The sequence below is a fragment of the Lissotriton vulgaris genome, chromosome 2_1 (genome assembly GCF_964263255.1).
Source record: "Lissotriton vulgaris chromosome 2_1, aLisVul1.2, whole genome shotgun sequence".
In the NCBI taxonomy this organism is placed as follows: Eukaryota; Metazoa; Chordata; class Amphibia; order Caudata; family Salamandridae; genus Lissotriton; species Lissotriton vulgaris.
The window spans coordinates 1,448,375,822-1,448,914,580 of record NC_141687.1 but is presented as its reverse complement, the minus strand read 5'-3'; the positions used below and the strand labels follow the sequence as shown (position 1 = coordinate 1,448,914,580).

The following is a 538,759-nucleotide window of genomic DNA, read 5'->3' as shown; positions in this document are numbered from 1 at the left end:
AACTACAAAGACAATACACTCCTTTTCATGTGTTAATTAGGCTAAACATGTAGACCGCATAGAGCACGGACCTAAATTCCCTGTCTATAGCTTGATGCTGACTCTTGCCCAATTTAACACCACTTTATTAGTGAGCGTTGGCGCGTTTAGGTGGCACATTCGTAATAGAACCACCTTCACAACATTAACTTCTGTTTAATATCAGACCTATAGATAAAAAACAATAAGCAAGTAAGTCAACACAAAAACAACCACCTCCAAAGCACATACAGAAACTCTAAAATGCAAGAAAAGGTTTCCTTAACACTATATTCATTGTACTCAAGTCTAAAAACCCATTATTACACTTTTACGTTCAAATTGATCTTTAATGCTTACACATGTATGCAACTATTTATAAGTGCGTCCACCCTCAAGGCCAATGTATAGACCACAATTCACTCGAAATACCCATATATTCACATTCTGCCTTGGTTTTCCCAAGTATCTTATAGAACACACTCACCGGTGCCACTGCACTCAGATTTGAAATTTCAAACTATTTGGGTTAATGGTTGAGATTTAATGATGATCCTTGTGGCGTCTACAAATGGTAAAGGACATACATTACTCATGGTGGTCTACTCTATGTTCGACCACATCAGGATTATAGACAAATACACATACCTGTAAAATCTTTATTTTATGACTGATATGCTGGTTTGTAAGCTTCAGTTATCTTCCAACGTATTGTCCCTGCAAAATATATTTGACAGTTGGAACTCCACTGGCAGGTGTTGGTATTTTCCGTATCATTAAAACAGTCAGGTACCTTATTCGTGGCTGCATATAATGATAGAAATTACTGTTACCCACTGCTTTAGGCAGACACTATACAGCTTTCTTTTCCTGCAGTATCTTTAGTCTTTATCTTATATTTAGGGACTTTATTAGGGCATTTGTTTGTTCTTCAGAACATCCCCATCTTTTCTCTGTAGGCGGGTGTCCAAAGCTTACTTGCAACTAATAACAAGAATGGCTCCATATTGCCCTGTATTTATTTTCCTTTTTTAAAGGAGAAACTCGATGGACATGAATTCGGGACTTATACACTGGCATTCCTAGATTATTTTTAGCGTTCCCTGTTGCGCTATCTTCTCTGGAGCCCGGTAGGTTAGGCTGATGTGCCTGAGAAGCATTATAGGTCTGTTTTTTCTGGGCTTGATTACTTGCTTGACTGGTTACTTGAACTGAGATTGATAAGGATCCTCCACATTTTCTCCATTTGTGATCTTCATTTTATGATTATTTAGTTGAAGACTTCTCTTTAACAGTGCAGAAAACTGGAAAATATTTTGGATCATTTGAGTTGAAGGGAAAATGAGGTGTTTAAATAAGCTTGGACATGGTAGTTCGGAGGACTGGGTGAGATGGGTTTTCAGAGTATTGAAGGTAGGTGAGAGATGGGCTGTGTGGGTATGGGAAGATGGCTTTTTGTGTTAAATTGGTTTCGTAATGTAGTCAGTTGTAAAGTTCACAACAAAAGAACAAGTAGTTAAATCTCAACCAAATCAAATTATTTGAAATACTCTGCCTTGCTTTGTAGACAAATGTGAACTGTACGAGAATGTTTTGGATTGTGTTTCTTTACCTTTAAAGTTGGGTTAGTAATCCACTGCATCCTCCAAAGATTTAGCAAGTAGAGCTGACTAAAGATGGAGCAAGTCTTGTTTGCAAAGGCTTAGCACTTCTGTACTTCATTTGAAAGTCAGATGCAAGTATTTGTTTTCATAGATTGAACATAGCAAGTATGCAAGCATCCAGTGCTAGATAGCCCAGAGATGTTGCCTTGGGTCATTTGTTTGAGGAATGTGCTTTGCTATTAGCATAAAGCAGACTTGTATAAGGGATAGGGGTGGATGGAGACAGTAGTCGTCGTCCTGCTCAGTCTCATTTAGTTGATATTTGCAAAGTGCTTTTCTACCCCTTGCAAGGCCCAAATTGATTTCGGGATGTTCAGGTATTTTTAATGCATAGTTCATTTTAGTGTTTTTTTTTATATAACCATTTTTGATTAGATATATGTGACCCATAGGTGCTCTGTATTTCTTGTGGTGAACTTTTAAGAAATGCAACTTGAAGCTGAGGGATTTTTCCGTAATCACATTTCCATTATCACGTTTGCATATGCCTAGCATGAATATTTTTATCAATTTAATTATGAGATTTAGGTAAACCTATTAAGAAATCAAGGCTAGGTTCATAAACTGTCTCAAACCTGTAACCCAAGGATAACCCCAGACACCAGTGGAGATGCTGTGGGGGTTCAACTCTAAGTCGAGGTGGCGTAGCCCTAGGAAAACAGATACCAAGGCAGTGGGCTTAGGGATTCTCCCAGAAGCAGAGATCAGGCATCATAGTAGTGGGTTTGAGGAGCAAATCTATTGAAACACAAGGAGGGGCAACTCCAGTGGATTACAAGGATTCACCCAGGAGCAGAGATTTCGAATCCGCAAGAGAGCAACAGACTGGATTTATATGGTCTTCTTCAAGGCATGTGGCATAGCACCTAGAGGTGGATAAAACTAAGGGAACTGACAAGAGTCTATACAAAGTGTTTTGATGGAAGAATTGATTAAATGAGGATGGTGAGAGAAAATGTAATGGATGATGGCTAAAGGTCTGCCACCGTATCCTTGTTTGCACTGCGTAGATTCTGAAGGCTTCTGCAGGTATTTTGCTGTCCACAGCACATTAACTTGAAAAATTGCTGAGTTGACCACCGGTCAGAAACACACAGGGTAATTAATAACTTATGTTTCCGATCGCTATCTACAGCCCATGAACTATTTCTGAGCTTTTTTTTTTTTTTTTTTTAGTTAATATATGCGGTGGACCTCTGGGAGTGGTGGGGATAAACTCAGAACCCTCAATCGGTAAATTAAAAATCCTGTGCGCGCACACAGTTATTAAAACAGACAATGCACATGTAAATAGAAAGCAAAATATTGCAAGATCCAAAGTAGATATCTTGTTTTCCTTTTAATTGGTTGTTACACAAAGCAGCCAGCCGACAAGTCTCATCAGAGAAGCAGTGGTCTCTGATTCTTCAGGGCTGTGTGGAGAGTTCCAATCTCAGTGTAGTTTCTCAACCGGTGATAATTCCAGCCCGGTCGGGTACAAGTCCGTCAAACGAAAAGTAATTGGGCACTAGAATACCGGTAGCTGTCAAGTAAGGCCACAGGTGGCAAGAACGTGATGTCTGTGATAATTCCAAACGGACCACCCCGTTGCTCTTTTGACTCAAGTATCCGGAAAACCAAGGAGGTCTTACAAAAGCGATGTTGCTAAGAAAAATCACGCTAGTACAATCACCACATGCGACACAATCTTCCCATCTTATATTGGTCCTAATAAGAAAATCTCGCAGTTTGCACAGCGCCAATCAAGGAAAGACACAAGTATTGTGTCTGCCTACTTCAGTGGTGCGCAGTGCTCGCGTCCTGGCAGCTCCACATCAATCCTTGAGTCCATCAGTGCACAGAATTGGATCACGATATAGTTCCAGAAGTCTGTTCCTAGTGGTTTTTGGAACTGTTGGGGCAAGCCACAAGACTGTCTATAACATGTAATAGAGATGAGAAAGCAAAAGTCAATAGTTTTGTGGGAGGAAGTAAAATTTAGGAAGATGAGTCCGGGGAGGAGGCAATGAAGGAATGGTAATATGTCAAGGTTTCTGGCGAAGGTGTTACAGCTGACACAAGATGAAGTGCGGAGGTAGAGAAACCAAGGGGGTAGGATCAAGAAGAGCTGAGGACAGACCTTTGCCGCAAGGTAGTGGTTGTATTGAGCCTAACTTGTCTGCAGGAATACTTAATACAATACAGGCTATCAATATATACCCATTGGGCTGAAGGATTTAGTAACCTGTGGCTGGCTGCACACACACAATGCCCGTGCTTCTTATGGACTGCACACACACAATGCCCGTGCTTCTTATGGATCACAGCTAGGTGTGAAGGAACAGCGTCACCAGCAGTGTCTCACACAGAGCATCCATCCAAGAGTGGGGAAGCAAGCAGGGTAGATGCCCCTGAAAGATATAAGGGGTTGAATTGGGCCTGCACATAGAGGCCAAACATGTCAATCAATAAATGCTAAAGACAACAGACCAGAACCAAAAAAAAAAAAATCCTTCAACGCCAGTAGGTCTGGAGTTCACTACCAGACTTTTTTATTTTGTCAAAGCTTGTCATTGTTTGGCATAACGGTATTAGTTGGGGAGCCGCTTGTCCCTCGTCAAGTTCATTTTACCCCATTGCAGAATCTCAGCAGGTGTCTTGTAAACAAGTCTTCCCAGTGTCCCTGTTCTCTGCCCATCAGTACCAGTCCCAGCAGACTCCCTCCCCCTATAGAACTGGCCTTCTGCTAGGTTGCTTGTGTGTGTGCCCGCATTAGAGGCAATTACACCTTCAGTGCTGGAAGTGGTGTTCTGATTTCACGATCCATCTCCGCTCCTATCATTCTGTAGTCACCTGGCTCATCACCAGTGCACAATTAATAGCAAGTCTTGCTGGCACATCCGATCTTATGTTAGGTTCACCAGCTTCAGAGGATAGCTTCCTGTAAGCCTGATTAGAAGAGTAAAGAGTCTGTTGCCACATGGAAATCCGCAGATTAATATTAAAACCAATTGCAACTTCTAGAAACAAAATTCTACTTTACCAATTGCAAGAACCTCCCTTTAACAACTTATTTGTCTTCTGTAGACATGCCTTACAGTTTACAACTTCAGCCTCTACACATTTTAGCAATGCAGGCAGGTCCTTGGATAGATATTTCATTAGTGTCAGTGTTGTTGCACTGTTTAGTTGGTTTGGTGTAGTCCAGGCGCAAAATACATATTCAGGGCTCCTTCTTCCCCCATCCTACTTGAAAGGGAATTAAGATCCATTGGCTGACTTTTTTTTTTAAATCCTGCAAGAGACGTGGTGTTAAGTCTGGTTTCATTATAATTGTTGCTTTCTGGTCAGTGCCCCACCCAAAAGCCTAATTGATAAAGGTGCAAGAAATTATTGAATGGCTTGTAATTAATCTCGCATCAGATTGTCAAATTATATATACATCTGGTAGTTTTTGAAAATTGACGTGTTGTCCGAAAAGTTAATCTAACTACGAATTTACAACCGTTTTCTTGAATAGCTAGATTTTAAACATTTTAATAAATGATGCACTTTTAATGCACCTTGAAGTGGTGTACAATTATAAGCGCAGGAACATTTGAAAAGCGGTGACGAATTATGTGCATAATTATGATTGCTGTGTTTAAAATGTGCTTAGATTTAGGGCGGAGGTGTGCACATGACTTAGCACATCTTTAGTTTATCATAGACAAAGTTGTGCAAAATAAAAGCCTAGTTTATCAGGCAGTGAGTAATATAGAAGGTAAGTATGTCCATATATATTTGAACTAAAACATGGTCAAAACTGATTCTGTGCTTTGGCTTGCAAATGTTTGTGAAAAAGCTCCTTTACTTTCTATTTGGAACATAGTTCTTGCTGCTTAACATATAGTTCTAATCACATGTGCTAGAATAGTGTTGGCCAGTGTTGAATTATGTTAATCTTTTTGTGGTAAATAGGATATCTTGTTCCTTTACTTACTGTGATATGGGAAAGTTGGCATAACGTTAAATGAAAGGTTGACCTTTTTGGTCGAGAGACTACAAATGTATAATTTTCATTGAAAGGTTGTTTTTGAAAGATTGTTGCGATTGTCCATTTTCTTGCCAGTGTCTTGATTAGACAACTGATCGTAGGCTGAATTGCATATTGTAGGTTCATGCATTGCAAGTCCCATCTCCCAAAATGTCACACACTTAATCAAAATATTAACAGTGCAAAAGCTAGTACCTCCAAGTCCTCACCGGAAAATGGTTTTAAAAGCAGTACCTAAAAGGTGTGAGGTGATGGTGTTCAATAAACCATTTTATTTATGACTGTACAGCACTGGAACAAGATATTGAGCAAATAATTTATGGCTTTGAAATGCGTTATTTCAGCCTATAGCACATTTCTACTAGACATTTACTGAAGAATTGGCTGTCAAAGTCAAAAGAATTGAATGATTGACGCTTTTAGGGTGTTTCACCCATTTTCACAGATTGGTGCATCAAAATTGTATTCAGTAAGGCTGGCACCAGTATTGAGCTACAACTAGAGGGAGGACCGCATGAAATAATAGAATTTTAATGTATTTAGGTTGGTTAACCTAACAAAAATGAAAGCTGCAAAACATTTTACATGTCCAAATTAAATGTAGACTGGAACAGTGGGGCAGCAACGTTAAAATAAACCTGATGAAGTTGACACTTTTTTCTTTTAATGCAAACTAGTATTGTATTTGCCTCCTTTATGGAAAATTGAACCAAGCTTATCCACTTCTTAACCTGTAGTTACTAACTACAGTGACTCCTCCCAATGCTCATTTTATATTGACTATTCATATTTGTACCTACATGGATTGGACTTAAATGTAATAGCATTTGCACTAGTCTAGCTTTCCCTGCTGTCTGATATTCATTTTTATTACCTATGTAAAAATTACTGTTTGGCCCAGTTTTTGTCCTGTGCACATTTTACAGCCAAACTGTAGAAAAGCATCCTGATCTTGCTCTGCAGGACACGTTGTTATATTTATAATCTTTGTTTAATAAAATCTCATGAATTTTGGAAAAAATTGAGATTCTAGTTAAACCACTGTATTTCCCTTCACCCGAGTCTTTTGCATAGCATTCAGTTTTGAACAACTCCACTTGTGACTTTTTAACAAATGAACACACATTTCCAGTTGGGCAACATCACTAGTTGTCTCTTATTTCCAGGCCCAGATGAATTCTGTGATTCTGCAGCTGCTGCGATTTTCGCATAATTATGGATTTGCCACATAATCTATCATCTGCTGCATAATTTACAGATTTTAACAAAACAGTTGTTTCTAACTAAAACGGATCAAAGGTTATAAAACATAGCGACTCTGGTTCCTGCGCACCAGAAGGCTTTGTGCGAAGTTGGCTGGTCCTCTTTCATTTGCATATTTTTGTATTAGGGTGTTAAATTGGTACTTATTAAGGAACTCTTTTCTCCCTCTGTTACCATGTGTAAAAATGACAAAATAATGAAGTAATATGATCACAAAATATGCAGCATAATCAGCATTTCCGTGGCCCTGCTTATTTCTTATACAATAGCTACTGTTCATAGTTTATTTGCATGAAGAACGGGGGATGCTAGGGGAGGAGTATGCCTGGTGCTTTAGAAGCAGTGTTTTATGTCCACTTTTTATAGGTTTTTTCAGAGGTTAACGTTTTGTTCAGTATGATGTGTAAAAAAAGCATGCCGCTTTAATTTTGAGTGGTGCTAATCAAGCTTGTCCCATGTTCAAATAATTTTGCCAGTAAATTGTTTTTATATCCTTCATGTAGGCCTAGTTTGAGGACTCTGCATCAGTTCTAATGAAATTGTCTCACTAATATTACTTGAATTTACTAAATAAATAATGTTTTGGTTCAAAACAAGGATGTCTTCATGTTGATGAAGATGTCTTTTGATTGGAGTTTGGAATATTATCTTTACTAATACTGGTGCAGTATAACCGATATTTATTCTGTTGAAGAGGCAAGGTTTGCAAGCAGATTGCTTTTGGTACCTGTCTTTCAAAGGTATGTATGCATTTATGTATCTCTGTACATGCATATTTTCATTACCATTCTCTTAGATAATTACCAGAATCCAGCATTTAAGGGTGTTCATGTACTAATAGATTTGTGTAATACATTATTATGTTGCAAAATATAGAGCTATTTACCTCCTTAATGTTGCCTTTATCCTACATTTTGAATAAAAAGTCTGCACGGCATTAAATGTAGATTTTTAGCATTTTATGAATGTTTAGTGTTATCAGGCCCTAGGTACACTGATCATGAAATCATAAGGAGTAGTCAACTATGTTAAAATAATTATGCATCTTTGAATGCCCTAAAGCCTTGTTTAAAGTACTGGCACATACTATTTTGTAATGTCTTTAGAAAATTACAGATTGAATTCCCTATTCAATTTTAAATTAATGTGTGGATTTAAAATGAGCTCCACTAGACTAAGGCAAAACAGTTTTGCACCACAGAGGCAGCAGATGCTCTGATTGTGGCGAGCTTTCTTAAGCTCTAACCGAAGAAAGCTTAGGAAGATCTTTTCCTTAAGATTGATAGCTTTTAGACCCGCTTTTATGGATGAGGTTTGTAGGCAAGATGTTCCCAAATATAATGTAATATCACCACCACCCTAGTAAAAAAAAGTTGAATTCTTTGACTTAATCTCATCCAATGGTAATTTCTTGGCCATATTCTAGGAGATAGATATATATATATATATATATATATATATATATATATATATATATATATATATTTTTTTTTTTTTTTCACCAACACAATAGCATGTTATTGAAAATGACCGAATTCTGTCTCTATAATAACATCTTTTTGTTCTCAGGTACATTGTATCGTCAGATCAGGGGGACCGCCATGGGCACGTGCTTCGCCCCCAGCTACGCGAACCTCTTCGTGGGTTGGTGGGAGAAGCACGTGGCCTGGGGGGGACCAACGAATCTTGTCTGGAACATATTATGGTCTGGACAAGGTATATAGATGACCTGTTTGTCGTGTGGCGGGGTGACAGACTCTCGGCTGAGAGGTTTGTGACAACACTAAACGACAACGGTCTCAACCTGAGATTCACTAGTGAAATTAGTGAGAAGTCTGTCCACTATCTAGATCTGGAGGTATTTGCGGCAGGAGGCAGTATACAAACTAAACTCTACCGCAAACCGACGGCAGGAAATGCCGTTTTACACGCTGCCAGTCACCACCCCAAATCAATGGTGAAAAATATCCCATACGGTGAACTGTTACGTATTAAAAGGAATTGCTCTGAACACAGCGATTTCCTACAAGCGCAAGAAGCAGCGGTATCTAGATTCAAAGAAAGAGGCTATTCAAAAACATCCTTAGAAGTAGCCTCCAAAAAAGTGGAAAAGAAAAACAGAAAGGATCTCCTAGTGAGTAAAAACAGAACTGTAGAGACAAACGGCAACAAGAATGATAACGACCTATAATATGAGGTCAAAGGAGTTGGTCCAAATTTTTAACAACAACTGGCATATTCTAACCACAGACAACATCCTTAAAAATAGAATATCGCCCAGACCATTGATCACATACAGCCGTTGCCAATCAATAGGTGACCATCTCACCAGGAGCCATTACAGTGACCCCCCTAAACTGCCCAGATCTAAACCTATATGTGGTTTTTTCCCTTGCATGCATTGCAAGGCATGCAAATACAGCCAGAAGAAGACCAGATATGAGGGTAGACCTAACGACCCCAGACCGACAAGGAATATCACCAAATTCCTGAATTGTAATTCGGAATTTGTAATATACTGTTTGGTCTGTCCGTGCTCCAAGAGGTATGTTGGTAGTACCATCAACCCAGCGAAGAAGCGCATCTTGGAGCACATGCGTGCCATCACCAACAGGGATAAAAACTACCCGGTGGCACGTCATTTCGAAACCCACCACAACAGCAACAGAGATCTACTGTCCTTCTACCTGATAGATCAACTGGGAAGGCAGGAAAGGGGTGGGGATAAGGTAAGAACCCTGAGGGCCATGGAGTCTAGATATATCATCGATCTCCAAACGATGAAGCCGACAGGTTTGAATAATGATAAAGAACTCTGGGTACATCTGGATTAAGAAAACCATAGGGAAAGGGGCATATCTGTGTTAAAAAAGGATCTGTTACATTTGAATTTACAAGTAAGGTGACACCATCTGCCTTACTCTCCCCTACATACAACGTTTATAACATCTTGATAATGTAAATTAAATTATGGGAGTTTCATGCCCATACGGGGCTGAATGAATGAAAACAAAAACAAAACATGCCCATACAGGGCACTAATCAGTAATGACTTACGCAATCTAAGTTTATAACAGAAAGCGATAGAGGAACCAATAATACACAGTATGATGATGGAACATTGCTAAAACATAAATAACACCTTATATAATGGTTGAATATGTGGTACCTTGTGTAGATTTTCTGCAGAGGTTGAATAACAATATCATTTACGGATGGTTCAATGTTCCAATACATTCAAGGTTACATTTATATTGTGTATGATGTGTGTATATATATGAACTTATTTGGTCACATGTTTACACCCTCGCATTTTGAGTAAGTCATCAAATATTGAAATGAATCACATAGGGTTTCCTTCCCTAACTGTTGTTTTTAAATGCACGAGCACTTTATTGATTGCCAATTTTTCTCCTATTGTTCATGGCGAACTAAAAAACGCATTTGCACTGTACAATATGTCTGCCACCATTTTTTACTGATTGTTGGCTCAGTCCTCTTTCTATAGCCATTGAGAGGGGGAGTTAAAATGGCGATCTTTTGTATTGCACATTGACACTGAGGAAGCCGTTTCACGGTGAAACGCGTTTGTCTTTAATGGGGTGACGGGGGTCTGTCAATAAATCACCTTAACTACTGCTTCGAGTGCCGTCTGCTCTTTCCTGAACACGAGTGAGCGTGCAGCAATATATATATATATGTGTATATATATATATATATATATATATACGCGCAACGCTAGAGATGGAATAGCAATTTATGCAAATCTGCATAATCTAGCAGGAGCAGGTCCCTTTCACAACTGACTTCCAACTAAATGCAAATAAAAACCAAGTTGATGGCTCTTCGGGACTGCTTTCTCAGTTATGGGTATGGCTTGCTTTGAAAGTCCGAAATACACGTCTGCAATAGGTGTGTATTCGCCTGGATTTTAAATTGCATATAAATCTGAAAGTAGTGCTTCTAGGACGTGATCCATGCTTCACCCTGAGTAAGTTCTTGACCCTTACCACTTTTGTTATATATCGAAAAGACTGCTATCGGATGGCTAATGACTGCTAGTTCTCTATGTAGCGCACATGGACTATATGGATCAATTCTACCACCATTGGTAATGTTAAATTATTTTTTCATATTTGGAGTAGGACTTGATACCAATGTAAACCAGTACCCTTGACTTTTCCACAGATGGCTAGTAAAGCAAATTTCTATATTTGTGATTTATTAAATATCTAGAAGGTATGCTGTGCATCAACAAACTGAAAAGCACACCAGCTACAATATTTGGCACATGAGTTTTTGGTTATTTGATTGACGAAGCAGGTTTATATTTAAGCTTTTACAGCTTACTTGGCGAGTGACAAGTTTCTCCATTCATGAGAACCTTTTCCTTTCCTATATAGAGGATACCATTTTTAAGCAGTTTTTGTTGGTTGCTCTATGGCTAGTCAGTCACCATGCAGATCTTACATGGGCAATCAAGGACGGAGTCCTGTAACAAGATCATGCTGTCTATTTGGCATGCCTTTTCAGGGTGCTTTTCTAGAGATGTGAAATCCAAGTATGTTTAATCCTCTTGGTCCTTAGCTACAGTTAATGTACCAGCACCTTCTACAAATAATCAAATGATATCGCAAATTATGGTTAAAAGTATTGATTTCTGAAACCATAGATAAGTAATTCTCAACAACATCCAACATGTTTCAGGATGAGACTAGTGTTAAGCTTGATAAAATTCTAATTAAGCTGGATACCTGTCACATCGCACCTGGGTTGTTTGAATGAGAGAAAGTAGGGTCTGAATGGTGAAAACTACAGAGCCCAGAATGCTTGGGGGCGGATGTCCTTTCACACTTTCTATCAGTCTACACTTATACTCCTCCTCTAGCAGCAGTCCGGTGCTTGTCACCTGATCCTAGGAGTAAGCTGTGTTGGCTTGCAGCTTTGGCAGCGCCTTGTGTAATACGACGGAGTTTCTTCGTTTTTTCCTGTTTCCCGTTTTGATGTACCATTGCTGGACTTCCTGGCGTGAGACGAAGCCGGTAAGCTGGGGGAGCGTTAACGCTTAGCCAAGATCGCGCACTGAACGCGCTGGGATCACGGCAGGCGCCGCTTTCCACTGAACTGAGTTGGACGCTTACTGGCTAGTAAGAAACGGCTTCACGGTAGGCGCCTTTGTTTTTGTTCACAGCGCGTGTTCATTCGCGCTGTGTTTGAAGAAGAGCGGTTGCTCTATTTTGCCTGTAAAAGAAAAGTCGAACAGTTTTAAATTCATCCTGGACTTGGGGAATTTATATTTTTTTTTGCTTTTTTGAACTTGTTACAACTTCTGAATTCAGATATGGTTTTGGTATGAACTTTTGGAAACATTCTTGTTCTAAAGGAGTGAGACTACGAAATCCAAGAATTGTTGAGATTAGAATCCTTTTGTGAATTAACAGAAGATTCTGCAACGTAAAGGAAAGATTAGCTTGCAGAAGACTAAAGAAGAAATTGTTCTAGTTGCAAAAGGATCTACTGGGACTACACTCATAGTCTATTGAGTGCCTTGCTACCTATAGAACCTTTTCTTTCTTTTATGCTTTATTCTTTTCCTGTGTTGAATGGTTACTAGGAGATTCTGGCGGCTATTTAAACTGTAAGTTATATTCCATACACATATTGTATAGTTCTATTTAGAGGTATGGAATGTATGAATGATACCTTGTCTCTCCATCTGCAGGGTCTATCACCAGAGATCAGAGAATAATACTTCGCACAGATATCCGAAGTTATCTGCTACTTTATTTTGAACAGCTGCACTTTATTGTTTCTTTTATCCAATTTTTCCCCTTCCCTGGCGGTGTTACGCCTAGAGGTGTTGATCTATCACACCCGAGGTGTGCCATTGCAGGGGATAGGGAGACCTAACGTCGGACATCGCTCCTGCTGTACCTTGCTACAGGTTAGTGCATCTGTATGGTTTCTGACAGAGTGACAAGCCTAAGGTTACGTGCAGCCTGAGCGATGGATACTAACACTGTTTTGACTTCAGTGTTGGAATCTCTGACTGCCTTGAGGATAGAGGTGGATGCCTTTAGGGGAGAAAATATAGACCTAAGGAATGAGATAGGTACACTTCGTAGAGAGGTAGCTGGTATTCCCCGAGCTAGTCCAACGAGCACTCGAGGTACTCCTTATATAAAGAATTGGACTCTTCCTCCTCCTCAAACACATGACACCACGCAGGTACAACCAGGGGGGTCTGGGCCATCTACCATTCAGGTCATCCAACCATTGCAGCTTCCCTTGGCTCCTCCTGAACGATATTTTGGAGACCCGAAGAAATTTGGCACCTTCTTGGGACAATGCAAACTGCACTTTATGTGTAAACCTGCTGTCTTCCCAGATGATCAAGCTAAGACTGCATTCGTCATGTCATATCTGGGGGGTAATGCGGCTAGCTGGTCCTTTCCATTGATGGAAAGGAATGATCCAGTGCTGCGTAATTTTGATAACTTTTGTGACGAAATGCGTAAGCTCTTTGATAGGAAGGCACATCAACTGACCTTAGATAGAGAGCTAATAACATTGAAACAGGGTGCACAGGACCTACTCACATATATCACCTCATTTAATAGGTTGGTTGTAGAAACTGAGTGGCCAGTTGAGAAAAGAACTTCATTATTCTACCAGGGCCTGAGAGGTGAACTGAAAGATGTGTTAGCTCAGGTAGTGAACATGCCGTCGACTTGTGATGAGTTGATAGACTTGACCGTGCAATTAGATCATCGCCTTCAGGAGAGGAAGGGAGATAAACAGAGGTCCGATTCCAGGATGTTGTTTATGCGAACAAAACCTAGTGCTGAGGAACGTCCTCCGTCTTCAGAAGCAGTGGAACCCATGCAAGTGGGAGGAATTAGAGGGCCCCTCAATTCTGATGAGAGACAGAGAAGACGGACATTAAAGTTATGCATGTATTGTGGAAAGCCGGGTCATTTCATCAAGGAGTGTAAGTCTAGACCCAGAACCTCATATAAAGAGTCTTCTGGAGGAAAAAAGGCTTCTGCAATAGAAAATCAGTATGAGACGTCGGAAAACTAATGAGCGCAAATAAGCAGGAGACCCCTTGTTTGCAGCTGGAGATTTCCGAGGTCTTCCCTACATTGGCTAATACGGTACAGACTTCTGTTGCTCACATGAACGTATGTGTGGTATTGGAGATGCAGAGTCATGGAATCATTCAAGTACATGCTCTTTTGGATTCTGGTGCCACAGGAAATTTTATGGATCAAAGATATGCATATGAAATGGGTATTCAATGTATTAAGAAATTAAAACCTGAACCTGTGAAGGCAGTGGACGGAACTGCTTTGACCTCCGGCCCTGTATGTTACCATACCCAGAAGTTGTCTATGCAGGTTGGGTCCACACATTTTGAAACGATACAGTTCGATTTGATTGATGCCCCCCACTTTAAGCTTATCTTGGGAATGCCTTGGCTTACCTTACATGATCCTCTGGTGAAGTGGGCAGCTCGGACTATAGTTCTCAATTCTGCCTACTGTATGGAACATTGCACTCGAGAGTTGAGTAAGGATTCATCGAAGGAAGAAACACCTGCATCCCTATTAGCTTCTAGTTGTAGTACTCCTTCTGTATGTTTCCTTGGACCCATTCCAGAAGAATATGAGAAGTATAAGGGTGTTTTTGATGAACAGGAAGCCAACAAATTACCTCCCCATAGGGAATACGATTGTGTCATAGATTTGGAACCAGGAGCATCAATACCTTGCAGTAGGATTTATGCTTTAACGGAGGCTGAAAATACCTACTTACAATCGTATCTGAAGAAGATGTTGGAGTCTGGATTCATTCGTCCTTCTACCTCCCCTGCGTCGTCGCCGCTTTTCTTTATCCCTAAACGGGAAGGTGGTCTGCGCACATGCATTGACTTTAGAGCCATCAATAAGGTCACGAAAAAGAACAGGTACCCGTTACCTTTAATTCCGGTACTACTCGATCAATTGAAAGGATCTACCATCTTTACGAAACTGGATCTTAGAGGGGCCTACCATTTGGTGCGTATGCGGCGGGGGGATGAATGGAAGACAGCCTTCCGCACAAAGTACGGGTTGTATGAGTACCAGGTAATGCCTTTTGGTCTTTGCAACGCCCCCGCCGCATTCCAGTACTTTATGGACGATGTGCTGAGAGGCTTATTGGATGTATGCTGTATGGTATACATTGATGACATTTTAATATACTCTGCTTCTCGGGAACAACATGTGCCTCATGTAACGGCAGTACTGGAGAGACTGAGCAGGCATGCCTTGTACGCTAAGCTGGAAAAGTGTCTTTTTCACACAGAGGAAGTAGAGTTTTTGGGGTATGTGATTGGGCCAGGAGGAATCTGCATGGATAGAAAGAAAACCGATGCCATTGTTCTTTGGAAATCCCCTACTAGTGTGAAGAGTCTCCAGAGTTTTCTTGGTTTTTCTAATTTTTATCGCCGATTCATCAAGGATTTCTCAAAGATCATCCAACCCATGACATTTCTTCTGCGAAAAGGAGTGCAATTTCATTGGACAGAAGAGGCTGAACACGCCTTTCAGACTTTGAAAAGTTGTTTTACTAGTGCACCCATATTGAGACATCCTGATCCGGCTCAGCCTTTTGTTGTGGAAACGGATGCGTCCTATTATGCCATTGGAGGTATTTTATCACAGAGAAATCCAGACACTGGCCAGCTGCATCCGGTCGCTTATTTCTCAAAAAAGCTAACACCGTGTGAGGTGAATTATAGCATTACCGACAAGGAGTTGCTGGCAATCAAGAGGGTCTGTGAGGAATGGAGGCATCATTTGATGGGGGCTAGGCATACGGTGGAAATCTTTACAGATCATCGAAATTTGCTGTTCCTAAAGAGCGCTAGGGCATTGACGCCTAGACAACTTCGATGGTCGCTCTTTTTCGCAGATTTCGATTTTGTGATCAAATTCAGACCTGGCCCACAAAACGGCAAAGCAGATGCCCTGTCAAGACCTTCCTCAGGTGTGGAGGATACCCAAATGTCATCAGAAGAACCTCCTGTCATTCTACAGAATGCCTCTTTTGAGTCTGTGATTCCAGTGGTAACAACAGCAGATGATTTCTTGGAAGATGTAAAATTACACTACCAACAACTGGATGTGCAGGAATGGTTGGATGAGGCTCCTCTACATAGAACAAGGTCACAGGGTTTGCTATTCCATGATAAAAAACTATACATACCTCATGTGCCAGTACAACAAAAGGTGTTAACATGGACTTATGATTCCCCTCTAGCCGGGCATTTGGGGTTACAAAAGACGTTTCAGGCCTTGTCTAGATATTTTTGGTGGGACACAATGCGCAAAGATACTGAGGAGTACATCAAACATTGTGCTATATGTGCTCAATCTAAGTCTAGGCATCAGCCTTCTAGTGGGTTGTTGAGACCTATACCTGTTCCGCCTGCACCTTGGCATACAGTCTCTATGGACTTTATAGTGGAGATGCCGCTTAGTCGAGGTAATGATACCATCTTGGTTATAATAGATCATTTAACTAAGATGGGTCATTTTGTATCATTGCCCAAATTGCCCACTTCAGGAGAATTAGCTGTCACCTTTCTTCATCAAGTAGTGAGACTGCATGGAATACCTTCTGTTTTGATCACAGATAGGGGAACTCAGTTCACCTCGAGGTTTTGGAAGGCGTTATGCTTAGCCATGAAGGTAGATGCTAGATTATCTACTAGCTATCACCCCCAGACAGATGGTAAAACAGAAAGGTTAAACCAAACCTTAGAGCAATATCTCAGGTGTTTCACGTTACAACATAATGAGGAATGGAGTATCCTTCTCTGGACAGCAGAATTTGCTTATAACAATGCTGTCCATTCCTCATTGGGTTGTTCTCCTTTCTACTGTCTTAACGGTTTTCATCCAAACATGTTGCCTTTTGAGCAACCAGTTACTTCCTTGCATCCTACCATCCAAGAACATCACACTCATCTTCGGGCAGTCTTGCAGGAAGCTAAACTACATCTAGAAACATCTAGAGCCAGGGATAAGAGTCAGGCTGATAAAAAGAGAACGCCCGAACCAGTGTATAAGGTGGGAGAGAAGGTATGGCTCGACACTAAACATCTGAAATTCAAGGGAAACACTAGGTTAAAACCTAAGTTTGTGGGTCCATATCCTATTAGCCGTGTCATTAATCCTGTGGCTATGGAATTAGTACTTCCCTCTTCTTGGCACATTCATCCTGTGTTCCATGTGTCCCTGTTAAAACCATGTCACCTTCACACCAGGTTACCCGTGCGGCCATCTCCGATTCTTGTGGAGGGTGAAGAAGAATATGTGGTTAGGGCCATTTTAGATTCGAAATATGTGAGAGGCCGAGTGATGTATCTGGTTGACTGGCAAGGGTATGGCCCTGAAGATAGGTCCTGGGAGCCCCGAGCCAACGTGCATTGCCCAGCCCTGTTACGGCGTTTCCACGCTCGCTTCCCTTTGAAGCCTGGTGGACCGCCGAGACGTCGGTCCTAGTGAGGGGGTTCTGTCACATCGCACCTGGGTTGTTTGAATGAGAGAAAGTAGGGTCTGAATGGTGAAAACTACAGAGCCCAGAATGCTTGGGGGCGGATGTCCTTTCACACTTTCTATCAGTCTACACTTATACTCCTCCTCTAGCAGCAGTCCGGTGCTTGTCACCTGATCCTAGGAGTAAGCTGTGTTGGCTTGCAGCTTTGGCAGCGCCTTGTGTAATACGACGGAGTTTCTTCGTTTTTTCCTGTTTCCCGTTTTGATGTACCATTGCTGGACTTCCTGGCGTGAGACGAAGCCGGTAAGCTGGGGGAGCGTTAACGCTTAGCCAAGATCGCGCACTGAACGCGCTGGGATCACGGCAGGCGCCGCTTTCCACTGAACTGAGTTGGACGCTTACTGGCTAGTAAGAAACGGCTTCACGGTAGGCGCCTTTGTTTTTGTTCACAGCGCGTGTTCATTCGCGCTGTGTTTGAAGAAGAGCGGTTGCTCTATTTTGCCTGTAAAAGAAAAGTCGAACAGTTTTAAATTCATCCTGGACTTGGGGAATTTATATTTTTTTTTGCTTTTTTGAACTTGTTACAACTTCTGAATTCAGATATGGTTTTGGTATGAACTTTTGGAAACATTCTTGTTCTAAAGGAGTGAGACTACGAAATCCAAGAATTGTTGAGATTAGAATCCTTTTGTGAATTAACAGAAGATTCTGCAACGTAAAGGAAAGATTAGCTTGCAGAAGACTAAAGAAGAAATTGTTCTAGTTGCAAAAGGATCTACTGGGACTACACTCATAGTCTATTGAGTGCCTTGCTACCTATAGAACCTTTTCTTTCTTTTATGCTTTATTCTTTTCCTGTGTTGAATGGTTACTAGGAGATTCTGGCGGCTATTTAAACTGTAAGTTATATTCCATACACATATTGTATAGTTCTATTTAGAGGTATGGAATGTATGAATGATACCTTGTCTCTCCATCTGCAGGGTCTATCACCAGAGATCAGAGAATAATACTTCGCACAGATATCCGAAGTTATCTGCTACTTTATTTTGAACAGCTGCACTTTATTGTTTCTTTTATCCAATTTTTCCCCTTCCCTGGCGGTGTTACGCCTAGAGGTGTTGATCTATCACACCCGAGGTGTGCCATTGCAGGGGATAGGGAGACCTAACGTCGGACATCGCTCCTGCTGTACCTTGCTACAGGTTAGTGCATCTGTATGGTTTCTGACAATACCTCCCGAAGGCACAACCCAATCAAATCCTAATTAGTTCAGTTATATATAAATGTTTACTTTTTTGGTCAAATAAGGACATTTATCAAGATCTTTTTAAGATCCATGGGCTTTAGGGCCCTTGTTTCTCAAAATGATGTGCATGGATCTTTTCTGTGTTATTAAAACCTATATGGATCCCTTAACCCTTTCGATGCTGATGACGAGCTCAGCTCGTCATGATGCACGGTTGAGCTGTGCTGATGACGAGCTGAGCTCGTCATGAACAATGGGAAAATGAGTGCCTGCAGCACAGGAGGGGAAAACACCTAGCAGCCAAGGTGTTAAAGAAGGGATTTCTTTTGTCCTTGGCTTTGGGGAAATAGAACATTTCTTTAAACTGTGCCAGCCAGTTTTAGCTTTGCTGTACAGATTTTGACCGTGTGTCTCTACTCCAATTTCGTAGTCATGCTTTGGTGATAAATAGTTGATTGTATGTTGACTTTATGGCACGCTTGATCTTAAGAGATATTAGTCCAATTGAACGATTGGGGTCAGAGCCTGAATGCAGAAATTGGCATTTTTTTCTGTAATAGGAACTTTTTTTTAGGAACCAGCAAATGATAGACCTATGTTATTTTTGCACAGATGATGCTGATTTTGTGATTTAAGTGCACGTCACCACACTTCACAATCAACTACCCTATTTTCCGGCGTATAATACAACTTTTTAACCCATGAAAATCTTCTCGAAAGTCGGGGGTCGTCTTATACGCCAGGTGTCGTCTCATGCAACTTAACGTTGTGAGGAGCTGCGCCCATAGATGATTGGCAGGGGTCAGTTGCTACTGAAGGCGGCCCCTGCAGAAGGTACTACAGTGCTCTGGACTGCTGCACCATAAGCGGTGAGAGAAGTGAGGCAGACTTGGTGTGCTGATTGACGCCCATGGTGCTTCTGAGACTGGTGGAAACTAGCAATAACTGCTGTGAATCGCAGAAGCAAAGTTATGCATGGCCCATAGTCCTGGGCAAACGGTTGGCGGGGGCTGGCGGCCCCTCCTGGTTGACTTTGGCTGCGAAGTGGAGCACGGCAGAGCAGGCACTGGAGTCTTGACTCCCTGGTTGGGGGCCGAGCAGATCGGCTGCTGCCAGGCCCGCGCGGGCGCACTCTGATAACAGGCGCTGCTGCACTGATCAATGCCGCTCTGATTAAAGGCTCTGACACCTTTGGGTAAAGTCTGCGCTATATAAAAACGCAAACTGTAAAATAAATACCGTATTTGGTGTGCGTTGGAAGAGGGGTAGTCTTATACGGCGAGTATATCCCAAACCCTATATTTTAACAAGAAAAGGAGGGGGGGGGTCGTCTTATACTCCCAGTCTTCTTATACGCCGTAAAATACGGTATATTGATTAAACGCATTGATTAATTTCACATTTTATTAGCAGCTTGGTTTTTAAGGCAGTTTACCTGATCAGTATACTTGTAACTTAGCTTTTGCTGAGATGTTGTATTACAGCTTATGTTTTTAGAGCACACCCTGGTGAATGTTTCAGTACATTCTTGGTGCAGGATTGAGATTGAATGGTAGGACTTTGAATTTTGTTTCTGCACTGGAAATCTCCGGATTTCCTGCTTGACTGAGACACTAGAAATACTTGTACATATATGACCATCTCCTCACTCAAGTGTTTGATGCAGTCACCTTTTGATTGTTGCACACTCGATCGGAGTGTACTCTTTTATTCAAACTTTTTTCCTACCAGGTGTTATCACAATTTCTTGTGAGGTTGTAGTAATCCTTTTGTCACTTTTGCCACTAAAAGCAACTTCGTATAGCACCTGGACATATTGCACTCATTTGCTTGAAGCGTGTGCGTGGTATGGGGAGTCTGTGGACATGAGCTGGAAAGCAAGAGCCCCCTTTTTAAAAAATGTTTTTTAATCAGTCAGTGAAATTTTAATTCGACCCTATTATTTGGTTGATGTGTACATGATTGTCCTTACTAGTTTCATATTTCTTGGAGATTTGTGACTGTCTGGTCTTCTCTCGCCCTTGAATGCTTTATCAGATATTGAGGTTTGGTTCAGTTGATGGTGAAAATAATCCCAAGGTCTCCTTAACAGACTTGATGGTGGCATCAGCTTTACAAAGCAGTTTGGAATATTTTTTCTCTCTAGTCTCATGGCTTTGAGTGTGTACTTTCACTTTAATTGTGTGCCTCATCTGTGTAAGGACAGTTCTGTATTACCGGTAAATGGCAGGTTCTTTTTATTTTTCTTGTCCACTTTTAACCCCATGTGCCTCAAAGAATTTTAAAGTGTTGCTGTTTTCCAGTGCAATATCCATTGGTTAATATATTATTTGATTTAAGACTTTCATTCCCAGCTAAACGTTTTTCCCTGTGTCTTCTGAGAATCTTTATTCTGACACCAATTGGACTGAACTACAGCACCCTTATTAAGGAAGCTACTTCATTGTACCCGATGTAACGGACTTTTCATCCCCCAGTCATTTATTTCTTTGTCCCTTCTAAGACCTTATCTTATGGTTCTTTGGCAGCCTCGTTAGTGGGTAGTTTCCAGTAAGCACTGCAATTTACTTTTGAGATCAGGGACACCACTCCTATTGCAGTCCAGTTGGATGCCCGGAATGCCATCATTTTGATGAAACCTGAAAATAAAGAAAGACCGCCCAATGAAGTCAGTTTGACAAATCTAAGTTTTCAGCAGCAAGTCATATCAACAAAATGACTTTTTCAAGAAAATCCATTGATTTTCATTGAAAAGTTATATAAGGTGGAAGAAAAGGAGAACATGGCAACCGAAAAATGGTGGGAGAGTTCATAAGAGAAAGTAACCAAGTGCGAGGTTACACACTCTGTAAAGGGGGAAGGGAGTTTGGCTTGGTGACCAGAAGGCAGGGTAAGTGGAAGTAATGACGAAGGGAGTGATCAAAGGGCAGAGTATAGATAGTAGGTAAGCCCTTTAAAAGAAGTGAACAAAGAAAGCAGGGTTAAGCAGTTGAGCCCCTTGTAAAAAGCATGGAAACACTAACAAAATATTTTTCTTCAAGAATGACATTCTCTGTGAGGCTGGTGAAAGCCAATCTTGGTGGAAAAGTGTCGTAAAAGGGCCGACGTGTTTATTTTTCTAACTACAACCTAGGAACCAACTTCATTTCAGCTCTTAGTTTGCCCTCTTTAGCAACGACAAGCAAGAGTGGCTCTAGGGAGGTTGTATAGGTTAGATATGGATTTTAAGCATGACAGACTGAGACAAGACATGTGTGCTAGATCGAAAGACGAAAAGAATGTTTTTTCTGACAAGTAAAAAAAAAATTGTGATACGGGAAGAATATTAGATGGTACGAACACCTGCTGGTGCCAAGACACAAATGCAAACATTTTAGCTGCAATTACATGGTATGTGCTGTTTTTTCAATAACAGGCTCTGTGGCCACAGATTTTTCTTTTTTATATATTGGGAAGCATGCAACCTCTAGTTATTTTCTTCGTCTAGGGAGTAGACTTGTGTGTCGTCCTCTGATCTTGTGTGCAATTAACACATATCCATGCCCAAACTATGCTCTGTTTCCCTCTTAGCACTACTAATGTTACACCTCGTAAGGTTCCCCATTTAATCCATGTGTTGTATAACATCAGTTGTTGCGTTAACTAGTTAAGCAAAGGATCATAATTTCTTAAAGACCGGCAGTGCATGGGTTTTTTAATATTTAACGTCTGTATCCAATTTTATTCATGTATCTGCCTGTCTCATTCCCCAATGCATTTCAGACCTCAAGTGGTCCATTAAGGGGTGTCCTCTTGAACAAAAGCAGTGTTTCCGTTCAAATGCTACATCTTATGCATTAAGTTACACAATCAAGCTTGACTTTTTTGTATTCATGAACCCAATGCCAATTAAATGCATTTCAGTTGAGGAAATTATGACCGATCAATTTAACTTAACTATATGTTGTAAATTCATACTTCCGGCTAAAATCAAACTTTACATCGCTATAATATTTGATTCATTTTTTAATTGTTTTGTACCATACATGCTACTAGTTCAAAACAAGTGACTCAACAGTTCAAGAGAAATTTCTTTACCTTAACGCTGTGTAAAAAAAAAAATGCAAATTGCATCCAGGTCATGATCTGCAATTGATGTAGGGGGTTCGGATCAAATTATTCACCTCTTGGGTTCTCAATAACGAATCAAAAAAGTCCAGGTAATAAAACTTGCAATACTCTACAGTATTATCACAAGTCCAAACAAAATAGTTTGTGTGTGATTTAAGTAAATCTACACTGTTGAACTATTTGCGTGGGAAGCGGCTTATTGTCTTCTGTGGATCCTCCTTGTTTTCTCTCCTACACAGTAAAAGTCCTTTATCTTGATGGCTTTTGTGTGCCTCTGGATGTTACTTTCTGCCAAGGGGAATCTAAAACTGGACAGTAAGGTGCTACATAATACTAATGAGGGCATCTTGAAATATGGCATATGTTAATTTCGTATCATGAAAACGTTGTTAAATTTATGCAAATTAAAAAATGTTATCTGGATGAAAGTAAAGAATTTAAATGGAATACTCTACATGAATAACGTGTGTAGTTATGGTTTAATATGAAGGATCTTTCTTCCCTCTAATGGAAACTATCATACGACTTGATCTTGTCATATTTCTGATTGACGCCATTTTGGACCATCTTATAAGTTAGTCCCGGGTTTTGTAATTTTGATTACATGTACTGATGCAAGTGAAAACTGAAATAATTGAATGAAAGCAAACCATTTTTAAAGACAAAAAATGCTCATGAATGACGTGTTGTTGGGTGGTGTTTAATATGAACGACGTCAGTTCCTCTTAATGGAAACTAACATAGGCCTCAATATTACTAGGTATTTCTAATTTAGGATGCATGCCCAATGTGACACGAGTGGATGGAAACTGAATTTAAACAAGGAGGACCTAAAACCATTCTGACCACAGCTAGATTAATCACACTGGTCACTTAAAGGTAATGAATATGCCTCATGTTATGTGTATATCCATGAATACGGATTTATTGAGCTTCCTTACCAGCACCACTGAGGTAATGGGTGCTGTGTAGCCACAAATAAACATATTCCATACAGCCATTAAGTTTTAAGTACCACTGAATCCAATTCCTTTTATCCAAAATAATTCTCTTTTTGAATTTCTTTGTTGTTTTGGTTCCTTCTCTTTATTCAATGATTCTAATACAATGAACCTCCGATCGCTGATGCCTTGTCCTCAACTGAAGTGTGTTGCCACCAATGATTTTTCATTCCTGTTCTTGTACTGCTTTTATGGTCAATATTGTTTTGATCTTCTGTTCTGCCCAGGTAAACTAGACCACATGTGCATTTCAACATGTATACCAGATTCTTGGACTCACAGTGGCTGTCAAGATCTTTTTTGGTACCCTTTTGTTAACGTGTAATTTTATATTTATGTTGTTGCAGTTCCCGCCATTGTAAGTTTTGCACCTCTTTGTGTTTGGTTTTCAAAGTGCGTTATAGTATTACTCAGTATTTCTTTGAGATTTGTGGACCATTTCTATGCAACCAATTGGTGGTGGTCTAAATATCCCTTTGAAATATGGCTCGGTCTGTAACATTCTCCCATGCTTAAGTATTTTCTTCATCTTCTTACTACTGGTAGAATATTTGGACACCAGTACTTACCTGTTATCGTTGACGTTTGTTATATTTCTTTATCCGTTCAAGCCTATTTTTCTAATTTGCTCTGTTTGCCGTTCTTTGAATTAAATCTCCCGAATAAGCTCTCGCTGAATGTTTTGCTCATAATTATTTTTCATACATTTTTGGACTGGAGGTAATTCTTTTGATGTGCAATAATAGAGTAAGGAAGATATTTTTTCAAAGCCATTTGATGGAAACCTTTGAAGTGTAAAAGATTTTTCTGTTGGTGGGTTTAGTATAGATGTTAGTATTCAAGTGCCCATTGGATAATGTTATTTCCCCTTCTAATAAATAAATTTGGGTGGTACCAATTGTGTGTGAATCCAACACGGTTATCAATGTTTAACTCTATTGCACTCTCCAATTGGTTAGGATTTCTATTGGAAGTAGGGACTAGGGCTTCCTATGTTATTGGTTGTTGGGAGTAGGGTGGGACTAGGGCTAGGGTTAGACCTTTAATTGGAAGTAGCTATTTAGGGCTTCTGGTGTGATTGGTTGTTGGACTAGTTGTTGGACTAAGAGTAGGGTTAGGCTTTCTATTGGAAGTAGGGACTAGGGCTACCTGTACCATTGGCTGTTGGACTTGGGTTGGGACTACTGGTAGGGCTAGGGCCTTTATTGGACGTAGAGATCGGGGTTTTTGAACTGATTGGGTGCTTGGACTAGGGCTAAGATTGGCTGTAAGGTGCTTGTCTCCTATTGGTTCTAGACTTTAGGGCTAGTGTTGTGATTGGATAGTGTTAGGGCTAGGGTTCCTATTGGCCGAAGGGGTCACCTGATTACTTAGGCTATAAAAGGCCAGAGTTAGGGCGTCTCAGCCCAGGCGGAGAGGACAAGGGTAGTTGCCTGTTTAAGCCTGTTAAGGGCGGAGAGGACAAGGGTAGTTGCCTGTTTGAGCCTGTTCGAGACTGGTCGGGAATAGGGCCAGAAATGCTGCCCTTTTTTTCATTTAGCAATTCCCAGCCCACACCATCCACATCCACAAACAGAGCAACACACTCGCACCAAATGTACACCACGCACAACACTGTGCACAGATTATTGTACCAGTATGCAATACAAACCCAACCAAACCGCATTTACACACCCTACTATCCCAACTACCAACCATATCCACCATCACCCACAAACAGTACACAACTATATCCTATACCACTAACCAATACACTCATCTCTAACACAACGCCAATCAACACCATACATAACTACATCCCATTCAGACACACTCTTCCTGCTGTAATTACACCTAACAGGCCACCTTTTATCACTAACAAACATAAAATGATCCTTTCATCAGTTGTCCAACAAACACCCTCTTCGACCCTTCTACCATACTAACACTAACACACAACACACACTGCACACCACCACACTTTGTAACTCTTGCAACAAACCAGTCTAAGATAAACACTCACCTCTACTTCATTCCCTCCTACACACAACATACACTCTACTCATAAACACATCCCCACCCCCTCTACGTCACAACTTACTCTCACAAACAATACCACACAACCAAATCCAGTGCATGAAACATATACATCACACCCCTTTTTTACTACACCTCAAAAGCAAAACATATCACACACACCAGCACAACAAGATCTTCAGAGCACAACACCTCATAATACTTGCCATCACAAAATACATAACATTGACAAATCCCACCATATAAGAAAAAAAACATGGGTGGCACATACTTCTCTGTTCAAGCAGCCAAACTATGGAACTATTTACCCCCCAACATAAGATCCACCGACAACCACCTTATCTTCAGAAAACTACTCAAGATTTAGCTCTTCCCCACATGAGCACCATACTGAAACAGAAATTTACAGCATATCCCTCTGTATATAAGCATTTGTTTTCACTATAGATATCTTCCTATCTTTGTGTATTACTTAATAAACCATGTAAAATAATTAAGAGAAAAGATTTAACAAATTTAATTATATTAATCAATAAATAAAAAACATCTTTGCTCTACATGTACAAACTTCCATTGTGCATCTATGTACCTTCCATGTACTTGGATCTGTGTGTCTGTTACTTTTCTATTGAAAAAGCATATCCAATGCACTACCCTATTTCTCATCATGTGCCTCTATCAATATATTTAATCTAAATAGACTTACTTCCTTTATGTATCTATATACTTTCAATGTGCTTGTGGATCTATATATTTATCACGTTCTTCTATTTTAGCATTTCCAATTAACTAGCCTATTTCTCAGCCTATACTTCGCTCAATATATCCTCTAGCCCAACCTTCTGACTCATCTCAAACTTCTTTCTACTACTCCTTCCAATGCACTACCCTATCTCTCATCCTATACATCTATCAATATATCCTCTACATCCACACTCTCATTTATCCCAAACCCCATACCACTACTATGAACGCCAAAATTACCCTTTCTAGACTCTCTCCTGCTCTTCCCCTCCTCGCATCATCTGACACATTTTTATTTTTACTACACCGATCCCCCTAAAACAAACCTTTCTAATCTCTCCCCTCTGACTCCTCCCCTCAAACTCATTTTTACTCATCCAAAAGCCTCTTCCTACTGCTAAGACCTACAAAAAAAAACCTTCACTCGTTATCCCTCCACTATCCTTTTCAATCAAAATTAACAGACTAACATGTTAACTTCTCAAATTCCTTATTAAACTATACTAATATACTGCCCAAATAACTGAATAACATATCTACTACTCAAATTACTTCAAATTTATACTATACTAATTTTCAACACATCCTTAATGGGTTTCGGAGTGGCGTGCTACTCGCCAGAAAAGCGCTTCAACACCCATAAGGGGTAACAAGTGCTATGAGTGCAAATCTTTCTTCCCCTTTTATCCCTCCGCTATCCTTCTCACTCCAAGTAACAGACTAATATCCACCACTGAAATTACCTCATATTTCACCATATTAATTCACCACTAATCCTTTAAAGGCTTCCTGAATAGCGTGCGTCAAAAGCGATAAATACAAACCTTTGTCCTCCTCTCTCCTTCTGCTATCATTTCAAATCCAAATAACTGACTAACCTGTCCACCACTTAAAATGTACTTTCATGTTTCACTATACTAATTCAACACTAATCCTCTATGGGTCCCTAAGTAGGGTGCTACCCGCTGAAAAAACGCTTCGACGCCTCGTCAGGGGTAGTGAGCGCTATATAAATGCAAATACAATACAATATTAGGAAGGCATCATCACAAACTCCTATAAGACTCCAAATGTTCCATCTACTTTGTATTGGTCAACATATTATCCTCTTCAAATTTCATGTATAAATTGGCATAGCTCGGTTGATGCACAATTGCCCATAGATATTTATATTAGCTGTAAATAATACTTGTTCCATTCAAATTAGTTATGGTACAGAGTAAAATGCATCCATTTTAAGATGAAAACTGAGATTCTCCTTCATGGTGGTTGTCATTAATGTGTTTTCTATTGCCAGTAACGTTGATTTGGGGAAATGGGCGTGTGCAGATATTCAGCATCAATTTGGCATTGTAATGTTCCAGTACGATCTTGCCTCATGCTTGTTTTTTTACAAAGAAAAAAAAAAATTGTATTTCTGGGGTAAGACTGACTGGATTGTGCATGCAACTGCAAGTACTGGTCCAGGTATGTCCTAATAGGTTAATGAATTGATCTAAATGAGGGATTGAGTTTTTTGTGGATTTTCGATAACGTCAGTCTTGGGGAACTCTGGGTTATCCTGGACAAGATACATTTTTAAAAACAATTTCAGAAATGGCTTTTTTATTAATTTTTATATAACCTCATTTCAGAATGGTCCCTTGAATTTTTGGGAATTTAGTGGGGTCCATTACCATGTACATCTCGTTATCTGCAGCATGCAATATGACATTTGGATGTAGAATTCCTGGACTATCATTACCAGGGCACCTCCCCCTCCCCCACAATCAACCATTTTAAACGTGATTGTGGGTTAAGCAGACCAGTGGTTACAGGCAAAAATAATACAATGCAGCTTCTTTGATGTTTAACACTGGTCCCTGGCCAAATGCGAAATTCAGCTATGTTGTGGCCCATGGAATTGTGAACACTTGCTGCAACCTAGGGATTCACCACTCCTCTAATAACTGCAGGTTTGGTCCAGGGATCAATTGCTACGTTAAACTGTGCTCTGTGCAGAGCTGTATGGCCCAAAGAGGTGGTTCAGAATGTTCTGGAATCTGGCTAGTCTGCTCCAGTGAACCAGATCAAACCCCACCCTAATGGTGTATCTGTTTGAAATTTTCAGGCTCCTGCTGAACTCAGCATGACCAATATGGGTACCCTAACTACACAGGGTTGTGTAAACTAACCAGTGATGATGCTTAAAAGCAACTAAGAAGCTGTATTTCCCAGGTCTTCTGGGGGTCATTTAAGTCTTGTTGCTGTACAGTTAATCTTTCCTACGGGTCTCTGGTAACTGCTCTTGTTTTTAGCCCGAGGGAGAGGAACCAAGAGGCCACAATTCAAATTATTACACTAAGGGGCCTGAAATAACATTCCTGAATGATACTTGTACCTGCAGATTCCTCACTTCTTAATTGTCCATCCAGGTGTCAAACTGGTCTTTAAACCTTTCCTATTCTTTTCACTAGACAGTAGGGGAGCTACATTTGTTTTGGTGCAGGTAGTTGTCGTATGGCATCACAGGGACTGCAAAGCATCCCCACAGTTAAAATCAGTTTCCTTTTTCCTACCCCTTTAACTGGTCTGGAGCTTTTCAGAGATTTTCTCAGTTTAACGAAGTTCAGCAGCTAACATGTCCTTAAAGCTCCGGTTTCAAACCCTAAGGACTTTAACGCCCAATGCAGATCCAGCTCTGCAGCTAAACCCCATAATTGAAGTGTTCAGGCAAAGCAAAGTGCCCATATGGAGTGCCTTTGGGTCTCGTGGGGTCTCTACAGTGTGCTGTGCTGATTTTCATCTGTGGGTTTCTCCACTGCACCATTCGCACCCTTCATTCTGTTATTGCTTGTACCGCTGGCCCCATTGGTGCCCAAGAATAAGCAGCCTCTCTTCAGAAGGAGTTGTGGAGTTGGTGCCAGAGCAGATAATTGGGAAATACAGCTACTCCTGGTACCACAGGAACTACTTGCAATTTACTCACTATCAGCTTGCGGTCCTACCCTTTGGCCTTACATTGAATGACACCATGGGGCTTCATGAAAAGTACGACCATCTCCGAAGGTATGGGACTCCAGTTTTCCCTACTTGGATCACTGGCTCTGGTCTGATCTCATCTTCAGCTGGCCGAATCTCTGCTTTTCCAACATTGTGTCCAAATCTCACCTAAAGCCCTTCCGGCAGCGCCTCTTTATAGGGCAGTAGTGGACACCACCTTGTCACTCAATTGTTCTCCTGTATAGAGAAAATGGGACATCCACACTTTTGCCGTTTTTTCTGGAGGATGCTCTTAATTAGTCTTGTGTCCTACACCAGCTCAGTCTACTGGCTTTAAAACATCTTCTTGGACATGTGGGCCTTCCAGTGGTGCCTTTGTAGTCACTGGTTTCAACATGGAGATCTGTCTGACTGTTTCCAAGGATGCTGGATCGGAGCTTGTCTGGTGGAGTGTGGACAAGAACCTAACCTATAGAATACCCTTCCAGCTCTCAAAGTGCCCATCGTCGTCACAGTAATAACTGATGCTTTCACTCTAGAGAGCAGAGCTCATCTGGAGGAACTAGAGGTGGGGGACTGTCACCAGCAGAACAGAAATTATGAATCAGTCTGCTTGAATTGGTGATGGTTCGACTAACACTCAATGCATTAATTCCCTTTGCGGTCAGTCCATGTTTTGACACTATATGAGTGATTTGATATTAAAAAAACAATTTGATATAAAAAAATAATTGGTAGTAGAAATGTCAACATCTGTTGTAAGGCACGGACACTCGGGTCTTGACTGGACCAACAAAGAATGTAGAAGGTAGTGAATCATCGTGCCACCTCTATGAACACCAGGGCCGAGGACCTGAGTCTGCTTCAACTTGCCGATCGAGAGTGGCGTCTCCACCTGTAGGTTGTGGTGATTATCTTCAGTGGGGTATGGCCATGTGGATCTCTCTGCCACTCGTTCAGATTCTCATTGCCAGAAAGTGTGTGCCCTTCTGTATCTGAAGGAAGAAGGATTAGAGGACGTCTTTGGATTGGAGTTTTCCTCTTCACTACCCCTCACCACCCACATGCTTCGTCCAATACCAGAACCACATCATCTGTGTGACTCCAGATATGCTAAGAAAGGTGGTACGCAGCCCACCTTAGTTTCCCCCCCCACAAACCACCTTTCAGGGAGGAACAATCATTCCCAATTGGAAGGGCAGGCCCTCATCTGAATCTCCAGAGCCTACACCTTCATGCATTGGACGTTTGACTGTTTTTCAGCTGTCTGAAAGCATGGTGGATGTCATGTCTGCCAGTCGCTCATCCACTAAAACTACTGCCCAAGGTGGCATAGATTTGTTGCTTAGTATGTGGAACTTTCTGATTATCAGATCTTGAAGCCTGTGCTTTCATTGGGCCAAAAAGGATGCACGGTGAAGAGATCTTGGGGCTGTCTATCTTCCTCTGCCTCGCAGACAAGCTGTACATTTTAAATCCCTTACTGTGCTGAGGTTTTTATAAAGGTCTAACCAACATCTTCTCTCCCACTCTGTTATGCCTTAGTAGGGCTTGTATCTGGTGCTTAACTTTTTAATAGGTTCTCTACTTGAGCCGCTATATAGTTGTTCTTGGTCTTCTGACACTTAGTTATTTTTCTTGTTGATATTTTCTACCAAATGAATATGAACAGCATGCACACTCCCTCCCCTTACGACTTTCTTTCCCAACCAGTTTTTTTCTCTGGACCAGAGCTACTTTCTTTTCCAACCAGTTTGTGCTCTGGACCAGAGCTGCTTTCCCTCAGAAAGTGGTGACCCACTTCCATCTAGGTGAGCCGGTCACATTCCCCGCCTCTCCCTCTACTGAGCAGGAGAGACTGCTTAGACTAGATCCTAAGAGGGCGGTAACTTTTTATACTGACCACACAAGCTAATTCTGGGTGGACAACAAGCTCTTTGTGGGATATGTTGTCTAAAAAAAAGGGGGTGAAAGCGATGCAGAAAGAACATTGTCGAGATGGATTATCCTTTGCATTGTTTGCTAAGCTGTGGCCCAGAAGAAGCCCCCTGTAGGGCATTAGGGCTCATTCCACAAGATCAGATTCCTGTAAATCTTCCTTTGCTAGGGGTGTCCCTATAGGTGACATCCACGGAACAGCCGCTTGGTCCTCTCTTCATGCCTTCACCAAGCACTGCTGCTGGATTTGGAGGAGAGGAGGGATGCTCATTTTGCCGTGGCTGTTGCCGGACTTGCAAGTATAACTATCCATCAGGCCTTCCATTGCCTAGCTTGGGAATTCGTTCAAGAGCGAGTAGTCTCCAGGTGGTAACTTTTTAGTCCTTATGACTCCATATGATAAGGCCTGTTCAAGAACATAGCTGGCACCCCCTACCACTAAGGGGGAACTATGGGAAAGGGTTTCGGACTAGTCGCATGCCAGGTCTTATGGTGACGAAGGGTGACAAATGTATCTAACCTCTGCTGCTGCTTTTAAAAAGGGAGCGAGAGACTATGGCATGAAGTCTAAGGTCTGGCCAGAGATCTGACTCAGATATAAATATGTTCTATCCGAGTCACAGAGCTTAATAACTGGCCACCTTTGATTGTAGGTATTCATCAGAAGGTGATTTGGGTTTCACTGTGTGGCAGGAGAAACCTACACTTAGGAAAGAGGAGAAAGTAACCTCTCACCCTTCCTACAACAAGCCTAACTGGTTTCCAGAGGAGGATCATGGGACTGTTTTCAACAGTTAAGACATTAGTATGGTGACCACAATCTTGAGCCATAAACAATTTTTCAAATGGATATTTTCCATTCATTCAGGTTGAATTAATTTTACACACTAGCCTTTCGCACAGGAGTCCCACTCATTGGGGGAATGGACATATACGAACAAGACAGGATAAGCTTTCTTTCCACAGAAGTGCTAAAAAGGACTGTCGTTTCCATATGCCACAAACCTCATGTTCCTCTGCCTGCGCTACCATGGTCCGCACAAAATAGATTAAAAACGCCTCCGTAGTGTCGGGCTAATTGAATTGTAAGATAAAACATGGGCAGACCAGAAAAGGCAAACAAAACCAGGCACACAGCTTTACTTAGTACGGATTCTCCTAGAAACTCACCTCGCATGCTATGTGGAGGTGCAGCACAAGGCTTGCAACACGTTTGTAGAGCAGTTCTGCTGAAGTTGTAAGTGGTTTTAGATGGGAGCTGTATTTTCACATTCGTGTTTCAGCAGAAGGACTTGGCTACACAGTTCAGATATTAGCTTTCATAGAGGTACTTCTCAACAAATCTCCAAGGTAGCTTGAAGGTCCAAATGAACAAAATTGCTTAACCGCAAGTGGCTCAGGTGGCATTACGTTCTTTTGGGTGTTAAATGCTTGAATTTATGAATTGCAAGACGTGACTATTTGTACCTCTTTGGGCATCTGTTCAAGGATACAAAGTGGTGTCTTACAGTACTGAGGTGGTGCATACAGCAGCTAACTGAGTTCAGATCCACCCCCGGTAGGTTCTGAGGATGCTTACGAAAAAGTCTCCACTTTTCAGTCCTATTGCTTGTCCTTTTAAAGACCCCTAGAACCTTTCCTACCAGGGTAGACTATCTTGTTCAGTGTTCTTGCTCTAAGATGGGTTCAAATACATATCTGGATCTTTGTTGCTTAATGTAATGCAGATGGGTGAAGGCTCAAGTTGTTTTGCTCTGCTTTAGGACTGAATACTGGAGAAAATCTGTGAACGTTATTGTATGGATTCTTGTAAATCTGTAGTACATTTTTTAAGATCTTTGTATTAGCATTTGATTTTAAAAATTGGTTAATTTTGTGATTCCATACTGTTTAAATCTGTGGATAAGCCTTCAGACTGGAGTTTCAAACTTTTGCATCGAGTTGATTGGCTTTATTCATAATCCATGGACTTGCACACTTACTTTGCAGGCTCATCCTTTTTTGACGGTCCCAAGCATCATAATATGACAAATTACAATTTCATGTCTGACTACTTGGATGCCTGTAAGGAGGAGTACCATCATTCAGGCCAATAGAAACCAACCTGGTCTCCTGCAGCTTGCGTAAAATGCTTAGTTATGTATCCAACCTGGCTGTGTGTGTCTTTAATATGACTCACTACAGAATCTGTCTCCAGTAGTAACGTATAGAATTTGAGTTGCTATGATGATCAATAACAAATGGACGGTGAATCATAATTTCCAGTTTTTTTTCAAACAGTCTAACCATTTCTAGCTATTTAGAGTCCTCACCTTCTGAGGTACCTCGAGTTTGTACTTCGCTTGTGGCCTGTAAATCCTTTTAACTGATAGCTACCTGTGAGAAGACATTGGGCCTGATTAGAGTTTGGAGGATTGTTCGTCAAAAGCCATCTGTATACCCATCTGCTGCCTTGCAGGTAGTCTGTCAGGTTCAGAGTATGTTGAGTTTGATGGCCAAAAATCTGTAAACCAGCTGTTTTTTTTTTTTACTCCAAGGGCTGTATACCATAAACATGACAGAGTAACGTAATGCCACTACTCCATCTGATTTAGAGTATAATTTGCGTTGACCATATCTTAGTTGTTCACCCTCCAATCGTATTGGAGGAAAGTGCATTAAAAGCTACATACTGCCCAAAGCAACCGCAACATTTACTGCATTACAATGTCCTGCTACTCCAAGACCAGGGACTCTATCTTGCCTTGGTGGGTGAATAATAACACAATGCACAACTGAATGAGACGGGAAGTACAACTTTTAAACCACTTTATGTAATCTCATTCTTCCTCTGGCCTCATGGCTCACACTACATATCCTTATTGAATTAAACTGTCACCCAATACATTTTTACAAAACCCCATGCCTCAATTCAGTAATAGAAGGCACGTTTCTAGTAAACCGCAGTCGGACAAACAATGTTAAAACTCTAGAGCAAGCTGTTATACGTTACTTTAAAAAAAAATTTTTTTACAGTGGACGGTCGCTAATTCTCTCCAAATTGGAGTGCTTTAAATAAATCACAGGTATTTTGATCCTACTCTTTAACTCACTTTCCACACACCCTATTCACATGATTCAATCATGAACAATGGAGTACATATTTCCATTACCCAATCACTGATAAAGTACACTTTCAAGTCTGGCATATTTCAAAGGCATTTGACGTATATGCCAGGCATTGCACTCCTATACTTAACCTAGGTGTAGGTATACATGTTTGGCATGGACTATGTATGAACCCCAATATCTGAAGATATTCCTAAACTTTAACACCTAAATAATAGTTACATTTAGTCACACACTGTAGGCCCTCACAACAACACTTAGCTCCTTGAATATACTTGTGAAAGGGAATACCTAATATCTCCCACAGTGTAGAAATCAGAAGACCTGGAAATGGAAGTTAATGGTTTAACATAAGCAACATATTGGAATTTGCGTTCCCATGTCCAACATAACATTTAACGGAACTCAATCGGGTTACAAGTAAAAACCAGACACACAAGGTATAGAAATGTTTAAGGGGCATGTTTACGGGTATGGTGTGTTTTTGGAGCAGGTGGTTTGGGTCTAGAAATTGAGACTGGCTTTAAATGTGACCAGGTGGTGGAAGTGGGGCTGTGCTTTAAATGCGGGCAGGTAGAGACACTAGCAGAGACTGGACCTTTGTGAAGTAGGCCGAACAATGTAATCTATTGATTCAACCTGTGACCGTTGATGAACGACATCATGCAACAATGCATTCTGCCCGACAGAGGTTCTTTAGAACCTTCAGTCCCACCTCCACTCCGGATACTGATGCTGGCTGAATGGATCCAGTGGAAATGATGCCTGGGGCAAAGTAGGAGCCAGTCAGATTACTGACTGGGGGCAGTCGTTGTGCTGTGGGACAAGAGTGGGGGTGGCCCGAGTCAAACCTCGGATTCATTTATGGTTGTCTCCTGGCCAGTCCTATCACCTCATTGCAGCGGGTCCCTTGGTGTCAACAGTAGCTCCCAAATCCAGTGGCTGTCCTGTTGGCCCCCCCGATATGCAGCCAGTGCCTCCATCTCTTGCGAGGAAGAAAGCTTTAAGTAGATGTATGCACACATCAGTTACACTCTGCAGAGGTTAATAGAGACATCAAAGAGATCCCAAATGTAGACCTTCTAGCATACTAATTTCAAAGAGCACTCAATGTGACATCATAAAAGGTCCGATTTTGATTTTGACACCTGTTGCTCTATCACAAATGTCATGTATAATCGGTCTTATTACAGGCGTTATATTGCACAAGTAAAACAAAAATGTTCTGTATGTACAAATGGTAGGCAATCCCACAGTCCCATCTATAGTTAGATTGAGGGGCATCTGTCCCACGTGTGGCATACATTTTGGCCAACAGGTTACTAGTTATTCTTTAATGCACTGAAAAATGCTGTAAGTGTATTCTGCTATGTTTGTGAAGATCTAATCTGACACCTCTGTTGATATTTTTACTTCGATTTTTTTGACAGTATTGTTCTTTGCATGGTGCATACTCTAAGCCCATGCCAGCATCCACATTTGTACATATCTGTGATCATGCTTGCTTGACTAGATCTGAGCTTATACTAAACGTGTGTGGGAAAGCCTAGGCCACCTTTTGGAACAATAGTGTGTTCATACCCTAGCCAGAACCTGGATGTCTAATGCATATTACAGCCTGACTCAGTGGCCAGTGGATGTATCCATGTCACAGAATATTAATAGCACAGTAGTGGCAACTCAATGTTTAACGTCGATATGAGCAGGTCAAATGTATTATGAGCACCACAGAAGTGAGCCTCAAAGTACTATATGAAAGGGCTGTTTGAAACTGTTTTTGAGTGCATGTAAATACATGATTGCCAGTGGTCCTGATTTATAGTTTGACCGTTGTTACTGCATCACAAATGTGACATTCAATAGCACTTGTGATAAGATGAATGTGTGACTCTGTACATGTCCGACAAACTCAAAATGAGGCCTAAAGTTTATTATAATTAATTCATATTGCAAGTGTTGTAGGATATTGATTTAGAGTTTTACGGACACGAAGGTGACCGATACCACATCGGCCTTATTACAAGGGCCATTGGTTATAATATATCTTGATGTTCTGTTGCAACCTGAAAACTTTAACTAAGGGTTAAGAGCAACATATATATTTAACTTTCACATGAAAAAAAACCTACTCCTTTGTTGCTATTTCTAGGCCTTCAGCTACCCTTCTAAGTCCAGATAGCCCACTGACAAAACGTGGCACATCATTGGGGGGGGGTTGTTGTATGGGAAGCCTTCCAAGGATTGTCGGCATTTAGACTGGTCCACTGCCAAAGATCCTACCAATGTTTCTCTGCAGCAGTGCTTGAAGACCATTTGTTGTCGCACTTGCGTAGCAATACTCACCAGATCATCTTATTTTGTTGGATGACCTACACAGAGGGGAAGGTAAGAAATACATTATAAGTCCTGTTTTTGTAAAACATAATTTTGTGTATATATATATATCAATATAACATACATTGGAGCCGATTGTGAGTTTATTCGAAGTGCTACCGTATCACAGATATGACTAATATACCATCCACCTTATTACAAGTGCAGGATATAAAATGTAACTCGTAATAAGGTGTGTGGGAATAACTTAAACATTACAAATCATGACTCCGGCATTTTAATATGTTGCGATAAGTACATGTTTGTTTTTTCTTTGGCCATCACTTAATGTTGTGCTTTACTGTTCAAAGACTGTACTCTGGACCATATATTTTTTTGGGGAAAAGTTACTCCATGATAATGCGATTGATGGGCTGTCCATCTTATTGTAAGTGCATTACATAGTACTTAACATATAATTATGTATATGACCCGTGTGTCACATTGTGATGGAGTAGGCATTCTGGCAAACAACAAATCTGGGCCCTTTGTGTTTCATGTAGAAAGTACTCCTTTCCAAATGCGAGCGAATAATAACGCTGTTCTTAAAAACAAAAATATTAATGTCTCCCTTAGTCAAGTGCACTGTAAAATGTTTTGGGACTGTCCCCTTTGGCTTGGAAATATAACTTCCACAACCAGGGCCTACCTTTGCTCAGAGCGGTCTTAAATCATTAAAAACATATTTAAGGTAAAACATGGCCAACTTTGTGATTCCATGGAAGTTAGCAGACATGTTGTCACTCCAGTTGTTGCTCTCGTAGATCACACTGCTTGTTGCCAACGGGAGGGCCTGCATTCCCTCACCAATGTCTGTCTGATTTGATTTTGATCACAAGATGCCTGACACGTTGACTGCTGTGGCTCACTATTTTCGATGTGTCTGTTTTGCAGTCATAGTTTGTGGAGTACATTAGGTTCCACATCCTGATGTATGATTATTCCAAAAATATAAGCCAGCCCCACATACATGTTTAAGTAAGATGTTTTTGAGTTAAATATGAATTACTATGTGTGCTTTTTTTTAGTCAAACACTTTTGCTCTTGAAAACGGTGCTGTTTTTAATATTCCTCCGTAAAACTTGTTAAATATAGTAAAGCAATTTAAATTTTAGTGACACATGGTACATAAAAACTGGTTTAGCAGTAGCTAATGTGTAAAGCACAAATTCCCTGATCATTGGGTTTTGATCATATTTTTATTTGGTCGATAGGACTTTTAATATATAAGTGTCAGTGCACTCACAATATGCTTAATAAGTAAATATAAATTAGTGTCGGTGCACTCACAATGTGCTTAATAAGTAAATATAAATGAGTGTCTTACATGCATGTAGCTTACCTGACTGTTATAGCTGGCTGTACTTGGTCAGGCATCCTTCTTCAAAGATGCTACACTCCTCAAGAGAGAAGTTGAGGCCCTGTCACCTGCTTCTGCATAATTCAAGTTTGGGTGAGTTTTGAGAAATGTCGTTCCAATGCATGTTTAAATAATGTATTATAGAATCAAATGTATAAAAATTATTTCATTCTCGACGTTCATTTGTGTTTTGACGTAGCCTAATTATATATTTGTAATATCTGTCAAAAATATGTGATCAAACGTCATTCCTTTATATTTCCTACGGGTATATCCTCTTGGAATTTATGCTACTAATCCTCAAATTACATTTCAGATTATTTTTTTAATTATATTCGAAGTGGTTTAGATTTTGAGTGTACACTAGTATATTTACAATAGCTTACATATAAGGAGCATGCAGAGTGATTTTTCACTTTTTTTTATTTTTACAGTTGTTAATGTCTGCTTATCACATTTGCCTATTTCAATGTGTTAATAATGTATTTCTGTGTTGTCTTAAATCTTCTGATGTCATCTGCTGAGGCACTAGCAAGTCATACGTGGATGCATTGCACAGATTCCTGTTTTAGAGGGATCTGCTGTGCAAGTTGCTTTGACAATTGATGGAACGTTTCTGAAAATTTTGGTGCACTTCCTCTCTGGAGTGATGCCACAGTAAATGAGTTTTATTGAAGTTACCCAACATATGTTATGTTTGTTTCAAAGTCTGGAATTTCAATTTGATTGTATCATCTGTAGCAAATTCGGTGTAGTTTGATTGCATTGGAGCATAATGTGGGTAAATACTACAATATTTGAAAGACCAGTTGGCACCAGAATGTAACGCTGAGTTCTGATCTCTTCTTTTAACCGCCGATTCCTCACACTGAATATCACCAGGACCAGACAAGATCTGGAGATTTTTCTCAGCAATGCCCTGCCCACCAGTAGGGGGAGTAATATGGCTCCACGTCTGTTCCATCCCATCCCAGAACGGGGGTCCGGAGGTAAGCGTTGATATCTATTCCTTACTTTCCACACCTTCAGATGTGGATCCCAAGCTTGCTCTCTCATTTCTGTAGCTTGATAAGTTTCCTAAACAAAATTCCTCCAGTTTGCAAGGGACATGTTGACAATCAAAGGCCGCCCGAGACAGCGAGGCCAAACCTCGTTAAGGAGTTTCGCAGAAATGCTCATAACGCCCCAGTCTTGGTCAAGGTCGCAGATGCCATCTCCCTCTCAAGGCTGCTCTCATGGAAGATTAACTTGCATTGACATTGAATGTGACGACAAAGTCGAGAAAAAAATAAGCCATTGAAACAGCTTCCATTCTTCCAGGATGCCCTAGTCAAGAGGAGTTCCACAGATGCCTCGGTACCCTCCAGTCTTAGCCCCGATCTCTTGCTATTGGACCGATTTCCCAGTTAGTCCCAATTCCACCTGAATTCTCAGGGCATTGATGGTGCAACAGATGCATATTTTTTAGTGTTATGTTGCGTATTTTACCCCCACCCCATGTATCCCCACAGGTGTGCCTTCAGGTCCTACGGGTCCAAGGATGGCTCCAGTTGTTCACTGGACAGATCCCCCCCCTCAATGCAGACTCTGCCTTTTGACCCTATTCCACAGTCCTTGTTGACTCCTGGACAGGCGCCTGCTTCAACTCCTCAGCCGGTGCCAAGACCTACACCACCTCCTCATTCATTGACCCTCTCCCATCTTGACTTCAACCCTCAATCACTCTCAAAGCACCCTTCCATAAGTGCAACATTTTTCAGATGCCGAACCACATGATTGACAATGGAGATGAATCAACTCTACGATTAACTTATTCTTGGACTTTTAAGAGGCCAGTGGCCTGGTCACATCCCTTCACACTATCCTCCACGCTCCTCCTAGGCCATCTACAGAGGAATTTGCATTCTCTGCCATGGTGATCAGATGGGTGGCAGAGGTCTAAATCTAGCTACCTTCACTCGAGGTCAAGATGAATGCACTCATAGGTCCTGCAGCTAAAGCAGACCTCCTGATTGCTACGAGGCCTCGACCAACCCTTGAAACCCCATGTTTCCTCCTCACCACACCAGAAAGTCTTGTGCACAAGCCTCCATTAGCAGGTTGAACCCTAATTCCTTCCCAACTACACCTCCAGACACAGTATAAACGAACGAAGGCCTACAGGAAAATTCGGTTTCTTCGGTCAGCCTGTCCCTCACATATGTGAGCTAAAGTTGCCACATGGGTAACTACTTGCACGCGTTTTTGACAATTTACCCATGGTCCCTGATAACCTACTAGTTAAGCTGTAGCAGATGGTAGATGATGTCCAGGACACTGCAAAGTATGTTATTTGGTCCGGCACAAACACACACACACACTGTTTAGAAAGGGCGGTTAGTTCCCGTGTGGTGGTATAATCATATATGGATTAGATCCAGGGGCTTCTTCAGAGATGCCCAATCATTTATGGACATGCAATTTGAGGTCACTTCTCTTCAGAGACAAGACAGACTGCCCATGAGCCCTTTAAAGAGTATGGCTCCATCATGCTCCCTCTGCCTTTTCATCACCTGTTTCTTATTGCCCTTATCAAGGCTTCGGAAGGAGCATCCACCAAAAGCAATGCCAAAATCTGCCTCAAGTCTTTTGCAGCAGAGATTGGCAATCTGGCTGGTAGCATTTAAACCTTCAAGGACAATGCACTACCCATTCCCTCCATACCCCCAACTGCCAAGCATTGGCACATTGTCACCCTGATGGATGCAGGATAAGTTAATTCCTCGCCGTGGCAAGGCGTCACATGAGACGGGGGCTTCAAATCCTCCTGGATTGTTACACCCTACCCTTCCTGTCAGTACTCCCAATATGCCATCTACACCACAACTGCTTCTGGAGGACTAGAAGGAAGTTCAAACTCTCTTGGACAAGGGAGCCATATAAAACTGCCGGCGTCAGAAATCCGGGAGGGTTGCTGCTCCTTCTTTGAGGTGCCAAAAAAGGATGGAGTACTTTGTGCTATATTAGATCTCCTCAATCTGAACTTCTCTCTCAAAAAGAACAAGTTCAAGATTCATACTCTGGCTATATTTCTATCTGCCCTGCATCCAGGTCGCTGGATTGTAGCATTGGATTTGCATGATGCCTACATTCACATTTCCTTCCTGAGGTCCCACATGCATTACCTATGATTTAAAGTTAGCACAAGCACTTTCAGTGGCCTCATCAGTGCCCCTCTGGAGTTCACGAAAGTGATGGTGGATGTTGTTGTACAACTTCATAGGCTTAAAATACCAGTCTTTTTATACTGTATCTTGACGACTGGTTGCTGAATGCAGACTTTTCTCGGTCAGCTGTGAACGACCTCCAGACAACTGCAAGCTTTTTCAAATCCTTAGGCTTCTCCGTTTGTGGCCAAAATCCGATTACTTTTTAGAGCCTTTCTAAATGCAATGCTATTCACGATTCATTCCAAATTTGATTTTAAGTCTTAAACTCCAGTCCTAAAACTAATCCTTGGTGTTAGAAGATTCAGGACAAAACAGTTTTTTAGAAATAATTTGAAGAAGTCACACTCTAAAGATGATCTGTAACAGATCCTTTTATCAAAGTGGGGTACTGATGTTATCTCAACACATTTAGATTGGCTACATAAACTCTGGGAAATAATGAGAATGGATAAACTTGCAGCAGTCGCTACTCGTACTCTTCCTTTCTTTGATATCTTTGAGGAATTTTGGAACCTTACCTGTCCACTATACCTACGGAATCTCCGCCTGACTTCCTAGACACTCCTGCCCCTCAATGACCCAGCCCATAGTTAAACATACCTCACTGGTTCTTTTGTGCACTTTCTCAGCCATTACACACATTCTCCTCATGTTCTCCTCATGTGTTCTTACTTGCTGTAAGACTTGTTTTTCTTGATAGGCTCATGGATATTATATTTGCATTGATCCCCCACCAGCGGATGGATGTAGGTGAGCTTATGTACTTTATCTGTCTTTTAAAAAAATGAATAAAAATATCCTATACCTAAAAATGAACTCTAACCAAAGACGTACGTTACAGTCAAGATTTGAGAATTGAACTCTATGCTGAATACTCCTCGTTGTGTGTAATACCATGGATCTGATCAATCTCATCCACAGGTAATCACAATAAGTCTTATCTTAGTTTGCATTCAAGTTTGATCAAAGTGTTAGACTAGATAGGACATTGAAGTGATTTCTGACACTTTTTGTTCCAGGTCTTTCTCCAGCAGTCCCCTCCCTATTATTCCTTCCCCTCATCTGGTCACTTAAACTCTGGTTGTGGGAGAGGATGTGGCCTAACCTCTAGACAGTCGACCTCAAAGCTGGGGAATCAGTTTAGTCTCGGTAGGGCTGCTCAACCCCCTGTGGTTCTGAGCAAATCACTAAATCTCCCAGTGCCTAACAAAATGGTTGTCAGTCTGTAATGCAACTGGTGCTCATTTAAAGTGCTCTGATACCTTTGGGTTGAGTTTGTGCTATATAATGTGGTACTTTTGAGGGTAGTGTTTCTGAGGAATCTTGGTCCTTTGCAGTGTTCTCATAGCTATCACGTCAGTTTGTCACACTACAATCACTTTGGCCAGCAGCTTTATCACCATTTGTCAGACCAATTAATGCTAAGAACTAAGGAGGCTTTTCTGTCCAAAGCTATGTTGCTATTTCACGTTGGACAATCTATCATCCTGCTGGCTTTCTTTACGCTACGTCATCCATCCAAGGAGAAAGAGAGACTCCATCACTTGGACCCAAGCGAGCCTTAAGTTACTATATTGATCTCTCCAGGAGCCATCAGGTAGGCAATTAACTCTGTGGGGTTCTCTGGGACTAAGAAGGGAAAGCAGTGCAAAAATGGAGCATCTCTAGAAAAGATTATGCTTTTCAGAAAGATCTGCTGTGGATTAGCCAAGAAACAGACTCCAAAAGGCCTGGGAGCTCATTCTGCCAAAGGTGCTACTACTACTCTGGTGTGCAGAGTGCCTGTCTTTGAAATGTGCCAAGCTGCCATGTGGGTGTCTGTTCACAAAGCACTATTGTCTGGATAGCCATGTCCGTCAGGAGGAGCATTCTACACATTCGGTCCTGCGGGATTTCTTGGTCCAAGCCAATCCAGACCCACCACCTGGATAGGTACTGTTAGAAGTATCCATCTGAAGAACAAATCACTTACCTTCGATAACATTCTTACTGGTGGAACTCTAGCTAACCGCATATTCATCACCGGCCTTCCCTTTTCTCCATTCTGTAAATTAGGCTTCTTTTCTCCTGCTTAAAAAGATTCCACTTGGCGGTCTGCCGACTGTCAATTTGGATTATTTTGGACTCTGTATCCGATGGTGCTGACAGATATCAGAAAGTAAATGCGGAGGCTATGTGTCCTCGATGTCACTTCTAGGGTGGGATGGAACCGACAAGTAGCTGCATGATGCCACCTAGCAGTGTGCAAGAGAATTGCTAAGAATCTCTGGATCCAATCTGGTGCTTGGGGGTATTCACGTGGTGAAGAATCTGGTTAGAGTATCCACCAGCGTTACTGAAGGTAAGTGACTTGTTCTTTATATGTTAACCGTAGGTGGCATCATCACATACTTTTCATTGTAAAAGTTGAATTTTGTCATGCCTCATACAATAATTTAAACTAGTCTAATCTTCACTGCATGGTTTGTATATAGAGAAGTATTTGTGCACATGATTGACTTGTTCTTTTCCCTTTCTTGACTTTCAGATTCAGAACACTTTTAAATTAAAATGCATACTTGACAAACTACTATAGATTATGTCCGAAGTTATTGCAAAGAAAAGGGGCCTCCTGATACTAACGTGAAGTACACCTAGACAACCGGTGTACATTATTTTTTTATATATATTTTTGAGTTTTTATCCCACAGCAGACAGACAAGTAAGAAATACACAAATAAATACACCAAGTTCCATAAATTACGAAACGGAGGCAGCAAAAAAAAAAAGATTTATATAACCTATAAAATCCTTACTGCCCCATCCAATTCACAATTGGTAGCCATAATTTATACCCATACATTTTCCGTCTAATACCCTTGAGTTTATACAAAGAAGATTCAAGGTGGTAAATTGACAATAATTTAGCTTGCCATTTTACGAAATTTGGTGGTTCCGGGTCAATCCATTGCGAAGTAATACAGAATCTATATACAGACATACATATAAAAACAAAGGCTTCTTCTGCTGGTAACCATTTATGCAGCATATTTTCTTCCACGCCAAATATAACCAATTGCGTAGTTAGTTTTACTCAAATGCCCAAGATTTCCTTGATATAAAGCTCAATTTCTCCTTTAAATTTCGAAAGCTTTGGACATAAGAAAAAAACGTGGGCAGTATCAGCGGCATTTAGATTACATCGACTACAATGAGTCCCCCGCCCAGACTTCCATTTTGCTAGTTTAGCTGGTGTGTAGTAAAGATCAAACACAGACGTATAATGTTGGGTTTGAAGAGATCCATTTAATAATACTCTGGTAGCTATCTCCAGACTTCTTTCCAGCTTGATTCCCTCTACACCTAACTTCTCTTGCCATTTCTTTTCTATTACCCAGAGATCAACTTCCTCCGTTGCCATATGGAGTTGATACAGAGGGCCCATTTTAAGCCTACCTTTAATTGCTTCAATAATCTCTATTTTTTTCTTAAAAAAAAACATATTTCCTGACAGCTTCTCTTCACAGAAGCTCTGAAGCTGAAGATATTTAAAAAAATCAACACGCTGCATCTTATACTTCCTCGATAGAAAATCAAAGGAGGCAAAGCTCTTCCCTTGAAACAAATCTCCCAAGTGCCGCACTCCCAGCTCTTTCCATCTTCGCATCACCTGATCTTTAAAAATTTTAGGGAAGAGAGAGCACTTCTGAAGAGGTGTATACAGTGTTAACTTACTGGTAATTCCAAATTTTTCTTAATTATCCTCCAAACCAGATAGGCTGTATGGAATATTTTAAATTTCGTCTTTTTATAATAACTTGGTTCCACAATTCTATTTAGACATTGTTTAGCCTCTTCACCCAAGAGCATCTCATAAATGGATGGGGCAGAAAATTCTTCAGTAGGATCATCTGATAAAACCAACACCCCCATATGTTGGAATATTGCTATCCAATGATAAAATTGATAATTGGGGATGCCCCAGCCTCCACTCTCTCTTGGTAAGGTGCATTTTTTAACAGATCTCCTTGCTCGATGATATCCCCATAGAAATTTTGAGCGCATTCTGTCTATTCGGGCAAAATAATGGGAAGATATTAAAAAAGGAATAGCTCGGAATATATATAAAAATTTGGGGAAAATAAGCATTTTCAATATATTGGTGCGTCCAACAAGCGAGAATTTTAAGTTATTTAGTCTCTCTAATGTTTTATTTGAGGACACTATTATTGGGTCCAAGTTAGCAGAAATGATGTTTTCGACATTAGCCATAAGATTTACACCCAGGTATGTGGCCTCTTGATCACAATTGATATTATCTGGTCGGCCGGCTTCAGAGTGTATAATTTGGGTCTTTGCTACATTTAACTTATAACCAGAAATCCGGCCAAACACCTCTGCAGCCTCTATAATAATAGGAAAGGAACTGGCGATATTTGAGACAACCGCGATATCGTCTGCGTATGCACAGACTTTGAACTCGGAATTTTGAATCTGAACGGGTTTAATAGCATGATTTCTCTCTGTCAAAATAAAAGGATCTATATAAAGCAAAAAGGAGGGGGGAGCAGGGACAACCCTGCCTCGTCCCTCTTTCTATCAATACCTTCCCTGATAGTTTCCCAGCGATCAGTATAAATGCAGCTGGTTCTTTATATAATGCCTTAATTGCTTTAATTAAAGGCTCTGTTAACCCCTTCTTCACCAGGACCTGCCACAACTAGCTCCACGAGACCCTGTTGAACGCTTTTTCAGCGTCCAACAGGGCCACGCCAACCGGGGAATTCTTTCCCTGTGCCCAGTCCAGCATTGAGATAATTCGGGTTATATGATCCGTGGTTTCCCTATGTTTTATAAAGCCGTGTTGTCTCAATGAAACCTGGCCCGGCATCATATCATTCAGCCTATTGGCTATCATCTTTGAGTAAATTTTATTATCCGAATTCAATAAGGATAGTGGTCTATATGACCCCATTTCTGTATCTTTTTCCCCTTCTTTTTAAAGACTACTATTGTAGCATTAGACCAGGACTGGGGGGCGTTCCCTGTAAAGGCTTCTTGATCGATTTCAACCATCTGCTCTCATACTGTCTCTAAAAAACCGATAAAATTCTAGGGGAATGTTATCTGGGCCCATTGCTTTCCCCTGGGCAAGTCCTAATATAGCGCGCTCTGTTTCCTCCCATTCTGGTGGCTCTTGTAGGCTGTTCTTTTGCATTTCAGTCAATGTAGCTGGGATTACTTCATTTAAATATTCCTCAGAAGAAACCTCTCCAATATCCTCAGTATATAGATCCTGGTAGTATCCTTGAAAGGCGGTCAACACGCCTTCCGTAGACTCTTGAAGCACACCCTGCAGATCTCTTACTTTAGGTATGTCAGTATAGGCAGCTTTTTCCCTAACCCTTTTAGCCAATATTCTACCCGTTTTTCACCGCATTCATATACTTCTTCTTTATGTAAAACAAATTCGAGGCAAGATGGCGGCCGTGGAGCGGGCTGTGTGAGCAGCTCTGTCCACTCTCCCGGTTTCGTCTGACCAAGCACCGCTATCAGACTTGGAGCGGACTATAATTTTTCTGCTGAAAGGACATGGAGAATGGAACCGATTTGTCTCGGCTTAGCGGAAAAGCCTTGAACCAAAGGGAAAGAAAAACAGCAATTGCATTTTCTTTATGACCGGACTGCCTGTATGGAGTGACGAGGACGCACAGTGGATCTAGCCGCACCTGAGCGAGGGCGCGAACCCGAGCGAGCCGTGTGTGAGCAGCGCTCGGTAGTAGCGTTTGGTAACGTTTGTGAGGCTCGGCTGAACAAGCACCGCTCGGAGGGAACTATAACATTTTGCTGAAAGGATATGGTGAATGGAAGTGCACTGTTCCGGTATAGCGGAAAAGTTGTGAACCAAAGGGAAAGAAAAAACTAATTGTACTTTGTCATTACCGCTCCTGAGTGAGGGCGTGACCCCGAGTGAGCAGTGTGTGAGCAGCGCTTGGCAGCAGCGTCTGGTAATCTTCGTGAGACCCGGCTGTTATAAGTGGCGTTCTAATGTTTGGACCGCTGTTCCTACTGCACAAAAAAGCAAGTTTTCGGTGGTTGCCCATATCTCACTTTTGCCACCGATTCCTGGTGATTCATGGTCGAGGTGGTGATGCTGAACCCAGCTACAAAGATAATTCCTGCAGGATGGATGAGCTGCTAGTCCTATAAGGCATGCTGATGGATGCGTATATAATTTCTGGATGTAGCAGGCAGCTCTTTCCTCGCTTCCGGGCTACAGGCAACCGGTGTCGAGGTGACGATATAACGATCCTTATATCGACACCTTGACGGTAGCAGGGTTCAGCATCATTTTTACCAAAAAGAAATCGACAAGAGAGGAATTCATTACTCCTACACAAGCGGATATATAAAGGCCCTTTGAAGCCATGTATGTTCACACGTACATGAGAATTCAAGAGTTGGCTTCACCCCTACCAACGTCCAATAGTCTGTGACTCTGGACCTCCACTACCTGCAGATAGGCATATAAACTTTCAGCAGATTGCAACCTTGGAAAACTTTATCTTTCATCTTACTCTATGGATCTTGTTTAAGTGTTCTGAGCATAGCATTTGGTGGTGGAACTCCTGATGAAGGCAGTAGTCTCTCGAAACGCGCGTTATTTGGAAACCACCCAAAAGATCATGTGTTCATCAAATTGTTTTGCTACATCAATTGCAAATTAATCTGCTCTTATTAAGAAGATCATATATATCAATATGACCATTTGAATGTAGTATGCTTGTGTAATGTATGAATGCGGTCAGAATGTTTTAGTCTCTGTAGGACCTTTTTCTATATGTCTGTTTTATATTTATCAAAATAATTTGGAAGTTTAATAAACTAATTTTGTACTTTTCTAATCATTAGTGTCACTATTGTTTTTTACTCTATTCTGAGAATTATTTTTTGAAGTACATTCTGAGAAGACAACGAAAAATGTGTTTTGATGACGTATTTTTTTGTGGAGACTAAATGATAAATTGACAGTGAAGTATGGATGGTGTTATAATGATTTTAATTCATTTCATGAGCAACTGCTTATTGCGCTCATTATTCCTTATTCTTGGCTTATACATGTTAACAAACTCTTAGATTTCAGATTCTCTGAAGAGAAGTTAATTTGTGTGGTGGATAAGGAATTAACGATGGCTTAAAGTCCTTTTCTTGATAACAGTCCTTGAGCGTAGTGGAAATGTATGGTTCAAGAACAGCCCATGCACTCTTGTTAGGATATTACTTTTTGTGTCTCTTGATGGTAGGTTCTTTGATGTTGTCCTTAAACTGGCCAGATAAACGACCTCTCCTAAGAACCTCTGAAGTGACCCTTAAAGAAGGGGCAGATGGATAGTGACAGGTGGTTGCTGTTTTCCGCCTTCCGTGGATTTTTCTGGGTTGAACAAGCAGCAGGTGTTTGACTAATGGATGCTGCAGATAGTGTTCTGAATCCATCCTGCACACCTTTGAATGTTAGGTGTGGACACTCTGGTGATTCTCCAGGATATAGTTCCGTGCCCTCATGAGATCGTTCTGAGCCTGTAGAAGTACAGTAATCTAGCCAACTTGATCCTCCTGTCGCATAGGTGCACCCATCATATCTGTACTTCTGGTGACCTCTCCCTAGGAATACCTCCCACCAGCAGGTCCTGCCCTGGCCTTACATAAACCACCCTGTCACTGTTTGGGTGACTACAGACTTAGTCCTAGTTGTTCAGTAGAGGTTATGGCTGTGTTTGTCACAGGAGCCATGAGAGGGCTGGTCACAGTTGGGAATGTGTGGTGGCACAGGGCCTTTGGGTCACTTATTTCCTTTATGGGAAACAGGCATTCAAATGCAGCTGCTACCCCACAACCATTACAAAGTGGCGTTACAATGCATAACCATTACCACACAGGATTTTACAATGCATATGCCTTTACCATGCATGCCTTTACAAAGAGTTTAGTTGTAAAGGTCCTCTGCGCTGCCGGCGGCTCAAGGCCCCGGCGCTGACTGGTTCGGTTCCAGGCTTGGAGGATGTGGTGCTGTTGGGGTGCGGCCCCTCTGGGTCCCTCCTTCAGACCACGGCGCCTCTGCCTCGCTGCAAACTCCCGCGGGAGTCCCTGTGGTGTTGCGGGAGGTCGCCGGGGTTCGGGTCACATCCCGAGCCCTGCATGGGTTGCATCCCCGAGCCCCGCTCGGCCCTCTGGGCAGGCGTAAGCCTCGTCCACGGCTGAGCTGAAGCCGCCACAGCGCCACAGGGGTCAGTGACCTCTCCTCGTCCCGCTCTGGGTTGAGGAAGTGTGGGGACCCCTCCGGGCCCCTCACGTCCCTCCCCGCAGGCGGCTGCCTCGTCGGAGGGTGAGTCCGAGGTTGAATCGTCCCTGGCGCCGCCGCATGGGTCGCCTGGCCACCTCTGCCACATTCTGGGCCGAGGCTGGCGGAGGACTTGGGGTCACTCCCCCGGTCCCTCTCGTTCCTCCACGCAGGCGGCTGGCTAGGCAGGGGTCGAGTCAGCGTCGTTCCAGCGCTGCCCCTTGGCCACTTCGGCTCCACTCCGGTCCCTGGCGCGGTGTGACTTGGAGGAGTCCTATCCGGTGTCTCCTTCGGCGCCGGATGGTGTTGGCGTCCTGCCTCAGCAAGCGGACTCTACGGCTCCACACAGGGGTCGTGCTGCGGATTAGTCTTCGGACGCTCCCTCTTCTCCGGAGGTTGGCTGCATATTGGTGTCGTCCTGCCCGGAGACTGGCCGCCGCGTGGTTTCTTTTTCACCGGCATTGTCTTAAGAGTGGCTCCCTGCCATTTCTGAGGTCGAGGTGTTCGTCGGAGGAGCGACAGGTCCACCATTCTTCGGTTCCTTCTGACTTCCAGTTCTGGCCTTTGCCTGTCCCGCTTGGCTTCGGGGACGGCCGCCTTAGTTTACAGCCGTCGCCCATGGAGGAGCTACTTTCTCCACCGCGGGGCCCTACAGAGGCGGGTGCGGCCTTCGCTCACGCGGTGTCCACGGCTGTGGGCACTCGGCGCATGGGTGACCCGATTGCTCATTTCCCGGTGGACCATCCATCTCCACCAGGGGTCAGGTGGGAAGGAGATCTTGCTTCCCTTTGAGGGTTCACTCCTTTCTTCCCTGACGGGGGCTTGGAGGCGTCCCGCCTCAGGGGATCCGGTGCCTCAATACCTTCTGCACCAGCACATTCCGGTGCTGTGTGACCCGGCGTGTCTTTCCCTCCACCCCTCTGCCGCCAGTCCACTTTTGTGGACTGCTTTTCCCTCTCTGCTACCACAGTTGACTCCGCCGTCCCGCTGGCTGGACTCTTGGGGGCGCAACATGTTCGCCTCGACCAGCGCTGACCTGCAGGCCCTTAATAACTTGTGTGTATTGGCTAGGACCTCCCCTTGTTTGTTGGACTCTGCTGAGTCTCTGGGATCCACAGCTCCCAAGAGACTGTTCAGGTGGACTTACGGCATCATGTGTTGACTGGCCGGGAGCTAGCAGCGTTTATTCTCTGCTCTGCTCTGGACATCTGAGGCCAAGGCTTCCTCAGTCGCCCTCCGTCGCCATGCTTGGCTTCGGGACGGCATGTTCGCTGAAAATATTCGGGAGCGGCTCATTCATCTTCCGTTTGATGGCAGCCTGTTGTTCCATGCCCTGGCTGACTCTGCCATCCAAAGGTTCTGGCATGGCTCTGTCGTCGTCCTCCTCCTCCTCCTCCTCCTCCTCCTCCTCCTCCTCCTCTGCCTTCTCCTCCTCCTTCCCCTACTCAGTGACTGCCGAGTTAAGCTGGTTCTGGACCTTCTTGGACCGGTTGCCCTTGCTGTAGATTGTGTTTTTTCGCCATTGAGTCCTCCTTGCTGGGGCTTTGGCATTGTTGGCTGTGGGACAGCCCCTTGTTGACTGGTCCCTGAGATTAGGCCTTCTGTTTTTCTTTGGGCTGCTTGTCAAGCCTTCCGCGGGGGCGTTTTTCCCCGTGACTTTTGTTATTTCCTCTGCTGCGAAAGTTCTTCCAAAGAGGATTCCCATGTCTTGGGACTTAACGTACCCCATGTGGGGTAGTGGTAGATGTTATATAGCTAAGCTCTGCTGGGTAGTTCTGGTAGCCTTCGGGTGCCTTTTCTCCATGGCGTTTCTGCATGTTGCTTTTGCTTCTTGAGGTCGTGTGCGCGCCCCTTGTAGTGGTGTGTCCAGCAATTTCCTCTCCTTCCTGCTCTTGTTATGAGAGCTGGGATGCTTCTGTGTTCTTATTGCTTCTGGCGGCTTATGGCTATCTGTGGCGTTCTAGCTGGCCTGTTGCCTTCCCTCTGGGCGGGCTCGCCGCCTTTCCCTTTTTTCCTTGGGCCGTCTAGGCTTCTTCTTCTTGTTTCTCTGCCGGTCCTGGCATTGGATGGAAGCTCTGTTGCCTTGGGAGGTGGACTGGGGTGCTTGGGCCTCTCCGGCCTTGCCCCTGGTTCCTCTGAGTGTATGGGCCTCTTCAGTCTCCCATCTTCCTCTTACATCCCTCTTGGGATGGCTGGTATTCGGCTTGTGGGGGCCCTCTTGCCTGGAAGGGACTAGGTTACATCCCTGGTCTGCAGGTCTGGTCCCCTGTGGAACCCTCTTTCCTGTCCAGCCTAGTGGGGTCCTTTCGCAGACCCTCCTTCCCCATGGGTATTGCTAGGGTATCTATTCTACTTGAAGGAATCTGCGCTAGTAGTCTCTATCAGATGTACAAGTTACTTACCTTCGGTAACTATGTATCTGGTAGAGACGATTCTAGCCGCAGATTCCTTCACTGCCTGCCCTTCCTCCGCATTCTGCAAGGATCCCTGGGCTGCTCTTCGGTACTCGCCTCCCAGTGGGGGGCTATGTCTCAATTGAGTGCCTGCTTTTCTTTTGATGGTGATCCGTCTTGTTGCTGTTCATTCCTCCTCTTTGGTTATTTGGAAGATGAGGTTACGGTGCTCCTGTGCCCCGCTGCTCTGGCTGCTCCAAGTTGCGGAGGTTTGCCTTCCATCTCTGCCCTCCCCTGCCTTCCTCTTGCTGCTAGGGGTTCTGGCCCCTCTGCTAACCTCTAAGTTGGGGTCTTCTGGTCTTGCCTCACCCTTGTTCCTTTGGGGGGGTGGTAACCCTCTATGCTGGGGTGGCTTGGAGGTTGGTGGTTCCTGTCTGTCTTAGGACTGGCTCCCCTTCCTTTTTTCTGGATGAGGGTTGTAGGCCTGCTACATGTGTCATAACTTTTACGTGGGTTCCTTGTCTCCGGGGAAAGGTGGGAGGGAGTCTGTCTACGTACTGGCATGGTGGCTGCTCAGGGCTCTGCTCTGTTCTTCCTTCTGCCCCTGCCCTGAGACACTGCAGTGTTGCACTGTTCCTTATGGTGTCTTCCTCTTTTTTTTATACTCTTTCGCACACTGTTCCATGCCCCCACAGTTTTTTTCTGGTGGCTCCGCGTTGTGTTGCGGAAAAGTTCTCCGAAGAAAACTGACGTAGGCGCGCCGGGGTGGGGCTTATGTGTCCTCGCTGACGTGCACGACGCCTGGGCGTAGTCTCGTGATGCCGCCCCGCCTCCGGCACGCAGGGAGGCTGTGTCAAAAAGTTTCGAGATCCAGTCTCGTACAGTAAGTGTCTGTGTGTGTGGGTATATGTGTATATATATATATATATATATATATATATATATATATAATCTGCAGTTGGTGGTGTTGTCTATTTTTATCAGATGTGTGTTGACAGACCCGTTCTCTGTCAAAGACTTCCCGCAATTGCTTTCCTCTGTTGTGAGGCTCCCTTTGTACAATTCTCATGGGAGAAAACTCTAAGGAAAAAGGATGTACTCCATACCAACATAGATGGGGTGATATTAGTGGACTGACAACGAAGAACTGAAGTTCAGCCGCTATCCTGACTGATGGTGTCCAGCAAGCCAAACCCTAAGTATGAAGGAAAGATAACTGACGGACAGATCATATCCACCATGACGAATGAACGATGGTTTGTCCACAAAGTCCAGATCCGGCCCATTAGTTTCTTGGAAAGTTGCTTTATTGCTTGCTGTTTCTTCTGCTCCACAGGTGAGTGAATTATAACTTCCTTCAAAGGTTTTTATCAAATTTCATTTATTCTGGACATTTTGATCCTTTCTTCCAAAATGAGTTATCTTAATTTATATCTGATAGAAATTCATAGCTGCAGATTCCTTACCTTTGAATTTGCCAGGCGTCTGTCTGACTAGATTGAAACCCCCCCTGGGTGCCATCGGGTGGTTGTTTGGTTCCACCCGTGCCAGTTAACACTGATCTGGAGAAGCTATACACCTCTTTCTTTTTGACAGACTTTTTTCGGCATTTTGTGGAATATGTTTCTTGTGTGTCTAGAAAGTCCTATAGGCATGTAGGGTTTAAGTACTGTGGTGCTTGTCACTGCCTCATTGTCGGTTACTGACCTGTACCTTGTGTGCTTATGGTGTCTCAAGCGCAACCAAGATTTGAAGTAGATTCGGACTGCTGGTCATGGTGCCGAAAGCTTTGACGGAGCAGTCCCTAAAGCTGCTTGTGGCGTTGCTGTCGTCACCATCTAGCACAACTCCTAGGAGGTACAGGAGTCCAAAGTTCTCTTTTTGGCACTTTCTCTGGGAAGATGCACCAAAAGAGGTCTAAACAGATTTCGACTTCACCGCGTCTGTCGAAAGCTGGCGAGACAAGTGGTGAACATTGAAGTTCCAGGCATGGTTCTGTGTAGCCGTTGCCAGGTCCAACTCCGCACCTCCCCCTTTTTTCTGGGAGCCAGAGCGACACCCTCCATTCAAAGGAGTTTTCCAAGGCCATGCACTGAGTATTTGAGTAGGCCGACCCTTCTGGAGCACCTTTGGGTCACATGGGGTTTGAGGAGGTCCTATCGGGTTCCGTGCGACTGCTCCAGTGGGGTCTCATGGATCTGATCTCGGATCTAAATTGACACCAGTCATGCTAATGTGACCTTCTGTTTCGTTCTCCAAGTGAGTGGTTCAGCAAGTGTTCTCCGTTTTCCATGGTCATAGACTCTTTGACCGCTTGGGCTACGGCAGTGTCCATGTCCCTGCTTTTGCAGTATGGGTGTTCCCACACTTTCTTTGTCTTCATACTGTGTACCCTCCAACTGCCTATTTTCCTTCAAAATCACTGCTTAGGGTCCGGAACCTTTTCATTGTCCTCAGTTCAGCCACGACAATGATTTGTTATTCTCCTAATCTATCTTGCAGGGGTTTGTTGTTCCGCTTTCGCAGGGAGCATGGGTTACTGCTCTGGACGTTGTCCTACTCAATTTACACATTTCTGCAAGTATGTTCCACATACTCTGGACTTTTGTTGGGTCACGTTTTCAATGTTTTTATTCCCACTATGGGTCTGCTCTGTGTGCTTACCCAGCAGATTTGTGCGGGCTCATTCATTCCGACAGTGTCCGTGGTCCCTGCCCTGGTCTACTTGTTCCACCAGCTATGAGTACCCTGCTGGCTGGTGCCCCTCTTGTACCATTACCTTCTCACTATTAGGTGCCTTAGGGTACTATGCGACCCTACAGGAAGTCTTTGCTTCCTTCGTATGGCTCCAGGTCCACTTGGCATACTTAGGTCCTTTCCGGTCTTCGTTCGTAGTTAACACGCAACTACTTATCTTTGCCCCTTCACCTATTATGGCAACATCGCATAGGCCGGGTGTGTAGTCTTTCTGGCTGTTAGCATTTTGTGAGCATAGACTGGCATTCTGCCACTGCTGTCACTCGTGGCTTGCTGGTGCTGGTTTCAACAAGGCTCCTTTTCGTTCTTGTGCATATTGGACCGGGGTACAATGTCTCTGTTATACCAGCCGCCATCTCTTTACACTTGGCTACGGTCGGCATACTGTGCCCAGCGATCTTTTCAGTCCTTCGATTCAGCTACACTTCTTGCTAAGTCATGGCCTTCCTTTTACTACATCATATCTCCTATGTGGTTTCTTCTCAATGCTACCGCTTGCGGGGTAAGGGTTTCCCTATTACCTCTGCTGTTCCACTTGCCTTGCAAGTACAGGTGCCATAGTGATTTTTGACACTATTGTCTTGGTCGGCTGGTAATTACTTGATTCTGTCGCCAGTTCGGATCCTGTGGATCTTTCACATTCTGGGTTGGTTCATCTTCTTTTGACATGTGAACTTTCACTGCGTTACGAGCATCTAGCTTGTGTTTCTTTCTCTGAACCCCGTATACATTAAGGGGTCTTCAATACTGTTCTTTACGGCTTCTACTGCCTTTGCCTCCCATTGCTTTTTGCTCTCCTTATGGCTTCATGGTCTGGAGGTTGACTGCGCTACCTTTCATAGCCTCATTATACTTAGTCTTTAAGGTTAACGGTGCTCTTTAGTCACCTTACAGACGACTAAGTTAATTCACAAACTTCAAAGGGGTTCAGTTGCAGACCCTCCTCCTCTATGGGTATGACTTTGGTTTTCTGCGGCTAGACGTCTCTATCAGATGAACGAGTTACTTACCTTCGGTAACGATGTATCTGGTAGAGACATTGTCTAGCCATAGATTTCTTAAAGCCGCTCAACCTCCCTGTACTGCGAGGACCTTTTCTGGTTGAGGCTTTCTATACTCCTCCTTTAGGGTAGCTTGTCACTTCCTGGGTGCTTTGCTCTCACTCCAATACAGGCTGATTCGTTCAGGTGCTCTACTGCTTCCTGCCATTCTCTAGAATTAGGTGGTATGTTAATACATCATATGTTCCTTCCAGCCCAGACCTGGATTGTACAGTTTGAAATCTGTTCAAGTTTTTTCCGCTTTCCCCTTCTACATGGCCTTGTGGTCGTTGCCGCCTAAGCGCACTTTTCCTTCAGGGCTATTGCCTATGCCCAGTTATGGATCTTTAATGGAGATTGCAACATCTCTTTCCAGTGACATCTTGTGGTGCATTCTCCGTAATCTAGTGTTCCAGACTTGTTCTCCTTCATAGTTTTACTTTCAAGATGTGGGCTTTCTTCCCCTGCCAGGCTGTTTTTCCCACATCCTTGTCTTCCTTTAACGTTGATTGAGCCGATGCTCTTGCGGGGTGGCTCTTTAGAGCACTGCTCTCTCACCTGTAAATTTCTTCTATTTTTCCTTCATTTTTGCACACTGTTCCGATATTCTCAGCTTTTGGTGATTGCTCCGCGTTCTGGCGCGGAAAAGTTTCTCTGACAAACTAGCGTGCTGGGGGCATATTTGGATCCACTGGTGTCATGTTTGTGGATGACGTCAGGGCAGAGCCAGGCCGCCCCCACGCACAAGCCCCCCCCCCCCCCCCCCCCCCGGCGCCGAGGTGCTGCTGCGGAAAGTTTTCCGAATCCAGTCTGACGCCAAGGGGATAGGGGATATTCTAAATTAAGGACTATGCAGCTAGACTGTCTCTACCAGATACATAGTTACTGAAGGTAAGTAACTCATTCATCTATCCCAATGGCGCGCCGGGGGTACTGCTCATGCAAAAGTTTCCGGATTCAGTCTGACGGATGGGAAATTCCAAGGTAAGGAATGTGCAGCGAATTATTCTCTCTACCAGATAATGCGTTGCCGAAGGAAAGTAACTTGTTCTTTGCAATCTGTTGTATCTTGTGCAATTTAAAAAAATGATTGGTCCTCCTGACATTCAGAAGGCAATCCTAGTGATTGATGTTACAGAGTGTCCCAAAACTCAGACATTAAAAAAAAGCAAAAAAGGAACATTCTGGAATGCCAGTAGTTGCCTATCGTTAGTGATGGAACGCTGAGTATAAAGAGAATCGTTTTTTCCCCTCTACACTGGTATGCCCCTTCAGATCTACTGATTCCTTGACCTGTTAGTTTGCTGGAAAGTAGGCCTAGTATTTCAGGACGGTTTGTCCCGTTTTTGAGGCGCAACTGATTTTCATATCAATGGTCCCTTTATGTAATGAGCTGGGAAACGTTGAAATGTAATTTCCCACACATTTAGTAGTTCACATTCATACAAGCATTTCTATTCATCGCATCTGTTCCGTTAGCCACAGGCCTGAATCATCTGCTCCATTACAAATTGGTATTATCGCTAAACCTAATTTTTTTTCCCCCCCTCTGAAAATGATTTTCATGATTGTGTAATGAAATTTAACATATGTTTAAAGGATCTAAAGGCGAAACTTTTGTTCCTTTTTGGAGCTGCTTCTCCACCTCAGCAAACTTTCAGGAAAACTCTGCTGGCACGTTGCAACTACTACTGTTTTTGACTAGATATTGTCTTGCACACTTCTGGGTGAAAAGCTAGCTTTTTGATTTCTTAACTTGAAGGTAAATGTCACTAATCGGTTAGGCCCTAGTCTGCTTCTAAACCCAGAGAAACCTGTTTTGAGTTCTGTGTGATTCACTCCGAGTGTTGCTTTTATTCTGTCCGTATTTCTCGTACATGTAGGCTGATCTCATGTTCTCATTAGAGATTTCAATGCCGCAGATATAAAATGTAGATTTGCATGTATTTGTACAATGTAGCAGACCTACCATCTTATACGGTACTGCAAGGTGACCAATCACTGAGAACCTGGGAAGTGGGAGGAGGCTCCTGATGAGTTAATTAAGGTAAGAGAGGGTGTGGAGGATGGCAGATGGTGGCTGTGTAGGCAGGGTAGGGCATCCAAAGCCCTGCTCGCAATGTCCCTACTGCATTTGTAAGTCCACACCCCCTTTACTCGATATTCACATTGAAAATTCTTACGATTGTTAGGTCTTATGAAGGGGTAACAGTCCCTGATCTAACGGTTATTTCTGATGTCCATGTCATTTTGTATTATACTATTGTTTTTTAGCCTTTTTACATTTTGATCATCATCCAAGTATCCTAATGCTATCTGTACATCAGATGTACATTTGCAAAGCTATCTACTTATGTGTTTTTGAAAAGGTGTAATAAAACTTAAAATACTGAGGTGTTTTATGGAGGGAAGCACTTTACGAGGGAGCAGATCCCTGTGCCAGAACCTTTGCGACAGTTCTCCCGTCCAGCTTGCCGGCAGTCTGCTACCCTCTGCTGCCTTTCGAACTACAGCCCTACTTTGTACCTCCTCTGCTTGTTTATCGCGCTTTTGCCTTTCTTGCTCCTTTTTCTGGCCTCTGGTTTGCCTTCTCATGCCCTCTATTTGCCTTTTTCTGCCCTCTGTTTTGCCCTTTTCAGATAGTTTCTTTCCTCTTTCCACTGTTTCTTCAAGACCTCGCTTTTCGATGGAGACCTTGCAACACCCATACCCAGATAACCCCAAATGCTGGATGATTGAAAGCGTTCCTTCTCAGAGCTCGTCAGCAGTCGAGATTTTTTTTTTTATACTTTTTTTTGGGGATCCATTTGTATCCTCAAGCAAATGTTACACACTGACAATCCAATTGTCTCTTCAGCCCTTAGTTATAGCCTGATTTTAATGCAGGAAGGATCAAGAAGGTACCAAGTCCATTTTGTCGTCAAAGAAAGTGCATAAACTAGTGTTTCCCAAACTGTTGGTTGCAAGACAGAGTAGTAAACAAAGATGCCTTTAAATTCTATGTTTAACTTGTCACACTTGCCAGTGATTTAAAGAGAGGCCATATGTCAGACTGCTTTAATCTTTTAACATGAGGATTAATGTTTATTTTTCTCTAACTTCGAAATCAAAGGAATTTTTTTAAAGTAAATTTTGTTGGACGTTGGTTATTTGCAATACACAGCAAACACCTGTAAATAAACTGTATGCATCCAGCAGCGATGAAAGCAGAAATGAATCACTATCATTAAAACTGTGTGTCTGTGCAAAGTTAGTGGCCATCTCAATGGAAAATGAATGACAATGCGCTAGCACATGATGCTTTTGTTATATTAAAAATTGCGCTGCCTCGTGTGCATTAAAGGTAGGTGGGTCGCAAAAGTTTGTTCTAAAAAGTGGTTTGTGGTTCTGAAAAGGTTGGAAACCACTGGCAAAAATCGTTCTCTAGCACATTGCCTAAGAGTATAAGAACTTGCTGATTTTTAAGGGCATGTAAAAAATTAGTAGATGGGCTTGGTGGGCAGGTCAGATCGCCTGTATGATTTCTCCAAGTTGGAAAAATGCATTTTCTATTGTATTTACAATTTAATTATCTTATTGCCTGTGATAATGAATTTCCATGTTGTCTTAATTACTCTATACTGGGCTGTACACGTTTAGTATTGAGACCTTGGTTCACCTGTCCCACTTTGGCACTTGTGTCAAGGAGCCATATAAACATACCTTAATGACATCCTAGTTTGTAAGCTTCTGTAGGCGCATCTAAATTGACTAGGATAGTTCTGAAATATGGGACCATTTGTAATGTCACATTTGTTATGACTTTTATTGGATCTAGGTCAACTTTAGTGAGTTTTAAAGTGTTTCTTAAAAAAAAATGTTTTGCTTCATATGAATTTTATATTGGGTAGTTTTAGATGTTGTGGTCTCATATATTCGTTGAGACATCACAACCTATTTTGTGTAAATAACGTTTTCATTGCTCAAGTGGTTCATGATTTGCAGCTCAGTAGTTTGACATTTGTCAAACTTCCAGGGATCATTGGCAAATGGGATACTAAATTACCTCTGAAAAGTATCCATGATTTAATTTTCATATCCCCCGTGGCTGATTAATTCGCTTTGTGCAACCTAGATGTTAAAGGGGCTTTGGTAGTTTCTGTGTAGGACAAAATCGGATTAAATTAAGAATATGTAGGAAGCTGTCTTTTTATGTAGTGTAGCCAATGGGCTACTTACACTTTGGATCAATATACATTATATATGACCACTTCGTGTGGGAGAGTGGGAATAACCCTCTCCCAGAGTCCCTAATGCCACCAAAATAGAGATGGTGGACTCTTCTTTCATGGAGCATATCAGGCAATCCCACCTTAGGGGTGTGACTAGTCTAGTGTTGCAACACGCCTCTTTGCATAGCTAGTTTCCAGCCTGTCCTGGTGCCAAATGGACCTGGAGGTGGCAGCTGCCGTAGGAATGCAGGGACGTGACGCAAGGCTGTGAATTTCAAAAGCAGGAGGTAAGAGGAGGCAACTGCAGCCAAAACAGACCTCGGTCTTTGAATGCACATGTGGTAAGATAAGAACAAGATTTACAACCCTGTTTACAACAGAGCTCTATAAACCACGAGCACTGGTCTAGAGTGCTCTAGCTTAAAGAAAGAAATAGTGCTCACAAGCTCTAAGTAACACATGTAACCTGGGCAGTCCTTGAAAATTGGTGGAGCTTTTAAAGCCCATATCCTAAATACAGCATGTCTTGCAGAGACCGTGCAAGTGCTGCTTAGGCGAGACCTTAAGATTTGGTTCCTGAGGCCCTAGTGAGTTCTGCAGAATTAAAAATGTCTTCTTGCTCTCTGTCCCTCGTCTGCTCAACTGGCTGTTCTAATAGGGTGCCTTAAGCTTGTCTTCTGGACACTTCTCTGGGGTGAACCGTGAGCTCTCGCCTCAGCACAATCCTGAACAATATGTTGATCTATCTGTTCCATGAGCTGCTGCTCCAAGTATCAATTGGGCTGCATTTTCTTTGACAACCTGTGGCATTGCTTGGCACAATGGTCAGTCTTTGTGGCACAGCACCAAGTACATTGGTTTCAGTAAATTCTGCTTCCACTGCTTGTGACCAGAGAGCCCATTCCAGGCTAGGATTCAATCGTAGTCTAAACAAAGAAAGCTGCAGCCCTTCAATCTTCAGCCTCCGTGTCACATGGCTGAGGTTATAGATCCGAGTGCATGAGTTTCACTGTGATCTTCCAGAATATTTAGCTTGCATCAAATATGGATTTCAGTACAAGATTTAGGAGGGAAATCTGTTAACTCTATAATTAAAAATGTCTGGGATGCCCTTGATTGCAGGTTTCCAGTGAATGCAACATCCATTTTGGGCCTGACCACCTACAGTCTGATCCAAGTACAGTAATCTTTATAGATGTTCACCATAGAACAATGTCACCTGGAGAAAGTGCGAGTTTTTGGTGTCCGACGGCATACTTTTCTACAGAAAAAAAACATTTAAAAAAATGGCAGTACCAGAACATGCATGGCCTGGCTATATCCTGTTGTGTCAAGTTGAGGGGAGATCATGATAGTTAAGGCAACCCCCTAAAAAACAGATAACTTGACGGTCAGGGAGAAGGGGGAAAGCACGACAAACTACAAGTAAGTAATATCCCTCTAGACATATATTTCTTTACGATAGGCTTATTATATGCTCATACATGGGCCGCAAGAAACACTTTGCTGCACACAAACTAAATTCTTTTTTCATTTTTTAATCATTCATTTAGTAAAACTTTACATACAAAGCCATATACTATTAAATATTGACCAACTTTACAAAAAATATAACAATCTTTTTTAGAAACCACATTTTTGAAAAAGTAGTGCAAAGTATATACATCAGTTGAGACCAACATTCGGATATTAACAACTAATTAGAGAATCCAAACTCACAGTCCCCCATACTCAATCACACCTCTTCTCACTCCAAATCACTTACACTCAATACATACATACTACACACCCCAAAACCAGACTACATAAACAGATGAAACCATTGGGGTGAAAACTCAACCCTCAAATGCTTGTGCTGAGAGCTGGGGCGTTTCACACAAACTGGTCAACGCACGTTTCGATGGCTTATTTTACTTTTCTTGCCATCTTCTTCAGGACCTGTTACTTTGGAAATTCGTAACGGGCAGGATGAAAGGGGAGAGCAAATATTCTGTAATAATGCAAACCGTTTTTACTGCTTGCAAAGAGCCCCGCAGGAGATCTTACATTTTCTCCTTAGTCAATACATATATTGCGCAAATGTGCCATTCTAAGGCGTTTTCTTGATAAATAGGCCCACACTAGTGATGAGCATAAAAAACAGGTGAAGAAACAAGAACACAGGTGAAACCAATACTCGCCCTATTTAAAATTAGATAAGAGTTCATATGCATTATGTCTTGCTAAAATTACATTTTCAAATATGACAGTCAGTTATTTTGCCAGAGGGGCATGTGCAGGAACATAGTGTCTGAGAAAAGCTAGATTTACCCAGAAGAAACCAGTCCAGACCGACTTATCAAAAAGAGAGCGCAAGTTTCTAAGTGTGGGTGACCAAACCATAACTAGTTACCTTGCACTTTTTAGATAACCACTAATACTTCTACAACACTTGTTGATGTGTTACCACCATCAATTTTCAGATGTTTGTCCACTCTGAACATAAATGTATTTAGATAAAAAAACATATGTCAATTGAGATCCCTCATAAATGCCTGTGGACTAACCATATAACATACAGATCCTATGTTATAACAGATTTACCTATTATATGTCTTTTTTACTCTGACTTTACAGGCGTCCCTTTTCCAAATTGAGCTTCTCTGAAGTGTAGTTCTTAAGGTGTCGTACTGAATAGCATATGGTTGGTGTTATTGCTCTGTATCTGGATGAAAGAAGTAATAAACATGACATCAATATCACTGTCCTCACTCGTAATTATTTGGCTTAAAGGTACCAATATTATGCATTACAGAAACGGTACACACATACCAAACAATATTAGTATTGGTAGAATTTGTTTTCCTTTTTCTTGCAAAACATATAGATGGCGACTGCTGTTAGGGTGTTCGGTTAGCTCCTCTTAGACTGGCTTAGCTAGAAATAGGAAATTGCCATAGGTCCCATAGCACTGTTGGGATGCACATTAACAATGCTAGGCATGCAGTGGTATTTCATATGTTATCCCTCGGGGCAGTGTGCCACCAGCTGCCAAACTCGTATCGAGATATCTCGCCCAAAGGTTCACGAGTGTTCCGAGCAACCATATTTCATAAGGGAACACCATATATTTCCCGTAGTCTCCCGTCCAGATTATCCACACCTCAACAGTCACATATAGCCGAAGGGGCAGTAGGTGTTTACTTCAAAAGATCTAAAAAGATCATAGCTAAAAAAAAAATGCGTAACATGCCAAGTTTGCCGATTTCCTATTTTTATTTAAGATCACGAAGTAAAAAAGACATATAATAGGTAAATATGTTATAACATGGGATCTGTATGTTATATTGTTAGTCCACACACATTTATGAGGGATCTCAATTGACAGATATGTTTTTTTCTCTAAATTCATTTATGTTCAGAGTAGACAAACATCTGAAAATTGATGGTGGCAACACATCAATACGTGTTGAAGTATTAGTGGTTATCTAAAAAGTGCAAGATAACTAGTTGTAGTTTGGTCACCCATACCTAGAAGCAGGCTCTCTCTCTCTTTGATAAATCTGTCCGGACTTGTTTTTTGTTTGTAAATCTATCTTTTCTCAGACACTATGTTCCCGCACATGCCCCTCTGGCAAAATAACAACTATGACTGTCATATTTTAAATGTAATTTTAGCAAGATATAATGCATATGAACTCTTATCTAATTTTAAATAGGGTGAGTATTGATTTCACCTCTGTTCTTGTTTCTTCACCTGTTTGCTAATCACTGGTGTGGGCCTATTTATCAAGAGAACGCCTTAGAATGGCACATTAGCGCAATATATGTATTGACTAAGGAGAAAATTTAGGCTATCTCCTGTGGGGCTCTTTGCAAGCAGTAAAATAACGCTTTGTATGATTTTTACAGAATATTGGCTCTCCTCCTTCATCCTGCCCTTTACGAATTTCCAAAGTAACCGGTCCTGCAGAAGATGGCAAGACGAGTTAAAAAAAAAAAAAGCCATCGAAACGTGCGTTGACCAGTTTGCGTGAAACGCCCCAGCTCTCAGCACTAGCATTTGAGGTTTGAGTTTTCACCCCAATGTTTTCATCTGTGTATGTAGTCTGGTTTTGGGGTGTGTAGTATGTATGTATTGAGTGTAAGTGATGTGGAGTGAGAAGAGGTGTGATTGAGTATGGGGTACTGAGAGTTTGGATTCTCTAATTCAGGGTTCTCCAAACCGGTCCTGGAGGGCCGGATCCATGCCACATTTTTGGGATATCCCCATTGAGATACATGTAGTAATTTTAAAAATCTGCATGGATCCGGCCCTCCAGGACCGGTTTGGAGACCCCTGCTCTAATTAGTTAATATCCAAATGTTGGTCTCAACTGATGTACATACTTTGCACTACTTTTGCGCAAATTTTGTTTCTAAAAAAGATTTTTATATTTTTGTACAGTTGGTCAATATTTAATAGTATATGGCTTTGTATGTAATGTTATAAGTGAATGATTCAAAAATGATAAAAAATGAAATAAAATGTGAAAAAATCAATCAGTTTTGTGTGCAGCAAAGTGTTTCTTGCGCCCCATGTATGAGCTTCTAATGAGCCTATTGTAAAGAAATATAGGTCTAGAGGGATATTACTTATTTGTAGTTTAAGTTGAGTGGAGATTACAGCACTTCGTATCGGGTCACTTCTCGTATGCAAACCAGATGAGTCCTGGCCTGGTTGATCAGCCCAGCAAAACCATAGAATATGGCACTGAGAGACCAGGCTTCAGCCTTGAAATCCTTAGGGCATCATGTCAATCTTTGTACTCATGTCTGTACCGCTAAAGACAACTTTACAGCAAGCCTTTCTGATCCCACTAACCATTTGTGGAAGGATGGGGTTAAACTAGGAGAGGAGGCGAGTTGGAAGCGGACTATTGATGTCTATGTAGCATGGGTTGTGATTGCTTACTGCCTGGAGCTTCAGTTATCCACTTCCTGTGATGTGCTCACTGATTGTACCATTACTGAAGTGTACAGAACGTAGTCCAGAAAGAGCATAGACTGCCTGAGCCCCACCAGCAGTTACCAGAAAGTCTGCACTCTGTAGGTGTTTCCTTGCTTATGCTAAACTTATGGTAAGGCATGGGGACAGAGGTGAGAGGCCAACTCGGGCTCTTTTTTGTCCCATTGAATTGAGTGGGGACAAGTAAAATACTGTGCAGTAAAAACATTTGTAACTCCATATTTGATAGGAGAGGGGATGTGGAGTAATGGCTAGGGTGGTTGACCTCTAAGGTGGGGAACCGGGTTCTAGTCTCTGCACGAACGCTCACCATCCTCTGGTTCTGGGCAAATCACTTCATCTCCTCTTGTCTATCGTGATGTGGTGCTGAGGGCACTAGGACCCTGAACACAATCTGAGGGAGGGGCCAGCTACCGGACACAACTTCCAGTCAGGGAAGGGGACGGGACACTTGGTGGCATACCCAAGACCAGAGGAGACGTGCCTGTGAGCACGAGGTGGGAGCAAGCAATAAAGAAAGAGAAAAGCATTGCCTGTGTCCTGGCGTTCCTGGGGTCAGGGGCACTGCAGAGACACGATCACTGATGACACGAAGGTGGGATTACAAATCACCACCAGACGTGCGTACCCGTATCCGCCTTGACTTGTCAACTGAGCCAGGAGCCCAACCTGGTCCGCCTGCCATAGGAGAAGAACCGCAACATCAGGAGCCTACCCCTGCCACAGGGAAGCACTGAGCCAGGAGCCCACCATGGGCCGCCTGCCATAGGAGAAGAACTGTAACATTGGGAGCCTACCCCAGCCACAGGGAAGAACCGAGCCAGGAGCCCACCCTGCTCCGAATGCCAAGAAGGAACAAAACTGGGTGAAGAACGAGGCAACTGTGAGAGCCTACCCAAGCTGCAGCGAGGACCGAAAGCGGTAGAAGGCACCAGCGATGGGTCACAAGTGCAGGAAATGCAACAAGGAAAACCACTTTGCAAGCACCTACATGCGTGGACAATTCAAAAGTGAGCAAGGAAAACACGCAAGACAACGGACAGCGACGAGTAGATACGCACAGCACATGGACACGCAAAATCATAGTCAGTCAGATGGAGCAAATCTGCAAGAGGCAGCAGAAAGACGGTATCTAATGTCTGACGTATCAACAGAAGGTCGCACACCAGAACACATCCAACTAGTGGACAAACAATAGATAAAGAAGATTGTGACAGTGAACATTGAGGTAGGAAATCATAGCACCAGCATTGTACTAGACAGTGGAGCTACATGCAACATCATGTGCATGTCAGAATGTGAAAAGATAAGACCGAAACCGCCGCTATCAGCATCCACTGTTGATGTGGCCACATGGGTCTCAAGGAAACTCGGTGAATATGGGGAAATTCATACAAAGAAAGGTTGATAAAAGAGGAAGTTCATGTGCTACAGGGAGATATCCCAGCACTGTCTCCTAAGTAATGTCACTGCGCAGGTGATTGGTCTCCTAGCAATGACATATCACATGTCAGAACGACAGAATGTTCTGAGAGAACTCCCAGCCATACAAGAACGACTGGGTAAACTGAAAGACAAACAAATAACACTGCACATCAACGAAGCAGTCAAGCCAGTGGCTCAGCATCACAGAAGAGTGCCCATACACCTGCAGCCACAAGTGGAAGAGGAGATAAAAAGCCTACTGGCACAAGACATCATAGAGCCTGCAGATGGACCAACGCCATGTGAATCTCCAATACTGGCAGTACCGAAGAAGACCTCAAAAATGTGCATCTGGGTTGATCTAAGAATCCCCCAACATGACAATTGAAAGTGAGACACCCAGGAACTCGCCTAAATGACATAATCGGCTGTCTCACTGGAGCATGCATATTTTCATAGTTCGACCTATGCAAAGGGTACCATCAACTGGAACTTAATCCACAATAACGATACTTCACGACATTGTCCATTCACATGGGTCTCTCGCTACAAGCGACTCCGCTTTGGAATATCAGCAGCAGCAGAAATACTTCAAGAAACAGTAAGACAGGTGATCCGGCCTGTAAAGAACAGCTTAAACTACATAGATGATATCTTGGTATTTGGATGCTCAGATGTGGAGCACGACAAGGCCCTTCGAGAGGTCTGCGGTCAACTGGAACAAAAAGGCCTGACCTTAAATGAGGTCAAGTGTGTGCTATTGAAGGGAGAACTGGTGTGTTCTTTGGACACATTTTTGAAAAAATGAAGGTGGCCAGATCTCAGCAAAGTGGAAACACAGAAAAAAACATGGCCTGGATGTAGCAGAAGTGAGGTCATTTCTTGGGCTAACGAGCTACTGTGCTCAATACATAAAGGACTTTGCCACAGTGAGCACCCCACTTCGGGACCTAACAAACAAGGCCAGAAATTTCTGTGGATTGATGAATGCGACAGGGAGTTTGAGGCCATCAGACATGCAGTCACAGCAGTGGAACATCTCTCATACTTAAACCCATTGCTATGCACCGAGCTCACCGTTGATGCCAGCCTGATTCGATCAGGAACAATTCTAGTGCACACAAGTCTGGAAGAGACTCGCCCAGGCAAATTGTTGTGTATGCAAGCAAGAGCTTATCGGACATTGAAAGGGCATACTTGCAACCTGAGAAGGAAAGCTTGGCAGTGGTTTGGGTGTGTGAACATTACCACAAGTTCATATATGGAAAACCTTTCACCATTTTAACTGACCACTAAGCACTAGTAACAATGTATGGAAACCCCAACGCAAAAATACCACGTACATTGAGAGGTGGGGATTAAGACTGATGGACCAGGACTTCAAGATAGTGCATAAACCTTGAAAGGAACGCAACCCAGCTGCCTATATGTCACAACATCCTCTGCCACGGGTACCAGAGATCACCTCCTTGGAGGAAGAGTACCTAAACTTTGTGTTAAGACAAAACACCCACGCTCTGATAACACTTGAGGAGCTGGAGCGAAAGACAAGTGATGCAACTCAGCAAGCACTAAAATCAACAAGACAGCAAAGGTGGAGACCTATGAACAGCAACCCCATGGGAGAAGGAGTAAGAAGGGAGGAAATGTTGGCATTAACACATACAAGAAGAGCTATCCGAAACAGAAGAGGGTTCTACTGAGAGGACCAAGAATAATATAAAAAATGCTACGGCAGCAAACTGTGTATTTGGCGCATGAGTCCCACCGAGGCATAGTAGCGACAAAGAAGATGCTACGGGGAAGAGTATGGTTCCTGGGGCTGGATCGACTGATGGAAGACACAATAATGAACTGTCACCTATGCCAAATACGGGAAGGCTAGCAAAGCCAGAGCAGCTGCAGACGTCCGACCTTCCCGGGGCAGTGTGGACAACACTGGCCCCGGATTACTATAGGATACTGGCAACTACCTGTTAGTAGTAATTGATGAATACTCCAGGTTCCCCTTAGTACAAGTGTCCTCAACATCAGCCACAGCAACCTTGCTGATATTAGACGACATATTTGCAGCATGGGGCTCCCCCAAACAATGAAAACAGACAATGGGCCACCCTTCACTGGAGAGGAGTTTCACAGTTTCATGGCGTAGCTGGGCGTACACCACAGGAAGGTGACGCCTCTGTGGACACAAGCAAACGGCATGGTGGAAAGATTCATGGGAAACATAGAGAGCAGTCCATCTTGCCAAACTGGCACAGATTTCCATCGGCCAGGTGCACAGTCAATACTAAGAGACAACTGAATCACCCCGCACAGTTCCAAATGAAGATGCTCAGCAGAACTAGTGTTGGGACGAACAAGCAGGACGACATTGCCCCAGCTGGAGACAAAAGCACCACCAGAGCACAACATTGCTGCAAGAGATCAAGATGCGAAGAAAAAAATGAAATACCCTGACGCAAGGCGACATGCCACGTCAGCTAAGCTGAAGCTAGGGAACTTAGTACTAATGCGTCAAAGGCAAGCAATGAAATCAGACTGCACTTTCTCATGTGAACTGCTAACTATAAATGTCATGGGGCCCATGATAACAGCTGCATCACACTCACATTTCAAGGGACTAAGGACGAGGACAGGCAGCTCCCAAGAGCAACACAAGAGATGTCAAAGAGGAAGTCATGGACGGCATGGAAGGGACATCACACCACGGTGAGAGACAAGACCTAGTGGATGGGATACAGAAGGAAGAAACAGAAGTGTTGTATCCAAAAAGTGAGTCTAAGGCCAAAGAGACTTATCGAGGAAATATAGTGGTGGGGGCAGCAAACAGTAACCACTAGCAGCGAAGCAAACCAGAACAATGATTGCCATGTTTTCTGTCCTATGTCCTGCCAGTGTGTTTCTCTCTATCCTTTAGTTTGCCACCAAATGGGGTAGATATCGTGATGCGGTGCTTAGGGCACTAGTACCCTGCACACTATCTGAAGGAGGGGACAGCCACCGTTCACAATTTCCGGTCAGGGAAGGGGACGGGACACTTGGTGGCACACCAGAGGAGATGTGCCTTTGAACACGAGGCGGGAGCAAGCAATAAAGAAAGAGAAAACCCTTACCTGTGTCCTGGTGTTCCTTGAATCTATCACTAACCTGTCTCTTTCAGATCCCCTTACCTTAGAGCATCCCCAGGCGTCAGACTTGATCCGCAAAGTTTTGCACAACAGTACCCCTGTGCGTCAGTAGGTAGCGTTCTGCGTCCGTCGCTGGTGTCATATGTGCCGAGATGACACCACAGAGACTACTTAGGCGACACCCATGCGCGCTGGCGTCAGTTCTTTCTTTTTCCGCGCCAGTAAACACGGATACGGTTAGAGCACATACCCTAGTCATTTTTTGACTATCTTTTTGAGACTTTTGTCTCGTGTTTGTTTTCTCTGGTGCCAGTAGGGATGCCTTGTTTTAAGTCTTGCGGGACCCGCCGTTGCAATATGTCGGTGGCGGACCCTCATGACGTCTGTCTCTACTGCTCGGAGCGCGATCATGACTCCCAGTCCTGTCTAGACTGTAGGGATATGGCCCCGAGGGAACAGCGTCTGAAGTTGTTTGAAGTTGGGCACTCGTCCCTGCGCTGTTCGTGGTCCATGGGTCGTTACCGTGACCGCTCGCGGAGCCACCACCACTCCTCTTCCCCTTCAGATTCGGGTAAGAAACTGCACAAAAAGAAGTCGAAGAAGCGTGTTTGCTCTCAGACGTCCCCCCATCAGTCCCCTGATGCGGACAACGGGGACAGGGGCTCCGCCCCTGTGGCTCCTTTGGAGGCTGGGAGTCCTGCGGCCTACCCGCCTTACCCGGGTCCGTTGGTGACTCCTGCACATATGCAAGATTTCCTTGTTGCCTTGTACCACCTGTTAGGCCTAAGGCTCCCACCGGTGCTCCTTCGGGTCCCGTGTCTGCATCCCGTTGGTCCGTCGACTCCTTAGGCGAATCCATCGCCGCCAGTGGCTCCGGCCCGCAGGATCCTGCGCCCCTGGCTCTGGCCTCTGCGCCCAAAGGTCCCATTTGCCACCCTCTGCGCCGGCGCCACTATGGGTACCGCTGGTTCTGCATCTGCCCCGGTTCCCGGAGGGGTTTGTCCCCGCCTGGGATCCGAACTGGGAACCGGCACCGGCTCTACCTGGGCCGGCGCAATTTATTTCTTCACCGGTCCCTGCCCTGCTCACAAGACCTCTGACTATGGCACCGGATGACTGGGAAGGGTTTGAGGACCAGCTTGCTCGTCAGTGTGATTCTGAGCGGGACTGGGTGGATGACTTGGAGGAGGCCAGTGGCCTCGACGTCTCCTCTGATCCGGGGCTTGCCTCTCGCCCGCCCACTATGGAGGAAGGTGCCTCGTATAAGGTGGTGCTCTGTTGGCTGCTGAGGTCCTTAACCTCGATCTTCCCACGGTGACCCTGAAGACAAATCGCCTCACTGAGGTGCTCCAGCCGGCATCCACTTCTTTGGAGCCGCTGCTGCCCTTTAACGATGCCCTCACCGAAGTCTTGTTGGACACTTGGTCACGACCTGCCATGGGGGCCCCTGTGGATTAGAACGTCGCCAGGGGTCATCGCCTGGCACAGGGTGACCCTGCCTTTCTGACCACGCATCCTACGCCCGAAAGTCTGGTCATTCAAGCTTCTTTGCCTGAGGGCCCTTCCCACGGCTCCGCCGGATAAGTAATCTTAAGAAACTGGATCAGTTTGGCAAGTGGTCATTCTCTACGGACAGCTTAGGGCTGCGGTCAGTGAACACTGCATGCCTTCTGGGCCGCTATTCCCACGCCTTGTGTGATTCTGAGGCTTAGGTGTTGCCTCGGTGCCAGGAGGAGGTCCAGACTGTGCTGTCTCAGGCTGTGGTTGAGGGTAAGGATGCAGCTAGGTTTACTATTCATTGTGGTCTGGACACCGCAGACTCCCTCAGGAGGTCAATTTACACGACCGTGGTGCTTCATCGCCAAGCCTAGTTTAGGTCCCCCGGTTACTCCCTGGACATCCAGAACTCGCTCATGGACATGCCTTTTGACGGCACTCACCTGTTTGGTGATCAGGCTGACTCTGCCCTGGAGCGTTTTAAGGGCTCTCGAGCTACGACCACGTCCTTGGGCCTTTCCACCACTCTCCCGACCACGTCTACCTTTCATTCCTTTCGTGGCCATGGCAGAGGCGCCCCTGCCTGTTGGTTCAGCCAAAAGCCTGCGCAGAACCAAACTCAGTGCACCCGTGGTGCCTCTGAGGGCCGGCATGAAGGTCAGTCCACCTCTGCGACGTCCACCTTGAAACCTTCCTAGTCTGAGCTTCAGGTCGCACACCACGCCGGTAGGTGGCAGGATTCAACATCACCTTCCCCACTGGCGTTCTGTCACTTCCGACAAGTGGGTGCTGCAACTCATCCAGAGGGGCTTCACCCTCCTCTTCCAGTCTACCCCCCAGCCATGCTATCTCAGTTCCACTACATGTCGAGAGATCCCTTTGCGCTTCTCTAACAGGAAGTTATGGCCCTCTTGGCCAAGGGGGCCATCAAGTGCGTTGTGGGGCCTGAAGTACGCCGTGGTTGCTGTTCCCACTACTTTCTGGTCCCCAAGAAGGACAAAGGGGGCTTGCGCCCCGTCTTGGACTTCAGGGACGTCAATTGCGTCCTCTGGAAGGAGAAGTTCAAGATGTTGACTCTGGCTCAGGTCTTGGCTGCCCTCGATCTTGGAGACTGGATGGTAGCGTTGGACTTGCAGGACGCATATTTTCACATCCCCGTCCTGCCGGCCCACCGGTGTTACCTGCTGTTCACGGTAGGCCAGGAGCATTTTCAGTTTGCCCTGCTCCCCTTCAGCCTTACCAGCGCCCCTCGGGTGTTCACGAAAGTGATGGCGGTGGTCACAGCTCACCTGCGCAGGTCAGGGGTGTCAGTCTTTCCCCTGGTTGTTGAAGGCAGACTCGCCCCAGGCAGACGTCACCCACCTACAGACTACGGCTAACCTCCTGCACTTGCTGGGGTTTTCCATCAATGTGCCGAAGTCGCACCTGAGTCCCTCTCAGAAGTTCCCCTTCATCACAGCGTTTATCCTTTTGAGCAGTTAGTTTGGGATATTTAGGCTATGATTCCGATCTTTCAGCCTCTATCCCGGGTTTCAGTCAGGATGACCCTCCGGCTCCTGGGCCTGATGGCCTCCTGCATCCTGCTAGTGCAACATACCAGATGGCATATGCGGGCTCTGCAGTGGGACCTGAAGTTCCAGTGGGCACAGCATCAGGGCAACCTGTCCGATCACGTCCAGATCTCAGAGGGCACTGCACGACACTTGCAGTGGTGGCTCATAAATCGCGATTGGGTCAATGGCAGATCCCGCCTTCTTTCCCAACCGGCGCACAGAGTGGTGACGGATACATGCCTCCTGGGATGGGGCGGCCACATGGGAGAGGCGGAGATCAGAGGCCTCTGGTCTCCGGGGGAGTCCTGGTTCCATATCATCCTATCTGAAAGAAACACGTTAGTATTAGATTCCTTACCTTAGAATATCCCCAGGCGTCAGACTGGATCCGGAACTTTTTGCGTAGCAATACCCCTGCGCGTCATTAGGCGTCGGCTCTTGCTCCGCGTCCGTCGTCGGCGTCGTCTGCGCCGGAATGACGTCGTCGGAGTACTTAGACGCCGCCCATGCGCTCTGACGTCAGTTCTTCTTTTTTCCGCGCCAGCTAGTGCAGATCCGGAGAAGCTCTACCCCGTAGTCACTTTTTGACTAAAACTTTTTTGATCATTTTTGATCTTCTTCAAATCGTTCTAGACTTTTCAGGTGCCGGTAGGGATGCCCGGGTTTAAACCCTGCTCGAAGTGTAGTCGACTGATATCTAATACTGACCCCCATCGCCAGTGTCTGCAGTGCCTAGGCCTCGACCACGACGACCGTTCCTGTTCCGACTGTCGAACACTGACGTCGAAGGCTAGGCGGGAGCGGTCCCGCAAGCGGCTCGCGCTCCGGCAGTCGGCCCGCGCCATTCGAGGTCCCGGTCCCAGGGGAGGTCGAGGGATCGGTCGCGGGGACGGAGCCCTCGCAGCTCTGGAAGTCTGCATCGGTCTTCTGGTTCCTCCTCGGGTACGAGGCATGAGAGGTCGAGCTGCGTCATTGCTCCTCCGACCGCCCCCGATGCGGCCGGGGTTTTGGGTGACACCACCCACGCGGCTCCGCAGAAGTCGCTCGTGCCGCATCCTGCCCCACACCTTCGGGTCCCTGAGCAGGGTGCGGAGGAGATCGAGCGGTACCTCATGGCCATGAGGTCGCTCTATTCTCCACAGGACCCCACGGCGCCTTCGGGCCCAGTGGGTCCGGCTCCGGGGCCTAGCGGGTCGCGTGCTTAGATGCCGCAGACGGCTTCAGGCTTGGCGACTTCGGTCCCGACGCCGCAGGCCCCGGCCGGATCCGGCTCCGGATCGACGCCGGTCCACCTTACAACCTCACCGGTGCCACCCCCAAGGGTGTCACCTCCGGCGTAGACGCCGACCCCAGTCCTTCTGTCGATCCCGATCAGCCGTCGACACGGGCCCGTTGGGCGCCGTACGAGACAGCTTTGGGTACATTCTACATTAATGAACGGGCCCCGATTGTTGATCCTGGCTACCAGGCATTGGATGACGAAGAGGACTGGGAGGGGTCTGAGGACCCTCTGACACGGGAGTGTCAAGACCAAGCGGATTGGACAGAGGAGCTTGGGGAGGCCAGCGGCCTGGTTCTGTAGTAGGGGATCTCTGTGTATAGTCATAATCTAGTGAATAGTCCCGCCCATGTGCGTGGACCCCGGAGCAATCAAAAATCTCTAAAGTGTCGAAAAAATGCAGAACTGCACAGACACTTAAGAGAGAATTTAAAGACATATAATGCAGCCCATAAAAGGCTACACTGTCCAGTACTTCAGCTAGAAATTCCACCAAAAATCCACAAAACCAGCAAAGCCTGTCCAGATTTCCTTTGTCTTCAGTACAAACCCCTCTGGAAGATAGAGAGGAAGACATGGACAGACAAGCCCCATAGGCTGCCATTATGTGGCTCATAATAGGATACTGTGCCTTTAAGAGAACTTTCCAGAACTTCACAGTATCCCAGAATGCCTTGCAGGTCTCTTACTTTCAGTTCTTTTTTCCGGCTCCTGCAAGCAGGACCCTGGAGCATTGAGCTCTCCCTTTTCAAGGGTTTTGTTGGTGTTTTTTGCACTAAACTCAATTTTGTGTACTTTTTCAGTACTTTAAAGCTTTCTTCTTGGTTTCTTGCACCCCTTGGTCGTCCATAATGCCTGCATTATTCGACAAATGCCCGGAGTGCTCCAGGAAGAAGGCCAAGACAGACCCCCATGAGGTCTGTATCCTCTGCCTTCCCTCTTCCCACATCCCTGAGGAGTGTGAGATCTGCCAAGGTTTCACTGGCAGGACCCTGAAGGACAGACTGAAGATCAGGCTTCAGGGACTAGAAGAAAGAAGACCGAAGACGCAAGGTGGGTCTGGAGGGGCTTCATCTGCCCATGCTGAGGCCCCTGGGGGGCTCCCCGGGGGCAGGAAGCCCAGCACACGTCCCCATTCTCCGTCTGGGTCGGTGGCACCCACCAAGACGTCGAGGGGGGAAGTCCAAGGCCGGCTCCCCATCTCCCCAGGGCTCTGGGTCGAGAAAACGTCGCCCGTCGACGTCGAGGGACCTGCATAGGCCGCCGTCGAACACAGAGACATTGTCATCGTCGCTGTCTTCGGCGTCGAGCTCTCGGCGTCGACAGGATCGGCGTCGTCGCTCGCCGCCGAGGCGATACCGTCGATCGCCGTCAAGACACAAGGCTTCATCGTCATCGAGGGGATCCTCGTCGTCGAGCCCGCCGTCGACGCAAAAGCACTCGCCGGCGAGACGGAGGCGGTCGCCGTCGAGGCGCAAGAGATCGCCGTCAAGACGCAGAGGGTCGTCGTCAAGATGGTCCGGGTCGACGTCGAGACACGGCAGCCGTTCGACGCCGAAGAGGAGGAGACGGGCGACGCCGAAGGGTTGCTCGACGTCGAGGGGCCAACAGTCGACGCCTGAACACCGGTCGGCGGCGTCGAAGGATCGTACTACGCGGCCTAGGGCTGTGGGGGGCTCCCCTCAGCCCGGGAAGGATGGTGGGTCACCAGGATCGGTGTACTCGGAGGTGTATACTCCAAAGAAGTCTGTTCCACCTCCTCCTCTGTTACCTAGAGGGCCGCGTCCGAGGACTCCTACCCCTCCTCCTTTGCCTCCTCTGCCTGAAAAGCCTCCACCGGTTCCGCCGAGGTCGGTCTCGTTGCCCGATCTCCCGACCCCGCCTAAGAAGACTCCTAAATCTAAGGAGCCACGTAAGCCCAAGTCTGCTACCCCGGAGAGAGATCGAAGTCTCGCTCCAGACGAAGGGAACGATCGAGGAGCAGGCACAGGTCCTCCACCCATTCCAGACGGCACCATAGGAGACATAGATCCAGGACCGATACGTCTTCTAGGACCCGCTCCTATTCCCCTACTTTGTCCGATTCCCCGGAGACTAGGGTGTCTCCTATCGATGACATCAGTACATTCCAGGAGGTTCTCCTGAGGGGGGCTGCGAAGTTGGGTATCAAGGTGACGGCTCCTACACCTACGACGTCCGTGATATTCGAGACTTTGCACAAGAAGCACCTGTCTCGTCCTCTGCTGCCCTTGGTTCCGGGACTGGTTGAACCGGCACAAGAACTATTTCTTACACCTGCGGTGGTGAAGGCCGCCCGTCTAGACTTTTGAAAAAGTACAGGGCTCCGGACTCAGACCCTGCCTTCCTGAGGATGGACCTAGTCCCCGACTCAGTGATAGTTACGGCGGCCAGAAAACAGCATTCTACCTCCCCGTCCTCCACCGGGCCTCCAGACAAGGAGAGCCACTGGATAGATTGGGCGGGAAGGAAGGCATGTGGGACTTCTTCCACCACAATGAAGGCTTCCAGCGACTCGGCATTGCTGGGACGATATGACCGTGCGCTTTGGGATTCCATGGAGCAGTTCGCGGACCTTGTGCCGCGTGACAGGAGGGAGGACTTCATGGAAATTGTCAAGGAGGGGATGCTGGTCTCGAACCAGGCCATCAGTGCTGCGGCGGATATCTCCTTGTTAGCTGCACATGGCTACTGCCACGGTATCAACCAGCGCCGTCATGCATGGCTCAGGCTTACGTCTCTCAAGCCTGAGGCGCAACAGCGAGTGGCCAACCTGCCGTTTTCCGGGGACACGCTCTTCGGTAAGCACGCAGATGACGAGTTGGCCCGGATGAAGGCCGAGGCAGAAACCCTGACGGCGGTGGGCTTGGAGAAGCCCAAGGACAAGAAACCCTACCGCCAGTTCCAACGGCGGTTCGGCTCGCAAGGGAAAGGAAGAGGACAGTCTTCGGGACAACAGCAGCAGCAACAACAGCAGCAGTTCCGAAGACCTTTCCAAAAACGTCAGAGGGGTAGAGGTGGACAGCAGCCCTCTACCGCGAACAAAGGCCCGGCCGGGTCTCGACCCTGAACGGTTACTTCCCTGTCATCCGTTACCCACTCCTGTGGGGGGGAAGCGTTCAATTTTTTCTGGCAGAGTGGAGAAAAATTACTCAGGACAAGTGGGTGCTGAATATTGTTTGCAATGGATACAGTCTTCGGTTCATCAGCCCTCCTCCAGCGATCCCTCCGGTCAGCTCGCAGTATCAACTACGCGAGCTCCAGGCGGAGGCCGATATTCTGTTAAGGAAAAGGGCGATAGAAGACGTACCTCTGTCTCAAAGAGGACATACCTCTGTCTCAAAGAGGAAGAGGTCTGTACTCCCAGTTCTTTCTGGTTCGCAAAAAGGACAAGAACGAGTTCAGGCCCATTCTGGACTTGCGGCAGGCAAACAAGTGGATTCGCAGAGAAAAGTTTCGCATGCTGTCGTTGCATCAGATTTATCCTCAGTTGCAACAGGGGGACTGGCTTTGTGCCATAGACCTACAAGATGCGTACTTCCACGTGCCCATCGCACACAAGCACAGGAAGTTTCTGCGGTTTCAAGTCGGCACCAATCATTACCAATACACGGTGCTGCCTTTCGGACTGAAATCTGCACCCAGGACATTCTCGAAGTGCATGGCTGTGGTAGCGGCACACCTAAGGAAAGGCAAGGTGTTTGTCTACCCGTACCTGGACGATTGGTTGATCAAGGCCTCCTCCTTCTCAGAAGCCCAAGTGGACTTCCGGAAGACGTGCGTTCTCTTGAACAAGTTGGGGTTGCACATCAACATGTCCAAGTTGGTCCCGATCCCGGTCCAATGTATTCAATACTTGGGGGCCACCATCAATATGCTGTCAGCAAGCGTGTCTCCTTCGGAGGAGCGACGGAGATCGATCCTTCGGAAGGCTCAGGCTCGTATGACCGCTCCATCTACAACAGTGAGGACGGTGTCTTCTCTACTGGGGTCGATGGCCTCTTGTATCTTCCTCACTCCTCATGCACGACTACACATGAGACCTCTGCAGGAGTGCTTGGAGGACCAATGGGACCAGAGGAGAGGATCTTGGGACGACAAGATACGACTGTCTCTGCATGCTCTTCAGTCTCTGACGTGGTGGTGTTCAGCGGAGAATCTCCTCAGAGGAGTTCCCTTCCACAAGGACATTCCTACTCAGACGATCGTGACGGATGCTTCTCTCCAGGGCTGGGGAGCGCATTCGGGGGACTTACAGATCCAAGGCACGTGGTCTCAGACGGAGTCCACGTATCACATCAATTTCCTGGAACTCAGAGCTGTTCACTTGGCGCTGAAGGCCTTTCATCCGTCCTTCCGGACCAACTCTCTGCTTGTACAGACGGACAATACGACCACGATGTATTACCTCAACAAGCAGGGGGGGTCGAGATCGCGCACCCTGTCTCGGGAGGCGCAGGCGATCTGGCACTGGCTTCTGGCAAGAGGATTGACGAAAACGGCTACACATCTGCCGGGTGTGCAGAATGTTCAGGCAGACGCACTGAGCAGACTGATTCTGGAAAACCACGAGTGGGTCATAAACGACGACGTACTAAGAGAAGTCTTCGCAAGGTGGGGGACTCCAGACGTAGATCTGTTCGCCACCGCCGAAAACAGCAAATGCCGAGACTTCGCCTCCAGGTACTACCAGCAAGGGACGCTGGGGAATGCACTCTGGATCAACTGGTCGAACAGCTTTGTTTACGCTTTTCCGCCCATCCCTCTGATTCCGGCGGTGCTCATCAAGCTGTCCCGGTCCAGGGCACGAATGATCCTGATTGCCCCGGAATGGCCCAGACAGTGGTGGTTCACGGACCTTCTACACCGGTCCCTCCTTCCACACATACGGTTGCCGTGCAGGCCGGACCTTCTCACGAAGTTCGGGGGGCAGATGGTGCACCCCAACCTCTCATCCTTGAGTTTGGCGGCATGGCTCCTGAGGTAGTGCAATATGGCCATTTGAATCTACCAGAAGATTGCATGGACATACTGAAGGAGTCTAAGAGGCCCTCCACTCGGACGTCCTACGCTTACAAGTGGAAGAGGTTTTGTATCTGGTGTGTGTCCAGGAACTTTGATCCTACGACGTGCAAGGAAGATGTCATCCTTCCCTACCTGCTAAATTTGGCGCGATCTGGCCTTAATGTTCGCTCTATTAGGGTTCATCTCGCTGCATTGACTGCCTACAGGAAAAGCCCTTCACAGACTTCCTTCTTTCAGATCCCTGTGATCAAAGACTTTTTGGAAGGCTTGAAGAAAGTGTTCCCTCCTGTCAGGCTTCCTTCGCCTTCATGGGAATTGAATGTGGTGCTGTCCAGTTTGATGAAGGAGCCTTTTGAACCCATTCATAAGACTTCGTTGCAGCACCTGTCCTGGAAGGCGGCGTTCCTCGTGGCCATTATATCGGCCCGCAGGGTGAGTGAAATTCAGGCGTTGTGTTGTAATGAACCTTATACTGTATTTCATGCTGCTAAGGTTGTTATGCGTACTCACCCTAAATTTCTTCCCAAGGTTATTTCTGACTTTCATGTCAACCAAACTATAACTTTGCCTACGTTTTTTCAGAATCCTTCATCTCTAGCGGAAAGGTCCTTACATTCCCTGGATGTTCGGAGGGTGTTAAAATTTTATCTGGATAAGACTAAAGATATTCGTAGGTCAGACCAATTGTTTATCAATTACGGATCAGTCAGGACGGGTCTTGCGACCTCTAAGCAGTCCATTTCTAGGTGGATTGTGTCCTGCATACAACTATGTTACCAGAAAGCTAATAAGACCTTAGGGGGTAAGCCTAAGGCTCATTCCACCAGGGGCAAAGCTGCCATGACAGCCTTGCTCCGTAATGTGCCGATTGCAGAAATTTGCAAGGCCGCCACTTGGAAGTCAGTTCATACCTTTGCTAAGCATTACTGTCTGGACGCTGATGCCAGAGCAGATGCTCAGGTTGGACATGCTTTGCTGCGGAATTTGTTCGCACGATAGTGGTGTTGGTTTCTTTTCTCCACCGCCGCTTTGGTGTGGGGATGGGCTTGCCATTCTATTCACTAGATTATGACTATACACAGAGATCCCCTACTACAGAAGGAGTAGTTTCTTTTCTGTAACTCCAGTTCTGTAGTAGGGGTATCTCTGTTATAGTCATAAGCGCCCGCCCTCCTCCCCGGTGGAGAGATGTTCATGTAAAGAATGCTACAGGTCGGGCGTGTTACGCCTTCAAAAAGAACTGAAAGTAAGAGAGACCTGCAAGGCATTCTGGGATACTGTGAACTTCTGGAAAGTTCTCTTAAAGGCACAGTATCCTATTCCGAGCCACATAATGGCAGCCTATGGGGCTTGTCTGTCCATGTCTTCCTCTCTATCTTCCAGAGGGGTTTGTACTGAAGACAATGGAAATCTGGAAAGGCTTTGCTGTTTTTGTGGATTTTTGGTGGAATTTCTAGCTGAAGTACTGGACAGTGTAGCCTTTTATAGGCTGCATTATATGTCTTTAAATTCTCTCTTGTGTCTGTGCAGTTCTGCATTTTTTTCGACACTTTAGAGATTATTTTTGATTGCTCCGGGGTCCACGCACATAGGCGGGACTATTCACTAGATTGACTATAACAGAGATACCCCTACTACAGAACTGGAGTTACAGAAAAGAAACTACTCCATCTCTCTCCAGACACTGGTTTTGTCTCCCCTCCAACCGTGGCTACGGAGGAGGGGGCAGCCTATAGCGTAGTACTGATGCGGTCGGCTAAGGCCTTAAACCTTACGCTCCCCTCAGCGGCCGTGAGGACTAATCTTCTCACGAGGTACTCAAACCGCAGTCAAGCTCGGTCGAGCCTCTGCTGGCGCTCAATGAGGCCTTATGTGACGTTCTGCTGGGCACCTGGTCCAAGCCCGCCTCAGGACAGCCTGTAGACAGGAATGTGGCCAGACGCTATCGCTCGGCTCCGGGTGACCCAAGCTTCCTATTGACCCATCCAACCCCCGAGAGCCTTGTTATCCAGGCCTCTAACTTCCAGACCGCGATCCCGTCGGCCCCTCCCGACAGGGAATCCAAGAGGTTTGAGCAATTTGGCAATAAGGTGTTCTCGTCCCTTAGTCTGGGACTGCAGTCAGTCAACACCGCATGCCTCTTGGGCCGCTACACACACACCCTGTGGGACACGGTTGCGGACGTGCTGCCACAATGCCCTGAGGAGGTCAGGGCTAAACTCACCCAAGCCCTAGTGGAAGGTCGAGATGCGGCACGGTAATCTATCCGGTGCGGACTGGATACCACCGATACGCTAGGCAGAGCGATGGCCATGACAATGGCGGTCAGACGCCACGCCTGGCTACGGTGAGTCAATTTTTCGGCCGACATGCTTCTGGACATGCCGTTTGATGGCAGTTGCCTGTTTTGGCGACCAGGCAGACCACGCTCTTGTGCGCTTTAAGGACTCCAGGGCTACGGCCAAGTCCTTGGGCCTCTTGGCCCGCGCCAACAAATGGGTGCCTTTCGCTCCTTTCGTGGCCAAGGAAGGGGCGCCCCCACACGGCCCGTCAGCCACACGCCGCAGCAGAATGTTCAGCGCGGTGGCGGCTGTGGGAACCGCCGGGGAGGCGGTCGGGGTCCAAGGTGAGGCCAGTCCGCACCCGCTCCCGCAGCATCAGTCTCAAAACCTTCCTAGTTTTCAGGCCCATGTGACGCCAGTGGGGGGCAGGGTCCGCCATCACCTCTTCTACTGGCGCACAGTCACACTGGACAGGTGGGTGCTGCAAATCGTCCGAAGGGACTACTCCCTCTCCTTCGAGGCGACCCCTCCAGCCATGCCCCCGCAGTACCACCGCATGTCGGGGGACCACTTGCAACTTCTGCAGGAGGAAGTTACGGCCCTCTTGGCCAAGGGGGCCATTGAGCGCGTTCCTGGGCCAGAAGTAGGGTGTGATTGCTACTCCCACTACTTTCTGGTACCCAAGAAGGGCAAAGGGGGCCTACGCACTATCTTGGACCTACGGAGTGTCAACGGCTTCCTCCGGAAGGAGAAGTTCAAAATGTTGACTTTAGCTCAAGTCTTGGCTGCCCTAGACCCGCAAGACTGGATGGTGGCGTTGGATTTGCAGGACGCCTACTTTCACATCCCTGTCCTGCCGGCCCACCGACGTTACCTGCGGTTCATGGTAGGCCTCGAGCACTTTCAATTTCCCGTGCTCCCCTTTAGCCTTACCAGCGCCCCACGGGTGTTCACAAAAGTGATGGGGGTGGTCGCAGCTCATCTGTGCAGGTTAGGGGTTTGTCTTCCCCTACCTCGACGACTGGTTGTTGAAGGCGGGCTCGCCCCAAACAGTCGTCAGTCACCTCCAGATTACAGCGGATATCCTGCACCTGCTGGGGTTTTCCATCAACTTGCCGAAATCACACCTGTGCCCCTCCCAAAAGCTCCTCTTCATCGGAGCTGTTCTGGACTCGGCGCAGTTTCGGGTTTACCCTCCCGAGCAGCGAGTCCGGGATATTCAGGCTTTGATTCCAATCTTTCAGCCGTTATCCTGGGTTTCGGTCAGGTTGACGCTGCGACTCCTGGGGCTGATGGCTTCCTGCATCCTTCTGGTGCATCACGCCTGGTGGCGGATGCGGGCTCTGCAGTGGGACCTGAAGTTTCAGTGGGCCCAGCATCAGGGAAACCTGTCCGACCATGTCCTGATCTCGGAGGGTGCTGCGAGACAGTTGCAGTGGTGACTCACGGACCGCGATTGGGTCAACGGCAGATCCCTCTCCCTTCCCCAACCGGAGCACGTGGTTGTGACGGACGCGTCGCTCCAGGGCTGGGGCGGCCACTTGGGAGAGGCGGAGATCAGAGGCCTCTCGTCTCCGGCGGAGTCCTAGCTCCATATCTACCTTCTGGAGCTGCGGGCGATTCGTCTAGCACTGAAGGCATTCCTCCCCTCTGTTCGGGGGAGTGTAGTGCTGGTGTTCACGGACAACGGGTTCACTGAACGCCAGGGCGGACGAACTCAGCCGACGGTGCTCGATGGATCACGAATGGCGTCTGAACTCTGACGTGGCGCAAGGCATCTTTCTGCAGTGGAGCGAGCCTTGGTTAGATCTATTCGCCACTGAAGAAAACGATCAATGTCGTCAGTTCTGCGTGTTGGAATTTCCAAGGCGGCACTCGCTCGGCGATGCATTTCGTCACGAGTTGAGTTGCGGTCTGCTATACGCCTTTCCGCCTATACCACTTCTGCCCAGAGTGCTGAAGAAGATCAGGCGCGACCGGGCCCAAGTCATCCTTGTGACTCCGGACTGGGCTTGAAGGTTCTGGTATCCCGACAGCTACTCAATATGTCAGTCGGTCCCCCGATTCGTCTCCCTCTTCAGGAGGACCTTCTGTCGCAGCAGCAGGGGACGGTCCTCCACCCGATCCTGTCCAGTCTCCACCTCCATGCTTGGAGATTGAGCGGCGGCAGTTGAGGCCATTTGACTTGCCTCCTGGATTTTGTAATGTTATTCTGGCAGCCAGGCGTCCCTCCACTAAGTCGGTATGCGCCTGCCGGTGGAACAGATTTGTGGCATGGTGCACAGCAAAGGCTGTGGATCCCCTTTCTGAAGTTCTTCTCTTACTTCTTTCTCTTGCCCAGCAGGGCTCTGCTCTGGGCACTATCAAGGGCTACCTTTCTGCCCTTTTGGCCTTCCTAAGGCTGCCTGATCAATCTTCTTTGTTCAAGTCCCCTATAGTAACTAGTTTTCTGAAGGGCATCACGCACATGTTTCCACCTGTCCCTTTTGTGATGCCTCAGTGGGACTTGAACCTGGTTCTTACTTTCCTGATGTGCGCTCCCTTTTGAGCCACTTCACTCTTGTCCTCTCCGTCTTGTCACCTTGAAGACAGCTTTCCTGGTTGCCATCACCTCTGCCAGGAGGGTGAGTGAGCTCCAGGCTCTATCTTGCAAACCTCCCTTCCTGTCTGTGCATCCGAACAAAGTGGTGTTGCGTACAAAACCATCTTTCCTGCCCAAGGTAGTCTCTGCTTTCCACATCGGGCAGTCCATCACCTTACCCTCCTTCTACCCCCCTCCGCATCCCTCAAAGGATGAAGAGCGGCTCCATCGTCTGGACCCAAAACGTGCACTTTCATTCTATGTGGATCGCACACGCCAGTTCCGGGTGGACGACCAACTCTTTGTTGGTTATGTGGGTGCGAAGAAGGGACGGGCGGTGCATGAACGGACCATCTCTCGGTGGGTCGTTTTATGCATCAAGGCATGCTATTCCTTGGCTAGAAAGGAGCCTCCAGTTGGGCTGACGGCCCATTTCACTCGGGCCACTGTAGCTACTACTGCCCTGGGTCAGGGAGTCCCCCTGCAGGACATTTGCCAGGCGGCTACGTGGGCCTCGCTGCACATCTTTGCGAGGCACTACTGTCTGGACAGTCAAGTCTGGAGGGATGGCTTCTTTCGCTGTTCCGTCCTCCAGGACTTCCTGGTGTGAGTATTGATTCGCAGACCCACCACGGGGCTTGGTATTGCTGGGGTATCTATTCTAAGGTAAGGAATCTAATACTAACTTGTTTCTGTCCGATGAACAAGTTAATTACCTTCTGTAACGATATATCTGTAAGAAACAGTAGTTAGTATTAGATTCCTTACCGCCCCACCCATCCTCCCCGTTCTGCGAACTGATACCTAGGGTTAAGGTTATTCCCCTTTCAGGGCCCTAGTTTCTTTGCACCAGTGTTGGTTCTAGCCTGGCTCTGCGTATCTGGCACGGAAAAGCTGTGGCTAAGAACTGACGTCAGCACGCATGGGCGGCGTCTAAGTACTCCGTCATTGAATTGAATTGAAACTGCACTTGTATAGCGCTAACTACCCGGAGGCCTCATAGTGCTTATGACTGAAAACGTACTTAGCGCGGGCTCAGGGCAGATCAGCAGGATTTAGCATACAAGTGAGTTTTCAGGGCTTTCCTGAAGGAAAGATGATTAGTAGTTCCTCGAAGGGATAAAGGGAGGGTGTTCCAGAGCTTAGCCGCAGTGTGTGAAAAAGAGCGGCCTCCCCAGCGGGCTTTCCTGACTCTGATGGAGGTAGCCAGCTGGAGGGTACAGGATCGGAGGGAGCGGGACGGGACATAGGGAGTGGCCAAGGGCTGTAAAATTGCAGGGCCGATGCGATGGAAGGCTTTGTGTAAAATACACATGGCTTTGAATTGTACTCTAGCCGCTATGGGGAGCCAGTGGAGCTCCCTTAGGGCATTCCTTGCTGACTGCCAGCGAGGAAGATTGTAGAGTAGACGGGCCGCACTGTTTTGGGTGACTTGGAGCTTCTGGGTGGCAAAGGAGGGGGCTCCCATTTAGAGGACGTTCCCATAGTCCAGGCGAGATAGTATAAGAGCCTGGACCAGGATCCTCCTTGCCTGGAATGGAAGCAGAGGGAGCACCTTCCGCAACATCCTTATCAACCCAAAACAGGTAGCGGCGGTCTTTGTGGCTTGGACTGAGAAGTTCAAGGCTGTATCGAACCAAATCCCCAAGCTTTTTATTTGGGACTTGGGAACGGGGAGCGGGCCCAGACATGGTGGCCAGATGGATGCAAAGATAGAGGGAGAAGGATTACCAAATAAGATGACATCTGTCTTCTCCCCGTTAAGTTTTAAACAGGAAGATTGCATCCATCTGGCAACAGCCTCCAGACAGGGGCCTAAGGTGTTGGACGATCCCTCCGAGTGGTCTAAGGAGACCACCAGTTGGGTATCGTCCGCGTAGGTGACAATACGCACACCGAAGGGATGGACTATCCTGTCTAGGGGTTCCATGTAGGCATTAAACAGGGTGGGGCTCAGGGAGGAGCCCTGAGGAACCCCACACCTGAGTGGATGTTTAGGGGACACCGCCTCACCCTCAAAGACCTGGAAGAAGCGGTCAGCCAGGAAGGATGTCAGCCATTCCAGGGCTGGGCCCGACACGCCCATGTCCGCCAGTCGTTGTAACAGCGTGACATGGTTGACCGTGTCGAACGCGGCGCTGAGGTCTAATAGGATGATGGCGACTTTTCCGCCCCGGTCTAACACTGCTCTTGCTTCCTCCGTTACCGCTAGGAGAGCGGTTTCAGTCCCATGTAAAGGACGAAACACTGTCTGAGAGGCACGCAGAAGGCTATTTGATTCCAAATAGTTCATCAAGATGTTATTTATGTACCTCTCAAGCAGTTTGCTCAACCAAGGGAGCAAGGAAATAGGACGGTTATTCGCCAAGTTGGTCTGGTCAAGATTGGGCTTCTTCAACAAGGCCCTCACCATCGCACACTTCCATGAAGGAGGTACGGATTTAGAGGAGATGGAAGTGTTGAGAACGTCCAATATGACCATGCGGATCACGTCCATAGCCTTAATGAGGGTCTGAGGGGGTGCTGGATCGTTGGGAGAGCCGGAAGTAATTTTGGAGATAAGTCTGTCTAGGACCGGAATGTCTAAGAGTGGGATTATGTCAAGCCTACAAGGGACAGAGGCATCAGGGGTTGTGGAGACAGAGGGTTCCAAATCATTATTAGCATCCCTAAATGAGGAGTATATAGTCTGAATTTTTTCAGAGAAGAAAACAGCCAAATCATTGCAACGGTTTTGGGCACCATCAGCAGAAGGGCATTCCGCAGGGGGTGAGATGAGTGATTTAACAATTTTAAAGATTTCCCTTGGGGCGTTGGTGGCTGCATTAATTTTGCTACCGTAAAAAGAAGCTTGTGCCGCCTTTATCTCCTGTTTATAAAGCCTAATGGCAGCTCTATATTCATCCGGAGCAGACAACGGACGCGGAGCCAGAGACGGCGCCTAACGACACGCAGGGGTATTGCTATGCAAAAATTTCCGGATCCAGTCTGACGCCTGGGGATATTCTAAGGTAATGAATCTAATACTAACTACTGTTTCTTACAGATATATCGTTAACAAAGGTAAGTAACTTGTTCTTTGGAGCTTCCTGCGATCCGGCGGGCACTGAAGGCATTCCTTCCCTCTGTACGGGGAAGTGTAGTGCAGGTGTTCACGGACAACACCACCGCCATGTGATACTGCAACAAAGAAGGCGGGGTGGGGTTGGGGACCCTATGTCAGGAGGCTCTGCCCCTCGGAGATAGCTGGAACATCAAGGTATTACCTTGGTGGTTCAACACCTGGCAGGTTCTCTGAATGCCAGGGCAGACGAACTCAGCTGCCGGTGCATTATGGATCACGAATGGCGTCTGAACTTGGACGTGGCGCAAGGTCTCTTTCTGCAGTGGGGAGAGCCTCGGTTAGATCTATTTGCTAGAGAAGTTAAAGCGCAATGTCATCAGTTCTGCGAGTTGGAATTTCCAAGGCGGCACTTGCTCGGCTGCGCTTTTCGTCACAAGTGGAGTTGCGGTCTTTTGTACGCCTTTCAGCCTATACCACTTCTGCCCAGAGAGCTGAAGAAGATTTGAAGCGACCGGGCCCGAGTCATTCTTGTGGCTCCGGATTTGGCACGAAGATACTGGTATCCTGAGATACTCAGCATGGCGATCGATCCGACTGCCTCTTCGGGATAGATCTTCTATCACAGCAGCAGGGGACGGTCCTCCACCCCAACCTGTCCATCCTCCACCTCCATGCGTGGAGATTGAGCGGCAGCAGTTGACAGCTTTCAATCTTCCTCCCGATGTCAGTGATATCATTGTGACAGCCAGGTGTCCCTCCACAAAACCGGTATACGCCTGCAGGTGGAACCAGTTTGTGGCATGGTGCACAGCAAAAGCTGTGGATCCTCTCTGCCCCTCTTTCTGAGGTTTTTTTGTTCCTTCTTTCTTTGGCCCAGCAGGGCTCGGCTCTGGGCACTATCAAAGGTTATCTTTCAGCCATTTCCACCTTTCTATGGCTTCCTGATCAGCTTTCCCTTTTTAAGTCCCCAGTTGTTAACCGTTTTCTGAAAGGCATTATGCACGTTCCCTCCCATGCCTCAATGGGACTTGAACCTTGTCTTGACGTTTCTGACCTTTGCATCTTCTCATTCTCAAGACTCCTTTCCTTGGAGCTATCACCTCTGTTAGAAGAGTGAGTGAGCTCCAGACTCTTTCTTCTAAAGCTCTCTTCCTTTCTGTTCATCCAGACAAGGTGGTTCTGAGGACCTGTCCTTCTTTCTTGCCAAAGGTTGTCACGCCCTTCCACATCGGGCAGACCATCATTTTGCCCACCTTTCCGCCTCCTTCCAAAGAGGAAGAGAGGCTCCATCATCTGGACCCCAATCGTGCGCTCTCATTCTGGGTGGATGACCAGCTCTTTGTTGGCTAGGTGGGTGCCAAAAAAGGTTGGGCTGTGAAAAAAATGGACCATCTCTCGGTGGGTTGTTCTCTGCATCAAGGCCTGTTACTTGTTGGATAAGAAGGAGCCTCCTGTGGGGCTTCATGCCCATTCCACCAGGGCAACAGCAGCCACTACTGCCTTGGGAAGTGGCGTTCCCTCACAGGACACTTGTCAGGCAGCTACGGGGCCTCGCTGCACACGTTTACCAAGCATTACTGCCTTGACAGTCAAGTCCGGAGAGGCGGCTTCTTTGGCCATTCTGTTCTCTCTGACTTTCTGGTGTAATCTTATTTGCAGACCCACCACCGGGGTTTGGTATTGCTGGAGTATCTATTCTAAGGTAAGGAATCTATCACTAACGTGTCTCTTTAACATGCACAAGTTACTACTTGTGTAACGATATATCTGTAAGAGACATTAGTTAGTGATAGATTCCTTACCGCTCAACCCATCCTCCCCGTGTTGCGAACTGATTACTAGGGTTAAGGACATCCCTTTCATGTTCCATAGTTTTCAATGCACCAGTTTTCAGTATCTTGCATGGCTCAGCGTTCCTGGCGTGGAAAGTTGTGTACAGAACTGACACCAGCACGCATGGGTGGCACCTAAGTAGTCTCTGTGATGTCATCTCGGCGCATACGATGCCAGCAACAGATGTGGAGCTGCAGGACGCCACCTACTGACGCGCAGGGGTACTGCTAAGCAAAACTTTCCGGATCCAGTCTGACGCCTAGGGATATTCTAAGGTTAAGGAATCTCACTAACTAATGTCTCTTACAGGTATATCGTTATACAAGTAGTAACTTGTGCGTCAGGGAGACTGCAGAAACACAGACCGTGCCTAACAAAATTAATGTGTCGTCTGTTACATAATTGGTGCTCGTGTAAAGTGCTCGGATACCCTTGGGTTGAGTTTGTGCTATACAAAACTCTGCAAAAAAAAATTGGCTCCCACTATCCTCAAATTTCCAGCTATATCTGCCTGATGTGCTTGCTCATTGAGGAAAGAGAATGTTTAACCAAAGGTTTCATGAGGGATAGACCTTCCCTCTGATCTCTTACCATATGCCCCCACTCTTAGACATGCCAAGTTCATATTGCAAATTTTGTGCCAATCTTCATTTAAAGCGTACAGTAAAGTTTTGTGAACTATACTTGCAGTTACTTGATTATGTAACCAGTTGTGAGCATTAGTTTGTGAGAGGTAATTGGGTTTGCAAACATATACACTGCAGCAGCTTATTTGGTAGCAGAGACGCCCTTGATGCAAGACAGTAAGCGGAGTGTGGAGCCAAGCGCTACCACATCCTCTTTGAGGGAAGAAAGCAAAGTCCCTGTCTCCTCTGCTGCCCTTTCCCAGCTTATATGTCCCCAGCCAGCTTCTAGAGAGCCCTTTTCCACTAATTTCAAGACTTGGGCAGCTGAAAGATCAATTTTGCGGACTCTGGTGTATGCAGACATCTGCTCCGTCCTTCGAACTGCCAATCTGTCCCTGCATGTGTGAAGGAGACTGTGACTGTGTTGGCTCAGGCTTGTGAGCACACTCTGTGCACCAATTTATTTTTATGAACAACTTTGGTTCTCCTCTGACCAATTCATGGTAATCCAGCACTTGGTTGACTAGCCAGCTTTCTAGGCCCTGTTGTGTCGGGTGATCTATACTCAAGGGGCATCTAACCCTAGCTAGGCCTAACACGTGGCCCTAGAATAAACTCAGCCGGACACTGGGAAATAAGGTTGCTTGGTCGGTCGGCGCGTGTCTCTGAACGCCCTCTCACGTGCTCGACCTCTTTTTATTATAGGGCGGTCACATGACCAACTTGTCCGTCCCTCCGGACCTCGGGGGCGGACCCTCGGGGACACAACATTCCTCCTAAAACAAGAAAAACAACAAAACCAAAAACATACTGCAACATTGCAAACATGGTCTGATCGAGCCCACTGTCTCATTAGCATTGAGACTAATACCTTCAGCGTCTTTCACAAATGCTAGCGCATTTAGTTCAAACATGGCGGGCATACGTATAAATTAGAACAGTCTTACGTAAAGTAGTCTCTCAGCCAGCTGGAGGGGGTGGGGTTAGCACGTAGCTGGCGCTGGGACCCTCGCTGAGTCATCGGCTCTGTTCCAGTCTCCACCTCTTGGCTTGGCGCCTCATTGTCGGCCCCCTCCGGATCTGGGGCCTCATCCAGGGCCTCCGAATCTCCTCCCACATCCTCACCAGGACCCGGCTGCTCGGCACGTGGCCGGACCTCGTGCTGGGATGTTGGTTCACCAGGCGATGACATAGTTGCAGTTTCGGTTTCTCTGTCGCCTTGCTGGCGCCTTGGCTCACTGCTCGCCGGGTGGTAGAGTTTGAAATGAGATACGTTGCGAGTTACCTTGTCTCGTCCTCGAGTAGCTGTGATGCGGGTGCCCTTCACACCACTGACTCGCCATGGTCGTCTTTCATAGCTGAGTTTGAATTTTCCCCCAGTGGCCCGATTTTTTATGAGCACTAGGTCACCTCTTTTGAGATGGGGAGCCACAGCTCTCCGTTTCTTGCTGATCTGATCATAAGCGGCCCGCCTCCTCATTTCTACAGTCTGTTCCTTTATCAGTTCAGGTGCCCACTGGGGATGATGAGGAATGGAGTCCGTTATTACCCGCCCTAGGAGAAGGTGTGCAGGAGCTACCCCCGTTGTAGAGTGAGGGGTCTGGCGGTAGCTACGGAGAAAGGTGAAAATGGCCATCTCCACGGACTGTCCCTTATCATGTGCAATGCGGATTACTTTGTTTAATGTCCTCATGAACCGCTCGGCCTCTCCGTTGGCCTGAGGCCACCTTGGGGTGATACGCCTGTGGCGAGTTCCTAGGGATGAGAGATAGGCTGCAAAGTCTTGGCCTTGAAATGGCGGTCCATTGTCCGTTCTGAGTTCTTTCATGGCTCCGTGCGTGGCAATGATTTTCTCCATCTTGGGAATCACACAGTCGGCACTGGTGCTGGTGATGATTTCGACTTCCGGGTACTTGGAGTGATCATCGATCATCACTAGCGTGTGCCGTCCATCCGGAAGGCTGCCAAAGTCCATGCTGACCCTTTCCCAGGGGCCTCGGGGCCTGGGTTCCACGATTATGTGTGCTTCGCGGGGGCTGTCACCTGTGGTTTGGCAGGCCGTGCATGTGCGCACCGCAGTTTCCACCATGTCGTCCATTAGCGGGAACCACACCTTGGTCCGCAGCCGGGCCTTTGTTTTAACCATTCCCTGGTGCCCTACATGCGCCAGCTGAACTACTCGGCTCGTCAAAGCCGTCGGGATCACCAGACGATGCCCTCGCAGGAGGCACCCCGCCTCGTCTTCGTTCAGTTCAGCCCTCACGTGGTACAGACCGTCCATGATTTTCTGGGCCTCGGGGGTGAGTACCTTCCAGCTCTCCTTAGCTTTCTGCCAGGTGGCTGTCCGGAGCAGATCTTTGGCCCGCTGTATGCAGGCGTCCTGAGCCGTGGCGCCCACCACTTCTTCCAGGGATATGGGGCGCGGGCATGATCTGGCCACGACCCATCGCACATAAGCCTCCGTCTCTTCAGCTTCCTCCATCTCCTCTGGGGTGGCCGCCCGGGGGTGTCGTGACAGATAATCCGCCGGATTCTTTGCCCCTGGCTGGTACTCAATGGTACAGTTGTACTCCTGTAATTGCAAAATCCACTTTTCGATTCTGGGGGGTGGTTTGGATGAGGTGCCTGAGAACAGCGACAGCAGTGGCTTGTGATCCGTTACTACTGTGAAGGGTTTGCCATATACATACAGGTGGAAGTGCCGGCATCCCCAATGAATCGCGATGGCTTCCTTTTCAATTTGGGAGTACCTTTGTTCGGTGTCCGTGAGGGACCGGCTGGCAAAAGCGACGGGGGCCCAGTCTATTTCGTCTCGGGCTCTCTGCATCAGGACAGCCCCCAATCCCGCCGGTCCAGCATCTACTGCAATGAGAGTGAAATGTCTGGGGTCAAAGAACGCCAGCGTGGTGTTGCTGGACAGCGCACTCTTGATGGCTTGGAACGCTCTCTCCTGCTCCGGTCCCCAGTTCCATGGCGTGGAGTCTTTAGTTAGCTCACGTAAAGGGAGGGTCAGGTTGGCTAGGTCTCTTATGAAGCGACCACAGTAGTTCACCATCCCGAGGAAGCTTCGGACTTCCGTGACCGTCGTGGGCGGAGGTGCATCTTTGATGTCTTTGACCTTGTCCGGGTCAGGATTAACGCCATCGGCCGAGAATACGTAGCCGAAGAACCCCAGCTTGGTCTGAAGGAACTCGCATTTGTCTCGGTGCAGAGTAAGTCCAGCGCTGCGGAGTCTGCGGAACACCTGTGCCAAGCGTTGGTTGTGCTCGGGAATCGTCCTTGCGTGCACCATGATATCGTCACTGACATTGATCACCCCCGGTATACCAGTGATGAGCTCTTGGATGACGTTCTGGAACACTTCGGCAGCACTGGAGATCCCGAAGCTCAGTCGGGTATACCTGCGCAGTCCGATGTGAGTGGAGAACGTCGTGATGTTCCGGGACTCTTTATCCAGCACGAGTTGATGGTACCCCGCCCTGAGGTCCAACTTGGAAAACCACCGGGCCCCAGCCATCTCTCCGATTAGGTCATCGATCGTAGGGGTGATGTGTCTTTCCCTTTTGATGGCCGCATTGGGGAGGCGCATGTCCACGCATATCCGGACCGCTCCCGGCTGCTTGGGTTTCCGAGTGACCACGATGGGCGATACCCAGGGAGTGGGTCCGGACACCTTTTCAATGATGCCCGCTGTTTCCAACTTCTGTAGCTCTTCTTCAACCAGTGGCCTCAGATGAAACGCGACCCGCCGGTGTCGCAGGGCCACCGGTTGGACAGTGGGGTCCACATGCAGGTGTATTTCCCGGCCCTTGAATCGGCCAATCCCTTCGAACAGGTCCGAAAAGTCTGCGATCAGTTGCTGCACTGATTCCTCGTGCACCCCAAATGCAAAGGAGACCACTCCCAGGTCTTCTGCCGTCCGGCAACTCAGGAGCATACCTTGGCCTTCCTCCGACACGAAGATGTTGGCACGCGTGATCTTATCTCCGTGCCGGACTGCTGCTTTGAACTTTCCTCGAATACGGAGGGGCACGTCCTGGCCGTAGGCGAAAACGGTGATCGGAGTGGGGCGGAGGCCGGGTGGAGTAGCCATGTCTCCATAGAGGGACGCACTCATCAGATTTATTGAGGCGCCCGTGTCCACCGTCGCCATGATGTCCTGATCAGCCACTTGTATTGCGCACTGTGGTAGTGTCATTGTGCGTCGGGTGGCTGTGCCGATCATGTGCACCTTGTGTGGGGACCTTTCCTCCTCGTCGTCGTCCATGTCGCTGTTGCTGGGGCCTCCTTCCGCGCCTTCAGGCTCCGCCACCGCGTGTACTGTCTGGCGGGGCTTGCTGAACCTTTTGGACCGACACACCTTTTCAAAATGGTTCATTTTCCCGCACCCGGAGCATATCTTGCCCCGTGCTGGACATTCTGGCGCCGGGTGTCTCGGGCCTCCGCAGTAACCACATGATTGCGCCGAGGCTCCGCCCTGCGGAGTTGTTGTTCTCTTCACCCATTTGGGCTGTGGGCGGACCTGCAGTTTGTTCACCGGTTCCACTTTCATATTGGCCTGCAGAGCTGCTTCCATGTGGGCTGCCCTGGCCTTGGACAGCTCCTTCGTGCGGCCCAGCGTGAGAATGTCTGGGAGGGGTTTTCCCGACTCCTCTAGTATTCTCTCGCGCAGTTTAGCAGAAGCGCACCCCTGAATGATCTGGCCTCTAATTTCCTCCGTGACATCCTGAAATCCACACGTTAGTGCCAGTTTCTTCAACCGAGAGTGATAGGCGTCCAGTGATTCCTCTGGTAGTTGCCGCGCTTGTCTGAAGATGAACCGTTCATAGTCTTGGTTGGCCATGGGTTCAAAGTGCGCATTGAGTGCATTTATGAGCGTGTGGTGGGTTTTAGGAGTGGCTTCCGTAAGGGTGCGGGCGATGGAATGAATGTCCTTGCCACCCAGATGGAGGATCATGGCACGCTTCTGTTCCTTATGGACCTTGGTGGCCTCAAAGAATATAAATAGCCTGTCCACCCACTCTTTCCATTTCGGTGCTAGAGTGGACGGCGCACCTTCCACCACAAACGGCTCAATGGGCGGAATGTTAGCCATCGCTTTGGACGCCCGGGAGGATGTCCGTGGGCGGCTGGGATGTATTCCAGCGGCAGCCGGATTGCCGGACACCCCTCGCGCAACCAATCACGCTCCTGCGCGCTGCAGATAGATGCAGGCCAGCGCTGCTCACCTGAAGAGAGCCAGGGATCAGAGTATTTCCTCCAGGCAGGCAGAGCGGGGGGTGTGTGGGGGCACGGCACGAGCACCGCGGACACGTGGAAGTGCCCGCAGCCGCCTCACCTCACCAGGGACACACACACGCACCCCGAGCGGGGAATCGATCACCACCCTCGTCGCCAATTGTTGTGTCGGGTGATCTATACTCAAGGGGCATCTAACCCTAGCTAGGCCTAACACGTGGCCCTAGAATAAACTCAGCCGGACACTGGGAAATAAGGTTGCTTGGTCGGTCGGCGCGTGTCTCTGAACGCCCTCTCACGTGCTCGACCTCTTTTTATTATAGGGCGGTCACATGACCAACTTGTCCGTCCCTCCGGACCTCGGGGGCGGACCCTCGGGGACACAACAGGCCCAGAGTCTTGTGTTTCTACTCTGCTTAACGTTTGTCCTTTGTGTGCCACTCCCAAGGTTTATGTACTCCACCTTCATACGTGGACTCAAACACACTATTGCACTTCATGTACTGTTCCTGTTTTTAATTTTTTTTATTTAGAATCTGTTTATTGGCATTTTCAGCATTAAACACAAGGTACATCAACAAAGGAAACTTGTACAAGCAAGCCTGTCAGATGTACTCCAGCGAGAAACACTCCCCAACTCTCTCCAATCTCCTTCCTCAAACAAAGCTCAGACAGCTTGCTCCGTACCTTGCACACATATACCAGGCATGGGCATCTATCCACACCACCCTCTATATCCACGGATGCTCAAAACATATATAGCGTAGCCAGTCCTCCCAGAGGTATAATCATCCACTGCAGTCAAATCCTGGAGTTCCCCCCTCCACCCATGCCTAGTTGCCTTAAATCATTGTTTGAACAATTAGGTGTATGCTCATCTGTAGGAGATGCAAAACATGGTTTAGTGGAATGTCTTAATGCTTTAGGGCCAGATGCACTTATGTTTTTTCAGGGAGCAAATGTGTTTTAGACCTGTTTGGGACTGCAAAAAGCGGGTGGCCTATGTACTAATCCTATTTTGTGAGTCGCAAATCAATTTGCAACCTGATAAATAGGAGTAGCGACTTGCTATTAGGAAGGGGTATTCCAAGGGTATCCCTTCCTAATAGTGACTGCTGAAGCTATGTATGACTGTTTTGCAACCTCCATTGCGGTCGTAAAACAGTCTCAGTTTACCACCATTCACAGAAGGGTGGTAAAACCACTCTCAAACGGGAAGTGGTCCAAGGACCCCTTCCCCTTGTTGAGTGGCTCCCAAAATATGTTTAAAGGCCAGGCAGGGATCCCAGGGACCACTGCCTGCCCTTAAAAAAAATGAAACCAATTGTTTATTTTTAAAATGCATCTTTTTTTCCTTTAAGGAAAACTGGCTGTATTTAAAAGCTGTCCCAGACATGGTGGTCTGTGGACCTGAGCAGGCCACCATCCCTGGAGCTGCTGGCCATTCTGATGGGGTCACAAAATGTGGAAGCTTCATTGATATGCATGAGGCATGCAATTTGCGACTCGCACATTCGTGGGTTGTACATATGGCCTCTAGTTAATTTTCAGTGTAACTTGAGCTCTGCCAACAAGCATTTTGTAAACTCCTGATACTCAAACCTGAGTTAACCATGTCCAACTATCTCAATGAAGAGTGCATGGCCAATAGTGCGATCACTGGTTCTTCATATTTTTTTTTACAGTATTTTGAATATTGTTTGGTTTTGTGTAGTGTTTTTTCTAGTTTCCAGCTGATTTGAACAGCTTGAACACTTGTTTCACCTAACATCTAGTTTTTCTGTATAGCTTTCGACCCTCTTATAAAATTATTTTCTTTTTGTCAGTAGTGCACAATACGGTGCATGACAAGTTATTGCACAGGGAGAAAAATAGCAATGAGGAATATAGGAAGGCCAGGTAGAATCGCACAATCCAAAATGCAGTTCAAACTGCCTTTACGGTAAAATCTAGTACAAGGACAGCTTGATAGTGTTCAACTACACATTATAGCATCAAACATACAGTAGAGTTTTAGGAATGAAAAAGTCCTCTGAAAACAAAATAAGAGACATCAATGGGAGGTGCACTCACCCACTGGAGCCATGCATAGGGAGGAGAGAAACAAAGGGAAGGAATGAACAGGATCTGAGCCCCAGGAGTATTGGGTAAGACAACTGCTACTTCGAGTGGAAGACTATCTGGAGTGTGAAGACAGGAGTTGGTCGATGTGAGGCCCAGTCCAATAAAATAATTATGGGCTAACTTGACTACAGTAATCTACAGTGGCCACTAGGAAGCTCTCTGGTATCATGTATGTGCCACCCAACACATACTGACAACACAGCTATTCCCCCCTGCAGGGTATCACAAGTGTCTCCCCTCTCCACGCACACCCCACAACTGCGGAGTCAATGTAATAGCATTTAAACAATCAAGGGAGGGTCCTCCAGTGTCACTGGAGGTGATGTAAATTCTGTAACCTGGGAAAGGGCACAACGTCCGACATCTGAGTCCCCAACAATCGCCCCAGGTCAACTACTGCATTCTCAACAGTGTGGACTAGGTGTAGTCTATGCTCCGTAGCCACACCCCATTCACTCAAGTCAACCCTCCATTTCTCTAAACGGGTGGCATCCATTGTATTGCAGCATGGCGTTTAGCCAACACAAATCCCAGGAGGGTGGTCCTATATATATTTAAGACCCAACTTTCGGGTTCAGTAGAATCCCCAATAAGCAGTGCTAAACTGATGCCTCTATTCGGACTCGCCTGACCTCTTGTATCACCCGTACCACGTCAGACCAATAATCCTGCAATTGCACTCAATCCCATGTCAAGTGGAGGAACGCCGCTGGTTCGACCCCCGCTGCAGGGTCACATCTGTGTATGCTGCATTAAAACTTGATAATCGCTGAGGTGTGAGATACGTGCAATGCAGATAGTGAAATTGCTTGGGCTTAAAGTGGGTGCCCGCCACCTCCCAGACCTGCACAAACACCCGTCCCCACTCCCCATCCGAGAGGGGTAGTGGGAGGTCCAGTAACCATCTATCATGGATCTTAGTCACATCTACCCTACACTATCCTTCAGGCCTTTATATATATATATACAGGAAATTAACCCCCTAGAAGAGACCGAATCAAGTATCAACGTTAAGGCCTTTGGCTCGTCCGGAAAAGATAACCATATCTCAGGAGCCAAACAGAAACCTTTGCATACTGCAAAAATTGACCAGGCGACAAACGATGGTGTTCCCTTGCATCTACAGAACAAAGGAAGGTTCCATTAAGGTACAAATTTCTGGCCGTCAAGCATACCAGAGCATATCTCAGATGGGTCCAGAGACGGACCCTCCTTGTATACCAGCGGCAAGTTATCAAGGAGTAAGGAATTAATACAGGCCTGCTTGGTGGCTTTCAGCCCAGTAGAGAGTCTGAGCATCAGAATAAGTGGGGGTGGGCGTTCTTGCGTGGTTGCAGAAGCAGGAAGTCTCATGGACTTGTCGCCCCCCATGCAACAACTGACCATATTCATGTGTAGTCAAGACACCATCAACACAGTTTAAACGGTCCATGACTGCAAGGAAAGCAAACGTCATGTGGAGTATAGTATGTAACCTTGAAGGGTGTTTATCCAGGGCACCATCAAGAGCACAATACAAAATTGCCACCCCACAACAGAGGTACTCCTACATATGGAAGGGTGTCCCTTTCCAGATCCAAATAAAACCCACTGTCATCTACATTTGAGGAGTAAATATTTAGCAGGCAAACCTCCATGCTATCCAGCATGCCATGCACTAGGATATATCCCCCCTCAATGCCTGCAGTAAAACCTCGAACCGGAAATGAAGCAGTGAATCCACCCAAATTGCCTCCCGTGAGGTATAGAGTAGGTAGCAGAGAACATCTGACCCCTCCTCTTCCCATGGATTTTTTGAGCCTCTGATTCCAACAAATGTGTTTCCTGCAACATGCATACCATGTCTACGAACATAGGTTGGAACCCTGTAGCACTTCACAAAGGAGTTAAGCCCACATACATTCCATGTTAGATTTAAAATGACCCATCCTGTCGTTTCACATCTTCCCCTAGTTCCCCCCCCCACACCCCATTTATGCTGCCACCTAAAGGTAAAACAAAGTTGAACAAAACCCCCCCACCCGCCGGGTAAGCACAATATAAACAACTCGTGTCTTTACCTTCATTCTCAACCCCCGCTGACACCACAAAACAAACCAACCAACATGCACGGTCAAGTATCTCCACTCAACCAAAGGGAGAAACAGGCAATAGAGCAAAATGGATAGAAAAACTAGAGAAAGCCCTACAACAAACTCACACCACCACTTGCCAAGCAAAGATCACTCTGCAATCAGCTTGCACTGTGGGAAGGCCTCACCAGCGCCAGCCACGCTGCAGCTGTACCCGGCAATAATCCACACTCCACATACTCCTAACACCCCCCCCCCACACTGCAACATCATCCCACAAACGCACACTGCACTATTAAAAACAGTCTCACAATTACAACACAGCCCACAACTACTGCAAAAAGGAAAGAAGAAGAAGAAAAGGAAGGGAGAAAATGGAATGGAATGTAGGGGGTGGCCATGCCCATGTAATAGAGACCCACCACATGCATACACTACAAAACCCAGTGACCACACATGCCAGCAGTCACTGAATCATCTCAGCAGGGGCAAAGCACACTGGCCCTCCCATACCAGCAAACAATTGCAGATCACTCTTGAAATCCTGTGTAGTTTCGGAATTCAGCATTCTGAGGAGTCTCCTCCACAACATCAGCAACACTAGTGTTAATGTTAGAGGTAGTTACTTCCTCTACAAGCACCCTCACTGCCTCCCTTTCCGGTCCCAAGCAGCCTCGGGGTAGTGAAAACAAAAATGTGTGCTCACCATGGTTCACTTTTAACTTGGCCCGGTAGAGGAGCTTGTACTGAAATCCCATCTACCTCAATTTTTGTTTCACACCCCCAAAAGATAACCTCAACTGTTGTACTGGATGGGTGTTGTCGGGTAATTCCCAGGCAACATGGTTATCAAAGGTGGGGGTTCACTGTCTCGCCCGGCAGCTTTGAGGATACAGTCTTGCTCCCTATAGTTAAGGATTTTTGCAATTAGAGTTAGATGCTGCACCCCCACTGGGGGCAGAGGGACAAGTGTGCTCAACAACAAACCGGGGAGACCGGTCTGGAACAGCAGGGAAAGTGGTCCTAATCCACTTCTCAAGAAAACGTTTAGCTGACCTAATCTCGCCCCGCCCCCAAGAAGTCCTATAAACGGGAGATTGCACTGCACCGGCCCTCCGCATAGTCTGCCCTGCGTTCCAGGGCCGCTTTTTGGGTCTCGTCTGGCGAGACTTTTAGTAAGTAGGCTTCAGAAAATGTTACACTGTGGCCTAGAGGTTGCGGTTTCGCGTGCGGCGCATGCTTACGAGCAGAGGCGCCATCTGGCTTTCCTCTCTCATCATGGGTCATCACCTTTCAAGATACAAGAGCTTTCTTTCACATTCCTGAAGTCAATTGCTTCCTTGTCATTTGCGTTTCTAAGCAATCCTGGGTGGAGCCAACTGTTAAATGAGTCAGGTTATTCGTGTTTACAAGAATCTCCTGAGACGCAGGGAAACTTTCAAACGACTCCGTGGTTTGAAAGTTTTGCCGCGTTTCTCAGGAGATGCTTGTAATCAGCTTTCAAGAAAGGAGAGCTTTCTTTCACATTTCTAAAGTCGATAGCTTGCTTATCATTTGCCTATATATCCCTACCCCTCTTCTCCCCCTCTACCTCTACTCTACCTCTCTTCTACCCCACTACCTCTACTCTACCTCTCTTCTACCCCTCTACTACCCCTCTTATACCCTTTTACCCCTCTACTACCCCTCTACACCTCTACTACCCCTCTATTACCCCTCTACCTCTCTTCTACCCCTCTACCTCTACTCTACCTCTCTTCTACCCCTCTACCTCTCTTCTACCCCTTTACTCTACCTCTCTTCCACCCCTCTACCTCTTTTCTACCCCACTACTACCCATCTACACTTCTACCCTACTACCCCTCAACATCTTTACCCCACTACTACCGCTATACTACCCCTCTACTACCTCTCTACCCTTCTACTGCCCCATCTCTACCCCTCTACCCATCTTCTACCCCACCCCTCCTCTATCCTACTACCTTAGCACTTCTCTACTAATCTTCTACCCCTCTCCTAGCCCTCTACCCCTTCTACTCTTTTACCCCTCTGCTACCCCTCTACCCTTCTTCTACCCCTGTATCCCTCTTCTACCCCTCTATCCCTCTTCTACTCCTCTACTATCCTTCTACCCCTCTAACTTCTAACACCTCTACTCTTCTACCCCTCTACTATTCTACCCCTCTACACTTCTACCCCTCTTCTGCCCCCTTCTACCCCTCTATTCCTCTTCTACCTCTATACCCATTTACTCTTCTACCCCTCTACTACCCTTCTACATCTCTTCTACTCTTCATCCCCTCTACCCAACTTCTACCCCTCTACTACCCCTCTCCCCCTCTTCTACCCCACTACTACCCTTCTACCCCTCTTCTACCCTTCTACTACCCCTCTACTCTTCAACTACCCCTCTACCCTTCAACTACCCCTCTACCCTTCAACTACCCCTCTACCCTTCAACTACCCCTCTACCCTTCAACTACCCCTCTAACCTTCAACTACCCCTCTAACCTTCAACTACCCCTCTAACCTTCAACTATCCCTCTACCCTTTTACTATCCCTCTACCCTTTTACTATCCCTCTACCCTTTTACTATCCCTCTACCCTTTTACTATCCCTCTACCCTTTTACTATCCCTCTACCCTTTTACTAGCCCTCTACCCTTTTACTAGCCCTCTACCCTTTTACTAGCCCTCTACCCTTCTACTACCCCTCTACTACCCCTCTACCCTAGTACTCCTCTACTACTCTTCTACCCCTCTACTACCCTTCTACACCACTACTCTACCTGTCTTCTACCCCTCTACCTCTTTTCTACCCCACTACCACCCCTCTACCCCTCTTCTACCCCTCTACTACTCCTCTACTACTCTTCAACCCCTCTCCTACCCCTCTATTACCCCTCAACACCTTTAGCCCACAACTACCCCTCTACTACCCCTCCCCGCTCCTAATCTATCCTACTACCCCTCTACCACCCTCTACCTCTCTACTACCCCTCTTCTACCCCTCTACTCCTCTTCTAGCCCTCTTCTACTCTTTTACCCCGCTTCTACCCCTCTACACCTCTTCTACCCCTTAATTGCCCCTCTACCTCTCTACTACCCTTCTACTACCCCTCTACCCTTCTACTACCCCTCTTCTACCCCTCTATCACCCTCTTTTACCCCTCTATCCCTCTTCTACCCCTGTAACCTTCTACCCCTTTACTCTTCTACTCTTCTACTCTTCTAACCCTCTACCCCTCTTCTATCCCTCTACTATCCTTCTACATCTCTTCTACTCTTCTACCCCACTTCTACCCCTCTACTACCCTTCTACTCCTCTCCCCCTCTTCTTCCCCTCTACTACCCTTCTACCACTCTTCTACCCTTCTACTACCCCTCTACCTCTCTTCCACTACTCTACCTCTTTTCTACCTCATAATCCACCCCTCTTCTACCACTCTACCCTACTACCCATCTACTACTACTCTGCTACTCTTCTACCCCTCTTCTACCCCTCTTACCCACCCCTCTTCTACCCCTCCCCTCTCCTACCCCTCCCCTCTCCTAATCCTCTATCCTACTACCCCTCTACAACCCCTCTACCTCTCTACTACCCCTCTACCTCTCTACTACCCCTCTTCTACTCTTTAACCCCTCTTCTACCCTTTTGCTCAGAAACCATTCTACTACCCCTCTTCCGCCCTTCTACCCCTCTTCTAACCCATTCGACCCTCTTCTACCCCTCTACCTCTAATCTACCTCTCTTCTACCTCACTACCTCCACTCTATCTCTCTTCTACACCTCTACCCCTCTTCTTATACCCTTCTACCCCTCTAATACCCCTCTACCCTACTACCCCTCATCTACCCCTCTACCTCTCTTCTACCCCTCTATCTCTACTCTACACCTCTACCTCTTTTCTACCCCTCTACCCTACTACTCTTCTACTTCTCTTCTACCCCTCAACACATTTACCCCACTACCCCTCTATTACACCTCTACACCTCTACCCCATCCCTCTACTACCCCTCTATCCTACTACCCCTCTCCTAGCCCTCTACCCCTCTTCTACTCGTTTACCCCTCTTCTATCCCTCAACTGCCCCTCTACCCCTCTATAACCCCTCTACCCTTCTACTACCCCTCTTCTACCCTTTTGCCCCTCTATCCCTCTTCTACCCCTCTATCCCTCTTCTACCCCTATATCGCTCTTCTACCCTTGTACCCCTCTATCCCTCTACTACCCTTCTACCCCTCTTCTACCCTTCTTCTACCCTTCTTCTACCCCTCTTCCATCCCTCTTCCATCCCTCTACCCCTCTTCCACCCCTCTACTACCCCTCTTCCATCCCTCTACCCCTCTTCCATCCCTCTACCCCTCTATTCCTTTTCTACCCCTCTACTACCTCTCCACCCCTCAACCCTTCTACCCCTCTACTACCCTTCTACCCCTCTTCTACCCTTCTAATACCCTCTACCCTTCTACTACCCCTCTTCTAAGATTCTTCCACCCCTCTACCATCCCTTTTCTACCCCTCTACCTCTGTTATACCCCTCTACTCTACCTCTACTCTACCTCTCTTCTACCTCTACTCTACCTCTCTTCTACCTCTACTCTACCCCTCTTCCCCTCTTCTACCCCTCTTCTTTCATTTGTCTATCCCTCTTCTAACCTTCTTCTATCCTCTACCCCTCTAACCGTCTTCTACCTCTCTACTACCCCCCACTCACTCTTCTACCCCTCTTCTACCTTTCTACTACCCTTCCACCCCTCTACCCCCTTCCACCCCTCTATCACCCTTCTACCCCATTCTACCCCTTTAGCCCTCTACCCCTCTTATTCCCATGTCCCTCTTCTACCCCTCTACCCAGGTAACCTTCTTCTACCCCTGCCCCTCTACTCTTTTACCCCCTTCTACCCTTCTACCCCCTACTCCTCTAAACCTTTCTTCCCCCCTCTACCTTTCTTCCCCCCTCTGCCTCTCTTCCCCCCTACCTCTCTTCCCCCCCTCTACCTCTCTTCTACCCCTCTCCTTCCCCACTATCCCTCTACTACCCCTCTATCCCTCTTCTACCTCTCTACCCCTCTTCTGCCTCTCTACCCCTCTTCTACCCCTCTTCTACACCATAACCCTCTTCCACCCCTCTACCCCTCTTATTCCCCTGTCCCTCTTCTGCCCCTCTTCTACCCGTCTATCCCCTTCTTCCCCTCTCATACCGTCTATCTCTTTTCTACCCCTGTTCTACCCCTCTACCCCATCTTCTACCCACTGTAACTAGCACTGTCTTATGGCAGCATCACTCAGCGCCACCACATCATCACTCAGCGCCACCACATCATCACTCAGCATCGCCTTTGCAATAGTACACCACCACATCATCATCACTCAGCAAGACCTAAGCATTATTCAGCATCATCTCAGCATCGTCTCAGTACCCACCACCACCACCACCACTACCACCACCACCACCACCACCACTCTACCATCTGTTGATTCTTCCATAGCGTCTGGCTGCTGCTAGGGTTATAATACAGGTACTAGCTCTCAACCTCCAATTGTTTATGCCCCCTCAAAAAAAAACTTTAACAAACAACCATTGGAATAGGCAAACACAAGTTGCCAGCATTGCAAGAACAAAAGACAAATGAGGACATTTTTTATTGTACATAAATTTCTTAATGTGGTCGTTTTGTTGGACATAATGCCTTCTGCACCCCTGGGCTGCAAACTGATCCATTTTGGTCTGCTGTGCCCCATGTTCAAGTCTAGCTTTACCCATGTTAGCTTTGGGCGAACGGGAGATTGCAGACAATGGGTGAGGAGGGACACACCACCACCCTAGGCGCTGCAGGCTACAGCTGGATCAGTACCAGACACATCGATGAAAGTCTATCAGGGGCAAGCAGAGGAAAGAAATAAGAGTCTTCCGACTGGGGTCCGGGCAGTGTCTGGATGTAGGGATAGAAGGTCAGCCAGTACTTGTTAAAACCCTAACATCTCACACCAATTCCATTGACTAGTGCACCAGAAGTCAAACAGCTAGGCGACAACCCACTCCTGCCGTAAAGGCATCTGCAATTAAGAAATAAGAAAAACGACACAGGGTCGTGGCTCTGACCCAGCAAGGCTAAGCCTAATCGATCAAAAGAACTACACAACTGCCAGTACTGGACGTTACTTACAAATATTTATGCCGACCTTTATGAGAAAAAACATACCGGTCTGTTTTTTACTTACGTCACTAGTTTATTATTTCATTTTATCACTAGTGAAGCATTATTTTTTCATAAACAAATCAACAGCTCTTTTGTGCATGTACAAACATAAAAACTTAGCATTACATCAAGATATCAATAGACAATACAATTTACAACACATCCAACTCACACACTGGCCAATTCATTCACCCTTCCCTCATACACCAATACATACACTTTGGTCCTATTGTCAGTAGTGAATTCTCTGTCCATATAAATGGTTTTCGATCTCATAATTTAATTTGGTCAGAAAAAGCATTTTGAAGCGGAAGCCTGCTATTTAGAAACAATTTTCGCTATATTCCAATTGACAAAAGGCACCAAACCAGGTTGACGCGTTTCGAACCCCCAATTACGGGGTTCTCCTCAGGAGCAACAGTCTATAAAAAACAAACAAACACTGGTTTCAATATAACATCCAAAAGCAGACTTAGTCACTAACATTGGCACCACCTGTCGGTACCCAGTTCCCCTACCTTATTAATGTGAAATGTAGTCTTAATAAAGGTGATGTTGGGTTAACGAGACACTCTAGACAAAAAGACATAACAGGCATCTTACCACCTAACACAGGCATGAATATATGTACATCCAATCTACAGAGTCAATGTGTGCATCAAAATGGGGCACTTACCTATTTAATTAAATGAGAACATTTCTGGGGAGGAGAGGGAAAGAGAATTGTGAGTAAACTCAAATAGTTCATCAAGAACATTAATGAAAAGCAGGGGGCAGGGGCTGAATTCATACCGCTTCAGGATGCTTACCGCGTATAAGTGCTTAAGAGATCCAAGCACGGTGGTGAGTTATTCAAAACAGCGCGTGTTTCTTTAGTCGCACCTTGCAACAAGAACGGGCCAGCGATTAAAAGAAGGAAGCACCGGTAGACAGCGTGTGCTTCTAAGTCAAAAGACGGAGGGCCATGTTACCTTTGTTCCCGTTTGCTCGCGTCTCTCACAGTGTTGGGGGAGTGTGCTTCAACCGTGGACGAGCCTCTCTTTGGATTATTAGTCCAAGTGGCGGTCACATGATCGGATCACGAATCTAGAGAAGGAATGCTTAAAGCAACAGTGCTTTTTTTGACGAAGAAATAAAGCTTTATTGAGTCCTCATTTAACAATAAAGGTTAAACTCGGGGCAGTGAATGGGCTTGAAGCTAACGCGTCTCAATAGGAAAATATCCCGCTGATGTACAACTAAATTTCCAATGTGCAGAAAAATCATATGAAAGCTAAGACCAATGGCGTTAAAATTTTTAATGGCTGCAACAAATCCCTATTGTTGTACTGATCCACTTGCCAGCTTACTTTCATATCGGCTATCTCCATCCCTACACTATAAAGACTGTGTCTACTGAATGAACCAGTTTACAAGAGCAACTACCTTGAGCGCATTGAAAACCCAATGGTAGCTGCGTCTATTTCAATATTGGTTCATGTATTCACTTTGAAGATCTCAGAAATCTCATTCAGCCCTGTTGTTGCTATATTATATTTCATTATCAGTAGCGCTTCGAGCTGATCGAGTTTGCCTTCAATGTCACCTCCACGTGGATCCTTATCGATCTTAGAAATGATGGTCCAACGTAAATCATCCTCTTTGTGTTTATTTAATACCCAATGTTGTACCAGAGGCACATTTGGTGTCTCTTTCCTTATTCTGGATGTATGTAGCATGATCCGCTGTCGTGCCTCCTGGGTGGTCTTTCCTATGTATAATTTAGGACACGGGCACGTGATCCCATATACCACATTTTTGGTCAGACCGTTTGTAAAAACCTCATGCTTCCAATGGATTCCATTGAACGTAAAGACTGACCCTTCATTTGTCTGTGCACAACAGGAACAGTTGCCACACTTGTGATGGCCTACTACTGGAGGAATTCCCATCATGCCTCTTAGAGTTGTTTTTGGAGCATGGGGCACTGCTGCCCTAACAATATGTTGTGCCCCACTTGTTTTCTTTTTTAAAAGCGAAAAGCGGCGGTTCGTTGAAATCACTGTGTAGGTCCTTCACCAGATGCCAGTTTTGCGTCACCATCTTTCGTAGCTGGTTAGCATTAGGGCCAAACGTTGTGACACACACAATTCTTTTTTGTTCTGGTCGGACTTTCTTTTGAAGTAAAGTTTCTCGCGGTACCCACCAGACACGTTTTGATGTGTGTTTTAATAGTTTCTTTGGGTCGCCTCTGGCTGACAATAGCTGGACCAATTCATTTGCATGAAAGAAATATTCCTCCTTATTTGAACAATTTCTTCTAATTTGAAGAAATTGCCCAAGAGGCAAGTTTTGTTTAAGACTTCTGGGGTTATGGCTTGTATAATGGAGAGTCTGTTGTTTTCCGGAACAGCAACAACAGGGCTGAATGAGATTTCTGAGATCTTCAAAGTGAATACATGAACCAATATTGAAATAGATGCAGCTACCATTGGGTTTTCAATGCGCTCAATGTAGTTGCTCTTGTAAACTGGTTCATTCAGTAGACACAGTCTTTATAGTGTGGGGATGAAGATAGCCGATTTAAAAGTAAGCTGGCAAGTGGATCCGTACAACGATAGGGATTTGTTGCAGCCATTAAAAAACGTTTACGCCATTGGTCTTAGCTTTCATATGATTTTTCTGCACATTGGAAAATTTTGTTGTACATCAGCGGGATATTTTCCTATTGAGATGCGTTAGCTTCAAGCCCATTCACTGCCCCGAGTTTAACCTTTATTGTTAAATGAGGACTCAATAAAGATTTATTTCTTCGTCAAAAAAAGCACTGTTGCTTTAAGCATTCCTTCTCCAGATTTGTGATCCGATCATGTGACCGCCACTTGGACTAATAATCCAAAGAGAGGCTGGTCCACGGTTGATGCACACTTCCCCCAACACTGTGAGAGACGCGAGCAAACGGGAACGAAGGTAACATGGCCCTCCGTCTTTTGACTTAGAAGCACACGCTGTCTACCGGTGCTTCCTTCTTTTAATCGCTGGCCCGTTCTTGTTGCAAGGTGCGACTAAAGAAACACGCGCTGTTATGAATAACTCACCACCGTGCTTGGATCTCTTAAGCACTTATACGCGGTAAGCATCCTGAAGCGGTATGCATTCAGCCCCTGCCCCCTGCTTTTCATTAATGTTCCTGGTGAACTATTTGAGTTTACTCACGATTCTCTTTCCCTCTCCTCCCCAGAAATGTTCTCATTTAATTAAATAGGTAAGTGCCCCATTTTGATGCACACATTGACTCTGTAGATTGGATGTACATATATTCATGCCTGTGTTAGGTGGTAAGATGCCTGTTATGTCTTTTTGTCTAGAGTGTCTCGTCAACCCAACATCACCTTTATTAAGACTACATTTCACATTAATAAGGTATGGGAACTGGGTACGGACAGGTGGTGCCAATGTTAGTGACTAAGTCTGCTTTTGGATGTTATATTGAAACCAGTGTTTGTTTGTTTTTTATAGACTGTTGGTCCTGAGGAGAACCCCGCAATTGGGGGTTCGAAACGCGTCGACCTGGTTTGGTGCCTTTTGTCAATTGGAATCTAGCGAAAATTGTTTTTAAATCGCAGGCTTCCGCTTCAAAATGCTTTTTCTGACCAAATTAAATCTTCAGATCTAAAACCATTTATATGGACAGAGAATTCACTACTGACAATAGGACCAAAGTGTATGTATTGGTGTATGAGGGAAGGATGAATGAATTGGCCAGTGTGCGAGTTGGATGTGTTGTAAATTGTAAATTTGTAAATTGTATTGTCTATTGATATCTTTATGTAATGCAAAATTATTATGTTTTTACATGCACAAAAGAGCTGTTGATTTGTTTATGAAAAAATAATGCTTCACTAGTGAAAAAATGAAATAATAAACTAGTGACGTAAGTAAAAAAACGGACCGGTATGTTTTTTCTCATAAAGGTCGGCATAAATATTTGTAAGTAACGTCCAGTACTAGCAGTTGTGTTGTTCTTTTGGTAAAGGAAACTGCAGTGCAGGCCCCAAAACAACAAGCCAACGAGAAATTAGAAACCAGTACCAGAGGGAAGAACCTCGCGCAGCATCATGGGGTCAGCTGTCCATCCAGTAAAGGTATCCATCCGGGCGCCCTCCATTGTGACCCAATGGGACATAGGTTAATACTCCTGAGAAGAAGACCACCGTTTTGCTGGACCCACATGGCAGGATGCAGCTGAAAACTGCCAGGGCAAGCTGGGAGATTCTGGGCACCCCTGGTAATGGGGTGTCCACGCAGAAAGCCCTAGTAACTTCCAGTCTCCCCAAAGCAAGACCATCAATGCAAGTCGCACCTTAACTGTCAATTTTGAGACTGGTGTCACAGAAGACCAGTCCCAGGGCCCAGCAGCCCCTTCCCAGGCAAAGTCTACTGGGCCAGGGAGTGTCCTTTCAGCAACGGTACCATTGCCAGGTAACCCTCCTGCGCCGGTGCACCTACTGGAAGAAAGGCAGAGATGGCACTGCCGGTCCCAGGTCAATGGGGGAGACACCCACCAGTGCACCCATGTAGACGGAGTTTCCTACAAGGCAGTCTGGCATGAACTGCAGAAGGGACAACGGCCCTAGTGACATGCCAACACCGAGGGAGCGAACTCTGCCCTCAACCCCACCATGCTGCAGCAGCGACCCACCAGAGGCCAGCATACGATGCAGGAGCAGTGCTTCACGATGCAGCCGCCTGCATTATCTTGCCCCCAGCGAGAGCTCTGGCAGGGTCTTAGATCCTGGGGGGAGTCAATTCATGCCGCAACAGTCCACCAAATACAGCAGGAGGCCCAGTGAAGCATGAGGTCTCCGAGCCTAAATCATATCCTCATATCTAGCCTCAGTCCAGGACATGTGAGGCTGGATAAGTCTCTGGGAACATGCCCCCCAGCGTCAGTAGCAGTGGCACTCTACTAAGTCGAAACCACCAGAGGCTCTGGAATCGATTGCACAGGCTTGCTGTGGCGGTGTCTGCATCGCTCGAGCCGCCTGAGTCAACCGAGCTCTGCACCCGCTTCCCGCCAACCGGCTTTGCAGCATCTCTGGATGGCCAGGAGCAGGCGGCGAAACGGGAAAAGGCCGCAGAGGCCCCACGACCACCAGAGCTGCTGTGGAGCGGGCAATGTATGGACACGATAATCCCAGGAGGAGGCCGAGGGCAGGTCATCCAGCAGGACAGGCCTGGCCTGCGCGGCTTCCTACTGAGACGGAAACAGCCGACAGTGGGTCGCGCTCAGCTTGTCTCGGCGGGGGCCCAGCCCCCACACATCCCTGTGGCTGGTCATTGCGGCTGTGGTGCCCTGGTGCTCAGATCCCCGTCCTGCTGCAGGGGTCACCCTGGCCCCTCCCACCAGCGGCAAAGAGAAGACCGGGGACATCACCAGGAGGCAAGGGGAGGGAGGGGGGCCTTTACAGACCCAGCCACCTCAACAACATTATCACTACCCCAGGCCTCCACCCCATCATACCTGTCCCACATGCCGCCACAAGGTGGTTGAGAACATTTTCTTTACCCCCTACCCCCCTGCGACCCCCAGCAGACAAGAGAGCTTTGGACATGCGAGAACTGAACTGGGGTGGGCCCCAGCAACTTCCCAGGCTTGCCCTGTCCTGCCTAGGGGCCGGGGAGTGAACAAAGGGGGAGTGGAACTAGCAACTTTGTGACACTCTCTAGGCAAGTCCAGTGAAAGCAATCAAACGGCCACCACCTCCATGGAACCAGCTGGACCCATAAAAGTCCAACCGATCCACGCCAAATGACACCAAATACCCCCAAAAAACTCAGGGAGCAGACCAGCTTGGAGAAGAGCGACTGCTACTGACAAAGAACGCAGATGCCCTGCACACATCTGGAACTTGGCCTATAAGTTACCTTTTAAATGGGGGGTGAGGGGGAGAGGCCCCTATTGAAAAAAAACAAGGTAGCAAGAGGGACACAGGGTGGAAAATGACAAAGAAGGGGCCAGGGTCCAAAACATCCCCTAGCAAATACAATAGCGTGAGAACGCCAGCTCTGGAGATTCAAGCCCGACACGAGTCCACCCCCATCGCACATTCAAATTTCAACATCATGACAATCTGCAAGTACTTCACCCCAACACTGGCCGTGCTGAGGGCACAGTTGAAAGGGGAGCCACACAATAATGCTACACCCTATGAACCACCCTCAGCAAACCAACAAAACCAAACGAAGTAACAAGCGTACGACATTCAGAGCCAGGTACCCTTTGTGCAAATTTGTGAGAAGCCGGCCAAAGGGAGTACCTTCTGCCTCTTGAACAGTGGTGCTGATCGTTCTTTGACCCAGGAACCCCCGCAGGGGGAGACAGGGCAAGGAAAACCTGAAGTCCTAAAAATATCATCAGCACTGGACTCCCCGAAAGGGGAACACATTGCAACCCCCTGGATGAGAGAAAACGGCCTTCACCATGACCTGTCTTCCTCACAAAGTTTGTCAGCAAGGAAGCCCTACACTTTCAATCAAAGCTCATGCTTCTTGGGTCAACAGTCCCTCTGGAAAACCGATCTGCCACCACCTAATGGGCGTGACATAGCTCATAACCCAATCCGGGTGTTCTCAGCAAAATTCTCTTTTATCCTCAATAAATTCAACATTGTCAACAGCTATCAATGCCCTCACATGGCAAACGCAAAAATTTGAAATCCAAATGGACACTATGCAGGCAATAGCAACAGCTATAACTAACATAGCAGCCAAAATTGATAATTTAGAGGGGAACCTGGAAATGGAGACAGCCAGAACCGTACCTTCACTAAAAGGACAGTTATACATATGGACACTGAGCGTTAAGGGTTCAATACCTATCCAATCCACAAGCACTGCAAATGGATGGTTATAAGACCTGGCAACCAATGGGGTTGAGTTTCGTTCTATAAATGAAAGAACTGATAATATCAGACCCTCAGTTGAGACCAGCATTGAGAAAGGCGAATTCATGCTTAAACGCGTCTACTTGGCACAATAAAAGGTCTTTTTGAAATCTGATGTGTGCTGAATGTCCCTGTTGGAGCGTTGTTGTTAATTGCGTGCAGCCACTTGCATGCCAAAGGAGGCACCTGATCTGAAAAGTGTTTGGCGGTCTTTATAGTGGCATTTGGTGAAATGTTGAAATGGAGACTGCCGGAACCTTCACTTCACTAAAAGGACAGTCCTACCTATGGACGATGAGTTCCCATTACAAAATGGTATGCGTGAGTTACTAAATTAGCGTTTAAGGGTGTGATACCTTGGATGTGATCATTGCGGCTGATCGACGGTGTCAGCGAATATGACATCATTTCAGTGCTCTCTCGGAAGCAAAGGATATTGGACGGGCTTCCGAGAGAGCACTGAAGAGGTCAGCTCACAGGCAAGTAGCGAACCACATATCCCACAATAACTTGCACTGATTTGAAAACGTAGCGCCCAGTAGGGGGCAACAATAACGGATGTTACAAAAACTTGATGGCCGTGTGGAGAAGCTGTTTGCTGCCCTGACCTGCGAAGCTTGTGCCTCATCTCTGACAAAGGTCACAGAAGTGACCGAAATTCATTGGATTAAAACTATTGAGAACGTGCTGATTGCAAATAAAAACTTTGTACAACCGGATGGAGTGGCGACTCATTCCTCTCTGGTGTGGAGGAGGTTGTTGTAATTTAATGAGGCTTGGTCCGACTCAAAGAGACACGCACCGCCCAACAAAGAGCGTCAGTGCACCCGAACTATAATATATATTTATATATATATATATATATGTGTGTGTGTATGTATATGTATATATATATATATATATATTTTTTTTTTTTATTTTTTTATTTATTTATTTATTTTTATTTTCTTTTTTCTTTCAAGAACCGGAAGTCACTGTCGCCACTCCAACTCGTCCTGGGTGCTCGCTCCTGCGGTGGTGAGCCGCAAATCATTCAACAAGAGCATACGTTGTCATGCTCCAAACGGAAAGCACTCATGGGTGTAGTTTCAGTAAAATACTTTATTGTGCAGACCCTCTGCTCTGGCAGACGCATTTCGCCTTGCAGCTTTTTGGATGTCGACATCAAAAAAGCCGTAAGGCGAAACACGTCTGTCAGAGCAGAGTGGATTTTGTGTTTCTTTGTTTCTTCTGTGGCTGTTGGAAAGAGACTGCAAAGAATTGTTGCACAGCGGGTGATCTCAATTTCATGCATATTACACATCTTTTATTCAGACTACATGTGAACAGTGACATGACGGAATTATATTTATGCAATATTTTCTACCACATTTGGGACTAATTGCATGTAAAAAGTAATACTGCTGCCTGTATGATTCTCCATTTGTTTTAATGGATTTGTATAAACATTTCATGCCCATTCCGTGCTGACATCCTATGATAAATAAACAAAAAAAAGCTTATATATGGATTTCAAATGGGATGTTATTTACAGTCTGACATGTTTATTTTACATTACACTGCATGTTTCTTTGTTTGTAACCACATATTCGAGGCACTGATAGGCATATGGTTTTTCGGAGTATGGCATCTTTCTTGTTCCACATTATAATCTTTCATACAATCTATACAATTGTTGATTACATACCTACAGACAGTCAAGCATACATTGCCCAGATAATGCAACTTTTTACATTTTTCAAATTTTATGAATGGGAACATATTATTTTGAATTAGACCTGCATGCACACCCTCCCCCTAGTAAGCTCCTTAAAAAGCTTTCTTGAAGTTTTATCCTTAACAAACATGAGATCGATCCAATTACCCATATATCCTCAAACTCAATTCTGAGAGAAATACATAACTGAAACACACCATCCATCAGACTATCTGGAAGTGCAGTAGAACTCGTTTTAATGATAGAATTCTTCTCAGTGGTTGATTTTGGTAGTTGTTGTCCATGCCTTTCAAGTCGAAAACTCTTTCTGTATTCACTGTTTATTTGATGATATGATGCATAACCGATTTGCTTCACCTGTATTTATTAAATAAATTACATTGCATCTAATTGTCATACACCGCTTAGTTTAAGAGATTATTACCATACAGCCCTGCTGCATAGTTAGTGTCTTACCATCATGAGAGCTTTGTACTTTCAGTATGATGAAACAACTAAGCGACACTAAGTGCAGTACAACAAACATACAAACACCCATTTTATGGTACCCGGAAATTTGTTCATCAAACTGCATTAGATCACTAATATCTTCACAAAATACGAAAATGTCGATGTGTTTTCAGAATTGTGCGTGTATAAACAATATAATGAAGAGAAGGAAGTACAATGTAAAGATGCATATTTTTAGTGCCTGAGTAATTTCAAGACACGTGGTCTATGTAAAGAAGATATTCCATCAATCCATCCATTGTGAGTTTGCTGATGAGATCTTCGGTCACTTATAGGTTCAGTAAAAACGAGTTTCACATACAGTCTTGATGCTAAATTCCATATACTTTTGACACTGTTATTCACAGGGTAATATGTTTTAGTTCAAAGAATGTGATTGCCTGGTCCTTACAACCTCTATTCTGATGTGCAAAAATTGATATATGAATCTTATGGTAATTTAGGCCGATCAATTTTTGTCCATGAACTTAATTTTTGTTTAGGCTTAATAAATGGATGCCGCAGGAGCTGCAAAGCCGAAGGGCGCTCACTTTGATTTCTAGAACAAACAAAAGGAAGATAACATTAACTCAAAATATAAACAAGACATCATTTTGAGAAAGTTTATAAACGTTATACTTTTTGTTTTCTGCATTCATTTTGTTTAATGCAGTCCATTTTTCACAAATTCAACTCTGCACTGGGAACACTTATTTTTAGTGTTAATGTGTCACCTACATGCAGCATTGAGAGCACTTAGGCAAAAGAAAGTGAGGACAAAACAATGTAAAAGTCAAACATTGACAGACAGCTTATTTAGGGCCTTATTTATTAGGTTGGGGAATTAAAGGGAGACCTAAAGTATCACAAAAGAATATTGCTTGTAAGTGTAACCTATAGATCGTCACCCGGAGAGGTAATTATGTCACTTTCAGAGGTGGCCTGCTTTACACAGCAGCACATGAAAGGCCGGGCCAGGCAAGGTCACAATCAGCGCCATAAGCCACACCAGCAGAGTTGCACAAGTCCATTTTTGGTGTCCATTCCTCTCCCTTCAGTGCATGTCACCGGTCACTTCTCTTGACTTTTCAAACATTTAACAAAGAGCGATTGTCCCAGGATGCTTGTTTCCTGTTCAGGGAAGACCTGGATTGGCAGTTCGGGTTGGACTGTTCCCATGAGGCAGAGGGTCAAGACTGATTTGCATATAGCTGGGTCTGAACTGAGGTGGTAAAGTGAGCTAAAGAATGATGGTGGATTCAAGCCAGATCTGTGACTGGGGGTGAGTGTCTGGAAAGTTTCAGCGCTCCGTCCATCATCTCCTTGTGCTTGCTTCATACCAGAATCTTCCCAGTTTGTCGGGCTCCACTGCGAGCTTCCAAATCCACAGAGTGCCTGCGTAAATGTGCTGACCAGGGGCTAGCACCACTACCGCCTGTCCTGTGGTTCAAAGGAGGCTTCCATGTCCCACCACCCAGCATATTCAGCCGATCATGGTCCTCCTCTGGAGTGACAAAAAAAGAAAACCTTGCCCTCATATTGCACTTGCAATTTTGTAGTAAACATAATGCTGTAATGAAGACTGTCCTCCTACAGGCCCTTTATAGTGGGAAAAAAGTCTCTACGGAGTTCCTGCACCTTACAGGTGTAGTCAGGGAAAATCATTATGTTCCTGCCTACAAACTGGGTTGCCCCATGGACACAGACAGTTTGCAAAAGTGCATCTAGGTCTCTAAAGTTAAACAGCCAAGCAATAATGGCGCCCCGCAGAATCCCTTGTCTAGGCACGGGCACCAATGCATGGTGGTCACGCTCAGTAGTAAAGTACTTTAGGAGTCTCTGTGTTTTCAAAGAGGTCGTGATCCATTCTTCCAAGAACAACTCCACTGACTGACCCTCGGCTCTTTCAGGGAAGCCCACAAAATGGAGAATTTTCCTTCTAAATCGCCCCTCTGCATCCTCAATCCTGTCCTTCATTCATGCTGAGAGTGAGATGAGCAGCCCTCACCTTCTAGAGCTTTGTTACCTGCCCTTCAGTCACAGAGACTCGTTCCGAGATGTTACAGAAGTCTGCACAGAGCAGGCCCAACTCCACAGCCACGTATCGATGTTTACTAGCATGGCTTCTCGAGAGCCCTTCATTTCTGCCAATATGTGAGCCATTGTAGGGGCCACTTGCACCACAGAGGGGCCCTGTTTGGCATGTTCCCCCACAGAACTCTCGGGTGGCATAATCTATTTTATTAGCCTGCACAGATTTGGCTGGCTTGTCCCTTGCCATTTTGGTCCTACAAAAGTGGTGTATCCAGATAGTAACTCCCGGGCCCAAGCACTCGTCACACGTTGAGGTCCACTCCAAATGCCCAATCACACAGACTAGTCACCAGTGATCTCAAGGGGCCTACAGGGGCAAGATCAGCATATCAGGTCCTGAGACTCAAGTACGGAGAATGTAGGGCCCTTTCCTATCACAGGTGATCACAACCGTGGGTGCCTTTCCCACCATTAACGATGAGGGGATGCTATACTCCCACCAACAAAGTAGAAGGCCAAAGAGTCTCAATCTAATTGCCCCAGCCAAGGCCTACCCCTGATGGTAGGCACCTCTGGGACCACCAATCACCATGCAGACTTGATGAAATCAACGTTCATTAAGGAAGAAGATAAGCTGTCTGCCCTAGTGTAGACTTCATCTCCCATAATAGCACCCACTCACAACAGGAGTGCCAGAAGCCAGCAGTGCACGGGCTGAATCTCCAAGGCTGCCGCAGCGGGATCAAACAAAGCGGTGAGCTCGACGTTACAGGATTGGATGGGTGCACCATGTTGTCAAACCTGGATTCAAGGAAAACAAGTCAGCAAACTGCCCAAGCAAGTTGTAACCGTCTTTCTGTTGCTGACTACTTAAAGTGGTAGAGAGTACTAATCCCTCCTCTGAACCATCTTTGACATTTGTTGACATCAGGTCTGCGAGAGGTTCACTTTCTTTCTCTTCTCCACCATCTTTCCCCATGAGCACTGTAATGTCCACTCTGTCATGATGTAACTTGTGCCTATTACATGGATCACCCTGTGGCGGTGTCTTGGAGTAATTAGGTCTACCAAGTATGTGGCTTTTCTGTTCTTTTCCAAGATAGGGTAAGCCCCAGTCCATTTATCTTTGAGTGCCCTGGGTGCTACAGGCTCTAACACCCAAACTAATTGCGAAGCCTTGTATTCCACTAGTGAAACCTTTTGGTCCTACCAGTGCTTGACAAGCTCCTAGCAGGTCTCCAAGGTTTTGTTTGCCTTCTTCCTATACTATGCCATTCTGGAGCAAAGACCTAGTACACATTCTAGGATTTCCTGTTTGGGCTCCTTGGGTGGTCTCTCCAAGCCTTCTCTGACAAAAGTTAAAGGACCCCTGACAGGGTGTCCAAAGAGCAATTAAATAGATTGAATCCCACTCCCTTCTGTGGAAACTCTCTGGCATGGGAGAAGAATATCCCATCATTTTCTCCTGAGTTTATCAGGTAAACCTATGATCATACCTTTCATGGTCTTGTTAAATATTTCTACAAGCCCATTACCTTGTGGATTGTGAAGAGAACTTAAAAGTTACCCACACTCATCCCACATTGTTTTCAGATAAGCAGCCATGATGTTTGTGCCTCTATTTGAAAGGACCACCTTAGGAAACCCCACAATGGTAAAAATACCAAGGAGGGCTCTAGCTACTGCAGGGGCAGTGACTGTTCCTGGGTTGTTTGGATTCTGGATATCTAGTGGTATGATCCACTACCACTAGGATAAACCTATGCCAAGAGGTGGTAGGTGAGCATAGAGGGCCAACTACATCAATATCCACCCTCTCAAAAGGAGTCCCCACCACTAGAAGTAGTATGCGGGGAGCCTTTGACTTTCCAATTGTCTTGCCACTGGCCTGACAGGTGACACAAGAGCAACACAACTCCTCTAACTTTTATGACACCTGTGGCCAATAAAAGTGCTTGTCTAACCTATTCCAGGTTTTAGTTTGCCCAGATGTCCAGCTTAGGGAATGTCATGGGCTAGGTTAAGTAGAAACTCTCTATACTACTGGGGGACCACCACTCGCCTGCTTGCCCCTGGTTTGGGGTCCCTTGCATCACTGTACAGGAGTCCTTCCTCCCAGTATACATTATGGATACCATTAACATCTCCTTCCTTCTGTCTGACAGTCAACTGTCTCAGACCTTCAAGAGTTGGACAGGACAGCTGACCTTTGTTCAATACCTCTATGGAGAGGCCCCTGCTCCTTGAAGTTCTGCCAGGTCAGGCAAAAGTCCTCAGGGCAATTCCCTCCTTTGCAGATACCAGCCCTCCCCCTGAGGGTTGGGCTTCTTCTGGCTCTGTGGATATTTGGAAGAGGTCTCCCCAGACATCCTTCCTCTTCTCTTGTTGCTAGGGACATGGTCCACTGTTTCAGAATTCATCATCCCTTGACTCTCCCTTAAGGCCTTTGGTGCTCTGGTGGAGACACATATCCACTCACTGATACCTAGCATTGCTGCATGGGTCCTTCTCTCCACCTCTGCCCAAGCAAAAGTTTCAAGGTCATTGCCCAATCGACACTCCACTGGGATGGCAGGGGACGCAGCTATTTTTTTAGGGCCTGTAACCCTTACCCAATCAAAGTCTACCACAGCTATTGGATGTGTGTACATTGTCGTCAGAGTTCACTATCTCATGCAATTCATCATGTAGAATCAGGCTTGGGGAAACCAACTTGGCCATAACCATGGTTATGCTGGCAGCTGTATCCCTCAAAGCTTGACCTTTCACCCCATTGATTCTGGCCACCACCTATATGTTTCCATACTGGTAGACCAGTGGGCCAAAGATTCAATTTGCTCACCTCCCAGGGAAACTAATGTGACTTCAGTGTACTCTCTGGAATCTGCCAATCCAACTTCCACCCCAATCCCAACACTGGCAATTCCTTTGGAACTATCACCAGTGAGTGACTTCTTTGTGCATACAGCATCACCCTACTTGTGCCGTGGCTGTCTACAGTCATAGCACATCCCTCCCTTTTTTGGGTCAACATTATTTGCCTGATACCTCATCCCTTTTGGAATTGGGATATGGCTCTGGGCTCCCCACCTTGGGCATCTTTAGGGGCCTCTTTAGGTTTATCAGTCTTTTTAAACTTTCCACTATCTTTCCATCGAAAGGGGGCCTATCCCATATCTTTGGTTTCATCTCCTTTGGACATCTTGGGTACTCTAGTGCACACCCACTCATCAGCTGTCTTCCCCAGCTCTTTAGGGTTAGACATCTTAGAGTCTACCAGGTGCTGGTGTAGCTTCTCTGAGGTACAAAGTGTAAGAATATGCTCTTTAACCACTAAATTGTATAAGTCCTCGTAGGTATCTACTTTGTTACCCTTAATACAGTCCTCCAGTGACTTTATAGCGGCGTCAACACAGGCTACCCATGTCTGTGTTGGTCCCTTATGAATGCTCCTAAATTTCTCTCTGTACTCTTCAGGTATAAGACCAAATGCCTCAATGAGTGCACCCTTCGTGTGAGTGTAAGATTCTGCCTCCACATCCTCCTGTAAGTAGCTAATTTCTCCCTACTGTAGGTACCAGTTCCCATATTAAGGAACCCCCGTTTTGTGGACTCACATACCTTCTCTTCCTGGATCTCCAAAAGTCTGAGTTGGGGTGATAGATTTTGTTGGTTCCTCCCAGATGTGGAATCTCTCTCACTGGATCTGACTGTGGGGACTCCACTTCCATTGTTATTCCCAGCCTGGATTTAAAATTCTGGTACATACACTTCTGTAGTAGGGGATCTCTGTGTATAGTCATAATCTAGTGAATAGTCCCGCCCATGTGCGTGGACCCCGGAGCAATCAAAAATAATCTCTAAAGTGTCGAAAAAATGCAGAACTGCACAGACACTTAAGAGATAATTTAAAGACATATAATGCAGCCCATAAAAGGCTACACTGTCCAGTACTTCAGCTAGAAATTCCACCAAAAATCCACAAAAACAGCAAAGCCTGTCCAGATTTTCATTGTCTTCAGTACAAGCCCCTCTGGAATATAGAGAGGAAGACATGGACAGACAAGCCCCATAGGCTGCCATTATGTGTCTCAGAATAGGGTACTGTGCCTTTAGGAGAACTTTCCAGAACTTCACAGTATCCCAGAATGCCTTGCAGGTCTCTCCTACTTTCAGTTCTTTTTTCCGGCTCCTGCAAGCAGGACCCTGGAGCATTGAGCTCTCCCTTTTCAAGGGTTTTGTTGGTGTTTTTTGCACTAAACTCGATTTTGTGTACTTTTAAAGTACTTTAAAGCTTTCTTCTTAGTTTCTTGCACCCCTTGGTTGTCCATAATGCCTGCATTATTCGACAAATGCCCGGAGTGCTCCAGGAAGAAGGCCAAGCCAGACCCCCATGAGGTCTGTATCCTCTGCCTTCCCTCTTCCCACATCCCTGAGGAGTGTGAGATCTGCCAAGGATTCACTGGCAGGACCCTGAAGGACAGACTGAAGATCAGGCTTCAGGGACTAGAAGAAAGAAGACAGAAGGCGCAAGGTGGGTCTGGAGGGGCTTCATCTGCCCATGCTGAGGCCTCTGGGGGGCTCCCCGGGGGCAGGAAGCCCAGCACACGTCTCCATTCTCCGTCGGGGTCGGTGGCACCCACCACGACGTCGAGGGGGAAGTCCAAGGCCGGCTCCCCGTCTCCCCAGGGCTCTGGGTCGAGGAAACGTCGCCTGTCGACGTCGAGGGACCTGCATAGGCCACCGTCGAACACAGAGACATTGTCATCGTCGGAAGCGTTCGCCGTCGAGGCGAAGGAGGTCGCCGTCGAGGTCGGCGTCGAGACACTCCAAGGCGACGTCGAGGCGGTCGCCGTCGAGGCGCAAGTGATTGCCGTCAAGACACAGAGGATCGTCTTCGAGATGGTCGACGTCGAGACATGGCAAGCGTTCGACGCCGAAGGGACGCTTGACGTCAAGGGGCCTACGGTCGACGCCTGAACACCGGTCAGCGGCTTCGAGGGATCGTACTGCGCGGCCTAGGGCTGTGGGGGGCTCCCCTCAGCCCGGGAAGGATGGTGGGTCACCGGGATCGGTGTACTCGGAGGTGTATACTCCAAAGAAGCCTGTTTCACCTCCTCCTCCGTTACCTAGAGGCCCGCGTCCGAGGACTCCTACCCCTCCTCTGTTGCCTCCTCTGCCTGACAAGCCTCCACCGGTTCCGCCGAGGTCGGTCTCGTTGCCCAGGCTCCCGAACCCTCCCAAGAAGACTCCTAAATCTAAGGAACCACATAAGCCCAAGTCGGCCACCCCGGAGAAGCCGGTTGACCGTCCGAGGCCCAGGAGATCGAAGTCTCGCTCCAGACGGAGAGACCAATCGAGGAGCAGGCACAGGTCCTCCACCCGTTCCAGACGGCGCCATAGGAGGCATAGATCCAGGTCCGATACGTCTTCTAGGACCAGCTCCTATTCCCCTACTTTGTCCGATTCCCCGGAGAATAGGGTGTCTCCTATCGATGACATCGGTACATTCCAGGAGGTTCTCCTGAGGGGGGCTGCGAAGTTGGGTATCACGGCTCCTACACCTACGACGTCCGTGATATTCGAGACTTTGCACAAGAAGCACCTGTCTCGCCCTCTGTTGCCCTTGGTTCCGGGACTGGTTGAACCGGCACAAGAACTGTTTCTTACACCTGCGGTGGTGAAGGCTGCCCCGTCCAGACTTTTGAAAAAATACAGGGCACCGGACTCGGACCCTGCCTTCCTGAGGATGGACCCAGTCCCCGACTCGGTGATAGTGACGGCGGCCAGAAAACAACATTCTACCTCCCCGTCCTCCACCGTGCCTCCGGACAAGGAGAGCCGCTGGATTGATTTGCGGGAAGGAAGGCATGTGGGACTTCTTCCACAACAATGAAGGCTTCCAGCGACTCGGCATTACTGGGACAATATGACCGTGCGCTTTGGGATTCCATGGAGCAGTTCGCAGACCTTTTGCCGCGTGACAGGAGGGAGGACTTCATGGAAATCGTCAAGGAGGGGATGCTGGTCTCGAACCAGGCCATCAGTGCTGCGGCGGATATCTCCTTGTTAGCTGCACATGGCTACTGCCACGGTATCAACCAGCGCCGCCATGCTTGGCTCAGGATTACGTCTCTCAAGCCTGAGGCGCAACAGCGAGTGGCCAACCTGCCGTTTTCCGGGGACGCGCTCTTCGGTAAACACGCAGATGACGAGATGGCCCGGATGAAGGCCGAGGCAGAAACCCTGACGGCGGTGGGCTTGGAGAAGCCAAAAGACAAGAAACCCTACCGCCAGTTCCAACGGCGGTTCGGCTCACAGGGGAAAGGAAGAGGACAGTCTTCGGGACAACAGCAGCAGCAACAACAGCGGCAGTTCCGGAGACCTTTCCAAAAACGTCAGAGGGGTAGAGGTGGACAGCAGTCCTCTACCGTGAACAAGGGCCCGGCCGGGTCTCGACCCTGAGCGGTTACTTCCCCGTCATCCGTTACCCGCTCCGGTGGGGGGAAGGGTTCAATTTTTTCTGGCAGAGTGGAGAAAAATTACTCAGGACAAGTAGGTGCTGAATATTGTTTGCAATGGATACAGTCTTTGATTCATCAGCCCTCCTCCAGCGATCCCTCTGGTCAGCTCGCAGTATCAACTGCGCGAGCTCCAGGCGGAGGCCGATATCCTGTTAAGGAAAAGGGCGATAGAAGACGTGCCTCTGTCTCAAAGAGGAAGAGGTCTGTACTCCCGGTTCTTTCTGGTTCGCAAGAAGGACAAGAACGAGTTCAGGCCCATTCTGGACTTGCGACAGGAAAACAAGTGGATTCGCAGAGAAAAGTTTTGCATGCTGTCGTTGCATCAGATTTATCCTCAGTTGCAACAGGGGGACTGGCTTTGTGCCATAGACCTACAAGATGCGTACTTCCACGTGCCCATCGCACACAAGCACAGAAAGTTTCTGCGATTTCAAGTCGGCACCAACCATTACCAACACACGGTGCTGCCTTTCGGACTGAAATCTGCACCCAGGACATTCTCGAAGTGCATGGCAGTGGTAGCGGCACACCTAAGGAAAGACAGGGTGTTTGTCTACCCGTACCTGGACGATTGGTTGATCAAGGCCTCCTCCTTCTCAGAAGCTCAAGCAGACTTCCGGAAGACGTGCGTTCTCTTGAACAAGCTGGGGTTGCACATCAACATGTCCAAGTCTGTCCCGATCCCGGTCCAATGCATTCAATACTTGGGAGCCACCATCAATACGCTGTCAGCAAGCGTGTCTCCTTCGGAGGAGCGACGGAGATCGATCCTTCGGAAGGCTCAGGCTCTTATGACCGCTCCATCTACAACAGTGAGGACGGTGTCTTCTCTACTGGGGTCGATAGCCTCTTGTATCTTCCTCACTCCTCATGCACGACTACACATGAGGCCTTTGCAGGAGTGCTTGGAGGATCAATGGGACCAGAGGAGAGGATCTTGGAACGACAAGATACGACTGTCTCTGCATGCTCTTCAGTCTCTGAAGTGGTGGTGTTCAGCGGAAAATCTCCTCAGAGGGGTTCCCTTCCACAAGGACATTCCTACTCAGAAGATCGTGACGGATGCTTCTCTCCAGGACTGGGGAGCGCATTCGGGAGACTTACAGATCCAAGGCACGTGGTCTCAGACAGAGTCCACGTATCACATCAATTTCCTGGAACTCAGAGCTGTTCACTTGGCGCTGAAGGCCTTTCATCCGTCCTTTCGACCAACTCTCTGCTTGTACAGACGGGCAATACGACCACAATGTATTACCTCAACAAGCAGGGGGGTCGAGATCGCGCACCCTGTCTCGGGAGGCGCAGACGATCTGGCACTGGCTTCTGGCAAGAGGATTGACGATAACGGCTACCCATCTGCCAGGTGTGCAGAATGTTCAGGCGGACGCACTGAGCAGACTGATTCAGGAAAACCACGAGTGGGTCGTAAATGACGACGTACTAGGAGAAGTCTTTGCAAGGTGGGGGACTCCAGACTTAGATCTGTTCGCCACCGCCGAAAACAGCAAATGCCGAGACTTCGCCTCCAGGTACTACCAGCAAGGGACTCTGGGGAATGCACTCTGGATCAACTGGTCGAACAGCTTTGTTTACGCTTTTCCGCCCATCCCTCTGATTCCGGCGGTGCTCATCAAGCTGTCCAGGTCCAGGGCATGAATGATCCTGATTGCCCCGGAATGGCCCAGACAGTGGTGGTTCACGGATCTCCTACACCGGTCCCTCCTTCCACACATACGGTTGCCGTGCAGGCCGGACCTTCTCACGAAGTTCGGGGGGCAGATGGTGCACCCCAACCTCTCATCCTTGAGTTTGGCGGCATGGCTCCTGAGGTAGTGCAATATGGCCATTTGAATCTACCAGAAGATTGCATGGACATACTGAAGGAGTCTAAGAGGCCCTCCACTCGGACGTCCTACGCTTACAAGTGGAAGAGGTTTTGTATCTGGTGTGTGTCCAGGAACTGTGATCCTACGACGTGCAAGGAAGATGTCATCCTTCCCTACCTGCTACATTTGGCGCGATCTGGCCTTAATGTTCACTCTATTAGGGTTCATCTCGCTGCATTGACTGCCTACAGGAAAAGCCCTTCACAGACTTCCTTCTTTCAGATCCCTGTGATCAAAGATTTTTTGGAAGGCTTGAAGAAAGTGTTCCCTCCTGTCAGGCTCCCTTCGCCTTCATGGGAATTGAATGTGGTGCTATCCAGTTTGATGAAGGAGCCTTTTGAACCCATTCATAAGGCTTCGTTGCAGCACCTGTCCTGGAAGGCGGCGTTCCTCGTGGCCATTACATCGGCCCGCAGGGTGAGTGAAATTCAGGCGTTGTGTTGTAATGAACCTTATACTGTATTTCATGCTACTAAGGTTGTTATGCGTACTCACCCTAAATTTCTTCCCAAGGTTATTTCTGACTTTCACGTCAACCAAACCATAACTTTGCCTACGTTTTTTCAGAATCCTTCGTCTCCAGCGGAAAGGTCCTTACATTCCCTGGATGTGCGGAGGGTGTTGAAATTTTATCTGGATAAGACTAAAGATATTCGTAGGTCAGACCAATTGTTTATCAATTACGGATCAGTCAGGACGGGTCTTGCGACCTCTAAGCAGTCCATTTCTAGGTGGATTGTGTCCTGCATACAACTGTGTTACCAGATAGCTAATAAGACCTTAGGGGGTAAGCCTAAGGCTCATTCCATCAGGGGCAAAGCTGCCACGACAGCATTGCTCCGTAATGTGCCGATTGCAGAAATTTGCAAGGCCGCCACTTGGAAGTCAGTTCATACCTTTGCTAAGCATTACTGTCTGGACGCTGATGCCAGAGCAGATGCTCAGGTTGGACAGGCTTCGCTGCGGAATTTGTTCGCACAATAGTGGTGTTGGTTTCTTTTCTCCACCGCCGCTTTGGTGTGGGGATGGGCTTGCCATTCTATTCACTAGATTATAGCTATACACAGAGATCCCCTACTACAGAAGGAGTAGTTTCTTTTCTGTTACTCCAGTTCTGTAGTAGGGGTATCTCTGTTATAGTCATAAGCGCCCGCCCTCCTCCCCGGTGGAGAGAGATGTTCATGTGAGAAATGCTACAGGTCTGGCGTGTTACGCCTTCAAAAAGAACTGAAAGTAAGAGAGACCTGCAAGGCATTCTGGGATACTGTGAAGTTCTGGAAAGTTCTCTTAAAGGCACAGTACCTATTCTGAGACACATAATGGCAGCCTATAGGGCTTGTCTGTCCATGTCTTCCTCTCTATATTCCAGAGGGGTTTGTACTGAAGACAATGAAAATCTGGACAGGCTTTGTTGCTTTTGTGGATTTTTGGTGGAATTTCTAGCTGAAGTACTGGACAGTGTAGCCTTTTATGGGCTGCATTATATGTCTTTAAATTCTCTCTTAAGTGTCTGCAGTTCTGCATTTTTTCGACACTTTAGAGATTATTTTTGATTGCTCCGGGGTCCACGCACATGGGCGGGACTATTCACTAGATTATGACTATAACAGAGATACCCCTACTACAGAACTGGAGTTACAGAAAAGAAACTACTCCTTCATATTCACTGTCAGTGGGGATGATTTCCTCTTCAAGCTGGACTTTGGCCATCCTGGATTCTTCCCAAGCTTTGAGAGTCAGTGCAAGCTCTTGTTTGGATGCCGTGTTTCCAGGATAATTCTTTATCTCCCTGCACATGCTTGTCATACTTGTGATCTTGAGAAAGGGCAGCGTAGCCAGGTTAATTCATCTGCTCTCCATCTTTGAATTTTTTTTGTAGAATAAAACATATTAACTATTAATGATTTTCTTTTAGAGAACAGTTGCCTTTGGAATTTTGACAGTCCTTTATCAACATATTAATTGTATGATACAGCTAAAAACAAGTTCTGGATCCCACCGTCAGAATAGTTTACTCAACCTTAGCTAATCCTGGGTAGCTGTGGCTGCGAGAAGTAAGGCTCGGCAAAGGAACTTAGTGTAAAACATTTAACAGCACCACACAACAGAATAATAAAATCACACATCAATAAAAAGACACACCATTTTGTAAAATTGGGCGTTTTTTTATTATTAAATTGTAGAGATCTTGATCATTAAAATCCACTGGAAGGTTCTAGAGATACAGATTTTATAACATTCTCTCACTTTTAAATCCAACCACAAACAAGCAGTGGCAAACGTAAAGTTTGAAAACTTTGGAAGAGTTAGTGCCTGTTCCGGCCAGCAGGGACATGGTCTAGGGGACCAGAATGGATACCTTAGACAGTTACCTTGCCACCAGGGCATTTTTAAAGCAAGAGCTCAACTTTATAGAACCGCCATAGAAGTCAATAGAGTGGCCCTGATGCTGAGGGATGAAGGCAAAGACGCTCAAAAGGATGCTGAGGTTGTGGTGCGGTTGGTGGGTGTGTCGTGGTTGTGGGTCCTCGGACAACAGGTGATGTGGGGCGATTTTGACCACAAAGGTTGGGGTCCCTCAAAGTCTTCTATGTTGCAATAGGTGGACAGCTAATGCTGCACTACTGTTCACGTAGCAACAGTGTTGGATGTAAAACCTTTGTTGGGGGCTTGTGTCCTTTGAGTATGATTAAACGTGAATAGTAGTGGCAAAACGTCTGCTGGGGCTACCACTCCGGTGGTTTGGGCTCTCTCAGCTCTTGTGTTCCTGGAGCTGATTCCAGGGGATCAGTCTCTTGATCTTTGGAGTCAGTGGTATTTGTGAATCTGGGAAATCAACTTTCTGGAGGTCAGGAGCCGCAGGTACAGTCCCAATCTCACTAGCCCAAAAGTGCACCAGGTGTAGTTCTCTCGACGGGACGACCCTTCTGTGGCCGTGAGTAGCAGAGTAGCCCCCCCCCCCGGGATGTGGCTAACAGTGGGCTACACGCCCACGGGAAAACCGGTTGGGAACTGGTTTCCCTCTCCTGGCCATGTCTCCTTATTATCTGCAGGAACAAAAGGATTCTTGCTCAGGGATGTTGTTACCAGCGGCCCTTCAACGGTGGCTTCATCTTTAGAGCCTGTTTTGTGGGCTAACACCCTGAGTGGCCATCCTGGGAGAGTAGGTAACACCTCACTCTGCCCAACAGCCTTTGTTACCGGGCCTGGGAGTCATTAAAAACATCTCACCAGCTGATCAGAAATCCGTCTATGTGTCATAGCCTTGTGAGGCCACTGTACTAGCTGGAGTGTGGGGTACTGACTTTCTAAAAGTGACTTAACTTAATAGTGTCCTTAAATCTGACCTACCCAGCAGGTGAGATTTGATGTCCCAATTAATTTAATCCCTTACTTCACCTTGTTAGGTGATCCCATTCAGGAGTTAGATGGGTTGGAGTGCCAACCGTTTAACCCTGTGTTAGACAGTGGGACTCCTAACCTTCCCCAGCACAACGATAATTTGGAAGTGTTGCTGCTAAAACATATGTTGTTACTTAATAATATAAAGCGCACTCCCATAGGACTCTATAAGCCTTCTTTAGCGGAGACTTACAAATATTACTTAAAGGAAATTGTCCCTTTGCCATCAGGTGTAATGGCAAAGTCGAGTTAGCAGTGTGACATACTGCCCTGCCAGTCTACAGTGGCAGGCTGAGTTCCATTTTATCTCTGACACATGCAGGATGGCACAAACAATGCTGCAGTCCTGTGTGAACACTCTGCCTTACATGCTCTGGGTACCATATACTAGAAGCTTATGATAAATCAGTACTTGCCAATTGGGTGTATCTGATTAACATAACTTTTGTATACAGTTAACCCCTTCCACGCTGATGACGAGCTGGGCTCGTCATGGCGTAGCCTCCTCGCACGCTGATGACGAGCCCAGCTCGTCATGTAAAGTGTGTTTTCGCAAATCTCAGCGTGCGAGCGGAATAACGCTAGCGCGCATGGTGTTAAACACTGCCAATAAGGTCTGGTTGGCAGACCTCAGTGCACTCTCAGAGTAGAAAAACTGCAGCGTCAGTCCAAAAACTGTGGGGGTGAACATGAACATTTGTGCATTTCCTTACAATACCCATATAATCCAGAACACATTAAATCTTATAATGTCAGATTATTTTTGCTGTTTGTTTAGCAGTCCACGAAGGACCATGAATAAGCTTGCTCAACTCCTAATACTGATTAGGCCAGTTGGTTTTTCGACATTACTGACTTTTTTTTAACCCAGTCGCAATGTGATGTGCACTGAGATATACTAAAGGACAAACAATACTCTATTACCACTGGGTATTGATTTAGCTCTTCTTATAAAATCAAGCAAAACCTCTTACTCCACTATCTGGAAAGATGGTTTACTATAAAGAGATACATTCATGGTTGGCTTCACTGTTGGCTTTGTGGTTCAGGGGGTTCTTGGTCACTGGGAACATTCCATCAATGTGGAAATTGGCAATCATGTTTTCAGGGTTAAAAAAACATGGATGGGAGTGTGATTGAGAAGTGTTCTAGTGGTTTGTGATGTGCTGATCTACCCCAAAGCCCACAGACCTGTCCTACAAATCAGTGAATACAATGTGGGCATGAGACCTGAGGTCTGCTTGTAGTAGATTGGGAATGCAGGGGTACTTGAGGAGACTGGAGAAACTCGATTATCACAGCACAGAAAGAAGTGAGGCTCTACTGGTTACTGGTGCACTTAACTACAAAGCAGTTGCGATCAACAACACTAATATCTCTTTCACAAAGGGAAAACCTGATGCCAGACTGGGCAAGGTGTCCGAGCAGAAAAGAGCTATAGGGTCAAGTTCTATATCACTGGAGATCTGAATGAACCAGTGGACATAGACAATAAAGCAACCCTCATTGATATGAAGCCCGTTTACATGTCATTGCCCCTAAAATTGACCACCTCATGCCACATGGAAACCTGTTAGAGGACCCATTGGACAAGCATATTGTCTGTATCATGGAGCGGAACAAGTAGAATCTCAGATCAAAAAGATGGCAATCCAGAACTAAAGAGTACCTTTATGCAAATTGTGAGAGACTTGGCAAGGATTTGTACAAAGAATAAGGACCTAGAATCCAAATCATGCAGGAACAATATTAGCATATATGAGCTCCCAGAATACACTGACCTTGGCAAATCTAAGCCCTTTGTTGCAACATTACTGGCCAACCTGCTGGACAGAGCCACCTTCTCTGATCTACTAGTTGTTGAAAGAACATTTAGATCACTGGATCTTGCCCACCCCCTTTCAAGGCGACAGTTGCTCATTTGCACAATCAGCAGTTGAAAAAAGTGGTGATAGGAAACTATCTCAAGGGTTCAATGCTGTTTTCGGCACAGCTTCAAATACAGTATAGATACTGTACACATAGGTTTTAATACACCCAAAGAGGCCATGAAATTGACAAAGAATGTCATTAAGAACGCACAAGAGAAACTGACCGATGTCCTCAGAACAACTAGATTTGATCACTGACCTGACTTGAATATTAAATAAGACACTATTTCAGCTTAATATGCTGGAAATAGTATCTGTTTCTACGTCTGAGGTGTTGCGTGATTGTTGAAGTGATCTGAACATTATTTGAGTAATGGCTCAATTGGTTACAATTAATTGTTGATTTATAGGCTCCCTAATACAATCTTCTCCACTGAGTGTATTAATTAATGTCAGTTGTGACTTGCTCTTGCAGGACTAAGTGCACAATTAACCCGGGGGAAAGGGTTATTTGTCCCCCCCTAAGAGTGAAAGCATAGATTCTTTGAGATGTTGACCAAGTAGTGGGTTACTTTCACTGAAAGTTGGGGTGATCAGTGTAGGTGGAGGGCGAGGGTGAATACAGGTTGTGGTATGCAGGTAGAAGATGCACTATGAATTGTTTTGGGCCAGAAGCATAAAGAGTCTGACCTGTGAAGTGGCAGGGCAATGGGCGACTTAGAGGCTTCAGACGAGCAGTAGAGGTAGGGAAATGCAAGAACTTAAAGTAGTGACATTTAATATTAGAGGCACACACAACCCAAAGAAGAGACAACTGAAAAGACATGGTATTAAGTTGACAATGTAACAAGCAACCAATTGGGAAAGGGGGACTTCGAGCTCTTTCACTTCTTGTTGGAAGCAGAACAGATATTTTGTCTCCTTCAGCACATACTTTAGCATTGTGTCTGTATTGGTGAGGTCTGTATGAATTAATTGATCGCAAATGCAGACTGACCCCCAGCTTAGGCTTCAGTGATGTAATGGGAACACTTCAGGATAGAGGAAGCAAGATGGTGGTTAGCTAGGCTACAGCTCGCAGCACAAGTCACCCTGATCCAGTGAGACCCCCCTGAAATGCCCCCCGGCAGTGTAACTAGGATGCTTTCAGCGACCCTTAAGTTTTTGTTGGAGTTGCTGCAGGAGAGGATCACTAACTGTACCCCTGCATGTGTGACAGCGGCCAAAAAGCAGGAATTAGCACTGACCTGCCAACCGATCTATGGTACGCTGAGTGGCTCCGGTTGCTGCCGATCGGAAGTGCAGCACTGGGAGCGCTGGGACAGAATAAAACCAAAGAGACCACCAGCAACTCATGGAAAGACGGCCGACAAACTCAATCAGTGGAAGCCAGATACTAGGGGCGCAGCCTCGTCAGCTACATGCCCTGTATCGGAGCTGTGCAGCAGGAGCAGGAGCGTCTTTACAGCCCAGGTGCCGAGGGTAGACTGCGACCCGGAAGGAGGCTCCGGACAGGAAAGGGAAGGGAGAGCCAATGCCCCAACAACGCCTGTCCCGTCCGACGATTGTGGAGCTATTTGGTGGCTCCAAGAAATCTGGAGGACACACAGGACAAGCAGAATCAGGCACTGGAGCAGAAACGCCAGAGCAAGGTGGAACGGAGGAGGTGGAAAGGAGGAACTCTGCAATCTCACCGACCCTGCAGGTAAATGAGAATGCGGGGGGAGATGCACCATTTGTACCAGCAACCGAACTTGCATTACTTGGCTCAGCTGAGACCGGCCCTCCATTGATGTGGGGTGATGGTGTAGGGGAAATCGAGGCAAGAGATATGAATGTATCTGCTGTATGCGGGGGCAGTGATTGGAAGGGACAGGGAAGATCAGGCTGGGGGCGTGAACACCAATTTTACTGACAATGCCGACTGTGTAAGCACGATGGAAAGCAATGTAAACAGAGAAGGTGAAGCTCAACTAGCCCATATAAAACACCCCTCTGAAGACTTTCTACAAAATAGATCTAAGAAAGCACTGGCTACTAAGATGGGGGAAACAAGCCAGCAGGGGTATATGCATAACAAACAAAAGATGCATACACAATTTAAAAAAGTAACAGTTCACCAAAATGTTATATCACATTTCATTTTTAATATACAATTCTAGAAAATCAGTAGCACAATTTTATCATTTCAAAAAGAGTCACTGAATTCAAACAGTTCCAATAGAGAAATGCCAAAGTTCATAGGTAACTCTTATACGTCAAAGTTATCTATCTCCTAATCAAATTTGAAGGAGGTCTCAGTGAAGAAGAAGGAAGAAGTGTTTAGGGTAGGGTGGGAGTGATGATGTAAGTGTGGGACTGGGTAAAGGTGGTGTGACAATAACACAATAACAAACTGATTTAACAGAAGACATTTACAGTCTAATACGATCCATAGTTCTGTAGTAGGGGATCTCTGTCTAGTAGGGGATAGTCATAATCTAGTGAATAGTCCCGCCCATGTGCGCGGACCCCGGAGCAATCAAAAATAATCTCTTAAGCTGTCAAAACATGCAGACCTGTATAGACACTTAAGAGAGAATTTAAAGACAGATAATGCAGCCTATATCCACAGGCTACACTGTCCAATACTTCAACTAGAAATTCCACCAAAAACCACAACAGCACAGCCTGTCCAGGGTTTTCCACAGAGAAAAACCTTGCTTTTAACAGCAAAACCCTCTGGAATGATAGAGAGGAAGGAGTGGACAGACAAGCCCCATAGGCTGCCATTATGTGGCTCAAAACAGGATACTGTGCCTTTAAGAGAACTTTCCAGAAGCCTCACAGTATCCCAGAATGCAGTGCAGGTCCCTTTCACCTTCAGTTCTTTTTTCCGGCTCCTGCTAGCAGGACCCTGGAGCATTAGCTCTTCTTTTCTGAGCTTTTTTTCTATACTATTTTTGTGATATTTTTGGATTTTTGTAGCTTCACTCGACGTCTTTGGCCTTTATCTGCATTCTGCTGTGTTTTTTTGGCAGAATTTCTGCAGTCTTCTTGTCTTTAGACTATTTCTAGTCTGACATGTGCTTTGTCTGCAGCTGAACTGAAGGCCAAAGCTGAAGCTCACAGGGTTTGTACTCTGTGCTTGCCTGTGTCTTTTGACACCTGTCTTCTCTGTACCTTCTTTCTAGGGGGCTTCGGCTTCCAGGTTTCAAACAGAGGAGTTTGAAGGCATCTTCAGCCTCTCGGTGAGGTGAGGGTAGGTCCTCTACCGAGTCCCATGCTGTAATCTCTGGGGTTATCCCCAGTAAGGGCACGTCTGAGCTATGACGCGGTTCCAGTCTGCGTCGGGGCCGTCGTGGAGTGCCTGGACGTCATGGAGTGCCTCGACGTCGACGTCATGGAGTGCCTCAACGTCGACTTCATGGAGTGCCTCGACGTCGGCGTCATGGAGTGCCTCGCCGTCGACGTCATGGAGTGCCTCGCCGTCGACGTCATGGAGTGCCTCGACGTCGACGTCATGGAGTGCCTCGACGTCGACGTCATGGAGCGCCTCGACGTCATGGAGCACCTCGACGTCATGGAGTGCCTCGACGTCATGGAGTGCCTCGACGTCATGGAGTGCCTCGACGTCATGAAGTGCCTCGACGTCATGAAGTGCCTCGACGTCGACGTCATGAAGTGCCTCGACGTCGACGTCATGGAGTGCCTCGACGTCGACGTCATGAAGTTCCTCGACGTCGACGTCATGGAGTGCCTCGACGTCGACGTCATGGAGTGCCTCGACGTCATGGAGTGTCTCGACGTCATGGAGTGTCTCGACGTCATGGAGTGTCTCGACGTCATGGAGTGTCTCGACGTCGACGTCATGGAGTGTCTCTATGTCATGGAGTACCTCGACGTCATGGGGTTCCTCGACGTCATGGGGTGCCTCAACGTCATGGAGCGGTGATGCTCGACGTCATGGTGCGGTGGTGCTCGACGTCATGGAACGATGATGCTCGACGTCATGGAGCGGTGATGCTCGACGTCATGGAGCGGTGATGCTCGACGTCAGGGAGCGGTGATGCTCGGCGTCATGGAGCAGGGATGCTCGACGTCATGGGGCAGGGATGCTCGACGTCATGGGGCAGTGATGCTCGACGTCATGGGGCAGTGATGCTCGACGTCATGGGACAGTGAGACTAGACGTCATGGAGCGGTGAGGCTCGACGTCATGGAGCAGTGACGCTCCTTTTGGGGCATTGGTCGCTTGGGCTCTGCTCTCTTCCCTTGGGTCCGGACGTCACCGTTAGGGATGGCTCAGCGTCTCCGTGTTTGACACCGTAGTGACATTTTGACGTCAGAGTGTTGGTTGTCGTAGAGACGGTCACTGTCTTAGTGATGGTGACGTCGTAGGGAGGTCGGCGTCATGGGTTACAGCCGCAGAGTACTGCCGGCTCTTGACGCCTGGGTCTTGTTCCAGGCCTCGCTCCTTGGTGAGCCTCCCTTCGTAGGAGGGGACTTTGTGTTCCCGGCACCTTCCACTCACGACGCAGAGCAGTTGATCAGCGTCGAGGAACCCTTCTGATGGGGAGTTTGTGGTTACTCACCACGTGTAAGCGAGGGACGTTTGTCCTTTTGCTTAGTTTTGAGTACTTGCATACATGCACGTCTGCTAGGTCGCCTCCTGCTCAACCACTACTGGTGCTCCTGACTTGGTCGCAGGGGTGGCGGCATGTAGACCTCGCGCTGTGGCCCGCTGTTGTTGGACCGTTGTTGTGAGATCCCTCTGTGGGGGGGTTTTCTTCACCGATTTGTGGTTCCTCTGCCGTGAGACAGGAGGGAAGCCTTACAAGAGGTGGTCTAATGGGCCTGATAGTTTCGGATCTAGGCATTGGTGTCGGAGCGGAGTTTTTCTCTCCTGCCGACCCCCAGGTATTGTGGGTTTGTCCTACGTTGCCATACTTTTATTCGCCTGACGTCTCTGCAGCCTGCGGCTCAGCAGTGTGCTTCTACTTTCCCGTTCTTTGGGCACCCTTGGGCTGCCATGAGAGTAGTGAGGGGCTCGCATGAAGTCTGAATCGGAGACTTTTGGACGGCTGTAGGTTTGGGGCATGGAGAAAGGCCTGAGGCCTTCTGCCCTTTCTAGCAGTGTGTTTCCTCCCAGGATTTGCCGGTGGTCCCGGGCCACCATTTAATGCTTTACAAGTATATTGTGCGCATACGCGGGAGAGCTTGTTGCTCCTCGGTGAACAAAGGCCGGCTGGGTCTAAGTCAGTCTTCGGTTCATCGGCCCTCCTCCAGCACTTCCTCCGGTCGGCTCGCGGTTTCAGCTGCGCGAGCTCTAAGCAGAGGCCGTTATCCTGTTTAGGACAAGGGCGTACCTCTGTCTCAAAGGGGGATAGGTCTGTACTCCCGGTTCTTTCTGGTTCGCAAGAACGAGTTCAGGCCCATTCTGGATTTGCCACAAGCAAACAAGTGGATTCCCAGTAGAGGAATTTCTCATGCTGTCGTTGCATCAGGTTTATACTCAGCTGCAACAGGGAGATTGGCTTGGTGCCATAGATCTACAGGATCCATACTCCCATGTGCTCATTGCACACAGGAAGTTCCTGCGATTCCAAGTCGGCGCCCATCATTATCAGTACACAGTACTGCCAGTCGGGCTGGAGTCTGCGCCCAGACCATTCTCGATGTGCATGGCAGTGGTAGCTGCACGCCTGAGGAACAACGAGGTGGCTTCTCTAACCGTGCCTGGACGATTGGTTGATCAAGGCCTCCTCCTTCTCGGAAGCTCAGGCACACTTCCAGAGGACGTGCGTTCTCTTGAACGAGCTGGGGTTGCACATCAACATGTCCAAGTCGGTCCCCATTCCGGTCCAGTGCATACAGTACTTGGGAGCCTCCGTCAATACGCTGTCAGCAAGCGTGTCTCCTTCGGAGGAGAGTCGATTATCTCCCCTTAGGAAGGCTCAGGCTCTTGTGACCGCCCCATCTACGACAGTGGAGACGGTGTCTTCTCTACTGGGGTCGATGGCCTCTTGTATATTCCTCACGCCACACGCACGGCTGCTCATGAGACCTTTGCAGGAGTGCTTGGAGGATCAGTGGGATTAGAGGAAAGGATCTTTGGGCGACAAGATACGACTGTCTCTGCGTGCTCTTCAGTCTCTGAAGTGGTAGTGTTCAGCGGAGAATCTCCTAAGAGGGGTTCCCTTTCACAAGGACATTTCCACACAGACTGTCGTGACGGATGCGTCTCCCCACGGCTGGGGGGCGCTTTCCGGAGACTTGCAGATACAAGGAACGTGGTCCCCAATGGAGTCCACGTATCACATCATTTTCTGGGAACTCAGAGCTGTTCACTTGGCACTGAAGGCGTTTCTTCCGTTCTTCCAGACCAACTCTCTGCTTGTACAGACGGACAATATGACCACAATGTATTACCTCAACAAGCAGGGGGGTTCGAGATCGCGCACTCTGTCGCAGGAGGCGCGGGCGGTCTGCGCTGGTTTTTATCTAGAGGACTGACTCTAACGGCTACCCATCTGCCAGGTGTGCAGAATGTTCAGGCAGACATGCTGAGCAGACTGATTCAGGAAATCCACGAATGGGTCATAAACGACGAAGTACTAGGAGAAGTCTTCTGCAAATGCCGAGACTTTGCCTCCAGGTACTGCCTGTGGGGAAGCTGGGGGATGCGTTCTGGATTAACTGGTCGAACAGCTTTCTGTACGCTTTTCCACTCTTTCCCTTGAGTCCGGCGGTGTTCATCAAGCTGTCCCAGTCCAGGGCGCGGATGATCCTGATTGCCCCCGAATGGCCCAGACAGTGGTGGTTCACGGACCTGCTTCACTGGTCTCTCCGTCCTCTCACACGGAGGCCTTGCAGGCCGGACCTTCTCACAAAGTTCAGGGGGCAGATGTTGCACCCCAACCTCTCGTCTTTGAGTTTGGCTGCATGGCTCCTGAGATAGTGTAATATGGCCATTTGAATCTACCAGAAGTTTGTATGGACATACTTATGGAGGCTAAGCATCCTTCCACTAGGACTTCTTCTGCTTACAAGTGGAAGAGGTTTTTGCATCTGGTGCAAGTCCAAGGACCATGACCTGACGACGTGTAAGGAAGATGTCATCCTTCCGTATCTTCTACGCCTGGCGCAGTCGGGCCTTAATGTCCAATCCATTACGGTTCATATTGCTGCGCTGACTGCCTACAGGAAATGCCCTTCAGACTTCCTTCTTCCAGATCCCTGTGATCAAAGATTTTTTGGAAGGCTGGAAGAAAGCATTCCCTCCTGTCTGGCTTCCTTCGCCTTCATGGGAATTGAATGTGGTGCTGTCCAGATTGATGTAGGAGCCTTTTGAACCTATTCATAGGGCTTCGTTGCAGCATCTGTCCTGGAAGGCGGCGTTCCTCGTGGCCATCACATCGGCCCGCAGGGGGAGTGATATTCAGGTGTTATGTTGCCAAGAACCTTATACTGTATTTCATGCTGCTAAGGTTGTTATGCATACTCACCCTAAATTTCTTCCAAAGGTTATTTCTGGTTTTCATGTCAACCAGACAATAACTTTGCCTATGTTTGTTCAGAATCCTGCATCTCCAGCGGAAAGGTCCCTACATTCCCTGGATGTTAGGAGGGTGTTGGAATTTTATCTGGCTAAAACCAGAGATATTCGTGGTTCAGATCAATTGTTTGTCAATTATGGATCAGTCTGGACCGGTCTTGCTACCACAAAACAGTCCATCTCTAGGTGGATTGTGTCCTGTATACAATTGTGTTACCAAAAGACTAATACGACCTTAGGAGGTAAACCTAAGGCTCATTCCACCAGGGGCAAAGCTGCCACATCTGCTTTGCTACTTAATGTTCCGATTGCAGAAATCTGCAAGGCCGCCACTTGGAAGTCGGTCCAGACCTTGGCTAAGCATTACTGTCTGGACACTGATACCAGGGCAGATGCTCAGGTTGGGCAGGCTTCGCTGCGAAATTTGTTTGCACAATAGTGGTGTTATTTCTCGTTTCTCCACCGCCGCCGCTTTGGTGTGGGGATGGGCTTGCCATTCTATTCACTAGATTATGACTATACACAGAGATCCCCTACTACAGAAGGAGTAGTTTCTGTCCTGTAACTCCAGTTCTGTAGTAGGGGTATCTCTGTTATAGTCATAAGCGCCCGCCCTCCTCCCCGGTGGAGAGAGATATTCATGTAAGGAATGCTGCAGGTCTGGCGTGTTACGCCTTCAAAAAGAACTGAAGTGAAAGGGACCTGCACTGCATTCTGGGATACTGTGAGGCTTCTGGAAAGTTCTCTTAAAGGCACAGTATCCTGTTTTGAGCCACATAATGGCAGCCTATGGGGCTTGTCTGTCCACTCCTTCCTCTCTATCATTCCAGAGGGTTTTGCTGTTAAAAGCAAGGTTTTTCTCTGTGGAAAACCCTGGACAGGCTGTGCTGTTGTGGTTTTTGGTGGAATTTCTAGTTGAAGTATTGGACAGTGTAGCCTGTGGATATAGGCTGCATTATCTGTCTTTAAATTCTCTCTTAAGTGTCTATGCAGGTCTGCATAATTTGACAGTTTAAGAGATTATTTTTGATTGCTCCGGGGTCCGCGCACATGGGCGGGACTATTCACTAGATTATGACTATAACAGAGATACCCCTACTACAGAACTGGAGTTACAGGACAGAAACTACTCCTTCCCTATGTCTCTTCACATATAGGTTGGATTTCTCAATATATTTGGATCCTATACTGTGAGGTAGTAGTGTGGTTAGTCTACGTTTCGACTCCGCTGGATAAAAAGGGCTATTTTCGCCTCATTCTGAAGTCTTCATCAGGACAAAATGACATTGGAGCACTTCATGAGCGGCCTCAACATGACCGTCTGGGTTGGACTTAAATAAGTTCCTCCATTGCTTGATTAATTAAAGTATAATCTTGGTAAAACCGGGTATCAATCGTCTGGTTATTCCACACGTCATTCGAGGTATTGATTTAATTTGGTGTATAAGGCGTTATCAATCCGCCTGTCCGGGTCGCTGGAGTAGTCAGGCCCTGATGGTGGGTCTGTGCACTGCCATCATCGCCGCTTGAAGCACCATTTATTACTTTTACTCGCTATGAGATTACAGCGGGTCAATAGCGGATTTCCTGTCCATGACAAGTTTGTGTGAAGGCAAAAGCCTACCAGACACTAGTGGAATAGACTCTGTTGTAACCAAGCGCAAAGCAGGTAGGGCAGTAGGTCTCTCTGGCCAAGCTAGGGAAAGAAAAGGACAAGATCTTAATTTGGATTACACACCATCTAATCAGTTTATGGGGTATACCGGAGACAAAGCACCAGACTCTGAAAATACACCTATTACAACCTTGGATGGTATCCTGCAATCCGTGATGGCTCACCGGGAAGAGACTAGACATGATAATAGGCGTTCCCAGGCAGCTATCCATAAGGTGCAGGGGTCAGTACGGAAAGTTGTTAAAGTGTGCAGTAAGATCTCGGACCGACTAACCAAGCTAGAGAGAAGAACTAGGAATCTTGAGACTGATATTGCAACAACCCAGCTCCAGACCGAATCGCATGAGGACAGACTAATAGATATGCAATGGAAGTTGAAAGACCATGAAAATCGGCAGTGCAGGAATAATCTACGATTCCTGGATATTTTAGAGGACAAAGGAGGTGCGGATATCTGCCTCCACATGGTCGTCTTACTAGCGAAGGCATTTCTTGAGGTAGAAGGATGGAACTGGGCTCAGGAAATTCAACGGGCCCACCGAGTCCCCATGATGCTGAAACACCCTGCTAGGGCAGATGCTAGACCTATAGCAGTGCTAGTCTACCTTGGGAACTATCTTCCCCGGCAGAGCATTTTCGAGAAAGCCAGACCAGACAGCAAATGTAAGCTAGATGGCATAGAGTTTTTTACCCGTCCGGACTCCTGCCACGTAACCATTGAAAGACGCAGGAGGCTACGCCAGATGTTTAACCCATGCCAGTCAAAGGGTGCACAGGCGTATCTTATGAATCCAGACAAATTAAAGGTTGTAGTAGGTGACAGATCCCGCTACTTCATATCCAAGATTAAAGTCAAAGAATTTTTGGATGAACTAAATGGAAAGATTTAGGGAATGTAGGACTTAAGACATGTTCGCATCGTCGGGAGGATGGGAGAGGCGATCCAGGAATAGAATAGGACTAGGAAAAGAGATCTGTGGAGGAAATGTTTAAATGTAGTGTATACAGTTCTTTTATACAAAAACAGGCTACGGGCTGGTAGTCTGCTCTTCACAAACCTAAATGATAAGGGGAGTTGCTATATCCATTACACATCACGCTGGAACTGTTAAGCGTACAATGGCGGATACGTGGGGAAGATGGGCAATTGCTACATTAAGTATAGGGCTGACGATTGGGACTATTTATGGCACAAACCAAGACAATCACAAAATCTGGAAGGATCTTGAGGTGGATCTTGCCTCTTGGCCATTAATACTATGTGGGGATTTTAACATCCACCTCGGGATCTCTCGAGATGGTGGGCTGCATTATAATGGGAGGAAACCACCGGTCTATCGGGCACTAAATACCTTTAAGGATAGTCACGGGCTGTCGGATGTCTGGGAATATAAGAATGCGACAGACCCCGGATATAGCTATTTCTCACACCCCCATCAAAAATATGTTCGCCTAGATGATTTTTTGATCCCTACTATGATACTTGATGAAGTGGAGATAACTAAACTGCCCCAACTCTTTTCGGATCACAACCCACTCCTGTTGGAAATAACCCGTCAGGGAATAGAGGGGAAGCAACCCTGCTGGTCTTTCGATAGAAAACTACTAGCAGATGAAGAATTCATTTGCTACATCAAAAAGTAGTAAGAGATTTTTTAATATGAATCGTTATAGCGCCCCACATATTATAGTGTGGGACGCTTTCAAAGCTGGTCTGAGGGGAGGAGTGATAAGCTATGTTGGCCAGCAGCACAAGGCTCAAAGAAATGTGGTCAACTCCATAATTACACAGCTGGCACAACAGGAGCTATAACATACCAAACTGACCTGTCAGGGTGTGGGCAGGAGATATCAAGCAAGGTTATGGTCAAAATAGCTATCACTAAATCAGTAATAAATAGCTATTTTCAGGTACAAGTGGCCCAGACATATCAGATACAACAAAAGGGAGATGTATGAATATGGGGAAGTGTCTGGCAGATTGTTGGCCCTTCGGACTAAGCAGAAGATATCTAGAACAATATAACTAAAATCAAGAATAGCGAAGGGCAGTATGGAACCAATTCTGAGAAGATCATGGGGGTTTTCAAACAGTTTTATCAAAAACTTTATCCAGCAGGCTCCACTGACTCTGCCCAAATGGTTATTGGAAATAGATATCCCACGGTAAGTAAAATCGATAAAGCCACACGCCTACAAATGGAAGCGGATTTTACGCTCGAAGAGATAGTAACTGCCGTAAGCTTCTTATCCTCTGGGAAGGCATCTGCGCCGGATAAATTCCAATTGAGTTGTATAAGATACTTCAACACGATTTGGCCCCATTATTGCATGATCTCTTTCTAGATGTACAGTACCTAGGAATCCCACCTACTTCATGGCAGGAAACAGATGTAATAATATTCGCCAAGAAGGGGAAACCACCTGAGTTGCCCGGCTCGTATCGCCCTATCTCTCTGATAAATTCCGATGCCCAAATCTATTCCAAAGCTTTAGCTAACCGGCTGCAGAGGGTCATAGCCAAATTAGTCTCGCCATGGCAACATGGCTTTATACCTGGCAGGGGAACTACAGACCATATAATATGGGTGATCTCGCTATTGGATATAGCGGAGACAACTGGAGACAAAATGGCTGTGATCCTCTTAGACGCAGAGAAAGATTTCGAACGTGTGGCATGGCAATACCTTTGGGAATCTCTATCAGAGAGGGGATTTGGCCTATAACTAATTACAGCTATTTGAGCAAAGTATGATGGACCTTATGCAAGGTTGCAGGTGATGGGGAACACATCGGGGGCAATTGAGGTGGCCAGGGGGACAAGGCAGGGATGTCTGTGCTCCCCAATTCTCTTCGCCATATACTTAGATCCTTTTATTAACCAGATGACTCTGAAACCCGTGATCAAACCAATAACAACTAATGACTATGAGACCAAGGTGTTGGCCTATGCAGACAACATCACCATTACTACATCTGAGCCAGAGACGGCAATCAAAGAAATTGAGGTTATGGCGGAGGAATTTGGGAGCAGGTTGGGATACCTGTTGAACAAGAGGAAGACACAGATAATCTGTACACGACATTGTACAATACAAGACCGGCGCCAGACTGAATCAGCAATGTACCTGGGGGTCAGGATAGGATCCGATATGGATGCGCTACGGCAAATTAACCTTGACCCAGTGCTGGATAATATAGGTACAGAGTTAAGGCGTCTGGACAAACTGCATTTAACAATAGTAGGAAGGGTCAATATATTGAAAATGAAAGTTTTTCCCAGAGTATTATATTTATTTCACTCCATCCCTTTAGAATTGACTGCTACCGCAATACAGAAAATGAACTCAATGTTCCCAAATTTTATATGGCACTACCAAAAAACTAGACGTGCCTCGAAAACGTTAACACGTCCGCGGGATAGGGGAGGGTGGGCTACCCCCAATTTGTTGTTTTATTAATGGCCAGCTGCCCTACAGCAGATGGGTGCCCTGATGACAACAGATAGCTCTAGGAGGGAGGATGATTTACCTTCTATTTACCATCTAGCTGTTGGTGAGGAAGCTACGGGGCTCTTTTTCAGACAGCTGGAGTCCAGCTATTATAAAAAAAACGATGTAAATGCCGAAAAGCAGCCCAGAAGATCTGTAGTAAAGCCAATAGAACATTGAAAATCCCAAAATATAATGGATATTTGCCTCTATGGGGCTACTCATTCCTTCCAGTAGAGATATATGACGGTATGGCTAGAGGGTGGGAATGAGCTGGTATAGAAAGAATTGCTATCTTACATAACAACAATTCAGAGATCATATCCTTCCCGTAACTAGTTCAAAAACTGGGGATAGCCGATAGGACGCAATTCAAGTACATTCAAATTAGGGGCTGCTTAAAAAATCTGACTAATGGGTCTTTTATTCTTGGGGCAATACCGCTATCCGATATCGTATATCGAGGAGATGGGAGGATTGGGGATTACTATAACATACTTATGGATACCCTCCCTGATGACCTGGTGAAAACGGGGACGAAATGATTGGAAAAATGCGAGATGGGGAGATCGACCTAGACATGTCATTGGAACTGGGAAAGAAAATCTTTTTATCAGCAAATCTGAAGGCTCAACACTACAAGACCATGTTTAATTTGCACTATACCCCATTAAACTTTTTGAATGAGGGACACGGGAAAACGATAAATGCCCAAGGTGCCAAAATAGTCCTGCGAATAGTATACATATGTTCTATGCTTGCAGTAAACTGATGCCCCTAAAAAATGTCACAGAAAAATTCTGGCTACAAACAACCAACAGGGTGATTACTCTCAGCCCACTGCTGATGTTACTTGGGAATGACAGCCGGGCTGGGCTACCTATATCACAAAGAGATCTTATTTATTACAATAGCTGTAGGTAGGCTATTGATAGCCACGGCATGAAAAGATTCTGAACCAACCATGTACACAGCATGGCTCCATTACCTACTAAGCATTCATACTCAGAAAATTGAATTGTATAAGAACAAGGGCTGGCGAGCCAGGGAGAAAGGTTGTAAGATCTGGGCACCCATGATCATGAGGCTTAATAAAAGACAGGAGGTGCGGTCGACTTAATTATAAGTTGCTATGATATAATGAGGAAGAATTGTAACTAGTTTGCTTTTCGTGTTGTGTTTTTTTTTCTCTCTCTTTTTTCCTCTTTTCCTTCTCATCATTGCATCTCTCATGAAATTGGATAGGATGACTAGAAGGCTTTATGTAAAGCTGCAACCTGCTGTCAATGAATTTATTGATGACAATAATGGAATTGTGATGTATTTATATTTTTGTACCTTAAGGCTAAATGAAAAAAGGGAACACTTCAGGAGACCTCATCCCTTTTATAAACACTGTTGGACCTGGCCTTCTCCGCTGGGTCATCACCAAACTTTTGCCTTCCCTCATTCTGTTTTCTGAATTCGTTTATTGGCATTAGGACTCTGTGCACGTTATCACCACTAATCAGTGCTAAAGTGCTTGTACTCACTACTTAAGTAATGGCAAAATTGGCCTACACCTGGTTGGCACATTTATTTTGCATGTAAGTCCCTAGTAGAGTGTTACTACATGTACCCGGGCCTGTAAATTAAATGCTACTATTGAGACTGCAGCACATATTGTGCCACCCACTTGAGTACCCTTCAAAACATGTCCCAGGCCTGCCATTACAGCCTGTGCACAGTTTTAAACTGCCAATTCAACTTGGCAAGATAAACGCTTTGCTAGGCCTAAACCTTCCTTTTTAATACTGTTGGAATGTGGGTTATTGGTAGGGGCAAATGTAGGTCTGCCCCTGGCAATAAGGACACTAACACAGTATAGGGCTCAGAATAGGTCTTAGGAAATTATTCCTATGCTCAACCCTTGATAACCTGGCTGTGAGTAGGCAGGCTTAACTTAAAAGACAGGTATGTAAAGCATTTAAAAACACCAATTCAGTAAATAATTAAGACACAAAATAAAAATCCAACACCAATTTATAAAAAGCTGAAATATTTTTATATTTTAATTGACACCAAAACGAAAACAATCCACGGTAGCGAACCAGAGATATGATTTGTTTGTTGTTGTTTTATATAATTCTTTTTATTAACGATTTGAGTCGACTTCACAGCAGATATATGAATTTTTAAAGATTCATAATTTTCTAATGCTTAGAAACCAACAGTGTCCTTTTTGTAATTGTGTTGTCTCTGACAGGGACACGTTCACCTTTAGCAGTTGTTCTGGAGGATCTCTCACAAGTCTTGTGCAGCCTCCTCCAGCAGGCTGGGTCCTGTTAGAACTCCTGCCTGGAGTTCTTCTTGTGGGTCCCAAAGTATGCAACACACAATCCAAGGTTCTGGAATCTCCAAAAGGGGCCTTGAAAGTGTGAGACTTCAATTCCAGCCATCTTGGACAAAAACCTTACAAATCCACTGGTAGTACTCCAGGCTGGGAATTCTTTCTGGTGATGGTCCAGGTGAGCTCTGTTAGTCGTAGCTTGCAGGGAGTCCACCCTTTAGTCCTTTTGAAGCAGGATTGATCCACAGGACTGTAGTTTCAGATGGTGCAAAAAGGTGCAATCGCCATAGTGCAGGCCTGGTGAATGCACATTCAATTCTTCAGCGTGGGCCCTTCTGTTTCTCTTCGGTTTCAAAAGCAGGTCTCAGAGGCACCGCCCCTCTCAGATACTTATTCAGTGTTCTCTGGGGCAAGCATGAGGGCACTCCTGTCCAATGAGCTGCAGGGTTCCACCCAAAGGTTTGACCACTTCCTCCAGAGTGTGTCAAAATGCTAACCCAGAAACTACTATTCTTCCATAATTCAATATGTCAGAATTTTCAGCAGGGAGAGACGAGCTGGCTAAACACACCCCTAGGATGGCGAATCTCCATAGTCTCTCCCCTTGCATCTGCTCATTCCTTCCTTAATCCTAGCATCTGGCTGGAGGTGAGTGAACAGGGGTCCTCCCCTTCGCTTGAAGTCCATGGTTTACACCTCCTCCCCCTACTCTGACATTCCTATGCCCAGCAACCTCTCCTCCCTGAGAGGCTTTTTAACCCCAGGGGTCAATCATCACCTCTTCAAAGCAGCCAGGCTCACCCACTTATCTCTGACCAATCAGGGCAGAGCAGTACCTGGTTGAATTTTGGCTTACATACAAAAAAGTCTTATAACGTCTTGTGTGTAAATTTTATAAAAAATTCAACAATACCATATTGTTGGATTTATCATTACCATTCTACTGAGTCCTTTAATCCTGGTGTTATGGCTTTTCTTTCTCCAGTTACTAACTAAAAACCTTTTCCAATGTTAACCTATGGCATGGGATTTGCAATGGGAAAAGTGACTTGGGCCATGTTTCCACCACCAGGACTTATGGACTTATAAAAACATATTTTATAAGTATGCTACATATATCTATAGGACCCCCACCCCAGTAACACCTAGGTTAGACTTTAGGGGTTCTGAATATGTAAAGATATTGCAGATCCTCCCTCCACCGTGCTCCTACCACCAAAGTCGATTTTGGGCAGCACTTTATCACTAAGTGCCCCCAAACACAAAAGTTGAGTTTGGGCCCAATTTACTTTTTAAAAGCAGTCCTTGAGACCAGATTCACTTTTTAAACTGACCTCTGGCTTCAGCAGTGCACACATGCAAGTGCAGAAAGAGCTGCTAGCCTCTAAACTGCCATGCCCTATTATATTCTAGGGACTGATAGGTAGTTTCAATCCACCTGCCCTATTATGTTCTAGGGCCCTATGGGGTAGGTCATGCCTATCACAGGGGTACCCCAACCCTTGGTGTACACTAGTGTATATAGGTGTTTTCACTGTATTCTAGTTGTTTTCAGCATAGCACCAGCCATGAGCCTGGTTAGGCAGAGCCCAGGGTCAGTCAGAGTCAGTTACCACCAGTACCAGTCAGCAAAAAGTTGGGTGGTGCCCATGGCACAGGATGACTTTGCAACAAATACTTTCAAGATACCCCTAAGTTAGGCCCAAGACAGCCATTAGGGCAGGGTGCAGTGTATTTGAAAAGTTGGAATGCACTTTTATGTTTTTGCATGTCTTGGTAGTGAAAAACTCTTAAATTCGTTTTTCACTACTACAAGCCTTACTTCTCCCTTAGCATGACATTGGGTTACGTTATTACATTTTTAATAAGTGATACATTTTGTTTGGGAACAGGTAAACATGTAATTTTTGGTCTATAAAGAATTGCAATTGAAACCCTCTTTAATGGTAAAAAGTCACTTTTAGAAAGCCATTTGGTACCTGCAGCCTGTGTCCTAGGTCACATGAGTGTGATTAGAATGACAGTGTATTCCTCCCCGACAGTAAGGCACAGGGGGCTTTGTGTTGGCAGGATGGGAGGGTTGCAGCTGTTCCCTTCCCCACTTACGTTTGAAAGGAGCTGCCTCAGCACAATCACAAATAACTGAACACCAGTCTTTTGTTACCCTAGATCTCTTGGAGCCTGGGCAGGGAGAAAGGAAATTCCAGAAACATCTGTGGAGGAAACTCCAGACATTTCTTCCCCTTCAAAGCTGGCAGCAGGTCTAAAAATAGGACCCTCTTTGGCCTGTGACTGACCCCTAAAAGGACTGCCTTGGACTCCAGAGGATTGCCCGGCTTCTTGAGGCCTGCTTTGTACCTCAGAAAACATTTGTGCTGCTACCAGAGGAATGCCCTGCTGCTTTAGCTTGCAACTGTACTCGCTTGAGTCCCGCTAGCCTCTGCTGGGGTGAGTTTCTGATCCTAAAGAGGTGCCTTTCCATGCCCTGGGCCCTTGGCTGGCATCAGCTGAGCTCCTCCTGTAAAGAAAGGGAGAAATCTTGATGTGCTTGGCTCTTCTGGACCACGAACAGACGCATTTGTGCTAAGATCCTGCTGCCCTTGATGACCGCCATCGCGAAGTTCCAGTGAAACCCGACTGTTTGTGCTACAGCCACAGCCAGCGATGCATGATCTGCACTTTGCACTAAAGTGAAACAAGCTACAGTGACCATCAACGTGGATCTTCAACAATGACTGACTGTGACACCTGACCAGGATCTTCGCAATACAGCGATGACTGTCATCAACACCAGGACTGCTCTTTACTCTATAGTGACAACGAATTCTTCGCATCACACTTTGAGAAAGTAACTTTTTCAGCGGGACTAACCTAGTCCCTGTACCCAGCTTGCACTCCATCACGGTCGGCCTGAACTTGCAACTTTACCCTGATCTAGCACAGCCAGATAACCCCAAGTGGTACATTGTGCAATTAGGTGCTCTACTTACCTAAAACTTGGAAACTGCATCTCCGGTTCTGCTGGGTCTTTGTAGTTTTGATGTCAAATATTTATTACATTTTTCTCTAATTTACGTAAATTGGCGTGGTATTTGTCTTCTGTTCTGTTCTCACTGTATTACTGTATGTGCTGCATAAAAACACATTACCTCTAAGTTTAGCCTGGCTGCTTTCGTGCCAATCTACCAAAGGGTAAAGCACAGGTTAATTTAGTGACTTTTTGTGATTGACCCTACGGGGATTGTGGTGTTGCTTGAAGAGGGTTAACATCCCCCTCAACCAAAAACTTAATTTCTAACAAACATGTATGCCCTAACACAGACTCCCTGAAGCTCTTAAAGTCATAGCACTCTGCAGCTAGCACATGGCATGGAATGACCTGTGTGATAGTGATTTCAAATAAACTACACAACCTTCACTGGATAGCAATAATCCCCGTGGAGTTAATCATTTGGTTCTGCAAGGACATTGAGCAACATATTAGATATGGATGGGGTGAGGGCCGCATGGAGGGTGAAGAGAGGAGAAGATAGAGTATATTCTGACTATTCCACAGTCCACAAAACACAGGCGTGCATAGATTTCTGGCTCACCTTAGTTGACACTTTCTGTGGATTTTTGACATTGATTGTTTACCACCATCCATGTCAGACTACTCTCCAGTGATACTTAAGTTGGAAATCGTTGAACCACTGCGACAACAGCTTCTGTGGCACTTCTGCACAGGTGCCCTTAGAGATGCTGTTTTTTAGAAATTAGATGCTGTCGACTAGGAATGAGTTCTTTGAAACAAATGTAGCATCCGTACTGTCTGTTGAGCAGTCTGCAGGAGTCGTATAAGGCATGCATTAGTGGGCTTTACAATGGGTAAGCATACTTGTGTACTCCAGTCACTTTGAACACAGCTGGAATACCTTGAGAAACCCTGGCTAAACCAGAGGTAAGGTCTGAAACAGGCTGCAGCCCAAAGTAGAACAAATATATAAATGAGACCCTTATTTAATACTGGGAAAATGGCAAAAGATAAAGTAAATACCTGAGGAAGGACTCCCTAGCGTGCAAATATGGAGAGGCAGATTTCTCTCATTGCTGCTGTTGAAGACCCATTACCAAAATGTTGTTTTACATCTTGAGAATGGTCTCGAGCTAGATAGATGGGTGGAAATTATGCCATATTACAAGAGTTCAAGGCTTAATATGAGTATTTATACAATCCCAAGACAACTGTATGCCCCTCCTGCTTGGAAGACTACTTGGACGAGATAGCCCCAGCGTAGTTTTTTATTTTTTTTAACTTTATTTAAAACTTTTTGTTTCTTACAGTCAGAGAAGCAGAACGTGTACATTTGAATATTTTACAATCTCAGTAGTAAACATATCATAGGTAACATGTCATATACAGACGGTACAGTTTGAGTGTTAGGTCCCCTATATTCCCATCTTATTACTCAGAAGGTGCTTCCCCACTTTACACTGATATTGATTTGGCAAAATGTCCATTCCATTTAAACCGCTTGATTACTGTCCAATGTATCCGGCATGTCGCCATCCCCGCTATCCCCCCGTTGTAGCGGGTACTACTGTTTCCTCTTCTTCATCCGTTCTCTGTATCATATATTCCCTGTATGGACCCCAGATGTCTTTAGGCCTGCATCTTTCTGCAAGAAGTGTGTAATAGTTTTCTGAGTGTGTAGAACAGTACGCTAGATCTGTGAGCCAATCCATGACCTTTGATATTGGGCCCCGCAGCCATCTCATACCCATCCTCCTTTTGGCTAAAAGGAGGCTAATTTACGGTCTGATTTCGGAATGTCTTTGTCGTACCCAAGTAATGCGACCAGTGGTGTCTCTGGGCATGCCTCAGCATCTGCGTTATTATGGCATACACATCTTTCCAGTATTCTCGTATCCCTGGGCATTCCCATGCCAGATGTATGAATCCTGCATCCGTCTCTCACACTTTTGACACCTGTCATCATCAAGTAATCTGTATTTATGTAATCTGGCTGGTGTGTAGTATACCCTGTGAAGATATTTATAATGTATCAGTTTATGTCTCCCGTTTAGTGAAATTGATCCTGTATTAGCATTGCATCTAGACCACTGCTCTTCCGTAATAGCCATACCCAGGTCATCTTGCCATTCTGCCTGTTTTAGACGGGTCTGATGCGTTAGGTGCCTGGCTGAGCGCATATAGCACTGCAACTCTGCGTTGTGGGGAGGTAGCCTGCAGTATGTATGTTAGTTTCTTCATTTCTGGGGGTTCTTCCAACCCTTCCCCTAAAACGTCACGCATAGCTTGTCTAATCCTATATTAATTGTATGCGGCCAGGGCCGAAATTTGGGGACTGCTTGCTGACACTTTCTCCCATGTTTTCAACACTTCTGCTTGGAAGAAATCCCTCAGCAGTTTAATTTTTAACTTGCGTAGTGTTCGCATTACTGTTTTTCGTCCCACATGGGTCATCAGTTGCACAACTCTACTGGCCATTTGGGGGTGTACATGAGCTCCATCGCTGCGTCTTAGCCATGTTTTGCAGTTGAGTTCTTGTAAAGGCTATTGGATCTATTGTGTGTGGAGTACCGCTAACACCTTCAATTAACATTCTCGGCAGTGGATTAGGATTAATAGCATTTCTTTTTTGATGTGCAAGTGGGGCTATGGAACCAGTAGTGAGCATACAACACTTGAGCCGCCCTATAATACCTCTCTAAATCTGGAGAATTTAGTCAGCTGTCTGCATATGTTTGTGTTAGAGTGTCCCATTTGACCCTCGGGTTCTTCCCTGCCCATGCTAACCGAATCATTAGTGTTCTGAGCATTTGAAAAAAGGATTTTGGGGATGTTAACAAGCAGGAAAGAAAACTAGGTAGCACTATTATTTTCATTATGGCTATGCGACCTCATAGGGACAGCGGAAACCTTATCCACTTGTCAATAGATTCTTTTAATTTCTGTATTGCACGTAATATTATTTCTGGGTCTGTGTGCACCTGGATTCCCAGGTAACGCATTGCCTTGGTGGTCCATTCTATGGGGTAGTCTGTACTAATGCACGTGGTCGCTGTGGTAAGCGGGAACACCGTAGATTTGTGCCAGTTAATCTTCATGCCAGAGTGTTGTGCGAATAACGTCACCTCCTCTACTATCGGGTTTAGATTTTTCTCCAGGTTATGTATATACAACAAAGTATCATCTGCGTATGCCGCTATGACTATGTTGTACAGTGGGGAACGAAAACCTCTGTGTGCATGGTATTCCCGCATAACAAACGCCAGTGGTTCTGCCACTAGTGCATACAGTAGTGGAGAACGTGGGCACCCCTGTCTGTTTCCTCTCGTGATAATGGGAGGGGAAAGTACTCCATGTATCCTAATGCGTGCTACAGGGTTGTTGTATAATACCTGAATAAGCTTGAGGAAAATGTCTCCCACGCCCACCTTACTAAGGGCTGCATAAAGGAAGTGCCATTCTATGGAGTCAAAAGCCTTCTCTATGTCTATAAAGAGGGCTGCCTCCTTGATCTTGATGTCTTTGCAGGCCAATGTACCAAAAAACATTCTTAAATTGCATGGTAGCGAGCGTCCTGGGCCTTACCTGCCCTAGAAGGCCATCTCGGGGCCTTTTGACCTATCCAGATCTGGGTCTTGTATGAAGTTAAATTCTTCTCCCCATAATTGGGGCATAGCCGAGTATGGTGCGATTTTGTCATGCAATGACTGATAGAATTGTGGGTCCTCTTGATTTGGACCATACACTCCAACCAGTAATATCTCAAACTTCTCTTTATAAAATTTAGCTATAACAAACCTGCCTCCTTTATCAGCCTCAATCTCACGTATTCTCAGCCCTGAGTTCCTGCTCACCCACACCAACACTCCCCTGGCATGGGACGTGTAACCTGAGGCTATGCATGTACCCCTCATTCTCCTAGGTGTTAACACGCTAGAGCCCTGTGGGACATGGGTCTCCTGAACTATGGCCACATCTACGTGATGTCGCTCTAAATAGGAAACTATTTTGCGAATTTTCCTATAGTCAATAAGACCTCTGACGTTCCATGTCAGGAACTTAAAATGTCTGCTGGTGGTGGTGACTTGATCAGCCGCCATGACCTATTTCCCTGTCCTCATTTATGCTGGGCGCATCTTCCATCCTTTTATAACGGAGGCCTTACCTAATGCCGCACTAGGACGCTTCATTCCAGAGCCTGGATATTAGGTACAACGGGCTCGCTTTCAGCCCACGATTTAGTTATGGCATGGCCTGCATTTAGGCTTCCTTACGAAGCCCAAATGTTCCGATTGTGGCCCGGATTGATAGCAAATTCCTGCAGTTATGTTCCGGCGGTTGCCGAAGCTTTTTACTCCGCGGCCATCTAGGTTCACGGCAAGCTCCGCCCAGCCCTAGCTTAGTTAAAGGGTGTTACTCTATCCTACCTGTAAGAGCCCATTGCTGTGCATGAAGTCATAAATGCTATTGATGGGATGCCGGGTTAAACTTACTAATGAAAAATCTGGAACTGCTGGAGCAGTCGGGATTCATATCTAAAAGGGTGACCTCTAATAATCTACAGATACTGTTTGCCCTTCATGCATCAGGTTCGACCTTATATTAATGACCTCTCAGTGTTTATTGACTCTGAAAAGGCTTTTAACTCACTGGAATGGCCCTTTTTATTTGTGGTGCTGCACAGAATAGGGATAATCCCCAATATCATAATGCTCCTTGAATTGCTTTGCCAATGGTTTGATGTCACGTCAGTGGGTATGCCTCCCATCCATTCCCAAACTACAGAAGTATGCGCCAGGGCACCCCTCTCAAGCTTCTTCTTTTTGACCAAGCTTTAGAACTGTTGGAAAATTGGCAGAGAGTCATTGAAGAATCCAGAGGCCAATATGGAAGGCTACAGAAATAAAGTGATAATGGGGACTATCGGGCATAAAAAGTAACTAGGGTCACCCAGAGATGTTCACCCTCACAGATGCAACCAGCAGACTGACTATTGATAACCCACTCTGCTGAAGAAATCAGTTAAATTTCTGGGCAAATGTATACATAAATATAAACAACTGGTTGTTTGGGATAACTATAGCCTGGTGGTGGAAAAACTAATTGGACAGACTGAGCAATGGATAATGCTCCTGCTATAATTGCTGGCAGAGTTGTCCTGATAAAAGTGATGCTTCTGGCCATTTTTTTACATTTGTTAGAAAATATCCCAGTCACCCGTAGCAAACATTTTGTTGCCAAATTAAGATCCTTACTGTAAAGTCTGGTGTGGGGGAAGCGGAGGGATGCTAATTGGGAGGCTCTCACTGTAACATATGAAAGAAAGGGTTGGACCTAGAAAGATATTACCATGCAGCGCAGTCCCCTTAAGTGGTATGTTGGCTTGACCAGCAGAGCTGTATGCCTGATCTCCAGATTGAAGAGACCAATATATGCAGAAGAGTTGAAAACAATTATTACAGTTAAACTACCCAAGCATATCCAGATTATACAAATGGTCCACTGCACAAACGAGTTGCTATGGACCATGGTCAAAGCAGCCAGGCTAGCACATCTACTCCCTGTCTCTTCGATGTATGAATAATCCTGCCTTTTCTTGACATTAGACAAGGGGGTAATAAACAGTCTGGAGCAGGCAGGCCTGAAACAAATAGGCCAGCAGTTTATTAGTGTAGGTTTCTGTCCCTGGAATAATTACGGGAGAATAGAAATAAAAATGCATTGGGCACATTCACTTTCCTTAGAGTTGGACATGTCGAGTCACTTATATGGCCCTGGTTCTCAGATGAACCCCAGAGTTCCCTCCACTTATCCATTTGATTTGGGCCCCTGACATGAGGAGATGGGTCTCAAGACTTTATGGATTATACACTGATTATTAAACTATGGTTGATTATAAGGCTCTTAAATATTTGGTGCTGGACTTGAGAGAGGGGATAGAGACTGAGGTTTGGAAGCACTACACTATTCAAACAACATTTGTGTCCATAAATTATAGGTATAAGTTGCTCCAATTAAATTCCTGAACAGACTGTACTTCTCTCCTAGCTTTCTGCAGAGAAATGACCCTACTAAGCCCTCACACTGTTTAGTGCATGAGGGACCCGGCTGGTTTCTTTCACTTGACATGGGATTCCCCACTAGTTATGGCAATATCACAGACAGGGGAGTTAATGGACATGTACTTCTCTGACATTACTGTTGGGATAAGCCAAGCTATTTCCAAAGACGATGAACTGATTGGTGGCAGCATTAATAGTACTTGCGAAGCGTAGTGAGCTGCATTCATGGATGAAGGGACCAACCCAAGAGTGAAAGACTGGATAAAGTATGCTAAAGTATGCTACATTTAGAGGCAAAACGGTGGAGGTCTTAACAAGACTACAGGTACCGCAAATGCAGGCAAGAGACAATTGGAGACCATTCAGGCATCATTTAGCTAGTTGTTCTAGCAAAATCTTATTGGCTTCTCTCCTTGCTTGAGTGGACATGAGCAATATACTCCCAGCAACTCAAATAGGTTTCAGAAAGTTGTATCATATCCTTCATTATTCTATGGCCCTGGTTTTGCTGGTTAATCAAGCCTTCTGACTTCATGTATTTGAAGAAAACTTGCAACGGTGTCAACAGATCCCTGTTATGGAAAACAATTGAATATGGGTGCCCATTGAGCCCTTGTCTTTTTTTTACTTTCTGCATTATATTACATCACTTAGGCCATTTCATTTTTATCTATTATACATCAGAAACAGGCACAGATCTATTGTCTATCAGGAGTCCACCAAAGTTGCATCTATGTGCCTTAATAAAAAAAAATGCAGTGATTTGAACATGCACGCCTTTAAATCCTTCTCCTTTTGGTGGTCAGCATTTCAAAGCTCTGTTATTTCGATCACATCTTATTATTTGATAAAATGACATTGTAAGTGCTGCATGTTTTTGATGTCCTGCATACTTGCTCTGAGTTAGTTGACTAGTTACTTAATAAATCCAGCAAAACACAATGAGTTTTAGTAAACTGGGTCTATAGAACCAACCTTGGGCCTCTTTAACCTAGGCTAGGCCTTTCATATCCAAATTACTTCATACAAGATAAATTCCCCCCTCATCTACTCCCTCAGCTAACCAAGTGCCTGAGTCTGATCTAACTCACATAGATAATCAACTCAATGAAGTAACACAGGGTATTAACAATATCCTAACAATCCTCAAATCCTACCCTGAACTAACCATGAGCCCAGGCCTCTCTTCTTTCTACTCCCCAAGTCAACCTCCACGAAAGACCAAGATCCAGCCCCACATCTGGCTCACAACCCTTCTCGATAGCCTAGTGCACAGGCCAAGTAGATCGACCAACTGTCTTTAGTTGAAGCATTGGCCTTAGCCAAAACCTATGACTTGAGCCCAACCCAAACCAACTACCCCCCTCCAAGATACAGGTGATTACAGGAATCAAGAGGGACATCAACCCTTCAAAAACTGCCAGACCACCAACCAACCATATCGTAATCCTTCTGGCTCATCCCCGCCTGGAAAGCTACCAGCAACAATAACATCAACTGCATGTTCATAAACTGCAGATCAACAACTAAACATGCTATGGATTTATCACTGAATCATGACTAAATGACATATCCTATCCTATCCTTGACCCGCTAGTCCCTCCTAGCTTCTCCATCATCAACAAAGACAGGGAAAATCGCATTGACGTGGCATAGCTATTATCCACAAGACCAACATCCATCAGGTAGAAACAGACACACCTATCCCACTTTTGAACATCTCAGCATTAACTTAAGGATGAAGAACAACAAATCAACAAAATGCCACCTCCTATATCACCCACCAGGCAACGTACCCTCCTTTGGAGAACACCTCTCAGAACAGATAATGCACTCCTCTCTCTCTAATGACAATAACCTATACCTAGGCAACATAAACCTACACTGGAATGAAGAGGAATACACTCCCATACAATCCCTAAAAGTTCTCATTCTCATCAAAAACCTTACCCAGCACTGCAAAGGACAAACACATACCAGAGGCGCAACCCTGGAGGCCATCATAGTGCAAAACAAAGCAAAATCTATTGGACACATCCTCACTGTTGTTTGCTTGGATTACCACATTATTATGTTTCACATCACCACTCTGAAATAACCCCTCCTGCACTCATAAAACCTTTCAATAGTCCCACAACTAATGTCAGATTCCCCAGGAGGATCTAGAAGATAAGAAGATGTCCCAACTCCTCCCCACCCTCAACAGGCAACCTCTCAACAGACAAGCTTACTTCCCACTACAATTCAACAATGTCATCCATCCTAAACCAACTAGCTCCCCGTAAACGTAAAAAAGGGACAGAGGATCCTGGTTCAATATAGACCTCATCGCAGAAAGAAGACAACTGACAGCGGCAGAAAGACTCTGGAGAACCAAACCCTCCCCATCCCACCATCAGCAGCTCAGAAGCAAACACAGAAAATATAAAAACCCACATTCTTCAGCAAAGCTCTAGACAAAGCAAGAAAGCGCCCCAAAGAACTGTTTAATATCATTAAACAACAAGCCTCGAAACCAACAAAGCCAACTTCCCATGTCTCCAAAGAACACTCTAGCAACATCGCAAAATTCTTCAATGAGAGAATCTCAAAGATCGAACTGTCCTTAGAACACAACACTCTAAGACCCTCTCCTTAGAACATAGGAAACAAACGCACCTCTGACCTCGCCGAACTCACAAAAGGCAGCCATCCACTCGAAGCGCTCGGGATATAAACTAAACCCAGGATCCCACTTAACCCACAAGAGGTGAATGACTTATTTACGGAGGATGACATTTCTACGTTGATCGCAAATTCTAAGCCCTCATCTTACCTTGCAGATCCTCTTCCGGCCTCCCTGGCGAAATACCTCAACTATGCCCTAACACCCCCCTGAGCCAAAATAATAAATGGCTCCTTGAGTAATGGGCGGATGCCTGCCTGCCTCAAACTAGGACAAGTCACTCCCATGATAAAGAAACCCGGTGCAGATCCAGAGGAAATCACCAACTTTGGATCCATCTCTAAACTACCCTTCCTCGCTAAAATACTTGAAAAATGCATCCTCTCCCAACTCACTCAGCACATTGACTCCCACAATCTTGCCGACTCACTACAATCAGGCTTTAGAAAAAGGATGTAGCACTGAATCAGCCCTATTAAACATAGGGGACGGCATACACAAGTCGCTGGACAATGATAGATGCTGCCTACTCATCATCCTAGACCTATCAGCAGCCTTCAGCACGATAGATCACAAGCTGCTTCTTTAATCTCTCTATAAGCAGATTGGAGTCTACGGCCTGGTTCTGAAATGGTTCAGCTCTTATCTCCATAACTAATCCCAACAAAAAAAATGAACAACTCGACTTATGATACATTCGCCATATTCAGGGGTGTCCCTCAAAGCTCAGTCCTCTCACCTACACTCTTCAATATATACATGGAACTCCTCACCACCATTCTCAAACAAGCAGACATCCTCTACCACCTCTATGTGGGTGACACCCAGATCTACCTACAAATTTTCTCACTAGAAGACATACGGCATCTTAAATCCACACTCAGAAAAGTTCAAAACTGACTCTCACACCTGAAACTCAACCAAGACAGAATTCCTACTCTTAACTAACAATGGACTGAAGCCCAGGTCCAAGAATGGATACATTCCATTAGTGCTATGAACTGCAAACTAACGCTCCCTGAATCTGTCAACTCTTTGGGGATTTCCCTGGACCCAAACCTAAGCATGATTTAACACATAAAGATTACAGCTAAGAGTACATTCTACAACCTGAAACTCCTACACAAGTACAATCTCTACCTCCCCCCGAACATCTAAAACCACTATGCAATAGTACTGTCTAGATTGGACTACAGGAATGCCACCCTTGGCTCAGCTGAATCGCACCTAGCACACCCTGAGAGCCACACTAAACCCAGAAGCAAGATCGTCACTGGAGCAAAAAGATACAACCACATCTCCCCCTCTCTGAAAAGTCTAAAATGGCTTCCAATTGAAGCCCATTGTTACTTCAAAAAGGCCTGCCTCACCCACAAAGTCCTCCAAACCAGGAAACTAACTTATTTAGCATCCAAACTCTCAAAGGCAGACCAGGCAAGAAATCTTAGATGCACCAACACTCTGCTTCTCATCCCTCCCAAAAAACACAAACAAAAAGCCCTCAGACTCTCCTTTTTGGGAAATGCACCCGGGATCTGGAACTCCTTCCCAGTGCATATCAGGGCCAACCTTTCCTATTTGAGCTTCAAAAGAAAATTAAGGGATTTTCTCCTCAACCAAAACTTCCACCCCACGGATTCCAACATCTAGCCCATTATTGGACTCCTTTCTGCCTTTGTCCTGTTTTCCACTCCGCAAACCATTATAATCATGACCTCCACCGATTCTTTATTGTATAACCAATGCTAAACAACTCAACCTTGACTATTGTCTATTGTTCTTTGCCTGTGTTTTTGCCTGTAAAGCGCTCTTATCCCCTCGGGTCTAGCCAGCGTTATATAAAACTCTCTAAATAAAATAATTCTTGGTTCCTCAACCAGAAGTGTTGAAAACTACATCTATATACCGCCATTCTATGGATTTCAAAAGGAGATAGCCTATTATAGCATTCAATGTATAATTGAAAACAAAACACTGAATACTGCATTGTTTTCATATTGCGATTGTCGCTTCAATACAGATGTTACTCTTTTACCTCTAAATGATAGACTATCAAAAGTCATACCAATAATAAACTCTGCTTACCCATCTGGCTTCAAGTGATAAAGTTTACTATTAATGGTATGGCGGGCCAATATTAAGACGTACTTAAGGAAATCAACGCAATTGAAAACCATCAAAATGGAGTTTGGCATGACTTCACCTAGGGCTTTTTTCTTCAAGGCAACTTTGAGCTAATATTTTTCTCTCTTTCATCATGTGGTGTGCCAAGCACCATAACTAGTTGAATTGATTCTGCTCTGGCTGGATTAGAAAGTGGCTGTTAACAAGTTTGTTCCATTTTGCTTGCATTTGGTTAGAAGTACTGAGGTTGTCCCACGTGTCCGACACTCCAACAACCGCATGGTATAGTTTTAAAACAAGGCTATCTAACTCTATGAAACAACTAGCCCCCTATGCTGATCTTGGGATTTTGCAGTCCAAGTCATCATACTCATTTCTTTGTGCAATATGTAACAGACAATCTCTGAGTCTGTTTTACAATGTACTTGGCCTTAGTAAAATGTTGATGCTATTGCGCATGAATTTTCATTTCAAAACATGCTGTATGAATTGTGTGTCACTATCACTGATTTTTTACTCATGTTGTTCTTCATTGCAAGGTGTATTTCCTTTGCACAGGGATCACTTGAACAACCTCATAAACTCTTATAATTCATGTGATATTTTAGTGGACCGGGCAATTTTGAACTCCATTAAATTAGTGGTACATTTTCTTTACCAACATTTATTTAGAAAGTTTGAAGCTTTTTGCAAGACACCCTAACATACATTCATTGGCTTTAATTACATTTTGAAATGGATGTGTAATCATATTATGGAGAGAAGAGAAGGGTAGCAGGAATACTTTAGTAGATGAAATCACTATTGTTTCTTAAACCCAAGGAGAAGAAAGTGTAGGTTCAGGGTGTTGGGACTATCAAACAGGAGACTTTCACACTTGTAGAGATGAGTAACACCACACCTGGCCCATGTTGAAACGTCTCTTGTGCACATCTGTTTGGAAAAAAGTGATGAGCACAATGCCCTACCCTGATTTACCTGGATGCTCAGGCCACAGGATCGTTAATTAAATTTTAATGGTAGGAGAGGAAAGGTCTGTTCTCTGGTTCTAGTCAAAAGAGGGTATCTCTTTGGAGAAGATGATAAAGTGCACATAATGTTGGTGTAAGACATACCAAATAGCAAATGTGATAAGAAGTAAGTCAGGAAAAGAGCAAAGTGAGGGTAAAATAAAGCATATTTCACTAGCAGTCACTGAAGGAAAAGTAATGATTGTTCCATTTGTGCGGACTTATAACTGAAATTTGCATTGCAAAAATCCCTAGCATTGTTGGTCTACTTAGTTTATAGGGCAATCATGTGACAATATCAGTGAAAATTATCAGGAATGAAAAGTTAAACAGTCCCACTCTCTGTTTAGGAATCCCAGTTATGATGATGAATTCTATTTTTTTTTATTAAATGTCATTTAATGTATTACATTTTAACATTTTTTTATGAGCTAAGTGCTTGAAATATACATGATTTTCATAGACTAATATTAAAATAGTATCCCCCATTCTTGCTTCATATGACACAAAATGTCACCATAATTATCAAAACTTCTTGGAACCTACCTGATTAGGCATAAATCAACAAATTCCCTTGCTTTTTCGGAATAATGATCTGACAATGAAGGCATTTTTCCTCTTTGGGCTCCAATGTAGAACATTGCTGGCAGCCTATCCATGTGTGCCAAAGGTGGTTTTCCCGTTGCCATTTCAAATACAGTACAACCAGTGCTCCAAATGTCTGACTTTGTTCCATATCCAGATGCATTTATCACCTCTGGTGCCATCCAATAAGGGGTTCCATGCATAGATTTTTGCATTTCGAAATGTGTGCCATTTAAACTCAAACAGGCCAAACGCTTGGCACATCCAAAGTCAATCAACTTGATTACTCCAGTTTGCATTAGCATAATATTATTTCCTTTGATATCTCTATGGATGACTTTGTTTTCATGTAGATAGGATACACCTTGAAGTATCTGCTTTGTATATCTAGAGAATACAATTTCTGGTAATGGACCGAAACGTTTGAGAATACTGGAAATTGAGCCACCAGGGATAAATTCCATAAAAATGCTGACAATATTATCTTGTAAGCATGTTCCTAAGAATCCTACTATATTGACATGATTCAGTGTTCTTAGTAAATCAACTTCTTCTTGAAGTTTCTGATATTCCTTTTCTGTTGTGTCTGTATCAGATGTATTCAAAGGTACTTGTTTTGCTGCAATTAGTTGGCCATGACTAGTAAGACCGCAGTATACCTGCAAAACAAGAATATTTCTCAAGTCAAAACAATGCAAATTCTGTAGCATTTTAATACTTTTTTGCATAAAATGACAACACAGTAATCCATACTATTACTGATTTTTCAATCGATGCATGATAGAATAGGTCTTCTACTTTCAACCTACCGTGCCATAAGCTCCCTTTCCGAGAACATCACCTTTAGTCCACATGATAGAATCATCATTAACTGATGAGTAGTTTGAAAATGTGGAATCATCGTTTAAGCTGTGCGATTCCTGGAAAGTGATGGTTTCACGAAAAAAAAATTAGATCATCAAAAACCATGCTCTGATTAAAATTGCTCATTCTCAATAGATTACATTTACAGTCAGACACAAGAGTTTAAACATCTCAATAACTGACCTCACTGTCTAGCTAGGTCAAGTATAGATAGTCAGTGATATGAGCATTATTTGTGACAAAACATGTCACAGCAAGTCTCTACATCGTTTAGAATTGTAAAAGTTCTTTAGAATGTTAATCTAAGTGATACATTGGGATTATATTTACAGGGTCCATTAATATGTTATTCATTTATCACATCACTTCCTAGATGGCCTTGCTTTTTTATCTGTTCTCAGTTCACCATGTCAAAAAGTAATAGAAAACATCACAAATGTTATGTAAGAAGCTGCTAGCAATATCTTCATACTGGCGCAACGGCTCATACCTATGTGCTGCTAAAACAATAGAGGGTAAGGCATAATATCCTAGCCAAAATGAGGAATGCACTAATTCCAATTACTCAAATAATTGCAATATATATTACAACAGATTGGGTCTCAATCTAAATCATGATATTCATTGTACAGACCTTGACAGGATAGAGGATGAAGCGCATCAATTCTAGTTCCAACTGTCTGAGCTCTCAAACTCCTCAATATTGCTTAATACTCACTTTTGTTATAATTTAATCTACTCCTTACCCACTGCAAACCATTTAGCTATACCTTCATCCACTGTTTGGCGTAAAGGTTCAGTGCATAGTGGAGGCTTCAACCAAAATTTTACACAATACGCCCAATGACACGCTTAAATATTCTTTGTGGAAGTATTTAGTGTTTGAGAACAATCAAAAAGGTTGTCAGATTTTCACTAGTTAAAATCTTTAAAGAAATAGACATGCTGAGCAACAGATCATTTTATAAGGGACAGCTGTAATATCCTATACATTAAGAGAACCTGGTTTTAAATTGATGAATCAGTAAAATACAATAGGAAAAAAAACATTTTCTGTTCCATAAAGCAGGGTGTGCACCAAAATACCTGTTTGGTCCTGAATGAATAAAGACGAAATTTGTTTTTTTAAAACCTTATTTTGAAAAAGTTTGCAACCAGCACTTAATTAGCGAATACAGTTTTGATTATATATGCATTTCTATATCAAAATTATATTTGTAATTTCTACTGTGCATAGTAAAAAAAAGTGCCACTTAAGAGTGCACTTATAGTCTTAATTAATGAACAATCCTTAGATTTTCTACAAAATACTAGCAATGCTGTCTAAATTATACTAGAAAATACAGTAATCAGGTTATAAATCAACCAAATCAAGCATACAGAGAACCCGTTGGGAGTGTGTCCTTGTACTGAGGACACAGATCGGAGTTTTGCAAAGTAAACTCAACTGCAGTATAGACAAACAAAAGGTTTTGTTACTTTAAGGTCATAAGGATACCCAATGCGCTAGGGGTATTTTCTGCTGGCTACATAGTGTTGTTCAGAGCAGGAAATGTGTTGATCTGGCTTGGGAATCCCACCACTAGGGCATTTTATCACCACAAGTCACAAAGGTGAAGGGGTTGGTCTTAGGAATCCCACCACCCCCCAGGGAAAATGCCCTTGGAGCCCTCATCCATGAGGTTGAGGGAGGGTACCACTGTGCACCCCCTTCCACCCAATGTAGTAATTTCTGCAAAGTGCTCTACACATCCTCCAAAATGCCTTTAACATTAGTTTAGTATTCTAATCTATGTGATCACCTTGTGTAATGTGTGTCAATAAATGTTAAAACAATTTTGCTTTGTTAAATAGATAGGTAAGCAATATTACATTCTTAGCATGGTCATATGAGGATTCTTTCTGAACATTAATTTTCCTTTTACAAAAGACAATGGGACACTCATATATGTCACAGATTTTAAGGATAGCCAAGAATCATAGGAACAATTGATTTTAATTAAATTACCTCAATTTCTTCAATGCCAATTATGTCTTTGTTGTGACCAGTCAAGTTGCTTGCTTCTTGTTCATAGGCACAACTTTGCTTTTCTGGGATGGTATTTTCTGTATTTGCTCTGAATGACGTAAAGTCCTTTGCATCAATCGATAACATTTTTGCTGCTAAACATGAAAGCAATTCATCAGTCAATTCTTCACTACTTGCACAGTTAATGATTTCACTGTAAGGCTTAGAAAAAGAATTTGCAGAATGTATTATCTGTTCATTTGGTGTTCTATGAGTTGGTGATCGTGCAGACTCATATTTTTCAGCCATGTTTGAAAATGTTTCCTCGTGGTCATCCACGAAAGTTTCAGGGATCTTGTTATTTTTTACATAAGATGTCCGGCTTTCAGAACCACCAGCATCGGGGCTGTCAACATCAAAGATTGTTTTGCACTTGTCAGAGTTGGAAGTCTCTTGGTCACTTTCCGATATGCTTGTTTTTTTGTTCTCCAGGTTCATGTGTTGGGATTTGCTGAAGTCAACGTTGTCATCATCTAGGTGTAGACTGAGTAGTCCAGATCGGTTTGTTTGATTTTGTTCAAATATTTCTCTGCTCCGTGATATCTTTTCTAAAGTAAATTCTTGAATTGTGGGTAAATCTAAATGTGAATTCGATTGAACTTCTTTGATGAGCTGCGAAGGTTTTGTGGTGTGCTGAATTTCATCATCAAGAAAACAAATATTGCTTCGTGAAGGTGTAATTTGCCAGTTTGTGCCAGAAATGATTACATTATCCTCATGTTCATTGTCACTCTCTGTTAAGAGAAAGCCTTTTGGCTTTGGAACTTCATTCTTAATATTTTCTTTTGTTTGTGAAGTGTTGCTTTTGGTGCTTGATCTTGCTCGTTTCTTTGTGCTCTTTAGTCTTCTGTTTACATTTGTGTCTGCAGACCTCAAACCATTGCTGGTAATGCTGTTCCTAGGTGGAGCAGAAATGCCATCCCGAATAAACCGTTCCTCTTTATTTGACAGATCACGGGCATTGGGGTACATGGGTGTCCCAAACATTTCGCAAATCTCTGGACCACTTCCCGGAGACACTATCTTCACAAACATGTCACTATATTTCAAGTTACCAAAATGGGAGGTTGGTTGTGAACCTAACACAGAAAGGTGTACAGATCTGGTTGAGCTACTCCCTCTTTTGCTTTCAGGGGTACGCCCATTTTCTACAGATTTTTGAGCATTTTTTCTCAAATTGTTAGGAAGTGTTTGTGGTGTTTTCGTTTTTGATTTGATCACTGTTTCTGCAAACCCCGGGGAGAGAAAATCTAAACCTCGCATGTTGATCTGCTTATTAACTGCTTGAAGTTTTCTATTCTGCTTTGTTAAACTCATTTTTGAATTGATACGTTCTTGTTGCTTCTTAGCACTTGTTTGTGTCTTAATTAATGGTGATTTGGCATTACGTTTTTTTAACTTGCGTTTCTCTGAGTCCTTGTCAGATAATTTTTTTAAGCTCTGCTCACTGTTTGAAGGTATACTACCATTGATACTTTTTCTTTTTATATGTTCTCGTTTTGACGATTTTATAGTGCATTCGTTAAGAGGATCATACTCAGATACTGTTATGTGCACTACAGGACAAGGTTCGGTCTCTTTAATTTCTTCTACATCTTTATTTGCCTTAGATTCTGGCATGAAACATACTCTTCTTTCTAAAGGTTTTTCATCAGAAGGGGAAGCTGTTCTACCAGGATACCTTGTGTCCTCTACTGCTGCTTCTAAAACAACTGTATTTGTTTCAAATATTTCCTGTTTGTGTGTCAACTCTCGTTTTTCAGTTGTAGTGTCAACACTGCCTGTGGTTATGTCATACTCATCAGCATTACTGAGCGGATTCTCATGAAAATCTTCACCTTGGCCTGTAGCAATATTGTCTGACACTTGTAAATCGATTTTAGTTATTTCAATCTCTACACTACTTCCTTGATGTTGATTTGACTTGATGTTCACTGGTTCACTTAAAATGTGGTCAGTTTCTGCTATATTTTCAGTGCTCATTAAAAGGTGGTCTTCGTCATCAACGCCTTCAGTGTCCGAGTCAAAAACAAACTCATCTTCACTGTCGATCAACGAATCTCTGTGTTTTGTGTTCTTTCTTAAACCTTTAAGTGATTTTAAGCAATATTCTGTGCTTGATGATATTAAATTTGTTGATGTCGAAAAATCCTCAGAAGAACTTGGAGCAGTTTTAGAAGATAGTTTCCTACTGTTCATTACCTCCTTTCTGTCAGCAGTTGTTGATAATCGAGGCAGCAGTGAATAAGTATTCTTTGATTGTTTAGGAAAATGTGGTGGACTGAGAATACTTGGAATACCAACATCAAATTTTTTAGTCACCTTCGCATCCTCCCAAAGAGGATATCGACTACTTCTTGGCGAGGGCAAATTTGCTGACAGAAAATGCTATAATGTAAAAATGTTAAAGTTACATTTAATAGGTAAAGATGAAACACAGACCAAATAAAGCGTAAACTTGCACCACAAAGCCCAAGAAACAGGACCTGTCTAAAGATGCCCTACACATGTTTTTAAAAGAAATTGTTGTTTGTATAGTTAATTTCAATTGGATATATATAATCAACATATTTTATTAACATATATATAATTAATATATAGTATATACACACACACAAAGGTTTTAATCACTGCACTCTATTTAGTCCCCAGCCTGTTTCTTGTAATTGCTTTGGTAGACTCTTGTGTGAGAAACGAAAGATGAAGATACATTTCCTGTCTTCTTTGCTTCACATTACCAACATTTTTGTGAGATAGACAGGAATACATTGGGTCACATTATTAGGTCACAGTAAGAATGAGCTCAGTAATAACGTACTGCCCCATCGTGTCTCAAATCTGTTTCGCTTCCTTCTTCTTCCCTTTATGCACCACATTTTACTGCCCTCTATTTTTACTACACCATTTTTATAAAGTGTTGCAAATATATTTTAGAGAAGGTCATTTATCAAATTATTTCAGTGCTCTGTGTGAATTTTACTACACCAGCGTTTTACGAATTGTAGATCGCAATCTAATTTTTGGTGGGTCAGGAAAGTCCAAGCTATAAATAAAGATGCCTTTAAATTCAGTATTCAGTATTCACATTTGCTGGTGCTTCCTAAACTACGGTAAAATGTCAGGCTAGCTCTTCTGATAAACTGCTGCTTATGTTTTTTAACATGTGGATTGCGGTTTACTTTTCTTTCTCTGACTGCTAATTGAGAGCGGTTTTTAAGTGAATTATGTGATAATGTTGCTGGAGTACAGGGCGTAAGAAAGGAAAGGCTGTAAGATGTTGGTTTTTTACAGCACACAACAAAATGTAAATACCTGTAAATTAACTGTATCCATTCAACAGTTAGGGAAGCAAAACAGAAGCACATTTTTTGTAATTATGAAGTGTGCTGGGAACAGAGATTTTAATAGGATCAAGACAACTCAAGACACTTTACTTGGTGATGCACAAATGACAAGTATTCAAAGAAATCCGATTTCCACACAATATCATTTTATTACAAGTGGACTGAGGTAGCAACTATTAGGCACATGCATCAAAGGAAAAACCGGTCACAAGCAGGCAGATTCTCAGAATCTGTCCCTTTGCGACCGATATTTTTGCATTTGGGATGCATCATCCCAAATGCAAAAATCGCAATTTAAGGATTCTCTAAATTGCCATTCCTTAAATTGCTATTGTATTTAAGGAATCCCAAATTGAGATTCCTTAAATGCAATGCATGAAAGTTAAAAAATGTGCGATTTCGCTATTAGGAGTACCAAATTACCATGAAGTTGAACTTCATGGTAATTTGCAAAAACTTTGAAAAATGCACTTTTGTACATTTTTTAAAGTTTCATGTTGCGCACACACATATGTGCACAGATCAATTTCAGGGGTGCAACAGGGTGTCATTTTGACACCCTTGTACCCTTAAAAGTACATGAGCAATTTGCGAGTACCTACTGGTACTCGCAAATTGCTCATGCAATCTCCAATTCATTCCTATGGGCCTGGAGGCCAATAGGAATGAATAGGCCAGCATTCCTTAATTGCGACAAGCAATTTGCCAGTAGCAATTAAGGAATGTGTAGGAATCGCTATTTTTATAGCAATTTCTACCTGCATAGGCTTTTGTGATTCCTAAATAGCGATTCCTTAAAAATCGCTATTTAGGAATCGCAATTCCTTCTGTTGATGCATGTGGCAGTTACACACTTATCACCGTAGTGGATATACGTATTGAACAAAATTAAAGAAGGTGCACGAGTCTGGAAGGTCAATTCCCTTAACCTTCCCTGCAGGACAAAGTCCATGAAGACATTTACAATATGGGAGACCCAGCACTCGCATTGTCACAAAATTATAACAAACACATAAAAGTAAATTGTGCAGTAAATTTTAAAAAATCATTCTAAGCAAAACCACATAATGCAAGGAAACATCCGATTGATTAAAACATTATTTTCTTTATTCATGATCTTCTTTTAAAACTTTTCACTGTAGCCATAGCCATAGTGTTTCATCTCCCTTGGGACTTCATCAGTGTTGATTCTTCAATCTTTATGTATATATGTAGTACAGCGTTGATATTCTCGCTTGAAACACAAAAAGTATGGCGCAGAGTGATTCTTTCACTTGAGCATCATCAACTTCAGAACATATCCTTTCTTCATCCTGTGTATAAACTGACCTTTTATACCCCGTGAGTAAGTGTTTTCGTGCAAGAAACGCGGCATGTGAGAAACTCCTACTTACAGGGCCGTAAAAGATAGAAACACACGAGTCTTTGTAAATACCCCACTTCTTCCTGCCCAACTGGTGGCAATTCACTGAGCAGTTGCCACAATTGTGCATCTACCCCACAACCCACTCAGCCACTCCTGACAGCCTGTTAACAGAAGAAACATGATTCACTGTAGGAAGCTGTAATCCTGGAATACTCCAAGATTTCAGATGGTATTATCTGTCTCGGTTTGAGTGTATAACAATGTGTCAAGCCCAGGAAAATTTGAAGAGTGATGTATTTCCCCACAACATATAAAGTCTACAGAAGTAATGGATTGAGATCGATTCTAGAAAGAACTTTCAATGATTCAGGCCTGCAAACATTACACCTGAGATGAACAGGCAAGTAGAGGAATATACACAGGGAAACGTGTATCAAATACTCCACTCTTCATACGGGTGTAATTTTTGTTTAAAATAAGCTTGAAAAAATCTTTTCAGAGATTGGGATGGAGCCAGGCCTCGCCCCTCATATGTGCAGACAAAACACCTATATATATATATATATACATATATATATATATATATATATATATATATATATATATATATATATATATATATATATATATATATATATATATATATATATATATATATATATATATATATATATATATATATATATATATAAAAAAACAACATACCTGATACACCTCACCTTCTAATGAATTGCTTGACATGTCCAAAATTGGGTGCACTAGAACTGGTTTTTGCTTAACACCTCCAAGAACGATTCTTGCTACTGGGTACTAGCGACTCAGGCTAACATACATTTGACTGCCCTCCCTCTTTGGCCTTTCCACAGTTGTTATTGACTTCTTAGCTGCATGACACAGTCAAACGTGCCTCATGCCACCTCATGCCACCTAGGTGCCGTCTATGGAACTCCGATGCTACTAATCTTACCTCAGAAGACCACTCTTGTCCTGGCAATATAATTTCCAGGATCAATTCCGTTGATGCACAATCTACAAAGAGTGGAAAATCAAGCCACTTACTCATTCTTGGATTGCAGCACCCAAGCCATATCTGATTTACTCTGATATGTTTCGGAAGGCTTTCAACAATGGGTGGATTCAAAACTGTATGCTTTACCTTTCCTACCTGATGCTCATTTGACCAGACACCCAAAGTTAGCAACCAAAAACAGACTCTTCACTCATCATGCAAGATACAACTGTTTTTGTGGTAGAACCTGCCACGTATAAGTCGCGTTCCTCTTGAACTCACCCTCAATACCTGTTTCAATCTCTAATCAGACTTTGAGTGTCAGGAAAGTTAAATCAAAGCTGACTGCTCCAGAAATAGTGCTGTGCCACAATACTATGAACTGCCTTATGATACATGTCCTACTGCAACATCCTCTAATCTGCCTCCTCTTCCCTGTCAAGTGTTGTGAAGCGGCCTCTTAACAGCGGTATTTAAATACAAATAGTTATTAAGAAATTAATGTCTCAAAAGAACCCAAAATGATCAACCAGGCTTACAAAAGGAGGGAAGACAGTCCATACACGTGAACATCCTGCAGAGACGTGTCCCTGATTAGGTTATTTTACTTTTCACCAGTGAATCAGTTGAGAAATGCACACTGGATACTTTCAAACATGGAAGTGGAAGCTCCCAAAACTTCTCTCTTACCTTAGTTACTGGTGAAGTAGTGTTTGGCTCGCCACACCATTCAGGGAACTGAGACTGGTTTCTGGCACAAGATAGTCTTGGACCTTAGTAATATTTATATGAAAAGCATTTTTTCTTTTGATTGGCAGAACCACACCCTAACCAGACTCAGCCCCTTTAATGTGATAGTATGGCAATTGCTATATGGTAATGGTCTATTTGCCATACTTTTTGTGTACACATCTGGAATGTACCAGACTTCAAGATTACTTTGCAGGTAACATCAAAATTACAATCTATCAGAACTTTTCTAGATGTAATAGAGTTTGAATATGCAGAGCAGAGCCCAGTAATGTATTTTCACTAGTCCTAATTATAGGTTAAATTTGCCTTGTCATGAAGTTACATAGGCCCTGGGCACAAACACTGCCATTTTACATGCTCATGTTTAAAATTAACATCTTTTCATACAATTACTTTTAACACACATCTGCTTGAATGGTCTTATGAGATAATATACTCAGAAATTGTTTGCTTATGGTTACATTTCTTCATAGGCATATTACCTGGCCTTAGAACATTCTATACAAGGACTTAGTACACTGTGCAAAATGTTATTGTTTGTTGTCCTTCGGTGACAGCTCTGGGTGGATAGAATAAACAATGACAACAGGGCTGGGACTCGGGCACGGAATGAATGGGTCCAGTTTATATTATAAACTGCACTATGCCTCTGTTTAGGTAGAGGAACATCTAGAAGGATTGTCGAAGGTAGCATTATGCCTGAATTCTAACCCCGCTGAATATCAAGGCCATCCTGTCCTACACCAAGGCTGGCTGCCAGATGGTACATACCCGCAAGTAAATGAGTAGTTAGACCACTCTAAGGTATTCTGACAGACCAGCACACCCAGGCTTTATAGGATAGGCAGCGCTAGGTAGGAGGAAAATTATATGTATTTATATAATTCAATGCAAATGCACAATGGTTGAATTGTTCATTCTGTTCACCACTCTTGTAATGCTGGTAGGAAAATGCTACTTACCAGTATGCATCTGATCTTGGCACGTAGAGCTGCAGAGTTGTACACTTATGCATAGATCGCCATCTGGTGTTGGGCTCGGATGTTTGCATGTTGTTTTTGTCTTCGAAGAAGTCTTGTAGTCACGAGGCTGGGACTCTCCTTCGGTGGGCAGTGTGTATGGGCTTCGGCTCCATTGTTAGATTGTTTTGCCAGTATGGTTAGATGGAGTAGTGAGGAATAGAAAGGTTTCCATGAGTGATGTATCTAATTAAGATAATACTGGATCAGATAGAGGTATCTGGGGAGGAGGGTGGGCATGTACAACTCTGCAGCTCTACATGCCAAGAACAGATGAATACTGGTAAGTAGCATTTTCCGTTCAAGGCATATGAGCTGCAGATTGTACATTTATGCATAGACTATATAGCAGTATCCTCCTTACCGGTGGCTACCTGTATCTGTTGCAGTAGTTTGAAAAAGTGTTTTTAATACAGCCTGGGCCACACTAGCTTGTTGTTTTGCTTGCACATCTACACAATAGTGTTTTGTGAAGGTTTGTGGCGTGGCCCAAGTTGCTGCTTTGCATATGTTATCTAGGGGAATGTTCCCTAAGAATGCCATAGATGCCCCTAGTTTGCGTGTAGAATGAGCTCTGGGGGGAATGGTTAATGTGAGTTTGGCTTTAAGGTAGCATATTTGTATGTATTTTACAATCCACCTTGCAATTCCTGTTTTAGATATAGGATTGCCTTTATGAGATGGGGAGAAAGCTACGACAAGTTGTTTGGTTTTTCTAAAGGGTTTTGTTCTTTCGATGTAATAGAGCAATGCGATTTTAACATCAAGAGTGTATAGCGCTCTCTCTGCCACTGAGTCTGGTTCAGGAAAGAATACTGGTAGTTTAACAGACTGGTTTAGATGGAAGGCAGACACTACTTTGGGTAAAAAATGTTGGATTTGTTCTAAGAACTACTTTGTTATGATGGATTTGTAAAAATGATTATTGTATGGTTAATGCCTGGAGTTTGCTCACTCTTCTGAGAGATGTGATGGCGACTAAAAATGCTACTTTCCAAGTAAGGTACTGTAGTTCACATTTGTGTAAAGGTTCAAATGGAGGACCCATTAGTCAATCAATCAATCAATCAATCAAAAAAGCTTTATTCGGTTACATACAAATAACCATAAAAGCACACAATAAAAACATATTAAAAATATACAGGGCAGATATCAATATGAACACTAATTAAGGCCATTCTTAATACACAGCAAAATGTCTTGGCCATAATTGTCACATCACAATCGATTTCCTATATCTAAAAACATTTAAAAAAAGGCAGAAACAGAGACTACAACAAATATTGTGTCTAATTGTTGGAGAGTCACTAAAGCTGGGCGACACAACCTCATACAAAGTGTTTTTAAGACTGGAACAATCTACCTTTTCCTCTGTACAGAGTAGAATTTACAGAAAAATAAAACGTGTATGGTGGACTGATCAGAAATATCGTCACACCGGCATTTACATATCTGTTTTGACCAGTCATCAATAGTTGGGAAAAATAGGATCTGTACAGAGCCCAATGCGGAAACGCATCAATAAAAAATTATCAAATCATTAGTTACAAGGCTGGATTTTAAAAGTTGTTAATGGAAGGTCTTGTGCTTGTACCGTAACCTTACTCAATTCAGCATTCATTCTTTGTTTACTCAGATAGCGCAAACAATCGTTCTTAAGATCTTTCCTGGAGTGCCTTGCCATGGTGGGCGGATCATCATAAATTTCTTGATGGCCTATATTATATAAAAACCTTTTAACATAGGACAGCCATCTAATGTTTGCCACTCCATCTAGGCCCATACAGTCTAATAAGATCCCACAATTAAAACGTGTTTCCTCTGTTGTCCATATCCTATGCCACAACAGAACCGACTGAGTCTTTAAAATATCTTCCAAATATGGCAAACCTAGTTCTGTATGGCATATGAAGGAGGAGGTGCCATTAGGGTTCATTAATAAAAATCTAAAAAACGTGTTTTCAGCTACCTGAAGGGAGCTTACATCCGGGTGTCCCCAAACTCCCACTCCATATGAAGCTACGGTAACACTTTTTGCCTTATAAATATTCCATAGCTCCACCATGGGACGTCTACCTAATTTCCTACTAAAGTTTACGAGTGCAGATAGAGTTTTAATGTACAATAGTCTCCTAGTTTTTACAGCCTGCACCCATGACCCCGTACGGTCAAATAAAATCCCTAAATAGGATGTTTTCGATCCGTTTCCCCTCGATAAAAATGTATCTGGTCTTAATACATCCAGCTCCGCAATTCATAATGAATGTTTTAATTGAATTGATAGTAAGTCCCCGTTCTGTCAAAAAATTTGTAAAGCTGGATACAACTCTTTGGAGTCCTAGTGGTGTGCGAGCCATTAGGACCGCATCGTCAGCATGTAACAATGCGGGAATAGGACGTTTACCAGCCACAGGGAGGTTGTTACATTCCTTAACTAAAATCGTTTCAAGGTCGTTTATATATAAGGTGAAGAAGAACGGGGCGAGGACGCAGCCTTGCGGCACACCATGTCTTACATTAAGATGACCCGTGCATTCCCCACCCACCGCAAGTCGGGCCCTAGCATTTGCCCCTAAATATAACTCTCTTAGAAAGGAAATTAAAAATGCTTCAACAACCTGCTCCTCTAAAGTCAACCATAGTTTATTGTGCCTCACACAGTCAAATTCCTATGATAGATCGCCAAATGCCAAATGCAGGAATCCCCTTTTTGCTTTAACATATTTATTCGATATAATTTCTAAATTCAAGCCTTGCTCAACAGTGCCTAGCTTCTTACGGAAGCCAAACTGTAAATCACTCAACACTGACCTTTCCTCCTCCCAATCCTGGAAACTATTCAATATGACCCGGGCCATAATTTTCACAGTTGAGTCCAACAGAGATACCAGACAATAACAGGCCGGATTAGGCCTATCTCCTTTTTTAAATATTGGTACAAGGATGGACTCGTACCATGTTGAAACAAGACCGGCAGAGATACAGACATTAAACACTTGTGTCAGCAATGGGCCCCACAAGATGGTGTTAGCTTTAAAGATGTAAACAGGGACACCATCGGGCCCAGCTGCCTTCCCGCCCGTACTTGAGGCAATGGCTGAATTTAATTTGTTTAGCTCAAAGTGGAGCAAGTTTCCTAAAACCATAAGGGAGTTACCTGGCTCTGCCACAGTAATTATATTATCATATGGCCCTGAGCACGGCTCATCGTACAGCCTAGAGAAATGCTCTATCCACTGGTGCTCTGGAATTGCCACCTCAATAGTCGCTACTTCTTTATCCCTAAAAAAGGTGCATTAACTTCCCTCCAAAAGGCACGCTTCACTAAGAGTTATCCATGCATCTGCTCTTAGCATGTCTCTTCTCCCTTTTAATGCACATTTATATTCTCTCCGTGCCGCTCTAATTTCGTTCCTATCCATTGCTTCCCTGTGCAGGGAATTCTTAAGCTTTCTATAGGCCTTGGTACAATTTGGGTCAAACCACCCTTTTTTCCTTTGAATCTTTTTCCTATTATTTGCATTGGCTGTGAGAGCCCTCTTTATATAATCTGTGATGTGAGTAAAACCATTGACAATTTCTTTCGGTGAAGTGGACACGTCCAGGCCGGCCATAATGTTAACATAACAATTTGTTACCACATCGGCCGTAAAATCTTGGGGTTCCACTTTGTCCCAGCTTAAAGAGTAACCATTTTGCCTGGATAATAATATATTCTCCATTATGAGGTTACGTCTATCGATCTTGCTCTTTTCCTGATCAAAAAGCAGGATACCCACACTCTGAGCAAAATGATCGCTCAATACGACCCATTAGTCTGGTAAGGACTATATTGAGATTCCACACTGGGGAGGGTGGAGCTCTTGGTGGAATTTTCCTTTGAAGCCCTTCCATAAAAGCTTTAATTGGGGGAACTCTAAACAAAGACAAATGTTGTTTGATTTACAAGTAGGCCGCTATGGCGGCTAGATGTAATCTTATCGATGTATACGCTAGGTTACATTGTTGTAGATGCAAAAAGTAACAGATGATGTTTTGAATGGAAGCGTCCAATGGGTCAATTTTATTGTGAGAGCAATAAATAACGAACCTTTTCCATTTTGCTGCATAGCATGCCCTTGTTGTAGGTGTAGGTTTTGATGTGGTACTACTGCTAGCTGCAACAGAGTTGTGAACCATGGTTGCCTTGCCCATGTTGGAGCAACTAGGATCATTGTAAGGGAATGCTGTTGGAGCTTCCTCACTAGCAATGGAATGAGTGGGCGAGGCTGAAAAGCGTAAGCAAATTTGCCTGACCAGTTCATCCATAGAGCATTGCCTTTGGACAATGGGTGTGGATACCTGGATGTGAAGTTTGGGCATTTTGTGTTTAGGTGTGTGGCGAACAGATCTATGTCTGGCTGTCCCCACATGTGAAAGAATGGAAGAAGAACTTGAGGATAAAGTTCCCATTGGTGGATCTGTTGTGTTTGACGACTGAGCAGATCCGCTATTTGATTGTGTACTCCTGGTAGATGTTCTGCTAGGAGGTATATGTTTCGTGGAATGGCCTACCTCCAGTTGCTTTGTGCTATACGGGATAACTGGAGAGAGTGTGTCCCCCCCTGTTTTTGTATGTACTACATTGCTGTCATGTTGTCTGTACGGATTAGGACAGCTTTGTTTAGGAGTTGCGGTTGAAACAACTCCAATGCTAGAGAGATTGCCAATAATTTCAGGTAGTTGATGTGGAATTGCTTTTGTTGAGGGGTCCATAAACCTTTAGTGGTAAGGTTTAGGACATGTGCTCCCCATCCAGTGAGTGATGCATCTGTTGTTAGCACTAGTTGTGGAACTGGCTCGAGGATCGACCGTCCTTTGGCAAGGTTTTTTGTGGTCCACCACTGCAGGGAGCGATGGGTGCAGTCATCCACCCACACCAGATCTGTTAGTTGACCTTGAGCCTGATTCCACTGACATGCTAGACATTCTTGTTATGTGCACATTTGCAGTCTTGTATGAGGGACAAAAAAATGTAAGATGCCATCATTCCTATTAGCTGCATGAACACTCTTGCTGGTAGAGAGTGTTGTGGTTGAAATCTTTGAACCAGTATTTGTATGGCATTTATCCTGATGGGATTGGGATATGCTAGTGCTGTGGAAGTATTCACGGTTGCCCCTAGATATTGTTGCACTGTAGACGGTTGGAAATGGGATTTGGCTAGATTTATTGTGAATCCCAGACTGTGAAGCAACTGTATTGCTTGAAGTGTGTGTTGAACACAGCTGCTGTGGGAGTTTGCTTTTATGAGCTAATCTTCTAGGTAGGGGAAGACATGAATTTGTTGTCTTCTGAGATGGGCTGCAACTACCACAAGGCATTTGGTGAAAATCCTTGGTGCTGTGGTGACTCTGAATGGGAGCACCTTGAACTGGTAGTGTTGACCATCTACCACAAATCTGAGACACTTCCTGTGAGCGGGATGTATTGCAATGTGGAAATAGGCATCTTTTAGATCTATAGTGGAGAGAAAGTCGCCTTGCTGCGGTAGTGGAAGCACTTGTAAAGTGACCATGTGGAATTGGTCTGATTGAATGTAAAAGTCTGTCAGGATCCCCACAAGGCTTACCTCTGCTTGTGAAGAGATTCCGCAGAGACGACAAGAGCTACCGCCCCTGCACCCACCTGACCCCGTACGGAAGGATGTACCCGGCAGGGATGAGGTGAAACCAGGGAAGGGAGCACGGAATGTGGATGGAAAGGAGGCAACAGTTCGGGTAGGACCGTGAAGTACCCTAGGAGAAGACAGAGAGACCCGTTAGAAAAGGAGCCCAGACCCCACCTTCTTCCTATGTACACCTCTATACACAACTACGTGAAGGCCCACAGTACAGGTACTCACCAAGGCTTGTGAATCCCGTGTAACATATAACAGTCAGGTTGCTCCTTTAAGGAACGAAGGAAAGCGCTCCTGCGCTTGACAAGAAAAGCAAAAATTATGGTGATAGAGTACTGCTGTAGGCTCTTAATAACGTGCACATGTGCAGCAATGTCATTCACCTCAAGCACGCTCCTGTGTGCTTTACCTGTGCCCCAAAACAAGCGCTACTGCACGAGTGAATACAGTCCTGGAGTTCAAAAACAAAGCGCTCCGGCGCATATGAAATAAATGTCAAAACTAAAGCGCTCCAGCGCGTGCTGCCATTCACAAAAGAAACAAAGCGCATCAGCGCAGAAAGCGTAGCCCAAGAAACAAGTGCTTCAGCATGATAGCGGTAAAGCTGGAAATGCTTTAGCGCGTATGTACGTATCTCCTAGACGGCAACAAGCAGGAATACCTAATAGCGCATCCGCGTGGAAATCAGGAACGGGTGGTTTCCATGGAGCGGGAACCAGAAGCAGGCGAAGGAGATAAGCGTTCGCCTTATCTCAGCATGATCCTAGCATCCGTGTGGAATCCGAAGCAGTGACCCGGCGGGACTACGCAGGCTATATGCATGTCCCCCGGAAGTGCTCCGCTGCAGAGGTCGGTCGTTGAACAACTAGACCGGGCTGAGGCACAACCCGGAAGTGAGGATTCCAGCAGCCGATCGTGTGTAGAGGTGACAACGGAGCGGCAATGCGCCGCGTACAAGACAAGTCTAGCGGTCTGAGGTCAAGTACTGGTCTTAGAGAGCCCTTCTTTTTTGGGATTAGGAAACAAAGGGAGTAGACTCCTGTCCCTTGATGAAGTAGAGGAACTGGCTCTATTGCGTCTTTTTGTAATATTGTTAAGACTTCCTGTTTGAGGAGCGTTATGTGTAGTAATGACATTGGACGTTGTCTTGGAGGAATGTGGCGGGGGGGTGTAGAAGTGAGTTCCAGGCAATAACCATACTGGATAATTTGTCTTCCCACTTGTCTGTTGTGATGAAATTCCAGACAGGTAGGAACTGTGAGATGCGTCCCCCGACAGGAGTGGGATGACCGGGGGCATCGTAGGGAAGTCATTGCTTATTGTTACAGGAGTTGCAGGTGTTATTATCTCAGCCTCTACCCTTATTGTTGTCACTTCTGTAACCTCCTCTACTGTATCCCCTAGATAAGGAGCCCTGGTTGGGACTTTTATAGGACCATGTAGGGTGTTCTGGTGTATTGGTTTTGGAACCTGCTCGATAAAAGGAGCGACGAAACGAGCCTCTGGCAGATGATGACTGTAAGGCTCCCATAGAATTTTCTGTTTCTGTGTCTTTTTTTATTTTCTCTAGAGATGCATCAACAGCAGGTCCAAAAAGGTGCTCTTGATCAAATGGTTGATTTAGGATCGTATTTTGCACCTCTTGCTTAAACCCAGGCACACCGAGCCAGGCATGTCTATGTAGCAGAACAGTAGTATTTATAGCACGTGACACGGTGTCCGCTGCGTCCAGTGCACATTTGATTGAGGTATTAGTAATAAGTTTGGCTTCGTGTATAAGGTTTATCAGCTTTGTCCTTATATTCTGGGGGCAGATATTGAATGAGCTTTTCTAGCTCATCATAGTGAGCCCTATCATATCTTGCTAGAAGGGCTTGTGTGTTTGCTATTTTCCATGAATTAGCATCCTGAGATGCCATACGTTTACCTGATGCGCTAATAACTTAGATTCTTTGTCAGGCGGTGGTGTCTCACCTGACTCTTGGGAGTTGGCCACTACTAGTGAATCTAAGGGAAGTTGGCCCTTAATGTAGATAGGGTCACTGGGAGCTGCCTTGTATTTTTTTTATCAACTCTGGGGTTAAGAACCCTAGCTCTGACTGGGTCTTTAAAGACCTCAGGAGCATGTCTAAGAAGGCCTTGTAGCATGGGTAAGACGTGAGTAGATTTTTGTGGTTCGGCAAAAGTCTCCAATAATAAATCTTCCTCTACAGGGTCTGAATGAAGTTTGACTTTGTGATATATATATAGCTGCTCTGTTGATTAGTTGTGCAAACCCCACATTGTCATCAGGTGGGGATGGTTTTGAGGGGTAGAAATCTGGATCATTTGTTATAATCATGCCATGGGTCTGGTTCCTGTGGTGAATTATCAGGACCTGATGGCATTATATTTTCATCTAATTGTTCATGCCCCTGTGAATCATCACTATCCTGTAATTCTGGAGAGTGTGGTGGTGAAATAATTAAATTAGGGTTAACAGGTGGTGGAGGTGAAGGTGGTGGTGAAGTGTTAGTAGCTATATAGATTTTCTTTGGAGGAACTGGAATTTGTGGTAAATGTTCTGGTTTCCTTTTTGTAGTTGGCTTGGTGACTTTATGACCAGTCTTTGGGTGAATAAAGATAGTAGTCTCCTTTGGATCCAGGAAGAAAATCTCTTCGGACTCAACAGACTTGTCTTTGGGAACTGCTTTTGGATGTTTTGGGACATTGTCCGGTAAAGCAGCTTTCCCCGGTTCCGAAACTTTTGGTGCTTTGTGTTTTGATAGTACCAAAGTCTTTTCCGTGTGTTTCGGTGCCGAAGATTTATCTGTTTGCTTCGGGACCGAGGTTTTATCCGGCTGTTTCGGTGCCAGTGTTTTATCCAGCTGTTTTGGCGTCGATGCTTTATCCAGTTGCTTCGGCCCGATGATTTATTGGTGTGCTTTGGTGCCGAGGAGTCTTTTATAGATTTCGGTGCCGAGTGCTTTGCCGGTGCCGATGGAAGAGGGTGTGGCAACTCGGACGACTGGACCTTCGGTGCAGAGGGTGTTTTTTCGGTACTGGATGGTTGGTTTGAGCCGAATGGCTTTTGTTTCTCCTTCGGTGCCGGGCCCAGGGGCTGGCGTTCGAAGTTTTAGTACGGTGTGAACTTGAGCCCAAAGGCGAAGGTGTTACCCGTGCCATTGGTGTGGACTTGGTCGAGCCGGGGTTTCCGTACTCACGTCCCTTTGAGCCGGGGTGACGTCATCTTCGGCGTCAGAGACGTCTGCTTCGGAGTCCGGAATTTCTTGTCTCCGGAAGGTTGTAGGGACCTGGATGGAAGGGGTCCGGAATGGAACCTGTGCCTCGCTGCATGTCGCGGCATCAAGCTCGACGATCCCGGATGGTCTTCTTTGATTTAAATGAGAGGCAAGCTTCACAATTGTCATCTCGATGTTCAGGAAAGAGGCACAGATTGCAGACAAGATGGAGGTCTGAGTGTGGAAATTTAACACCACACTGTGGACATTTTTTAAATGGAGTCTGTTCCATCGACGTCCCTAGGCAGGTAGGCCCTAAGGACCGCGTCGAGGTTCGCAGGCGTCGAAGAGTAATGTAAAGTTGTGGAAGGTGTTCATTGAAGGCACGTGATCGAGACCATACCGTCGATAGCTGTGATTGCGCGTCGAAGGGGGTTCAAGAACGATTCCGATCCAGAGCGCAGCAAGTCACATCCAGATGGCGCACTGTGAGCTAACCAGGAATTAAGTCAGCATATTCTGATGGTATGAGTGGATACAGTCCCACATAGTTTTGAAGCTTATATTGCATAAACGCACAGGCTTACTCAGTAAATAGGAACTGTATGACAACCTATGACAATCCGATGAAAGCTGCAGAATTTCTCCCATTAGTAATGGGTTGGGGTGGGTGAAATTCAGGTAATTTCATGAAATTTCAGGAAAATGCTGCCTAAACATGTGAAATCCAAATACGTCTTTTAGCGTTGTATTTTAGTATAAAATACAACCTTAAGGCAATTTCAGGAGCAAGAATGCATTTGGTGCTACAATATATATCCCAAACCTTGTCTCTTACCCTAGTTACCCATGGAGTCGCATATGGCTAGTTGTACCACTCAGGGAACTGAGAATGGTCTCTGGGACAAGATAGTCTTGGACTACATTAATAATTTATAAGAAATGTGTTGGTTCTTTACTAAAGTAAGAGACACATTTTGGGAGGTTTCCTTTCCATGTTTTAAGGTACCCAGTATGCCTTCCACAACTGAATATCTACCAACTAGTGAAATGTAAAGCAAATTAATCCATTATAGGTATTAGGAGGATGCCTTACCAACCCATTATTTAAAGTTTCCATTTATTACATTTTAGTTGACCGAAGTCCTGCCAATCTCTCTACCACAATTTGGCCTTTGTAGGTAAGTGCCTCTTTTGGACATGGTTAGCCCCACCTTTTGCCTAGAAAATTATGTAATTTCGACTTGAAGTGCACAGGGACCCTGCCAACCAGATCCCCTGGGCCAGAGCTCCTTCCCTAAAACTGTATTGTTTGTTTCCACAATTGCCACCACTTTAGCTCACATATAAGTCCCTAGAAAAAGGTACCCCTGGTACCAAGGGCCTTGTGTGTAAAGAGGGTCCCTAAGGGCTACAGCACAAATTGTGTCACCCTAAGGGACCCCTCACCAAGCACATGCACACTGCCACTGCAGCCTGTGTGTCTAAGTGCAGACAAAACTGAAGAGTCGACATGGCACACATCCATGTGTCCTATCTTAAGTGTGTAACACACTTAACCTCGATGCACTGTTGCTATATGTGGTTCAAGAAACGAACAACACCTTTTTTTAAACAGACTTTTCAGTATTTTTTCAAAAATAAACATCAATTTTTCAACTGTTTATACTCATCAAATTTACTTCACAGAATTACAAACAAAATTCTCATGTTCACATTCCAACGTCAACATAAAATTATTTCCAAGACATTATTATGTAACACATATTCAAAGACGATGAATCTTCTCTTGTGCCCAAGGCTGTAGTCTCTTTAAAAAAAAGGTGTTGTTCGTTTCTTGAACCACATATAGCAACAGTGCATCGAGGTTAAGTGTGTTACACACTTAAGATAGGACTTTTATATTGGCACGGTTAGGACAAACGTGCTACCTCAGCTGCACGCTTATGTTAATAAACATAAAACCTGATTAGTTGTATTAAAAATTTGTAAAAGCTAAGAAGTGCTCCTCTTACCCATTTAAAACACATCCATGTGTGCCATGCCCACAGACACAGCATGAGATATAGGCAAGGCACCCCTCTAGCAGGCCTTAGCCCTAAGGCAGGGTGCACTATATCTCCTGTGAGGGCATATCTGCATGAGCAGATATGCCCCTGCTTAACCCTTGTTGACTTCTGGATATTGTAAGTGACCAGGGAAGCCACAGTAATGACATGGACTGGACACTCGTCATTACGAGTTCCCCAGTTCCATGATGACTTAACTAAAGTATGGGATGTTTGGTACCAAACATTTCATCATAATAAACATGCACTGATTCCAGTGTCATGTTTATCAGAAAATTGCACACAGAAGCCCCCCCAGAGGGGTCCCCTGAAACCTACCAACCCTTAGTGTGGTCACCGACTGGCCTAAGCTAGTCTGCTATCACCAAACGGTGTTCTGACCTCATAGGGTAGGTGCCTGCGCTCTGAGGTCGAACCTAATGCCTTTCCTGGGTGGAGGTGTTCACACCTCCCCTGGTCAGGAAGAGCCATCTGTGGCGGGGAGCTTCAAAGGCCTTGCCGCCTTTGTAATGTGATCCAAGCCTGTCCTGTTAGAGGAAGCAGGTCCCCTTCCTGTCCTCAATCCTTTTTTGATGAGAAGACAAGCGGGAAACCTCCGGAAGAATAGGAGATGTGCCCCCCTTGGCCAACTCCACCCCTCAAGTGCTAGAGGTAAGGTGAAGTACACTTTTCAGTGCCCACCATCTTGAAAATGGTGTGACCTATCCAACCAGGGTTAGGACTATGTCACCCTCCCACAGGAGGTGGGCATAATATAGGGAGTAGACACCCTAGGTAAGTGGCCCTTTGCCTACTACCTATCACTCCCTTGTAACGTCCCTAAATCTAGTATTTAGGTGGCATCCCCAGACCCTGAAGTACAGTTCCTGACGAACTAAGAAGAACCTGACACCACAGAGTGTCACCAGCAGAGAACACTGCAGAGAACTATTGACTTGGCCCCAGACCTACCAGCCTGTCTGCAGCCCTCAATGATCCTGTACCAAAAGATGACTTGTCCTGGAGCTCAGCAACCTCCAAAACCTTGGGAGGAATGCCTGCCTTCAACAAAGATCAAGATCTCGCAAGAACAGTGAACCTGTTCAAAAGCAACCATCTTCAAGCAAACCCTGCTCTCACTTCCACCTCTCTGAATCCAAGTGGTCCACCGGTCCTAGTCAGTTTCCCAAAGCCCAAGCCCATCGAAGGTTGATCTCTCCCGGACTCCTCAATATCACCTTCAGCCTCCGCTCGGAGACCCATTCAACCGCGACCTACTCCGGTAAGCCGTTTCCGACACCAAAGACACCCTGCACCCATTCGCCCTGGGCTTGGTGTAGAATACCACAGGTGTCTCTATGTCCCCGAGCATCGCTACATACCTCTCAAGCTGTTGATTTCCTTCGACCTGTCTAAGCCTGCAGCACTTTTCCAATTTGGCCTTTCAGCATTGCTTTTCGCTGGGCACCCAATGCTGTGTGGGCACCTGGCCGCCCCGTGCTGCTGCTGGTTTAGTATTGGTGCTGCTTTAGAGCCTGCCCAGTGCTTGCTTCAACCCCCAGAGACTAGTTCCCCAAGCCGCTGTAACTTACCTGTAAACAGTCTCTGTTCGATTTCTCCACTCTTCATTGAGTTGTATTGGGCACCTGACATCGTATTTGCACCCTGAACCGGGCCGCCCCTAGGCCACTGCTGGTGTACTGTCGGTGCTAAACTGAACCTTGCCCAATACTGACCTTAACTCCTGAAGACATTGCAAAGTCTGAAAATTGCACTGTGTTCACTTTTGATATTGAAAAGTATTTCTATTACAAAACGTATTTACCTAAAACGAAGTTCTGTGGTTCTACAAAAGAAATATAATCAAGTATTATTTTTATAAATTGGTCTTGGATTCATTCATTAAGTGTGTGCCTCATTTATTGCCACTGTGTGTGCCCAACACTGCCCTCTGATAAGCCTAACTGCTCGCCCACACTACCACAAAAGAGAGCATTAGTATTATCTACTTTAGCCTCTGTAAAGCCTCTGGGGATCCACTGGAGTCTCTGCACACTATGCCTCATTTTTGTATAGTATGTAGAGAAACATTTTCCTACAGTTTTCCTTCCCTCTTCTTTTCTGAGCACCCTGCTTCTCAGTGCTTAATTTGGAGAAATAAAATAAGTGCCTTCAGAAGCCCGCTCTTGGCACTATCAAATAGCAGGGTGCTATATATGTCAAGGCTGCATACTCTCAATTCCACCTCATGATTCTTTAATCAGCCGCCAGATGCTCACTGCCCTTGCTATCTCAATCTTGCAGGTGCTCTTTCATCCCTGCTCTCTCTCTTTGTCACTCACTGTGTTTCTCTTGTTCTCTCTCTTTACCCCCTTTTCTGTTTCTCTCTCTCTTGCTCTGAATCCAAGTCCGTAGAGGAAAAATAAGTGCTGGTTCTAACAAGTGAGTTCTGGGTGGCCCCACCTGCAAACATCGGCTCATATTAATCCATGCTGCTCCTGCATAGCGAACATGGAACAGATGTGCAGCATCACGTAGATCTGTCCATGCCTTACCAATCCATGCAGTTTTGCTGGTGAATGGCGACCCCAGCCATTCTGTTGCTTCACCTGAGTCTGTAGAGCCCTGAGGAGGTCAGTAGAAGTGAGGAAAGGCAGGCATTGCATTGCATCAGAGTGCTCTGATGTTACATCATTGCATCCAGGGGCGGCCTTAGGCATGTGCAAGCTGTGCACCTGCACAGGGCCGCCAAACGCCGGGGCCGCCACGCCAATATATATCCTTAATATAATAATACTCTGAGGATGGATACATATTTGAGTGGTGGCCGCTGGCAGGGATTTGGCGGCCTCCGGCTCTGTTACACTTCTAAACACCCTGATCCTCCCTCAATACATCAATTCGCCTGCACTCCGAATTATAACAGTTTATATTAACCCAGCAAACTACTTTGTTGGTTTAGGCTTGAAGCTTTTTCACCTTTCCTAGGTATTTTCTTGCCTCCGATAGACACAAATCTCTTGCTGTGCAAGCAACGTACCCTTGTACATCTTACCTGTGTATATCTTACTTCTGTAATATTACCTCGCACGTCTTACCTCTGGTCTACACTAAGGGCCTTAATAAGAGTTTGGTGGTCCTCCTGTCGGCCCGCCACCACTGTGCCAGCAGGAGGATAGCTAACCCCGGCGTGCGCCTGCCAGATTACGAGTGCGATCCAGGGCATGCAGGCGGTGCTGTGTTGGTCTCATCATGCCAGCTGTGTAAGGCTCATAGGAGAGCCTACACAACAGACCGCCACTGTGACAGCGCCAGCAGCATGTTCCTGCATGATGCTGCAGTAATTCAAGGGGGGGGGAGGGGCACAACATGTGCTCCTCTGCATGCACAGCAAGGCCCAGATCCTATTAGGGCCCCCTTAGTTGCCTCTCCGCCACTCTTGTCATGGAGGGCTCAGAGCCATTAAATGGGCAGTGGAAAATCAACACATAATAGGCTCAGCAGTGCCGGCATCAGCACCACCAGCATATTGAGACAGTTGGGTGACCGCCCTCGCAGCAGGATCCTTGATCCCGGTAGAGCCGGTGGTCTTGTGGTGGTCTGACCGCCACAATCAGAATACTGCGGGGGGACCCACAGTGGTGGTGTTGGTCAGACCACCACCACGAGTACGGAGGTCCTGATGACTACTGTACTCGTTATAAGACCGTAAACCATCAAACACCTGCTCGTGCAGCAGGAAATTTAATCGCACCTCCTCTATCTCCTGTTACCCCTCTGTCATCGTCACCGAGACACTGCCTAGCAGTTTGGGGCGCTACATAAGGAGTGTTACTCGCCCTCCCACTCCCCCGCCAATTAGAAACATATTATCTTACATTACTTCAGTTGACATCACACATTTTAATTGCATTGAACCAATCTAGAAACTTCCTTTTTGATGCATGCAGATCTTTGTTAGCCTTTTTCGTTGCTAATGCTTTTTATCTTAAAGGGGTCCATGAAGGCCATTTGCTGATTTTGGAATTTGGAACTCGCGATTCTGATACTCGCTTTGTCTCTCTGCCTCTTAAACTGCAAATATGTGTGATACAAATGTGTTTTTATCGTAAATAGTCAAAAAAAGAAAGAGGGGAAGAAACATTTCTGTATATGCAGCACCCAATGTTCGAGATTTTTCTGCTGCGCCAACAAAGGTTAGGTCTAGGTCTGTACTATATCAAATGTTCTGTGTCGTCACGTTTTTTGAATAATGTTTAGAAATTCTTACCTCTGTTTTCTTAATAGCCTTTAGATCTGATTTCCTTAACCCTTTGAATACAGAATAAATAGAATGCAGTTATATTAATCTGGAAACAGGAAACAAGCAGTACATACATACATACAATCAGATGTCGAGGTAAACAGTATTCCTACTTGATACAAGCATTTACTCTAAATCTTGCATTTAGGGGTATATCATCAACAACCGGCGATAATTATCGCTAAGCGCACTTAGCGCTAGGATATTTATCGCTGCCTACTGCTGGTTTCTATCGCGGAGATAGCGTGCTATCAGTAATGCTTATCTCCAAAGCAAAAGAAATCCAAGCGTTAGCTACAAAACTGTGCGATTATCGCTGGAAATCCAGCTATAATCGCACAGGGAACATATCGCTATGTTGGCTTAGCGGCAATATTTTTATCGCCGAGCTGCGGCGATTTTTATCGCTTAGGAACCTTGCTATCATCAAGGTTTATCTCCTAAGCGATAAAAATCGGCTGAAATGCATGAATATCGCTGAAAAGTCAGCGATATTCATGCATTACCGAGCTAACGCTCTTAACCATGTTATCCACCTACCATTGGATAACATAGCTAAGAACTGCTCAGGGGCAGGTGTTAGCTTATGGAGATAATTGCGCTTAGCGCGAATATCTCCAAAAGTTGGTAATAGGAGATAGCGATGTTAGCGGCTGTTTCCAGTTGCTAACATCTTGGCACGCCCACTTTGCATGTCATTAGTGATAAATATCACTGACATGCAAAGCGGGGCCCAAGATGGTCGCTATCTCCTACTAGCTGTCGCTAACTGGTGTTAGCGACAGCTAGGTAATAGGGAGATAATTTTATCTCCGCTTTCTTGGCTTTTAAAGCCAAAAAAGCGGAGATAAACCCCCTTGATAATATGCCCCAGCGATACCTTTATGATAGGGCATGCCAGACTTAGCCATAATATCCACCTTACATTGGATAATATGGCTAAGTCAACCTGAAAGCAGGCGCAAGGAAAGTAGCGATAACCAAGGTTAGCGCTATTTTTATATATGCTCTTTAGCTTGCAGCTTGTAAATAGGAGAAATGTTGGTTAGCAACATTTCTCACTGTATTTTGGGACGGAACGCCTACTTTGCATCTCATTAGAGATGCAGAGCTGGGCGTTCAGGGAAAGGGCGCTAAGGCAAGGATTCACGCGATAGCGTGACCTTGCTAATAGTGCGATACAATTATCGCTGCTTTCCGGACGAAAATGGCAGCTAAAGCAGCGATAATTGTCTTGATGATACGCCCCGTTCTAGTTTAAACGCATACGTTTATATCGCTGTTGTTTTAGCTAATTCTACATGCGTGTATTCTATGCTTTGCATACAGCCCACATACGAGGGGTGATAAAAAAATGGATTTGCAAAAAAATTACCTTTTTCCTTAATTGAAATAGATTTCCCCCAAAAAAGGATGGGAATTCAGGTGGTGCTCGGGGTTATCCAAAGGCCATCGTCCCAGTCAGATACGGCTCAGTGACTAGTTGGCTGGGAATACACCTGCACCCCAGCCTGGAAAGTAAGAAAGGGGGGCTCTGACTTCACTATGGGAGATACTGCCATTTATAATTATAGAGGGCAACCTGTCAGCAAAAGGTTTGTTTTCTGTCAAGGGGTGATCCATTCCACAGTGACATCATAGGCAGCGTCATATATCAATACTGACAGCAGCTCAGTCACAGACAGTCTCACTCAACAGGTCGTCAGCTGTCGACTCTCACTAGAGCAGAGTGTGCGCCACTTGAGGCGGAGAGAGGTCCGGGGCCTGTTGAGGGAGGGTGGCAGGACCCCTTGGTATTTTATTTGGTTACAACCGAGCCGGGAAGGGTGGCAGGAAGCCAGGTGATGATGGCGTAAGAGAGGGTGACAGACTCTCATGTGTATATATCATCTTTAATTGAATGTACAGGATGGTGATAGGAAGGCTCGCAGTGGACAGGCCATATTACACATGGCTAATCTTATGCACGCCTGTGCATCTGATCCACACAATCAAATTTACAAATGGAGCAGTATGAGGCCATACGTCACATAACGTTGTAGGTGGGTAGCTGGCAGTAACATGGAGTTTTCCACCACTGTGCTCCCGTTGGCTGATGGACAGCTCGAGTTGGCTCTTGTCATGTCACTTTGGAAAACAACCTTTTTGGTGGCAGGTAACCCTCACTGATATCTCACCTCTCTATAGTAAAATCTTCCTAGTTGAGTTGCAGATGAATATAAGATTCATGATGTGGTGTGCATGAATTTCAAGAATGTATTAGAGAAAAAGAGGACACTCAATTATGAATGGTATACGAAACCAGGTTAATTGGTCTGTAAACATTTGAGAGAAACGCGGTGTCTTCTAGATTTTAGTGCTCAGAATGATATTTTGATAAATTCGCCAAAGGCAGCAGGACTTGAATTTTGTCAACAGAATTTAGAAATATCTATTGAAGACGTATCAGTTAAATGACCCAGGCTGGAAAGGTGATTGTGCTAACAGCGTTTAGCTGTCAGGTTGCATCATTTTTATTGCAAAGGTATTAGTAGCTGATAAAAACGGGAGATATTATGGAGAATAACACTCTGTGGAATGCCGGGTGTGACCTAACCAATCAAAATGTACAGAGGGCAGGCATTAATTCCTTCTTGCCTACATTCTAAGCTCAGTATCAGTGTGGAGCAGGGATATGAAGCAGGCAGGAACAGTTGGCGACTGCATTTGGGGTGGGATGGTAAGAGACAGGCGATAACCGCCTCGCCGTCAACATGATATCGAGATCATCAGCAATAAATTCTCCTTTGCCATCATTGAAGACATCTGCTTTGGCTGGAATCCATAATGGTAAGGTAGCCAATTAACAACTTTTCTATCCTCCTTGGAAGGCATTGTAAGTGCCCACTGGTAATGAATTCACTAATTCAGTAAACTGGTCATGAGTCATCGGGGCACTTAAGAACAAGACGATTCTTCAAAAAGAGGCAGTGTATTGGAAAATGAGCCCAAAGCACACTCGTACGTTTTGCAGAACCTGCTAGATTATTATATTTCCTAGTGCACCCCAATATATTGACAGGCATTACAAGTGACCCTCACTTCAACAAAACAGCTACTTCAGCATGACCACTGAAAAGACTTCCAGTGAGCCTTATGTGGCTCTAGAAACCGTACTTTAGAATTAGAGGTAGAACAGCGAATCTGACCAGTTGAAGTCACGGAAGGCGGAGTGTATGTTCATATCAAAATAAAAGTTTTGTTTATTTGATGGTTATCATTATGGTGCTATATATATATCCCATCTTCTAAGGGAAGCACTTCTTGATGGTAAAATTGAAAACATTGCATAATGGATTTTCAAAAGCAAGTAACTTCGTTAAATGCTCATGGATATTGGAAATCACAAAAGTATTTACTTTGCTCAATCTGTTTATGTATGTCCTTGACAGAATCCAATGCCATAAAAGCTTTTGAGATGTTGGGCTCGGAGCGTGACCCTTGTGGCAGGGATCCAAATCCTAAGCCCTGCATGGGCTTCCCGTCTTCATCTTTCTCCGTGTGGATGGGTGGCAGTGAAGTGTGCCGTGTTTTTTTTACCTCAGGTGCGGAAGGCTCCCTGGACCACAGCCCAGGCAAGGAAGTCATTAACCTAAATAAAACAAAAATGCTAGTTCAAAAATAAGACTCTAAACAGTTGTGATGAAATAAACATAATAGCACCAGCAATCAACCATATGACATTATAAATCTTTAATATTCCTTTTTTATGTCCAATTTCCCCATCAAGTTATGAAGCATTTTGAAATGAGCTATTCTACTGATTTAAGCATTGCTCTAGAAGTGTTACCACATGGGTTCATGTTAATCTTGCAAATATGTCTCACTCTTGGACTCTCCTATTACACACAACTATGTAATCAAGAACTTTATTTCAATTGGATTTCAATTTAAATTAAACAAAGACTACATCTCTCAACACACATTAAATGAAAGTCTGGGACTGGAATCCTGGTCTTCCAGTGAGATAAGGAGACAAATGATGGATTTCTGCAATAAGCAAACAAAGGGAGGATTGATATTCTCAGCAGGGTAGATGTACATCATGACAGAAATCGACAAGCACAAAAGATATTCCTACAAACATTACACCCTATCAATCAAAGGACATAAAATCAAAGCTGGTTCGTAAGATGTTATTTAATAAAACCAGGACTGTATGGAAATTGAAATAAAATAAGTGTAGGAACTATGGAATCCCAAAAGCTATTTCACATGTAGCGGCAGAAGTACTATTTACTGCTCACAACATACTGGGCGCAATTCATGGCCAGTAATTTTCCGATGTGACCGATGCACAAATAGGTTGAGTCAGAAAGCTTTGATTCTGAGTGAGTCACTATGCAACCTACTTCGTGAATATGGTTGTATGACAAGATATCATCTACAAAAATATTGTGACACTTAAATATAGTGTCAAAAATATAGTCAAGAAAATTATCAATTTGACATACTTTGTACGTAAACTATCAGAAAATTAAAATATAATATTTTGGATCAGAATATCCATAAAAAAGTAAGTATATCGAAATATGCATATATATTTCATATTGCATGTTATATAATGTACTTAAATATTAAAGTACAAAATAATGTAGAAAAAATACATATTTCTAATTATTCTAAATTAAATATATATGCATGCTTTGTAAAATATGAAAATATTTATACAACTTAAAAAAATTACATTAAAATCATTACAATGAAAAATCATCTGCCCAGTATTCCGTTGTGCACGTCATCGCATGCTGTAATTGTGCATCGTTTTGAAGATCTACATGGGATACTTCATTCCCCCACCACGCACCAATAGTGTGAGGACCAAAAAAGGGACCGGAAGTTTGATTATTTTTGGTGGATTTCTAGTGATTAATATGTATTAAATATAAATTCTTTATAAAATATGAAAATATTTAAACAACTTTAAAAAAATGATCTTAGAATCATTAACAATTGGATCATGTCCGGTAACAAACATATAAAAGAAACATATATCAAATGTAATTAGAAAATAAAATTCATTAAAAAAGTATTAAATTAAATTACATTTTCCAAATTAGTCATTTTTATAAATAATTTGAAAATATTTTTTTTAAATAATTACGAAAAATACAAAGTAAACAATAGTAGAGAAAGTTTTGGACTTTGAAGAAATCGTATTCGCTATACTAATCCCAATGTAAGGAAAATGATTGGACTTTGGAGGGGTTAAATGTACTACTCCCATTCCAATCTAAACAACAGTAGAGAAACTGTTGGACTTTGGAGGGCTTAGATCCATTTTTTCAATTGGTAAATGTTTTGTTGAAAAACGTTAAATGCGTAACAAAATAGAAATATTTAAAATGAAGAAATATTAATTGTTCATTATGGATAAATTATATTAAATTAACTGGAAAAATACAAATATCATTCTTTGAAATGCATTGAAAAAATGTATAAGAAATTAAAAATATTTAAAATAAACACTTCCCTCACTATTCCCCAAAAATGTAATAGAAATCATTAATTTAAGATGTTATAAAGTAAACATTATTAACAATAAATTTGGAATTACCTAAAATGAATCAAATGTTAAACAAATAATCAGTATAAAACAGTTTCAATAGATAATGAGTAAAGGAAATGATCACATTTTTTAAAATAACAAATTTGTAAAATAATCAATAAATTAATTTACATCATCATTAATAAATAAATTAGCATTACAAACTCATATAAACTATTTTATATTAAAAATAACTTTCCACCAAAATACCCTATAATCCTAATAACCACCACTAAATAAAATACCAATTCAATTCACAAAATGTAAATGACACCATCAAATAATTGACATAATTTGTAATTATCTTTTAATACAATTAATTAAAAATAAAACTATCATTTATATTTTCACTAACTTCCCACCCTAATCTCATAAAAACCAAACAACCTTTTGCTAAATTAAAAAGTTCCATTACATTTTAATACATTTTAAATTCCACATTAAAATGTGTAAACTATACTAAAAAATAGATAGTGTTGTAATACTAATACATAATAATAATATCACAGCTAATTAATTAATTAATTAAAGAGATTTAATACAACTATATTAAAGAAAATGATATTATATAAGATATTTAAAAAAATTATATTAAATACCTAAACCTGATAATCTTACCTTCTATGTTCTTTCCCACAATATTCTTGAATAAACAATATTTTTGAAATTATATTCTTGTATCACAATTTTTTCTCTAATTGGAGGGACGATGGCCTGCTTGGATCTGCAGACCGCTATGTTTTGATTGCCCTAAAGTACAGTAATTGTTTTCGGTTTTTTTAATGCAGCCCATTTCTCTCAAAGTAAAAGGTGCTGCATTTAAAAAAAAAGTTTCTTTAAATGTTTGTTTGAGAATTGGCAGTGGTCCTAGAACCTCTGCCTATTCCCCAAGATTTTTTTTTAACATTCACAAAGAAGAAAGGTGTCCTTTGCCACACCTTCTCATTTTTAGTACTGGGCTAACACCCCACTGTGGGAGTCGATAACTTTTCAATGGTTAACAACCACTATTTTGCCTTAAACTTTTGATATATAAAAGAACTGAATGATAGGATGAGAGTATGGTGAGGACTGTAAACAGAAGGGTCAGGTATTTTAGTGTAGTATATAGATAAGGTTTGTTTCTGAACCCAAAGAGATACGATTTCAGTCCCATGAATTCAGGGATTTGGGTCTAGAGTCTGAGAGCTGAGCAGAAGGCTTGTTTTCCAGTCTTGCTCACCTTTTCTTTTGGGATCTCCAGGAGAAGGTGGGTTTTGTTTCGATCTGCGTTTCTCCTCTAGTGAGCTGTACTTTGTTTTTAGGCTAGAGTACACAATGAAGAGCCAGGTATGTTATGTAGGCTAATTTGAATTTGAATTTTTTGACTGATACCTATTCCCTGGTATGTTTGATCCAGTGAGCCTGCAGCTTCACGTTGTATCTCTAGTGCTTATGTGTCAAAATTGTACAGACACGTTAGGCTGCCTCCCATCTCGTTGTTTGTTAAGTAATATTTTTCACACTTTTTTTGTATGTAGAAGGTTTTTGAATTGGGTAGATTTTTCACTTTTTTCTTTTAAGAAATTGAATATTATTAGATTTACTAATTAGGCAATATGTTATTTCATAGGTATTTCATTGCTAACCATGGAAACGTACTTCCAGATTCTATATCTATATGGAAATTCGGTTGCTGGAATTCTTGTTATGGTCTTAATCTTACCATTGCTCTTTTCACCCTGGTATCCCAATTTCATTTTTTTTTAAAAAAGAACAAATCATTTAATGTATATATCCATTGCCACTCTGTCCCTATGCTGGGAGCTATTCAAAGCTTAATTTGGGTTCAGATTTCATGGTTTTTTTATCCAAATTGTATAATATTTGTGTAGTCACAAGTTTTCACAAACTGTCTATTTTTATTTGTATTCCTACAGACAAAGCCTCCTCTAATTTATACGTATCACAATAGGTGGTGATGCATTGCACACATTATAATCCTTACTTGTGAATCTACACTTTTGGCAGGAACGGCAGGTACTTGTGTAGCCCTAGGTACTCAATCCTAGTCCATTAAAAGAATCTGGACAAGCATCTAAATTAGTTCGGGGCTTACCTGACTTAGCTTTGCAGACAATTTCTATAATACAGCCCCTGGTATTCTACTCCAGACCCCATACTAATGAGGGGTAAACGTTGAATGAAGAGCCAGGCCATGTGCTGGAGATGACGGTATGGCAGGTATCTACAGAGTTGCTCTTCATGAAGGGCCCTACATCTGGGCTAGGACTCATGAACATAACATCCCACTGCAAACAAAACAAAATAACTAAGGAGAGTACACACAAAATGCCTCAAAGGGCAATCCTCTATGTCCAGTGTACATGTGACTTCACACATGTATGACTTCATTGAGCATAGTTCCTTATTCTGGTGGATTGCAATGAGTCTGGTCTCAACCATTATCGAAAGCCATGCTCTACTAATTGAAAGCCAGGCTCCTCAAGGTCAAGAGCTGTGGCCTACATTAAGGAGACGAGTTCCTTGTTGCTTGGTGCAATCCTGTTGATATAGGAAGAGCCAGGAGATTACTGAGATGGAGAGACTGGAATGTTCCCAAACTCATGGGATTGTTTTCTCATCTTTATCGTTTCCCCTGGCACTGACCAGGATTATAAAAGACAACATGTTTTGCTTCACTTGGGAGTCACCTTAAATTACTATGTTGACATTTATCACCACTAACCTGAAGGCCGAGTCTGACAGGCTATGCATAACTTTCTGTGAGGATGACAGTTCTTTGCAATCCATCTTGCGACTGTCCGAGAGAAGCCTCACTCCGGCAACTCCTTTTGTTGTCAGCCCAATTTTCTCATTGATGGGGTGGACTCCAGGAAGAATGAGCGAAGAGAGTGCCTTCTCCAACGCACACTATTAGGGAACTGACTGCTGAGGCCTACATTTATTTATGAAGGATGGATCAATGTTCTCTCTCTCATCTCAGACGCGGCAAGCCTTCTCTTTTTATGGTCTGGAAAAATATTTCTGCTTCACTGTTGGCTTGAGGCTTGCCTGTCGATTGGGAGCAGCACCTCTTCTAGTCTGCAAGGCCTGGCATCGACAACCTACATGGTTGTTGGGATAAAAGACATCACCACAGTGCTCTCAAGCAGAGATTGTCATTGCCTGGAAGCTTCTTCACTAATATTTCCAGTTCTACTCAGTAACGCTCTGTAGCACAACCATTAGAGGTTCAGTCAGAGTCGCTTGGGTTGGGATGAATCATTTGTTGTATGGCGTTTACTTAAGTGTAGAAGTGGATGTTGATTCCTGCAACTACTTTTGTGAAATTGTCAAAATCCTTGCCTATGGTGTTAAGATCTCTTAAGCACTTCATCGCCGGAGTTTTGCAGCAGAATGGTCTGCTTAGTTTTTTTTTTTGTTTTTAATGTCTTTTCATTCTCATTAGAGGCAGTCAGGAAATACCTCAAACACAGGAGAAAGGTGTGTTAGAAAGAGTGAGAGCACACTAGAGGACAGCTCTTGCAATGACCTCACTAAAGTTTCACCTGTATCGTCTGCCACAGATTGGAATCCCCAATAGGCTCTTTTCAGCATCCGCTCGCCCAGTGCTTTAGATAGATTCTTTGGATAGCCAGTGTCTTTCCTAGAATGTGGAGTCCTAGGGCTTTAGGATTGGGACTAATACCTGTAAAACTCGAAGGGAATGCGTAGTTCCTCAGATAGGAGCCTAAATGGGAAAGCAGCCTTGTGCATGGATGTTTCATGAAAAAAGCATTACTGCTCATGCCAAAAATGCATTCATTACAAAACCGAGAATGAAAAATAAGTAAGTGAAGTAATATGAACTAACGCATTAACACCTGTTAGCGTTACAACACAAACATGGCCCACTTTAAGTCCATCATGTGTTCTGTATAGGTTAATTTACAGCGCCTGGGACCTATGCAAGACAAACTAACAATCACCACACTGCTATTACATTTTTAAACAAACATGCTAAGGAAAGGGCATGCCCTTATTTTTAAAACAACATGAAAACATACTAAAATGTGAATTATCCATTATTGTAAAAAAAAAAGTCAATGTTTGCAGTGTACTCGTGATTAGCAAAATGTATGGTAAACGTGACCAACTTGCCAAAATGTGCATGTTAACATAGGATATGTATTAACATTAGGTTATAAATATTGGTGTTTACAAAAGAAAAATGTATAAAATTGCTCACCCATCTTGAAAGGAGCGGCTCATTTCGGAGTGAGATTTCCTTCCACTATCTTTACCGTTATCATGATCTGTAAAGACATGGTGTAAGTATTAGAAAATAAATCTTGAACCGGCCAGATGCTGAAGTTGCTTCAGGCCCTACAAGGGACAATCGCTCAAGCCAACTTTGGTGATATTATGTGTGCAGCACCGGCACTACCATGTCTTGAGGACAAGGGACTCCATCACAAAGGCGATGGAGACCTAGTCAATCGAACCCTCGTCCTGCCTGCCTCATTTAGAGTAAAGCTGACCGCCAACGTTGCATTGACAAAGCCACTGCTTGCTGGGTTGAGGGCTAGTTTCCTGTGAAGGCCGAATGGAGTAGAGGCTGTCGGAGGAAGCGCCTTACACTGCCTGCCCAAACTGAGGTGTATGTTGTAATGTTCTTGTTTCTGTCCATCACTGCTGGTGTGAGGGAAAGAAAAACAAATAATGACCCCACGCCCAGAGAGAAAACTCACTGGTTGTAGGGATCCTTACTTTTTTTTATTTTTCAATAACAAACTCCCAGTTTAGCAGTTTGTTTTTGAAAAATAAAAGTTTGGCGACTATCCACCGAACTTTTTGTACCTTGAGAGGAACCACCATGATGCTGGTTCCAGTCAAGATATAGAGATCACTACTGGGTAGAGATCTGTACATTTGGTGGATGGTAATCTGTTAGGATGGAGTACGCGATGCCTTCCGCCACCAGGACAGATGGAGTAATGTACGCCAAATTTCAAATTTGGCACTAAGTTAGATGCAAGATTCCAGCCACCCTTTGCTGCCACCTCCACCTATATACATTTCCTACACAAAGTGTTAAATGGTAGAAATGTAGGGCACTGTTGGGAGCTGGGTGACATCAGAAGGAGACACTCCATTTACACATTTTGCTTCCCAACAGAACTTGGCTCGCACGTATAGATCACACTATACCCAGGTAGAGCAACAGCCCTCTCTTTATTTCAAGAGACCATGAACATCCTGTGGAATAGGCTCTGTCCCTCTTCCAATAGGGTGCTGCACAATCTCCTGCTATTCAAGAGTTGATCTTCTTGTCGTAGGGCTAATTTCACTTGACCTTTTCCCTTTGACATTCCCACCCAGCTGTCTTAATGACCCTTCTCTGCTACTCTCAACCAACCCTAAGAGGCAGGTTTCAACTGAGCCCTTACATTTTGCTCTGGGCACCCCTAAGCACCGCAGTTTGACAGCTTTTCCGATTCCCAGTTGAGGAAAGGTCGGGCTCCAGCATCAGAGCTAAGGGGGTCAAGAGTAAGAGCTGACAACTGTGTCAGGTCCCACAAATGGCTTGTGGAGAGGGCTGGCATAGAGTTCCAAAGTCCAAGACAGGCTTACAGACTCAGTTGCTTGGTTGCCAGGTGGCCGTGGACGCTACTATAGCTTTTCCCCTTTTCAGCTCACTGTGTGTAGCAAGCAGCTACAGACTAAATATGGCCTTCTCCATGAATGTATTGCTAATATTTCTGCACAAGAAATAAGCCATGTCTATAGATTTTTACTTGTAGTGACATTGAGCAGTCTCCAAATATTGTGTTACAAAAAGCTTGCACTGACAGAGAAATTCAGATCAAACCCATTTGCACCTTTTTGCTGCATTTGTAATGTGGAATAAAGCAAATAGTAACTGTCTCACGGCAAATATTGTGCAAACTGATAACAATGTATTTGATTTGTGTTCACCTAAGAAGAAATGAAGAAAGCATATCTTCTCCACTTTTTAAATGCGAGAGAAGAGGCTATGATTGAGTTAAAATCAGTTTGTTTCATTTTTTGTTACATTAGTATGAAAGAACAGCACATTATCGGTTTATCATTATTTAGGTCTGACGTTAGGTAAGGCCTTTTGATCTTACTACAATTACATATAGATATACATCTCCATTTGTTTGTTGTTGTATCATTCACATCCACCCACTGCAGCATATAGCCTGACCAATGGGTCAGCCCACCTCACCTATTCGCTAGCTTCTCTGTGAGTGACGTCATTCTACTCTTTCACAAGGAGAACATGTGCACACACGATAGCTCCCTTCAGTGCCAGTGACTACTATGCAATGTTTGTTTTTTAAGACACAAAAATATTAGTGCTTTTACAATTGTTTTTTTTTACATTGACAGCACCCCCGCCCCCCCCCACCCCCCCACCCCCCAACCCCCAACAATGAGGTTTTTCGAAACCAATGACAAATTAAAACAGAATTGATAAAGTCAACACCACCCTATTGGCTTTGTCAAAGGAAAACTTGGATAGCACGTTGTTTCCGGCCTTGGAGGACCCCTTTATCAAGTAAGTCTGCTTGTACGCGCGATGCATCATACCACAAATTTATTCGATTTGTTTTCAATTGTAACCTGCAGAGATTATATTGACATGAATGTCCCATGTTTAGTAACAAAAAATAGTCGGGGTTGGTCCTTGTGTGTTTTATAAACTAAGTCAGCATGTTTCTCAGACAGTACACAAACAATGCACAGAGAACTGAACTTTTCCCTGGTAAGACTAACAACACTAGAGTGCTGGCTTTTCACTGCCCTAGTGTTACTAGCATTATCCCAAACTGCCATTTCTCTGTGTGTGGGCAATTCATCAGATAAGCCTATTTTAGAGGTATCTAACACCGAACAATCTCTAAAGCCTTGAGCCTCAGATGTATTTTTTTTCAGGGGATGAGGTGTCCTGATTGGATGTTATAGGAAGCATGTGGGCTGGTCTGCATTGTACTGTGATCTTAATTTTTGCGGGAGGAGGATTCTGCCTTTAATATCACATATGCATGGTTTGGTGGTCTTTGACTGGGAGAAAACTGTCAGGAATGATTACCCGAAGTTCTGCACCCACATCTTCTAAACACTGAGACGGGAGAACACTTACTGCCAAACTTCCTGTAATAGGTCCTGGGTGCGTTGAACCAGGCAAGCACAGTCATATTGCAGTAAAGTCACCAGATCCCTCCATAGCTGTTACCCAGAAGTCTCTTACACCTGGCCTGGGGTCGGTGGAGATGGGATCTGAAAGTCAACGTAAGGCCTGTAGCTCTTTCATCCGGTAAGGTCCCACCCAAACTCGGGATCTTTGATTCCCGGGCTAATAACTAGTATGTGCCGAAGAAAAGGCTAGATATTGTTTGCCAAGGTTCTATCAGGGTTGTCAGCAGCGCAAGAGTGAATAGAGTGCCACTAACCTCTGTCTGATCTCCAGCGGGAACAATGGCGTGTAGAGAAGCCTCCCTCTTCGCCTGAGCGCTACCCCTCCCAGTGCACTGACACACAATTAGGATATATAACACCCAAGGGAAAAGGGAAGGGGACAAAGTAATAAATCCTGCTAGGCCTTCTTACTTCCTAGGTCTGGTCTAGGTAGGCAATCAGAGACACTATAGATGGAAACAGAGCAGAAGACAATTATACACAGGATAAGCATAAATAGCCATAAACCCATGAGGCAACAGGAGAAGTTAAGAAATGAGCAATTACCAGCAGGTAAGCAAAAGCGTTGGGGGATATAGTATACAACTCCTAGAACACAGGACCCCCTTGCGCCAACAGGACAGTAACACTGTCTCAAAACTGTTACAGCACAGAAATGACGAAGAGTTACAAATTTAGTCTGGTAAGTGAGCATTCAGAGAGGCAAAAGAAATAAGTCTTTGTATAGCACTAGCACCTTGATCCTTCTCCTAGTTACTTCACTGGAGAAAACGTGTCCAGTGCAACAAAGTAATGAATATCCAATACCAAGTATCTAATGCCTATAGAATCCCTAGGAAGCGCTTCCTGGTTATAAGCACTACACTTAAAACACACAGTACCTGAATTCTCCTAGCCCAGAGAATTGTTACGAGGAGAAGTCAGGAGGAGCTGAACGCGGAACCAGCCAGGTTACACGAGAGCGCTGTGCTGAATGCGCCGTTCCCGCCGATGCACAGAAATCCTTCTGCGGCCGGGAAACGGAGCTCGGCAAACAAATATCCAAGAAAGGCGGGGTGGGTTCTTTGAAGTCCTCTCAGCTATGCGGCCAGATGAAGTCGATAGCATCCGATCCTAGCGGGAAGGCAAGCGTCCACTACAGCTCAAAGAACGGGTCAGATTGTCAAGCACCGGCCCCTTGCCCCGGTATTGAATATATAGAAGGCGGGCCATACCAGATGACTTCCTGTATTCTTTGATAGGTCCCTTGGCCTTCTGGGACTTGTAGTGTAGCAAGGATCTACCCCGAACCTGCCCCTCCTTGGCTAGGATCGCGACAGTACCTCCTCTCAAGGACTGCCGACTCGGCGGTCGTCCAGGCCGTCCTGGATGGTCTACGTGAAAGCGTTCCACTAGATCAGGGCAATGGAGGTTCTGCACTGGCTCCCATGTTCTGTCTTCCACCCCATAACCTTTCCATTCAACCAAATACTGAACCCGTCCCCTCACTAAACGGGAATCAAGAATCTCCTGCACCTCATACTCTTCCTGGCCATCCACCTCCACAGGGAGAGGACGTGTTAGTAATCTCGTATACCGACAGGACAAGGCTGAAGCAGTGAGACGTGGAAAACAGGGTGTATGCGCCATGTAGGGGGTAAAGACAGCCTCATCGCTACTGAGTTAAAGACCTCCTCTATACTGTAGGGACCAATGTATTTGGGTTTTAGTTTATCAACCCCTTTGAGATGCAGGTTCTTTGTAGCCAGCCAAACCTTGTCCCCCACGTTGTACTCCGGTTCTTTTTTTCTTTTTCTGTCTGCAAAACATTTATGTGCTTCTTGTGCCTGGGTAAGATGTTTTTTGGCATCCAGTAACACCACCCTCAGATGTGCATGATGTTCCTGGATGCTAGGGAGGTTAGATTAAATGGGTCATTCAAAGGGAAGTATATTGGGGTGGTATCCATACTGGCAAAAGAATGGTGAGCACCCTAGTGTTGAGTGTTCTGCATTATTATAGGCGAATTCTGCCAACCAGAGTAACGTGACCCTGTCGGTGTCGTTTTGCAGCGTAAAGCAACGGAGATATTGTTCAAGAGTCTAATTTAGACGTTCTGTTTTTCCATCGGTTTGCGGGTGATAGCTACTAGACAACCGAGCGTCTATCTGCATTGTTTTGCATAGATCCTTCCAAAACCGTGAGGTGAACTGTGTTCCACGATCAGTGATAATGACACATGGGATCCCATGTGCTCTAACCACATACTGAAGGAATATGAGGGCTAATTCAGAAGAAGTAGGCAATCCTTTCAGTGATCCAAAATGTCCCATTTTGGTTACGTGATCAATAAGAACTAGTATTACAGTCTTCTCTTGACTAGGTGGCATTTCCACGATAAAATCCATGGACACGGTATGCCAGGGTCCAGGAGGAACTGGTAAAGGGTGTAACAGCCCTGCGGGTTTGGAATGGTCGGCTTTGCTTTGTTTGCAGACAGAGCAGTATCCTATGTATTCTTTGACGTTCTTTCGTAGAGTGGACCACCAAAATGAACGTTCAATACTGGCGATTGTCTTATGAACACCCAAGTGCCCTCCTACTGGAGTATCATGAGCCCATGATAGTACATGTTGCTGTAATTCAAATGTAGGAATATACAAAGCTTGAAAATGGTACAGGAGGTCTTCTTTTTCCCCCCTTTTTTCAGGGTCTTTCTGAATCCAAGCCTGGGAGTCGATATTGGCCACAGAGATCTTGAGGTCTTCTAGGAAGTCTTGGGAAGTGGATAATGCCAAGGAAGAAAGAGGGAATGATTTCTCTGTGAGGATCAACTGAGGATCCTCGTCAATGGGCCTGTTGAGGTCATCTGAGTCTTCCAGACGAGAGAGAGCATCTGCTTTCCCATTCTGTGGTCCAGGACGATATTTAATGACAAAATCATAATCGGAGAAAAAGAGTGTCCACCTCAGTTGTCTAGGTGTTAGGGCCTTAGCTGTCTTGAGGAATAAAAGATTACTGTGGTCTGTGTAGATTTCTACAGTATATCGTACCCCCAAAAGGTAATGCCGCCACTCCTCGCAGGCTCTTTTTATCGCCAACAGTTCTTTGTCAGTTATTGCATAGTTCACTTCGCTGGGCGTTAGTTTCTTGGAATAATATGCAACAGGGTGTAGCTGGCCTGTTTGGGGGTGCCTTTGGGACAACACGCCTCCTATGGCATGTTGTAATGCGTCTGTCTCCATGACAAAAGGAAAAAGCGGATCCGGGTGACGCAGAATAGGTGCTTGTATAAATCTCATTTTCAGTTCTTGAAACGCTTGATCTGCCTCTTCATTCCAGTCATAGGGAATGTTTTTTCGAAGTAGCCGTGATATGGGATGTATGATTTTCGAGAAATCGCTTATAAAACGCCTATAGTAATTTGCAAAGCCTAGGAAACTTTGTACTGACTTCACGTTCTGCGGCGTTTTCCATTGTGTAATTGCTTCCACCTTTCTGGTGTCCATCTGGAATCCCTGAGCGTTTATCACGTAACCCAAGAATGCCACTTCTTGTATATGGAACAAGCATTTTTCTAGCTTGGCATATAAGGAATGTTGAAGCAACCTTTCCAGCACTTCCTGGACGTGCGTGACGTGTTCCTGGAGGCTCGTAGAGTAGATGAGGATATCATCTATGTAGACCATGAAACATGTTTCAAGAAATCCCCGCAGTACCTCGTCCATAAAATATTGAAAGGCTACTGGGGCGTTACAAAGCTCAAACGGCATCACCCTGTATTCAAACAGACCGAACTTGGTCCGGAAGGCAGTCTTCCACTCATCGCCTTTCTTCACTCTGACTAAATGGTAAGCGCCCCTCAAATCCAGCTTGGTGTAATATCGAGCGCCTTTGAGTTGGTCCAGTAGGACAGGTATCAACAGAAGAGGGTAACGTTTTTTTACTGTTAGTCGATTTATCGCTCTGTAGTCAATACACATCCTCAATTCAGTAAGTCTTTCTTTGGTATAAAAAAAAGAGGAGATGAGGCAGGTGAGGTGGAATGCGTGATAAAACCAGATTCCAAGTTCTCATCAAGATAAGTACTCAAGTATTGTGTTTCTGGTTCGGTAAGGGCGTATACCCTACTACAGGGTATATCAGCTCCCGGTATGAGTTCGATTTGTCAGTCGGACACTCTATGGGGTGGTAACTGAGTGGCTTTTTTCTTGTCAAAGAGAGAGCTATAGTCTCTGTAGACTTCGAGCAGCGTAGTGGAATCTCCAGAGCCTACTGACGCACAGGCATCCGCCAAGATACTGGCTTGTTTTTCATTGATTCCTTGATATTGAACCATCCGTTCAGAACAATGTTCTTTACAAAAAGCAGAACAGAGAGAGATGGTGCGTGCTGCCCAGCTTACTACAGGGTCGTGCAGGGTTAACCACGGCATGCCGAGAATAAGACGAAACTGAGGAGCGTCGATTAAGTCGAATCGGATATATTCCTTATGTTCCGTTGCTAACATCATTAGAATGGGTATAGTGTGGCACGTTACGGGACCAGAGGTCAACATGGAACCATCAACTGATTTCACCGTTTCGGAGCTTCTTTTCTTCTCGAAAGGTATTCCATTGTTCTTGGCGTATTCTTGGTCCATAAAGTTTCTGGTTGCCCCTGAATCTAGTAATGCCTCTACTTCGAGGACTGGCGCCCCGTCCAGTTGCAGAGAGACGCCCACGTTCATATGGGCTACTGCGGGTTGCATGGTGTTTGCTATCAAGGAAGAGATCGGTGCACTTTGTCCGTCCGAATCAGTGATCTCGGTCTGACCCGGACTTTTCAGTTTCCCGAAAACTCGTGGGTACCCACTAGAGTTTGGTTTCTTTGGGTAGTTTTTCGCTCCGGGAGCTGGGTCCTGGCTCGGCATTCTCGAATGAAATGCCCTCTTTTTCCACAATACAAACAGAGTTTCAATCTTCTTCTTTTTTCTCTTTCTTCCGATGTGAGGAGGCCGCGGATACCTCCTATCTGCATTGGTTCAGGCCCTTCGGAGGGCTTGGGTTGTTCAACGGCTGGTAGCCGAGGTCGGAAATAAGGAGGCGCGTTTTGCCTCTATTCCGATCTCCACGTCTCTCTTGCAAACGGTGATCCAACTGCACCGTAAGGTCACCCAATTCTTCACACGTTGAAGGCAATTGTACGACCTGTGACAATACGTCTTTCATTTCACTCCTTAGACCTTGGTAGAAGAAGGTGGTTCTTTTTTCTGGTGGCCAGTCCGTTTCTACGACTAATCGGTTGAAAGTAGTGATGTAGGACAGCAGGTCCTGCGGACCTTGGTGTAAGGTAAGATGCTCCCGACCCAGTGTCATCATATGAGATTTGCGATCAAAGAGCTTTCTCATCTCTAGGCAAAAGTCGGAAAAGTGATGCAGCATAGGGTTGTTTTTTTCCATCAGTGGAATAGTCCAGCTAGCGGCGTTCCAACCCATGTATGACATCATAAATGCCGTTTTAGCGGCTTCATCCTGGAACACTGCAGGCTTACACAAGAAGTGTAGATGGCACTGATCGAGGAAAGTTTCAAACTTTTTGGGGTTGCCGTAAAATCGTTCAGGAGGTGCCAAGGGTATGCCAGTGTTTTGAATCACATGGACCGTAAGTGTTGATGTGGCTGTTGTGGGGGGACCAGGAGAAGCAGCAAAGAACCTACCCCCCTGTATAGTGGTGTTGGTTGCAGAGGGTATTGGCTGACCTGGAGGAAGGAGCGTAGGTTCTCTGATGTAGGTTTTGGACTCTGGACTCTTTCAGGACAGGCCTGCTACCTCCCTACGTATCGAGCCCATTTCTTTCCTCAATTCTTGATTCTCCAATCTAGAAGTTTGTACTTCCTGCTGCAGAGCATTCAAGCTTTCCAGCAAGGAAGCCAACACAACATTAGTGTCCATCGTTCGGGCTGGGCTCCAGTCTTGGGCTTGACAATCTATCAGGGTTGTCGGCAGCGCAAGAGTGAATAGAGTGCCACTAACCTCTGTCTGATCTCCAGCAGGAACGATGCCGTGCAGAGAAGCCTCCCTCTTCGCCTGAGCGCTACCCCTCCCAGTGCACTGACACACACTTAGGAAATATAACACCCAAGGGAAAAGGGAAGGGGACAAAGTAATAAATCCTGCTAGGCCTTTCTACTTCCTAGGTCTGGTCTAGGTAGGCAATCAGAGACACTATAGATGGAAACAGAGCAGAAGACAATTATACACAGGATAAGCATAAATAGCCATAAACCCATAAGGCAACAGGAAAAGTTAAGAAATGAGCAATTACCAGCAGGTAAGCAAAAGCGTTGGGGGATATAGTATACAACTCCTAGAACACAGGACCCCCTTGCGCCAACAGGACAGTAACACTGTCTTAAAACTGTTACAGCACAGAAATTACGAAGAGTCACAAATATAGTCTGGTAAGTGAGCTTTCAGACAGGCAGAAGAAATAAGACTTTGTATAGCACTAGCACCTTGATCCTTCTCCTAGTCACTTCACTGGTGAAAACGTGTCCTGTGCAACAAAGTAATGAATATCCAATACCAAGTATCTAATGCCTATAGAATCCCTAGGAAGCGCTTCCTGGTTATAAGCACTACACTTAAAACACACAGTACCTGAATTCTCCTAGCCCGGAGAATTGTTACAAGGAGAAGACAGGAGGAGCTGAACGCGGAACCAGCAAGGTTACACGAGAGCGCTGTGCTGTATGCGCGGTTCCCGCCGATGCACAGAAATCCTTCTGCGGCCGGGAAACGGAGCTCGGGAAACAAGTATCCAAGAAAGGCGGGCGGGGGTTCTTTTGAAATCCTCTCAACTACGCGGCCAGATGAAGTCGATAGCATCCGATCCTAGCGGGAAGTCAAGCGTCCGCTACGGCTCAAAGAACGGGTCAGATTGTCAAGCGCCGGCCCCTTGCCCCGGTATTGAATATATAGAAGGCGGGCCAAACCAGATGACTTCCTGTATTCTTTGATAGGTCCCTTGGCCTTCTGGGACTTGTAGTGTAGGAAGGATCTACCCCGAACTTGCCCCTCCTTAGCTAGGATCGCGACAGTTCTACATACCCTGTCTCTTACACCAGTATTGTTAGCAAAATCACTGACAACCTACAACATGATACCCACTAACTGTTTACGAAGAGTCATCAGGCCTGAATTCCTTCAACTCCTAAGGCTAGAAAAGATGGGTTTGGACCAGGATGGCCCCACGTCTGCCAGTATATGACACAGCATTGTGATAGACCATACAGACACTTGAGACCCAGCGCGTGCTCCCTCCCGGAGAGGCCTCATTTCCGTTGAGGGTAATCCCGGAAAGAGATCAGTTTCTCCTTCATCTCCCAGGTGGTGACAGCAAGGTCATTGCCACACAGGGCCTGCACGCCTGCAGGCTCAGAGCTGTTCTTCAACAAGAGGAGCTAATCTCTCGAAGCTTCTAAAGCATTCATATGTTCGTAGCAGCCACTCCTGTACAGAGGCAGGCAGTGTTTAACCCCTTTGCTGCTCATGACAAGCTCAGCTCGTCATGAGGCACGGTTGAGCTGTGCTTATGACGAGCTGAGCTCGTCATGAATAAAGGTAACTCTGTGAGTCCAGCACCGGGGGGGGGAGGAACCTCTAGCAGCCAAGGTGTTAAATTGTAAAAGTGCTGGTGCCAAAGTTCTCTTCAGAGGCCCGCACCCCGTGCTATTAAATGTTAGCGCACTGAATACCAGGCTGCATATTCTTAAATCCACCTCATGCCTCTTTAATCCACTAACAGACACTCTGGGCCCCTTTATCTCACATTTTTTAAAATCACATTTTGTTGAAGTGTTCAATAAAACAAAACGCAGATATCTGGAAATCAGAAAACAACAACTAATTAGGAACATCGGTTTCATGTTGAATACATCACTGTTTAGCTTCCTGGTAGACCGCTTTCCTGGCAGGGCTTCACCTCCACCAATCATCCAGATGTAGAGCATTCCACATTCCACTACCGGTGTCCCCTCGATTCCATCCCCTTTGAAGGGTTGTCATCATTGCGTGCCATTCTACATCGGCATATGTGGTTGCCCTCCTTGGAGCCCATATTTTTTCAAATATCCTGGGACAGCACCTGGACTGAAAGACCAGTCTTTCTTCTCTCATACACCAACCCACCTTTATCTCACTCTTGCAGGTTCCTGCTTTCTCCCTTTGTGGCACTGTTTTCTGTCTTTCCCCTCCTCTGTCATTCCTTTCTGCTTAGTGTGGTTTCTCTCTCTTGCTCTTGGTAAATGTCTGAAACAGAAAAATAAGTGCTGGTCTCCTCAAATAAGTGCGATGGCTTCCACCGGCTCAAATTAGGCACTGGAGAAACATCAACCCCGTCCTTAGCACAGATATAACTAGCTAGTTACCTTTCTGATTCTTCTAATAGCTACAGATACAAAGCAGGGGAGAGGGCCTAAAGTTTCAAGTTTTATTAATTTAGCACAATTACTTAAAACCATTGCTATACAAAATCTACTTTAGCACAAGTATAAAATTTAGCTTTTAGCACATTTCTCAAGTAAAAACAAGGCTACAAAACAGTTTTCAAGGGTTAGAGAGCAATATGCTTATTGAAGAGCAGCATTATAGTTCCCTATGTGAGCGTTTTGCTATGCTTGGCCAGATAAAATAGTTAAAACAGAGAGTACTGGGCCAAAGGACGAAAAAAGGGAGGGCCTATACATGTATTCAGTATATTAAACTATAGATATGCACCTCACTGCAAACACCATTTCCAAATTGTTGGGAATTACATTACTGCTCTCCCCCCCTACAAAAGAGGATGAGTGTTGTACAGAGGGCTGTAATACCGTGGGATGAAGTGGGCAATAAATTAATTTTATCTCAACTTTTTGGGTAAGAGGGAGGGGTAAAGCACCAACCTCTGCCCAATATGAGGTGTGTTACATATTTCAAATTAATTTTTGGCTCAATTTATCATTTATTGTGCCACATTCTAAAAAGCTGGCAGATATGGAGTAAAGTCACTCATTGCTTGAGACTCTGTTGAAGGCTTCATGAAGTAACTGGTTTCTACAAGCCACATCTACCTATATGATACACTTACTCACAATGTCAGTTCCTCAAAGTTTCCCTGCTGTCTAGTGAAACCCTGGCTAGCCAAGTGAAAGTGGGAGGGAAGCAGGAAATAGGAGCTGATACTAAGTGCCCGATTACTAAGTCGGTCGGTTTTGCCTCCACCAACACAGCAATTATAATGCGCCTGCACATGCTGTGATCGCATACTCCCATTTCTCAATGGGAGCTTGTGCTGCAGTCGTAAATTGGCCTAACGCAAGCTCCCATCGAGAAATGGAAGATTCTGCACCTGCCACATGGTGCAGGAATTAACACCGGAGTCCCCAAACTTCCTTTCTGACAGACTTTCCATGTCCGGAATCCCGGCATGGAAAGCCTGTCGGAAACCGAGCATCGTAATCCCAACGGCGAAAACACCGTCCATTGGGACTACGTGCCAGTCTACGACTGGCTGCAGAGCTCCATGAGCTTGTCGGAATGCAGCCGGAATGGCCGGCCGGTTTCAACTGCCTGCATTGCCATGCGGCGGTCGGAAATTAAACCATGATGAGGCTCGGAAAGCCTCCGGCTGCAGGTCAGAAGCTTTCCGAACCTCATCATAATCAGGCCCTTAGTGTTTGCTTTGGAGGTGTGCCTTATTAAGTTTATTGGTTGGCCTAGTGCAGGTGGCGTAACAAGGAATAACTTAGCCCTCACATTAAGTAACTTTATTCTGCCACAAGGCCTAGCCCCCCGGGCCATCTATTCCCACACCCCATTGTGTCATGACCATTACCACCATAGTCATACGTAATGGGGTGTTCCCTGAAAAACTCCACTACAATCTGTGACACCCACGGTGTTGGAGCATCTACCTTTTTCCATGATATCGGCTAGTTCCAACTTTCTTAACTCATACTCCACCTTGGGGCACAGATGGAATGGTACCCACAATGTCTCTGCGCCACAGGCTGGATAGATTCATCAATGTAGAGGCATATGAGATGTTCCTTGAAACACCCAATGTCAACAAGCAGCTGTAAGAACTCAGTTACCAAATCGTCCATGCTCCCTAGATGTATACTGAAAGCAAATTATACTAGCTGGAGACGTTCTGCTGTCAAGCAGCTCAGCAGCATTCTAGAGCCGATATTAGTAACATACACTTTAACCCTTGTGGAGTCGGACCAGAGTTTTAAGTGGGCCAGGTCTCACTGGTGCTAAGCACTGGCAGTTTTTAAAGGGGGTCTCGAAACAGGTCTGTATAGGGCTCTGTTATGTGTCCTGGCACAGGCGGTCCGTTTTTTTCCGGGTTGCAGTGACAGCAGGCACATTGATGTGCGCATGCTCACCCTGCACTTCTCGCTAGTGGAGAAGTTAGGGCCTGACATCATGCCAGATGAGCGTTATAGGGGAAGGGAAATCCTTTAACTCCTTCCAGGCTGATGACGAGCTGGGCTCGTCATGGCGTAGCCTCCTCGCACGCTGATGACGAGCCCAGCTCGTCACGTAAAGTGCGATTCAAAAAATCTCAGCGTGCGAGCGGAATTCCGCTAGCGCGCATGAGGTTAAAGAGAGTAATTTTCTCTCTGGATTTCCCTTCTATTTGAAACTCAGGGGCAGCAACATTGCCTTGGTGTCACCAGTGCTTAAAGTGGAAGCTTTTTAGGGCTAGCGCCCTGCGTTGCAGTGCTCGTGCAGGCGAGAGCTCTTTTGTTCGGGGTTTGAAAACGGACCCTATAATCACACACACTCGTGCGTTTGCTTTTCCTTTTGGGTTCCGCTATTGGGCTTTGTGTGCGTTTTTTTTTTTTAAACAGACCAGGCAATATGGCTCCGCTCATGGCCTATTGGTGTCTGTTATGCGCACCAGAGCCCATATGTTTTTAATTATCGTGCCCAGACACGGGAGCGATAATTGAAAACATAAGGCTCGCAGTGACGCACGCGCCGCACCACTCGTGGGCGTGTTTTTGTTTTTTACAATAGCGATTTCAGTGCCGCTTGTTTGTGGAGAAACTGTGGTGACGATATCCAATGTTTCGCCGCTTGTTAACTCAAAGTTTTCCTCACTATTTTCTCATCAATTAGTTGAAAAATGCGACATTTTTAGTTTAGTCGTGCACAGGATATGAATATGAGGAAGAAATTAAATGTGAAGCTGCATTTTTTTCCTCACAAGTATTGCACGCTTTACATAAAATGGGGTAGTACAAATGAGGGTTTTGATCAGAGAAACACACTGCGGGTCGATGGCGAAACAGCTTCAGCAATGGTCACAGTTCCTTTGGCACAGCCCCATGTCATCTGGAAATGCACATAGGGATCACTCAGGTTTTTTAAACGCGATACGTGAAAGTATTCGGTTGTCTCACAGTATTAAAGTCGGCTGCTGTCTTTGAGATATTTTGAATCCTAACCCGAGGAAGTGTGAGCAGAAGTAGCCATGTGCAAGATCCGCTCCTGTTACCAGAAGACGTTTGTTGCTCACCTTTAGGGGCTACAGAAAGTTTAAGCATCTTTATTTCACACTCAGACCTCCACAACTTTAGCTTTGTCCTCAGCAGTCCGACTTCTCTGACCAACAAATCACCACCGTTGAAGAGTGTACTTTGTATGCCCAGCAGAGAGAAGTGGCGTCGAGACGAGCGATGATAGGAGAGCGGCTGCGTGGCCGTGTGCCTGCGAGGCTGTGTGGGTGAGTGACTGAAGCGGCTGAAACAGCTACCACGGTTATCGGTGTCGCCAGGTCCGCGTGGTCAGCAGGTTCGCAGATCTGCGGGTTTGCAAAAGCCAGAAGCCATGTCACAGAGTCAACGAAGGCTGAGGGACTGCACGCAGAGGTTCGAAGCCACCTATGATTCATTCCTCACACTTGCAAACTAGGAGAGAATGGCGGAAATGGACAGGTGAGGTTAGAGACGCAGCACCTACCGGCTTAGCGGAAGTAGCCGGCATTAAGCCTATGTGGCTTGTATGCCGGTGAGGGCCTCCACCGTTCAGTTCCCGCTCTGCTTCCCTTCACCAGCACCGGCCATACCCCCACTCACATCAGTGCACAAGGGGCAGAGCGAAGCCAAAAAGGAGCTGGAATAAGGCGGCCTGTGAGCTGAAGTTAACCAGGTTTCCTGCTCACCCCATCAGTCTGACCAGCCTGATTTTCTCGATCTGACCTCAGTCGTCCAGTATATCGAAAGACCCTGAAAGAAAACAGAAGGACAGCAGGTCAGCCCCTTCTTTATTTCAGCCAGCCAAGGGACATCGGTAAGAGCCGGGGTATTGTAGGGCACAAGTGTGGCTGCCATAGCTGGTGGCCCGCAGCCCGGCGAGGGCTGGTTTAGTACTTCAATTGTGTTGGCTGGCTTCCATCTGCAGCCACATCTGCCTCTGTCCACAGAAGACTTTTAGAAGCTCCTCAACAAAGGAGTTTTATTTCCTCAATGATCAAACCGGTGTCCCAACCAGTCTTACCTAAAAGGAATACAAACATTCTCCTACTCTGTTCAGAGAAAGAGGACACGGAAACACTTTTATAATGGTAAGTGATTTTAAGCTATGCCAGAGCAGGAACCCGGGAGCAGTTCAGTGGGTTTATGTGAAAAGGATTGTGTGGAATCTGGGTATATAAATAGTCGGCAGTTCATCTGACCTCCTTAGAATGCGCTGTATTTTATTTAATGCGGATTTGTGCTCCAGTATGCCCCAAAACCCTTGTAATATTAACAGCATTTGAAGCGCACTGAAGACCGGGGAATATAGTCATACTTGATTTTTTTATTGTATATGTTTCTTATTTCGGCAGGCCATGATTATTCTACTAGGAGCATGACTGATATTTTCAAAAAACATGTTTATTTATTTCAAACGATACCTCATTGCTATAAAATAGCGGTGAGAGTGGGGGAAGTGTTGCATGGTAACTGATTGGTCAATTACCTAAACACGCTAGGAGACACCGATTCAGAGTGGTTTGGTGGCGTCTTCAATATGCTGATGGTGCGAGGAGGGATTTTCCTGAAGTCGCCTTTCTTCCTATTTCCAAAAAGAAGTCTGTCTGTCTGGGTTTTATGTTGATGTAAGCGCGGCTTTAGGGTGTTACCCATTAACCCCATTGTCTCACCATTTTAGGGCCATATGTATCAACAAACCCTTTTGCGATTCCTAAATAGCGATTTTTAAGGAATTGCTATTTAGGAATCGCAAAATGGTATGTATGAACAATTTCGCTAATTTTTAGCGATTCCTTAATCTTCCTTATTTGCGAATTCGCATTTTGCGAATTCGCAATTAAGGAATAATTTCCAATGCATTCCGATGGGCCAGGAGGCCCATAGGAATGATTGCGAAATAATTCTCCAATTGCAAATTCGCAATTTGCTAATCACAATTTGAGGATTATTGCAAGGGTGCAGAGATGTCTCAAAGAAACCCTACTGCACCCCTTAAATGTACATGTGTGTGCATATGGCGCACATACATGCCCTATGGGCATGTGTGTGCATCACATGCCACCTTCAAAAATGACAAATTGTGCATTATTTGAAGAATTCGCAAGTTACCATCAACTACAAGTTGGTGGTAATTTGCGAATTCTTAACCATAATCCGCAACCCAAAAATGCTACATACATAGCATTTAAGGAATCACAAAATTGCGATTCCTTAAATGCTATGCAAAATAAGGAATCGCAAAACTTTGCAATTCCTTATTTTGCGAATATTTCATACATCCCAAGACATGCAAAATGGCCGTTTGCGATTCCAAAGGCCGAAATTCTGCGAATTTCGGCCTTTACAATTCACAAAAGGCTTGATACATATGGCCCTTAGTTCTTTACTTAGCGCCGACTCTACCCGAAGGTATTGCAGCGCTTTACATGATCACCAGTTATATTATACAGGGACACATGATTCATTTTATTTTTCTCACGGGGAGATTTAGTGATTTGCCCAGAATATCAGGATGCTGAGGCAATGCTAAGACTCCAACTGGTTCCTAGGTCCAAAGTCAGGTGCACTGCCGTTGTCTGGTTGTCTAAAATGGTATCCATTAGTTACGTAACATGACATCTCAGACTTCAACCGGGGTTTACTCAATGTGGCTGTGGTGTTATTTTTGCCTTCCTTCAATTATAGTCGTCTTGGTCCAATTGTGGCTTGATTCAAAATATACAGCAGCAGCACCTGTCTTGTATGCTATCCTCCTTTGTGCGAAATTGTCAACAAGGACATATGTGACAGTAAATCTGTTCTAAATTACTTAATTGGTCACAGTGTGGATTTGGGAGGCAACTAACCACAGGACGGTCTACCCACCAGGGTTTTTGGGGAAGTGGTGAAGTCCAGAGCCCAACATATATATAGGGATGCCATTTTGGGTGCCAGCTGGTACATAGGCAGGAACGGTTTGTCAGCTTTTTGGCGTTTTCTTGTGCAGGGAGCTTTTTGTGAGTGCAGTAATTTATTAGGTCTTTTAACGCATCACGTTAGTGCAGCGTGTGTTTTACATTGTCCTACCTGATAGCAGATGTGCTAAGAGACAATAAGGTGGGCCAAACCATGCAGTTGTTGGCCGAGACAAGCGGCTCAATGTGCTGCGGAACGGGGCCCAGCTCAGCAGGGGGCAGCAATGTCACAAAGCCGCTGGTGGTGTAGCTGCTGCAGTAATGGCCTGCATGTCCGAGTGCAGTCTACAGGCTGGGAAATCAGAGCAGGGGAGTCGGAGGGGCCACTCTCATACCAGGTGAGCAGCCCGAGGATGGGGGCAGGCGCGTCCGGCCCTGGTGTACACTGAGCGCATCAGGAAGTTCAGCCATGCCCAAGCTCCGGGGCGGCAAGGTGCAGAGGGTGAGGAATAGCAGTTGCAAGGCCTTCCAGAGGGGGACGGAGGCCTCACAGGGTCATATTTCTGTGGCGTAGCACTAGGCCTCCTGGAGTAAGAGGGAGGCCTTGCTGATACAAAATGGGGCAGGGCTGGCACCGACATGCACGCAACCTCGCTTAGAGGGCGAGGGGGGATGAGGGCCTTGGAGGAGATTGTACCAAGCCAAAAACGTTCAGGGCAGGTAGCAGGGCAGGGAGGGTGGGTTCTTTTTTAATTTCAAAGGAATTTTATTATTATGAAAAAGCAAAAAGATATACACAATACATGAAAAAGTGATACAATTGATAAAATATAAAAAGCAATTATAAATTGGAATTCAAAAATGAGTAGTAGCCAGAACAACAATAAACAAAAGTAGCCTGGCAAAAACTGATAAATGGATGAAGTGAAATAAAGTAAGTGGCTAGGCAAAGTCTACAATCAAAAGTATCACTATCAGCTGGTATAATCAGGGGAGGAGAGGAAAGAAAAAAGAAAGAAAAAAGAAAGAGAGAAAAAAGAGAAAAGATGGGAAAAGGAAAGAGGACAGAGAGCGAGAAGAAAAAAGAAGGAGAGAAGAATTTCCGCCAAACTACCTCAACAAATAAAACGTCATTCATACAGACAAATTGAAGGGAAATTGTTCAATCAACCCTTTTGCTGACAAATTCATATATTTATCCAGGGAATTCCAAACTCCACTAGAAATAGTAGGAGAAAGGTGAAACCCATGCCCACCAAGTGTGATAAGAAACAGCGGAAAAGGATTTCCAGTCCATAAGAATTACATTCACTGCAATTGTCAATAGTAGATCCAACAGCTGTAAATCCATGGTATCTAAGGGAAGTGGGACTGGGGCCGCAAGTGGACCCAGAAGAATTAATGGAAAGGAAAGTCGGAACTTAATATCAAAAATGAGCATTAGGTGTTTGTGAATGAGGTCCCAAAAGGGTTGGAGGAGGGAGCATTCAAAAAACATATGCGGAAAATCACCTGGTGACAAGCCACAGCTCCAACATAGGTTATCCTCTTTGAGATTGAGCGAATGTAAATGAACAGGAGTCCAATGAAGGAGGTTGATAGAAAAAAATTTAGATTGCATTAACGATGGGGCGATCTTATTGCGAAGAGAAAACTTACCAATCATCTGCCAGGTGTCGGATGAAATATGGTCAGTAAGACCATGATCAAAATGATGCAACCACTTATGTTGAGCAACCGTGTGAGTAGGTAATGAAATGGTTGATAAAAATCTGTAGATTTTAGAGGCAACATGACCAGATTTATTCCATATTTGAAAGAGAGAAATCGTAGGGGAAGTAGGATGAAGATGCACCTTAGCAAGAGCTACTTTGATTTTAAGAAAAGTATAAAAATCCAAATTAGTTAAAGAATGTTGTTGAGCTAAGGATGAGAAAGGAAGTGGCTCATTATTAGAACCATAAAGGTGTCTAACAAGCGATATCCCCTTAGTAGCCCAATAAGACACCAGAGAAGGATCAATATTGATTTTAATTTTAGAATTCCGCCAAATAGACGACCACTTGGATTTGTGCAGTGGTATCGCCACTTTCTTGTCTACCCTCCGAACCGCAGCAAGAGTATCAAGAATAATCGAGCGGGAGAACAGGTTAGACAAGGTAGATGCAGTGCAAAAGGAGGCAGTCGGTAGTGGAGAAGCCAATTCCTGCTCTATTAACAGCCTCTAGGGAATATGAATAGGGGGAACAGAGAACCAAAGAGCACCTTGAGACGCCAAAAAGGCAGTTTGGTATTTTTCCCAATCAGGAAGATTGCATCCTCCCATATCATAAGGCTTCCGCAAGAATTTATAGGCAATCCTAGCCCGTTTGTCATTCCATAGAAACTTAGAGGTCAGAACATCAACCTCGTGAAAGAAGGAGTCCGATAACTTTACTGGGAGCATAGATCATACAAAATTAATAATAGGTGTAATCATCATTTTGAGGGTTTGAAGGCGACCCCACCAGGAAATGTGTTTAGGCGACCAAGTATCCAAGAGACGTCGCACTTTAAGAATAGTCTGAGATTCATTATAGGCAATGGTAGCATATAAGGTAGAGCAAAAATAGATACCCAGATATTTTAACTGCTTAGACTGCCATTTGAAACCAGCAGAACCCATATGCGTAGAAAAACAGTAGGCATTCAAGGGGAACATCTCAGTCTTATCTCTATTTAGGGTATATCCTGAGACTTTCGAAAAAAGGGAAATCGTATCTGAAATAGCCGGGATAGCCAAAATAATATCATCTGAGAAAATAAGAACATCATCCGCGTAGGCCGCAGTTTTAATATGATGAGGTCCAAAAGCAAAACCTTTAATATTTGGGTTTATTTCAATCAATCTGAGGAGAGGGTCAATGGATAGTAGAAACAAAAGTGGAGATAACGGACATCCCTGTCTGGTACCCTGGCGAAGATTAAAAAAGGACGAAGTAGCCCCATTGACCCTTATATTAGCCTTAGGTTTAGAATATAGGGACATTACCATATTAATGAAGGAGTCACCAAGATTATGCGCACACAAGACAGCTCGCAGAAAAGGCCAAGAGACCTTGTCAAAGGCCTTTTCAGCATCAAGGGCCAGGGCCGCGGCAGGGAGAAGAGAACATTTAGCTGCACCAAGAATATGGCAAAATGTACGTATATTATCGCGTGCAAGACGGCCTTTTACGAAGCCCGTTTGAGAGGGGTGAACCAATTTAGGAATGAAGGACTCTAATCTCTTGGCCAAGATTTTAGCAAAAATTTTAGCCTCCATGTTAAGAAGGGAAATAGGACGGAAGTTTTTGGGCTTTGAGTGATCTTTTCCCTCTTTTGGAATCACAACAATGGTAGCCTCAGCCGCCGTGCCAGAGACAGAGCCATTGTTAATAAAAGCGTCAAAGACAGATTGAAGCTTGGGAACAATCACTGGAAGAAAGGTTTTATAAAACAAAATAGGGTAACCATCAGGCCCTGGAGCTTTCCCGGAACGAGTAGCTTTAATTGGGGCAATAATTTCTTCAGGAGTAATTGGACCATTTAAAGAAGTTCTATCCTCAACGGATATCGACTTCACCGGGACAGTTTTCAAGAAGTCCTGACACTGCTCAAAAGAAGCTTGATTAGAAGGGGTATATAGTTTATCGTAGAACTCACGAAAGACTTCAAGAATTTCCCCAGTCTGAAATTTTTTAGAACCAAGATGATCGTTAATAGAAGAGATTTGAGAAGACTTAAAGGAGGAATCCTGAAATTTCAATGTGGCCGCGAGAATCTTCCCAGCTCGATTTTTTAATAATAGTCTTTTGGATTTTTGAGCTTGAACCCCAATATGGGCTCTTTTGGTAACTATAGTATTATACTTGTACTTTAATTGCTTGATAATCTGTAGACAAGACTTATCCTTAGAGTGTCGGAAGGAAGACTCTAGAGTTTTTATTTCAGTTGCTAAATCTGAAAGTTCTTTATTAATAGTAGCATTCCTTCTCGACAAACATTTAATAACCTGTCCACGGAAGGTACATTTAAAAGAATCCCAAAGGACAACTGGGGAAGAGACCGATCCTTCATTCTCAAGGAAAAAGGTTTCGATATCCGTAGAAAATTGATCCACTTGGGCCTCATCATACAAAATTTCTGTATTAAGTCTCCAGGAACGAGCTCTTGATTTAGGAGCAAAGGACAACAAAGTGAAAGTAACCGCGGCGTGATCAGAGATCAAGATAGGATGAATAAGCGGAGAGGAGGAAGCCGAGACTAGAGAGGAGTGAACCAATAAATAATCAATACGAGAAAAGGTAGAATGAGGTGAGGAAAAGAAGGAAAAATCACTACCAGTGGGGTTGTGAAGAAGCCATATATCTTGAAGATGAATTAAGGAACACATGTTAAGCAATTGTTTATGAGATTTTGGAGGGCGAAATTGAAAAGCTGAATTCCTATCAAGCATGGGGTCCATTGGTAAGTTAAAATCTCCACCAACAATAAGATTTCCAGAATGAGGTGTGTCACTCGATTTTTTGGTAACCGTTTCCCAAAAGGACGGATCATCCTTGTTAGGGGCGTAAATATTCATGACATAAAGATCCGTATTGCCATCAGACAACTTAGTTAATAGCCACCGACCCTCAGTATCATGATCAGAAGAGATTATGGATAAACCGGAATTTTTTGAAATTAAAGTAATGACTCCATTTCTTTTACCACAAGCATCGGAACAAACAACATCTGAAACCCATTCCTTCTTCAGGAATAGTGCCTCTCTAGTAGATACCTTAGTTTCCTGAAAAAAGGACTAGATCTGAAGAGAGAGATTTGCAATAATCTAAGATTTTTGATCGTTTGACTGGATGATTTAAACCCTTAACATTAAGGGACAACACATTCAAACCGGCCATTAACATACATAGAAAAGGATAACATGGGCCCTAAATGGAAAATAAAAGAAAACAAACAGCAGGAATAGAAGCGTCCAGACAACAAACAAAACTGTCGAAAAGGAGGAATCCATGGGGGAAATCCGAAAGAAGAAGAGAGAGAAAATAGAAGAAAGAAGAAGAAGGAGAGGGACCAACAGGGGAGGTCTGAAAAAGACCAACTTCATACTAGGGGGAACGTGGGAAGGCAAGCAAAGAGACCATCAGGAGGATAAAATTCAATCAATAATAACATCAATAACCCTAATACAGTGTATAAACTGGGTAAGCTTAATGAGGAGAAAGCAACATCTGAAATATGAACTACAGCCATTAGAATATATGCAAAAAGAATTCATAATGTGGGTCTATAAAGTTAGAAAGCATGTAACAAATTAATACATGGGTAGTATAGCGAATATACCATAGACAAGTTGCATAAGAAGAAGAGAGAAAGACACCTAGCAGAAAAAATAAATAGTGAAATTGTATATGTCAAGTCAGAAATAAAAGAAAGCGCCAAAAACAAAGAGAAGTAAACGAAGATTTAGATAGAACAAAATCAGGATTTAGATAGAAGAAAATCAAGGATAAAAATAGAAAAAACTGTTATATCAGGCAGATGAATAGGCAAGAATTAAGAACAGCCAATTAATCAAAATCAGTGAACAGATATAACTTGTAATACGTAATTTGTTTTTTTTTTAAATATAAGAACATATCAACTGTATATTAATGAAAAATAGGAGATCAGGAGACTAGAACATGGAGAATAAGTATAAAAAGGTTAGAACTAGGATAAGGAGGCAATTATAATACTAGGTAACTAAGCAAGTGATGGGACTAATCATAAGCTAGATATATAAACAACTTATATAATAATAGGGATTGAGCATTAGCTATATAGGCGTACATAATAAGCATCTATGAAACAGTTTATCTAACCGATGTATAATATCATGCATTTGTGAGTAACAATGTAAACATTGAAGAAGAAACCACATGACAAAAATGTCAGACGAAATGAACATATAAAACAGCAACAACAGTAAAAGAGATAATAATTATAGGCAAAGGAAAGAGAAGATCAAAAGAGGGACATAAGACCAAGACTCACACATAAAAGAAAGGGAAATAAAAAGAAGCTAGAAAAAGAGATACTAGAAGAACCAAAAACTAACACTAGCAAAGAACAGGCAGAGGAAAGGAATAAGACAAATAAGTACAACAAAAACAAATAGGAATATGGACAACATAAAGAAAAGGAATAGCACCAAAAAAGGTTAGAAGAGAAATAAATAAGATATACCGAAAAGAGTGGTAAAGTACAACAGAGAAATAGAAAGCGCATAGAGAGGGGAGAGAAGAAGACTGACCGTATACCATTAATTGACAAACCACACACAAGATAATAAAAGAATACCAAGAACAGTGAAGAGTAAAAGTACTATACAGAACAAAAAGAAATAAACTTAATGAACCTGAAAGAAAGACAAGTCATTACAGATATTAAACCACCCAAGTGGTAAAGCTACAAACAGACAACCGTAATATAACCACAACAGAGGAGCATCAAACCATCAAGCAGATCATAAGAGACCTATAGTTGAATAGATCTGAAACCAAGAGAGAAAGCAGAGAAGATATAAGTATACACTTCAACTGCCAGAAGCACCAGGCTCAAGAGAAGTTGCCATTTGAAGCTCCATCTGCAGTTCCATCTGATTGTCCAAAAAGGAGGTTAGGTCAGCGGGTTCGTCGAAAATTCTGGAGCGACCTTTGAAGTTAATACGAAATTTTGATGGACCAGAGAAGGAAAAAGGGATGTTCATGTCAGAAAGACGTTTCCGAAGATTAAGGAAACCTTTTCTCCTTATCACTGTATCCCTGGCGAAGTCCTGAGAGATTGAGATTCGATGACCTTCCCAGATAACAGCTTTAACTTTTCTCATGTGGGCAAGAATCTGCTCCGTATGTTGGTGACGCAGCGGTTTAAAAATTATCGCTTTTGGCTGTGTGGCAGATTTAGAACGAAAGGTTGGAACACGATGAGCCCTTTCTAATTCAAAGTCTTCTGGAAGGAGATTTGTAGAGTAGAAGGAATCCATTGGTATAAAAAGTCAGTCATAGAAGAGGATGATTTCTCTGCATCTTCCGGCAGACCAAAAATGCGCAGATTGGATCTGCGATTACGATCCTCCTGCTCCGTGAGATCCCTTCGCAATGCCGCCATTGAGCGCTCCATGCGGGAGAGAGACCTAGATTGTTTCTGCATATTATCCTCTGCCCCACTAATACGTGATTCTGTGGCCGAAACACGGATAGAAAGAGCCTTAAAGTCATTCCTGATAGCAGACACCTCCACTTGCAGTAAATCTGTATTAGTCTTTGTGGACTGCGCAATATCATGAACCTCATTAAGTCTGGTCAAGATTGCATCAAGAGTGGTATTGGTATCCGATTGAGAAGACTCAGGCATAGGGGGCTGTGATTTGAGTCTTTTAAGAGAGGTACCAGGATCTTTAGCATCTTTAGTAGTTGATGACCGTCCCATATTTGAAGCCATGGAACACCAGCCACAGAAAAAATGAAAGGCAACTTGAGGTATAATAGAGGCAGGCAAGGAAGGTCAATGGTAGAATATTCCTACAAAAAGTAAGGAATATAGCGCATTGAAAGCACGCAGGCAGAATAAACCAAAAAGGCGGACTTATAATGCATTCAGTCTCAGGAGAAAATCGCAGAGAATTCCAGAAATTAGCAGGCGAAAGCAGAGAAACATAGAAGAAACGAAATGCAGCTGCAGTTTGAAACTAATACACCAGGGTAATCCAATGCGTCATTAAGCATAAATCGCCACAAAATATCAGCCAAGCAGCGCAGAGAAAAAAGAGAAAATAATGAATAGTCACAAAGTAACCAAATATGGGTAATAGCACCTGTGAACTCGTTGACCCGGCAAGAATGTGTCCATGTCGTAATTTCTGAGAGAAATTTGCGAGCTCCGTCACCAGCAGCTAAAATGGCGGTCGCAGACAGAGATAACGAGCGTCACCGCCGTCTGTCAGAAGTCACACACGGAGTGCTGGAGAACGACGGAAATGTAAACAAACCGCTCTCGGCATGTTCAGCAGGTCAGGAGAGGTTATTCACCGCATAAGGGCAGCTGGAAATGGAAGAAGGAACCTCCAACGGACCTCGTCGCCCAGGAGCTCAAGCGCGACCCGCCATCACACAGCGGCGCGCAAGCCACGCCCCCCCAGGGAGGGTGGGTTCTAAGAAAGAATAGGAGAGGTGCGCTGGAGCGGGTTATCAACACAGTCCACACCTGAAGTGGATTTTAGGGAGGTATACCAGCAGTGGCTTACTGAAGGTGTAGGGTCAGAAATGGGGAAGCAGCAAGCATATAACCAGGTCTGATTGGAAGGAAAGCTACAGGATATTCACTGAGGTAAGGACTCATGATTAGACAGGGGCCCCAGCTGGGGCAAGGGCATTCTGCGCAAGGAACTTATGGTGGCGTTGGCGGGAGCCCTGGGGAGTCTAGTGGGAATCACTTGGTGACGTGGGAGATGGCAGGGGGCAAGTCCCACTGGGTAGCTGTATTGGATACCTTATTATGGAGTGACAGGGAAGACGAGGAGCAGGGGGAGTGGGCACAGTAGAAGGGAGGCCCATATTGGGGAGTGCTTCTAGCGTTTTGACTGTGAAGCTATTGGGCAAAGTATACATGAGGGCAGGGCACACAGGAGTAGAGAAGGGGTTACAGAGAAGTGTCTCAGCAGAAGGCGAGGCGAAGTTGGTAGGCTGTGATATGTCTTAGGCCTTAGTGCTCCACCAGGTAGTTGGGTGAGGGATAAGGTAAGGGAGTCTGCAGTAGAGGGGGTTCCAGTTACCAGCACACCAGTTAATGTTTCGTTTTTCCAGGTTGGCGCACGGACTGGGGGGGGGGCAGACTTGGGAGAGCTAAGTGTGGCTCCATGGCCCAGAGGGGAAGAGACAGCAAGGCCCTGTGCAGCTAGCTGGAATTTGGAGCTGGACTCAAGATCATGGCCACAAAAGGGCCCAGCACAACCCCAGTGGTGCAACTTGTGGAAGGATTCAGAGCATACTGCGTCGGGCTGGATTACGGGTCTATGCGTCCCGCATCTGTAGAAAGGTAGGGAGGGCAAGTTACAGCACCCCTAGGAAGGATTTCTGATGATCATACTGCACTTGCACGTGACTCCTTTAAGGATCAGTTTGAGAACAGGGTGCACAGACAGTCTGTGGTACAGTTTAAGCAGACACTGCTAGATTATGACAAAGAAAGTTTAGAGGAAGGGGAATTGCAGGAGGATACTAAAAGACGGGCAGAAGTTTTGCAAAGGTGGGAAGAAGGCGCAGCGGGGTGTCTTCTAACCCATCTGCACCCAGTATGTTTCAGGAATTAAGGACCCAGCCACATATGACAGGGCAGGACAGGACTTGGCAGCAGCCGACGTTGGCAAAGCAACGGCCCCAAGCGGGCATTGACCTTGGCTCCAGGTAAAAAGCTGAAACATGAGTTTCACACCACTAGCTCTTGGAAAAAAAGATCAAGGAAAGGGAGCATCCGTCCAGCGGTGAGGCCTGCATGAAGATGGTGTCGATGGGGCTTCGAGGCTAGGGAGCCTCTGGAGAGTGGCGAGGCCAACTTACAGATGGTGACTGTGGGGGTTGAGGCTGGTGAGGCTCACGATAGCGGGGAGGCCAGCTTAAGGAAAAGGCATTACATGTGGGACACTGGGGTTGGTACAGAGGACCACCTGGAGCGTGCGGATAAGGACAGAACCCTGCAAAGAGAGAGTGAACAGGAAATAAAAGACAAAGGGCTGCCAGGAGTGGAAAAGAAGGTAACGGACGCGACAAAAGGTGTAGGTCAGGAGGTGGTACAGTCGGGCGACATGATAAAGGACTCAGTGGCAAGCTAGAGAGCAAGGATGTGAAATTCACAAAGACAGTGTTGCGCCAACGAATGGCAAAAACCATGGAAAAAGGAGAAGCGCAGCATTACTTATAGGATTTTTTCCCCTGGTGGTGGCAGTCATGCTCTGGAGGAAACAGCTAGCTCACAAGAGAGTTGACAATATGCCGGTTGTGCAGGTAGTCAACAGACAGTCCGCCAGGGAGCAGCTGCTGCTGCAGGTCTTTGGATTGAACTGTTTGAGACTTGATATAATTTTTAGAGCCCAATACGTTCCCGATGTGGACAATGACATTGCTGATGCTTTGTCTTGTTCCCAGTGGGAGAGGTTTCATGGGTTGGTCACGGAGTCGGACCAGGAGAAGCCATGTATGCCGCGGGAACTGTAGATATTAGGAGAGAGAGGATGCTACAATTTGGTACTTCTTATAATATCAAAGCCCTAAGTGCGCCGAGTATGCACAGGCGTGGGTCTCAGGATCACTGTGCCACTCGATTCAAGCTATCCTGGCAGATGAGGGACGAAACCCCGAAACCGGACCTAGGATGCTTGTTTCCAGTCCAGGGAGGACCTGGCTTGGCAGTTTGGGCTAGACTGTTCCCATGAGGCACAGGGTCAAGACAGATTTGCATATGGAGAGGTCTAAACTGGGGTGGCATGGTGCGAATAAGAAGGATGGATTTAACCCAGATTTCTTGACTGAGGGCAAATGTTTTGATTTGTTCTGCATTCCGTCCATCAAATGTGTGTCTTGTGCTCATGTAGAAAGCTGGCATTTTCTTTCTTTAACCATTTGGTGCCTGATACCTGTCTTTGATACATGTCTGGGAAGGGTGACAGCTGGACTTTGTCTATTCCCCCTAGACAGCCACACACTATTGGAGCTTAGGTGTGATTTGATGGGCAATCCTGGGAGGATGGGAGGGAGGAGCTGGACCCAGCCTCATTTTACCTGAATAGGCTGTGTCCTGTCCCCACACAATGGGCTGCATACCCCCTTGTAGGTAGTCTGGATCCAGGGCAGGAATGGAGGACCTCTGTGCACTTCAAAGACTTTTCTTTGAAGTCTCCCCCACTTCAAAAGTACAACTGGGTATAAGTAATGTCATTAGTAGTGCTGACAGGGACAATGTGTGATGGAAGCTGCAGTGGCCGCCTGACTCAGAAGTAAATGATGCACTCGTTGTTCAATACATCCAAATGGAAAGCAGTCAAACGCTGGTAAACAGCAAAGTGCTGAATGCTGTAAAACCCTGAAACATCGTCTCCCTCTTCTTGCACGATTGGAAAGGGAAGTCTTCCCATGCCAAATCCCTTCCAGCGCTGCCGTTGTTTTCGCCGGTTGGCCTCTCCCAAATTGGTTTAGCGGCAGAGTGTGGGTCATGCTCCCATTATTAAATCCAAAGCACAAGTCCCCGGGAAGGGGGCCACCAACCCTGCAGGGCGGCCTCTCAACCACGGAGACGCCTGTTACTTCACTCTCCATGAAAACAAAACGAGAGGCCCATTGCAAGACACAAGAGACTTTAATTCAGGCTTGAGCACAGTGCTTCCTCTAATGTCCCAACTAGTTTCGGCAAAGCCTTGATCACGGGCAGGAAGTGTCAAAAAAAGTGCCTCTGTGCTTCAGTTTTTTAAATGCAGTTGCAAGTCACATGACTGCATCATTCATACAGTTCGTTGTAAGTTCAGAAAACAATGTTCTTTATGCTCACAAAAAGTTGTACATTTTGCTGAGAAGTAAATGAAGCACTCGTTGTTCAATACATCCATATATATATATATATATATATATATATATATATATATATATATATATATATATATATATATATATATATATATATATATATATATTTATATATTACCTACTGGCGGTCGCCAGTAGGTATATATAGTTAGGATTTTTTCTCTATGGGATTTTTGAAAATTCTATGTCTAATAACTTTGGCGTTTGTGGACGGAATTGGCTGAAATTTTCAGGAAAATTGAACATTTTGTTTCTGAGCAGCCCCTGACAATTTGGGGGGGTTTCATCAAGGAGGGGGCGAGAAAAAAGGGGGGTCCCAAAACGCGTTTTTCCCATGTTAATTTCCATAGGGCGGTTGGCCTCACTTTTAGCTCGAACGGCTGAATGGATTTGCACGAAACTTGGCAAAATTGTAGGGACTGTTAGCCCGATGTGCCTTTGCTAGGTCTCAATATATGTGCTCCAGTGGATTTTGAGTAATTTAGGTTCAAAAAAAGATATATATCTGGGCGGAGCCTAACCACACATCTGATCTGATTGGCTGTCAGCACTTCATCCAAGAAGTGTTGGCAGCCATCTTGGGACCAATATACATGATAGCACCTCATTAAAAAGCATTGTAGTTAATAGAGGGTTTTAGGACTTTAGTTACATTATAAATCATTTGTTGATGGTACCATACTCGTTTTAGGAATTGTAGTGGGTTCTAAGGTGATTTTACCATGTGAAAAAACCTTCTGCTGTGATATCATGAATATTGTTTGAAAGAAAACTAATATCTCATGATTTTCCCACAGTGGTTTGGAAGGGGATCTATAAGCTAAACTGAAAGCATATTTTCTGTAAATTCACATTATCTTTCTCAAGTCATGTGAAAATGAAGTCTGACATTCTCAGTAAAACATGTACATCCAACAAGGACAGAGACTGTCAGTTGATTCCTTTGTGTTCTACTGCAGCCTCCTAGAGTGTTCTAAAGAACAACTAGAGCGCTAACAGTCCTACTTATTACAAAGGTATGGCACACCTGAAGCCATCTTGATTGGAATAAAGTGGTAACTCTTAAAATATTTAATTTAAAAAGAAACAACATGAGGGGGTATATTTTGCCATAGAAAGTATGATTAGTGCTGCAGAATGAAAAATGAGGGCACATTTTGAGTGACTTCTCAAATCCTTTTCTATTTCATTAAAACATTCTGACATGCAGTCTCCCAAAATGCCATTTAGAAAAGGGGGTGGTGATGAACAGAGTGTCTGAGTTAAACAGACCACTCTTACCCAGTCCAAAGATCAGGGCTTGATCCATCACCGTTATTTATCTCACTGCCCCATCCCAGCTCAGAACCTGGCTATATGCAAATCAGTCTGTCCCTGGCCCAGTGCATCATGGGAACAGGGCAGACTAAACTACCAAGCCAATTCTTCACCAGAAAGGAGACAAGCTAGGGCACATTTTGAGTGACTTCTCAAATCCTTTTCTATTTCATTAAAACATTCTGACATGCAGTCTCCCAAAATGGCCACCAGAGACAAAAGAGCCCAAATGTAGCCCAAATATCACCCAGATGTAGCCCAAGTATAGCCCAATGACAGAATGTCCCAGAGTGTTCTAAAGAACAACTAGAGCGCTAACAGTCCTACTTATTACAAAGGTATGGCACACCTGAAGCCATCTTGATTGGAATAAAGTGGTAACTCTTAAAACATTTAATTTAAAAAGAAACAACATGAGGGGCTATATTTTGCCATAGAAAGTATGATTAGTGCTGCAGAATGAAAAATTAGGGCACATTTTGAGTGACTTCTCAAATCCTTTTCTATTTCATTAAAACATTCTGACATGCAGTCTCCCAAAATGGCCACCAGAGACAAAAGAGCCCAAATGTAGCCCAAATATCACCCAGATGTAGCCCAAGTATAGCCCAATGACAGAATGTCCCAGAGTGTTCTAAAGAACAACTAGAGCGCTAACAGTCCTACTTATTACAAAGGTATAGCACACCTGGAGCCATCGTGATGGGAATAAAGTGGTAACTCTTAAAACATTTAATTTAAAAAGGAACAAAATGAGGGGGTATATTATGCAATAGAAGGTATTATTAGTGCTGCAGAAAGAAAAATTAGGGCACATTTTGAGTGACTTTTCAAATCCTCTTCTATTTCATTAAAAAATTCTGACATGCAGTCTCCCAAAATGGCCACCAGAGACAAAAGAGCCCAAATGTAGCCCAAATATCACCCAGATGTAGCCCAAGTATAGCCCAATGACAGAATGTCCCAGAGTGTTCTAAAGAACAACTAGAGCGCTAACAGTCCTACTTATTACAAAGGTATGGCACACCTGAAGCCATCTTGATTGGAATAAAGTGGTAACTCTTAAAACATTTAATTTAAAAAGGAACAAAATGAGGGGGTATATTTTGCCATATGAATTATGATTAGTGCTGCAGAAAGAAAAATTAGGGCACATTTTGAGTGACTTTTCAAACCCTCTTCAATTTCATTAAAAAAATTCTGACATACAGTCTCCCAAGATGGCCACCAGAGACAAAAGAGCCTAAATGTAGCCCAAATATCACCCAGATGTACCCCAAGTATAGCCCAATGACAGAATGTCCCAGAGTGTTCTAAAGAACAACTAGAGCGCTAACAGTCTTACTTATGACAAAAGTATGGCACACCAGAAGCCATCTTGATTGGAATGAAGTGGTAAGTCTGAAAACACTCAATTTAAAAAGGAACAACATGAGGGGGTTAATTTTGCCATAGAAAGTATGATTAGTGCTTCAGAAAGAAAAATTAGGGATCATTTTGAGTGACTTCTCAAATCCTCTTCTATTTCATTAAAAAAAATCTGACATGCAGACTGAAACATGCACTTTGAATACCAGCAGCAGATGTCCCTGGTGAGCAGTAGCTTTACTACAGTGATCTAATGTGCAACTAGAGTGCTAACATTCAGAATTTATGGCAAATGTGTGACACATCTGAATGCCTTCTTGATAGAACCAAAGTAAACAAGCATTGAAAATGCAATAGATCTCGCCCTCGTTTAAGTTAAAGCCATTCTGTTTGTAATGAGGTGGCTTTTTAGCTTTGCTTTTATTAGTGTTTTTTCAACTTTCATGTAAATAACATGCATCTGTATGCATATAAGTATATGTATGCATGCATTTATGTTTGTATTTATATAGATATACAGATGATATATGTTTATATATGTACGTATATATATATATATTCACTGAAAAAACCATAGGCTATAGACCATATATAGTTAGGAATTAGCATTTACAAAACCTTGAAAATTCACTGAAAAAACCATAGGTTATAGACCATATATAGTTAGGAATTAGCATTTACAAAACCTTGAAAATTCACTGAAAAAACCATAGGTTATAGACCATATATAGTTAGGAATTCGCATTTACAAAACCTTATTTTACTCACACAAAACCATTGAAATTCCATATATAGTTAGTTGCACTAACTATATATCGCGCACCCGCAATCCACTGCTGATGATGTCACATATTACATCATTCATGACATGGTCAGTGACATCACTGATGACATCTCAAATTACATCACTGATGACATCTCAAATGATATCACTGATGACATCACTGATGACATCTCATTTGACATTACTGATCACATCACTGATGATATCATTCATGTGATAATACGATGAACCTCTTCAGACTCTAATATAACCTTAGATACAATCAGTGTAAACAGACACTCACAGACTGTCACTCATCCATGGAGTTACTCACACACCTAGTCAGTCATGCAAAGAATCAATCACACCTCCATTTCCTCAACTACACAGTTATACAAACTTTACTTATTCAAACATACACTAACACATATTTACTCTCTTATACAATCCCTGATACAAGTTCACAATGATCCATACAGCCACTCACACATTCACTGGCTCTTATGCACAGTTATTTATATATGTCAACTCTCACATGTACTGTGTTTTACATATGTACTTACTTTGACATGTAGCACTGAGATATCCATTCACTCACCAATACACTCATGCACACAGTCAACCGCCCATACAGCTGTTTCCACATGCACTTTTGAAACCATACATCTAGTGAATCAACTGCTCACACATCTATGCACAGAGTCATACACCTCCCAGCCACCCACACACACACTCAGTCTCCCATACAAATACTTGGGCAACCAATCAATAACCCATATAGTTACTCATATAGCTACTTATCAACACATGCAACAGTTTACAGAACAACAGACATAATGATGCACAAATTAAGACAGTTTAGTCACTAACCCATGCACTCAGTGAGACACATTTAATCACTCACTCATACAGTCAGTCATGCACCTACTAAATCCTTCATCCAGACACTTATACATCCACTCATTCTTCAATATGTAAGACATATTTTAACTTTACAGAAACATACAGTCACTGGATGTTGTCATCAGTGATGTCATCAGTGATGTAATTTGAGATGTCATCAGTGATGTCATCAGTGATGTCACTGACCATGTCATGAATGATGTAATATGTGACATCATCAGCAGTGGATTGCGGGTGCGCGATATATAGTTAGTGCAACTAACTATATATGGAATTTCAATGGTTTTGTGTGAGTAAAATAAGGTTTTGTAAATGCGAATTCCTAACTATATATGGTCTATAACCTATGGTTTTTTCAGTGAATATATATATATATCACACATACAAAGCAGGTGCTGACTCTGTGGGACGTTTTGTCAAAGTATTTATTCCAAAAAGATCACCTAGACGTGTTTCGGCAGACGAACCACCTTGCTCACTACATCAGGTGTCTCTGCACCATACTGCTTTTATCTACATGTGTTAGAGCACAAAGAAAAATGGTTGTCACAGCAACCGTCAATCGTTAAAAGGGATAGACAAATTGGTCTGTCAATCATGAAACTGCACAATGCATAGCACATGAGAAAACCAACATTTATGTAAATTATAAGTTGTTGAAGCTTTACGCGCTAAATTCACAACAAACTATAAACATGCTTAACTGAAATACAAAATGCAACTGGTATAAGGAAAACGACAGACGTGTATTGTTACAAGTGTACAGTTAGCATGGTGGGGTCCTGTTAGGTGCTAGAGGCAACGTTGGAGACATAGAAGAGTTACCGCTGCTGAAATTCCTAAGACCTATTAGAGTACGTATGTGGGATACTCCTAATAGAGATGCCTCGGTTATATTCAATTAAAACACACTAGTGGCGGTCCAGAAAAACGGGTGCGTACACAGGAAGCGCTAGTAATATATGCAAATTGCTATATGATCAGAGCACTACCGCACCCAGTCTGTTGAAGTATACTGACCAGGGCATGTGGTCTAAGGAGGCACCGGATATACGATACAGCCCAAGTGTACAAAGTGGAACAGTGTCTCCTCTCCTATGCAAACAATATCTACAAAAATCTACGGTAACTTTGTGCTGTGTGCCAGTGTGTAAATTAAAAAAAATTAAAATAAAAATAAGAAGGAAAATTGTGACAGTTGTGCCCTCTATAAATAAACATAAAATCCAATTTAAACAGTAGAGAACCTAACTCTACGGACTGGGTTAAGGTGCAGGGACAGCAGTTGGAGTATTAGAGGTGTATTGAGGCGTCTTAAAGGTGTACATTAAGTGCTTCCTCCGCGTTCATCCTGTTCGGAATTTTACAGTCAAGTAGAATTATATACCTAGATTCCAGCTGTATGTATGTATGTATGTATATATATCCAACAATTCCCATCTCCTGGCGACGTCGTCCCACAGGCAAAGTAGAGATACGGACCACAAAGTTCATGCTAAAGTGTTTATTCGTGCAAGGTCGGCATGACGCGTTTCGCGCTACAACGAGCGCTTGATCACATAACATAGTGAGGTCAATTCATTGGTTAAATACAACTCAAATGTTTGCGTAGCTGATTGGATAGCATACAATTATAATAGGCATAGAAGAAATACAGTGATAAAAAAACTACAAATACGTATTTCTAAAAGCTGTTTCACAAAATTATCTAAAATTGCTAAAGCCAACACACAATATATATTTAAAACCATTGATGAATATATGTGCAAAAAGTGCTTAAGGTGCAGTAAAATCTGACTATAATGACGATTACATTAAATGTCTTATATCAAATAGCTATACCAACTTCATTAGGTATTGACACAGCAGTCTTTCAGATGACAATAAATGGTCCACAATAGTTGTATAATACAGAAGACTTAGTGAGATGTCCGGAGGGGATATGGGGCGACATAGAGAATTGTGTGTGATATAACAACAATGGAGCCCCAACAATGGAACCCCATATTGTGGTGTAACAATTTATCCAACATACTTTTTTTGTATAGCAATGAGAGAAAAAAATCTCTCTATGACAACCACTGTATTAATTTCAGTGTCAACAGACAAAATTAACAGGGGTTTCAGCCAAAGGATGAGACACAAGGATTTGTTTGATGTTTCAGTTTAAATACCTGAAATTAGTCGAGGGGAAGTATCATATTAAGTTATGCTGATATAATATCATGGGACGGGCCTTTATGGTTCGGATTACCTTATCCTTAGGCCCAACGTATCTCATAGGCAAACACTTGGTAACCCAGGAAAAGGGGGCGCTCTGCAAATTAGGGTAATTAGGATTCCCAGTATACGTCTCGGTGCTCAAAGGAAGGGTGTGGTCACCAACACCCCACACAACCCAGAAAAGGTCTACTAAACAAATTGGTTCTCCTGAGCACTCGCAATTTATACAAGCACAATTCGTAACAATGTCTTCAATATATTCAAAGCAGTCCCAGGTGGGCAATCCAAATAACGTATCAAAAGGGGTCCTTCAGATCATGAGACTTTTATTGTCCTTCAATTATAGCTTCTCCTCATTCCATGTACAGGTATCATAGATTATATTCAGCCAACACGTGTTTCGTCTCGTATACTATTTACACGACGACTTCCTCAGGGCATAGTCACAGTGTTCCCGAAAGTTCATAAATTGAGATAATCTTCCTACTTCGTACTCCAAATAATAATTTGTAAGACCCCTGTTCTTATTAAAGAAATATCCACAAATACAGGAGTCTCCCTGTCTTTTTCAATATATTCGGTTTACCAGCGATCTTGGTAAAACTCCTTGTTCGTCTATCCACGAACATGTTCCGATCGGCTTTCAGCCGATCGGAACATGTTCGTGGATAGACGAACATGACGAACATGTTCGTGGATAGACGAACAAGGAGTTTTACCAAGATCGCTGGTAAACCGAATATATTGAAAAAGACAGGGAGACTCCTGTATTTGTGGATATTTCTTTAATAAGAACAGGGGTCTTACAAATTATTATTTGGAGTACGAAGTAGGAAGATTATCTCAATTTATGAACTTTCGGGAACACTGTGACTATGCCCTGAGGAAGTCGTCGTGTAAATATTATACGAGACGAAACACGTGTTGGCTGAATATAATCTATGATACCTGTACATGGAATGAGGAGAAGCTATAATTGAAGGACAATAAAAGTCTCATGATCTGAAGGACCCCTTTTGATACGTTATTTGGATTGCCCACCTGGGACTGCTTTGAATATATTGAAGACATTGTTACGAATTGTGCTTGTATAAATTGCGAGTGCTCAGGAGAACCAATTTGTATCTCATAGGCAACTAGATACCTACATGGCTACATCCTAAGATTTGTTGTACAAAATGCCAATTTCAAGTAAACAACTTAAAATTCATGAATAAATATCTAATATATCAGCTTAAAAAGTGCTTGTAGTATAAGAATTCTTAAATACTAGAATTCATATATTATGATACAGTTAATATAATAAATAAGTACAATAAATACCATGTAATTATAAATAACGCCCCAATACATTTCATAGTAAAAAACCTTTAAAAAGCCTGTATATCTGTTTAGGCAAGTGATCTCGTAAACTATTATTCTCATAGGCATGTGAAAAGGTCCTCCGTAACATTCAGACCTGACGGTTGTTTGGTGTTCAGCTCTAGAATGTATTTGGTCTCTAGACGACGGAGCTTTTCCTCTCTGTTGCCTCCCCGTCTGCTTGCTGGGATACAATCTATGACAAAATATCTTAAGTCTTGGCTTCTAGACTATATATATATATATCAAAGGAATCCCGACCGCTTCTCGCTGCGGTCCTGAGCGGGCGCAGACCTCCTCTCCACAATCAATTCGATTTTAAATCATGAACGCCATTACACCGGTGAAAGTGTCAGCAGTGCAAAAATGTATTTCAAAAGTGTCAGAGCAAGTGCCCTCCCTGACGCGTTTCGCTCCGCGGACGGAGCTAGGTCACATGACGCGTCAGGAGTAGGCAGAGCATTTTATGGAAGATAAACGCCCATGCGCCTAAAGAAACAGGACGCACTGGTGGACAGTGATATAAAACAAGCATAGAATCAAAAGTTACGAACAAATCCAATGGCGAGATGAAACCAGACGGTATGTTACTGTTACATCGCATTTTTTACATCGTAATGCTGTTACAACGCAGCTTTTACAACGCTGGTTCCATTACATCGGATGCTATTACAACGCAGGATATTACATAGCAGATGCTATTACAACGCATACCATTACATCGTAAGTATTGGTAAGTATATAATTTTTTTTATTTTATTTAATATTATATAATTAATTTAATTATTATTAATTATAAATAAATATATTTATTTATGTTTTTTAATATTATAAATTAAATATATTAATTTAAGTAATTTTTATAATAAGTATGAGTATAGGAGTATATGTTTTGGGGTACTGAGGTATATGTTTTGGGGTGTTTGGTTATTTTTAGGTTTTAGGGCAGGGTTTGGGTTTTGGGGTACAGGGGTATTTTTAGGTTTTAGGGCTGGGTTTGGGTTTTGGGGTACAGGGGTATTTTTAGGTTTTAGGGCTGGGTTTGGGTTTTGGGGTACAGGGGTATTTTTAGGTTTTAGGGCTGGGTTTGGGTTTTGGGGTACAGGGGTATTTTTAGGTTTTAGGGCAGGGTTTGGGTTTTGGGGTACAGGGGTGTTTTTAGGTTTCAGGGCAGGGTTTGGGTTTTGGGGTATAGGGGTGTTTATAGGTTTTAGGGCAGGGTTTGGGTTTTGGGGTACAGGGTTGTTTTTAGGTTTCAGGGCAGGGTTTGGGTTTTGGGGTACAGGGGTATTTTTAGGTTTCAGGGCAGGGTTTGGGTTTTGGGGTACAGGGGTGTTTTTAGGTTTCAGGGCAGGGTTTGAGTTTTGGGGTACAGGGGTGTTTTTAGGTTTTAGGGCAGGGTTTGGGTTTTGGGGGACAGGGGTGTTTTTAGGTTTCAGGGCAGGGTTTGGGTTTTGGGGTACAGGGGTATTTTTAGGTTTCAGGGCAGGGTTTGGGTTTTGGGGTACAGGAGTGTTTTTAGGTTTCAGGGCAGGGTTTGAGTTTTGGGGTACAGGGGTGTTTTTAGGTTTTAGGGCAGGGTTTGGGTTTTGGAGGACAGGGGTGTTTTTAGGTTTCAGGGCAGGGTTTGGGTTTTGGGGTACAGGGGTGTTTTTAGGTTTCAGGGCAGGGTTTGGATTTTGGGGTACAGGGGTGTTTTTAGGTTTCAGGGCAGGGTTTGGGTTTTGGGGTACAGGGGTGTTTTTAGGTTTCAGGGCAGGGTTTGGGTTTTGGGGTACAGGGGTGTTTTTAGGTTTCAGGGCAGGGTTTGGGTTTTGGGGTACAGGGGTGTTTTTAGGTTTTAGGGCTGGGTTTGGGTTTTGGGGTACAGGGGTATTTTAGGGATCAGGGGTAGGTTTGTGTTTAGGGCTAATTAAATTATATTTACCATTTATAAATTAATTAAAATATATTTATGAAATTAAATTAATTATATTATATTAATTACATTTTTTAATTAAATTAATTAAATTAAATAGATTATTTTAATTAATTTAATTTAATTACAATTTAAAAAATATTTAAATTAAATTATTTTCATTATATTAATTAAATAAAATTAATTACAATTTTTATTAAAATTAAATTAAATAAATAGATTTTAATTTATTAAATTAAATTAATTACTATTTTAAAATGTATTTTAATTAAATTAATTAAATTAAATTAATTAAATTAACTTAATTACATTTTTTTTAAAAAGGTATACTTATCTATACTTACGATGTAATGCCATGCGTTGTAATAGCATCTGCTATGTAATGCCATGCCTTGAGACCCTCTGGGTATGTAGCGCGCTATATAAATCTATTGACTTGACTTGACTTGACATCTGATGTAATGGATCCTGCGTTGTAAAAATTCCGATGTAACGGAATGCGTTGTAAAAAACCGCGTTGTAGTGACACCAATCCAACCAGACAGACAATTAAAGCATAGTGCTCACGAATATATGAGTGAAACAAACATGTACAATTATAATGATATAGTTAAATCTATTCATATTGAAAAAATGTTTGCTGAAGCATTGAAACAAAATTAGCAATAAAGTGTTGAAATGCTCAATCTCTACTGCCTATACTATTGCACATATTAATGATGTGAACAAATCAATTGCAAGTGCAAGATACGATTATAATTCAATGCAACACTCCCCTTCAATTTTAAGTCTTACTTGTTCATCTATGACATATCTGTTTCTCAATGCTTGGTTATATAAAGTGCAAGCGCCAAAAAACGTGCAAGAAAAATCATATTTTCAAAAAATGATATGTTAAAATTCAGACGGTTGAAAACCTTCTAGAACCTGTAGCATGGCTTTCGCTATATAGTACAAAGTGTCATCATAATTGCGAATTTACTCTTCAATTCATTTTCAAACAGACAATGTTAACCTCAAGAGACAGATAATTCAAAAAATCAACACATTTATAAAAAATGATGTAATTCGTCAAAAGCATTCAAACCATTAGGAGATATCGTATCAAGCAACAGAATAAAATATGCTTCCCTTTGCCTCAAAAGTTTTTCACGGTCACCACCACGACCAGGATTCGCAACTGAGCACAATAAAGTGTATTTTAGATCTTTAAGTTTTTTATCATGCACTGCCTTGAAGTGGCGAACCACTGGATAATTCGTGTCAGAGTTCACTATTGCCCGTATATGCTGCAAGATACGTTGGTTTGCTTGCAGCTTTGTGCTACCAATATATGAAAGTGAGCATGTGCAGGTGAGTTGGTAAACCACAAAATCGCTGCGACAAGTGAGATGTTCTTTTATTGGTATAGGTTTCTCACTAAAAGCTGAAGTATATTGGGTACCATTAACAGCAAAAGTGCATGCCCGGCAGGATGTGCACCTAAAAAAACCTGGTTTGGTGAGCCAGGAAGTTTTAGGTGGGAGCTCAGGTTGTGTTTTATCCAAAAGATCTTTCATGGATGGAGCCCTCCTGAAAGTAATGGCCGGTAACTTGGGTAAAATAGGGCCTAGGATAACATCCGTTAACACAATCGGCCACTCTGACTTGATGATTTTTCTTAATTTGCGCACCTGGGAACAGAAAGTGGTGATGAAACAAACAGACCCATCAGTAGCTGAATCTAAGGTGGTGTTAGATCTCGGGGTCAAAAGTTCCTCCCTCGGGCGTGCTAAGGCTTTTGAGAGGGCACGGTCTAAAATATCTTGTTTATAGCCGCGCCTCAAAAATCTTTGCATAGAGTCAGCCAAACATTGGTTAGTTGTATCATAACTGCTGCATATTCTTTTGATGTGAATAAATTCGCCTAACGGTATGCTGTTGATTCTATGTGGAGGGTGGGCACTGCGGGCGTGAAGGATGGAATTACCCGCAGTGCTTTTTCTGTGTAATTTGGTATGAATCTCACCCTGGTCAATATACACTTGGACATCTAAAAACTCAGTAGAGCTTGATGTTATGTTTGCAGTAAATTTGAGGTTCCAGTTGTTAATGTTGATATCCTTGACAAAGAGTGCTGCCTGCTCATGTGTTCCATTCCAGATGATAAAAATATCATCTATAAACCTCCAATAGTGGGCAAGATGTGGAAGCCAATGCCCATGAGTACCACGGAGAACGCGCTCCTCCCACCAGCCAACATGAAGACATGAATAGCTGGGGGAGAAGCACGAACCCATGGCCACACCACGCTCTTGGTGATAGATGTGTCTATCAAATTGGAAATAGTTGTTGTATAGACAAATACGTATCATATCCAACAACATGGAATTGTGTTCCCTCAGGGTTACTTCTCTGTGTCAAGGAAATACTGGACAGCTTCTAAACCTTGCAGATGATTAATGCTGGTGTAAAGTGCCTCAATATCCATAACCAGGAAACAAAAATCAGAACACCAAGTGACTTGACTAATTTTAACTAAAAAATCAGTGGTGTCTTTGAGGTAAGAGGGAAGTGAAGTCATGCGGGGTTGCAGGAAAAAATCCACGTATTTAGAAATATTTGCATTTATACTACCTTGTGCAGAAATAATAGGACGACGTGGGACTGGGAAGGTACATTTGTGAATTTTGGGTAAAAGATAGAAAAGAGGGGTGATGGGATGTGCTACACTTAAGAATTAGGTTTCTTCTTTAGTAAGAAGACCCTGTCTATACCACTGACTGGTGTTTTTTCTGGTGTTATCATAAGTTTTTAACATGACAAACTTAGTAGTTTTAGTGTAACAGAGGGGATCTCCTAACTGGCGTGCTGCCTCTTGCAGGTAGTCAGTTTTAGCCCACAACACAGTATTTCCCCCCTTATCCGCATTCTTAACTATCACATTGGTATTGTCTTGAATTTTCTTGATAAGCATTGTATATTGTACATTATTAAAGTCCATTTGTTTTTTCCTTCCTAAAACAGTTCTATTCAAAGTCTTAAATTCAGTGATGACTCTGTCACTGAATACATCCAGGGCGTCTTTAGGCATTAAAGGTAAGAACGTGGATTTCCCCCGAAAAGGGCTAGGTGATGATTTGTTCACTGTAATGACCTGACTGACAGTGGGGGTTTGTTGAGAACTGTCCGCGTAGGCTAATGAAATCAAAGTCTGAAGCCCTTTTAGATTTTTAACCTGTAATGGCTGTTGTTCAGATGTTTCTACAGGCATTTCAGTATTTTTATTCGATGTTTCAGGATGGATCAAAAAATATTTCATCAGTTTAATTTTCCTAATGAATTTAAAAACATCGATACGTGATTGAATATACGAGAAGTCGTTCAGAGGAGAGTAAGAAAGGCCTAGAGAAAGAAGTTGCTCCTCCGCCTTTGAAAGTACCAAGTCAGTCAGGTTGATTACTGTATTGTCTTGAGTAGCGGTTACTTGTTCCAATTCCTGCGAGTGTTGCCTCGCCCTCCACCTCGTTTTGGTAATGCGCCTCCTGCAGCGACGTTTTTGACTGCCGCTTTGCCTGCTGGTTGAGGATTGTTCCGTGAGCGCAGAGAGTACCTCCGGTCCTCGCTGACAAAATTTAATTCGTCCACCACTGTAAAGTTGGTTAAATCAGTGGGACCTGCAGCAGTGGTTGTTAAGCTCTCTCCTGACCCACTAAAAGATGCTACTGATAAATTGTCTTCATTGGTGGGGGCAGAATTTGTGTTTGCCGTTTGATCAGCTGTTGCACATGGTTTTTGCTGGACCGACATGGCTTTGCGTTTATATGAATCGTATTTACGCGCAAAGGTGAAGATGCGACCGGTCGCATAGTCCTGCTTGTCACATGCAAATTTTGGAATTTTTCGCTCTTGGATAGTTTGTTCCAACTTAGTCAGTCTCTGGTCAATTTCTTTCCGCGTGTTGTTGATCAATTCGGTCTCACCTGTGGCTTCCAATAATCCATTCACCTGATCTATTTCAGTCAGTAAAGCTTCTCTGTCTGAATGGGCGTATTTGATTAGAATCAGTAGCATATTTTTGGAAGATTGTAGATTGTTTTCTGCCCGTTCTTGTAGCATCTTTGGGTCAGGGTTTTTGTAGGTCGGAACAATTAACACTCTCAAGCCCCTTGGAACGCGGTTAGCTTCAAGATATTTTTCAAGGGCCTTCTTCTCCCACCACTTAGATAACTCACTACGGAGTAATTTCTCTAATGTCTTTAACAAATCCCTCACATTGCTGTTAGTCGGAGTAATACGACTTTCATGTGTATTTGTTGTCGTGTTAGCTGGTAGGTTCTCGTAAAGGGCTTCCGCCACTGTTTCCCTACTCCTGAGCGCGTCGCTGGAGATCATGTTTCAACACAAGTAAACGGCTGTAATTTCGCCGACAGACTGCTGAATGGCTTAGTTGAATAGAATAAATGTCTTTTTGGAGATTTCCCAAACCCGCTTTGTATTCCGTAGATGATAGTCAAAATTGCACACCAGGTGCCTTACCGGATTCCGCCTCAAGGATCCAAGAAGGTCAGCCGACCTCTCCGATTCCGAAGCACCTCACCGGGTCAGGACACCGAAGGCAATGTGGTTGAACAAGTTCTCGGACTGCGGGGGGCACAGCAAACAATATATATATTCCAACTCGATTTCAGCGAATTAGCCCTAGCCTCTCACAGCAGCGGGCTGGGATGGGCTCACAACACCTGATAATCCACCAGTCCTCGTTTCACAGAATATGCCAAAAACGAAGTCCAGGCCACAATCCTTAGTTACAGCGTGCATTTATTTTGCAGCAAACTCCCGGGTGCCTCATCCGCGTTCATCCCGTGCGGAATTTTACAGTCAAGTAGAATTATATACCTAGATTCCTGTCTTCTGAGTGACATGTATGTATGTATGTACATATATATATATATATATATATATATATATATATATATATATATATATATATATATATATATATATATATTTATATATGGGAGGAGGGGACGTGGTTTAGTGCCAATTATAGCCTGAGGCACTTTTTAGTTCACTGCTTCCTCCCTCCACAACCAAAAACAAAGCCTTGGAGGCTGCTGCTGATGTCCTGGGGAGTTTTTACACCCCATAATAACATTAGTTGCTCAGAGCATTCAAACAATTAGCTTGAAACCAGCTATCTGCGTGTTCCCACCCAGTGATATTGGCTCCTCACTGGGTGACCGTGTGGTGGAGGCATATATTGTGTGACACATGGTGAGACTGGGTGAGTTGGAAGGTCTGCTGAAGGTCAGAAACAATTTCCCAATAACAGCAGGAGGGTAGTGGTTCCTAGACCATTCTGGGCAGCCCCCAAGCCAGAACTTTCAAAAAAAGAATCCATGGTACCTAGCGGGCTTTCTGCCACCCGGGAGGGAGGCAGATAAGGGGATACTGCCCCATCTGCCTCCGGGGGGCAGAAATGCTGTGGCAATATTTTGGGGGTGGGGGCATTGGAATGTCCATTCTGGCCAGTCCCAACCCCTACGTATAACAAATTAAAATAATCACTGGTGTCTTGTAGGCTTTCTGCCCCCTTCGAGGGGCAGATCAGGGGCTATTGCCCCCAGCTGTCTCCTGGGGGGGGCAAAAACTCTGTGGCATTTTTCTGGGGGGTGGGGGCATTGACGTGCCCATTCTGGGCAACGCCCCACCAATAATCCATGGTGCCTAGTGGGCGTTCTACCTCCGGGGAGAGGGGGGGGGCAGATAAGGGGCCATTGCCACCGTCTGTCTCCCAGGGAGGCAGAAAGGTTATGGCAATTTTTTTGAAGTGGGGGCTTTGGCATGCCCATTCTGGGCAGCCCCCACCCAGGGAAGGCAGAAAGACTCAATGCGCCCATTTGGAATGGGGGAGCAAAGTCCCATGCCCTCTGGGCCTCTTCCCCTTCCTGGAATCAAGTGTGTGGAATACTGCTTGGGAATCACCCTCCTGCGGCGATCGCCAAATGGGGATTCACTAGGGTGGGGTACCATTGAAAAGGGGAGATTCTCCCCTTTCCAGTGATGCATCTCCAGTGTGTTTTGGTGCTTGGGGGCTGAGATAGCCCCACGAGCACTAAAACAGTGAAACTGAAACTAAGTTTCAGTTTCATGTTCAATGTAATGACGTTAGCATACCATTCACGCAATCATCATTACATTGAAAATAAAAAAAATGCCTCAGGGAATTGGGGAAGCTCTTCCCCACCTCCTGAGGCAAAAAAAGGAAAACCTTCTGCTGTTTATAGCAGAGGGATTTTGTACTAGTATGCACATGAAGGATTGGTTCCATCATGAGCACTGAAGGGGTTAACACTGCTATGTAAAAAATGCCCCTTTCACGCAGAGCTTAGCGTGAAATCGGGGGGCAATGGGAGTTGCACTGGGTGCTCCGCCGCAACACCCTTTGCTTTTTGATGCTGCCCTCTATTTACAAGGGTGGCTTAAATATGGGGCAGCACAAAAAATAAGAAAAAGGAAAACCAGGTCTTAACCTCGCACAACGAGGAGAACTGATTCATTTTTCCTTGTTTTTGCTGTTTTTATGTGTGCTGAATGCAGCACACATAGAAAGAGCAAATCACTAGTAGTGATTGTTCATGTGCAGGAAGGCGTCCCTTCCTGCACATAAACAATCATTAGAAAATGACGAGTTACAACTTCTATATGTGCTGCATTCTGCAGCACACATAGACGTTACAAATCACCAATATTGATTGTTTATGTGCAGGAAGGGACGGAAATAGAAGTTACAAATCGCCATTATTGATTGTGTATGTGCAGGAAGGGATACCTTCCGTCACATGAACAATCATTCCCGGCAATGCAGGCACCCTTGCACTATGGTGCAAAGGTGCCTGCGTTGGAATTAGGCAGCTAAATTAAGCGCTAGGGGAAACACAGGGGCACGCCGCATTCTTGTAAATATGGGGCAACCCTGCATTTTTAAACTGTTGGAGTGCGGCGATAGCAATTTTGACTTAACACCATGCTCTGACAGTTTCCTTGTAAATATCTTGAGTATGTGGTAAACACAGTGCCTGACAGAAGGCTACAACCATAATATGGTATCTAAAGGCATGCATGTCCGCCCTCTATTAAGTACTTATGATGTCATTGGTGATGTTATTGGTAACGTTGAGTAAGGTCTTGTGTGAAGTTAAGTCAGATGATGGTGGAGGAGTTATGGATGCATAGCTAAACAGAAAGGCACATTTCAGTGATTTTTAAGGTTCTGGATAAGATCCGTAGGGGCCGATTTATCAATATTTCATGCAGCGCAGCAAGCCACCTTGCTGCACTGCGCTGCATAAAAGGGAAAGTGCAAGAATGTGCAGAATTTAACATTATGAGATACATTCCTGTCCTTTCCTTGAGTTGGCACACAAGGTGCTGCCTAGTACCTATGCAGGCACTCTTGTGTCTTGGTGCAAAGGTGCCTCCATTTCAGAATAATTGTTTTAGTGCAGAAAGGGACACCTTAGTGCACAAAAACAATCCTCTGAGGCATTTCCCACTTTCTATATGCACTACAGAATGCAGTACGCATAGAAAGAGGAAAGAATGAGGAGAAATAACTATATTTCACCTCATTGCACCTCACCTGGGGGGGGCGTAACATTCAGACCCATTCCCAGGTCTACCTGTAATGGTAAATCTGGGAATGCACCAAGATCCATGGGTAGATGCGAGGGAACACCCACGCTCCACCCTTGGAACGCCTTGATGGGGCAGAGTACATGATTTGTGACACATTGCGTTACTTTAGATTTATTAACCCCTTCCACGCTGATGAGAGCTCAGCTCGTCATGAGGTACACCTCTCGTACGCTGATGACGAGCTGAGCTCGTCATGAACCGCGGTATTTACAAAACTTCAGTGCACAGCGGGAAAAGCCGCCGCGCGCATGAGGTTAAGCCAATCAGGGCCAAACAAGGCATGATAAATCTGACTTAGTAGTTCTGTCGTCCTTGTGACGCAATGTGTGGCGTAAGGGCGACGCAAATCGTTGATAAATGTGCCCCACAATATCCCTTTAACAGAAGTTCTCTTGTGGAATATATATTCCAATTGGATCATTTTGCGCTACCTCAGATTTGTTTTCCACTCAGCCATAGCTACAGGCCTTGCACTGTTTGAAAGGCTACCTTAAAGCTAAGCACCGTCTGCTAAGAGATTGCTGTCCGTGCCCTCCATCTTTTCTGTAATCTGCTGTATTCTTTAGGTCTCAGATTGATGCTCCATGCCAGAGATCCTCCTTTTATAGTAAAACCTACAGCCCATCTGTAATCATTCTAGACCTTGGCACATCCCCACTCTCCCTCCAAGTGTTAAGTGTTGCCACAAAAGACCTAAGTTTACAGCCCACAGAAGACACCCACCCATCCTTCCATTCCAGCCTGAGTATAGTAGTTTGCTTCTTTCATACACTATTTCTGCGACAAACAAATCCCATTCAGTCTGATCAATGGTATCACATGGTGCTTCAGCTTAAACGATTTTAGCCTCTCCCTCACCACTGACAACAAAGCAATTAGGGGGTACTATCCAACCAATCGCGTTTCAAACTGGTGAGCACCCTTATCTACACCCTGCACCTTTAACCCCTTCGATACTGATGACGAGCTCGGGGGGCGTGTGCGGATGACGAGCTGAGCTCGTCATCTAACGCGGCTTTTGAAAAAAAGCCGCACAGCGCGAAAATAACCGCCGCAGCGATGCGGTTAAAAATCCAAAACAAAGCAGCCAGGCTACAAAAGGCAAACACAAAAACAAAAAGTACACCCATCTGGAAAAGGCTCTACTGGCTTTCCGTTGTAACTTGGACTGCGCTGCTATATAAATGCAAACCTTTTTCCCACTGCTACTCCGTCGCTATCCTTCTCAATCCAAATAACTGACTAACATATCCACCCCTCAAATTACTTTCATATTTGCACTATACTAATTCACAACTAATCCTTATGGGTTTCGGAGTAGCGTTCTACTCGCCGAAAACGCGCTTCAACGCCTGTTCAGGGCTAGTAAGCGTTATTTAAATGCAATTACAATACACTACAATACATTACTGACAACAGTGAGAAACAACGGAGAAAAAATTGTACAGAAACCCTGTACCAAACCACCACCACCAAAATTCACTTACAACACTTGTAAACGGCTGGAGCATGTTAAGAAACGCTATCAAATGAGCACGTTATTTTTATTACAACCGCTGTTGTTAATAAACAAATTCAGATGAGCAGCCACATTTCCTAAAGCGCTGGAACCCCCTGATCTATTCGATTTCTAATACAGACGCATAGAGTGAGCGTTGAGATGGGCACACATCCACACCACCTTCAGACACTGCAAATCCTTACCTATTCAAGCACAACAACCAGCCTGCACACCTGCCAACCGACGCTTATCAAATATCACCACGAGGACTCGGAGCTTCGACGCTGGTGCCGGAAACTAGGGTTCGAGCCTCAAGGCCGCGTCCACATCCTGTGATTCTGGGCAAATCACTTAATTCCCCGTGCCTGAATGTGCAATGTAAATACGGTGCTCATGTAAAGAGCTCCAATACCTTCGGGTCGAGTTCGCGCTATATAAAATATGCAACAACAAAAAAAAAACATGAACACAGCTGTAAATATGTTACTGACCAACAGGAGCCCATTATATTAGAGTTGTTACAAAGTACAAGCATAGTGTTCTCTTGAACGCTATACTTAAATTAATGTAAAATGCAGAAAAAATGGCTTTTGCTAGTGTGACAAAAAGACTTAAACCATAGTAACTTTAACGCGCATAATTTAAACATTCTTTTACAGAAGAATGTGTGCAAGCACACCTTTGCTTCCATTGCCTTCTTCCTCCAGAGAAGCAGGTTTCTCCAAATCAGCACCCAAAGTGAAGTCTCTAAGTAACACGCACTATCCGAAAATATCAGCCATGGTGTTGTAAGTCCATCACTAGTACACCCCCTACCGCCCACTACGAAAAGCAGAATCATAATAGACGTTTCGGCCTCAAGCAAATTCTTTTTTTTTTTAAGTACCTCTTTTCTTTGTGGAGAGCTGCAACGATGGTCTCCCAATTTACGCCTTCTTTAAGTCCCTTTGCTAGAATGAAGATGCCAGTTAAAGTGGCTTTCTATGGCATGCTGCTTTCTCGTCCCCTGCCTTTGTTTTGCCCCCTGTACACACCGGTTGGCTGGCAGGCTACAAAAGGCTCATCTGTGTTTACACATGAACCTCTGAGTAGAGAATGGGGGGTTAATTACACCCCGGCCAAAGAAGCAGCTGGCTGCTAACAGAGACGGTGCTCCTCATGTTTCTCCCTCCAGTGACGGCTGTTCTTTGACGGAGAAATACAAAAGCTTCTTTTCACAATTTTTATGTATGAAAATGCGCATTAATAATTCAAAGGTACCCCATGTTTATATTCCCTTTAAGATATCCATGAAGTTTTATAATTCTGTCACCGCTGACCAGGAAGTGCAAAGGTCAAAAGAAAGAGGCCGCAGGTAGCCTTAAATTGCGAGACACTGTTAACTTTGACACACTCAGCCATTCATGTTGTACGTCAGCCACCTCTTACCTTTTTTAGTGTATTCCATCTTCTCTATAGGTTAGAAAGCTGTTCGGCCAAGGCATGCACATCTACCTCTCCAACAGCGGCATTATTACCAAGCCCCTGGGGAAAGCAAAAATAGCTGTGAACAGCAAATCTTCGACCTGTGTGTGTTTACATCCAGGAAAAAATATGTTGATAAAAGCAAGGTCAGTTAATAAAATACAAATGCAATCCTCACTATTTTCTCTATTTCTCTGTGTGGGGCCTCCCCTAACTTATAACTGTGAGCTATGCTGTATACATCAGAGAAGAGGAAATGTTTACACTGACTTCAAGTTGTCATTTTTTCGGGTTTGGGAATTTCACCTACTGATATTTCAGTAGATTCAAACTTGGTGCAGCCAAGGCAAAACTGCCAAGTTAGCAAAGGACCTGTTGGAAGACTTGGAACATATGGGCTTGAGGGTCCTAAATGGAAGATTTCCTGAAGATTCTCCATCCATGGCCACGTTCAACTCAGGTAATATAACCCAGCCAATAGATTACACGTTGGCCTCTCTTCCTCTTTTTCACAACATCCTGGGCTTTAACCTAGGGGACAAGGGAGACAGTGACCATCGCCCTCAGGAAGTCACTTTTTGTGCCCTCCCGGACCTAATACTTTTAAATCCAACAGGTCTGCATGCTAGCCACACCATAGACCTTAAACGGATCAAAACCTCAGTCGCTAACACGCCGGTGATATTACAAGCTGCTAAATATCAACTAAACAACTTAAACTACCCCTCAAGCAATCCGGTAGCAGGTTGGGAACAATTTACGGCTGATTTTTCAAATCAATACTCATCTATCGTACGGCACAGTTCATCTGCTGGCTCTGGTGCCCTAAGGAAGATATCAAGCTCCCAGAAATCAGCCCTAAAAACCCACAAAAAAGAGATCAACAGACTGTTAAGAATGCTGAGAAAAAGCCCGGGGGACAGGGTCCTTCTTGCAAAACTTCAGAAGGATCGGTCGGACCTAAAAAAACTGAAATGGTCAGTCAAAAGATCCAATGACGACGACCTCTGGGCAAAACTACATTACGACTTAAAGGGTAATAACAGCACCCAGTTTTGGTCTACAATAAACAAAATCATAAATCCAAAAAACTGCGGAATAACGGCCAACATTACCAAATCTTCTTGGGAATCCTTCTTAGATTCGCACTTCAACCAGCAGGTCGCCACTACAAGTAAGCCCCAGGAAGCCCCAGAGGGCCAACCGCTACAAACTATAACAACTTGGCTAGAATCAAAATCTGGAATCTCCGCGGTTCTGCTCAAACTTATTGCGAAGGGAAGGAAGGATGGTGCAGCAGGACCAAACGGGATTCCTCCGGCCCTGTTCAAACTTGAGCCAGAATACTGGGCAGAAACGCTGACCCCTCTTTTCACGTCTGTGAGCCGATCCGGGATTCTTCCTGCCTCATGGAGGGGCTCAATTATTTCACCAATCTACAAGGCGGGTGATAGAACGCTGCCAAAAAATTATCGGCTGATAGCACTCCTGGACATCGAGGCTAAATACTTTGCGGGGCTCCTACTGACCCACCTGTGCGAATGGGCAACACACCATAATATAATTCCGCCGAGCCAAACTGGTTTCAGCAAAGAAACGGGAACAACAACAAACTTGCTGGCAATTTCGCAACTTATCGACAAAGCAAGGGTGACTAAACAGGCTCTCCACCTTTGCTTTGTCGACTTCAAGGCGGCGTTTGATAACGTCAACCGGGGCTACCTCTGGAGAAAATTGGCCTCCTGGGGGATCCCCGATCCCCTATTGAACCTTCTGATCGAACTGCACACCAACACGTGGGTCCAGGTAAAGCTCGGCAACGGCACACACCTTTCCTGGCGTATTCCGACCACCAACGGCCTAAAGCAAGGGTGCGTCTTAGCACTGACTCTTTTCAACCTATTTACAGCCGACTTACCACCTGCCCTAGAAACCTGTAACGCGCATGCTCCACGCTTGGGCCGCAAAGCGCTGCCCAGCCTATCCTACGCAGACGATGTGGTCCTGGTCAGCCACACTAAAGTAGGTCTCCAAAATCTCATTAATGCACTGCATGGATATGCCGAAACGAACCTGTTAGAAATAAATATTGACAAGACCAAGGTTCTCTCTTTAAATGGGAACAAAAAACTGCATACTTGGTTCATTGGAACAAAGGTTGTCGCAAATTGTTCAGAGTACAAATACCTTGGAATATTGTTCGATAAAGGAGGTCGCTTCTCGAACCAACTAGAGGCAATCAAGAGGAAAGGAATGCTGATAGCTACTACGCTTAAACATCTAAAGTCCAATCTGAATGTTCCCACTCTTCTCCCACTGCTTCGTGTGGCACAAGTTAGGCTAGAGTCATCAATTACATACGGCAGTGAGGCTCTAAAAGGCATAGATGAGAAACTGCTGGACACAACCATTGCAAAGGCCTACCGACTTCTCTTTAATCTGCCAACCTACACCTCACAAGCCCAGATCCGGTTTGAGTTTGGACTGACCTCCCAAAAGCTTGCAAGAAGAGGTTCATACATAAAGTGCTGGCAGAAAATAAAGAACTCGCCAGAAAATTCACTGAACCATCTGCTATGGCTAGACCTAAGCAGCTCTCTTCGACTGCCGGCGAAAACTTTTCTAGAGGAATCCCTGACTGTCACAGGTCTAAAAGAACTATGGGAAACGCCGCTACCGCATGTGCAATTCAATCGTGCCGTAAACAAGAGCATAAAAAGTCAATCGCACTTGGAAGATAAAGTAACCTTTTCACAAAGGCGACACGCATGGATGACTTTGTCCACATACAAATCGCCTGGGTTACAAGCATACTTTGGACTGGGGTACGGCAGGAAATCAAAAGAAGCCTTCTTAAAACATAGGCTAGGAATTCTACCCTGTATTCCGCATCTGCAACCATGGCTGAGAAGGGACTGGGGGACAAAATGCAGGCTGTGCGGGGCAGAGTGTGAAGACTTTGAACATCTACTATGCACCTGCCCAAGGCTGAAAGAGGAAAGAGTAGACCTGTTAAAAACTGCCTTCAATGAACTAAAAATCCGCACACGCAGACAAGCGGTTCTTGCTTGCTTCGACCCAGGCCTTCCCCCCATTAAATGGGAAGTTGGTCAAATTCCTGAAATGTCTGGAACTGAAACTAAAAAATCTGGAAGATGGCACCAGACCGGATTAGTAGAATATTGGCCAAGACACCACACTTGGACCTCACACCTGCACCAAACTGTTTTTATCAAAGTTCTCTTGTTTTAAAAATTATATATTTTTCTTACAATCTTTCATCCGAAGGTATGAGCTATCAATGTATTTTTGTAATGGTTTTAATTAACATAAAACAATAAAAAATTACTTACTTACTTACAGTAGATTCTGGAACTTGTCGTTTTCATTTTCCCCTTATTAACACAAGGCAACAAGTACCAGAATGCAAAGATAAACAAGCATTTGCAATGCAATGGGTCTCGCATTTGTTAAAGTTAGAGCTGATGGCGCTGAAAATGGCAATGTTTTATTTATTTATTGTTTTCAGTGGAGTAGTTATATTTGCATAGCGTTATTGCCATTGGTATAAAAAAGCTAACTTAAAAAACATTGCCATTTTTAATGTGAACAGCTCCAACTTTGTCAAATGTGAGACCTATTCTTGAGCTGCCTCCATAATTTCTTTCATTTATTTAATTTGAGTAAAAGCAACCTTCTTTTAAATAAGCAGATAAAACATGTCCCTGCTTGCTGGCACGCATGCTACAGACTTTGTAAAGGCTAAGAGTTATAGGGGAGCAGTGTGTAAAAAAATAAGGGGAATAACTTTTTCTTATAAGGCCTTATTTTGATTAATTAGTGCATAGGTTACTGGTGGTCTTCCTTTTGTTTTTAAAAGGAGTGAGAGGTGACAGGATGGAGGGAGGGGATGGATTACAGAAAGTGCAAAGAAGATGGCGGAGCAGGAAAAAAATACATGAGGAGACACCACTTCAGCTGGGGTTGCCACAAAGTGCAAAATGTATTACTAAGGCACTAGATGAAAAAAGAAACGTGACCAACAACTTCCCTTTTACTCGACTAATCCCTTCCTGTGTGCACAGTAAGTGGCTTGATACCCGTCTGCTAACCACTTCAGCGCAGCATAAGGGGTAGTAGGCACTATATACATACCCATACCATGTCATACTATGGAACCTTTTGCAATAGAACATCAGTGACCTGCATGTCTGAAAGCAAAACCAATTACGCGGTTGCACGGCATTCCCTAACTGAGGCGCTTCTTGGAATGTTTCTATCTATCTGGGTTGAAGGTGAAGAACTGGATTTTGGGTGGGCTAATTGGTGTCAGTCAGTCGTGGGGCCGTCGGTCAGGCGTTGCACGCGGCTGGTTGTACTAGGAAGTGCTGCTCTTTGCAGTTTCCAGTAAATGGGGTCTCCTTAAATTGTTTCTGCCTGTTATGTTTATATGCCTTAAAATGCAAAACTAACAGCCCCACGTTAAAACAAATGTATATTCTTGAGGGGAAAACGTCAAAAAAAAAATCCTAAATCAAAGGCCCACACCACACACAGGAAGAACGTACTCGCTAAAGTAAAAAAAAGAGAAGCAAAACAGGCAAGCAGCAAGACTTAAAGACTTAATAATTCGCTCCATTTTGAAACAGCTCGTGAAAGCCGCAGTAAATGGTGGACATCTGCACCGCCTTTCATCTCGCGCTTATCTGAAGCAGATGCATGAGTCAGCACACAGTGCACTGTACATACTCCTTTCTTTTGTTTACTGTAGGGAGCCAAGCCTTTCTTGGAGGGAGAGAGGGGGAGATGTAGCGGTGGTGGAAGTTGGGGGGCAGGAAGGTAGAGAAGAAAAGCGGCTAACAACTAACTTTTGTTTTCCAGGAGATTTTCAAGGGGGCCCCTGCCTCCTGCTGCCTTTACAATCTCATCTGGGACTATGGGCCGATTCAAATGCAAATGCCTGGTGCCAGGGGGAGGGAGTCTGGGGGCACAGATAGTGTAGGTCAGCTGAAATGTCAAACGCTCACTCAGCTTTCGGAGCATCACTGCCAGGAATATCAAGGCCTAATCCAAGCCGGTAAAAAACAGCGGATTGTTTTTCTACAACAAAGGGAAATTAGGCGGCACAGTTAAAAAAAGCCTCTATAAAAGCATGGTGTCACACAGCTCCAGCAGCACCTACCTGGACCCTTCCTTGCTGAAATGAAACCAGTGGTGCACTCGCACCACAGAGGAGCAGGGGCGGGAATCGAAACCAGTGGTGTGCGCGCACCAAAGGGGAGCGGGGGCGAGCATCCTGTTGTCTGTGCCGCTATGTGCGCGTAACAGACACCAACGGGAATGGGCAGAGCAAAGGCGGACATGCGCTCGCCTTTGCCCAATTGCGTGCTGGCTTTTGTAAGAAAAGAACGCACAAGCCAATAGCAGCTGACGATAACAAAACCACACGACGAGCGTGTGGTCAGCTTTCTGAAGCCCTTACATGAGATCTCTTGCTGCGTGAGCACTGCTGCGCACTGTAACGCTAGGCGTGAGACCTAAAAACAGACTATTCACAACTCTTACGGGATTCCTTCCGATTTCTACATTCGCATAAGATAAAGTACCTCAAAGTTTAGTAATGTCTGCCGGTTTTATGGGCACTTGGGTATTACTCATGCATGCACACATGACTATATTAGGCTGACTCAGGAAAATCTACATTTCTAAAATAAGACAAATGCCTTAATTCAAGCCTACACATGTCTGATGCAGTACAGGCGGTAAGCTCTTATGGCAGAGAAAAAGCATATCAGAATAAGAAATTGGAGTGACAGTGCATGTAATTTACAATAACTGTTTCTGAGCAGTCTTGCTTCACTATTTACTGCCCTTGGGAAGGGAGCACATGTGTGGGTCAATTTGTGGCTAGCTGGTACAGGTCCAAGCACACATACTATTCCATGTGAGTAACATGTGCTACTTGGACAGAACACTTCTTACATACACCAGTTCCAACGCATCCATCCTGGCCAAAGGTCCAGAAAAACCTATATTGTCCATCTTCCTCTCTTGAAAAAATAACTGAGAGCTTGGCGGATGCCATCGTCAGGATATTGTGTCTTAACGATTGGCCCTGTCGCAGAATCACATGACACCGTACTATAAACAGCCAAGGCCGGTACAAATACACTCACAATGGAAAAGAAACATCCAGATTGTACCTCATTTTCTAGGGCCCCAGCTGCTCACACACTCGCACTGTGAGGCGACACTCTTTCCCTATTATCCTCTATGTGAAAGGAAAACTCAAAAGGCTCCCACATGTGTTCTTGATTGGTACCTCAGTAAATGGTAAGGCAAGGAAGATGACGTCAATACGGGTTGGGCTGTGCCTAAAATTTCTCTCTAGAAATTGTGTCACTTTCGGTCAGAAGCTGTCATTTGTGCCAACCTCTGTGGGCTAATGATTGGAGAAAGTCCCTACTGCCTTTAGCAGTGAAATAGGGTCACAATTGATGCCCCAAACTTGCCCACATGGTTGATAGCCCTGAGTGGTGATTTGCAGCATGGCGTCCACTAATGGCCCACAGCGTGGCGTCCACTTATGGCCCACAGCGTGGCGTCAGCATAGCGCCCATTTGTGGCCCACAGAATGGCATCCACTTATGGCCCACAGCGTGGCGTCAGCATGGCGTCAACTTATGGCCCACAGAATGGTGTCCACTTACGGCCCACAGAATGGTGTCCACCTATGGCCCACAGCATGGCGTCCATTTATGCCCCACTGGTATTGTGGTGGGTCCAGATCTAGCAGCTCATCTCTTCACTCTGTTTCAGGCAAAGGCAAATCTGAATTGAACCGCCTGCCAGTGTCTTCAGAAGGCCTACCCTTCAATCTGATGGTTCTTTGGCCTCAAACCTGGTGGAGGCCCAGAGGAAGCCAGGACAGCGCGAGGTTTGATGCTAGCTCCTCCAGCCAAGTTGTGGTTGCCAGGGGCACAGCGGTCCTACAGGAATGTCTCCACTCCAGAGACCAGCTGAGATATAATGCACCCGTATCAAGCTTACAATCACAAACATGGCTTCATCATACCTGTGCGATCACTTACTTTTCTAAAATAGGATGCTGTTATCATGCCGAATATCCTTTGGTTGAAACAAGAAGAAATGCCATATTATGTGACAATTGAAATAATCTCTTCCTTGTTTCATCAATCGTATGTGCATTAGTGAAGAGATATTTGTACTTATTTAGTATCGCAAAAAAACCTGTTGGCTATTTGATTTTTCAACTAATTTCTCAAACGTTATGTGTAGGACTGGCAAACCAATGAAAAGAGAATAAATTGAGGTAAAAAAAAAGTCCTGATAAATCTGACTTGATGTTTGTTTCATTTTCAGAGTAAAAATTCAACCAGACCTCGAAACGAACTATCTTTTTTGTCTGTCCAAGATAGCGTTAGAGGATCTAAGCGCTATATCTAGTTCTAGAGATCATATCGTTTTTCACAACAGAGCCTCTATCTCCCCATTCTTTTCCTGTTTAGCTTTTGGTAGCTGTCAGACAGACTGTGACAATCACCACAATTTATCGGTGCGTAACTGTGGGTGGTGTCTGCTCAAGCCATTTTTAGTGCTTTTATTTAAATAGAAATGGAAAAAAATGAGTCGACTTTGCCAATATTCAATGTTAATATTCAATGTTGTGATCTCCAGGTTACGCACAGATCTCTTCCGAAATATTATCTATATAGTTAGGCACTCGTGCTTATGGGCAGCATATCTCTGTATCCTCCATTGTAAATGTATCAATTCCAATTACACATTTAACTTTCGGTTCATAGAGCATGAGTATGATCGACATCCTTGTCTGAATAGTTATGTTTCAACATATTTTTAGTTTTAGTGCCCTCTTTTTAGTGGCAATACTGATGTCAAAAAGTTAGCAAAGTGATTATATATGTGTCCTTTATCTTTAGACTCCAGTGTGCTGTGCCAACCATCTGTGTTGGCAGACCGTGCATGGGACATCATTAACTAAGCCACTGGTGCTAAACTCTGCCTGCCCTTCTTTTGTGAACAGTAAACAGGCTGTTTCCACAAAAGAGTGTAAAAAGAGATGTCCCATGATAGTGAAATAAACACAAGGATGATATATGACCTCAGCCAGAAGTACAAAAGAACATCTGATGCAGAGTAATATGCAAATCTGACCATGGAATGCTCCACTGCTCCCTTTCCTGATACCTCATTTAAATCTATAAAAAGCTTCCTTTAGAACCCAGAATGGGAAGAATTGTATTTTGTTCTTAGGTTGTAGCATGAAATATCGAGTAGGGAACATCGTGATACAATTTGATCATAGCCAACGTTTAGAGGATAAAATCTCAAAAGGTAAGTGGATATAGGAAAGTATAGATTGACTATTCTTAACTCCATATCTACGTACTTTGAAAGAAAAAAAGCACACGCACACACACACACACACACACGCACATACATATATAGTCACTGAAAAAAACAAAGGTTACAGGGACGTTATAGTTAGAGTCAAATTTCACTCGTACATAACCATAGAACTTCAGCAGTTATAGTTACCTGAGCTAACTTTAACTTCTGCAACCTGCAATGCACTGCTTATGACCTCACAAATTACATCACTCATGACATGGTCAGTGACATCACTCATGACATCCCTGACTAAATCTCAAATGACATCCCTGATGACCTAATCTAGTGACCCTGAGTATTTTCTAAATGTTTATGAGTTTTAAACATATATAATAAGTTACTACGATGGTTAATTTAGTATACATTGTGTACTACTCACGAGTGATATAATTTCTAACATATGAGTTGCTTTGTGACTGTGTTTATCCATGTGTGAATGAGTGTGTGAGGGAATGTGTGAGTGAGTGTGTGAGTAGCTGTATGGATGAGTAAGTGGGTGTGTAAGTAGCTGTATGGGTGAGTGAGTGTCTGTGTGAGTAGCTGTAATGGTGAGGAACTGGGTGAGTGAGTGGCTGCATGGGCGAGTGAGTGGCTGTGTCTGTGACTGTATGGGTGGTGAGTGTGTGTGTGTGAGGGATTGTATGGGTGAGTGACTGGGTGTGTAAGTGGCTGTATGGGTGAGTGAGTGGCTGCTTGAGTGGGTGCTTGGTTAAGTGAGTTGCTGGGTGATTGCCTGCATTGGAGAGTGAGTGTCTGTGAGAGTGGCTGTATGAGTGAGTGAGTGGATGCGTGAACACTTGTATGGATGTGTGGATTGGTATGTAATTGGTTGTGTGGGCATGTCAGTGAGTGTGAGTGTTTGTATGGGTGAGTGAGTGGCTGTGTTGAGAGGCTGTATGAGTGAGTGAGTGGGCACTTGAGTGGCTGTATAGGTGAATAAATGGAAGTGTGAGTAGCTGTATGAGTAAGTGTGTGGCTGTATGGGTGAGTGACTGGTTCTAAGAGTAGCTGTATCAATGAGTGAGTGGCTGTTGAGTATCTGAGTGGGTGTGTGAGTGGCTCAATGGATGAGTGATTGGTTGTGTGAGTTCCTTGTAGGGGTCTGTGAATTGAGTATCTGAGTGGTTGTGTGGATGTGTGAGTGGGTGTATGAGAGGTTATATGGGTATGTGAGTGGTACTGTGGATGATGTCATTAGCGATGCCATGAGTGATGTAATTTAAGATGTCATCAATGATGACACTGACCATGTCATGAATGATGTAATATGTGAAGTCATAAGCACAGCATTATGGGGTGTAAGTTATAGTTAGCTCAGGTAACTATAACTGTTGAATTTCTGCGGTTTTGTACAAGTGAAATCTGACCCTAACTATAACGTCCTTGTAATCTTTAATTTTTTCAGTAAATTTCAACTGTATTTTCAATAACTTTTTCCTAACTATAATGTTCCTGGAACCTTTGGTTTTTTTTTGCAAATTTCAAAGGTTATTCAAATTCCATTTCTAAAAAATGATGTCCCACTCTTTTTTAGTTTTTCTAGTTAATTTGTGGGGTTTATTTTTATAACTAGGTGTATTACAATGTATTTAAATTTTCGAAGTCATTTTTTGTACTATAGACATTCTTTATTTTATCACATTTGTAGTTAATGGAATGAAAATGAAGTTTTTTAAATTGAATTAAATATGTTTTTGAAAAAAAATATTTTTGGGGTACAACGTACCTTTGCAGGTCCACAAACATAGACGGACTACAACTCTATGGTTTTTACTTCCAATCAAGTGATCAGAACGTATCCGCAACTCAGAATTTGTGAATTTGCCCAAAATTATATAAATTACTGCACATATGTACACCCCTCCATTGACTCCGTGATTCTGCGAATTTACAGATAAGATTCATAATTTTACTCGGATACACGCCCAAACGTTGCTTTCTGATTGGACACATTAAGACCCAACACTTTCACATGGATAACCACACCTAAAAGCAGTTACTTCTCCAGTGAAGTCTCTAGAAGGAAGACTGAGAAACAGGGCTGCTTTGCTTATACACAATGGCTGAAGCAACATCATACGTCCAAGATGAGCATCCAAAACCTGTTGTGAAGGAGGAGGAAAACATACCACCTCACAGGAAAAAACGTGATGTGTGGAAGCCCTTTACTATACCCAGGGCCACTGGATTTATGCGATTGTGCAGCTGCAGTGATTTTCACATAATTATAGATTTGCCACATTTGCTACATAATTCATCATCTGCTGCATAATCTGCAGATTTTAACAAACAAAAAAATGTGTTTATAGCTTAAACAGTTCAAAAGTTACAAAAAAAGCTGCATTACATGTTGCCGGGTAGTGGAAGGCACTTTCACTTTGCAAACATTGACCAGTCACCTTTCTGTAGCTATTGCTATATTTGTGTGTTAAACTGATACTAAAGAGTCCCAATTAATGCCCAGACAGTGTTAAGAAGTTTAAAAATGACAAAATAATGAAGTAATACTGTCACAAAAAATGCCGCATAATTTGGCCCCCTCCTGCCGCATAATTCCATTGGTCCTGTCCATACCTTCTTGAGAAAAGAAAGTAACAGCAAAATATATGCGGTGCAATATTTGAGGCAAACAGTTATCCAGAGGCACTTCAAAGAAGTATTCACATGGGACAAGTTCCAAGTGTAAGCATCTAAAAACAATTCATGACAGGCTCTACAACCAGATGATGCGAGAGAAAGCAGGTGCACCAAGACAGTCGATCTCTATAGCAGCCTTGGGAGAACCATCAGTATACAATACTTCAGCAACAAAATATAATACAAATACTCAGAATACGTAAAAAAATAGAAATGCAAACATTATAAAGACTGAACAGTCTTATTTAATCACACCGTCACAATTACCAATGTATGCATAACAAATCTAGAATATATACATATTGTGCCCAGAAGAAAAAGAAGGGGGGTATTGGAAAGGATGGATGATTGTTGTGAGGATAAAGTGTCATAAACAGGCAAGAAAATTGGTGAAATAAACTGGTTTGCATTAGACGGCAGAATTAGGCATATAATTTCGCCACTACTACATTGGTAATTGTGACTGTGTGATTAAATAACACTGTTCAGTCTTTGGATTGTTTGCATTACTATTTTTTACGTATTCTGAGTATTTGTATTATATTTTCTTGCTGAAGTATTGTAAACTGGGACCATTCCCCAATGTACTGCATATTACCCAGGTCCCAGTACCATTGGGTCTACCCTTTATGTAACGTTGGGAGAACCATCATCAGTTGCAGTCATTACAATCCCAGCTGCCTGCCACCGAGTGACATGGTTATTCACTATGCGAAATGCCACATGCTTGCCGTTGTAAAAATGTCTTCTGTGGGTGCATTCGTGGATACAGTGAATAAGCATTACTGTTATTTTTTTTATTTTTTTGCTTCCAGTGACTTCATGATGTTTGTTGAAGAGTGAAGTCAGTTGCTTCTTTTCATTTCCCCATTGTTAACCTTTTTACAACCATGCTCACTTTTTGTTCTAAAAGAAATCTGTTAAAAAACCTTCTGTGAAAAAATTATTCTTGTTAGAACCACCATCTACACAAAGGAAGAGCTAACTCTGTGTTTTTAATGTGTCAGTGGCTGTATCGGTGTGAGAGTGGATGTGTCAAGGTGTGCATGAGTGTATGCCTGGGGGTGTTATTGGATGCATTAGTGTTCTGCTGGGTGTGTCAGTGCCTGCTTTGGTGTATGCCTGACCGTGTCAGTGTCTGCATTAATGTATGCCCAGGTGTGTCAGTTTACACATTAGTGTCACCCTGGGTATGTCACTGTATGTGTCAGGGTGTGTTATTTGATGCACTAGAGTTAGATTAGGTGTGTCAGTGTCTGTATTGGTATATGCCTGGGTATATCAAAGTCTGTTTGGCGTATGCCTGGGTGTGTCAGTGTATACGTCACTGTATGCCTGGATGTCTTTGTTGATGTATTAGTGCTCGGATGGGTGTCTCAGTGTCTGCATTGCTGTATGCCTGTGTGTGCCAGTGTCTGCATTGGTAAGTCTCTGGGTGTATCAGTGTGTGCATCAGTGTGTGCATGGTGTGTTATTGGATGCATTAGTGTTTGGCTGGGTGTGTCGGCGTCTGCATTGTAACCCTCTGGATGTGTCAGTGTATACATTAGTGTGTGCCTGGGTGTGTCAGTGTTTGCATCAGTGTGTGTCTGGGTGTGTTAGTGTATGAATTAGTGTGTGCCTCGGTGTGTTAGTACATACATCAGTATGTGCCTGCATATGTTAGCATATGCTTCAGTGTGCACCTGGATATGTCAGTATATGCATCAGAGTGTGCCTGGGTGTGGTTTTGGATACATTACTGCTAGGCTGGCTGTGTCCCTGTCTGCGTTGCTGTATGCCTAGGTGCGTCAGTGTCTGCATTGGTAAGTCCATAGTGTCAGTTTGTGCCTGGGTGTGTTATTGGATGCATTAGTGTTTGGGTGGGTGTCTCAGTGGCTCAGTGTCTGCATTGCTATATGCCTGGCTGTGGCAATGTCTGCACTGGTATGTCTCTGGATGTCTCAGTGCGTGTGTGTCAGTGTGTGCCTGGGTGTGTTAGTGTATGCATTGGTGTGTGCCTGGGTGTGTTAGTATAATTATTATTATTAATCAATTTATTAAGCGCACAAATACCCTTGGGTGTCTCTGCGCATCATCAGTATGTGCCTGGGTGTGTTAGCTTATGCTTCAGAGTGTGCTTGGATATGTCAGTTTATGCATCAGAGTGTGTTTGGGTGTGTAACTGGATGCATTACTGTTTGGCTGGCTGTGTCAGTGTCTGCATTGGTAAATCCCTGAGTGTGTCAGTGTGTACCTAGGTGTGTTATTGAATGCATTAGAGTTTGACTGGGTGCTTCAGTGTCTGCATTGCTGTATGCCTGGCTGTGGCAGTGTCTGCACTGGTATGTCTCAGGGTGTCTCAGTGTGTGTGTGTCAGTGTGTGCCTTGGTGTGTTATTGGATTCATTAGTGTTTAGCTGGGTGTGTCAGTGTATGCATTGCTGTAGGCCTGGGTATGTCAGTGTCTGCCTTGTAAGTCTCTGTATGTGTCAATGTATGCATCAGCGTGTACCTGGGGTATGTCAGTGTCTGTGTCAGAGTGTGCTTGAGTGTGTTAGTGTATGCATTAGCGTGTGCCTGGGTGTGGTAGTGTGTGCATCGGTATATGCCTGGGTGTGTTAGCACATGCATCAGTGTGAGTCTAGGTATGTCAGTGTATGCATCAGTGTGTGCCTTTTGTGTTTTAATTGATGCATTACTGTTTAGCTGGGTGTGTCTATGTCTGCATTGCTGTATGCTTGGGTGTGTCAGTGTCTGTATTGGTATGTCCCTGGGTGTGTCACTGTATGCATCAGTGTGTGCCTGGGTGTGTCAGTCTATATGTCAGTGCGTGCCTGGGTGCGTTAGTGTATGCATTAGTGTGTGCCTGAGTGTGTTATCATATGAATAAGTGTGAGCTTGGGTAGGTCAGTATATGCATCTATATGTCCCTGAGTGCGTTATTGGATGCATTACTGTTTGCCTGGGTGTGTTTTCATTGCTGTAGAAAAGGGGGTGGTGATGAACAGAGTGTCTGAATTAATCAGACCACTCTTACCCAGTCCAAAGATGAGGGCTTGATCCATCACCGTTATTTATCTCACTGCACCATCCCAGCTCAGAACCTGGCTGTATACAAATCAGTCTGTCCCTGGCCCAGTGCATCATGGGAACAGGGCAGACTAAACTATCAAGCCAATTCTTCACCAGAAAGGAGACAAGCTACCGGGGACCGGTTTCTGGCATTTCAGCCGTCTTCGGCCCGGCTTGCTTGAATCCTGATGGTGCAGTGAGAAAGGAACTCATGTCTGAGTATACCCTGCCACACCTATAGTGGCCAAAAACGATTCAGAAAAGGGGGTGGTGATGAACAGAGTGTCTGAATTAATCAGACCACTCTTACCCAGTCCAAAGATCAGGGCTTAATCCATCACCGTTATTTATCTCACTGCACCATCCCAGCTCAGAACCTGGCTATATGCAAATCAGTCTGTCCCTGGCCCAGTGCATCATGGGAACAGGGCAGACTAAACTACCAAGCCAATTCTTCACCAGAAAGGAGACAAGCTACCGGGGACCGGTTTCTGGCATTTCAGCCGTCTTCGGCTCGGCTTGCTTGAATCCTGATGGTGCAGTGAGAAAGGGACTCATGTCTGAGTATACCCTGCCACACCTATAGTGGCCAAAAACGATTCAGAAAAGGGGGTGGTGATGAACAGAGTGTCTGAATTAATCAGACCACTCTTACCCAGTCCAAAGATCAGGGCTTGATCCATCACCGTTATTTATCTCACTGCACCATCCCAGCTCAGAACCTGGCTATATGCAAATCAGTCTGTCCCTGGCCCAGTGCATCATGGGAACAGGGCAGACTAAACTACCAAGCCAATTCTTCACCAGAAAGGAGACAAGCTACCGAAGCCCGGTTTCTGGCATTTCAGCCGTCTTCGGCCCGGCTTGCTTGAATCTTGATGGTGCAGTGAGAAAGGGACTCATGTCTGAGTATACCCCGCCACACCTATAGTGGCCAAAAACGATTCAGAAAAGGGGGTGGTGATGAACAGAGAGTGCTCCCATGATGCACTGGGCCAGGGTCAGACTAATTTGCATATAGCCAAGTTCTGAGCTGGGATGGTGCAGTGAGCTAAAAAACGGTGATGGATCAAGCCCTGATCTTTGGACTGGGTAAGAGTGGTCTGCTTAATTCAGACACTCTGTTCATCACCACCCCCTTTTCTGAATCATTTTTGTCCACCATAAGCGTGGAAGGGTATACTCAGATGTGAGTCCCTAGCTCATTGCACCATCAGGATTCAAGCAAGCCGGGCCGAAGACGGCTGAAATGCCAGAAACCGGTCCCCGGTAGCTTGTTTCCTTCCCAGTATAAGAATTGGCTTGGTAGTTTGGTCTGCCGTGTTCCCATGATGCACTGGGCCAGGGTCAGACTAATTTGCATATAGCCAAGTTCTGAGCTGGGATGGTGCAGTGAGCTAAAAAACGGTGATGGATCAAGCCCTGATCTTTGGACTGGGTAAGGGTGGTCTGCTTAATTCAGACACTCTGTTCATCACCACCCCCTTTTCTGAATCATTTTCGTCCACCATAAGCGTGGAAGGGTATACTCAGATGTGAGTCCTTAGCTCATTGCACCATCAGGATTCAAGCAAGCCGGGCCGAAGACGGCTGAAATGCCAGAAACCGGTCCCCGGTAGCTTGCTTCCTTCCCAGTATAGGAATTGGCTTGGTAGTTTGGTCTGCCCTGTTCCCATGATGCACTGGGCCAGGGTCAGACTAATTTGCATATAGCCAAGTTCTGAGCTGGGATGGTGCAGTGAGCTAAAAAACGGTGATGGATCAAGCCCTGATCTTTGGACTGGGTAAGAGTGGTCTGCTTAATTCAGACACTCTGTTCATCACCACCCCCTTTTCTGAATCATTCATTGCTGTATGCCTGAGTGTGTCAGTGTTTGTATTGGTATGTCCCTGGATGTGTCAGTGTAGGTGTCAGTATATAGGTCTGGGTGTGCTATTGGATGCATTAGTGTTTAGATGGGTGTGTCGGTGTCTGCATTGCTGTATGCCTGGGTGTGTTAGTCACTGCATTGGTAAGTCGCTGGGTGTGTCAGTGTATGTGTCAGTGTTTGCCTGGGTGCCTTATAGGATGCATTATTGTTTGGATGGGTGTGTCAGTGTCTTTATTGCTGTATGCCCAGGTGTGTCAGTGTCTGCATTGGGAAGTCTCTGGGTGTCTCAGTGTGTGCATCGGTGTATGCCTGGATGTGTTATTGGATGCCTTTGTGTTTGGCTGGCTGGTTCAGTGTCTGCATTGCTGTATGCCTGGATGTGTGAGTGTCTGCATTAGTAAGTCACTGGGTGTGTCAGTGTGTGGTGCCTAGGTGTGATATTGGATGCATTAGTGATTGGCTGGGTGTGTCAGTGCCTGTAATGGTGTGTAGTTGTGTGTGTAAGTGACTGTATTGATGTGTGTGTACATGTTTCAGTGGCTGTATCAGTGTAAGCCTGTGAGTGTGAGTACCTTTAACTGTGTGTAGCTGAGTGAGTGAGTTGCTGTACTGATGTATGCCTAGGTGTGTTAGTATGTATAGCAATCTGTCCTTGGGTGTGCATCCTTAAAATCTAAAGTTTTGGAACAACACTGCAAGACATAATTAGTAAAATACATAACCCCAATAGATGGTGCCATTGATCTGCATAAAAAGAAAAAAGCTAATATTTATCAATTTTACAATTGATAGAATTACCAAAGTAGCTTAAAATTTCAACAATGCATAAAGACATAATTCTAAGAAATAACTAGACATTTCTCATATTCAAAGGTATGTATTAATATAAATAAATAATCATTTCATTGATCCTATTTTACTGTTCTCAGCTTCTCTACTCGGACACGATAAATGATGTACTTTTTAAACAGTCATCATTGAACAGTGGGGAAAATAAATCATAAAGGTTGTAGAAAAAAAACTGCACACTATCTCATTGCAATTATGGAACACTGTGCATTGCACTCAGTACAAATAAATAAACATAACACACCGTATTTAATTAATTACAAATACAGTTTTGTGCACAGACAGTTTAAACACATGCAGGTATATCTTTACACCAGCAAGCACAAAAGGAAGTGATGTCTGCAAGCATTTTACAATATCTTCAGGGGAAAACATTACAGGAAAATAAGTGGTGTAATATTTAAGGCATACAGTTACCCAGCAGCACTGCGAAGAAGTATTTACATGAAACAAGTTCCAAATGAAACCACTTAAAAACAGTTCATAAAAGGGTATACAACTGAATGATGCATGAGATACTAGGTGCAGCAGAATATTCGACCTCTACAGCACCCTTGGGAGAACCTTCATTGGCTGCAGTCATCATAATACCTCCAGCCTGTGAAGCTTTAAGCGAGAGGGTTACTCACTGTGAAAAATGGCACATGTTTGTTGCTATAAAAATGTCTTCTGTGAGTCAATTTTCCGTTCTACTGCTTTCAGGTTGTATATTCATACACCACAAATGATGCACTGTTGAAATAACGATCATTGATGAGTTGCGAAAAAACAACCATAAAGATTGTAGTAAAAAGAAAACTGCACAATATGGGGCCTATTAGGATATCTGGCAGATCGATCCACCCGCCAAATAACCTTTTTCACTCCGCCATATTAGTATGGCGAGGGGCATCGCGGCGGACAGAAAGACCGCCCGCCGCTTTTCCATCGGTCGCATTGCCAGTCGGTGGAAATGGCAGTCAATATGATGGTGGTGCCATCCATATTAGCATGCCTGCGGGGACATGCCTTTCCATGGCGGAGTCAAAGGCATGTGGAGAAGGCCTTTGGGGGTCTTTTGCAGGCCCCCACAGGGATCTGGGTAGATACCTGCACTTGGGGGGTACCCATGGTACCCTCCCTTCATTGGCATACACAAGGTGGCAGGCACCGCGCGGTGCCTGTCACAATGTGCATGCCAATGTTCAACATGCATATTTTGCATTGCGGCGGTTGCTGCTGACAGCACAGCTCGCTGCAATGTAAAATGTGCTGGATGCGACCGCCAAGGTGGCGGTCACATCATAATTGCCATAGCCGGACAGCAGCACCTCTGGCGGTCGGTCCCATTTACCGTTATGGTGGGGGGCAGACAAAGTCCGCCCGCCGTCGTAATAGGCCCTTATCTGTATGTAAGTAGATGGTTGCCTTTGTAACTAGCTCTGTCAGTGACTGTACAGGTTTTTGAGTGTGTGTGACAGTGTGTGGGTGTGTCAGTACCTGTGTGAATGACTGTATAGGTGTGTAAGTATGTGCATGAATACCTTTATGTGTGTGTTTGTGACCCTGAAGTTAAATTATTAATAAATATATGTATAACATGTACATTTTTTTAACATATTAGAATACGATTTAAATCAAACAATTAAAAAACAAACATAACATAACTTATTTAACTATTTACGAACACAGAAACACACTGATGCTTGAACTTTTGATGAACTACTGTAGGAACTCACCCATATACTTACACTGCTACTGTCGATTTACTTTACCTCTCCAAATTTGTAACGGAGAAGGAGTAAGTCAGATTCAAAGTAATTTTTCTTTATAAAGAAGCACAAAATTTGACAAGGAGGCAGAAACAATATAAAGAAGTACGATTAAGAATGTTTAGAAATAGAGTAAGAGAATTTGGTATGAAAAGTGAGGGACACTAAGATGATGAAAAGAGCAGCACTCAAACAAAAATAATATATTGAATGTGTGGTTAATATAGTGTTTAATCTGAAGCGCAAACTATTTATTTTGATAGTAAACAGAATGAAAACACTGGATAAAACAGTGTTATCTATGAAGAAAAAAAACACAAAAAGGACTTATTAATAAAAGTAACATTTGCTAAATTTTAAAAGGAAAATGGACACATTTGTCTACTACTGAAACTTCCTTTAATGAAGAAAGCTACTTAACAGGAGAAAGAATTAGTGTATGCAGCTGAAACAACTGGCCGATGTTCTGAAGTAAAATACAGTAGTCTCATTGCAAAAGAAGAGGTGGTTCATACAAATTTAGAAGAAGAAATAGGTGAAGCGGTACAAGGAAGTAGTAGACATGCTCCTGTGTATAAATGGCAGTACATGGCAAGGGTGTGAGTTATAGTTACTTTAGGGCATGAGTTATAGTTACTTGAGATAACTAGAACAGGTGAATTTCATGGGTTATGTTAGTTTCAAGCAGTATGTTTTAACTGACATTTTCACCTAACTATACCGTCCTTTTAACCTTGGTTTTTTTCAGAGAATTTCAAAGATTCTTTTTGAAATAAAGTAAGATATTATTACAATTCCTAACTATAACATCACTTTAAGGTTTGCTTTTTTCAGTGAATGTCTATGTTTTTTGAGGTAAAGTAAAATGTTTCCCATGTGCGTGGCGTGGGGTTGGGAGCACACCCTTGCACCCAGCCTTTCACAGGCACCCTAACCCCCACATCACATGGCCTTTGGCTGTGTGCGGTTGGGTGCTGGGCCTGGCCGAAGGTGGAATGCTGAGGGAGGTTTGGTGGCCAACCCCATGCCACACACAGCCAAATGTACACTTTATGAATTCACACATTCCAATGTTTAATAAACATGAGTCATAAAATATTTTCATGAAAGCATTAAAAAAAAAACATTAACTTGTCTTTTACTTTTTTCAGCCTACAAAATGCAGCCACAGAACCATCCACAAAGGTTCTTTTTTACTCCAGCTGAAGAGCATACAGCTCCAGCTGGGAGTGCTTCAAAAATATGATATATTTATACAGAACATGGGAAACCCATAGTTGTAGAGGGACCAGGAGAATGTAGTATTTATAAAGGAACAGTGGCCCCTCACAAAAACAATATAAACATTAGAATACAATAGGAAAGCAATGGTACCTATATATGTTGTCTAATGGACAGTTTATAAATCATTTATATCCATCAATATCAAGCAATGGGGTGGGAAGGAAAAACAAATGAAACAACACAGTAAGTTTTGACTTCAAAGTCTAAGGCATTAGTGCGCAATGAATCTAACTTATATGGGTGTAGTCATAATCCAGTAGTACCACTGAACTTGTGTGAATTATAGTCAACATTACAATACAGTCTGAGTACTGGAGACTCCAGTGCTTAGACCCGATTACAATGTTGACTATAAAGTTATTTCCTAATTATAACGTCCCTATAACCTTTGTTTTTTTTGTGTGAATTTTGCAGGTTTTTTTTATGTTTTATTCCCTAATTGTAACATGTAACCTTTGAGAGTGGGTGTGTGAGTAGCTGAATGGGTCTGTGAGTGGGTCTGGGAGTGGCTTTATGGATCTGTGGGTGGGTGTGTGAGTGGCTGTATGGGTCTGTGAGTAGGCGGGTGAGTGTCTGTATGAGTCTGTGAGTAGGCGTGTGAGTGGCTGTAGGAATCTGTGAGTGGGTGTGTGAGTAGCTGTATGTGTTGGTGGCTGGGTGTGTGAGTGGTCTCTGGGTCTGTGAGTGGGTGTTTGACTGTATGGGTGTATGCGTGGGTGTATAAGTACCTTTGAGGGTATGTGAGTGGGTGTGTGAGTGGATTTGTGAGTCATGACTGGGTGTGTGAGTGGCTGTAGGGGTTTATGAGTGGGTGTGTGAGTAGCTATGTGGGTGCATGAGTGGATTTGTGAGTGGCTGTTTAGGTGTGTGAGTGGCTCTATGAGTGTGTGAGTGGCTGTGTGAGTGTGTGTGTGAATGGCTGTATGGGTTTGTAAGTGGCTTTATGAGTTGTTTTGTGAGTGCATGTGTGGATGTATGGGTCTGTGAGTGGGTGTTTGACTGTATGGGTGTATGAGTGGGTGTATAAGTAGCTTTGAGGGTATGTGAGTGGGTGTGTGAGTGGATTTGCGAGTCATGACTGGGTGTGTGAGTGGCTGTAGGGGTTTATGAGTGGGTGTGTGAGTAGCTATGTGGGTGTGTGAGTGGATTTGTGAGTGGCTGTTTAGGTGTGTGAGTGGCTCTATGAGTGTGTGAGTGGCTGTGTGGTTGTGTGAGTGTGTGTGTGAATGGCTGTATGGGTTTGTAAGTGGCTTTATGAGTTGTTTTGTGAGTGCATATGTGGATGTATGGGTCTGTGAGTGGGTGTGTGAGGGGTGTGTAAGTGGATGTAAGGGTCTGTGAGTGGGTGTGTGAGTAGCTTTGTAGGTGTGTAAGTGACTGTATAAGTGTGTGGTGGGTGTATGCGTGGCTGTGTGGGTCTGTGAGTAGATATGTGAGTGGCAGAATAGGTGTATGAGTAGGTATCTGGGTGTCTGTGAAGGTGTGTCAGTAGCTGTGTGAGTGACTGGGCCAGAAAAGTAACCTCAATTTTGCACAAAATATCTACTCAGTTGGAGTACTGTCTACTGATTAATTAGTAAGTGCAAACTCAGGTAAATTTGTAGTGCATAGTCTACACTACAACTGCGTAATGGACCAGGAGGAAATGTCTCCAGTGACCTACTGTGCGTTTAAGTTCGGCAATGTGATTCTTCCGCAAACGTGTTCTTCCCAAAATCTGTGATAACATGAATTCCCCTATAGAGAAGATAACAGGACTACTAAGAGGTAAACCTCCACTAAACAAAAGTCCTTTCTCTTAACTATATGAAGTAAGTGCTTATTTGTGTGGTGGAGATGTCCTCATATTCCTCTGCATCAAGAGCAAATCAACGAGAAATGTGTTGGGGGGGCCTCTTCTTCATCTGTCCATCATCCTGGCAAAAGGCAAAAAGACCTATGCATACTACTAAGGTGGACGGGGTCAAATGGGCGAGGGTTCCAAATGAGTTGCACATTTGTATACTCGCAGTAATGCAAAGTTATAACCATGGATTCTGCTCTCACAGGAAAGGCCAGGAAAGGACCCACTCATCACAGTCACTACAGATTGCTCAACAATGAGGTCACCTTTACCAAGGATTTCAGATCATTTTTTAATGTGAAATTGCCAAGAAAAAAAACACTTGCTTTGCCTTCATTAGGACCAAGAAGTTAGGATAATTTGTCCTTTACAGAAGTGGAACTTCAACTGGGGCACCTGCAAGTGCTGCAGTTGAGGTTTAATTTCTGTGAAATGAGCATCAGGACCAGAATGGAATTTCACCTGTCCATTTTTTCAACAAGAGTCAACAGTTTTGCACAAAATAGGGCTGTCGAGGGAGTCCCAATGCCTGCTAGCTTGTCGCCTCGAGTGGGAGCCGGCATTGCTCCAACATGCAGAGGGCAGGAAAAATGTGGCTCCTTTTGTGCAGGTGCAATTCTTTCATCTGTTTTCATGCCCACTTTACAATGGGCAGGAAAACAGATGAAAGGTTCACTCCCAATAAGCGGGAGTAGTTTCCTGCTCCTGCATGCTGGGAGCAGATTTACTGTTTGCTCTTGCTTGGCGGGAGCTATCAAAGCTCCCGCCAAGCTAGCACAATCAGATATATCCCAGGGGTGGGCACCCTAGGACATAGGGAGCTAGCCCTGGGGGGTGGCAGTCCTGAGAGCCATTAATGGCTCCAGGAGGTGGGCCGTGTGCCCCCCTTCTTTATTATACTAAGGCCAGCCCTAGAGAAGTGGTGGCCCGAGGCCCAACTCCCCTTACAAAATATAGCCAAATTCCAGGGAGGTGGTGGTTTCTGGGGCCATAAATGGCCCAGGAGGAGGGCTGTGTGGCCACCCTCTCCCTTTGTGTTCATTCCACCTGACACCAGGAAGGGGGCAGTTCCAGGGGACATAAATCGCCTACAGAGGGGGGCCGCGCTGAACACTATATTTACATATTGGCCTGGCCCTGGGAGGTGGGAGTCCCCTTGGTCCATATCAGCCATGGGGAGGGAAGCAGCATGCGTCCCCTCCCCATAATATATATTAACATATGCCCCGGGGACCTGACCCACCCGGGGGCTGAAATCCTGAAATACAAATATGCGGTGGAGACCGTGCCTGTTTTTTTCTTTCAATTTTGCCATGAATTCACAAATCCATTGGAAAATCACAGCAACATTTAAACAAAATGCTTTTTTGCCCAGGCAGGGTCCCTGGGGGACCCCAGCTCCAGGCTCAGGGATAAGGGTAAGGGTACTATTTTTACTTATTTTTTGGGGACTCAAGTTTCAAATTGGCTGGCAACACTTCCTGGTTGAAAGAATCATATGGCATGAAATCTGTTAGATTTGTGGAGGTTCAAATACAAATTAATTTTTCGTTTAATATCACAAAAACTGGGGGGAGGAGCTTAGCGTGCATCCAAGATGGTCGTGTGAGCACAGGGCTCCCCGGACCCTCGCCACCCTTCGCCATCTATCCTGCAGTTATCCTGATTTCTTGGACGGATTCTTTGAGATGAACCTCGGCTGAGTTCATAACTCTTTTCAAATCTTAAATCGGACTTGGGCAACCAAAACTGTGTCGATTTGAACTTTTTGGGCCCACCGGGAGGCAAGCCGGCGACTGGGCGAATCGTGGATCCGGGTCGGAATCGAACAACAACGGCAGTGGGGTCTCCTCAGTCGCCCCTTCATCACTTTCGGTTTCGGTTCTGGATCCTGATACGGTCTGATTGTGAGGCCGTATCCCTCGGCCCGGTGCCATTCCAGACTCCAGTTAATGCAACAGCTGCCCTGACTCTGCAGTCGTGTGGATCGCTTTTGTACTTTGGTTTTGGCATTACGAGCCGACTTTTTGGGATCTATTGGTGCCCGGTCTCACGGCGGCCATTTTTACCAGGTCTCGCGGGCCCCTCTGGGGCGCATCTTCCAACATGGCTGGTAAGGGTGACGCTGAGAAGCGTAAGACGAAGGCACCTCTTCGTGGGGTACTGGTACAGACGAATGTTATCGATCGCTACACTCAGCCCAAAGGTTCCCCTGGCCTTTCCAGTCGTACCCCAGAGGATGCCAAAGAAGATCCCTCTGCCCCTGTCGATCTGTCCCTACAGGACATCATGGGCGCCATCTCGAACATGAAGGAGACCATCGGTCAACAATACGAGGCACTGGCTCGTAGAATCGACACAGTCGCCATCGATGTCACCCTGATCAGGGCCAACCTGTCCAAGACCAATGAGAAAGTGAAGTCATTGGATCTCAAGACTTCCAGCCTCACGACCGATGTATCGGAACTTCAGACGGAAGTTGGTAACTTGAACTCGGCCAACAATCTGATGTCCCATCGGCTTGAGGAGTTTGAGAACAGGGCGCGACGCAACAACATTCACGTCATTGGAGTGGCAGAACATCCTGAGCCTCACTCTGTGGATCTCCTTGTTGAGGATCTTATCCTGAAGCACCTTTCTCCCTCTGGACTCAGCAAGTTTTTCGCTGTGGAGCGGGCGCATCGAGTGCCGGGTGGGAAGCCCAAGCCGGGCGCTTCTCCGAGGCCCATTATTGCGAGACTCTTCCACTTCAGAGATCGGGATGCGATCCTACAGGCTTCGAGAGTACATAGCCCGGTACACTTCGAGAACTCCTCCGTCAACTTCTTCCCGGACTTTACCCAACAGGTCCAGAGACAACGAATGGCCTTCCAGGGGGTAAAACAACGGCTTCGGGACCTTGGTATGAAATACGCTATGCTCTTTCCTACTAGGCTTCGAGTGGAGTACGAGGAGCGGACTTTCTTTTTTGATCGGCCGGACAATGTGAATGACTGGCTGGACACCCTACCTGGCCGGGGTGATCGGACGGAGCACCCTGGCAGTGCGAAGATGGGGAGCCCACGCGGATGTGACTTTTTCGGTCCCTGACTTCCGAACATTAGACCTTTCTCAGCTGGGTCCTGTTTCTTTTCTAATATGGTTCAGTGCTGTTCATGTCTGGGTGGCGGGTGGTGACGGGCCTCTTTCCTCCTCCGGGGTCTTTTTGTAGAGTGGGGTTTTTAGGGCGGCAGGCACACTGCATGTTGGAGTGGCATTTTGGTCTATTGCAGGGGTGCAGGGAGGGAGGAGTTGAAACGGGTGTTGGTTGGGGGGTGGTTTGGGGGGTGTTTTTTCTTCTCAAGGCGACAATGTAATTTTTTTCTTGTTTCGGGTGTCCGGCTCCTTGTGGGGTTACTCATGCCTTACTTGTGGGGATGGGGGGAGTGGGTTGAGGTTGGTATCATGGAACGTCAATGGATTGGGGGATTGTATCAAACGGGGTGTTGTGTTGCAATATTTGCGTCGTTTGTCTCCTGATGTGGTACTTTTGCAGGAAACGCATCTGGTGGGAAATGTGTGCCATGCTTTAAACAGGTGGGGTTACCGACTGGTGGCCCATTCGGGGTTCACTACTGGTTCTAGAGGGGTTGGTATCCTGATTCGGGCTTCCCTCCCCATCAAGATAGATAGTGTTACCCTTGATAATAGAGGGTGCTACACCGCCATCACCGGTAGGTGGGAGGGTAAAACTCTTTCCTTGGTTACAGTATACATTCCCCCAGGTCTCCAGACCTCTACTTTCTCTGATGTTGGCCAACTGCTGCTGGGCCTCCCTGACAGTCTCCTTCTTATGGGTGGGGATTTTAATTTGGTGCTTTCAGGCGGGTTGGATCGCCACCCCCCCAGGACGCTTCCCACTTCCCAATCTTGGCTTGGGGGGTTCATAGATACTTTTGGCCTGGTGGACTGCTGGAGGTTAATGCATCCGACGCAATGTCAGTACACCTTCCATTCTGGGGCCCATGGGAGTCTATCCAGGCTCGATTATGGCCCTATGCCTGCAGTTCAGTCTTCCTATGTCAGGGAGATCAGACATTTGGCCCGAGGTATCTCTGACCACTCTCCTTTGTGGCTTAGCTTTGACACGGGGACACACGCTGCGGGCGGATTGCCCCTATCAATCCGTGGTATCTGCGCGACCCCAAGACCCGTAATAGCCTGATAAAGTCCCTAGATTCTTACTTCTTGGAAAACGAGGGGTCTGTTTCATCCTCTGTGTCCTTGTGGGAGGCATTTAAAACTGTCATTCGTGGTCAGGCCCTGTCCCTAATAGCCGAGACCAAGAAAGCTAGAAATATGGTGGTTGAGAATCTGGAGGCAGAAATACTTGAGTTAGAGGCTGAACTGGAATCAGGCATCACCCGGGAGACCCTCTACGCCCTTAGTTTGAAACAGTTTGATTATAAGTCCCATGTTACAGACGCCGCTAAGACAATGTTCAGGGAGCAGCAGGGCAGACTGTATGATGTTGGTGATAAGGCGGGCAAATTGATCGCATGGCTTGATAGGAAGGAGAGAGTGATTTGTGTGGTTCCCGAGATACTGACTTCGGATGGTGTGTGCGTGACTGACCCTGGCGAGATAGTGGACTGTTTTGCCGATTATTTTCGTGTGGTTTACTCCACGGTGTCCGACAGAGATGAAGGTGACTCTCATTTACTGCTGAGGGACATTGCTTTGCCCTGTCTGTCTGAAGAGGATCGAGAGCGCATGGAGGCTCCTTTGTCAGTTGATGAGATTGCTACCGCAATCCGTTCCCTCCATTCTGGTAAGGCCATGGGCCCTAATGGCCTTCCTGTCAAACTGTATAAACTGCGCCCGGACAAAGTTGCGCCCTACCTTCGCGCGATATTCAGGGAATCACGTGAGCTCGGTGCCCTCCCCTATGATCAGCGTCTGGCAACTATAGTTGTGATTCCTAAGGAGGGCAAGCCCCGTGATCGCTGTGCGTCGTATCGGCCTATTTCCTTACTAAACGCCGAACCTAAGATCCTTGCCAAGGTCCTTGCCAATCGCTTAATCACTGTAATTTGTGACCTGATCCACCCGGATCAATCCGGATTCATCCCGCACCGAAACACTGCTCTCAACTTGCGGCGCCTACACGGTGTTCTCGCTAGGGCGGAGTCTTTATCTGAGTCGGCCATCATGGCTTCTTTGGACGCCACGATGGCCTTTGATATGATTGAATGGCCGTATCTCTGGGCCACCCTGGCTAAATTCGGTTTTGGTGCGGGCTTTATCAGTTCGGTTAAGCTTTTGTATACGGATCCGTTAGCTCAGGTCGTCGCCAATGGCAGAGTGTCCCGGTCCTTTGCTCTCGGGAGGGGTACGCGGCAAGGATGTCCGCTGTCCCCCTTGCTGTTTGCTCTTGCTCTCGAACCGCTTGCAGCCTGGCTCCGTTGGGAGCCTTCAATAAAGGGCATCCGGTGGTCCCCCGATTTTGAAGATCATGTTTCGTTGTATGCCGACGATATCCTTCTGTACCTCACCTCCCCCGTAAATCCCTTAACGTCCTGTTCGATGTTCTCACTTCTTTTGGCAAGAACTCTGGTCTGATTATCAACTGGTCCAAATCGTGTGTGTATGTCATCTCAGGCGGCCTCCCCCCCTTGCCGAGTAGGTTCCCCATTCAAATCTCGCAATCCGGCTTCAAGTACCTGGGAGTCTACATATCGTTGGATCCAGTTGCCCGCTACGAGCAAAATCTCCTTCCTCCGCTCCGACGTCTGAAGCTGGACGTGGCGCGGTGGCGTAAGCTGCCGTTGTCGCCACTTGGTCGAGCAGCACTCTTTAAAATGATGTCGCTGCCTCGCTTTCTCTATGCACTTCAAAATTCTTTTGACGCTATTCCGGCGGCGTACTTTAGGGAGGTGGAGGGTTTGCAGAGGAGGCTCGTGTGGGACGATCGTGCTCGTATTGCGCTTGCAAAACTTACTCTCCTCTGGTATGACGGGGGCATTGCGCTCCCGGACATCAGGAGGTATTATTGGGCTTCTCAGTTGTCCAACCTCTGCGCACTGTAACTATTGCCCCACTGGGTTAAATTATGCACATTATGCAACGTTTTTCAAAAAATTAAAACACCACAAGCTGTGATTTGATTGCATCCAACTGTATTGTCAAATCATAGTAAAAAATTACATTTAACTTTCTTACTGATAATCGAGCCGAGACTTTAGCTTTTACTAATGATCAGGCTTCGGAGATATATTCCCTGATAGACGACATCCGGTCTTTCACCACACAAGGGAGCAGTTTGCCTCAGCAATTAAAACAACTAGAATTCTTAACAAAAAGACGCCTTAACCAACGCCTTCATGCATCCACACTGGTGCAGTATCACCGATCAAAGAGGATACCCAGAGGATTACGAATGCCCATAAAACCCATGTTATTCCGCTTCCACTTGAAGAAAGACTTTATGGACCGCTGGTATGCAGTCTTGAACAAGTGCTCTTTAGACTTGATTCTATTGTTGATAGAGGAACTATCTGTTGTCATTAAGGAGATAACTGAGGAAATCACAACCATTCAATCAGATCTTGAGACCAGAATGGACACAAATGACTGGTCTAAATTCTTGGAGGAAATGAACGCTAGAATGGAAAAACATACAAAGGAGATTCAAGAAGGGAAACTAAGGAAGTATAAACGAGATACCCTGGACTACAAATTAAATGAAGTGTACACCTGGGCAGAGGTGTATGCCCAGAGGAGAACCTTTGTCAAACGAACCACCAACACTTCATCACAAGAAAGTGTAGCCTCAGAGGGGGATACAAATATCAACAGAGCGCCACCAAAAGTAGTTGAAATAACCTCTGACAGCAGGGACACAATAACAGTGGAAGCAGCTTCTTCATCGAAAACGTCTTTTTCCGCACAGGACGCGGATGTCACACAACCGCCAGGGAAAGTAAAAGGAAAACAAGGAGAGGCAAAGGAGGTGGTAAAGCCAAACTTGAGGAGCAACAAACAAACTTAGTGATTAACATTTCTTCACAAGAACTGACCACACAACAAATCAGAGTCCTCAATAAAGGACTAAACTTTGTGCCAACCTACCATACTAATTCCTTAGAAACTGAAGTCGATTTCTTCAAGTTCATGAGGATTTTGCGTCTCAAATACTTCTTTTCTACCTTACCTGACCCAACGTCAGAAATTGACCCTCCTGAATACATGGAGTTCAAATCCAAATCCACTTTCCAGGCACCCACTACACACAAAATTTTGGATGCTTTTGAGAACCTTGTGCTTAAGGATTTGAAATTGATCAACACCAAGAAAAAGTGTCGTTTAAACTTTTCCAAACATGACAAAATGATCCTTAAAGATCTAGCGGAAGACTCCAGGATACATATCCAACAGGCAGACATAGTCGTCATGGATCAAATATTCTATGATCGCAAAGTGTCTGAACATGTATCTGATATTCACACTTATCTCAAACTCAACCATGATCCGATCAAAGAATTACAAATCACTCTAGAAAATATCCTAGAACGCGCAGAAAATATGAAATGGATCAGCAAGAAAACACGTCAATTCCTCACAGTATCTTTCCCTAAACAACCGACAGTTTACATGCTACCAAAAGTCCATAAGGATCTTTCGAACCCACCATTCCGTCCCATAGTCACCGGGTGCGGGACCATTTTCGAACCTCTGGGCCAATATTTGGATCAATTTCTCCAACCCTTTGTCCAAAATTGGTATTCCTATACCAAAGACACTACACACTTTCTGAAAAGACTCATGGAAACACAAGTAACCTCTGAGGCATGCATGTGCACGTTAGATGTCAAGGCTCTCTACACCTCTATCCCACATTCCGAGAGGTTAGAGGCTGTGGAATGGGCGTTGCTTCAACAAGAGGAGATACCAGCCGAAAAGATTTTTCTGTTAGAATTGTTGCATTTTTGTTTACACCACAGTTATTTCAGGTGGAATGATGACTTTTATCTGCAGAACAAGGGCACCTCAATGGGTTTTTCCGGAGCACCGGCATACGCTAATACGTATATGGCAAGGTATGAGGACATGTTTCTGAAAAATGACAATGAATGGACAGACAACATAAGTTTATATTGTCGTTATATAGACGACATATTCCTCATCTGGAAAGACACCAAAGAAAAATTGGAACAGAAAATTGTTCAGATGAATTCGTATGATGTGAACATTCAATTTACTAGCAATATACAAAAGGAGCAGATTGCATTTTTGGATGTTTTGGTGAGAATAAAAGACAACACAATACAAACTGAAGTGTATCATAAACCAACCGACAAAAATACGGCACTCATGTACAGTAGTTTCCACTCCAAGAATCTTATCAACAACTTGCCTTACTCTATGATGTTACGAGCAAAAAGAATCTGTTCACAAGCAGAAACATACCAAAGCAATTTGACAGTCATCACAGCCAAGTACGCTTCTAAGAAATATCCTCCTTCTGTACTAGAAACAGCTAAAGATAAAACAGATAAATCAATGCGTGAGTCTTTACTCATTCCCAAAACGAAAAAGCAACAAACCAGACAGGTTTTCGTTTCCAAGTATTCCACCAGCTCTAATGAGATCAAGAAAAGCATCACCACTCATTGGGAGCTATTAAAAGATGAGACTGATTTCAAGGAATTGTTCCGCGATAAGCCCATTTTTGCGTATAAACGCTCAAAAAACATCAAAGAAATGTTGAAACATCATCCTACTACTCCATCCAAGGCACACAAAGGAATGAGGAAATGCTATAATTGCGTTCATTGCAATAATGTCATCGTGACGGATTGTGTGAAACACCCCCACACGGGAGAAACTATCCCCATCAGGATCAGCGCAGACTGCAATTCTTCAAATGTCATATATTCCATCAAGTGCCCATGTGGGTTGTTGTACATAGGCAAAACAGAAAGAAAGATCAAAACCCGTATATCGGAACATAAAAGCACAATCAGAAACAAGAATCCCAAGAGCAGTTTAGCTCTACATTGGGAAACCCACAGACATACCATAGCGCAGGTTAAATTCCAGATTCTCGAAATGGTTACCCCAACCCCTGGGAAATGTATCACAAAGACCCTGTTACAAAGGGAAATCTTCTGGATCCGCAGATTACAGACACAAGATCCCAAAGGGATCAATGATCGAGTAGATCTCACTTGTTTTCTATGAGATTCTGCTCCACTAATGTATGCAGAAGGCTAATGTAGACAGCATATGAGAAATGTACCCCTTTATATTCACAGATTATTGTTTATATGCTTAGTGATCATTTACTTTTTCGATTGGGTGACCGTGTTGTTGCTACCTTGTAGACATGTTAAGATTTCCACTTTTAACCCATTCCAATATGGCGCTCAAACATGCTTCAGCATTTGTTCAGGCCGTGTTTGCAGTCCTTTGTCTGTTTAGCAGTCCGTCGTTTGTTTCTATGTTGAGGAACGCATCATTTAATGGCGCTGGGTTCATCGAGTGTTAGACGGTTTCAATGGTGGTCATGGTCCGGGTTTGAGAACGCGTTCAGGCAATTTGCACAGGTATGGTTCATGGAGGATCGTTGTATGAAGGGGCACTGCATCGCAGCTTACGTTGAGTATTACAGTATCGCCGCTTTCTCGTTTTAGGGGTCTGCCGGTAGAGCGATATTAAAACAGAGTGCAGGACGGTGACGGCTCGTCGTCTAGGTCAGTTCTCTACAAATTGGAGCGTAACGTTATGGCACCGGTTCTTTGGATAAAATAAACAACAGGGGACGTTGTTAGCGCAATTTGAATGCTTTAGATTTATACGAGTGAGTAGCCTAGAGTAACCTGACCGGCAGGGCAGCGCATTGTAGATGGACGTGCATTATGCATTTCGTGTAATACTGAGGTTCTATTTGTGTTGACAGGTTTGTTATTTATTGTGCTTGGATACCATTGACGATTCTTCGTTTTTTCAAGAATATTGGATGTAAGTTTGTTCTTCTCAGGGCTCAAAACCCTCCATGTTGTATTGTTTCATCTTGTCTCCAGACTGGAGTAGTGATTCTCGTTTATTTCATTCTTTTTTCACCTAGTACATGGGAGAACGTTTCTCTGAATCATCTTAAATCCTGTATAAATTCCAGATCCTGTCAGCTCTTTAGGCCAGATAAGTGAGTCTTTTTTTCACACGGTCACCCACAGGTTTTTTAGCATTATGTTTTGCATTATGTTTTTTACTATGTTTCTAAATTGTCACATTGTACAGTATTGTTCCATTTCAACTATGTATAACCATATGCATGTCTATTCATTAATTTTGATGTGAATTAAGACGCTATAATTCAACTCTAAAGATGTGGATTTGCCAACATACTAGCTTACAACCACTTGTGTCATCCTGCAATCTTGTATGTAGTGAGACCATGTCATCAAGCTACAAAATATATATTTTTTATGTTTTTTTCAGGTACTGCCCCCGACGAAGGGCCGTATGGCCCGAAATGCATTGGGCATGATAACTTTTTGGCCATAAATTGTAAGATGGAAATTATTATTATATAAATTTTTTTGATGTAAGAAAAAAACTTCTCACTCCAATGAAGGAATTACATGAGAAAGTTAAATGTAATTTTTTACTATGATTTGACAATACAGTTGGATGCAATCAAATCACAGCTTGTGGTGTTTTAATTTTTTGAAAAACGTTGCATAATGTGCATAATTTAACCCAGTGGGGCAATAGTTACAGTGCGCAGAGGTCAGGCTGTTCAGCTTGATTCTTTCATGTTTGTTCTTCTCGACGCAGCATGGGCATTGCGTCCTCCTCTGCAGCACGCTTAGATTACTAGAAAAAAAGTACAAACAATTTTTTTTTTTTGTTTAAACTGGAGTGCCTCTTCCACTACTAATTCTTCTCAGTTGTCCGCCATTAACCATGCTACGTGCGAACCCAATCCGGCGCCTGCATTCGAGATGGACAAACATCAGTTGCCCGGCGGTAATTTCAATAGAGCACTTTACTCTCGGGCCGCAGGGATGAACCTGACGGGACCCACCAGGGTTGCGGTGCGCGTGTGGAAAGATGCGAATGCGGCTATGGGATGGAATGATCGATTGACGCAAGCGACCCCACTGTACGCATCGGAACGCTTGGGATGCCTCTGGACAATGAAAGGTTTTGAGAACTGGGATATGATTGGTATCAGCAGAGTGGGTGACCTTTGGGTGAAGGGAGCGGTGAAGACCTTTGCGGCGCTTCAACATGAGTATGAGTTGGGAGACCGAGAATTCTTCCGGTATGTACAGGTTCGCCACGCCTTACTGTCTGTCCTCACGGCTGGTGAATCTTTTCCTGAGTCATCCCCACTCGAGGACCGCATACTTGATGGTCATCTGCCCGATAGTACGATCTCCTTGACATACAAGAAACTTATTAACAATCGGGCAGACCTTCTTGTGCGTCTCAGAGAGGTCTGGTCTGGGGACGGGTTGGAGTTGGATGACGAGGATTGGCAGGCCGCCTTATCCTCCCCCAAAAAGGTCGCCATTCCGGCCCGTCTCCGACTTGTTCAGCTCAAGATTCTCCACCATGTGTATGTTACGGGTCCTCGTCTGGTTGCGATGGGCTTTTCCTTGGATGGGCTGTGTAGGCGTGGATGTGGTATGAGTGCTACCTTCCTTCACATCCTCTGGGAGTGTCGGGAGGTGACGGCGTATTGGCAGCGGGTGCATGCGGTCATGGAGAGTGTTACTGGGGTTGCTTTGCTGCCTGAGGCCCGTAGATGTCTGTTGAATGTGTGGGAACCGAATGATTATACCATTGCCCAGGTCCGGTGGGTGGCACTGGGGAACATGATTGCGAAAAGAGATATTGCGCAGTTGTGGGGTTCCCCGCGGCCTCCCACCGTGTCGGCATGGAAGGAGAATATGGACTGGTGTATGTTTAGGGAGAAGACGGTATATGTGGCTAGGGGCAAGCCTAGGGCGTGGAGGAAGATCTGGGGTCAGTGGAACGCCTACCGAGGGAATATTTGCACACCTCCCCTCAAAGACACTCTGGACATTCCATCCTACCCCTGATCCGGTGGTTCCTGTACCGGCGTATTCTTCCTTTTATTATTATGTGTCTGACTTCCCCACTGCCTCCCCCCCTTCCCAAATGCACTTTATGCCCTCCTGATCGGTTGGTTTATGCCGTGGGTTCCCCCCTCCGGAGCTTGACAATGTTTTACTCATCTTTCGCCTTGAGTTCTTTTTTTTTTGTTTCCTTCTTTCTTTTTCCTTTTTTAAAAAATTAAAAACTTCTATATCCTGCCTACATCCTGTGTTGCCGAAAAGGTATCCTGTGTTACTCTGAGCCACAGTAGAGCGGCCATTGCTCTGTGAACTACATAGATTGCTTTCTATGTCCTAGCGGCCGGCCCCTGTGGTTGTAAGCCCGTACTTGTAATGCTTTTTTGCACAATAAAGTTTTTCAAAAAAAGAAAATCAAAAAACTACTGAATGGATTTACACCAAATTACAAAAAGCACTGTTTCTGGACCAAGATGTAGCTTTCTGCCAAATATGGTGCAATTCCATTCAGCGGTTCAGACTGCAGTTGTGTCTAAAACCCCTATGGGAAGTTGCATGGGGAAAACGGGTTTTGGGACCCCCTCTTTTCTCGACCTCGCTTGATTAATTACCCCATACTAGTTTTGAAAATTTTGTGAAGATTCATCAAACTGTGCTAAAGTTATTAGCAAAACAAAGAACGCTTTACCAATAGAAAGTAGGTCCTAACTATAACAACCTACTGGCACCTACCAGTATGTTATATATATATATATATATATATATATATATATATATATATATATATATATAAATTCACTGAAAAAACCATAGGTTTCACACCAGTTATAGTTAGGAATTAGCATTTAAAAAACCTATTAAATTCACTGAAAAAACCATAGGTTTCACACCAGTTATAGTTAGCTGGAAATTTTACTGATATAAAACCATTGAAATTCCCACGTTATAGTTAGTCGGACTCACTATAACTTGCGCGTGCAATGCACTGCTGATGACATCACATATTACATCACTCATGACATGGTCAGTGACATCACTCATGACACCATCCTTGTGACATAGTGACAGACCTCCTTTCACTATAATGTAACCCTTGAGACACATATTCAAAAATAGAAACTGAAATTTTTAATAAAATGGAGATACCTATATCAGTTACAACAAGCAATTCAGTAATTCCACTATCTATATACACATCCACTCATTCACCAACAGTTCTATATAGTCACTCATACATATACTCACTCATCATATGAAGTGATACACCTATACATCCTGTTACACACCGACATTCATCCAAAAGTTACTCACACACATATTCACACGTGCAAATAAACTATTGGACATCCATTTATTTGAATATAGAGTTATACACACACTTCCACCTTACTTCTATTTAAAATTACACATATTTATTCTCTTAAACAATCACTTATAGAAACACATACTTATTTAAACAGGAACTCTTACAATCTCTTACTCTCACATATACTCACTTATATACATCAATATTCATATATACTAGATTAAAACATATGTAGTTACTGATAAAGACACTAGTGAGACAGTCATTCACTCACTAACAAACACATATAGACACTCATCCACCCATACAGTCCTGTACATATGTTGTCTTCAAAACACATACAAACAAAGAGTCAGTCACTCATGCATCTATGTGCTAAGTAATACCCCCACCAAACCATATAGACACTCATACTGATACTAATAAAAATATCTAATAACCCATATACATACACATGAGTGGATGTGTATTAGATGGTGATATTACTGAATTGGTTGTTGTAACTGGTATGGGTATATCCACTTTTTTGAAAATATTAGTTTCTATTTTTGAATATGTGTTTCATGGGTTACATTACACTGAAAGGAGGTCTGTCACTGTGTCACAAGGATGGTGTCATCAGTGATGTCATGAGTGATGTCACTGACCATGTCATGAGTGATGTAATATGTGATGTCATCAGCAGTGCATTGCACGCGCAAGTTATAGTGAGTCCGACTAACTATAACGTGGGAATTTCAATGGTTTTATATCAGTAAAATTTCCAGCTAACTATAACTGGTGTGAAACCTATGGTTTTTTCAGTGAATTTAATAGGTTTTTTAAATGCTAATTCCTAACTATAACTGGTGTGAAACCTATGGTTTTTTCAGTGAATTTCATAGGTTTTTTAAATGCTAATTCCTAACTATAACTGGTGTGAAACCTATGGTTTTTTCAGTGAATTTCATAGGTTTTTTAAATGCTAATTCCTTTGTATATCGAGTTTCTAACCTTTTTTTTTTTTACAATTTGCTGTTTTTTTTTAAGTATTCATTTTTTCTTATAATTTTTTTCTTTTGCGCTCTGGGTGCGCGCTCCGGGAAGCTTTCAGCTAAGCTCTCCTGTAAGCTTCTCCGAGAGCTCATCTGAAAGCGCACCCAGAGCGCAACTGTCGTTCGTGAAAAAAAAATATGAATGAAAAGTTAATAATAATGCAAAACATTTCGTACCATACAAATAAAATTAGTTTTTTTTAATATGGAAAATGATTATGCATTTCTATAAAAGATTGATGACGTCACTTCGGCGCGCAACGTAAGTGCCCTCGGAAGCGCATACGTGCGCGGCGCATAAACGCACGGAAAAGCGCCTACGATCGCGCCACGTTTGCGCCCCGGAAGCGCCTACGATCGCGCTGCGTAAACGCACCCGGAAGTGCTCCGGAGCGCGCAGCGTAAACGCGTCGGGTCATGTGACCCTCAAATAACACTTTTCATTGGTTGCTAACAGTTTTTTTTTACAATGAATGAAATCCCCACCCATTTCCTTCACTTCTTCTTTCACTTTTGTGACTGAAAGACCTGCCTTTTTTGCTGCTCCATATTCCTGGATTCATCATGGCTGCCAGACCATCCAGCAGTGAAGATGACTTCATTGATGAAGAGCCTCCTACCCCAAAGGTGAAGGAACATTTCATTTGGAAATTTTTTAAGTTTCCAGAAGGCCAGAAGAAGGTGAATGCACCAAAAGTAGAGTGCAGGATCTGCAAACAGGTCCTGTCACGGGGTAACCCCCAAAAAAAATACTCTTTTGGGAACTTTACGATGATCCGACATGTGGAGAGGAGGCACCCCCAGAATTTTGCCCGGGAAAGTGTCAGGGCTCTGGCACAGGAGGTTCCCAGAGATGGGGCCTCTACATCAACAGGAGGAGCAACTTCTTCTGGAAGAGAACAATCTCAGGGGCAGGTAGCAAACATTCAACCTGCATTCAACCATGGGGTCGTCAAATGCAGATACTGCAATCAACTCCTCACCTATGGGGAGCAAAGTGTCCTGCTCATGGTTCGGGCATTGGAGAACCATCACTGCCCTTCCCACCCCTAATTTTTTTCTTTTCTTTTTGCTCCTGTTGAGCAGTTTCTATTCCCTGTTTTTGTTCCTCTTCAGTTAAAAGAAGAAAACCAAAAGTTCTTTTCAGAACTACCTCCAATTCTCATCAAAGAGCTATAATCTTAAAAAATGAAGAGTAAGTGAAATATAGTGCATTGATAATTGAAAGGAGAATGAGTAAGAAAGAACAGAAAGGTATGAGAGGTGAAAGGAAGTGAAGTAGGAGGAATGAAAGAAGGTGAGTGTTAGAAAAGAAAGTTATGACACAGTGAATAAACTGGAGTATTTCTGACATATCTGTAAACACAAAAGTAACGCATTGCAGGAGTGCGTCACAAAAGTGACGCAACTCCAGTAATGTGTCCTTTCACATGGAAAAAGCACCATGTGAAAGGTTTGCTGTGAAGCAGGCGCAAGATTTTGGCGCAACTGCATCCTAAAAGTGACGCACTGCGTCATTATTACCAAGCTTTTTGCAAGGAACACCCCCTCTGCATGCATTATACCTGACACTATTTTTTAAAAAGTGACGCATCTAGGTACATGGGTCACTTTTTAAAACTCTGCGCCATATTGTATCTGCATCAGGTATATTGTATGCAGAGGGGCAATCCCGCGCAAAAAGCTTGGTAATAACAACGTACTGAAATCTATGAGATTTCCCTGCGTCACTTTTAGGATGCTATTGCGTCAAAATTTTGCGCCGGCCTCGCATCACTTTTATGTTTACACATATGTCAGAAATACTGACGTATCTGTAGCTCCTTGCAACATGATTCGTCATACATTAAATATGACACATCTGGAATGTCATAAGGACTGTGGACAGAAAAGTGACGCATCACACCAGCAGTGTAATAAAATGTGCCTCGTTGCACTATATTTAAAGGATGCAACAGCATCCTAAAAGTGACGCAGTGAAATCTCAAACATTTCACTGCGTCGCTATTACAAAGCTTTTAGTGGGAGAACACCCCCTCTGCATGCATTATACCTCACGCAGATATAATGTGGCGCTTGATTTTAAAAAGTGACCCATCTACCTAGATACCTCACTTTTTAAATATAACGCAACGCGGCACATTTTTTTACACTACTGGTGCAATGCGTCACTTTTCTGTGCGCACTCCTTATGACATTCCAAGTAACGCATTGCTGGAGTGCGTCACAAAAGTGACGCAACTCCAGTAATGTGTCCTTTCAAATGGGGAAAGCAGCATATGAAAGGTCTTGCCTCAGTCTAACACCTGCTGTAAAGCAGGCACAAGATTTTGACGCAACAGCATCCTAAAACTGACGCAGTGAAATCTGAAAGATTTCACTGCGTCGCTATTACAAAGCTTTTTGCGGGAGAACACCCCCTCTGCATGCATTATACCTGACGCTATTTTTAAAAAGTGACGCATCTAGGTACATGGGTCACTTTTTAAAACTCTGCGCCATATTGTATCTGCAACATGATTCGTCATACATTAAATATGACACATCTGGAATGTCATAAGGAGTGCGCACAGAAAAGTGACGCATAACACCAGCAGTGTAATAAAATGTACCTCGTTGCACTATATTTAAAAAGTGACGCATCTAGATAGATGCGTCACTTTTTAAATATTGCATAACAATGCGCATTTTTTTACACCGCTGGTGCGTCACAAAAATTGACGCACAGGAAGCGCAAAACTAACAGCGCAAGGCCTTCATAAATATAATCCTGGATTTTCCCCGTGCTTCGCCGGTGCGCGTACCATGCGCTTCCCCCGCGCAAAACGAAAAAAAAATTTTAATGCCCTGCAGGACCCTATTTTAGTCCCTACATCAAACCTAGGGGGTCAGAGGGGGTCTACTCTTCCCCCTTATGGTCATTTGCCCCTTTTTTTTTCAAACCCCTTGTGTCTCGATTTTACCGAGACACAAGATGGCGGCCGCTCCGGACTGTTTAGAATGTTTACAGACAACTGAGAGCCAATCAGCTTCCTGCGCGCAAGTCGCGTGCCGCGCCTGGAGCGCACTCGGGTGCGCGCACGGGAGAGCGCCTATAGATATATATATTTTTTTGAACCTAAATTACTCAAAATCCACTGGAGCACATATCTTGAGACATAGCAAAGGCACATCGGGCTACCAGTCCCTACAATTTTGCCAAGTTTGGTGGAAATCCATTCAGCCGTTCGGGCTAAAAGTGAAATCGACCGCCCTATGGAAATTAACATGGGGAAAACGCGTTTTGGGACCCCCCTTTTATCTCGGCCCCCGCTTGACGAATCCCCCCCAAACTTTCAGGGAAGGACCGGACCGCCATGAGACCATTTTCCTGAAAATTTCAGGCAGATTCGTCAACCGGCGCCAAAGTTATTCAAAATAGAATGTTGAGATTTAACATTGAAAATTATCCTAACTATAACTACCTACTGGCGACCGCCAGTAGGTAATATATATATATATATATATATATATATATATATATATATATTCACTGAAAAAACCATAGGTTTCACACCAGTTATAGTTAGGAATTAGCATTTAAAAAACCTATTAAATTCACTGAAAAAACCATAGGTTTCACACCAGTTATAGTTACCTGGAAATTTTACTGACATAAAACCATTGAAATTCCCACGTTATAGTTAGTTGGACTCACTATAACTTGCGCGTGTAATGCACTGCTGATGACATCACATATTACATCACTCTAGACATGGTCAGTGACATCACTCATGACATCACTGATGACACCATCCAGTGAATGTGTGTCTTTCTGAAAAATAAATATGTTTTATATATGTATATGTAAAGGTCAATGGAAGAATAAATGTTTAAATAAGTGTCTAAATGGATGTTTTAAAAAATAAATTGATTGAATAACTGGCTTATTAAGTGTATCTTTGTGAATACATACATTAGCGAGTAATGTTTAAATATTTAAATATATGTATCAGTGTTTCACTTTGTGTATAAGTGGCTGCATGGGTTGGTGAGTAGCTACATGTGTGTGTATATGGGTTATTAGATGTTTTTTTTAGTATCTTTATAATTGTCTGTTTGATTTGGTGGGGGTGTTACTTAGCACATAGATGCATCAATGACTGACTCACTGTTTGTATGTGTTTTGAAGACAGCATATGTGCCGGACTGTATGGGTGAATGAGTGTGTATATGTATGTGTTAGTAAGTGAATGACTGTCTTACTAGTGTCTTTATCAGTAACTACATATGTTTTAATCTAGTATATGTGAGTATTGATGTATATAAGTGAGTATATGTGAGAGTGAGAGACTGAAAGAGTTCTTGTTTTATTAAGTATGTGTTTCTATAAGTGATTGTTTAAGAGAGTAAGTATGTGTAAGTTTCCTTAGAAGTAAGGTGGTAGTGTGTGTATAGCTGTATATGCAAAAAAATGGATGTTCAATAGTTTATTTGCATGTGGGAGTATGTGTGTGAGCAACTTTTGGAAGACTGTCGGTGTGTTAACGGATGTATAGGTGTCTCACTACATATGATGAGTGAGTATATGTATGAATGACTATATAGAACTGTTGGTGAATGAGTGGATGTGTATATAAATGGTGGAATTACTGAATTGGTTGTTGTAACTGGTATAGGTATCTCCACTTTTTTGAAAATGTTAGTTTCTATTTTTGAATATGTGTTTCAAGGGTTAATTTACAGTGAAAGGAGGTCAGTCACTCTGTCATCAGTGATGTCATGAGTGATGTCACTGACCATGTCATGAGTGATGTAATATGTGATGTCATCAGCAGTGCATTACACGCGCAAGTTATAGTGAGTCCAACTAACTATAACGTGGGAATTTCAATGGTTTTATGTCAGTAAAATTTCCAGGTAACTATAACTGGTGTGAAACCTATGGTTTTTTCAGTGAATTTAATAGGTTTTTTAAATGCTAATTCCTAACTATAACTGGTGTGAAACCTATGTTTTTTTCAGTGAATTTCATAGGTTTTTTAAATGCTAATTCCTAACTATAACTGGTGTGAAACCTATGTTTTTTTCAGTGAATTTCATAGGTTTTTTATCTGCTAATTCTTAACTTTTTATAGGGTCTCATACCTATGTGTTTTTTAGTGAATTTCTAAGGTTTTTTTTCGCAAATATCTATAGCTTAAAAAGGTATGTTTTTCTAAAAATGAATCCTATGTTGTATATTAATATAATATTTTGTTTTTTAAAAGTATATTCTTTTTTTTTTATATTTCACTCTGGAGCGCTCCCGGTGCGCGTACCGGTGAGCGCCCCGGTGCGCGTACCGGGGCGCGTCCCGTCAGCGCACCAACAAAAAAAAAATTAAAAAAAATAATGAAGGAGTGAGCATGAGGAATGGGAATAAAGAGAGTGGTGTAAAGAGAAAGAGAGCTAGAGGGAGGAACACAGAGGAACTGTGTAATAGATAGTAAAACAGAGAAAAGGTATAAGAGGAAGTAACTGAGAAAAGGAAAATGAATAGGGGAGCAAAAGAAGAGAAGAAAGAGGAAGAAGACTAAAGCATATGTTCTGGGAGAATGTGAATGGGTGATGAGAGTAAAAGGAAGGAGAGTAAAGGATGAGGAATGAAAGGTAGTGACGGAACCAGAGAAAAGGAACAGTGGTGACGGAGGGAAAGAAAATAGCAGTGAGTGTAAGTAAAAAGTAGTGAAAGAGGGTGGATAAAAGTGAATAAGGGTAAGACATGGGGAGTGACGGAGAGAAAGAACAGAGAGAGTAAAGGAAGGAGTGTCAGAAAGGGACTAAGTGAAGCAGAAAAAAAAGAAAAGAGAGGGAGTGTGGGTGAGCAGGGGCACTGAAAGAAGTTGAATGTGGTAGGAAAGTAAGGAAAAGAGAAGTAAATATGGAGGATAAGAAAAAGTGAGGGAAGCAGAGTAAGAAAACAGAGGTGAGGTAGGGTGAGAGAAAAGTAGTGAGGTTAAAACAAAGGGTGATGATAAACTACATTACCCTTGTATTATTATAAATTTACTTAGGCTTTATCACATACACTTTTTTATATTTCTAATTCCAGCCTGATACCATACACTGCCCAAAGATAACTTCGCTGTTAAAAAATCCAAACTACGTGTCTGAACTTAAACCCAACTTTGCCCTATCTCTACTGATATAATTATTTTTTATGCAATTTACAGCAATGGAAGGAGAAAAGAATATTTCTTTTGAAATTGTTTTGGACAACAACCATGATGGAAAAAATGCAGAAAATGATAACATTGACTTTATGGATGAGTCTCTGGACCTTGAATTACTTGAGTGTGTGGAATCAATGGAAACACAGAATCTAAATGAGGACATTCCAGACAATATATTATTAGAAGTTTTATTAAATTATGAAAAAGAATCAGAAGAATATATTTATATTTAATAATCAAAAATTGTTCGAGCCATTATTCATTTTTATATGTAATTCATCAAGTAGATCAAAAATGTTTAAAATATAAAGTGAGACTTATAGTATACTGTGCAACTTTTTTGTGTTACATAGAAAGTTTGCTCATAGTTACTTCCTTTCTCCCACTATATTATCTCCAATGTGTATTTAACATCTCTTTATCATCTCCTGTCTCCATGTTGTTTCTGCTTTCCTGACAGACTACGCTATGAATTCCATATACCACAATAACTTCTGTAACAACATGCAAGATATCTACAAAGGAAACGGTGTATATTAAATAATAGACTCTGCATTGGTACCTACGTGTTGGTACTTAAATAAAAAAAAAATAAAAACAACAAAAAGAACAATTAATAAACATACAATTTTTAAAACTGATCCTTTTTTCCCCATAGTACGCTCCCCGGTGCGCTCCCCGGTGCGTGTACCGGGCGCTCCCCCCGCGAAAATCGAAAAAATATATATATATATTTTGACCCCGCGGGCCCTTTTATGGCCCCCACATCAAACCTACGGGGTCAGGGGGGGTCTACCCTGCCCCCTTATGGTCAATTCCCCCCTTTGTTTTTGCCACCTCTTGTGTCTCGATTTTACCGAGACACAAGATGGCGGCCGCTCCGGGCTGTTTCGAATGTTTACAGACACCCGAGAGCCAATCAGCTTTCTGCGCGCAAGTCGCGTGGCACGCCTGGTGCGCTCCCCGGTGCGCGTACCGGGGCGCGCCTATAGATTTATATTTTTTTTAACCTAAATTACTCAAAATCCACTGGAGCACATATCTTGAGACATAGCAAAGGCACATCGGGCTACCAGTCTCTACAATTTTGCCAAATTTGGTTGAAATCCATTCAGCCGTTCGGGCTAAAAGTGAAATTGACCGCCCTATTGAAATTAACATGGGGAAAACGCGTTTTGGGACCCCCCTTTTATCTCGGCCCCCGCTTGACGAATCCCCCCCCCAAACTTTCAGGGAAGGAACGGAAAGCCGCGAGGCCATTTTGAGGAAATTTTCAGTCAGATTCGTCAACCGGCGCCAAAGTTATTCCAAATAGAATTTTGAGATTTAACATTGAAAAAAATCCTAACTATAACTACCTACTGGCGACCGCCAGTAGGTAATATATAAAATATATATATAACTAAAATAAAGCTACGGACTCTCCCCCGTGAGTGCTGTGTCTTTACTGGGACTAAGAGGAGGCGAGGGGCGTAAATATTGGTGGGAGCACCCCCCGCCGTAAACAGCACCCGTTCAAGATTGCGTGAGTTCGGTGCAAATGAAGCGACGATATATATATATATATATATATATATATATATATATATATATATATATATATATCGACGAACACTTGCTTTTCTTTTTGAAAGAAAGTAAACGGCACTCCGAGCTTAAATATTGGAAAAGATTTATTGGCAGACCCCCCTGCCCCCAAGATGACAAACGTGTTTCGCCGTAAAGGCTTCTTCAGTGTCAATAGTGCATAACAAAGAACGCCATTATATCTCCACCCCTCTATTAGCATGGAGAGAGGACTAAGGTGCCAAGATGTTATTTTGGCAGCCATCTTGCAATGTACATTCGTTTACATATGCAACCTGAATTTCTTTACAAGTAAATCAATGAGTATGGCATTCATAAAGTGCTTGTGCAATTAAAAACAATATGGGATTGCCCCATAAAATTCATTGTATATTACATTGCTTATTAAAACACTTATTATTTATCAAGGACAATTCAAACAGGAATTAAACATCACGATTACTGGTAAAAAGTGCATGTTTGGAAATACCAGAAAGTTAGTTCTGATTAAAAATTTCATATTTATATACATTGCATCTCTCAACTAGATGTTAGTGTATCTAACTTAATGCTACTTTTCTTGTTGTATATGAACAATGTTATATCACACCGTATGTATATACAGCCCTTTACATTTGTTATTGTGCAATGTGCAAATAAGCATGTATTATACCGCCCTGTATGAGCAGGTGTTTTCTGTTTTACTATCTCGCCCTGAATGGGCCTGAATCTCCCTGTTGTGTTTTGTTGCCCGATGTATTGGGGGTGAAGTGGGGAGGTGTGCAGATGATGATATTTGACCTGTGACTTAGTTCTGTTCGGATTCTTATTCTTATGGCTCTTATGTTACAAAAAAAAATAAAATATATATATATATATATATATATATATATATATATATATATATATATATATATATATATATATATATATATATATATATATATATATATATATATATATATATATATATATATAATTTAAAGGGGAGTTATATGTACTTCTTCTAATATTAAAAAAGCAACTTTTTGAAAACCAAAAATGGCTGAAACTCACCTGTTATATGTTACTGATATTAAGTATAACTTACAGCGGCGCAGATTTGAATTGTTATCAGTGATGTAATATGTGATGGCATAAGCACTGCGGTGCAAGTTATACCTATGTCCCAAATACTCCAATGGATGTCTTGGTGCTAGGATCACTAAGAAGATTGGAGAGCTGCAGTAGCACCAGGCCATAACAGAATAAATAGATCTTCAAAGCCTTACAAAAGATGAAAAAGGGCCTGGTGGAAAAATATTCCAAAGTTGAGATCAAGGGACCGGAAATACTCTGCCAAATGGGGTAAGCTAGAAGAGGTTATGGGCAAAAGCAGCATGTCTCATGATCTCAGAGTATGTGTGCTGGACCAGCTGATTAGAGAAAAACAGGGTCTGGTTTATCAAAAGGCTCTATGACTAACACACAAGTCATTGAACTTGAAGTGCTGCCAGATAGGAAGCCAATGGTAGCCAGGAAATTAGCAAACCTGTACAGCCCACAATCAAGCCTCAAAGCCATGTTCAGTAATCTTTAGAGTTTGTTGCTTGCAGCAGCCAGAGGTCCACGATAGAGTCCATTTCTGTAGTCAAGGTGGGTAAAGATACACACCACTACAAACAAGGCGTGCTTTGAGAAGGAAGCAGCTGCCTTGCTTTAATGCGAGGACTGCAAAAGCTGCTACCTCTCCTGCCTTCATAGGCCAGAGCCAACATAGCCAGGAGCACCATCCTCAGCCGCCTGGATTACTGCAACGCCCTTTTAATGGAATCCCCTGCCTATCTTATTTCCAGACTTCAAAGTATCCAGGCGGCTGCAGCTAAACTGGCACTCTCTCGAGAACGAAGATCTTCTACCACTCTCGCCTTGGCCGACCTTCACTGGCTGCCTATACACCAGAGGATTTGTTTCAAATCCCTATGTATTGTCTTCAGGGCAGTTCATGGGCTAGGCCCCCGACCACTCCAAAATAAATTTAACTGGTATGAGCCTACCCGGTCTCTTCGATCCTCATCCTTAAACCTTATCAGCATACCCAGAATCAAGAAAGCCACCTGTGGTGGCAGAGCTTTTAGTATAGCTGCAGCTCATTTGTGGAACAACCTTCCTACTGACATCAGAAAAACAAACGAACTGATGGCCTTTCGAAAAAAGGTTAAAACATGGCTCTTCCCAAAAATCTAATCGTTCAGAACTTTAGACCACTGTCCTCTTCTGTTACACAGGTTTTCTCAGCTATATGAACTCAGCGCCAGGATGCCCGTAGGGTTGCAGAGCGCTCTATAAATGCTATAAATAAATAAATAAATAAATAAATAAATAAATAAATAAGGAAGGAAAAGAACGATTTTCTGAAGCAGAGAAAGCTGCATATAACAAGCTAAGCGAATCCATTAGATGGGGCATCTAAAAATATATTGTTGTAGAAAAGAACACCCAGGTTCTTGGTTGTGGCTACAGGGACAAGGGGCTATCCTGGCTGCTCAGGCCAGTTTTATTTGGACTACCAGGAAGAGTCTCCTGCGATCACCATGATTTGTGTCTTCTCAGTAGTCATCTTGAGGAAGTTAACTATCATTGAGTCCTGGACAGAAAGCCAACACTTTCCCAGCTGACTAACATAGTCAGCAAATTGGTGTTTGAAACTTCAGCATATGGCAATACCTGGATCCAGAAAGATCAGATCATTTCTCCCAAAGGTTTAACATCGATAATGTACATGGGAGAGCCAAGTAAAACAGCTATGATACACCAGCCTTAGGAAAAGATAAGAACCAGCCTAATGCAGAGCTAACTAGCCCAACTATAACTAAACAGCCAACCAAAGGACCGGGATCAGTCTTATCAAATGCCACAAACAGATCCAATAGCAGCAGCTCTGCAGGAAGAACCCACCTCTCATGTCCCATAGTTCATACATTGAGTCCGGTAGGGCTGTCTATGGGATAGTATCCAGGCAAGAGAAGCTTGCCTCCGACCAGTCAAGTAATCAGAAAGAGTTACAGAGATTCGAAAGCCACAAGGTCACGTTTTTCTCCATACTTATGGAGGATGAAGGTAGTATCTAGAGTAGCATGTAGATTTTCAATTTGGCTATAATGAGACCACTTTTTTTGTGTGAAACAGGATCACACCCTTTTTACAGACTAAAGGAATACAACTTGGTGCCAAGGAAATAATAGTAATCAGGTTAGATAGAGCTCTGTTAATTGTGGATGACAGAAACTACAAGAGGGTGATGGGGCATCTGCGACCCTTGATTTTAGGTTCAATTAATCCTGAGTGATCTCTTCAATAGTCTGTTCTGAGAGGATGTTTATGCCCATCCCACATATACATCCAGGTGCCTCTTCCCTAGACCTGGCACAGGCATGAACAAATGTCTATTATTTCAATGAAATACTGCTAGCTCGTCACAGAATGTCAGTGAAGAGATGATGTTAGCAACATATCTCAGGGTGGGGAGGGTGAAAGTGTCCATGCCAAAAGTCCCAAGCAGTGTTCAATGCTGTGTAGAGCAATGACATAATGTGAGCCAGAATCAGTAGAATGCTACAGTGTTTGAGTTGAGTTTTATTTCAAGACAAGGTTTTCATCATGTAGCTGTGAAACCACTTGCACTCAGTCTGTTTTATATCTTTAATACTATGTAAACAGATAAAGTCTGTCGCCTCAATGAGAATCCTAAGAAGGAAATTTAGGAACAAACTGCAGTTACTACTACAATCTATTGTTGAGTTCAGGTATGGAGTAACAAACTATGGTAACTATTAACTGGGAAAACTTAAATCATCTGAGTGCTAAGCTGTATGTTTTTCACTCCGCCACTTTATTGAATCGTGGTCTTTTCAAAATTAAAAAGGGGAATTAATCATGACTCATATAACAAAAAAGTCTAGGTGGCTCAGTAACCAGTGTTTGTGCTGGTGGTTGCATGTGGTGGGCACCATCAGTCAACTTTGGTAACCGGGACTTTGACCAAACCAATAGAGATCAAGACAGAAAGTGGTAATGAAAGGATAGAAAGATGGGGAAATAGTGACAAAGAGGGAAAATATGGATGAAGAAGAACCAACAGGAATGAGATAGGGACTGAAACTGTAGGGTTGTAGAACAAGAACACTTATAATGTACTGTAGACATGCTTAATTACATGGTTTGTTTACATAATCTATTGGTTCTCTTATGTGATGTACGTATTTATACATGTAATATAGTGGTTATAAAACAATTGTTTATTGTTTTCAGAGTAAAAGCCTTAAAATACATGGTAAATACCTATTGGTTTGAAAGCATTACAAGCTGTTTGCATTCAAGTTATACAGGTTCCCAGGCATAACCTGCTGGTTTGCATGAATATTATACCATGCATAATGTACTGGTTACTTTGTAATATGATGGTTTAAATGTATACCATTGATTTTAAAGCATTACGAGCTGATTTCCATGCCTGCTGTACTGGTTCTCTTGCATAATCTGCTGATTTGTGTGTTTACCCTACTGATTTGTATGAGTAAAGTACTGCTTGACATGCATAATTGCATGGTTCTCATGAATAACACAGTGGTTTGCAAGCACAATATATTTGTTTGAACAAACAATATGCTAGTTTCTAAACTTCACCTATTATTTTTTTCCACAATACACACATGCGCGGCCCGTGCAGGTCAGAGCGTTGGAGCAGCGGGCGGGTGTGGGGGCTGCAACATACGACAATGAGGGAAGCAAATTAAAAAAAAAGAAACTCATGGCTTTCTTTTTTTTTTTAAAGTTTCCCTCATCGTCGTACTCGAATCCCCCCCACCCGCTCTTGCCTGCACGGGCCGCACCTGAATACACAGGTACCTATTTTTGGTATACCCACTGCATAATATTGAATTTTGTGCCATTCACATTGATTCATGTACAGAAAACACCCGGGCTTTAATCAGGTTTACAATGAAGCCTGTGCATCATGCATTGATTACTCGGACTACATGATAGTTTGACTCAGTGGTGCTGTGGAACAAGGGTGGGGTCAAAGGAAATGAAGGAGTCACAATGGCTCTGGAAACAAGAGACTTAGGCCGTGATTTAAGTTTAGCAGACGGGTTACTCCATCACAAACACGACGGCTATGCCATCTACCTTATTACAAGTGCATGATAAGCTATTGCACTTATATACGGCAGACGGGATATCCGTCACATTTGTGATGTAGTACCCATCTACCAAACTCTAAACCAGGCTCGTATGTTCTTTTCATGTCCTAGTAAAAGTTACATCCTGTGAAGCTGAGATGAACTTGCTGTTAGCCTTTTGGGGTGAATGGCTTAGTCTTTTACACAATTTCTAAGTTCACCGCAGCAAGGTTACATTTTTAAAAGTAATGTATATAATAAACTATTTTTATTTGCCCATTTGAAGTGTAATTTAGCAGATTCCTAAATAGTTATCACTCAAACTATATTTTAAAGAGTGTGCTATATGTTGCCACTCTGCAGGACTGGATTAACTCCAGATAGGTAGGCATTCCTTAAAAAGCAGCTTCAAATAGCATAAATATTCAGAATGTTTATATAGAATCAAGTTGCCTCACTTACAACTGATCCTACTCAGTTTTGCAAAGGGTCTCATGATATTTTACGGTCAGTAATTGTTAGCAAATTCTTAAAAGCACAACAATTTTCATTTTAGGGGACATGGGATACATATTTTTGTTCAATAAAGGAAACAAGTTTTGCCAGTCCTGTAAACGGCCTGAAATGGGTCGTGCATTGCCCATTATTTCTAAAAAATATTTTTAAGTTTAGCTTAGAAAAAAACGAACTAATTACAGTTCAACTAAATGCATGTCTATGGTGACTAAACCATGCATCCCTTTCTAACCTACACGGAATAGAAGTTACATGGCAAATCATTAAGAGAACCGTAGACAGAACTGAATTAAATATGTCTACATGCCCTTCTATAAATGTATTATTTTTAATAAGAGTACATTTTTTGTTTTGAGAGTTGAAGACATTTTGTCAAGAATCACACAATGTATGTTAAAAGCAGCCGCCATGATTTGAATCCAGGTCTCCAAGCCTCAAATGTCTGCTAGTGAGCCAGTAGACTAAATCTCCATCATCATGCTAGTCGGTGCAGTAAGAAATCTGCTCATTTGGAATCTTCAAAGCAGCACTTCTAATGTTTAGGCTCAAAACTCTGTTAAATGTCCTCATTGTTCATCTTCAAAGCAGCACTTCTAATGTTTAGGCTCAAAATTCTGTTACATTTCCTCATTGTTCATGGATATCCCAGTGAAGTAGGTATCTAAAATGGTAACCACCACAGGATCACCATTACTTTTAGTCCACAGGCTCAACAACACAAGCAACTTGAGGGGAATCTTGAAGTGCCAGGTGAGGAATGCAGCCTGGGGGATTGAGCGACTCGCTTGAATAGCTCCTTCTCGCTCATGTTCATCTCATGATTGATTCACCTTAGGTAGGGTACTTCTGGCAAGTAACCTTGACACTTAGGAGTACTGTAATAATCTCTCTGTCTATTTTCTTGGCTTTTGCATGAATGTTATAAACTCACTGTGTATAGAGCTGCAAGTATATGGTAAGGTTTACTGCTGAAACTGTGCTGGAGAGGACTATCACACCAAACATAAATGTTGTAAGTACCTAGGCTCTGCAGTTCAAGAGCTGAAACAGAGAGAACCAGAAGTGGTTGCTGAGAGTAGGGAGCACAGGAAACAGAGTGGAATAGCAGAACAGAACTAAGATAAGCCAAGACAGCAGGCTTGTCTCACACAAAGGAAAATGGAGGCATTTCAGTGAGTGAGCACTGCTGAAGGTATATTCTAGACCTAGCTGGCCCTATGCTTCCCTGTCAACTGGACTTGCAAACAAACGCCAATTTAAAAGTGGTGTATTGTTTTTTTTTTAATGTTAGATTAATTGTACGAGGCACTACATTTCACAGAGTGAATTTCCTTTCTCCAAATGTTGATTCGCAAGGCTATGTTCGACATTGGACATGGATACCCAAATTTTTAGCAAGTGTGCATGCAGGTCTTTTCTCTCACTCGTTGAAGACCTTTTCACTGGCTGCAGTGAAGACCCCTAGAACTGGTGATCTTGTTTCATCATGATTGATATTCTAAAACCATTTTGCCTTTTCTACTGCAGTAGTGGACATTGAATAACATGATTCCTTAACTATCCAAAATCAGGCTTCATTCCCTGGTACCTCGAACACAGGGCATCCAAAAAGGATCCGCAAACCCCACAACTATTTCTATTTTTTCTATTTAAACCATGGAGAGCCTTTTGAGATTCCCTCCCACAATGACCCGTGGGTCATAATGTTGGCACCCTGCCTTATTTAAAGCTTGATTTTTTTTTCTACAGAATGCAGGGATTGTGCCCCACATCCTGAAATGGTAGCCAGAAGAGAAATACAATCAGAGTTCTCAGATCTGCATGGAAATTGGCATGCCAGACCTTAGTGGACAACGTCAAGTGATTGACAATTTTGGGGCAAATGTGTTCATGTGTTCAAAATTATAGGCAAATCAAAAATGTATTTTCAATGGAAAGTGTAGCTGAACCATGACTACACAGCACACAGTGACCCAATTCAATTCAATAGAAATAATCCAATCCGAACAGTTCAGGCCACATCCCCTTGGACGAGAAAGGTAATTAACCGCAGATCAGTTTGTCTTGTTTCCTCAGTGAGTTGCAGCTTTTGTCCTCTGGCACAGTGAGCTATTGGCCCTGCATGATTACTGACTGTTTTGGGTGAGAGTGCCATGTCACAGCATTTGAACATTTAATATCATGCACCAGCTACCCCCATATTGATTTCTCTATGATAGGCTTTCCAATAGAATTTTGGCTTTATATAAAAAGATAAGTGTACATCACATCTAACGTCCAGCCTATGAAGGATTCAGATGAAGTAGGTGGTCCAGGAAGTACACCAAAAAAGTCCAAGACTGCTTAGAGTGAAGCATGGGCAACATGAAAGGCAAAACTGACTGTGATTTAGTTGACAACAGAAACTAGATCAGGAAAAATAGAGTACGTAGGATCAGCAAAAAGGCCTGCAATTGACTGACCTTCCTTGCTGAAAAAAACACTAGCAAAAATGTAACATTTAAAATTAACAGCCTTAGAGAACAATTTTCAATATTTCTTCATCTAAACTTGTATGACCCTATGAAAATATATATGGCATGTTCACCCCCACATTTTTTGGATTAATGCTGTGGATTTTTCAACTCTGAAAGTGCACTGAGCCCTGCTAACCAGACCTCAGTGCCAGTGTTCTTACACGTACAAAGTGTATGTCGAATTGGCTATACCCAATTGGCAAGTGCTGACTTAATTATTAGTTGCTAGTATATGGTGCCCAGGGTACCCTGGGCATGAAAGACAGGGTGTCCACCCAGGGTTGCTGCACTGGTTATGCTACCCTGAGTGGGACAAAGGACAAAAAGGCTCCCAGCCTGCCACTGCAGACAGGAAAGGCAGTGTGTACACTACTAGTTCGCCTTTGCCCTTTAAAATGAAAGGCAAGACCGCCACTCCCTTAACCCTATATGTAAGTTTCCATAAGGAAGGGCTATGGAGCTCTATGGCAGGAACTATATATTGTTAAGTAAGATATATCATTTTTCTTGTGCCTTAACAGCAACATTGTCATTTTGCTGGGGAAAGGTTATTAGCCACATTGGCTAACACAGGGTTACAGGCTGGCACCCACACCTGGCTAACTTCTGAATGGGACTACCTAACTGGGTAAAGTGCAGTATGAAATCCATTGTGGCAGTGAGCCTGACATGATGCCCAGGTCGAGATTATTGTCAAACTTAAGATCAAGCAACTTTTAGAAAGTTGCCACTCTGTGCCCAGCTGATCCATTGGGCTCACGGAGGTCCCAGCACACAGACAACGTTCTGCCTGCCTGAGGAAATGTGTGAATGACTCCCAGGCTAAGGAACAAAGCAGTTGCCACAGAGTGAGGTGTTACCTGCTCGCCAAGAAAGGTCGCTCGGGTGTTAGCCCAAAATGCGAGCTTCAAATGGGAAGCCACCTTTGAAGGTCCACCTATGACAGCACTGCTGAACAGAATGCCTTTTGTTCATACAGAGAAGTTGGAGACAGGGAACAGAGAGGAAAACCCATACCCAAACCAGGTTTCCTGTGGACGTGTAGCCCATCAATAGCCACAACTCTAGAGTAGGCTACCAAGCTCCTGACGACTGAGGAAGGGTCCTGACATTTTCAGAGTGGCTAGAATAGTGCACTCTGGGTTAGCCACATTGACACATCACCAGGAGTGGGGGGAGGGGACCCAGTAGCCCATTAGTTAATGACCAAGAGTGGCCTCCTCGGTGCACTTTCCTCAGGTAAAATGGCAACCGTGGCACTCTGCTCATCAGATATGGTTGAATTTGAAGAAAGGACTGAAAATGGACTTCCCTGCCGACCTTGAAACTGCTTGAAGAGAAGCTGCACCGTTGGAAGGACTGCACATACTGCACTTTGAGCTAATAACATTTGGACTTTGCCTGCAGCTCATGACACGGGGAAAGGTTAATTCCTGGCTCCAGGTCAAAGCAGTGACTCCAAGGATCAGTCCGCTGATCCTTTTGAACCAGCTCCGGGGACACCAGAGTTGAAGAAGCCCAAACAGGCAAGTTGGTAGACACCGCAGGCGTTTTGCCACTGCATGTCCCCGAGCTGACCAAGGGATCAATCTTTGATGGTCAGATGTAGCCCCTTAGTCTGCTGGACTCTGGAGTGTTGTCAAAGTCCATATTCATCAACCAAGAGGGACACCAGCCCCATCCAAAGGGTTGCGCCCCAAAGACGGTACAAGGAGACCAGTACCCCAGGATCACCTGGCCAGCTACTGCATCATAGAGGGTTTTGAGGGACCCCGACCTCTGTGACCAAAGTCACCCCACACCACTCGTGGACCGAGGACTCACAACAATTGACCATACCTCAACCGAAGCATCCCTGAGTATCTTTTCGCCTGTATCCTCAGCATCAGGACCTCTCCGTTACGGTCAATGCCAGTCCACCTGTAAAGTTTGGAACTTCCCTTAACATTTTTTGGTGGCCAGATAACTGTCTTAAGTATCCTCTGTGGCCCCAAAGATGAATGAATGAATTCATGAATGAATGAATGAATGAATGAATATAGGCTTTATAAAGCGCGAACTTAGCCCAGGGGCATCACGGATCTGCAGATAGGGATCAAGATCAGAGATGTCCATAGATAAAAGGCTTACAGGTTCGAGCTGGTGAAGAGCCATTTCTTCAAGATCTACATCCTGATGGATTTGGTCACTCAAACCGGGCTGGAGTTGGCAAACTAACTCTTTCAAACTTTTCAAAAGTTTCCTAACTTTTTGTTGTCCAATGCTTGTTTGCGGTTGCATTTAAAAATATTTATATCTTGAAAAATCTGTATCTCCAAAACCCACTGGTGAATTCTAATCATCACGATCTCTAAAAATGTATACACTGTTGTGTCTTTTTCTTGTTATGCAACTTTCTTCTTCTGTTGTTTAATGTTGTTAAATTCTTTACACACAAATACTTTATCATGCCATGCTGCTTGAAGCCACAGCTACCCAGGGTTGAGCAAAACTGATACAAATGAGCCTCCCTAGATCCAAGACAGTTTTTGCTAGTGTATATCACAGTAAGGCCCTACAACCATATCATATAATACACCCAAATATTCACATCAGATATCAACATTAATTTGAAAAAAACATAATATAACATGGCCGCACATAGCCGATCTTGAGCCAAATCTAAATTTCACAGTTAAGGAGTAAGCTCCTTTCAATGTCTAATAGTCAGTGTCTTTAGTTGGTTTACTCATATAATAGGTAATAGAGGTTTATCTCCATTTGATCAACTCAATTTGAAGATGCCACCAACTGAGTAGACCACAACAGTACAGCTCATTTACTTAATTTGAAATGACAGTGAACACGAAAGGTAGCTAAAGGAATCCTCTTTTTCCCATGGCATCTTCATTAATTCAGATTGGCTTACATTTCATGTCGAACTCCAGCTGGATGAAGAAAAGCACTACCTATACATATTAACAGGGGCTTTCACTGTCAACTTCTTCACATGTTGTGCACGAGTGAGATTTAGAGCATATCTTGGACACATTTCTAAGGTACCCCAGGTTCTGTGGGCAATTTATATGGCTCAATAAATATGTATTGTTAACAGACTGGTTATGCAAGTTGCCATCACCCATAAGGCTGTCTTGTAGATACATGCCTCACATATATAGGCAATCAATATGCTGCATTAAACAGTTCAGAGATTTATTATAAGACATGGACCTTGGTAAAAAAAAAAATGTGGATTTTTTAAGGACTTCCATCGTTCATAGATTAGCAGACAGAATCATGTGAACGCTTAGCTGAAACTTTAATATTTTCAATGTACTTTGCTGTCATATAAGAAATGTCCTACCTCTTTTGACCAAAGGACTTGGCTGTCCTGTAACGAAGTAATGAGAGTATTATCCCATTTGATAAATTGTCTTTAGGCTCATATACACGTTGTCTATTTTTGTTCCTTGTACACATAGCTCTACAGTGCGTATCTATAATCTCTATTTTGAAAGCCTGGCTTTTTAGATATTACATGCCTGTATTTTTATATTCTCACTCTTTCTGAGACCTCAGTTTATTACACCATGGGTTTTTTAGGTCTGGTGTTAGCCACTATCTTTTGATTCGACTGAAATTATATATATATAATATTCTTACATAATGGCTTTCAGTCAGCCCTCTTTATTCATTTGTTATGTCACATGAAAAAAAACATTGACTAAGCAAGAAGGTTGGCTCCCAAATTCAGACCTTTTGACTTTGTCAGTGCTTGATTCCTTTTGTGGGCTATGAGCATTAGAAGAAACGCGAAGGAACACAAGTACTACAGCATTTTTCTCTATTAGTAGCATGACGGTTTTGCACGGACTTATTTCTCTTATCCTGATGTTTTTACATAGTTTGTAAATTCTTTTTGTTTCTTGGGATTTTAGTAATTAATATAATCAATGGTAGATATAATATAATCAATTATTTGTGATAATGTGTGGAGTTTGTTCATGAATCCGAAACAAACGTATTACTTACTTAAGTGACCCTGCTCCATCAGCACCCTGCTTAAAAGGCACCAGCTGTGCCCATTTCTGTGACTCAGCTCACTCCCGTCATTTACATTTGGGATTACCTAAACCCCAGATTAGGTCACTGATTTCAGTTGTCTGTGATACGACTGATGTAACACGTTAAAATAGCTCTGCTCTCATAGACAAGGAGAGACACGATATTTCTCAGAGTGACTGTGGTTAAGGGTCCCCTAGGACACAAGGTATCCATTATGAGGTCCCCTTGGAAACACTATTCTGATATGACTGTGACCATGAAGCTTACACAGACATCAATTTAATTGGTATTGTGTGGTACACTCATTTATATTAAAGCAAGTCGGCAAAGGCTAGGTAAAAACGTTACCATTTTAAAAGTTGTATAAGTTCATTTGATCTAAGTTTTATTGTATTCATTTGAAGGCCTCTGTGCTGTAGGCCAGGTATTTTAAAACTTTAGAACAGATAACCTAGTGATCAGCCACAGCCCCCTGCTGGTAAGAGCGGTGGGCGGTGGGGCCGGGTGGGGCTGGATTTCGACAGACAATTATTTATTTAATTTTCCCTCGTGGTTGTCTGTCGAATCACCCCCCCTCAACCCAGCCTCACCACTCTTACCTGCACTGGCTGCTCATGCCAGTGATATACAGCTAGTTATCATTTTCGGTGCTTAGGTTTCATTTCAGAATGGAGTCAAGGTGTACCTCACCTCTTCGTGAGGGTGGGCTAGGAGTGTAGTCTTGGGGTTGGGGATTATACCAGATTTTCAAGCAATGGCTCAAAGAGGATGGTCGGGAGATCTGAAGCTCACCCCCCACCCCCCCACCCCCAATCATACTGGCCAAGCTACGCCACTGTATGCCGGATGGGGGGCAGAGGGGAACATGCACTCCAGACATGCAATGGTGATGGGATTCCACGCAGGGGACAGACCCTATCCGTACTGGTGGTGGATGAGGTTGAGCAGTCCTCCAGCGTCTGGGGTATAGGGAGGGGGCGGGCTAATCAGGATTGGGCAGAGGGGTGCAGGTGAAGGATATAGATGGGAGCATGATGCTTCCTAATGGTGGCAGACTGGCCCACCATTTGCATAAAGGCAGGTTGCGTTACCGGGAAAAAGGACGAGATGGCGCGGAAATGCATTGTTTTTTCCCATCTGTAGGAATTTTTGTCACATGGCCTCCATTGACAGGAACCAGGGGAGACAAGCGAGGTAACTTAGGCCGGGATGACCAAAGGAGGGAAAAAGGGCAAATTCCAAAGTTCTATGTTTATTACTGTTGTTATTTAGTGCTGAGTACGAGATGCACCTTGATCCACGTTGTATGAGTGAATGGACTCTGCTCAGTAAATATGTTTTTGGAAAATCAATAAAAAATGTTTAGTAAAAAAAAAGACCAAGGGACCTATCATAAAGCTATTTGTGTGTGTAAATGTAGCTTACATTGAGAAACAGCATTTTTATACTCATAAACCACTTTTATTGTTCACAAAGGTGATTTTACTCCCATGAAAAGATTTACTTTCAGCGAATATTACCTCAGTGTAATGCAATATTACGTGGTAGCAAATCTTATCCCAGGGTTACGGACTGGGCATTCCAGGTCTTAGGTGCCATGGAAAGTTTGTGCACACCCAAAAACCTGTTTTTGGATAACTACTTGCTTATCATAGGCCATTCACACGCTGGAAAAAGACAAAGATAGATTCAGGTCTGCCAAATACAGGAATAAATCTCGAGGGTGGCATTGGGAACTCTAAAATGACTGAGCCTGGAGGGGAAGTAGTTTATATCGGATGCAGAATATTTCCCTGGAGAGATAAATAAAAGGGGGGCAAAAAGTTTAGTAGTAAATTGGCATTAATGAGAGACCTTCCTGCATGCTTAATTGTACACAAAGTTATGCATGCAGGAATACCCTCCCAGGAGTAATCAAGCCAATCTTTGAGGTTTTTAGGAAATGTAGATATCAATATAGGTGTGAACCTACAAGTATAGATGGTATTAATTCTACGCGACTCTCCATTGAGGCTCCAAAATATTGAGCACCCTAACCTTTCCCTCAGCTGGTGGGAGAGATTACTAGAATTACCAGGTGCTTCCACCAGTATTGGGTAGGGTGAGTCTTACTTGGAATATCTCGTATGTTATTCACTAACTCTGAGGGGCGGTAATATAATGCAAATGTATGAAAAAAGGCTTCCACCAGCAACATCTATATCACTGGGAACATTTTTTATTCTAATGGATGTTTTATTCCTGCAGAATCGTGATAATTTAAAAGATTACCTTTTTTGTCAAAAAGAGAGTGAACAGTAAATCACATTTCCACTTCTTGGCAGCCTCCTTATGGAACTCCTTGCCTCTGACTCTTAGACAGAGTAAGGATCTCCTTACCTTCAGACGGGCATTTAAAACCTTCCTCTTCACACAGGCTTTCGCTGTATAGATTGTTGTTAACACTTTCCCCTTGTTATGTTATTTATCTGATCTTTCCAATAGCGCCATGAAGCCCATGGGCGTACGTGCGCTGTACAAATAATAATTAACATAACATAACATGATGACATTATTACATACCATCTGGCTTCAGCTGAGCCATTCCAGAAATAGTCAAGAAATTGTTCCAGGGACACCGCTACAGTAGTAGAAATTAGAATGCAATCCATTGGAACATAATCTTTTAGTCACTCTTTCATTAGAGGCTCCTGAAAACCCACACAGAGTCATACAAAAACCTTTTATCCAGGTGACTGAAGACATGAGCACATGTTGTGACCTCTTGCAGCATTATGCTGTCCTGATGCAAATGCTGCGGTGGATGTGCTGTATGTAGTGCATGGTATGGAGTCTCTCAGGGCTCATCTTGTCACCAGCTCGACTCATAGCAACCTGAAACTAGCAATGCAGCTCTAATGGAGAAACACCTAAACGTTGCTTCATTAGTAACAGATAAACAAACCTCAAAGATGAACACCTTCTTCCCCTTCACCTACTCAATCAATACCACGAACAAATGTTTCCAATTCACATTCGGTATGTTCTAGGAAATCTTAGAACGTGTACTAGGCAGAGGTTCGCGGAATCTCCTAATTACTGTTCACTTCTCCATTCATTTTTTTCTGTCCTTAAAATTCAGCTCCGTAATAGCATAACTTCCTGCCTGACTTAACTTATGTGCTTCGCACGTCAATTCAAATCCACTCACCCAGATAATCACATCACCTCTGCATGCATAGGTGGGAACTAAAGGCCTAATTTACAAGTTTTTGACACAGGGCAGCACAGCAAGCCACTTTTCTGTGCTGCCCTGCAGCAAACGAAAATGGCAGGAATGCGCTGTATCTATGAGATACAGCACATCCCTGTCATCTTCCACTGCGCTGGTGCACAATCAGCTGCCTTGTGCCAACTCAGGCACCCTTGCATCATGGATTGTAGGAATGATTGTTTTTGTGCAGGAAGAGACATATTCCTGCACAAAAACAACCAATGGAGGCGTTTAATGCAGCACACATAGAAAGGGGAAATAACGAGGAGAAATGAAGATATTTCTCCTCGTAATGCCTCCACTGGGGAGGCGTAGGCTTGTGACGCATTCCCAGGTTTACAAGTCATTGTAAATCTTGGAATTAGTCAAAATCCATGGGTGCTGTGTGGGAACACCCACTGCAATGCCCATGGAGCGCCTCTTTGACACAGAGTAAGAAAATGCAGTGCCTTGCAGTGCTTTGCCTTACTCAATATCTACGAGGCCATGAAAAGCCATGCAAAGTGACTTTGCGTGGCCTCTTAAATATGGGTCTGCACTCTGGGCCACCGGTGTGAAAAGTGACGCACCGGTGTCGCAATGGGCTCGTTAATAAGCCCCTAAATCTTTTATCGTATAAGGAGGTTCCAACTGGCGAAAGGCACTGATTTCAGGTTTGTAGCTCAAACTATTCAGCCTCAGGGCATTTTACAAGCTTCTTCTCTTCTATCATTCTCTTCCCGCTTTAATTCTTTTTACCGCGTATCTGATTTGTTTCTAGTCAAAATATAAAGCAAACCCACTAACAATAAATTACTAATTCATGCAGAATTTATTCAATATTTTTTTTCATTACATTTTTAAATCACACTGCTGTGTTCCACATAAAGTGCCACTTTTTCTGGTGCAAACAGCTGACAAGTGACAAACTAGAAAAAGAACATTCTATTAATCAATTCTGCCCATAAAGAATATACGACAGATACACAACGATTTGTAGACCATTTTCATTAATAATGCTTTAATACGTGCCCAATATGGTTGACTGCATAACTAAATGTTTGAACATCAACACAAAGTAAATAGAACAAATGCTAGTCAACAGGTGCATGAAACAAACATGAAATTACAAGAGAGGGACAACAATAAATGGTTATTTCTTGATCAGTTACCAGCTGGGAAGAAGGAACAATTGGCAAGAAAAACGAACCCCCTAAATAGGGCACAGATTTTGACTGCATTTGCAAAATGCAGTAGTTTGAGGGGGATCGGTACAAACGACCTTCAGCAAGTCGGCTTTGTCAGCGACGGCTCGTGGAGGGAGTTACGGTGGGGCAGGAGGGTGGGGAGGGGGAGGGGCAGGGCGGAGGTTGCTAAAAACCGGCATATGGATAATTGCAGGTAAGTAAACAATTTAATTAATAAAACGAATTTCGTAGTGCGCCTTGCATCGCAAAATGCAATGCAGTGCGAGCTACGAAATTCGTTTTATTAATTAAATTGTTTACTTACCTGCAATTATCCATATGCCGGTTTTTAGCAACCTCCGCCCTGCCCCTCCCCCTCCCCACCCTCCTGCCCCACCGTAACTCCCTCCACGAGCCGTCGCTGGGCTTTGTAGAGAACAGGAATGGAAAGGAAATAACAAAACTCACTCTTTATTCAGACCTGGTAAAAAGGGCAATCCTGAAAGCCTCCAATGAGATAAACCTACAGGGAATAAGGATAATTCCTGAGAGAGAAATAAAAACCCCTAAAGACAATACCTTTCTAAAACAGCACGCCGGGCTACAGAAGAGACAAGTGAATCTCTATAGAGAAACAGAAGGAGACCGGAGCTGTCTGAATGTAGTGATAGATAACACAGGTAATGAAACCTCATGGGACAACTAGTCCTTACATAGTAGTCCCACGGGAGATTCCAATGATAGCGATACGGAGGATGAGGAAGAAGAAGGCGGCCTGAGTGATGTAGAATAGGATGGGGGGTCGCAAGATCTAGGTCTCCTAACCTGGAACGTGAATGGGCTAGGCAATGAGCAAAAACGAGAATATATAAAGGAAATATTAAATAAAGTGGACATTGCCTGCCTTCAAGAGACCAGGACATGCGACGAAACCCCAACTTTTGATGGATACTTACAGTTACATTATCCTGCCACGAAGAAAAGCTTTGGCCATGCCTCTGGGGGTCTGTTGACACTGGTATCAAAAAAAGTGCTGAGGGAAGTAAAACCGTTGAAAACAAAATGTAAATGGGTTCAATCAAGTAGAATAGAAGTTCTGACAGTGGAATCGAAACATATAATGTTGACTTTAATGAATGTATATATGCAGTGGGATAAAAGAGAGGAGAATGAAAAGGAGATGAGGTTTTTCAAAGAGGATGTTGACAGTACATTAGAAAATTATGCAGCAGATATAATAATAATAATGGGGGATTTCAACCATAAACTAAATCCTAAAAAGGCTGACCAATGGAATAGTGAACTGTTAGAGGTGTACGGAATAAACCCTGCTAGCTTTCCAACTGGGGAGATCTCGAAACAGGACTCAGAACTAGTATACGCCCTAGGAGGTAGGGGTCTCCATTGTTTAAATGGTAGAATAGAGACAGACTGCCCAGCAGGGAAGACTTTTAATCTAGGTCTACAGAATTGCCCTATAGACTATATGTTTATGCAAGCCTGGAATTTCCCCCAGGTTAGGGGATTTAGGTTAGAACAAAAAGAGGTGAGTGATCATAAGCTTCTTCACCTAATAATATCCGGGGGAAGGAAATTGCAGAGAGAAACAGTAATTAACCAGGAGGTCGAGTACCCCAAACGGGTGATGACACGACTAACTGAAGAATACATGGAAAAACTGAAGGCTATGCAAATGAAAATGGAACCTGAAAATTTTGAGAAGAAAAATCTACAATGGTTCATAGGAAAGCTAGAAGAAGTGGTCCAGTGCCTAAGAATAGAACTAAAAATGGATAAATTCAATAGGGTAAAACTGTCAAACCGAGGTAAAGGGTTTTCTGTGGAGTGCCAAACCAAAAAAAAAGGAGATACGGGCAGCACAAAGAAGGCAAAAAAAGAACTTCACACAAGAGAGACAGGGACATATAAACAAGCTGAAAAAAGAGTTCAAAGCAATGGTAAATAACGCAAAAAGGGCATATAAAGAGAAATGCTGGTTAGACCTGTTAGAAGCAATAGAGGAAAAAAACTTAAGTCAATTTTGGAAATTGGTAAAGGCAGCAGCTGGAACAACAGATGGAGAATTAAATTGCGTGGTGAGTGAGGTCTCATGGGATGAGTACATAAGGGAACTGTACGGGGTAAGAGCTCCAAGAGAGTATGTAGAGACCAAAATATGGCAAAAAATATCTGAAGACTTAATATCCAAATTTAATGAAGAACAAGTAGAGCTTACAATAAGAGAACTTAAGCTAACCCGTGTGGCAGGACCAGATAATCTCCCTGCAATAATACTGAAGTCGGAGGTAAAATGGTGGGCAAGATTTCTGGCCAATATGTTCCATGTAATATTAAAAGAAGGCGAAATGCCACCTACTTGGAAGGGTGCCATAATTAGGCCAATCCACAAGAAAGGGAGCAAGGAGGCTCCACAAAACTACCGGCTGATCAACCTCCTAGACATAGGAGAGAAAGTATTCTCAAAAATTGTACTGAACCAATTGAACGCATGGGTAAAAGAGTTCCAAATAGTAACCACAGAACAGGGAGGATTTAGAGTGGGCAACTCTACAATAGATCATGGATTTGCTTTATGGGCTATGGCAAAGAAGTCGACGGAACAAAATGGCAAGCTATGCTGCTGTTTCGTCGACTTCCGAGCAGCCTTTGATTCAGTAGACCGGGCCTGCCTATGGGATACTCTAATGAGGATAAATATTCCCAAAGACCTCCTGACCATAATAAAGGAACTACACAGGGAAAACTGGGGGCAAGTCATTAAGGATACCGTGGGATCTTTGACCCCAAAAATACCCATCGCCAATGGACTAAGACAGGGCTGTGTGTTGGCCCCTCAGCTTTTCTCTATATTTCTGTCAGACCTCCCGGCACATCTTGAGGTTGAGGGTAGTGCCAGCCCCAAAATGGATGGAAATAAGGTATCCTGCTTACTTTATGCAGACGATCTGGTAATAGTAGACCAGACCGAGAGAGGCCTCCAAAGAAAGCTCAAAGCCTTTAATACATACTGTACTAGCAAATTTCTAACAATCAATCTAGAAAAAACAAAAACCTTATGCTTTGGGAAAAAGATAAGCAGGTACAGTTGGTACATTGGCGATCTCAAATTGGAGACAGTCAATAAGTATCGATACCTAGGCATATGGTTCGATAAGTCTTTAAATTAAAACGCCCATCTGGAAACACAAAAAGCAAAAGCACACTCTTCCATATGTGGTTTAAAAAGGTTTAATAGGGATTATGGAGAGATGTCACATCGACCAATGCTTAGAGCTTTTGAGGCAATGATCCCCCCCCCCAAGTCCTGTACGGAGCAGAGATCCTTTATTTGAGCGGTAAGAGATCCTGGGACGCGGTAGAGGGGAAATGCATAAAAAGTCTCCTATCTCTTCCACAATCTTCTATGATACAAGCCATAAGAACAGAAATAGGCACAAAGGCCTGGGTGATACAAACACAGATGGCTGTAATCAGATTTTGGAAAAGACTGGAAGATCCAGAAGGGCAAAAAGTAGCCCACTGGTGTCGGAAAGAAATACAGAAAAGTGAGCTAAAATGGGCAAAGGCCAGTAGGGAAAGATTGGTGGAAACCTGTAAAAGGTTAAAGATCGATGTGGACCAGGAAACGTATCAAGTTCTCGGTACCAAGTGTGAGCTGAAGCAAAATGGGAAGGAAGTATCTAGACTGATTGATTTAGATTACTTAGCAAAGAAGAATTCAGTAGCACATATGCTAAACGCATGGTCCAACGAAAACTGGTTCCCCTACTTAGACATCCTACCCAACCGCGGATACAGGCAAGAGATTCTGAGGCTGCGGATTGGGATTAACCCATGGTTAATAAACAGAGACCGTAAAGCAAAAATGCTAGATCAGCAAGGGCACTGCAGGTGTAAGTTGGGAACTAAAGGAGACCTGTTACATATACTGCTAGATTGTTTGACATTATTAGAACAGCAAAAACTGTGGCTGCGCCCTGTATTCCTAAAACATGATATAAGAACAAGGGCGCAGGAGGCCAGCCTTCTAACAGAAATCCCCTCCATTGATATTGTAATTGCCCTTGAGAAATTTATAAAGGTGGCCCTGAGTGCATTGAGAAATCAGGAATAATCTGTAGTACTGTATGAAATTTGAACTGAATGGAAATACATCCTGTGGTAAAAAAAGGAATGGGCTCTTAAATGTAAATATAAGTTCTGTAGTAGGGGATCTCTGTGTATAGTCATAATCTAGTGAATAGTCCCGCCCATGTGCGTGGACCCCGGAGCAATCAAAAATAATCTCTTACAGTGTCAAAAAATGCAGAAATGCATAGACACTTAAGAGAAAATTTTAAGACATATAATGCAGCCCCCAACAGGCTACACTGTCCAGTACTTCAGCTAGAAATTCCACCAAAAAATCCACAAAACAGCAAAGCCTGTCCAGATTTTCATTTTCTTCAGTACAAACCCCTCTAGGAGATAGAGAGGAAGACCTGGACAGACAAGCCCCATAGGCTGCCATTATGTGTCTCAGAACAGGGTACTGTGCCTTTAAGAGAACTTTCCAGAACTTCACAGTATCCCAGAATGCCTTGCAGGTCTCTCTTACTTTCAGTTCTTTTTTCCGGCTCCTGCAAGCAGTACCCTGGAGCATTGAGCTCTCCCTTTTCAAGGGTTTTGTTGGTGTTTTTACACTAAAATCGTTTTTTGTGTACTTTATCTGTACCTTACAGCTTTCTTCTTGGCTTGTGGCACCCTTTGGTCGAAATAATGCCTGCATTATTTGATAAATGCCCGGAGTGCTCCAGGAAGAAGGCCAAGACAGATCCCCATGAGGTCTGTATTCTCTGCCTTCCCTCTTCCCACATCCCTGAGGAGTGTGAGATCTGCCAGGGTTTTTCTGGCAGGACCCTGAAAGACAGAAAGAAAATCAGGCTTCAGGGACTGGAAGAAAGGAGACAGAAGACACAAGGTGGGTCTGGACATGCTGAGGCCCCTGGGGGGCTCCCCGGGGGCAGGAAGCCCAGCACACGTCCCCATTCTCCGTCTGGGTCGGTGGCACCCTCCAAGACGTCGAGAGAGAAGTCCAAGGCCAGCTCCCCTTCTCCCCAGGGCTCTGGGTCGAGAACACGTCGACCGTCGACGTCGAGGGACCTACATAGGCCGCCGTCGGACGTGGAGACGGTGTCGTCGTCGCTGTCTTCGGCGTCGACGTCGAGCGATCGGCGTCGACAGGAACGGCGTCGACAGGAACGGCGTCGACAGGACCAACGTCGACAGGATCGGCGTCGACGCACGCCGCCGAGGCAATACCGTCGATCGCCTTCCAGAAAGGCTTCATCGTCATCGAGGGGATCCTCGTCGTCGAGCCCGCCGTCGACGCAGAAGCACTCGCCGGCGAGACGGAGGCGTGCCCCGTCGAGGCGAAGGAGATCGTCGTCAAGGTCGACGTCGAGACGCCACACGTCGAGGCGGTCGCCGTCGAGACGCAAGCGGTCGCCGTCAAGGCACAGGAGATCGTCGTCGAGATGGTCCGGGTCAACGTCGAGGCACGCGAGTCGCTCGACGCCGAAGAGGAAGAGACGGTCGACGCCGAAGGGCCGTTCGACGTCGAGGGACCGGCGGTCGACTCCTGAACACCGGTCGAAGGTGCCGGATGCCCGTACTAAGCGCCCTGAGGCTGTGGGGGGCTCCCCTCAGCTCAGGAGGGATGGTGGATCACCGGGATCGGTGCACTCGGAGGTTTATACTCCACAGAAGTCCGTAACACCTCCTCCTCCGTTGCCTAGAGGGCCGCGTCCGAGGATGCCTACACCTCCTCCGTTGCCTCCTCTACCTGAGAAGCCTCCACCGGTTCCACCAAGGTCGGCCTCGTTGCCTCACCTTCCGACCCCTCCCAAGAAGACTCCTAAGTCTAAAGAACCGCGTAAGCCTAAGTCGGCCACCCCGGACAGGCCGGTGGACCGGCCGAAGCCCAGGAGGTCGAAGTCTCGCTTCAGACGGAGAGACCGGTCGAGGAGCAGGCGCAGGTCCTCCACTCGTTCCAGACGGCGCCATAGGAGGCATAGATCCAGGACGGATACATCTTCCAGGACTCGCTCCTATTCCCCTACTCTGTCCGATTCCCCGGACACTAGGGTGTCCCCTATCGATGACATCGGTACATTCCAGGATGTTCTCCTGAGGGGGGCCGCGAAGTTGGGTATCACGGTGACGGCTCCTACACCTACGACGTCCGTGATATTCGAGACTTTACACAAAAAGAGCCTGTCTCGCCCTCTGTTGCCCTTGGTCCCGGGACTGGTTGAACCGGCACAAGAATTATTTCTTACGCCTGCGGTGGTTAGGGCCGCCCCTTCTAGGCTTTTGAAGAAATACAGGGCACCGGACTCTGACCCTGCCTTCCTGAGGATGGACCCAGTCCCCGACTCAGTGATCGTTACAGCAGCCAGAAAGCAACACTCTACCTCCCCGTCCTCCACCGTGCCTCCGGACAAGGAGAGCCGCTGGATTGATTCGGCGGGAAGGAAAGCATGCGGGACTTCCTCCACCACGATGAAGGCTTCCAGCGACTCGGCATTACTGGGTCGTTATGACCGGGCGCTTTGGGATTCCATCGAACAGTTCGCGGACCTTGTGCCGCGCGACAGGAAGGAGGACTTTATGGAAATCGTCAAGGAGGGGATGCTGGTTTCGAACCAGGCCATCAGTGCCGCGGCGGATATTTCCTTGTTGGCGGCACATGGCTACTGCCACGGTATCAACCAGCGCCGCCATGCATGGCTCAGGCTTACGTCTCTCAAGCCCGAGGCGCAACAGCGGGTGGCCAACCTGCCGTTTTCCGGGGACACGCTCTTCGGAAAACACGCGGATGACGAGATGGCCCGGATGAAGGCCGAGGCGGAAACCCTGACGGCAGTGGGCTTGGAAAAGCCCAAGGACAAGAAGCCATACCGCCAGTTCCAACGGCGGTTCGGTTCGCAAGGGAAAGGAAGAGGACAGTCTTCGGGACAACAACAGCAGCAACAACAGCAGCAGTTCCGAAGACCTTTCCAAAAACGTCAGAGGGGTAGAGGTGGACAGCAGCCCTCTACCGCGAACAAGGGCCCGGCCGGGTCTCGACCCTGAGCGGTTACTTCCCCGTCATCCGTTACCCACTCCGGTGGGGGGAAGCGTTCAATTTTTCCTGGCAGAGTGGAGAAAAATTACTCAGGACAAGTGGGTGCTGAATATTGTTTGCAATGGATACAGTCTTCGGTTCATCAGCCCTCCTCCAGCGATCCCTCCGGTCAGCTCGCAGTATCAGCTGCGCGAGCTCCAGGCGGAGGCCGATATCCTGTTGAGGAAAAGGGCGATAGAAGACGTACCTCTGTCTCAAAGAGGAAGAGGTCTGTACTCTCGGTTCTTTCTGGTTCGAAAAAAGGACAAGAACGAGTTCAGGCCCATTCTGGACTTGCGGCAGGAAAACAAGTGGATTCGCAGAGAAAAGTTTCGCATGCTGTCGTTGCATCAGATTTATCCTCAGTTGCAACAGGGGGACTGGCTTTGTGCCATAGACCTACAAGATGCGTACTTCCACGTGCCCATCGCGCACAAGCACAGGAAGTTTCTGCGATTTCAAGTCGGCGCCAATCATTACCAATACACGGTGCTGCCTTTCGGACTGAAGTCTGCGCCCAGGACATTCTCGAAGTGCATGGCAGTGGTAGCGGCACACCTACGGAAAGGCAAGGTGTTTGTCTACCCGTACCTGGACGATTGGTTGATCAAGGCCTCCTCCTTCTCAGAAGCTCAGGCAGACTTCCAGAAGACGTGCGTTCTCTTGAACAAGCTGGGGTTGCACATCAACATGTCCAAGTCTGTCCCGATCCCGGTCCAGTGCATTCAGTACTTGGGAGCCTCTATCAATACGCTGTCAGCTAGCGTGTCTCCTTCGGAGGAGCAACGGAGATCGATCCTTCGGAAGGCTCAGGCTCTTATGACCGCTCCATCTACAACAGTGAGGACGGTGTCTTCTCTACTGGGGTCGATGGCCTCTTGTATCTTCCTGACGCCTCACGCACGGCTGCACATGAGACCGCTGCAGGAGTGCTTGGAGGACCAGTGGGATCAGAGGAGAGGATCTTGGGACGACAAGGTTCGACTGTCGCTGCATGCTCTTCAGTCTCTGAAGTGGTGGTGTTCGGCGGAGAATCTCCTCAGAGGGGTTCCCTTCCACAAGGACATTCCTACTCAGACGATCGTGATGGATGCTTCTCTCCAGGGCTGGGGAGCGCATTCGGGAGACTTACAGATCCAAGGCACGTGGTCTCGGACGGAGTCCACGTATCACATCAATTTCCTGGAACTCAGAGCTGTTCACTTGGCGCTGAAGGCCTTTCATCCGTCCTTCCGGACCAACTCTCTGCTTGTACAGACGGACAATACGACCACGATGTATTACCTCAACAAGCAGGGGGGGTCGAGATCGCGCACCCTGTCTCGGGAGGCGCAGACGATCTGGCACTGGCTTTTGGCAAGAGGATTGACGATCACGGCTACCCATCTACCAGGTGTGCAGAATGTTCAGGCGGACGCACTGAGCAGGCTGATCCAGGAAAACCACGAGTGGGTCATAAACGATGACGTACTAGGAGAAGTCTTCGCAAGGTGGGGGACTCCAGACATAGATCTGTTCGCCACCGCCGAAAACAGCAAATGCCGAGACTTCGCCTCCAGGTACTACCAGCAAGGGACGCTGGGGAATGCACTCTGGGTCAACTGGTCGAACAGCTTTGTTTACGCTTTTCCGCCCATTCCCCTGATTCCAGCGGTGCTCATCAAGCTGTCCCGGTCCAGGGCACGGATGATCCTGATTGCCCCGGAATGGTCCAGACAGTGGTGGTTCACGGACCTTCTACACCGGTCCCTCCTTCCGCACATTCGGTTGCCGTGCAGGCCGGACCTTCTCACGAAGTTCGGGGGGCAGATGGTGCACCCCAACCTCTCGTCCTTGAGTTTGGCGGCATGGCTCCTGAGGTAGTGCAATATGGACATTTGAATCTACCAGCAGATTGCATGGACATACTGAAGGAGTCTAAGAGGCCCTCCACTCGAACGTCCTACGCTTACAAGTGGAAGAGGTTTTGTATCTGGTGTGTGTCCAGGAACTTGGATCCTACGACGTGCAAGGAAGATGTCATCCTTCCTTACCTTCTACATTTGGCGCGATCTGGCCTTAATGTTCATTCTATTAGGGTTCATCTCGCTGCATTGACTGCCTACAGGAAAAGCCCTTCACAGACTTCCTTCTTTCAGATCCCTGTGATCAAAGACTTTTTGGAAGGCTTGAAGAAAGTGTTCCCTCCTGTCAGGCTTCCATCGCCTTCATGGGAATTGAATGTGGTGCTGTCCAGTTTGATGAAGGAGCCTTTTGAGCCCATTCATAAGGCTTTGTTGCAGCACCTATCCTGGAAGGCGGCGTTCCTCGTGGCCATTACATCGGCCCGCAGGGTGAGTGAAATTCAGGCGTTGTGTTGTAATGAACCTTATACTGTATTTCATGCTGCTAAGGTTGTTATGCGTACGCACCCTAAATTTCTTCCCACGGTTGTTTCTGACTTTCGTGTCAATCAAACCATTACTTTGCCTACGTTTTTTCAGGATCCTTCGTCTCCAGCGGAAAGGTCTTTACATTCCCTGGATGTTAGGAGGGTGTTGAAATTTTACCTGGATAAGACTAAAGGTATTCGTAGGTCAGACCAATTGTTTATCAACTATGGATCGGTCAGGACGGGTCTTGCGACCTCTAAGCAATCCATCTCTAGGTGGATTGTGTCCTGCATACAACTGTGTTACCAGAAAGCTAATAAGACCTTAGGAGGTAAGCCTAAGGCTCATTCCACCAGGGGCAAAGCTGCCACTACAGCCTTGCTCCGTAATGTGCCGATTGCAGAAATTTGCAAGGCCGCCACTTGGAAGTCAGTTCATACCTTTACTAAGCATTACTGTCTGGATGCTGATGCCAGAGCAGATGCTCAGGTGGGACAGGCTTCGCTGCAGAATTTGTTCGCGCAATAGTGGTGTTGGTTCTCTTTTCTCCACCGCCGCTTTGGTGTGGGGATGGGCTTGCCATTCTATTCACTAGATTATGACTATACACAGAGATCCCCTACTACAGAAGGAGTAGTTTATTTTCTGTAACTCCAGTTCTGTAGTAGGGGTATCTCTGTTATAGTCATAAGCGCCCGCCCTCCTCCCCGGTGGAGAGAGAGAGAGAGATATTCATGTGAGAAATGCTACAGGTCTGGCGTGTTACGCCTTCAAAAAGAACTGAAAGTAAGAGAGACCTGCAAGGCATTCTGGGATACTGTGAAGTTCTGGAAAGTTCTCTTAAAGGCACAGTACCCTGTTCTGAGACACATAATGTCAGCCTATGGGGCTTGTCTGTCCAGGTCTTCCTCTCTATCTCCTAGAGGGGTTTGTACTGAAGAAAATGAAAATCTGGACAGGCTTTGCTGTTTTGTGGATTTTTTGGTGGAATTTCTAGCTGAAGTACTGGACAGTGTAGCCTGTTGGGGGCTGCATTATATGTCTTAAAATTTTCTCTTAAGTGTCTATGCATTTCTGCATTTTTTGACACTGTAAGAGATTATTTTTGATTGCTCCGGGGTCCACGCACATGGGCGGGACTATTCACTAGATTATGACTATAACAGAGATACCCCTACTACAGAACTGGAGTTACAGAAAAGAAACTACTCCTTTTAAGGCATATGTAATTTTACTGGTGTTTTGTATTTTTATAATGGTGCGTAAGATCTTTTTATCGGATTAATTTTTAAAAAGGTTTTATTGTATTTGTTGTGAATATTCTACTCTGTGTTACGATCATTGCATTTGTTTAAAGACTATGGTCATAATAAAAAACATACATTTTGACTTGACTTGACTTGAAATAGAAAGTCATACGAATATGGCCCCTTCTGATATGCCAAATCATTGTGTGGGTATCCATTGATTATTTCATAGATAGCAGCCTTGAAAAAGTTCTGATTGCTGGGAATTGGACATTCCCCGAACAAGCCTGAGTTGTCTCATTAAAGTATGCAAAAAAGTGATGAATGGAATCAATGTCAGCCAACTATAATACCTCGGGCTGCATCCAATCGTTATTTTGCTCATCAAGCCACCTCAGTTTGGACCCAGTCATTTGCAAATCAGTCTTGAACCTGCTCCAAAGGTAACAGTCGAGCCCAGTCTGCACTGTGTCACTAGAACCAAGCTATGCCTAGCTAAAGGTCAAAAGCTGGCACAGAAGAGAACAAGCACTGGCAATGTCAATAGGTCTTGGCAATCCGAGAGCTATTGGCGTTGTCAATTTCACTGTGTAGGTGAGACCTATGCTTGTATTTTAGAACAGCCCACTACTATTTGCAGTATGCTTTTAACAACACATGGCCAATACACCAAATTGAAGGAAAGTGCATATCTGGATGTAGTAGACACTCTCATACAAAGAAAGAGAAATGCTATTTTTGTGCGGAAACAAATTCGCAACTTGGCGTCCCCTGGAACCACAACAGTCTTTACTTACTTACTTTGATAACTTTATTTCGGTCAAAGACCATAAAAGTGCAATAAAATATATACAAGCACAATGATAAAACATAGATACATTGGAATTAAAAAGTTATTAAACTTTGGTTATCAAAGAAGTAGTAGAGGGTAAAAAGCAATAGTCCGTTATTTCTTATTAATAAAAACAGATCTCCGCCACATGCTAAGTAAAAACCGGGAGACAGCAAAAACAATGAGAGGGGCGGTGTCATGAGTTAGCACTCTACAAGCGTGTACACAGTGTCTTTACACCAAGGGGATAGAGCAAGTGAACAGAGAACATTGAACCACTGCGCTCTAATATACGCAATCCATTCTGGTGCAAATAGTTATTGAACAAGCACAAAGGGTCTGAAAATACCGGTTACTTTCCACTTCAACTGAGCTAAACTGAGAGAATAAATACCAGAATGCACTTATTCCTTAAGCCGAGGGATTGACACAAGGCATCTGGGTGATACTGATGCTAATTTCAATACTAACAACAACATGGAGCCTTCTGGTAACCTGAGTCATGCATGATATTGGCTGTTTTACACTTGTGATTTCGCCAGCAGTTTGCAAGCCAAAAAACATAATGTGAGTAATAAGTCTCTCCATTTCAAATAATAGCTTTAAATACATTTCGAAAATTCAACCATTATCCCCAAACTTCAGCTTTTGAGTTCTGAAAATGCACACATTTCATTTTGAATATGTGATTTTAAATCTTGGCAAATATATAATAATTCAACTAAGATAAAGCTTCTGTATTAATTGGCTGCGCTGCACACAGGAGAGCAACTCACAGGGAGCTGGAGAGCTACTGGTAGTTCATGCGTGACTCATTGGAAACATCTGTAAATAATACAAACTGAATAGATAACTTCCATAACCACTCAGAAAGTGCTTTGGGCCTTGCAATGAGTAGAGAATCAGTCCCCAGGCAAAATGAACACAATGATGGAAAAAGCACAATGCTGGGCGTACAAATGTATTTTAAAATTACCTAAATGCACCCGCAGTGGCAACATCTGTCTGGAATTCGGTCTGGTGCAACAAAGCAAAGAATGCTAGGGAGTGTACTTAAAGCCCGGGATGGGACCATGAAGAACATGCTAAAACCCATCTATAGTGGACCCCCTAACCCATGGCAGGTCTATTTTTTTTATTTATTTTTTTATTTAAAGAGTTTTATAACAGCAGCGAGACCAGCAGGAATACAGAACAGATAAATGAATACAGCACATTACATTTTCAACATAAATTAGCATTCTTCCACGTTTGATATCATCCAATCCAATTAGCAAGTGGGGAACATAAATTCCGTCTGAAAGTTTTCTTTCTTATACCCTTAATCTTATATAATGCTGTTTCTAAATGATACATAGACAGAAGCTTTGTTTGCCACATTATAAAGTTAGGTGATTCCACATCAAGCCAGTGAGAGGTGATACATGAACGGTAAACAGACATGAAGATGAAAATAAATCCTTTCTCTACAACAAGGCTTTGATGAGTCATATTCTCTTCACAACCAAAAATGGCCATTGATGTTGTTACTTTAATTGAAATACCTAAACTTTCCCCAAGAAAGCGCTCTATATCATCTATGAATTGACCCAGTTTGGGGCATAACACAAACATGTGAGCAGCATCTGCTGCGTAAAGACCACAGCGGTTACACTTTGTCCCCTGCCCAGAGTTCCATTTGGCAAGCTTGCCTGGTGTGTAGTATAACCCAAACACTGACATAAAATGCTGATTTATCAATGGTCCATTCAGCAATACTTTGCCAGCAATTGCCAAACTTCTCACTAAGTTAACACACTCGACACCCAGTTTAGCTTGTCATTTAACAGCTCTAGTATCCAGATCTTCTTCGGCCTTTTCTACGAAAAGCCGATATAAAAACCCTATTTTCTGCCGCTTCTTAATGGCTTCAAACAGCATAATTTTACCAACTACAATCATAGATTTCGACTTTTTCTGTAAACAAAAACTTCGTACCTGAAAATACTTTAAAAAATCCGACCAGGGTACCTGAAATTCCTTCCTTAGGTGCTCAAAAGAGACAAACTCATTTCCATGAAACAGATCCCCAAACTTGCGTATCCCCCAATTATCCCATCTATACATTACCACATCATGAAATAATTCTGGTAAAAAAGAACAATTCCTAAGAGGAGTATACATATTAATATTTGAGCCTAATTGGAGTCTCTTTTTTATAGCCCTCCAAATAGCATATGCCGTATCGAAAGTCTTGAACTTGTTTTTTTTATAATAACTGGGTTCAATAATCCGGTTTAAACACTGTTTAGCTTCGGCGCCCAAGAGCATCTCGTAGATAGAAGGCATCAGATAATCCTCCGTAGGATCTTCCGGCAAAATTAAAAGCCCATGTGCTGCAATATAGCAATCCAATGGTAAAGCTGAAAATTCGGGATACCCCATCCCCCTTTTTCTCTTGGCAGCACACATCTTTTAAAAGCCCTCCGGGCCCGATGATATCCCCAAAGAAATCTAGAACACATTCTCTCTATGCGAACAAAATAGCCAGATTATATCAGAAAAGGAATTGAGCGAAATAAACACAGAAACTTAGGGAAAATAAGCATTTTCAACACATTACTACGTCCTAAAAGTGAAAGTTTCAAATTATTTATCGGTTCTAATATTTTATTAGAAGAACCTATAATGGGGTCTAGATTGATAGAAATGGAGGGAAAAGGGGAGTGAGTTCGCTGCAAGAACCTATCGCCTACACTGCGGCCCTGCCAACACAACAGCTTCTACGGCGCATTTCGCTGCGGAGTCTCACCCGGCTTATATGTCACGTCGCATTGTATTTGGGAGCCGTTCGAAAAGCAAAGCAAAGCAGTACCTGACACAGCGCCTGAGTTCCAAGAGGTGCCTGATACCTGGAGGAGAACGAGGGGACCGGAGTAGGACGCCAACACCGCCACCAGCCGCGCCGCCGCCTCGGGACTGCATATCCCAACAGCCTCAGCGGCGGCGCGTTCCTGACGCGTCACACGCGCCGGGAGGGGCGAAATAAAGCTGACAGCCCTCGGTGGAGCGGGGGGAGCCATTCGAAAAGCAAAGCAAAGCAGTACCTGACACAGCGCCTGAGTTCCAAGAGGTGCCTGATACCCGGAGGAGAACGAGGGGACCGGAGTAGGACGCCAACACCGCCACCAGCCGCGCCGCCGCCTCGGGACTGCATATCCCGACAGCCTCAGCGCGGCGCGTTCCCCGACGCGTCACACGCGCCGTGAGGGGCGAAATAAAGCTGACAGCCCTCGGTGGAGCGGGGGAGCCGTTCGAAAAGCAAAGCAAAGCAGTACCTGACACAGCGCCTGAGTTCCAAGAGGTGCCTGATACCCGGAGGAGAACGAGGGGACCGGAGTAGGACGCCAACACCGCCACCAGCCGCGCCGCCGCCTCGGGACTGCATATCCCGACAGCCTCAGCGGCGGCGCGTTCCCCGGCGCGTCACACGCGCCGGGAGGGGCGAAATAAAGCTGACAGCCCCCAGCGTCGCGGGACGCAAGCGGGACGCCCGGGGTGAAGCCCGGGCAAAGGGCGGGCCCTCTACGGCCCTCCAAGGCCTGAGAAGGCCGGGCTGGGCCACCCCCATTACGTGTGTATCAGTCTTACACACCCTTACGACATAGGACCATGGCTAAATCGGGCATTGAAGCCCACACAACTGCAGAAGGTAGCTCTATCCTGGGACCATTGGATAAATTCTTTTTCAAAGCAACTGGCGAAATAGATAGAGATCTGGCCCTGGTAGAGCGTCGTATCGCACGGCGACAATCCATAGAGCAACTTAAAAACACCATTTTAGATCCTTGTCTGACACTTACCCCTGAGCCTCTTCCACTAAATTCGACCCTGGAAAACACAGATGACGATCCAATGAATACAGATAACGTTCCATTAGTGTTTCAATCTTATTTTTCCCCAAAAAATGGTACATCTGCTCCATCCCCATTAAAATTAGCTAATAATACAATCACTGCATCCACTGATCTTATCGACCTGGTCACTCCAAACTTGCCAAAGATCGCAGAGTTTGTTGCTCCTGATATAATAGAAGTTCCTTCTTCTTTGGGGACACAAAAGTTAACTATGTTTCAACCTTTACCCGTTGTATTAAGGTTAGATAAATCCTCACATTCCACAAATCAACCCAAAAAGAAACAGGCCATCATCCGATCTCCACCTAAAAAACGACGGAAAAGAGCTCCAGTGAAAGGGATTCTTAAAACCCGAAAATCGGCTAAGGACCAACTAACCAAAGAATTACTACAAATTGTAGAGGGAACATCCACATTACCGCGGGAAACACTTACTTCTTGTGTCCCTCCTACAATTAAAGACTTTGAGGACGCAATGGAACATCTTATCAAGGCACTATTAATACCAATACTCGAGAGAGTGAAGAGAATAGCCACTCAAGTGGACACTCTCTCAGGAACCTTGACCCAAAACCAAGCGGATAAAACGGCCCAAGAAGTTGTTTCGAGCTTAAAAAGTGGAGACAAAACCCATAACACAGAAAAATCTACAATGCCCATAGTAAAGCCCACTACATCGATAGTTGGAGAAAAAAAGTCCAATAAAGAAAAAATGACCCAGGTTCAAAAATCTACGAAGGATACGACCCCCTCAAATCAACAAAAAATCCAACCATTAGACCCAATAAAGAAGACGGCAGCCAATCAAAATCTAGTTCCCCCTCCAAAAGCGCCTCCCAACACCAAGGCACACTCGACACAAATAAACTCCCTCATAGCTTCGGCAAAAATGGGCAATACACAACCCACACCAGAAAAAATTAAGTCTGCCGCCCAATATGAAAAACGCTCACGTGAAAGGTATGTCGACCTACCCCCCGCTGCATCACAGAACGCTATTTTTTTAACGGGGGTTGCACCATTATCCGCTACAGGAGGACATGAAAACCACCATGGCCTAAAAAACAAGGTGATTTTTTGGCTTAGAGAAAATAGACCTTTACCCCCTCACATAAACGGCGATATAATAATGGTAAGAAGAACAAATTGGGTCGGAATTCGCCCTAAAGACATAGAAGGGGATGTAGTTATTGTTACCTTTAAAGATCCAAGGGTCACTACACACATTACAGACTGGTTCTCTGGTTTTAACAGGGGACCAATATCGCCAAAACCCTTGGCTTACTTTTATCCTGAAGCTCTAATGCCCTCAAAGCCATATCAATCCAAAACTCATTATGACAAATTCTCATTGGCACAACCCAGAAGACCACTACATGATAAATACCCCCAAAGGCATGGAGTAAGAGATCAGACATTTTTTCCTTTTAATGACTATATGCAACTGCCGACACCACGACATAACCCTGTGGGATATGCTCAACCTTCCCCATTCATAAATCCGTCCTGGAACTTTGCTTGTCATAACTTTTATGAGCCACTCTACGGTCTTGACGACGTAGAATGACTCTCTCAAGGCAAAGAAGAAAACCAGGGTAGCGGGAGCGCTGTAAGTACAACTGACCATCTCTACGCCATTCAGGACGATCCGGTAAATGGGCCTAATAAAAACCCCCTAGCTACCGGGGCGAGAAATAGAGAAACAACTATTGAATCGAGCAAAGCTAAAAGAGTACCATGTCTAGGCCTAAAAGCCATTGGTAACATACCCTTGACCCACAAGGGAGATAGGAATAAAACCTCCAATTTGCATTTCCTCTCATGGAACTTGGCGGGACTTTCCTCGAAAACTACATTACCAGACTGGATAAAGGTGGTTAATGAGTATTCCATTCTGTGCTTTCAGGAAACTTGGGTGATTTCTCCTATTCACCTACAGGGCTTTCAGACATTTCACTCACCGGCGTCCGTGAGCAAGCAGGGCAGACATAAAGGGGGACTTTGTACATATATTAGTGTAGCAGTTGGCCACAGGATCAGAAAAACATTACTTAGGGATTCATTCCAATTAATTGTTATGGATATCGCCCCGTCCCTCCTATTGTTAATTGTTAACTTTTACAACAACTTGACCGTAGAACAACTGGAGAAAGTCGTGGATAACCTACAACAAGCCCTGTTAACGATCAAAGAAACCTCTGGAGGAGAGTGTGCAATAGTTTTTATGGGCGACTTTAATTGTCACATCTGCCCAAACACAATGAGAGACGACTGTGATATCTATGAGTCACATGAATCGGACTCTGGTAATGTTACTTTCAATCATTTCCAACATACAAAATCAGGGGATCTCCTTAATAATTTTGTGACCTCGCTTAATTTACATTTCACAAATGAGCTTCTTCACACCCCAAGTTCTCTCAAACCAACCTTTCATGGCAGAGGAACGAATTCTATCATAGACTTTATACTATTCTCAAAAAACCATGCTCCGTTAATACTAGGCTGGGACACCCTCGACCACCCATATAGTGATCATTATCCTTTGTCCATAACCATTGAGCTACCTTCTCCAACCACGAGTCAAAATAGCCTAAAGGTTAATTATGAACAACCAATTATAATGGGAGCCATAAACGGATACTCTGTTAAATGGAATAAAATCAATCCAGATAATCTTTTAAAAAACCTAGTCATCAAGAGGAGGGAGGAGATTTATATCTGTCTTTCTAATAATGACAACTCCAATGACATCTGTAAAGCATTTATCAAAATTCAGGCCACCTTGAAAGAACTACTCACGCGACAGTTCAAATCAGGACCTATCGTATATAAAGGGTGGTTTGATAAAAAATGTTCCATGGCTTTAAAATCTCTAAAGAATTTGCTGCGTGTCACACCCAAACCACATCCAGAAATACGCCAGGCTAGAATCCAATATCGCCTAGCCATCAAAAATAGAAAAAGGGCACTGAAAGTGGAAGCATGGCAGAATTTGGTGACAACATCGGAAACCAGGGACATGTCAGCCTTCTGGAGACTCATCAATAATCCCCTGCCATGGGTAACAATGCCCGAGAGGAACTTGGACATGGCAATAAATGGCGAGACGTGGGCGGCCCATTTCCAAAAGCTATATAGCAAACCCACATGCTCAAAAAATTCTACATCAGATTGTTTTTCATCACCAATCTTAAGCCCATCCTGGGAGAGTCCCTGCAAAATTGTATTTTCGTATGAGGAGGTAGAACTGGCAATCAAGGAAAGTCCCTCCGGGAAGGCACCTGGACCGGATGCCATCCCAGCAGATGTGTATAAGGCAGAAATAGAATTCTGGGCCCCCCTACTGACTTCTGTTTTAAACTCTATAAATACTTTTGATCTTCTTCCAACATGGGCTGAGGCAATAGTAATACCTATTTTCAAAAAAGGAGATAGGCACTCCCCATCGTGCTACAGACCCATATCCCTCCTCGATACCTTAATGAAAATCGTCGGACGCATCATCTTGAAACGAATAACTACTTGGACGGAGGATAAAAACATACTCTCGAACTTACAATATGGTTTTCGGTCAGGCAGAGGTACAATAGAACAGACCCTCAATTTACACCTAATCATGTCCAAATATGTCGATATTAAAAAGCGAAGCCTGTACATAACGTACATAGATTTAACTTCAGCATTCGACTGCGTCCTTCATGACCAATTATGGGACATTCTAAAACAACTTTGGATAGATCCATCAATCCTCCTTTTTATCAAAGCCTTGTATAGAGAAGCCGGAGCCAGAGTCAGATTTGGACTGAAGGGAGAGTGTTCGCCGCGCTTTAACATCAATAGAGGGGTCAGGCAAGGGTGCATTTTGGCTCCCCTGCTTTTCTCCCTTTAAATAAATGCCATTGGCGATCATCTCAAAAACATCGAATGTGACTTCCCAAAAGTAGGAGGTCAACCTATTCCAATTCTCCTATATGCAGACGACGCGGCAATTCTCTCCCAGACTAGAGTGGGCCTACAAAAAGCTGTTTCAGCTTTTACAGTATTCATGAATGACAGGGGCCTGAAAGTGAACATAGGAAAAACTCATACAATGCTATGTAACAAAAGGTATAAAAAAATCCCTTGCCCCGTTTTCATTGAGGGCCAAAGACTGGAGACAGTGGAGGCTTTCACATACTTGGGTATTTGTCTACATAAAAAACTATAGAGAAGAGGAAACTTGCGTTTGTCAGAGCCATTGGCGGGCTTCGAGATTTTGTAGGAAAAATAGGGGGAAGGCCGGTAAAACAACTAATAACCATATACCAAGCAAAATGCGCCTCTACTGCCACTTATGGGGCTGGACTTTGGGGAATAGATAAAAACATCTTATCGATACAAATAGTGGAAAATCAATTTGTAAGGTATCTTCTGGCCACCACAAAAGCAACTTCTGTGTATATGATGCACATTGAACTGGACCTACCGTACATATCAGACATCATAAAATCTGAGCCTCCTCTTCTCTGGCACAAAATCTGGACTACCCCCGAGACAGCTTTGAATAGAGAAGTGATACAAGACATTCTAAAATTGGAGGGGGCCAAACACTCCAACCAATCTAATTGGCTGGCCTATGTCAAAAACTTCTTTGCGGAAATTGGGCGTCCAGAGTGGTTCACAGATCCTGTGCTATTGGAAAATATCCCAAGAAAAACCCTAAGAAAGATCCTAATGGCCCACCTGGAAACAATCAGATGGAACAAGCAAAAACATTATAACACTATCCAGGCGTATCAAAGGGTCACAGCCCATAAGGGTCTACAATTATACCTATCTACGGATTTCTCGTGCTACTCGAGGATGCTGCTTACCAGATTTAGACTGGGTTCCTTCTTCCGACTTGTAACATTCCCAACATGTAATGATTGGACTCGGATTCTCTGTCCCTGCCCTTGTGATGATATGTCACAACAATCTAATATCCACACCATTCTTTTTTGTAAATATTATGGGACATTGAGAAAAGCCCTTTTATTACCCCTATTTAAGAAATGGGGTGTTAGGTCTTGTAAAATCGCCTTCGAGCGTCTACAAGAACTTGAAGATAGGGAGGTGATAACTATAATGGAACAGTTTTTAAAATTATTGATCAAATTTAGAAAAACCCTAGAATGATTTGGGAGATAACAATTGTCGTTTTTAATTGTTGTTTTTAAATGCTGTTTTTAAAAGTTCCCTTATCAGTGTTTTTTCCGCTGAGTAATGGATGATTTTAAACCCATATTCTATGTTTCTTTTTTTCATTATCCTGTTTTAAAATACTGTATAAAAATGTATGCTTATATGATATCTCTTTTTTGAATATCGAATAAAGCTTATTTTGAACCTTTGAACCTTTGATTTCTTCCACATTAGCAGTAATCTTTATGCCTAAATAAGTGGCTTCCTTCTCAAACTTTATACTCTTGGGCGGCCTGCCGCAGAATGAATGAACTGTGTGTTATCAACATATAATTTGTATCCCGAGAGCCGGCCAAATTCCTCCGCAGACTCTATAATCACAGGTAATGCACTATGAATCTCTGATGTAACTGTAGCAATATCGTCTGCTTATGCACAAACTTTTATATCCAGGTGGTTTATCTGCACGGGTTTAATGGTCGGATTTTTCTCCAGACTATTAATAAACGGATTAATATAGAGTGTGAACAGCAAGGGCGAGCAGGGACAGCCCTGTCTCGTCCCCCTTGCTATCCGCACCTTCTCCGAAATTTTGCCTGAGACACGGATAACCGCTGACGGTTGAGCATACAATGGCTTTACTGCCTTAACAAAGTCAGCTGGAAGCCCTTTTTCCCTAGGACAGCCCACAGAAAGGTCCAAGAGACCCTGTCAAACGCTTTTTGGGTGTCCAACAGGGCCACACCAACAGGAGAACAAGTCCCCTGCGACCAATCCAGCAAAGTTATCCATGGCAGGTCTAAATGAAGTAAGCAGTAGAAGTTTTAGACTTGGCAACACAGAATCGGGGTCAAGAGAATATAACTTACCTGGGCATTAAGAAAGCAATTAACAAACAATGCTATCAAGTGTCAAGAGAAAGTGACCTAGAAAATTTTGCGAGTGGAAAGTGGTCGATCTCGACTGATGGTAACTTACATGGAGCACAAATCTCAGCCTTATCTCCCCCAAGCATTGGGGAGAAAGGCTCTAAAAACATTCAGTGGTTAGACTAGTGCCACTCCCCAATAAAATAACTAAATCCGGGGTGGAAATCCCTTGAATATATAATCAGCTGTAGAATCTGCGATTTCAAAACAGAATCACTACTACATCTGATGTGCTGCTGTCCGGGTCTGTTACAATCTCGTCTGAAGCTACTAAAGCCAATATGGCTACGCAAAGGTGATCGGACAGTAAAAGACGCTGTTTTGGCTTTATTTTCCTGTACTTTACAGACAGACTTGTCCAGGCTTGGGAGATACATGGAGGAAGTGCGTTCCAGTCTTGCTAAGGAATAAGACCATGCCAACTGCTAGAAAACAGCCTCGCATAGGACAGACAAAGACTCACTTCCCTCATAAGGCTTCAAATATTACTTAATTTACTAATTGGATTGTTGTTGTTTTTTAACTCTTCCAAATTTGTACTTGTATTTCTCGAAATGAAATTGTTTATAATTGTAAAATAATTTTTCTTAATGTTCTGCTTTTACATGATTTTATTACATGTCAAATGGTTTTAAGTAACTGTGCAATTAAGTAAACCTACTCCTAGGGAATCAGTATATAAATCCTAATAAAATACAATATGTCCGGACCTGGGCGCGGCCTCAGAAGCAACCGTAGTAATGGCCTGCCTCACCCTATTCTACTGAGATTAAAAAGTGGATGCCTCAAACACATGTTGAAGCATACAGCATTAACATTTGTAACAGAGCTAACACTAATTTGGAACATTGTATGTGAAGCAATAAGGAAGTTCAACCCATGTTGATTCCCTTGGATACCCTTACTGATTAATTAGAAGTAAACATGTAGAGCTGACCAAGCATAGGGATGGCAAAATATGGCACTTAAATACACAACGCATTTTTGTATAGGGCAAAACCGTGGCAGACCCGGTATAAATTATTTCCTACAAATAAATCCCAGTTAAGGCTGCGTGTTCAGATTCAAGGTGTACACATGGGGGTACAGGGGGGATGGGGTTAATATATACCACACTAAGGAAACGTAAATGGGGGTGCACACAAAGAAAGGGCACTGCACTCATTAAGGACAGCTCCACACACAAACCAAATGAGTGATTCTGAACTATGTTTAAGGTACATGCCTTGAAGGGTGAATCCTCGCAAAGTGGAGGCGGGGCGATGGTGGTAAAGCACAACATCCTATGAGTCAAATGCACAATGCACCTACTTTCACAAATCAGGAGAAGGACATATAATCATCTGGGGTTCAGCACAGCACCTCCACCTTCCTCCTGCTAATCAGACAGCATGCGCAATTGTGTAGATTACAGTATACAACGTGCGTGAGGTAGGGTTATGGTTCGGATACTGATCTGACTATGCCTAGGCAACCTGAAAAAAGTGGACACATGAGACTATGGAGAAGCGGCCATCTTGAATAGAAATGACTTCAATGCTCGGAGAGGCCTCCGAACGAGAAAAAGCAGAATGTGGAACTGCCCTGCATTGCATTCAGAACGTGAAGGATATTTTACACTACACTGGAGATGTTAGGTTATTATTTTTCCGAAACTTCCATGAAAGAATTGGGAGTATAATTGGGTTTCAAAATTGCATGTAGTTAATTTGAAAATAACATTATTATTATTCAAAAGCTAATATTATTGATTTTTCCTGCCTAATTTCCAGTGCACGTGTCAACACTTTGGTTTCTAAGAATTTGTGTGAGACGTTGCTTTCAAAAGCCAGCCACTTCATTTACGGGATACTGTAAACATCTGCTGTCTTTATGGTGTACGGATGTGAGAATAAATCGGGCTACAGTTAAGTAGTGCTGTTTCTATAGGGGACACAACAGCGGCCTCCATAATAATAGAGAAACAGTACCATAGAACGCAAATGGCGGCTCTAACACTGATGATTATGATGGTACACGTGTAAAAAAAAAAATTGTCAATTTCCCGCGCATTTCTGGTGGGCATTGTTACAGCAAAAAATAACATCTAAATCCAGGACCTAAACCTAGCCCATTCCCCTGCACATGTTGACAAATAGAAGCAGTATTTTAATTTACACCTGCTACCTGTGTTCTTTATGTTTGGTTACATCTGGTTGTGATATTCAAGCTGTTTTTAACATGCCTGTACTAGGATGTCGTTTTTGTGTCTAAAGTGGTTCAAGGGAAGGGGTCGGGGTAGCTCAAGCAGTGAAGTGGGAGGTGGTTGTGGGACGGGCAACCAACACAGGGACATTAACCAAAAAAACTCTCACTTTGAAGAGGCAGAGCAAATGTGACGAGATAAGAACAAGATTTACAGGCCTGTTTGCAGAAACAGACTTTGGAGTGACTGAAAACATGAGCATTCGTGTTGGCTCAGAACAAAACAAAAAAATTAGTCCTAAAGCACTTCCTAAAATTGGAGCAGTGGATGGATAGTAGTAATTGGTCCATACTCTCGGGGATGGCTAAACACAGTACGTGGCATGACACATTCATGCCATAGACAAATGAGGAGAAAGAATGTCAGAGTGACGATGGAGCCAGCAAATAGGAAACCTATAGGCAGGCTGAAGCCCACTAAGTATATATACCATGTCACTTCGAGACAGTTATGCCCTGTCTACATCCAAAACCTTAAAAGGCCTAAAAATAAATGTTCAGACCCAAAACACTTCTGTAGCTTGATAAACCTCACAAGCATGGTAGAAGAAAATGTTGATATAAACACTGTTAGACCTGGCATCATTGGCGTGAGTCTTCCTTCCATTTTGAACGGATTGCCTCCTCTGTTTAGATATGTTTTTGCTGGTTATTTGCTTTGGGCACTGTGCCACTGCTATTCAGTGCCACAGTGCAAGTGCTCCCTATGTTAAATTGATGTACTAATGGGTGATTCCATGATTGGGTTACTTGATTTACCTGTCAGTCCCTAGTACAGTGCACCATGTGTGCCCAGGGCTTGTAAATCAAATGCTGCTGGCGGCCTTGCAGCACTGGTTGTGCCACCCACAGAAGCAGCTTGTAAAGTATGTCTCAGGCCTGCCATTGCAAGGCCTGTGTGCAGTCTAGCACTGCCATGTCGACTTGGCAAGTGCACCCACTTGCCAGTCCGTAAACCTTCCATTTGCTTCATATTAGACACCCCTGTGGTAGGCCCAATGGTAGGGTGCATTGTAAGTATAAGACAGGACATGCTCTGGTGTGTGTAGCATGTCCTAATAATGAATTACAGCCATTTTCGTTTTTCACTATTGAAGGCTAACTGTTCTCCATAGGCTAGAATGGGCAGTTAGATTATTACATTCTTATAATCCTAACTGACTCAGGTAACATGGTAAAAACTCAAATTTAGTATGCCTGAACTCAGAATAATAAAATACATCTTTTAGTAAAGTTGGTTTTAATATTTTGTTTGAAAATACCACTTTTCGAAAGTAGGTATTTTCTTGCCTCTGTCCAAGCCTGCCTCTGCAAGGTTGTGTATTCCTTGTCAGGGTTTGTGAGTGACAGGGATGGGGGATTCCAGGAGAGAGGATGGAACAGCCTAGTGGTGAATAGAGAGATCTGCATCTAGATGGGAGGGAGGAGTTGCACCTGGGACCTGATTAGGGCTGGGCCTTCACTCTACAACGCTGGCTCCACCTCCTGTGGCTTGTCTGATGTCTCTGCCCTGCACTGTGAAAGGAGAGGAGGAATTGTGTCTACAAAGTGCTCCAGAGCTGTATCTCCCCCCACCCTGTGCTGGCTTCACCTCCTGAGGGGTGGCTGATGTCAATGCCCTGCACAGTGAAAGAAAGAAGAGAGTCATGTAAACAGAGTGCTCAGGAACTGGTTTTGGCTAGGCAGAGGCCTCTCTGCCTTTAGAGAACAAAGGATTTTGGGGTATAAATATTGGGACCCTGATCCCAAGCAATTTATTTATTTATTTATTTATAGTCTTGTATCGCGCGTGAATCAGCCCCGAAGGGGTATCTCCGCGCGTGGCTTCTGGGTGAGTTAAACAAAAACCATAGATCGGAAAAGGCAGAGGGGAGGCTAAATTAATCCTGTGTGAATAGGTAAGTTTTCAGTTTCTTCCTGAAATTGAGAAGGTTAGGAGTTTGTCTTAGCTGGGGGGGGAGGGAATTCCACAGCATTGGACCTTTAAGGGAGGGGGCACGGCCACCCTGTCTTGCTCTGTTTACTTTAGGTACATATAGCAACATAGTGTTGCTGGAGCGTAGAGTGCGTCCAGGAGAGTAGGGAAGGAAGATATCCTTCAGATATTTGGGACCAGACCCGTAGATACATTTATGCATGATGCAGCAAAGTTTAAACTGAACCCGCTGTTGCACTGGGAGCCAGTGAAGGTGGGAAAGGAGGGGGCGGGAAGGGGTACGGGGGGAGCATTCAGGATAAGTCTTGCCGCGGTGTTCTGTACCACCTGCAGTCTGCGAAGTTGTTCCTGGTTGGCGGAAATGAGTAGACTATTACAATAGTCCACCCGTCCAAGGACTAGTGCCTGAACCAGCGTCTTCCTATGGGTGTTTGGTAGGAAAGGGAAGATGCGCCGTAGAAGACCAATTGTACGGAAACACGTTCCCGCGACCTGACTGACGTGATCTTTCATGATCAGAGTTTGGTCTAGGCGTACCCCCAGGTTTTTGATGGTTTGTTTAGGCGCTGGGACAGGTCCAAGCTCAGGTGGCCACCATTCCGGGGACCAGAGCAGGGTGGCCCCTCCAAACAACATGACCTCAGTTTTGGTCACGTTGCATTGGAGGAAGTTCTGGGCCATCCAACCTGCCACCGCTCTCATACCGTCTTGGAAAGATTGCATGACTGCGGGTGTAATGGTTTGAAAGGGGAAAAGCAGCTGAGTGTCGTCAGCGTAGGAGATTGGTGAGAACCCGTGAGATCTAATAATCTCTGCCAGGGGGGCCATATATACGTTGAATAACGTGGGGCTTAAACATGAGCCCTGTGGCACCCCCTTGGTGAGCTTCCTGCAGACAGATTTATAGGAGCCTAATTTGACACCTTGTTGTCTGTCTTCGAGGAAGCTTTCCAGCCACGCAAGGGCGGTCCCTTCTACTCCAGCTCCCTTCAATTGGATCACTTCTGGAACAAGAAACAGTTTGCCAAGGAGAAGAACCAAGGAAGCTGCAGGAGTTTTACTGCCCCTCTGCCAGTGTGATGTTTGTTGGGTTGTCCTGCAGTGGTTGCTTCATTGCCAAGGAAAGGAGAAGGAACTTTTTAAGGACTTTCATCATCTTCAGAATATTCTCCAAGGACTTGAACTGTGCTTGCCTCCTGCTGAAGTCTCAAGGACAAAAGACTTCATCTCCAGCTCCCCTCTGAATTTCCTTGCTGAGAATTCTGACTCCAGACATTTGCGTGTCGCTGGGAGCTGAAAGTGCGACGCATCGAGAGGAAGCGTGTCACCGCCGCAGTTGAAATCGTCACATCGCCGAGAAGCGAGCCTTCACCGCATCTCCCTGAAAGCGTGTGTTCATCGAAGCTGCCTGCTGTCGCATCGCCGGAGAAGCGTGACGCCATCATGAGAGTCGCCATCGCATTACCGGAGAAGCGTGTCGCAGGGCCTGTCGCAGCTCCAAAGTACAGAGTCGTCGCAAGGCTGCCAGGGCGTCTACGCATTGTCATTGCATCGCCGCATCAAGGGTGCCATCTTCTCGCACTGCAACCAGATCATCGCATCAAGGAGCCATCTTGCGCACCGCAGGCCGAGAATCTACGCATCACCTCCGCACCTACTCTGCACAAGAATTGAGGCATGACGCATCATTCCCCCCGAATCACAGAACCGACGCATCTCCCCTTTTGCCAGCCTTTTGTTTACTTTGCGTTACGCATCCAGGTACTTTGTTGAGAACTTTGTCGCATTTATCATCAACTTGAACAAAGTAACTTTTATCATCTTTAAAGCAATCTTAAGTGTAGTGTTGTGGATTTTTGTCGTTTGTGGTCTTGTGTTTGAGTCTAAATAAAGAATACTTATTTTTATAAAACCTGTGTTGTGTCCATCTGTAGTGTTTTCACTGTATTACTGTGTATATTCACAAATGCTAACACACTGCCTCTGAGATAAGCCTGTCTGCTCGTGCCAAGCTACCAAGAGGGTGAGCAGGGGTTATTAAGGAGTGTAATCCCCTTATCCAGACTTAGAAGTAAGGGCACCTATTTGGACAAAGGTGAATACCATTGCCAACTAAAGACCCCAGATCTAACAAACACCAATAAATTGACATGTTTCTGCCCACTTCTCTCTGGTGGACATTCAAAATTAACAGTAAGTCCAATCGCTTTTCCTCTTCCTCTACCTTGCCCATTAAGCAAGAGTGCTGAAGAAAAATTCCAGATGAACAGTCCTTGTTTTTCCTATTTTCTTATCTCTATTCCCTTTTCATAACCCTTTTCCTTTTTTTCCTTTATCCTTGTATTGAGAAATAAAATGTCAATGTACGTTTTTCTAAAAAAAAAAGTCTAAATCTATCATCCTAGACATTTGCAACTCTACCTCTAACTCCAAGCTTCAGATTGCAAACCGGATGTTGTTTATTGATACAGAGTTCCATGAAGGAAAAAAAGGTCCGTAGGTAGGGAAAGAGGACACAGAAAAACTAAGGGCCTCATTTATAGCATTTTGGAATAGGGCAGCAGAGCAAGGCACTTTGCTTCTGTGCCTTATGCCAAAGTGAAAGGGCAGGAATGCACCGTATTTAAGCAATACAGTGCATTCCTGTCCTTTCTGCCAGAGCAGCATAGCGCCAACGTAGGCACACTTGCACCATGGTACAAGGGTGCCTCCGTTGCAGGCAGGATTATTTTTGTGCAGGAAGGGACACCTTCCTGCACAAAAACAATCCTAAGAGGCATTTTCCTCTTTCCATGTGTGCTGCAGAATGGAGAACTTAAGTTATTTTTCCTTTTTGTGCCTCACCTCAGGAGGATTTTGAGCTTTGCCAGGTTTACATGTTTGTGTAACTCTGGGACAGCATCACATTCCATGGGTGTTGATGGGAAAACCCATCGCACTGCCCATGGAACGCCTTCCGGGCGCAGAGTAAGGTGGTGCAGCGATTTGCGCGGCATTGCCTTTCTCATGATTTATGAGGCCACTCAAAGCCACACAGCGTGGCTTCATAAGTCGTTATGGGAGCCCTGCATCATGTATGTACCACTTTACCTGCTGCAAAAGTGACACAGGGCTCTCATAAATTAACCCCTAAGAGCGGGGGACAGGTTTCAGTGGTCTGCCTCTTAAGAGATAACAATCACTTCAGTCTCTGCACTGGTTCAATGGAATGTCTTGTGCCATCCTCAGGACTTAGCCACTAACTCTGGTTTATGATATCCCGCTTACTTGACAATCTGGTTGCAACCCACTGGTAGTCACAGCTTCTCACAGAGCTTCCTAAAAGCACTGGCCTTTACATTGCATTTGTCAACGAAAAATAGAACTTCAATATTTTCTATATAGAGCTCTCTGAGATTTTGATTTTTGATCCATCTCTGATTGCCACCAGTGTTATGTAAGCCTTTATCCAGGATCAATGGCAATCGAGGGCAAATAAACCATAGCCTGGTGTCCTCCCTCCAGAGGAGCCTGATACTACTGTTTTATTTATTTATTTCTTTGTTTTAAGAGTTGTATATAGCGCTGGCTAGACCCGGAGGTATCAGAGCGCTTTTCATGAGGTTCCACAAAATTACAAGATTACATCAGTTCCAATTTACATCAGTTGCTAGACAAACAATTACAAGAGCATAGAAAATGAGATAAGTGAAGTGTAGAGGGGAAGGGGGTTGGGGTAAAGAGGTGGAAGGGAGATACGGCAGAAAGACGAAGGAAAGTCTGCCCAAAGTCCGGCTGGGTAGGTGACGGTCGAGGGGAAAGTCCCGAAACCCATCTCCTCTATAGCTATCAGGTAGCTCAATCGGGCTTTGACCAAGTAGCTAGGTCTTAATGGGAAACATTTAAAGAACATGGAGGGCAAAATAAATGGAGCGTAGAGGTGAAGGGACAAGGAAGGTGAGAAAGGGAGGATAGAGGAAGAGACAGCGAGGAGAGACAAAATGAAGTCTGTCTAAAGGCCGACTGGGTAGGTGATGACCTAGGAGGGAGTCCCCGGCCCATCTCCTCTATGGCTAAACCAGGTCGCTTCATCGGGCATCAGACAAAATAGTTCAGTCTCAATACATTGAGAGATGAGAGAAGGAGAGACATAAATAGAGGGAGGATGCGGGACGAGACGACAAGGAGAGACGAAAGGAAGTCTGGCTAAAGACCGACTGGGTAGGTGACGTCCAAGGAGGGAATCCCCGACCTGTCTCCCCTATAACTAAACCAGGTAGCTTACTGAATTGCCAATCACCTATTTTTTCGCCTTTCGGGATGAAGCAAGATCCCATGGTCAAACCTTACTCTTGGAGGATTGTGGGAGTAGAACATTAGATGCAGGTTGTATAATAATAACGTGCAATTAATGTTTTTTCGAATCTGCATCGTATGCTTTTTCCAAAGATATAAGCTCTTTATTCAATAGCTGAGTAGGATTGTTTTGTCTAGCCTTCAGTAAACCAAAAATGGAATTGACAGAGTAAGGTGCAGGGAACAGTTTGATCGGTTTCAACATGCAAGGGATCATCTGCATGCAGAAGCAGAATCCGCACAGGAGGGACTTTACATGTGAAGGATCCTGGGGTGGTATCTGCTCTTCACAAGCACAACAGATTAGTCACTTGAGTGACACACTCTTACTCAATTTGAATGTTTTGGTTAATCTAGTTGTCTCGAAGAAACATGGCTCTGGTAATAAGGCAGGCTTTATGCAAAGCACCCTACCTCTTCCTCTTCAGACCCGAGCAACAACAGGATATGTCTATCACAGGATGGATGGATGGATTATTTCCTAGATAACAGAACCTGCTCTTTTAGTGGCACAGCTTTAGTTTAATGTGTCATGCACTGCTGTTATCGCCATAACACCATGTAGCGCCTATCCACACATTTGGCACATCGGAAACAACTGTTTGTCTAAAACTTCCTGCGGATTAATAGCTCAGTGTTCCTCCAGTCTTGCACTGCATGATGCTGTTGAGGTTTGTATGCAAGTGGTTGTTCATCAGTTGGATGAAGAGTGTCCTATATCTTGCTCTGATTGTGCCATTTTGTATCATCAGCCTGTAAGTATTGCATGAGTGGTGTCCATGATTGTAGTTCGCAGGCAAGTGAAATGCTTCACCTCATCCAATGTACTACCATTTTGTCAGCTAAGTTCTTGACATGCTTATGATACTCTTTAGTCCCCAAAGCACTTTCTTTGCTATTTTGATGTTTATTTCCAAGTTGTTCTCCTTGTAGTAATTCACTGCTGCATTAGTTGTTTTGCAGGGCCCTGGAGGTTTTTGAAATTAGGGATGAATCGTCCACATAAAAGAAAATTAGGGGGCATATTATCAGGGACCAGTGTTAAAATTATCTCTGTTTTATCGGCAGGAAACAGCCATAAAACGGTGATAATGGGCTTGATAATACGCCCTTGTTAATTCCCATAGAAGCCCATGTTCTTGTGTTAACATGGGCTTCTATGGGAATTGACAAGAGGGTATTATCAAGCCCATTATCGCCGTTTTATCGGCAGTTTCCTGCCGATAAAACAGCGATAATTTTAACACCGGTCCTTTATAATATGCCCCTTAGGTCGGTTAGTTGCCTCACAGTGTCATTAGAAGCTGCCCACACCACCTCATTCATGCCATTAACATTCAAGTAAGAGGGATATATTACAGTGGCATCACTGGCTGTATTATATATGATTTTATGTAATCAAACAAAACAGTTTAAAAAATGAATACAAGGAGTGCATTGGTGCCAGGTTGTAGCCTTGTTTTTCTCGTTTGTTGGTCTGTAACTCTTTTGTGAATGTGGGCGTCAGATGCCATCTAGGGGCCACAAGGCTTCAACCGTGGCCTTGCCACTGATACAGTGCTTAATTTGAGCTATGGTTTCCGGTGCCCGGCGCCTGCACTTAATTGGCAGTGCCCACAGTATGCCACACGGTGGGCTGTATGCCTGATTTAGAGCGAGCACAACAACAGTTGTTTACTAATTCAATATACGTTAAAAATGACTACTACCTGCCACCTATGCTAATCTTACAGCTTTGGGGGCCTGGGATAGTCTGAATTGTCACACTTGGAGGAGTGTGATGGCTAGAAGCTGGTTTAGTAATGCCATTGGCAGCGCTGGCAGGGTCAATGTGTGGTGTAGGCTGCAGAGGCCTCACGATGAAGGCCCTGGCACTTAATGTTTTAGAAATTAAGCACTGCACTGATGTCTTGCGGAGCAAGTCTAGCCCTACTATGGCTCCGCAAACTCGACCAAGTAGAACCTATTCTACACTTGACTCTAAGGCAGGGAGAGTTAGCTGTCACAGGTTTTTCAGGAGGTAGTGTGGTGTGCTCAAGCTTAGCACTCAACAAACGACCAACAAACAAAATAATTCCAATGTCCCGCCCAGTGCTTCTCTTGTCATAGAAAGTATTGCACAGTTGTACTAAATACTTCATAATTACAATAGTCATGTAAGATAGCATCTCTGAGTGAAATTCTTACTAAATACTTCATAATTACAATAGTCATCTAAGATAGCGTCTCTGAGTGAAATTCTTACTAAATATTTCATAATTACAATAGTCATGTAAGATAGCGTCTCTGAGTGAAATTCTTCCTTAAGTCACAACACCCTCCTTAATCCCTCTGCTAATTGCTGTAGGGTGGTCCCCTAGTCTTTAGTCTTCCCTTTTGGAAATCAGAAGATAATATAAATCAAGCATTGGTGCAGCTCTCGGGCTCACAGTCAAATGCATATTCAGGGCCAGGTTTGTCAAAGGGTTGTGGCGTCCTTGCGTCATGCAAGGTAACGCAAGGGCAATGGAACACTAAAGTCAGATTTACCAAGCCACGCAAGGCCCTGCTATTATGGTAAATCTGGACTAATGCAAGGCCTTCTGTTACTCTGCCCCAAGGGGGCATTCAATGGATGGAGAGTGGGTGTTCTCATGCATCCGTCCATGGATTTTGGCGCATTCCCAGATTTATAATGAATAGGAGACCTGGGAATGTGCCAAAATACTAGTGGAATCAAGATATTCCTGGGCTGGCATAACAAGGAGGAATTATTTCTCCTCAATTTTCCCTCTTTCTGCACGTAGGAAGAGGAAAAAGCCTCAGATGATTGTTTTTGTGCAGGAAGGTGTGCCTTCCTGCACAAAAACAATTCTACCTGCAATACAGGCATCCTTGCACCATGATGCAAGGGTGCCTTGTTAGACTTGGCACCATTGGCGTGGGTCTCCCTTCCATTTTTTTTGTTGCCTCCTGTGTTTTTGCTGGTCTAGACTCTTTGAGCACTTTGCCACTGCTGTTCAGTGCCAAAGTTCAAGTGCTCCCCTTTGTAAATTGTTGTTATGGATTAGTGATTCAATGATTGGTTATTTGATTTACTTGTCAGACACTAGTAGAGTGCACCATGTGTGCCCAGGGCCTGTAAATCAAATGCTGCTGGTGGACTGCTAATAACAAATAGGCTGGCTCTGATCAGTAAGGCTGAGCCTCCAAAATGCAATCAAAAAAAGAAAAATGCCAATACTGATATGTTCTTTTCGAGCACTTTTTCTCTCCTAGGTACAGACGACAGTTCAATACCTGGGGTGGCTATTGAATAGCTGTTTATTCAAAAGTATTCACAAATGAACACCGTTTAAATTTTAGTGCGCCATTTCAGGTTACATTTATAACCATTGGTGAAAGTGAGGACACAACAACAATAAAAACTTAAAACAGATCATCACTCTTCAAGCATATCACATTCAAACCACTTTCATACAAACATCCATAAGATACAAACAAACTGGAATTGAGTAAACCAGTTGAAGAAATAAGGTCAACTGTGTGATTAACCAAGGATTCTTAAGGATTATCAAAATATATATATACACCACTGTGATTTCACTTTTAATTAATTGGTTCTCAAAAACTTATGCCATTATATGGGTGTATATAAACAAAACTGTGTGCCAAATAACTAGGCAACAAGATATCTCCAGTTGACCCTACACGGTCTACGCGTTTCGAATCCTTTATGATTGACGGGATTCTCTTCAGGACCAAAGAAAACTCAATCAGAAGAACAATGAGGATTCTGGAAAAGTAGGAAAGCTCCTCAAAAGGGCGTGTAGGAAGTCCCTATATTCACACCGTTGTAATCATCAATTCAGGCGCAGCAAGCGAGGGTGACCAGGCAGGGTTATTTCAACTGATTTCAAAATGTAGTTCCAACAGATTTATATCGTATGTCCGGCGTCTGTGGTAGGTTAAAAACCGCCGTGCGATAAAGAAGCCGGGTCTCACGCCCGGTGTAAACAGTTCGTCAATCGCGGACTGCAGCACTGATTGTGCCACCCACAGAAGCAGCTTGTAAAATGTGGCTCAGGCTTGCCATTGCAGAGCCTGTGTGCAGTCGGGGACTGCCATGTCAACTTGGCAAGTGCACACACTTGCCAGTCCCTAAACATTCCCTTTTCTACATGTTAGTCACCACTAAGGTAGGCCCAAGGTACCCCTGTGGGCAGGGTGCATTGTATATGAAAGGTAGGACATGCCCTGATGTGTGTGACATGTCATGATAGTGAAATACTGCCAATTTCGTTTTTCACTTTTGCAAGGCTATCGGCTCCCACAGGCCAGTATGGGCAGTTTGTTTATAAGATCTTATAAACATAACTGACCCTGGGAACAAGATAGGAAAATACATTTTAGTATGCCTGATTTCAGAATGTTAACATGCATCTTTTAGTGAGGGTGATTTTTACATTCTGTGTTTGAAAACACCACTTTTAGAATGTAGGTATTTTCTTGCCTAACTATCCAGTGTGCCTCTGCTAGGGTTGTGTATTGCATGTCTGGCTTGTGAGTGACAGGGGCTGGGAGAGGGCTACGGCTCCGGCAGTCTGAGGAGTCAGCGCTGGGCTGAATGGACCTGGGTTGAATTTGGAATAGGGGGAGGAGATTTCCTTTCACCTGCCTGGACCAGTTCTGCTTTCAACAATGCTGTCTCCACCTCCTGCCAGGAAGCTGCACCAGTGAGGCCAGAACTGGTTTTGGCTGGGTATAGACACTCTCTGCCTTCAGAGAACAAAGAATTTGTGTGTATAAAAAGGGGTACCCAGAACCCAGAACTTTATATCACTTCTGGGAAATCAAGAGGAACCTTTGCAGAGGAGAAGAACCCGAGAACCTGAGGAAGATTACTGCCCCTGTGCTGTTTGCTGTTTGCTGTTTGGGGTTGGCTTGCAGTGGTTACTTGTTGCCAAGGAAAGGAGAAAAAGTACTTTGCTGTTTTGCTTTGTCACCTGCTCGAAGAAAAGATCTCCAAGGGCTTGAAACTGAGCTTGCCTCATCCCTGAAGTCTCAGGAACACAAACACTTCACCACCAGCTCCCCTGAATTTCCTTGCTGGAATTCCAATCTGCAAAGAGGTGCCTGCTGCTGTTTAGGACCTCTGGAGACTGTTTGGTGTTGGGAGCTAGAAGTTCGACGCAACGAGGAAGAAGCATGTCACATCAGCACCGATTCCCGACGCATTGCAGAGTAACGGAGAAGACGCGTGCCACATCCGCACCTGGTCCCGATGCATTGCCGAGCCACGGAGAAGAAGCACGCCGCATCCACACCGAGTTCCAACGCATCGCCAAGAAAACCATTCCAACACCTGCCGTGCGGCTGCTAACGTTCACGCATCGTCCGGATTGTCGCATCGCATCAAGCCGCCATTTTGTTACATTGCACTGGATCGTCGCCATACATCGAGGCGCCATCTTGTCGCATCGTAACCGGAACTCAGTAAGAATTAGACGCATCCCCTCCTCTCCGCTAAAGAACAGACGCATCACCTACCCTGCATCGCAGTAAGAAACAGACACATCGCATTCCCCAAAGCAAGGAACTGACGCATCACCTTCCCTGCGACCCTTTTCTTTGCTTTGCGTGACGCATCTAAGGTACTTTGTGGGAAAAGTATTGCATTTACAACTTGCATTGAACTGAACTATTTCTACCGCTTAAGAGCCTTATTTTTGATTACTGTTTGTAGATTTTTGTTGTTTGGACTTGTTTAGATCAAGATTACTTATTTTTCTAAACTGGTGTGGTGTCCATTTGTAGTGTCTTCCCTGTAATACTGTATGTGTTTACAAATGCTTTACACACTGCCTCTGAGATAAGCCTGCCTGCTTGTGCCAATCTACCAAGGGGGTGCGCAGGAGTTATTTTAGGAGTGTATCCCCCTTTCCCGGACTAGAAGCAAGGGTCCCTATTTGGACAAAGGTGCAAACCATTGCTAACTAGAGACCCCCATTTCTAACATGCCTACATTGGCATTAGGCAGCCAAAAGTGCACGAGCACGTGGAGAGAAAAGGAATGTGTCATATAATGTTAAATAAGGCACATTCCTGCCCTAACCTTTTCAAAATACAACAAGGTGATGAAAGGAATGCTCAAATTAATCTTAGCCACAGGCAAACGCTCAGGTCCACATCCCAATCCATCTTTTTTCATCCAGCATACCACCTCAGTTTGAACCCAGACTTGACCCTTCGCCTCATGGGAACAGTCCAGTAAAAACTGCCAAGCCAGGTCCTCCCTAATTCAGAATACAGGCAACCTAGTACCAGTTACACCCTAATAAGGGGTCATCAGACAGGTCAATTCAATTCAATTCATAATCTTTATTCGATGCTTAAAAAGACACCATAAAAGCACATGTACATTATACACACATTAATAACAAATAATTTCTATTAAAAAGAGGATAAATGTTAAAAATTAGCTAAAACTGTGTTACAATTTAGACTGGTGGGGAAAAGGAATTCATTTTTCGGGGATCTGATAATGTTAGAGTCCAATTTCTCTGGTATTTCTTAGCCGAAGTGCTACCCGAATAAAATTTATAATACAGAATAGAGTGTGGGCATCTTCTGCTTCTTGTAGGAACTTCACAGCCAATTTTGCTTGTCTTAACTTTGATTCTTTAAGAATCCCCACTAAAAACTTGCGTCTTGGAACTGAGTAAAAGGAACACAATAAAACAAAGTGAAGGGTATCCTGCGGAGACCTGTTGTCGCAGCCGCAGGTACCCTTCTCTGCCACGGTGTGAGTGAATCCAGGAGGAACCGCAAATAGGTGATGGAGCATGTTGAGTCTGAAACGAGTCATATGATAGCGGTCCTGAGCGTTATACATGACCCTCAGGTATGGTTCCATTCCCTGCTTCGCAGTGAGTTGACAGTAAGAAAAAACAGTAGGTTTATACCTTTCTCTCTCTGTCCTGATCATCCGTAACCGTTCTGGAAAAAGTTTTTTTACCATTGTTTTGCTTTCAACAGTTAGGGCTTCTGGGGATGTGAAAAAGTTTATACAATCAATTTCTTCTAGAGAGTCCTTAACATACTTTAGCCAGGGGATGTTATGTCCTTTATCACGTTTGAGGCAGTCCTTAATGATTTGTCTAGTTAGAGCCGCCTCAGGGTTGGTCCATATTTTGACCCAAGCCAATAGAGGTTTGACTTTAATACGATCTTCTATAAATGGCTCTCCGACTTCCTCGTGAATGACATAGGCCGGGACACTCTGTGGCACTTTCAGGATTCTTCTCAGGAATTTATTTTCTTCTACCTGTATTTGCTGTATTTTTTTATCGATAAAACCCCAGATTTCTGCACCGTAGGTTACCTTCGCACAGCAAATTGATCTATACAAGTTTACTATTTGTTCAGGAGACCACCTTCCTAGTCTTTGGCCGTACCCCATGATGGCTCCTGTTGAGGCCGCCAGTTTTGTTGCGTGTTTCTCCGCCAAAGGTTTAAAGTTAAGAAGGCTGTCGAACAGTACACCCAAATATGTAAAGGTTTTGACCTGGTCAATCTTATGTGAACCAATATGGTAAATAAAATTCCCCTTTTTCGTTGGCCCTGTTGACATGATATAGGATTTTTCCAGGTTTGTTGATAAATCCAGTTTATCCATAAACTCGACAAAACCGTCAATCAGCTTTTGTAGACCTAGGGGGGGTTCTGGCTAGTAGTACCGCGTCGTCGGCATAGATTAGTACCGACACTGCACGGTGGCCAATTTGGGGCGAATCCACCTTTAATTTGAGGAGTTCTTTTTCCAGGGAGTTGATATAAATGGAAAAAAGGAAAGGCGCTAGGATACAGCCCTGCCTCACTCCACTGGTGCAAGCAAAGGGGTCGGTCTTGTTTCCCTCTTGGTTATACCTCACGCTTGCCGATGTAGTCCAGTGAAGGGATTGTAGGGTATCCACAAGGGGTTGATCCACTCCTAACTCTATCAATAGTGACCAGAGTTTTCTTCTGTTTACACGGTCAAAGGCTGCGGAAAGGTCCATGAACCCTATGAAAATGGACCCCTTGCCAGCGATGGTATATTTTGCTGCCAGAAGATATAGGTTCAGACATTGGTCTGTGGTGGATCTGCCCTCCCTAAAGCCATATTGGATGCCTGAGAAAACCTGGTGCTCCACTGCCCATTCCTGCAGACAGTGTAAGATGACTCGCCCCAGTACTTTCGCTGTCACATCGATGAGGGAGATGGGGCGGTAGCATTGAGGGTCGTCACGGTTCCCCTTTTTATAAATCGGTACTATGGTTGCTGTTGACCAGGAACGAGGCAGTCCTGCCACCACTGCCTCATTCAGTACCCTTGTTAGCAACGGGGCCCATAGTTCGATTTTGCTTAGGAAGAGGTCCGGTGGTATTCCGTCCGGGCCAGGTGCTTTGTTTTTGCTAAGCCCTGTTATTCCCATTTCGACTTCTTTCAGGGAAAAATCTAGTTTTCTGGGCTGTGTTAACCTTGGTTCATCACCCTGGGTTGGATGTCCTGTATGGCTATAAAGGCCCTGAAAATGATTCTGCCATTGTTCTGGTAGGATAGTGTTCGTTATTTCCGGTGCTCCTTGGTCCTGGAAGCATGGGGTGTTGATGATTTTCCAAAAACCTGATGTGTCTCGCCTTTCTGCGGCGTCCCTTAAGACCTCCCAGGCTTGAGTTTGTAGGCTCTTTTTGCGAGTGTTTAGGGCTTTTTTATATTCTGATCTATTCTGTTCTATTATAGATTTATCTCTTGGTTTGGCATGAAGGCTGGGTTTCAGCTTTTTATGCGCCTTGGTACAGAGGGAATCGAACCAGCGAGGGGTGGAGGACACTTTGCCAGATTTAGAGGTCGTCAGGAGATTATTTACGTGGCATGCAATTTCTTCAAATGCCCTGACCACTAAAGCTCCTTCCACTCTGGGGTCAAGGCATATGTTTATTGCCTTTAGACCCTTTGATATCAATTTTTTATAGAATTGATCCCCGTCAGTCCTGGCCCACTTAATTCTCCTTCCTTGATCCACTGCCTTTTCTATCACGTCCGTTCTCTTTGGGCCTATTTTAAAATCAAACCCTTTAATGGCAAGTATCAGCGGGTTGTGATCACTAAAGATACTTGCATCAATTATAATTTTACTAATGTTTCTTTTTAGTGGGGGCGAGACTAAGATAAAATCTATATAAGACTGGCAACCTCTACCTCTAAATGTTGGGTTGAGGTCTCCATTTTCACCCAGCTCAACAAGATCCAAGGTGTGGACCAAATTATACCTTTTAGTTAATCTCTCAAGGTCCCATCCCTCTTTTACGTGAGCAAAATGCGGCCCTTTCACTGTGGTGCAGCCTGACCAGTCTTTATTAAATGGTTTTAGTTTGTCACAAAGGTGACAGTTAAAATCCCCCAAGAGTATTAAACTTGGGGGGTTTGGTGTCTTGTTCGAAATAATCAATTTTTCTAAACATGAGTCCAGCTCATTAACTGCTGCACATTTTGCCATTGTACCAGTGGCATTGTACCAGTTAACCAAAAAAAGGTTTAGTCTTTTAAAACGAAACCTTATTACTTGTAAATTGTGTGAGTCCCAGCTAAGATTTGCCCATGTACCCTGGATGTGTAAATTAACATATATTACTAATCCCCCGCTAGCTCTCCCTGATGATGCCTTTCTAGCCGGTACGAAAAAACATTTGTATCCTTCTAGGCTATAGTCGTTTGGCTCAGCAGCCCAAGTTTCCTGCAGGCATATAATTTGAAATTTATTTATATAGTTAAGCCATTCTTGGGATTCAAATTTGGCCGCTAATCCTGCTATATTCCAGGATACAATTCGTAAACTTTCGTAGTTGTCCACCCTGTGTTGTTCTGTTATTCCACTCCCTACATGCACTGCCTGATCTACTTCTATGGTTAATGTATCAGTACGGGGTTGTGGGCTGCTATTAGTGTCAAGTCTGCTTTGTTCATTAATTATCCTATGCTCTAGGGGTTCTGTCAGGTCGCATCTTTCCTTCCTAGTTTCTGCGATCTTTTTGTGACTTCCCTTGCTGTCTGCGAATCCTATGCTATTCACAGCCTCTATTCCCATTCCTATTATCGAGTGTCCTTCCTCCCTTGGTCTTATTGGTATGCCAGGGGAATGTCCCCGTACATGTCAATCGACCTCTTCGAGTGCACTAAACCTGTTCCAGTGTGCATACTGCATTAGAAAGGGATCATGATTTGGGGTCACATGAAATGGCATTTGCCACTGGACCGGACTATATTGGGGTTCCATTTGATAGGTCCTATTTGTCGGGGGTCTGTTTCTCTGCACAGGTCTTTGAGTTGCATAGGGATAAAAGTAAGATAAATGAACAGGGTGGATTTGTGAGTGGGCACTACTGGGGGGTGCGTTGCAAATGAAGTTAACTGCTGCAATGTCTCTAAAATTCACTGTAATTATATCCCCTGCTATAGTTTTTATTCCACTACCAATCCACTCACCCCTACTTACTGACAGAATTTCTCCGTAAATGTTGGGGCGTAGTGGTCTGTGTATTTGTAACCACTGTGCACATTTGTTTTTTAGCTCCACTTGTGTTTCCCTTTTGCCTTCTCTTAATGGGGGGACTCCTGTCAGCACTACTACAAAAGGCAAAGCTTCAGGGGGCAGGTTGATTGTCCTGAAGCGAGTTGATGTTTTTTTGTCCGTAGCCTTTACTGGTGAGGTCGGAATTGTCTTGGGGTTGACTTTTGTGGTTTGATCGATAGTTCCAGCTTTTGTTTGGGCGGTTCCTTGACATGTTTTATTTGTTTGGGGGGTTATTTGACTATTGGTCTTGCCAATCTTCGATGTTGTGATATCATTTTGTGCGTCTTTTAAGTTCATTTGTGGTGCCCTGGGGGGTTGTTTGATGCTGGTTCCATTGTAGGGGTAGCCTTATCTTTTGTTGGTTTTTTGGTTGGGCCCCCATCCTGTTTTACTGTTGTTGGTACTCCATCTTGAGCTGGTTGACCTTTGAGGCCAACACCTTTATTATTTAACAACGATGTTAGCCTGTCGATTTTGGCCATAAGAGGTTTAATCAGCACGGTGATGGTATGTTCAAGGTCCGTTTTTAGATCAGCCACCATGTTGGTGATCCAGCAAGGTATTCCCGCTGTGGGTGGGTTTATAGGTGTCACCAGGTTGTGATTTGTGGTTTTACTTTGGCTTTTCTTTTTTTCGCCATTCAGATCTTCCCTGGGCCCTTTATTTGCATAGTGTTTGTTTTCCTCTTTTTTTTGTGTGAGGCTGTTTGCTCCCTCCTAGTTTCGGTGGGAGCCTGGGCACACGGGAGATCAACAAAGGAGGGAGGTGTGCTGGCCAGACTAATGTCAGGGTCTTCTACGGGGTCTAAAGTGACTACTGATAGGTTAATGGGTGCTTCCTGCGTATCTTGGATGATGGTCACTGGTGGTAGAGACATCCTTCTCTCCGTGTTTGCGATGGCATTAGATACCGCCCCTATTGTTTGTTTCAACATCTTATCGATGGCGATTAAAGTTGGTAGTGGTTGCGGTGGGACCGATTTCAATTTTGTGCTAGATCTAAGTGTGGGCATCTTTGACTTTTTGACTGGCTTCCTCATAGTATGACAAAAGGGATATAGTGTCAATAGCTTAAATAAGCCAGATGATGTAATTCGCAACCAGTTACCTTGTTAGTGCGACGTCTTGGATGTCTTTAGGGGGGTTGCCCAGCCCAGCCTCTTCTGGCCGATGAGGGCCGTAGAGGGCTCGCCCTTTGCCCGGGCTTAGCCCCGGGCGCTCCCGCGGAGCGTGTGTTTGGTCCTTTTATTGTTGTTATCTAAGGCGACCTGGGGGTGTGGCTACCAGGGGGCGCAGACCAGATGACCCAGGTCAGGCAGGGACTCCTGGGAAATGGAGTCCCTGCAGCGCACCGCCCCTGATGTGATGTCTCCTCAGCCCCAGGCACAGATCAGCTGGTGTCCAGATAGCGGCAGTCAGCAAGCCGCGCAGCAGCGCCCGCGAAGCGGGTGCTGCAAGTCGTTGACGCGGTGGTAGAGGGAAAACGGCAACAGCGTCCCAAGCAGGGTCTCCTCAGCAGCGTCCCAGGTAGTGCTCCTCAGCGTTTGGTTTTTTTGAAATTAGGTTCCCAGGTATAGATTGATTCCAGTGGCATAATGAGCAGAGGACCCAAGTCTGGGCCTATTCATCGCACTTAGGGTGTCAACTGCAACAACAACAAGGTGGTAGATGGAATGCTTGAATTAATTTCAACCACTGAAAATCGCACAAGCCTGCATCCCAATCCATATTTTTTTGCCCACCATGCTACCTCAGCTTTGATGCAGTCATATGCAAACCAGCCTTGACTCTGCTCCTCAATGTAACAGTCCTGTCTTAAATGCCAAGCCAGGTCCTCCATGAACCGGAATACAAGCAACCTAGGTCTGGTCTCACCCTGATATGGGCTCATCAGCCAGGTATAGCTTCATCCCAGTTGCATAGTAAGCACAGGACCCACGTTGGGCATCCCTTTAAACTTAGGGCGTCAACTTCTAGAACAAAAGATGATGGATTGAATGCTTGAATTAATCTCAGCAACTGGAAATAGCTTGGGCCGCATTCCAGTCTATCTTTTTTCTCCCACCATGCCACCGCATTTTGGAGCCAGGCATATGCAAATCAGCTAGTTGCAGCTCCGATTGGGCCAATGGCAGTCACAGCAGTTGCTGTCCATATCGGGTCAGAGGTAAGTGCTGCCCGACAGGGCATATGTTAATCACAATACTTGCAGCCCTATCCAGGCCACCAATGATCACAGTAGTTTTAGCTCTCATCCAGGACTCCGATGATAACAGAGATGCAGCCCTGACTGGGCCTATGATGATCATTGCAGACTGGTTCCTGCTAGGATCCTAGATGAGAGGCCAAGAGAGGCTATTGGACACACAGGTCCTCCTTAGCTTGTTCTCGTGCAGTCAACTCTCTCTGGATGTTCCATACTTATGGGGGACACAGTGAGTCTCTCTCCTCCTGGACCGTCTCTCCTCATGCAGGCCCAGGCAGACTTCTTACCTCCCTCAACAGGTAGCCAGGCTTCTAGGTGCTTCAGAGCAGGTCATCTGCTCCTCCAGCAGAAACTGCAGACTTCAGGTGATGCCCCCTCACCTCTGGCACAGTAATCTTTTGAGTACTAAGCACAGCATTCTCTTCCCTAGCCATAGAGGACTGCAACAAAGTGTGGTGGTATAAGACCTATTTTTATACACAACTTCTATACAGTTTATGTGGCTCCGCTGTCTCAAATTGAAGAATGGGTTGAGGTGGTTATTCTTTTAATATTACTCATCTGGCTGTTCTATCAGACTGCCTTTATATACAGTGATGCCTCTGACCAGAGGTAGCACTGGTCCTAAAGCACCCACAACAAATGTACAAATATGTCTGAGGTTTCTGGAGCTCGCTATCATCAGCACAACTGAAAGATTACTCAGAGACTAACTGAAGGGCAAGCCTCACCTTCAAACGTTCTCACCTCTCACACCAGGTTCTGCTGTTGCCCGATTACTCCTAGCATTCACCAAATATTAGTGATCAGAGAGTCTAATCATCTGCTCCATGCTAACAAAAGGCCTCATGGAATTTCTATTTGTAGCTCTGTCTCCATTCTCCTCACATCGGTGCATGGTTTTCCTCCCTCCTGCTAAAGGAATGCAGGCATTACACTTCCACTGTCTGGAAGAACAGTCCTCGCTCTCATTCTTGTGCTATGGCATGCCAGGGGCATCCAAAATGGATCCCATTGGTCACTCAGGCTCACGCTTACACACTATTTATCACCATGCATGGACTGCACACACTGCACATGTACACACACTTGACATGCACACAAGATGTCAGCAGAAGGTTACGCCTATGCACATATTAGCATAACTTTACACAAGTGGGCCTGTGGGCCTCACTTCCATTGACACAGATAAAAATGCCTGGTCACACTACTGAGCATGGTATCCACCACCACTGTTTTATGCGCTATACCTAAAACAGGGATGGTATCCACGGCCCACAATGATGGCAACCTTGATGCGTCCTTCTAGGTCCCAGGACAGGAACAGGACCGCTCATTGTCAGGGACAGGACTTACGCCTACTTGCACATGCTTAGATTATTGTTATCACTGAGCTCAAATAAAAGTCATGAAGGGACATATCTATTAATCTTTCATGCAGCGCAGCAAGCCACCTTGCTATGTTGCGATGAGTAAAAGGGAAAGGGCGGGAATGCACTGTATTTAACATTATACAGCACAGAAGGGGCACCTTCCTTCACAAAACCCTCCTGAGAGCCATTTTCCTCCTTGAAGTTGAAGTTGAAGTTAAGATACTTATTAAGCGCACGACTACCAGGCAGTTTCTTGGCGCTGAGGATACAGACCCAGGGGAGCTAGGGAAGCACACTAGGGCAGAAAGGCTTGTGAAAACAAAAAGGTCTTCAATGCTTTGCGAAACTGAGGGTAAGAAGCAGAAGATCTAACAGTAGGGGGAAGGGAGTTCCAAAAGGTGGGGGCAAGGATGGAAAACCTAACGCCCCCAAGTTTCTTCTTCCTAAAACGAGGAACGGAAAGAAGGGACGGGGTAGAGGAGCGCAGCTCTCTGCTCGGAGTGTAGATTTTAATCTCAGAATTGATAAAGGCTGGAGCAGTGCCTGCACGGGCCTGAAAAGTTGTGCAGCCCATCTTGAAGAGGGCGCGTTCCCGAATAGGGAGCCAATGCAGGGCCTTGAGTAAGGGAGTGACATGGTGTGATTTAGAGAGATTATAAATGAGTCGGGCAGCTTGAATTTGGACCAGTTGAAGGCGCCGAAGATCATAAGCAGGAACACCAGTGTACAAAATGTTGCCATAGTCAAGACGTGACATGACCATGGCCAAAAGAATAAGTTTTAAGGCGGAGAAGGAAAAGAACTGTGATATCTTACAGATAGTGCGGAGAGTCAAAAAACAAGATGAGACCACAGAGCTAATCTGGGAGTGCAAGGTGAGGTGACTATTGAGTTTTATCCCTAGTGTTTTAACTGAGGGAGAGGGTGAGGGAGAGGTACCCAGAGAGGGGGGCCAAAACAAAGGGGTCCAGGGACTGGAGCTGCCACCTTTAAGTACCAATTCGGTTTTATCAGGGTTTAACTTAAGGTGATTGCAGTTCATCCAGTCCCTGATGAAGATCATAACAGATTGGAAATTGTGAATGGACTCAAGGGAAGAGGAAAGGGTAAAGATGAGCTGGAGGTCATCAGCATAATTGAATACCGTGACCTCCATCTGCTGTAGGGCAAAAATGAGGGGAAAAATATATAAATTAAAAAGAAGAGGGGAGAGGGAGGAGCCTTGAGGAACACCACATGGGACTTTGCGTGAGGGCGCAGAAAAGTCGGCCAGATGGACGGCCTGCGTGCGGTCCTTCAAAAAGCAGGTGAGCCAGGCCAGGGCAGGCCCCCCTATGCCAGCCGCCTCGACACGGGTAAGAAGGATGGAATGATCAACTGTGTCGAAGGCGGCGGACAAATCAAGGAAGACCAGCGCCTGGGGCAGATTGGCATCCATCCCCTCTCTGAGCTTGTCCATAACAGAAAGAACTACCATTTTGGTAGAATGGGACGGGCAAAAGCCCGCCTGGCAGGGGGCTAAGCAGCCACTGCCCTCAACAAACACACTAAGAACTTTAGTGACGTGGCATTCTAGGACTTTGCCCAGGAATGGGAGAAGGGAAATGGGGCGGTAGTTAGAAAGGGAAGTGGGATCTGCACCGGGTTTCTTTAATATAGGGATTATTGTAGCTGACTTATGATAGTCCTGGACAATGCCCTGCGCTAGAGAGTCATTGAGGAAAATAAGGGGGGGCAGAGGGCAGGCAGAAAAAATCTGTCTCAGGATATGTGCGGGGCAGATGTCAGAAGGGGATCCTGACTTGATCCTGGCAAGCAGAAGCAGGAAAGTTTCCCTTGTCAAAGGGGGTATTTGGTCGAAATGAGACAGGTTGGGCGGGGATGGGGATCAAGGAAGGAAGAGGAGGGTAGTGGTATGTTTGACTTAATGGTTCTGATTTTCTCAATAAAGTAATCATTGAGAGAATCACAGAACAGAGGGATTGGAAGGGGATGGTTTGAGAGTGACTCTATCTGAAGAAGCCAGCACCTGGACAATGGCAAAAATTTCCCTAGGCTGGTTTTCTGCCGAGAGAATTTTAGAAGAAAAGTAGTCGATCTTAGCAAGGAGAATAGCTTTTTTGTATTCAAGAGTAAGAATATACTGCAAATTAAGCATGGGGCAATAGGCGCGTCTCCGGGCGCGTTCTGCTTGCCGCACAGTGAGTTTTTTCTCCTTGAGCTCGGTGTTAAACCATCTGTTTACATCATGAGCGTGTCTGGTTCTGACGCGTCTGAGTGGGGCCACTTGGTCACATGCTCTGGAAAGCCATTTATTAATTGTGTCTACTTGGGACGAGGGGGGTAGCTCTTTAAGGTTAGGACACAAGGCTAAAAGAGAAGAGCATAGGGAAGCCACATCTACATGATTCCAGTTTCGCGCTCAAGTGTTTCTGGGAAGGGGAGGTCTTTTAGCAAGACTTTGGTCAAAGAAAAAAGAGACCAAAGAGTAATCGGACCAAGAGCAGGGGGAAATAGCTGGGGAGGAGACAGGAACATTGCGTGACCAAAGCTGGTCCAAGATGTGGCCGCGGGCATGGGTAGGAACGTGGATATTTGATGAAAAATGTAAGCTGAGGAGAAGTTTGGTGAATTCTTTCGACATAGAATCCTCAAAAGGGTCAGAGGGCCAAAAATTGAGGTCACCAAGCACGAGGACAGATGAGTTGTTTACTGCTAGGGTAGCCAACAATTCCTGAACAGCGGGAATAAAATGCAACATTGGCTGAGGGGGGCGATAGATAAGTACACAGGTGAGGGGAATTTGGAAGGAGGCAGAACGAACAACTAAGCAGTCGACTGCCATAATGGGGGGGATTGATAGCGGTTGGAAGTGGAGTTCCGAGCGGACAATCAAAGCAACGCCGCCTCCGACCTTCCCCACAGGCCGATCTGAGCGTAAGACGTAGTAAGAGGAGAGGAGAGCCGCTAACACATTAGGCAGGGAGTCAGGGCAGAACCAGGTTTCTTTAAGAAACAGAAGATCTGGTTTATGGGTGTCTAGAAAAAAAACAATTCCAAATAGTGCTTAAGAGCAGACCTAATGTTGAGGAGAAAAGCTGAAATGGCAGGGGCGGAACGCAGTGGGGGAGAGGGTCCCAATGTGGTGATGGGGAGGGAGCTCACTGATGGCATATTTAAGGGAAAAGAGGGAGTGGAGTTGGATTGGCTAAGGCCAAGTTTATCAATATGGGCAGTAGTGGAGGCGCTCAGTGGCCAGGGGCCTTGGCACGAGCTAAGTTCTTCCGGGGAATAGGTTACTAAACGGGCATAGTGAGGTGCCCCTAGCCCCGGCCGGCCGCGGACGGGCGCAGACGGGCGCAGTCGGGCTTGCCTTTGGTGCGCCACCGGCGCGCCCGCTGCGCGAGCGCATGTGCCCAAACTAAATAGGTCAGAAGAGCGTGAACACTAGAGCGCTGACCTATGTGGGCGAAAGTGACGTCTTTAAAATGGTGCTCAGTCCCCCCGTCAGCCCTCCAATTACAAGCGGCACAACAGCCGTGTCGGAACGAGGCTAGGGGAGCGAGTAAACAGAGCAGGTAAGGAAAAGAGAAACAATAAATCAGGGAAGTGCATTTTAAAAATCGTAGCGTCATACAAAGAAAGCAGCACACAGCATGCCCAGCCAACAACCTCCCTCTGCCACTGGGGTTAGTTGTATCCACTGCGCGTGTGCATGGGCCCAAACTAAATAGGTCAGAAGAGCGCGAACACTAGAGCGCTGACCGATGTGGGCGAAAGTGACGTCTTTAAAATGGTGCTCGCAGCCCCGTCAGCCCTCCGATTACAAGCGGCACAACAGCCGTGTCGGAACGAGGCTAGGGGAGCGAGTAAACAGAGCAGGTAAGGCAAAGAGAAACAATAAATCAGGGAAGTGCGTTTTAAAAATTGTAGCGTCATACAAAGAAAGCAGCACACAGCATGCCCAGCCAACAACCTCCCTCTGCCACCGGGGTTAGTTGTATCCCCCTTCTGTGTGTGCAGCAGAATTCAGCAAACATAGAAAGAGGAAAAAAACGAGCAGCAATAAAAATATTTCTCTATGTTATGCCGCACCTGGGGAGGCATAGCATTTTGACACATTCTCACATCTACCACTAATGTTAATCTGGTAATGCACCAACGTCCATGGGTTGATGCATGGGAACACTCACACTCCACCCATAGAATGCCTTCCTGCTGCTAAGTAAAGCAAGGCAGCGATTTGCACTGCCTTGCATAACCATAGATTTAGCAAGGCATACAGGGCCAAGATACATGACCTTGGTTGGCTTGATACATATCACTTGGCATCTCATCCTCTCCTGGGTTGTTGCGCGAGGAGACCTGGGCGTGCTGGACGATTGTTGCAGTACCTGTGCCCACTGATTGGGAGATGCCTACCATTGTGGGGCCGTTTTTGTCTCAATGACGAGCTTTATTTTTCAAATGGCTCTAATTGTCTCAGCCCCAGCGTTTTCGACCGGATCTTAAGATGGCCACCCTAACACTTCCCTTCTGGGCCATAGAGATTCATGGGGACTGACTGAATCCGCGGATTTTGCGGATTTTCGGTAAATTCGCAATCCGCGAGATTCACGAATTTCCCGCAAAATACGCGAGCGGAATGGATTGGGTCAAAAGTTCAAGCTGACTTTTGTAACTCTTTTAGAATGGCGCCGGCAAGCTGCCAGTGCCATTCTAAAATAGTTACAAAAGTCTGCTTCAACAGGAAGCTCTAATAGATAAAGTAAAGCAGGTGCTCGAGCTGAAGGTCAAATTCAGTTACACAATCATTAATCACCCCAAACTTGGGGTGATTAATGATTGTGTAACTTAATTTGACCTTCAACTCGAGCACCTGCTTTACTTTATCTATTAGAGCTTCCTGTTGAAGCTCTTTGTAGCTATTTTAGAATGGCGCTGGCAGCTGGCCGGCGCCATTCTAAGAGGGGCTGAGGGCAGAAAGGCACAAAAGTGGGACAGAGGGCAGAAGGGGATAAAAAATGAGTGGGGCAGAGGGCAGAAGGGCACAGAAACGAGTGGTACAGAGGGCAGAAGGGAATAAAAAACGAGAGGGTGGCAGTGATTAACCAGGCAACAAAAAAAAAACCCGCGAACACGCAAAGCGCCCTGCGAACACCCACGAACACGCAAAGTGCACTGCGAACACCCGCGAACACGCAAAAATTAAAAAATCTGCAAATTCGCACGAATTCGCGAATTTTGTGGATTGCGAATTCGCAAATCCACAAATTCGCGGATCGCGAATTCACAAAATTCGCCCATGCTTACAATTGACTTGTACTCCCCTGTCTGAGTTCTATAAAACAGATGTCCTTTTGATATTACAATTCCATCAGTGGCCTCTTTGCTATATCATACATATGATGCACTGCACTAAAGTATGTGCAGTGCATCGCTCGAGGATTAATATGTATCACATTTAGGTTAACTAGATCACCACCTGTATCCCAAAGCATATATCCAGCATACGACTTCCATCTTAGAAATCCTTGTCATGAAGTAGATTAGTCCAAATAAGCAAACGAAGTCAATGGCAGTGAGAATGCATTCTTTTGTTGAATTAACCCATAGAGTTGATCGTACATGGTTAGTCCTAGCAATCCTATTTGAAACTGCAATTTGTAACAGTGATAAATTTCATTTTCGACAGTAAAAATAAGTTTTGTGTTTATAATCTGCATTTAGGATGTCACCGTTTTCAGGCATTGAAATTATTCCACTTGGCATTTTCATTTTCGCCCTACAGTGTTTTAAAACATGGAATACTGCATTCCTGGTGTTTTGTATATTTCGCTGGCACGTGCCAAGTTTTGTAGTGAGGCGAATCTCCTCACCTATTTTTTTTTTAATTATAATTTTGTCTCATTCAACAGATTGCCTTTCATGTATTTGACTTGAATTGACTGTATTTTGGTGATGTGAGATCGTGTACATCTTACCTTTGTCTATGTGTTGATTGCTAAAGAGCACTTATATTCATACAACGTCTTATATAGTTACCAGGACCCTCGCCTCGCTATTTACTTCACAGTGGTGGCGATCCATTTTGGATTGTGAAAATGATACATTGACAGCGCCACAATGGATTTACCTCACATCGTGAAAAAGGGAGAAAAACAAGATAGCTTTCTTTTCTTTCTGATTTGAAAAATATGACTAACATCCAGAAACTAATTTCGTGTTAGCATCTCCCCTTTTTTTGACACTCTTCTTCCAGGGTAGGTCCGGCTACCCTAGAGTTGGCAGAAGTGCTTACTTTGTAAAAGAATAAGTGCTGGAGCCCAAAGTGTGTTCTCAGAAGCCCCCTTCTGGCGCTATCGATGCCGAATGCCAAGGCTGCACAGTCTTGAGTCCACCTCACATCCCTAGAATCCACCATCGGACACTCCTTGCCCCTTTATCTCATCCTTAAGGGTTCTTTGTCTTGTCTGCTTTCTCTTTGTCATTGTTTTTCTGTCGTTCTCTTCCTCCTTCTATCCTGCTTGCGTGTTCTCTCTCTTTCACTTGGGTAAAGTCTGTCGAAGAAAAATAAGTACTGTTCTTCGAACGTGACCTTGGGCCCCGCCTGCAAGCACAAGTTCACGTTAATTATTGGTTGCATCCTCTGCTGTGTTCTTCGTGTGGGGCAGGCACATTCTCCTTTGAGGGAATGTTCTAGAAAGCACGGCTGAAATCGAACTGTCTGGAACATGCTGTTCATGGTGGTGCTTTTATAAGAGGGGGCGAGGCAGGTTCTAATCTTCCCTCACACCTTCTGCTTTGGCGGTGGCACAGGACTGCCAGTCAGCCTCATGTGGCATTTGCTTTTCTTCGAATGGAGCAGAGACTGAGATCTTTGTACTTGGCTGAACAGGCCAGAAGTCCCTTCCCTTTGAATGGTCGCAGGACCCAGAATCCTACCACCCACATCCACAAAGACAAACAACCTGGGAGTTCTATTTGATGACAGCGCGTGCTTTTCAACCCAAATCAATTCTCTGGTCAAGGGAGTAAAGTTGCGTTCATTGTTCCTCTAAAAGGTCTTGTCCTCACACCATGAAACCCACTTAGTGGCACGGATGAGATTTTTAATATTGGCAAGCCGGATTACTTTAATACGATATATACCGGACTTTAAAAATATTGCCCAGTAAATACAACTGCAGACTAATGCAGCTAGACTGAGCCTAAGCCGCCTCAAGCCTGAGCTGGTAAAGCCTGAATCGAAAATATCTCGCTGGCTTCCAGCAGAAGAGAGAATCAAGTTTAAAGGTCTTTGTCTGCTAGATTAAACATATTTGATGTAATGCCAATGGTAGATTCCAAATCTTGCCCCTCACTACATCCCAACCAAGAATCTCCTGTCTGATACATGGCATCTGGTCACTCAACAAACACTCCAAGAGGCAAAACTGGAAAGACAGAACACTAGGAGTTCAAGGCCCAAAAATATAAAATCCTCTGAGCCGACCCCTCAGGGCTGAAATTAACTATTTCTTCTTGAGAAAATTCCCCAAAATTACCTTGAGCTATTAAGAATAACTTTTGACTAAACCAGAAAATGGACGGTAGCATGTGAGGACCATCTGATAGGGACCATGCTCTGTAGATATTTGGACTCCTGCAGATTCTCAATCATGGACCTTGCATATGGTCTGTATAGCACGCTGAAGTATCTGTGAGTGGCGTGTATTACTCAATAAAACTTCCAAAAACAATATACAAACAAATGGTAAACTCTCAATAGCTCCTTGGCTCCAAGCTTCTAGTCAACCTCAGTTTATGGAGATCTGGAGTAAGCATCCTCAAGAGCTCTAGGAGTCAATGAAAGAGAGGAGGCACAGTTGTCACCTCTAACCACTCATGGGTAGTAAGCACTATATAAATACAATTGCAATCACTGGTCCAGGAAAGTGGCTGCATCCCTTTGGCTTCTTTTTTAGGTCAAGCTTTCGAGACCTCTTGTTATAAACTTTAGTATATACTTTAGTATATATACTTTAGTATATTCTTATAAGTGTATGTACCTTATGGGCTTTTGGGATTAGCCCTAGGACTTGTCTGCTTCCGCTTAGGGACTTTTTTCTGTTCAACTGCCTCTATTTAACTCTCTTTATAGAACACGACCAGCAGACGTCAGTAAAATATCAGAATTGCTTTCTGATGAGGGACTTTCTATTTTTTAATTTTTCTGGCAACTGCCTCTATTTTACTTTCTTGATAGAAAACGACCAGCAGAGGTCAGTAAAATACCAGAATCACTTTTCCATAGAAATTTTCTTCCAAGAGCACCTGTAGACAATAATATATTTGTCAAATCTTGTATTTTCAGTGATATGACCACCGAAGGCCCTGCTTTATTATTAAACCCAGAGCTTTGGACTATACGATTTACAGCTGAAAGGCAATATTTCTCTCCATGTGTTCCCATACCTGGCATGTCACACAGTTTGGTGCTTACTTTTCCTCCATGTTAAAGAACAGTAGATGTTTCAGCATCCAGGCTAATGTGCTGCATAGCTAAATACATATAAGGTCCCAAAGGCGAGACTGATTGCATTGCAAATGCTTGTTGATTTTGTCATCCATTTCTGGCGCTGGACATACATCTGAAGTTGATTGTGTTGTTTCTGCATGGTTAAACTGACACCTGATTGATTATCTCCTGGTGATGCCAGGAAAGAGTTCTCTTTTAAAGTGAGTTGCCAACATTTGTATAGAGCACTTCTGCCTGCTGTATGAGGTTGTAGTGTGTTATCTTCCTCTGACCACTAGTTTGGTAGTGCAATGTACCACCTGGTATTCTTCGTATCAAGACATTCATCCAAATTCACATAAACTAGTAGTTTGCCCTGTGTCTCGCCATTTGTGAGGTGTAGTCATGCTCTCCTTTGGTCAGCATACACCAGAAAGAATGTGTATATCTCTCGCATCCTCTTTATAGAAGAGGCCCCACTGGATGATACAGTAGTTGCTCATAATAGTGTATCCTATTGAAACTCTCAGCTATCCCCTTGAGGCTACATGTGTCATGGAGTCATCAAATGGAACTCCCCCAGCCTGCAATAACCACAGTAAACACTCCCCGAGGGGTGAAGTGAGTCCTCTTGCTCCTAATGACCGACTGACCTCCCATATCAACCATTGACAGCTTTTAGCTGTCTGTTGTTCAAGATATGTTGTGTACAGTATCCATACTTAAAGTTGGCTTGGGTAACCCCATTGCTTACCATTTGGTGGCTTTCCTATCTGGCTCATTGTCTTGATTCTTATTTGATGGCTTTCCTTTCTCCTCTTATCAATGTCCCACCCCTGGTGCATCGCTGCTTTAACATACATTTGATTGGATAACCTGTATCCTTCTACTGCTCATTCAAGGAACTACTCTTTACTTTTCAGTGGAGCACTCCATGGGAAAGCATAGGTTTTCTTGCTCACTGACCATGTGCTGCTTCCCCCTCACATCACCCTCTGCACTTTCCCTATTGCTACCCACCCCTCCCAGCTTGTTAACAAAAGCACTGAAAAAGGTATATTTTACCACGACTAAAGTAAAGAACAGTTTTTTCATATTATTATTGTATTTCCTGCCTTCCACGCATTGCATGAAAGCCCAGTCCTTGCTACACAAAGGCAACATTTATGGCACTGGGAGAGTGGCAGGCCACTGTACTAACTTAGCCTGCCTCAGGCCTCCAGGGCCTACAAGCTCATGAATACCCCATCGGGTCATTAGCCGCGCTTCATAAATCCTGATTGATTGACGTATAAGGTGTACTTAGAGTGATTGTAGTAATGTCACTTCTCCTGGTAAGCTTTCTCGTTCCTTTAGTATAGCTCACTGGTCTTCGTTTTTGTTAGAGCCATCCTTCTGTAGTGGTTAATGCCCGTTTTCTGATGCTGGAAGCACCGGGACGCCCCTTTGTTGGGGCAGCTGTGTGCTATATAAGCTCTGATAACATAACATAACATAACATAACATAACATAACATAAACCTGCTACCTATGATGCTGCAGAACACCAAATGGTGTGGGCATTTATTCCAGTTCCTAGTCATGTGGCAAAGTAAATGGCACGATTTTCCATTAAATTCTAACATGTCCTCGGACAGCTCTATCAAGTACCTACAAATAAAATTCTGCGTAATTTTTAGGCTGGATCACGTGCAACAGACTTTTTAAGTTCTGTTCAGAACTCGATATTTGAAAAATAAGTATTGGCATTTATAATGATTACAAATATTGAAATCAGTATTCACTTTTAAGAAACTATAAGATATGTTTTGGTTTCCCTCCAGTATTTTAAAATTAATTTGTTCATTTACTGTTTTCAGTCAATCTTGACAAACAAACATTGACAAAGCCAATAACTTAACACTTCCATTACAAAAGGCAATGTCTATTAGTAGTGTAATTTAATGTATTATTCAAAACATACATAGAATATGCTTTGGCACCACCCAGGGGGGTAGTTCTCTGTCACGTCATGCCATTGGCTGTTTGGTTTATAATTCTACCCCCTAGAATTTTTGCATGGATTTTACCTTCCATTTTTTTAACACTTGTTATTCCTGCTATCATCTGAATATGTTAATTGGCACACAGTGTTAACCTTTTAAAAACATTATCATGGGTATAATCAGTATGGAATGATTTGAAATAACAAACAATGTTAAACTGACTATGTCATCATCTATCAGAAATATTGGTTAAGGGCTCAATGTATTGTTGTTGTAACAAAACCAATTTGGGACAGTGAAACATAACATGTCACTGTTTCTATTCAATTACTACAGCTGTGACAGACGCTAGCATTTCTTGTAATAGCTGCCCAACCTGCCAAGCGTCCTAGGGTTGATCAATACCAAAAACTGAATAACACAAACTGCCTTCTCACTGTCTCATATTATATCCAGATAAGCCAGTGGCATAATAATAGTCCTTGTAGCCCACGTGGTGCGGGGGGCTCCCGAGCTCTAAGGGCACCCTCCTCAAGCACTGTGCACGGATGGCAGGCCTTTGACCTGAGAGCTCCTGGCTGGGTGCAGAGCATGGGGGGGGGGCCATCAGGTTTATCTACGCCACTGAGATAAGCCACATAATTCTAGCCAAACACAGTGCAATGGCATGTGTAGAACTGTTGGACAGGTAAAGTAGCATGATCTGCTGACTCACTGGAAGCAATGTTTATCATATTTTTAAGCCTAACAAATGGAGGTTGATGACTGATGGAAAACATACCTGCCAACTCAAACAGCGTCACCATTTGTCACACAATATCGTCTCCCTTTACGCGGTCAAAACGGTGTGGAGCCGATGTCACACAATGGCAGGAAAAAAGAGCAGGATACCACTGCAAAGAGTGGATTTCTAGCTCGTTCGTTTTTAGGTCTCGCCTAGCGTTGCTGCGCACATGCCCAGCTCGCTCTGCGAGATTTATTGCTAATGAGTACTTTTAGAAAAGGGCTTTAAGCCACGCCGCTCATTTCCAGTGGCTGGCATCACCGTGTATGCTAAACGGTGGCCTGCCATTGGAAATGAGCTATCTGTGTTGCCTCCCTTTGTCTTTTTGGGCCGGTCCACCCGGACTGGTTCACCGGCATAACAGCTGTTGTGACGAAGTTTCTCATCAGAAGCTTCGTCACTCTGCCTTGCATGCGCCAGTACGGCTATCTGATCGGGCGCTGTGAGAATGCTCTTCATATGGTAACGGGCTTGTTAGCTACTGCTGCTGGTCACATCGGTTTTCCAGTTCCGGCATATCCGAGATTCTTCTTCCTGCTTCCAGCATCTGGGGAGGTGGCCGACCGCTTGAGGAGTGCCATCCCTGCAGAGTAAGCTCCGCTCCGTGCAAGCACTGCGGCTGCACTCAGCCACTGCAGGGTTGTCCCCACGGGAGCACTGCGGAAGTGGCTCAGCTAGAGTTGAGTGCAGCTTGCGGGCTTCCCAGTGTGCCCCGCATGCAATCTTTCACCATTCCGCAACCGCAGCCTAGCCACTTCCTTGACAGAAATGCAAGCAGCCATACCTGACCACCATTCTGTCGCCCCTCACACCAGTGCACCTCACTGCCTCCTGCCAGATTCTAAGACACAGGTAAGTGGTGCAGGGCAGCGTGTCTGGGGAGTGGCTAGGCTTGGCTGGCCTGATTGAGGGGGCTTGATCAGTTCTGCGCAGCGGCGCCCAGAAACACCAGAAAAGCTCTGTCTGTGGCCACCACATTGCACGTGCTACATAGCCCTTGCCCTCCCTGATTTCCTTGGCCCCACTAGGTGCACCACCCTCTCTCTTGGGTCTGAGACCCAGATACCCAGCGCTGGGAAAATGCCCTCACCAGCCATGGCCGCAGGTCAGTCTCAACATTAGTCTCGCCATCATCTCTGTCTCATAACAACAACATCTCTGCGTGGCAGGAGCTCCGAACAAAACTGTGAAAATTTGCATTCATGAAGCCCTCTCTCCCACCAGGGAGGAGTTAATAGATCCTTCACTTCAGCCCCCTCTAATGCCTACACCCTCCCCTCTAGGGGAAGGGCAAGAGGGAGCTAAAGGAGAGCAGCATGGTTAGGGGCTCAATCAGCCTTTCAGACTCAATTCTACCAATATATCTGCAACTTCGCCAAGATTTCAAAAGACCACTATTCAAACAGTAACAATTGAGGGCTTTTTACAAATCAAGAAACAGGCATTAGCAGTTGGGCAGAAGATCGCCATCGACCAACATTCTTCGGCCCTGGAATATAGCGCCTCTCCTTTCGAAACAACCCTTGATTTCCTATGGCACTAGAAGAAATTTGAACAAGATCCTCCGTTGACCCTCCTTAACCAGGCAGGTAGCTTTAGACAATTAGGTGGGGAACCATCACACAGACCAGCGTCCCTCCTAAGGGCCGCGGCACGCCCTATTCAATCTTCTACTTTAACAATTTTGCAGCCATTAACTGTCTACACTAACCTCACCGTCGGGAGGGTTTCGTAAAATTGCTGCACCACTAGCTGGAAATCCTCACGAGGACTGGGGCTGGCTCGCAACTGAGCAAATATGCGACCACCTTCAATGCAAGGAGAATAGCAAATCTGATCCAGAAAAGCAGACCTGACAGTGCCCCTGTCCCCAGCAGCATTGCAGCAGCAATTTACAAACAAGACTGGGAGTTTTGGTCTTGCGCACTGGAAGAGCTGTTCAAATACTGCATAATCACCGAAACCTCACCATCATCTTGGCACAGCTCGATCTAACTCCCGATTTACAACAAGTATTTGCAATGCAACAGGTCTCGCATTTACGCGAGTTTCAGCTATTGACATTGTAAATGACAGTGCCTTTTATTTATGTTTTGGTTTTTGAAACGCAAATAAAACGCATTGTCATTTACAATGCCAATAGCTCCAACTCGCTTAAATGTGAGACCTATTGCATTGCAAATGATTGCTTTTTTGTTGAGGCTTTTAAAAGCCAACGTCCAATATGGGTTGTGAAAATACCCCAGGGCATCGGCACCAGCCTCAGCGGGCTTGTTTTTTAGAAGGGGGCTTGGTGCGGGAGCGCGCAGGTAGCTCTGGACACAAGGCCTGCCCCCTTCAAGGCTACACCTCCCCCCCACCCCAGCCCCCCTCACATGGTGAATTTTTTCTTAAGGTTGTCAGGTTTGGGAAAACCATGTGCCAAATTTAAAGCTACTAACCAAGAAATGCTTGAGGAAGTATAACTCCTGGAATTCTGGCTGTAGCACTGAGCTTCATTTAAAAAAAATAATCTCTAAGTATTAGAGGGAGCATGTGTTCGTATAAAAAAACAACACGAAACACGCAGTCCCGACAGCATCCAAAAGGAAAGCATCCCAAGCCTGAATCAGATCCACTCTATAGGAATGCTCTGTATGAAAACCTATAAACATCTCCACATAAAAGCTCCAAGCTAGCCAATAGATTTAATGATGTCCTCCATACGTCAGTGCATGCAGTACCTTCGCATTGAGTCTATTAAGAATGTCTAAGAGAGATTCCACCACAGTTATTAAAACAAGCCAAAGCCTTTACTAAGGTCTGAGCACAACAGGACTTGCAGCTCAAAATAATCTTTTGTTTACTTGAAAAGACAAATGCATACATTAGAAACCCACCTGCAACTGAGTTCCATCAATAAACTAACTTCCCTTTGGTTTGCTCTTCCCAAAGGGTACTAATGGTTGTGTTTTGGTTAAATTTACAACTTGCTTATTATTCACTGTACAGAGATGCTGACATCAAAGGATCTCTGTGATTCCAGCAGCACTTCATCAAAGATCAAAATATTATCTGTTGAGTAAATTGGCTGGTGTCACAGCCCCGGAGCGCCGCCAGCGGAATTCAAAGCAGTTACTCATTATTCAAGTCACGCAAAATAAATGAAATAAAAGGACCGCTAATACACAATCCAGCCTTACTTTAGGACAGAAGATGACCTCACAAGTATTAGGATTACAACAACAATTATGAGTTGTTGCTATTCCTTAAGTATTCTGGTACACTTGGATAATACATATTTCAGAAAGCTTCTCAATTCAACAATTCCCTTCACAGAAGAGTCCCATCCACTTTGCAGAATGTGTTTGTGAATTCGACAAATACTCAGGGCCTTATTTATGAGGCCCTAATGCAACGTTGCATCACTTTTTGTGACACTGCGGTGGCGTAAAAAATGCACCACACTGTGCCATATTTACAAAGTGACTCATCTAGGCAGATGCGTCACTTTGTAAACCCCTTCGCCACATTATACCTGGGTCAGGTATAATGTATGTAGGGTGGGAGTTCTGGCGCAGAAAATGCTCATAGAAGTGTTCCAGTGAAATCTATGAGATTTCCCTGCAAAACTTCTACAGCGTTACTGCATCAAATCCTTACACATGCTTGAAGCAGGCGTTAGTGGTGACACAGGTCTTTTCACATGGGGCTTGCCCCATGTGAAATGACACATTGCTAGAGTTGTACTGTTTCCAGACACACTCCAGCAAAGCGCCATTTTTGAGCCAATTTATACGTCAGGATTCCTGATGTATCTGTCAATTCTTGCGAAATGGAGTGCCGTGCAGTAAATACGGCACATCCATGGTGTCGTAAGGAGGGCGCATTGAAAAGTGTTGCATCACTGTTTTACCACAGTGATGCAACACTTTTCATAAATGAAGCCCTCTGTGCCCTGGCAACATTCACACCCATAGCTGAAAGCTTGAGTTTCCACTTTTGTTAAAGTCAGTCCATTGTGAAGCACTAATATGTTCCTACAAAAGTCTTTTTGAGCAAAAGGGAAAACATAGACTCATGGTGCTGTGGGAGAGGGGGGGCACAGTGTATAGGACTAAGTGCTGAGTTCATATGAAGAGCCAGGTGTTGACGTCCTTCCTGAATTGCGTCAGCGAGGATGATTTCCTGAGGTGGAGGAGCAGAGTGTTTCATGTCTTGGAGGCAAGGTAGGAGAAGGACATTCCTCCGGGTCTGGTCCTGCGGATTCGTGGGACGGTAGCCAGGCAAAGCTGGGCAGAGCGGAGGTGTCTGTTGGTTATTTGGAATGTGAGGTGTGATTCAGGTATGCGGGTCCAGCGGTGGGAAGGGCCTTGTATGCGTGGGTGAGGAGTTTGAAGATTGACAATAGCCAATACATTTTTTGCATCCTACTAATTTCCCCTTTTAGGGACAATTAATAATTGAGCATCAGACGCAGGCATTTAAATATAGCCTAAATTAATTGAATAAAGCCCACAAGCTAACCTCAGTCTTCACAGCCGTATTAGACCATCCACTTGGGCCTATTACGTAACCTCCATTTGATAATAATGAACAATTTACTAAATATTTATGTTGTTCAAATGTTTTCCTTTACCATTCCCATATTACGAATCTCAGTGACAGGCACAAGCACATATAGATTTGTTCTATATCTCATCCACTATTCTGCTACTTCCTGGTTCGCTTGTGCCTCTAAAAATCAAGGACCAAATAATGTAGCCATTTCATTTATCCATCCCTGGTTGCATTATTTTTCACTTTCCATTATTCAGTACCCTTTGTGCTTTATTAGGTTTTTCGAGCCTTGTTATAATTATTTAATCACATCCCTACTGATCTACTTTAGGTATCTTCTCAAGTGTCTAAGAGGGGAGATGAATAACTTATGATGGTTTTTTACTTCCACATCAAACCAGTCAATTGCTGGTTTAAATGAAAAGAGCACTTTTTCCACAGTTATGAATTCAAGTTGCCATACTTGCCATTAGTTTGTCAATTGTTGGGATCACAGAAACACTGAGTGGCATGGTTGTGACTTGTATCCATACCTTCGGAAATTAATTCACTTCCAACCATGTCAGATGAGGACAACAATTAAAGGCCACAAAAATGCCCAGTGCAGTCTTGGCACTCTCTTTGGGAGTGTCACAAAACATTTGGGGCGGAAAAATGTGATTGAATTTACGTACTGTGGTTAAAAGGCCACCCTTCAGGCCACCAATTTTAGAACTTACAGCAAGACTCTTAAAAGTCTTATCACACTTTGTATGATCTTATACACATATACGTGCCATGAATGGGGCAAGAGCACAGTGTAAAAGCTCTCTAATTATTTATTAAACTCTAGTTGAAGTGCTGCCAAAATCTCACAACATTCTAAGTGAAACAGTAGGCAGGAACAATGCGTATGCAAGGCGAGTCTGTTATGTCACTCCACTTTCTATCCACTAAGTTTTCTTCCAAGCAGTTTATATTCACACTTGCTTCCGAATGTTCACTAAAGCGATTTTCATAGTGACACAATTGAAGTTTTCTCGTTTTGCCAACAATTTTCCCCGAATAAGGCTTAAATTGTAACTTTTTGTTGAAAAGGTGAACATCATTGCAATACCTGTCTGAGGAGACCTGTAGAAGAGAACATTTGTTTACTACAGTTAATCTGATCTATTTTTCAGGCTTCAACAGTACAGGAAGGAAATGGTAGTCTAAAATGTTAGCCATACCACAAAGCAATTGCGAGCCACCTCCTCCATTTGGATGTTATTCCTGGTACGTGTGAGATATCGTGGAGGACCGCAAGTTACGCAGATGGGCAAAGGATGCCTTCTTAAAAGTCCAAACCTATTCCCAAAAATTGACTAGGCTTGTATAGGACTAAAGTGAGAAGGGGACCAGTGTTAGTCATCTGGGATCTGAAAGTGACTAAATTTCAAATGGGCTACCCTCAGTCTTTTGTTATGGTATTGCAGTAAAGTAGATCATTTCTCTTGAGAACATGCAGTGGTTCAGCAGCCCCGCTATTGACACCGCAGTCGTGGTTCCTTAGTTTGTTAAACATACCGTGAAGCATGAATTATACAGACCACGGCTACCTCCTTATACTGGTCCCAAGGCTAAAGGTAGAACAGTATCACAGAAGGCATTAGAGACAGTGGCAGAGGATCAGGCGATGCCTGAAACCCAGTGAGAGTTGCAAGTATTTCCAGCATTGCAGGTCAGTAGATGAAGTTCACCTGGTAGATCTTCAAACAATTTCAGCGACATTCCTTTGTCACATTATGCAAGGATCCGATGCCCAAATCTGACCATTTGTTCCAGCAAAGCAGTTTGCTGTTGATAAAGAGGCCTGCATTATTCCAAATAGGACCATTTGCACACAGCAGTTAGCAGATGTTCACGTGCTTTGTCCCAGATGGAAAGCAAGGAGTAAGCCACAGAGTAAGTAGATTCAGCAGGAATCGTTCTGACTTAATATAGGAGTCTCAAACAACTGTACCTATCCAAAGTCCATCCTGCAACCATAATCACTCCATTTCTCTACCCAACAAACATTAGAAAGTAACAAAAGTTCATAGCCCTATTAGTATGAATCCCTGTGCAGTAGACTAAGGCCCACAGGTATCAATAACGTACACAAGTTAGAGGTTGTTAGCAATGGCTCGAAACACCTGTAGGCAAACTTTTCTCACATCTCTGTCTTCAGCTGCCCTTTGTTTGTTTGTTTGCAAAGTTTTATATAGAGCTGGCTAGACCGGGAGTTGTCCTCTGCCTCTGGGTCCTCAGTCTCCACTCTGTGGTCCACTCTGTTTTGGTACCTGGCCTTCTCAGTGCTCAGGGTATGGAAAGCTGTCAGACGTTCACTGCATTCTGGCCATTGCTCATCCCTCCTACAAACTCATATCACAGCAGCCTGCACCATAAGACAACTTGTGGTGGGGAGGAAACCCACTGTGACCTATAGAGTCACATGGAACCAGGATTCACCATTGCTACCTGGCAGGTAAGTAAGGATGGAGCAAAGGTGAGGGGCTCAAAATGTGCATGTCTGTGTACATGCATGAGTGTGCACGTGTGTGCTGATATGTGTGTGTGTGTGTGTGTGTGTGTGTGTGTGTGTGTGCGTGTGTGTGCGTGTGTGTGTGTGTGTGTGAGACTCATTGGTGATCTTGGAATGCTGTGACTCTGAATGTGTCAACATGTTGCTTATCTGACATAATAATTGTTACATGTAAAATACTGTTTTACTAGCAACATTCTGGCTATTCTTAAAATATTAATGGCCCATGGTTGACATATGATGAGTGCTCTAGGTAACATGATAACAGCATTAAATTGCACCCCTACTCTAGTTGGCTCAGCGAAATCTCTAGGAATCACTCTAGATGAGAAACTAAACATGAAAGCCCATATCAACGCAATGGCAAAAAGCGCCCGCTACCATCTGAACTACATCAGAAAAGTGAAACCATTCATATCCAAAGCAGACCTCAAACTGGCAGTTCAGTCGCTAGTTATCGCGAGGATTGAATATGGATGCACAACGCTAACAGGCCTACCAAAAATTTCAACAGCTCCCCTGAAAGCATGTCTAAATGCAGCAGCACGACTGATCACTGGTTCAAGGAAATTTGACCATATATCGCCACACTTGAAGGCATTAAACTGGCTACCATTCGAAGCTAGAATCCAGCTAAAAATGGCATGTATAACACATAAGGCGCTCCACCACAATACACCCAAATACCTAGCTCAGAAAATTAAGCTATCGGGAGGTAACAGACCAACCAGGAGCATTAATGAGCTAATGCTGAGACCTCCCATCTTCCGGAAGAAGAAAACTTACGACAGGGCTTTTTCAGGAGCAGTCCCTAGAATCTGGAATTCTCTTCCTTCAAACATCAGAAAGATTGAAGATACAGCAACCTTTAAGAGGGAAACGAAGATCTTCCTAATGAGTAAATTCCTTCCATAGACGAGACACGGGAAGTCAGAACTCTTGCGTAAGGACTGGAGCTGAAACATGCATAGGAAATTGTCCATTAGGAACGATGGACTCTTTTCACATTATAAGCTATTATTTACTAAAAAATATATGTCATACTATATGCTATTATTATCTTAGAAATGTATTGATATTATCGCCTTTTGTTTCATTCATGTTCCTACCTCATAATACTATATGCTATTATTATCTTAGACATTTTATTGATATTATCGCCTTTTGTTTCATTCATGTCCTACCTCATAATACTGTGAAAAAGATGATAACAATGCAGGACTATAACTACCTCATGGAATGTGAAGCGCTCTGATACCCAAGGGTCTTGTTCGCGCTATACAAAACTCTTAATAAATAAATAAATACATTCTTGCTATCCATGGCAAAAAAGGCATTCCTAAAGATATTCTACCAGTTTCTAGCAAGGAGGTGTCATTCAACCTATGCTAGGCATCATACTGGATATTCTATTACATATTGCGGGAATTTGCAGCAAAAGATTGACTCTCCCTGTCACAAAGTTGTCCATCTTTGACATATTGTGGGCCATCTTGACATATCTTTGACTTAATACTGCATAATGGTAGCCCAGGCTCAATGGTGCCCTTCCTCAACTTACTTGAAGATTCCTGACTTGATTCTGACTTATGAGGATGATAAACTGACATGAACGGCAGAATATGTCCTTGCGTGACAGTAGTACATGCGAGTTTTTTGTGAGAGTGACGGGCAGATGCCTGGGGCCCAGCTACACATTTACACAATATGAAAATCTGCCATTTTGAGACATACTGTTTTCCGAAAATGTCAGGCTTCTGTTTGGGGATTAAGCTAATTCATTCAAGATGGAACTTTTATATGTCATGATAAAACATCTGTATTTTTATAAACTGGCAAGCTGATGGTTTGGACATCAGTGCCATATTTTAAAAAACGTGTCTAAAGTTATACTTGAGGGATTGCTCGTGCTGAGTTTGTGAGAGTTGCTGCTGATTGTTGTCTCCAGGGCACCATCCTTATATGTTTACATGCTTTTGTGGAAACAAGTCATCAACAGCATTGATGAACCTTTCTATGAAATCACCACACCAGTATAGGGCCAGATAATGTAAAATTGGTGTAACTGGTCTGCTATATAATTATGCTATCTCTGTGTAATTCAGCGGGAACATTGTTGTATAAGCCTGTAGGGTGTGTTTAGCTCTGCTGGCTGTGACAAGTGGTTTTCAGACTTTTATAACTTTAGATTATCCCACTCTATATCTTCCAAATAAATTCTCAGATATAATAAATGAACGTGAATCAATGTGGAAGAGGTAGGAAAATGAAGAGAAGAAAGAGGTTATATTCCTTTTAAAAAATGATAGGCATAAAAATTACATGGTCCAGTTCTTAACCGCCTGTAATATATATAGTTCTTGAAAAATGTTACAGAAATTGCAATGGAAATCGACTGTTTTGCCACCATTTTATTTTAAAGATTTCTTATGGAAAATGAGATCTGGCTCCCTTGTCCTTCCAATGGCTCAACTCAGTTTGCTCACTCTGTCCAAATTAACAAGGTTATTTTCAGGTACAATTACCCCGCCATTTTTTCAGTTCACCAAAAGCCACTGAGTGCATTTAGGGATTGATTTAGAGTTTGGCGGTCAGGGTACTTTGTTGTGGACGCAGTGGAGACCCTCTCTGCCAATCGAATGGTCCTCTTGTTTCCTTTAGAGACATGTGGACTTTCAGCTTTCTGTTGAATGAGCCCCGTTGGCTCTGTCGACAGAAAGCTCCTTCTGGTAGCCTGATAGAGAAGGGACCTTAGGAGTAAAGCAGTCACACAACACACTGTATTTAAAGAGGACAGTCTGGTGGGTTTTTTCTGTCCATCACCACCAGGAAACATCTGATGGTGAGGGACTGAAAACAAAGTAATGACACGCCACCCCTCCCCACACCCCAGCTCTTGGAGAAAACCCCCTGGAAGCGGGACTCATTAGTTTTCTGTTTTTCAAAAACAAACTTTCACTTTGGGTTTGAAAAGAAAAAAAAAAAATTGGTGCACAGCCTTTGAAAACAATGGCGGTTGTTCAACAAACTTTTTCTACCCTGACAAAAACTGCCATTACGGAAGTTCTAATTAAGGTAAAGAAATCACGGCTGGGGCAGCAGTGATCTCTATATTTGGCAGACAGTAGTTTGTTAATATAGCGGACCTAATGTCCTCTGCCATCTTGGTGAATGGAGCACCGTCCGTCAATCTTTAAATATGGCCCTGAGTCTATAATGTAAAAAAACAGGAATTTTTACCATAAAAAAAACTTTTACAGAGCTCTGTAGAGCAAATCTACTTTAAATCCCATATCACCAATATTGTAACAGCTTAAATTGGCATCTTCTTAGGGCTTCTTCCTAGGGCCGTGCTTCACAAACGTTTTAGAGCCACAACCCCGTTTTTAGAGCAGCAAACTTTAGCGGCCCACCTAGCTTCAATGGACATGTGGTGGCCAATTTTTTATTGTAAAAAAAGCATTGTGTGGAAGCGCACTGTCATTTACAAACAGCATATTTACCATTGAAATAGCCACTACATTTGTACTGAATGTGTGCATCATAATGTAAAGAGAGGATGTGGACTAATGGCCAGAGCTGCTGACTTTGGAGCTGGGAAACCAAGGTTGGGTCTGGTGTTGGCTCAACATCCTGTGATTCTGGGCAAATCACGTAATATACCTGTGGCTACCAAAAATGAATGTGTCCTTGTGTAATGTAACCGGTGCTCATGTAAAGTGTTCCAATACCTTCTGGTCGAGTTTGCGCTATTTAAAACTGCAAAAAAAATAGTTTCTTTATTTGTTTTGCCGATATTAAAATCTTTGTTTCCATTACACTTCAGAATTACATAAAAATTGTGTTCTGCTGTTTGCTGAATGTTTGCAGTTAATTTTCAGGTTTTTACATTTTGTGGTGTATTCCAAATAATGACATCCTACAGCCTTTCCCTTCACACTCCCTGTACTCCAGCAAGATTGTCACATAATTCACTTTACTTTTCTTTCTCTGACTGCAAAGTGCAAGGAGTTTGCAAACACCAATCCCCATTTCAAAAAATAAGCAGCAAGTTGTCAGAAGACATAGCCTGATATTTGACCTCTACCTTTGAAGTGCAGCAAATGTGACAAGATAAATACAACATGTAAAGGCATCTTTATTTATTTCTTGGCCACCGCAGAAGGCTTGTGACCCACAGTTTGTGAAGCACAGGGCTAGGGCAAAAAGAGACAGTCACTTCCTGGCTTACAACTAATCATTTCACTTTAGAACTGGAGCATCTTGCTTAGGTTATGATAATATTTTTGCATGAAGTAAAATCGAGAACAATATGCTATCCCTTGCCCTTCGTCATCTTGCTGGACTCTGTAAGTTCTGTCTGTCTATGACTACAAGGCACTTAAAATAGCAGTCAATTACATATATAATTAATTTTAATAGAGCCTTTTTCTTGACTTTTTAATTATGTATTAATTATTGTCTACTCCTTTTTATGATATGACTTTTTTAGCTCAGTAGAGCCGAATAAAGAATTTTGACTGACTGGCAGGCAGTTATACCATAGCTGTGCAGCTTTTGACGTGTCGTCCGGTGACGCTGCAAGATATGAGGTAAGACCTGATTGGAAATTCAGCATCTTCGACTACTTTCCAAAGGTACCTGTAGAATATCACACTTTCCCGCAATTCTGTCAGTTTCTGCAGAGCAAGAAGTAGTAGCATTCACAAGAAGATGCATAGAAATAAAACACTGCAGAATTTACCCCAGCTGCACAAATTTTGATTTGCAGTCCAAGACTAAGCTGTGCTGCCCCACAAATGATCTACCACAAATTCCTAAAGTCTCTCCCCTAAGCAGGCTTTGGGCTACTTTTGGAATGGGTTTGAAAGAATTGTGACCTGCATATTAAATGAATGACGATATTGTTTTTCTGTTAAATCATATTGTTTTATGTTGCTGAGATGCTGACTATCCCCACACAATACATGGCTACTTCAGATTGCTCAAAGAAATACTTCCTCGGGGTATCGTCTGATCAGTTACTTCCAGGTCTTGGAAGCCTGTCGCAGCGACTTTATGACACTTAAACTTCTCAAGAGTCTGTCTTTAAAAATGTAGCGTACAGTCCTACCTTAGTTCAAAAGATAACTTTCACCTTTCATTTGGCACTACCTTCTGGCTGTTGAGGGAAGATTTCATGGTTAAATCTCTGATTAGAATTGCCTAATGAAACATGGGATGGGAGCAAAGTAACTTGGGTGATAGAAAGAAATAATCTGTTCTCTAAAGTGTGAAAAGCAAAGAAAGTTTGATTCAATGTCCCAATAGAGACCTCCTTTTAGCACCACGGCAATCAAAACAGAAGTGTCAGGTACACTCTTCAAAGTCAGGGATCCATTGTTGCAGGTAAGAAACTTGTGACAGCTTGTCTATAAGGAAGTAGTGGTAGTGAAAAAACAGCCATCCTTACTAGCAGAGAGTTCGCCTTTGAGGTAATGTCATGTGATATTTCATAAGCACAAAAATACAATTTAAAAGACACACTTTGTTCTCATTGGGTTCATTCAATATCCACACTTAATAAAGGATCAGATGGCCTAGGAACACTAGCTTAAGATAAAGGGACTGCATTTGAGGATCTACAAATCAAGCATTCCCTCGCACGAACAGAGCTGTTCCGCTACCTCCAAATTCGACATGTGATCCTCACTGCTATCCCTGATCTCTCCTCCATACTCAAGACTTCCCCCTTGGAAGACAGACTGCTTTCAGAACCTCTCCCCGCAAAGGCCATCTCCTACACCTACCATAAACTTTGTAACAACCTCCCTGACACATTCCAGGCCCTGCGAGACAAATGGCAGGCAGACTTAGGTCCCCTAGACGAAGAGGATTGGCGGGCGGCTCTAATGTCCCCTAGAGAATCAGCAATCAACCATAGGTTCTGACTGATCCAACTGAAGGTACTACATAGGGCATACATGTCCGCTTCATTACTGGCTAAAATTGGGAGGCGCCCTGACGACCTGTCTTTAAGGGGCTGCGGCTTCTCTGGCACCTTCTATCATGTCTTTTGGGATTGTCCGATAATACAACAATTCTGGGGGTAGCTGTTCGAAAAATGAGAAACTCCCTGGGAAAGCCAGTCCCACTATCACCGAAGGAATGTGTTCTCAATATATGGGGGGCCATGGACCTGAATGAACTCGAATTACAGTGGGCGGCGCTGGGTTTTCTGCTTACTAAACGTACAATAGCTATGACATGGGGCTCTGCTGTGAGACCACTGGTGGTGGGTTGGATGGCAGAGATGGATTGCTGTATGTTTGCTGAAAAACGGTGTACAAACTTAGAGGTTGCCCTACAAAGTGGGATAAGAAGTGGGGACACTGGAATAAGTACCGTGGAGAACTATGTGACTCACCGACGCTGATGTACCAGTTTAATCATTCTGTATCTTGATCCTAATGTGTCATTCTATAAGTGACTGATTTATTGACTCTGTTTTCTTTTCAATTCAATAAAATGTTATGTTAAAAAAAAAAGATAAAGGGACTGGTTGGCCCTCTTCCTCAGTGAGGGATAGTGTGCTGCTAGCTTGCAGCTGGTTATACACAGATGATGGCCTACAGGTCTGTGGAAAATGTCAGGTCAACTTAAATTAGTTTGTTTACGCAAACTTCATAGAAGGGTGTCTGGAATGTCCAGGGAATGGAATACTTAAAACCTGTAAAAATGCAATAGGTGCATGGATAGTGCTGAAGGTGAGCACACAAGGAAATGGCCAGAGTGAAAATCAGACACTGATAATTATGACTTTACTACAACAAACACTGTGGTAAATCATACAATTATTTAGGAAGTCATGAATAACGTTGGGCCTGTTTAATTCCCGTATTATTTTTTCAAGCATATACTTACCCTGAAAATCTCCAATAATATCTCGTGATTTATATCAGATGTTCTTCGCAGGACAAAGTGAACGCTAAACTTGGTGAAAAATCTTACTTTTCACTTTTTTTACTGGCACCTGCTCTTATGAGACTAGATAACATTTTGTAAATATTTCACATTCTGTGTTAATCACTTGATACATTCTTCTATAATGTATTCACTCATCTTTAAACCAGAAGCCCTCTAATCTCAGGAATTGCCTTTATTTCACCTCTGTAAACTATGCTGGGTTTAGACGCCAATTACTATGTGTCTCCACGTTTATTACATTAAAATTATGCATACGACCTTCCATTTCGGAATTTGTTTTATTACTTGTCACTAAGGACGTCCGCTGAATTTCAACTAGTAAACTGCTTGTGTTCATTTTTTATTCAAATATTGAGTCGCACATGCCTTTTGTCGTCAGAGCCTAATGTAAATTGAGAGAAATAATCTTCCTTCTGTATCTATATATATTGGTTTCACATTGCCCGCTGTTTTGTTACACACGGTAAAGATACTGTGTTTGGGAATCTAGCCCTCCGGCTTTAACTCTCAGGTGATTGGTTGAAAGGGTACCGAAAGGGCCACGATAGTACCAAGAATTAGCTCTCAAACATGTTCGAGTCCAAACCCATATTGCACCAAGGAGGCCTAGCGGGCATGACTGGCCCCTCTCCGGTAGTGCTTGAGGGTAATTAGAACCCCCACACAGACATTTTTTGTATTTAGTTCGAAACGAACAATTTTACTTTAACGTCTTCAACAGTAATATACATAGTATATTTATTGTGTTTTTCTCTGATTGTCAAGACGTTCAGCTTACTTCCCGAACATTCTTCAACGGTTAATACAACAGCAACAGCACACTTGGAAGTTGGAACAGAAGACAGCAGCAGGTGCATACACAGCCCCGGTGCGCCGCAACTGACGTCAGGAGTCCCCCATAGCATGTAACTATAACCCAAATCCTCCAGAACACACGAGACCGACTTCTGAGGAAATGCACAACTCAGCACAGGCAGGCTAAACAGTTACGTATCAATGTGTTCACAATAGTACTGCCCACCAAGATATTTTTTTTTATTCTAGGCATTCAAGGGTTAAACAGCCCTGTGGTTGACAGAGCACAGGCATCCATCCTTTTAAAATGCAGAGTGCGCAGCTACCTGCAAATGGGCTCCTTACATGAACACTCCTTGAAAAACAAACCTCGCGATGACATGATAAAAAGCTCCTCTTCACCAGTGCGAGGGGGGAGCAGTTGACAATCTCCTGAGAGGCACTGCGAAACGGAAAAAATACAAACGTGCTGCAAACCCTCTTCCCTCGCCAGTGCTTTCTGACACTAACGGTTCGTGTCAGCGCCCAACGCAACTGCTACGCGGCGTTATCCTAAAGTTTACAGGACCCACGCGTTACTCACTGGCTCTGCAGGAAGCGCCCAGTGGATTCTGTTCCTCCAGCCGCCCTCGACTGCTACCGTGGCAGCTCCGTGAGCGGGCCAGCATTGAGGAGCAGCAGGGGTGGCATGTCCACTGTGTGATCCTCGCCCATGCGCCGAGGTGTTTGTGCTCCCAGCCTCACCCCGCACAGGGAGCCTGGGGCCTCATTCGTTTACATGACGTTACCGGGGCAACGGCTACTCCGCCCGGAGCAGCGGGCACGGGTTACCATTCACTTCCTCCTTGTCCCGAGTTCGTGGGATTCCTTCCAAGCATCAACGAAAGCAATCTATTCTACACCTTCTATGACACAAACGAAAAGTTACCTATACTATCATGACGCAGTCACAAATGATGGGGGAGAAAGGTCCACTGTGTCCGGTCGTCTTCAGCGGGGGCAGGACTGGTGTTTGCCACTAGAAATGGCTGTGTCATGTTCTGCTCTCCATTGTCCCTCCGTTAAATCCCCGTGACCCAGTTAAATCCCGTGACCCAACCAGTCTCTTTCAAACGCGGAAGGAGACGCTCGTGGTCTCGTAATTATCCAAGACAATAGGAACTGTCCAACTCTGTGCTCACGACAACATATGACACTGCAGTTTCTTAGTAGGAGAGCATTGCTTTGGGAGACTCAGGGCGTCATTTATGACGAATTGGACTAGGACGGCGCTGCAAGTCTTTTTTCTGCGCTGCCCTAGGACCAGTGTACGCACCCTATGCATTCCTGCCCTTTCCCCCTGCGCTGGCGCACAATTTGCTACCTAGCGCCAAGGTAGCCATAGTACAAGGGTGACTGTTGCAGGCAGGATTGTTTTTGTGCTGTACTGTTCCAAAACTCCTTAGCACACGTATATCAAAGTACAATCATGTATAGGCGTTGCCACACTTTTGACACAATCACAATACGTCGTTGTCAGTTAGTACAAGTATTATGTTTATTCTTGATCGCTGGAAGTTCTCCACACAGCAGACTCGTGTTTCGTCGTGACTGGGAGTGTAACCCACGACTTTTTCAAGGCTGTAGAAGTTCAAAATAAACAAAACAAAGATATGTTGCCATTTGTATGTAGACTTTTTGGCCATAGACTATAATACCAGCCAAACGTTACAAAGTCTTTGTGGCCCCTTTCATGTAAGATTCTACTAATGTGTCCAGTTAGTGAGTTTCCAAAACACATTATCCAACATTTCTCCTCATTGAGAAAATGCAATCCACACCTTGATAAGTTGTCACATTATAAAGTATATTCCCACATTTTTTCGGTTTGAAATCACAGTCTGATTGAATACATTTCTATTATTGTATAACACATAATGTACCTCTATGTCCTTATAGAGGTCTATGACCCTGTATAGGATGGAGAGATCCAGTACTTTGATAAACTTATTAAGGCGTGGTTTGTTGCCTTAAGTTGTTGTGACCATCATGCATCTTATTTTTATAATATGAAACACCCTGAACCAACACCATGTGTCAGGCATTTTTCGAAGGTATGGTGGTGTATCTTGTGCTCTTGATTGTTTTCCAGTGCAAGAAATATGTGGCAATATGTGATCACTATTTCATTCATAAATACCTATTTCCAGATCTGTTCTCTCTTAGCTGTAGAAGTAAAAATATACTTTTATTTATATAATTCAAGTGTTATTTCGTGTTGGTTAATAATTGGGTAGACTTGATTTTACACTCATTTCAGGTTGTTAACTTACTTAATATGCGGTGATAATTCCAACCCGCATAGTGGTTCTACGGGGGTCTTCTGTTACGGTATCCACTTTATGTTGTCCACAGTGACTCCGCATCACATTCTATTTTAGTTGGCTGAAAGGAACATTGGTGTTCTTATTAGTTCATATTTAATTCCCGGTGGTATATAAAATATCTATTTTTCTAATTGATATTATCTAGGTATTTCGAGCTGCCATGGGTGATTTCAAATTATCCCCGAATAAGTCCTCATCTTGTCTATATCCTGAGAGGTCTTAGCTCATGTTGTTTATATTTAACATATTAACCAATAGGACATAGTTGTATATTTTATCTGAATATCTAGTATGTCATTAGTATATGGTTTCTTTACAACCATTCACTCCTTAGATCAATTATTATAATTATAGGTAATATCAGCCATTATCCCTACATATCCAAGTACCTTATTAATGAGCCTAGGCATTCATTCCCCCCGGGTTCAAAGATCGTGTTTAACATTATGTCCTCGATGCTCAAGTAAGCTCTCCCCATGTAACGGGTGCCCGTTTCTCTTACCTTTCGCCTGTCTCGTTCGGTCCGTCAGTGCCCCCGTTAACAATCAGCGCGTCTGCTCGAATGTTGCTATTCCAAAACACCGTGCATTTATTAGAAACACTTCCGTGTTTCAAAGGGGCGTTCCTGATAGGTCATTAGGAGTCGCGTGACCCTCGTCTCATTCATTCCCCGCCGATTGGTTTACAAGGGTCATATGGGTCTATCCATGTTATGTGTTCAGGGTGTTTTGTTCTTGTAGCGAGTTGGTCACCATCTTATAATGTTCTAATTAGAATAGACTTCAATCTACTGTCATGTTTTTCATAGGTTATTCGTTCTGTGATAGGTATATTTGTAGCGTCACTTGATATTATTGTTTAATGATATCTTTTAATACCGCCATCTGAGTTATTTACGGGTGGTGACTTTATAAAACCTCTTGTTATGTGCGCGATCTCTTTATTTAACTTATATGCGTCTTGCATCACAACTGATATAATTACATAAGGAAACGGTCATGGTCACTAATTTAATAAGTAAATCTTTAAAATTTTTGGAGGTGTATACGGTGATTCTCATTTTTCATTTTATAAGACCACAGGAGAAATATCAGAGTCTAGCTTGTTATATCAATAGCCCACTTGATATACGTATCCGTGATTATGAGGCGCCCAGATTTAGGCTCAATGGGTTTGATATAAACTTGTCGATTTTGTCATGTGTTGTCACACATATTCTTAAAGAATGGAAAATATCTCTTGTTCAGTCATTAGACTTCAAGTGCTATTTAAACATCTGTATTATCATTAAGTTGTGTCACGCGTGTAAACTACGGTATTCAATGTTCCGGTTTAGTATGCAGTGCAGTCATCCATTTAGTTTGCGTATAGTTGGTAAATAGGTGAGGGTGTGAAGGTATTATAAACCGGTTGCCCATACTTAGCTTGAACTCATTTATTTATGTCTCTTAATTTCAAAATGATGCAAGGTGCTTGAAATTAGTGTGTGTGTTCCTGTGCAGTGACGGTAATACGTGGTCATTCCTTACTAGTGTTCTAACACAATTATCACTAATATACTGTCAAGATCTGTATATACAGGTGCACGTGTGTGATAATTACATTTTCTCAGTGATCTAATGGTCTCTCCATCATGTAGGGTCAGTACATAGTCATGGTACTTACATTAATGAATGATTATATTATCATACCTCATTTTTATGATTCATCAAGGATACATTATTCAGACAATCATATGCGAACCTTATTTCAAAATTATCTTACATTTCACAGTGTCCACATGTGAGCATATATGTATTGTATCAGCTATCTCCCTAGAAAGTAATGTAGCTCATGGTCAATGTTTAAGCCCTGTTCTACACTCCGCATTTTCATAATCCAGAGGGCTTCTCTCTGTCTCAGTGTTAGCTCTCTATTGCCACCTCTAGGGTGTCTAGGTGTATGTTCTATTCCAAAAAATTCAAACATTCGATGTGTTGTTTGTGCGGGACAGATTGACATGTGCGCAGCAACAGGGTATCGCATATCACCCTGTTTAACTGGGTGATATGCGATACCCTGTTGCTGCGCACATGTCAATCTGTCCCGCACAAACAACACATCGAATGTTTGAATTCTTTGGAATAGAACATACACCTAGACACCCTAGAGGTGGCAATAGAGAGCTAACACTGAGACAGAGAGAAGCCCTCTGGATTATGAAAATGCGGAGTGTAGAACAGGGCTTAAACATTGACCATGAGCTACATTACTTTCTAGGGAGATAGCTGATACAATACATATATGCTCACATGTGGACAATGTGAAATGTAAGATAATTTTGAAATAAGGTTCGCATATGAGTGTCTGAATAATGTATCCTTGATGAATCATAAAAATGAGGTATGATAATATAATCATTCATTAATGTAAGTACCATGACTATGTCCTCACCCTACATGATGGAGAGACCATTAGATCACTGAGAAAATTTAATTATCACACACGTGCACCTGTATATACAGATCTTGACAGTATATTAGTGATAATTGTGTTAGAACACTAGTAAGGAATGACCACGTATTACCGTCACTGCACAGGAACACACACACTAATTCCAAGCACCTTGCATCATTTTGAAATTAAGAGACATAAATAAATGAGTTCAAGCTAAGTATGGGCAACCGGTTTATAATACCTTCACACCCTCACCTATTTACCAACTATACGCAAACTAAATGGATGACTGCATTGCATACTAAACCGGAACATTAAATACCGTGGTTTACACGCGTGACACAAATTAATGATAATACAGATGTTTAAATAGCACTTGAAGTCTAATGACTGAGCAAGAGATATTTTCCATTCTTTAAGAATATGTGTGACAACACATGACAAAATCGACAAGTTTATATCAAACCCATTGAGCCTAAACCTGGGCGCCTCATAATCACGGATACGTATATCAAGTGGGCTATTGATATAACAAGCTAGACTCTGATATTTCTCCTGTGGTCTTATAAAATGAAAAATGAGAATCACTGTATACACCTCCAAACATTTTAAAGATTTACTTATTAAATTAGTGACCATGACCGTTTCCTTATGTAATTATATCAGTTGTGATGCAAGACGCATATAAGTTAAATGAAGAGATCGCGCACATAACAAGAGGTTTTATAAAGTCACCACGCGTAAATAACTTAGATGGCGGTATTAAAAGATATCATTAAACAATAATATCAAGTGACGCTACAAATATACCTATCACAGAACGAATAACCTATGAAATACATGACAGTAGATTGAAGTCTATTCTAATTAGAACATTATAAGATGGCGACCAACTCGCTACAAGAACAAAACACCCTGAACTCATAACATGGATAGACCCATATGACCCTTGTAAACCAATCGGCGGGGAATGAATGAGACGACGGTCACGCGACTCCTAATGACCTATCAGGAACGCCCCTTTGAAATACGGAAGTGTTTCTAATAAATGCGCGGCGTTTTGGAATAGCAACATTCGAGCAGACGCGCTGATTGTTAACGGGGGCACCGACGGACCGAACGAGACGGGCGAAAGGTAAGAGAAACGGGCACCCGTTACATGGGGAGAGCTTACTTGAGCATCGAGGACATAATGTTAAACACGATCTTTGAACCCGGGGGGAATGAATGCCTAGGCTCATTAATAAGGTACTTGGATATGTAGGGATAATGGCTGATATTACCCATAATTATAATAATTGATCTAATGAGTGAATGGTTGTAAAGAAACCATATACTAATGACATACTAGATATTCAGATAAAATATACAACTATGTCCTATTGGTTAATATGTTAAATATAAACAACATGAGCTAAGACCTCTCAGGATATAGACAAGATGAGGACTTATCCGGGGATAATTTGAAATCACCCATGGCAGCTCGAAATACCTAGATAATATCAATTAGAAAAATAGATATTTTATATACCACCGGGAATTAAATATGAACTAATAAGAACACCAATGTTCCTTTCAGCCAACTAAAATAGAATGTGATGCGGAGTCACTGTGGACAACATAAAGTGGATACCGTAACAGAAGACCCCTGTAGAACCCCTATGCGGGTTGGAATTATCACCGCATAATAAGTAAGTTAACAACCTGAAATGAGTGTAAAATCAAGTCTACCCAATTATTAACCAACACGAAATAACACTTGAATTATATAAATAAAAGTATATTTTTACTTCTACAGCTAAGAGAGAACAGATCTGGAAAAAGGTATTTATGAATGAAATAGTGATCACATATTGCCACATATTTCTTGCACTGGAAAACAATCAAGAGCACAAGATACACCACCATACCTTCGAAAAATGCCTGACACATGGTGTTGGTTCAGGGTGTTTCATATTATAAAAATAAGATGCATGATGGTCACAACAACTTAAGGCAACAAACCACGCCTTAATAAGTTTATCAAAGTACTGGATCTCTCCATCCTATACAGGGTCATAGACCTCTATAAGGACATAGAGGTACATTATGTGTTATACAATAATAGAAATGTATTCAATCAGACTGTGATTTCAAACCGAAAAAATGTGGGAATATACTTTATAATGTGACAACTTATCAAGGTGTGGATTGCATTTTCTCAATGAGGAGAAATGTTGGATAATGTGTTTTGGAAACTCACTAACTGGACACATTAGTAGAATCTTGCATGAAAGGGGCCACAAAGACTTTGTAACGTTTGGCTAGTATTATAGTCTATGGCCAAAAAGTCTACATACAAATGGCAACATATCTTTGTTTTGTTTATTTTGAACTTCTACAGCCTTGCAAAAGTCGTGGGTTACACTCCCAGTCACGACGAAACACGTGTCGGCTGTGTGGAGAACTTCCAGCGATCAAGAATAAACATAATACTTGTACTAACTGACAACGACGTATTGTGATTGTGTCAAAAGTGTGGCAACGCCTATACATGATTGTACTTTGATATACGTGTGCTAAGGAGTTTTGGAATTTGTCAGAAGCGTATGCTCATGTTTGGAAGGATTAAGTGGTTCCTTCTACCTTATAGCACCGTAAGAAATAACCTTTGCACCAGAATAAATTGTGAGACTTTCTAAGTGGCGCCGGATAGCCTATACCAAACCACTGCTTGCGCTTGACTTTGTGCTGTACTGCACAAAAATAATCTCTATAGGCGTTTTCCTCTTTGTATGTGTGCTGCAGAATGCAACACACATACAAAGAGAAACAAATGCAATAGGTCTGGCATTTGTGAGAGTTAGAGCCAGTGCTTAATTTGAGCCGGTGGTTTCCGGTGCTCTGCACCAGAACCTAATGATTAACACTGGCACTTATGATAGTCTGCACTGTTTATCTGAATTAGAAATTAGCACAATAACAGTTGTTTATTATTTAAATGAACATTAAAAATCACTAATATATTCTCCCCAAGCCATTATAATACCTTTTGTTGTCTGGAATAGTCTCAAATGTCATACTTGTAGGGAGGGTTGATTATTAGTTGTGCTGGGTCATGTGCTTTCCATGCCATTGGAGTCAAACTATCCTGGCTGATGAGGGCAGAAAGCCCAAAACCGGTCCTAGGATGCTTGTTTCCAGTCCAGGGAAGACCTGGCCTGGCAGTTCGGGCTGGACCGTTCTCATTGGGCGCAGGTTCAAGACTGATTTGCATATGGTTGGGTCGAAACTGGAATGGCATGGTGAGCAAAAAAACGATGGATTTAGGTCCATATCTCTGTACTGGGGTGAATGTATGACATTGTTCTCCATTCTGTCTATCAATTGTTCTTTTTGCATGATTCTATCACTGGTGGCAGGTTTGGGGCAATGAGTAGCACAGCACTTATTATGAGTATCACAGCACTTATTGTTTTACAAATTAAGCACTGGTTAGAGCTATTCGCATTGTAAATGGCAATGTGTTTTACCCATGTCTTTTGGTTTGGAGCAGAGTGGATGTGTGTGGTGTGGAGTGGAATTATGTGGGTTGGATTGGAATTGTTAGTTCTGGAATTGTGTGTTGTGGAGTGGATTTGTGTACTGGAATTATGTGACATGGTGGATAGATAGGGGTGAGAGCTGCACAGAATAAAGAGACACATATTGTGGTGTGGATTTGTGTAGTGAAATTATGTGGCAAGGTGTGTAGTCGAATTATGTGGATAGTAATTATGTGGTATTGAGTGTGGGGTGTACATTTGTGGATTGGTACTTTGTGTTGTGGAGTGGCATGTAGTGAATTTAACAACGTGGTGTGCTGTTGAATTTTATGGCATGATGTGGAATTTTGTGGTGTGGTTTGGATGTATGTGGTGTGTTGTATAATTGTGTTGTTGAGCTGAATTATGTGGTTTGTTGATGAATTGTGTGGTGTGGAATGGAAATGTGTGGTAAAGTGCAGAATATAAGTTACTAACAAATGCATGGAAACCTGTCCCTATTTATCCAAATGATCTTAGCTGAAGGTGGAAATTATGTGCTAAACGGACACAAATGCACTAACTCTTGGATCTAAATAGGCCACAACTGTTCAGTGAATTAAATTCCACACTCATGCAATGACCGCCTGGGGTCTGCCACAGGCCAGCACCCTAACTGCCTTCCCAAAAGGCATTCATCATATGCAGCATGTCCTGGTAACCCGCCATGTGTCTAGACTCCTAAGCAGTCCAAAACACTTTACACTATCATATAGCCAAAGCTCTTGACCTACCTTCCTAGCTACATGAGAGAAGGCACAAATGTGCAGATAAGGCTGCAAGAAAATAATTCAGCTATCACGAGGCCAACATAATAACAATTACCAAACTATTGAACAATAGCGGCACAGAAGAAAATCTAGGGCGGATATGATCTGCAGAAAAGTCAATGTGAGTGGTTACTAGATAGAAGTTAAAACTGTTAAACTTTGCTGCGCAAAGTACATCAACTGGGAGCCAAACAGTATACCACAAGATAACCAAACTAGAGGCACTCAAAAACTTGTCCACAACTTTGCAAGATATCCCAAGTTCGCTTAAGAGTGAAAAATAGCCAGAATAAAGGAGACAGTAATAAGCGATCTAGAATATTACTGAGCATCCTGTATCTCCTTCAAACCTTGACCACACACAGCATCCTTTACAAAAACAGTTAACAAGATGTCCTACCAGGACTATAAAAAATACACAACTCTACAACAGTCCAAATACTTCTATTCGATCCCAATATAACTGGAACATCCTAATAAAGATCCTGACAACAGTAATTTTCAGTAAAACATTAGCTGCTTGAGCACTAAAGGACTATCCCATGCATCCAAGGAATTGGGCAACCGACCTCAAACCACCGGTCACACTAAGCACTTGCATTGGAACATCCACCCCCTCGCCCACAAACTGCTAGAGACTGATTACCAATCTGCACTCCCATATTATGGACTGAGAACCATTGGGACAGCCTCAGAGCATAGGGTTCAACTGGAAGGAAGGGCTTGGAAGAGAGAGCGAGTGAGGCTCCATGAAGAAGTGCATCTTCATGGCCTTTCTGAAAGGCAGAGAGGCAGAAGAGATCTGGGAGAACAAGATAAGATAAGATAAGTCACAAAAAACACTAGAAGGTAGTGGTGGCAATAAAGGTCGCACCTCAAGATCAACTAAAAGTATTAACCTTATACAGTAGAAAAACAATTATTACATGAAGAAAAAGGTCAAATTGGTGCCACTCAAGGTGAAACACCCCACTACCTAAGGTGGAATAGTCCAAGAAACACCAGTATCTTGTCAAAAGTTTTCGAAAACCACATTGGCACTCACAATGTCACAAATTTCATTGAAGACAATAATCTATCTCTAAACCTTGTTCGGCGCCCTTGTGTAACTATTTCATTAATGTGCCCAGGTGTGAAGACCCTGCGCTAGACCAGGGACCCAGGGGAGACTGCGAAATTGTTACTCAAGGTCTGGTTGAGATGCTTGAGATAAGCCCCCAACGGGATAAAAGTCTAGACGTAGGTGGTCTTAGAATTTTATCCTGGAACATTGCAGGTCTGGTGTCCAAAATGGACCAACTGGACTGGGGGGCCTTTATTGATGGACATGAGATCTGCTTATTTCAGGAAACGTGGGCAATTGATCCTCAGTATAGAAGAGGATATGTGGCATATTGCAAAGCAGCGTTCAAGGGGCCCATGGGTAGACCATCAGGAGGACTATGTATATGGGTAGGCACCCATTTGGGCTTTAAAATAAGGCGGGTAGACACGCACTCCCCCGATATTATGTGCATCCTCCTGATACACAATAATCTCCCTAGACTAGCTGTTGTTAATGTCTACTCGAGGCCAGTACAATATGGGGCCACTTCGCCAACTATAGATTCTCTGGCAGACTTCCCTGGCACACTTGAGGGTGGCATCCACCTCATCATTGGGGGGGACTTTAATTGCCATTATGAACTACTTAAAGGGATGACACAACCCATAAGTTCCGAAGAGGATTTAGTATGGTCAATTCCCCCTCCTAATAGTTGTCCCACTAGGGGGTGGGCACCTCTCGTTTTACAGTTAACAACCCTAACACTGACCTACTCATTAAGAGCATGTAATGGGAGGTTTAATGGAGACAATCCGGGTAATCCCACATTCAGGTCAGGAGATGTATCATCAATAATTGACTACCTAATGCTTAGTGTGGAACTTTGGCACCATGTGACTGACTTTAGAGTCAATGCACGCCCTGAAAGTGACCACAACCCACTGACTATGTATCTGGACTTCCAGTTGGTGGGAGTGGCCACAAGTCAAGAGACTGTGCTATGTAATAATCGAGAAGTGGCACATGGAGGTAGGCGTATAAGGTGGGCAAAAATCAACCAGTCTCCGGACATTCGGTCTAAGCTTTATACAAGTGTTATTCCTCTACTGGAAAAGGTTAGTGGCTTAACTGAGAATAGTTTAAACACGGCCCCTCTGACTAATCTCGGGGAAATACACACGGAAATGGTACAGATTTTATCTGAGTTTTTTTTCTTCTAATGCCAGTTCCCAAAAGCACAAATCCGGGTCTAATAAAGAATCCTGGTATAGTAGGGATTGCAGGGTAGCCAAAAAGGCATTGCTCTGTGCACTCAAGGGGAGTGAAAAGGTCCGCATTAGGGATGCCAGGGCTGATTTTAGAAGGATAATTAAAAAAGCTAAATTGGACTGGGAGGATGATAGATGGCAGGGTATTAAGACCGCCTTAGAACTTAAGGACGCCAGATCATTTTGGAAACTGGTTCACACCGGAAAATCCGAGGGAAGGACAGATATTTATCCTAACATTGACGAACAATCATGGTTTCTATATTTAAAAAAATTGTACTCTGGATCATCCCCTCCTCTTTTTGATAGTAATTCATTCCATTGTTATTTTAACTCAGAAGTAATACAGGAAACACCCCCATTCACAAGTGGTGAAGTTCTATTAGCTCTAGCAAAATTACTACCTAACAAGGCGCCCGGGCTGGATAGGATCCAAGGGGATTTGTTTAAAAATGAACAGACAGTATGGACACCATATCTTTTACTGTTGTTTAATAAGATACTCCATGGTCTTCCATCACCCTCAACATGAGCGGGGGCAGAGATTTTCCCCAATTTTTAAAAAGGGTCGCCGATTGAGCCTGCGAACTACAGACCAATCAGTCTCATCGATGTCACACAGAAAATTTACGGAAGGATACTATTGGGCAGATTACAGGAATGGATTGAGGACCGAGACATATTAACTCCATTACAAGCAGGATTCAGATCGAAAATTTCGACTACAGACCAATTATTCAGGCTCCAGTTAATTTACTGGAAGCATGTCGTTTTAGAAGGGGGGAGCTTGTATCTTACATTTGTAGACCTGAAGTCAGCATTCGACATGGTGGACCGTGACCAGTTGTGGAAGATCTTACTGGACATGGGGATTCCGCCATGTCTTTGCTTTCATTTTTTTTTTTTTTTTATAAATTTTATTATTTTCACCTGGTATAAAGTTGCAAAAACATTCAGCTATTATTTCAAATTAAACAAGTTCGTCATATACATACATCATCTGTTCTCATCTTATAAAATATTTGTACTAAACATAAATATAAATCAGAACTAAATATCAATTCAATTCAATTCTAGTTTCCCCCATATTTTCTCATATTTCTGTAGCGATTTGACACCTCTAAGTTCTGCTAACGTACATTCCATAGTTTTGATTTCGTTAACCAAATACCACCATTCCAAGGCGTTAGGTGGGTTAGGGCTGACCCAAGCTCTAACTAGAGTTAGTTTCGCACAGGAAAGTAAGATAGATAGCAATACGGAGTGTGGTTGATTTGTGGTATGTAAACCTAATATTACCATAGGGGCTGTGATTGGTATACTGGTAACGTTTTTTATAACTAAGATTTTCCCCACTTCTTCCCAGAACTTCCCAAGTTTTGGACATGTGAACAGCATGTGTATGAGATCTGCTGCATATTCGTCACATTTTGGGCATTTTGTTTTTTCTCCCAAATTATTATTTGAAACCCATTTTGAAATCTTTTCTGGTGTATAGTATAACATATATATAGTTCTATATTGCTGTAGACGTAGACTAGAGGATCTTACATAGTGATGAATATTAGTGTACGAATTGCTTATTTGTTTCCCTGTTATGTTAGTTCCCAGTTTTACATTCCATTTATTAGCTATTATTTCGTTATCATTCGTTCTTAAATCTATAAAGATCTTATATGCCAAGCTGATTATTGATTTCTCCTTTTTTGAGTTTAAGATGTCCCAGATACCCCCACTCGATAAGACTTTAATTCTGTTCTTCCGTACTAGAAAGTCGTATATTTGCCTATATTTAAACTCGTGTGTGTCGGACAATCCATATATTTGCTTTAAGGTGCGGGAATCCATTATGCCTTGAGAGGTATATAAGTCCCCTAGTACCTCAATTCCTTTCGATTGCCACCTTCGAGATTCCCCGTCACTAAATATGTTAGGTAGTCCAGGGTTGTCCCATAAGGTTAGTTGGGTGTGAAATATAGTGCTTTTGCAGTGGGTAAGTATATCTTTCCATATCTTTACTAGATCCCGTGCGGTCTTAAATTTAACCCTTTTGTAGAAATTAGGGTCAGTAATGCGAAGTAAAAATTGTTTGGAATCTTCTTTTAAAAGTAAATGGTGGTAAAAAAGCAGATTCTCTGAATCTAATAAGGATCTAATACGCCTTATAAATGAGGCCCAAAAGTAAAGTTTCAAATCAGGAAAATTGAGACCGCCTGATACGATTTGATTTTTTAACATCTTTAGCGATCTCCTAGCTCTCTTATAACCCCAAATAAAGTTACAGAGAACGCTGTCTAGTTGTTTGAAAAACAGCCTATTTTGTGCCAAAGGAATTGACCTGAATAGATATAAGTATTTGGGTATAATTTTCATTTTTATTAGATTTATTCTGCCGATTAAATTTAGTGGGAGTCGGTGCCATTTTTTAAGATTCGAAGTGGTAGTTTTCATTAGTTTGTTATAATTAATCTTGTTTAACTCTTTAATATTTGAGGTGATTTGTACTCCTAGATATGTCGCAGTCTTACAAATTTCAGGCATTGGTTGGGGGGGGAACAAAGTTAGCTATTATTTGAGTTTTGTGAGTGTTTAATTTATAACCCGATACTTTACCAAATCTAGCTGCTTCTAGATTGATTGTTTTCAGAGAGTCGGTAACCTCGGTCGAATAAATGGTGATGTCGTCCACATATGCGGTTATTTTTAAGCTCTGCCTGTTGGTTTTAAAGGGTATTATTTCCGGTTGATTATCCAATGCCTTTAAAAACGGCTCTAATGATAAGGTAAATAATAAAGGTGATAAGGGGCACCCTTGACGTGTGCCTCTCTTGATTGCAAAGTAATTTGATGTAAGGCCGCAATAACTAATATATGCGGATGGATTATCATAGAGAGCCCGAATCCCATTTAAAAAGTTTCCGCCGAACCCTATATGTCCCATTATATGCCATAGATAGTCCCACCCCACCCGGTCAAATGCTTTTTCAGCATCAAGCATTATCATTGCTAAGGGAGTTGACTCTACCTCTGCTATGTCAAAAGCTGTTATTGCCATGTTTACATGGGCTGATGTGTCCCTCCCCATCACAAACCCGTGTTGTTGTGTACTTACTATTTTAGGCAGTAACGGTGCGAGTCTTCTTGCTAAACATTTTGCGAATATCTTAGCGTCGGCGTTAATTAAGGAGATAGGTCTGTATGAACCCATCTCCTCTTTGGGTTTACCCTTTTTGTGAAAGAAAATAATTTTCGCCTTATTCCAGGAGTGCGGAGCGGACCCTGTTCTACTTATATGATTGACTACTTCTAAGAGAAGGGGTGTTAACTCTTCCATACATGATTTGTACAATTCCAAGGGAATAGTATCTTCCCCAGCAGCTTTGCCTGTTGGTAATGATTTTATAGCTTCTTTTAGTTCTTCTATAGTTATTTCTAAAGCCAAGTTTTCTGCTTCATTGGTTGTTATTTTATTCGTTGGGTTCTCTTTTAAGTAGTTATCAATTGTATCGCCATTGGAAGTGTTTTCCGGTGTATATAGAATTTCATAATATTTGGCAAACTGTTGTATTATGTTGTCTGTCTGTAAGCATGGGCGAATTTTGCGGATCTCGCGTTCGCGAATTTTGCGGATTTGCGAACTCGCAATCCGCAAAATCCGCGAATTCCCGCGAATTTGCGGATTTTTTTTTTTTGTGTGTTCGCAATTGTTTCTGCCAGTTCACGAGGATTTGGTACTAGTTCGCAATTGCGAACTTACTTGTCGGCTCGCAACGGTCGCGACTATGTTGTTTCTACGTCTGGTTCATCATCACAGCCTCCCAGCACCCTCTGTTTTACCACTGGCACCCTCTCTTTGACCCATGCCACCCTCTGTTACATCAATGCCACCCTCTGGTTCATCATCACTGTAGAAGATGGGGGGGAAAAGCAAGCCCACCTGCCCTGCTTGAACTGACATGAATTAATTTGGGGTTAGTTTATTAACAACACCTGCCCTGCCCCAACTGACAATAATGAATTAGGGGCTAATTAATGTGTCACTGAAAGAATTTAAAGTTCCAGCCTGGCACCTGCTTGTCTGCTCCTTTAGCTGTAAATCAGGACCTTTGTGGCATACAGTTAAGGTCAGAGCAGGGTCACACAATAGTTGCAAGCAGGCAACCGAATTCTGGAGGGCCCCCTCAGGAAGCACTACAAAGAATCGTTACAAATCATGAGGTTGACCTTTTGCACCTGCTCATTGCTTTTGCTGAAATCGTTTTTCGTTTTTTTTCGCGCTATTCGCGGGGCGCGGCGTCGTGCGAAACCGACCGCGGAAGCCGCCAATTCGTGCGAATGAGCATTTTATTTTTTTGCGGCTTGTTGTTTCGCGAGTTTTTTTGCAGTATTCGCGAGCCGCTTGCAGCGCAACACGCGAATTTACCCCAAGGTCGAGTACGGGCGCGGCCATTTTGTTTGCGTGACGTATTTCCGTTTCCGCCCGCTATGTATAATCTCGCGCAGTAAGCGCATTGCGAGTAGAGGTTCGCACGAGATCGCGCGGGAAATCTAGAGGTTCGCACGAGATCGCGAGGAAAATCTCGCGCGAACTTACTTTCGCGCTCGTGAACGGGCGCCGGCCATCTTGTTTTTCATTCATTTCCTGTGTCTGGGCATGGTGTTTAATCCTCTTGGTATCTTTGCCATCCTTTGCTTGTTTTCAGTTTTTTTTTTACGATTTTGCTTCTTATCTATCCCTCTCTTTTCCTAGCTGTATATTTTTGTCTTTTCTGCTATTTTTCTTTACTTTTAAACTACTTTTTTAAACTCTTTTCTTTTCTTCTTCCCTATCCTATTCTTTCTTAATTTTCTACTTCTTCCTACCTTACCTGCCCAGACCATGGTCAAGCCAGGCGCCGTGAAGCTGCCCAGGCACTTGAGGGCCGCAGCGGCGGCGGGGAGTAGTGCTGGACCCAGTGGCAGGACAGCATGCGGGAGATTGAGGGGGGAGCAGGTGACGCGACGGGAGATATTCAGCCCGGAGGAAGTGGGCGCGCTGGTCTACTTCGTCCAGCGCCGCCTGCCCAGGACCATCGCGGGAGGCGGCAGGATCGCGGCCGGCGGCTACAACATGCGGGAGCGCCGGAAGCGGTGGGAGAAGGTGTGCTGGGCCATATCCCACCTCTACGGGGTCCAGCGCACCTACAGCCAGGTCACCCATCGCTGGACGGACCTCCTGGACCGCGAGCGCGACCTGCTGGACCAGCTCGGCTTGGAGATCCCCGGGCTTGGTGAGTAGTAGTAGCCATTTAATCACTCACTACTATGATGTTTTCTCCTGCTCTGTGTTGTTGTATTGCAAATATTTGTTTTTTACATGGAGCAAGCCAATAATGCCGCTGATGACGATTACATTGTAGTTAAATTATATTTCAAAATCTTCTGTGCATTTCAGGTGCACTGCTCTCCTTCTCAGTGGCGTTGCTACTATGCTTATTTGTTTTCTATTTCGTGGTCTCATTGGCCTGAGTAACTATTATGTATGAGTGTACTTTACAGAACTGCGTAATGCTAGACACTAGGGGGCAGATTACATTTACAAGCCCCTTGCGCCACGTTTACGTTGCCTTGCGTGACGCAACAGCGGCGTAAACGTGCCGCATCCCTGCGAGTCATTTACAGCATGACGCATCTAGGGAGATGCGTCACGTTATAAAGCCATGGGCCTGCACCACAATGGGTGCGTTCCTAGTACGCAGGGTGGGCGGTCCAGCGGCTGTGCGCCTCACAAAATTGCCTGCGTGAAATCTACAAGATTTAACGCAGGCACTTCTGCGACGCTGCTACGTCAATTCAATTCCTTATGTCTGCTCGAAGCAGGCGAAAGGACTGACACAGCATGTTAAGTATTGGGTGGCCCTGAGCATTACTGGAGTTGCATTGCGTTGGCGACGTGACTCCAGCGATGCGCCGCTCTTACGTGACGAGATGCGTCACGCAAGTGCCTACCCTTGCGCCAGGGCGCGCCACATTGTAAATGAGGCACATCTGCTGTGTCGCAAGGGTAGTTTTGCGTGACGCATTTGATCTGGCGCATCTCTGGAGATGCGCCAGAACGCGTAAGTAAGTATGCCCCTAAGGGGCAGAATTGCAATTACCGTCGCATCCCTGCAAAGTAGCAGGGATGCGCCATTAATTGTGCGGCCCGCTACCACCACCAAACATGGTGCGCCGTATTTGCAATGCGGCGCACCATGGGCCCAAAACGTCACCGAAGCATTACTGCTGGAGTTGCGTCGCAACGATGGCGCAGCTCCATCAATGCTCTGGGGTACCCTATCTCCCCAATGCTGGGTCAAGCCGTACGTCTGCTTCAAGCAGGTGCAGGGTTTGTGTGACGCATCATTGTCCTAAAGGTGACTGATTGATATTTTGTAGATTTCCCTCAGCCACTATTAGGATGTGTTCCAGCGCAGGAATGCCCTCCCTTGCGCCGGAACGCCCCCTGATGGCGCAGGGCTTTATAACGGGATGCATCTCCCAAATGCGTCACGTTGTTATAATATTATACGCCGCACCATGGCGCCCTTTTTTGTTTAGCTGCTGCGTCACAAAAGTCACGCAAGAACGGCGCAAAAGAGCCGCAAGGGCTTAAATCTGCCCCTTCCTTTGTACCCCTGACAATAAGAAAAATAGTGGCGGTGGATTGATAGTTTGACTATTTAAATGACTGGTAATGTAGCAGGCAACTGTTAGTGTTGTCACTGATCTGACTGAAATCACAATGGAGTTTGTCTGTCACTTTGCGTCTTGCCTGCGGACTGCTGCCTGCCAGTCCTAGGTGAACGTTTCAGTACTTTGTTTAGTGAGTTACGTGACTTTCGAAGTCACAGGTCCGCAAATAAATGAAAACTAACCATAATCAATATAATTTCGCGGAAATATTTTGTTATTGTTCTTTTGAAATGTTTGATTTGGTTGACATTGACAAGCAACAATCATCCATGTTTTCTGTTCTTTCTTTCATGTTGTACGTCAGCTCCCCCCAGGGGCGAGAGGAGGACACAGGAGCAGCAGGCGGCGGATGCTGTTCAACAGGGCCAGGATCGGGCAGGCGAGGGCTCCTCTGCTGGCCCCAGTAAGTTTTCATTTTAGACTAGTACCTATTTTTCCTAGCGTTCCTCATTTGACTTTTTTCAAAATTGTCTTTGCTCTTCTTGTAGACTGTATCTAAATTCTTATCCTGCCTCTACTATGACTCCCTGTGGTATTACTAGATTATTCTTATTAGTCTGTCTGTGTAGCTAACTAAGATTGCACGGTTGGCGAAACTCCCATGATTCTAGTCAGCAATAGCTCTATCAACTTAGTGCAGTCCTCTGGGATTGTCCATAATGTCTTTTGAAGTGTTCTATCTGGACTCATGCTTGCAAAAATTGCAAAACCTTTCGCTCAGTCACTCTAGTCTGGACCAAAAAACACAGATTGTATTTAAGTTTAAAAGCTTTATTAAAAGTAAACACATTTATTAAAATGAAGTCATAATAAAACTAAACGTTTAACTGATAATGGAAAAGTGGTTAGTGCTGACGATTAATTGAAGACATTTCTTGTGGTCGAGCCGAGCTCTCACCTGGTTTCAACTTGATCTTGTTGTTAGAAGTCCATCTTCTGTCTGTGTGGAGAAAAATGGTGCGTGTTAAAAAAACAGCCTTCATCAGTTGTGCCAAAAAGTGCAGCAAGACAACCTTCCCTGGAAAAAGGGACATTTTTTTTAACTTTAACGTAGACAGTCACAAATTACATTGTTTTCACATGTCTTCATTCCTAGACCAAAGACTAGTGAGTGCTTTATTCTAACATTCTTAAATGTACTTTGTAGGTGGAACATCTGGTGGCGGGGCCAGTGTGGAGGTGGTGGTGCTCGACACGGAGGCGGAGGGCGATTCTTCAGGGGAGGAGGCGGCGGCTGTGAGAGTTGAGACGGTGGTGGTGGCGGCCAGAGGTAAGCTCTTATATATTCCTTACTTATTGAGATTGAAGACTAGCTGGGAAGGCAAGAATATGAGATGCATGGCTGGGTGAATGATGAAGCAATGATGGGTGGAAGGACAACAGCCTGGGTGGGTGACACAGAAACTGTATGTGTCCATATACCTGGATCATGCTACTATCTGACTCTTAGATAGCACATGTGTATCTAGAGCAGGGGTACTCATAGTACGGCCGCGGGCCGGTGGTGGCCCGGCAAGCCTTCCTTGGCGGTGCGCAGACCTTGCAGACAATCACTGCTCCCCCGGCCCCCACAGAGCAGAGGCTTTTTTGTATTTCACCTGTTAGCGCCCCTGCATCTCCACTCTGACAATCACTGCTCGCCCGGCCCCCACAGAGCAGAGTGGAGATGCAAGGCCACAAAGAGGTGAAATAGAACAAAGCCTCTGCTCTGTGGGGCCGGGCAAGCAGTGATTGTCAGGGTGGAGAAGCAGGGGCGCTACAACAAACAAAGCCTCAATAATATGTTAATGGTCTTTTAAAGACCTGTTAAGTACTTTGGTGTTGTTGTCTGTGTGTGCGCGTTGAGGAAGCGGTCTCAACCCGGGCTGAAGGCTGACACAGATAGACACACACACAGTGAGATGACAGAGGGGGAGGGAGAGGGAGGGCAGGAGGGAGAGAGAGATGGAGGGAGGGCAGGAGGGAGAGCAGGAGGGAGAAAGATGTATGTAAATGCTGGGTCTGGTGGCTCAGTGGATGAGGGCATCTGCTGCAGGGACCTGTGTGCAACCTCATGGTCACAAGTTATTGTTTTGCTTTAGCCCCGCCCCCTCTGACTCCGCCCCCACCAGTGCGGCCCTCGGCCCCAAACTACACTGTAAATGTAGCCCCTGAGAGAAAGTTTGTGAGTACCCATGATCTAGAGAGAGTAGACGGTCAGTGGATGAACTAAGTGTAACTTTGAAGAGCATGTAACACTGCACCCGCACGTCCGTTCCAGTGTAGGAAAGGCAAGGAAAAGAACTTTTAATTTTGTCCAAATACTACCATAAATAGTAGCAGTAGTTTGTATTGCAAGCACTGCATAGATCCGGTTATTACGGTGGCCACTCCCTACCTCTCTTAATAAGTTTAGTAGTACTCAGTCATTCATGTGTGGATGTATCACTGGTCACTCAATAAAAAGCAAAGCACCTAAAGTCATCCCATATATAAGCAAAAACATCCCATGTGAAGTGATAGATAATCAGATTATTTATCTTCTTCAATTTTCCATTTCTAGTACTCATTTCCACTGTAGGGTGAAAGTTAAATTAATTAAGCAGTAGCCCTTGAGTTGTAACAGAGTATTCTCAGTGCCACCCGTAATAGAAAAGTAAGAGCTTCACCACCTGCATGTACTGGACGGGTACAGTAACGCAACGCAAGTCTAGGTCACTCCTCATGGCGTGCGTCTCTTTTTCTCGGGTGCAAGTTTACTGCGCTGGCATTATGCCGGCTTGCAGAAAATAACGTACCAATTTTCCAAAACAAGAGATAAGAAGAAGAATAAGACTGGTGTACTTTCATAGTCGACTCCAATGGAAGTCCACAGTGCTCGTAGAATTTGTTCCTTAAACTCCCACTAATGTTAGAGCAAGGATGAAGAAGTGTGAGGTTAGATAGATACTGGCCTCAATAGTTATGTAATGCGCTTGCAAGTTGCTAGTTGTACTGCAACACAAATTTCTGCTGAATGATTGAGTCAATCTTAAAGAGCATTGGTTACAGACTATGTCTTTCTTTCTTCATATAGATGCTCCTTCCAAACGAACAAGGAGGAAGGAGCTGGCTAGAGCGGCCCGGCAACGGAGGATCGAGGCCACTGTTGCGGAATATCGGCGGCTGGTGGCCCTGGAGGACAAGGAAAGTGTGCAGTCGACAACAACAACAACGTCGTCTGCATCGGCCTCCGTGGCCCCACGGGCTGCCACCCAGCACAGTGGTCCACCCAGACTGAGCCGGGCTGCCAAAGGCAAACGCCACCGCCGAGCAGCAAGGCCAACAGCTGCCTCTCACAGGCATTGCACCTGCAAGGCAGTGAAGGCACGCCTGCGCCGCACTACCCTGATGGTGTCCCGCCTTCAGCAGGAGCTCGCCTTGCTCCGCGAGGAGCATGATGCCCTGGCCCAAAAAGTTAACAGCATCCACCCATAGTGTCCCTTGCCCCTTTTTTAGAGACTTTTGGGGGGTGGGAATTGGGAGTTGGGTTTTTGGGGACTTTTGAAGGACAATCGTTGGGGTTAGGGAGGGTCTTGCGGGAGATTATTTTGTTAGGGATATAAATATACTTTTTCAAACTTTATCTGAGCATACCTGTTTTTTACTGCTTGCCTGGTGGGTGGGGGTTTAACGTTGACTGTTTTCCTGAAAGTTTAGTTCCATTTTCTTCCTTTAAGTGTAAATGCCCAAATGTTTTCAACACTAAGTGCCTCTCACAGACTAAGTGAAGTGAATCCAAGAGTCCTAGGACTTTAGTAGTACTACCTTCAGTCTCTCGTCTCTCGTACTAATACTCCATTATACCCCCAAACCACCAAACGCTTATCTTACCTGTAATTTGTGTTTGAAAGTAGGGCTAGACCCAGGGCTGGCTCCACGGGAAACACCGAATAAGGTTGGCAATCTTGGTCGGATAAAATTTCCTCATAGCGGTGGTACTAGTGGTGTGACACAGTGGCAGTTGCATGCCTATGAAAAAAAAGAAAATGAAATCTGGTTTGTCCTCCTGAGCAATTCAACGGTACAACTGAGAATATAGCAGGTGACAGAAGTACAGTAGAGCAGTGCCACATTGTAGCCTAACAAATGGTAAAGTATAACTACTAATTCGGTTGAAGTTCTTTCACATTAGCAATGGTTCTTTGTCAAGCAGAGTAAGAATATATCCTCGGATTTCTTCACCAGCCTGTTGCTATCACCTTATCCTCCCCAGCAAGTGTGTGGATTTATTGCTGTAATAATAATTTAGTCACACATCAATCAAAACCACACAGCCCGGGGGAAGAGGGTTAGGGTTTGAAAAATGGATGGGTACGGGGGTTTTTGGGAAAGGTTTTGGGAGACAAGAAAAAATAGCACAGCATAGACAAACAATTGTGAACATAAACAAATCTTTGGGTACAAACCTATCCATCAATCTTTGAAAGTGCATGCACTACTGCATGCATGTCAGTGAAAAGTAAGTAGTACATTCGACAACTGTGGAAAGAAAGAATGCGACAGTACAGGGCCTGTGTGGAATTATTGATAACGATATTCAACATAAGGTCTCTGTAGCCAGATACCCAAGAGCCTTGCTGGTCACTATAAATCCATTCACAACAACACTCAATGGGGTTGGTCTGGAAGGTGTCAGGTTTACTCCCCGTGATCCAGTCGATGCAAATATGGTTCCACCTCCAAATGTCACCAACACCCAGAAGTGTAAACACAGGGTGTTCGAGCCATTAGGCGGGGGAGAAAAATAACAAACTAAAATGAAAAATGTGGGATGGGTAAAGGTAGGGTCAGCAGGGAAAGGATACCTGTAACAGAAGACAAGACAGGCATCAGTGAAGTGCTGTCCTAACATACAAGGCTACTCTCATATAGTCTCACTAAATAACCAAGGAAGTAGACAAGTACCTGAGCACCAAGAAAACATGACCTTGGATAGGAAATACTATAGCCCTTCTGCCACAATCTGTGAGGAAGGCCTAAGAAACACATAAACATATAGTTAACGAACACACTCCTGTCGCACCAAACACACTCGCGTTATACTAAGACATCAAACCCACTACTCACAACATACCACAAACATGGTAGAGGACTCAATGTACAAAGGGGGTTCCAAATAGTCAAAGCAAAGATGTATGGTCCAACAAAAAGGAAGAGGGAAACGGTAGTGTGTAGGAAGCAAGAACTACAACACTGCGCTCTCTAAGTAATGACCCAGTAGAGAATCTTTGGTGAAGGTCAAACAGAAAAACGTAGTTGCGACCACCACTGAATTCTGCCAACAACACACCCCACGGTGCACTACACAAAGAGAACTGGGGTAGCCTGTAGTTACCTCACTACATGCCCAGTTATGGAGGTCCTTTGAAATACACAGTTATACAACGGAGACGCGTAGTTGTCCTTACTACCGCGCTCCGTTTTAATAGTACAAAAACGATCCCCGATGTGAACGGTAACACGTGGTATAGACCGCCACTGTGCTCCGCCACACACAATTCAACCAAACAGGAATTCAGCAAAGGTAGAATTCTGTTAGAAAACAGTCACAGAACCTCCCTTAACAATCCGTTCAGGCAGTAATCAGCTGACCGCACGGGCGGCCGAAGAGTTTAGAGCGGCTTTACCTGAAGACGCGTGAAGTCCGTCTACCGCCAAGGACAGAACACGGAAGCGCTCCCCACTGAGCCTCAGGGGGGGGGGGGGAAGGGGATAGTCCACAGGAGACACGATAGAAAAGCATGCAGAGCGTCCGCTCTCATGCCGGTGCAGAACAGAAACCAGAATAACGCGCAACAGGAAGCGCGTCTGTTCCCCAGATAAACTTCCTGCAAGTCTCCCGCCTACTCATGGGAAATGTAGTTTCATAGTACGGTAGGCGCTTAGGGGCTGCGTAACCTGACAGAAGGTATAGTAGATAGAAAAGGAGAAATTGCTTTTTTTCTAGGTGTCCCCTCACTCACCAGGGTTGCCCCTTGGTGACATGCTTCATCATTGGGGCCATCCCAGTCCTCTACGGCCTGGGGCGTGCTGCGACTTGCGAATTACGTAGGAGCACTTACAAATGACTATGTGTGGTGCAGATGTGATAGTGGAGTGGACTAAGTGATGTGTTAAGGGATCAATTTAGAAGCCGAGAGAGAGCCAAGAAATGCAGTCACAGTCAGAGAAAAAGGCAAGGGATACTGTATCTATGTGGTTGTAGTGGTCCTGTTGAAAGTGGTAAGTAAGTTGCCTGCAGAAAAAAAATCCTCCAATTAGCGGCACTCCTCCATTGCAGCCGACGCTTCGTCCATCGATGTTGGTCACCAGAAGACACCCTGTAAAAAAAAGCACAGCATAGACAAACAATTGAACATAAACAATTCTTTGGGTACAAACCTATCCATCAATCTTTGAAAGTGCATGCACTACTGCATGCATGTCAGTGAAAAGTAAGTAGTACATTCGACAACTGTGGAAGAAAGAATGCAACAGTAAAGGGCCTATGTGTAAATTATTGATAACGATATTCAACATAAGGTCTCTGTAGCCAGATACCCGAGAGCCTTGCTGGTCACTATAAATCCATTCACAACAACACTCAGTGGGGTTGGTCTGGAAGGTATAGTAGATAGAAAAGGAGAAATTGCTTTTTTTCTAGGTGTCCCCTCACTCACCAGGGTTGCCCCTTGGTGACATGCTTCATCATTGGGGCCATCCCAGTCCTCTACGGCCTGGGGCGTGCTGCGACTTGCGAATTACGTAGGAGCACTTACAAATGACTATGTGTGGTGCAGATGTGATAGTGGAGTGGACTAAGTGATGTGTTAAGGGATCAATTTAGAAGCCGAGAGAGAGCCAAGAAATGCAGTCACAGTCAGAGAAAAAGGCAAGGGATACTGTATCTATGTGGTTGTAGTGGTCCTGTTGGAAGTGGTAAGTAAGTTGCCTGCAGAAAAAAAATCCTCCTATTAGCGGCACTCCTCCATTGCAGCCGACGCTTCGTCCATCGATGTTGGTCACCAGAAGACACCCTGTCCACTGCCTGCCTGATGCTGAATTGTGGCTCGCTACTGTGAAGCCTGACTCCATCCTTTTTTCCCCATTGCAGAGACTGAAACCCGGCCTGTAATTATTCAACGAAAAACAGGAAGTGATATAATATTACAACACCACTGATAAATAAATATAAGGTATGTAGGCTGTGGAGTGCAAAAAGTCACAATTTGATTTTCCTAGTAGACAGTACAATATTTTTGAAAGTGCGTACTCTGAGTCACCTTTTGAAGGATAAATAAATAAGTATGGGCAAATTAATGTAGCGGATCTTGCCCCTCAAGCTAGGTGTACTGTAAACTGTGTTTTAGAACAAAATTAGATCTTCCTAGCAGTGCTCCCACCCAGACCCTTACTAAAGCCAGTCGCAAAAATGTAGAAGACCCCCAATCAAATCTCAAAAAACGAGGCCTAGCAGAAAACTGGTGACAAAACTTACTTTGAAAGTAAAAGTAGGCCGAAGTACCCCCTTCCTAATTACCCATTACCCACCGTGGATTGCATTCAAACCACTTGCAAGCAACCAAGCAAAAGTAGCCATAGCCAGCATCGCTCCAAGACTCGAAATCCCCCCCACTCAAACACATGCAATAGAAATACTGCTAACCCTAACGAACCCTAAGTTAAGAATAGTGGCAAAGGCTTTCTTTAACTATGCCAAATCCCCCCTTTCCCACCATGGATTTTCTTCAAATGACTTGCAACCAAAATTACACATTCTCACGAGTGCTCTAAGACCCCAGAACTCAGTTGGAAAAATCTAGAACACCCCGAAACACATGCAATCCTGCTGCTAGGGCTAACCCTAACGAACCCTAAGTTACAAAAAGTGCCAAAACTAAAGGCTTTTCCGCGCGGATTTTGTCCCAACCACTTCTACCCGGTATTAGACCTTCCCAGGAATGCCCCAAGACCCGGCAACCCACCCGCCAAGAAGCATAACACCCCCAAACAGGCCAAAAGCAAAATCTCATACTTGCAATATTTCTGGGCCTTCGGTCCAAACGCGCTGCGTAGCTAGGCCATAAGTCGGGGTTGGCACGACGGATTTCCTGAAAAGCAAATGCAATCAAGATTAGAGTGTCCCAGCAGTGCTCCCAGACCACGAAACTCACCCACAAACAGACGGAACCCCCCCTAAGAGCACCTCAAAGGCAAGCAAGTCATCAAAAACACAAAAAAAATTCTGCCTGGGATTTGGTCCAAAACACTTTTATCCGGTATTAGAGCTTCCCAGCAATGGCCCCAGAGTCGTCAACCCAGGAGAAAACGAGTAGAAGACCCCCAAACAGCCAAAGAGCAAAAGTACAAAAATGGGGACTTAGTCAATTTTTCACAAATTTCCCAAATCACTCCGCGCGCGCTCTGCAGCTAGGCCCTAAGTCCCCTCTGCCACCATGGATTTGCTTCAAACCTCTTGCAAAGTAAAGTATATATAGCCAGCAGTGCTCCCAGACCACGAAACTCACCCACAAACACCAGGAAGCCCCCCAAACAGGCCCCCGAAAATGCTACATAGAGCAAAATGTCAGAAATAGCCAAAAAAAAAATCGGCCTGGATTTTGTCCCAACCACTTCTACCCGGTATTAGACCTTCCCAGGAATGCCCCAAGACCCGGCAACCCACCCGCCAAGAAGCATAACACCCCCAAACAGGCCAAAAGCAAAATCTCATACTTGCAATATTTCTGGGCCTTCGGTCCAAACGCGCTGCGTAGCTAGGCCATAAGTCGGGGTTGGCACGACGGATTTCCTGAAAAGCAAATGCAATCAAGATTAGAGTGTCCCAGCAATGCTCCCAGACCACGAAACTCACCCACAAACAGACGGAACCCCCCCTAAGAGCACCTCAAAGGCAAGCAAGTCATCAAAAACACAAAAAAAATTCCGCCTGGGATTTGGTCCAAAACACTTTTATCCGGTGTTAGAGCTTCCCAGCAATGGCCCCAGAGCCGTCAACCCAGGAGAAAACGAGTAGAAGACCCCCAAACAGCCAAAGAGCAAAAGTACAAAAATGGGGACTTAGTCAATTTTTCACAAATTTCCCAAATCACTCCGCGCGCGCTCTGCAGCTAGGCCCTAAGTCCCCTCTGCCACCATGGATTTGCTTCAAACCTCTTGCAAAGTAAAGTATATATAGCCAGCAGTGCTCCCAGACCACGAAACTCACCCACAAACACCAGGAAGCCCCCCAAACAGGCCCCCGAAAACGCTACATAGAGCAAAATGTCAGAAATAGCCAAAAAAAAAATCTCCCTGGATTTTGTCCCAACCACTTCTACCCGGTATTAGACCTTCCCAGGAATGCCCCAAGACCCGGAAACCCACCCGCCAAGAAGCATAACACCCCCAAACAGGCCAAAAGCAAAATCTTATACTTGCAATATTTCTGGGCCTTCGGTCCAAACGCGCTGCGTAGCTAGGCCATAAGTCGGGGTTGCCACGACGGATTTCCTGAAAAGCAAATGCAATCAAGATTAGAGTGTCCCAACAGTGCTCCCAGACCACGAAACTCACCCACAAACAGCAGGAAGCCCCCCAAACAGGCCCCCGAAAACGCTACATAGAGCAAAATGTCAGAAATAGCCAAAAAAAAAATCGGCCTGGATTTTGTCCCAACCACTTCTACCCGGTATTAGACCTTCCCAGGAATGCCCCAAGACCCGTCAACCCACCCGCCAAGAAGCATAACACCCCCAAACAGGCCAAAAGCAAAATCTCATACTTGCAATATTTCTGGGCCTTCGGTCCAAACGCACTGCGTAGCTAGGCCATAAGTCGGGGTTGCCACGACGGATTTCCTGAAAAGCAAATGCAATCAAGATTAGAGTGTCCCAGCAGTGCTCCCAGACCACGAAACTCACCCACAAACACCAGGAAGCCCCCCAAACAGGCCCCCGAAAATGCTACATAGAGCAAAATGTCAGAAATAGCCAAAAAAAAAATCGGCCTGGATTTTGTCCCAACCACTTCTACCCGGTATTAGACCTTCCCAGGAATGCCCCAAGACCCGTCAACCCACCCGCCAAGAAGCATAACACCCCCAAACAGGCCAAAAGCAAAATCTCATACTTGCAATATTTCTGGGCCTTCGGTCCAAACGCACTGCGTAGCTAGGCCATAAGTCGGGGTTGCCACGACGGATTTCCTGAAAAGCAAATGCAATCAAGATTAGAGTGTCCCAGCAGTGCTCCCAGACCACGAAACTCACCCACAAACACCAGGAAGCCCCCCAAACAGGACCCCCGAAAACGCTACATAGAGCAAAATGTCAGAAATAGCCAAAAAAAAAATCGGCCTGGATTTTGTCCCAACCACTTCTACCCGGTATTAGACCTTCCCAGGAATGCCCCAAGACCCGGCAACCCACCCGCCAAGAAGCATAACACCCCCAAACAGGCCAAAAGCAAAATCTCATACTTGCAATATTTCTGGGCCTTCGGTCCAAACGCGCTGCGTAGCTAGGCCATAAGTCGGGGTTGGCACGACGGATTTCCTGAAAAGCAAATGCAATCAAGATTAGAGTGTCCCAGCAATGCTCCCAGTCCACGAAACTCACCCACAAACAGACGGAACCCCCCCTAAGAGCACCTCAAAGGCAAGCAAGTCATCAAAAACACAAAAAAATTTCCGCCTCGGATTTGGTCCAAACCACTTTTAGTGCTTCCCAGCAATGGCCCCAGACCCGTCAACTCACCTGCAAAGAGGTAGAACAACACCCCCACAAGTGCTGAGTCTTTCTTCATTGGGCGTAAACCAGCCCTCTGCTTTGATGGAAATAGGAGTCTGGAGGAGGAGGATAGAGGAGCATGTTCTTCTGAACTTGTGAACCTGAGGAATGCAGACTGCGGCACCTTCAAATCAATTAGCAAACAAGTGAAGACAGTTCTGCTGATGGGCTTGTTTTTGTGATTATCTGATTAAAGTTTGAATTATATTAACTGTGCACAACAAAGAAAGACAGACACACAGGAATAAAAGTGAATAAGGATGAAAAAGAAAGTTATTGATTCGTTGTCTCATTTTCAGGGCTCGAAGTCGGTATCACGGTCCAGGAATAAGAATAAGGCTTCGTCATCATACTCTGCGAATTCAGGCAGGGTGAGCTCAGTGTCACCTGACAGAGTAGAAATTCCCTCATCTATGTTGCTGGCCACCTCCTCTTCATCCGGCACGCTCTCTCGTACTCTGAAATCTGGTGGTATGAGGTGCTGATTCATCTTGATCATTGTTAACCTCTCCACATTTTTGGGCGAGAGGCGGCTCCATTTGGGAGTTACAATCCCACCAGCCGCACTGAAAACCCGTTCAGAAGACACGCTTGCGAGTGGGCAAGACAAGTAGTTTAAAGCCAGGTTGGTGAGCTGTGGCCACAATTCTTTTTTCCCATGCCAATACGCCAATGGGTCAGAATTAACATAGACCTCTGTTGAGTCATTCAGATAGTCCTTCACCATCGACTCAAGGTCCTCATCCAAGGTTCCTCCACTTTGCTTAGCTCTTGCTGTGCCTCTGACCTTTTGAGAACCAAACCCACGCAGAGCTAGCCAATCCTCTTCAGCCTCCAATGTTTCTGTTGTCTTTCGTGCAGATGATCCGGTTGCCGGTGTCTTTAACGGCTGAGAGGTCACTTGTGCCACAGCCACAGGTGCAGAAGTGGATTGTTTTGACTGGGGATGGCCTGCTGATGTACTGCCATTTCCTTCAATTTCCAGCCGTTCTGTTTCAAACTTCTTGGCTGACAAGGCTAGCCAACGTTTGTACTTTGGAACATGTTCATCATCAAAAGGAAAGAATGCTTGGCCTGCCAGCGCCTTTTTGTAGCGTGGATCCAGAATAGTAGCACAAATGTAATGCTGTTCTGAGTGGATCTTTTTAAGACGTTCATCACCTTGTAGGAGCTCTAATAATTGCTCAGCCAGAAGCAAAGAGTCTTGGTTTTTGTCATCTTTTCCAAACACAGAATACACCTCCTTCAGTTGGTCCTCCAGCATGTACAACAATGGGATAGCTTTTCCCAAATTAGAGTCCTCCTTGCTGACTGCACGCGTGAAGAACTCAAAAGGACGAAGCATGCGTGTCAGGCTTTCAACTATGTTCCATTGCGGCCCACCCATCCTCAGCTCCTCTATACCCTCTTTCAAGAAATATTGATCGAGTTCCGTATACTGCTCATACAGACGCTCAAGCATGTAGAAGGTTGAGTTCCAACGTGTTACCACCTCCTGGATGAGTGCTTTCACTGGCATTTGACGTTGATATAGCAGGCTCCTCAGCTGCTTCCGGGCCTTAAAAGAATGCCTGAAATGCTTGCACATTTTTCGGCAGGTCTCCAATACACTGTACGCTGCACTGCCTTTATTACCCAAGAATTTTTGGACAACCAGGTTTATACAGTGCGCCAAACACGGCACTCTGAAATAGTAACCGTCCCTCATGGCCTTAACTATATTGGCGCCATTGTCCGTGGAAACATAACCAACCTTGCGTTTTAGTGGGGACAGCCAGTTAAGGACCTTTGTGTTAAAGACATCCAAAATGTTTTCTGCTGTGTGACGTTTCTCCAAACCAAACATGGCTAGTGTTGCATGTTTCCGAGCACCTTTAAAAACAATGTTAGTGTCAACACCTGAGTTTAGCTTTGCTTTAGCCCCTGAAAAAGAGACCCAGTGTGCAGTGATGCACATGTAATCAGCGCCTGCGCAACTGGTCCACATGTCTGTTGTCAGATGTATAGTGTGAACAGCACTCTTCTGCAAAGCTGCCCCAATCACCTTCAGAACATCTTCATGTAGTGCTGGAACCGGAACTCGGGCAAAATAGAACCGGCTAGGAACCTTCCATTTAGGGCAGAGCGCTGTCACTAAGTCTAGAAAACCAACCCCTTCTACAAAAGAAAAAGGGAGAAGGTCCAGAGCTAGCATTTTAGCCAGCTTAGTGTTATACAGACGGGTCATTGGGTGGTTGCGTTCATATTGCGCTTCTGTAAACAACATCTTTTTAATGTTGCCCTGGACCAAGGATTTACGGGATGATGATGATCTCTTCGACCCAGTTACGCTCGCTGATGAACTTTTCCGCATTGATGTCTCACTCTCTCCCACACTCTTAGTGTGGCTCCCATGGGGTGTGCTGCTGACAGGGGAACTGGGTGTAAGTGAAGTGTTTGAATCGTCTTCTACCTCCTCGTCATCACCAGATGAAAAAACAACGTTTTCATTGCGTGCAATTGCGGCTTCCTTGATCGTGTGTAGGTGCGCAAACCATTGGACATCGTGCGTTCTCCTAAGATGACCTCTCTGGCCTCCGGTACCATAGTTGGAACCCAACTTACCACGACTAACTCGAAGCTTACAAATGCTACAAATGGCTACGTTTTCATTTTTTGGGCAAACACTAAAGAAGTCCCAAACTGGAGACTTGAAATGTCTTCGGGGGCCGGAGGAGGCGGCGATACTGGTGGTGGTGGTCCTGCTGCTAATGCCAGATGAAGTGGAGGATGTGGATTGCCGAACTTCAGTACGTTTTGCACTTTCACCACCACGAATTGAGGTCGAGGACGAGGTGGGTACCTTCTTGCGAGGAAGAAATATGGAAGCGGTAGGTTTTGGTGTACTACTTAACTCCAAATCTAATGATTCCATTTCCATTGCCTCCTCGCCGACATCATCATCACGCTCAGCAGCTTCTCGGGATAGGGTCAAAATGTCTCTTTGCTGCATGCCCGGTGGGGCTGCAGTGACCTTTGTGATGACTGGCTCGTCGTCATCGTGAGAGGTTTCATCACCAGCAGTATCTGTCACTTCTTGTTGAGCCTCATCACACTCCATAGGTTTGAGTTTTTGGACGACCTTCCTTTTACGCTTAGGTACCGGTGTCAGATCATGGTGTGCCTCACTGTCAGACCGCAGTTGTGGTTCCCAAGACAGATCACTTGCATCAGAACGAGGTGGGCTTGAAGAAGATGTAGACACCCCCCTTGATCTTTTCCTTGCTAGGGATGTGGAAGACAATGAATGATCATCAGGAGGAGTGGCTTCCAATGATACCTCGGCTTCATTGTCGATTTCCAAATGTGCCCCTACTTCGGGAGGAACAACTATTGTGGGCACTTGTGAACCTCCATGCACCTTTGCTTGCGCATCTCCTTTTGCTGCCTCTCCTTCCACATGTACTTGGGCGTGTACTTGCACATGGTGTTGTTGTTGCGGCTGTGGTTGTTCAACACTTGTCAGATGAGTTACAACAACCTGTGTTGATTCAGGGACATTGCTGCTACTTTCTTGCGATGAGCCAACATCACTGGTCGATGGTGATTGGAGAAGTACACTGACTGCCTCTGAAGCACTCAAGGGCTTTGACTTAAGTTGGCGTGGTGGTGGAGGCACTGAACCCAATGGAGCAGGGGTGCTGCTCCCAGCTTGGTCCCCAGCAGATCCTGCTGCTGCAGGCGTACTTTTTTTTTTGCTCCCAAAAAACGTGGCGGGTGGCACACCAGCCTCCTTGGTAACTTGCTTCTTCTGCTCCTTACTAGCAACTTTCTTGCTAGAGGAGCTACGGAGAACTTTCTTTGGGGGCGGGGCCATCTTCTTCAGAGCAGGTCAGACAGCAGGCCGCAGTTGCACGAATTGTAGAGTTGTCTGAGGCCAGACGTGACGTCGCGTGACGTTATGCTGCACACACACACCGCTGCAGGACTTCTTCCTGGCACTGGTGGTTCTCTTGAGTCTTGTGCACCTTAAAAAAATGGAAGACAGAGGAACATCAGTTCAGTTATAGAGCACAAAAAAATCGAAAAACACTGCAAAATCAGCACAATCCCAATCCATCCATGCCCTCCATAATGTTTAAATTCAAGACAACCCACAGAAAGACTAGGCCCATGCAAGACTCACTACCCCTGGGCATAAATAAAGGTTGAAAAGTAGGCAAAATGGTTGGAGGCCTAACAACAAAGCCTGCATTCAAAATGGCCACTTGCCTGCCAGCACATGGCCAGTGCCTGTAGCTGCACTCAAAATGGCCACCAGCCACATGGCATGTCCCTCCCCATGAACACCCCCAAAAATCGAAAAACACTGCAAAATCAGCACAATCCCATTCCATCCATGGCCTCCATGATGTTTAAATTCAAGACAACCCACAGAAAGACTAGGCCCATGCAAGACTCACTACCCCTGGGCATAAATAAAGGTTGAAAAGTAGGCAAAATGGTTGGAGGCCTAACAACAAAGCCTGCATTCAAAATGGCCACTTGCCTCCTAGCACATGGCCAGGGCCTGCCTGTACCAGCACTCAAAATGGCCCCCACCCACATGGCCTGTCCCCATGAACACCCCAAAAAATCGAAAAACACTGCAAAATCAGCACAATCCCATTCCATCCATGCCCTCCATGATGTTTAAATTCAAGACACCCCACAGAAAGACTAGGCCCATGCACCACTCACTACCCCTGGTCAAGGCCCCAACAACAGGTCAAAAATCGAAAAACACAGAAAAATCAGCACAATCCCATTCCATCCATGCCCTCCATGATGTTTAAGTTCAAGACAGCCCACAGAAAGACTAGGCCCATGCTAGACTCAAATACCCCTGGTGAAAAGGCCACAAGTACAGGCCCAAAAAACGAAAATCACTGAAAAATCTGCACAATCCCATTCCATCCATGGCCTCCATGATGTTTAAATTCAAGACAACCCACAGAAAGACTAGGCCCATGCAAGACTCACTACCCCTGGGCATAAATAAAGGTTGAAAAGTAGGCAAAATGGTTGGAGGCCTAACAACAAAGCCTGCATTCAAAATGGCCACTTGCCTGCCAGCACATGGCCAGTGCCTGTAGCTGCACTCAAAATGGCCACCAGCCACATGGCATGTCCCTCCCCATGAACACCCCCAAAAATCGAAAAACACTGCAAAATCAGCACAATCCAATTCCATCCATGGCCTCCATGATGTTTAAATTCAAGACAACCCACAGAAAGACTAGGCCCATGCAAGACTCACTACCCCTGGGCATAAATAAAGGTTGAAAAGTAGGCAAAATGGTTGGAGGCCTAACAACAAAGCCTGCATTCAAAATGGCCACTTGCCTGCCAGCACATGGCCAGTGCCTGTAGCTGCACTCAAAATGGCCACCAGCCACATGGCATGTCCCTCCCCATGAACACCCCCAAAAATCGAAAAACACTGCAAAATCAGCACAATCCCATTCCATCCATGGCCTCCATGATGTTTAAATTCAAGACAGCCCACAGAAAGACTAGGCCCATGCTAGACTCAAATACCCCTGGTGAAAAGGCCACAAGTACAGGCCCAAAAAACGAAAATCACTGAAAAATATGCACAATCCCATTCCATCCATGGCCTCCATGATGTTTAAATTCAAGACAACCCACAGAAAGACTAGGCCCATGCAAGACTCACTACCCCTGGGCATAAATAAAGGTTGAAAAGTAGGCAAAATGGTTGGAGGCCTAACAACAAAGCCTGCATTCAAAATGGCCACTTGCCTGCCAGCACATGGCCAGTGCCTGTAGCTGCACTCAAAATGGCCACCAGCCACATGGCATGTCCCTCCCCATGAACACCCCCAAAAATCGAAAAACACTGCAAAATCAGCACAATCCCATTCCATCCATGCCCTCCATGATGTTTAAATTCAAGACACCCCACAGAAAGACTAGGCCCATGCACCACTCACTACCCCTGGTCAAGGCCCCAACAACAGGTCAAAAATCGAAAAACACAGAAAAATCAGCACAATCCCATTCCATCTATGCCCTCCATGATGTTTAAGTTCAAGACAGCCCACAGAAAGACTAGGCCCATGCACCACTCACTACCCCTGGTCAAGGCCCCAACAACAGGTCAAAAATCGAAAAACACAGAAAAATCAGCACAATCCCAATTCATCCATGGCCTCCATGATGTTTAAGTTCAAGACAACCCACAGAAAGACTCAGTCCACCCACCACTGAGTACCCCTGGGCAAAAGGCCCCAAAACAGCCCAAAAATCGAAAATTCCAAAATTTTAATTGCAGCAACTGTAATGCCCCAAACAAACTTACTTGTAAAATTTCTAATCCAACAGTGATCCAAAGAAAGTCAAAAAGGCCTCAAATCCAAATATCCAGCAGCATCCACAAAAAGTAATCCTTCCAGCTCCAGACCCAAATGAAAAGTGACCAGGAGATGGACAAAGCACTGGGAGGAGCCTGCTGAACAGGAACAGGAAGTTGAAGACTGTGGGGCACTTCCTTCCTCCCACCCCCCTGCCCCCCTCCCCAAAATGGACTCCTCGCTAAAAAAGTGCAGGCAAATGTCAAACTAAGGAGTTATTCACATAAAAATCATCATTTCTAGAAGGTTTATGCTGCTTGCTGGTGGATTTCTTGTGCAGAATTGCAAATTTATATTTTCGCTCGCCGCATCTCAAATCTCGCAATTGCGAAGTACCGCGAGACGTGATCTCGCCGTACTCGCGTTGACAAACTATCGCTGGCAAGCCGCGATGACGTAATCGCGCTCGCCAATTCCCGCGGGATCACACAGCAAGATCCAAAATGGCGCAGCACTCGCAAACTATCGAAAAAAACAACTCGGCAAACGATGATAAACGCCGCGCGCCGCAAAAATTGTATCACCAACGCCGCGCGCCGCCAAAAAAATCCGCTGCGTGCGAATTTGCGGATTTTGCGGGAAATTCGCAAATCTCGCGGATTGCGAATTTCCCAAAAATCCGCAAAATCCGCGAGCGTAACGGATTTTCCGCCCACACCTATCTGTCTGGTTATATCTCTTGTTGTCAACTCCTATGATTTGTGAGACCGTGGATTCTGCTCTATCCTCTGCTACCTTAAATGCAAAAATTTTGCCAATTTTGTCACCCCCTTCATATTGTGTGAATTTATATTTGTGAATCTGTGCACTTCTTTTTTTTAACAAGGTTTCTTTGGTCTTACATTTTAACCGGCTAAGGTTTGTATTAATAGCCAAAGTTGAGAGATTTCCTCTTAGAGCCTCTACTAATTTCGCCTCTTCTGCAACAATGTCCGATGTCAGGGTTGAGTTACATTTGCGTCTTTCTTGGTTTTGTTTTAGGACATACGTCTGTACGAACCCTCTAATACTAGCTTTACATGTGTCCCATACTGTTAGACAGGAAGCAGTGTTTCTATTAAAGATCAGAAATTCTATAATATGTTGTTTCAGTTGTGTAATGAAAATCGTATTCGATATTAAATACCTTGGGAACGTAAAGGCTCTAGGAGGATTGTGTTTTTGAAAGGTAGTTAGTTCCACCATGATGGGGTTGTGGTCAGATGTGATGCGTGGGTATATGACCATTGTTGTGATAGAGCTCATCAACGAGTCTGATATTAAAGCCAAATCTTTACGTGAACATAGTTTGTGAGGAGCTGAGTAATATGTATAGCCTGGGGTATTTGAATATAATGAACTCCAGACATCTCTAACATTATGTAGCTTACACAAATTTAAGATAGACGTTCTAGTTCTGGGCATTCGAATATGGTTACCAGGACGTGTTGTATCCGTCTGACAGTTCATAATACAATTAAAATCACCCATAATTATAACTTCTCCTTCCCAGTCTAATAAAGCTATACTTAATTGTTCATATATTCTTGGATCTTCTCTATTTGGTCCATATACGACACAAGCCACAAGTTTCACATTGTTATGACATAGTTGAGTAATTGCCCACCTCCCCCGTTTGTCAGATTGCGTCCTAATTATTTCAACCTTGAATCTTTTGTCTTTTAATATGGCCACCCCTCTAACATGAGAGGCAGCTGCTGAGTATGTTATCATCTCAAAGCCCAGTTGATTCAGCAGCTTCTTATCACTATCTAAGATATGGGTTTCTGACAAAAATACTAGCTGGGGGTTATATAAATTTAATTCTTCAACGACTAAGTGTCTTTTATGTTTATTGTTTAGCCCTGAGACGTTCCATGCCAAACATCTAATACTTTGCATCTTTAAAGTAATAAGTGTAATCAATGGTGCCTATTACCAGCATAGTTTGATATTCTCCCACATATGAAAGAAAGTACTTTGCAAACACAAATCTCTTCTCGAGTCTTTCTACCAGGTTGAAAATATATTTTTTTTCCTCCCCCTTTTTCCCCCAGCCCTTCCTCCGCCCATCCACCCCGCACACAACCCCCCCAAACTGCGAAGACCCCTCCCCCCCTTATCTACCGCTGCCGTTGATAAGGCAGCACTTGCGGCTTGGAGCCTAGGACCGTCCCCCCCCCCTCCACCTTTAATGACTTTATATCTGCTAATAGTGTTGATTCATTCCCCCCCCCTTTTTTTCCCAGCTTTGTGATTATTTGCTCTTATTAACGCTGGTTAAAAATGCCTGCGCTTCCTGTACTTCATAAAAGAAATTTGTGTGTCCTTTCAAGATCACTTTGAGTCGAGCTGGTTCCTGCAAATATGCTGAGCCACCCAGTTTATTAATTGGGTCAATTAGTTTGCGCATTTCCATCTCTTATCCATCGTAGCTTTGCTTAAATCTGAGCGCGTAAAGATAGTAAAGTTATCAATAGTTATTGGAGTATTGGGTCTAGCTTTTTGCCACACCGCTTGTCGTAGTAGAAAGTTGCCAAAATAGATCAAAAACGGGCGCGGAAATTTACTATTAAGGCGTTTTTGACCAAGTGGAAGCCGATGTGCTCTTTGAATTTGGGAGTCCCAGTCCCAATCAGAAAGTTCAGGAAATGCTCGGGGCATCAATTTCGCCAAGAAGGCCCTAGGGTCGGACCCCTCTGCCCCTTCCGGGATTCCATACAGTTTAAGATTTGATCTTCTTAAGCGGTTTTCCAGGTCATCCACTTTCCCCTGTAGCTGGGTTAGTGCTAAGTCATGTCGCTCCACAGTGACATCAACCCTTTGCGTTCTTTCTTCAACCAATACTGTACGCTGTTGGAGCTCTGTTATCTCCTGTGTGACTCCCTTTAGTATGGAGGCTATATCGGTTATTGAGGTTTGCAGTCTTATATTATCATTTTTTAACTGCTGATAGTGTGCCTCCGACTCTGCCCTTTGATTCACAAGAAGATTTAAGATGGCATCTAGCTGGGGGTGGTCGGTATTACCCAGCTTGGGCTCTTCCTTTGGTTTTCCCTGCTTGTTTTCAGCATAAGATTGGTTTAGTTCAGAGTCCGAGCCCAAGTCCACTGAGACTGCTGGATCCGATGGGGATACTACTACAAGGACTTCATTTCCCCCTTTGATTTGTTCGCTAACCTGTTCGTTAATGATAAGATTAGGAGATTGCGTCATTGAGTAAGACCCATTTTCCTGAGGCTGTTGTATACCATTATCATTGTCTGTAGGGCTGCCCCCTGAGAGCCTTAAGGTCATATTTTTGACTAATCCTTTAGCCTCCATCCACTTTCTTAAGGGGCTTTTGTCGATAGCAGTTTTTCTTGTACTCAAGGGTATTACTCCTGCTACCATGTTAGTCAAAGTTCTACCTTTTTTTTATGGATCGTCTTAGCCTTGCCTCTGCGTTTCCGTGGAGGTAGCTTATTCAAGGTCTTATTCGCCGGTTTGTCTAATTCCTCCTCTGTGTCATAATCACAGTCCTCAGAAGAGAGATGATCATCATTAAATTCCAGAGATTGTTCTGTCCTGTGATTGCTCATAGGTTCAGTGGCGAGACAGTTAAACTCTTCCGTTGTATTTTTGCCATTACCCATGGTATTTTCCGTCCTTGCCGATAATGATAGTTTAGCGGTGTTTGATGGTAGGATTTTCTCGTTTAACACCTCAATTGCCACTTCTAACACAATAGTTGTCTCGGGACTTTCCAACTCTATTATCTCTTGAGTCTTATTGCCTTCAGTCACAATAAGAGTATTATCGTTATTGTCGTTTTTATTGAGTGTACCTCCATCCTCCCCTACATTTGTCTCGACTTTAGCACTTTCATTAGTGTCTGTATTTTTTTATACATTACTTTTTTAGGAACTGTTCCACAATTAAGTAGAGGAGGGCGCAGGACCGTCTTACCTGCCATCTTCTTGTCGCTCCCCTTGATGATAGCGATTTTATCGGAGTTGTCTTTCGCTCCTTGGGCTGATGAGATTTTCATTGCCATTTCTGCTTCCTTTTCACTCGTCTCCATACTCGCTGCCAATTTCTCAGCACCCCTCAGCGTTTTAGTTGCTGGAGTCTCTGCAGTCTCTGCAGTCTGTAGGGCTGGGGCCGGGGCAAGGAGAGGGGCCGGGGCCAGGGCTGCCGTTAAGTCTCCTGGCGTGGGTAAAAATACAGGTACAGGTACGGTAATCGCCGCCGCCGCGGCTATTATTGAGTTTTTAGTATTTCGCGTGGTTCGCGGAGGGTGTTTGGGTGACATACCTTCTGTAACTGCAGTTACAATTGTGGTTTGAAGCCTTGGTTTGGCAAGACCAAACGCGATGATCCCAGAGCGAGAGAGCCTTCTTTCGAGCCAGACCTTCACAGCTCTCCAAATCTCCGTGGTTTGCCACAACATCCGTCAGCCTTTAGTTATGAAGCAAGATAGTTGCAGCAGTTGAAACAAAGTTGCAGCGGAGTTTCCAGCGTCTGTTCCAGTCGAACAGACAGCGCTGAAGCTGCCGGCTAGTAACGCCCCGCCCGGCTGATACGGCTGATGCCGCTGAGAGAGCTCTCTCCCTTACACCGTCGAAGACGCTGCAGAGGGCGTCAGGGGCCAGAGATGATCAAAAGTGATTAGTCCGGAAAGCGGGCTCTGAACTAAAATCTGATGCTTCACATCGGGCGAACAGCCAGCACGGGTGAGTCAGATTGTGACATTGTATTTGTTTTACTTTTGCCGCTCTGCACCATCTCACCCCGTCTCAGTTGAAAGTATGCTCCGTATGCTCAGTGTGCTCCGTGTACTCCGTACGAGTTTTCACAGCTCACCGGCCAGCTTCATTGAGTTTCACTGGGTCCGACTATCAAGGTCGGGAAGGTTTTGGCAGATCCATTAGCACAGCCGATGTTGCCTAGAGGAGGGAGAGAGCTCCTAGTCCGCCGCGAGCAGAGTCCTCACTCCGCCATCTTGGACCCCGCCATGTCTTTGCTTTCAACTTAAACGCCTTCATGAAAACACCTATGCTAGGGTAAGATATGGGAAGAACGGCTCTTTAACAGTGCCCTTCCCAGTTGGAAAGGGTGTCAGACAAGGCTGTGTATTGGCCCGACCCTCTTTTCTTTATTTCTAAATGGCCTGATAGATGACCTGCTTCTCGCAAAAGATCTAGATGAATCTCGTCATCTAAATTTCCTACTCTAATGTTTGCAGACGACACCCTGCTCCTCTCAAAATCGTCAATGGGAATGCAGAAGGTGTTGAATGAGTTTGTCCAGTTCTGCAAGAAGCGAAAATTGGTGGTTAATATTAACAAAACAAAATATATGGTCTTCAATGCCACCGCCACCAACTGCCCACATCCTCTGATGGATGATAGACCATTAGAGCAAGTTAAAACATTTGATTATCTGGGTCTGTCATTAAATGACAAGATGGATGGACCACCCAAATTGCTAAGGCAAATGTGAAATTAATACAAGCTGTAGGAGGTTTAATGAAAGTCCACAAGTCCTGTACGACAAAGATTATAAGCCTGTTACTTGAGATTTATAAAGTCCAAGCTAGGGTGGCTGCCACTTACGGGGCAGAACTCTGGGGCCACTGCTCGCCTAAATGCCTCCAATTGCGGAAAATAAGCTTATAAGAAACATTCTAGCTTTACCAACAAGCACCCCCCTAGTCCCGCTACGAATGGACTTGGGAATTCTCCCAATAGAAGATCTTATCTCGGCTAGGCCGCTGCTATATTGGCGGCGGCTGTGGAGCACACCGGAATTAAGGCATTATAGGGATGAACTGAAAGCGGTACTTTCATTGTTGGGGGCTGCAGGCCGCATACCCTGGTTGTTGTTTATTAAGGACTCCTTCCGTGCCATGGGCATGGGGGACCCATGGGCCACGCCCGAGGAAGCATGTCTAGCTATCTCCAAAAGTCAACTAGCTAAGATTGTGAGCGCTTACAATCATACAAGAGTAATACAGGGAGTAGCTACGACAAGCTTAGCACAGGTGTTTCTGGATTTTAAGTCAGTTTATCAATTTGAAATGATTTTAGACCAGATTCAGCCATTGTTAGCAAGGAGGCTATACTTGCAATTCAGATACGGAACCCTCCCACTTTATGCAGTAACTGATAAGTGGGCTGGACACACAAAGTCTCTATGCCCAGGCTGCATGGTGGAGGAGGAAACTCTGACCCATGTAATGTTCTTTTGCCCTGCCTAGTTGTATAAAACAACTAGGGCAAAGTGGATCATCCAATTGTGTAAGAACATGGGCATTAGAAACTACCGAGATCTCCTAAGGATTCTGAAATCTGATACTGCATTAGTACATGCTGTGGTGTGCTCAAAATTTCTCTTTGCAATGTGGCTTAAACGTATGTTTTTGGTAAAGGAAGCTATATAGTTACTAGTGATTTCCTTCTTCTGGATATTTTTTAATGTATTACTTTGGGATGTTTTCCTCTCTTTTAAAGATTACTGTTTGCTGGTGTTTAGATTCTCTTTTTAACTTTTTATCTTAAATTATGTCTTTATATAGCCTTAACTACATGGTTGATCCACTGCACTCCTACTGTGACTCTTTGCACAATGTATGAATTTAGAAGTGAAACTGCAACTGGCAATGCTGACACTGATTATGTTTTAATGTTTTGTAAAAATCACTTTTGTGTCTTTTTGGCTGAAATAGCCGCAATAAAGCTTAATGAATGAATGTAACTATTTCCTTTTCCGGATTTGTTTAAATAACCGATCGTTTTTACTCTGCACACTATGCATGGAGGATACGGGACGACATACTGACACATGTAATAGCATAGAAATAAGGTTAGTCGGTCACAAATGCCTCCTCCGAATCGTTTTCTTTAGCAATGGTGGCAGGACAACACGCCTGCTTGTGAACTCGTAAAGATAGCATTTAGTTTCATTTCCATGCACATTTGAGTCTTTTTAATATATTAATGGGTATGTCATATTGAGTTGAAATTCCACTGAATGATGCAGATAAACAATCGTGTTGTACATGTCTTGCCCATGACTAAAAGTTTTGATTAAATGCCTCACCTCTCGGATGGGTTAGCATGGTAATGCGGTATTATCATAAATATAGTCGGTGCTACTATTTTGTCAGTGCACATTTGTTATATGTATTATAAACGGGGCAAATGTTTGGTGATATCATTAAGAGAGAGCTACTAACGTAGCACGGTACCACATGTGAAGTGTACATTTGCTTTATCTTTTGAATATCAGGCGAAGTTTCAGTGATACTTTAAGACAGTGCCGTGCACCGATTTGTTTTGGCTAGATTCTAACATTCTGCTTTTGCCCGGGCTACCACGTGCTATCGAAATGATCTCTTACGTTCTCTTTGATGCCGAGATTTTAGGACGGTTAATTGTCAATACTCTATCTTGCAAATTTTAAGGGCCATCTAAAAAGGCATACACCGAGAACATATCATGTCGTACTCTTATCTCATGTTATGTTTCAATTCAAGACCATACTAAGTTCAATGAGAGAGAGGCTAACGTTTTAAAAGTGAATAAATTAATATAGCTATACACACATAGAATTACTTGTTAAACATCTAGTCGGGATTTGTTTTAATTTGATCTTCTGGGTAAGCTGATATGCAATGACTAAACAATTTATTCTTTGTCTGAGGGACCTATCAAAGTACCACTGATTCCTTGATTATTATTTTTGTGAAATCACTAGGAGTCCTGTTTCTCTCACGTGAGTTGAGATATTTATCAATCTAGGACTTTTAGTTTTAATAAATCAAGCATTATATTTACAATATAAAAATGTGAAAGAAATCTACAATAGAAAGTATAACATCTTTTCTTTAGTAAATACGTGGATAAGAACACCATTGGATATAGGATCACTTCTATCATCGGCGATAAGGGAGACCGGAGATAAATGATACACTGCTATTTATAAAGTGAGACATTCTGACTGAACTATTATCGGGACAATATAGGCGTTACGGGTCAAATCTACTATTGTTTTTGGTATGAACACAGGCTGGTTACTATATTGCATGGAGTAATAACAAGAATACAGGGGCATATTATCAAGGGGGTTTATCTCCGCTTTTTTGGCTTTAAAAGCCAAGAAAGCGGAGATAAAATTATCTCCCTATTACCTAGCTGTCGCTAACACCAGTTAGCGACAGCTAGTAGGAGATAGCGACCATCTTGGGCCCCACTTTCATGTCAGTGATATTTATCACTAATGACATGCAAAGTGGGCGTGCCAAGATGTTAGGGACTGGAAACAGTCGCTAACAGCGCTATCTCCTATTACCAACTTTTGGAGATATTCGCGCTAAGCGCGAATATCTCCAAAAGCTAACACCTGCCCTGAGCAGTTCTTAGCCATGTTATCCAATGGGAGGTGGATAACATGACTAAGAACATTTGCTCGGTAATGCATGAATATCGCTGACTTTTCAGCAATATTCATGCATTTCGGCCGATTTTTATCGCTTAGGAGATAAACCTTTATAATATCAAGGCTCCTAAGCGATAAAAATCGCCGCAGCTCGGCGATAAAAATATTGCCGCTAAGCCAACCTAGCGATAATTATCGCTGGTTGTTGGTAATATGCCCCACAGTTTCTTCACAACATTCTGCTAGTGATTCTATGCATTCTATGTATTAGAATATCAGGCACAAATATATTCTTTCTTTCTTTTTTGCCTTCTCCTCTTTTCCCTTTTTTCACTAAATTTTTACTAATTTTTTCTTAGTTCACTTGTTGGTTGGTATTGGATCTTTTGAATCTTTTAATTTTTAATTTTTCATTTTTGGATAAATGGCTTGCTGTGATGGAGCAAGGTGGTGAAACAAAATTTTGTGTACCCCTTGTGAAATCATACTCCAATAACAGTAACTCTTATTAATGAAACGTCGTGCATGTATAACCATCGTAGAATAAGAAATGCACCTACACAAATACACGTGGGAAATTAATCTTGCTTGTGTTGCAAACATAATCAACTAATTATGTGATTTTGTCATGTCCTAAACTAATAAGCAGCTTTAAATTAATGGAATGCGGCATAAATGTGCTTTTGTGTATGTGTCTTTGTGTAAAAACGCGAAGATAAAGTAAGTGTATTGCGCTTAAATGTAGCTATTTGCTAGGTAAATACTGATTGGGAAAACCTTAGTGAGGGGGGAGGTAAACAGAAGGGTTAATCGATTTAAATTAATGTTTGTTTGTGTTTGTTTCTATGATAGTTCCCATTACCCCCAGGTCCCTCCTGACCTCGTCCCATTCCTTAAAATATGGAGATGACCATCTCCGCGACAGAAAAAAGAAAAGGAGCATGCTGGGATACCCTACCTGCTCCCTCCCACTGGGAGTACTTAAGCGGTACCAACCCAGCATGCAGCCTGTTCTTTTTTCTGTCTTCCGACAGATTGGATGGTGTTTTGCTGTTCTCTTACCTGCGGTGGCTTCAGGGTCTTCTCGTCAGGCTGCTGGGCTGTCCTCTCCGTCCCTGAAGTACTCCTCTCTGTGGGACGCGTCGGGCTGCTGGGCTTCCCGACGTCCTGCTCCGCGGTCTCCTGGCCTGCCGGGCTTGCCGGGAGCCGCGTTGGATGCCGCCCGGCCCTTTGCGGCTGGGGCGCTGGTTATGCCGATTCTCTTCCAGGTTGCTTTGCGCGTCTCCCTGGGGCTTCGCCGGTGGTGGGAGACGCGCTGCTGCTGGAGTGTTGCGGGTTCCTGGGGGGCTCTGCCAGGCATTGCTCCTCGGTTTTCCAGCCTCCATGACTTTGCAGCCTTTCTTCGTTCCCCGAGCATGTTTCTCTGGCCATTTGCGGGACTTGCTTGGTGGGGTGCCTGACATGCTGCTTTATCCTAGGATGCCAATTATGCAATATGCATTCGGATCGTCGTGGACATTCCAACGGATATCTTTACATGTGGTTCTAGTGCCTGTTGGTTCAACTAACAGGTGCAGCTTTATTCGTGTTGTGTCAACGACTGGATGGTGGTCCGCCTGCTGGTCTTCGGTGTCCTGTTGGCTTCATTCATGTTCTGGCATTGATGGCTGCGTGTTCCTTGCTGTTCCTGCCGCCCGCACATTTCTGGCTGTGTTGGTGCTGCTTGGCCGTGTGGCTGGCTGGCTCCCTGGTTTCTGGACAGTGCTATGCCGTGCCACTGTGCTGCGATCCCCTCGTGCTGTGGAGCCTTTGCCTTGGCAGTTCCCTTGTGTTTGGGGCTGTCTCTTTTCGGCCTTCATCCGAGGTGTGGTCTGCTCTGCCTGGCGCTGTTGTCCTGGAGGGCGCCTGGGCGGTCTCTATGAGGGCGGTGGGCTGTTGGGGCGCTCCTCCTGCCTTCCTGGTGAGTACCGCGTAGCGCTTCCTGTTTCTTTCTTTTTTACTGTGTCCCGTGTTTCCTGCTGTCTTTCTTTTGCTGTTTCCTCCTGGGCCTGGTCCTGGGCTCCCTCCCTGCGGGCGGTGTGGTTTTTGCTGTGGCCTCTGCAGGGGGAGGGGGGGACTTCTCTGCCCAGCGCTGGTGTTCTGGTGGGCGCCAGGGCTCCCTGTTGGGGGGTTGGGGGGGTGCTTTTGGGGCCCTCTTCCTACCCTCCGGGTGAGTGCCATGTATGGTACGTCCCTGTTTGCTTCCTGTTCACTGTCCTTCTTTGCGGTATGGCGGTTGGGCTGTGTATGGGCGGGTTGACCTTGATGGGCTTGGTTCCGTCTCTTGGCCTGTTGTCCATGACTGTTGCTGGTGGGAGTCGTCCTTTGGGCGTCTCTCTGCCGGTCATGTTGGGTGGGGACTGTTTTCCTCATTTTCCTCCTCTTGTTTCTGCCTTGGTTTGCCTTCCCCGTGCCTCCTCGGCTGGTTGAGTTCTGTTGGTCGAGGCGGTGGGCTGGGGGTGCGTTCTTCCTGCCTCCTTGCAGTCCTTTCTCCTCCTCTGGAGTTTCGGCTTTGGAGTGGCCCTGGGTTCGGGTGGGCCTCCTCCTTTTGGCTCTCTCGGGGGTTCTCCGGCCCTGCTTTCTTGCCGGGGGGGGTCCCCCTGTTGCTTGGACTCCCCTGCTCTGCGGTTGTTCTGCCCCTGGTGGGGTGCGCTTGTGCCCTTGGTGTGGTGGCCGTTCCCCCGCTTTTTCTTTGGGATTGGGCGGTTCTTCCTTCCTGCCTGCGCCCTGTTCCTCTGTGTTCCTGGGTCGCTTCTGTTTTCTCCTGTGTGCCGTTGGCGTGCCTCTTTGGTTGGCTTGCCCTTGCGGCGTGGATTGTGTTTTTTTCTTCCTGTTCCCCTGGCCTGCGTGCTGCTTTGGGGGTTCGGGTTGGCCCTTGTCGGGCTCATGTTTCTGGTCTTCTCCTGCTGCTGTGGTTCCCTGTGCTTTCTGGTTCCGGCGTTCTTGCTGCTTTGCTTTGCCGTTTCTGTCTGGCATCCTGGTGCTTGTCCCTTGGTGTTGGTCGTTTGCCGCTTGTACTCTGCGGCTGTGTTGCCCTGTGGCTTTGGCTTCTGGTCCTCCTGCTGCCTGGCCGTCCCTGGTGGAGTGTCTTCCTGCGGGGCCGTGGCTCGCTTTCTGCGGCCTGCTGCCCTTTGGTTCCGGGCGTTCCTGTGGGTTCGGTCCTGATGCGTGCCTGTCAGGTTCCTGCGGTTTTCCGCTGCTGGTCGCTTCTTGCTCCCTCTAGGATCCCTTGCTTGGGCTCCGCTCCGGGCTTCTGGCTTTCGGCGGGTTCCTGTGTCCTCCCCTTGTTTCCTTGTCGGGGAGCAGTTGGGCCCTTTCTCTGTCCTGGGGGCGCCTTGTCCTTGTTCGGCTGTTGGCTCCGGACCGGACGGGTTGGGCTCCTGTTGGGTCCTGTTGTTGGGGGGTTTGCTTCTCACCTTCTGCATGGTGGGGTTTGGTTTCCTGTTGTGGTTTCCTTCTCCCCTCTTGTCTCCCTGGCTGGTTTGTGCTTTGGGGCTTTGCTTGGCTGGCCGCTCTTGCCTCCGGTGGTGGCTGAGTCGTGGCTCTGCCTTGGGTAGACGCTTGTTCTTCGTCTGCCTGGCTCCTGTGCCCCGCTCTGTTTGCCGGTCCTGGCTGGGCTGTGCCCTTTCCCTGCTGGTGGGTTTTTGGGTGTCGGTCTCCCCGGGTGTGTGGCCTCTCTGCTTCTTCCTTTCGCCTCTTGGTTCCTGCCCTTCTGTTGGTTCGACCGGGGTGTGTGCCTGTCTGGATGCCGGCCTGCCTGCAGTTTTTCGCTGTTGGGCGCTTCTTGCTCCTTTGGGTGCTTTTGCTTGCCCGGTGCTCGGGCTGTCTGCCTTCTTGTGGTGCCGCCCTCCCTCTGTGCTGGTGGGCCTTGGCCTTTTTGGTGGTGTCGGCTCGGGGTTCTCCTCGCCTGCCGTCCTGTTTCCCTCTGGTGGTGGCTGGGATTTGTTGGTCGTCCTTGGCTTTTGCTTTGGGTGGCCTCTTGTTCTTGGGTTGTTCGGCTCTTGTGCCCTGCCCTGTTGGTCGTGCCTTTTCCCTGCTTGTGGGGTTGGGTGTCTGCCTTTCCTGGTGTGTGACCGGGTTTCTGCTTCCCGCCCCTCTCGCTCTGCCTTGGCTTGCGGTGGGTTTTTGCTTCGGGTCTGGGGCTTTGTGGCCCTGGCATTTGGCCTTGTGCCGCGTGGGCTGTTTTCGGCCTTTGCTCTCTTGTTGGTGCTGGGGTGTTCCTTCGTGCCCCCTTCTTGAGTGGTGCGCCTTGGGCTTCTTGGGGCTCCTCTCCTTTGCTTTCGGGTGACGGGTTTTTTTTTCCCGTGTGCTCTGGGGGCCGGGGCTCTGCCTCTGTGGTTTTGCCTTCCGGTCTCCGTTTTGACGTCCCGTTCGCTTTGCGGTTGGGTCGCTGGTGCTCTTCCTTGGTGGTGTTGAGCTTTGTGCTGTGTGGCCCCTCTTTGCTTCGGGTCCTTTTTGGTCCCTGCTGGGGTCCTTTCCTGGCTGCTCCTTCTCTTGGGCTTTATCACGGTCCTGGGGTGTTCTTCGGTCCTTACAGGGTCCGCTCTCTTCGGTTGGATTTGGCGCTGGGTCCGTTTTGTGGGCTCTGGGCTCCCTCCTTCTGGTTCTGCTTTTTGGGGCGGTCTGGCTCTGGTTGGCTGTTGTGCTTTTCCTGGGCTCCTTCCTGGTTGGAGGCTCCTTTTTGGCTCTCCTTCTGGGTCCTGGTGGTCCGATGTTGTGTGCCTCCTGGCTGGCTGGCCTGCCTCTTCTGCGGCTGGTTTCTTGGGGTTGGGCTGTGGGCCTTGTTGTTGGTCTTCTGCTTTTGGGGTTTCGCCTTCGGTGGTTCCGTGGTGTCCCCCTATTCCTCATGGGGGTCGGTGCCTCCTTTTCCGGTTCTGGGGTTTTGGTTTCCCTGGTTCCGTGTGGGCCTTTGTTGTCTTTCTTGGTAAGGCCCTGGGTTTTTCCGGGGTCTGTTTTTGGTTGGGCTTTTTGCTCTCCCTGCCCTCTGTTGTGGTGGTTGCTGGTTCTGCTGGGGTTGGCCTTTGGTCGGCCCTGCCCTGTGGCCTGGTTCCTTTGTGGTTCCTTGTTACTGCCCTCTTTCGATTCTGCTGGGGGCTTCCCCTGCTGTGTGGGGGTCGTCCTTCTGCTTTGTTCCTTCCTGGTCCTTCGGCTTCTCTGCCCTGTGCGGGCTGTTCTTTCTGCCCTTGTCCTTTGGGCTGGGTTGGCCTGTTGGTCTCTGGTTGTTTGGCGGCCTGGTGGGGCCTGGTTCCGGGGGCTTCGCCCTTGGGGGTTTCTCGTGGGTTGGTTGCCCTTTCCTGGCTCCTTTCTCCGTTGGGTCGCGCACTCTTCTCCTGGCCTTCCTTTGGTCGTGGGGGGTCCTTGGATTTGGCCCCTCTGCTTGCTCCCTTTGGGGCTTGGCTCTACTTCTGTGCCTCCCTTCCGGCTTGCCGGGTTGGTGGTTCTTGTTTTCATGGCGGTCCCTTTCTGGCCTTTGGGGGTCTTGGTTCGGGTCTGTGGGGTTCTGTTTTTTATTCTGGTGCCCTTGTTGTTGGTGGGGTTCCGGAAAGCCGGCTTCTCTGCTTTGGTATTCTCCATATTTTAAGGAATGGGACGAGGTCAGGAGGGACCTGGGGGTAATGTCCTATTACTTACCGGTAATCTTCATTACTCCGGGTCCCGTTGACCTCGTCCCATTCCTTACTTCCCTCCCTCCCTCCCTTGCGGCCGGCCTTCCTGTTGTTGGCTCCCAGTGGGAGGGAGCAGGTAGGACATCCCAGCATGCTTCTTTTCTTTTTTCTGTCGTGGAGATGGTCATCTCCATATTTTAAGGAATGGGACGAGGTCATAAACCAGGAGTAATGAAGATTACCGGTAAGTAATAGGACATTTCTGAGTCGTGAGGCCTAAGAGAAAATGGAGTCACTCGATTACTGTGGCCACAAAAGAACTGCACATGTGTGAGAAGTGAATGCGAACAGCTTGAGCCTGGACTGAATAAAGTTCAAGGTCGATTTGGACTGGAAGTGCAGATGGCTGCCAAGTGATGAGCACAGTGGTACAGAACGTGGGAAACATGCATAACGTTGCGAATAGAGAACCGGACTAGGCTGGACATTTAATAAAACAATAGGCCCATTAGAAAAATTGCGGACGGAAGGAAACTTGAATTTCGATGACGAGATGATGCTCATCCACCCCAAAATTGTCCAATCAGAACTCACATTTAAGTCAAAAGATACACTGTTAGATAGAGCTAGTGAAAAAAGGTATAAAAAGTGCTGATTTTACTGAAGGGTATCGCTTCCTTCAGTTTCCTCTCGAGATGCTGCCGGATTGCTGATTTTTTCTGAGATGTAAGAAACCTGCCTAACTCTGTTTTTCTTTTACAGGGAAATGCACTTTATCTGAGGGTCTAGATAGGGATTTTAGGAGAATAGGTAAATGTTTGGGAACTATCTGTCTTTTGCTAATATCTGATCTATAATGAAAATGTCTATTCTTGATTTTCCTTAAATAAATGATTTAACTGTCCTAAATCTGAATCTTTATATTTTAAAGGTCGAATTTTCAGAATAAAATAAATAAAAGTGAATAATTTTAGACATGCTGAATTTTCTATTAATAAAAATTAGATAATAGGGAATCAAGCTGGTCTTGAGTTTTCCTACGCCTAATTTTCTTACTAGCAGATCTATCGATCTCAATGGTGGTGTGTCTAATAAAAAATGTCGTATTTTATAAAACCATGGTAAACACATCTAAACTGCAGGTGTAAATAGTATAAATATGCAATTTCATTTTTAGACACTCCACTAGGATACAGCAGCTTTTCCTTTGAATTTCAGCGATCCATGGAGTAAAGTGTAAGTGTTTAGGAGTGATCACAGTGATATGGGCCCCACTGTTAGATAGTATGTTAGAAAGTATACTTCAGGGAGAGGTGACATGTCTTTAGAAATTAGTTCCGGAGAAGCACTGCATCACCTGCACATCGTGTGTAATATCCTCACTCTCCGGATTTCGTTCTAAATGCACATTGTCCCTTTGTGGACAATAATGTTTTGAAACAATATAGGAAATAACAAATGTTGAAATTACATGCTTTCTCTTTATTGCTGTCCTTACAGCCTTGAGAAAGTCACTGTGGTGACGAAATGCATGTTGGCTGTCTTTCGTGTGTTTTTGGAAGCAAAGACTGGACCATCATTACATTTAGGAAGAAAGCTTTTATAATTATGTCAAGCATAATTTATATGTCTCAGTCCTTGTCCTTTTGTAGCAAATATAACATATTGTTAATATATGAATAAATTACCAATGGAATATATGATTACATTTGCTCCGTTTCCTGTGTTATGAGGAATCTCTTCTCATCTGTTATCTCATTGGGTCATACTGACAAATTATTGTCTTCAATGAGATTCGTGACATTGTGAGTGCCAGGGTGCTTTTTGGAAAAGTTTAAGTATCTATCTCCTTGGCCCATTAAAAATGCGGTTTGGACTGCAGGAGGTTGGTAGCAGTGAGGAGCCAGATTCTAAAGCAGGACTTACCGCTAGCTACTTTGTTAGGCATGGGGTACCATATATCATGCCTGCCTACAACGAATGCATACCAAGGGCAAATAGGTTAGCTGTGTGCAGTGAGTGTAGGAATCCCTGAGCTCTCACAAGTTTTGGAGATGGCACTGCCCGGACCATGACACAGCATACTCACAAATCCTTTCTTTTGTGCAGAATAGCCTTCAGCAACTCTCCCAGCCCCGCTCTCTGGACCTCGGGAATTGGGTCCCCTTGTGCTGCTTGAGTCTCCGGCTTCTTTCCGCCATGCCTGGGTTTAGGGATCTACTATGGTGGCCTGTAAGTTAATGTGCCTGCGCATTACCTGCTACCAAACACAGGACAGAGCTTTTAGCAGTGGTCATGGAAGGACTTTGATTCAACTGCCAGCGACTATGGTGGCATATCAGTTATTGTGTCTGTAGGAAGGTGGATACCTGACTATGGTTGCCCCCAACTTTTTGCCTGGTGCTTTGCTGGTTTTTCGACTTAGTTGACCTTGGACCCTGCTATTCAGGGCCCCAAGCCTACTGCTCTCTCCGGGTCCCGTTGACCTCGTCCCATTCCTTACTTCCCTCCCTCCCTCCCTTGCGGCCGGCCTTCCTGTTGTTGGCTCCCAGTGGGAGGGAGCAGGTAGGACATCCCAGCATGCTTCTTTTCTTTTTTCTGTCGTGGAGATGGTCATCTCCATATTTTAAGGAATGGGACGAGGTCATAAACCAGGAGTAATGAAGATTACCGGTAAGTAATAGGACATTTCTGAGTCGTGAGGCCTAAGAGAAAATGGAGTCACTCGATTACTGTGGCCACAAAAGAACTGCACATGTGTGAGAAGTGAATGCGAACAGCTTGAGCCTGGACTGAATAAAGTTCAAGGTCGATTTGGACTGGAAGTGCAGATGGCTGCCAAGTGATGAGCACAGTGGTACAGAACGTGGGAAACATGCATAACGTTGCGAATAGAGAACCGGACTAGGCTGGACATTTAATAAAACAATAGGCCCATTAGAAAAATTGCGGACGGAAGGAAACTTGAATTTCGATGACGAGATGATGCTCATCCACCCCAAAATTGTCCAATCAGAACTCACATTTAAGTCAAAAGATACACTGTTAGATAGAGCTAGTGAAAAAAGGTATAAAAAGTGCTGATTTTACTGAAGGGTATCGCTTCCTTCAGTTTCCTCTCGAGATGCTGCCGGATTGCTGATTTTTTCTGAGATGTAAGAAACCTGCCTAACTCTGTTTTTCTTTTACAGGGAAATGCACTTTATCTGAGGGTCTAGATAGGGATTTTAGGAGAATAGGTAAATGTTTGGGAACTATCTGTCTTTTGCTAATATCTGATCTATAATGAAAATGTCTATTCTTGATTTTCCTTAAATAAATGATTTAACTGTCCTAAATCTGAATCTTTATATTTTAAAGGTCGAATTTTCAGAATAAAATAAATAAAAGTGAATAATTTTAGACATGCTGAATTTTCTATTAATAAAAATTAGATAATAGGGAATCAAGCTGGTCTTGAGTTTTCCTACGCCTAATTTTCTTACTAGCAGATCTATCGATCTCAATGGTGGTGTGTCTAATAAAAAATGTCGTATTTTATAAAACCATGGTAAACACATCTAAACTGCAGGTGTAAATAGTATAAATATGCAATTTCATTTTTAGACACTCCACTAGGATACAGCAGCTTTTCCTTTGAATTTCAGCGATCCATGGAGTAAAGTGTAAGTGTTTAGGAGTGATCACAGTGATATGGGCCCCACTGTTTGATAGTATGTTAGAAAGTATACTTCAGGGAGAGGTGACATGTCTTTAGAAATTAGTTCCGGAGAAGCACTGCATCACCTGCACATCGTGTGTAATATCCTCACTCTCCGGATTTCGTTCTAAATGCACATTGTCCCTTTGTGGACAATAATGTTTTGAAACAATATAGGAAATAACAAATGTTGAAATTACATGCTTTCTCTTTATTGCTGTCCTTACAGCCTTGAGAAAGTCACTGTGGTGACGAAATGCATGTTGGCTGTCTTTCGTGTGTTTTTGGAAGCAAAGACTGGACCATCATTACATTTAGGAAGAAAGCTTTTATAATTATGTCAAGCATAATTTATATGTCTCAGTCCTTGTCCTTTTGTAGCAAATATAACATATTGTTAATATATGAATAAATTACCAATGGAATATATGATTACATTTGCTCCGTTTCCTGTGTTATGAGGAATCTCTTCTCATCTGTTATCTCATTGGGTCATACTGACAAATTATTGTCTTCAATGAGATTCGTGACATTGTGAGTGCCAGGGTGCTTTTTGGAAAAGTTTAAGTATCTATCTCCTTGGCCCATTAAAAATGCGGTTTGGACTGCAGGAGGTTGGTAGCAGTGAGGAGCCAGATTCTAAAGCAGGACTTACCGCTAGCTACTTTGTTAGGCATGGGGTACCATATATCATGCCTGCCTACAACGAATGCATACCAAGGGCAAATAGGTTAGCTGTGTGCAGTGAGTGTAGGAATCCCTGAGCTCTCACAAGTTTTGGAGATGGCACTGCCCGGACCATGACACAGCATACTCACAAATCCTTTCTTTTGTGCAGAATAGCCTTCAGCAACTCTCCCAGCCCCGCTCTCTGGACCTCGGGAATTGGGTCCCCTTGTGCTGCTTGAGTCTCCGGCTTCTTTCCGCCATGCCTGGGTTTAGGGATCTACTATGGTGGCCTGTAAGTTAATGTGCCTGCGCATTACCTGCTACCAAACACAGGACAGAGCTTTTAGCAGTGGTCATGGAAGGACTTTGATTCAACTGCCAGCGACTATGGTGGCATATCAGTTATTGTGTCTGTAGGAAGGTGGATACCTGACTATGGTTGCCCCCAACTTTTTGCCTGGTGCTTTGCTGGTTTTTCGACTTAGTTGACCTGGGACCCTGCTATTCAGGGCCCCAAGCCTACTGCTCTCTCTCTAAAATGGATTCCATGTACCTTAGGTACATATCCAATTGGTACTGGGTCACCTTATCAGACCCTGTAACTCAGGGCATAGGTGTACCCAGGGCCTACCAGGGGCTGCAGCATGTATTATGCCACCCCTGGCTGGCCATCTAAATCTGACACAACTGGCTGCACGGCAGCTGGGGCAAAGTGGTGTAATCACCCTTTGCTGTAGATATAGTATACCTATATCTAACCCTAAAATAGACACATGTATTCCTATCAGTCACTCCTATGGCAGGCCTTAACAATCCTAAAGGCAGAGTGCTTGGAATTATGTGAGATGGTGCTCTGGCATGAGCTGAGCCCGTCTGCAGCTTGCGGAACCAAGTCCTAATAGCTGTTCTATGATAACGCGTACCATATACTCTTAAGTGCATTATAATCCTCGCGGTTATTTGCTATCTTTGGTATCGCTTTATCAAAACATGTCGAGTAAGGTGTCATACGAATTGGAATACTAACCCCTCGCCAATTCTGGCGACGGGGTTAGCATTCCACCCTTCTAGAGGGACACGACATGTATGTAACTGTGAACCCCGTTTAAAGTTAACTCGAGCCTCAGCATCACAAAATGGATGCTGCCACCACAGACACAAGTCTGACCTCCTGCTGCTGGGAGTCCTTCCAGCGAGGGAGGCTTGGACAAAGGGTTTCCTGTCAGGGGCGGTGCTAGCACCATCCCAGACAGGGTTTTGTGTATCCTGGGTAGGCAGGGCTTTAGAGGAAGGTGACTGCAAGTGGCACCCCGGTGCTCACTATGCATCTGCCGGCTAGAACCAGTTCCAGGGGCACACCAGCCCCTGAGCTGGGGAAAGTCCAGCATGGGAGAGGGGTGTAACCACCCCCCTTCCTGGTCCCACCTATGGGTAGGACCTAGTCGCGTGCCTGCCCCTTTTCCTAGTATAAAGATAGGAGCGGTCCCCATTGCAAATTAGATCATCTTTGAATCCTGAAACTACTTTCTACGAAAGGAACTCAAGACTTCTTCTCAAGATTTCTCCCTTGTGACTAAGGAGTAGTCACCCTGCATCTGCGGGCACCAACTAAGAACACTGCGGTTTGCTGCACGTCCTTCCTCCGGAACCAGACCGGCCAGCACGACGAGACCCGGCTTCCCTGGCACCTCTGACCTCTACCTACATCATCAGCCCAGCTGAGATCCGTGGGTGTGACGAGACCTCGAGGGACCGGTCATCTTCAGAACTGCACGACGCTTATCCAGCACGACCGCCGAGGGATCCTCGAGTGAGTGCTTTGGGGTTCGAGAAGCCCTAACCCTGACCAGCTCCAGCACCGAAGTCCAGCCCCCCCAGCATCCACGAGATCTGCGTGGGGCCCTTCTGCTCTTTGCTGCTCACCGCGTTGTCCGGCCACTTGCCTGCTGGCTTGTAGCCCTCTAGACGACGAACGACGACATCTCCATCGCTGGTCTGGTTGCTCCAGACTGGCCCTTGCTCCCCTCCAACAGAGGAGCACCCCGGACCCTCCTGGTCCACTCCAGACGCCATTTTGAGTCCACCGCGCGGGCTTGCATTTGCCAAGAGTTGTTGCCCCAATCCTGGGTCCAGCGACGTCGACAGTAGATACCATTGTGGGACAGCTCGCACCTCCATCCTGGTCGCCGACAATTCCTCCTGGTCCGAGAGACTGCAGAGCCCAGCGTCGCCCACTCACCTGGTCGAGGTGACTCCATCCGGTGCCATCCTGGTGCCCATCTAATCACTGGCTAGTGATTCAGAACTTGGTCCCCTCTGCTTACAGGTGTCTTCCAACTTCGATCCAGGCTTGGATCCCTCTGAATCTCTTCACTGGTCGCCTGCCACAACTTCTTCTTTCAGGCTCCATAGACTGCAACGAGGATTCCGACGTCTTTCCAGACCTATGCATCCGCAGCCCCTGGGCTAGGTAAACTCAGCATTTCGGTGCTCCAGCATAGCTTTGCTATCCAAAGGTCCAGATCCTTTTTTGTTTCAGCTCTACCTAGTCGGATTTGTCCGATAACACTAACTTTACGAAATCTAGCATCCATAGACTTTGTCCCGCATCCCGAGTGAGAGTGCACACTCTGCACCCGATCTCCCTAGGCCTCCTGCTAGTAATCTGAAGGTTCAGTAGTCAAGTCCTAGCGATCCTAAAGCCTATTAGAGTAGTACTTACCTGCTAGTAATTTTGCATTCCACTTTTAGAGTATATGGTTTTTCGTGCCCCTCGGGCATTTGTGTAAATTGTGCAACTTTGCGTATTTTCCTAAGAGCTTTGTATTGTGCTTAGCGCCCTGTCCTCATAAAGAGTCCAGGGCTGTTGTGTTCTAAATAAATATACTTTATTTTCATATCAACTTGTGTTGTGTCCTTTCACTTGGTGTTCAAGGGGTATATGAGATGGTATAACAGCTGGCTTAACACGCCCTCTAGAGTCTAGCCTAAAGACTGCTCTTGTCCATGCTACTAGGATAGCTGGTCTACGGTTGACTTACAACCAATCATCAATAAGGGTGGTTTGGACTGATATGCAGTGCTCACTATTCTAGTGATCACTATGTATCAGGCCAACTTCTCACATTGGTGAGCAGCGGTTGGGATTTGAGCTTGCTGTTGTTTTACCACACGTATCCTAAGAATATCATTTGAAAGATCACATAAGTACCCAGGTACATATAACTTAGCTTAGAATACTCTGAGTTCTACTGAACCAGCTGTTGTAGTTCAACAGGGCCTAGCACACCCTGACTACAACTCTTAGCAAGGGATCAGTAGGCAAACAAATAGTGTAGGTAGGTGCATCACTTACACCACACTAGAAGCATGTCGGGCAAAGGAGGGAACTCAGAAGCCCCCCTTGTGTCAGTGGACCCTCCACAGGTCACTTCACGATATGCTGCTCTTAGCTTCCAGGAGATGAGACAAATCTGTACATCCAGGAAGCTAAAACAGGGTTCTAACCCTACCATTCCTTTTCTGATTGGTCTCTTAGAGACTTATGATGCTAGGAGGACTGCCAACACAGATCCTTCTCATCCAGATGGGAATATGCCCCCCTTAGAGGGAACCCTTGGGGACCCTGACCTCCAAAACAATGGAACAGTGAGTGAAGGTGAGGAGGAGGATCAGGAGTTGTCAGAGGATGAGGCAGACAAGGGTCAGGTAGAAGTCAGTAGACTCACCAGGACCAACTTAAGTAGGCATGAGAATGGACTTGGGGGACCCCCAGGGCCACTCTCAGGCAGACTTAACATTGGGAATGGACGAGTTAGGTCTCTATCCAGAGGCTCTAACAGATCCATTCGAACCAATTGCTCTCAGACCTCTTCTCATAGAGGGATGTCATCCCCTAAGAGGAGAGAGCATGAATCAAAGATGAGGGAAGCCAATCTGAGGATTGAAAGGGAAAAACTTGCCCTGGCCAAAGAGAGGCTTGCCTTTGCTAGAGAGCAGAAATTGAGTGGGGTAGACCTCACTGGTGGCAGCATTTTACCTAGAGAAAAGGACAGGAGTTTAGACACTAGACACCTGAGTAAGATAGTGCCCCCCTTTAAACAAGGGGATGATATCCACAAATGGATAACTGCTTTGGAGAGGGCCTGCACTGTCCAGTGCGTCCCCCAGAGTCAGTGGGCAGCTGTCTTGTGGCTCTCCTTTGAAGGCAAAGGTAGAGATAAGCTCCTCACTACTAGAGCTGAGGATGCTAACAATTACCAAGTCCTGAAGAATAAACTGATTGATGGGTTTGGCTTAACAACTGAACAGTACAGGTTGATGTTCAGAGACACCCAGAAAACTCAGTCTCAGGATTGTGCTGACTTTGTTGATTGTGCCACTAAGGCTCTAGAAGGCTGGCTATTGGGTAGTAAGGTTACTGATTACACAGGATTGTACAATCTGATTATGAGAGAGCAAGTCTTAAATAATTGTCAGAACCAGTTATTACACCAGCACCTGGTAGACTCTGATCTGACCTCTCCACAAGAATTGGGTAAGAGGGCAGACAAATGGGTCAGAACCAGGATTAGGCCTAAGAACCAGGGTGGCGACCAAAAGAAGGAATCAACCAAGCCTCAAGAGAAGGGTGGGAATAAATCTTCTGATCAAACCACAGGGCCCCAAAAATCCCCTGAAAAGGGTGGGTCCCAAACTTCTCCCAATACCCAAAAGAAACCTTAGTGTCATACCTGCAAACAGGTAGGCCATTACAAAAGTGACAGCAGTTGCCCAAAGGCCAACAACAATAAGGAAAACATACCCCCAGGTACTACTCCCAGACCTCCTGTTACCACTAGTGGTAATCCTCCAGGTGGTGGGAGTGCCCCCAAGAAAGTGGTGGGCATTACCTTGGGAAACCAGGTGGACTATGGCCTAGCCAGGTCCCCTAACACAAATCTTGTCTGTGAGACTGGTATGGGGTTTGCCAATTTCACTACTGGTTCCCACACTTTGGGGAAGTATAGACAAGAGCCCCTTATCAATGGTCAGAAAGTTGAGGCATTCAGAGACACAGGGGTCAGCATCACCATGGTGATTGACCATCTGGTCCCCTCTGCTCAACTGACCCCTGGTTTCATTTATCAGGTGACAGACATTCATGGAGTGAAAAGAAGGCATCCCATGGCAGTAATCGAGCTCAGCTGGGGTAATGTCACAGGGCCCATGAGAGTGGCAGTGACAGACAACCTACCTGTAGATTGCTTACTGGGGAATGACCTGGAACTCTCAGCATGGGCTGAGGTGGAACAAGAAACCCACTCCAGGATGATAGGCCTACACAGAATGGTTAGTGGGGCAGTAATAGCTACAGCCCCAGTCCAAGCACCATTCCTCCCTGAAAAGGTTGGAAGGGCAGTGGTAGCCACTGCCCAGGCTCAGGCAGACTTTCCAGAACAGGATAGGAGGGCTGTGACAGTCACAGCCCAGACACAAACTGAGTGCCTTCCTGAAAAGGTTGGTAAGGCTGTAATGGTCTCAGCCTCTACTCAAACAGATAGTGTTATGAAGCCTGAAACTATGGATCACTCCACTCAGACAGAGAGCATTGAGGAGGAAGAGAAATCTCCCTCCCACCAGACTCTAGGAAAGGATCAGCCTCCTCAGGGAACTGGTCTGACCCCTTGTGAAGGAACTGCCCCAGAGGTAGTCAGGCCTATCCTGGCAGAACCCCTGATGTCAGTGGACCCTTCCAAGGTGGGACCCAGTCTGGAGCAGGTAACCTGCCCCTCTCTACCCTGCCTCAGTCAGCCCAGGGCTGAAGAGGTCATGGAGGCCGGTGGTGAACCCCAAAGGGCCCCCTGTCCAAAAGAACTCCCCAATCAGCAGATTAGGGTCACTGAAGCTAGTAGACCTAGCCAAGTGAAAATAAAACAAACTCCTGAGGGATCTCCCTTAAAATTAGCTGGGGAACTCCCACAGCTGGACACTGCTGGGCACAGCCAAACCTGGGACCCAAAAACCCCAAACCTGACCTGTCCCTCCAGTAAGCCAAACAGAGGGACCAAGCCTCCAGCTTTAAGCAGCCAGAGGTTGACCCTGAGAGCTCACAGCAACTCAGTCATGGAAAGAAAGGCAGATTTGGTGAGTAGTGATTGGAGGAAGTTGAGCCCAACCTTAGTGGAGCCTCACTTCAGTACTCCATCCCAGCACCAGCCTTTTACTTTGCCAAAACACACCACAGGTAGTGATTCCCTATGGTGGAGACCCTCAGATACCCTTAGGGTGAGGGATTGCTTAGTGGACCATGGTACAGGGGGTAACCATGCCAGTGCATGTACCACCTCATATGGCCACTCATGCAATATAGGCTTACCTGGTCAAGGATAGCCTTATCTCCTTTCGTTTTGGGGGGGGTGAGGGGGGGGGGGGTTGTGTAGGAAGGTGGATACCTGACTATGGTGCCCCCAACTTTTTGCCTGGTGCTTTGCTGGTTTTTCGACTTAGTTGACCTGGGACCCTGCTATTCAGGGCCCCAGGCCTACTGCTCTCTCTCTAAAATGGATTCCATGTACCTTAGGTACATATCCAATTGGTACTGGGCCACCTTATCAGACCCTGTAACTCAGGGCATAGGTGTACCCAGGGACTACCAGGGGCTGCAGCATGTATTATGCCACCCCTGGCTGGCCATCTAAATCTGACACAACTGGCTGCACGGCAGCTGGGGCAAAGTGGTGTAATCACCCTTTGCTGTAGATATAGTATACCTATATCTAACCCTAAAATAGACACATGTATTCCTATCAGTCACTCCTATGGCAGGCCTTAACAATCCTGAAGGCAGAGTGCTTGGAATTATGTGAGATGGTGCTCTGGCATGAGCTGAGCCCGTCTGCAGCTTGCGGAACCAAGTCCTAATAGCTGTTCTATGATAACGCGTACCATATACTCTTAAGTGCATTATAATCCTCGCGGTTATTTGCTATCTTTGGTATCGCTTTATCAAAACATGTCGAGTAAGGTGTCATACGAATTGGAATACTAACCCCTCGCCAATTCTGGCGACGGGGTTAGCATTCCACCCTTCTAGAGGGACACGACATGTATGTAACTGTGAACCCCGGTTAAAGTTAACTCGAGCCTCAGCATCACAAAATGGATGCTGCCACCACAGACACAAGTCTGACCTCCTGCTGCTGGGAGTCCTTCCAGCGAGGGAGGCTTGGACAAAGGGTTTCCTGTCAAGGGCGGTGCTAGCACCATCCCAGACAGGGTTTTGTGTATCCTGGGTAGGCAGGGCTTTAGAGGAAGGTGACTGCAAGTGGCACCCCGGTGCTCACTATGCATCTGCCGGCTAGAACCAGTTCCAGGGGCACACCAGCCCCTGAGCTGGGGAAAGTCCGGCATGGGAGAGGGGTGTAACCACCCCCCTTCCTGGTCCCACCCATGGGCAGGACCTAGTCGCGTGCCAGCCCCTTTTCCTAGTATAAAGATAGGAGCGGGCTCCCTTCCAAATTAGATCATCTTTGAATCCTGAAACTACTTTCTACGAAAGGAACTCAAGACTTCTTCTCAAGATTTCTCCCTTGTGACTAAGGAGTAGTCACCCTGCATCTGCGGGCACCAACTAAGAACACTGCGGTTTGCTGCACGTCCTTCCTCCGGAACCAGACCGACCAGCACAACGAGACCCGGCTTCCCTGGCACCTCGGACCTCTACCTACATCATCAGCCCAGCTGAGATCCGTGGGTGTGACGAGACCTCGAGGGACCGGTCATCTTCAGAACTGCACGACGCTTATCCAGCACGACCGCCGAGGGATCCTCGAGTGAGTGCTTTGGGGTTCGAGAAGCCCTAACCCTGAGCAGCTCCAGCACCGAAGTCCAGCCCCCCAGCATCCACGAGATCTGCGTGGGGCCCTTCTGCTCTTTGCTGCTCACCGCGTTGTCCGGCCACTTACCTGCTGGCTTGTAGCCCTCTAGACAACGAACGACGACATCTCCATCGCTGGTCTGGTTGCTCCAGACTGGCCCTTGCTCCCCTCCAACAGAGGAGCACCCCGGACCCTCCTGGTCCACTCCAGACGCCATTTTGAGTCCACCGCGTGGGCTTGCATTTGCCAAGAGTTGTTGCCCCAATCCTGGGTCCAGCGACGTCGACAGCAGATACCATCGTGGGACAGCTCGCACTTCCATCCTGGTCACCGACAACGCCTCCTGGTCCGAGAGACTGCAGAGCCCAGCGTCGCCCACTCACCTGGTCGAGGTGACTCCATCCGGTGCCATCCTGGTGCCCATCTGGTCACTGGCTAGTGATTCAGAACTTGGTCCCCTCTGCTTACAGGTGTCTTCCATCTTCGATCCAGGCTTGGATCCCTCCGAATCTCTTCACTGGTCGCCTGCCAGCAACTTCTTCTTTCAGGCTCCATAGACTGCAACGAGGATTCCCGACGTCTTTCCAGACCTATGCATCCGCAGCCCCTGGGCTAGGTAAACTCAGCATTTCTGTGCTCCAGCATAGCTTTGCTATCCAAAGGTCCAGATCCTTTTTTGTTTCAGCTCTACCTAGTCGGATTTGTCCGATAACACTAACTTTACGAAATCTAGCATCCATAGACTTTGTCCCGCATCCCGCGTGAGAGTGCACACTCTGCACCCGATCTCCCTAGGCCTCTTGCTAGTAATCTGAAGGTTCAGTAGTCAAGTCCTAGCGATCCTAAAGCCTATTAGAGTAGTACTTACCTGCTAGTAATTTCGCATTCCACTTTTAGAGTATATGGTTTTTCGTGCCCCTCGGGCATTTGTGTAAATTGTGCAACTTTGCGTATTTTCCTAAGAGCTTTGTATTGTGCTTAGCGCCCTGTCCTCATAAAGAGTCCAGGGCTGTTGTGTTCTAAATAAATATACTTTATTTTCATAACAACTTGTGTGGTGTCCTTTCACTTGGTGTTCAAGGGGTATATGTGATGGTATAACAGCTGGCTTAACACGCCCTCTAGAGTCTAGCCTAAAGACTGCTCTTGTCCATGCTACTAGGATAGCTGGTCTACGGTTGACTTACAACCAATCATCAATAAGGGTTGTTTGGACTGATACATAGTGATCACTAGAATAGTGAGCACTGCATATCAGGCCAACTTCTCACAGTGTCTGCACAGGCGCTGCAAGAAAACACATTACATAGCTTTCAGCAGTGGTCACGGAAGGGCTGTTATTTCCCCACCCGCATTGCATGGGCCTTCTCACACCGTGCAGCTTATTTGGTTAAAGCTGTACTTTAAACTCCTCCTAGTCTCTAAGTCACAGAAGGGCTGTGATTCAACCACCGCATTGCACAAACCTTCTTATACCGTACAGCTTATTTGGTTAAAGCTGTACTTTAAACCCCACCCTGTCTGTAAGATAGGATTAGAATGTTCCATCCCTAACAAAGGCACTGTGGGATCTGAGTTGATTTACCCACACAACACGTTAACTATACAGACTCTGTCTACCTATTTAGGAATGCGGTTCTAGTATTTGTCAATTATGTTCCATTCAGAACGGCATGTGATCTTGTGGGCTAATAAAAATGAAGCAGCACCCACTAAATTAAGGAAACTCATGGAAAGCCATCAGCTGAGTGTAAGCTAATGCGCAGTGAGATGGCAGCTGGATGCAGCGAAAGCCATTACAAAAATAGTTCACCCAAGCAATAGTTAAAGAATGCAGCTGCAGGAAAACTGTACTTAGTGGAAAAACAGAAGTGACGTGTTGCTGCCTAAGCCAGTTACGAGGTAGCAAAGAAAAGCGACACTGGACTAAACTAATGGTAAGAAGCAGGCGGGAGCAAAGTCCTTTACTGACTAAAGCAGGTCTTGCAGACAGCGCATACACACTGCCTAGGCTCAACCTGAAATACGAGGTGAAATAAGAATATTTCTGCTTGTTAGGCCCGCTCTGGGAAGGCATAAGGTTTTGGCACTGTCCCAGGTTTACGTGATTAAATAAATCTGGGGCAGCATCAAAGTCTATGGGTGTTGCACGGGAAAACCCACTGCAATGCTCATGCAACACCTCCTTGACGCAGTGTAAGGAAACACAGTGATTTGCGCTGCTTTGTTTTACTTCATATCTATGAGGCCATGCAAAGCAGTAGTGTCACTACAGTTGTGCGGGGGAGTGGACTGCATCGAGGGACACCATCACATGGGGTGACAACGTCAGTCCCCGGTCACACTTTCGAAGCTCCTTACCTGTTTCCCATGAGCCTCCCCCTGCCCCCGGGCATGCGAGCCTCTTCCAGGTGCGCACCCTGCCCCAGTGACCCCAAATGGTAAACAGTCATAATATTGATTCCAAAATATAGAATGGACATAATATCGAAGTAAAAATATAGAATGGACAAAATATCGAATGGACACAATATAGTGGTTAAAAATATCGAATTTAAGGTAAGTAATATCGATTTTCAAAAAATAGAAGTCAAAATATCGAAGTATACAATATAGGAATTAAATATATCGATTTTTTTAAAAATATCAATTTTTTTAAAGTGTTTTGTATGTTAGTATATGTGCGAAAAGTGTATATTAATTTTTGTAATGTATGTTTAATGTATTTTAAGTAATGAATTTTATGTTATTTAATTTTTGCGTAATTTAATTCTGTAGCAGGTTGTGGGTTTATAGGGGAATAGGGTGGGAAGTAATTTAATAATATTAAATTAAATATTAATTTTTAGCAATTATTATTTATTTTTAATTAAATTTTGCTTTTTAGTTCTGTAGCGGGTTGTGGGTTTATAGGGGAATAGGGTGGGAAGTAATTTAATTGTAATTAATTAAATATTTTTATTTATTTATTGGTATTCATTTTTAATGTATTGTTATTTTTTAATTGGTATTTAATTTTTATTAATTGCCAATTAATTTGTATTAATTGATTAATTGTTAATTATGTTAATTTTCTAAATATATTTTCTGTAGCGGGTTGTGGGTTTATAGGGGAATAGGGTGGGAAGTAATTTAATTGTAATTAAGTAAATAATTTTTTTCATTAATTGGTATTGATTTTAAATTTATTGTTAATTAATTTTTAATTGGTAATTTATTTCTATTAATTGGCAATTAATTTTTATTAATTGGTAAATATTTTGTATTAATTAAATATTTGATAATTATGATAATTGTATTAATGTATTTTCTGTAGTGGGATGTGGGTTTATAGGGGAATAGAGTGGGAAGTAATGTAATTGTAATTAATTGCATGTTAAAAATACTTTTTGTGTATTGATAATTAATTTACTGTTAATTTTTAATTGGTAATAATTTGTATTATTAATTAGTTTTTATTATTGAAAATTAATTCGTTGTTAAATAATGATGAATAGGTTATTATTTTTTAATAACTAATATGTAGTTGTATTTCTAATTAATTATTACATACTACTAAATTGGTTATTAATTTCAATTAATGTTTTATTGGGATTGATATTTAATTTATTTTTAATAATATATTAAATCATTACTTTCCCTACTGTTAAACTCACTGGAGTGGGAATAGTAATTTTCACCCTCCCGCTATCCAACGCTTTCCCTACTGTTGCACTCTCTGGAGTGGGAATAGTATTTTTTACCCCTACGCTATCCAACGCTTTCCCTACTGTTGCACTCTCTGGAGTGGGAATAGTAATTTTTACCCCTATGCTATCCAAAGCTTTCCCTACTGTTGCACTATCTGGAGTGGGAATAGTAATTTTCACACTCCCGCTATCCAACGCTTTCCCTACTGCTGCACTCTCTGGAGTGGGAATAGTATTTTTTACCCCTACGCAATCCAACGCTTTCCCTACTGTTGCACTCTCTGGAGTGGGAATTGTAATTTTTACCCCTACGCTATCCAATGCTTTCCCTACTGTTGTACTCTCAGGAGTGGAAATAGTAATTTTTACCCTTCGAATATCCAACGCTTTCCCTACTGTTGCACTCTCTGGAGTGGGAATAGTAATTTTTACCCTTATGCTATCCAACGCTTTCCCTACTGTTGCACTCTCTGGAGTGGGAATATTAATTTTTACCCCTACGCTATCCAACGCATTCCCTACTGTTGCACTTTCTGGAGTGGGAATAGTATTTTTTACCCCTACGCTATCCAACGCTTTCCCTACTGTTGCACTCACTGGAGTGGGAATAGTATTTTTTACCCTCCCGCTATCCAACGCTTTCCCTACTGTTGCACTCTCTGGAGTGGGAATAGTAATTTTTACCCTTACGCTATCCAACGCTTTCCCTACTGTTGCACTCACTGGAGTGGGAATAGTATTTTTTACCCCTACGCTATCCAACACTTTCCCTACTGTTGCACTCTCTTGAGTGGGAATAGTAATTTTTACCCCTACGCTATCCAACGCTTTCCCTACTGTTGCACTCTCTGGAGTGGGAATAGTATTTTTTACCCCTACGCTATCCAACGCTTTCCCTACTGTTGCACTCACTGGAGTGGGAATAGTATTTTTTACCCCTACGCTATCCAACGCTTTCCCTACTGTTGCACTCACTGGAGTGGTAATATTAAATGTTACCCTCCTGCTATCCTACGGTAAAATATTGTACATTTTTTATTAATAACTTAAATTAATTATATCTTAATTTTAAGGTTATTTGAGGATTTTTAAGTATGTTTTAGTTAATTATATTTATTATTTCATTAATTTTAAATTACTTTTAAGACATTTAAAAAAAATCGAAATTTTGACTGACTATATTTTTTACAGACTATATTTTGGATTCGATATTTTTGTACTTACCTGTTTGTAGATAGGAATTCGATATTTTTGCATTCTTTATTTTGGTGACTATATTTTGGTAAGTCTATATTTTGTTATTCTATATTATGTCAGTGATCCGCTGTATTTATTATGGAACAAAAAGCATGCCGAAAGCAAGAAATCCGTTCAGGTAGTGTGTGACAGCTCAACAAGAAAACAGACACAGTCCTGAGTGAACAAACTCTGTCACTAGGATTATGCGCATGCGCATTCGAGGCAAAGTCAGCGCATGCGCAGTCTGTGTGTACGGAAGTTTCTGTTGTGGACCATGTCTCGCCGGGTGAAGGAGGAGTACGATCGCCGGTACCAGGTGACCGGGAGCCGCCTGAACGAGCGAGGCTTCACGGAATACTGCGTTAAGGCAGAGGTGAGGTAACTAATGGGGTGTTTGTGGCAGACAAGCATTGGGAGAGGATGAATTGACACCCAAAGTTTAACCTGTTTATAGTAGATCTACTTTACCCTGCCTACTATGTAATATTTGATATTTAATTTGTTTCCAATGTTTGTCTATAGAGTAAATGTTTCCAAGTGACTCCATATCATCAGTGACACTGTATTCCAGTGCTTGTCTTTTACTTAACACCCCAATGCATTCGGGGATTTGTAGTGGCACTTCACTAGCGGCTCTTTGGCACCGAAACCAGCCACCCTGCCCCCGCAGCCTGGAGAGCCTGACTCCGCCCCAGCTGACAGCTGTTCCCGGGACCCAGCACCGTCCCCCAGCCCCTGTGCTGGCACCATGCGTTTTCCGGGCTGGCCCCTGCTGCAGCCGTGTGCACACTCATACTTTATAATGATTCCTGAAGCTCACAACGTCAGGACGTTGGCACATGTTGGCGCGCTCGAGCAGCCGGATCCGCCTGCTCTTTCATTTGCAGAGGGGCAACTCTGCCAGAACCTGCTCCCTGCAGTTTCTTTCCGGGTTCTCGTGGCCACAGGGTGCTCAAGTCGTGAGGGGGTGACACCATGAGTTACCCGCACTGGATGACACCAACCCTAGTGACGCCGCTGATGCAAAGCCATGCAGAGTGACTTTGTGTCGCCTCATATATATGATTGAGAGGCTTGCGCCGCTTGAGCGTAAAAAAAAGTGACTCTCCGGGGGCACAAGCCTCTCATAATTAAACCCCTGAATATTTAAAAAAGAACAACCATTCAATCATGGTTTGACTTGGCAATGATAAATGATTCATCTATCCAATAGCACATTAAGCCAAACCTGTACTTTGCCATTTGGTGGTGGTATTGGTTGTGATGGCCGTATTGGTGGGTGGTAATATCGGTGGTGGTGGTATTGATAGTGGTGCTGATAGCATGGGTAGTGGTGGTATTGGTGGGACTGGCATTGATGATGATGGTATTGGGGGTGGTGTGGTGTGATATGTTTTGTATTGGCATTGGTGGTGATATTAATATTGTGATACTGGTGGTGGTATTGCTGTTATATTATTATTGGTGGTGCTGATGGAGGTATTTGTGGAATTGGAGGTATTCATGGTCTGTGTTGTATTAGTAGTGGTGGTATTGTGGGTGCAAAGGAAAGGTTCAGCCCACACCTGCAAGAAACGAACGCGAGCCACGGGATCACTCTTTGATCAAGCTTTCCTAATTGCAAACCTCATGACACACACCCGTGTCTTTCTCGTGGTCTCCACCTCTCGAACTACTCTGGATTATTGGGATTCTGTGTTGGCACTGTGTAATAATCGTTTTCTCTAAGACACACACCCTTCACCTACCCGTGGCTTCCCAGTGTACGCATCAACACTTCACAAGATCCTTTTATACTTGTGTACGTTTCACTCGCCCTGCGGTCCAGACCAATCGGGTTGGAGTTATCCCCGTCTTGTCAAATTTATTGATCCGCTCACCACGAAGTCAGAACACTTTCACTGTATATACACCGAAGGATTCACTACTCTACTTTCCAGCCGGGTTGGAATTATCACCGGCTCCGGGAAATACAGATCCCTGTACTTTTTTCCGCATAGCCCTGAAGAAGTCGTGGGATTATCCTCCTAGACCAAACACATGTTGGCTGGTTGCTTTTGCTGGTTTATTTTCTACGCGAATCGAATTAAAAGAAGCAGTCAACAACTCTTCTGCGAACTTGAAGGATATTTACTGTTGAATGGACTTATGTTAATGTCACTCATATGTATACACCAATGCAAGTGTGCCCAGGATTTGGATGTACTATTTGGATGTAGGAAGTTTTCCTACACGCATATAGGGGTTACAAGGGTCTCCCCTACCTGGTTAGCACTGTATTCATTAGAGGTTTTCTTAGCACTTACGCAAATTTTAGCTGAGCGCCACTACTTTCTACTTACTTAAAACCCTCCCTTTTGATCGCATATAAAGCGAAAGCCTTCACAGAAATTTCTAATAATCTGTGTGTATAATTTGACATTTACCTTTATGATTTGTATGGTCTTGTTTGACAATGCAGATGTCGCCAGATAATTATGTGAGAATCACCAGGAGAAGAACTTTGGCTCCGCCCACATTTTGGGACCCATGCGTACAGGATTTTATTGGGCAGAAGGTATGTGCCTGCTCCGGAAAAAAAAATGCTTCTTGCACTCTTGGCTCCCAAGGGGTTTTTTATCTCCCAAGATGACCACCGTGCAACACATTATGACATGGCAGCATCTTGATTTATAGTGTTAACTGGGTTAACGATCATATCTGCCGACTTTTAAAAACAAAATGTGCGACACAGCTTAAAGTAAATCCTGCACTTTCCTTAGATAAATAATGCTGCGCGCAAACATGAAAGGAATTCTGCAAATTAAGAAAATAGTGGACACACACACACACCTCAAAGTGTTTTAATGAGCCTCACAGTGTTGTAAAGAGTTTTGATTAAGCTGTATCCATGTAAGTGGCTGTGAGCAGATTCCTGTTATAGTGGTTGAAGTAGCATATCTTGTGAAGGGGAGGTATTTGAGTAAATAAGAGGGGGTGATAACAGAATATGTAGGGGCACAGAAAACAAAACGAGGGGATATTGAAACTTGGTGGAAGCAGCATAGTCTGCAAAGGAAAGGGTTGTGAGTTAAATGGGGTGAAGGGTGGAGTTCTACTGTGGGGCAATGCTGCAGTTATACATGTTGGAGCGCATTGGACTAGGGCATGGGATGTTGAAACATGCGTTCTGTAGTAGGGGATCTCTGTGTATAGTCATAATCTAGGGAATAGTCCCGCCCATGTGCGTGGACCCCGGAGCAATCAAAAATAATCTCTTACAGTGTCAAAAAATGCAGAAATGCACAGACACTTAAGAGAGAATTTAAAGACATATAATGCAGCCCCTAACAGGCTACACTGTCCAGTACTTCAGCTAGAAATTCCACCAAAAAAATCCACAAAACAGCAAAGCCTGTCCAGATTTTCATTTTCTTCAGTACAAACCCCTCTAGGAGATAGAGAGGAAGACCTGGACAGACAAGCCCCATAGGCTGCCATTATGTGTCTCAGAATAGGGTACTGTGCCTTTAAGAGAACTTTCCAGAACTTCACAGTATCCCAGAATGCCTTGCAGGTCTCTCTTACTTTCAGTTCTTTTTTCCGGCTCCTGCAAGCAGGACCCTGGAGCATTGAGCTCTCCCTGTTCAAGGGTTTTTGTTGGTGTTTTTGCACTAAAATCGTTTTTTGTGTACTTTATCTGTACCCTAAAGCTTTCTTCTTGGCTTGTGGCACCCCTTGGTCGAAATAATGCCTGCATTATTTGATAAATGCCCGGAGTGCTCCAGGAAGAAGGCCAAGACAGATCCCCATGAGGTCTGTATCCTCTGCCTTCCCTCTTCCCACATCCCTGAGGAGTGTGAGATCTGCCAGGGTTTCTCTGGCAGGACCCTGAAGGACAGAAAGGAAATCAGGCTTCAGGGACTCGAAGAAAGGAGACAGAAGACGCAAGGTGGGTCTGGAGGGGCTTCTTCTGCCCATGCTGAGGCCCCTGGGGGGCTCCCCGGGGGCAGGAAGCCCAGCACACGTCCCCATTCTCCGTCTGGGTTGGTGGCACCCTCCAAGACGTCGAGAGGGAAGTCCAAGGCCAGCTCCTCTTCTCCCCAGGGCTGTGGGTCGAGAAAACGTCGACCGTCGACGTCGAGGGACCTACACAGGCCGCCGTCGGACGCGGAGACGGTGTCATCGTCGCTGTCTTCGGCGTCGACGTCGAGCGATCGGCGTCGACAGGAACGGCGTCGACAGGACCGGCGTCGACAGGATCGGCGTCGACGAACGCCGCCGAAGCAATACCGTCGATCACCTTCAAGACACAAGGCTTCATCGTCGTCGAGGGGATCCTCGTCGTCGAGCCCGCCGTCGACGCAGAAGCACTCGCCGGCGAGACGGAGGCGAAGAAGATCGTCGTCAAGGTCGACGTCGAGACGCCCCAGGGCGACGGCGAGACGGTCGCCGTCAAGACGCAAGCGGTCGCCGTCGAGGCACAGGAGATCGTCGTCGAGATGGTCCGGGTCGCCGTCGAGACACGCGAGTCGCTCGACGCCGAAGAGAAAGAGACGGTCGACGCCGAAGGGACGCTCGACGTCGAGGGACCGGCGGTCGACTCCTGAACACCGGTCAACGGTGCCGGATGCCCGTACTAAGCGCCCTGAGGCTGTGGGGGGCTCCCCTCAGCCCGGGAAGGATGGTGGATCACCGGGATCGGTGCACTCGGAGGTTTATACGCCAAAGAAGTCCGTTCCACCTCCTCCTCCGTTGCCTAGAGGACCACGTCCGAGGATGGCTACACCTCCACCGTTGCCTCCTCTGCCAGAGAAGCCTCCGCCGGTTCCACCAAGGTCGGCCTCGTTGCCTCACTTTCCGACCCCTCCCAAGAAGACTCCTAAGTCTAAAGAACCGCGTAAGCCCAGGTCGGCTACCCCGGATAGGCCGGTGGACCGGCCGAAGCCCAGGAGGTCGAAGTCGCGCTCCAGACGGAGAGAACGATCGAAGAGCAGGAGCAGGTCCTCCACTCGTTCCAGACGACGCCATAGGAGGCGTAGATCCAGGACGGATACATCTTCTAGGACTCGCTCCTATTCCCCTACTCTGTCAGATTCCCCGGACACTAGGGTGTCTCCTATCGATGACATCGGTACATTCCAGGATGTTCTCCTGAGGGGGGCCGCGAAGTTGGGTATCACGGTGACGGCTCCTACACCTACGACGTCTGTGATATTCGAGACTTTGCACAAGAAGCACCTGTCTCGCCCTCTGTTGCCCTTGGTTCCGGGACTGGTTGAACCGGCACAGGAAATATTTCTTACGCCTGCGGTGGTTAGGGCCGCCCCTTCTAGGCTTTTGAAGAAATACAGGGCACCGGACTCTGACCCTGCCTTCCTGAGGATGGACCCAGTCCCCGACTCAGTGATTGTTACGGCAGCCAGAAAACAACACTCTACCTCCCCGTCCTCCACCGTGCCTCCGGACAAGGAGAGCCGCTGGATTGATTCGGCGGGAAGGAAAGCATGCGGGACTTCCTCCACCACGATGAAGGCTTCCAGCGACTCGGCATTACTGGGACGATATGACCGGGCGCTTTGGGATTCCATGGAACAGTTCGCGGACCTTGTGCCGCGCGACAGGAAGGAGGTCTTTATGGAAATCGTCAAGGAGGGGATGCTGGTTTCGAACCAGGCCATCAGTGCCGCGGCGGATATTTCCTTGTTGGCGGCACATAGCTACTGCCACGGTATCAACCAGCGCCGCCATGCATGGCTCAGGCTTACGTCTCTCAAGCCCGAGGCGCAGCAGCGGGTGGCCAATCTGCCGTTTTCCGGGGACACGCTCTTCGGAAAACACGCGGATGACGAGATGGCCCGGATGAAGGCCGAGGCGGAAACCCTGATGGCAGTGGGCTTGGAAAAGCCCAAGGACAAGAAGCCATACCGCCAGTTCCAACGGCGGTTCGGTTCGCAAGGGAAAGGAAGAGGACAGTCTTCGGGACAACAGCAGCAGCAGCAACAACAGCAGCAGTTCCGAAGACCTTTCCAAAAGCGTCAGAGGGGTAGAGGTGGACAGCAGCCCTCTACCGCGAACAAGGGCCCGGACGGGTCTCGACCCTGAGCGGTTACTTCCCCGTCATCCGTTACCCACTCCGGTGGGGGGAAGCGTTCAATTTTTCCTGGCAGAGTGGAGAAAAATTACTCAGGACAAGTGGGTGCTGAATATTGTTTGCAATGGATACAGTCTTCGGTTCATCAGCCCTCCTCCAGCGATCCCTCCGGTCAGCTCGCAGTATCAGCTACGCGAGCTCCAGGCGGAGGCCGATATCCTGTTGAGGAAAAGGGCGATAGAAGACGTACCTCTGTCTCAAAGAGGAAGAGGTCTGTACTCCCGGTTCTTTCTGGTTCGCAAAAAGGACAAGAACGAGTTCAGGCCCATTCTGGACTTGCGGCAGGCAAACAAGTGGATTCGCAGAGAAAAGTTTCGCATGCTGTCGTTGCATCAGATTTATCCTCAGTTGCAACAGGGGGACTGGCTTTGTGCCATAGACCTACAAGATGCGTACTTCCACGTGCCCATCGCGCACAAGCACAGGAAGTTTCTGCGATTTCAAGTCGGCACCAATCATTACCAATACACGGTGCTGCCTTTCGGACTGAAATCTGCACCCAGGACATTCTCAAAGTGCATGGCAGTGGTAGCGGCACACCTAAGGAAAGGCAAGGTGTTTGTCTACCCGTACCTGGACGATTGGTTGATCAAGGCCTCCTCCTTCTCGGAAGCTGAGGCAGACTTCCAGAAGACGTGCGTTCTCTTGAACAAGCTGGGGTTGCACATCAACATGTCCAAGTCTGTCTCGATCCCGGTCCAGTGCATTCAGTACTTGGGAGCCTCTATCAATACGCTGTCAGCAAGCGTGTCTCCTTCGGAGGAGCGACGGAGATCGATCCTTCGGAAGGCTCAGGCTCTTATGACCGCTCCATCTACAACAGTGAGGACGGTGTCTTCTCTACTGGGGTCGATGGCCTCTTGTATCTTCCTCACTCCTCATGCACGACTACACATGAGACCTCTGCAGGAGTGCCTGGAGGACCAATGGGACCAGAGGAGAGGATCTTGGGACAACAAGATACGACTGTCTCTGCATGCTCTTCAGTCTCTGACGTGGTGGTGTTCAGCGGAGAATCTCCTCAGAGGAGTTCCCTTCCACAAGGACATTCCTACTCAGACGATCGTGATGGATGCTTCTCTCCAGGGCTGGGGAGCGCATTCGGGGGACTTACAGATCCAAGGCACGTGGTCTCACACGGAGTCCACGTATCACATCAATTTCCTGGAACTCAGAGCTGTTCACTTGGCGCTGAAGGCCTTTCATCCGTCCTCCCGGACCAGCTCTCTGCTTGTACAGACGGACAATACGACCACGATGTATTACCTCAACAAGCAGGGGGGGTCGAGATCGCGCACCCTGTCTCGGGAGGCGCAGACGATCTGGCACTGGCTTCTGGCAAGAGGATTGACGATAACGGCTACCCACCTGCCAGGTGTGCAGAATGTTCAGGCGGACGCACTGAGCAGACTGATTCAGGAAAACCACGAGTGGGTCATAAACGACGACGTACTAGGAGAAGTCTTCGCAAGGTGGGGGACTCCAGACGTAGATCTGTTCGCCACCGCCGAAAACAGCAAATGCCGAGACTTCGCCTCCAGGTACTACCAGCAAGGGACGCTGGGGAATGCACTCTGGATCAACTGGTCGAACAGCTTTGTTTACGCTCTGTTGTTGCCGTAGTGTTTGCATTGCGCATGCGTGCCCAGTGACCCAAACGGCCCTGACGTGTCGAGGACGCCGAACGCTGGATCAGAGGACCGGAGGACCGGAGCAGAAGCAGAGCAGGAGCAGAGCCTCACGAAAGAGTGGAACGCGGACGCAACTGAGGGCGCCTTGCTGATTGTGAGCAAGGGAGCAGCAGGTGACGAGAGGGTGAAGAGGCTCGCTCCGTGTGAGGAAATCGGCGCCGAGGCAAAGTGGAACTCGGAGCTCGGGTACACGCTGGAGTGCGCCTAAAATCAGAATCTAGACATCCTTTGTCGGTCACGCAGCTGCAGTGCCAGGGATTTGCTACGGCTTGCTAGTGTCTTGAAGTATTCATAAGACACAGGCAGGCGGAAATTTCGTTTTGAAAACTTCAAGAAAAAAGTAAGCAAAAGCTCCCACACCTCTGCCCGAGCCCATCTGGGCTATAGAAAGGTGGGGGGGGGGGAGGAAGTAGGAGCTTAGCCTTGGTGAGCTTTGAAGTGACTTTGCAACCTCAAACATAACCCTAAATAAGTAAAGATTTGAGGTAAAGGGCACGGGCAAAAGCGCAAGAGCAAGCACAAGAAGAAGGCACAACAGAGGTAAGTGAAATATTAGTTTATTTTAATTTAATAATTTACGAAATTTGAGTTTGTCTGAAGTGTTGAGGGAAACTCAGAGGGAGAAAAATGGCGCCACGGAAAAATAAAAGCACCTTAGGGAATGCAAAGAAGACAGATGTGAATGGGGGTAATCAACAGGATGCCCAGGAGAGTCCTTCTCCCCGGAGGGTAAAGGAAAAATCAAACCGCCCCCAAAAATTAAACGGAAAAACTCCCAAGACTCCCAAGGAAGTGCAACATGGAGGAAGTAAGGGGAGCATTGCATCTAGCACAATTAAGGAATTCGTGGGGAAACACTTTAAACGGGTATTTTCCCCTGCAAAGTCTATAGAAACGGAAGAAACGGAAGAAGTGGAGGAAACATGGAAAGAGGGATCTTCCCTAATATTCAATGGACATTTGGTAGACTCCACAGATCTGGCTAACCAATCAGTCCTGTCTTTGTCTGGGCATAAGGGGACAATAATGGCACCGAGACCTTCTTCTTCCCCAAGATTAACTCAACAGGTGTCGGAAGTGGAAGAGGAAGATAGTCTGGCCCTTAACCACAGTGCCGATTCTGGCCAGAACTCAGACGGTTGTCCAGTTGGCTCCGTAAAGAAAGCTCTGGGGGAAGTCAATGACCAGGAAGGTCTGGACAAAAGTAGAGACACAATTGGTGAAAATCGGTCACTGGATGTGAATTTGGAAGTATCAGAATCCCCGGCGGTTTCAATGTTAGAAATGATGTTAATGGTGCAAAAGTCGCTACAAGGGTTGTTAGAAATAACAATGTTAAACCACGATGTCCTGAAAAGTCAAAAAATGTACCTCGCTAAAATTGAGGGAGAACTACAGGGCATTAGAGGTCAAATGCCATCAATGTTGAGACCTGTCTTAGATCCAGTGGTTACGAATCAAGGGAGGGAGGGGAATGATAGATCAGCCGATCTCCCACTTGTAAGCCAGGTTGAGGAAGCTCACACTGAAAGCCATGAAGTTTACGTGTCAAGATGGCCAATGTTGGTAAAAAGGAGAGGTGAATATATGCACTATGGCCATTCTAAGCGAATAAGAGGTTCAGGTAGTGAGGCACCAAGAAAGTTTAATAGAAGAGCGACGGAAAAAAGAAAGGTGAGGAAGGAGTTTTTAGAAGAGATAACACAAAAGCTCAAGTCCCAATCGAATAAAACAACCAGGGAACAGAAAGGTAAAGACTCTGAGAAAAGGACCAGCGTCCCAACAAAAAAGAAATATAATAGGAAGCAAATCCAACAGGATAACGAGAGCCATGCAGCCCCAAACCCAGTAAAGACACAGGCCCGGAGGCCCCCCATCAAAAATAAAAATAAGGTAAACCGGGAAAGTAGCCCGAAAGTGATATCTAGATTAAATAAACAACACTATCAAGGTGTCACAAAGCTAGAAGAAGTGGTTGACAGAGAGGATAAGTGGCTTTACTTTGAACACGTAAAATTGGGAAGGGGTGGCAAAAAATTTAAAAAGAGTGGGTATTTAAATAGAGCATACCTACTCAATGTTTTTGCCCATTGTCCAAATCTAAATGGAATAGGGTCTCGAGATCTAAGAAAGGTGGGATTCCAAACAACTGGGGCGGGCAAGGAGGTCACGAAGGTACAGCTTTATTCAGGCTTGGTGACGTCTGCAATAGAAAAAGCAGAGCAAGAAATCCGTAAAGAGGGGATTCGCCTAGTGCCCAAAGAAGAGTTAGCGCTAGTGTTTAAGGTGCCCCAGCAGAAACCGTTTTTAAGGTATCATGCAGGGTTAAGCAAGAGGCAGGTGAAGCTCCCAGAGAAGGAAATAGAGGAAGGGAGAGAAAATTTTAATGTAGTAATAAACAATACAGATATGCTGGAGGCATGGAAGAATTGGAGTAATACCTCCAGCTTAGCAGGACCCTCATATAGTTACAGGGAGGATTCCGTAGTGAATGAACTTTGAGTGACGTAGAATAGGTAACGGGGCAGTCACAGAGCACACAAGTGGTCTCTTGGAATATAAATGGACTGGGAACACATTTAAAATATGAAGCTGTGAAAGAACTTGCAAATAAGAATGAAATCATCTGTATACAAGAGACCTGGCTCTGTGACGTACCCCAAGTAGTTGAAGGATTTCGACAAGTCCACCGGGCAGCTGTAAAATCGAACTCTGGGCGTCCTGCAGGTGGCTTGTTGACAATGATATCAACAACTTTAACAACTAAAACTATTTTGATATCTGTAAAGTGTAAGTGGCTTTTAGCCTGTAGAATCCAAACCACATTTGCGGATAAGAAATATAAATTCATGCTGATCCTAAATGTGTATATGCAATGGAACTCAAAGAAGGAATATGGGGTCGAATTGTTACATTTTAAGAATGATATGGATGCACTTTGTGATAGATATGGAAATGATTTGATTGTGTTAATGGGTGATTTTAACCATAAACTAAATCCAAAATTGTTTGATCAATGGTACTCAGAAATTCTAGAGGCATATGATATAAAAAATGCAGAGTTTATGGAAACAAAAACCTCTACTGATGCGGTGGAATTGGGTAAATATTTATCAAATAAAAGTTTCTTTTGTCTAAATGGAAGGCTAGTCCAAGACCGTCCGGCAAAGAAAACTTTTAAATATGGGGCACATAATTGCCCAATAGACTATGTGTTTATGCCAGCATGGAATTTCGAGTTGGTGAAAGATTTTAGCATTAATCCCATGGAATGTAGTGATCACAATTTAATAAAGTTAAAATTGGGAATAGCACAACGTATGGTTTTCGATAGGGTTATCTGGCAAGAGACAGAGTATCCAAAGCGGATAACCACTAGGTTATCTGAAAAATCAATTGAGAAGCTAGCAAGCCTGCAACATAAGAGTCAGTTAGGCAGTTTGAAGGGCCAAGACCTACTTTGGTATGTGGAAAAAATAAAACAAGTAGTGGAAAGTATAAGTATAGAACTAAGGCCCCCAGCAAATGACCAGAACAAGAAAGGAAATACCCAAAGTAAGAAAGGTACATGGTTTAACCAGGATTGTTTAATGAAAAAAAGAGAAATTAGGAGGGAAGAGCGTAGCCTGCGGAAAAAATTTACACGACTAAAGGCGGAAAACCTAGTAAAAATAAAGAGAGAATATAATCTGCTAATCCGCAATGAAAAAAGGATCCATAAAGAAGTTTGTTGGGGCAAATTATTGGAAACTATTGAAACTAAGAACCTACGGCAATTCTGGAAGCTAATACAGTCAGTTGGGGAACCTTTGATCGCCCCAATGACCTGCGTAGTGGAGGAAGATGCATGGGCAGAGTATATTCAGAAATTGTATGCCCCAGGGAGGTCGTCTGATAATTTGGTACCAAAGTTGTGGGGTGATCTAGTAGAGGATCTCAAACATGATTGCTCAGTAACAAACGTCCTTAGGATAATTAGGTCTTTAAATTTAACAAGAGCGGCGGGCCCGGATGATATGCCGGCCCTGATATTAAATTCAAACCAGCTCTGGTGGGCGGAATTCTTCTCAAAAATGTTTATTTTAATACTAGAGCAAGGGGTAGTTCCTGCAAACTGGAAGGGTGCAATAATAAGGCCACTGCACAAGAAAGGGGATGTATACGCCCCTAAGAATTACAGGCTAATTAACTTATTAGATATAGGAGAAAAGATTTTTGCTAAGATGATACTTGGTAAGTTAAAAGAGTGGGCGGAACTTCGATCAATTGTGCCGGTGGAACAGGGTGGTTTTAAAGAAGGCCACTCCACGATTGATCATTGTTTTGCCCTGTGGGCTTTAGCTAGGAAATCGATTGAACAGAACGGCAAATTATGCTGCTGTTTCGTGGATTTCCGAGCGGCCTTTGATTCAGTAGATAGAAGCAGCCTTTGGGAAGTGCTAGAAAACTATGCATTGCCGGAGGGTATACTAAATATTCTAAAAGAATTACATAGTGACAATTGGGCCCAGGTCATTAGAGACTCAAAGGGCTCATTAACGCAGAAAATCCCGGTAAAGAATGGCTTGAGACAAGGGTGCGTCTTGGCACCCTTGCTCTTTTCAATCTTCTTAGCTGATCTTCCCGTGATTTTAGAAGTTGATAAGAGTGCGAGCCCACGCATGAATAGTAATAAAGTTGCATGCCTTTTATATGCTGATGACCTAGTGATCATGGACCAAAGCGAAATGGGCCTCCAAAGGAAATTAAACGCTTTTAAAACATATTGTGATAAAAAGTTTCTAACGGTGAATATGGAGAAAACCAAGATCCTATGTTTTGGGAAGAGGGTAAAAAATTTTACATGGTTTTTAGGTTCAGATAAATTAGAGGTAGTAAGTGAATATAAATACCTAGGCCTTTGGTTTGATAGTACATTAAAATGGAAAACTCACGTGGCGGCACAAACTTCAAAGGCGTCCTCATCGGTTTGTGGACTGAAAAAATTTAATAAGGACTATGGTGACATGTCTCATAGACCGTTACTAAAGGCTTTTGAAGCTATGATACCCCCACAAGTTCTCTACGGTGCTGAAGTGCTCTATCTGAGTGGTAAAAGGGGGTGGGACCGGGAGGAAGGAAAGATAATTAAAATGTTGTTGTCCCTACCTAACGGTTCCATGTTGCAAGCCATTAGATTGGAGGTAGGCTTGATGGCATGGGAGGTAAAGGCACAAATATCTTTACTAAGATTTTGGAACCGCCAGATGCCCGGTGGTGAACAGAAGGTGTCAATTTGGTGTAGAAAGGAAATACAAGCAAGCAGCTTACATTGGGCACGGGAAGTGAGGAAAACCCTTCAGCTAATAGCTACCCAATTAAAGCTGACCCTCGAACAACCTTCATTTGATTTAGTCTTTACAAAGAAAATGCTTAGTGACCGAGGGCACGAACGCTCCAGATCACAAGACCTAGAGTACCTGAAGTCTAAAAAATCAGTGAACTGGGTAAGGAATGAATGGGAAAAGGAGGTCCGGTTTCCATATTTAGATGTACTACCCAATAAATGGTTAAGGTACGAAATCATGAAGGTTCGGGTAGGATTAAACCCATGGAAGACTGATAGTAAACTAAAAGTAGCCCTGATCCAACCTGATGGTACTTGTAAATGTGGCCTAGGTGTAAAGAATGATATTTTACATATACTACTGGACTGTATATTGATTTTAACAGTGCGAAAAATGTTTTTACGTCCAATATTTTTAAAGTATAAGGTGAACACACGATCGGAGGCTGTGGTTCTCCTTACAGAAATGTCGTTTTTAGATACCACAATTGCTTTGGGGAAATTTTTAAAAGCAACAAGAGAAGCTGTTACGGAGGCATCCAAGGAAGTTGAGAAATTTTAAGATATTAAGATGTAAAATATGGAAAATGTTATTTTAATGTTTTAATGGTTTTAAATGTGTATAGAATGTTAAAAAGAACTATGATGTAACATTTTCTATTGCTAAGTGGATCCATGGCCTTGTGTTTGGTTTATAGACTATTGTCTAAATAAACTTTGTTTTTTACTACTACTTTGTTTACGCTTTTCCGCCCATTCCCCTGATTCCAGCGGTGCTCCTCAAGTTGTCCCGGTCCAGGGCACGGATGATCCTGATTGCCCCGGAATGGCCCAGACAGTGGTGGTTCACGGACCTTCTGCACCGGTCCCTCCTTCCGCACATTCGGTTGCCGTGCAGGCCGGACCTTCTCACGAAGTTCGGGGGGCAGATGGTACACCCCAACCTCTCGTCCTTGAGTTTGGCGGCGTGGCTCCTGAGGTAGTGCAATATGGACATTTGAATCTACCTGAAGATTGTATGGACATACTGAAGGAGTCCAAGAGGCCCTCCACTCGAACGTCCTACGCTTACAAGTGGAAGAGGTTTTGTATCTGGTGTGTGTCCAGGAACTTGGATCCTACAACGTGCAAGGAAGATGTCATACTTCCCTACCTTCTACATTTGGCGCGATCTGGCCTTAATATTCACTCTATTAGGGTTCATCTCGCTGCATTGACTGCCTACAGGAAAAGCCCTTCACAGACTTCCTTCTTTCAGATCCCTGTGATCAAAGACTTTTTGGAAGGCTTGAAGAAAGTGTTCCCTCCTGTCAGGCTTCCATCGCCTTCATGGGAATTGAATGTGGTGCTGTCCAGTTTGATGAAGGAGCCTTTTGAACCCATTCATAAGGCTTCGTTGCAGCACCTGTCCTGGAAGGCGGCGTTCCTCGTGGCCATTACATCGGCCCGCAGGGTGAGTGAAATTCAGGCGTTGTGTTGTAATGAACCTTATACTGTGTTTCATGCTGGTAAGGTTGTTATGCGGACTCACCCTAAATTTCTTCCCAAGGTTGTTTCTGACTTTCATGTCAGTCAAACCATTACTTTACCTACGTTTTTTCAGGATCCTTCATCTCCAGCGGAAAGGTCTTTACATTCCCTGGATGTTAGGAGGGTGTTGAAATTTTACCTGGATAAGACTAAAGGTATTCGTAGGTCAGACCAATTGTTTATCAATTATGGATCGGTCAGGACGGGCCTTGCGACCTCTAAGCAATCCATCTCTAGGTGGATTGTGTCCTGCATACAACTGTGTTACCAGAAAGCTAATAAGACCTTAGGAGGTAAGCCTAAGGCTCATTCCACCAGGGGCAAAGCTGCCACGACAGCCTTGCTCCGTAATGTGCTGATTGCAGAAATTTGCAAGGCCGCCACTTGGAAGTCAGTTCATACCTTTACTAAGCATTACTGTCTGGATGCTGATGCCAGGGCAGATGCTCAGGTGGGACAGGCTTCGCTGCGGAATTTGTTCGCACAATAGTGGTGTTGGTTCTCTTTTCTCCACCGCCGCTTTGGTGTGGGGATGGGCTTGCCATTCTATTCACTAGATTATGACTATACACAGAGATCCCCTACTACAGAAGGAGTAGTTTCTTTTCTGTAACTCCAGTTCTGTAGTAGGGGTATCTCTGTTATAGTCATAAGCGCCCGCCCTCCTCCCCGGTGGAGAGAGATATTCATGAGAGAAATGCTACAGGTCTGGCGTTTTTTACGCCTTCAAAAAGAACTGAAAGTAAGAGAGACCTGCAAGGCATTCTGGGATACTGTGAAGTTCTGGAAAGTTCTCTTAAAGGCACAGTACCCTATTCTGAAACACATAATGGCAGCCTATGGGGCTTGTCTGTCCAGGTCTTCCTCTCTATCTCCTAGAGGGGTTTGTACTGAAGAAAATGAAAATCTGGACAGGCTTTGCTGTTTTGCGGATTTTTTTGGTGGAATTTCTAGCTGAAGTACTGGACAGTGTAGCCTGTTAGGGGCTGCATTATATGTCTTTAAATTCTCTCTTAAGTGTCTGTGCATTTCTGCATTTTTTGACACTGTAAGAGATTATTTTTGATTGCTCCGGGGTCCACGCACATGGGCGGGACTATTCCCTAGATTATGACTATAACAGAGATACCCCTACTACAGAACTGGAGTTACAGAAAAGAAACTACTCCTTATTGGGGTGAGGTACCACTTTCGGTATTTGGATAAGAACTGGGTGGAGGCACATGGCTTGCTTTTACATGAGTGCAAATACACCAGACACGGTCCACCAAAAATGATAAGGTAGATGTTTGCTAATTGTGTGAGGAGGGCAATGACATACTGATCGTTTTTTTATTAATTGTTTGTATTTTAGATATCCCTGACGAAGGCAACAATTCCCGAAATGCATTGGATATTTTAATATCGTGACTCGTGGAAACGTCACACTTTCTTGTGCCAGGATCACTATGAATGTATAAAATGAATTGAAGAATTAAGGGAAAACAAGTGACAGGGAACAGGTTAAAGAGTAAAAGAATAGAAGAAGAAAAAATGGAATTTGATGCATACATCTATGGGGCTGTGCAGCTTGTATAGGGACAGTCCCCGGTTCCCTTTTGATTGTTTGCACTTTCACGCGCACTGGGCGAAGCACTATCAAGTTGGCTCGCCTCAGCAGTTTGAAGAAATTGAGTAATTCAGAAGAACAAGTTGAGTACGTCGGTGTGCATTCCACCACTTATATTGATTCACATAACTGTCCAGAGTAACCTTACTGGCCTACCACATCTCTGTCAGATTTGGTTGCCCAATTCAGGCCGGAGTTGCCTAACAAACTCTTTCAAACTTCTGGTTCACCATTGCTTATTTGTGGTTGAATTAAAAGTTACTTAATGCTTTAAAAATCCATAGCTCCAGAACTCTCTGGTGGAGTTTGATGATCAAGGACTCCAAACATTCGTAAAATTGTGCTCTATTCCTATTAATTGTTGTTGTGTCTCTTTCTTATTGTGTGGCGTTCTTATTCCGTTGTTTTGTACTGTTAAATGCTTTAAACTGAGTTTCTTTGTCAAGCCTTGCTGCTCGAACCACAGCTACCCAGGGTACAGCAAAGGTGATGCAACCAAGCCTGACTAGACTCAAGACAGTTTTTGTGATCGTGTTCCACAACAAGGCCCCATATCCCTATCGTATAATACACCCAAATCCTCACAAGTATGGCATGAAAAGTCTGTGTAAACACGGTGAAAGTCAATATCAGGGGATGTGATAACTTTTATTATGTTAATGCGCGTGCTCTGTTTATGGTCAGCAGGTGCGCAAAACCCATTGGGCTAAAAGGGCTTTAGCACCCCCACCTCTTTTTGTGTGTCTTAGCTCAGGCTACTGTAGCTTCCAGGACACATACAATTCTTTGTCTGATGTGTACTGGACTATGCTGTAAATTGGGGCCTCAATGACAGTCTTTTACAAAGTATTTTTCAGGTCATCCAGCGGCTTAAGTACATAAAAACGGGAGCTGCGGAAATTCACTGTCTTATGTTATGAAATCTCAATTGTTTAATGTGATTACTGCATTGCAGATATCCGTGTTTGTTACCAGACAGTCTCAGAACTGAATCCTGATTGGTGCTGTGGGACTAGTGATGTGTATTTGTACTGCTATGGTGGCCCTGCCTACGATCGAATGCACTGTGAATAAGCAAGGCATTATTTTTAATTTGCATTACACACATTATAAGATGAGCTGCTGCAAAATGTGCAGAGATTTAGCACAGGGCTCATTAATATTCATGAGGTAGGTCGAATTGTGACCCACTGTTATTCGGTATTTTGCGTACCTACCTATTAGTACATAGGTAGGTAGGCAAAATACTGTTGGATTCGCTAAAAGTTGGTGCGCACATTGTGACAGCTTCTAGAAAATCCAATGTATGTACATCTGGCCCTTGGTGTTTAATACAAGCAAGTATGTCAAAAAAGATATGTATATTTAGTAATAGACTGTACCAAGTGCAAACCTCTTTTGATAAGTTTCTGTTAGAAAACAACACTCCAGAACTCAGCTGATACCCCTAAATTGCTTTTAAAATGAATACATCTTTGTCACTTTGCAGGCTGAAATGGTTCCATCATTTAAAATCCTATTCTGTCTCTTAAGCAGCTTTAGATTTGCTAACCAATTGGAAATATCGTTCAAAACAGATTCAGCCCACTTCAATCACTGAGGTCGCCCAAAGCCATTTTCTAGCAGGGGAGGCTTTGTTTGTGTTGTAGTCTTCCTTTACCTGCTGCACTCTCCTTTCAGTAGTTCTCTGCCTACCTGCTCAGCTTGTGATGAGGTCATGTAGAATGTTGGAGTGTGTTTGTATGAGTGGAGTGTCAGTTGATCTGGACGGCTGAGCAGCTAGGAGGCTGCTCCTGGTGGGGCATTTTATGGTACTTATTGACATCTAAAGGATTTACTATCTTCCTGTAACTTAAGAATAAACGTACTTGATGTAACTACAAGACCCTGACTGCGCATCTTTCATCATTACAATAGTTTGGTTTTTCATTGTTTCTCGTGTCTCATGGTGTTGCGGTCTCTCTACCTAATGAGCCCACTTGCAAGGCGGCCATAAAAGACATGGGCTCCCAGTGCAATCCCATGCAGATTTGCACATGAAGAATCCAGCAAACATCTTACAGTTTGGCAAGAATGAACCAAAACTACCTTCCGAAAGGGAAATTAAAGAAAAACAGAAAACCTCAGTTGCCTACTACCTGGGAGGGCCGTTACAAAGCGGATTGCAGGGTTACCTAGTCTTTATAAACATATACAGAAAATATTTTATCTACCAGATTTCGTTTGAGCATTGCATACCGTCTGATAGCAATCCCTAAAAGAGAATCTTGGTCAAATAAACTCCATAGATGTCCTTGTGATGCAATGTCAGCCCAAACCTCATTGCACTTTATACTATTCTATGGTTTTTATTGTAAAATTAGGAAACATTTTTTACGCCCTGCCCTTCTTCTGAGGAATTTAAAAATGCACCGGGAAGGTGGCGGGGGGGTGGGGTCAATTTATTTGCAGAAAATTCTCCACTCCTTCCTCAACACTCCTCACCCCTCCACTCCTACCTTATAACAGCTCCCTGCACACTTATACCACAGCCTATGCACACTTTCCCCACCTGCTCAGAGCAGTTTATAAATATGTTCATAAAACTCCATGGAAAACGGAATACCATGCGTAATACAGTCTGGTAATTCAGGTTCCTCACAATAGTTCCCCATTCCATGGGATTTAACTCATAATTGTACAGTACTGGTGGGTTGTTATTGAACAGTACTGGTAATTACTGACGCAGAGTTTGCACCCCACCAGTATCTTGTAACTAGTAATTGAGCCATTGTCAACTACTGAAAGTGCCTAGAAATAGGTCAACAGTGTTGAAAGGCTCAGTTATCACATCATCCCAGTACAATTACAAATATACAGCAGTGGTACCTCACCACATTTTAACTTCAACAAAAGACTGATAAAGCAAGCTTCTATCTAATATGCAATAAAGAGAGCCAGTGCTATTATATTGTTTAGACATTTGTATAGCACTTTCCTAACCACTGAGAGACCTAAACTGCAGATACAACAGAAATGTTTCTTTGTTTTCTTTGTTTAATGCGTTGAATCCGTTCAGGATAGTATGCACTAGTTAAACAGAAACGGAACAAAAAATGATATATTCTGTCATGTTATCAATGATTCGAATTAATGTTGCAGCCCTCTGAAGCCTGTCCGCTTTCCTGATCCCAGTTAATTGTTGCCTTAAGCAAAGTGATCTTTGGGTGCTGTAGGCTCTATTGTACTGTGAAGTTAATATGCCTTTTTCCTTCCTTAGAGGCTGTGTTGGGTTTAATTGGATGCACTCTCGTGCCTCATAACTGCATGAATCCTTGAGTTTGTACCACCCAAGAGTACTTCTCCACTAATTAGTCGTATTTGTGATCAGCAATATATTTATTTGTGTTATCACCTTTCTAGCTTGTGTGCACAATCAAGTGATGAGATGTGCAACTAGGCAAATCGACCAGCTACTCAGTGCTTAACTTGTCAATAAATGAGTGCCGGTGTCCAAAGCTCTGCTCGAAAGCCTGCAGCCCATGCAATTAAATGTCAGTGGGCGGCATACCAAGGCTGCATAATCCTAAATCCACCTAATGTCTTTTTAATCAACTACGAGACACTTTAGGCCCCTTTATCTCACGCTTTCAGAATCCTGCTTTCTCCCTTTGTAATGGTTGCCCACCTGGTTCCCCAGGCTATCCTGAGCTCTGGCTGACAGCCTGCAGGTGCTGCCTCAAGATAGCCTTCTGACCCCCTGCCAAGAGGTGTAAACGCTCCCAGGAATCAGAAACAAAAACCTGCGAGGGTGGGAGGTGTCATCTCCCTCCCTGACAGGATGGGTAGTGAAGTGACATATGTGGGCTTCAACGCTCTCACCACCTCTGACATGCAACTAGGCTAACTTCCAGAGGAGGAAAAGCCAACAGCCTCCCCAGGGATATTTACAACCCAGGCAGGTGGGGAAATTAGGTAGTCAGGAGGCGTACATCCCTGAAAAGCTATCCACACCCCTAAGATGGGCTACCTGGTCTGTACAGCTGATGAAGGGTTCTGCCATTTTTAAAAGTTGCAGAATAGAGGCTTCTGGGAAGAAAAGGTGCCACACTCCCCCGGAAGTGGTCACCTCAGGAGCAGATTTACGGCTGGGTCTAGTAAGCCATTGGCCACGGGCTCCCACACCACTAACACCCCTAAATCTAAGATTAAAATGACTGCCCTGGTACGAGAACCTCAGATCTGATCAACTCGCAACAAATTTACAAAGAAGAGACCCGACCCTGTGATTTCAAAACCTGCACAGAAAAAATACTCCAAAGACTGCACCTGGGGGCAACCACTCTGCAGCTGCATGACTACAACTCATACTGTGTCAGCGACCTGTTTTAAAGGAAGTAAGAAGTCCCTCCGCAAGCCAAAAGCAACTCGGGAACTCCTTTGGACTAGAGGTACTAGTCCCCTGCAGTCAAGAACCACACTCCCGGATCCTAAGAATCACTGACCATCGGGCCCACTGAGGGAATCACCCAAAATTAAATGGTCTAGTGCATTGTTGGAAACACAGTTCTGACCTCCAGCAAGTTTCAGGTGGCTACCGTTTTCCCCTGGACTCCAGGACGTCGAAGTGCCTGAAGGTCGAACTTGCCATTGCCAAGGCTTGTTGGTGGCCAGCCAGGCTACCACCACCTTTATTCGACCCTGTGCCTCGAGGGAACCTTACAGTATCTTCAACCAGACACCCCCGTGGTCCCGTTGTGGAGAGGTTGCATCCCTTTCCTCACCAGCACAGTTGAAGCGGCAAAGTCAGTATCGGGGGCTCACACTTCTGTACAAGGAACATCCAGGACTACTCTGCACCCGGGTCTTATGAGCCAGGTAAAATCATCGAATTGTCTGAGCTTGGTCCTGGGACCCACCTCACCTTCTCACCCAGTGGTTTCCAATAAGCTCTACCAGCAGGTGACCATTTGTCACTAGTCCGTTTCCCCTTTGACCGCATTGTTAACATTTTGCAGGAGTGAAATGCATTCATTTATTTTTCCTTTAAAAATCTATAACTCCGGTTATAAACACCCCATTGTTTTCATATTAGTGTCAAAACTTATATAAAAATCATCTTTTAATTTTATAAATTGGTGTGAGATTTCTTTCGAGTTGTGTCAATTACTTAACATCCATGTTGGTACTATGAAATGCTTAACATGCTCCTCTAGTAAAGTCTGACTACTCTGTACCACACTAGTAGGACTGAGCTAGGGATTTATTAGTGTGAATCCAAGTACCTATTTGGGGGTAATGTGAGAATATTACATGGTGAGGTCTAACTCAGACTCGCGGCATAATAACCCTCATTCCTACATACACCTATTGGCTTCAACAAATGCTTTTCACTACAAAAAGCCTGCCTTTGTCATAGCTTTTTAGCTTTTTATAATAAATAGATCTGACTATAGCTTTGGACATAACTTTTCCCAGTAGACCAATCAGGCCTATAGTCTAATCAATTGGCTTCACGCCATAACCAACACAGTGCACAAAAGCTGACAGACATAATTTATATAGTTATAACATTACAAAGATGTGCAAAACACTTGACTAAAATCATCTGTTTATTCTCTCTCAGAGTTGTCAACTTTATTAAAACTTACAAAGACCGCAACAAAGGATTCTGGTACTTGCAGGTTTTTTAAGTATCTGCAGACCATAAGCAGGGCCACTGGAATTATGCTATTTTGAGTCTGCTACGTTTCCAACATATTTATGGATTTGTTGCATTTGCCTAATAATCCTTCATCTGCTGCATAGTCTCTAGATTTCAACATAAAAAGATTTTGTTTCTAGCTAAAATGGATCAAATGCTACTGGAAACAGAACAACATGTGTTTCTGCACAGTGGAAGGCCTTTTGCACAAATTGACTGGTCACCTTTCTTTTGCTTATTGCTACGTTTGGTTGCTAAACTGGTACTAATGATGTGAACCCTTTCTGTAGACAGTGTTGACCTGTGAAAAAGTGACAAAAGAAGGAAGCAATACTATCATAAAATGTGCTGTGCTATGCCACATAATGTGCCTTTTCTTGCCGTATAATTTAGTCAACCCTGCCACATAATTTGGTCTTCTGATCCAAATACTTCCAGTGGCCCTGTCTATAATGAAATACCAATGTACAATCCTCTGTGTAACCTTTTCCTTACTTCGGATAGAATACCCTGAGAAAGAGAATTATTTAAGTAGCAGTACTGTGATGATTAATTTTACTGATTTTCTGGTTTTTGTGGTCACAACTATGAAAATCTGCAACAAGGAAAATCAGAGGAGAGCTGAAGCACATTTTAACTTACAAGCCACCAAAGTGTACCTTGCAGTTCTGGAGCCTGGTGCCACTGTACCCGCTATACAACTTCTATCCGTGTCACCATTTAAAAAGATAGAAGTATCAGCAGTGAAAATGTCAGCTGGAGAGTTTTCAAACCATCACTGTCCAAAACCTATGCCTATCATTTAGTTATAAAGTTTCTGCCTCTGGGATGTAACTGATGGCTGGCACTTGCAAAGCATGTTAATGTCTGGGAACTACCAAACGTCCACCCTTTCTTGTTCTCTGAAGTTGAAAGGAGGTATGTGGCAGATTAGACTCCAGGCTGCAATGAATGCTTTTGGGCTGCTCTCCTGCAGCTTCAGGACTGCCCTTCACTGGAGGTATTTACACTTCCTCCATTAGTATTCCTAAAGACAGAAATATGTCTTTATGCATTTAGCAGGTCAGCATCATCACCACAGCAGCACTTCAAAGGCACTTTACGAATGCAGAGGAATCCTTTGGGGTGCACGCTGTTTGTACGTCTCCACGTGGAGACAAACCTAAGTGTGTGCGCACACTCATTCAGTGCATTGTTCCAGTCCTAAGGGATAACATCAAAAACTTCACATGGAGGCTCTATGACAAACACACACTGTTCCATCTCTGGCACTCCATGGACTAGCTTGCTTCCCCTCTGTAAAGGAGCTTTGGTACTTCGTTACAAGCATGAAGCATTATATAAATGGAACTACAATACAATACAACATACTCTAACCCTCCAGCACTGCAAGGCTATAATAATGCCAGTACAGAAATAGACAAATCTCTGTTGACATAACCTATCCCGGCCTTTGATAAATGTACAGGCTTTACATAAACCCTGATTTCAAGTTGTGTTTTAATTCTCATCCCTGCTCAAATGGATGTTTGCACACAGATTAGAATTAGGTGTTGTGCATCAATGCATCAATTTTCACATTCACAATTTTCTCCTAACAGATCTCACTAGAGAAAGCCTGGGGGAATCTTTTAGGATAAAATGCTGAGACATAAATTCATTTGTGAAATTTTGAGACAAGTACGTGAGGGCAGACAGGGGTGTGGGTGGCTACCAATTGAATCTCGTATTCACTTCAAAACTCTTACCATGGCATTTAAAATTCTCAACTCTGATTGTCCTGAACTCCTACGCCCGCTTCTGGTACCCTACACTCCCCAGCGCACCCTGCGCTCACTGGGACAACACCTCGTAATGGTCCCCCGAACTAAGCTCTGTAAAACGGGTGGACGTTCCTTCAAAGTCTTAGGGGCAAAACTATGGAACTCCCTACCTCTACACATCCATACCCAAACCAATCTGATTGCTTTCCGTAAGGAACTCAAAACCCATCTCTTCTCTGTCATCTAATTTCCTCTGTTGGTTCCCCCCCTCTCCTCAGGTACTGGTTAGGTTAGCGCCGGGACGCTCCGTTGCTGGGGCAGCTGTTGCGCTTTAACAAATAAATAACATAACATAACATAACATAACAAGAAGGCAGACACGAGCTAAGGCTGCTCTGGGTAACGGCCTGTGACCCGCAGCCATCCTTTCTGTCATCCGGCCCCAGCACCTCTTCTGGAGGCCCAGAGTGAAGCGGGATGCCTGAGGGGACTTGGGGAGCACTTGGCTGCGAGAACAGTCGTGGCATGATCGGCGCTCCTTGAGAGACGGGAGGCTCCTATGACGCTCTGATCCATGGCCTAATTTGTGTGGCCTGCATGTGCCTGGACAGACTGCTGCAGCGGTTCGACACCTGAAGGCGTCCCCCTCCTGCATGGCAAAGCCCTCCCTCTCCCTGAAGATGAAGTGACAGGGTCTGCTGGCCGGGCCGCGTCGGGAGGTAAATGGCGTCTGCAATGAGCGGTGACTGTTCCCCAAGGTGTCTGGCGTTGGAGATGGTGTGTGGTGTGGCCCCGAAGCAGTATTGCAGACATTAGCCGAGGCAGGGCCCTGCCGGCCGCCTCAAGTGAAAGGGCTGGCGGGGAACTTGCTGTATGGACCCGGGCCTACAACATAGAAGGCGGTCAGTGCGAAAGGTCGAGGGGCCATCCCGCGGATTGCTCGACGGTGCTGGCAGCCCTGGAAGGCTGTAAACTGTCTGGCTGGTACAGGGCATAATTGTATGCAAGGGCCCAGACATGGGCTAAGTGAACAAGCCCAGCGTGGGGCATGACATAGTGTGTTGGAGTGGCGACAAGGGGTAGGTGGGGGGGCTGGGACTGCTGATGCCCCTTTCCTCTACCGGTCCCACTGTGTCACTGCTGCAGGCGGGGAGAGGTGAGGCGGGATCCTCAAATGCGTGCTCTCCCTGGTTTGTATCTCCACAGGGCCATCCCACCGTGGCTTTTGAAAGGCGCCTTGTAATGTGCTGACAATGATAACGGGCACTGCCTCCCTGCGGCTACCGCTTCTCAGCACCGATGTGGGGCATGATAGGGCCCTATACTGGAGAATACCCTCTGGCACACCGCTAGGGGACTTCTGAACTCCTGCTGGTGTGGGGTATTGTGGTGTGAGGGCCTCTGCTTTCCCCCCTCTTGGCCCCCGCGCTGTGACATAGAGGTCCAGGCCCTTCGTCTGGGACCTGGATAGTGGATACCACTTTGCGGCAGAGTGCCCTCCGCCACTGCGCTGTTTTTCTGTGCAGCATACCTGGACCAGCTACATGAGTGGGGCATGGACTACTGAGCTCTCTGATCCGTAGGTGCCATCCTTGGCCACTTAGCCTGGCTAAAGCACCCAAAGGGCGGCATGGGAAGGCATGGGAGTCCCCGGACCCATTCGTTGTGTCCGGGGACAAGGTGTGAACTCCCCTGACATGCAGGGGTGAAGAGGTGAGCGCTCCTTATCAAGTAATACATTTGAACAAATCCTGGCTGCCATTGCAGAAATGCAGCAAGATCTGCGCAAGTGGATAGATGCTGTGGCGATAGATGTGAACTTACAACAGGAGGATCAGAAAAAGCCGACTGGGAGAGTCGCTCAGACAGAGGGCGCCCTCGGTGAGCTAAAACCACAAGTGAAAGATCTTGAAGGCCATGTCTGCTCTCTGGCTGCCAAGGTGCAGGAATTGGAGGGTAGATCAGAAGACTCTGAAGGACACTCCCGCTGCAACAAACTTCGGGTTGTAGGATTTCCTGAAGGAGAGGAAGGTTGGGACCCAAGTTTCCTTCTTTGAACAGTGGCTTGCACAGTAGTGACCCCGGTGACCCTCTCTCCCCAGTGCCAGGTGGAACAGGCACCTAGGGTCCCAGCGAGGTGGCTGCCTCTAGGCTCATCCCCCAGACTGGTGATGCTACACCTGTTGAACTTTAAAGACAAGAAAACTTAGGAGGGAGTGCAGGCCCTATGCAGTATGAAAACACCTGTGTCTTTCTTTTCCCAGACTGTACCTTACTGGTGCAGCACCAGAGCGCACCCTTCCTGAGTGCTAAGAAGCGTCTGAGGGAGGATGGCCTCACATACCCACTGTTATACCCAACAAAGTTCAAAGTGATAGCTAATCAGAAAAGCTATTTCTTCACGGAGCCCGCAGATGCATGGGCCTGAGAGGACCAGTGTCGCTATGAAACTTCTACCTTGGCCACACCAACTCTGCAACCTGGGCTGGAGAGGGAACAGCATACAGGGCATTGGTGTGATCGGTGCAGGTGAGATCACGTGCGGAAGGGGTTCCCTCCCTGGCACAAGTGCGAGACCAGCAGCAGCGCAAAGTGTCTGTGAGTCACTTTTGGCAACGGAGCGCTGCTCTCCCACCACTCCAGCTCACTGATGATTCTGAATCTGGTTCTATCACCTCAACAATTAGTGCTGCCTCAACTGTATTGTGGGAGGTTACCCCACAAACTGCGGATCTATTGATTTGACAAAACACCCTCCCTGTCTTCATGCTAGCATTGATGCAGTCAAAGCACTCATGATTTCCCCCCAGCGAGACCCTTAATCCAGACACATTTGTTGGCATGTTCTGCTAACTGTGCAATTTGGGTCAGACAGAACTGGAGAAACAGAGGACCCTAGTACTCCTTGGTTCCCTTTCTCAAACTATAGGTGTGTGAATACTGGCTACAACTGCCGGTCACTCCACCCCCTCTCACTTGTCTACCTTTTGTTTCACTTTCTCATAGACCGAATTCTTCTATGAGGTTTCACTAGAGGAGTTGTCACGATATGGGTCAACTTGTTCAATACTTGTTTGACTGCCAATTGGCAATTAACCCGGGAGGGAAGTTGGGGATTCAGTTCCAATTGTTATGCAGGACACACACCATACCATTTCAAGGCACAGGGCTGGCTTAAAGCTCCACCTCTTCATTACATCATGATGAACCTCCATATGCTCACCTGGAACATAAGGGGCATGTGGTCAGCATGTAAACAGCATCTAATTCATCAATATTTATGTATATGAACAGCCCACATTGCATTGAGATGTCCATCTCCAAAAGAAGTGGCGGGGGAAATGCCTTAGAATAAGATACTCTGGATTTGCTTGTGGGGCGCTATTATGGATAGGCCCAGCGGTCCCCTTCAGACCGCTGTTGGTGGAGATAGGCTCTGAGGGGCACTATGTATTTGTAGAGGGTCATCTTGATGGGCGACTGCTACTGCTGGGTAGCATATATGCGCAAAGCGTAGCATAACAGCCTTTTTAGCCAGTTTCACAGTTCTGCGTGCAAGGTGGAAACATATCCCTGGCTTAACGGAGGGGATTTCAACAGCATACTGGACCCTTCACTACCACTCCCTGGAGTTGACGTCTGTGATGGGATTAGCACAATGAAGAGAGCATTGGTCCCGCTTAGATTTCTGGCATACACTGACCTGGGCGAGAGGGACTATTCATATTATTCCTCACCCCAGGATCTACAGGTCCAGTTGAACGGGATTCTGTGTCATCCAAATAAGCATGCACAAGTAACAGCTGGAGAGTACTTAGGCTGGACTTTTTCCAAACACAAATCTCTGCTATTACGCATAGATTGGGCTGCTTCCCCGCCTGTCCCCACCTGGTGAATGCAGCCTGCCACACTGGATGATAGCGTATTTCGAGACAAGACGTGGGAAATGTTGACCTGCTATATTGAGGAAAACTGGGGCACAGTGACATCCAGATTACCAGAATGGGAAGCATTGAAGGTGGTCTTGAGGGGGCACTGCATTAATACAGTGGTGGGGTCCGGACGGACCTGCACAAGGATCTAGTCACATTAGAGATGTCTTGGAGGACTCCCGTGGGATGACGCGCCGTTGTTGATGCCAGGGAGCAGAATGCACAGTTGGTGGCTCAACTGCAAAGATTTAACTTCAGAGCATACCAGACCAGGATGCATGCTGAAGGAGACAAGACCATTAACCTGTTTGCCTGGCTCCTGCGCAGTACAAACCTACCGTTATCGATAACTGTGATCCGGCGGTCCCCGATTAGTACGTTCAAATACCAGTTGGGCATACATGACACATTCACATCATACTACAAAGTATTGTATGACCCTCCCACTGTTACCAGAGAGCTACATATATACACCTTCTTTGAGGCCCTTGAACTACCCTTCATTGATCGTGCAGCCAGAAGGAACTACAGCAACCCATAACAGGAAATAACGGCAGAAATACGTGGCTTAGCTACCTGTAAAACCCTTGGCCTGGATGCTCTCCCGGACGACTTTTATGAGGGTATCCTGGTCCCCAAGTTGTTGGAGGTATATCAGATGTCCCTGGAGGAGGGGAGGTTACCTCCGAAGCTCTGTGAGTCACTCATAATATTGCTACTGAAACCTGACAAAGATCTACTGTTGTAAATAAAACAGCAATAATGTTAAGCATTAGCTAAAGACATAAATTGCATTCCCCTTTTGCGTGTTTTCCCGCTCCAACTCTTAATACGGTCAGACTCCATCTTGTTTTCTGTCCTCCATTTTGTCTGCTACATATTGCCATGTGCTCGCCATGTGACGAGTCCTACCTCTTTGCTAGTCGCCCTTAGGATCTGCCCAGCAACAGTTTATAAATAGCCCTTTGTGTATCTAGCGCATGCTCAGTAAGAGCCACATCTGTCTTTGATTAGTGTAGATAGGAATGTGCATTTTCGCGGGCCTCAAGAACCGTTAACTCCACCCATGTATCGATCATGTTCAGAAATGTCCATATATGGTCGTAAATCATGTTCTGAGTTGTATCTGCCCATGTATGAGCCCCTTCTTTTTGTATAAAAGGGGAGTGTGTGCTTGAGTTCTTTGTGCTACCCTGAACAATGCTGTAGAGTGTTGTGTGGGCTGTGGTACCACCTTTAAAGGTTTATTAAACTTGTCTTTGTATTTTCAGTTTCCGTGCCAAATTCTTTGTGTAGTCTGAGGACTTCGTGCACAGAAGGGCGAACCCTTTGCACTTTCAGGCCTTGCTGAGGTCTGAACGCATCACTACTTGAAGTGACATCATATCGCCCCCTATCAATGTTAGCCATGGATTATAAGATTCATAGCTAGCTGCCTAATGGAATATATGCCGCTCCTAGTACATACTGATCAGAACGGCTTTATTAACAATCGCTCGACCACCCTCAACACACATATACTCACAGAGTGTTGGAGCTGAGCCGATCCCACTAGCCCGTTGCTGCTTCTTTAGTGAAAGACCTTGAACAAGCATCCAATACATTGGACTGGGCATACCTGTTTGCAGCACTTTTGCAGTTTGGGCTTCCGGCACAATTGATCCATCTCAGCTGTCTATTTTATACTGCCTGCACTGTCAAGGTCAAGATGGGCCAACTTATCTCTCCCCCTTTGAAATCAGTTGGGGAACACACCAGGTTTGTTAGCTGTTTCCACTCCTCTTCACGTTGGCAGTTGAACCGTTGCCCTAACGGCTGTTGCATGATGGAGAGGAGTGGGGTATCCTACTGGGATATGAGCATCAAGTTGTCTCCCTGTATGTGGATGATGTCCTTATTTACATACAGGATATCCGGCAAAGGCTTTGAGACATTAAGCTGGTACTTAAGAAGATCCAGAGAATCTCGGCCTGGAATTGAATTGGGCCAAGTTGTGCCTGTTCCCTGTCAGATCAGCGTGCCCGCCGCAGTGCCTCATGGTGGGACCTCACCAGTTACAATGGGAGCCGCCAATGTTCCTGTTATCTTGGAGTCCGTGTGTACCACAACATGCAAGACTTAATAGATGGCAAGCTCACCAGGGCGATCACCTCTCTGTGGCCACAGATGGCCTTCTGGAGTACGCTGCCAATTTAGGTACAAGGAAGTTTCTCTCTTGCTAAGATGATGATGCTCCCTTAACTCCTTTACTTCTTCCATTACCTGCCAGACCATATACAACGCTCCATGTATCGGACCCTGCATGGTATGCTGGGATCCTTTATCTGGAATAGGGGGCGCAGACGAGTCGCCGTATGGAAGCTGCCAGTTGATATGGGGGGCCAGGGGCTCCTAATTTTGAACATTACTATTAGGCGGCTCAGTTACTGTGACCATTATGCTGGCTGGCTGGTCAACACCTGGTCGAACTAAGCCATCCCACACTGGACTGAGTTGCACTAGTGATCAATGAGCTACTACTGCCATCCGGTAAACTCCCATTGCACTCTAATAAGCTTCTGACCATTGCCTACAACAGCTACACTAGGAGTCTCCAACTGACTCCGACCCTGACACCTTACGCACCGGAGAACTATGTTGGATCCCTTCAACCATTCAGGAACTACTTGGGAGGGAGGGGTGGAGCTCTGGGGAAGGGAAGGGGTGGATACTCTGGGCGCCATGTTCCAAGATGGTGTCCATATGCCTTTTGAGCAACTCTGCAAATATTGTGGAATGGCTGTGGGTCATTTCCTAGCACACCGAGCACTGAAGGGCGCATTACAATGACTTTGGCAAATGACGGACACAGAGCCGGATACTCATCTGCTATTACGTGCACTCCACATGATAGGTAATGGTAAGCATCTTATCATGTGGTTGGCCCGTGCAATGGCCTCAGCTCCGCAGGACTTTATGCATTCTACTAGACAACACCTGGAATGTTACATTGGCTGTGAACTAATGCAGAAAGAGCAGGAGGGGCGCTCATGTATCCACAGAGGCTTTTTAGCAATGCACAATTCCAATAAATTCACCACAACATTCTACACAGAGTGCACCTTACACCAGAGTGAATACAGATGATATATAGCAGTGAGTCCACATGCCTTAGATGTGGTTCGGGCGCTGCAAATATTGGCCTGTCCGGAGGCACAGTTACTGTGGGGAGCGGTCACAGAAACCTCGCTGGCAGTCACGGGAAAGGGGGGGGTCTACACACTATAGAAGCAGGTCTGTTGGGGCTGCATAGGCTCAGTAGGAAGGGAGGTGTCACTAATCGGTTTATATACTTGGCCCTGATTATAACTAAGCAAACTATAGCCTTGAAATGGAAGGATGCTTGCCTTCCAGGTATGCCCTATTGGTAAGCAGCAATGCTGAAGTGGAGCGGGGCCAAATCAGTGTCACTCCCCAGGGAGGAGCTCAGAGGATTGTGCAGGGTTCCCATGGCATTGGAATGGAATGCCCTCGCGCACAAATTCCAGGTCCTCCCTGAAGAGCCTAAGTAGAGAGAACCAAGGGGGGAGTTTGATTGCTCACTATATGTTAGTGTCCTGCTTGTTACTCGTGGTGCATGTGTTTGCTTGTCGAGAATGAAAAAAGGAACCAATGTCTCCTGTCACAACTGTCATTGTTGTGTATGGTACTCTGATCCATTGGGAAAATGTGATCTCTGCTGTAAACATTATCATACTGAAATAACTGCATCTTGTATAATTTGCTCTTAAAATCAATAAAATTGGTTGGAAAAAAAAGTCAACGAGTTCGGACTCAAACAAGCATATTGCAAAGTCCCTATGGGCACACTGAAAATGATCATTTGGTCAACAGTCAAGCAGGAGCACCTTTCTGAAGATGGAATTTGAAATATTGCATGAGCTCATTGTCATTTCATTGAAGGGATTTTCATGGAATGGCAAAAAAAGGTCCTTATCTTGAGCTAACTTTCCGAAAACTGGTTCTGTAGTACTTTGTACTGAAATCAGTAGCAGATGCTTTTTTAATTATGGAAGAACTCATTCCCCTTTTTTAAAGATCTTTGTCAGGAGGCTATAAACATTGTCAAATTCACTAAATGGTGTTTGTTGTAAATGTATTGGGTTCGACCAATTGTTTAAAATGTATAATTTAGCAGTCTATTTTCTTGTATTTGCTCTAGTAACAACGCAGGCACCCTTGCGTCTTGGTGCAAGGATGTCTGCAGCAGGACTGTTTTTGTGCAAGAAGGCAACACTTTCCTGCACAAAAAAAACCCCCTGTGGCTTTTTAGGTCTTGCCTGGTGACGGCAGCGCAAAAGCGCTGTGGCCAGCGAGATCTATTGTCGCTGACTTGCCTCCCAAGGGAGACAGGAGATGGGCACAAGCAGGACAGACTGGAAATGTGAACTTGCGCATTCACCATGTACAGTCACGCGATGTGCACATCTCCTGTCCCCCTTCCTCACAGCGTGAAATACACCAAATGCCCAAGATGTGGCAGCACACTGGCGCCTAAAATAAAATATGCCCCCGATGGAGTGGCCCACAACGACGGGACCGCTCAGGACAGGCACTCGCTAGTGCCAGCATGCAGCCCACTCACTAGGCTGCTGTGCAGACTCCATTTCCTGTCTACTTGGCGGCCTGCGCGGGGTTTCCATGCGACGCCCTGCAGGGGCTTCCTCAGCATGCGGGTGCCCTGCAGAAACCGACCTCGCCTCTCCGCTTCACCCGGGGCCTGGGACCCAGGACTTCTGAGGACTTCAACCGCTACCGCGGGGCTCTCCCTTCCTCATGAGAGCCCGGCATGAACAAGCCACACCAGCCTCTTCCAGCTGAGTCACAGGCTCCGCCCATGTCACAGGCAATGATGCCTGACTTCCTGGTTTTGCCCCCCGGGCCGCAACAGTGATTTTCAGAAAGCTTCAAGCAGGCTCTGCCCTTGTGACCCTAACACTAAAGATGGCTGGCAGCTAGGGTGACCACCGTCCGTAAATTTCACGGACCGTCCGTAATTAGGACCTCACGTCCGTTGTCCGTGAGGCTCCCTTTTACGGACGCCTTTTGTCCGTAATTTTGGCCATTGCAGGGAACAGCCCTGTTACCTGTCAGAGGCCTCAGCAACTTGATGGGGCCCCTCGCACTCCTCCTTGGAGCACGGGAGCAGCCCCACCCGCCCGCAAAGCATGTGGTAACCGGCCACCTGCAACCTCCGTCCAGGGCAGGGCATTCTGTCAGACAGAAGACTGCCTGAGAGGTGTGTGTGTGTTTGCGAGGTGGGGGAGGGGGGGGGGTTGAAGTTGTTTCTTGGGGTTTCCATAAGAATGTTGTTTTCACTCAGGCGGCTTGTCAGGCTGCCAGCTAGTTTGTAAAGATTAAAGTGGTAAATCGGAGAGTTAGTTTGGATAACAATGTAACTATATGAGTCTTGCAGTGATATTACTGAATTTAATTGAAAATGGGATAAGTGGAGTGTAAAGTAGTTTTGAGTGGGGAGAGTTTGGATTGGGTGGTGCCCAATAGAGTGCCCCCTTAATTATCTAAATGCACACATTGCTGAATAAACTTGTAATCATTATTGGCATCTTGGGTTTAATCCTCTGCAGTGAACGCATCTAATCCAGCGGTTCCTGCACTTGTTCTCACCTCTAGAAAAACGACAGATGCTGATGTGACTCAAAGGAATGATGATTTTCTAATCGTTCAAATGTCTAGAAACTGCCATGTGATATGTGTTTTTGGCCCTTCAACAATAGATTTTACCATGATAAAGTTTCTGTAAGGAACAAAACACGAAGGCAAGGCTGATTCCTGTTTTTTTAAAAATTAATACATTGAGTCTATCGAATAAAGCATTCAACTATTGAATGAAGATTGGTTTCGCCAAATTTGTAAATCCAAGGAGAGTTATTCATTATCTCTTCTCTCTTAACATTTCACTGAATGTTGAGGACTTATATAGTACATTGTGAAGTTTTGAGTATGCCACCCTACTAGAATATTTTAATCTGAGCCAACCAGGTTTGAATGTTTACAAGTACAGAATGGAGCCAGGTCAAGCAGTGATGAGGGTTTTGCTCTGTATTTAGGTTGCTTTTGAAATCGTCTAGCGCCCTGGAACATGTCCATGTATTGACCAGTTCTGCTACCAGCCTTTACACCCTTCTACCATTTGTGGTGCACTGTAATTCTTTAGAATCGCAGTATCCTTTCCATACAGTTGTGGACTTTTGACTGATGCGTTGTGTTAGTAAAGCTTTGTTTGTCCAGTCTCTTGTGTAATAATTTTTTTATATTGGTATTGTGAAAAATAAAAGGTAAGACGGGGCTTTATGGTGCATTGTGTGCATGGTTGCACGTGCCAAAGGATACGTTTATTTCATTTCACTGGGGTCAAAGGCTTCCCACTTAAAGCCCTGGAAACAAAACCATGTCACAGTCACCTCATGACCTGGCACTGTGCATCATGCATGACTCAGATTGCCTATGTACAAGGGCATAATGAACCCATACCCGTCTCACCCCTTGCTTTAGGAACCGGAGCAAGGGTGACATTCTTGATGGGACTCTTCTGTCTCCAACTCTGCAGACAAAGGCTCAGTTCATAATTAAAATGAAAAGGTGGGTGTGTGAGTAAGTGAAGGGATGGGTGGATGGCAGGATAGATTAGTGAAAGGGTGAATGGATGAATGAGAGTTTGAATGGATGGATATTGAGAGAAAGAATGGATGAATGAGTGCGTGGAAGGATGTCTAAGACAAAAGGTAAAAAGATAGATGTTATGGGTGGAAGGGTAGATGGATGGGTAAAAGGGTGGATGGATGAATGAAAGGATGGAGGGATGAGTGAAAGGGTGGATGATGGGCGAGTGAATGGGTGGCGGATGAGTGAAATGATGGATGGATTGATAAATTGATAAGTGAAAGGGTGAATGGATGGACGGATGAGTGAAAGGGCGGATGTAAAGATGGATGAGTGAGTAAAAGGGAAGGTAGATGGCAAAAGGATAGATAGATGAGTGAAGGAGTGCGAGGGTGGATGGATGACTGATAGGGTCAATGGATGGATTCATGAGTGGATGAGTAGATGGGTGGGTGGAATGAAGGATTGCTATGTGAAAGGGTCGATGAAGAGAGAATGGGAGGATGGATGGATGACTGAAAGGGTGAATGGGTGGAAGGATGAGTGACTGGTTGGATGGATGAGTAAGTGAAAGGATGGCTGGATGGGTGAAAGGCCAAACATCTGGATGGATGAGTGAATGGATGGATGTGTGAAAGGGTGGATGGAGGGATGGATGAGTGAAATGATGGATGGAAGGATACATGGTGGATAGGTTTGCAAAAAGTTGAATATGTTTGGATATGGATGGGCTTAATTATATACTATTGCGCGACCTCCTCTGATGTATCTGTAAAACTTACCTTTTGTCCCGAAGTTTTGTCTTGAATTTTGACCCCCTGTCCTGAATTTTTGTCCTGAATTTTTACCCTTTGTCCTGAATTTTTACACTCACCGTCCTGAATATGGACCCATGCCAGTTGGTCACCCTACTGGCAGCATCAGTTCTTCCTATGAAATAAAACTACATTTACAAACCCAGCCGCGAGGAGACAGTCGAAGAACAGAGAAGGGAGCGTTGAAGAGAAACTGAAGAGGGGCCCAGGTGAGAGGGAACCGTAAAGTGTCTGTGGCATTCGGGGTGCCATTTTAACTTCAGCTGCACATGGGTGTGTGTTCGGATGTTGGCGGCTGGCGCTATGCTGATGGTGATAATTGAATGATGAATGCACTTTAGGCCCAGACTTTTCTCACTTATCACCACGGAGGGTGCATATGCTTCTGAGGAATGTCTGCTGTGGGACTGCACGGGGGTCTTGACGCCCTGCACCCCGGATTACTATTATTACTATCGGCCAGGCATGCAGCGTGAGCTACGCGGCATGTCTGCAGACACCTCAACAAAAGAAGGCATTAGGAAAGGAACACGAGAGAGGAACACAACGAGGCTCGGAAAGGTCACAGGCGAAACTGAAATGGGAGCTATCCACCAAATGTTGGATGTCTTCTAAAAATACCAAAATGTAGGAGTAATAATAAGTCAAACAATTTCCCGGAAATAAACTCATATAGAGTTGGGATCAAATGTTGTCTCCATGAGAGTGTCACAGCTCGAAACCGTATAAAATCCAGTGAATAGTTAATATATCAAGTAATCTGCAACTAGCCACACCAATGATTTATTCTCCGTGCATGCCAGGCAAAGAAAGCCCAGATTGTAGTGGGAAGCAAGTTACCACTCACACTTGGGAAATAATTAATGGTTCCATGTGGAATACAGGATTCATCATCATCATGTCAGCCCCTAAATCACTCTGCAGTGCTTTATAACCGCCAAGGCCACTAGGGTTATGTGGCCAGGTTATCCAAATTATGTGGCATGGTTATTTAAATTATGTGACAAAATGCCAAATTACGCAAAACATTATTTGGCAGTATATATTAATTCATTTCACCTCGGAACATATTTTTGTGAAATCTGCAAATGATGTGGCAAATTATGCAGTAACTGCAACTCCCTAATTATGTGGTAATTGGCTGATACTACAGGAACACATAAATTCACTGGTCCTCACCTTTGTCCATTGTTTATGAACAGTTAATCAATGAAAGTAAACCTAAGCATTTTAATTCCCCTCAGTGCTCATTGTTCGGAGCACTTTGAAAACAAACATTTGCAATGCAATAGGTTTCGCATTTGCAAGAGTTTGAGCTGTTGGCATTGTAAACGACAATGCCTTTTATTTATGTGTTGGTTTTTTAAACATAAATAAAAGGCATTGCTATTTACAATGGCAATACCTTAAACTCTCGCAAATGCGAGACCTATTGCATTGCAAATGCTTGTTACTCTTTCTATGTGTGCTGAAAAATTTTGACGGATTGCCAGGTCTACCACTCATGGTAAATCTGGGAACGCACCAACATCTATAGGTGGATGCATGGAAACACCATGCTCCACCAATGAAACGCCTCCCTCGGGCAGAATAATGCAGAGCCGCGATTTGCGCTGCCTTTCGTTAGTCCAGATTTACCAAACACTTTGGTAAATCTGCCTTTAGTGTTGCATTGTCCTTGCGGTACCTTGTGTGGCGTAAGGGAAACTCTGGCCCTAGATTTATATCAAAATACGTTTGCATTTTTTGAACCTTTATATGTTACCATATAGTTGAAATCATACTGGAATAAAAGGTTCCCACCCAATGTATATTGCGAAACTCAGTTTCCACACAAAATGTGCCCTTGAAAGTATGGGTTGTGTTTACTCTTGAATATACATCCACGCATGCACTGTTTCAAAGCTCTCCGAAGCTGCTGTACCAGACCTCGGCACTAGATAAAAAAGAAATACATATTAAACTTTGTAACGACCACAGTAAAGTATGTGATGTATTAGGGCGAGATAAGTGCACTCGAAAGTGAATGTACCATGATATCACTGTGCTTGGATTGAAAGCTTAGTGACAGGTGTCACTGAATTGTTTTCCTTTATGTCTCTTAAGTTTTATTGGATTGTAGAACCCCGAGTCCAACAGTAAGATGTACCTTTTTAACATTGCAAGTGAACTCCTGCACATGGGCTCACTCACACATTCCTTCCCTGCCCAAACACCACTCACTGCCCCTTCTGCCACACTACTTTTTACCTCCTTATCCTTGCCGTCACACAGTGCCTTTACCACTCTTGAACTTCCTTTACACTCTTTATCCACTTATACATTCACCCAAACATGTATCTCGCCTCCCATCCATGCACTCTATTATTCAACAATGCACATGCCCATTACTCCAAACATGTGCTCACTCATCTATTCATCCAACCATCGAGTCACACTCACATTCATACACATAACCATCCATACACCTGCACATGTAATAATCAACGAAAGAGCACTTTCATTTGAATGCCAGATCTTTGGCCTAGCCAATGCTTTTTGAAAGGAGTTAGGGTGATTACTGGACATGCAGAAAGGAGCATGACAATCACGTAGATGTAGGCCAGTAAAAATCATTTAATATATACATCGAATGCGCTCTGTGTAGACAGGTTGTGAGGATACTTTGTTTAAAATACAGAAAAACATACAGTACAAAATTAATTTGAACGGATGGCAACTTGTTTCCTTTCTTTCTATAATCTTAATAAATTATTTCAAAATGTAATTACATTTTGCCTTCGCAGCAGAACCAGAACTAGAAGCAGAACGCCGGGAATAGAACACTTATATTAGAGCCCCTGCAACTGAGGTCTCTCGAGGGTCCTGGTCCTGGCAGATGGAGGCCCCCACTTTAGCAGAGAGAAAAGGAGAGATAGCTGTTGCGGACAGTATGTCGAATAGCATGGAATAAATCTAATCTTCTTTAAGGTTCCCGCTTGGATCATTTTTTTTTAGTGAAAGAGATGGCTCTCGTCAAGGAATTCGATTCTTAACTTGCCTTTTCCTGATACCCCTGTTAACACGGAAAACGTGGTATCACCCACAATGGTGATGTATGATGACATATTGAATAGTCTCCATTGTGACGTGCCCTGGGTATAAAAGGCTGGTATCCAGGGACCTGCAGCATTGCACACAAGGAGCCCCAGACCGAGAGGACCACTAAGGGTGACTGGGGCTGTGGGCGCTAAGAAGCCTGAAGCTGCAGGGGCTGAGCAGGCTCCAAAAAAGACGGGACTGGGTAGGTGTGGGCAAGGTGAGTAAATTAACCAAAAGAAAACTGAAATGAAAACCAAACTGAACTTGAATCTAAATCGAAACCTGACTTGAAACCGACTTGAAATTCCCATTCCCCTGATTCCTTTACCCCTTGTCTTTCAACTTGCTGCCCTTTCTACCCAATCCTTTTTTTCTCAACTCAATATTTTCTCCAATCCAGTCTCTTAATTTCTCTGCTGGCCATTTTTCCCTTTACCTCCATTTCCTCACTCATTGCTTCCTTTCTCTCTCCAGCCCTACCCCTTTCTTATTCTCCTCTTCCAGTCCCATCACTTCCCTCCCAATCTCACACATTCCTCTAATTCCCACCCACATTGTTCTCCCATTTCTTTCTATTCCCATCTCCTTTTCCTTCATTTCACATTACTTTCATTATATTCACATTTCACCACCTCCCATCCCCGCCTCTTCTTCCCATTCCATTCCCTCATCCCCCCTTTCCAGTTCTCTTCCACTTTCCTCATCTCTCCCCTTCCCATCCAATCCCCTACTCTCCCCTTCTACTTCCATAGCCTATTCTACCCTCTCCTCTTCACATCCACCTACTTTCTACCACCTTCTCTCCCCTCCATTCTTCCATCCACTTCCCCCTCCAAACCCCACCCCCTTCTTTTCCACTCACCTTCCCCTTCTTGTCTCTGCCCTTCCACATCCATCTTCCCCTCTTCCCTTCCACTTCTCACCCATTCCCTCCTCTTCCTTGCAATACCCTTCCACCTTCCGCCTTCCCCTCTCCTACCCTCATCCCCGGTTCCACTTGCATCCCTCCCACTCCAGCCCCTCCGCTCCCCTCTTACCTCCCCATTGCCTCCTCCCCATTTCCCTTCCACTTTCCTCCACCACTCCCATTCCCGCTTCTTTTCCCTGCCACTTCTCTTCTAATTCCCTCGCCTTCCATCCCCTCTTCCCTACAGTTTCCCTGACGCTTCCCTTCCCATCCCCTCCTCTCCCCGTTCACTTCCCTCTCCCATTCCCTCCTCTTCAGTTCCAACTCCACCATCCCATCCCCTCCTCTCATGTTTCTTTTCCACTTCCCTCCCCTCCTTGCCATCTTCCCCTTTCCTCTCCCATACCCCATGCCCTCCCATCACTTCCTCTACCCGCCTCTCTTCCCTTCCACTTCCCTTCCATCCCCTCCATCCCACTTTCCTCCTCCTCATCCCCTCCTCTCTTCCCTTCCCTTCCTCTTCCCTTCACTCTGCCCTCCCATCCCCTCACCTCCCCGCCCCATCCCCTCCTCTCCCCAACCCTGCTATCCCCTCATCTACTCTTCCATCTCCTTCATTCTCTCCGCCCCATCTGTTCCTATTCCCCTCCCAATTCTGCCTTCCCCTCTACCTTTACATTCCCCTGCTATTCCTTATCATCCTTTCTACTTCCCTCTTCTCTCATGCCCTCCCCTTTTACCTCCTTTCCCCTCCCTCTCATCTCCTTCTCCCCTTTCTCCTCCCCTCCTCTCCTCTTCCCTCCCCTCTTCTCTTCCACTTCTATTCCACCTTGCCCCTCTCATCCCTTACTCTGTTCTCCAAAGTTCCCTTCCACTTCCTTCCCCATCCCATCCCCTCCTTTCCCCTCCACTTTCCTCCCCTTATACCTCCCATTCCTTCTCTCCCCTCCCTCCACCCTCCTATCCCAGTCATTCCCCTTCAACTTCCCTACCCTGTCCTCCCTCCTCTATCTCTGTCTCTACCCTCAATATGCCTTCAAGTTCCACCCCCCTTCCTCTCTTCCCTTCCACTTCCTTCCCCTCATCTATCCCTTCGATCTCCTCCTGTACTCTCCCCCATTCCATTCCACTTCCCTCCACTCTCCAATCCACTCCACTCACATTCTGCTTCCCTGCCCTCTCCTCCCACCCCCTCCTTCCCATCCACTTCCCATCCACCTCTACCTCCCAACCCCTTCTGTACCCTCACCTTCCCTCCAACCGCTCTCCTATCCCTTCTTCGCCCCACACCTCTTTCCTCCCATCTCCCCTTCTCTTCTACTTCTCACTCCTCCCCTCCATTCCAAAACCATTCCACTACCTCCCCCTCAGCCCCATTCCTTCTTCTCCCCTACACTCCCTCCTCCTCCTCTCCCATCCCCTTCACTCTTGTTGCCCCACCTGCTCCCCTCTCCCTCCCATCTCTGCCTTCCTCTGTTCCTTTACAATTTCCTCTCTTCCCCTCTCATCCCTTCTACTTCCCTCCTCTCTATTTCCCCCCTCTTCCACCTCCCTTCCACCCCTCTCCCTCCCATCATCCCCTTCCACTCCCCTTCTACTTGCCTTACACCTTGCCCCTCCCATCTCCTCTGCTTTCTTGTTCCCTTCCCATCCCCTTCTTTCCCCTTCCACTTTCCTTCTCTACCATGTCCTATTATTTCCTCTCCCCTCACCTTTTCCCTTCCCTTTCCCTCTCATCCTTCTTTTATCTCTTCCACTTTCCTCCCCTCTTCCCATCTATCTTTTTAATTTCCCTCTTCCCTTCTACTTCCCCACCCTCCCCCGCACCTCCCATTCCCTCCTCTTCTCTTATAACCCCCTTTCTCCTCTTCCCAATCCCATCTCTTCTCTCCCCTTCCATCCACTTCTCTCCTCTCCCCTCTCTCCTCATCTCCTCCACTTCCGTTCACTCCACTGTCCTTCCTCTCTTCCCTTCCACTTCCTTTCTCTCCTCCTTCTGTCTCCCATCTCTCCCCATCTACTTTCCCCTCTCCCTCTCATCGACTTCTCACCCTCCCCTTTTACTTCCTTTTCACATCCTATCCCTTCTCTACCATCCCACATCCTCCTCTCCTCTCCCCCTTCTCTTCCACTTCCCTCCCACTCCCATGCCCTCCTCTTTCCTTCTACTCCCTTTCAACCTCACCCTCAAAACTTCTTCTTGCTCGTCCCCTTGCCCCTTACCCTATCCTATCCTCTTCTCTTCCTCCCCTCTTCCCTTCCACTGTCTTCCCCTACCCATCCCTCCTCATCCCTCTATCTACTGTCCCCTCCCCTCATTCCTTCCATCCTCTCATCTCCCAAATCCTTGCCCCTCCTCCTCCCTTCCTTTCCCTGAGGCAACAGACTTGGAACTGAGTGAATGACCCCTGTTCTTGGTTAAAACGTAATACTCCCAAAGAGAGGGACTCTTGTGGATGCCAGAAGCACCCTCAGTCTTCCCTGGGCTAGTGGCACTAGTTCCCTACAAACTGCAGGTAAAAATGCTCACAGGATCTCCCTCTGGGGGATCGTCCAAATCTAGGTGGTCCAGTGCATTATAGGAACTGTAGTCTTGCCTGCCCTGAAGTCTCAGGCCATTACATTACTCCACCCGACCCAGTGAAGTTCTCAATGCTTACTGTACTGCTGCCAAGGATTGTTGGTCACCAGTCCAGTAACCGACCCCATAGTCGACACTAGAGCTAAAGAAACTTTCGTGCAACCATCATTCGATGACAGCAGCTGTGTACTTGTTGTGTTTTAGCATTTTGTTTCTTGCAGCACAGTGTAAGCGGTAAAAACCACCACCTACGGCTCTGGTTCAGCACCAAAGATAGCCAGAACAACTCTGCACCCAGACTTTACGGGCTAGGTAAAATTGATCTGACTGTTGTGGCCTGGTCCTGGGGACCGCAAGACCTTAATCCCTATAAGCGTTCCAAGTAACTCAGCCTGTAATAACCGATTGTCACTAGTAGATTTTGCCAATGACCGCAATGTTATTTTGTCTATGCATTTTGCTGCACTGATTTAATATTGGTTCAAAAATCGAATTATATGTATGATATCCCATTTCTTTTGGTGTCTGAATTAAGATAAACATATACTCTATTTTTATAAATTGATGATGGATTTTTCTCAAGTCGAGCTAAAGATGTATTCGTGTGAATCCACGGACCATCTTTGGGGTATTGCGATAATATTACATGGTAAGGCCACCCAGCAATACCACATACTTCACTTTCCTACACTTACCCCTCCCATCCCTTCCTCTTGCCTCACCGATCCCTTCAATTACCCCTTTCCCTTCCCTCAAAACCCCTCTTCTCACCTCTTCACTTACCCTCCTCTCCTTTCACCTCCTCTTCTCTTCCTCATTATGTTGTCTCTTCTCCCCTTCCTTCCTCTTATTTCCTTACTTCCGCCCTATCTAATCCCATCTCATTCTCTCTTCTCTGCCTTCCTGCTCCCTCCCCTTCTTACTCCCTCACTCCTTCCTCCCCTCTTTCCTTCCACTTCCCTAACCTCTTCACTTCTCTCCACTCCCCTCTTAGTCACTCTCCTCTTCTTTCCTCTCTACTACCCTCTTGCCTTCTACTCTCCTTTCACTCATCTCTACTCACTTCTTCCCCATCCCAACTGCCCTCTCTTCTCTCCCATCTTCCACTCTCCTCTTCCCTCCCACTTCACTCCTCACCTTCCCTTCGCTCCCATCACCCACTCCTCTCTTCCTTCCCTCCTACTCTCATGTTTCTTCTTGATCGACCTCATGCCCCTCTTCCCTTCCACTTCCCTCCTCCCTATTCGCATCTTCCTTTTCACTTCTTCTCCACTCTCATTCCTTCCCTTTCCCTTCCCTTCCCTCCCCTTCCCCTTCCCCTCCTCCTTTCTCTTCTCCTACTTTCCTTTCGTTTCTCCTCTCACCTCCCGTTTTCACTCGTTTTTTTCCCCTTTCTATCTTTCACCTTTCTGCACCTCTGCTCTTTTGTGCCTTATTTCTGCCCATTTTCCCTTTCTCTCCCTCTGCTCCTTCACTCGTTTTCACTCGTTTTTTTACCCTTTCTATCTTTCACCTTTCTGCTCTTTTCTGCATCTCTGCTCTTTTGTGCCTTATTTCTGCTTATTTTCCCTTTTTTCTTTATCCCTTCTTTCCTCCCTTTACCTTTCCCCGCCACTGCTGCCCCCGCGGCCCCTCCCCCCCCAGCACGACCGGCCCAATCCAGCTCCCCTCCCCGACCCCTACTTAATGGCGGCCACTGCGGGGACAGGCGAGCTAGACCACTGACTCATTGTCAGTAAAATTGCTCTCCCACCCTCGCAGCTTCACCATTAGGTGAGGTGCCCCTGCCCCTGCACTCTTCAGTGTTGGTGATCGAGGCCCTCCGCAACCCGCAGGTTTCCCTGCGCCTCATCCCTGGTGGTCCAGTGGACCTCTGTCTCCTTTCTTTCTTTCTGCTCCTTCACTCGTTTTTCTCCCCTTTCTATCTTTCACCTTTCTGCACCTCTGCTCTTTTGCGCCTTATTTTTGCCCATTCTCCCTTTCTCTCCCTCTGCTCCTTCACTCGTTTTCACTCGTTTTTTCCCCTTTCTATCTTTCACCTTTCTGCACCTCTGCTCTTTTGTGCCTTATTTCTGCCCATTTTCCCTTTCTCTCCCTCTGCTCCTTCACTCGTTTTCACTCGTTTTTTTACCCTTTCTATCTTTCACCTTTCTGCTCTTTTCTGCATCTCTGCTCTTTTGTGCCTTATTTCTGCTTATTTTCCCTTTTTTCTTTATCCCTTCTTTCCTCCCTTTACCTTTCCCCGCCGCTGCTGCCCCCATCGGCCCCTCCCCCCCCCAGCACGACCGGCCCAATCCAGCTCCCCTCCCCGCCTCCCAGCTGTCCAGCCCTCCCCGACCCCTACTTAATGGCGGCCATTGCGCGGCCGCGCCGCTGGTGTACCGAAGGCGCGTCAAAGGCAAGCACGTCTGCGCCCGTCTGCGACCCGTCCGCAACCAGCACCAGGAACCCTGGACCTCCGCCGTGCCAACGCTACGACCCAGCAGCACTCCACGCACTCAACCCAGGCTGCAACAACAACTGCAAGCTAGCATCACCAGCCGACACCCATGGACCCTTCAGCTGTCACCGCTGCCGGCACACCTGCAGCACCGCCAAGAACACAGATCCAGCACAACCCGCCCACAAGAACACAACCGAACCGAAGACCTTGCAATGCATCCTCCTCAACGTCCGATCCCTCCACAAACACGCAACAGAAATCTGGGACCTCCTCGGCAGCACCACCCCAGACGTAGCATTCTTCACCGAAACCTGGACCAACACCACCTCGGGACCGGACATCGCCATCGCCATCCCCCAAGGATACAAGATCTCCAGGAAGGACCGCCCCATCCACCCAGGAGGAGGAATCGCCATCGTCCACAAATCCAGCCTCCGCCTGAGCACACGCCCTGGCGAGTCCACAGAACTGATGGAACACCTTCACTTCAAGATACTGGCCAGCCCCACCGCCGCCCTCCGAGGAACCCTCATCTACCGACCCCCTGGACCCCGCGGACCCTTCGCCAACTCCATCACGGACATTATCTCCCCGCAGGCCATCGCATCCACCAACTACACCCTGCTGGGAGACCTCAACTTCCACCTCGGCAATCAACTGGACCCCAACACCACATCCCTCCAGGACAACCTCCACAACATTGGACTCCGCCACATCGTGACCGAGCCCACGCACTCAGCTGGACACACCCTCGACCCCCTCTTCACTACAGGAAACTCCATCACCTTCAGCCACACCACCAAACTCCCATGGACCGACCATCGTTGCGTCCACTTCACCTTCAGAACACCCACCATACACAGACACCAGCACCTGCTTCCACAAAGAAACTGGACCAAAATCACCGATGACCAGCTCACCTCCTCACTCAACAACTCCACCCCGACCATCGCAGAAAACGACGACCCCAACACCGCAGCCCGAACCCTGCATAGATGGATCTCGGACAGCACCAACACCATAGCCCCCCTCAAGAAAAACAATACCCATGCCAAGAAAGCCAGATGGTTTACCACCGAACTTCGAGAGTCCAGGCGCACATGCCGCCGCCTTGAAAAGGCCTGGAGAAACACCAAATCCACAGAAGCCCACAACAACTTCAGAGTTGCCACCAACGCCCACCATCAACTCATCAGAGAAACAAGGAAAAAAGCGATTGAAGACAGAATCTCCACCCACGCACACAACAGCAAGGAACTCTTCAGCATCATCAAGGAGTTCGCCCAACCCACCAGCGAGTCTACCGACATCCCTCCCTCACAAGACCTCTGCGACAAACTCAGCATCTTTTTCCACCACAAAATCAAGAGCATCTACGACAACTTCGACGAAGACAACCAACACACTGAACCCTCACCAACCACCCCCGACACCCGGAAACCAGCGATTGATGACTGGACAGCCCTCACCACCGAAGACACACTGAAGACAATGAAGTCAATCCACTCAGGGGCCCCCACGGACCCCTGCCCCCACCACATCTTCAACAGAGCCGCCAACACCATCGCACCCATGCTCCGCCAAACCATCAACCGCTCCCTGGCGACCGCCTCGTTCCCCGACGACTGGAAACACGCCGAGGTCAACCCCCTCCTAAAGAAACCCTCAGCGGACCCCACCGACCTCAAAAACTACAGACCCATCTCCCTGCTCCCGTTCCCAGCGAAAGTCATAGAGAAAGCCATCAACAGCCAACTCGCCACATTCATTGAAGAACACAACATCCTCGACTCCTCCCAATCCGGCTTCAGAAAAAACCACAGTACGGAAACCGCCCTCCTCGCCGCAACAGACGACATCCGCACCTTACTGGACAAAGGAGAAACAGTAGCCCTCATCCTCCTCGACCTATCAGCGGCGTTCGACACAGTCTCCCACCGCACCCTAATACGCAGACTCTACGATGCAGGAATCCAGGACAAGGCCCTCGACTGGATCTGCTCCTTCCTCTCCGGCAGGACGCAGCGGGTCAGACTCCCCCCTTTCCTCTCGGACCCCACACCGATCACCTGCGGAGTCCCCCAGGGCTCCTCCCTCAGCCCGACGCTCTTCAACGTCTACATGGCTCCACTTGCCCCCATCGTCAGAACTTACGGACTCAACATCGTGTCATATGCAGACGACACCCAGCTCATCCTCTCCCTATCCAACGAGCCCAACACCGCCAGATGCAACTTTCGAGAAGGCATGGAAGCCGTCGCCAAATGGATGAAAAACAGCTGCCTTCAACTAAACACCAACAAAACAGAAGTACTCATCATGGGCCCAAACCCCGATGCCTGGAGCGACACCTGGTGGCCCACCGCCCTCGGAAACCCGCCAACCCCCACAGACCACGCACGCAACCTGGGAATCATCCTGGACTCCGAGCTCAAAATGGACCGCCAGATCAACTCTGTCTCATCTTCCTGCTTCCACACCCTCCGCCTCCTTCGTAAGACCTTCAAATGGATCCCCCTCGAACACCGAAAGACAGTCACTCACGCCCTGGTCACCAGCAGACTCGACTACGGCAACGCACTCTACGCCGGAATAAACAAAAACCTCATCCGCAAGCTACAGAACATCCAGAACGCCGCCACAAGACTGGTCCTCAACCTGCCAAAACACTGCCACATCTCCCAGCACCTGCGCACACTCCATTGGCTCCCCGTCGAGGCGAGAATCACCTTTAAGATGCTCACCCACGCACACAAGGCCCTCCACGGCACCGGACCAGCATACCTGAACAGCCGACTCAAATTCCACGCACCCCAAAGGACCCTACGATCAGCCCAGCTTTCCTACGCCGTGGTCCCCCGCACCAGAAAGACCAGATCGGGAGGTCGCTCCTTCTCCTTCCTCGCGGCCAAAGCATGGAACGCCCTTCCGCTCCACCTCAGACAGACAACATCGCTCCCCATCTTCGCAAGAAACCTCAAAACCTGGCTCTTCGACAGACCCCCTCCTTGATGGAATGGAACCTGCTTTCCCCTAACATTTAATCCCCTCCTATTCGCTCTTCTCCACTCAGCCGCTCCCCTCCCCTTGACTCCTCTCCTCCTTCTCCCCTCACCTCACCTCCTCTCCTACCATCTGCCCTCCCCTCCTCCCTTCCCATCTCCTCTTGCACACTCCCCTGCCCCCTCCTTGTGCCTTCCCTCCTTTCTCTATCCTCTCCATTTTACTTCCTCTGCCCTCCTTTCATCTCATCTCCTCTTCTCTCCCCTCCCTTTTCCCCCTCCCATTCCCTATTCAACTGTCCCCCTTCTCCTATTCTCCTCTCCCCTCCCCTCCCCTCTCCTCCTCTTCTCTCTTCTTTTCTTTACTCCCCTCATCATCTCCTCTTGCTTCTTCTCCCCTTCACTCCTCTCCCTTCCCTACTCCTTTTTTTTCTTCTCCACTCTTGTCTCTGCCTGCCCTCATCCCTCCTGCTGTACTCTCATCTCATTGCATCTTTCCTCCTCCATTAGATTACTCTCCCCTCCACTCTCCTCTCATATCTCCCCTCCCCTGGTCTCTCATTTCATCTCTACCTTCTCCCTTTCCTAATGCGCCTCTCCTCAAACCATACCTTTCCAATCCTTTCCCTACCCACCCTTCCTTTAAACATCTTTTCCTGTCTTCCTCTCTTTTCCTCTCCCATTGTCTCCTCTCCCTGATCTCCCTCCATCCCTTACCATTCTCTCCTCCCCTCTACGCCCTTCTTTTCAGCTTTCCCTTCGTATCCTTTATACTCTTTACAACTTCCCTCTCATCCCCTTTCCAACCCATGTTTCCTTCCGTTACAAAACCAATGCTTTCCTTATCTGATTATCTGACCCTACCCATCTATTTCTTTTTACCTCCTCTGACCTTTTTCTCTGTCCCTCCCTTCCACTCATGTCAGTCCCATCCAACCCCTTTCCGTCTGCTCCTCTGGTCTTTTCTGCTCTCTGCTCTCAGCTCTCTCCTCTTCTCCTCCTCCACTCCTCATCCCTTATCTCCTCTACCCCTTCCCCCTCTTGTCCCGTGCTGTCCTTTCCTTTCTTTTATGTCCCCTTACATTCCTTTCCTTTAATACCCTTGTCCCTTCACTTACATCCTTCCTTTCTATTCCATACTACATATTATATTCTCCCCTCTTCCCGCCCCCTTACTCACTTTATCCTTTCCTCTCTTGCTAAATTTACTTTGCTTTCCCATTTCATTTCCCTGCGTGAAAGAGCAAGAATGCACCATATTCAATATTATACAGCACCTGCTGCGCCTGCGCTGGTGCACAAGCTGCTACTTAGCTCCAACGCATGCATCTTTGCACAATAGTGCAAGGGTGCCTGCTTTATTGGCAGGACTGTTTTTGTGCAGGAAGACACATCTTCCTGCACATAAATAGTCCTCTGAGGCTTTTTCCTCTTGCTGGGGAGGTGTAGCATTTTGACGCATTCCCAGGTCTTACCAATATTTGTAATTCTGGAAATGCGTTTAAATCCATATGTGGATACATGGAACACCCACGCTCCACCCATGGAACACCTCCCTGGGGCAGAGTAACACAAGGCAGCGATTTGTGTGGCCTAGTGTTACTCCAGATTTACTAAGCCATGCAGAGGGGTTGGCCTAACTGCTAGGGCGGTCGACCTCAAATCTGGGGAACTGGGTTAGAGTCTTGGCAATGACTCTGAACATCCTGTGATTCTGGGCAAATCAATTAATCTTCCCGTGCCTAACCAAAAATGAATGGGCCCTCATGTAATGCAACTGGTGCTATTTAAAGCGCTCTGATACCCGATTCGGGTCAAGTTCGTGCAATATGAAACTCAGTAAAAAAAAGAAAAAGAAAGGTGGCCTTGCATGGCTTGGTAAATATCATTCTAGGTTTTGTGTCACCCTTGCACTACCTTGCGAGATGCGCAGGTGCAACACAAAACCATAATAAATATGCGCCTATTGTCTTTTGTATTTGTTGTATGAATTGAGAAGCAGTGGAGTTAAGCATCTTGGGAACTGTATTGGTAAAAAATGTAACAAGCATTTGCAATGCAATAGGTCTCGCATTAGGAAAGTTTGAGCTATTGGTCTTGTAAATGACAATTTTTTTTATTTATGTGTTGGTTTTGAAAATAGCTAAATTAATAGCTTTGTCATTTACAATGCCAATAGTTATAACTTTCGCAAATGTGACATCTATAGCATTTGTAATTCAACATGTTTTGTATTTACATGACTTAGATGTATTGATATTACAAAGTACAATGACTTTTAATTTTTTTAAATAATGAATACTTAAATAAAAGTGATATTAATTTATAATGGTAATAGCTTAAACTTTTGTAAATAACTTTTGTGAAGATTATGTTCAGTGTATTTTATTGTGACGAAAATCCAAGAACAGAAGTGAAATATTAACATCTTTTTGTGACATTTGTAATAAAGCTTGAAACATTGAAAGAACATATTTGAACCAGTTGTTGTTGAATGGTTGCGCAGATTGATGCTGGGGTGGCGCTGAGTGGTGCTGTGGTGGTGCTGAGTGGGGCTGTGGTGGTGCTGAGTGGGGCTGTGGTGATGCTGAGTGGTGCTGTGGTGGTGCTGAGTGATACTGGGATGGTGCTGAGTGATGCTGAGGTGGTGCTGAGTGATGCTGTGGTGGTGCTGAGTGATGCTGTGGTGGTGCTGAGTGGTGATGTGGTGGTGCTGAGTGATAATGTGGTGGTGCTTAGTGATGCTGTGGTGGTGCTGAGTGATGCTGTGGTGGCGCTGAGTGGTGCTGTGGTGGTGCTGAGTGGTGCTGTGGTGGTGCTGAGTGATGCTGTGGTGGTGCTGAGTGATGCTGTGGTGGTGCTGAGTGTTGCTGTGGTGGTGCTGAGTGGTGCTGTAGTGGTGCTGAGTGATGCTGTGGTGGCGCTGAGTGGTGCTGTGGTGGTGCTGAGTGGTGCTGTGGTGGTGCTGAGTGATGCTGTGGTGGTGCTGAGTGATGCTGTGGTGGTGCTGAGTGTTGCTGTGGTGGTGCTGAGTGGTGCTGTGGTGGTGCTGAGTGATGCTGTAGTGGTGCTGAGTGATGCTGTGGTGGCACTGAGTGGTGCAGTGGTGGTGCTGAGTGGTGCTGTGGTGGTGCTGAGTGATGCTGTGGTGGTGCTGAGTGGTGCTGTGGTGGTGTTGAGTGATAATGTGGTGGTGCTGAGTGATAATGTGGTGGTGCTGAGTGATGCTGGGGTAGCGCTGAGTGATGATGTGGTGATGCAGAGGGCAGAAAGGCACAAAAAGCAGTCTAACCAAGGGCAGAAGGGCAGAAAAACAAGGGAAAACTAGTCTAACAGAGGGCAGAAGGGCACAAAAAACGAGTCTAACAGAGGGCAGAAGGGCACAAAAACAAGGGAAAACGAGTCTAACAGAGGGCAGAAGGGCACAAAAAACGAGTCTAACAGAGGGCAGAAAAACAAGGGAAACAAGACAACCAAGAGGCCTGACAAGCTTCTGGGGTGCAATGGAGCCCTACCATTTAAGGGGTCTAAAATTTAGATAAGGCTTATGATGATTTGGGAGTGCAAGGGACTCCTCTCCACAGTTTGTTACACCACTTTAACAAACATATCACAATGACAACCCAATTCACTAATTAACAAATTATTGCACATTTCCGGAATGAACTTCGTAGAAACGAGGTATTAGCTGCAGAAAAGATGTGCATGAAATCAATCGCACCCCAGCATGAGAAAATGTGGAATAACTGTCCACTACGAGTACCCGAAAAGATGTGTAAATTGAATCTAGTATATTTTGTACGAGAAAGTATATAAGAATGAAGCACGCGCATCAAATAGTGAAATGCAATCATGACATCCGTACATAACACAATGAAATTCTGACCCAACATTGAATAACAATTTATAATTATCACATCCGACTTTCCTCACTGACATTTTGCAGAGCACTGGTACATTTCTGTAGAAAAACGGCAGCTTTGGAAGGTGGTTTGTGAGGAAAAGCAAATCAAATGTGTTTATAAAAACATTTCTGCAAAGCGTCAACTGGTGCAATTCCTGGTGCATTTGGTTTATTTCCATGTCTTTCAAACACGACCCAATGGAGAATTGGAGAGGCAGTAAAGGGGGCCAGTGAGGGCAGCAACATGAAACATACGCTGGTTTCAGCCATCTACAAAATGAAACAATTAACCAGTCTTTGGCGCTAACTCCACTGAGCTTTGAAACAAATAAACAAAAAGAGACCAGTTGCAAGACTCCTGATTGTCTCCAAGGTGCGGCGAGGCTGTACCAATGGCAAATTTCCACATGATAGAAATGTATGCCATAACAAAAAGAAGCAATAAGAATTTTTCTGCCTTTAGTATTAGCATGCTGGGGAGTAAAATAGTACATGTGATCCCTGCAAGACCCGCCTGTTAGGGGGTCAAAATAACACGAAACAAAGAGGCTGGGGCACTTAATGTCAGTCTGCGAGGTGTACACTTGCACAGTGTTAACACTCGCTAGGGCTTGATAGTTCTAGAGACTCGGTGTCCGCCAGCGCAGATTAATTTATTAACCTACTGTGTGAGAAGTTGGCCTGGTATATAATGCTCACTAATTCTTAGTGATCACTTTGTACCATGCCAAGCAACCCTTATGATGATGGTTGTAATTCAACCTTGTAGACCAGTTATCCTAGTGGTAACGTGGACAAAGCAGTCTTAGGCTAAACTCTGAAAGGCATGTGAAGCCGGCTGTTATACCATACACAACCCCCTTGAATACCAAATGAAAGGGACACCACACAGATATATATTGAAAATATATATTGATTTATTAACTATAAAATCCCCTGGGGGGGCGTGGCTTGGACGCCGATCGCGATGGCGGCGTGAGCTCGCAGCTCCGCGCGGAATCCCGCTAATTCTCCTGTCTTTGGCACCCTGGGCGACCCGAGGTCGACGCTCCTGCCCTCTGAAGGGTGAGGGGACAGCCGGGCACAGACGGAAAGTTGCTGGGGGACTGCTGGCCCCGAGGAGACCGAGTTGGGCGACGGCCGAGGTGTTGCCGAGAGTGAGAAGAAAATGGCGCCGATGAGGACGGGCAGCCCCGGACATCAACTTTGAGCCGAGTTGTCGCCGACTGGCGGGAGGCCCTGCAGCCGATAGATCGAGACGTTGGGGACAGAGGCGCCAGTTCCTGAGGTCGGGGAACAGTGAATCGCCCCGCCCCGACTTTGTGGTCCCTCGCTGGCCACCATCTCTATCTCCTTCCTTCCTCCCTCAGGCTTCCGAGGGGGCCGGCGGAACAGTGCCCGCCACACTGGCCATTGGTCCTGGGGCATCGGTGGCGGCACTTGACCCTGCCCAGTGTCAGGTAGTTCGCGCCGGACTACGAGCGCAGAAGCTGGTCGGCTTGCTGGCCTGTGACGCAGTACCCTGAAATGGCGGCGACCGGAGGGCTGGTGGCTGAGGAGCGCTCTGAGGGGGACCTGGCGGCATCGTCTCGGATGGGCGAGACTCCCCCGCCGGAGTTGGATCAGGAGCAGCGGCTGCACCGACGTCTAGACGCCATACTCGATGCGATCACCTCGACCAAGGAGGCGCTACACCAGGACATCGCACAAGTGGACACGGGACTGGGGTTATTGCGAGCTGACCACGCGAAGCTGGCAGATAGGGTCAAGGACCATGATCAGCTGCTATTGGACCTGAAGCCGTCGGTGGTGACCGCAGAACACAGGATCACGGATATATTAGCCCGGTTGGACTCGCTGGAACGACGGGCGGAGGATGCAGAAGGCCGCAACAGACGAAACAACGTGCGGGTCGTAGGCCTGCCGGAATGAATTGAGGGGGAGGATGCGGTGGCCTACATGGAGAACTGGTTTCGCACAGTGGTGGCACCGGAGGGGCTTACTCCTTTCTTTACTCTGGAGCGAGCCCACAGGGTGCCTGCTCGCCCACCGGGGCTTGGCCGCCCCCCTCGACCGATGGTGGTGCGGCTCCTCCACTATAAGGACCGGGATCTCCTCATCCAGCGGGCTAGGATGTCGGGCCCGTATGAGGTGGAAAACAGCAAGGTCACGATCTTCCCGGACTACACTCAGGCGGTCCAGAAGAACAGGGCATCGTTCCTAGCGGTGAAGAAAGAGCTCCGGGAGGAAGGCATCCAATATTCCTTGCTCTACCCGGCCAAGCTGCGGATCATACTGGACGAAACTACGCACTTTTTCCAGACTCCAGACGAAGTTTGGCAATGGCTGGAGTCGTATAGAGCGGGGACGGACAGGTCGCATAAAAGTAGGCGAGACCAGCCTAAGCAACCCCGGATCAGACAATCGCAGCGCATCAGGTCCCGCAACAGGTGCCAGCGGGAGAAACGGGAGGCTCAAATGGCTGCGGAAAAGAGAGATGCGCTCGCAGCGACGGCGGCCATCACGGGGTCGCAACAGAACAGTGACCGGGTGGAAACGGACTCGGGCGGAGAAGGCAGCAGAACGGGAGAAGACCTCTCAGAGGCGGAAAGCTCGAAGGGGCCGGTGGTGACCCCCCAGACCTCTGATGGAATATTTTGCGGTTGAGACTGTGTTGGGACTTGCTCGAGACCTAATGGTAGGGCGGTATCCTGTTGGAGATGAGTGGGTTGCCGGGAGGGGGGCTGAGCGCTCAGTAGGGGATGAGGGCGCGGGGTGCGGGCTCCGCTAGCTGGGATCGGCGATAACTCACCCCCCTTGGGCCCTTAAGGCCTGCTGTGGTGGAGACCACAGGGTAGGAATATGGGTAGTTGGTTCGAGGTTTGGATTGGGGCTGACATTGGGTTTGTAGGCTCTGTCCTGGGGAGTGGGGTTTGGGGTGTTTTTTTGTTCAGGGTGTGTTCTGGGGGGGCAACTGCTTTGAGAGGGGTGTGAACTTTTGTTATTTGGATCGGACTGCTCGATGTTGGTATGGGGACATTACCTAACCTGAAATGCCTGACGTGGAATGTCCGGGGGCTGCGAACTATGGTTAAACGCCACAAAGTACACGCATACCTGGTGCGAAGAGGGGTACAGATTGCTATGCTGCAAGAAACCCATCTGACTAAAAAAGAGTGCGCTGCGTTGCAAAAAAGATGGCGGGCCAGGTGTTCGGCACCACTTACTCAGCATATGCCAGGGGGGTGCTGATTTGGGTGAGGGCGGGGATACCGTTCCAGGTGCTGAATCAAGTGGTGGACCCTGATGGTAGGTTCGTAGCAGTGGAGGGGAGGCTGTATGGAAGGGATGTGGTTCTCTGCTGTGTGTATGCGCCAAATACTGATCAGGCTCGATATTTTGATGGCCTCTCTGGGTCCTTGGCCTCTTTCCTGGCGGGCCCGATAGTGTTAGGGGGGGACTTCAACTCGATTACGGATGTGGCTCTGGATAGGTCCCATCCCCCCCCTGTTAGACTCCCCGGTGCGCAAGTTGGCCATGCACAGGAAGGACTGGCAGGACAGATGGGGGTTGCTGGATGTATGGCGGGAGCAGCACAGAGACACCAGGGATTATTCCTTTTACTCTGCTCTCCACGCTCTGCATGTGAGGATAGATTCGGTGCTCTGTAGTGGGTCCCTAGCCCCATTGATCTCTCATACGGAGTACTTGGCCAGAACCATTTCAGATCATAACCCCCTATTGGTACACATCCAGTGGCAGCGGGAGCGCTTGGCGATACCAACATGGCGGCTTCGGCCGGAGACGCTGGAGGACTCAGTATTCAATGACGCTGTCCAGCAAGGTATCGGCCGTTACTTTGATGAGAATGAGGGCACGGCCACGAGTCGGTCCACTGAATGGGATGCAATGAAAGTGGTGGTGAGAGGGGTGTGTTTGGGTAGGTTTTCAAATGCTCGCACGACTGTGTTGAATGCACTTATGAAAGCGGAAGAGACTTTGAGAGATTTGGAGCGCCGCAGGCCGGCCAGCCCGGACTTACAGACCCAGTTGTTGGAAGCGAAGGAAGTGGTCGCCACCGAGACGGAACGGTTGAGGTGTTACGACTACAGGCAGTACACCATTAGAGCGCATGCAGAACGGGACAAGGTGGGCACGCTCTTGGCCAGACTTGCTAACCCGGAACTTAGGGGTTGCCCGATCCTTAGCATTAGCAACGCACGGGGGGAAATGGTGTATTCCCAGGCAGCGATGTTGGAGTGCTTTCGGGTGTACTATCAGGAATTGTATCAGAGTCAGTTGGGTGTGGAGGTCCAGGACATAGCGGAGTACCTAGGGGCGAGGCAGCTTCCGGTCCTAGATGAAGAGGACGCGAAGGAGTTGGGCGGCCCGATCACGCTCACTGAAATACGGGTGGCTATTAAACATATGGCTTGTAATAAAACGCCCGGGGTGGACGGGTTACCAATAGAATTTTATCAGCAGTATGTCGACAGTTTGGCCCCCAGGCTCCTGGTGGTGTACACGGAAGCTTTTGAGACAGGAAGCTTGCCTGGATCCATGCGTGAGGCCTTGATTGTACCGCTCCTGAAGCCTGGCAGGGATGCAACGGACGTGAGGTCCTATCGCCCGCTGTCCATGTTGACGGTGGATTACAAGATCCTGAGCCGGATATAAGCCACCAGACTGGCCCCACACATGACGGGCCTGGTGCACAGGGATCAGGCTGGGTTTATCCCCACGAGGAGCACGGCGCTGAATATTCGCCGCCTGGTGGGGATAATGGACGCCATCTTGGATGGGGACGGGGCCCAAGCGGTCCTGTCCGTGGACATCGAGAAGGCCTTTGATAGCTTGGAATGGACCTTCCTGGATGGAGTGCTGGAGAGGTTTGGCATGGGTGAGGGGTTCCGCCGGTGGACGAAGGTCTTATATGCCTCGGCGACGGCGCGGGTGCGTTTGGGTGGCTGGTGTCTGCGGCATACCCGGTGGGTAGGGGCACGAGACAGGGGTGCTCCCTTTCCCCCTTATTGTTTGCTCTGGCGATGGAACCCTTGGCGGTCCATGCGAGGTCGGGTGACAAGTATGCGGGGATAGCCAGCGGCGGACAGCAACATCACATATCGCTGTATGCGGACGACCTACTTCTGTATCTCGATGACACGGCGCGGGCCCTGGAAGGAGCGATGGACCTGTTGTCGGAGTTTGGCCGGCTGTCGGGACTTAAGGTCAACTGGGCGAAGACCTGTGTGTTCCCGCTGAGAGCGGAGTCGCCCAGCCCTGCTCATGACTTTGGGGTGCTCTTGGAGCCATCTTGCTTCACTTATCTGGGAGTCCGCATCTACCACGCGACCGTTGACCTATTGGAGGGCAACATCGGTCGGTGCGTTCGGGCGCTGAGGGGCAGCATGGCCTTCTGGTCGACCCTCCCGCTAACGGTTCTGGGTAGGATAGCTCTTTTAAAAATGGTGGCGCTCCCCCGCTTCCTGTATTACTTCCGGACGTTGCCTATCTGGATTCCTCAGGGGATCTTTAGAGATCTGAGGACGATGATTATTGGTTTCCTATGGGGGCATGGCCGCCGTAGAGTGGCGCTGAGCACGCTGCTTCGCCCCAAGGTCGAGGGGGGCATGGCTGTACCCGACTTTGAGCTATATTATTTAGCGGCGCAATTGCAGGTCCTCACGCAGAACGTGGCCAGGGTGTTTAGGGGGCCGGAGGCGGACCGAGAGCAGGGGATACAACGCCATGTGCTGTCCTACATCGTCATGCAGCAGAGACTTGAGTTGCGGGGCCTCACTATGGAGGAACGGACACTCAGGCTGTGCTGGCAGAGGAGCCTTAGGAGAGCAGAGGCGACGCGGCCTTATGCGCCGGAGATCCCGATCGGTATGCTGACGGCCTTGCCGCACGGGGGTGACTGGTCCCCATTGCTGGATTGGGAGGAGGCGGGTCTGCAGGTGGTAGGGGACCTGTACATCGATGGGGCCCTGGTACCCTTTGAGGTGCTTCGGGAACAGTTCGGGCTGCCTGATGGGGGGTTTCTCCTACACGCGGCGGTGGTGGCGGCTATACAGAAGCACTGGAAAGGGGGGCTCATGGAACCGACCACGACTATGGCGTGCCAGTATGTGGTGATGGCAGCGGGCACGTTCAAGGCTGTGACGTGCCTCCATAATAGGATGCTGAACGAGGGACTGGAACCGCTCCAGGGGCTCAAGGCTAAATGGGAGGAGAGTGTGGGCAGGCCCATTCCAGACACGGCGTGGAGTCACATCTTGCGGCGCACGTGGAAAGGCACGAGAAATGCGCGCTTCCAGCAAGTGCATTTCTATGTGCTCCATAGGGCCTACCTGACCCCTGAAAAAATACGGCGGTATTTCCAGATACAGGACGCTCGGTGCCCGCGGTGTTCGTCTCTAGGAGCGGACATGGATCATTTGCTCTGGGGGTGCTCGCATTTGGAGGCCTACTGGGCAGAGGTGGGGGACCTCTTAAACGATGTGACCGACAGGGAGGTGGAATTTGATATGGCGGCGTGCTTGCTGCTCTGGTTCCCGCACACCAAACACACCAAGGTGACGAGCAAATTTATTGATCTGGGTCTGATACTGGTGCAAAGAGAAATAACATGGCATTGGAAGTCCAAGGGCGGGCCGTCACTGCGGAGATGGAAGAATGAATTGCTACGGTGGTCTGAATGCGAGAGTGTGCTCCGGATGAAGCAGGCTGTCAAGCTTGGTAATGAGAAGGCTTTGGATGCAGCGCGTGCGTGGGAGTTGGTGGTGCAGGCTTTGCGTGATTCTTTGGTGGAAGATGAGGACTGAGGGCATAGGACCAGTGGACACTGCGGGGCAAACGAACACAGAGTTGTCATTGACACTGTAGTGGATCCATCCAACACATCAGCACGAAGCACACACCATTATCAGTTGCCGGGGTGGGGACGTAGGGGGGTTGTTCAGTGGGAGTTTGGGGTGGGTCGGCAGCCGAGAAGCTGGTTGTCTGCTAGGGCGACTTCGAGTTAAGTAGGCCAGTTAGGCACCGCGCGGAGCAAGAGATGGTGGGGGGGAGCGGCCAGGCATGATAGGCTCTACAGCGCTCGGGGTGGGCCCTGGAACGGACAGTAGCCTTGATCACGCAAGCGGAATGGCTGACGAAGGTATTGTTGAGGGTGGTGGGGGGGTAAAATGCAGATACGTAAAACGTTCTTTCGACCATGGTCCCTATGGGACGCTCACCGTGATGTTTTCCTACTAAGTAGAGTATTATGCCGCCCGGCCTCCGGGATGCGGGCTGAATGGCTGTGTATGATATACGCTTTACTGTTGATCGGGGGGGATGTCACGAGTGGACTGGTTGACTACTTGTATTCTGTGGTTTCTAACTCTGCAATAAAAACAAATTAAAAAAAAAAAAAAACTATAAAATCCCCTGGACTCTTTATGAGCACAGAAGCACAAGCGTTAAATCACAAGACAGTTTAAAATACACAAAAGTTGCACAATATGGATGAGCCCTAGGGGCCACCTAAACCATATACTAAGAAAGTGGTATAAGAGATACCAAATGGAAAGGGAACAGGCCTAGGGCCTTGGGAATCGCTGGAGCTATTCGAGACTAGCAGTGATTAAGTCGGGAAAGGCCCGCGGGACTCGGGTGCAGTGTTCAAAGTGCACGCACTTTCCAATGTAAAGTCTATGGTGCGTAAAAAGTACAAAGTTAGTTTAAGGGAACTTCCGCTGAACCTAGAGGAACAAAACTTAAGACACAGACCCTAGAGGTGTGTACCAGTGTAGGGACACCGGCGTTGCAATGTTACCTCACCCACAGGAAGCGGGTGCACAGGGTCGAAGTAGTGTCGGGTTTCGTCACGCTGCTCGATGGTGCTTGGAGCTGAAGATGCTGCAGGCGGCTCGAGGTGAAGAGTTCCGGTGGATCCAAGGGTGGATCTGAAGATGTGAAGACCTGAAAGCAGAGGGGACAATGTTCAAAGTCACTAGCCAGTGACTACCGTGGAACCAGATTGGAACCAGGCGATGTCGGGTGCAAAGAGGCATTGTTGGGTAGCTTGTCTCTGCAGCCACGTGGACATCGGGGGTCGAGGATGTCCAGGAGTCGGTCACGAGCTGTCCCACGCAGGCTTCTCGCTGTTGGCGGTGTCGGCAACTTGATCGGAGCAAACAGGCCTTGGCAAATGCAAGCCACGCAGAAGTTGAAAGATGCTTAACACTCGGACCAACAAGGTCAGAGCGGGTGCTCCTATTTACAGAAGCTTGGGTAGGTCTGGAGCAACCAGACCTGCTGTGTAAATCGTCGGTTTCGTTGCCAAGATGGCCGCTGACCACGTGGCTAGTGGCCGGGATGGCGCGTCAAGTCGCACAATGCAAAAGGGCCCCACGGAGATCGTGGAGATGCTGGGGGGCTGATCTTCGATGCAAGGGCTGCTCAGTGGTGGGGGTTCTCAGTCCCCAAAGCACAACGTCGAGGATGCCTCAGAAGCTGCGCAGTCAGCTTTTCGGGTGTCTTCCAAGAGGTCCGGTCCCACGTCACTCGGTGCCTCCACGGGTCCCTTCTCTGCAGGGACTGTGGATCGGGCTCTGAGAGGTCTGGGAGTCTGGTTCTTGTCGGGCTCTGGGCTCGGGCTCCGGCGGGAGGCGGCGGCAAAGCAGACGTCGAGTTGCTGGTTGGTACCTGTGTTCACAGGGTGGCCACTCCTAGGCCACAAGGAGATTCTCTTCAGTCTTCTGTGCAGCAGAATATCGAAGTCCAGTCTACTTCTTTGTTTAAAGTTGATTCAGGATGATCTGCTGTGCAATGGCACTGCTCCCACTCTTATTCCCAATCTGAGGGGTGGATCACCTACTAGGTCCCTCCTCTGGGAGGAACCAGGAAGGGGGGCGGTTACACCCCCTTTCCTTTGTCCAGTTCCGCGCCAAGCCTGGGTCTGGAAAGTCCCAGGACCGGTTTGGACTGGCCTATGCACGGGGACACCTTGTGTGCCCCGGGCATGTCTGATTCTATTCAGCCCTGTCCTACCCAATACACAAAACCCTGTCTGGGGTGGTGCTCGCACCTCCCAAGGCAGGAAACCCTTTGTCCAGGCCACCATCTGCCGAGTTTCGGTCAGCAGCAGGAGGCCAGACTCGTGTCTGTGGTGGCAGCATCCATTTTGTGATGCTGAGGCTCTGTTTAACTTTAACCGGGGTTAAGGATACACACATGTCGTGTCCCTCTAGAAGGGTGGAATGCTATCCCCGTCGACAGAACTGTCGAGGGGATAGTATTCCAATTCGTATGACACCTTACTCGACATGTTTTGATAAAGCCAAACCAAAGATAGCAAATAACCGCGAGGATTATAATGCACTTAAGAGTATATGGTATGGCAATATCCCGGAACAGCTTAGGGAGTGGTTCCCGACAGCTGCAGACAGGCTCAGCTCATGCTAGAGCACCATCTCACATATTTCCAAGCACTCTGCCTCCAGGATTGATGAGGCCTTCCATAGGAGTGGCTGATAGGAACATATGTGCCCAGTTTAGGGTCAGGCACAGGCATACTGTACCTAAGTAAGAGGTGGTTACACCAACTTACCCCAGCTGAGTGATCCGCCAGTTGTGTCAAATCTGGAGGCCAGGCCAGGGGTGGCACAATACATGCTGCAGCCCCTGGTAGGCCTTGGATGCACCTATGCCCTGGGTACCTAGGGTACACTGTTACAGGGGCCAACAAGGTGAACCAGTTCCAATTATGTTATGCACCTAGGGTACATGGAGTCCATTTTAAGGAGAGAGCAATCAGCCTGGGGCCCTGAATAGCAGGATCCCAGGCCAACTATGTCAAAAACCAGCTAAACACCAGGCAAAAAGTTTGGGGGTAACCATAGTCAGATATCCACCTTCCTACATTACCCCCCCCCCCCCCCAAACGAAAGGAGATAAGGCTATCCTTGTCCAGGTACGCCTATATTGCCTAAGTGGCCATATAAGGAAGTATCAGCTCTGGCTTGGTAACCCCCTGTCTCATGGTCCACTAAGCAATCCCTCACCCTAAGGGTATCTGAGGGTCTCCACCATAGGGAATCTCTACCTGTGATGTGTCTTTGCAAAGTCAAAGGCTGGTGTTGAGATGGAGTACTGAAGTGAGATTCCTCTGTAGGACTCAGCTTCCTCCAATCACTCTCCACCATGTGTGCCTTTCTTTCTTTGACTGAGTTGCACTGTGCTCTCAGGGTCAACCTCTGGCTACCTAAAGCTGGAGGCTGAGTCCCTCTGTTTGGCTTACTGGAGGGACAGTTCAGGTTTGGGCCCTTAGGGTCCCAGGTTTGGCTGTGCCCAACAATATCCATCTGGGGGAGGTCCCTAATTACTTTTAAGGGGGATCCCTCAGGAGTTTTTAAAGTTTGCACCTCACTGGGGCTACTAGTTTCGGTGCCCCTAATCTGTTGATGGGGGTGCTTTATTTGACAGGGGCCCCTTTGGGTCTCACTGTCCTTCTTGTCCTCTGCAGCCCTGGGCTGAGTAAGGCAAGGTAGAGAGGGGCAGTCTACCTGCTCCAGACTGGGTCCCACCTGAGAAGGGTCCACTGCCATCAGAGGCTCTGTCAGGCCAGGCCTAACAACCTCTGGGACAGTTCCTTCATCAGGGGTAAGATCAGTTCCCTGAGGAGGCTGATCCTTTCCTAAAGTCTGGAGGGAGGGAGATTTCTCTTCCTCCTCAATGCTCTCAGTTTGGGTGGAGTGATCAATCATTTCAGGCTTCACTACCCATGTATCAGTTTGAGTATGGGCTGTGCCCATCACAGCCCCACCAATCTTTTCAGGAGGAGACTCAGTTTGGGTATGGGCTGTTACCATCACAGCCCTGCTAATCTGTTCAGGAGGGAAGTTAGCTAAAGATGGGGCTGAGGTTTGCGTAGCCCTACCAACCTTTTCAGGAAGGACATCTTGGATTGGGGCTGTAGCCATCACAGCCCCACTAACCTTTCCATTGAGATTTACCATTCTAGAATGGGTTGGCTGTTCAACCTCAGCCCAGGCTGAGATTTCCAAATCATTACCCAGTAGGCAATCTACAGGCAAGTTTGCTGACACTGCCACTCTTTTTGGGCCAGTGACACCTCCCCAGCTAAGATTGACTACTGCCATGGGATGATTGGTCTCTATGCCATCAATGTTTGTCACCTGATATTTGGCATCAGGTAAAAGTTGCCTTGAGGGGACTAGACATTCAGCCACCATGGTGATGCTAGCCCCTGTGTCTCTGAAGGCCTCAACTTTCAAACCATTGATGAGGGGCTCCTGTCTATACTTGCTCAAAGTGTTAGGGCAAGCAGTGAAATTGGCAAACCCCATGCCAGTCTCATAGACAAGAGTATCTGAGTTAGGGGACCTGGATAGGCCAGAGTCCACCTGTCCTCCAAAAGTAAACCCACCCAAATTCTTGGGGGTGCTCCCACCACCTGGGGGACCACTGCTAACAGTGACAGGAGGTGTTGGAGCCTTACCTGGAGGTATATTCTCTTTATTGCCATTCTTGGGACAACAGCTATCTGTTTTGTAATGCCCAACCTGTTTACAGGTATGACAATAAGGCTTTTTCTGGGTTGTAGAAGTGTCTTGGGACCCACCCCCATTCTTGGAGTTTTGGGGCCCTGGGGAAGTCTTTTCCTTACTTTTATCCCCACCCTTCTCTTGAGGCTTGGTAGTCTCTTTCTTTTGGTCACCACCCTGGTTCTTAGGCCTGATCCGGGTTCTGACCCATTTGTCTGCCCTCCTACCCAATTCTTGTGGGGAGGTCAGATCAGAGTCAAGCAGGTGCTGATGTAGAAGCTGATTTTGACAATTACTTAAGATTTGCTCTCTCATAATTAAATTATACAATCCTGTATAGTCAGTAACCTTACTTCCCAGCAACCAGCCCTCCAGAGCCTTAGTGGCACACTCAACAAATTCAGACCAGTCCTGAGTCTGTGTCTTCTGGGTATCTCTGAACATTAACCTGTACTGTTCAGTGGTTAAGCCTAACCCATCAATCAGAGCACTCTTCAGGACCATGTAGTTTCTAGAATCCTCATCACTAACTGTGAGGAGTCTGTCTCTGCCTCTACCTTCAAAGGAGAGCCACAAGATTGCTGCCCACTGCTCCTGAGGGATCTGCTGTACCATGCAGGCTCTCTCAAGTGCAGTCATCCATTTGTGGATATCATCCCCAGCTTTGTAGGGGGGCACAATCTTACTCAGGTTTCTTGTATCAAAAGACCTGTCTTTATCCTTCTGGATAGTGCTGCCACCAGTGGATCCTAATCCACTCTCTCTAGGCTGTCTTGCTCTAGCAAGTTTCTCCTTAGCCAGGGCAACCTCTAACTCTTGCCTCTGGATCCTAAGCTCAGCCTCTCTCATCTTGGCCTCATGTTCCCTTCTCTGAGGGCTAGTCATCTCCCTTCTGGAGTGACCATGAGAACCCCTAGAAGCATGGGAGTTGTTAGAGTCACCTGAGTGAGTCCTTCTCCTCCTAGGCTTCTGGTTAAGTCCACCTGGGGGTCTGAATGGGTTGTTACCAGATTCATCCCAAGTAGGCTTAAGTTAGCCTGGTTCAGTCTGCTGACCAGCACCTGACTATTTCTGTCATCATCTGACTCACTGCTTTCCACCTCTTCCTCTTCTTCCTCTTCTTCCTCTTCCTCCTCATCTACCTGAGGAGCTCCAGTGATGGGGGCTTCCTCATCTACTAGGATGATAGGACCAGGGGTGTCTACAGTGTCATCCTCTGAAGGATGGCCTCCATCAGCATTCCCAGTGGGGTCTGCCTTAGAGGGCTTTAGAGTCTCAGACTGGTCTAAGAGCTCTCTTAGGTGGTCTGTAGTAGGGGAAGGCCCTGTCTTCAGACTCCTTAAGACACAAAGCTGTCTTAGTTCCTTAAAGGAGAAAATAGCAAATGTGGATGGTGCCCTTGGAGGGTCACTCTCAACAGGGATGTTTCCAGTGGAACCCTCTGCTCCAGACATTGCTCTAGTGTGGGTGGATGTGTTGCAATCTACCTACACTGGTGTTTACCTACTAAACTTATCTAGTAGTTGTAGCTAGGGTGTGCTACTCCCTTTGCTCTACAACAACTAAGTTCAGTAGAACTTATGTATACTAGTCTTGTTTTATATGTACCTAGCAGGTACCTGTATGATCTTTCAAATGATAATCTCAAAGATTGTAATGGTAAAACAACAGCAAGCTCAGATCCCAATCCGCTGCTCACCAATGTGAGAAGTTGGCCTGGTATATAATGCTCACTAATTCTTAGTGATCACTTTGTACCATGCCAAGCAACCCTTATGATGATGGTTGTAATTCAACCTTGTAGACCAGTTATCCTAGTGGTAACGTGGACAAAGCAGTCTTAGGCTAAACTCTGAAAGGCATGTGAAGCCAGCTGTTATACCATACACAACCCCCTTGAATACCAAATGAAAGGGACACCACACAGATATATATTGAAAATATATATTGATTTATTAACTATAAAATCCCCTGGACTCTTTATGAGCACAGAAGCACAAGCGTTAAATCACAAGACAGTTTAAAATACACAAAAGTTGCACAATATGGATGAGCCCTAGGGGCCACCTAAACCATATACTAAGAAAGTGGTATAAGAGATACCAAATGGAAAGGGAACAGGCCTAGGGCCTTGGGAATCGCTGGAGCTATTCGAGACTAGCAGTGATTAAGTCGGGAAAGGCCCGCGGGACTCGGGTGCAGTGTTCAAAGTGCACGCACTTTCCAATGTAAAGTCTATGGTGCGTAAAAAGTACAAAGTTAGTTTAAGGGAACTTCCGCTGAACCTAGAGGAACAAAACTTAAGACACAGACCCTAGAGGTGTGTACCAGTGTAGGGACACCGGTGTTGCAATGTTACCTCACCCACAGGAAGCGGGTGCACAGGGTCGAAGTAGTGTCGGGTTTCGTCACGCTGGTCGATGGTGCTTGGAGCTGAAGATGCTGCAGGCGGCTCGAGGTGAAGAGTTCCGGTGGATCCAAGGGTGGATCTGAAGATGTGAAGACCTGAAAGCAGAGGGGACAATGTTCAAAGTCACTAGCCAGTGACTACCGTGGAACCAGATTGGAACCAGGCGATGTCGGGTGCAAACAGGCGTTGTCGGGTAGCTTCTCTCTGCAGCCACGTGGACACCGGGGGTCGAGGACGTCCAGGAGTCGGTCACGAGCTGTCCCACGCAGGCTTCTCGCTGTTGGCGGTGTCAGCAACTTGATCAGAGCGAACAGGCCTTGGCAAATGCAAGCCACGCAGAAGTTGAAAGATGCTTAACACTCGGATCAGCAAGGTCAGAGCGGGTGCTCCTTTTTACAGGAGCTTGGGTAGGTCTGGAGCAACCAGACCTGCTGTGTAAATCGTCGGTTTCGTTGCCAAGATGGCCGCTGACCACGTGGCTAGTGGCCGGGATGGCGCGTCAAGTTGCACAATGCAAAAGGGCCCCACGTAGATCGTGGAGATGCTGGGGGGCTGATCTTCGGTGCAAGGGCTGCTCGGTGGTGGGGGTTCTCAGTCCCCAAAGCACAACGTCGAGGATGCCTCAGAAGCTGCGCAGTCAGCTTTTCGGGTGTCTTCCAAGAGGTCCGGTCCCACGTCACTCGGTGCCTCCACGGGTCCCTTCTCTGCAGGGACTGTGGATCGGGCTCAGAGAGGTCTGGGAGTCTGGTTCTTGTTGGGCTCTGGGCTCCGGCGGGAGGCGGCGGCAAAGCAGACGTCGAGTTGCTGGTTGGTACCTGTGTTCACAGGGTGGCCACTCCTAGGCCACAAGGGAGATTCTCTTCAGTCTTCTGTGCAGCAGAATGTCGAAGTCCAGTCTTCTTCTTTGTTTAAAGTTGATTCAGGATGATCTGCTGTGCAATGTCACTGCTCCCACTCTTATTCCCAATCTGAGGGGTGGATCACCTACTAGGTCCCTCCTCTGGGAGGAACCAGGAAGGGGGGCGGTTACACCCCTTTTCCTTTGTCCAGTTCCGCGCCAAGCCTGGGTCTGGAAAGTCCCAGGACCGGTTTGGACTGGCCTATGCACGGGGACACCTTGTGTGCCCCGGGCATGTCTGATTCTATTCAGCCCTGTCCTACCCAATACACAAAACCCTGTCTGGGGTGGTGCTCGCACCTCCCAAGGCAGGAAACCCTTTGTCCAGGCCACCATCTGCCGAGTTTCGGTCAGCAGCAGGAGGCCAGACTCGTGTCTGTGGTGGCAGCATCCATTTTGTGATGCTGAGGCTCTGTTTAACTTTAACCGGGGTTAAGGCTACACACATGTCGTGTCCCTCTAGAAGGGTGGAATGCTATCCCCGTCGACAGAACTGTCGAGGGGATAGTATTCCAATTCGTATGACACCTTACTCGACATGTTTTGATAAAGCCAAACCAAAGATAGCAAATAACCGCGAGGATTATAATGCACTTAAGAGTATATGGTATGGCAATATCCCGGAACAGCTTAGGGAGTGGTTCCCGACAGCTGCAGACAGGCTCAGCTCATGCTAGAGCACCATCTCACATATTTCCAAGCACTCTGCCTCCAGGATTGATGAGGCCTTCCATAGGAGTGGCTGATAGGAACATATGTGCCCAGTTTAGGGTCAGGCACAGGCATACTGTACCTAAGTAAGAGGTGGTTACACCAACTTACCCCAGCTGAGTGATCCGCCAGTTGTGTCAAATCTGGAGGCCAGGCCAGGGGTGGCACAATACATGCTGCAGCCCCTGGTAGGCCTTGGATGCACCTATGCCCTGGGTACCTAGGGTACACTGTTACAGGGGCCAACAAGGTGAACCAGTTCCAATTATGTTATGCACCTAGGGTACATGGAGTCCATTTTAAGGAGAGAGCAATCAGCCTGGGGCCCTGAATAGCAGGATCCCAGGCCAACTATGTCAAAAACCAGCTAAACACCAGGCAAAAAGTTTGGGGGTAACCATAGTCAGATATCCACCTTCCTACATACTGCTTCCTGGGGGTTGTTGTCTGCATTCTCTTCTGTAGGCCGCTGGATTCAAGTGCTGCCAGGTTAAAATGGTTTTGTTGTTGAGAAGCGAAGGACTAAGTTCCAGTGCACAGCAGAAAGATCGCCCACACAGTACTGGCAAGAGAGGAGTCAAAAAACAATGTTTTTGTTTTATCACAATAAAGTTACAGCTGAGCACGCAATGTTGAGGGAGTCAGTGCGACAGTTCAGAATGTTGGTTCCCACATCAATCAACAGGGACGCGCTCTGTGGAGGGGCGGAGCAAGGTGCTTGGGAGAACAAGTAAAGGGTGCCGCTAGGAATGCAGACAATAAAAACAAGCATTGGCGCTGCGCGGCTGTAAATGTGACGCCGTGCGGCAATAAAAAAAACAAGTCGGTGGGGGTCGGGAGAGAAGGGGAGTGAGCGAGTGGAAGGGATGCGCTGGCTCTCGGCATTGCGTGGGCCGGGGGTGCATTCCTTTGAAGTGTGAAGCAGGCAGGCGGCTCGGGAAGCAAATGGAAAGCGCGTGCACGGACACACATGCACTCGGCGCAATTCGCGTGGTTTAGCTTTCCTGGTTTCAACTCAATAGTCTGGACATCGGCAATGCGCAAGCGCATTGGCAGAGGTCGAGACCTAAAAACAAATGAATGGTGAGTTTCCCCGTGCAGCATGTATGGAATCATTTATATGCTAAATCTACAAGAGGAAGAAATTCATCCCAGCCTTCATGCTGATCTTGAACCAAAACTTTTGATCTAAGGTGAGATTCAACTTTTAGATTTTCCCATCAGACTGGGTTGGTGTGCAGGAGAATACGCTGATTTAAACTGCAGTAAAATAGTTAGGGTATCGCAAATGTGGTGGACATCCTGTCTGCCATAAAAGTGCAAAAGACACAAGGCATTTATAAGACAACAAACGCATATGCACTACATTTGCAACAAAATAACCTGATTGTCATACAAAATCAAAACCATCGTTCTTTCCAAAACTTTGAGGTAAACTGTGTTGCTTGATTAGTAAAAACTTCTGATGGTATTCCATGCAATCTTTATACCTGATACAGAAGAAAACGGCAGGCTAAGTCCTTGGTGGTGGGTATTTTGATAGAAGATATAAAATGTGCCATAGTATAATCCACAATTGATTATAGTTGTCGTTTTCTCTGAGATATGTAAATAAGTCATTCAGTCAATAGAGATATGCATCCAGGGTTGGATCAGCGCCAGAATAGAAATCTTTTGGCTTGAAGTTGGGCACTTTCTTAAAAAGTGCACAGAGAGGGCAAGCGTTAACATACCTCTATATGCCCGTCTGTATGTCTGGCCACCTAAAATATCTTTATATCAATTCTAGTATTTGCTTTTGACCAAAATGACCTGCGCTGGGAGGATCATTACACCAGTGTTTCGAATTGTTCTCTGATCTCTGTGTGTGGAATATCCAAGAATTTCTTGCGTGTCAAGAATCGGTAGGGCTATTTGAAGTGATAGGCATATCTTTCTGTTGAGGGCCTCATTTACTATATTTTGATGCATATGGCCATGTCTGAACTGGGGTGGTGTGGAGTGCAAAAAAATGATGGATTTAGGCCCAGATCTCTGCACTGGGGTGAATGTATGGCATTGTTCTGCATTCTGTCCATCAACTGTGGTTTTTGCATTTGTCACCCCGAGTGGGATGGGTATGCTCAGACGTGAGTCCCATGCACTCCACACCACTGGATTCAAGCAAGCCGGGCTGAGGACGGCTGGAATGCCAGAAACCGGTCCTCGGAAGCTAGTTTCCGGTCCAGGGAAGGCATGGCTTGGCAGTTCGGGCTGGACTGTGCCCATGAGGCACAGGGTCAGACTGATTTGCACATGGCCATGTCTGAACTGGGGTGGTGTGGAGTGCAAAAAAACGATGGATTTAGGCCCAGATCTCTGCACTGTGGTGAATGTATGACATTGTTCTGCATTCTGTCCATCAACTGTGGTTTTTGCATTTGTCACCCCGAGTGGGATGGGTATGCTCAGACGTGAGTCCCATGCACTCCACACCACTGGATTCAAGCAAGCCGAGCTGAAGACGGCTGGAATGCCAGAAACCAGTCCTCAAAAGCTTGTTTCTGGTACAGGGAAGGCATGGCTTGGCAGTTCGGGCTGGACTGTTCCCATGAGGCACAGGGTCAGACTGATTTGCATATGGCCATGTCTGAACTGGGGTGGTGTGGAGTGCAAAAAAACGATGGATTTAGGCCCAGATCTCTGCACTGGGGTGAATGTATGACATTGTTCTGCATTCTGTCCATCAACTGTGGTTTTTGCATATCTACAAGATAAAGTGCATTCCTGTCCTACTCCCCTGGGCCGGTGCACAAACAGCAGCTTTGAGCCAACACGGACACCCTTGTGCCATAGTGCAAGGGAGCCTGCATTGCAGAGATGATTGCTGTTGTGCAGGAAGGGACCCTAGGGTGATAGGTTGAAAGTAGTTGGCGCAGCAGATTTATTCACACAGTCATTTCATGTTGGGTACTAACTCAAAGACCTTTTACACATCATCTATGAACTTGAAACACTGACAGATATTTTTTATTTTGTGCATACATGCTTGTTTTAAGATCAGCATAAATGTTTCTCACAGTGAGCCTACATTCTGTGCATATACTACATATATACCGCACTGTTACTTACTAATGATATATGGTACTACCTCCCATACTATAACTAGAGAATCACAATACTTGAAAATACATTTTATGTGAAAAAATCCACTCCCCTTGGAGGATCTCCTAGTCATGTTAAACTCAGTGGGAAAAAAATGAAACCATAGACCATGAAATAGCCAACATTCAATCATATCCACACCTGTTGTACACACCGAACACCAACTTGACATGTAAATTGCTTACTAAAACATCAATTTCCTCAGTGGTGGCTCCTCCGCTAAGGCAGAGGAGTGTCGCCCTACTGCCTTCAAGCAGGAAAAAAAGGAAACAATAAAATGATAACAACATAATGGTATTATCATTTTATTCAGACCTCCTGCTACTGCAGCTTGCATGAGGGAGGCGGGGCTGCAGAGCTAGGCAGGAGTGGTTAGCCCATTCCTAAGGGTCGCCCAAAACAGTCATGCACACTTCCCTGTTCTCCATGCACGGTGCATTACAGCCTGTGTAGAAAACATGCCCACCCTTCCAGCCCCTGGCTGAGCGCTGTGTCACAGTGCTCAGACCAATCACACCTCATTGCAGCGTTGTGATTGGCTTAGGGGAGAGAGCCTGGTGGCCGGCTACCTGTTCCTGGAGTCGGACGCATGAGAGCAGGAGCTGAGTTGCAGTGTTGTAAAAAGGGGCGTGGTCTCTGAACACCTCTCTGCAACGTAGCCCCCTGGTGCATACTGGAGGTACCTGGTGGGCTAGTTGGCCCCCAGGGAGCGACAGGATTGAGGAGGAATTAATTCTCTGACTTAAAACCCGCCACAGGGCGTGTTTGCATACATGTCACCTCAGGCCACGCCCCCTTCCTTCACCACTGTGCAAAAGCGTTCTGTGGCGCGTTTTAGTTGGGGAATTAATTCTCTTTGAATACTAAGGGTCCCTGAGGGCCAATTAGCCCAACAGGTATCTGCAGTGTGCGCCAGGGAGCTGCGTTGCAGACAGGTGTTCAGAGGTCACGCCCCTTTTTACACCTCTCTGGAACGCAGCTCTGTGGCGCTTACTGGAGGTTCCTAGTGGGCTAGTTTGACCCTAGGGACCCTTGGGATTCAAGGGAACTTAATCTCTCAACTTAGAATGGCCACAGGGCCCGTTTACACAGTGGGGAAGGGACGGGGCCTGAGGTAACGTGTGCAAACACGCCCTGTGGCGCGTTTTAAGTTGGGTAAATAATTCCCCTTCAATCCTGAGGGACACTGGGGGCCAACTAGCCCACCAGGTGCTTCCAGGAAGCGCCGCTGCGCTGCGTTGCAGAGAGGTGGTGCAGGCAGTGCCCCTTTTTACACCTCTCTGCAATGGTGCTTACTGGACGTACCTAGTGGGCTATTTTGCACCTGGGGACCCTGAGGATTCAAGGGGAGTTAATCTCCCAACTTAAAATGGCCACAGGGTGTGTTTACACAGTGGAGAAGGGAAGGGACAGGGCCTGAGGCGGCGTGTGCAAAAACGCCCTATGGCGCATTTTAAGTTGGGGAAATAATTCCTCTTCAATCCTGAGGGCCCATGGGGGTCAACTAGTTCACCAGGTGCTTCCAGTAAGTGCCACTGCGCTGCGTTGCAGAGAGGTGGTCCAGGCCGTGCCCATTTTCTCTGCATCGCAGCTCTGTGGTGCTAACTAGCGATACCTGATGGGCTAGTTGTACCCAAGAGACACTCAGGATTCAAGGGGACTTTATTCCCCAAATTAAAACGGCCACAGGGCGTGTTTGCACACGTCAGCTCAGTCACCCCCCTCCCTTCACCAGTGTGCAAACGCGCCCTGTGGCGAGCTTTAAGAGGTAGTTTTAATCCCCCCTGCCCTATTATATACTAGGGGCTTACAAAGGAGGTCATGCTAATGACAGGGGTACCCCAATGCATAGTGTTCCCTAGCGTATGTAGGTGTTTTAACTGTATTCTATGTGTGTTTTAGCATAGCACTGGCTCTAGGACTGGTTAGTCAGAGTCAGTTACCACCAGTACCCATCTGAAAAAGTTGAGGGTACAGGATGATTTTGCAACAAGGCCTCTTTCTGCTCCTCTGTTTATTCTTTCTGCACACCTTCCTTCTTCCTGCACTTTTCTTTGTCTTTGAGGACTTCTGTTGCTTCTTTCTGCATTTCTTTTTCTTCTTTCTGTGTGTTTTTCCTTCTTTCTTCACATGTCCTACCTTTGTAGGCATAGTTAGAAACTAGCATTTAAAAAAGCTTTGAAATTAATTTAAAAAACCATAGGTTTCAGTTAGGTTAAAGTTAGAAATTAGCCTTTAAAAAACCTTTGAAATTCACTGAAAAAACCATAGGTTTCAGGCACGTTATAGTTAGGAATTAGCATTTAAAAAAACTTAGAAATTCACTGAAAAAAACATAGGTTTCAGAGGCATTATAGTTAGTTGGACATTTCGCTCGTACAAAACCATAGAAATTCCCCCGTTATAGTGAGTTCAGCTAACTATAAAATGCACGCCCGTAATGCACTGCTGATGACGTCACATATTACATCACTCATGACATGGTCAGTGACATCACTCATGACATCACTGATGACATCTCAAACGACATCACTGAGGCCATCAATGATGACAACATCCTTGTGATAGAGTGGCAGACTTCTTCTCACCCTAATATAACCTTTGATACACATATTCAAAATTAGAAACTAAAGTTTTGGGGTTTTTTCTTAGTTTTTTTTATTTATTCTTTTATTAACTTTTATTGAAAGTTTTATCACGTAACATGGTAATACAGATTGAAAACCACATAGCAAGTCTCAGAAAATTGTCATTTTCTCTCTATACATTTCACGCATTGATATAGCAATGAATATGTCCATTATACATTACTCAATTATAGCACATTTGTGGATAGTAGAGACATCAGGCATAGAGGCCCAGTATCATCTAATAACATATCCTGTATATTCAAAGCGGATCCCAGCTCCCAGAATACAAATGAATAGCTGTCCTCTAGTGTAGTCCCAGGGCTGTAGGGAGAGCAACTGATGTCATACAACAATCATGTGCCACTTGCAGGAGGGGTATCTGTATTCTCAGCATCTGTTTGATGAAGATAGTTCGTGAGTGGACCCCAGATATCCTTGGGTCTGGAGGCACTCTGCAATGTTTCTCATATGTACTTGTCTGCTCCTGACAGTACAAGATGTCTGTTAAGCAATCCTTAAACTTCGGGGCACGTCCCCTGCCCCATCTGCAGGCTACCCTACGCTTAGCTAAAAAGAGCGGCGTGGCAATAAATTTCCTATATGTTTTGGGTATGTGCGCAGAGAATCCCAATAGTACCATCAGGGGGTCTCCTTCCAGTGTGCTGTCTATCATTTTTCCGAGGGCCTCATGCACCTGCAACAAGAACTCTTGCACCGCCGGGCATTCCCATGCCAGATGCAGGAAGCCTGCCTCAGGTCTACCACACCTCTCACACCTATCATTATCAGTCAGCTTGAAGCTGTATTTTTTGACAGGCGTGTAATATAAACGCTGCAGGAATTTATAGTGTATCACCTTTAATCCGAAGCTGGCAGAAATTTACGAGGTTTGTGCACAAAAATATGCCCATTGGTCATCCGTCACTTCCCGGCCTAGCTCCTCACTCCAGTGTGCTTGGGCCGAGCTAGTGATGCCCCTCTGCTGAGTGCGTATGCAGCGGTTAATACCTGATACCAAGTGTTTCTCATCTGTGGAACTAAGCATGAAGTGTAATGGGGCAAGATTCTCCGATTCCTGTGGGAAATCAGTGACAACCGCCCTCATCCCTTGTCTCAACCGTACATATAAGAATACATCCTACGGTGTAGGCTGTATATTTTGAAAAAAATGTTCCAAGGTGCGGAACGTACCTTTGTGGAAAAGGTCCCCCCATGTGGCGACATGAAGTCTCTTGCATAGAGTCTGGAAACCCCGTTCCTGCAGTAGAGCCATGGTCGGGTGGTATGTCAGCGGAAGACGCGAAGAGTACAACAGAGGCGACGCGATAAGGTCTGCTATGCCTTTCCATGAATCGACTGTGCTCGTGATCGTCATGGGTGGTGTCCCCCGGGAACGAGCAGGACTATGTATAAGGCCGTTCATTGGCATAGGGTCTGCGAGCCAGTCCTCAGTGGCTACCTGAGGCATATATTTGATGGGTTGTATCCAATAGTACGCATAATGAGCTTGTGCGCTTACATAACAAACCTCAAAGTCTGGGATATCGAATCCCCCTGATCGTACGGCTTTGTAAGTGTGGACCATTTGAGCCGTGACTGCTTGCCTCCCCAGAGTAATCTAATCAATTCAGTACATAGGGTTTTAAAGAAGAAGGCCCCCGGACGATAGGGAATGTTTAGGAACAAGTATAGGATTTGAGGGAGTGTGATCATTTTTATGAGGGGGGCTCTACCTGCAAATGATAGGGGCAGAAAGATCCAATGTGTGATGTTTCGGTTAGGCGCATAATGGCAGTGCCATAGTTGAGCTGTATTGTTTCTTCCCTATCTCTAGTCACTTGTATGCCTAAATATCGGAGGTCAGAGCCGCACCACTCGAGTGGAAAATCCATCTGGAACTCGGAGACTGCCGGCGTGAGAGGTAATATCTGTGATTTACCCCAATTTATACTGACCCCAGACGGTCTGCTAAAGACTATGAACTCTCGCCGCACAGGATTAATTTTTTTTTGTTGTTTTTTTAAAAACTTTATTTATATTTTTATTCGATGCAGAGACAGGTACACGAGTAGGGCAATTGCACAGTCATCGTCTTTACAACATACATAAAAACATCTGAATTCCATGTTAGGCGGGCACAAGGTAGGAATGCAACTGCGACACAAGTACAGCACATAGTATTTAGAACATCATGCAGTAGAATCAATTCCTACCGGAGTCCAGGAGTTAATAGGAAAAAGTAGGATCAGGAAGGAAATGTGGGTTATTCATCCTTTAAATTTATATCTTACACCATAACTGCCCGTCATGAAATAACCCAGTAACATAAGTCGTGAAATGTAATTTGTCCATGGGCAGTAACTATGCAATCTGATTCGCATTACTTTAATACACTTTCTACTAGTAGGACTGTATGATGTATATGTCATGTGTGTTTAGCAAAGTCCGTGTAGAGACCATACATTGAGTCATGTACAAGATTCTTCTGTCATTGGTCGGTGGGTGCATTAGTGTTCTCATCAGTTACCTCCTCATTATTACTAGGGGTGTCTGTGGTGCTCAGTAAATATACTTGGAAGGGACCCCAAATATCTTTAGGTCTGCATTTCACTGGTAATGTGTCTGCATATACCGCTGTTTGCTCCTGATTATATGTGAGGTCTAATAACCAATCCTTAAATTTAGGCGCCCTTCCTCGCCCCCAGCGGCACGCTACTCTCCGTTTGGCTAGCAGCAGTGCCAAGGATATGAACTTCCGATGCTGCTTGGGTATCTGCATGGTATATCCCAGCAGCATAATCAGTGGGTCTTTTTCAAAGGAACATCCAGTAATTGCTTGAAGAGCCGTGTGGATTTCGCCCAATAGGCCCATACCTCAGGGCATTCCCATGCTAAATGTATGAATCCTGCCCCTTCCGCCTTGCATCTGAGGCATCCATCGTCTTCTGATAATCGAAATCTAAGCTTCAGCACTGGTGTATAATAAAGCCTTTGCAATACCTTATAATGTATCACTTTTAGACGACAACTAGCAGATATGTGCGTGGTCATCGCACAGCAGTAGTGCCATTGGTCGTCAGTGATTGTAACTCCGATATCTTCTTCCCATTTTATACGTGCCGGGCTGCCAACCTCTGGGCTGTGTATTCTTATATTCCTGTATATATTGGACACTAAGTGCCCATCTGCTCCCGAGCTCAACATCTTAGCTAACGGGGCGGTTATTATAGGTTCAGTCGGGTAATCCAGTAATACCTGTCTGAGTCCCTGTGAGAGACGTATATAATAGAACACCTCTAGTGGGGTAACCTGGAGTCCCTGGAACATTTGTTCCCTTTTTTTTAGGCGTCCCTCGTGAAATAGATCTCCCCATGTAGTAATCCCCAGGCGTCTGCACATTACTTTAAACCCCAATTCCTGTAACAGGGGCATCTGTGGATGATAGATTAGTGGCATATGTGGGGCATACAGCAGCTCCACCTGTAATTTAAGTGCTATTAGTTGCCAGGCATCTATCGTGCATGAGACCGTGGTGGGGTTAGTGTCGAGAGCCGAAACTGGGCTGTGTATGAGGCCAGATAATGGGAGCGGATGTGCCACCCAATCCTCTGCTGCTAATTGTGATATGAAGGGTGTCTGGGCCATCCAATGATATATATATTGTGCTTGCGCGCTCAACCATCTGAAGCAACCTTTTCCCTCCTGAGGCGGAAGCCGGGAGGTCTCGCTCTCTTCTTTGTACTTTTTAGCATTCTCCCTGTAATTTTAATTGTGTGCTTTTCTGCACTTGATTAATAAGCGCCAGAGACTTGAGACTTCCTCAGCGCTCCTTAGCGCTTTGTTGTTCCTTCCCCCCTCCCCTACCCCCGGACCGCCCTCGGCCGAGCATCGACGCCGAGGGCTGAGATCTCGCTCTTTGGCGGCCATATTGGGTGGGGGCCAGGCCGATCACACGCTCTAGCAGCGCTATAAAAAGGAAATAGGTAGCCTCTCCCAGGGATAACCATCTGAAGCAACCTTTTCCCTCCTGAGGGCGGGAAGCCGAGAGGTCTCGCTCTCTTCTTTGTACTTTTTAGCATTCTCCCCGTAATTTTAATTGTGTGCTTTTCTGCGCTTGATTAATAAGCGCCAGAGACTTGAGACTTCCTCAGCACTCCTTAGCGCTTTGTTGTTCCTTCCCCCCTCCCCTACCCCCGGACCGCCCTCGGCCGAGCATCGACGCCGAGGGCTGGGATCTCGCTCTTCGGCGGCCATATTGGGTGGGGGCCAGGCCGATCACGCGCTCTAGCAGCGCTATAAAAAGAACGATCAAGACTCCGCGCAGCGGACGCGTACAGCAGACGCGCCGGACCTGCGCCTGAGTCCCGGAGGTGATCGGAGTGGCGGGCGGGGTTGGCTTTTTAGCGAATACTTTCTCCTGGCCTATTATGATTTGCTATACGCCACTGGAGCTTTGGTCCCTGCAAAAGGCTTCCAGCGCCTGTCATAAAGTTTTCCCTGGTCGATATGGGGGCAAGAGGAAATGTCCGGGTTGTGGCTGGTTTCCGGCCAGTGCCCCAGCCACTATATCAACCAAGGAGGTGGACAGTGTGAAGCATCTCTGCTTGCTTTTAAAAACCAGATCAGTTCGCAGACATGCCCAGGAGATCTTTGATCTCCTCGCCACTGAAAAACCGTTATGCCTGATGCTGACAGAGACATGGTTAGGAGAGTCGTCTAATCCCGACATTGCCACAGCAATCCCCCCAGAAAACAATATCTTTAGGCAAGACAGATCGGAAGGGAGGGGTGGGGGTGTGGCACTCGTGTTGAACAAATCCGTCGCATGTTCTATTATCCCGATGGATGCCATCACGGGCTCCGAATCCCTTGCCTTCTCTATATCATTGGCGCCTCAACAATCCTTTAAAGGGCTCTTAGTCTATAGGCCCCCTGGTCCGGACGGATCCTTCTTTGAGGAGCTCCAGTCTGCAATGTCGGCACTGGTCCTGAGAGCGGAGCATTGTGTACTGGCCGGGGATTTTAATTTCCATATGGATGAGAGATCTGACCCTGACACGATCAAATTAATGGACATCACGGCACCCCTAGGCCTTGTCCCCTACCTCTCTGGACCTACTCATGATAAGGGCCACACCCTGGATCAGGTCTTTTCCACGTCCCCTATAGAGGTGACGGCACTGCTGCCGGTGCTCTGGTCAGATCATCGGCTAGCCAACTTCTATGTACCGTGCACAAAGAAACCATCGAGCACTGCTTTTAGGCAGCAGGGACTAGCATCTAGGGCGTATCACCGGGTGACTCCGGAGATGCTGGCCCAGGCATCTCTGGACCATCCCTGCCCTCTTACGGGTGATTTGGATAGGGATTTAGAGTCTCTGCAGACGTGGCTGACGGACAGGCTGAACAATCTAGCCCCTGTGATCGCCCCCCGATCAACATCTAAACGGGTTTCTGCCCCTTGGTTCACCGAAGCGCTGTCGGACTCTCGAAGGTGGTGCAAGGTGGCTGAAAGGGCTTGGCGGTCCCAGTATGATTCCGATGCCAGGCTTGTCTACAGGACAACGGTTAAAGCCTACCACCGGGAAATCCTCCTGGAGAAAAAAGGCTATTTTGCCAGGAGGATTGAGGCTGCATCCAATTCCTGTAAGGAGATTTTTACGATTGTCAGGGAATTTACGACCCCACGATCTAATTCGACTCAGGCCGCCCCTTCCGAGTCATGGGTTTCTGCCCTTGCCAACTTCTTTACTACCAAGATAAAGCTGATCCAGGACTCTTTTCCCGTGAGGCTGGTTGATGTTTCTCCCAGCCTCGAGGATGGGCCAGTTCCATCGGCCCCTTCGGGTCCAGTCTGGGCAGACTTTCCGTCATTTTCAGTATCCTTGTCATTGGCACTTATGGCCAATCTTAAATCCGGGTCGCCTCTTGACCCATGCCTGGCCAAATTTTTGGCGAAAATGGCGGCAATCGTAAATCCGTTGGCAAACCCGCTTTTGAATCTTTCCTTGAGTCGGGGGGTGGTCCCGCAGGCTTGGAAGCAGGCGATGGTCATTCCCTTCCTTAAGAAGCCTGGCCTCGACCCTGAGGCTCTGGCCAACTATAGGCCCATCTCTCCTCCCTGCATTGGTTAAGATCTTGGAGAAACATGTGCATATCGTGCTTTCCAGTTTCTTGGAATCCCACGATCTGCTACACTCCTCTCAATCTGGTTTCCGCCCCAATTTAAGCACCGAGACGGCGCTTTTGGAGATGTCCGAAGCCATTAAAGAGTCGCTGGATTCGGGAGGCAAAGCTATGCTTGTCATGCTTGATTTGTCAGCGGCTTTTGACACCGTCCCCCATGAGGGTCTCCTCGCCAGACTTCATGAGATCGATCTGTGGGGGACGGTGCTCAGCTGGTTTAGATCTTTTTTGGCTGGCCGTCGACAAACGGTCTGGGCCTCTCCTAGCTCTGCCGTGATGCCGCCCCTGGGAGTCGGAGTCCCACAGGGCTCCGTGTTGAGCCCGACTCTCTTTAACATCTTTATGACCCCTCTGGCGGCATTGGTGGAGTCCTTTGGGGCCCAGATCGTATCTTATGCCGACGACACCCAGCTCCTCTTTACATGCAGGAAAGGAGAAGATTTCGACGGAGAGAGTATCCGCGAGTGCCTTGGGGCTGTTTTCAAATGGTTCCAGCTTAACAGCCTCAAGTGCAACTCAGATAAAGCTGAGATACTCTTCTTCGGCTGCCCACTTGACCCAGACTGGCATGAATGGTGGCCTGCCAATATGTTCCCTCCAGCGCGCTCGTCCCAGTTAGCAAAGAACTTGGGAGTCAAGATTGATAACGGGCTGACGTTAAGATCCCAGGTTCTGGCTCTCACGGGAACTTGCTTTGGCCTCCTCAGGATGCTCCGGAAGTTTCTCCCCTGCTTTCTGAAGAGCATAGGAAGACTACGGTGCAGGCCTTAATTGGTTCAAGATTGGATTACTCCAACATATTATATCTTGGCCTGCCGGAGTATCTCCTGAAACATTTGCAGGTGGTCCAGAATACGGCCGCGCGGGCCATTTTTGGCCTTCACAGGCGAGCCAGAGTCTCTGGCCTATTGCAGTCACTCCATTGGCTGCCTATCCGGAAGCGGATAGTGTTTAAGGCCTTGACCTTGGCTCACAAGGCTCTGTATGCCTCGGGAGCTAAATATCTCCAAAGGAGGCTTGCCTTTTACCATCCGGCCCGATCTCTGAGATCTGAGTCTTTGTTCCTGGCTGTGGTTCCTCAAGTAAAAAAGGCCAGCATTGGAGCCACTCTTTCAGGTTGCGGGCACCGCAGCTTTGGAATTCTCTGCCCTTGGCACTACGCAGTACATCTAACCTACTGACTTTTAGGAAAGGCCTCAAAACATGGCTCTTTGCCCGTTAGTGCGCTCTCTCTCTACTGCTGGATCTGTTTTTATCCTTACTGTTGTGTTTTTATTTTCCCTGTGTTGTGTTTGTCTATTTCTGGTTGCCAATAATAGCGCCGGGACACTCTATCGGAGTAGCCGTGCGCTATAGAAGACCAATTTAACATAACATAACATAACATAACATAGTACACTTCGAAATCTGGCACGTCAAACCCCCCTCTATCATATGGTAGTGTGACTGTAGACCATTTAAGGCGTGGCTGTTTACCTCCCCAGAACAAGCGTATTCATTCGGAGCGTAGTGTGCTGAAGAAGAACCGACCTGGGTAATAGGGTATATTTGAGAACAGATAAAGGAAGCGTGGTAAGATTATCATCTTTATGAGAGACGCCCTGCCTGCCAACGAGATCGGCAGTGAGATCCAGCGCGTCACTGTGTCCGTCAGGTTGGTGATTGCCGTCCCATAATTCAGACGCAGTGTCTCTTCAATGTTTGTAGATATCTGTATACCCAGGTAGCGTAGGTCAGAATCGCACCACTCGAGTGGGTAGTCTAGCTGAAATCATGTGACAGCTGTGGTAAGGGGAAAGAGTTGTGACTTTTTCCAGTTTACCTGTATTCCTGACAATACGCCAAATACAAGAATCTCTCTTAGTAATGGATTAACCGCATCGCTGCTGCGGCGATTTTTGCGCTGTGCGGCTTTTTTTTAAAAGCCGCGTTACATGACGAGCTCAGCATCAGCACACGCCACCCGTGGGTGATGACGAGCTGAGCTCGTCATCAGCATCGAAAGGGTTAAGGTTCATTTGGGGGTCTTTAACGTGTAGTGTTAAGTCGTCCGCATATAGCGATAGCCCTATTTGCCTCTGGAAACATCTAAACACACTTGCCGAATGTAATTGTCGTATACGACATGCAAGGGGTTCTATTACCATAGCAAACAGTAAAGGGGAAAGTGGGCAACCCTGTCTGGTGCCTATCGTGATTGAAAAGTGTAGTGACAGTCGGCCATTAATCAGAACTCTGGCTGTGGGTTGTGTGTATAACAGTTGGATCCATGTTATGAACATTTTGGGGAACCCCATTTTGTTTAAGACGGTAAATAGGTAATGCCATTCAACCGAATCGAATGCCTTTGTGGCATCTAAGAACACAGCTGCCACAGGTAAGTCAGGTGCGATGGTTTGGATTAGCGAGAAAAGGGTGCGCAGATTGTGGCTTGTGGATCGTCCCGGAACAAATCCAGCCTGATCTGGGAGCACTATTTTGGTCATTAGCAAGGAGAGACGGGTGGCGAGCACCTTAGCCAGTATTTTGGCGTCACAATTGATTAAGGATAACGGACGGTAAGAGTCGCAATCTGATGGATCTTTTCCTGGCTTTAGGAGTGAGGTAATAATCACCTTTCGCATCGAGCAAGGCAAGATGCCCACCTCCAGGGATTCTTCGTAAACCTCTTTGAGAACTGGTGCCATTATGTGTAATGTTTATAAAATTCAGCGGGCAATCCAGAATATGCAGATTATGGGTAGGGACCCTCCCAGGAACAAAACCCGACTGGTCGGGGAGAATGAGTTTGTCCATTAGAAGAGTAAGGCGATTGGCCAGAACTTTGGGCAGGATTTTTGTATCGCAATTTATGAGAGATAGCGGCTGTAAGAGTCGCAGGAGCCGGGGGGTTTGCCCAGTTTCAAGAGTGACGTTACCAACGCCATCCTCATCGATGGGGGAAGTATCCCGACTTCTAAAGACTCCTCGTATACTTCCTTGAGAACCTGCGCCATGGTGTCAATGTAACTTTTATAGAACTCCCCTGGTAGTCCGTCCAGTCCCTGTGCCTTCTCATTCTTTAATTGCATAATGGCCTCCCTAATTTCATCAATTTCAAATGGGGGCACAGAGGAATTCTCTTTGTGTATCACTGAGCTACCCAAATGCCACATCCCCCATGAATGCGCCAAGGTCTACCGGCCCATGCTGTTGCGTAGTGTATAATGTAGCATAGTGTGCAGTGAATACCTCCAGTATGTCAGGCGTGTCCTGGCAGACTGCTCCCCCATGTCCCTCTATTTCCATTATGTGGGTATTAAACCGTGGACATCTTGTAACCTCAGTCAGTGCTCTCCCTGTAAGCATGGGCGAATTTTGCGGATCTCGCGTTCGCGAATTTTGCGGATTTGCGGATTCGCAATCCGCAAAATCCGCGAATTCCCGCGAATTTGCGGATTTTTTTTTTTTTTGTGTTCGCCCGTGTTTCTGCCAGTTCGCGAGGGTTTTTACAATTTCGCAATTTGCGAACTTACCTGTCGGGTCGCAAGTTTTGCGAACTTGTTGTTTCTACATGTCCAGCCTGTTTGGGACACTCTTCTTCATCACTGCCACTCTCTGTCACCACTGCCACTCTCTGACTACTCATGCCACCCTCTGGCCCACCCATGCCACCCTCTGTTTCATCACCACACCCTCTGGTTGTCCAGTGTACATTATTTTCGGCAAAGCAAAGCACACCTTCCCTGCCTCAAGTGACCTGAATTAATTTGGGGCTGATTAATGTGTCACAGAATATTTTTTTAGCTGGCACCTGCTTCCTTAGTGCGCCCTGATTAGTGATCTTTTGCACTTGCTAAGTGCTTTCATTGTTGCAAAATTAGTTACAACACCTGCCCTGCCCCAACTGACAATAATGAATTAGGGGCTAATTAATGTGTCACTGAAAGAATTTAAAGTTCCAGCCTGGCACCTGCTTGTCTGCTCCTTTAGCTGTAAATCAGGACCTTTGTGGCATACAGTTAAGGTCAGAGCAGGGTCACACAATAGTTGCAAGCAGGCAACCGAATTCTGGAGGGCCCCCTCAGGAAGCACTACAAAGAATCGTTACAAATCATGAGGTTGACCTTTTGCACCTGCACATTGCTTTTGCTTTTGCTGAAATCGTTTTTCGGTTTTTTTCGCGCTATTCGCGGGGCGCGGCGTCGTGCGAAACCGACCGCGGAAGCCGCCAATTCGTGCGAATGAGCATTTTATTTTTTTGCGGCTTGTTGTTTCGCGAGTTTTTTTGCAGTATTCGCGAGCCGCTTGCAGCGCAACACGCGAATTTACCCCAAGGTCGAGTACGGGCGCGGCCATTTTGTTTGCGTGACGTATTTCCGTTTCCGCCCGCTATGTATAATCTCGCGCAGTAAGCGCATTGCGAGTAGAGGTTCGCACGAGATCGCGCGGGAAATCTAGAGGTTCGCACGAGATCGCGAGGAAAATCTCGCGCGAACTTACTTTCGCGCTCGTGAACGGGCGCCGGCCATCTTGTTTTTCATTCATTTCCTGTGTCTGGGCATGGTGTTTAATCCTCTTGGTATCTTTGCCATCCTTTGCTTGTTTTCAGTTTTTTTTTTACGATTTTGCTTCTTATCTATCCCTCTCTTTTCCTAGCTGTATATTTTTGTCTTTTCTGCTATTTTTCTTTACTTTTAAACTACTTTTTTAAACTCTTTTCTTTTCTTCTTCCCTATCCTATTCTTTCTTAATTTTCTACTTCTTCCTACCTTACCTGCCCAGACCATGGTCAAGCCAGGCGCCGTGAAGCTGCCCAGGCACTTGAGGGCCGCAGCGGCGGCGGGGAGTAGTGCTGGACCCAGTGGCAGGACAGCATGCGGGAGATTGAGGGGGGAGCAGGTGACGCGACGGGAGATATTCAGCCCGGAGGAAGTGGGCGCGCTGGTCTACTTCGTCCAGCGCCGCCTGCCCAGGACCATCGCGGGAGGCGGCAGGATCGCGGCCGGCGGCTACAACATGCGGGAGCGCCGGAAGCGGTGGGAGAAGGTGTGCTGGGCCATATCCCACCTCTACGGGGTCCAGCGCACCTACAGCCAGGTCACCCATCGCTGGACGGACCTCCTGGACCGCGAGCGCGACCTGCTGGACCAGCTCGGCTTGGAGATCCCCGGGCTTGGTGAGTAGTAGTAGCCATTTAATCACTCACTACTATGATGTTTTCTCCTGCTCTGTGTTGTTGTATTGCAAATATTTGTTTTTTACATGGAGCAAGCCAATAATGCCGCTGATGACGATTACATTGTAGTTAAATTATATTTCAAAATCTTCTGTGCATTTCAGGTGCACTGCTCTCCTTCTCAGTGGCGTTGCTACTATGCTTATTTGTTTTCTATTTCGTGGTCTCATTGGCCTGAGTAACTATTATGTATGAGTGTACTTTACAGAACTGCGTAATGCTAGACACTAGGGGGCAGATTACATTTACAAGCCCCTTGCGCCACGTTTACGTTGCCTTGCGTGACGCAACAGCGGCGTAAACGTGCCGCATCCCTGCGAGTCATTTACAGCATGACGCATCTAGGGAGATGCGTCACGTTATAAAGCCATGGGCCTGCACCACAATGGGTGCGTTCCTAGTACGCAGGGTGGGCGGTCCAGCGGCTGTGCGCCTCGCAAAATTGCCTGCGTGAAATGTACAAGATTTAACGCAGGCACTTCTGCGACGCTGCTACGTCAATTCAATTCCTTATGTCTGCTCGAAGCAGGCGAAAGGACTGACACAGCATGTTAAGTATTGGGTGGCCCTGAGCATTACTGGAGTTGCATTGCGTTGGCGACGTGACTCCAGCGATGCGCCGCTCTTACGTGACGAGATGCGTCACGCAAGTGCCTACCCTTGCGCCAGGGCGCGCCGCATTGTAAATGAGGCACATCTGCCGTGTCGCAAGGGTAGTTTTGCGTGACGCATTTGATCTGGCGCATCTCTGGAGATGCGCCAGAACGCGTAAGTAAGTATGCCCCTAAGGGGCAGAATTGCAATTACCGTCGCATCCCTGCAAAGTAGCAGGGATGCGCCATTAATTGTGCGGCCCGCTACCACCACCAAACATGGTGCGCCGTATTTGCAATGCGGCGCACCATGGGCCCAAAACGTCACCGAAGCTTTACTGCTGGAGTTGCGTCGCAACGATGGCGCAGCTCCATCAATGCTCTGGGGTACCCTATCTCCCCAATGCTGGGTCAAGCCGTACGTCTGCTTCAAGCAGGTGCAGGGTTTGTGTGACGCATCATTGTCCTAAAGGTGACTGATTGATATTTTGTAGATTTCCCTCAGCCACTATTAGGATGTGTTCCAGCGCAGGAATGCCCTCCCTTGCGCCGGAACGCCCCCTGATGGCGCAGGGCTTTATAACGGGATGCATCTCCCAAATGCGTCACGTTGTTATAATATTATACGCCGCACCATGGCGCCCTTTTTTGTTTAGCTGCTGCGTCACAAAAGTCACGCAAGAACGGCGCAAAAGAGCCGCAAGGGCTTAAATCTGCCCCTTCCTTTGTAACCCTGACAATAAGAAAAATAGTGGCGGTGGATTGATAGTTTGACTATTTAAATGACTGGTAATGTAGCAGGCAACTGTTAGTGTTGTCACTGATCTGACTGAAATCACAATGGAGTTTGTCTGTCACTTTGCGTCTTGCCTGCGGACTGCTGCCTGCCAGTCCTAGGTGAACGTTTCAGTACTTTGTTTAGTGAGTTACGTGACTTTCGAAGTCACAGGTCCGCAAATAAATGAAAAGTAACCATAATCAATATAATTTCGCGGAAATATTTTGTTATTGTTCTTTTGAAATGTTTGATTTGGTTGACATTGACAAGCAACAATCATCCATGTTTTCTGTTCTTTCTTTCATGTTGTACGTCAGCTCCCCCCAGGGGCGAGAGGAGGACACAGGAGCAGCAGGCGGCGGATGCTGTTCAACAGGGCCAGGATCGGGCAGGCGAGGGCTCCTCTGCTGGCCCCAGTAAGTTTTCATTTTAGACTAGTACCTATTTTTCCTAGCGTTCCTCATTTGACTTTTTTCAAAATTGTCTTTGCTCTTCTTGTAGACTGTATCTAAATTCTTATCCTGCCTCTACTATGACTCCCTGTGGTATTACTAGATTATTCTTATTAGTCTGTCTGTGTAGCTAACTAAGATTGCACGGTTGGCGAAACTCCCATGATTCTAGTCAGCAATAGCTCTATCAACTTAGTGCAGTCCTCTGGGATTGTCCATAATGTCTTTTGAAGTGTTCTATCTGAACTCATGCTTGCAAAAATTGCAAAACCTTTCGCTCAGTCACTCTAGTCTGGACCAAAAACACAGATTGTATTTAAGTTTAAAAGCTTTATTAAAAGTAAACACATTTATTAAAATCAAGTCATAATAAAACTAAACGTTTAACTGATAATGGAAAAGTGGTTAGTGCTGACGATTAATTGAAGACATTTCTTGTGGTCGAGCCGAGCTCTCACCTGGTTTCAACTTGATCTTGTTGTTAGAAGTCCATCTTCTGTCTGTGTGGAGAAAAATGGTGCGTGTTAAAAAAACAGCCTTCATCAGTTGTGCCAAAAAGTGCAGCAAGACAACCTTCCCTGGAAAAAGGGACATTTTTTTTTAACTTTAACGTAGACAGTCACAAATTACATTGTTTTCACATGTCTTCATTCCTAGACCAAATACTAGTGACTAGTGAGTGCTTTATTCTAACATTCTTAAATGTACTTTGTAGGTGGAACATCTGGTGGCGGGGCCAGTGTGGAGGTGGTGGTGCTCGACACGGAGGCGGAGGGCGATTCTTCAGGGGAGGAGGCGGCGGCTGTGAGAGTTGAGACGGTGGTGGTGGCGGCCAGAGGTAAGCTCTTATATATTCCTTACTTATTGAGATTGAAGACTAGCTGGGAAGGCAAGAATATGAGATGCATGGCTGGGTGAATGATGAAGCAATGATGGGTGGAAGGACAACAGCCTGGGTGGGTGACACAGAAACTGTATGTGTCCATATACCTGGATCATGCTACTATCTGACTCTTAGATAGCATATGTGTATCTAGAGCAGGGGTACTCCTAGTACGGCCCGCGGGCCGGTGGTGGCCCGGCAAGCCTTCCTTGGCGGTGCGCAGACCTTGCAGACAATCACTGCTCCCCCGGCCCCCACAGAGCAGAGGCTTTTTTGTATTTCACCTGTTAGCGCCCCTGCATCTCCACTCTGACAATCACTGCTCCCCCGGCCCCCACAGAGCAGAGTGGAGATGCAAGGCCACAAAGAGGTGAAATAGAACAAAGCCTCTGCTCTGTGGGGCCGGGCAAGCAGTCATTGTCAGGGTGGAGAAGCAGGGGCGCTAAAACAAACAAAGCCTCAATAATATGTTAATGGTCTTTTAAAGACCTGTTAAGTACTTTGGTGTTGTTGTCTGTGTGTGCGCGTTGAGGAAGCGGTCTCAACCCGGGCTGAAGGCTGACACAGATAGACACACACACAGTGAGATGACAGAGGGGGAGGGAGAGGGAGGGCAGGAGGGAGAGAGAGATGGAGGGACGGCAGGAGGGAGAGCAGGAGGGAGAGAGATGTATGTAAATGCTGGGTCTGGTGGCTCAGTGGATGAGGGCATCTGCTGCAGGGACCTGTGTGCAACCTCATGGTCACAAGTTATCGTTTTGCTTTAGCCCCGCCCCCTCTGACTCCGCCCCCACCAGTGCGGCCCTCGGCCCCAAACTACACTGTAAATGTAGCCCCTGAGAGAAAGTTTGTGAGTACCCATGATCTAGAGAGAGTAGACGGTCAGTGGATGAACTAAGTGTAACTTTGAAGAGCATGTAACACTGCACCCGCACGTCCGTTCCAGTGTAGGAAAGGCAAGGAAAAGAACTTTTAATTTTGTCCAAATACTACCATAAATAGTAGCAGTAGTTTGTATTGCAAGCACTGCATAGATCCGGTTATTATGGTGGCCACTCCCAGTCCCTACCTCTCTTAATAAGTTTAGTAGTACTCAGTCATTCATGTGTGGATGTATCACTGGTCACTCAATAAAAAGCAAAGCACCTAAAGTCATCCCATATATAAGCAAAAACATCCCATGTGAAGTGATAGATAATCAGATTATTTATCTTCTTCAATTTTCCATTTCTAGTACTCATTTCCACTGTAGGGTGAAAGTTAAATTAATTAAGCAGTAGCCCTTGAGTTGTAACAGAGTATTCTCAGTGCCACCCGTAATAGAAAAGTAAGAGCTTCACCACCTGCATGTACTGGACGGGTACAGTAACGCAACGGCAACGCAAGTCTAGGTCACTCCTCATGGCGTGCGTCTCTTTTTCTCGGGTGCAAGTTTACTGCGCTGGCATTATGCCGGCTTGCAGAAAATAACGTACCAATTTTCCAAAACAAGAGATAAGAAGAAGAATAAGACTGGTGTACTTTCATAGTCGACTCCAATGGAAGTCCACAGTGCTCGTAGAATTTGTTCCTTAAACTCCCACTAATGTTAGAGCAAGGATGAAGAAGTGTGAGGTTAGATAGATACTGGCCTCAATAGTTATGTAATGCGCTTGCAAGTTGCTAGTTGTACTGCAACACAAATTTCTGCTGAATGATTGAGTTAATCTTAAAGAGCATTGGTTACAGACTATGTCTTTCTTTCTTCATATAGGTTCTCCTTCCAAACGAACAAGGAGGAAGGAGCTGGCTAGAGCGGCCCGGCAACGGAGGATCGAGGCCACTGTTGCGGAATATCGGCGGCTGGTGGCCCTGGAGGACGTGGAAAGTGTGCAGTCGACAACTACAACAACGTCGTCTGCATCGGCCTCCGTGGCCCCACGGGCTGCCACCCAGCACAGTGGTCCACCCAGACTGAGCCGGGCTGCCAAAGGCAAACGCCACCGCCGAGCAGCAAGGCCAACAGCTGCCTCTCACAGGCATTGCACCTGCAAGGCAGTGAAGGCACGCCTGCGCCGCACTACCCTGATGGTGTCCCGCCTTCAGCAGGAGCTCGCCTTGCTCCGCGAGGAGCATGATGCCCTGGCCCAAAAAGTTAACAGCATCCACCCATAGTGTCCCTTGCCCCTTTTTTAGAGACTTTTGGGGGGTGGGAATTGGGAGTTGGGTTTTTGGGGACTTTTGAAGGACAATCGTTGGGGTTAGGGAGGGTCTTGCGGGAGATTATTTTGTTAGGGATATAAATATACTTTTTCAAACTTTATCTGAGCATACCTGTTTTTTACTGCTTGCCTGGTGGGTGGGGGTTTAACGTTGACTGTTTTCCTGAAAGTTTAGTTCCATTTTCTTCCTTTAAGTGTAAATGCCCAAATGTTTTCAACACTAAGTGCCTCTCACAGACTAAGTGAAGTGAATCCAAGAGTCCTAGGACTTTAGTAGTACTACCTTCAGTCTCTCGTCTCTCGTACTAATACTCCATTATACCCCCCAAACCACCAAACGCTTATCTTACCTGTAATTTGTTTTTGAAAGTAGGGCTAGACCCAGGGCTGGCTCCACGGGAAACACCGAATAACGTTGGCAATCTTGGTCGGATAAAATTTCCTCATAGCGGTGGTACTAGTGGTGTGACACAGTGGCAGTTGCATGCCTATGAAAAAAAAGAAAATGAAATCTGGTTTGTCCTCCTGAGCAATTCAACGGTACAACTGAGAATATAGCAGGTGACAGAAGTACAGTAGAGCAGTGCCACATTGTAGCCTAACAAATGGTAAAGTATAAGTACTAATTCGGTTGAAGTTCTTTCACATTAGCAATGGTTCTTTGTCAAGCAGAGTAAGAATATATCCTCGGATTTCTTCACCAGCCTGTTGTTATCACCTTATCCTCCCCACCCAGCAAGTGTGTGGATTTATTGCTGTAATAATAATTTAGTCACACATCAATCAAAACCACACAGCCCGGGGGAAGAGGGTTAGGGTTTGAAAAATGGATGGGTACGGGGGTTTTTGGGAAAGGTTTTGGGAGACAAGAAAAAATAGCACAGCATAGACAAACTATTGTGAACATAAACAAATCTTTGGGTACAAACCTATCCATCAATCTTTGAAAGTGCATGCACTACTGCATGCATGTCAGTGAAAAGTAAGTAGTACATTCGACAACTGTGGAAAGAAAGAATGCGACAGTACAGGGCCTGTGTGGAATTATTGATAACGATATTCAACATAAGGTCTCTGTAGCCAGATACCCGAGAGCCTTGCTGGTCACTATAAATCCATTCACAACAACACTCAATGGGGTTGGTCTGGAAGGTGTCAGGTTTACTCCCCGTGATCCAGTCGATGCAAATATGGTTCCACCTCCAAATGTCACCAACACCCAGAAGTGTAAACACAGGGTGTTCGAGCCATTAGGCGGGGGAGAAAAATAACAAACTAAAATAAAAAATGTGGGATGGGTAAAGGTAGGGTCAGCAGGGAAAGGATACCTGTAACAGAAGACAAGACAGGCATCAGTGAAGTGCTGTCCTAACATACAAAGGAGAAATTGCTTTTTTTCTAGGTGTCCCCTCACTCACCAGGGTTGCCCCTTGGTGACATGCTTCATCATTGGGGCCATCCCAGTCCTCTACGGCCTGGGGCGTGCTGCGACTTGCGAATTACGTAGGAGCACTTACAAATGACTATGTGTGGTGCAGATGTGATAGTGGAGTGGACTAAGTGATGTGTTAAGGGATCAATTTAGAAGCCTAGAGAGAGCCAAGAAATGCAGTCACAGTCAGAGAAAAAGGCAAGGGATACTGTATGTATGTGGTTGTAGTGGTCCTCTTGGAAGTGGTAAGTAAGTTGCCTGCAGAAAAAAAATCCTCCTATTAGCGGCACTCCTCCATTGCAGCCGACGCTTCGTCCATCGATGTTGGTCACCAGAAGACACCCTGTAAAAAAAACCACAGCATAGACAAACAATTGAACATAAACAATTCTTTGGGTACAAACCTATCCATCAATCTTTGAAAGTGCATGCACTACTGCATGCATGTCAGTGAAAAGTAAGTAGTACATTCGACAACTGTGGAAGAAAGAATGCAACAGTAAAGGGCCTATGTGTAAATTATTGATAACGATATTCAACATAAGGTCTCTGTAGCCAGATACCCGAGAGCCTTGCTGGTCACTATAAATCCATTCACAACAACACTCAGTGGGGTTGGTCTGGAAGGTATAGTAGATAGAAAAGGAGAAATTGCTTTTTTTCTAGGTGTCCCCTCACTCACCAGGGTTGCCCCTTGGTGACATGCTTCATCATTGGGGCCATCCCAGTCCTCTACGGCCTGGGGCGTGCTGCGACTTGCGAATTACGTAGGAGCACTTACAAATGACTATGTGTGGTGCAGATGTGATAGTGGAGTGGACTAAGTGATGTGTTAAGGGATCAATGTAGAAGCCGAGAGAGAGCCAAGAAATGCAGTCACAGTCAGAGAAAAAGGCAAGGGATACTGTATCTATGTGGTTGTAGTGGTCCTGTTGGAAGTGGTAAGTAAGTTGCCTGCAGAAAAAAAATCCTCCTATTAGCGGCACTCCTCCATTGCAGCCGACGCCTCGTCCATCGATGTTGGTCACCAGAAGACACCCTGTCCACTGCCTGCCTGATGCTGAATTGTGGCTCGCTACTGTGAAGCCTGACTCCATCCTTTTTTCCCCATTGCAGAGACTGAAACCCGGTCTGTAATTATTCAACGAAAAACAGGAAGTGATATAATATTACAACACCACTGATAAATAAATATAAGGTATGTAGGCTGTGGAGTGCAAAAAGTCACAATTTGATTTTCCTAGTAGACAGTACAATATTTTTGAAAGTGCGTACTCTGAGTCACCTTTTGAAGGATAAATAAGTATGGGCAAATTAATGTAGCGGATCTTGCCCCTCAAGCTAGGTGTACTGTAAACTGTGTTTTAGAACAAAATTAGATCTTCCTAGCAGTGCTCCCACCCAGACCCTTACTAAAGCCAGTCGCAAAAATGTAGAAGACCCCCAATCAAATCTCAAAAAACAAGGCCTAGCAGAAAACTGGTGACAAAACTTACTTTGAAAGTAAAAGTAGGCCGAAGTACCCCCTTCCTAATTACCCATTACCCACCGTGGATTGCATTCAAACCACTTGCAAGCAACCAAGCAAAAGTAGCCATAGCCAGCATCGCTCCAAGACTCGAAATCCCCCCCACTCAAACACATGCAATAGAAATACTGCTAACCCTAACGAACCCTAAGTTAAGAATAGTGGCAAAGGCTTTCTTTAACTATGCCAAATCCCCCCTTTCCCACCATGGATTTTCTTCAAATGACTTGCAACCAAAATTACACATTCTCACGAGTGCTCTAAGACCCCAGAACTCAGTTGGAAAAATCTAGAACACCCCGAAACACATGCAATCCTGCTGCTAGGGCTAACCCTAACGAACCCTAAGTTACAAAAAGTGCCAAAACTAAAGGCTTTTCCGCGCGGATTTTGTCCCAACCACTTCTACCCGGTATTAGACCTTCCCAGGAATGCCCAAAGACCCGGCAACCCACCCGCCAAGAAGCATAACACCCCCAAACAGGCCAAAAGCAAAATCTCATACTTGCAATATTTCTGGGCCTTCGGTCCAAACGCGCTGCGTAGCTAGGCCATAAGTCGGGGTTGGCACGACGGATTTCCTGAAAAGCAAATGCAATCAAGATTAGAGTGTCCCAGCAGTGCTCCCAGACCACGAAACTCACCCACAAACACCAGGAAGCCCCCCAAACAGGCCCCCGAAAACGCTACATAGAGCAAAATGTCAGAAATAGCCAAAAAAAAAATCGGCCTGGATTTTGTCCCAACCACTTCTACCCGGTATTAGACCTTCCCAGGAATGCCCCAAGACCCGGCAACCCACCCGCCAAGAAGCATAACACCCCCAAACAGGCCAAAAGCAAAATCTCATACTTGCAATATTTCTGGGCCTTCGGTCCAAACGCGCTGCGTAGCTAGGCCATAAGTCGGGGTTGGCACGACGGATTTCCTGAAAATCAAATGCAATCAAGATTAGAGTGTCCCAGCAATGCTCCCAGACCACGAAACTCACCCACAAACAGACGGAACCCCCCCTAAGAGCACCTCAAAGGCAAGCAAGTCATCAAAAACACAAAAAAAAATTCCGCCTGGGATTTGGTCCAAAACACTTTTATCCGGTATTAGAGCTTCCCAGCAATGGCCCCAGAGCCGTCAACCCAGGAGAAAACGAGTAGAAGACCCCCAAACAGCCAAAGAGCAAAAGTACAAAAATGGGGACTTAGTCAATTTTTCACAAATTTCCCAAATCACTCCGCGCGCGCTCTGCAGCTAGGCCCTAAGTCCCCTCTGCCACCATGGATTTGCTTCAAACCTCTTGCAAAGTAAAGTATATATAGCCAGCAGTGCTCCCAGACCACGAAACTCACCCACAAACACCAGGAAGCCCCCCAAACAGGCCCCCGAAAACGCTACATAGAGCAAAATGTCAGAAATAGCCCCAAAAAAAATCGGCCTGGATTTTGTCCCAACCACTTCTACCCGGTATTAGACCTTCCCAGGAATGCCCCAAGACCCGGCAACCCACCCGCCAAGAAGCATAACACCCCCAAACAGGCCAAAAGCAAAATCTCATACTTGCAATATTTCTGGGCCTTCGGTCCAAACGCGCTGCGTAGCTAGGCCATAAGTCGGGGTTAGCACGACGGATTTCCTGAAAAGCAAATGCAATCAAGATTAGAGTGTCCCAGCAATGCTCCCAGACCACGAAACTCACCCACAAACAGACGGAACCCCCCCTAAGAGCACCTCAAAGGCAAGCAAGTCATCAAAAACACAAAAAAAATTCCGCCTGGGATTTGGTCCAAAACACTTTTATCCGGTATTAGAGCTTCCCAGCAATGGCCCCAGAGCCGTCAACCCAGGAGAAAACGAGTAGAAGACCCCCAAACAGCCAAAGAGCAAAAGTACAAAAATGGGGACTTAGTCAATTTTTCACAAATTTCCCAAATCACTCCGCGCGCGCTCTGCAGCTAGGCCCTAAGTCCCCTCTGCCACCATGGATTTGCTTCAAACCTCTTGCAAAGTAAAGTATATATAGCCAGCAGTGCTCCCAGGCCACGAAACTCACCCACAAACACCAGGAAGCCCCCCAAACAGGCCCCCGAAAACGCTACATAGAGCAAAATGTCAGAAATAGCCCAAAAAAAAATCGGCCTGGATTTTGTCCCAACCACTTCTACCCGGTATTAGACCTTCCCAGGAATGCCCCAAGACCCGGCAACCCACCCGCCAAGAAGCATAACACCCCCAAACAGGCCAAAAGCAAAATCTCATACTTGCAATATTTCTGGGCCTTCGGTCCAAACGCGCTGCGTAGCTAGGCCATAAGTCGGGGTTGGCACGACGGATTTCCTGAAAAGCAAATGCAATCAAGATTAGAGTGTCCCAGCAGTGCTCCCAGACCACGAAACTCACCCACAAACACCAGGAAGCCCCCCAAACAGGCCCCCGAAAACGCTACATAGAGCAAAATGTCAGAAATAGCCCAAAAAAAATCGGCCTGGATTTTGTCCCAACCACTTCTACCCGGTATTAGACCTTCCCAGGAATGCCCCAAGACCAGGCAACCCACCCGCCAAGAAGCATAACACCCCCAAACAGGCCAAAAGCAAAATCTCATACTTGCAATATTTCAGGGCCTTCGGTCCAAACGCGCTGCGTAGCTAGCCCATAAGTCGGGGTTGGCACGACGGATTTCCTGAAAAGCAAATGCAATCAAGATTAGAGTGTCCCAGCAGTGCTCCCAGACCACGAAACTCACCCACAAACACCAGGAAGCCCCCCAAACAGGCCCCCGAAAACGCTACATAGAGCAAAATGTCAGAAATAGCCCAAAAAAAAATCGGCCTGGATTTTGTCCCAACCACTTCTACCCGGTATTAGACCTTCCCAGGAATGCCCCAAGACCCGGCAACCCACCCGCCAAGAAGCATAACACCCCCAAACAGGCCAAAAGCAAAATCTCATACTTGCAATATTTCAGGGCCTTCGGTCCAAACGCGCTGCGTAGCTAGGCCATAAGTCGGGGTTGGCACGACGGATTTCCTGAAAAGCAAATGCAATCAAGATTAGAGTGTCCCAGCAGTGCTCCCAGACCACGAAACTCACCCACAAACACCAGGAAGCCCCCCAAACAGGCCCCCGAAAACGCTACATAGAGCAAAATGTCAGAAATAGCCCAAAAAAAATCGGCCTGGATTTTGTCCCAGCCACTTCTACCCGGTATTAGACCTTCCCAGGAATGCCCCAAGACCTGGCAACCCACCCGCCAAGAAGCATAACACCCCCAAACAGGCCAAAAGCAAAATCTCATACTTGCAATATTTCAGGGCCTTCGGTCCAAACGCGCTGCGTAGCTAGGCCATAAGTCGGGGTTGGCACGACGAATTTCCTGAAAAGCAAATGCAATCAAGATTAGAGTGTCCCAGCAATGCTCCCAGACCACGAAACTCACCCACAAACAGACGGAACCCCCCCTAAGAGCACCTCAAAGGCAAGCAAGTCATTAAAAACACAAAACATTTTCCACCTCGGATTTGGTCCAAACCACTTTTAGTGCTTCCCAGCAATGGCCCCAGACCCGTCAACTCACCTGCAAAGAGGTAGAACAACACCCCCACAAGTGCTGAGTCTTTCTTCATTGGGCGTAAACCAGCCCTCTGCTTTGATGGAAATAGGAGTCTGGAGGAGGAGGATAGAGGAGCATGTTCTTCTGAACTTGTGAACCTGAGGAATGCAGACTGCGGCACCTTCAAATAAATTAGCAAACAAGTGAAGACAGTTCTGCTGATGGGCTTGTTTTTGTGATTATCTGATTAAAGTTTGAATTATATTAACTGTGCACAACAAAGAAAGACAGACACACAGGAATAAAAGTGAATAAGGATGAAAAAGAAAGTTATTGATTCGTTGTCTCATTTTCAGGGCTCGAAGTCGGAATCACGGTCCAGGAATAAGAATAAGGCTTCGTCATCATACTCTGCGAATTCAGGCAGGGTGAGGTCAGTG

The 538,759-nt window shown here is 45.2% G+C and overlaps 1 protein-coding gene across 1 annotated transcript; it reads right to left on the bottom strand.

Moving 5' to 3' along the window:
• Positions 1 to 113,461: 113,461 nt before the first annotated feature.
• Positions 113,462 to 377,254, bottom strand: MAP3K19 (mitogen-activated protein kinase kinase kinase 19). The gene is made up of 10 exons (XM_086957307.1): positions 377,127 to 377,254; positions 358,206 to 358,271; positions 245,533 to 245,628; positions 196,068 to 196,134; positions 189,648 to 189,880; positions 186,217 to 186,257; positions 163,468 to 165,915; positions 161,405 to 161,515; positions 160,557 to 161,254; positions 113,462 to 114,946 (listed from the first exon to the last, which is right to left on the bottom strand). The coding sequence occupies exons 3-10, from the start codon at positions 245,549 to 245,551 to the stop codon at positions 114,838 to 114,840; spliced, it is 3,726 nt and encodes a 1,241-aa protein (XP_086813433.1). The 5' UTR covers positions 245,552 to 245,628; positions 358,206 to 358,271; positions 377,127 to 377,254; the 3' UTR covers positions 113,462 to 114,837.
• Between the last annotated feature and the right edge of the window lie 161,505 nt (positions 377,255 to 538,759).

What these genes read in the sequence shown, in the direction of transcription:
- MAP3K19 (XM_086957307.1), bottom strand. An exon ending in ACATAAACAGATTGAGCAAA is followed by an intron (nt 186,258 to 189,647) that starts GTAAATACTTTT and finishes CTGTATTCAAAG; the next exon opens with GGTTAAGGAAATCAGATCTA. An exon ending in GTTGATTTATGCCTAATCAG is followed by an intron (nt 114,947 to 160,556) that starts GTAGGTTCCAAG and finishes TGTTTGTTCTAG; the next exon opens with AAATCAAAGTGAGCGCCCTT.